This window comes from Acartia tonsa, chromosome 8 (assembly GCF_053477335.1).
Source record: "Acartia tonsa isolate MP-2025a chromosome 8, ASM5347733v1, whole genome shotgun sequence".
Lineage (NCBI taxonomy): Eukaryota > Metazoa > Arthropoda > Copepoda > Calanoida > Acartiidae > Acartia > Acartia tonsa.
The window spans coordinates 4,092,361-4,575,600 of NC_137267.1; the positions used below are offsets into that span (position 1 = coordinate 4,092,361).

At 34.3% G+C, this 483,240-nt stretch overlaps 18 protein-coding genes across 23 annotated transcripts in view; 10 read left to right on the forward strand and 8 right to left on the reverse strand.

Annotated features, from left to right (window-relative positions):
* Positions 1-1,912: 1,912 nt before the first annotated feature.
* LOC145325835 (acyloxyacyl hydrolase-like) lies at positions 1,913-64,759 on the reverse strand. 3 transcript variants are annotated; one of them, XM_080168801.1, is made up of 29 exons: positions 64,667-64,759; positions 64,218-64,287; positions 53,104-53,144; positions 52,417-52,506; positions 44,682-44,719; positions 43,839-43,906; positions 43,357-43,431; positions 41,170-41,222; positions 40,667-40,729; positions 40,230-40,271; positions 39,706-39,737; positions 39,328-39,397; positions 37,910-37,988; positions 35,926-36,035; positions 35,412-35,449; positions 35,130-35,196; positions 34,317-34,353; positions 31,317-31,370; positions 29,317-29,367; positions 28,522-28,581; positions 27,776-27,847; positions 26,344-26,417; positions 19,011-19,117; positions 17,273-17,346; positions 15,492-15,524; positions 13,201-13,280; positions 11,891-11,967; positions 11,331-11,357; positions 1,913-2,743 (listed from the first exon to the last, which is right to left on the reverse strand). In XM_080168801.1, exons 1-29 carry the CDS (start codon positions 64,695-64,697, stop codon positions 2,642-2,644), a joined length of 1,815 nt encoding a protein of 604 aa, XP_080024927.1. In that variant the 5' UTR covers positions 64,698-64,759; the 3' UTR covers positions 1,913-2,641. The 3 variants fall into 3 exon arrangements, with proteins under 3 accessions (XP_080024927.1, XP_080024930.1, XP_080024928.1); XM_080168804.1 differs by lacking the exons at positions 1,913-2,743; positions 11,331-11,357; positions 11,891-11,967; ... (1 more) ...; positions 15,492-15,524; positions 17,273-17,346 and adding an exon at positions 17,887-17,958 and having other exon boundaries at positions 64,667-64,746; XM_080168802.1 differs by lacking the exons at positions 1,913-2,743; positions 11,331-11,357; positions 11,891-11,967; ... (1 more) ...; positions 15,492-15,524; positions 17,273-17,346 and adding an exon at positions 18,159-18,230 and having other exon boundaries at positions 64,667-64,746.
* Positions 64,760-68,227: 3,468 nt separating this feature from the next.
* Rpn3 (regulatory particle non-ATPase 3) lies at positions 68,228-106,700 on the reverse strand. Of its 2 annotated transcripts, XM_080168810.1 has the most exons (20): positions 106,565-106,700; positions 106,227-106,285; positions 105,606-105,719; positions 104,950-105,048; positions 96,859-97,002; positions 96,483-96,530; positions 96,033-96,107; positions 95,448-95,523; positions 94,132-94,210; positions 93,751-93,840; positions 92,715-92,833; positions 89,445-89,519; positions 88,675-88,736; positions 84,769-84,865; positions 82,730-82,763; positions 73,397-73,451; positions 72,204-72,264; positions 69,454-69,534; positions 68,864-68,958; positions 68,228-68,830 (listed from the first exon to the last, which is right to left on the reverse strand). In XM_080168810.1, the coding sequence occupies exons 1-19, from the start codon at positions 106,610-106,612 to the stop codon at positions 68,908-68,910; spliced, it is 1,467 nt and encodes a 488-aa protein (XP_080024936.1). In that variant the 5' UTR covers positions 106,613-106,700; the 3' UTR covers positions 68,228-68,830; positions 68,864-68,907. The 2 variants fall into 2 exon arrangements, with proteins under 2 accessions (XP_080024936.1, XP_080024935.1); XM_080168809.1 differs by having other exon boundaries at positions 68,228-68,958.
* On the reverse strand, positions 106,620-119,314 carry Prosalpha4 (proteasome alpha4 subunit). Its single transcript, XM_080168812.1, has 8 exons — positions 119,178-119,314; positions 113,313-113,420; positions 112,557-112,637; positions 112,204-112,286; positions 111,603-111,714; positions 108,024-108,164; positions 107,377-107,460; positions 106,620-107,091 (listed from the first exon to the last, which is right to left on the reverse strand). The coding sequence occupies exons 1-8, from the start codon at positions 119,232-119,234 to the stop codon at positions 106,999-107,001; spliced, it is 759 nt and encodes a 252-aa protein (XP_080024938.1). The 5' UTR covers positions 119,235-119,314; the 3' UTR covers positions 106,620-106,998.
* eIF2A (eukaryotic translation initiation factor 2A) lies at positions 119,244-129,264 on the reverse strand. Its single transcript, XM_080168808.1, has 16 exons — positions 129,201-129,264; positions 128,418-128,532; positions 127,829-127,910; positions 127,304-127,425; positions 126,849-126,968; positions 126,292-126,415; positions 125,555-125,623; positions 124,968-125,126; positions 124,370-124,510; positions 123,877-123,961; positions 123,449-123,535; positions 122,242-122,323; positions 121,720-121,864; positions 120,835-120,983; positions 120,305-120,450; positions 119,244-120,013 (listed from the first exon to the last, which is right to left on the reverse strand). The coding sequence occupies exons 4-16, from the start codon at positions 127,422-127,424 to the stop codon at positions 119,948-119,950; spliced, it is 1,494 nt and encodes a 497-aa protein (XP_080024934.1). The 5' UTR covers position 127,425; positions 127,829-127,910; positions 128,418-128,532; positions 129,201-129,264; the 3' UTR covers positions 119,244-119,947.
* Positions 129,265-136,802: 7,538 nt separating this feature from the next.
* Positions 136,803-334,717, reverse strand: LOC145325837 (pre-rRNA 2'-O-ribose RNA methyltransferase FTSJ3). The gene is made up of 17 exons (XM_080168807.1): positions 334,682-334,717; positions 163,252-163,416; positions 162,002-162,158; positions 161,454-161,646; positions 160,597-161,335; positions 154,854-154,972; positions 154,511-154,574; positions 154,072-154,152; positions 153,730-153,797; positions 153,094-153,199; positions 152,832-152,873; positions 141,639-141,700; positions 140,685-140,844; positions 139,874-139,982; positions 139,453-139,525; positions 138,392-138,570; positions 136,803-137,164 (listed from the first exon to the last, which is right to left on the reverse strand). Exons 2-17 carry the CDS (start codon positions 163,378-163,380, stop codon positions 136,878-136,880), a joined length of 2,568 nt encoding a protein of 855 aa, XP_080024933.1. The 5' UTR covers positions 163,381-163,416; positions 334,682-334,717; the 3' UTR covers positions 136,803-136,877.
* Positions 155,112-393,401, forward strand: LOC145325836 (uncharacterized). Of its 3 annotated transcripts, none has more exons than XM_080168806.1 (21): positions 155,112-155,137; positions 377,299-377,357; positions 377,825-377,877; positions 379,426-379,520; positions 380,258-380,323; positions 380,837-380,897; positions 381,130-381,181; positions 382,926-383,022; positions 384,117-384,224; positions 384,644-384,723; positions 384,986-385,139; positions 385,468-385,551; positions 386,024-386,206; positions 386,682-386,900; positions 387,213-388,827; positions 389,126-389,214; positions 389,859-389,932; positions 390,437-390,472; positions 391,146-391,196; positions 391,402-391,477; positions 392,838-393,401. In XM_080168806.1, exons 2-21 carry the CDS (start codon positions 377,307-377,309, stop codon positions 392,909-392,911), a joined length of 3,318 nt encoding a protein of 1,105 aa, XP_080024932.1. In that variant the 5' UTR covers positions 155,112-155,137; positions 377,299-377,306; the 3' UTR covers positions 392,912-393,401. The 3 variants fall into 3 exon arrangements, 2 of the variants coding, with proteins under 2 accessions (XP_080024932.1, XP_080024931.1); XM_080168805.1 differs by having other exon boundaries at positions 387,189-388,827; positions 392,838-393,400; XR_013881607.1 differs by lacking the exons at positions 391,402-391,477; positions 392,838-393,401 and having other exon boundaries at positions 387,189-388,827; positions 389,140-389,214; positions 391,146-391,175.
* On the forward strand, positions 166,151-169,538 carry LOC145325586 (meiosis regulator and mRNA stability factor 1-like). Its single transcript, XM_080168554.1, has 4 exons — positions 166,151-166,160; positions 166,725-166,807; positions 167,075-167,421; positions 169,511-169,538. Exons 1-4 carry the CDS (start codon positions 166,151-166,153, stop codon positions 169,536-169,538), a joined length of 468 nt encoding a protein of 155 aa, XP_080024680.1.
* On the forward strand, positions 178,640-180,546 carry LOC145325588 (uncharacterized). Its single transcript, XM_080168557.1, has 3 exons — positions 178,640-179,085; positions 179,398-179,526; positions 179,943-180,546. Exons 1-3 carry the CDS (start codon positions 178,787-178,789, stop codon positions 180,544-180,546), a joined length of 1,032 nt encoding a protein of 343 aa, XP_080024683.1. The 5' UTR covers positions 178,640-178,786.
* Positions 182,493-190,042, forward strand: LOC145325840 (uncharacterized). Its single transcript, XM_080168811.1, has 12 exons — positions 182,493-182,554; positions 183,536-183,627; positions 183,938-183,988; positions 184,609-184,693; positions 184,956-185,031; positions 185,259-185,387; positions 185,726-185,885; positions 186,226-186,330; positions 187,546-187,602; positions 187,940-187,981; positions 188,634-188,653; positions 189,830-190,042. Exons 2-12 carry the CDS (start codon positions 183,585-183,587, stop codon positions 189,959-189,961), a joined length of 900 nt encoding a protein of 299 aa, XP_080024937.1. The 5' UTR covers positions 182,493-182,554; positions 183,536-183,584; the 3' UTR covers positions 189,962-190,042.
* Positions 203,408-204,812, forward strand: LOC145325360 (uncharacterized). Its single transcript, XM_080168361.1, has 2 exons — positions 203,408-203,511; positions 204,084-204,812. Exons 1-2 carry the CDS (start codon positions 203,439-203,441, stop codon positions 204,479-204,481), a joined length of 471 nt encoding a protein of 156 aa, XP_080024487.1. The 5' UTR covers positions 203,408-203,438; the 3' UTR covers positions 204,482-204,812.
* Positions 205,423-216,125, reverse strand: LOC145325361 (uncharacterized). Its single transcript, XM_080168362.1, has 13 exons — positions 216,009-216,125; positions 213,186-213,265; positions 212,400-212,453; positions 211,969-212,022; positions 210,505-210,537; positions 210,208-210,268; positions 209,839-209,928; positions 208,646-208,744; positions 208,187-208,294; positions 207,763-207,861; positions 207,471-207,539; positions 207,012-207,063; positions 205,423-206,399 (listed from the first exon to the last, which is right to left on the reverse strand). The coding sequence occupies exons 1-12, from the start codon at positions 216,064-216,066 to the stop codon at positions 207,038-207,040; spliced, it is 831 nt and encodes a 276-aa protein (XP_080024488.1). The 5' UTR covers positions 216,067-216,125; the 3' UTR covers positions 205,423-206,399; positions 207,012-207,037.
* LOC145325362 (uncharacterized) lies at positions 246,398-247,958 on the forward strand. The gene is made up of 4 exons (XM_080168363.1): positions 246,398-246,502; positions 246,973-247,033; positions 247,194-247,276; positions 247,574-247,958. The coding sequence occupies exons 1-4, from the start codon at positions 246,417-246,419 to the stop codon at positions 247,695-247,697; spliced, it is 354 nt and encodes a 117-aa protein (XP_080024489.1). The 5' UTR covers positions 246,398-246,416; the 3' UTR covers positions 247,698-247,958.
* LOC145325594 (uncharacterized) lies at positions 320,658-345,812 on the forward strand. The gene is made up of 8 exons (XM_080168559.1): positions 320,658-320,709; positions 328,629-328,668; positions 332,900-332,983; positions 335,728-335,782; positions 342,645-342,741; positions 343,249-343,404; positions 344,045-344,119; positions 345,735-345,812. The coding sequence occupies exons 3-8, from the start codon at positions 332,908-332,910 to the stop codon at positions 345,810-345,812; spliced, it is 537 nt and encodes a 178-aa protein (XP_080024685.1). The 5' UTR covers positions 320,658-320,709; positions 328,629-328,668; positions 332,900-332,907.
* LOC145325843 (uncharacterized) lies at positions 347,773-350,474 on the forward strand. Its single transcript, XM_080168813.1, has 3 exons — positions 347,773-347,894; positions 349,384-349,560; positions 349,918-350,474. The coding sequence occupies exons 2-3, from the start codon at positions 349,387-349,389 to the stop codon at positions 350,443-350,445; spliced, it is 702 nt and encodes a 233-aa protein (XP_080024939.1). The 5' UTR covers positions 347,773-347,894; positions 349,384-349,386; the 3' UTR covers positions 350,446-350,474.
* A 27,198-nt stretch (positions 393,402-420,599) lies between the features above and the next one.
* On the forward strand, positions 420,600-453,603 carry LOC145325364 (uncharacterized). Its single transcript, XM_080168365.1, has 14 exons — positions 420,600-420,680; positions 421,142-421,233; positions 422,114-422,209; positions 422,906-423,000; positions 424,899-424,939; positions 426,545-426,630; positions 427,344-427,431; positions 430,283-430,319; positions 430,972-431,098; positions 441,107-441,178; positions 445,682-445,765; positions 448,295-448,387; positions 448,988-449,079; positions 451,564-453,603. The coding sequence occupies exons 1-14, from the start codon at positions 420,617-420,619 to the stop codon at positions 452,570-452,572; spliced, it is 2,076 nt and encodes a 691-aa protein (XP_080024491.1). The 5' UTR covers positions 420,600-420,616; the 3' UTR covers positions 452,573-453,603.
* On the forward strand, positions 436,248-438,346 carry LOC145325363 (uncharacterized). The gene is made up of 2 exons (XM_080168364.1): positions 436,248-438,169; positions 438,249-438,346. The coding sequence occupies exons 1-2, from the start codon at positions 436,317-436,319 to the stop codon at positions 438,289-438,291; spliced, it is 1,896 nt and encodes a 631-aa protein (XP_080024490.1). The 5' UTR covers positions 436,248-436,316; the 3' UTR covers positions 438,292-438,346.
* A 3,455-nt stretch (positions 453,604-457,058) lies between the features above and the next one.
* LOC145325595 (uncharacterized) lies at positions 457,059-463,189 on the reverse strand. The gene has a single exon (XM_080168561.1). The coding sequence runs from the start codon at positions 463,163-463,165 to the stop codon at positions 457,124-457,126; it is 6,042 nt and encodes a 2,013-aa protein (XP_080024687.1). The 5' UTR covers positions 463,166-463,189; the 3' UTR covers positions 457,059-457,123.
* A 1,237-nt stretch (positions 463,190-464,426) lies between these two features.
* The window catches only part of LOC145325844 (sialin-like), a 41,274-nt gene continuing 22,460 nt past the window's right edge, over positions 464,427-483,240 (reverse strand). Inside the window, exons 10-23 of the mRNA XM_080168814.1 lie at positions 481,507-481,535; positions 480,341-480,411; positions 479,984-480,046; positions 479,431-479,466; positions 479,254-479,348; positions 477,246-477,295; positions 473,949-474,066; positions 472,458-472,512; positions 469,264-469,397; positions 467,860-467,947; positions 466,575-466,631; positions 465,986-466,026; positions 465,098-465,173; positions 464,427-464,758 (exon numbers count right to left, since the gene is read on the reverse strand). Coding sequence (XP_080024940.1) covers positions 464,652-464,758; positions 465,098-465,173; positions 465,986-466,026; positions 466,575-466,631; positions 467,860-467,947; positions 469,264-469,397; positions 472,458-472,512; positions 473,949-474,066; positions 477,246-477,295; positions 479,254-479,348; positions 479,431-479,466; positions 479,984-480,046; positions 480,341-480,411; positions 481,507-481,535 — 1,020 coding nt within the window. The 3' untranslated portion in view covers positions 464,427-464,651. The remainder of the gene's footprint in view (positions 464,759-465,097; positions 465,174-465,985; positions 466,027-466,574; positions 466,632-467,859; positions 467,948-469,263; positions 469,398-472,457; positions 472,513-473,948; positions 474,067-477,245; positions 477,296-479,253; positions 479,349-479,430; positions 479,467-479,983; positions 480,047-480,340; positions 480,412-481,506; positions 481,536-483,240) is intronic.

Below are 483,240 nucleotides of genomic sequence, written 5' to 3' on the forward strand. Positions count from 1 at the left end.
TTTTTGTTAGAATAATTTTGATATATCAATTTCTTTCCCTCAATTATAAGCTTTCATAGGCAGAATTTCACACATCATATTTTTAGTGAGTTTTCAATGTTCATCCATTGTACATTCCCCGAAGAAACCCAATTTTTAAAAAATGTTATTATTTGTTTGTTTTAGACAGTCAATTAAGTCAAAGTTAGCTTTAGATTTTACAAAAAAAAATTGTGAATAAAAATCTCTAATAATATTATGTTTAATAAAATTTCTGGATCATGTATAGAACACGAAGTTTATTTTGTTTAAAATTAAGCAGGAACTGTACGATTTTTTTTATTATCTAATATTGTTTAGTTTTAAAGTGATTGCGATTAGTTTTTAACACCCTCTATGTTTTTATAGTTTGCTGTTATTCCATCAAGTTATTTCTCTAGCCTTAGACATAATGGACTTTGTAAGACTTAGGAAACTCCAAGAAATTTTATAGAATTTATCTTATTATTATTAGTATAAAAAACTTATTTTCCGTCCCTTATGTGTGAATTAGTTCAAAACTGTTTAGTTGACTTAAATCATTTAGTAAAATTAGTAACAATTTAGCAATATTAATATTATGCGTATTTTAATATTAGTTAATTTATTCATAAAATTTTAACTCCTCATGAAAATAATTAACATCCGCTGTATTAGAACAAGTTCTCAGCCATAATGAAAAGTCATTTATAGCATTGTATTACAGACAATTTTCCACGAATTTTAAAATAGAATAAATACCAGTTTTGTTAGTCTGGGACTTCGCCGCCTCGGGACTAATAAAACTGGTTTTAATCTTATGATTTTACATTTATGAATATTATAAATATCCGCGAAAAGCTGTCTGTAATACGATGCGATAAATAACTATTAATATTAATTTCCTATTATATAAAAGAATAATGGATTTTGTCTGTAGCTTAATTCCTCGATAAATACTGAACTGATTAAGAACTCCATTTTTTGGAAACTTCATATAGGTCCTGGGATGGTTTTAGGCTGCTTTATTTTTAGATTTAAATACAGAGCCCCTGGATGTTTGGTACGCAACCGCTAGTACCCTTAAATGTATGCTTAACAAGTGCAAATGCGTTTATAAATAGCGCAGCAATAAGATTAGAATATTCTCAATTAAAATAAAACAATAAAGTATTTTACAGTCAAAGCTGTGTTAAAAAATCACTTTAAATTGATTTATAAAATTTCACCTATAAATACAAAGAAAAATATGAGGGGGGGGGGGAATAAGGCAATCTATTACACTAGTAACCAAATTTTTTTTATTCATTGGATCACAACTTTTGACACTTTCATAGAATTTTCAATGGTTGGTTCATTAAGTTGAGTATCCAAACGTTTCAACCACTAATTGTAATTTACGGAAGGGGTTTATATTGTGTATCATTATTTTAATTGCACATTAATTTAACGGCGATGTCTTTTCTCTTTAGATCTCCGGGAAATATAGAGTTTTATATATAGAGTTGCTGTGCAAATGAAATTGTTAAATAGATTATATATTAAAAGAGATTATAAATTTTATCAAATTATATTTTAAAATCGTAGAAATATATTCATAATCACAATTGTACAAAAAAATTTGCATTTAACATTTGTTGAATTTTTAACTATTTTAACAAGATTGAAAACATCCATAAGTAGCGAAGCACAAGAAAATAGGCAATGGAAAAAGTGAGTAATAAAAAAAATATAAAAATCACGAAACCTTTTTCTTTTTTTAGCATGACCGACGGACCAAGTGAATCAAATACTGAGATGGGGTTTTGAAAGATGAATGCCGCGTTTTCTTAATTCGCGAAATTTAAACAGAGTATACTACTCTTTATTTAATTATTTCGCTTTTGTTGGTACGGCCTTCGTAGAAGAAAAACAAATTATCTTCAATCCATTTTTGCTGCATATTAATTAATGCATCTTTTTAGAGCTGTATTAGACATTATACAAATAGCTAAAATAATAATTTTAAAATTCTTCGTTCAATCAATCAATGTCTAAAAAATGTCGAAAAAACGCGGCATTCATCTTTCAAAAACCCATCTCTGGAAGCTTATTTCAAATGACAGCCTATCCGAGAATTTTTACCTTTCAATTTAGCTATTTCTTACAGAAAGACGGACGTTAGGACATTTCAAATTATTGAGTAGCTTTGGTACTAAAATTTTTAAAATGTTATTTTCAAATTTAACATACAAAAAACTTTTGATTTTAAATATTGTTATAATTTACTGTTTTAATTGTTTTAAAATTTATTGTTTAAATATCCCTTATCAATATATATTACGTATAATAATAAAGTTTTATTTATTTTCAATACAAATACAATACATTAAATGATCAAGATTAATTTTAACTAGCTCATCATAAATTTGATGAAAAATAAGAGTTTTGCATAATACAGACAAAAAAGAAAATTTAAGGCCTTTTATTAAAATGTGAAGATTTGATGATCGGTTTGCGAGATCATTTGTTACACACTGACAGAAGGACAGAAAAAAAACATCTTGTTACATTTATATAAGAATATGTGCATAGATAAAACTAAGAATGAGAAAATGGTCTCCTATGACCACTTGGTGACCGATGGATAAGACCGCATAGCTGCCTAGTGACCGCCCTGGTGACCGAATAGCTGCTTGATGATGTGGTTATTTGGGTTGACAGGACCGAGTATGTGCGGGGCTATACTCTCCAAGTCAGACCAGACCTAAACATAAAAAGGATTTTAAATTTTCCTCATTATTTAAAGTGAAGCCTTTCATTAATTAGATTTGGTCCTTCCGTGCGTCCGTCCCTACGTCCGGAACGGATAGCATTTTTCGTTAATTTAGGTATGTAAGAATTGTCCTATCAACTTTGCATGGCGATTCCTGTAGTAATTAGGTACGATTTAGAAAGCGTAGCAACTCTATAATCGTTACCAGAATGTCCGTACGTCCATTTTAAACATGTTGATTTACCTAAACATAACAAGGATGATTATGTTCATAAGCAGTGAAGCAATTATATTAGAGTAAAACAATAGAGGGGGAAGGGGTTAATTAACAGTATGCCCGCTACCCGTAGACCCTGTGCCGACTTTCAATTGTGTCTTTGAATATCAGCCAATAGCATTGGAAATATTAAGACAGCCAAGTCTCTACAAAAGATCAGAAAGCAAGCAGACGAAAATGGTCCCTAACACAGGGCCAAATTATCTGGCTTATACATCTATATTTATTGCATTTATAGAGTGGCTTTATTTTCTCAATTTTATAATTTTCATATTTTTGAGGGTTTATAATGTTAAAAATAACTAAGTAAAGGGGAAAGGAAAGGATAGAGGAAGTAAAGGGAAGGGTAAGAGAAGGATTTTTTTCTAGGGGCCATGTCGTTTTTGAGATCTTAATAGTGCTTTCACACAAGAGGTGGGTTGACCAATAATAACCTCCACCCGTTATTTTTTAAATGAATAAAAAATAACGGGTAAAAAATATCCCTTTGTACAAAAATTTATTGACACATATCTAACTTACTTGTGTAACATATTTTTCTAAAAATTATTAAACTAGGTCAGGGATCTAAATGGATAAGACAATGGCCGATAAATTGATGTAACTCCCCTATGAATTTACACAAAATTACCCTTTACAATTACAATTAGTAGTTAAAACTTTGGGCACTCAACTAAATAAACCCAACCATCAAAATTCCATAAATGTCTCCAAAGTTGCTAAGCCAAATTAAGAAAACATTATTATACTAGAGTTGGGCTCGATATAATTATCTCGCTATTGGCTAGGTTTATTCAATGTTTTATTTACTTTCTTTTGGTTATCTGAATTCTGACTATTAACCTTATTCTTCCATTATCTTCTCCCTGACGTTTTCTTTCTGACTATTTTAGGATCTTAATATTTTTTATTTTAAACTATCGTCCTGAAAGGGTTAAAATGCTTATTTAACTGTTAAATTTTAGTTTAATATCTGACCACATTATGCACGTGTTGCTAGTATCAAATTATTTTAAAACTAAGTTATCTACTATATTATAAATTTAAATTTTCTGTTTTATAGATAGAAATTTAATACTTCAATATAATTCAAATAGCAACATGAAATAAAAAAACTGAATTTATTCTTCATACAGTAAAATAATGGGTCTTATCATTCTGGTCAATGAGAGTTTATAATGGATTATTGGAGCACTGTGAGTTTTAAACATTTATCACTTGGAAAACTTGAGCTCATATATAGACATTTATTTCCTATATAGATCTGTCATGGATCTTGATGCAGTAAAGCAGGCTGTTTTGTAAATGTTAAAACTTGAAAGATTTCATTAGACAAAAGTTCCCGCAAATATAAGTATTAAATAACTTTGGGGATCAGTATAATAAACAACCCAATGCACACTCCCTTCCTGAAACTAAACTCATTGAATTTTATTTATAGACAGTTTGAATAAAACAAAACATTTGATATAACTGATGGGTATTTCATAAATAATTTGAATATTCTATTTTTAAAGCAACGAGTCGGTCGTACATCCATAAGGGATGGTTATGATTATTAATTGAGACATGATATGGTCGTTCTATTGATTAAAAACTGTGCAAAACTTTTTGATTAAACATTGTAACATCTCAACAGGACGTATAGTCCATTTTAAACATATTTTTTTTGTTATGATTTTGAAATAATATGAAAACTGTAATTACTCTTACGTTCGATTTTTGGATGTTGTCATCCTTTTTTTGAAAATATTTAGTACGTAGCTTTTAAGATATTGTATTTTATGTAAAATATTCAAGGTATGCCTATTTTATTTATATACAGTTTGAACTAAACAAAACATTTGATAGAATTGATAGACATTTTATAAATAATTTAAATATTCTTTTATTTAAAATAAGTATAGTACGTAAACTTTAAACTTGTAAATAACTTATAAATATACTCAGGTAGGGAGGGATCATTTGACTGGAAATTATACTTGTCTCCAAAGTTTTATTAACACCCTCCCTCATTCGTTAGCTTAAGAACATTGGGAACTTTTATTCAATAATAGACAAACTTTTCATCAAATGATTTTAACCTATCGAAGGAGTTTTGTTTTTGTTATTGTACTTCATGGTCTATTGTCTTATCCCTTAAAATCCCTGAATAGTTGGCATATAAAGATTGTACTGAAAAGTTTATTCGTAGCAAAGGTTTTTTCTTAAAAAACGTGATTTATTGGCTCCTATCGATAATACAAAGTAGAATGATGTCTGTCCGTCTGTCTGTCGTCTGAAGCTTAAGATCTTAGTAACCACTGAACCGATCGGATTCTACTCTTCAAGGTATATAAATAATGGTCCTGTGGTGGTTTTAGGCTATTTTATTGGGGGGTGCGAATTTTTACAAATTTTGCGAATTCGCCATTTATGCGCGAAAATTTACGACCCATTCGTATTTTTCGGCTGGGTAGGTAATAGAAGATGTAATGATACCTCTTGTTTTACTATAAACAACTGGTTTTTTTTGTAAAGATTCTCCATATCCGGCCTGTATAAGGTCTTACAAGGTCCGTTGGTCTGTCGCTCATGCCACATGTAAAGGTTTCGTGATTATTATATATTTATTATTCATTATTCTTTCTTTTTTGCCTTTCTTTTCATAAACACTGAGGATCTAAGATGCTCTATAGCTTATTTTACCCGTTTATTGTTAGATTTTGTTTTGCTTCCTACATAAAGATGTGTTCATCCTTGTTATTGAAAAACTTTTAAAAGGTTAACCAAATGTTGTAATATTTATTAAATACTAGCGGCTTCGCCTCTAGCCTATAGGGGCTTTGCTCCAAGAGGTATCATTACATCTTCTATTCCTACCCAGACGAAATGAACAGGTAAACAGGAATGGTGTGGATACCCTCCCCCCAAAAAGTTTAAACTTTCCCTGGACCTATAAATAGCTTCACTGTAAATGAGATCCATATCGGTTTAGTGCTTAGAGAGATCTTTCGCTGCAGACAAAAAATAGCGTACTACTTCCTTATGTAATAGGACTAGCGGCTACGCCCCTAGAGGCCTCTAGGTGCACTTGAGGAGATGAGAGTCGAATTTTATAGTTATTAACCTTCCTGGGACTTATTATAAGCTACCCTGTTAAGGAGAACCCGATTGGTTCAGCGGTTAGCGAGATCCTTCGGTTCAAACACATAAACACACAGACAGACATCCTGTTACTTTATCATGAGGATATATTGATAGATTTAGCACGGTTTATTTAAAGTACTTTTAATTAAACAACATTGATTTATTTTCTTTCGAAATATGCTAATTTTTATTTTCTTTTTTAAAATATCTTTCCTTTTCTTATTGTATTTTAACATTTAAATACTTAATATATATACCTATAAAAAATCTTTTTAGAAAATTATAAAACTATAGAAAATGTCAAAATGTGAATGTGACATTTAGTTTCATATCTATAAAGATTTACAATTTTAGTGGTTAAAAAAAAAAATCATTAAATTCATTAAATTGTTGGAATGAACTTAAATAAGGTACAAAGAAATATTTTCAAAAATTATTTCCCAAAAGTTTGTATTGAGCACTGAATACACCATCAAACCCCTTTATGTTTGAAATGAATTGAAAATAATGGAGAATTGTTTTTTCTCTATGCCTCACCCCTTAAAAACTAACCCCTCAACATTATTTTCAATTCATTTAAAAATAAGTTGCAAGTAATAAAACTTTATCTCTAATAAAAACTTATATCTTTTTTGGAGACATGGACAATAATTAGGATAAGTAAATAAAATAACAGTGCATGCCAGGGGGTTCATTCACCCTCCCCCAGAATAGTTATTATCCTTCCCAAAACCTATGATAAGCTTCTCTGTTAAGGAGAACCATATCGGTTTAGTGGTTAGTATGATTCTTCGTTACATGATAAGCTTCTCTGTTAAGGAGAACCATATCGGTTCAGTGTTAGCATGATCCTTCGTTACAAACAGACAGAGGTCCTATTACTTTTTCTTGAGGCCTCCAGGGTCTTGAGAGCCCGAGAAGTCGACATTCCAATTTTCAATTGTTGTTTTTTAAAAATGGGGGGGGGGGATTATAAATCTCCCAAGACCTTCCCAGTTAAGGAGAACCATATTAGTTCAGAGGTTAGTACAGACAAACACAGATACTATAATTTTAATGCAAGGATGGAAAACTATAAACAATACACATATTTTATTATCCGCGGAAAGCTGTCTATAATACGATGTGAAGAATAAATATTTCGGTATGGCTTTGAAACCGATTAATATCCGCTGGATTAGAACCAGTTCTAAGCTACACTAAAAAAAACATTTATAGTTTCGTACTATAACCAGTTTTCTACGAATATTAAAATAAAAATCCTCAGAACAATACCAGAGCTGGATCTTTAAATCATTTTAGTGGTGTGCCAGATCGGTGTGAGCCAACTTTCATTTTATGAAATGACGCGCTGTGATTGGCTGAAATTCGGCTCACCCCGATCTGACTCACCACTAAAATGATTTAAAGATCCAGCTCAGTTTTGATAATCATCTATTTTTCATAACAAAAGTCAATTTCTTAATTTCTGGATAAGTTTTTGTTTTCTAGAAAAAATATGCGATTAAACTTTTTAATAAGTTTTTTTCAAATGAATTTATTTATCTATCAAACTTTTAAGTAGTAATAATTTATGAGAAATGCTTACAGCGGAAGAAAGTTATTCCTGTTGATTAGGGTTGGGTCGGATATCCGGCTGAATTATAATGCCGGATATCCGGCTGAATTTTAATGCCGGATATCTGGCTGATCTCTAATGCCGGATATCTGGTTATCCGGTCGGATATCCGGTAATTTGCCAGATATCGAACGTTAAACGGATACCGGATATCCGGCATAAGAAATCAGCCGAATATCCGGAATCCGGCCCCCAACCCTACTTTTGATAAAAATTCAAATAGTACATTCTAAAGAAAGATAAAATAAAACTTTTTTAGTTCAGGAACTACTTCATTCGCCTGTCCAATTTAATTGAATTTTAGAATTTTATAAATTTTAAAGATATGAATTCCTCAAATTTAACTGAATTATTAAATAAAATGTATTATTTTTTATTTCTACCATGTCAAGAAATAAATATTTATTGCCCAAGGAAAAAAAAGCGAAGGGCTTTCGGGAGGGATGGATTTCAATAACACCCTCCGGGAAAGAAAAAGAAATTTCTTACTACAACATTAGGGGGTGTGTATTAGGGAATACAATTTTTATTGATTGATTGATATTAACTATTTAAATATTTTTTAATTGTTGTGTTTCAGTGGCGTGCGAAGCACTTTGTCTAGGGGGGGGCATTTTGAAGATTTTGTAAAATTTTGCCCCCCCCTAAATCAAAGTGCCCCGGGGGGGGGGGCATTTTGATTATAGATACTAATTTTAAATAAGGGCGTTTTAAGGGGTGGGATTATTTGATTATGGGCCTTCTAGTCCTTATTCCTTCTTCCTCATCCCTTCCCCTATTTCCTATTTATATCCCCTATCTCTTCCCCCCCCCATCTCTTTTCCCCCATCCCTTCTCCCCACCCTGCAATGACTAAAGGGAAGGAAGCTAGAAAGCATCTTCGAAAAAAAAGTACATAATATAATTTAACCTCCCCCCCCCCCCATCACAAAACATTTTTTATGGGTGGAAGGGGATGTTATAAAATCTCATCAGGAAGGATGAATAACCCCATTAAAAAAAATTTTTAGGGGGGGAGGAGATAAAAACACTCATTTTGGAAATAATTTACCAAAAATTAACCTAATATGTAAAACTGATTTTAAATATTTCTTTATTGTATGACAACAAGAATGACAACATCTTTAAGTAGCAAAGCACAAAAAATCTTTAATAACAATACAGACAAGTAGATTTAAAGAGCATCTGTTGAAATAAATATATATTTTAGGTAGAATCCTTTTTCCTGCATATTGTGTGATGACAGTCAAAGTAAATTACATACTGGATGCTCGAAACAGCAAGAAATTTTATTTTTTTTAATATTATAATCCACAAAAAAATTTATCGTACCATAAAAACCAAAGATATAAAGAACTATGTAAAAAATAAAAAAAATTACTTGTCCTTTCATCTACAGATATAAAAATCTCTTAGAAATATGGAAAACTTTGGGGTATAGTCTCTTTTGTGGCAACGCCTCTTAAGGGGCATTTTGTCATATTTTCATAGTAGCTTTTTATAGGTTATTCTAGGTTCAGTTAGGTCAGGTGATTTCCCCGCAGGGTTAGGCAATTGGCCCCGCAGGAGCTATAAATAGGGGAAAAGCTACTGTGAAAATACGACGAAATGCACCTTAAGAGGCAATGTCACAAAAGGGACTATACCCGAAATTTAAAAGATACAAAAATAGCCAAAAACGTCCTGAAAAGCAGTCTGACATCCATGAATTTTTAATAGTTAATTATACTCCAAAATGATGGGAATGTTAACATTAAGTTTTAGCCTTCTATCTTTAATTGCAGTTGAAAAAATCACATTTCCCCCTTAGCATTATGTACTGACAGCCTTAGTGAATTATAGAAAAGCTAAAAAAAATATATCAACATATCCTACCCTCTTTAAATGGCACTTTAAAACTCTGTTAATTTTTCATTAAGTGGTGTTTCCATGGATTTATGAGGGCGGTGCGTGAAGCGCACCTAAAAATATTTACTCCCCCTTAGAACTAAAATCAATTAAAGACAACAAGAGTGGCGTATTTTATCAAGTTAGGAATATAGAGTGTAGTTAGTTTTAAGGGTTTTTAATGAAAATTGCCATAAAAAAAACATGTCTTTTTGTAAGGGTATGTAAACTAAAAAAATGATAAACTTATCCTGAAAATAATATGACATCATATATAGTTATTCATTTAGACAGACATACAGTTTTGAGAAACAGGCTTAGATAAATATCAACGCTGTTTCTTTTTTATATAAAATAACTTTTTTATAGAAATAAAACAAAATATACAATGCATGTGATAAAAAGCAGAAACCATTTGGAAGTGCGCGAAGCGCAATTTTTTTCTTCAAATATGCAGGGAGGGAGGGGTTTTTGGGTATTAGGGTTTTTGGGTATTTTGAGTATTTATTACACTAATCCCAAATAATTCATATAAAATTTTCTTATTCGTTGGCTCAACAACTTTGGGGACTTTAATGGAATTTTGATTGGTTGGTTAATTAAGTCGAGTTTCCAAACATTTCATTCACTAATTGTAATCTATATAAGGGGTAATTTTGTGTATCATCATTGGGTATGTACAAAATTTCTTTGGTAAAAAGTTTATATTATACCAAATAAAATACTTCCTATTACCTGGTTTGTTATGTTCAGTGAAAAAAGATTATAACCTAATTTTTACACTAATTAAAAAATTTAGTAAGGTTAAATGAATAGTAACTGTCTGTTTGGCGCGAAGCGCCAAAAATTTTTTGTTGTTGAATATTTCTTGATCCTTTTTTTGGAAACTGGGATAGTTTTGCTTTTTGTAGAGTAGGGGGCAAAAAGGGGCATTTTTGATGACCAGGGGGGGGCAAAATGGGGCATTTTTCAACATTTAGGGGGGGGCAGGTGGGGGCGGTGGCTAGGGGGGGGCAGGGGGGGGCGTTTTGGTCGCTAGGGGGGGGGCGATTGCCCAAAATGCCCCCTTCGGTTCGCACGCCACTGTTGTGTTTATGGGAATAATTGTGTTTTGCAAAAATTGCTTTTTTTGTAAAATAAATTGTTATTTTTTATAAAAATAATTGTACTTTAAATGTTCTTTGAAGTGGATTCATTCATTTATTTTTAATCAAATTTGTTTAATGTGTTTCATCGGAAATAATACTTGCAAAATTTGTTATGAAAAGAATTACTTTAATGAATACTACTTTAAGGCATCTAGGGCCACTTAAAGGAAGATTGTGGGAGTGGACCCTTGACTTAACATTTTAGTTTTTAAGAGAAAAGTTAAAATACACTACTCTTTTTCGGGAGGGGGGGGGGAATAGTCATTTTGCCACGCTCGATATATTGTGAGGGAGAAGGTACCCTACCCCAAAATAGTTATAAACCTTCCCTAGAACTATAAGAACCATATATTCAAGTGGTTAGGGATATCCTATGGTACAAAAATGCATAGAAAGACATCATGTTACTTATATGTGAAGTAGTTGTCCGTAAGTACAGTGATATCTCAAAATTTCTTGCTGTGCGGGCAGGATTCATGCTGTTTTGCTGGGAAAAATGGAATTTATAAAAAATATTACCTGTTCAGCTATCAGCGACTGGGCCAACTAAAAACAAAAACAAGTTATTACTATTTATTTCAAACCTTTGTACATATGTATTTCATTAAAATTAAATCTCATATGGTAGCTGCAACGTTCAAAACATAAGTAAGTATTTATAATGTTATTAGAATAGAAATAAATTTTGAAAAAAAAGACACTCGTAAAATTTTGTAAATATCACAAGAGTATAAAATAAAATATTTTAATGCAAACTTGAAGTATGTTGTATACGACTTTACTTCCCTTACTCATTAAATAGATAACTCAATATTAATTACAATGATGTGCTCAAAGATGTAAAGGAACAAGGCAATGGCCGATAAGTTGTTGTACATCCCAAATTTTGTTACACAAAATTACCCCTTCTATAGATTAAAATCAGTAATTGAAAACATTTGAACACTTATCTTAAATAATCAACCAATCAAAATTTAAAGTCCCCAATGTTGTTAGGCCAACGAATAAGAAAATGTTATTATAAAACTTTGGGGATTAGTGTAATAAAGAGCCCATTGTCCCCTCTGTATCAGGTATACCTGTGTTGGATGGAGACTGTCTACAGGTTCAACCAATTCATAAATCTTCCTTCCACTGGCAACCCATGTGTCAAGAACTATAATTTCAAATATTCTTAAAAATAGCCTAAAACCTTTTGTGGTTTCTATCTCCAAGATATGAAATACTTATGTTGGTTTAAATTGTGAGCGAATGGATTTTTAACAATATTAAAGAGGACCGTCTAAATTAGTCGAGCTATTTTTATGCGCCATAATTTTAAAATTAAGCACATAATGCTATTTGTTGGCTTCAAAACTTTAGAATTCTAGTAAGTTCTGATTTATTATGGTACAGTTGTACTTGTTACTTATAAAATTTAATTTATTTATAAAGAATTTGACGCTAGTTTGTACAGTATAAAATCAAAATACATTTAAATTTAATTTTAAATAGTTTTAAAATTCCATAGACAGACAGTACAAAATTACAAAAACAATTTTAGAGGAAAATTTCTTTAAAATATCTTGAATTTTTAGGTCAAAATTAAAAATTTTGGAACATATTCTATAAACAAGGATGATGATATCCATGAGTAGCGAAGCTCTTCAATGTAAAAATATTAAAATCAAAGTAAATAAAAGGTAAAAGGGTACATAAACGACTGTTGGACGGACATAGTAAGTAATAATTATCAGAGGTCTACTTTCAGAAGTTTATTTTTGGATTCAGCTGATAGAAATGTATTTTAGATCATTACCTATAGACTGACAAATGATATGATTTGTAGAGTACACTTGCATAGTCAAAAAAAAATTACAAAAAAACTAAGCAATTCCTCTTCTTGCTTCGATTTTGAAAAACAAAATTGCCCCATTTATAGGTTGAAATTATTGTTGGAGAAGGTTGGACATTTGGGATTTTTTACTACAAACTAATTCTATTATAATTATAAATTTTAAGATGATAAATAACATTATCATATACTACAATCCCATAGCGTTACGGACTCACAGACTGACAGACTTACGGACTGACAAAATCAATTATAGAGTAGCTTCGCAATTAAAAAAAGATACATACCGACAGACAGACAAGTTTAGTTGAATTTGTAGAATAGCGTTGCTACTGAATGATAGTTTGGGTATAGTCTTTTTCGTGATAACGCCTCTTAAGGGGCGTTTCGTCGTATTTTCAAAGTAACTTTTCCCCTATTTCTAGCCACTGCGGGGTAATCATCTAACCCAAATTAATCTAACCTAACATAACATAACAAAAGCAACTGTAAAAATATGACGAAACGCCCCTTAAGATGCGTTGCCACGAAAGGGACTATACCCAATAGTTTTACCTTTATGGAAGGGATTATCAATGAATGTGAGATCAAAGTTGTAGTATTTGTATGTTGCTGCTATATCTCTTAAAGCATCACTGTTTAACATAGTTAGGTTTATTATCTATAATACAAAGTAGAACGATGTCTGTCCGTCTGTCTGTCCGTCTGTCCGTCTGTCCGTCTGTCTGTCCGTCTGAAGCTTAAGATCTCAGTAACCACTGAACCGATTGGGCTTTACTCTTCAGGAAATATACCTTCTGGTCCTGTGGTGGTTTTAAGCTATTTTCTTGGGGGGTGGGACACCCCCAACCCCCCCAAAAATAAAAAATACCCCCCCCTCAAAAAAAAAAAAAATTTTTTACTTTTTCTTTTAGATCTAAAATATGAAAATTAGGTTGATCAAACCTCTTGGGGCAAAGCCCCTAGAGGCTAGGGGCGAAGCCGCTAGTCCTATTATATAAAGGAGTAAGGTTTTTTGTCTGTAGCGAAGGATCTCGCTAACCATTGAACAGATATGGTTCCCCTTTACAGTGAAGCTTCTTATAGGTCCAGGGAAGGTTTTTAACTGTTTGGGGGGAGGGTATCTTCACCCTCCAAATAAAAAATGCCCCCCTCTCCCCCCCCCCCAAAAAAAAATATTTTTTAACTTTTCCTTTTAAAACTCAAATTGAAAATGGGAGGGGGTCAACTTTTTCTTCTCCCACCTAAATTGCCCCTAGAGGCCTCTAGGGGCGTAGCCGCTAGTTACTTATATAAAGTAGTAAGCTTTTTTGTCTGTAGCTTAAGATTTCGATAACTACTGTACCTATTGAGTTCTCTGTTTTATGGAAGCTTCTTATAGGTTCCAAGATAGTTTTAGGCTATTTAATTTTTATATCTAAGTTAGGTTTTAGGCTATTTTACTAATTTCCTTACTCCTTTAAATACAGAGCTTCTAGATGCTTGGAGCGCAGCTGCTAGTTACTTATAAGTCAGGTAGGTAGGAGACATTGGACTGAAAATTATGCTGGTACCCAAAGTTTTATAACCAATTAAATTTGATTACTTTGGTTCCAAATAGCAGTATCCAAGTTTTTAAACAACCCATTAAAGCAACTGCCATGCCAAATTTTAATCCTCTAATCCTGTTATAAATATATCTGACAAGCTATGATTAAAGACTACAATATTTGTGTTATTTAAGGTTGCACAAACAGCTGGGGCGTTTTATTATTTTTCATTAAAGCTTTGTATAGGTCTTTTGTAGATTCTAGGGGCGAAACCCCCTGTTTAAATTATTGTCAATCTATTTTTATTTTTCACAAATCTAGTTATTTCTGCTTTTAAAAAAAATTTCGAGAAATTTTATTGAGAGTTCTTCAATACATATAGAATAGGTACTTAAACCTTAGTTTAGTACTAGCGGCTGCGCCCTTTGCATATAGGAACTCTGAATTTAAATGAGTAATAGAAGTAGAAAAATAGGCTAAAAAGTCGGCGGTCGGCGGGAAAACGGCGGCGGATCTTAATGAAATTTTAATTCGTTATGTAGACATGTCAGAAAAGCTTAAGTTTAAGATTTGAAGTCTCTAAAACATTGCGGCCACAGGAGCCTTTTAAAGATTTCTGGAGACCTGGAGGATCAGGACCTGCAGGATCATACCTAGAACCTGAAAATGACTTGAACACCTGTATTTCATATAAGGATGTACTATTAGAGGATATTTTAGTATTTTGGTATGATAAAATGCTTTGTTTTAGTCGAAAAAATATTTTTGCTCTTTACCTGGATGACCCTGCCAGGTGTGCCCGCCAGGATGGAGATATTCAAAAAATTTCAACTCTCAGTTATGTGTCATACCCATACTTAAAAAGTCACGCAGTTTGGGCTCTTTATCTTTTACACACAGAAAATGAGATAGAAAAAAACGGATTACTTTAGGGACCAGCCTAAAGTCCTCGCCCTCCCGGAAAAGTTGACTTTATATATAATACTAGCGGCTTTGCCCCAAGAGGTTTTATCAAACTAATTTTTCGTGTTTTAGATTTTAAAGAAAATATAAAAAAAAATTGGGGGGGGGGATTTTTCATTTTTGGGGGGATTGGGGGTTTCCCACCACCCAAGAAAATAGTTATAAACCTATCCGGGACCTATGAGAAGCTATCCTGTAAAGGAGAACCCGATCGGTTCAGCGGTTAGCGAGATCCTTCGCTACAAACAGACAGACAAACAAACAGACAGACAGACAAACAAACAAACAGACATCGTTCTACTTTGTATTATAGATATACATAAAAAAATTTATTTATATTTTAAACCAACTCTCCTGAGTTCTTTAGATCTGATTGATGTTTTGTTTCTGAAATAAAAATACGTATTTTTATTAGGGTTGGGCCGGATATCGGGTTTGGCCGGATATCCGGCCATTTTTAATTTCCGGCCGGATACCGGATATTAAAACAATCCGGTTACAGGATATCCGGCTGATTTTTAACGCCGGATATCGAACGATAGCCAGATATCCGGTAATTTGCCGGATATCGAACGATGGCAAGATATCCGGCCGGAACCGGATATCCGGCATTATAAATCAGCCGGATATCCGGTATCCGGCCAAAAAAGTATCCAGCCCAACCCTAATTTTTATATGTTGAACAGTGTTCATAATTAGTTTACGCAACATTAGGTTTCTAAATTTGCCACCAAAAAGGACCAATCACAAGTCACCTTGTCAAAATACTAGCCTATTATTGGATTTCTCTTTACATAGGAGACATGTAATTGGTTCTTTTTGGCGGCAATTTCTAACTTTATATTTGTGATATCCACCAAAACTTATCTATAGCCAATGTTTGTTATTCCAACTAAGCATCTAACGAACTTTAAGCATTTTTTCTATTTATTGTTTAATTTAAGTTTACTGTTCTTTTTCATTCTCTAAAATATAATTAATTAGCTTATCATTGCTACTACTTGCAAAATTTTTGTATAAATAGGTATACTTTATTAAAAATATTTAATTAATTCTTTATAAGGACTCCAACATTATATTTTAAATTTGGTCTAAAATTACAATATTATTAAGAATCTTTTTTAATAAAATCAGTACACTTTTCTAACTAGATAGTTTTAATTATTATTTTACTCGCATTTAATATGCTGTTTTTTAAAAAGAAATATTAATTAATTCTATATTCATTTTACATTAAACTACAAGATATGTGAGAATAGTTATTTCTTACCCCGTATTATCAACACACTGTTGGCTAGAATTGAATCAAGACAAAAGTAATTGCCGAGCCCTGGGACCTATGTATGGTGAAAATAGACATAAAACCATGATTATTCCAGGAAAAACAAAAATATTTCAGCGGGGGCTTTTTGAGAAAAATAGATTTGAAAATTTCAAGTTCAATTTTCACCCCCTAGGAGTTGCCGCAAAATCATGACAAGAAAAGCAAATAATATTTATTTTAAATTTTGAACAACTTTGCTTTTATGAAGTCCTTCTTAAAACTTCTCTATATATGATTTATTTTAGGCTGAATTTTCGTGACCTTTGCAAAGCAAGTGATAAAAATGGCCATTTATTAACTCCCTTCAGGAGTGGTTTTATGAAGAACTTTATAAAAGCAAAGTTGTTCAAAATTTAAAATAAATAATATTTGCTTTTCTTGTCATGATTATGCGGCAACTCCTAGGGGGTGAAAATTGAACTTGAAATTTTCAAATCTAATTTTCTCAAAAAGCCCCCGCTGAAATATTTTGGTTTTACCTGGAATAATCATGGTTTTATGTCTATTTTCAACATACATAGGTCCCAGGGCTCGGCACTTACTTTTGTCTTGATTCAATTCTAGACCACAGTGAACAGCTTTCAGCGGATATAAGATGTACAATAATAAGATTAAAACCAGTTTTTTTAGCCCTGCGATGCCGAAGGCACGGGCTAAAAAATGGTTTTATTCTTAAGATTGTACATTTTTATATTCGGTGAAAACTGGATATAATACGATGCTAGATATAATTGTTCCATATGGCTAAGAACCGGTTTTAATCCACCAGATATGAATCGGTTTCGAAGCGATACGGAAAAAAAGGGTATACCTCATTACTGGATCAGGATTTAGCCAACCTGCACAGGGGCCTATTTCCATACAGTTAAACCATCTGTACATATCCTAGATAATTATTATATACAACTAGCACAGGGTCCTATTTCCATACAGTTAAACCATCTGTACATATCCTAGATAATTATTATATACAACTAGCACAGGGTCCTATTTCCATACAGTTAAACCATCTGTACATATCCTAGATAATTATTATATACAACTAGCACAGGGTCCTATTTCCATACAGTTAAACCATCTGTACATATCCTAGATAATTATTATATACAACTAGCACAAGGACCTATTTCCATACAGTTAAACCATCTGTACATATCCTAGATAATTATTATATACAACTAGCACAAGGACCTATTTCCATACAGTTAAACCATCTGTACATATCCTAGATAATTATTATATACAACTAGCACAAGGACCTATTTCCATACAGTTAAACCATCTGTACATATCCTAGATAATTATTATATACAACTAGCACAGGGTCCTATTTCCATACAGTTAAACCATCTGTACATATCCTAGATAATTATTATATACAGCTAGCACAAGGACCTATTTCCATACAGTTAAACCATCTGTACATATCCTAGATAATTATTATATACAACCTGCACAGGGGCCTATTTCCATACAGTTAAACCATCTGTACATATCCTAGATAATTATTATATACAACTGGCACAAGGTCCTATTTCCATACAGTTAAACCATCTGTACATATCCTAGATAATTATTATATACAACTAGCACAGGGTCCTATTTCCATACAGTTAAACCATCTGTACATATCCTAGATAATTATTATATACAACTGGCACAAGGTCCTATTTCCATACAGTTAAACCATCTGTACATATCCTAGATAATTATTATATACAACTAGCACAGGGTCCTATTTCCATACAGTTAAACCATCTGTACATATCCTAGATTAGTAACATAAACAATCAGCTCTATAATTGTATGTCCTTTGTCATTAAATTCTAACTGTGTATAATATTCTAAAATCTTTACAAGTGTTTATTTTGCCTTCTTTTACAACATCTGACAAAAAGTTTTCTCTTTTTAAATCTAGAAGTATTTCAATCTGAATAGTTTTCACTCCAGTCCACACTTTACTCGCTAAATAGCCTAAAACCAGACACAGACAAATACCAATCTGTTCTAAAAATGTAAACTGCAAAGTAGTAATTGTACGTAGTATATTAGTATTTAGGAAAGGGTTAGAAATCTTAAGGTATAAACGATGGCCGATAAATTGATGTACACCCCTGTTAAGATAAACAAAATAATCCACCCCATTTACCCCATCCACTTCCCTTCTACTGAATGATCGAACTTATCAATGAGTTCCAAATTAGCAACCTAAATTGACAACAAATTTTCCCTGTCAATATATCCACGTATTCTATATCCATTAGTGGTATTTGATCAGCTCCAAATGGATTTCCTATTCGAGCCCTAGTTTCCTAAAGTGTACAGCAGATAACCCAATTATTGCAAACGCTATTTTCAGCTACTCCTGTCAAAGAGAAAAACGATATAATGTAAAAACGATTTATATATTATACATGTAAAATTTTAATTTTCAAATTTTGATTTTTTTTGGAAGTTTGAAGCTTTTTTAGCTTGTAGCAAATTTTGAAATAGGACCCGGACGCTAGGTACACTTTCGGAAACTAAATTGGAGCTCATCTGGTATTTACCTTGTATCTGATATTATTGCCCACTTTTCCCAGTGGGTGAACTCTCTCCCCCATTTCCTCATACAGAAAACCAGCATCTATTAATCCAACTAATACAACATGGCTTCCTGAAGTAAGAATCATGAAAAAATTTTAAGAACTTACAAATAGTGTTTTTGATACACAGGGATCTTTAGGGATAAGACAAAGGATGAAAATATACATACTCAATGATGATTTAAAAGTACCTTTTCTCTAAATATATTATATTCAATTTTTCGCGGTTAATTAATAAATGATAAATTCTAGTGTGGTAAGCCGAACGTTTCAGCTCACGGGTTGCGAGTTCGAGTCCAACGAGCCATAGCCTTGAATTATTCTACCAAAACAAACTAGCAGGATTTAGTCATACAGAAATTATATATTTAACTGAATAATATTTACAATGGATGTTTACTATATATATACAACAGATTATAACAATGGTTAGGTTTGAAGGGGGTGTGGGACACAAGGGCTTAGCCCACGGCGGTAGACAGTCTGCGGGGGTAGCTGTGGTAAAGGGGGAGGCAGCGCCTCCCGGTTGTATAATTGCGTGAGGGGCGCGTGATAGCTGCGTGTCCATGCCCCTCCCCATATTTAGGCAGGCCAGTTTGACCGCTGGACAGCAGGGTCACCGGCGGTCATGAGGTAAATGGTGATATAATGGGATTAGTGCAGAAGGCTTGTTATGATAAGTCACTGCGTAGCAATTCTGTAAACTGCCCGTCCGTTTGTGTGCCGTATTACCACAACCTCCCCTTCAAGGGCTGCTGGGCTCCCGAGCCACCAGGCCTTGAACCTGGGGGTACGGCAACCTATGTCTGCGCAGGACAACATCTTCCTAGGGCACAGCTCGGTGGAGGACAGCTCTGGCTATACAGGCTCCGCGGGACACTCGCTGCTCGGTCTGGCTGTGGTTGGATATCAACATTGTCAACTCCCGGTTGGCTTCCAGATGTGGGTTAGCAACGGCCAGGCCCCGTCGTTGGAAGTTTTGCCTTGTCTGCAGAACTAATTCTGTCTCGGCGGGTAGCTGGACACGGAGGCCTAGGCTAACTCTGGAGGCTCCCAAGGGGGGAATAACGATGGATGAAGGCGCGTAAAATTCCATGGGGGCGCCTGCCTGGTCCAGGTTACTTGGCCTCCTAGCTCCCACTCGGATGGGGACGGCTGTCATCAACAGGGGGCACATCGCTTCAGCTTCGTCCTCTGGGGCCGCCTCTTCCATCTCAGTGGCGGCCTCTCCTCCTGCAGGCTCGCTGCTGGCCGGCAGGTTCTCCATGTCAGTATCAGGGTTCCAGATGGCATCTCTAGGTGGCTCTGGAGCCGGCGGCGGCGGCGGTGGTTCGTTGGGTTGGTGCTGCAGGTTCTCTTCTACAGGGTCGCGATCCTGGCCGCTAGGCTGTGGGGCGGCGGCGGCTGGCTGGTACACTGGAAACTGTCCTGGGTCACTAGCTGGCGGCGTCGCAGCTCCGGCAGGCAGCTCGGTGGCGTCCTCGTCGCTGTCCAGGTCGCCTTGAATGTCTGTTGGAATCTGATGGGCAGTTACATCTCCAGTGTATTTGCGCAGTCGGCCTACATGCGCGGTGACCTCCGAGATCCTGGCTGTTGGAGAGGCAGGTTTGATGACATAATGGACGTCTGTGGCTTGTCGCACTATCTTCCAAGGGCCAGTCCATCTCTTGGTAATCTTGGCTGCCTTCCCTGGCACCAGGCGGGGGGCCAGATACCAGACCAGGTCTCCAACTTCGTACTTGGCCGTGTCTTCGTAGGCGGCCGCGCTCCTCCGGATGGTTCCCTCCTCTCGCTGCTGGATGGCGTCGTACACGGCATGGTAGCGTTGCAGGAGAGCTTGGACGTTGGCTGGGACCGAGGCATACTCTGTGTCTGGCAGCCGGAGCACCATGTCCACCGAAAGTAGGCCAGGAACGGGGTCACGCCCGTGGATCTGCAGGCCTTGGTGTTGTAGGCGAAGGCAATGGCAGGCAAATGTGGCTCCCAGTTGTTGTCGTCTCTGTCTAGGAACAGCCGCATGCCTGTGTTGAGCGTCCGATGGAACCTCTCCACCCGGTTGGACTGCGGGTTGTAGGGCGGTGGATGTGTGAGGCCAATCTCGAGTTTGGAGGCCAGCTCCTTGAATACCTGGCCGGTAAACTCCATCCCATTGTCGGAGTGGATCTTCAGGGGACATCCGAACGTGGCCAGGTGGCAGTGCAGGAGGGCTTCAGCCACCGTGAGAGTGCGCTTGTTGGGGATGGCGTAGAGGCTGACAAACTGGCTGAACCCATCCTGACAGGTGAGGATGTAGCGGTTCCCGGCTGGGGTCTCTGGCAGCGGCCCCACCAGGTCAATAAACAGGACTTGCTGTGGATACCCCTGGCGGGAGGGCACGTGTATCCCTAACTTCAACCTTTCCTTGGTAACCTTCTGTACACACTCAGGGCAAGTCTGAACCATCAGGCGGACGTCACGGGACAGGTTGGGCCACCAGAAATGCATGGCGACGCGGGCAATAGTAGCGTCCATTCCAAAGTGCCCGGCCATGGGGGTCCCATGGGCTAAAAAGAACGCGTCCTGCTGGAGGGCCGAAGGCAGCAGGTATCTTGTTCTCTCTCCTGTCAGGGTCTGGTCAGTGGTGGTGAGGCAGCCATGCTCGTCGAGTCCCAGGGCTGCGAAGCGGCTGGCGTACTGCTGCTCGTCTCGTTCCTTGCCGCGCAGCTCAGCCTTAGTTGGGGCTTTGCCATCGGCCACCCACTGGCGGACATGGAGCAGGAGGGGGTCCTGTGTCTGTGCCTCTAACACTCTAGCCGGGTCCAGCCGTGCGGCCGAGGGCCGGCCAGCTGCGGACTCCCCTAGCTGGCAGAGGGTGTGAATGTACTCAGCTTGCTCTGCTAATTCTTCAGCGGTAGCTGTCGGCATATTATCGTCCTCCCAGCGGCTGAGGGCGTCAGCATTGGTGTTCTGGGTGCCAGGACGGTGGCAGACAGTGAAATCTAGGGCCGCTAGCTCCTCCTGCCAGCGAGCCACCATCCCTGTGGATGTGTTCAGCGACTTCATCTGTAGCAAGGCTGAGGAATCAGTGTTGATCTGGAAGCTGCGGTAGGACAAGATGCCGTGAAATTTCCGAATTCCATACATAATGGCGGCCATCTCTCCCTTCCAGGACGGGTAGCGAGTCTCGGGGACGGTTGTCTTGCGCCCCACGGCGGCAATCAGCCTCTCCTTGCCGTCCTGGCATTGACTAAGGATGGCAGAGATGGCGCGGCTGCTGAAGTCTGTGGTGAGCTGGAACACCGCCGGCAAGTCAAACCTAGGCGGCGCTCGGATGGGGGCTTGGCGGAACTTGTCCTTGAGCTGTAGCAGCTGGGCTTCCATCTCAGGCGTCCAGGTCAGTGTCTTGGCCGTTTTCTGCCGATTCATCTCGTAGGTGAGGTCGGCATACTCTGTGATGAACAGGCGGTAGTATCCAAAGAACCCCAGGAGCGCCAGCAAGTCCTTGGGGGTGATGGGGGCCGGCCAGTCCAGGATACGGTCAATATAGTCCTCTTGCATGGCTATCCCCTCACGGCTGAGGGTGTGGCCCAGATAGTCCACCTTGGCTCGAAACAGCTTGGTCTTGGCTGGCTTGAGGCGGATTCCTCCCCTGCGGTGGGCTTCCAAGACTTCCCGGAGCCTAGCCAGGTGGGCCCAGGTATCCTGGTGAAAGGTCAGGACGTCATCAAGATATGACTGGAGGTTGGCCGTGCCTAATGGGTTCAGGACCCCTGCAATAAATCTGGAGTAGACAGATGGTGCCGTAGCGAGGCCAAAGGGCATCCTTTTCCATTGGTACAAGCCCCTAGGGGTGGTGAAGGCGGTGCAGGGCCGGCTGTCCTCGGACACTCGGATGGTGTAGTACGCGGCCACCGCGTCTAAGGCACTGTAGACGCGGTGTCCTCCCGCTTGTTCTACCAGCTGCTGGATCCTGGGCAAGGGGTAGCTGTCCAGCTCCAGGCACTTGTTGAGGGCTCTGTAGTCGACTGCCCAGCGGGTGCTCCCGTCCTTCTTCTTGATGGGCACCAGGGGGCTACTCCAGGCGGAGTCTGAAGGCTCTATGACTCCCTCTTGCAGCCAGGTGTCCAGTTGCTTCTCCAGCTCAGCCTCCTGCCGCGGGTTCAGATCCCTAAATCTCTGGCGGATTGGCTGGGTCCCTGGTTTGAGGCGCAGCTGTAACTCTACTACGTCAGTGCAGCCGGGGGTAGAGTTTGAGAAGACGTCCCTGTACTCTGATAACATGGTCCAGACCTCCTTCTTGAGCAGGGGGTCCTTGCGCAGAAATTCGTTCTCCTCCATCTCAAGGGCTTCCCACAGCTCCTGCATATCTGGGGGCTCAACAGGCTCTTGGAACGAATGGATACGAGGGGGAGGCTTATCAGAAACCTCCAAAATGTCAGGCTTGACCAGCTCCCCAGCCACGGGGAGGCCAGCGTCCAGCAGGAGGGGCGTCTCCCCTTCATTGACCACCAGCACTCGAAACACGCTGGCGGAGCCAGGCCTGTGGGCATACAGGCCTTCTGGGATGACAAGATCCTCCCCAAACCTCTGTTCTGGGGCAGATAGTTGGATGGCATCCTTAGTACGGTGCCCCACTAATTCAACAGGGACAGCCATGACACCGCGGCCAGGCAAGACCACCCTCTTGGCCGTACGGAGTTGGGGTGGTTGGCCATCAGTTGGAGTGACAGCGCTTAGCCTGTACGTGGCTGGCACGGGGTCAGCTTCGGCTCCGGGATCCACCGGCCGCGACTTGACGGGCTCGGCAATGGGAGGGGCTGAGGTGTCAGAGCCAGGCGTGGCTCCGAGGGCGTCCGGCCACGATTTGACGGGCTCGGCGCTGGGACCAGCCTGGGCTCCGTGGGCGTTCGGCCGCGACTTGACGGGCTCGGCGCTAGGAGAGGCTGAGGCATCAGAGCCATGCGTGGCTCCGGAGGCGGCCGGCCACGACTTGACGGGCACGGCGCCGGGAGAGGCTGATTCCTGGGGGTTGAGCGTGGCTCCGGGTGCATCAGACCGCGACTTGACGGGCCTGGACTCGGACTTGGCCGGTTGAATGGCTGGGGGTCCCAGGTAGAGGGGGCCAGGTGGACACGGCTGGCCGTTGATAAAGGTGTCGGCGGAGAAGATTGGTTCTGGAGGGCTGGCAATCTCGGGAAACGTCGTTGGCAGGTTCTCCAGAGGCACCTTGGGCACTGGGGGCAACCCCATGGCTAGCAGGTTGGTCCCCCTATGGGCGTTTAGCGCAGCATCCACCCAGTGCGTGCCTTTCTCAACCACACGCGGCTGCTCTGGCAGTGGGCCTGGCAGAGGCCCCTTGTAACTTAACTCTCTCTCGGCTGTCTCCCGGTCGATGGGGACACCACGGAGTGGGATGAACTCCCCACGCACCCACAGGCAGGGGGGTTGCATGTTCCGAACTCCTTGAGAAAATACCCTCCTAGGTTCAGAGGGTGTGAGAGATTCCGTACCACAGTCACGTGGTACAGATGGAGTATAAGAGTGTGTGAAACTGCCATGTATAATTCATATAATTTTCCGATTACCTGGAGGGGCTGGCCTTCCTCGTTAGCAGTCAGGATTTGGGTGTTGTCTGGAACCAACATGCATTGCACGCCCATTGCGTGCATGAGGTGTTCAGAAATGACGGCAGACCCTGGTACACGGTTGCCAGAATCGACCATGGCATCAACCTGTACGTGCTGGGCAGGGTCAGGAGTGGGAAACCTCACCCTGATATGGCAGGGGAAGTGGAGGTCCTGCCCTTGAGACAGGGGGGCCTCCCGTTTGGCTGGGGTCGGCAGAAACTTTGGCGGTGGCCGAACCGCAGCTATGGTAGTGTCGCTTACCATGGTGTGTAGACCGCTGGTGGTGGCTTAGACTGTAGCTTCGAATCACTAGAGCTTATCAATTATCACTGGGTCAAAATTTTTTTTATATTTCTTTTTATCACTTGGTTGACATTTATACACACTTATGTGTAGTTATCACTAGGAGCTCTAGGTGTGATTCTGGAAGCACTGGCAGCAGGGAATGTCCGTCCTGCAAGGTTCAGAGGGATGGCGGCGGCAGGGAATGTCCCATCCTACAGCGCCGCTGGTTCGAATCCCGGAAAATGGCGGCAGGGAATGGCCCGTCCTGCAGCGCCTCGGGTTCGAATCCTGGGAGGCAGCGGCAGGGAATGTCCCGTCCTGCCGTGCCTTTGGCTCAAATTCTGCTATCCGTCGCAGTGGTAGGCCTTACTTGTGTGCTGAAGCTTCGCAGCCACACATTGCCTTCTCAGGGAGACCAGCACTTAGCTGTCCGTCTCGTAGGTTTGGCCTGGGTGTCCTGGGGCTTATCCCAGCTACACTTGCCAATTTAGACTCAGTTTTGTAGCCGTTTGAGCTAAATTATCCGATTACCGTGGCTGCGCACCTAGCGCTACTCCTACACGGTACGGAAAAAACGCCGTAACTGGCGCTTTTAGCAGGCTAAATCTGCTTGCCGTAGGCCAAAGGCCTACACATTGCGTTCAAAATGATGGAAATTCGACCTAAAAAGGCCGTCTCACGGGTCAGTTGGCTTCTCAGTTGGCGGCTGACTGTCCCCTTACTTGCCAAAGGGTCCAATCAGAGGTAGAATAGGCTAATTTCTGTAAGGCTCGATTGAAACTCGCTGACACCAAGATGTGGTAAGCCGAACGTTTCAGCTCACGGGTTGCGAGTTCGAGTCCAACGAGCCTTAGCCTTGAATTATTCTACCAAAACAAACTAGCAGGATTTAGTCATACAGAAATTATATATTTAACTGAATAATATTTACAATGGATGTTTACTATATATATATACAACAGATTATAACAATGGTTAGGTTTGAAGGGGGTGTGGGACACAAGGGCTTAGCCCACGGCGGTAGACAGTCTGCGGGGGTAGCTGTGGTAAAGGGGGAGGCAGCGCCTCCCGGTTGTATAATTGCGTGAGGGGCGCGTGATAGCTGCGTGTCCGTGCCCCTCCCCATATTTAGGCAGGCCAGTTTGACCGCTGGACAGCGGGGTCACCGGCGGTCATGAGGTAAATGGTGATATAATGGGATTAGTGCAGAAGGCTTGTTATGATAAGTCACTGCGTAGCAATTCTGTAAACTGCCCGTCCGTTTGTGTGCCGTATTACCACACTAGTACTAATAAGATTTTGGTTTGGGACGAAGGATCTTCAATATTTTTGGTGTAAAATTTTCTATAATACGAAACATGCTTTTTCAGTATTAGATTCGGAATTAATACTGGAATATAAATTACCTGCGGCTAGTTGTTTCTCTAAAATATCAAGAACAGTCAAGGTATTGTTTCTGAATTTCTCAACTGTTGTCATACTAAAATTTTGAAAGTATTTGGACGTATTTTATTAGTTCTTATCATTATTTTTATATATCTATCTTTTATCAATAAATTATTAATTGTTAAATACACGATAGAGCATTTTTATATTATTAAGACTTGATTATAAATATGCTTCGCTTTTAACATAGTAACTTATTGCTTTAGGAATCATTATTTCAAAAGTAGATGAATATAATTATATCATGTACCTAGAAAATTGCTATAAAAAATTTTAAAATCAGCATTGTTTTAAATAAACATACGGACTCTCTGCCAAATATTATATAATTACAGGTATCGCAATGAAAAGATTGAAATCGATAGGGTAATTATAGCATGCATAAATTAACAAAAAGAGCCATCCGTTATGAATGGTTGGACATATAGACATAAATTACACGAAAATTTCGATTTGCAAAACCAGTCTTAAATAGCCCAAGAAAATTTTATATTTCTCACGAAATGTTTCAGACGGACAAAGGTACATATCTTGTGAAATTATAAAGAAGCTTCGCTATCCCATTATATAAATTAGTTTTGTGTTGATTAAGATTTGGATACACTGTGGGCTATAATTGAATCAAGACAAAAGTAAGTGCCGAGCCCTGGGACCTATGTATGGTGAAAATAGACATAAAACCATGATGATTCCAGGTAAAACCAAAATATTTTAGCGGGGGCTTTTTGAGAAAATTAGATTTGAAAATTTCAAATTCAATTTTCACCCCCTAGGAGTTGCCGCATAATCATGACAAGAAAAGCAAATATTATTTATTTTACATTTTGAACAACTTTGCTTTTATAAAATCTTTCATAAAACCTCTTTATATATGATTTATTTTGGGCTGAATTTTCGTGACCTTTGCAAAGCAAGTGATAAAAATGGACATAAATTAACTCCCTCCAGGAGTGGTTTTATGAAGAACTTTATAAAAGCAAAGTTGTTCAAAATTTAAAATAAATAATATTTGCTTTTCTTGTCATGATTATGCGGCAACTCCTAGGGGATGAAAATTGAATTTAAAATTTTCAAATCTAATTTTCTCAAAAAGCCCCCGCTGAAATATTTTTTTTTTACCTGGAATCATCATGGTTTTATGTCTATTTTCACCATACATAGGTCCCAGAGCTCGGCACTTACTTTTGTCTTGATTCAATTCTAGCCCACAGTGGATAAGTTCTGAAACAATTAACTTCTCCATTTTAGAGAGTTAAAGTCTTTAGGAGGTTTTAGGAGGTTTTTCCATATTTCCTACCTCTATGAATACAAAGCCCCCCCCCCCCTAAATTCTAGGGGCACATACACTAGATAAAAATGTAGATCAAACAACATGAAATGAGATAATTATACCTGTCAGGATCAACTTTTTCAGTGCAGACATCATTACCAATCAGAGCATAGAACACAATAGCTGGCAGGTCTCTTTATATAATAATAGTTATTTATAAGCATTAATAGTTTTAAGTTATACAACTTGGAATACTTATATTAATGTAAAATTATTTAGGTGTATTTTTGACATCAAAACTGTGAATTTGACAGCCTCATTGAATTTCATGGTTGTGAAAATGACAGTAAAACTGTGTTTATGACAGTAGTACAGAAGTAATTTTGACAGTGGATAAAAAAATATTGCCAAAAGTATAGCTAAAAACAAAATTGATAAAAAAAAATACACCCACTTTTTGTCAAAAACTCAGTGGATGTATTTTTGCTAGTGGTAAAAGTGGCAGCAGCCCGTTATTTATCGCATCGTATTTTATACAGCTTTATTTATTACAGATTAAAACCAGTATTCCTAGCCCCTGGTTTTAATCTTATGATTTTTATCTGAATATTTGTGGAAAAATTTTTTTTAATAGAATGCTCTACGTTTTAAAAAGAATATTTTTTTCATGGGGGGTATTTTTCTATTTTATTGGGGGGGGGGGGTGTACCACCATCCAGGAAAATAGTTATGAACCTTCCCAGGAACTATGACAAGATATCTTGGAAAGGAGAACCCAATCAGTTCAGTGGTTAGCGAGATCCTTCGGTACAAACAGACAATTAGACATCGTTCTACTTTGTATTATAGATAATAAAAATTGGTGTACCTTTTATTTTGAGACAGAGATTTGATGTAAAACAGGGTGTCAGTTGAATTTGCTCCATTTCTGTAAATAATGAAACAGGGTGTCAGTTGAATTTGCTCTATTTCTGTAAAATATAGATATAGTAGATATAGATAGTCAAACTCAAGAAGAGAGGGACACTGGGCTGTGTATTACACTAGTAACCAAAGTCATATAATAACGATTTTTTATTTGTTGGTTAAACAACTTTGGGGACTACAGTGAATTTTGATTAGTTGTTTAATTAAGTTGAGTGTTCAAACGTTTCAACCACTAATTTTTATCTACAGAAGGGATATTTTGTGTATCGTCAATGGGGATGTATATTGTATATCAATTTATTGCCCATTGTCCCTTTAGATTCCTGTATCACACTTGCCCCTTAGTCCGTCAAACTTAAAAAGGGAAATCCTGAAGACAAACACCTTACTTTTTTGTTATATACGTTTCATATCATAATTAATAATATACCAGCAACGAAGTTTTTGGATGATATAATTTCCCGAAAGCTAACTTTACCCTGAGATATTTCACTATTCATAGCTGACTTATAGAATATATTTTGCAATATGCTTTTCATATCGAGGGGAGAAATTATTACACGATAAATTTTACCCAATCAAAGATTTATCATAAAAATTTTTAACTATTAATAGCTGACTCAAAATGCAAATGAGTCATTTTGTATGATTAGTCTTTTGTAATTAGGTCTTTTTAGGATTAGGTCTTTTGTAGCAAAGCCTATTAGACAGTTTTCCACGGATATTAAAATGTTACCTGGCAAGATTCTGATAATCCCTATGGTTACATCTATTTCTCTCTCTCATTCTGAATATATAATATGATATCAGAGAGAGAGGGGACATTGGGCTGTTTATTACACTACTCCAGAAAGTTTTATAATGAGGTTTTCGAACACAGTAATAGTGTCTGACTGATTATGACGTAACAAAAAAAATTAGCCAATGAGAGGCCGCTATTGACTAATGGTAAAATTTATAGTGGCCTCTCATTGGCTAATTTTTTTTGTTACGTCATAATCAGTCAGACACTATTACTGTGTTCGAGGTTTTCTTATTTGTTGGCTTAACAAATTTGTTTACTTATTTTTAAATTATCAAAACTAATAATAATGGTATTTTTTTCTATTTTTGATTAAAAATTAAATAGCCTATAAGTGTGGGCAGACTTTTAACAAAGAAAATCAATTATTTTTATAATATTAAAATTTTATATTATTTGAGTTTGAAGAATTTTGCAATTTATCAAATTAGTTATTTATATAGGAGCTGATCCTAGCACTATCTAAATTTTGATTAACCCTTACAGATATCGGGCCCCAATTCCCACCTTATCAGATCGGTGGGGGGGGGGGGGAGGGGCGCTCTAAGAGCGCCCCCCTCTATCTCGGCTCCTGTTACATATAAAGACGTAAATTTTTTTTTCTGGTGGTTCATGTGTATTTTTAGAGAAAATTACTTTTTCTAGTCATAGCGGTCAGACCGCTCCTTAGCCGCTTTTTAGTGGCCAGCCGCTAAATTTAAAACAGCTGTAGAGTGGCCAATTTTGCAGCTAGAATAACCAAATTCTAGGACGAACTTTTTATGATCATCGCCGAAAAACGGCAAATAACGGCAACCGCCATTTTCGGCGGTTACGGCGGTAAAACGGCGGTTGGCGGCGCCAATTAATAGTTTTATCTGTTTATTGTTGCTCAAGGATTTACCAAAAAAAAAATAGAAGCCACGATATTCATGATATATGTCTATAGTAAAGCCGGACAAAAAATCGGTCATAAAGTCGGTCTTGGAGCGGTCAAACGGTCATACACAACTTTTCTCAGAAGGTCATTGATATCTAAGTATTCACCAAAAAAAATTTAGGTTTCTACCTTATACACAAAAGTCATAATGTAGAAATTAAGATTTATTTAGAATTTTTTCTAATTTTAGTGCTACCCAACCGACTTTGACCGGACACCACGACCGACACAGACCAGATATCCTAATAAAATCAACTCTTGCTGACGTATAATTACTAAACTTTAAAAGTCATAAAGTCACAGCTCTCCATCTTACCTACAAAAAAAATGAGATTGAAAAAACTAGAGGGGGGGCTCTTAGAGCCCCCCCCCCCCCCCCGATCTGTAAGGGTTAAATATTATTTAAATCTATACAATTTCAAATAATATTAATTATTTTTTGAGAGATCAAAATCAGATGTATTGTTATTTGGCTATTAATATCATAAAAGTGCAAGGGATCTGTCTACTGTTCCCCCCTTTTTACGAACATAATGGCGTTTTCCCTTAAAGTGTCTTGTTGAGCATACCCCCACCCCCAGTATTTGAAAATAAGGGGATTATAGTTTATGTTTGTTTGTTTATAACTTAAGGTAGGCAAGGTTAGGTTATACTGGGTAGCCCTGCAGGGTTAGAGCACATCAAGTTAAGGTCCCGCAGTGTTAGGGTCATACAAAGGGGTTAGGGAAGATGATTAACGTCCCTCCACAGATTATGACGTCATACGATAGAATAGCCAATGAGAGGCCAGTATACACTGTAATTGACCAATGGTAAAATTTATGCTGGCCTCTCATTGGTTATTCTATCGTTTGACCTCATAATCTGTGGAGGGACTTTAATCATCTTCCGGGTGAGGTGTAGAAAAAATCTAACCCTCCACTCATTTATTTAAAAATGAGATGAGGGACTTTTGTGTTCAAAAGGCACTTACTAGCGTCAATTAAGTTGAAATATGTTAATTTATTAAATTTACCTCAAATAAATTGAGTCAACCTTTCCCTCCACTATATCTGGCATTGTAGAATTTCTAAAAATAAAGACTAATAAGTGGACAAAATAATTGCAAAAAAGGTGGATGAAAAATGTTATCTATAATACAATTTAGAATGATGTCTGTCCGTCTGGTCCTGTGGTGGTTTTATGCCATTTTCTTGGGGGGAGACACCGAAACACCCCCCCTAAAACAAAAAAATCCCCCCTCCACTTTTTTATTTGTTTATACAACAAATTTGCGCAGTTGCTATGTACCTAATTTTTTTTTAAATTACATCTTGGGACATGAATTTAGAAAATAGTTTACCCGTTTAAATCAAACGCGACTTTAAAGTCAGACTGACTTTAATGTATATTGAAATATGGCGTAAATCAGGGAAAAGGGAATAATATTCTGACAAACAATTCTAAAGGAAAATTTTTCCACAACCCTTTCCCCTTTTCCTCCCCTTCTTACCCACCCCTCTTCAGTTAAATAAAATATAAAAATATACCCCTGGTTACTTTAATAGGTTTCGTGATTTTTTGCAGAATTGATTGTTAGAATAGCTACTCCTGGGCGTAAATAATGTTTTTTTTTTACAACAAGCAATTTGAAGAGGTTTAATGTTTAAGGAAAGAATACTTAATTAAAGATTAGCGATTAGCCTACTACTTTTCCAACAATCAAAAATAAATTTTTAATATGTTTTTCTGTTTTTCCAACTAGGTAAATTTTTATATAATCTATAATACAAAGTAGAATGATGTCTGTCTGTCCGTCCCTTAAGATCTTGGTAACCACTGAACCGATCGGATTCTACTCTTCAGGGAATATACCTACTGGTCCTGTGGTGGATTTAGGCTATTTTCTTGGGGGGGTGGGACACCCCCCCCCTCAAAAAATAAATGGAAACTCCCCCCTTTTTTTCTTTTAAATCAGTGGTGGAGTGGGGGCTTCTCATCAGGTATTTAAATTTTTTTTTAAATTATTTAAAATTTGTGGGGGCATCTCCAGAGGTAATTATTTTTTTTCTTTAATTACCTCTTATGTCAAAGCCCCTAGAGGCTAGGTGCGAAGCCGCTAGTTGAAATACAAGTAACGGGACTAAAGAACCCAACAAATTTTAAAATACCCCCGTCTACGTCTATGCTTAAATCTAAAATCCAAATAAAGTACGTATAATACCAAGATAATTCGGCAGTTTTATTCAAAGTGTCTAGGCGAGACCAGAATTAACCCCCCCCCCCCCCCCAGCCTTGTAAAACTGAAATAAATTAAAAATAAGAGGCGGGAGTTTTATTTCGTTTATTGTTTTTTTTAGGTGAGATTTTATACGTGATAAAAAAACTGCATATTTTCAGTTATTTTAAAATAGTGGGAAGAGGAGTTCAGTGCTCTATGGAACTTTTGAGGGAAAGTACCTATTATTTAATCCAAGAAAATATTTAATAATTATTTAAATTTAAATATTTAGATCCTACTTATTTGCAGGGAGTGAAAGGATAAGGAGGGTAGAATAAATCTACACACCTTTCTTTTTCTACAAATATTTACAAGTTAACGTTTATAGTAACTGAGGAAAGAATATCTATTCCAGTATGACTTAGAAACCGATAAATATCCGGTGGATAAGAACCGGTTCTCACCCACACTGAAATATCATGGATCGTATCGTATAATATCCAGTTTTCTACGAATATAAAAATGTACAATCATAATATTAAAACAAGCTTTGATAGCCCGTGCCTTCGGCATCTCGGGACTAACAAAACTGGTTTTAATATTATAATGGTTCATTTGCATATCAGCGGTAAGGTTTTTATAATACGATGCAATAAATACCTATTATTTCATTGTCCACTCCCCGACAATATCAATTTCCATATTTCAAAAATTTGAATATCAAAATATCTTAAATTATGTAGAATATAATTTTCATAATTAAATCTTTAATTATAAAAAGGACAATATTATCCATAAAAAAATATCACAAAATATTCCCTAGTTTCATAAATGTACAAAACAAAAATATTTTTGAACCCAAAATTAAACTTTTTAGTATTAATAAAATACTACATTTTATAGTAAAATCAATAATTGGTTTTGAAAAACTATATGTTTTTTGTAAATTTTAGCCTAAATGAGCCATTTAAACAACATTTTAAAACTCGAGAAATACCCAAAAGTAATTTACTGTACAAAATCAGACCCTAAATTAGCCTATTTATAGAGAAGATGCAATAACTTACATAAAGTTCTTAAAAATCAAATAGAAATAAGATATAATTAATCAAATATCAAAATTCTGATCTTTTGTGACGTAGGTTTTATTTGCAATTTTTTTTTAATTTTAAAACATCCTGCTTATATGTGTATCTATAAATCTATATTAATATAATAAATATATTAATTATATAATATTTATCATGTAATATGATTTAGTAATTAAAATGTCTATGTGATTATCTCATAACAGGATTGAAAGAGTTATTGAATAAAAGTTCTTATTATTATTATTATCTTATTATAAAATTAATTGAATCATAGACGTCCAAGGGGGGGGGGGTAAAGTTGGGATTACCCCCCCCCCCCCCTCCAAACGAATTTGGGGGTTCCCCCCCTTAAAAAATTGTTACCCACCCCCCCCCCCAAAAAAAAAAAAGCTTGGACGCCCCTGAATTGAATTATAATTTATTGAATGAGAGGAGTGACAATTCCACAGAAAATACCTTCTAAAAGAGGTCGTGCATCATAAGGGGTAGGTTGAATATCAGTGCTTTTGAACCAATTGTAAAACTGTAGATCTATGTTGTTTTCAATCATCACCAGAGGTATTAATCAGTTATTAGTGCTTATTACCATGCCGCGGCTTAGCATCAAATTTAAACCCTATAGGATTCTTTTCAAACTTTCTTTAAAATAGTGATTGATATATTTGGGTCAGGTTTAGATTTCCAGCTGATTTTTAGAAATTAAAAAGGCTATTAATATTACTACCTGAAACCTGTTGCAAATCCCAGATGTGGCCAGTCACCTGTCAGTACATATATGTTTCAAATATTTCAAAGCAGCATTAGGTATAAGGTAGATATGACATGGTTCGATTAACCTGACCCCCCCCCCCCCCACCATTGGGGACATTGGGCTGTTTATTACACTAGTCTCAAAAGTTTTATAATAACGTTTTCTTATTCGTTGGCGTAACATCTTTGAGGACTTTAGTGAATTTTGATTCGTTTGTTCATTAAGTTGAGTGTCCACACGTTTCAACCACTAATTGGAATCTATAGAAGGGGTAATTTTGTGTGTCATCATTTAAGATGTTTATAAATTTTATCGGCATTTGTCTTATCCCTTTAGATCCATGGAAATATTTATGCAGCTGTAAGCAACAACTGAATTCATTCGAAAAAAATATTTGGTAATTTCAGATGATTTATTAGTGATTTTGGCTGACAGCGCTTTATAGTAAAGACGACCTTTTTAACTGCCACCCAAATATTATTTAAGATTTGTTTCGCTTGTTGGCTATACCTAATTCCTGACCTATTACACTGGTATCTAAAGGTTTAGAAACACGTTCTCTCCTTCGTAAATTTAAAAGTTTTTGGTAGTTTTACTGAATCTTGATTTGCTGCTTCTAAGGAGCAGTGTCTACACTTTTCAACAAAAGTCATTTGAACTACAGAAGGGGTATTTTTTATCATAATTGGGGATGTAAACCAATTAATCCTCCTAATTGTCTTATCCCTTAAGGTCCCTGACTAATTGTATAGCCGACATAAACCCATGTTTGAAACATTTTCCTGCCTTCATTTGTGATAACTTCAGAAATATTAGAAAATATGTTGGCATCCATATCCAAAGGAGAAAACCACTGAAAATAAAACAAATACAATTTTTTTTAGTTGGGCTTCGAAACCGAAAGCCCCTCGGGGTAACAAAACTGATTTTAATATTATCGTTTTATCTTTTAATATAATACGGTGCGATAAATAACTATTTTCATTTTCTTAAATTTTCTTAAATTGGTTATTTATAAAAAGATTTATGGGGGTAATTACCCCCCTCCCTCCCTCTATAATTTTTTACCTGTGGAGGAAGGTGGAAGTGTGCCCCAACAGAATCACCTAAATAACATCCAGGTTGGTTCAAACAATATTTATTCTCTACTTTGGGGACCAGTATATATAATTAATAGTCCAGTGTCCATTCCCTCCTGGTATTTGATCGGGTACTATTGATATTGATATATCAATAACTAACCAAAAAGTCGACCCTCGCCCACCCCCGTTCCATTTTAATTTTAGTTTAACAACAACAAAAATTTGGGGGGAAGGGTAATTTTTTTGTAGGGACGATTTATCTTGGGAGGTTGGTGGTACCCTCCCTCAAAATATTTATAAATATCCCCAGAACCTATGAGAGTCTACCCTGTAAAAGAGAACCATATTGGTTTAGCGATTAGCGAGATCCTTCAGTACAGACGGACAATCAAACAGCCATCCTGTTACTTTATTACATGGATATAGCGACAATATAGGTACCCAAGACATATAGACATAGTCGCATTATAGAGCATCAGCGCTTCCAAATATTTCATTACCTAGGTAAATGATTCCTTTAGGGGCGGTTCCAGTACAAAGTTCTTCTTCCCAGGGCAGCCCGGTTAGGTCATTTATACCATGGATACCATTACAGTTCGAATCAAGGTGTCTAATATTAAATACTAGTATTAGGAGTCAGGCTACTATTTAACCTGTATCTAAGTATCCTGATATTTATCTATCTGTGTACCTGTCACTATCTCTAGGTATCCTACTATCTATCTATCTGTTTACCTGTCACTATCTCTAGGTATCCTGCTATCTATCTATCTGTGTACCTGTCACTATCTCTAGGTATCCTAGTATCTATCTATCTGTGTACCTGTCACTATCTTTAGGTATCCTAGTATCTATCTATCTGTGTACCTGTCACTATCTCTAGGTATCAACCTATCTATCTATCTGTGTACCTGTCACTATCTGTAGGTATCCTAGTATCTATATATTTTTGTACCTGTCACTATCTCTAGGTATCCTGATATCTATCTATCTGTGTACCTGCCACTATCTTTTTTTATGAAATACCTGTGTTAAATTACTGATATATTATTGCGTCGAAGCTACTCTATACTCGTATTCCGGTCTGTCCGTACATCCCCTCATACGTCACTAGTATCTATCTATCTGTGTACCTGTCACTATCTCTAGGTATCCTAGTATCTATCTATCTGTTTACCTGTCACTATCTCTAGGTATCCTAGTATCCAGCTATCTATGTACCTGTCACTATCTCTAGGTATCCTATTATCTATCTATCTGTGTACCTATCCCTATCTCTAGGTATCCTAGTATCTATCCATCTGTGTACCTGTCCCTATCTTTAGGTATCCTAGTATCTATATATCTGTGTACCTGTCAATATCTCTAGGTATCCTAGTATCTATCTATCTGTGTACCTGTCACTATATCTAGGTATCCTAGTATCTATCTATCTGTGTACCTGTCACTATATCTAGGTATCCTAGTATCTATCTATCTGTGTACCTGTCACTATCTCTAGGTATCCTAGTATCCATCTATCTGTGTACCTGTCACTATCTCTAGGTATCCTATTATCTATCTATCTGTGTACCTATCCCTATCTCTAGGTATCCTAGTATCTATCCATCTGTGTACCTGTCCCTATCTTTAGGTATTCTAGTATCTATCTATCTGTGTACCTGTCACTATCTGTAGGTATCCTAGTATCTATCTATCTGTGTACGTGTCACTATATCTAGGTATCCTAGTATCTATCTATCTGTGTACCTGTCACTATCTCTAGGTATCCTGCTATCTATCTATCTGTGTACCTGTCACTATCTCTATGAATCCTACTATCTATCTATCTGTGTACCTGTCACTATCTCTAGGTATCCTAGTATCTATCTATCTGTGTACCTGCCACTACCTCTAGGTATCCTGCTTTCTATCTATCTGTGTACCTGTCACTATCTCTAGGTATCCTACTATCTATCTATCTGTGTACCTGTCACTATCTCTAGGTATCCTAGTATCTATCTATCTGTGTACCTGTCACTATCTCCAGGTATCATAATATCTATCTGTCTGTGTACCTGTCACTATCTCTAGGTATCCAAGCATATGTAAAGTGGGGATTAACCCCCCCCCCATTTAAAAATACCCCCCCCAAAATAAAAAATCTTTTTAAAAAAAATTTTGCGCGCTTTGCGCACATTTTTAATACTAAATATTTCATACAAAAATTTTACCCCGGGGGGTAAATTTTGGGGGGAGTAAACAAAATTTACACCTGCCAACAGATTTTGGGGGGGTAATTACTCCCCCCCCCCCAAGCAAATTTTACCCCCGGGGTAAAAACTTTGTGGGGGGGGGGGTAAAAAAAGTTTGCGGCGAGCTACGCACGTAATTTTACCCCCCCCCCCAAAAAAAAACACGAATTGCCACCCCTTAAAAAATTTTTACCCCCGCAAAAAAAAAGCTTGGACGCCCCTGTATCCAAGTATCTATCTATATGTGAACCTGTCACTATCTTTAGGTATCCTGCCAGGATGAACGTCTGAATCTCCATCATGGCAATCCCTACCCCTCCATAGGGCTCCTAAAGTTTTTTTTATTGATATATAAAAGTAAGAAACTTGCAAATAAGTTATAAAAAGAATAGCTAATGTGTAAAACTATATAATATCTAAATATCTAAAGTATGTTTTCCTGGAAACTCAAAAAATATTTGTTTCTATTTCCTTTTGTTGTATATTAAAGTTGGGATAGTGAAACTAAGTTTTGATATGTTGAAACAGTTAAATTAAATTCAATTTTAGTACCTATAAAAAAAGGGGGATTAAGGGCGTTTTTTGAGATGACCCTTCCTAATGAAGTGATACTAGAATAATGAATTATTACAATAATAAGTCATTTGGAACATTTAGGCCAAAAGTTTTTTAATTTATAAAAATTTTTCTCGTATTTATTTGAATCCGATGGATAGGAACCGGTTCTCATCCATATGAAAAAAACTATGACTAGTATCGTATTATATCCAGCTTTCTACGAATATAAAATGTACTATTATAAGATTAAAACAAGTTTTTTTAAGCCCATGCCTTCAGCACCTCGGGGCTAAAAAAAACTGGTTTTAATCTTATAATTGAACATTCTATATCTGCGGAAATCTGTTTATAATACGATGCGAGAAATAACTATTATAGGCACCATAAATATCTTTAATCAAATTACACCCATTAAAGTCAAATATGATCCTAGCTCCTGTAAAGGAACAAAACTAGCCGCCTGGTACAAATTTTAACTGAATATTAAAATCCAGGGATTGGCCTCAGACGCCTGTAAGCCTCAGGGGAAAAAAACTTTCACAATTTTAAGAATCAGAAGGAAGTCTAAACTTACTCCAAATATAGCAATATTTATTTTCAAAAAAATTTTCAAAGCCTTCAAACAGGTTTAAAATTGAGGCTTAGTTGCAACTAACATGCATCTGCATAGCCCTGGTAAAATCTTCAATAAATATATTTCTTTTTCTGCATTGTAAAGCTTAGTTTTGCACTTTCAACTGTGTTATGTTGTATATAAATATATGTTATATCATTTATTGAAAAACACTTTATATCATAAATATGATTGATAGGTATTTTTCAGCTTTTTTTATAAAAAATATTTGTGTTTTTAATGGAAAAATTTTTACATTAAGATACTGGCATTTAACTATATATCTTACTTATCATTATTCTTTAAACTTGGTATTTTAATATGTTAATATCTATTAGAAAAAGTTAAAAACCCAATACATTCACAACAATTTAGTCAACTAAAGGGCAATTATCAAATTACAATTAAAATTTCTTCAAGGCATAAAACGGCCAGTTTAGTTTTGCAACTGTTGCTGCTAATAAACTTGTGGCTGCCAAACACCCTTTTTTTATTACCTCTGAAAGTTTCAGCAGGACTAAAACCATCTTCATCAATATCTAAACCTGGAACCAAGTCATGGAATGTCTAGTAATAAATCATTCAAAGAAATGATTTTATCATCATGTTGAATATTGTAAAATTGTAAGATAAAAGTAAAATACCATAAATGAAAAAAATCTATTTCATGTAAGACATTTCTTTTTAAAAGTTGTAAAACAGTTAAAACTTTTACTTAAAGTTTTTGAGAAAATAAAAAAGAAATAAGTATCTAATGAAAAACTAAATTTTAAAGGAAACTATATGAATATAGTTTTATTTTTAAGCACTGTTATTTTTTCAATGAATAAGGTTAAAGTTTAAAAGTTCCTGTAAACCAAAATATAAAAAGTCACCTTTTCAAAAGCCTCACATATCTGACTTACACCTAATGATAAAAATATAATTTTGATATATTTTAAAAACTGGTCTTATAGATATTTAAATATTCGTCTGTCTGTTCCATTAGTGAAACCAGAAATCTGATGGCATAAGAAAATAGAGACAGGAATAAGGAATAACCAACAAGCAAAATAAATGTAAAATAATGTTTGGGGGGCAGATGTAGAGGTTGTTAATTCTATAATGTTGACCCTCAATGACAGCTGAAATTGGGTATTTGTTTCATGATTTTTTTGTAAATTGATTTCATTGTTGGTATACGCTGAAATAGACAATGAGTTGGTGTACTTTCCCAATGATAATATACTAAAAAAATTTCCGTAAAATAAAAGAAATTGTTTAACAAGTTTGGACTAACTAATTTAGGTTTTTTTTACGAATGAACTTGTTTTAAAATTTTTGAGTACCAATACAATCTACTGTCCAATGTCCCCTACCTCCCTTTGTGAGAAATAGTTTTTTTTATTTAAATGTAAACCTGGAATATAACACAGCCAAGGGAAAGCCTTCAGCATCAATTCTGAAATTTAAGAAACATGATTGTAAAATTTTTAAACTTATATTAAAAGATGTAAAACATTTTTAGCAAATGGAAGTTAGCATAACATGCAGATAGACAGACAAAATTAGTTTTAGAGTATATGCTCAATAATCATATGATTTTTCAAAACAATATTTGTGGTCTATATTTGAAACACCCAAATGACATCAAATCTTGTAAAAATTAATGAATTTCCCAGAATTACCAAAAGATCAACTGGTCAATCTATTTATAGATGTGCATTGTTTAGCAATATTTCCACACACAAAAATAAACGTGTTTCTATCTGAAATAGCAGAAGAGTATCTACAATTGCCCATAGCTTTTGCTAACCAAAGTACAGAAAGACGGTACTAAAACCTTTGTTTACTAACCTGTAGTTTTTGATTTTTGTGAATTAGTCAAAGCAAACTTTTTCAACAATTTCATAGGCTTGGCTAAAACAGAATACATATTTATTTGAAAGTAATGGATTCTTAAATTAAATCATAGCCACCCTATTATTTACTCATATAGTAGGAAGGTTTTTTGTCCATCAAGATTGGTAACCATTGAACTGATTGTGTTTTATATTTTAGGGCACCCTTGTATGAGATGGTTTTAGGCTATTTTGTTTGCAGATTTGTGATTTTTAACCCAGAATAACATTATTTTCAAGAAAGCGTAAAATTGTATCCATATGATGGTTTCTACATATATACAAGAAGGTTTAGTGATCCCAACTATATTTTATAACTGTAACTTTACTTTTAGTGCTAATTTGAATAAACAATATTTCTTATCAAATAAAGTAAACTAACTACTTTACAAAGTAATTATAAACCATATGTGATGTGTGGCTTATATCATTATGCCTATTTGTTCAAGTAATGAATACCTGGAGCTGGAAAAAGGTTGCAGACTTCTGGCTCTGGAACACATAATCCAACACTAAAAACAAACAAAAAAAATTATTTATTGGGTTTTTGAGTGTTTAAGTAGATTATTAGCCAGGGATCTAAAGGGATAAGGCAATGGTCAATAACTTGATGTACATCCCCAATGATGATTCATAAAGTTTTCTAGACTACAACAAAATGAACCAACCAAGCAAATTTCAGTAAGATCCCCAAAGTTGTTAGATCAATGAATAAGAAAACGTTATTATAAAATTTTGGGGACTAGTGTAATAGACAGCTCTATGTACCCTCCCTCCCTGGTTTTCGGCTATCAGGTGGGTCGAAGAGTACATTTCAACTTTTATAAAATTTCTATCAACCCTATCCTTATACGCGGATCTATAGAAGTATCAAGATGTCTATCTATCTGTCTATAAATCACATTGGACTATTGATACCCAATTTAACCAGGCATTGTCCCATCCTTATAACCCATTCGTTGTCTTAAAACTTTGGGTTTTCTTACTGAATTTTGCTTATTAAGTTCCAAACTGGCAGTGTCTAAAGTTTCCAACCAATTAGAAGGGGTAATGTTGTCTGTTGTCTATAATCATTGTAACTATACACAATCTATGTGTAGTGGCGATGCTAATCTATAATTCTAATATTCTGTCCGTCTGTCCGTTAGAGACGAAGTGGGGCTAATGTGATTTTCTCAGCAACTATTAAAGAAATACAAGGCTCTAACTTTTTGTCAATATTCCCATCATTAAGGAGCATAATTAACTAGAAATCATCCTTGGCGGTCGAACTGCTCTTTAGCAGGTTTTTGGCTATTTTTTATATTTTTACGTTTTATCAAATATCTTTGGTGTTTTTAGTTCAATTAAAAAATTTGTTAAAGACGTTATCAAAATTGAATTGCTCGTTATTTTTTTTTGCGCTTAAAGATAAAAGGACAAGTAGTTTTTTTTTGTTACATATTTCCCCATATTATTGGTGTTTTTGGTCCAATTTTATTTTACTTCGCTCCTTATGGATATTGCCATCTTGTTTATTTCTAACTCTACTGACGTCAACGTAACCTTAATTAAAGAAACAAGAATTATATTTAAAATTGTGTTTATTGTCAAGTCTAATTAAAATATTCCTTCCTTTGAAATGTTGAATATAATTATATTCTTTATTAAATAAGTTTTATAACAAAGAGAGACAGATATGATTAGGGAGGGAGGGCACATTGGAGTGTAAATTATACTGTTACCAAAAGTTTTATAATCATTTCATTCGTTGGTTTAAAAACCTTGGGTAATTTTATTGGAGCATTGAAAGAATGCGAAGTAACGAGTTTCGTCATATATACACAGTGCTTTAGATAGGTTATTTTAGGTTAAGTAAATGTTTATGATTGCCCCGCAGAAAGCTACTGTGAAAATACGACAAAGCCCGCTACTTAGTTTTCTTTCCATGATCCATTTTACTAGTCTTGATTGGTTGGTTCAAAATGACAGGGACATAACTTTAATCGGGTATAGTCCCTTTCGTGACAACGCCTCTTAAGGAGCATTTAGTAGTATTTTTGCAGTAGCTTTTGATTGGTTATTTTAGGTTAGGTTAAGTTAGGTTAGATGATTGTCCCGCAGGGTTAGAGCTCTTCGCAGGGGCTAGAAATAGGAGAAAAGCTACTGTGAAAATACGACGAAACGCCCCTTAAGAAGCATAGCCACGAAAAGGGACTACAACCCTTTAATCTACTAAAGGGGTAAATCTACAATATCTTGTCCCTATAGATCCCTGGACATAATGTAATACTTCAGAAATTATTATTTTTACTTTCAATAGAATTTCAGTTACATTATTAGAGAGAGAGAAAGACAAATATATTCAGATGCCTTATTGAGAGGGTAGTCAGGACGTAGTGGGACAAAGTGGCTCAAAAATCAGCCATGTGACGCCATAAAAATGAGGGAGATGAGAGGAGAAGTGGGAAAGAAAACCTCTAAAAAGAGATGGATAATCCCTCATTTTTATGACGTTACATGGCTTACTTCAAGAGGGTAGTCATGATCAGAAGTCGATATCTTAATATATAATGGGAGCTACCATGGTTAAACCGAAGAAGGGGTGATAGGGGGAGGTGTTACCAAACCAACTAGCTAATTTTTCTGTTAATGAATAATAATTACCTGTAACAAACAGAGTCCGGAGTAGACGAATTTTTCAAAAACTCCAAAACTGCTGGACCAAGGGTAAAAACAACACTGAAAAAAAGCAAAGATTATCTTTTAAAAGTAAAATTATTTTTTTTATTGTTCTTTATTGACAGACAAACAGAATTTCATCCCATCTTTTTTATACAAGAGTACTAGAGGCTCTGCCCTTAGCCTGTAGTCATTATGGAGGTTTAAAGAAACTAAAAATAGAATTCCTAATTTTTTTCATTAAGATATTACTAGGCCATTCACACTCAACAATAAAATGTAGCTTCATACCATACATAATATTACTAATAGGTAGAGAGTACGTTAAAGAGCTGCGTTTATAGAGTGGCCGCGTATCTAACACTATTCGTACCTAGAACAATCAGTATTGTGAGGGAAGTACGCCACAGAGTCGCTCCAAACTATACATATACATAGAGTAGCTGCGCTTATAAAAAAAACCATACCTAGTACAATCAGTATTGAGAGGTGAGGGAAGCACGCCACAGAGTCGCTCCAAACCCTCGGCTAATGTCTAAAATCAAGAAAGATTACTTAGAAGTGCCTAATAATAAATGACGTCATAAAATAAAATAAAAACAATTATAGACCAGTATACATTTTACCGTTGGCCAATTACAATGTAAACTGGCCTACTATTGGTCATTTGTATTGTATGACGTCATATTTTATTAGGCACTATAAGCTGCATCTACTTGAAGTAATTAATTTTAAAATATTTTTACGAAATAAAATAACAATGATAAAATCAAAAGATAAAAATCCATAGAGACAGTAAAAATTTGGACTTTTCCCCTAAATATTTTCTAGTCTAAATAAAGGCTAAAGATGATATAAGTAGAATGGCTTAAGATGAAGCTTTTTTTAGTGCCTATACAAAATGACATCATACAATACAAATGACCAATGATAGGCCAATACACAGACTAACAAGTGGCAGGCCAGTATAAAGCTTTAGTAATCCATGTGTCTAAATAAGGCTTCGACTGCCGAGCCGTGTCAAAAGAAAAGGTTCAATGGGATATACAATGATTAAAGTCCCTCCAAAGATTATGACGTCATACGATAGAATAGCCAATGAGAGGCCAGTATATACTGTAATTGACCATTGGTAAAATTTATGTTGGCCTCTCCTTGTTTATTCTATAGTACGACGTCATAATCTGTGGAGGGTTTTTAATCATCCTCAACTTTGGTATATAGTAGTAAATCATATTAAAAAACATAATAAAGACAGACAGACAGATAGACGATTGTAGAGTGGCTTTGTTGTTTTAAAAATATCTGACCTCATTATTTATATCAGCTAATTGTTCTCCCATTCCAACTTAAATATAAATATTATCATAATATTAACTTAACATTTCGTTCAGAACAAGCGTTGTTATGTGGTATCCGCCGAGGATAAATGGCAGACACCGGAGTTCAATTAGATTACGGCAGTGTGACAGACGTGGACACCTTACTATAGAGAAGCTACGCTTCTCTAGCATTCACTAGATAATAATCAACATCTATTTCAGTTGTCACTTTATTGAAGGTTTAAAGGATACTAAAGCTATATACAACAAACAATAACTACATGGATAGGAATAAATAATCATAACATAAAAGCATTATAATACATATACAGTGGTCAGTTTGGGCAATAATGATCCCCCATCCCTGAAAAGGGTGGGGGAGAATTAAGAATACAGTTAACCATAATAAACATGACGGATTCAATCATTAATTTTAAGCATAGGGAGGGGGTCATCAGACCCCTTCCCCAGGACTCGGGGGAGGGCCATTGACCCTCCACCGAACCCCAGATCAGGGGTGCCATAGGCATGGCTCACGGTTGCCGAATACCACAACTCTCCCCTCGGAAGGCTGGGAGAGGGTTTCCCTACCAGACTTCCGACAGTGGTTGAGGCCTTCGGTCCGCTCCTTAGGGCTAAGATATATACAAACGATAATGATTCAATGGAATCCTAGTGGTGAGTGTTTCTCAGGGTTGATGGGCTCCCAATGTGGGATAGAATGCAGAGGCTGGCTTGGGTTGGACACGTTGGTCAGCGCCAGCAGGTGTCAGGTTGGCTGGTGGCACAGGTGTTGCTGGAACGGTCAGCAGTGGGGCCTGCTGGTTGTTGTTGGCAGCGGCTGGGGCGCTGGCTGCCAGGTTGATCGTCTGGGCAGCGGCCTGTCCTCCTGAGGGGCCGCGGGGTCTGCCAGAGTGCGGTCCTGGCCTACCTGGGCGGTCATGCCCGCTATCAGCCGATTGCATAGACACCATCTCCTCGGCTGCTTCCCTGCCAATGGGAATGGCATCCCAGTCTACTGAAAAGTCCCGGGACTTGGCATGGGGGAGCCTGGCTCTAGCCATAGCTTTCCTATACAAAGTTGGATGGTACAGGAACACTTGTGACATCGCATTCAGGGCTGCTCGGATGCCTCCTTGTGCTGCTGCCAGAGAAATGATGGTTAGGTCCCCCAGCAGTTTGAGGATCAACAACAGCAAGCACAGTATGGCTGCGCCATCTCCCCACTCGTGGATAGCTTGCCTAAATCCAGCCCAGACATCCAGGGCGGCCTCTCCTTCCTCCGCCAGTCGGTCAATGTTGTAGGACACTATCCCATGGTCTCCTGTGGCCGAACAGCTGCCTTGCTGAACGCAGGAGCCATAGGATAGGCCGGTCAGCATGGCGCTCTTGTATGCTGGGAACGCCAGCAGTTGTTGCCAGTCGTTCAACTCAGCCTGCGAATACAAGCCCCCTGAACTGAAGTCATCTATGGGCTCTGTCAACAATTGCTTAGGCGTATCCAGCGGGGGTGGCCTCTTCTTAGGAGCGGGGGTTAGCTCTATCCAGCCTTCCTCCGCGTGCACAGTCAGGGGGTAGGTGGAGGAGCAGGGAATCTTGGTGGCGTGTTCACTATATACTCGTGTCACAGCGTCTACAAATCCTGTGGGTTCTACTGGCACTTTGTCCCAACACTCCTTGTGTTCGCGGACAACGTATTTATGGCGTTGGCAGGTCAGCTGCAGCAGGATGTCTCCCCTCAGTACTGAGAACGTGCTCCCCTGGGCACGCACCGGGTGGGCCGGGTCTAGTTGCTGGAGCTTCCAGCAGTTGGCCGCTACTTCTTCTGCTGCTGTGCTTTTCATGCGCGTTTCCAGGGTAAACCCAATATAACCTGCATGTATTTGGGCTTGTAGGGGGACGTCAACATCCCTGGCCGACACTCTGGGCAGCGCAGCCGCGGCTGGGTCAGCTGCCACGAACAACGCTGGATGGTTGGTGGCATGGGCCTCGAAGTCGCAGTTCACAATCGAGGTGGGGTTGGTCATGTTGATGAAAAACTGGGCCTGATGGTCAACCAGGTATGCATCCATCACTAGGCTGGGCTGGAGGCTGCGGATCAGCCTCAAGGGGCAATCTCTCCCCAGGTGGTCCCACACGTAGGTTGCTTCCCCAGTGATGCAGGACAGCTCAGAATGGGGACACTCCAGGGTCAGGTGGTCAGATTGGGACTCCACCCGTCCATCCTCTACCACATAGGTCTCTTCCTTGACCAGCAGCCGTCGCTCCTGGAGCACTAATTCATTGCGGTACAGCTGGCCCTCGAAGTGGACGTCCTCCCCTTCACAACCCACCCCCTCGGGGCTGTTGACGAGGGCGCCCACCATGTCGATGGTGAAGAACAGGGGATGGTTCAGCTGGAACGTCAGTGGCTGGGTCTTGCCTGGCAGCGTGTAGACTCGGTTCCTGGCCAGGTCTCGGCACGCTTCTGGGTCTATCTTGGTTGGCCTCATGAGGGTGGGGACCGAGGTCACCTTGAGGTGACCCCATACCCCACACCTGAACGTCCACTGGGACACGGTGAGCTGGCAACTGTACCCGGTTGTTTCCCTCACCTTGACTTGCTGCAGGACGTGCACTTCATGGCCCAGGGGCACCTCCTGGTGTAGGGGCTCCGTGTTACACATCTTTTCTTTATTGTAGGATGTGACATGGGTGGGGTTGGCACAGTCCCACCCCACCAGGACGTAGCTGGTTGTAGGCCACACGGCTGCCAGCAGGAGGCCCCACAGGACCATCCACCAATGGGAGAGGCTTCCAGGCAACCATCTACCTCGCACCCGCGGCTGGGGATCTTCAGCTCTGGTCACGGCTGCTTCTTGTGGCTGGACACGGCTGGGCTGCTCCTGGCTAGATACAAGTTTCCATTGAGCGTTATCTTTGTGCGGCCGGGGCACCCCCATACCCTCCCCAATGACAGACTGGCAAGCGACTGGCACTTGCCCGGGTGTCGGCTCCCCTAGCCCCAAGTGCTCCCTTCCCTTGTCCAAGGCATGCCCAGTGGCATGGGGCTGAAGTGCATGTGGCACAGGCTCGCCCTTACTCACTTCCCTCCCCTGCCCTAGGAACTCAGGTGCATGTGGCACAGGCAAGTCCTTATTTTCCCAAATTTCAATCTCCCCAGCCTCTGGTGCAGGGGGCACAGGCAAGGCTGGGGTTTTACAATGGCTTGGATACAACACATTTAACAAATTCAACTTATCCTGGTGTTGAGCAGCTGGGTTCCTCCGGCTGGCAGGGGGCTCTGGCTGACTGGGGGTGACGGGTGTCACCCCTTCCTCTGGGGTTGCTGGCTCGTTCCAGGACTCAGGTCTCTCGGTGGCGGCGACGGTTGTCGCCCCAGACATCAGGTTGGAGGCTGGCTCGTTCCAGGATCCAGGTATCTCGGTGGCGGCGACGGTTGTCGCCCCAGGCACCAGGTGGGAGGCTGGCTCATTCCAGGATCCAGGTATCTCGGTGGCGGCGACGGTTGTCGCCCCAGGCACCAGGTGGGAGGCGCTGGATAGCACCCCCCCGTCATCCCAGGTGGCGACGCCGGGTGGCGTCCCATACATCGATGCTGAGGCGCTGGCTAGCGCCTCTTGCCTCTCTCGTTCAGCGGCCGCCAGGGCCTCCCCGTACACCGTCTCAGGGACGCTGGGTAGCGCCCCTCCACTCTTGCTGGGTAGGCTCAGTCGGACAGGTTCCATCATGTTGAGGCTAAAAGGCTGGGGCCTCAGAATCTCTGGCTCGGCTATGTTGTTGGATTGTATCAGCTCTGGCCCCAGGTGGTTGAGACTGAAGCCTAGGCCAACCCGGTTGGGTTCAGCCGCGCCGCCCAGTACGTTGATCCTAGCTGGGACAGTCCCAAACTGCGGCATCCCATCGGCTCGGTCCGCAGCTTTGGGGGCGGCTGCTTGCTGCTGTGGTGCTGGGGGCGCGCTCCCTTCCATGTGGGCCACTCTGCTGGGCTTCCCTGGTGGGGCACCCTTATCGGCGGTGCGCCTGCGGCTGGCTACCTGGGCCCAGTCAGCTCTACAATCGCCGCCGTGTGACCGTCATAGTGGCAACGCTCACACTTGGCAGAACGGTCACGGCGTGGCTGGGTGCGTCTCTCCTCTAGGCTAACTTCCACAGGCGTTGGGCAGTCTCGAGCTCGGTGGCCTCTCCCCTGGCAGCGGAAGCAGCGGCCTGGAACCTTGTCATCTGGAGCGACCTTCCCCATCTGGTGGAGACCCGGAGCCAAGGCGCCAATCTCCATTGGCTCCGACTCATCATACTGGGGCAACTGGATGCTGGCAGATCCAGTCAGCCCGTCGGTAGAGTCCACTAGGCACACACCTTCCTTCAGTTGCTTAGTGATCATGGTGACGGTAAACATGGCCTTACGAGTGTACTCAGGTACACTCGTAATTTCATGTCCCATCATGATGCGTTTTACATTGGCGTTACGAATTCCACGATTTAATTCGTCCACCAACAACTCAAGATCCTCATGGCTGTAGGCGTCCCGATACAGGGCACATTTAGTGGATATGTACGCCTGTATCGGTTCTGTCGAGTGTTGCTTGTAATCCCTAAACGCTTGTTTAAGCGTTTGGGATTCAAAAGCAGGACGAAATAGCATTTCACACTCGGCCTTGACCTGCTCGTAGGTCAAGGCTTGGCCTGCCTCGCCAAACAGATGGGACGCCATTTCCGCCGCTTGCCCTACCAGTGACAGTAGGAGGGCGTTGCGGCGGTTGAGGGAATCATGAGGTGGCACGCGGTAAGCCGCCCATGACATCTCGAGTCTGCGGATATGTGACGACCAGGATTGCTTGGGCGGCCCTCTATACTCCGGCAGATTGCTCAGCATCAGCTTGCGGTACTCGGCTGGGGCCGGCTGAGGGTCATCCTGGAGCCATCCTGGGGCTTGTTCACCTCCTGGGGCTTGCGGCTGGTCCATCGGGTCAACGGTTCAACGGCGGGACACAAAGTTATACAGTACTAAAAATGAATGGTTTGTCACTTGAGGCTTCCTAGCCTAACAGCCAACACTGTTTGTATCACTAGGTTGGTAGTTTAGTTACAACTGTATAACTTAGCTGTACTTTGGCACTAGTTGGGTTCTGAGGTTGTAGAATAGGTAGATGTTGAGGGTCTGAACTGCTGTCAGGAACTGATTGGGTTTTCCTTTATCACACTAGAGCTAGAAGGAGGGAAGCTTGTAATTCTTTATTTGCTAAAAATACCCCTGTTGGATGCTATGGAGTAGCTCCGCTCCGGTGTGTGTGTGTGCGTGAAATCTCCTGTCCTTGCAACGTGCGTACGCACCGTCAAATCCGCGCACACGGGGAAAACGCGCACTTTCCCTCAACTCGCTCTCTCATTGGTCCGCTTTGTCCGTTGAATTTATGATATTTCCGCACTCTGTTGCGCTACCCGTGAAAGGCGCTCTGTGTGCCCGGTCGCTAGCCCCACACTACAGATGGACTTAGTCTAGTGTGGGTAGGAAGGGGGAAAGCGCGTGAGGGGACGGGGGTAACTCCGTCCGTTCCCCCTGTGAGGGAGGGGGGGTAACTGTGTGCTGGTGTAATAGTGCCTTTTCTTCTTAATCCTAGGCTTATCTATTATATCACCCTGATTGTATTTGCCTTCAATGGAGGGGGGCTCCTCCCTTTCCTCTGGAATAAGGGGTGTATTGTTGTTGTGCTGGAGGTTTGAGGTGATTTGATTGTGTATCAGGGTCTTTATTATATTACATCTAGCTTCTATTTTTGTCCTTATCACAATTACATAACAGATTTGTTTACTAACCCTGTTCTATTTTTAGCTGTTATCACAATACACAATAAATCCAAGCCTGTTCTATTTTTAGTTTTATCACAACACAACAATTTGTTTGCCAAGCTTTGCTCATAAATCTATTGTTTAGCCATCACACCAGGGTGGTAATCCCTGCAAATGTGATATAATATCTGTTTTTCTAGATGGGCGGCTGCGTTGTAGCCTCTCAGGATACTTGGAGTTGACGTAGTTTTCTCTGTTTTGGTGCACTACACTCGTATGTTGGCTCGCAGCTCGCAGCTATGTGGCATGTTTCAGCCTATCGGCGGCAGGGAATGTCCCGTCCTGCTAGCGCCGCTGATCCAAATCCGGCTGATGGCGGCAGGGAATGTCCCGTCCTGCTAGCGCCACTGGTTCGGATCCTGCTATCTCTTGCAGTAAAGTTGGCCTATTTTCAGCCGTTTACACTTATTTGGCTTGTTTCAGCCGGTCCGCAGGCCTGTTTCAGCCCTTTGAGCGCTCGATTCTCCGTTAGATGTCGGCGCTTCTCGCGGTTCTTCGTCAGGTTTCGCTGTCTTGCTTCCACAACTGCCGGATGCAGAGTTAGACTTTGCTGTCCAGGGTGGGTAATTCAGGTTGCTTGTGTCAGTTTTGCCAGTTTCACTGCTGGGAGTACCTTGGCCTCAGATGCGCGTCTGCTCTACACTTATGGTTTGCCGTAATCTCACACAGCTGTCACCAAAAGTTGTGGTATCCGCCGAGGATAAATGGCAGACACCGGAGTTCAATTAGATTACGGCAGTGTGACAGACGTGGACACCTTACTATAGAGAAGCTACGCTTCTCTAGCATTCACTAGATAATAATCAACATCTATTTCAGTTGTCACTTTATTGAAGGTTTAAAGGATACTAAAGCTATATACAACAAACAATAACTACATGGATAGGAATAAATAATCATAACATAAAAGCATTATAATACATATACAGTGGTCAGTTTGGGCAATAATGATCCCCCATCCCTGAAAAGGGTGGGGGAGAATTAAGAATACAGTTAACCATAATAAACATGACGGATTCAATCATTAATTTTAAGCATAGGGAGGGGGTCATCAGACCCCTTCCCCAGGACTCGGGGGAGGGCCATTGACCCTCCACCGAACCCCAGATCAGGGGTGCCATAGGCATGGCTCACGGTTGCCGAATACCACAGTTATAAAAAAGTGAGATCTAAATCGTAACTGGATAAAGTGTCTCAATAATCAGCCATGTAACGTCATAAAAATGAGGGATTATACATCTCTTATTTAGGGGTCTTCTTTCCCACTTCTTCTCTCATCTCCCTCATTTTTATGACGTCACATGGCTGATTTTTGAGACACTTTGACTCTAAGGAGGTCAATTTTTCGCAGCAAAAATGAGCTTAAAATAGTTAAAATTGAGAGTAAACTATAAAACTATAGCTTAATATTTTCTATCTGCAGAAAAAAATAATTTTGTTTATCATCAATGGGAATCTTTAGATGATAATCGGACTAATAAATTTCTTTTACAGTGAGTTAGCTAAGCCTTTAAATATTTTGCGTTCAAAAACAAGGAAAATCATATTCATAATGAACAATAACTTGATGAAAAAAAGAACTATGTGACCTATGGATGTACGGACATACCTTAGCTACATAATAGTTGCGTTAATAATAGTTGTAAATCATGTATTGCATCGTATTATTGACAGCTTGTAACCAGTTTTTTTTAGCCCCGAGGGGCTGAAGTCCTGAGATTACAAAACGTTTATTAATTTTATGATAATTTTAGTACTTGTGGATAGTTGTCTATAATACGATGCTATACATAATTTTTCAGTATAGCTGAGAACTGGTTCTAATCCAGCGGATATTAATCGGTTTCGAAGCTATACTGAAAAAAAATCTTACCAAGAACGGTACAAGCACCGCAAGCGAAGCCACCATTTATACCGCGACCAACTTTTGAAACTTTATTTTCTGTCACTATTTCTTTGTATTCTAAAAGAAACAACTTGAGATTTCAAACTTTGTATGATATTTACTAGGTATAACAGTTAAGGTGTGATTTAGGAAGCGAAGCAACTCTACAAGAGAGGGGGGAGTTTTAACACATTTGCGTAAACAGTGAGTATAGGCTTTATCTTTGGACTGAGAGGATAGGTTATAAAAGAAAAAATCATTCTAATGTAATGAATTTTCCCAAGTTTTAAGAATTTTTTGATAGGCCTCCAGGTCCAGGATCTGCAGGCCTCCAGCTTGTCTCTGGACAGGTAAAAATAAAAATTTTATTTTTAAAAAGAGATAGAGGTCAACTTATTAAACAAATATACATCTTTTTTCTTCAAATATGTAAAAAACATTGGGAAAATTTATCATGTATGATTGATTTTATCCCCGATAACTTATCCTCTCAGTCCAAAGATATAATAGCCTATATTCACTGTTTTGCAAATGTGTCAAAAGTTCCCCCCTCTTAATAGCAGAATGTCCGTACGTCCATATAAAACATGTCGATTGATATCTAATATTAAACCGGTTCTAATCCAGCGGATAAAAATCGGTTTGGAAGTCTTACTGGAAAAAGAAATAGCTTACTTGGTTTAAAAACATCATATCTGTACCTTTCAGATTTTAAGCTAAAAAAATAATAAAATTGTAAATTTTAGTAGCAAAGCCACTTTACAATTAGTGAACCAGTGTTGGTTTGTCCTAATGGATTTATTAATACTTGGATCTTACACCAGATTATTATGTACTCTGATAAATGGAAACTTGTAGCTGGCTAAAATAACGCCCTACCCCTTTACCCCATCCCTACTCCTTCTACTGGATGAAAGAACTAACCAATAAATGATGTTCATGTTATTCTACATCTTTGACGTTCTTAACTCAAAGGGGTAACCGCCTCAAACTCCATCGAACTTGCCTTGACTGACTCATATATATAAGACATATAGACAAACATCTTGCTACTTTAGTAAATACTTAAATACTTCCTTCGGTGCAATTTTGTAGATAGACAGACAAATAGACATCCGCCTACTTTAGTATATAAGAAGGACGTTTTTAAACCTTTGCTTAATATTTTCTTGGAAATTAATGCATTAAACAGTTTTTATGAATATGAACCTTTTTAGAAACTTTAAAACATATAAATCCATTAAAAGGTAATTTTTGAAAATATGCTTATATAATAGTGCTTTTTAATTCAAATAAAATTTGTTTTTAAGATTTATTTATATTCTAAATTATTGAATGAAATATCCTAGAATTTATTAATTTTATAACTGATAAAAAAATATATCTTTTAAAATAAAGTTTTTAAAAATCTAATGAAAGCTTCTTCGTCTCATATAATTGATCGTAATATTTTTACAGGGATTTGCGCTTTTAATATTCAAACTTAAAAACGCATATATATTCTTAAAAATCGGACTTTTCCAGTATTTCTCCGAATTAATCCTATTCATATCTGCTGGATTCGAACCGGTTCTGAACTATACACAAAAAAATAAAGAAAATTCATAGAAAAATCGGGTATAGTCCTTTCCATGACATCGCTCCATATGGGGCGATGATTTTCTATAGCTCCTTCAAGGAGCTATAGCATAGCCTCTTATCATATGGAGCGATGTGATAGCCCCTTTTAAGGAGCGTTCATATCGCCTCTTATGATAAGAGGCTATGCTATAGCTCCTTCATGGCCTCTTAATAGCTCCTTTGAAGGGGCGTTAATATCGCCTCTTATGATAAGAGGCTATACTATAGCCCCATGATGGCTCCTTCATAGCCTCTCCATCGCCCCTCCGTAGTCCCTTACCTTAATTTATATAACAACCCACTTGATGGCCCCTACATCGCTCCTCCATCGCCCCTTCTCCAAATTTATATTACATTGTACTTTGATGGCCCCTACATCGCTCCTACATCGCCCCTTCATCGCTCCTACATCGCTCCTTCATCGCTCCTTCTCCAAATTTATATTAAATTGTACTGTGATGGCCCCTACATCGCTCCTACATCGCTCCTTCTCCAAATTTATATTAAATTGTACTGTGATGGCCCCTACATCGCTCCTACATCGCTCCTTCATCGCTCCTACATCGCCCCTTCATCGCTCCTTCTCCAAATTTATATTACATTGCAACTTGATGGCCCCTACATCGCTGCTACATCGCTCCTTCATCGCTCCTACATCGCCCCTCCATCGCTCCTACATCGCTCCTTCTCCAAATTTATATTAAATTGTACTGTGATGGCCCCTACATCGCTCCTACATCGCTCCTTCATCGCTCCTACATCGCCCCTTCATCGCTCCTTCTCCAAATTTATATTACATTGTACTTTGATGGCCCCTACATCGCCCCTCCATTGCCCCTCCATCGCTCCTACATCGCCCCTCCATTGCTCCTTCATCGCTCCTTCTCCAAATTTATATTACATTGTACTTTGATGGCTCCTACATCGCCCCTCCATCGCTCCTACATCGCCCCTCCATCGCTCCTACATCGCTCCTTCTCCAAATTTATATTAAATTGTACTGTGATGGCCCCTACATCGCTCCTACATCACTCCTACATCGCTCCTACATCGCTCCTTCATCGCTCCTACATCGCCCCTTCATCGCTCCTTCTCCAAATTTATATTACATTGTACTTTGATGGCCCCTACATCGCCCCTCCATCGCTCCTACATCGCTCCTTCATCGCTCCTTCTCCAAATTTATATTAAATTGTACTGTGATGGCCCCTACATCGCTCCTACATCGCTCCTTCATTGCTCCTACATCGCCCCTTCATCGCTCCTTCTCCAAATTTATATTACATTGCAACTTGATGGCCCCTACATCGCTCCTACATAGCTCCTCCATCGCTCCTCCATCGCTCCTTCATCGCTCCTACATCGCCCCTTCATCGCTCCTTCTCCAAATTTATTATATTACATTGCAACTTGATGGCCCCTACATCGCTCCTCCATCGCCCCTTAATAGCCCCTTACCTTAATTTATATAACAAAGCTCCTATATGGCCTCTCTATCGCCCCTTAATAGCCACTTAATTTAATTATATAACATTGCCCCTACATAGCCTCTCCATCGCCCCTTAATAGCCCCTTACCTAAATTTATATAACAAAGCTCCTATATAGCCTCTCCATCGCCCCTTAATAGCCCCTTACCTTAATTATGTAACATAGCCCCTACATAGCCTCTCAATCGCCCCTTAATAGCCTCTTACCTTAATTTATATAACATAGCCCCTATATAGCCTCTCCATCGCCCCTTAATAGCCCCTTACCCTAATCTATATAACATAGCCCCTACAAAGCCTCTCCATCGCCCCTTAATAGCCCCTTACCTTAATCTATATAACAAAGCTCCTACATAGCCTCTCCATCGCCCCATAATAGCCTCTTACCTTAATTATGTAACATAGCCCCTACATAGCCTCTCCATCGCCCCTTAATATCCCCTTACCTTAATTTATATAACATAGCCCCTACATAGCCTCTCCATCGCCCCTTAATAGCCCCTTACCTTAATTTATATAACATAGCCCCTAAATAGCCTCTCCATCGCCCCTTAATAGCCCCTTACCTTAATTTATATAGCATAGCCCCTACATAGCCTCTCCATCGCCCCTTAATAGCCTCTTACCTTAATTTATATAATCCTTACCTTAATATATATAACATAGCCCCTACATAGCCTCTCCATCGCCCCTAAATAGCCCCTTACCCTAATTTATATAACATAGCCCCTACATAGCCTCTCCATCGCCCCTTAATAGCCCCTTACCTTAATTTATATAACATAGCCTCTACATAGCCTCTCCATCGCCCCTTAATAGCCCCTTACCTTAATTTATATAACATAGCCCTACATAGCCTCTCCATCGCCCCTTAATAGCCCCTTACCTTAATTTATATAGCATAGCCCCTACATAGCCTCTCCATCGCCCCTTAATAGCCTCTTACTTAATTTATATAATCCTTACCTTAATATATATAACATAGCCCCTACATAGCCTCTCCATCGCCCCTAAATAGCCCCTTACCCTAATTTATATAACATAGCCCCTACATAGCCTCTCCATCGCCCCTTAATAGCTCCTTACCTTAATTTATATAACATAGCCCCTACATAGCCTCTCCATCGCCCCTTAATAGCCCCTTACCTTAATTTATATAACATAGCCCTACATAGCCTCTCCATCGCCCCTTAATAGCCCCTTACCTTAATTTATATAGCATAGCCCCTACATAGCCTCTCCATCGCCCCTTAATAGCCCCTTATCTTAATTTATATAACAAAGCCCCTACATAGCCTCTCCATCGCCCCTAATAGCCCCTTACCTTTATTTATATAACAAAGCTCCTACATAGCCTCTCCATTGCCCCTTAATAGTCCCTTACCTTAATTTATATAACATAGCTCCTACATAGCCTCTCCATCGCCCCTTAAAAGCCCATTACCTTAATTTATATAACATAGCCCCTACATAGCCTCTCCATCGCCCCTTACCTTAATTTATATAACATAGCCCCTACATAGCCTCTCCATCGCCCCTTAATAGCTCCTTACCTTAATTTATATAACATAGCCCCTACATAGCCTCTCCATCGCCCCTTAATAGCCCCTTACCTTAATTTATATAACATAGCCTCTACATAGCCTCTCCATCGCCCCTTAATAGCCCCTTACCTTAATTTATATAACATAGCCCTACATAGCCTCTCCATCGCCCCTTAATAGCCCCTTACCTTAATTTATATAGCATAGCCCCTACATAGCCTCTCCATCGCCCCTTAATAGCCTCTTACCTTAATTTATATAATCCTTACCTTAATATATATAACATAGCCCCTACATAGCCTCTCCATCGCCCCTAAATAGCCCCTTACCCTAATTTATATAACATAGCCCCTACATAGCCTCTCCATCGCCCCTTAATAGCCCCTTACCTTAATTTATATAGCATAGCCCCTACATAGCCTCTCCATCGCCCCTTAATAGCCTCTTACCTTAATTTATATAATCCTTACCTTAATATATATAACATAGCCCCTACATAGCCTCTCCATCGCCCCTAAATAGCCCCTTACCTTAATTTATATAACATAGCCCCTACATAGCCTCTCCATCGCCCCTTAATAGCCCCTTACCTTAATTTATATAACATAGCCCTACATAGCCTCTCCATCGCCCCTTAATAGCCCCTTACCTTAATTTATATAGCATAGCCCCTACATAGCCTCTCCATCGCCCCTTAATAGCCTCTTACCTTAATTTATATAATCCTTACCTTAATATATATAACATAGCCCCTACATAGCCTCTCCATCGCCCCTAAATAGCCCCTTACCCTAATTTATATAACATAGCCCCTACATAGCCTCTCCATCGCCCCTTAATAGCCCCTTACCTTAATTTATATAACATAGCCTCTACATAGCCTCTCCATCGCCCCTTAATAGCCCCTTACCTTAATTTATATAACATAGCCCTACATAGCCTCTCCATCGCCCCTTAATAGCCCCTTACCTTAATTTATATAGCATAGCCCCTACATAGCCTCTCCATCGCCCCTTAATAGCCTCTTACCTTAATTTATATAATCCTTACCTTAATATATATAACATAGCCCCTACATAGCCTCTCCATCGCCCCTGAATAGCCCCTTACCCTAATTTATATAACATAGCCCCTACATAGCCTCTCCATCGCCCCTTAATAGCCCCTTACCTTAATTTATATAACATAGCCCCTACATAGCCTCTCCATCGCCCCTTAATAGCCCCTTACCTTAATTTATATAACATAGCCTCTACATAGCCTCTCCATCGCCCCTTAATAGCCCCTTACCTTAATTTATATAGCATAGCCCCTACATAGCCTCTCCATCGCCCCTTAATAGCCTCTTACCTTAATTTATATAATCCTTACCTTAATATATATAACATAGCCCCTACATAGCCTCTCCATCGCCCCTGAATAGCCCCTTACCCTAATTTATATAACATAGCCCCTACATAGCCTCTCCATCGCCCCTTAATAGCTCCTTACCTTAATTTATATAACATAGCCCCTACATAGCCTCTCCATCGCCCCTTAATAGCCCCTTACCTTAATTTATATAACATAGCCCTACATAGCCTCTCCATCGCCCCTTAATAGCCCCTTACCTTAATTTATATAGCATAGCCCCTACATAGCCTCTCCATCGCCCCTTAATAGCCTCTTACCTTAATTTATATAATCCTTACCTTAATATATATAACATAGCCCCTACATAGCCTCTCCATCGCCCCTAAATAGCCCCTTACCCTAATTTATATAACATAGCCCCTACATAGCCTCTCCATCGCCCCTTAATAGCCCCTTACCTTAATTTATATAACATAGCCCTACATAGCCTCTCCATCGCCCCTTAATAGCCCCTTACCTTAACTTTTTTCTACCGTTTCAGAGCTTTGCTTTTATAAATGTTGTCATCCTTGTCATCCTTTTAAAACTTAAATTTAAAACTGTAGAGGGTCACATTCCTTCCTTACCTTAATGCCCTACCTTCTATAATGAAGGGGCAATACAATTACAGAGGCTGTACAGGAGCCATAAAGGGCCTATGATATATAAATTAAGGTAAGGGGCGATGAAGAGGCTATGTAGGGGCTATGTTATATAAATTAAGGTAATGGGCTTTTAAGGGGCGATGGAGAGGCTATGTAGGGGCTATGTTATATAATTAAGGTAAGGGGCTATTAAGGGGCGATGGAGATGCTTTGTAGGGCCTATGTTATATAAATTAAGGTAAGAGGCTATTAAGGGGCGATGGAGAGGCTATGTAGGGGCTATGTTATATAAATTAGGGTAAGGGGCTATTTAGGGGCGATGGAGAGGCTATGTAGGGGCTATGTTATATATATTAAGGTAAGGATTATATAAATTAAGGTAAGGGGCTATTAAGGGGCGATGGAGAGGCTATGTAGAGGCTATGTTATATAAATTAAGGTAAAGGGGCTATTAAGGGGCGATGGAGAGGCTATGTAGGGGCTATGCTATATAAATTAAGGTAAGGGGCTATTAAGGGGCGATGGAGAGGCTATGTAGAGGCTATGTTATATAAATTAAGGTAAGGGGCTATTAAGGGGCGATGGAGAGGCTATGTAGGGGCTATGTTATATAAATTAAGGTAAGGAGCTATTAAGGGGCGATGGAGAGGCTATGTAGGGGCTATGTTATATAAATTAGGGTAAGGGGCTATTCAGGGGCGATGGAGAGGCTATGTAGGGGCTATGCTATATAAATTAAGGTAAGGGGCTATTAAGGGGCGATGGAGAGGCTATGTAGGGCTATGTTATATAAATTAAGGTAAGGGGCTATTAAGGGGCGATGGAGAGGCTATGTAGTGGCTATGTTATATAAATTAAGGTAAGGGGCTATTAAGGGGCGATGGAGAGGCTATGTAGGGGCTATGTTATATAAATTAGGGTAAGGGGCTATTTAGGGGCGATGGAGAGGCTATGTAGGGGCTATGTTATATATATTAAGGTAAGGATTATATAAATTAAGGTAAGAGGCTATTAAGGGGCGATGGAGAGGCTATGTAGGGGCTATGCTATATAAATTAAGGTAAGGGGCTATTAAGGGGCGATGGAGAGGCTATGTAGGGGCTATGCTATATAAATTAAGGTAAGGGGCTATTAAGGGGCTATTAAGGGGCGATGGAGAGGCTATGTAGGGCTATGTTATATAAATTAAGGTAAGGGGCTATTAAGGGGCGATGGAGAGGCTATGTAGGGGCTATGTTATATAAATTAAGGTAAGGAGCTATTAAGGGGCGATGGAGAGGCTATGTAGGGGCTATGTTATATAAATTAGGGTAAGGGGCTATTTAGGGGCGATGGAGAGGCTATGTAGGGGCTATGTTATATATATTAAGGTAAGGATTATATAAATTAAGGTAAGAGGCTATTAAGGGGCGATAGAGAGGCTATGTAGGGGCTATGCTATATAAATTAAGGTAAGGGGCTATTAAGGGGCGATGGAGAGGCTATGTAGGGCTATGTTATATAAATTAAGGTAAGGGGCTATTAAGGGGCGATGGAGAGGCTATGTAGAGGCTATGTTATATAAATTAAGGTAAGGGGCTATTAAGGGGCGATGGAGAGGCTATGTAGGGGCTATGTTATATAAATTAGGGTAAGGGGCTATTTAGGGGCGATGGAGAGGCTATGTAGGGGCTATGTTATATATATTAAGGTAAGGATTATATAAATTAAGGTAAGAGGCTATTAAGGGGCGATGGAGAGGCTATGTAGGGCTATGTTATATAAATTAAGGTAAGGGGCTATTAAGGGGCGATGGAGAGGCTATGTAGGGCTATGTTATATAAATTAAGGTAAGGGGCTATTAAGGGGCGATGGAGAGGCTATGTAGGGGCTATGTTATATAAATTAAGGTAAGGAGCTATTAAGGGGCGATGGAGAGGCTATGTAGGGGCTATGTTATATAAATTAGGGTAAGGGGCTATTTAGGGGCGATGGAGAGGCTATGTAGGGGCTATGTTATATATATTAAGGTAAGGATTATATAAATTAAGGTAAGAGGCTATTAAGGGGCGATGGAGAGGCTATGTAGGGGCTATGCTATATAAATTAAGGTAAGGGGCTATTAAGGGGCGATGGAGAGGCTATGTAGAGGCTATGTTATATAAATTAAGGTAAGGGGCTATTAAGGGGCGATGGAGAGGCTATGTAGGGGCTATGTTATATAAATTAAGGTAAGGAGCTATTAAGGGGCGATGGAGAGGCTATGTAGGGGCTATGTTATATAAATTAGGGTAAGGGGCTATTCAGGGGCGATGGAGAGGCTATGTAGGGGCTATGTTATATATATTAAGGTAAGGATTATATAAATTAAGGTAAGAGGCTATTAAGGGGCGATGGAGAGGCTATGTAGGGGCTATGCTATATAAATTAAGGTAAGGGGCTATTAAGGGGCGATGGAGAGGCTATGTAGGGCTATGTTATATAAATTAAGGTAAGGGGCTATTAAGGGGCGATGGAGAGGCTATGTAGAGGCTATGTTATATAAATTAAGGTAAGGGGCTATTAAGGGGCGATGGAGAGGCTATGTAGGGGCTATGTTATATAAATTAGGGTAAGGGGCTATTTAGGGGCGATGGAGAGGCTATGTAGGGGCTATGTTATATATATTAAGGTAAGGATTATATAAATTAAGGTAAGAGGCTATTAAGGGGCGATGGAGAGGCTATGTAGGGGCTATGCTATATAAATTAAGGTAAGGGGCTATTAAGGGGCGATGGAGAGGCTATGTAGGGCTATGTTATATAAATTAAGGTAAGGGGCTATTAAGGGGCGATGGAGAGGCTATGTAGGGGCTATGTTATATAAATTAAGGTAAGGAGCTATTAAGGGGCGATGGAGAGGCTATGTAGGGGCTATGTTATATAAATTAGGGTAAGGGGCTATTTAGGGGCGATGGAGAGGCTATGTAGGGGCTATGTTATATATATTAAGGTAAGGATTATATAAATTAAGGTAAGAGGCTATTAAGGGGCGATGGAGAGGCTATGTAGGGGCTATGCTATATAAATTAAGGTAAGGGGCTATTAAGGGGCGATGGAGAGGCTATGTAGGGCTATGTTATATAAATTAAGGTAAGGGGCTATTAAGGGGCGATGGAGAGGCTATGTAGGGGCTATGTTATATAAATTAAGGTAAGGAGCTATTAAGGGGCGATGGAGAGGCTATGTAGGGGCTATGTTATATAAATTAGGGTAAGGGGCTATTTAGGGGCGATGGAGAGGCTATGTAGGGGCTATGTTATATATATTAAGGTAAGGATTATATAAATTAAGGTAAGAGGCTATTAAGGGGCGATGGAGAGGCTATGTAGGGGCTATGCTATATAAATTAAGGTAAGGGGCTATTAAGGGGCGATGGAGAGGCTATGTAGGGCTATGTTATATAAATTAAGGTAAGGGGCTATTAAGGGGCGATGGAGAGGCTATGTAGAGGCTATGTTATATAAATTAAGGTAAGGGGCTATTAAGGGGCGATGGAGAGGCTATGTAGGGGCTATGTTATATAAATTAAGGTAAGGAGCTATTAAGGGGCGATGGAGAGGCTATGTAGGGGCTATGTTATATAAATTAAGGTAAGGGGCGATGGAGAGGCTATGTAGGGGCTATGTTATATAAATTAAGGTAATGGGCTTTTAAGGGGCGATGGAGAGGCTATGTAGGAGCTATGTTATATAAATTAAGGTAAGGGACTATTAAGGGGCAATGGAGAGGCTATGTAGGAGCTTTGTTATATAAATAAAGGTAAGGGGCTATTAGGGGCGATGGAGAGGCTATGTAGGGGCTTTGTTATATAAATTAAGATAAGGGGCTATTAAGGGGCGATGGAGAGGCTATGTAGGGGCTATGTTATAAAAATTAAGGTAAGGAGCTATGAAGGGGCGATGGAGAGGCTATGTAGGGGCTTTTTTATATAAATTAAGGTAAGGGGCTATTAAGGGGCGATGGGGCGATGGAGGAGCGATGGAGGAGAGATGTAGGGGCCATCAAAGTACAATGTAATATAAATTTGTGGAAGGAGCGATGAAGGGGCGATGTAGGAGCGATTGAGGAGCGATGGAGGAGCGATGTAGCAGCGATGTAGGGGCCATCAAGTTGCAATGTTATATAAATTTGGAGAAGGAGCGATGAAGGGGCGATGGAGGAGCGATGTAGGAGCGATGTAGGGGCCATCAAGTTGCAATGTAATATAAATTTGGAGAAGGAGCGATGAAGGGGCGATGTAGGAGCGATGAAGGAGCGATGTAGGAGCGATGTAGGGGCCATCACAGTACAATGTAATATAAATTTGAAGAAGGAGCGATGAAGGGGCGATGTAGGAGCGATGGAGGGGCGATGTAGGGGCCATCAAAGTACAATGTAATATAAATTTGAAGAAGGAGCGATGAAGGGGTGATGTAGGAGCGATGGAGGGGCGATGTAGGGGCCATCAAAGTACAATGTAATATAAATTTGGAGTAGGAGCGATGGAGGAGCGATGAAGGGGCGATGTAGGAGCGATGTAGGGGCCATCAAGGGACTAAGATATATATAATAGTGAAGGGGCCATGAAGAGGCGATATTTAATTAAATAGCCCCTTGGGATAAGAGGACATATCATCTCCTCTTTAGAAGGGGCGATAAAGGAGCGATAAAGGATCATTTAATCGCCTCTTAGGGCAAGGGGCTATCAAATCGCTCCTTTCAAGGAGTCATAACATCGCCTCTTGTTATAAGGGGCTATTAAATCGCTCCTTTCAAGGAGCCAATACATCGCCCCATGTCATAAGAGGCGATCAATTAAAATCATCGCCCCATATGGAGCGATGTCATGGAAAGGACTATACCCGAAAAATCCACTGGTCAATTTAAATTATCTTTATAAATGGCATACAAAACATAAACTTACAGAGTCGCTTCAGTTTAAGAAATATGTAATTTTGAAAAGAAAATCAGGAATAAGGTATAACCAACAAGGGAATTTAATCTAAAATAATATTTGGGGGGCAAATGGAGAGGTCGTCAATTTTACGATGTGTTGCCCCCCAACGACAGCTGAAAAACACGTATAGGTTTCGTGATTTTTTTTCAAATTAATTTATTGGTATGAGCTGAAAGAAAATACCTTTTAGCAAGGAAAACATTATCATCAGTTGAAAACAGAAGATATCCAAAATTGATTTGGACAAGGCAACCTGGTTGTAAGAAAAAAGTTAGTTCTAACGAGGGCTTGGCAGCCGCCTGTAGGCCTCAGGGAAATCAACCTCTTACTATTTAAAAAAAAACCGCTAGAAGTTTTAATCCTGACCCAAAAAAATATTGCAACCCTTATTTTCAAATATATTTTAAAATCACCCAAACGGGTTTAAATTTTGCGGGTTATTAGTTGCTGCCGAGCTCTTATTCTAAGAACCTATATTGTGACTGACTTTAGGTAATAATGAAATTTACTGAAGGGATAATTTTGTTTATTCTCATTGGTGATTTATCATCAATCATTTTAACTTTCAAGATCCCTTGCAATAACTTGAAATTAATTAAGTAAAATAAAATAAAAATAAATATAACACATACTTATCACAATTAAGTAACAAAATTTTAACATTTTTTCATAAATCTTTATTGACAGAAGATATATTAATTACTAAAACAAATAAGATGAAAACTAGATAAAATTTGGGGGAGTTGGTCCTCTAGTCGTTCAGTAACACAATATTGACAAGCTGGCTAGGGCAGAAATTCTAGTGTGTTATCGCAGTTTAAAAAATCTAGAACCCTTTATAAGATGATGACTTATTTTAGTGCAAGAGGCTTGAACAATTTCCCATTTTTATTGTAAAAAAAATCCCCCCCCCCCTTCAATTCTTTTAACTAAATATAACGTTAATTCAGGCACGTTAGCAGCGTCCTATTCTTTTGAATCTTTGCAAGATGATTAATGGAATGGCTAGGTACAATAAATTATAGGGTATGTCCTGATAGTGTTATTATTCGTTTGTACTTCTGTCCATTTTAGCGTTTCGTCTTGTGGATTTTGTAATCCTTGTTAATTTTGGTCAGATATCGGATAAATTGAGTTTTCTATAAACATAATTTAAGGTCAAATTCGAGGGGGGAGGGGGGGTTAAAACAGATTAGATAAGAATAGATGAGAAATTATTACGTATTTTGTGTTTTAAAACAAATTTAGCAATTTTATCAGTAGCGAAATAAATTATAATAGCTTATTTTTATACTCTTAAAAAAAATAACTACTTTAAATAAGTCAAATATTTAAAACTTAAAAACTCCATAAATTTATTTTAGACTTCTGAGGGGGATGGGGGTATAATACACCCCACTTAAACTTTTACATTAGACTTCCCCACTAAAAAATTTGAAATATACTCATTTTAATCCCCTATAAAAAGCATGCACGTCCTTGCATATGAACTTTATTAGTATTCAAATTTAAGGAATGCTTCGCTGGAAAATAAAAAAAAACAGGAAGTTTTTATGTTGCAATATGTGTGTTAATAATTTAAAAGAAAGTAGATCATATAAACAACAAAATAGTAGGGAGCGATACTTTTAAAAAAATCAGGAATAAGGTATAACCAACAAACGATAAATAAAAAATAATATTTAGGGAGCAGATGGAAAGGTCGACAATTCTACCATGTGTTGACCACCCAACGACAGCTGAAAATAAGTATGTGTTTCGTGATTTTCTCCGAATTAATTTAATTGTTGGTATAAGCTGTCAAAAATAGACTACAACCAAAAGTTTGGGTTAGGAAAAACCCGCAGTGATACATATAACAACTCAAATAATGTGTTGGTTTTAATAGCAGCTGAGTAAATCCCATTTTCCCCAATAGCGTTACGGACTGAAAGACAGTGTATCATAGAGTGGCTTCGATACTAAAAAATCATATTAACATTAAAAATCGCTGCCTTATAAAATTACGCAGAAATGATATACAATTATGTAATGAATGAGGTCTTGAAAACATGTTTTTTTTTGTTGCGCGGCTACTCTACAATTAAGATTTCTCCGTCAGTCCTCTACACACAGATGTTTGCACCAAATTTTACCAAACATTTGTATTGAGGCTTATAATCCTTATATGAAAATTACAGGATGTCTATTTATTTGTCTGTACCGAAGAATACTGCTACAGAGGAACTTCACTTGGCAGGTTTATAACTATTTTGAAGGAGGATACCAAAATTCCCTCGCAAGGTTTCTTTTATTTTTAAACCTAAAATTTAAAGTTGTGGGAGAAAGTTATTTAAAGTTAGATAATTTCTGTAATTTAACTTACTGTTCTTTGATTTTATTTTTCTAATTATTATATTATTTAATATTGCCGACCAAATTAAAAACTGACATATTTATCCTTGTTTAGATCTAATATGGGGGCCTGAATGTTTTTGTTTCTGTAGTGCAACAATGGATATATAGAATACGTGGACATTGTGACAGGGGAGTTGATGTCGTTAATTTAGGATGCTAATATTGTCCTTAGATATTGGTCAATACGTTCCACCATGGTCAAGAGCGGGAAGGGGGTGGTCGTTTTGTTAGCCAGCTAAAAGAAACATTTTATCTGGGTATACGTTAATCTCTGACAATATCCATGTATTTTATATCCAATAGTGCAACGCACTCATAGTGCTGTATACTACGTACGTGCGCGAAACTTGACAATCTAACAACCAATCACCATGATTAAACCCTCTGTTAAGATTAGTGGTTGAAACGTTTGGACACTAGTTTTGAATTCTAAGTTTTAAAGACAAAATCCTTATAATAAAGTAACATGATGTTTTTCTGTCTGTTTGTACCGAAGGATCTTGCTAACGGGTTCCCCTTTACGGGGTAGCTTCTCATAGGTCCCAGAAAAGTTTATAACTATTTTGGGGGAGGGTACCACCACCCTCCCAAGAGAAATCACAAAAAATCGTGCCAATAGAGGCCTCTAGGGGCGTAGCCGCTAATATAAGATAAAGAGGTTATAAAACGTACACCAATTTTGTAATACCTTTAATTCAATATTATGCTCATTAAATTGTAACTCTAAGATCGTTAGTTCTCAGATCTGTTGTGGATATTGACATCCTTATTTTAATATAATAAACTATTCATCGCAGTTTCAAAACTATGAGTCCAAGAACAAAGTATCACTAAAATAGACATAAATTTTATATATGCCTTTTTAAAATGTTCTGCATTTACACAATTTTATAAATGACTGGCATCACGAAACCTTTAAGTGATTTTCAGCTGTCATTGAGGGGGATAACGTTTATAGAATTGATGAACTTTTTATTTGCCCCCCCCCCCCCAAATATTATTAAAGATTTATTTCGGTTGTTGGCTATACCTTATTTCGGGAAAATAATATTCTGACACTCAACAAATGATTCGTTCGTCCAAACTTCGACTTAAAGGCTCTACTATAAAGGAAGTTGTCATCCTTGTTTATAAACAAGGATGACAACATCCATAAAAGCGAAGCTCTGATATGGAAGGACAAACGAACATTAACACTTGTAGATTGTCAGAAATGAATTAGCAGACTATTAATGCATCAGTACAAACAATATTTTAAGAAAATTTGTTGCAAAACTGCATAAATAGATGATACTATTTAAGAACATACTTACATTTTTGGGACTTGTTTATAGAGATGCTTCGCTTATAACATTGTACCTTGTTGTAAAAGGAATCAATTTTTAAAAAAATCAGAAGAATCGGATAATTTTAACATACCTACAAAATTTGTTGTCAAAAAAGTTAAAAATTGACATGTTTAAAATGGACGTACGTCTGGTATTGTTTATAGAGTTGCTACGCTTTCTTAATTGTACCTAACTACTATAGGAATCATCATGCAAAGTTTGGAATCGATAGGACAATTCTAACCTGTTTAAATTAACGAAAAGAGCTAACTCTGTGACGGACGGACGTACTGACCGACCCTAATTATAGAAAAGCTTCGCTTTTAAATAAAGGGTCATATTTTAAACTGAAGTCGCTTAAAATACCAAACCAACAACTATTTTATCACAATCGTTTCGAGAACTTTTTTCACAATGAGAAAAAATAAAATTACTTTCCGGAGAAAAATAATTAAATAAAAACAATCATAATTACGAATAATTTTATTGTTACATCATACTAATCCAAGAATAATTATGATAACATTGCTTTAATTAATTACAATTATTACATTATATAAGAACATTAATAATTTATTTCACGGATTATTTTAATTTCTAAGTTTTCCACTTTATGTCTATATCATTAAAATGGCGAAACTTGAATAAATAACAAGTTTAAATAAAATAGACTAAACATAATACCTATTACTTATCACTTTTATATTTAGATGAAAAGGGAAAAATAAACCACATTACGGGTTTGGGAGCTATTTTAAACTGAACAAAAATGCCAAAACAATACATAGTGTTTTGTATTATGGTTTTAAGTTTGTTGAACATGACTTAATTTAGATAATAATCACATGAGAATGATGTCTGGTCAAATGTGACGGAAAGATACAAAGAGCTCAAAGTAAACTATTGACAATGATACAAAGAGCACAAAGTAAACTATTGACAATAATACAAAGAGCTCAAAGTAAACAATTGACGATGATACAAAGAGCTCAAAGAAAACTATTGACAAAGATACAAAGTGCTCAAATTGAATTATTGACAATGATACAAAGAGCAAGAAAACTTTTGAGAAGATACAAAGAGCTCAACGTAAACTATTGACATAGATACAAAGAGCTCAATATTGTAATTATTAGGATGCAAAGAGTTTAATATCCATCATCTTCTTCCTCTGCCATCTCCTTGGCTAGCTCAAGATCCTTAAAAGAGAGAAAGGTTTTTAGATGTAGCCATAAAAATAATACTTGGGGCTGCTATTAACCAATTAATTACATTTGAAATTGCCGAAATTAAATATATATTGTTGGCGTAGAGTTAGCGTAAAACTTAATTTTTAAGTAACTAAAGATAAGTGGGTAAGAAGGGGATGGGGAGAAATAAGGGGAGGGGGTTTGGGGCAAATTTTTACTTAGAATTGTTTGTCAGAATCACAATCCCCTTTTCCCTGTATGAAGGTTAATTTTATCCAGAATCATATTTATTACTAAAATGGTCTGGTCCCCAAAGGGTCTCGATATCTATGTAGCTTAATTTAACAACAGTCTATAAAACTATTTCCATCTACCTATCTATCCATCTAAGCCCCTTTCTCTCCCTAATGTCTTCAACAGGCTCTAAATCCCTAAGAAGTCAGTACATCCATACCTACTAAGAGTATCTAATTTATAATAAGAATTCTATATCTATATATATACCTGTGCTTCTCTCTCCCTCCTATCCTCAGCAGACTCTAAATCCTTGTTGTAGGACTTGGGAGGGAATCTCATAGCTTTCACCTAAACACAGAATACATTAATGTATATTCTTTTGAAAGATGCTATGTGCCATAATTTAATCATTATACGTACAGCTTCTCTATTTCTAGGGTTTGATCACCCGTTGAATAAATATAAAGTGACAGTCCAAATTTTAAGCCCATTCGGTACACCGACAAACGTACCTACTAGTGCGACAATACTGGGACAATCCATCTAGGGAGACAAATCTTAAGTAAAACGGTCTAGGTTTTTTGAGGACCAGAAACTGAGGTTAAAAATACTAATATTATTGGTTGAAACATTTGTTTTTTTTTATATAATATTTACAAAATTAGATGAAATCAACATTTGCTTCGCTTATTTTTTGTCCAACATTAATTTTAACAAGGAGAAAACTAATCCTTTATTATAAAAATAAAAACCCAAAGAGAGTTTTCCCATGGTATGGTTGTCGATGTACCGCCCATTATAATATATTCTTAACAAGTTTTAATGAAAATAATTTAAAAAGAATTATGGATAAGAAATTCTGGCGACAATTCCCAATAAAATCTTTTTTGAAAAAGCTGAAATTTTGAAGAAATAAATGGTTTAGAAAAAATATTATTTAACCATTTTTGTGGAAATATCTATGAATGCATATTTAAAACGTGAGCATGTTAGATATATCAAAAAGGAATTTGTATTCTTGAAAACAAAAATGTAGCTAAACAGGACAGAAAAAAATAAAGAAAACAATTTATATAATTAAAAAGATACTGTGAAAGACAATTTGAGAAAAAAATGTAAGTTTTTATATCAGTAAAATAATCTTTATAATGTTATGTGATATATAAATTTTCTTTTAGGCAGTTAAAAAGAGGCATAATAAGTTTGCTTTGATTCAATATCTCTGTCAGAATTAAGAGGGTTGAGCGATGGTTATTTTTCTTTATGAATAACCCTTACCCTAAACCCTACTGAGCTTATACCCGCGAGGCCTTAACCTTTACCCTGTACCCTATTAAACCTAAGCAGTAAAAAAAACCCCGAAAACTTACCCCCTTCTTATTTTAAATTTATCTATAATACAAAGTAGAACGATGTCTGTCTGTTTGTTTGTAGCGAAGGATCTCGCTAACCGCTGAACCGATCGGGTATTCCTTTACAGGGTAGCTTCTCATAGGTCCCGGAAAGGTTTATAACTATTTTTTTGGGTGCTGGGACACCCCTATCCCCCCCCCCCCAAGAAATTGAAATTACCCCCCCACCCAATTTTTTTAAAATCCAAAATTAAAATAGTGAGGTCGACTAACCTCCCCCCCCCAATTTTTTTTAAAAACCAAAATTAAAATAGTGGGGTCGACTAACCTCCCCCCCCAATTTTTTTTCTTCAATTTTCTTTAAAAACTAAAACACGAAAAATTAGTTTGATCAAACCTCTTGGGGCAAAGCCCCTAGAGGCTAGGGGCGAAGCCGCTAGTTTCAAAATAAAGTGATATTGTTTCGGAACACAATAAAATTACTTATCATATGCTTATGGCTAGTTTTAAGCATTTTTTTGATAACTTGTTCCTATACCAAGTACATAGTTATTTTTTTCTGAAATTTATCTTCATATTAAGATAAATAAGTTGGAAAGAATTTTAATGTTAGAGGGAGATTTGAAATCTGCATCAAATTTTAAGGATTTTTTTTTTATAAAATTCGTTTTTTTTTGTATACGTAATTCTTTATCTAAAAGCGGAAATACAATTTAAGTTAATTAATTTTGACATCTGTGATTGGTGGATTGAAAATTATCTTCGCTTTGATTGGAGAAGCTTAAGTGTCGCACATCATTCAACCAATTAGAGCGCAGGTAGTTTCCAATCCACCTATCCTATTGGTCAAAATTTATGAACTTAAATTGTATTTCCGCTTTTAGATAAATTATTATTCAAAAAACGAATTTTATAAAAAAAATCCTTAAAATTTGATGCAGATTTCAAATCTCCCTCTAACATTAAAATTCCTTCCAACTTATATATCCTACTCCATATATTTGAAAATATTCGATACATTTTTATAACATTCAAAAATATTATGACGGATTTTTTTATTTTATACAACGGCTATTGTACCTATTTAAAAGAAAATTCCTATCAACTTTAATTAGAAAATATTAATCCTTCTAATGTAATTTCTTAAAAATTCATAACAAGATTAATATTCATGGAAACTTGCGCATTTGTATAAAGTAAGCGGGTTTTAATATCGCAACTATTGGGGGTGCCATAGAATCCTATTAAAATTATGGAGTGGTCTTTCATAACCCAGCTTAAACACCCAAATTTTTATTAAGCTTTTCAGGTCGTTTTTTACTTAACACATTTTGATTCACAATATGGGTAATTTACACCCCTCAAAAAAATTTACCACCGTCCTCGAGTCTAGTCATAGTAACTGGATGTATGTCTGTCTATCTGCTAACCGCTAAACAATATGGTTCTCCTTTACAGCGTAGCTTCTCAGGGAAGTTCCTGGGAAGGTTCTAAGCTATTTGGAGGAGGGTACCACAACACTTTGAAGAGAACTTCCCCCTCCCCCAACTTTATCTTGTTTTTTAACTAAAATTAAGTGGGGGGGGGGGGGGAAGGGTCGACTTACCACCCCTAAAGGCCTCTAGGGGCGTAGTCACTAGTGAAGCATTAAGCATAAAAGCTTACCGAATGGTTATGTAGATCCAAACAAAATTCGATTCTCTGGTTAAAAGCAATCTGGGGCTCCCTAAATAAAATAAATGAAATTATTTTATCATAAATATGTTTTACTTCAATCTTAGAAGGCTTGAATTAAAAGGTATATATATTATTTTAGATTAATAGGGTGTTTCTAAATGATTTACATATTTGTTATATGGGACTTTCAAATTAATCTTTGTGTAGGAATATTATGACTATATCTAAATCTGCTATCTTGATTTTAAATGATTCTAGCTATATTTTAATTTATATGAAAATCATATATTTAAATATAAATTAGAAATCATTATAATAATGATATTGCAAAACTAAAAATAAATTCAAAACTCATTGGCTGAACTTTCAATGTAATTTATGATAATTATATGACTCGACGACTTTTTAAAAATTGCTTGTTAATAATTCATGGCTAGGATTGGACTATTTCAAATTAATCCCACAGAAAAAGCAAAAAGAAATCAAAGGGGGAAGAAGGGCGTAATGATATCTAAACTTAAACAGTGAGCAAAATGATCCAAAAATTAGGCTACATTCTTGAAACTTGGTACATAAGCCAAGTCCTACAGGTACTACATGTAAATTAAATAAAAATTCAAATTTTTTTATTTTCAAGTTAGGTAAGAAAACCCTGCGGAAATGGGACTTTAGGCATTTTTGTAAGTGATTGTTCTTTAAGATTGTATTTAACGACAAAATCAATACTTGAAGATTTTATTATGACATATAAATTTTGTGTAGAATTTTTTAACTTATAAGTACGAGTGATTTTTTATTTCAGTCAAAAAGAACTTTCTTTTCCAGTATCGCTTAGAAACCGATTAAATCTGGTGTATTAGAACCAGTTCTCAGCCATACTAAAAAATTATGTATTATCGTATTATATCCAGCTTTCTAAGAATATAAAAATGTACTGTCAAAAGATTAAAACCAGTTTTTTTTTTAACCCGGAAATGCCGAAAGTTTTAATCTTGTAACTGAGCATTTTTATATCCGCGGAAAGCTGTTTATAATAAGATGCGATAAATATCTATCACTTATCAAAAAAAAGACAACAAAAACAATAATGATTAGATTTATTTAAAATGAAGCAACCCTTATTAATTTCTGGTGGCTCTAGGCCCTACGGGAACCTAACCCAACAAGAACAAGTAGTTTACCTAGTAGCATAAACATCACTGGTATCTTTGCTCTTCATCCATCCATTCTCATGGTCTAAATAAGAATAATATATATATATAAATACACAAGAATTCAAACCTTTTATAAATTCCTTAGTATTAGAAAAAATGAAAATTCACTAAATAGACAGCAAATAGTCGTCAATGAGGTGAAGAGTTTTGTGTTGGAATGAATTTTCTTGTATTCCCTGGCAAGTTCGAACCCATTAATTCCCTTTTCCTTACACCAGAGAATGAGTGTGTTACGCGGCATTCCTAACTATCTCCGCGCTTCGCTTGTAAACAAACAAAGGCGCGCACATTTTTTCCTTGTTGATTCCCATGTGAAGAGCTACGTGAATAAAAATAATGTATTGGATGGATATACATGCGCTCTAATCCGTGGAAGATCTCAAATAAGCCTTCCTGCTTAGTTTGACATCATAATGTGGTAAGAATTTATCTTAATTCTTAATAATAAGTGTAGTATGGTATATTTTTACGAAGAAATTTAAAACATTAATTTTTCAACAAATAGACCATTTAACTGCTAACTTTTGACATACGAATATTTTCCTTAATTTTATTGATCATTTGAATCTAAAATTATCAATTTCTGATGCTATTTAATATGTTTCGTGCCAATTTAAAGTTTTTTAGAAATTTTATATTTTTAATTAAATTGAAATCACGCAACCTCGATATACAAAAATAATAAACCATTAATGCTATGTAATTAATCTTTATATTTTTGTTTTAGATTCACCGTTTTCATGGTAATAAATACACATTTGTAAACATTCACATGTTGGTCATTCGGAGGGCTTGGAGATTAAGATTTCGTGTACGGCAAGGCATGCGTACCGAAACAATGAAAACGAGACAGAACAGATGCGGCTAAGAAAATATCTGTGAAGTTTTGTGAATGTGTTGGTTGTGATACCTTACCACACACTATTATAATCGTAATCAGTACAGTTAATTATTGTGACAATCATGGGTCCTAAAAAGAATAAAGGCGCTCAACTGGGACTACGGCTGCGCCCAGCCGTCGAGGCCCTAACCAGTGAACTAGATAAAGTGATGAAGTTGGTCAGTGAATCTTCAGAGCTTGATGTTAGACATTTCACTAAGGAGTCAATCCTTGTCCATGACAAGTTCGAGACATTCGATAGCATTATGGTCGGTTTTAGCAAGCTTGGTGTGAGAATCCAAGAGCTTGAGGAGTTTAGTGACATTTATTCTAATATAATTACTGTGCAAAAAGATTATAACGCTCTGAAAGATGCTCTAGATGCTATGGAGGAGCTTAGTGACATTCAAAGTGTTGTTGATTTAGTTGGTGATAATTTGCCTGACCATAAGGCTGAACTATATGATCGTTGCTTAAAGATTGTGAAGGTTATTAAAGGGTCATACTTTCCCTTACCAGAACCAATTATAAACACTTTGTCTGCTTTGATGAAACGGCTGGCCGAGGTTAAGCTTGAACCTGTGAAGCCGCCTACAACGACGGCGGGTGCTTCGACAGCATCGCCATTTGTGTCGCCGTTTGGCACACCACAGTTCGGCACCGGTTCTATGTTCACGCCAGGATATATGAATCGTGTCGACGAACGTCTTCTTCCAAGCTTTGACGGCTCAGAGTCAGCCTACGTAAGTTTCAAGGACAATTTTAAAAAGCTTACCGTAGGACAGGACCCGTCATATTTACAGTTATTGTTGAGCAGTGAAAAGGTCTGCAAAAATAAAGAGTTAAGACTTCAGTTAATTCAGATTCAATCACATGAATCTCAATGGGCTTACCTCGACGCACGTTTTAAGTCCAAAACACGTCAGATGCTCTGCCTTTTCAACCAATGGGAGAAGAAGCCTAAACCGTCGGACTCCAACCAGATTGTGACAGTCTTAGCAGAGTTTGGTGGTGCAGTTAGCCAGCTCGAGCAGCTGACTAAAGATGATGATGATGAGGAAGTCACCACAAGCCAGTGGTTGACCATTATTCTTTTGGAAATGTTATCCAAAAAGTTGCCACGTGATTTCCAGGACAAGCTCAACCTGGCGTTGGGCTCGATGGATACCCCAAATATTCCTAAGCTGTTGAAGATTATAGAGGAACAGCGTGGCGCCATTTTGATGAGGTGTTCAATCGATGTAGACACCCCCTCCAAGAAGAAAGGTAATCCTGCGGCCGCAGCTACAGCCGTTGGTAAACCTGGGTCTCCAGCTAAGACCAAGAAGAAACAGCCTTGCCCGTCGGAAGGTTGTAACTCTGATCACCTGTTGTTTAAGTGCTCCAAGTTTAGGGATATGTCTGTTCCTGAACGCAAAGTCTTCATCAAGAAGATAGGCGCCTGTTTGCTCTGCTTACAAAAAGGGCATCGGGTGGCCGATTGTCCCAGAGCCGATAAGCTTGGCAGCTGTACCATTGACAGTTGCAACCAGCCTCATAATTCATTATTACATGAATCAGTTGCTAGTGGACAAGTTGCGGCAGTGTATGAATCACAATTGTTTAGCAAGAACAATTTTATGCTGATGTTGCAGCAGGTCCCGGCGTTGGCGGCTGACAAACGTCAAGTCACCGTCAATGCCATGTGGGACAGTGGAGCAAATTTGACGTTGATTTCTAGAAGTATTGCCAAGAAGTTAGAGTTGCCATCAACTGGTCGCACAGCTACTATTTCTCTGGCAGATGGAAAGAGCCAAGCATGTCCTACAGTCAAGATTTGTTTGGTTGACCGCAACCGGAATTCACATATTCTGGAGGCGGCGGTAGTGCCCAGCATTGGTACTGAAGAAGGGTTGCGTTCTATTGATCCTACAGCCGCCGCCGACATTTTCAACATGAAGCCTGATAATTTTTCTATGGTCGACGGCAAGATTGATGTTTTAATCGGCCATTTAACACCAGCTATGTTCCCGTGTGCAGATAAAATGGTTGGTGATTCTAGACTGTACAGAAGCTTATTTGGTACAGGCTATTTAGTTGTGTCTGCAGATGGCAGGACTGTTGCTAATCCTGTCGCCTGTAAAGCTGTGAAGTTGGAGGTCAGCAAGATGGAGTTCCTGAGTACTGAGAGTTTGGGAATACAGCCGCCATCAATGTGCAGCGGTTGTAAGAACTGCCGTCATTGCGCCGCCATAGCCGCCGGGCAGTCCGCCTTGGATGTGCGTAAGCGGCAGCTGATTGAAGAAGGTCTGACATTAGATCTTGAGAACCATGTTTGGACGGCTTCATATCCCTACAAGCAGCCGCCAAGTGTGTTATTTGACAATTCAGAGCAGGCCTATAAGATCTGCTTACGTGACCGGCAGAGAATGATTAAAAAAGGTGAATACAGCACCTTCTGCCAAGTGTTTCAAGAAGCTGTGTCTCGTGGAGTGTATCAGAAAGCTTCGCCAGAAGACCTAGCTTATACTAAGCCCGTGTATTATTCGAGCCTAGTCTGCGCATATAAAGAGTCTATTTCCACGCCCTTAAGGATATGCGCCAATTCTAGCCTCTGCTGCAAGGGGCTAAGCCTCAATAGTATTATGATGGACGGCCCAGTTCCATTATATACTCTGATGCACAATCTTATCCGGTTCAGAAGTTATAAGTGTGCATTCGTGGCTGATATTCAGAAGTTCTATAATTCATTATTAGCTACCTATGAAGATTCTCAGCTGAAACGTGTTTTTTTCGCTGATACAGTTGATGGAGAGCCAGAGGTCTACCTTACCAAAACCATCAACTTTGGTGAGGCCTTGGCTGGAGATATGGCCGTGACCGCCCTCAGACTCACTGGTCGTATTTTTGGTGGACGTTCCCAGCAGGATGTTCAAGATGTTTATGGATCTGAGAAGATTAGAGGTTGTGACGTTATAGCCCAGCAGGATGTGTGGAGAGATGTTCAGCAACCACTCAGTTCTGAATTTATTTTGTATCAAGATCCTCCATCGGTCAAATTGGAGACTTGTACTTACGTGGATGACTGTTTGAGCGGTCATAACAGCAAACCTGAAGCTGTCCAGCTGGTCCAAGAGCTGGAGGATATGATTGCACCTGGCAATTTCAAGTTTAAATCTGTTGTTTATTCTGGAGATGATGTTGACAGTGTAAAAGTTCTGGGCCTTGTATGGGACCCTAAACAGGATAAGTTGTTCCTACCTGTCAGAGCCAACCACGGCGAGAAGATTAAGGGTAGAAAGTTACTGGAGGATCTGGATCTGGAGGACCTCTGGAGAAGTCTACCTGAGTTGATAACTAAACGTGAAGTTTGGAGAATTGTGCAACAACTTTATGACCCAATGGGTCTAGCAGCGCCATTGCTGCTTAAATCCAAGCTTTGTCTACGCTCAGTTTGCATACATGGATGCAACTGGGATGATGTTATACCTGGAGAGTTGAGGTCGGAGCTCGTGTCCAGCCTCCAGGACCGTTCGGCACTTGGAAATGTGTCGTTCAGACGTTCGATGGTTCCTGATAAGCCGTTGGGGCTTCCAATGCTTGTTGGTTTCTGCGATGCATCTAACCAGGCCTATGCAGCCATCACCTACCTGAGATGGCCAGTTCCTGGAGGATATGATGTAGTTTTGTGTTGCGCCAAGTCACGTGTCGCACCAGTGAAGATTGAGTCTATACCAAGGTTAGAAATGCTTAGTTGTCTAATTTTGGCAAGGCTTGTGGATACTGTTGCCAGAGCCCTACCTTTCAACATTTCTGGCAAAGTGTTTTTTAGTGATAGCAGCTGCGCCCTAGCTCAGCTATCCAGTGACAGTGTTATGTTAAATGTTTTTAACAGTCATCGTGTTTCCGAGATACAACAGTTGACGAGCCCTGAAGATTGGAGATGGGTTCCAACCCAGCACAACATTGCCGATCTGGCAACGCGTGGTTTGTGTACGATTGAGGATGTACAACCTGGATCTACATACCAGGAAGGTCCAAGCTGGTTGCGCCTGGAACAGGACCAGTGGCCCGTTAAGACGGCGGGTGAGGTAAATGCATCCATTCCCGAGAGCGAGCTAAATCCCAAGATGGCGAAGCTCAAGGTAATGTTCACACAGGTAGTGGACAATGATTTTTGGAGGTCTCTGGCAAGAAGGACCTACAGGCAGGCAAGGAGGACTGTGGCCGCAGTTCTTAAGGCTGCCAACTGCTTTAAAACGCTGCTTATAAAGAAACGTGGCGTTGCAGCAAATGAGGATGGTGTTAGCAACAATGATAGTTCTAAGTATTATGAGAACTATACTTTCACAAATACATACATGGATTCTGTTTGTGACCTGTTTTTGACTTCCTTCAACCAAGAGGAGGAGATGACCATGGACGCCGAGGGGAAATTTGACTCCCTTCAACCGTATCATCACAAGGTCCAGGTTTGTTGGCCCATTGTGGGTCATGATGGATGTTATCCTCTTAGGACATTTACAATATTGAAAATGTCCGGGAGAGGAGATGAGGCTCTTGAGGCCGCTGCTGGAGGCCCCAGGAAGATTATGAAGGACAGCCCAGGTGTTGTCTTGCTCAGCCGCCACAACAGGCTGGCGCGGCTCATCCTTCAATAGTCCCACGATGAATTGGGGCATGGAGGCCATCGTAAGACGTTGGCGCAAAGCCGCAGGTATGCATGGATCACACATGGCCGCATGGAGGCTATGAAAGTGGTCAAGAGTTGTGCTGCATGTTCCATTGAATATGCCAAGCGTTCGAGTCCCGCAATTGCTAATATTCTGCCAGATCGTGTCGAGCCCTCTGTGCCCTTCAAGGAGGTGCATATGGACCTTGCGGGGCCGATCGAAGTTACGAAGCCTGGCGTTGGTACCAGGAGTTCCAAGACCAAGTACAAAGTTTGGTTGTTGATTGTGGCCTGTAGATTTACACAGGCTGTGTTTGTTGATGTGTTGACTGATTATTCAACTGAAGCCGTGCTGGTCGGCTTGAGAAAACTTCAGGCGTTTTACAATATGCCTAGAAGGGTTACCACAGACAGAGGCACCAATATGGCCGGTGCCAAGCGAATTATGGATGAACTTTTGAAGGATACCCGAATGCATTTTGAATGGCATCTGGTGCCTACCGCAGCACACTCGTTCGTGGGTACTGTAGAGAGGCAGGTTGGGCTGGTCAAGCGTGTGTTGAACAAGAAGTTGGCTGGTGCTACTGTAACCTTCAATGATTTATTGGTATTGTGTGCTGAGACTGCAAAAGTCTTGAATTCTAAGCCATTGACCTATGCCACCCAAGGAGATGACGTCAATTGCTGGAGAATAATTTCACCTGCTGATCTGTTAGGCGGCAGGACCAACGATGCAATCTGCACCTTTGAGACAGGTTGTAAAGAGCCCATCACCAGGAGGCTGGAGAACTTGGAGGAGTTGACCCGTCAGTTCCATCAGGTGTACAAGGAGCAGCTCATGCCTGAGCTACTCAAGTCCGTCAAGTGGCGCAGCAACAAGGTGCTGCTCGAGCCGGGAGATGTGGTGCTGATCGACGATAGCACAAATTTGATGAAGAAGTTCAGATTGGGGCGTGTGGAAGAAGTGCGCCCAGGTGGGAGGACCGTGGTTTGCAAGTTCAAATTATCAGATGACGCAGCCGCCACGAGTAACAAGACTTCCGCAAGACGTCTGCTCAAGATCAATCTACCCAAAGTTTAGTATAAGTATCGTTCTTGTTTAACTTTGAATTTTATTTTTACGGTAGATTTATCAGATATTTTTTTCGAAAGACAAAAAACGCAAATTTTGACTCAATTTCGTTTAAACTTTCAAATCGACGCAAGATTTTTTTCATTTGAAATGCAAACTTAAGTTATTTATACGTTTACGCAAGTTTTTTCAATGATTTAAGTCTTTCCGGGACCAGGGATTTTTTTCGCGGAAATTTTCCTAGGTACCTACGCAAATACGAACATTTTTATCCTTGTTTAATTGAAATTCGATATGATAAAAAGTAACACAATGAAATTTTTACATCATACAAATATTTTTTTAAGATTTATTATAATCACATAGATACTTTAATATTACATATATATTAAAATTATTTCTATTTACCTTTTAACCGATGTACCTAAAGAAAAATGCAGATTTTTTTTCGTCTTGAATTAAGTAGATTCTTTGAGTTCGAAGATTTAAGCTTAATAAGACCGCTCTGTAGTGTATCTTAGCTCTGTTACCTCGGCCAGACATACTACAGAACGGCAAAACTAAAGCATAAGATAATTTTATTTTGATTGCTTTGATTGATGATTCTAAAGTTTCTTGAATTATTCATGATTCTTTTAATTTTGATTTGATTTAAACATCACTAATTATGTTTATTTTCAGTTGATGGAGCCCTGCGCCAGAAATCCTGTCGGAAATTATGCAGTATCAAAAAATTGTGATGGAAAGACATAACGTCCGTCAGGATAGCTGGAACATGGCATTATTAATATTTTAAAGATTGGTTAGTTTGTATCTTGAGGGGTTCATTCTAACTGAGGCCCCAAATTGCCTTAATTTTGACTGTATGAATATGTACAAGTTGCTTTCTTCTTAAAACAGAGAGAAATTGCAAACTCAGCATTTAGAGAAGTTCTTTTCTTATAATTGAGCTTTTGTTTTACTTTGGTAAATTAATTTGCATATTTCAATTGCAATTTTATTTTACGCAATTTTGATTCACGAAGATTTAAAATTATGAGATTTTAATTTTCCGATGTTTGATGATTTTTTTCACAGTCATATTTTATTTAGATTTAAGTATCTATTTTATTAAACATGTTAGATTTAAGGATTTACCTATTTTATCTAAGAATGTCTAGATGTAAGCCTGAGTATTTTTCCGCTGGAGAAAATGCTTAATTTTGAGAAGTTTTTTATGAAAATTCTATTTTTCTTTTCTAGCAAAAAGATTTAGTAGAAAAAATGTCATTATTTAATCTTTCTTTCTTTTGATTAAAAGTTTGAGTTGATTATTTAATTATTGATGCGATTTTTAATATAAAAATCATTTGCCTATTATTATGTAGGTACCTAATCAAAGTTTAGGTACTATTGATTATTAATTCATGTATTCGCAATTACATGGTCTGTAATTCTAACTTTAATTGAGATTATGAGGCCATGATTAATGAGATGTGTGAGTGGTAAATGTGCATTTCATGAATGTTGAATGCTTTTCCCATTCCTTATTCCTATCCTTATGTGGTAGTGGAGTCGGTTTGAGTTATTGTGGTGTTCGTAAGTTACCATAATTAATTTTAGGCCTGATGGCCATGCCATTTTAAACTCTTGTAATTTATGCGTTATGAGATTGTGATTTGTGGACACTGTCTGCACGCATGATGTTAAGATGAGTTATTGTGTTCGATTCCCAGTGACTAGACGGGTGTGTGTTGGAATGAATTTTCTTGTATTCCCTGGCAAGTTCGAACCCATTAATTCCCTTTTCCTTACACCAGAGAATGAGTGTGTTACGCGGCATTCCTAACTATCTCCGCGCTTCGCTTGTAAACAAACAAAGGCGCGCACATTTTTTCCTTGTTGATTCCCATGTGAAGAGCTACGTGAATAAAAATAATGTATTGGATGGATATACATGCGCTCTAATCCGTGGAAGATCTCAAATAAGCCTTCCTGCTTAGTTTGACATCATAATGTGGTAAGAATTTATCTTAATTCTTAATAATAAGTGTAGTATGGTATATTTTTACGAAGAAATTTAAAACATTAATTTTTCAACAAATAGACCATTTAACTGCTAACTTTTGACATACGAATATTTTCCTTAATTTTATTGATCATTTGAATCTAAAATTATCAATTTCTGATGCTATTTAATATGTTTCGTGCCAATTTAAAGTTTTTTAGAAATTTTATATTTTTAATTAAATTGAAATCACGCAACCTCGATATACAAAAATAATAAACCATTAATGCTATGTAATTAATCTTTATATTTTTGTTTTAGATTCACCGTTTTCATGGTAATAAATACACATTTGTAAACATTCACATGTTGGTCATTCGGAGGGCTTGGAGATTAAGATTTCGTGTACGGCAAGGCATGCGTACCGAAACAAGTTTGAATATCGGCTCAAAACAGCATCATAACTAATGATGTGTAAAGGGTTCCTACTGCTGCTAAGCCAGATGCGAGTTTCTTAAGGTGTTTTCGCTCGATAAAAGTTGCCTTCCTTGCTTTAAATGTTAAGTATATGTCTAAAAACATTTTATCAAGATTCATTGAACCGTTTTCATAGTGTCTCACAGAAAAAGTTTATTTTCTATTATTTATAAAATTATATTGAAATTAATATATATATTGTATATGTATGCACATTAACAACATATATTTACCTAAAATTGCTTCGATAACTCCATCTCTGATAGCCTAAAATAAAAAGATAAGCTTATAAACTAATCAAAATTTTGAAACGCTCAGCTGTAATCAAAATATTACATAACTTATCCGAAAAAATTCTTAGAAAGGGAGAGGTAGGTTTCTGGTAAAATCTGTAAAGGTTAAGTGTTATAAGTTAAAAACAGTAGTAGAACGATAAAAATTTAAAAAAAATTTGTCTAAAGTTCTTTTCAATAATAAATATACATAATTAGTGAAAATTATCGTTCTACTACTATTTTTAAGCCTTAAAACACACACCTTTACGGATTTTACCAGAATATATCGAAAAATGCCAAAAATTTATGAATTTAAAAGGCTGCTAGCTGCCAAACGGCTGAACGTACAGGTCATGCCCGCACACTGTTTTAAGCAGCATAAGGAGTCCTACAAATAATCTGGAATAGCCATAAATCAATAATGCATAATTATCTCGCAGTGCAGAGAAATGCGCGAAAAAGGCCTATTTTACGCGTTTTTTCTTTAGTGAAGCTTTCCCTGTGCATTATTGGATCTTGGCTATTCCAGATTATTTGTAGGCCTTCTTATACCGCTTAAAATGGTGTGCGGGTATGATCTGTACGTTCAGCTGTTTGGCAGCTAGCAGCCTTTAAAATTTATAGATTTTTGGCAAATTTCGTTACTAGCATTATTTTACCGTAAACTGCAGGAGATCCAAAAAAATATATATATTTTTAAGAATGCTTCGTGATTTTCTATTAGGTATCTTATTTACTTAAATCCAGATTCTTTTCTTTCTCTCTTTTCTTATGGCCACTGAATTTTTAAAACATAAATTTCTTTGTACGTTTGTTCATTTTGTGCTTTGTTCTTTTTATAATGCCAGATAAGTAACTGCGCATGATTTTATATGTATAAGCCACGCTTCAAATAATAAATAATATGTGAATGTGCCTTATTACAGGGAGGGAGAGAACATTGCTCTGTAAATTATACTATTATAAACTAACGCTTTATAAATATGCCTTTTCATTAGTTGTCCAAAACTTTTACTAAAGGGGTAGTTTCACGAAATGCATTTGAACTTAATTTAGTGAACCGCATATTTTTTCCTAGTTAATGGGTTAAATTACATTTATATAGCATATATTTGAAATAAATTCAATTTTCTATCACGTAGTTTTTAAAATATCAAGACTTGAAAATTGTCTTTTTGTGATACATGCAATTTAAATAGACGAATTTTAAAAAATATGTGGTAGAAAATTGAAATTCTTTCAAATATATGCCATGTAAATGTAGTTTAACCATTTAACCAGGAGAAAATATGCGGTTCGCTAAATTTAGTTCAAATGCATTTCGTGAAACTACCCCTTTTAATTGGTTGGTTCCAACTTTTCAATTAATAATTTTGATCTAAAAATGAGATAATTCATTTCCATTGTCTTATCCCCTATAATCCCTGGTAACCATATACCTATTGATATTTAAATATCAACCAATCATTTTCCAATATCACAGAAGAAATATTTATTTAGAAAATAAAAGGAAATCTATATTTGTTATTTCAATAATTAAACAAAAACAAAGATATAAAAGTTTTATATTCATGATTTAAATATGAATTAACTTGTGTTAAAACCACGCATTTTTCTAGGAAGGGAGGGGACATTGGGCTGTATAATACACTAGTCCCCAAAGTTGAAAAATAACGTTTTATTATTCGTCGCCTTCACAACATTGGGAATTATTTGATAGTTCATTGAGTTGAGTGCCCAAACGTTTTAACTACTAATTGCAATCAACCAGTAGAGGTAATTTTGTGTATCATCATTGGGGATGTACAGTACATCAATTTATCGGCACTTATCTTATCACTTTAGATCCCTGTATTTTTCATGGTTTAGAAAGTAAATCATAAACAAGGAATAGACAATGGATGATAAATTGATGTACAATCATCCCCAATAATGATAAAGAAAAATACCCTTATCTATAGATAAAAATTATTAGACTGTCGAAATGTAATTTTTACCTTTGCAACGATAAATTCTGCATCCTCAGGACTGTCCAGGAGAAGTTTCTTGGCAATGTCGGCAAAGGTGATTCTTGAATAAGCCAAAGAGATTGTCCTATAATAAAAATATCAAAATTACTTCATTACTTTCATTACACGGCCGTTGTCTGGAAGTCCTAACGGTGAATGGTAATGAGTTCCGCCTATTTTTGGACCAAGGCATTCACCCAAACTAACTATTAACGTCGCACATCTGACATAGCAGTAGTTGCAACTTTAAACGTCTCTATTTATGTAGCGGTTTGGGCAAAGATTCGAACCCGTCGCCTCCCCAACGAAATACAGATGAAGGATTAATATCTAAGGGAAAGAAAGTGTTGTATTTAAATTCAACTGATAATACAGAAGTGCCTTTTAGAGAACTGAATCACATCCACTTAACTTTCGAAATAAATTGAGATTAGAGGGGGGGGGGGGGGGGGAGGGTCGAAATTAATTACTTTATGTCAAGTTAAGTTTTATTAGGTAGTCGGTAGTCCCAAAAGTTTATGGAACTACAGGTAAAGGCTTTGCATGGCAAGAGACCCTTTTCAATTCATATAAAAAATTAGGGAAGGGAGGGGATCAGTGCTCGATACGCACTTTTGTGAAAGCACGTTTTTCTTAATTAAATGTTATTCAATTAAAATATTATATTATGTCCATGTTAAATATAAACGTGATGCAAATGAATTTTTAGAATTGCACAGCAACTCTTATATCTAGTTTATGTCCTTGCGTTGACTGTGTAATTAAATAAAACAGACAGAACTATTACCTCTGGCCGCAGCGCTCGGCTCCTTGGCCTGCCTAGCCGCAGCGCTCGGCTCCCTAGCCTATAACCTACCCTAACCTAAAATAGTTGTTCTCTTGTACTCAAATTTTCAAAATTGAAAAAAAAATTCTAAGAGGAGAACGCCCGAAGGGATATTGAGGGGCAAAAATATAGCTTAAAACCATAACAATAGAATAGCCTAAAACCATCTCTGAAACTATAAGAAGCTTCTCTGTAAGTTTAAATAGTTAAGCTTTTTATTGCTGCACTACATAGAAATCATATCGTTCGTGTTACTTAAAAAAATATTTTTTTTCATTTGAAAGGTATCAAAATTTAGTTATTTTTGGGGCTTCCTTTAGAATCTTTTTTCATTAACAAGATTCATTTTTCAGATAAGAAGCCCAAAAAATATTAGGTATAATTTCTTACAAATATTTTTAAATAAAATAAATTCTTTTGACTAAATATATTATTTGAAGACACTAATTTGGGGAGCTTTAAGAAACCTTTATATATTATATATCACTTAATTAAGTATCGTGTTAACATCGAATAACTAATACTTTATCATTAGTGAAGTTTTTTAGATTAATAATTGGGAAAAAATAAAACTAATATTTGCTATAATATAAAGTAGTATAGTTATTTCTCGCATAGTATTATAAACAGCTTTCCGCGGATATAAAAAGTACAATTATAAGATTAAAACCAGTTTTTTAGCTCCGTCGTGCTGAAGTCACGAGTTAAAAAAAACTGGTTTTAATCTTATTATTGTACATTTCTATAAATATTCGCAGAAAACTGGATATAATACGATGTTAGACATAGTTTTTTCGTATGGATGAGAACCGGTTCCTATTCACTGGATTCGAGTGAATACGAGAAAAGTTATTTCTCGTATCATATTATAAACGGCTTTCCGCGGATATAGAATGTACAATTATAAGATTAAAACTAGTTTTTTTAGCCCCGAGGTGCCGGAGGCACCGGCTAAAAAAACTGGTTTTAATCTTATGATTGTACATTTCTATATTCGTAGAAAACTGGATATAATACGATGCTAGACATAGTTTTTTCGTATCCACCGGATTCGAATGAATACGAGAAAAGTTTTTATTATGTAGATTTCCGTAACCACCAATTGAGATCTTCATTTAAGGGAAGCATCACATAGGTCTCGGGACGGTTTTATGCTATTTAAAGATTCAGTCATAGTATGGTTTTAAGCTATTTTTCTGTCCTTCCATATCCTTTCAAACATATTGTCAATGGATGCTAAGGGCGCAGCGGCTAGTAATGATAAAAAAAGCGGTATTTGAAATTTGTTACAATTGGAGTTGGACTGAAAAAAAATTCACTATTTCTATCTAAATATGATGTTTATTTTATCCTCAATGTGTAGGTACCTCGATATGTTACGCATTTCAAATATTCAAAGTTACACAAGTTTTTGAAAGCGAGAAAATTTGTCAATGTAATTTGTATTTTGTGGGCAAAGAGAAAAAAATCTTCAAATATTTATATTCAGTAGCGCAGCTACTTTAAAACAAGCACGTCTGTCGATACTAACGTCTAATTATCACTAAAACATTGTTAAACGTCGAACAAAGGGGGTCCTATTTTTCGCGTATTTTCGGAATGATGTGCGTCAAACTATTCTTAATAAGCGCATTTGACTATGACTAATCGGTATCACACAACTTTACAGTGAACTCGCGAAAAAATGATTCCCTTTTTAGAGAATTTCAGAATATAAAACTTAAACCTAACCATAATTTACAACTAAATTGATATGAACACAATAAACCAAGATAATATTTTTTTGCAGTTATATTTTTTAAGAAATATGTCCCATTCCCTGTGATATTGGGTTTGACTTTACATACGTTTATGTAAGATATATGTCGGGTTTAATAAATGTTAAACCAAACAGCAGTGTGTTCAATGAAAAATATAATTCCAATGTTGATCATAAATTCAATTTTGGATTAAAAAATCAACAGAAATGACTTTGAAAGGAAATGTGAAAAATGTTATGAACATCTGAATTAGTGCCTCCACAGAGGCCTGGTTCAGGTTCAGCATAAAAAATAAACTATATTTTATTTTTTTAGAAAAACTGTTACTGTGCTCGCTAGACATTTTGAGAGAAAGGAACTGCCATTTTTAAAAACTACTTAGCATGTAATAGTATAGTACGTGTTAAGTACACTTTTTATGTAAAAATGTGTACTTATACGTGTTAAATCCTATCCTATTTATCAGGCTTTCAAACTGAAGAAATCTAATTATATGGGTGTTTAATTTTAAAGCTGAATTACAATTTTAGCGAAAGTGTAAAAAGATGTAGATTTTTAAAAGCATATTCAGAAAAAAGAATACGTTATTTGTAAGTGTACAATTATAGTTATTTCTCGCATCGTATTATAAACAGATTTCCGCAAATATAAAATGTACAATTGTTATAGGATTAAAATCATTTTTAAGCCCCGAGATGCCGAAGGCGCGGGCTAAAAAAACTGGTTTTAATCTAATGATTGTACATTTTTATATTCGTAGAAAACTGGATATAATACGATGCTATACATAGTTTTTTCGTATGGATAAGAACCGGTTCTTATCCACCGGATATTAATCGGATTCGAATGAATACGAGAATATCAGTTCTTCTTATTAAATCTGTTTCTTGTTTAAAAAAAAATGTGGTATTCTAATCATGGCATGCGGCAGGGGGGGTCACTTAAGGTCTACAGCTCCTTGAAAAACTTTTTGCACGCCACTGATTGTAATCATGAAAAGGAAAAGGGGGCTAATTCGTAGGAATGAGAGTATATATATCTTTCATTCATACATAAATAATCAACTTCTAGAGAAACCTAGTCATTAATTCATACTGTACATACCAACTTAAAATGCTATCCTTAAAATTGATAGAGGTGGGTTAACCCCCCCCCCCCCAAATTCCCCTAAAGTGCCCCTATAGGTTTCTAGGAGCGTAGCCGCCAGTAAATTAAGCATCATACTCAGGGATATTAGGGGATAAGACAGTGGAAGATAAATTCATGCAAAATTATGTTAAAACAAAATTACCCCTTAATTGAGTTTACCTGACAGCTGTTTTGACAACATTGTGGTGGAGCCTCATGATCAGGGTGTAGGTGTGATCTTCCTAAAGTAAAACATTAAATTGAGACATGAAATTAAAATTAAGTCATGGGTAAACCTACAATAGTATCTATTATACAAATGTAGTGCCATGATCTTCCTAGTTATATTTAATATCTTATTATTGCTATTGTTTATTCAATGTAATGAACTTATATAAAAATTTGTTATAATTAGTGGAATTAATAAATATCTATCTATCTATGAATTGCAAATACTTGTATTTAGTGTTTATATGTTTATTGGCCGATAGACGGACATACGCAACACATAGGTATGAAAAGATGTTAAGAATTTTCACTAATTAAAGTACTAACATTCAATAATGCATAGGTAAGGAATTAGATAATACTTTTTCTCGTATTCATTCGAATCCGGTGGATAGGAACCGGTTCTCATCCATACGAAAAAACTATGTCTAGCATCGTATTACATCCAGCTTTCTACGAATATAGAAATGTACAATCATAAGATTAAAACCAGTTTTTTTAGCCGGTGCCTCCGGCACCTCGGGGCTAAAAAAAACTAGTTTTAATCTCATAATTGTACTTTCTATATCCGCGGAAAGCCGTTTATAATACGATGCGAGAAATAACTATTACCTAACTTTCTACAAACAAAATTGGGAGACATCCAACGCCTCAAAGGTTTACAAAAAGGCTTAATTATATTTAAAAGTAGCTGCGATGCTTAAAAAAAAACAAGAACAAACCTGGAACTGTTTGGCAAAGCTTTGCAGCACTTTGTCAAACTTTACAAGATCTCCACTCTTTACAGACTGGGTCAACTATAAAATAAAATGTTCATAAAAGGATATGTTAAAACGTGGATATTATGATACGGGAAAAGTTGTCATCAATTTAGGTTGCTATTTCCCCAGTCATTTATTGGCAAATGCGATTATACAGTAGCAGGGGAGGGGATGGGATAAAGGGTGGAATATTGTTTTAGCCCGCTGCAAGTTTTACTTTTTACGAGTACATGATAAACTAGTGTAAGATCCAAGTAATAATAAATCCATTAACAATAATACCCTAGAAGGTTAAACACGACAAAATAAACCTATCAACTTAAAAAGGAATTAAGAATCTTTATCACATTTAATGTGAGAATGTTGCTATTATCATATTCAAAATAAATGCTGTAATAAGCTTTAAAATATTTAAACACTAGTCTCTCATTGGACACAAAATGACGTCCAATAAGAAAAAGGAATAAAAATATTGGAAAGAAAATTATTTTATTTCAAAATTAATTCTTGGCATTTTGGAATAAAAAATATAGGGGAAAGAAAATTATTTATTTCAAATTTATTTCTGGTCTTGAAATAATATTCATTATTTTATTTTAATTCGAGTGTCAACCAATAAGAAATAGGCATGCTGTTTTAAAAGTTTGGAATAAAAATTATTATTTTTTGTCAATTCCTTTTTTCAGAGTATAAAATGAGAATAAATTTTCCAACATCATTATTGATTTCTAATTTAACATTTCATACAGTGGGTAATATTTATTTCAACATTTTTTGTCATTCAAAATCAAGTGTCACAAAAATAATAATATTTAACATAAAAAAGAAATTTTTAAAATAATTTTGTTTTCTTTATTTGTTGAAGATTTAAGCCCAAGCTTTTTCTGAAGGGGGGAGACCCCCCTCAACCCCCCCTCTCCTAAGGGGGGAAACCCCCCTCGACCCCCCCCCTGACGCTCTCTTCTTTAAATCTTTCATTATTTCTGTAATTTATTCTAACTATCTTATAAATTTCAAAACATGAGATAAAAAGGAAAAAATTTGCTGTACATTATTAAAAAATTTAAAAATTGTAAAAAAAATTCCAACATGATTTTTAATTTTAAATACAAGAATATTTTTTCCTATATGATATGTTAAATTTAAATACAGGAATAATTTTGTACTGTGGAATTGAAGAAATAAATGCTGTACATTAGAGTGGCTTGATTTTCAATGATTTTCTAATTTTAAATGTGCTACATACACTTTCTGTCTGAACATCATATAAGAGACCAAAAAATGAAAAGAAAATATTTTGAATAATGGGGAGGCTCGCCGATGCATGTAAACTTTTAGAAAGACACTTGTGGGGAGAATTTTTTTTTTTTTTTTTTGGGGGGGGCAATTATTTTTCTTTCAAAGTATAGCTTTATGCACCTTCCCAATTTTGTCTTGAAGAGTAGAATAAGAATAAAAAATCTGTTTTTAAAACTATTGATCCTAGCAAGAAAAATCCATAAATAAATTTAAAAACCAAGAGATTTTACATTTAATTTAAGATTTTTCATGCTTAGATGAATATTTTTAAAAACCAATTTGATATTCTTATATTAATCAACAAGACAAATTCAAAAAGATGCATAAAGCAATACTTTGAAAGAAAAAAAGTTGCACCTCCAGAATAAACTTCTAAAATTTTTAATGCATGGAAACACCTTCCCCCCATTTCCCCTCAAGGACAAAATCTATTTTTTATATTTAGGTTTCTTATATGACGTTTAAACTGTAGATGTTGATTACAAATTCAATGTCCAAAATTGATCCACTCTACTGTACATTGTTATAATTTAATATTTGATGTGGGTATAAACATTAGACATAGATGGTCAATCTGACCCCATTTTTTTCTTTAAAAAAAAACCTTTGTTCACTTTTTGTTGTATATGAAATACAGCCCTATAGGCAACATTATTTGCAACTAAATTTTGCAATGATATAATTTTTAGAAAGATAACTTTATTATAAGAAATTAAATTATTTATAACTAACTTATTATATGTTGTGTCATACGCTTCACATTATATGATTGAAGAAATATTTTCTTCAAATATTTCACCCAAGGAAAGCTTTAACCTAAGATATTCAACAATTTATAGCTGATACATAATGTAAACAAAATTCCCTTGTGCTGTCTCTAGGTTATCTCTATTGTATAAATGAACGTACAAAAGAGGAGGAGAGAGAGAAGGAAATAGACAGAAAAGTGAGGGAGGGGGGAGGGGGAAGAAATATAGAGAAAAATAGACAGAGATATTTATTGTTCACCCTCAGATGATGTAAATTTTTTGATAGACTTTTTTGAATTTAAGAAAAAGATAGAGAATGAGACAAAACCAAGTATCATATTTTATTAATATTGCTTATACAAGAAAGGTCATTCAAAATTATTTCACCAATATTAAGGTCAAGTGACAAAAATTTAAATTTCCACCTACTTCGCCCCCAGAGGGGGCAATAGTAGAAGGAAAATTCAAATTTTGATCACATGACCAAAATAGTTGAAATAATTTTAATATCCTTTCTAGCATTCACAATATTATGAAAATATGATAAATAACTATTACGTGACAATAGCCTAATATTCATAATCCCTTTAAAAACCATAAGTCGATCTAATAAACAATTTTAATAGAAAAATTCAAAACTTTTCTTATTTACGAAAGGTACAAAATGAAAGCCAAGCCAAAAAGAACATTCATTTTTTTTAGATCAATTAGAGAAAAAAATTGGTTTCATAACTGTTTAGTCAATAGAAATAATTGTGATCAATTGATTCTTAAAAAGTTTATTTTATATTTTTTGAATAAGTAAATACTTGGTAACATGTCTTAACTGTATTTTATAACTTTTTAAGTATTTTAATTTAAAATAAATGTTTCTTGACCTTTTTGAAAAAAAATAATAGTTTCCTAAGTGGCTAGGCTTTGGAGAAAAAATACCCTCTCCCCTTTATTAAGTTTCTTAAGAAATAAGGGTGGAAGGATTCAGTGCTCGTAAGGTACTTTGAGGTTAAGCACCTAATAATTTATATTTAAACCTCAAGCATCGACTCTGTAATTGTATTAACTTATAATTAAGATATTTAGACAAAAAAAAAAAGTCACAGTTGATTCAGTATTTTACTCAGGAATCTTATGAAAAAAAAACATTATTGCCGCGTATCTTATTGACCTATTTGATATGAAGTACCTGCAAATAAGGAGCCAAGGCATGGCGCATCTGCGGGGCCAGGAAGGTTGACCTGGTGGGGATATTACCCAGCAACAGGTCAACTGTCACGGTCAGCTTGGCCACGTGCTGCTTGAAACCTTTAAAAAAGTTTTCACAAATGATTTTAAATTGTCAAATTTAGCGGGAAGGAAAATAAAGATAATCGGCTGGAATTAGCAGTTTTCGGCGGCAGCGCCAGTTTTGCAGCAGATTCTTCAAAGTTCCATGTAAGAGCAACCGCCATAGTTAAACATTCTACATCGGTATTAAAGTCATACATAGAACAGTAAGTAACACACCTTTGCAAAAAATAAGGATAAAAAAATGGCGCGCTTTTTAGTGGTTTTTTTTTACAGGGTCGATTTCTCTTTTGAGAGTGTAGGTGGCCCTCCCCTAAAATAATAATTTACTTTTCTGAACCTAAAATAAGCTGCAGTGAAAGGTAGGACCAAATTGTCTAGCGGGTCCAGGGATCCTACGCTACACAGACATCCTGTTACTTTTATATTAGAATTAACACCTATCAAATGCTTTGGTATAATCCAGGCCTAGATATTCTAACAATCAATTCTACATAAAATCACGAAACCTTTGAAAGTAAGGTGAGGGTACATCTTGTTTTTAGATGTAACTGAGGAGGGGTGGGTAATAAGGGGAGAAAAATGGGAAGGGAATTGTGGGGAAATTTTCCTTTAGAATTGTTTTTCAGAATATCATTCTCTTTTCCCTGGGTGTAATCAAGGTATTAAAATTATGTCTAAAATCAGAATATTAAGATGTTCTAAAGGGATGAGACAATGGCTGATGAATTTAAATTATCCCTTCAATTAGATAACAATTAGTGGTTGAAACATTTGCACATTCAACTTAATAAATCAACCGATTTAAATTCAATAATAGTCCCAAAGTTGTTGGGCCAAACGAAAGGAAAACATTATCATAAAAAATTGGGGACTATTGTAGTAAACACTGAACAGCCCAATATCCCCTCCCTCCATGGATTTATTGACAATACCTGTAGCTGTGCTCTGAGGAGCCTTCCTGGATGAAATCTGAAGGAACTTGTGGGCCTCGCTGTATTCTAGCTGCATTGCCTTGATACGACCTAAATAAACAAGAAATAATGTCCAATAGTCCATTCTTAACATCATTTGATGCATGAACATTTTTATCTAAATTGTTGAAGCATGATTTTGCTTAAGGTACAAGTGTATTACATCCCTGACTAAGAAGATTCAATTCAATCCATTCAGATATCGCCAGAAAATTACAATGTATCTTACGGGAATGACAGATTTACTGACAGATTATATCATTGGGGACCTATTTTAAACGTCCTTACAGGCATAAGATATAGAAAAATTCAAATTGTCAGAAATCTAAAACTAAAACTTACCGAGATAGTAGTAGTATCTGGCCCACTCGTTATTGGATGCTTGATCAGGGAAGGTGGACTTTTGTACCAACTTGTCAGCCTAGAACAAGAACGAATATTATCAAAAGTAGCGCAGCAAGTTTAGATAATGAAAACATTAATAATACATAATCCTTTTAGTGAAACGTAATATCGACGCTCATATCTTTATATCCAATCTTATTTATATTTTGCTGAGCATTCAACTTAATTTTACAATACTTTGTCAGCAACGCTGCAAGTATTTATTTCGTAAGTTAACACCAACACCGCCCCGCCCCCCCCCCCCGTCCCTGATTCACTGAAAAATATCTTAAATTACACTGGTACCCAATCTTTTCTATTGTTATTAACCGATTTGTTGGTTCTAAAACTTTGGGTACTTTTATGGAATTTTTATTCGTTAGTTGGTTGACACTATGCAAATCTTTCAACCAATATTTTTAATCTAAAGGGGTAATCTTGTTTATCATAATTGGGAATTTACATCAATTAATCGTCCATTGTCTTATCTCATAAAATCCCTGGAGAATATAAAAGACGGTTCTTAGCCATACTGAAAAATCAAGTATATTATCGTGTATTACAGACAATTTTCCACAAAAATTAAAATAAAAAGATAATTTTCCACAAATATTAAAATAAAAATCATGACATTAATACCAGTGTTGTTACCGTCTTATTTGTTTAGCTTCGCCTTTATGGAAGTTTTCATCAGTGTTTTTAAAAGCGAAGCTTTTCTATAATTAGGGTCGGTTCGTACGTCCGTCCGTCCGAGATAGATAGCTTTTATTCGTTAATTTAGGCATGTTAGAATTGTCCTATCGATTTCAAACTTTGCATGATGATTCCTGTAGTAGTTAGGTACGATTTAGAAAGCGTAGCAACTCTAATCATTACCAGAATGTCCGACGTCCATTTTAAACATGTTGATTTTTCTACTTTTTTAAAAGCAAATTTTTATGTGAACTAATTATCCGTTTGATCTGATTTTTGGTATATTGATTCCTGTGACAACAAAGAACAATATTATAAGCGAAGCAACTCTATAATCAGGTCCTAAAAATGTAAGTATGTTCATAAACATTATCCTGTATCAAGCAGTTTTTCAACAAATTTACATACAATTTTGTGTCGACTCTTATACTTTTATATTCTGATTATTCAGTTCAGACACTATACAGGTGTTAATGTCCGTTTGTCCTACCGTTTCAGTGCTTCGCTTTTATGGATGTTGTCATCCTTGTTTTTTAAGGACTCTAGGTAAACTAAATTAATTCCTAGAGTAATAATAATACCTGATTATAAAGATTATAGAATAGATAATTCCTTAACAGACAGTTGATCAATACTGCTTGTCCTTCAAAATCATTCCTTAAAAAAAGGATTTTTTTTTATAAAAAAAAAGTTTTATAATGTCGTATTGTTTAAGCATTAACCTCATTTAGAGTCTTAGACAGATTAAAGACGATAAAAAGTTATGATTTATCCATACTTCTATAAGTGGAAATGTCTTAGTTAACAAACAGTTGGCGTTATATCTATGCAAAGTTGTAATTTTCAGACAAAGGTCGTTTGTTTATTGTATCTTAAGTTTCTTAGGGTTTGGACCTAAATAATCATGGATTAGGACAAGACACTTTTGTATAGCTACTAGCGCAATTAAATACTACGTTCAATTCATGTATAAGGTATAATCAACAAACAAAACAATCAAATATTTAGAGGGAAGATGGAAAGGTCGCCAATTTTACTATTTGTTGCCCCCCAACAACAGTTTAAAATACGTACAGATTTCGTGATCATTTTCTGAATTAATTTCGTCGCTGGTTCAAACACATTATCTACATTTTCTAAGATATCAACTAACAAAGAACTCATACCTGAGGGTGGCTGTTCTTAGCCTCGCATGAAGGGGAGTCCTACATTCATCTAATCTTCCTAGAACTTCGTAACACCTAATCAATAATTCAAAATCAATATTATATGAAAACGTCAATCAATTTTGCAAGAAAATACTTATCCTCACATAAGCCAACCCCCCTTCCCAACTTCGCACAAAAACAGCGTTTTCTTCTACTAAAATTAACTACATGTCTAAATCAATTCTAAGATCTCGCTAACCGCTGGACTAATAAGGTTCTCCTTTACAGTATAACCCCTGATAAAAGCACAGCGTTAAGCTTAAAGTAAAAGTAAAAGAACTTGAAAAGTAAACTGTAATACTGAAAATGCTATTTAAGTTTGTCTCGATTAGCGGAAGGTCGGGCAATAAAACAAGTGTCCGAACACACACTAGTTATAAAAAGCAGTGCTTCTATTTATATTTTTACCTTGTATAGTAGAAATAGCATTTTGCACTAACAACATCGAGAGTTCGTCTAAAAAAACAGAATAATGATTCATTACCTACTGAATTTAATACGATACAAGAATAGTTTTCCTAACAGAGCAGGTTTTTCTTTCTTTATCATAAACATAAAACCAAATCAACAAAATTGGACTATTTTTAATGACATTGTATTAGTTTCAGACACAAATGAATAAGAGGTAGTTGCAAGAAATGCATTTAAACTTTATTTAATGAAATGCATATTTTTCTGTTTAAACTACATTTATAGGACATAAATGTATTTGAAAGAAATTTTGGATTAACAGGCCAATTATTCTTTTTTCTTTAAGATTAAAATGTATAGCAATATTTATTACCTATTATGTGAGTCAATCTTAGCCATGAGAAGGTTGGCGCACTGCAGGGCATCCTCCGCCCTCTTACGGTCCAGCAGGTAGATCAGCACCAGCAGGGACAGGTACACGTCAACCTCGGGGCACAGCGGGCTCGCTGACTTGGCTCTAAATTAAATTGATAGTAACAATCCTATTAAATAAAGTAGTAAGCTTTCTGTCTGTAGCGAAGGATCCCGCAACGATGAATCGTTAGTTTTCCTTTACACTGAAGCTTTTTTAGATTCAAGAGAGGTTTTAAACTATTTTGGGACAAGGTATTTCCACAATCCTAATAAAAAATGCCGAACCCCTCCCTTAAAATAATAAAGAGTTTTTAAATTGTCTTTTTAAAAATCAAATTGAAAATGGAGGGGGTTGAATTTTCTCCTCCCACCTTAGGAGCCCCTAGAGGCTACAAGGGGGCTAATCCGCTAGTTTTTCTATTAGATGATATTCTAATAATATCTCATTACAAAATATACCTATGCAAAAGTTGTGTAAAAAAATATATTAACATGAAATATACTTTTGAAAGTTTTCCTCAAATACGCAACTTAACTAAACTTAACCAAGTTTAAAAACTTGAATGTTGGGTTTAAACTTCAAAGAAGTCAGGAATCAGACATAAAGACGCCTGAAAGTTTGGCCATAAAAATCAAACTGTCAAGCATTCACCACCCCCCCCCCCTCACACTTTTATAAAATTGAAAATAAGGTAGGGAGGTTTTTTTCTAAGCAAGGCCTACAACTGCAGTTCCCAAGTATCCAATATAACCTCACCTAAGTTAAATACAGACTAAAGAAACACCCCTTGTGATCAATTTATTGAAAACTAAGGTGGTGAGGATTCTTCGTTTAACAAGGCACTTTAAGGGAAGACGCCAAAATCATTTTGCTAACTCTTATTGACACGACCGAAAACACCAATATACAATTGAATTTAAATATCTATGCAATACTTCGATAAAGGCTTAGATTGTAAAAAACAGTTAGACTTAATCAGCGCATTTGACTGGAAGCTTGCTCACAATTTAACGCAATATTGCTAAAGCTACTAGTCCCTTAGTTTTTTTACCTCCCTCAACCCTGCAAAAGAGGAAAATTTCTTAAGTAAGCTTTAAAAACGTAGAAACATTTCATTTATTTATTAATATTCAAAGCAAGTTGAATTAAAGTTAAGGGGGGGGGAAGTTCTGACACTTTTGCGTAAACAGTGATTATAGGCTTTGTCTTTGAAGATAATGGATAGGTTATTTGGCAAAAAAGTTTCCTTTTGGGATGTAGTTTTCCTATTTTCAAAAAAATTTTGGATTCGGCCTCCAGGTTCCGGTACTCCAGGCCTCCAGGTGGATTCTGGACAGGTAAAAAAAAAAAATTCAAGATAGAACAAAACTTATTTAACAAAAGTTGGTACTTTATGGATGGTATGATCTAATTTGAAGAAATTTTTGAAATCGGGCTCCAGGTTCTGGTACTGCAGGCCTCCAGGTGGATCCTGGACAGGTAAAAATTGAAAATTTTTAATTTTAAAGTTAGAACAAAACTTATTTAACAAAAGTTGGTACTTTATGGATGGTTTGAACTAATTTGAAGAAATTTTTGGATTCGGCCTCCAGGTTCCGGTACTCCAGGCCTCCAGGTGGATTCTGGACAGGTAAAAATTGAAAATTCAAGATAGAACAAAACTTATTTAACAAAAGTTTGTACTTTATGGATGGTATGAACTAATTTGAAGAAATTTTTGAAATCGGGCTCCAGGTTCAGGTGCTGCAGGCCTCCAGGTGGATCCTGGACAGGTAAAAATTGAAAATTTTTACTTTAAAAGTTAGAACAAAACTTATTTAACAAAAGTTGCTACTTTATGGATGGTATGATCTAATTTCAAGAAATTTTCAGGGTGGCCACAGACTTTTTTTCAAAATAGTATAAAATAGTATGCAAAAAAAAAGTAAATAGTATGCAATAGCATGTAAAATTTTTAAAAATAGTATGCAAATTTTTTAAAAATAGTATGAAATAGTATGCATTTTAAACAAAATAGTATGAAATAGCAGGCATTTAAAACACTATAGGGCCTTAAAATGTTGGTTAGCTATCAGTAATTTGAAATGTCCGTCTGTCCGTATGTCTTAGTTTGGGGGAAACATGATTTTCTCGGCTCCTATAAAAGATAAAAGGCTGAAATTTTTAGACAACATTCCCATTATTAAGGAGCACAATTAACTATAAAACATCAATGGTGGTAGGACCGCTTTTTAGCAGGTTTTAGGCTATTTTTGTATTTTTCACATTTTTCTCCATATCTTTGGTGTTTATGGTACGATTTCCAAAAATTTTTCAGTTATAGTATCAAAATTAAATTTCCTGTAGTTTCAAGAAAACAACTATGACGGTCAGACTGCCTTTAAGCAGGTTTTAGGCTATTTTTGTATTTTTCACATTTTACTCCATACCTTTGGTGTTTATGGCCCGATTTCCGAAGTTTTTCAGTTATATATATCAAAATTAAATTTCCTGTCGTTTCAAGAAAACATCAATAGCGGTCAGACTGCCTTTTTGAAGGTTTTTGGCTATTTTTATATTTTTCCTCCTATCTTTGGTGTTTATGGTCCGCTTTTAAAAATTTTTGTAGTTAAATATATCAAAATTAAATTTCCCGTTGGTTTAAGCATCCATTGTGTAATTTACTTTGACCGTCAGTCTGTTAGTCATAGTACTGAAATATAAATATTAAGAAATTAAAAACAAATGTTGAAAAGGTTTCGTGATTTTTTCCTAATATACATGCTTTAAACAACTAATATCTAAATTCTTATTTATTTCTTTGTGCTTCGCTACTTATGGATGTTGTCATCCTTGTTGTTCATATATAGGACAATCCGGTCCAAAAGTATGTAGCGCAGCGATAACACTAAATACTGAAATAAAACTGATATACTAGATATGGCATATTTATTTAAAGTAGATCGACACATTCCAATAGTATACAATTGATTCTAAATTCTTAAAACCAGCCTATCTATGATTAGAAAGTACGTAGCATTTTTAACATTTTTCATATAGACAGTAGCTGCGCTATTTCAAGTTGTGTATGTTCAATTTATACTTTTTACGTCAATATATTGTCGCGACAGGTTATGTTCAGCATATTGTTTACCTTTACTACAGCTGGGAGTTTTTTAACTGCTGCTTTTCTATAAATAGGTTCTCATGTATGTCCGTCCGTACGTAACGGATAGCTCTTGACGATAATTTAGGTATGTTAAAGTTGTCCTATTGTTTTCAAACTGCATTATATGATGTCCGAAACCGTTAGATACTTTATAATTATTGTCAGTATGATTTTATTATGATTCAAAGGAAGATTAGCCACAATTTTATGAACGATTATTTTTAGTTTAATTTTTATCCTATAATATAAGTAGTAGGTAAGTTTGTTTTTCTAAAGCCAAAAGTATGTTGGTACTAATCGGTTATACTTTTCAGCTAAGCTCATAAAAAACTTGGTTGGTTTTAAGCTATTTTCCTGAGGCGAGGGGCGAAGCAACAAGTGTTATGTAATTGATAAATCAACCCTATCATCTAATTGCAAAAGGGGGGGGGAATGTGGTGACTCGTCACACGTGACACGACATACCAGCAATTTTATTTTGGGTGCTACTCCCTTAGTTTTAGAGATAATTGGGTGAAATCTTTTTGGTTGTGTCACTAATTACCCCAAGTTTTGGTATCTTTCAAAAAAAAATCTTTACATTGAATGTAGAAATACCAATAACTTTCAATAAAGGTACAACAATCTGAACTGAAAGACTACTTTCTTCTGGAAACATTTCTAAAAAAAAATAAAGAAGCGATTTTGCCGTATTTTCACAGTAGCATTTGAATTTATTTTAGGTTAGGTAAGAGTTAATGATTGCCCCGCAGGGTTAGAGCCCCCCGCAGGGTCTAGAAATAGGAGAAAAGATACTGTGAAAATGCGATGAAACCTGCTACTTGGCTTTCTTTTCATGATCAAAAAAATCAGTTTGTTTTAGTTACCTAAAAATTGAAGATTTATCTGAAATCCAAAGAAATAGTGGAAATAGTATGCAATTTTGGACAATAGTGGAAATAGCATATTTTTTTGGAATAGTTTGCATAGTATGCAAAAATAGTGGAAATAGTGGATATAGTGGAAATAGTATGTTTGTGGCCAGCCTGAATTTTGAAATCGGGCTCCAGGTTCTGGTACTGCAGGCCTCCAGGTGGATCCTGGACAGGTAAAAATTGAAAATTTTTAATTTAAAAGTTAGAACAAAACTTATTTAACAAAAGTGGCTTCTTTATAGATGGTTTGAACTAATTTGAAGAAAATTTTGAAATCGGGCTCCAGGTTCAGGTACTGCAGGCCTCCAGGTGGATCCTGGACAGGTAAAAACTGAATTTTTTTACTTCAAAAGTTAGAACAAAACTTATTTGACAAAAGTGGCTTCTTTATAGATAGTATTAACTAATTTGAAGAAAAATTTTGAAATCGGGCTCCAGCTTTAGGTACTGCAGGCCTTCAGGTGGATCCTGGACAGGTAAAAACTGAAATTTTTACTTTAAAAGTTAAAACAAAACTTATTTTAACAAAAGTGGCTTCCTTATAGATGGTATTAACTAATCTGAAAAAAATTTTGAAATCGGGCTCCAGGTTCAGGTAGAAATTTCAATTTTTACTTTAAAAGTTAGAACAAAACTTATTTAACAAAAGTGGCTTCTTTATAGATGGTAGGAAGTAATTTGAAGAAAATTTTGAAATCGGGCGCCAGGTTCAGGTACTGCAGGCCTCCAGGTGGATCCTGGACAGGTAAAAATAAAAAACTTTTACTTTAAAAGTTAAAACAAAACTTATTTGACAAAGGTGGCTTCTTTAAAGATGGTAGGAAGTAATTTGAAGAAAATTTTGAAATTTCAAAATTTTCTTTAAATTAGTTAATACCATCCATAAAGTATCAACTTTTGTAAAATAAGTTTTGATCTAACTTTTAAAGTGAAAAAATTCAATTTTTACATGTCCAGGATCTACCTGGAGGCCTGCAGTACCTGAACCTGGAGCCCAATTTCAAATTTTTCTTTAAAGTATTTAATACCATCCATAAAGTATCAACTTTTGTTCAATAAGTTTTGTTCTAACTTTAATAGAAAAAAATTTTAGTTTTTACCTGTCCAGGATCCACCTGGTCCTGGAGGCCTGCAGTACCTGAACCTGGAGCCCGATTTCAAAATTTTCTTCAAATTACTTCCTACCATCCATAAAGAAGCCACTTTTGTTAAATAAGTTTTGTTCTAACTTTTAAAGTAAAGAATTTCAATTTTTACCTGTCCAGGATCTACCTGGAGGCCAGCAGTACCTGAACCTGAAGCCCGATTTCAAAATTTTCTTCAAATTACTTCCTACCATCTATAAAGAAGCCACTTTTTTTAAATAAGTTTTTTTCTAACTTTTAAAGTAAAAAATTACTGTTTATCTGTCCAGGATCCACCTGGAGGCCTGCAGTACCTGAACCTGGAGCTCGATTTCAAAATTTTCTTTAGATTAGTTAAAACCATCTATAAAGAAGCCACTTATGTAAAAATAAGTTTTGTTTTAACTTTTAAAGTAAAAATTTTTTACTTTTACCTGTCAAGGATCCACCTGGAGGCCTGCAGCACCTGAACCTGGAGCCCGATATCAAAATTTTCTTCAGATTAGTTAATACCATCTATAAAGAAGCCACTTTTGTAAAAATAAGTTTTGTTCTAACTTTTAAAGTAAAGAATTTAAATTTTTACCTGTCCAGGATCTACCTGGAGGCCTGCAGTACCTGAACCTGAAGCCCGATTTCAAAATTTTCTTCAAATTAGTTCATACCATCCATAAAGAAGCCACTTTTGTTAAATAAGTTTTGTTCTAACTTTTAAATTAAAAATTTTCAATTTTTACCTGTCCAGGATCCACTTGGAGGCCTGCAGCACCTGAACCTGGAGCCTGATTTCAAAATTTTCTTCAAATTAGTTCATACCATTCATAAAGAAGCCACTTTTGTTAAATAAGTTTTGTTCTAACTTTTAAAGTAAAAATTTTTAATTTTTACATGTCCAGGATCCACCTGGAGGCCTGCAGCATCTGAACCTGGAGACCGATTTCAAAATTTTCTTCAGATTAGTTATTACCATCTATAAAGAAGCCACTTTTGTTAAATAAGTTTTGTTCTAACTTTAAAATTAAAAATTTTCAATTTTTACCTGTCCAGGATCCACCTGGAGGCCTGCAGTACCAGAACCTGGAGCCCGATTTCAAAAATTTCTTCAATTTAGTTCATACCATCCATAAAGTACAAACTTTTGTTAAATAAGTTTTGTTCTATCTTGAATTTTCAATTTTTACCTGTCCAGAATCCACCTGGAGGCCTGGAGTACCAGAACCTGGAGGCCGAATCCAAAATTTTTTTAAAAATAGGAAAACTACATCCCAAAAGGAAACTTTTTTGCCAAATAACCTATCCATTATCTCCAAAGACAAAGCCTATAATCACTGTTTACGCAAAAGTGTCAGAACTTCCCCCCCCCTTAATGCTTCTAGCGAACATTCAAAATTAAGAAGTATGGAAATTCTTCCATTTTTAGCAAGTTTAACTTACTCTATATTTTTGTTTGTTATCTATAATACAAAGAAGAATGATGTCTGTCCGTCCGTCTGTCCCTTAAGATCTCGGTAATCACTGAACCGATCGGATTATACTCTTCAGGGTATATACCTATTGGTCCTGTGGTGGATTTAGGCTATTTTCTTGGGTTTTAAATTTTTTTTTTTTAAATTACCTCATGGGGCAAAGCCCCTAGAGTCTAGGGGCGAAGTCGCTAGTGTACTAATGAAGTACTTAAGATACTATAAGGAAAATAAGCTGCTTTGCCCAGGGACGAAGGACAGAGATTCTGGCAAACATAACTCCCACTTTCTTATCCACTTCCCTTTAGTTACAAACAAAAACAAGTTTTATGCCAAAATGCAAGTAATTTGTTGAATCATAGTCCCTAGCTTTACCATGTAGTTATAAATATCCACCAGGCAGGGACATTGGACTCTATATAAAATAAATGCTTTTTATATTCCTACTTACTAAAAGTTTTACTTATCCTATAAGATTCCTATAAAGTTAACTTAAGTTTAAAATGACTAAGTAGACAATTGATTCTTTTTCATAGAATTCTTCATTTGCGACTATATGTTACAAAAGTATTAGTTTCAAGAGTATCATATTTCTTTTAATAATATATATCTTTTATCTAATTTTTCTTAATAAATGCCAAGGAGGAAGGGGACATTAGGCTGTTTACTGCACTAGTCCCCAAATTTTTAAAATAACGTTATTTTCTTATTCGTTAACTCGATAATTTAGAGGACTTTTCATAAACTTTGAGTGGTTGGTTTATTAAGTTGAGTGACCAAACGTTTCAACCACTAATTGTAAACAACATACAGGGTAATTTTGAGTATTATAATTGGAGATGTAGATCAATTTCACGGCCATTGTCTTATCCCTTTAAATTCCTGAATAAAAGCACTTCAAATACTCGATTGCAGATTTCAATAATTTTTTTTTATTAAAAATAAAAGAAATCCTTATAAAAAGTAACAAAAAATATGGTTCTCCTTTACAGGGCAGCTTCTCATAGGTCCTGGGAAGGTTTATAACTATTTTGGGTTCAGGAAACCACCAACCTCCCAAGAGAAATCGTCGTCAAAAAATATAAATCTATTATTACTACGATGTTACCGCTGAAATTTTTTGCCTTTTTTCGCCAAATTAGACAATTTTCAATCATCTGAGAATGAGATAAAACTTTTTTTTTCATAAAATTTCCCTTATATTTGCACTTTTAAAAAAAATATTGTATTTCAACTCTACCAAAAAAAATACAAGTGTCAAGTGAAAACATACAAGGGAAATTTTTATGAAAAAATCTCAGATGATTGAAATTTGTCTAATTTGGCGATGAGATAATGTTTAGTGGGTAAGAATCATTGACAGTCCATTGTCCCCTCCCCTATCCCCTCTTTCTGCCTACCTTGAAGGAGTTGCAGTTTGATCCAATTCTTCAGCCTCTTCAATAAACTTGACCAGCTCCTTGCCAGCATCCTTGTCTGTGTCAGTACTGTACAGGCTCCTGACAATTAAAAAGGGATCAATTACCTCACACGGGCGGGATTGCTGTCCATGACACTCAAACGACAGGTCCAACAACCCAGGATAACTAAGGGGAGCCAAATATCTCCATATTCTATACACCCGGGGTGTTAAGTTAAGTAACACCCATCAGACAACCAACTCTTCGATTGCACTACCTTTGTCTGAGAAGTCCTAATAGGGGATAATCTAGACTGTTATAAAGTACTGTTTTGGGAGAGGGTAACTATACCCTTTTAAGAGAAAACGCCCCTGAAAAAAAATCCTCCCTTTTCGTTTTTAGATTGAAATTGGGGGTTTGACCCCCACCCCTTCTACTTAAATATCCGCTATTTCTTTAAATTGTTTTTAACCATTTCATTCACTTTTAAAGATTCTTTTAAGCATCACCTAATTTTCTTTACACTTTGTTTAGACACTAGATACTAGTTTAACCCATCATTAAAAATTAAATATAAGTACCCAAAGTTTATGAGCCAGTGAATAAAGTTATAAAACTTTGGGTACCATCAGCCAAATTCAATATTATTCTTGTACCTGAAAAGTGTCCTCAGAACTGTGGGGGTAAGTTTCTTCCTAGTGGCAGGAATACAGCGCAGAACTCTGTGCACAAATCTTGGCTCTTTGGTCTCAACAGCGCGACGGATAAATCTAAAAAATAATCATTAATGATCCAATAATAGTTATTTATCGCATCGTATTATAGACATCTTTCTATGGATATTAAAATGTAAAATTAATTGTAATAATAAAACAGGCTTTGAGGCCCGGGCTAACAAAACTGGTATTGTTTTATGATTTTTTTTATAATTCGTGGAAAATTGTCTGTAATACGATGCTATACTTGATTTCTAATTATTGCTGAAAACAAGTGTTCTTATCCAGCGGATCTTCATCGGTTTCGAAGCCATACTGGAATATAGATTATTGAAAGTATTTCTTTATGTTGTAAAATCTTATGTAACTTGAACCTTGAAGCGGGCGCAAATGACGACTCCCTCCCCCCCCCAAAAAAAAAAAAAATTGAAATTTATCCCCCCATTGAATAAACGAAATGACCACTAAATGGCAGGCTAAATTAACAATAATTTTTCTCCTTTCATAATATCTACGTATATTCTACATCCATTAATTCAGCCGAAGGAAAAAATTCCATACCTGCATTGTTCCTTAATATCTTCAACGGATAGGAGTGATGGGTCCTTCTTTTCTACCTCCTACAAATAAATACACATAGGTCCAATGATAGTTTTAGGCTATTTTATTTTATTTTTAGATTCAAGTCTTGGTATGTTTTTTTTTCTGTCACTCATTCTTAATAACTAGTGTACATCCGTGCGTCTATCCGTTATGAATACAGTCTTTACAAAGATTAAAAATGAAGTACAATAAAGCTCAATAGTAAAGAAGGCGCAAAAGTTTTTAAAAATAATAGAGAGTAAAAATTGACTTACTTACAACGCTTAAAATCCGGGAAGCTTTGTATTAGTCCTTACCTTTTCCTCCTTCATCTCAACATCCTCAACTACTTCGGCAGCGGTCATCTTAAAATTTCTGAAATTATTTTTAAATTAAAAATCATCATCAGGTTTTTTGATCACCACATTTTTCTGTTAATTTTGTTTTACATGACAAAAAAAGGTTAAAAATCTTGGAAATTCTAAGAATGAAAACCCTTTCCTTAATTTACAATAGTATAATAAATAAATAATAATCCCTCTTATTTCCACCCAACTTTTGATACAATTACATAAAAAAACATACCCATAAAAATGCTGTTTTATAAAAGTGTTAGCAAATCGTGGTAAAATTCACCAGTAAGAAAAAGATTTGCTGCCATAAAAAAAGCTAAATATGAACCATCACATAAAACTGGGTATGTTGGATAATAATACAAAAATGAGACATATGATATCACTGGCTTGTTTGTTTATTTGTCAGATTTGGTCTCCTTTTTCTTAGTGGCAGCCTCTTCTTCCTTTTCTTTCTCTACCACAGCAACTACTTTCTCAATGTCGGCAACCTAGAGTAGGAAAATAGTTACTTAACTTATCATATCGTATTATAGACAGCTTTCCGCGGATATTAAAAATAAAATTATGGGCTTAACAAAAAATTATTTTAGACCCGAGGGTCCGAAAGCCTGGGTTAACGAAATTGGTATTAATTTCATTAATCTTCATCTTAATACTTGTGGAAATTGTCTTAAATACGATACTATAGATAATTTTACAGTATAGCTTAGAACCGGTTCTTATCCTGCGGATATTAATCGGTTTCGAAGAGCTACTGAAATAATAAGACTTACATCCATCATGCTGAGCTTAGCATCCTCCTTCATGACTGCAACCTCCAGGTTCTTGCCTCCACTCTGGACAACCTCCAGTAAAGCCTGAAATATTTTATTTTAATCATTTACAAAACTAACAAGTTTGACAACATCAATACAAGCGAAGCTCTAAAACTGATTTTCTGGTAACGATTTAAGTTGCTGCGCTTCCTAAATCCTACCTAATTGTTGAAGAAATCATCCAAGTTTTATAATGAAACTTGATCGGGTAATATAGTTTTTGGTCCATTGTCCCCATTCTTCCTGTTGGGAACAAACGGCTAAACCGACGACAAACATCAATAACCTCGTCCATGCTCCTTATTCATATGATATGAGACCGCCATTAATTAGGGTAACTTAATATTGAACACCTGCCAAAACTCTAGGCAGGGTGATGTAATAATTGAGTAGCTTCCACGGGTCAGCTTATAACGTATCATAGTATACACCCAGCTGTGCGCGAAGCTTACCAATCTATGATTGGCCAAAGGATTCTCACCTCCAATCTCAGTGTTCATCTGAATCCTAACTTCAGAGAATCATGGCTACAAACAACAACAACAAACATCAATACAAGATCATATAATATTTAAGCCTCTAGGGGCAATAAAATTTTAGTATACCTTGATGGCCAGTTTGACCGTCTGTTCTTCGGTGGCAACGTTTTCAGGAGTGTAATTCTTCTCCAAGAACTCTCTGACTGTCTTGGCGTTGCGGCCAATAGCGTTGGCCTTCCACTCATGGTAGGTTCCACTGGGGTCAGTCTAAATAGAAACAATAACTTTTAATGGATGTAGAATAAACGTGGATATTATGACAGGGAAAAAATTTCGTCAATTTAGGTTGCTATTTATTGTTCCGTTTGTTCATCCAGTTGAGGGGGAGGGGATGAAGTATAAGATGTGGAAGGAGGGAATCGCTATTTTAACCAGCTACAAGTTTCACATATATATATAAATGAACATGATTGACTGTTGTAAAATCCAAGTAGAAATAAATCATCTAACTTAAAGTCATGAAAATGGCATCTAGAGAATGAATAGAGTGGCGCTTTTACACAAGGTAACACTCAGCCCCCCCCCCCCCCCTTTGTGTTTAATAAAAGGGGGGGGGGGAAGTTCTGACACTTTTGCGTAAACAGTGATTATAGGCTTTGTCTTTGGACTGAGAGGATAGGTTATTAGGGATAAAATCATTCTTATATAATGAATTTCCCCCAGATTTAAGATTTTTTGGATAGGCCTCCAGGTTCCGGAGCTCCAGGCCTCCAGGTGGTCTCTGTACAGGTAAAAATTAAAAATAAGATTTTTTTTTTGAAGAGTTAACTTAGAAAACATAATATACTTCATTTTAATTGTTATTCACATATTTGAAGAAAAAACATACATATTTTGTCTCATAAGCTGACATCTAACTCTTTTTAAAAAATTTTTTTTTCATTTTTACCTGTAGAGAGACAACCTGGAGGCCTGGAGCTCCGGAACCTGGAGGCCTATCCAAAAAAATCTTAAATCTGGGAGAAATTCATTATATAAGAATGATTTTATCCCTAATAACCTATCCTCTCAGTGCGATGTTTTTCTTTTTCATATGCCTAATATCTGCAGAACCCTGCGAGGCCTTTTTTTTGTTCAAGTTCAACGAAAATTAACTACGCATAAGATATAAATCCTAGACGTCGAATGTACTTATGTGTGTGTGTGTGTGAGAGAGAGAGTACTTGCTTTTATTAATTAAACCTTAAATATTAATTGGAAACAAGTTAAAGTCAATAGCAAACAAATCTTTTTACAGAATTAAAACATGGAAAAATATTTTGAAAAACAAAGGGACAATTTTCCGTAAAGTTCGTGTAACAATTTTGTCAAATGATCATATTAAGTCAAACTGTCATGAAATATGACCATTTTATATATATACTAGCGGCTTCGCCCCTAGCCTCTAGGGGCTTCGCCCTATGAAGTAATGGGAAGTCAACCCTACTAAATAGAAATATTCAAAAAAATTATGCACAAATTTTTTAATTTGTACAAATTAAACCCAGGTTGTTTGCCGTATACACAAAAATTTCAATTCGTAAAAATTAAACCTAGGTTGATCGCATACACAAAAATTAAAATTAAAAAAAAATATATTTAAATTTTTTTTGGGGGTGGGGATTCGTGGGGGCTTCGCCACATGTTGCAGTGGGGTTCCCCCACCCCAATTACTGGTTTTTGTTTACAAAAATTTTAAAAAATAAAAAATTTTGGAAGTTGGGATTTTTTTATTTTTGGGGGGGGGTTGGGGTGTCCCACCCCCCAAGAAAATAGCTTTAAACCACCAGAGGACCAGTAGGTATATTCCCAGAAGGGTTGATCCCAATTTGATCAACAGTTACTGAGATTTTACAAAAAATGTAAAAAAAAAATCTTTGGGGGGTGGTTTTTTATTTTTGGGGGGGTTGGGGGTGTCCCACTCCCCAAGAAAATAGCCTAAAACCACCACAGGACCAGTAGGTATATTCCCTGAAGAGTAGAATCCGATCGGTTCAGTGGTTACCGAGATCTTAAGGGACGGACGGACAGACAGACGGTCAGACATCAAGCTACTTTGTATTATAGATATACATTGGGTCATAAATAAGAAAAGTTTGACTAAATAAGAGCATTTGACGAACTTTACAGAAAATACACGAAAAAAATGACCCGCTTAATATTATTGAGATTTAAAAGTTTGTGTTTTGGTAGGTAATAAATATAAATCTAGATAGCCAATCCGTTAAATTGACCAATAGAAACACCATATAGGAAGATTAAGAACAAGTTAAAAGTTAGTGTACACTTTTTTGTGGCATGTAAGGGCAACCATATAATAAGTCAAGATAAAGTTGACTTTCTTAGGATAAAACATTGCATAGGTATCATGTCATCAAAAAGTTTCGTCACTCGTGTTATGTGATTGAATCATAAATGAATAAAATGCTAGAAATTCCATTTAAAATTAGACTGATTAATATCTGATTGATCATCTAAAGTAATAATCTTTTATGTTGGCTCTAGAGTAAGTTCTTAATTAGAATCTTTAAAAAGACATATGTGACAAACGAACGAACTAGCGTGCATGCGTATCATAATTGAAGAGTTGCTGCGCTTCACAGAAGCAACTAGTTTGTCGTGCCTATTATACTTTTTCGGCATGCTTGTCCCCAGTCTTGTTTATTTTTGTTATTATTTCCAGTAATTATACCAATTAGTTGGGATAATTAATGTCAATTACAGTAGTCGGACTACAGCAGGGATTTAAGAATAGGTAAACTTTGGGATTTTCAGGGATAAGACAATGTAAGATAAATTGAATTTTTTGTAAATAAGTTTGGACGCTGCTAGTTATTGTCAACGATTGAAAGTATGCGCTTATAAAACTTTGGGGACCATTTTAATATAAAGTTCAAAACCACTTTATTCCCCCTGCAAAAATTATCAGGGAGGGAGGGAGGGGACATCGGGCTATTTATTACAATAGGCTCCAAAGTTTTCGTTTTCTTATTCGTTGGCTTATCAACTTTGGGGACTTTGGTTGGTTGGTTCATTAAGTTGAGTGCCTTAATGTTTCAACCGGTAATTGTAATATACAGAATGGTAAATTTATGTATAATCATTTATTGACCATAGTCTTATCCATTTAGATCCATGACGGATAATTCAAAAGGGGATTAGTTTGGAGGGCTAAAGAGTTTGGAGATTGACATAAAAAACATTTTTTCAACCTATATTACAAAAAAGGAAATTAATTAACCATTTCAATTTTACCAAGAAAAGATTTAAAAAAATAACTACGCGTAAAAATATAAAATGAACTATAAAAGTTATTACCTAATAGTTTTATAAAAATATTTTTTTTTTGTAAATTAATATATCCGGAATATATTTTAGGTGTAATATAATTAGCACATTTTTTATGAAGCCGTTTATTTAATATTTCTTTAGATAATACAAAGTGTAGCCATCATATCCTCTTATAAAAGTTACAGGATCTATATTGTTCTCCTTTAAGGTGAAGCTTATCATAGGTCCATTGAAGGTTTATATCTATTTTTGAAAATATGTACTAACTCCAATATCATAAGATAAATCGCCCTATCGTTCCCTTCAGCGAAGTTTTTAATAGGTACAACAATACGGTTTAAATTCAAATCCTTAGTTAATAAAAAAAGTGTAAACCTGATAAAGACGGGGAGTTTTATCAATATCAAAACCGGTGAGTAGGCAGGAGATACCGAAAGGTCGTCTTCCGTTGGATTGTGTGTATCTTTGTTTCAGAGAGGCTACATATCTAGAATAAAAAGTAGTCAGTTTTTTGTTTAAAGCTTAAGGTTTCAATATCTACTGATTTGATTGCGTTTTCCTTTGATTTAAAAATTATTAGGCGGTATTAGAATGCGTTGTCCCTAAAAACTAAGGGCGCATCCTATGGTATGTTTATATCTCCCCTCCCCCCTCAGGCTGCTTTTCTCACTTAGTTATATAATATGAGATTCGCTATTTGTGGAGGTTGTCATCCTTGTTTTATTTGTTATTTTCAAGGAAAATAAGATTAAAATGTAAGTAGGGGGATGACAAATGAGTTCCAATTAACCTTAAGTGAAGCACACTTATCTATTAAGAAAAGCATAATGTACTTTTTTCACGTGGAAAACTGTTTTAGAAATTGCGCTTTTACAAGAATACTCTCCTTAAAAGCGAAGCTTTTTTAGTATTAGGGTATGTACGTCTTTTTTGCTAACTTTTATTGAGAAAGTGAATTTTAGTGAAAATTACATACCTTGTGATATATTCTAAAGTGACCGGATCCTCAACTGTTAGTTTATGTGACTGACACTCAACTCTGGCCTGCTTTATCAACACCCTGTAGCCATCAGATAATAAGTTATAGTAAGGATAACACAATAACCGTCAAATTCATTTACAATGTACATCCCCAATGCTGTTACACAAATTTATCCCTTCAGTAGATGAGTGGTTGAAACGTTTAGACACTTAACTCAATGAACCAACCAATCCAAATTCATTTAAGTCCCCAAAGTTGTTAAGCCAACGAATAAGAAAATTATTAAATCATTTTTTTTATATATCAGTGCTTTTAAACGCATAGCTTTTCTAAAACTATATTACTTTCCTGGCGTCAGCGGTCAAACCAGCAAATGCCATGAGAACATGATCGTCCAACTGACAAATTTTACGGACAGTTCTGTCTTCCTGAAATATTTGTAAACGTTATTAGTAAGATATTCTGTTTGGCCGGATACCGGATATTGAAACTATCCGGATAGCGGAAAATCCGACTGATTTTTAATGCCGGATACCCGGTAATTTACCAAATATCGAACGTTGGCCAGATATCCGGCCAGAACCGGATAACCAGAATAATAAATCAGCCGGATATCCGGTATCCAGCCAAAAAAGTATCCAGATCAACCCTAGTTAATAGATTAAATTTCTTTAAAAAGAAGTTCAACACTTTTATGATAGCGATGCCTTAATATAACTCACTTGTCCGTCTAAGTGTAATTGTAATTATCGGCTTCACTTTATGAAACTTTTTTTTATAATACTCTATCAAAAATTAAATACGGCAAAATTTAAAAAAAATATGACGGCGTATGGTTGAAATAATTGATTTTTTTTAGTAGTTTTGCTACATCAATTTGAGTTCCCCCCCCCCCCTCAAAAAAAAACACCATGGTTAAAAATCCTTTATTCTGTTCTTACAACAATTTAAAACAAACCCACCCCCTCCCAAAAACTATGTTAAATCTAATCACGAGTTAATAAAATGTTTTTTAAGGAAATGGGGTAATCTTTTTTTTTTTTTTTGGGGGGGGGGGTGGTTGTTGATTTTTATTACTATGTTACAACTTCAGATTGACATACCTGTAGTTTGGCAACAGCCTTCTTTTCCACGCCTAGAACGACACAGTTCTTGCCCCTGACTCCGACAGCTGTGCTTCCCTTCTTCACGGCCTCCTGCGCGTACTCCACCTGTAAACAACAATTTAAGGATCAAACACAAATGAATCTTCCCCAAAATTCTTGGAGCGGGGAATTTAGTTATTTCTACATATTATGGAATGGTCAGTCATTGTCCAGAAACTTCTACAGGGCGTTTAAAAAAACTGCGTTTTCCAAATTTGGGAAACAACCATTAGGAGTACAAAAAAAAATAATTATATATCAATGTTCTCTATAAAAATATGCATCAAAATTGTTACAGGTGAAAATAATGGCGCATTTTAAAGCATAAATATTTCAAGAGATGCGTATGATGCTTTTTCCTGGTAGAATTTTGTGCCTTAAGGTTGGTTTTCAAAAATTTATTCACTTGAAAACAACATCTTAATACGGCCAATCAGGGTTTCGGATCCGCATTGATTTTTTGCGGATCCGGATCCTGAAAATTTGGTCAGTGCGGATCCAGATCCGGATCCGATTCCGGATCCTTGACAATAAAAATAAAATCACCAAACCTTTCAAAAAATATTTATTCTTAATTCGAAGTCAAAAATACTTTTAATTTTCAAGTCTTACCCTAAACCTTAAAGATTGGCTCTCATCAAGAGAATGTCTGAGATTTTATATTAATTTAGGTAGATTTTTCCATTTTTTTCGCATTTTTTTGAGTCCAAGGATCCGGATCCGGATCCGCATTTTTTTGCGGATCCGGATCCTTGGACTCGAAAATATGCGGATCCGGATCCGAAACCCTGCGGCCAATACAATTTTCTACCAATTACACTAAAAATTTCATTTAAAATTCCCTCACTGAAAACAAATATTCAGTTTTTCTTTTTGTATACTTCAGAAACATGACCCTAAAAATTGCTTATGTTTGTAAATCCCCACCCCTCATTTATTCCTATAATCTTTTAATTTGATTGACAGGTTAAGATATACAGCATGACCCTCGAAAAAGTATTTTTAAGCATCTGCAGCCCTTATTTCTCAATGAATTATAAAAAAATGCATATGTCCTTGTTCTCCATAGTATTCCACATAAGTAGATATAAAAATATTTTTTTTACCTCCATTAACACCGGAGATTTTTAGAGCTAAAGTTTTGAAAAAGTGACTGAGGAAAAAGTAACTTTTAACATGAAACGACTTTTTTAGCAAAATTAAGGTAGAAATCCTTTTATTTTTGCTACTAGCAGAAACTTTACACAAAAATGAAATAAAAAATTTAGTTTTTGAGTAAAAAGTATTTTTTTACACATATTTTTTGAGTCTTTTTAGTTTAATGATATTTTGAAAAACTTACTTATTAGGCAAAATTTTTTAAGATTAAAAAACCAAATAAATCTTTATGAATATAGCAGGAAAATTGTTTTTGTTTCACAATCCTAACTTTAATAACAAAAAAGTTATGAAGAAAATAAAATTAAAACATAATGATTTTTTTGTCTAAAAAGCTTAATTAACCCCCTATTAAATTATTGAGATGTCAGAAAAGTAGGCGGAGCAACTGTCATAATTAATCCTTTTCTCAAATAAGGATTAGTTAATAACCTAAAATTTGCAATTAATCAATTCATTCAGTAGTATTTTTTGCCATTAAAAATTTATATTTTTTGGTGGAATAAAAAAGAAATAATTAGTTAACTTGTTTTTCTTTGTGTCTCATTATTCAGTTGCCAGAAAAACATAATATAACCATCCAAAAAATAAGAGAAACAAAAAAAAATTCTTTTTCTCAGTCACTTTTTCAAAACTTTAGCTCTAAAAATCTCCGGTGTTAATGGAGGTAAAAAAAATATTTTTATATCTACTTATGTGGAATACTATGGAGAACAAGGACATATGCATTTTTTTATAATTCATTGAGAAATAAGGGCTGCAGATGCTTAAAAATACTTTTTCGAGGGTCATGCTGTAAACTCATAATTTATCCATAATTTGTAATTAAATGCTTTAATAAAAAAAATTCAAACTTCAATAACTTTTTTGTCTTTAGAGATTTTTTTGTCAAATAAAAAGGAGTTTTTTTCTTTTTACTATAACCTACGTTATTAAAGAAGATTCTCTTACTGCAAATGCATCACAATCAAGAAATGTGAAAAAAATGACAAATTGCAGTTTCTTAAAAATGCTTTTGTAAGGAGCTAAAAAGCATTTCACCTTAAAAACTCATTAAGGTACTTTTCTTATACCTTTTTCTAAATTAATATTGAAATTCTACGATTTTTTTATACATAATAGAAGAGTTATTTTAATTTTTCTTTCACAACATTTTTCACATAAAGCATTTTTGGAGACTATGTACCTATCATAGAGGCCGTATTTTTAGAGATAATGAAAAACACCTGTTATAAATTTGATGTACTTTTTTACAGAGAATAAGGACATATAATCGTTTTTCTGTATTTCTTCTGGTTGTGTCAGAAAAACGGAAAACGCAGTTTTTTCTGAAACACCGTGTATATTTGATATATTTTAAAACGTGGCTTCAAAACAGATTAATATCCGCTGGATTAGAACCAAACCATACTGGAAGAAAATCATGTATAGCACCGATTTACAAATAATTTTCCACAAATATTAAAATAAAAATCAGTACCAGTTTCTTTATTCCTTCGGGTCTTGTTTAACTCTTGTGCCACTATATGTAACACTCAAATTTTAATGAAGAATTTTATTACGATCAATCATAAAATTCCTTATAAAGGAATGATGTCAGTCTAGATTTAAATATTCATTTTTAACTCTTCAAACATATATTTACTATTAACGAGTTAGAATTTAAAAGAATTATGAATATTAAACGGATCTCAATCTTACGTCTTAAATAGCGAAGGTATTCTATACTAAACGAATGCTATTAGGTATGTCAGTAATCAAATAAAGGGGGGGGGGGGGGTTAATGCAACCATCTCGTAATCAGTGAGCAAATGACACTTAGATTTCGAATTTTGATCTGAACTTTTGCATGAGTAATCCTTGGTAGGTCTATTTTCCCTAAATCGAACAAAAAGTTGGAAAAGTAACGGCTAGCTGCTCAGCCGTTTTTTGCCTATTTTCAGGGTAAATCCATCATCAATTACGTAGGAATCGACTTTTTAAAACATATTTTTGGTTTCATTCATGTTAAATGATAGCAATAACCAATTTTAAAACTTTTAGTACCAACAGCTACCGTCTAGAACCGTTTGATAGCGTTTTGGAGTAGAAAAGAGTATTATGTTGAGAGAGGTTTCACGACTAATTTGCAGTATAAATATCAAAAAAAATGGCAAAATTTTCTCTTTTTTAATGTTATAATTTAGTTTTTCTGCCGTCAAATATGTACGTAAATCTTTTTCATATTTAACTAATGGCTCATTTGAATTCAAGCGATCCTTAAACATAATGGTCCTAAATCCTTAAAAGAAAGTATTCATTTAATCTAGGGATGGCAATCCGTCAAATTTTTGGACCGGATTCGGATTCCGGATTCTAGCAATATTTCAAAAGGCTTTTTTAAAAATGTAAAAAATTAAAAGTGCTACATATGTCCTAAAAATTAATGTTCTTGGTGTTTTCTATAGTTCACTTCCGAGAATCGAACCAGATTTTTAGAAGATATTATATAATGATGACAATCTTTGCATTCAAAAAGAGGGAGTTGAAAGAAAAAACTCAAGACGCTAATTTTAGCCTACCAATTAGGAATCCGAATCCGCTATTAAAAAACGGATTCCGGATTCGGATACGGATTGCCAACCCTAATTTAATCTGGGCAAAATAAAATATTATAATATGGATTCAAAAGAAAATTAAAGTTTAATTACATAGGTACTGTTTTCATAAGAGTATATTTCAAGTTATAAAACTTTTAAACTCTCGAATGAATGCTTTAAATATTTAGTTATCATTGAACAGGTAAAAATCTGATACTGTTTATAAAAGCGAAGCATTTCAATAATGAGGGTAGGCCCGTACGTCCATAACAGTTTTTTTTGTTTTTGTTGATAGAATGCTAGAATTGTCCTACCGATTTCAAACTTTGCTTAATGATTCCTATTTATAATTTAATAGTAAAAGACGATTTAGAAAGCATAGCACCTCTAATTATTACTAGTGCATTAATATCATGTTGATAATTAACTTTTTAGACAACAATTTTTTATGTGATATAACTATCTTATATATCTGATATTTAGAATACTGATTCCTAGGACAACAAAATACAATATTATAAGCGATGCATCTCTATAATCCAATCATAAAATGGTTAATATGTCCTTTTAACAGTATCCTGTATTTCACAGTTTTGCAAATAATATACGTACAATTTTGTTAAAAAAAGCTTATTATTATTCTGTTTATTCAGTTCTGACACTCTACTAGAGTTAATGATCGTTTGTCCTCCCGATTTAGAACTTCGCTTTTATGAATGTTGCAATCCTTGTTTAAATAAAATCATCTTTATAACCTACTTTATCAAAAGTACCTTTCTTCTATGGAACTTTTAAAATGAATTGAAAGTGAGATTTAGAGAAAAGATTTAAAGGAATCAATAGTTTTATAGAGAAAATAATATTTAATACTTTCTTAATTAAACAAATCCGGTTTCAGGGAAACATAAAATATACAATATCTTTCTTTTAAATTACCATGAAACTGTTAGATAACTAAATTTAACACGGGGAAATCCAATTTTTTTTCTTTGATTTAATAGAGAAATTTTTTTTGTGGAGGGGTACAATAGGTAATTTTTTCTAGGGGAGATTACCAGAACCCATGAGAAGCTAGGTAACCTATAAAGGAGAACCATATCGGTTCGGTGGTTAGCAAGATCATCCTGTACAGACTGACAGAAAGACACAGAGCCTGTTCCTTTTATATAAGGATAAATATTTTACTTAATACAATTTTTTCGCAACAATATGAATGTTCTTCAGACAATAACTAAGTAACAGGTGGGCACAAAAACCATAGAATCTTAGGGGATAAGACAATGGACGATAAATTAATGTATTTCCTCAAAAAAGATATTACGCAATTACCTATTTTGAAGATTTAAATTATTGGTGAAAAAGTTTGGACAGTAATACTATGAAATTACCCAAAGTACTCCAAAGAGGACTATCCACGAACGAGAGCATTGATCCTAAGTATTTTCTTTCAGAATATAATAGGTCACCATATATTATTAATATATTGACGAGAAAATTTATGTTTCACCATGTTTTTTTTAGGTATTTTAATTGATTTTGAAAACTTTTATGAAGCTAATTCTTTTAATAAAATGGATACTTGATAATACATATGCGAATACTCGTGTTATATAGATTGTAAATAATTCCATATTAGCATTAATTTAAACATAACATATAAGATTTAGTAAATGTGCTTTTGACTTTTTTTAATTTTTATCATTTGACAACATGGACAATTAAAGACACCCCGAACTCAACAAAACGTTTGATAGAATTTTAACGAAAAATGGTGGACATTTTTTTACTTTTCTTCAACTTGAAGTAGTGAAACATAAATATTCTCGTCAATATATTAATTATTGATAGTGACCTATTATATTCTGAAAGAAAATACTCAGGATCAATGCTGGAAGGTACTTAGAATCACGTGCTCTTGTTCGTGGATAGTCCTCTTTATAATAAAAAATATGAAATAAGTGACATGGTAGTAAAATTTTGAGTACCTGTGTAATTTACAATTCAATGTACCCTCCCTCCCTGCACTGGATAAGCCAGACAAATTATAGAGTAGCGCCGCGCTGGCGATATTATAACAATATTTTACCTGGAACAGATGTCCGTCAGGGGAGAACATTGTGATGGCTCTGTCATATCCAGACATGGTCAAATATTCTGCAACAAAAAAATATTAATATTTCTTTACGTCAACATAACTTAGGTTTACTATTGTGTACATTATCAATAGTGTACGCTATAAAGTACGCCTTGAAATACTTGTTAGACGTTTGAATAGTCCACAAAAAGAAAACAATCTTGAAAACTACATGGTATAAAAGATTGATCTTTTTAAATTATGTAGTTTTTATCATTGAATGCATTTCATGGAACATTCCCCCTTTGAAAACGTACAAAAATTAAATAATGTACACATAAGTAAACTTAGTTGCAACCACAAATTGGCTCAATATTAAGCAAAATAAATTCTTTTATAACTTTTTTTCACCAGAAAATGTACGAAGTGTACATTTATAATTTCTTCTATGACTCAACACTAGAATGTTTAAATAAATAATCACATCTGATTTGATATATAATGCAGATTAGAATCCAGAGATATTAAGCTGCAAAGTGTTTTAAGTATATTTTATGTTTATTTTAAAAAGGCAACTTTTGGAAGTATTAAGTACTGAAAATAGACATTATTTTTCCAGTCTTTTTAGAAAATAAGTAATACTACAAATGAGAAACCAAAGTCCCACAGATATTTTGAAGACATGCTTTGTTGATTTAGAAAAAAAATATGTATAATATGAAGTAAATACAAAATATAATGTTAGTAAAATAAAAAAATATGGGCCAGTCTGATTGAAGTCTTTATTTTCTGACAGTAAGTTTTTCCAACTCCTGTAGTAATTCATTCTCCTTCGCTATTTTCTCCAACTAAAATATAAAATAAAATAGGTTTAAAAGTATGAATGATTTTGAAATATAGAAAATATAACTAAAGAAGAAGTTATACAGACAAAAATAAGCGAGTGATTAACGCTTTCGAGTTCTCAACCCCCCCCCCCCCCATTAAACATAAAATTAGATTTTTTCTTTCTCCTATGCCTACCACTTATTTCAAAAGTGGTTGTTTCATTTCTCAACAAGCCAAACATCGTTCAATTAAACAAATAATTTGATTTTTAACTTACAATAAATATATCTATGAAAATATTCAAAATTGACCTGATTGTTCTCCATTTTTTTGCCTTCAGCTTTCTGCTGTTTCAATGTTTTGATGGCGTTCAGCTTGTCTGTGATTTTCTTTTTCTTCTTCTCTATTTCTGGATCATGAAGTAACCCAGCTGCACCTTGATATTCACTATTCACACCTTGACAAAAGATTACTTATAATAAAGTAAAAGGATCTTTGTGGGTCTGCCTGTGTGTATGCGAGATCCTTATATACACTGCACTGTATCAACTAAATTTTACCCCCCCCCCCCAAATTTTTTTTTCCTTTTAAACCTAAAATTGAAAGTGGGGGGAGTGGGCGCCTTCCCCTCCCTACTTGCGAGTACCCCTAGAGGCCTCTAAAATTGGCAGTAACAAGATGCAATTAATGATTCCATTAAAACTATTTACTATACTAATTTATCTTCTATTCAATTAAGGACCAATTCAAAGTTGAAACCTGACTCGATATCTAAATTTTCGGAAAGTTGAATTTATTTACTGAATTAAGGCCTTGGCTGGTAAAGTTTTAATTACTTTACCTTTGTTCCCATTACTCTGAGGCTTAGCCGTGCCTCCATTTTGTTGAGCGGCTGGCGGTGCGGCTCCAGCCGGCGGCGGGTTTGCCGCATTTTCCTCCTGTCTCTTCTTGGCGTTCTCGCGGCGACGCTTGTTTTTCAATGCAACTTTACTGAAAATATAAAGTAAGTTATATATAGTTTTCATCAAAGCTAATAATTTTTTTTTCAGTAGTTGAATTTTTTCCTAAAACCAAAGTTGTCAAACTCATCGTATTATAGACAGCTTTCCACTTTAATTAAAATTAAAAATTTTAGTTTTGCTAGCCCAATGTATTATTGCGGGTGTTAAATGTACTTATGATTGTTATTATAAATTTGACTGTAATTTTGACAGGGTTTATAAATTTTTACAAAAACATCCAGCTACATTTCTGATGGTTGTAAAACTGGCAGCGATCATTTCTGTACAGAGAAAATGAATGATATGTTCTTTACAGAAAAATTCATAACATATCTATAGAAATATACAATGTCATTTCATTCTTTCACTGGAACAAATCCTGTAAAGAGTTAGGTAATTTGGCTTCTGAAGTTTTTTCATATGTTTCTCTGTTTTAAAAATAGGTAATTCTATTTCTTTTAATTGAGAGCAGCCTAATAAAATCTTAAGTACCTTGTAAGATTAGGTAATTTTCAATATAGGGTTTTTCATAGGTTTCTCTATTTTAAAAACAGGCCATTCAAACTAAATTTATATTTTTATATACTATGTCTAATGTTCATTAACCTTCATTCATTGGTATTTTAATACGCTATTATCTTTTACTCCACAATTACTATGCATCAAATACAAGAAAATCAAGAAAAAGAGGAGGATGGGGATAGTGCAACCTCCAAAATTCTTACCTTGCGTCTTGAGCAGGCATTCCTGGGATGGAGGGTTTCTTACCCGCCCCTGGGGGCATTCCGGGGATTGATTTCATGCCGCCGACAGGCATTCCAGGGATCGGCGCCCGTCCGCCCCCCATTCCAGGGATGGTTTTAGCCTTGGGTTTCAGATAACTTTAATTAACAGCGAAAATAGAATACTAAAACCGACAAAAGACAAAATTACAGAGTGATGAGGGGAATTTATTGTTCATTGTCATATCCCCGACTCTCTGGTTATTTTGGAAAGCTCAATAAAAATATCTTAATTAGAGATGCAAGTGCGCTAAACCTAAAGTTATATAATCACGCCCTCTCCTTTGCTGACTAACTTTGGATACTTTCATTAAAGAATAATTTGATGAAAAAACTTTTTAACCAATGAGTTTAGTCTACAGAAGGGGTAATTTTGTTCATAATCATTGGGGATGTACATAAATTTATCCAACAAGGTCTATGACTGCAATAAAATTTCAAAATCTAATGTTATCTTTGCCTGAGGCGAGGAATTTTCATCATCGTGAAGCTTGAATGTACTGGTCGTACCTCGGGCGTGTGGCGGTCTGTACGCTTGCTTAGGTGCCTGCAAAGGAAAATTATGACTGCCATGGTGATTTTTTAAAATTATGACTGTCTTATATGTAGTATTATCCAAACTACCATATGTCCAACCCTTTCCTTTAATCTTCAAAAAAAACTAATGACACACTACTGTTTATTAGAAAGGCATACTTCTTATGGGAGGGGGGTTGTATTTTTTCCAGTGCCTATTTCTCTTGGGAGGGTGAAGGTACCCTCCCACAGTAGTTATAAACAACTCCCGGACATATGAGAAGGTTCACTTTAAAAGAGAACCTTATCGGTCAAGCGGTTAGCGAGACCCTTCGGTACAAACACATCGACACCCTGTTACATTAACATAAAATCAAATTCTGTACTAAAATCTCAAAAGTTAAATAAAATCCAAATATTTCAGTTTTATCTAGATTTTTTTATCTGCATTTTTTCCAATTTAAGTTAAATGAACTGCAGTAACAAATTCTAAGAAGATACAAACAAATAAAATTCAATTCTATACTATTCCATTCTATTCTATTCAAAACTAAAATACAATTACGATGTTCTTAAAATAAGAAAATAAGATTGATTTGAGATTTAAACATAGTATTTTATATCGGATATTTAAAAATCGACTATAAAAATATTTGGCGCATTAGTCTTCAATAGTTAGAAGTAAAAGTAGAATAATAATTTCAATCTACAGATGGGGTAATTTTGTTTACTTATTTGTGTATCAATTTATTCATTAATTGTAGGGTTGGCAAAATCCGGGTTTTTCTAGATAAGTAACGATTGAATAGTCCGGTTTTAACCGGTTAAATCGTGGAAAAAAACCAGAAATAAAAAAAGTTAAATTCTACTGTTTTTTTTTAAATAAAAATTCTGCCTTCTAAAAATATGTATTTTTCGTTGTAAATTCTAATGTTTATATACTGTGTGTACAGGCGTTTTAAGAAAAAAATAGTTATTTAGGACCTTTTTGGAGGCGAAAAGTTTTTTTCCAAGGTGGACTTTTGCTATGGATTTTTGTTGGTGGTTAAAACCGGAAAAAAACATGATTTTAACGGCCCTGGACTTTTCTTGCCAAGCCTGGTCAATTGTCTTAACCCTTAAAATCCCTGTTATCACTTTGGAAAGTAAAGCCTACCTCCTTTTTAACTTGTATACCCTCGACAGGTTGTTTGGAAACTGGAAAGCTTGGAAACAAACCTGGAGCCCGAATCTGCCAGTCAACCTACAAATATAAAGATCTCTGAAACGACTAGAATCGAATGTTGTGTCTGTAACTTTTAAGACGCTTCATATTGGTCCTGGACCTGTTAAAACATGTCAAAAAGAAAAATCTCTTGCTTATTTTCATATTAATATATGACTAAATTGCAAGTAATAAAGGCAGGGAGGGGAACATTTGAAATCATACTGGAACCCAAAGTTTTCAAAACAAATTCTCTTATTCTAGAAAACTTAGGTTATTTTCCCTAGGATAGGTTATATTGTTTATTATAAATAGCATAGGGGTTGGGGGGATGGTTCAATTTATTGTTAATTGTCTTATCACTTGAAGTAAATACTAACCTCCCACAACTCATCTGGGGGATTTATTTTAGTTTCATGCAGTACGCTTCCAGTATAGTGCCATATCTTATAGCCGTTATCTAACCTTAATAAATAAATAGATATAGAAAGTGTAGATGAATTTTAACTTAAAGAAGCCAATGGGAGCAGGAACCAATTACAGAGGGGACAATGGGCTGCTTATTACACTAGTCCGCAAATTTTTAAAATAACGTTTTCTGATTCGTTGGCTTAATATCTTTGAAGACTTGAAGTGAATTTTGATTTATTAGTTTATTAACTTGAGTGTTCCAACGTTTCAACCACTAATTCTAATCTAGAAGGGGGAATTTTGTATATTATAATTAGGGATGTTCATGATGTCTTTCTTATCCCTTAAGATCCCTGAACAAGCCTGCCTACCTTAGTCTGGGAGCATAAGTAGAGGTGACAATGTGTCTCCCATCCGGACACCACTTAACTTGACGTCTGTCTGGTCAGGCGCCACACTTACCTTAGTCTGGGAGCACAAGTAGAGGTGACAATGTGTCTTCCATCCGGACACCACTTGACGTCTGTCTGGTCAGGCGCCTCAAAGTCACAAATGTGTTCAGGCTTCGTGGCGTTTGTCATGTTCCACATATCAATCTTTCCTCTAGACAAAACAAATTATAAATCAAAATGCTTTGTCATTTTTTTTTTTTTTGGGGGGGGGGTCATATAACGATTAACGACCTTTTCTTCCTGGAAATTGTCAAAAACCTTGTTCTAAAGTAAAACAATTACATAGTAGAAAGTTATCCATAATACGATAGGACACATAATTTTTTAGTAGGTATGCTTTAGAACCGATTTTAATCCAGCGGATATTTATCGGTGTCGAAGTCATATTGAAATATAAAAATAGAGAGGACGATGGGCTGTTTAGTATGCTAGTCCTCAAATTGGCTTAAAAACTTTAGGACATTGAGTGTTCAAACGTTTGATTTTAATCTACAGAATGGGAAATTTAGTGTATCATCATTAAGAGATTTACATCATTTTATCGCCAATTGTCTTATCCCTGTAGAATAGATCTATGAATATAAATAATTGTTTCAACAAATTCAAACCTGAGATTTCCAAATCCTGCAATCATAAGAATATTTCCCTGGGGATTGTATAGCGCCATATTCTTGTGGCCAGACCCAAAGTCGAACAGCTGATCTCCCTTCTCGTTGAACAGAGACGCTTTGGCGGGCATGGCACCGTACACAACAGTGAACTGACGGCCTGCTTTGCACCCAAATTAACAAAGTTATTCGAATTAGTGTTTTGAGTACTAAAACTAAATGCTCAATTTTAAAAATATTAATTTCTAATCATCACTAAGCAAGTTAACTAGTAGTTTCTTCTCTACAGAATTTTTCTAATATTCCTATACTTAAGAAATGACGTTTCAATATCTCTTCGAACCGGTTCTCAGCCATACTGAAAAATTATGTATAGCATAGTATTATTTTTAGTTTTTTTACGAATATAAAAAATAAAAATGTACAATCATAAGATTTAAAAAAGTTTATTATTCCGTACATTATGCATCTAAAAAACTAGTTTTAATCTTATAATTGTATATCCGCGGAAATCTGTTTATAATACTATGCGATAGATAACTATTAATACCCCCCATCTTTATTTTAAATTAAAATGTTAATCTTTTCCTGAAGGGCTCCAAGATGCATCGTAGATCGGACCTTCCTTTGACAGACTGATCATAAATGCATCTCCCCTTAAAAGATAAAAAAAATGTAATGAAAAAAAATTCTTTATGCCCCCTACAGGCCTTGAGGGCACTTGATGGAAAGGGGTTTTTGATTTAGACTAGGTAGGTATCTATTTTTAAATCTAGATTTGAAATGAAAAATTAAAGAAATTTTTTTTGAGGTTGTTTTTTTTTCTTTGAGGTACCCTTCCCCAAAATAGTTATAAACCTTTTAAGACCTAGGAGAAGCTACCCAGTAAAGGTTTAGTATTTTACAAGATCCTTCGGTACAACTAGACAAATAGACATCATGTTACTTTGCTATAAGGATTCTTAAGTCAGCCCTAGCTCATCTCTAGTTAATAATTAAGTCTTTAATGTCGCCTTCAAAATAATGAAGTTCCTTGGCTCTGCTCATAACAGGAAATCGCTACATTAGCAGTTTTTTTTATCAAACATCTGCCCCAAGGACGAAAATCAAGCTTTACAATACACCTACAGGTTCTCCCGTTTAAGTGATCTTAATAGACAATTACCAACTTACAAACACTAGCAGGTTTCCTACTTTAATCCATTAAAATGAAAGGAACGTAGCAGTAAAACGTAGAGGGATTTCTAATCAAACAATCCTTTTGGTGCTGTGACCCCCCAGACCAATAAGCGAGCAACAAATCACCTGTTAAAATAAATCTTACCTTGTGTTAATGCCATGCAGCTGTTGTTTTCCATAGTAAGAATTGCCAGTTTTATCCACGTCTGCTTGGATAAGCAACAGGCAACATGTGCCGATACAGTTCCATTTCAAATCAACACTATCACCTAAATAAAAATATATGAAATTAAATAAAAATGTATCAAAATTGTTTAGCTATTGGTTGCCTATAGAGGTAAAATTTTTTATAAAATATTCCATTTGTGGTTAATAACAAGTCATTCAATTAGATAATCTTCCATTTCTCCAAATCTTTTTTAAGAATTTATTTTCTGAAATGTAAAAAATAAAGAGATTCTAAAACATAAATAATATTACCTCACTGTTAACTGCGGTATTTTAGTGGTAATTTACTTTTGTACTTTTATAACTTGCGTACATTATCGGTGTACTTGGTTTTTTAAAACCATTCTATCCTAGTATGCTTTAAAAACATCAGACTACGATCTTTCTATAAAATTGTTGTTTTTCTTCAATATCACGGACTGACCCAGCAAAATGATAAGATGCTTCGCTTCAAAATAAAAAAATATTATTTACCTTGGAAAAAGCTTTTCTGTGCCATGATATTGCTCTGATCAAAGTTAGGAAACTGGAATAGTTTACAGGAACCCGGAGCACCCTTGCTTCCAGATATATATGCTACCACGTGGGTAGAGTCTGAATAAAAAAATTTTGTTCAATGGGGTTAGTTAAGTTTTTTTCAATTTCTCTTGGGAGAGCAATAGTAGGTACCTTCCTCCCCAAAAAGCTATGAACCTTCACAGGACCTTTGAGAAGCACAATTATAAAGGAGAACCATATCGGTTAGGCGGTTATCGAAATCCTAGGGAATGACAGACAGACATCCTGTTACTTTATCATAAGGATTAAGTAATAATGTTCTTATACTAACACTAACCAAACTATGCAACCAGTGATTTTAATCTACGAAAGACTTATCCCTCGGGCCTCAAGATCCCCAATTTTTCAAGGTTAGAGTCAGGTTGTTGTACCTTTTGCAGATTTGTGTGGATTTGGTGACATGGCAAACTCCTGAACCTTGTCGAGGTGGAGCTTGTGCTTGGGAGCACTGAAGTCGTTGTCCAAGTAGAACTGGATCTCGTTGTTCACCATCCTTAATTAAGAGAATTGAACAGGTCTGACTGAGATTTTGATAAATAAATAACTGTGCCTTACTTTTTATCGCAGCATATTTTATGTCATAATATCATTCTATTCTTCTACTTTTTATCTCAGGAACTTAATACCTACGAACTTTATTAATTTATCCCTCAGATTTAGATTACTACCGAACACATCGGGTTCAACATTTTAAAGAAGCTTCCTGAGGTCCCAAGATGGTTTCAGGCAATTTTACATTTAGATTTAAGTCTTGGGACAGTTTTTTTTATTTTTCTGGTTTCCCAACCCTTCGAATTCTGTTTGATTCATTAAAAGAATCTCGAATCAACCAAATTGTACATGAAACAATGCTTGCGGCGTTACCCTTCACACAGGTTCAATTAAATGAGGCATACCTTGAGCACAAAGTTTCATCTGTGTTCCAAACAGGACACCATCCTTGGAACTTCTTCTGGAAAAAGCTTCGCAACAGCTCACCTGTAAGTTTTAGATAATCATATAATATTAGTAAAATAATATTTTTCAGTATAGCTTAGAATGGTAACAAACCCGCTACTTTTTTGGGGGATAATTTCGAATCATATAGATAAAATGTGTCTTAATTTTAGTAAGATTAGCAATGTGTTTTTTAGTTGTTTTTTTTTTTTGGGGGGGGGGGGGGGGATGGTTGCCTTAGCCTGCAACAGGCGCATCTTTTTATTATAAACAGACAAAGGTTATGAGATCAAAGAGCTTATTATCTGTGTATGTTGAAACTAGTGACCACACTCTTATCATCTAGGGATTCGATTAAAAGGGACAAAGAAGGGATAGAAAATTAGCTTAAAACCATCCCTTAAACTTAAATCTGAAAATAAAATAGCCTGAAACTATTCAATGACCTATGTGAAGCTTAACTAAAATATAAAACCTTATTTGTTCAGTAGTTATTGAGATCTTAAGCTTCAGACAAAAAAATTTACTACTTAAAAATTAGAAACTTACCAGTAGATCCATTCCAGATATTAAGATTAGGCTTCGGCTCTTGTCCATTGACAATTGCGTAGAGCTCCCAGGTTACCAGGTGGGTGGAACAAGGGGACCAGGACAGAGCAGATACCTGGACAGAAAGAACATCATTACATTTTTAGGCAACTGTTATATTCAATATTCATGGGATCCCCTGCTAGAGGGAGGGAAAAAATTAAAAATATGTTCAAGGGTTGAAAAAAATTAAGAGTACAGAAAACATTTTTTAATTCTTCCTTCTTCTAGTGGGAAAAACTAAAAAAGGGGCGAGAAGGCAATATTTTGCAGCCGGGGAAAATAGGAATCTTGCGCAAAATATATCTTCTTCATATCTGCAGTAAACATTATCACATTTTTAAGGCAACTACCAAGCCTTGAAATAGAGATTGATCTGGCTATAAAAATCGTCTTTATATTTAACTAAACTTGGAATGAACAATCTATCCATATATCTGGCAATCTAGCTACCTATGTATGTATCTATCTATTCAACAAACATTAGGATGCAATGGTCTGAACAGACTCCTTGCTTGAGCTCAGCTATCTAAACATCTGTTTATTCATGAATACAACTATCTATCTATCTATCTACCTATATGAGTATCTATATCTATCTACCTGTGTTAATATCTATATCTATCTACCTGTGTTAATATCTATATCTATCTACCTGTGTTAATATCTATATCTATCTACCTATGTTAATATCTATGTATCTACCTATGTGTGAATGTAATTATATCTATCTATGTATCTAACCTTAGGATGGTCTATTGAACAGATATTTGTCCAGACTCCTTGCTTGAGCTCAGCTATCTATACATCTGTTTATCAATGTATCTATGTATCTACCTATGTGTGTATCTATCTATGTATCTAACCTTAGGATGGTCTATTGAACAGATATTTGTCCAGACTCCTTGCTTGAGCTCAGCTATCTGGACTGTACTCAGGTTTGACCAAGCTTAACAAAATAATTTAAATCAGAACAATATTTTTTCTAGGTAGGTAAGTAATAAATAAAACAAATTTAAAACTAAAGATATCATTATCTTATATTTTCTCTCTTCCCTACTTTAATCAATGATAGCCACTTTCAATGATGATTTAACCTGATGTTTTATAGTGCCTATAAAAATGACGTCATACTGGCATTCCATTGGCCAATTAAAATGTATACTTATATAGACACTATGAAGAGCTTCAAATCTGTTAGAAATGCAAACAGAACGTCAACGTCCCGTAAGGAAACCTTCCAAATTTTACTTAGAATATCCAGTAAGGAAACCTACCTAATTTAGTGCCGTCGTGGGAAAACTGAAAAGTTTTCACTGATTTGCTCACGTCAGGTTTGAATGCCTAAAAGAATTATGTCAATTGTCATTTTCTTGCTGAGATTATGTGTTGGTACCTAAAGTCGTCTGAACACGTTCCCTTACTTGTTAGCCTAAACATTTTCAGTACTTTCAATCTTAATTGGTTGGTTAAAAGTAGACGTTTCCAATCTATTCCACCAATTTTTTTTATTCATGTTGTTAGTTTCTCAAATCATTAGTAGTAATGAACAGTACATCCCTTGTTACCCCCAATAAAAATCAAAATAACTAGTTTGGACTTTTGACAGTAGAAAATTTGAAACTGGTAAAACGGTTTCACCCAACGATAAGATAAGAAAGATATCTTTCAATGATCAGCATTATTACATCAACAATAAAAAGAACAGAACAATAAACTATTATACAGTAATTAAAAAATAACAGGCGTTTTAAATAAAAGTAATAGTAAATTAGGTCAAAACTGCCAACAATCAAATGAATTCATATTAATATTGTGTAAATAACAGACCATCAGACATCCTTTAAGTATAAAGTAACTGCACTACTTCCAATCATGGTTACCTGATTCAGAGCATAATCCTTGGGTTTATGCAACGCTAAACCCTGTCAACATTCACAACTATAGATTACTATCAAAGGCTAAACATATTAGTCTTATTGTAAGGGACATGTAACTAGATATTTATCGAGGACCAACGGTTACCGAGATCTTATGCTTCATACAGACAGATATTATTTTACATTGAATTATATATATACTAGCTAGTGCATCCCTAGCATCTAATTCTAGAGGGCCCTGTCTGCATTCAAGAGTTAGATAGGGGACAGAAAAATAGCCTAAAACCATCCCAAGGATTAAATCTAAAATCAAAATAGTCTAAAACTTACGTAAAGGACCTCGAACAGTTCAGTAGTTATTGAAATCTTAAGCTTCATATAAAAGATCTTAGTACTTTTATCATTTCTTCTTCTTTTAGCCCAGTGCTATCAACCATGATCATCATCTATTGCCAGGTTGAGGAATCTGGCGGTTGCTGGAGGATTTTTCCAAAGGTCTCGGACTGTGAGGCTAGTTGGGTTATTGTGACAGTTGAACAGGTGTTCTGTCGTATGAGAGCTGTCGCAGTTAGGGCATTTATCTGCGACTGTTCCAGTTTTATCTACACGGGCCTTGAAACTGTTGAGATAAACACTGTAACCTGATCGAAGTTGAGATAAGGTGGATCTTGTGAAACGAGGGAGGGCCTTCTCAGTTTTATTAATTTCAGGCGGGCGGGTTCTAAGGACCTTGTTAGGTTCGTTGTTGCGAATCACAGTTTTAACTGTGTTTGTGTGGATTTTCTTGAGTTTTACTTTCACAGTTATGGAATCTCGACGACAAAGATTATTTTATCCAATCTTGACAAGTGAGGTATTTTTGGAAAAAGGAATATATATAGAAAACGCCTATGAAAATTAGAAAATCCGCAGAAATCAAATTTGCAAGTTATTTGCAAAAATCTGCAATGTTAATTTGCAAAATTAATTTCATGCCTTAAATGACTTATTTAAAAAGAAATCTTTTTATGAAATGTGTTTATCTATAAGTTTAGAAAATACTTAAGGCAAAAAAAATTTCTTTAGTGTTACTTTTTTCACCTTATATATGAAAAAAGCAGTTTCTCACATTTTATGATAAAAAAAGGTATAGGAACAAAAAATATGTTTTTTCTTGATGTAAACACAATAATTGGCATAAAATCTATCATCCTAAATGTAAAAATCAGATATAGAATCCTTTTTAGAGCAAAAATAGTGCAAAAAGCAACCAAGACATTTTTGCAAAGTATGAAAATCTGAAGAAAATAGTTCTTTTTGATTTTGATATACATATCAGATAAATGTATATAAAATTAGTGATCAAAAACTATAAAACAAGTTATAACTTTTTCAACGCTATCATTGATTAAAATGCACTTTTAGGTTTACTTATTACCAAAGTAGCACATTAAAACTCTTTTTATTAAGTTATTAAACAAAATAAATTCATATCAACAATTAGGCGTTTTTTATAATGCAGTAGACCATTTTGTAGTTGGTTTTTTGGCATTTATTTTGTTTAATCACATCATAAAAAGAGTTTTTATGCACTACTTCGGTAATTCTTAAACCTAAAAGTGCAATTTAATCAATGACAGTGTTGAAAAAACTTATAACATGTTTTATAGTTTTTAATCACTAATTTTATATACATTTATCTGATATGTATATCAAAAGCAAAAAGAACTATTTTCTTCAGATTTTCATACTTTTCAAAAATTTCTTGGTTGCTTTTTGCACTATATTAGCTCTAAAAAAGGTTCTATATCTGATTTTTACATTTAGGATGATAGATTTTATGCCAATTATTGTGTTTACATCAAGAAAAATCATATTTTTTATTCCTATACCTTTTTTTATCATAAAATGTGAGAAACTGCTTTTTTCATATATAAGGTGAAAAAAGTAACACTAAAGAAATTTTTTTTGCCCTAAGTATGTTCTAAACTTATAAATAAACACATTTCATAAAAAGATTTTTTCTAAATAAGTCATTTAAGGCATGAAATTAATTTTGCAAATTAGCCTTGCAGATTTTTGCAAATAACTTGCAAATTTGATTTCTGCGGATTTTCTAATTTTCATAGGCGTTTTCTATAAATATTCCTCTTTCCAAAAATACCTCACTTGTCAAGATTGGATAAAAAAATCTTTGTCGCTGAGATTCCATAACTGTGCTTTATAATCATTCTCAGAGAGATTAGGATATGATAAATCCTTTATCTCCCTTCCGAATTTTGACTGTAAAGTCTCGTTCATCTGGCGTCCTGGGGCTGGAGCATTCAGGTCAATCCTGTTAGGGTGGTCCGGTTTTTGTGTTGCCAGCAAGAACTGCTTGCTTAACATCTCGCAATGAGGTCTCACTTGCATAACTTTTGTTTCTGTATGTAGATGGTCTAGATCAGTCATGATGTGACACCCTGTGGCAGATCTTAGGGCAGTGTTTTGAGCTGTTTGCAGTTCTTTCCAGGATGTGTCGCTGAGGGCCGGCGTCCAGATGGGGCAGCAATAGTTCAGTAAAGATTGGCCAGTGGCTTTATAGGTATTCACAATAGTTTCTTTGTCCTTTCCCCAGGAGGTTCCAGTGAGGGCCTTGAGGATGTTGTTCCTGGACTGGATGTTGGTTTTAAGATTCCTGGTGTGTTCTCTGAAGGACAACATGTTATCAAATGTGATACCTAGGATCTTTGGCTTCTTTACTGTGGGTACCTTCTCGCCAGCAATTTCAACGCCTAATTCTTCACTGCATTCATTGGAGAAAGTTGTGAAGAGAGTGGCGGAGGACTTGGAGGGCGAGATGAAGAGGTTTCTGCTCTTGAACCAGTTGTCCAGTGTGTTCAGATAAGAGTTAATTTCTGACACTACTGGTTTGATCTTGGGTCCAGAGTTCAGAATGTTACCATCATCGGCATAGGAAACCAGTACAATGTTACCTGGTGGATCTGGCATGGAAGACATGTACAGGTTAAACAGGACGGGGGACAAGACTCCGCCTTGTGGTACACCCTGCTTTACCTTTCTGTATTTACATACAGAATTCCGGAAAACTACGTAGGTTTGTCGTCCTCGTAGATATGCACATAGAAATCTCTTTATGTAGCTGTTCAGATCAAGTTTATTGATGTCGTCCAAGAGGATCTGGTGGTCGACCGTGTCGAATGCACGGGACAGGTCTATGGCTACAGAGACTGTTCTATGGGATGGCTTCTTCCTGTTTAGGCCTGTATGCACATGATTTATGATGGCTTGGAGTGCTGTACAGGTGGACCTTCCCTTTCTGAAACCATGTTGATGGGGGGCAAGTTGGACAGCGTCGTTGATTGAAGGAAGTAGGAGTGCACTATGGTCTATTTAAGAGGTTTAGTGGAAATTTGGTATAGCTTTAGTCAAATTTAAATTTTTACACTTCTACCAGTCCGAATTTATTAAAATAAAAAGTTATGAGTAATATATTACATTAGGCAACTTTTTAAAGTTGGTCATGTATAGGTGCGTGCACAGGAATGTGATTGGGGGGGTAACCAATAAGGGGTGATTTTTTAAATATAATTTTTGTTATTACTCTTTTATTTTTAAAGATAATTGAACCAAATTTTTTCCCTGATTCAATTACTACCCTAGGTAAACGATTATTAATAAATAATAGGGATTTACCGCCGTCTACCGCCGAATTCCGCCGTGTTATTTTCTACCTCATTTGGCTGTTTGGAGTCAATAGAAAAGAGTGATCTATTTGAATAAAAGTATCATAATACACCTTTTTCTATCCACTTACAACTGCTTTTTAATATTCATAATTTATTTAAGAGGGGTTAGGTCTTTTTAAACTTAAAGAAAATGAATATTGAGACTTGATAATCGAGCTTCCTATCAAAGATATTGATTAAATTTTTTTTGTAGAGTCTTATATGTGTATTTTTCTACCTGTATAGTCTACCATTATAAGTACCTATTTAAATTTAGTACTGTCCCCAAAGGGCCTACAGGGGCCAACACCGCCACCCCCCCCCCCCCCCCCTCCTACTACCAAACCAGAAGTTAAAATTTTACTTCTGTTTTAAAGGTATCAGACGGAGTTTTAAAGGGAAAAAGTTTTCTCATAACTGAACTAAATATTTTTTTTGTATCTATCACCACCCCCCCCCCTTCCCCCCATCCAATCTAACCAAAAATAAGATAACCCTCATAAAATTTATATCAAACAAACTTTAATTCAGTTTAGAACAGTAAAGAAAATCCGGTAGACCAAGTAATAGACTTAAATAGTATTTGCAAGCTAAATCTTAACATAAAAATGCTTTATATGTAACAAAAAATAGACAGAAAAAAACGAACACATTTACTCTTTGAAATCTTAATGTTCTTAGAGTTTTACAGACAGATGAGGTGACCAAGTGAACTGAAGAGTAGATGCTTGTTGGTAAGCTTAATCATCACAAAAAATCAGCTTTCTTACAAAATAAAACTGCGTAGTAGATCAAATTTTCGCTACAGATATCTAATGTCCGTAAGAGAATTACCAACAGACCGACGGACCAAATAAATCTTACACTAGATGGTTGTTTGTACAGATAAAGTTCATAAAAAGGTTTTCTTTCAACCGTCTTGAGTCGTAGCAAAGAAACTGACGCTGTTTACATATTGATTCATACAGACTGACGGACTGAAAGTAGCTCCGCTACTACAAATTTTTTTTGCACTTTCCTTTCTAAGGACTAGAGGGGCAAACACCTTCCCTAAACACTAAAATCAAAAGTGAAATGACCTATATGCAACAAATGTTGTTTTTTATAAATCTGCGGGCGGCGGCTTTTTTTGCGGGAACTGCGGGTAAGTCGCGGTTTTCCTTTAAAATTATTTTTCCTCTAGTAATTACTGATTAATTTTAAAAAGTTTTACTCAATTATCTTTAATAATAATGGAATAACAGAGAAATTAAGATTGCTGTTATGATTTGTAATCCCCCCCCCCCCCTCAAATTAGGGTTTTACAGGCAATTTTCAGATTAAAAATTTTTAAAGTTGCGCTACCGACCCCACTCTGGAAACTTAACTAAAAGTTGTATTATATTCTCAAAATTTAGAATCATATATGGTTCGGTATGGGGTCGGTAGCGCATCTAGGGGTAAAATGACGAAAACTAATATTTTTTGCTTAATTTTTCAGTAAAAAATTGACGAAAATTTTTTCATAAATTTACTTTCAAAGCAATAAATTAACACTTATAAGGTAAAACATATAATAAAAATGTTTTTATTTATTGATTTGGTGTATATATTTGTAAAGAATATGAACGAAATTAGTTTTAAATAGATATTTATTCCATAAAAAATTATTTTTCATATCTAGGTAGAAAATAAAAAGTAGATTTTTGACCTTATAAAAATATTGATTTGACCCAACTTTGAAGTAAAAAAAAACTTAGTTCCAAACGTTATTTTTTCTTTTCCTTGTCCATTATGCATGAGCTGGGGTATGTAAATCAATAATATCAAGTTAAAATAAGAAAATTTTATCATGACTTTTTTGCCAAATTTCCACCCTTAGACCGTTGTGGAGTGCTTCAAGGATCTTAATTGCTGGAGATAGGAGTGAAACAGGTCGATAGCTGGGTCCAAGGTTAGAAGGTTTGCCGGGTTTCAGTAGGGGAATGATCTTAGCTGTTTTCCATATGCTTGGGATGATGGACAGCTCCATGCACCTGTTGAAGATCATGGTGAGGAAGTTGATGGCTGTAGGTCCAAGATTCTTCAACATTATGGGAGAGATGTTGTCTGGTCCCAGTGCTTTGGAGCTCTTTGCTTTCTTTATTGCTGCCAGCGTCTGAGCAGGGGTGAAGATAATTTTGCGATGTTTAGTTTTCTTCTTCATGTTGCGTAGAATCCGGCGCAGAGGCTGTTGAGGTTTCTTGTGCGGGTCAGGGGTGTATTGCCTGTTGAACTGGTCTGCAATGTGTTTGGCATGTGTGTATGTCTTGTTGTTAAATTCAATGCCTTGATTGTTGGGTTGTTGGGGCTGGTTACCAAGGCTCTTAATGGTGTTCCAGAGATTCTTGGAACCAGGATCACATGTTCCTAGATGTTCCTGCCATTTCTTCTTCTTGTGTTCGTTTATTAAGTACTTTTATCATAACTAGCGGCTTCGCCCATAGCATCTTGGGGATTTGAAAAAAATCTTCTAAATTCACATAAAAAATCTACTAAAGTTAAATAAAAATCATAGAAGGGTTATTAACAAAAGATTTTATTTAATTTTCATAGATTTTTTATGTGATTTTGGAGCATTTTTCACACAAAAAAAAAACAATTTGATGAGGCAGCGATGCAGGAACCCTAATCTTTTTTTTAAGAATCCAACTCTGTTCATTAATCTATAGTTATGAATGCCTGTGAACCACGAACAGCCAGGTTCGGGAAGTGATCTCCCGAGTCTAAGCCGACCCCACTCATTCTAGGTCTGCAAGTAAAAAAAAATAAATTTCTTAACAAAAAAATAACGGGAGTCTTCACATGTCTGTCTATTATTTTTGTGAATGCTTATGTTGTGTTCCGAATTGTTTGGAACCCCTGGCTTGTTTACCCTTCAGGTCACGTTTCTTGGTGGCCCTCTTCTTTGTTGAATTCTGACGTTTAGTGCGGGTGTCACATTTCATCCTCCTATCGACAACCTTGTAGGGTCCCTTCTGCTTGGGTATCCGCTTGCCCGATGTAGATTTCTTGGTAACGACGTAGTTGACTTCCTTCTTTTTGCCGTCGTTCTGGGCAGCTTTGTACATTTTCTTAATTTCTTTCGCCTTCTCACGAGCACCTAAAAAGAAAATTGTAAAAAGGGATAGTTGCATGAAGTCCATTTAATAAGTTTGATTGCAAGCATAAGTTACAAAAATACCATCTAACATATAATTTTGTATTACAATAAATAGCAATCAAATAGGCACCACCAAAAAAGTCATTATGCTGTTTTTGGGAAAACAGGACAGCCATTTAAGTTACATATATAAAAAAAATTTAAATATGTTTTTTAAGTCTTCAAAATTTTTAAACTAGGTACCTAGTAGAAAATTGAAATTCTTTCAAATATATGCTCTATAGATGTAGTTTAAACTTTTGTCTATTGAACAGAAAAAAATATGCAGTTCGCTAAATTCAAGTTTAAATGCACTTCGTGCAACTACCCCTTTAGTTAAGGGGGGAAAGGGGATGTTCCAACCGCTTTTTTAAAATGAAGACTAGTTGGGGTAATCAGGGTTTCGGATCCGCATTGATTTTTTGCGGATCCGGATCCGGATCCGCATTGATTTTTTGCGGATCCGGATCCGGATCCTCCAAATTGGGTCAGTGCGGATCCGGATGCGGATCCTACCGGATCTGGTTTCGGATTCTTGACAATAAAAATAAAATCACCAAATTTTTCAAAAATATTTATTCTTTAATTCGAAGTCAAAATTACTTTTAATTTTCAAGTCTGACCCTAAACCTTAAAGATTGGCTCTCATCAAGAGAATGTCTGAGATTTTATATAAATTTAGGTAGATTTTTCCATTTGTTCCGCATTTTTTAGAGTCCAAGGATCTGGATCCGGATCCGCATTTTTTTGCGGATCCGGATCCTTGGACCCAAAAATATGCGGATCCGGATCCAGATCCGGATCCGAAACCCTGGGGGTAATAATGGATTCATTCAAAAATATTTCATTTAATTATCTCTATAAATAAGAAAAGCACTCCGTATAAAATTGCCGATACCCTAGTTTGCAAATCAATGTATTCCAACCCCCCATTCAGTTTAATAGAAAAGCGTTAAAAAATAGCTTTTTAACTTCATTTTCCATATTTCATAATCCATATTTTCATATCAGATTCAATTATACAATAGCCTGCTGTAAGTTTCACATTAGATAGTACCTTCATATCTACTATGGACCTAAAAGCTAGAAAAACAATATTTGGTCAGTGGTAAGCGAGGCCATTCAATACACAAAGATATCTTGATAGACATCCTATTACTTTTATGTAAGAATTGTCACGTGACTTACCTATATCTTCATTATCCAGGAGAGCAGCTGCTTTCTTCTTGGCCTTCTCCATCCTCTTCTCCACCTTCCTCTTCTTTCTGGCCTTGGCCTCCACCACCTTCTTGATGGTCTTCACGTTCATCTCCCTCTCTCTGTCCTTGTACTTTTGAACTATTTCGGGGTCAAGCTCCCTGTAGGCTCTGAAACAAGAATGACAACATCAACAATGGGAAAGACAAGAAATTATTCAAGGACAAAAAAAAACAAAAGTAAATTATGAAGATGTTTTTTCCTTATAATAAAATAACAGGATGTTTGTCTGTATGTTTATATGTTTGTACCGAAGGATCTCGCTAACCGCTGAACCGATCGGGTTCTCCTTAACAGGGTAGCTTCTCATAGGTCCCGGGAAGGTTTATAACTAATTTGGGGGAGGGTACTACCACGCTCCCGAGAGAAATCGCCAATAGATTAAAATTAGCCCCCCCCAAAAAAAAAAATTTTCCCCCTAAAATTTGTTTTACTTTTTAAAAAATCTAAAATAAGAAATTGGGTTCTCAAATTTGACTCTCCCCTCCTCAAGTACCCCTAAAGGCCTCTAGTGGCGTAGCCGCTAGTTGATAAATAAAGAATATATCATATAAATCACGAAGCCTTTCTGAAAATTTTGAGTATATAATTATTTTAATGTTTTTAATGCATGTCCGTCAGACCGACGGACTAACTATATCAAACACTGGATGCTTATTGTTACTATGAATCTTCATAAAAAAGGTGAGCCGTATATTAAATAGAAGCCAAGAAAATCGCATTTCCCCATATCGTTAAGGACGGACAGATGGATAAATGAATTATAGAGTAGCGAATTTTCCACTGTTTTTTTTCACAAATCAATGTTGTACCCCAAAAAATTAACTACCATGCCAAATTTTAGCGTTCTATTCCTGTTTTAAAACTAAGTGGCGGCGCTTTTTAAAAATAATATTGGGTTCCTTCCTATGCACTAAAAGCTAGAAATACCTAAAATAAAATACAATGTTGTTTCTTTATGCTTGTTAGTTAGTTTATTTTTCTGTACTTACTTGAAATGTTTTTGTTCATTTTCGTAGAACCAACCGGGAAGATCCACATCATTAAACATATATCTATTCCAACCTGTAAACATTAAAATAGTCATTTATTCAGACCTTTTTTTCAGGTCTTGTAATAAAACCGCTGAACCGATATGGCTCTTATTTATAATTTAGATTTAGGGTTTTAACAACTTTTAGGACAGGTAAATAATAAACTATTTTTCTTTTTAAAAAAGCATTGTGGATGAAAGGGCTATATTTCCCCCTCAGTATTCCGTTCATAGAAGCAGAAATCTGTATTTTAAAATTTTAAAAATAAGGGAAAAAAAAGGCCTGTAGTTCACTAAAGATCTCCCAGTATATATATTATCTGATGGAAACAGACGAACTTACATACAATTGCCAATAAAAGAGTAGCTGCGCTCCTTACCTTCGTCCATGATGTCCCTCTTTCTCTTCCTGGATTGAACAAGTTCTTCTCCAATAGCCAGCTGTTCGGCTGTCAAGGGTTTCCTTCTCTTAGGTTCCTGGGCCACTATCTAAATACAATGAGAGTTGGCATTAAAAAAAACCACTTGGTTTAAACGAAGTGGTTTAAACAAAAAACAAGCTTAAAAAAAAAAAAAAATACAAGGTGGGGATGGTTTTTTTTTAATATTTATAAAAAGGCCTATCTTTTCAGTTATTTCTTTTTATAATGTAAATAATACAGTAAATAAGTGTCAAAAACCTAAATTACTTTATCAGCCAGGGTTGTCAAATCAGGCGGGTGCTTTAGGGCGGGCGGTTTTGGGCTGCCATTTATCGGGTCCTTTTGGGCAGATTTGGGCACCCCCCGTATTGGGGGATGAGAAAAAGGGGAGGGGGTGAAAAAAGAGGGAGGAGCAGGCCTATAATTTGGATATTATTAAAAAAACCTGGTTTTTATATATAAAAAAAACGGTTTAAACCAAAAAAAACAAACTGATTTGTTCTTTTTTTTTCAAAAACCTGTTTTTTTACCATCTCTGAATACAATCATGTACAATAGTAGCGCAAATATAACAGGGAACATAAACAGATAAAACAGTAACAATAACGTTAAAACATTTGGTGCTTTCCCTAAAAGACCTTGCAAGCACATTTTATTCATTCTTTAAATACGATGCTATAATACATGATTTTTCAGCAAGAATAAAAATTAGTTTTAATCCAGCAGATATTAAACAGTTTCGAAGCCAAACTGTTAACATAAATCTTACCTCAAAATCATCATCATGAGGTCCATTTTGCCTTTTCCCCTTCTTGCCCCTTTTCTTTTTACTTCTTTCATCCTCAGATTCTGAGTCTGAGTCTGATTCTGACTCTTCAGAACCTTCCTCAGAAAGGTCAGATTCTTCGGTATTCTTTCTCTGCTTTTTTCTGAACAATATCAACTGTAAGGAAGGGGCAGTGATGATTGAATTTAAAATTATTCACAACCTTTACTAGATAGGTACTAAAAACACAATAGTGGGAATACTTCAATCTTTTTTAAACACTTTTAACAAATTCGAATTCTAATTCGTATAGTCTATAAGTTAGTGGATTTACACTATTAAGTTTGAAATTATACGACAACTATTTTATTCTATTTTTACTTTTTATTAAAAAAAATATTAATCTAATGTAATTATGTAATCTGAAATGGTTGTAGCAGGCATTTTATAAGATATGCCTTTTATGAGACAAGCATTTTATAAGATAGATGACCCATTTTTATATAAAGTCACTAGCGGCTTCGCCCCCTCTAGGGGCTTTGCCCCAAGAGATGAAAAAAAAGTTAAGGTGAAATCCCTGAAAAGTAGAGCCCATTCGGTTCAGCAGTTACTGAGATCTTAAGCTTCAGACGGACAGACAGACAGACATCGTTCTACTTTGTATTTTAGATATTCAGAAAGAATTTAAAGAAAGTTATAGGCGTTTCATTCCTTTTTCCACCAAAACCCTCTCCCCCTGTAAAGAGCAGGGACTTTAACCAAGAATAGAGCACCCCCAAAGGAAGGAATGGCTACCACACCCAAGGGATCTTATATTGACAAATCAAAGATCCTTTTCCTACTAAAATCCCCTCCCCCTTTAAAGAGAAGAGGTTATTGCCAAGAATTGGGCACCAAAAAAGGAAGGTATGGGTCACCCACAAAGAATGCAATAGGCCTCCTCCCTAGGGATCTTACCTTGGCAAATCAAGAGCTTCTTCGTCATCATCTTCACTGCCACTTGTGTACCCAGATTCCACCTAAATATTTTACAATTTATATCTATACCAAGCAGACTTGTGGATCCGGATCCGCAAGAGTCCGCATGTTTTCGAGTCCAAGGATCCGGATCCGCAAAAAAATGCGGATCCGAAACCTGGGGTATAAATGTATGGAAAAATCTACCTAAATTTATATAAAATAGTCACTTACAAAGACATTCTCTTGATGAGAGCCAATCTTTAAGGTTTAGGTTCAGACTTAAAAATTAAAAGTATTTTTGACTTCGAGATTAAGGAATAAATTTTTTTTTTAAATTTGGTGATTTTATTTTTATTGTCAAGGATCCGGAGGACCAAATTTTGAGGATCCGGATCCGCATACAATCAATGCGGATCCGCAACACATTACCAATTATGGTTTCATAACTTTGACTAAGACAGTCATAAATGTAAACGCTAAGGAGTACTACTAAGGTCAATCCTTATTGATTAAACCTAAAGATCTTGCAATTTACTCGACCGATATGGTTCTCATTTTTAAGGTAATGGTCCTGAGAGGGTTATTGGATTTTTCGCCCTCCCAAGAGAAATAGCCCTTGCAAAAATCAATCCCAATTGTTTCACTCAACCCCTCCCCCCCTTTATTTAGTATTTACAGCATACAAGGGACAATCTTTATATTAATTTAAGATGACATAGGTATGGGCAGTATTAAACCACCTTTTCAACAAGTATTGTCACTAAAACATTAAATAAACTACATGTGTATTGTGTATATATTGCAAAAGATTAAGGGGGGGGGGGGAGTTTAATGCAACCACCTCGTAATCAGTGAGGAAAAAGTTGGAAAAGTAACGGCTAACGGCTGGCGACACAGCCGTTTTGCCATTTTTGGATATCTTTATTGCAAAAAAGTCACGAAACCTATCTCCACATGATACTCTTTTCCACTCCAAAACGCTATCAAACGGTTCTAGACGGTAGCTGTTGGTACTAGAAGTTTTAAAAATGGTTATTGCTATCATTTAACATGAATTAAACCAAAAATATGTTTTAAAAAGTTGATTCCTATGTAATGGATGATGAATTTAGCCTGAAAATAGGCTGAGCCACCAGCCGTTACTTTTCCAACTTTTTGTTCGATTTAGGCAAAATAGACCTACCAAGGATTACTCATGCAAAAGTTCAGATCGAATTCGAATTCTAAGTGCCATTTGTCATGTACACTAATGTATGTACACTTTCAGGCCACCAGTCCACTGGAGAAGAACAACGGGTTGCCTGCGGCTCACTGCGGCAGACATTCTAATTTCGCGGTTGCAAACAGCAAATTAAAGATTTTCATTTTTCAGACCGCTTAATTATAATGTCTGCCGGCTCTTTGGAAAACTAAGCTGTCCAGAATTAACATCCAGGTACAGCTTAGTTCTTCAAATTATTAACCTTTCCACCTTTCCCTATTAACAAATAATGTAATTGGGGGGAGGATAGGACAATAGCTTAGGCCGGGTGAAGTTTAGGTTTCCACCAAATTTCCCAAAATATAACTCTATTTGTTTAGGCCTAAACATCAACACTTCCACAAATTACAGACCATCCATAAATGCACCAAGGCCCACCTGGAGATCCCAACAGTCCCTCCCGTCTGGCCCCGCGCATCCTCTGGATACCTCTGGATTCTTGTGGTAATTTGATCCTTCCCTGCATTGCAGTCACAGGTAGAACATTTTGCTAAAGCTGCTCTATAACTACCCTGTCTGTAAGTCTTAAGCCTCAAGGGGGATACAGCATCCTTCCCGCACATTGATGTTTACAGACTGTTAATTCTGTACAGCTGCTGAGGTGCTTTACAACTAAGTGCCACCCACCCATAGGACAACTCCTTGTCCTCTTATTTAACAATAACTGTTAAGTAATCCGAACCTGTTTTTCTCCCTACCCATAGGACAACTCCTTGTCCTCTTATTTAACAATATAGCTGTTAAATAATCTGAACCTGTTTTCCCCCCTACCCCTTTTCATCTCCCTGATAGCTTGCGGTCCCTGCCATACTGCGCCATATTAAAGACAACAGAAATTCGGTGAAGGTTCCCCCCTCATCATTTATTTGTTGTAAAAACACAAAAATATAAAAACACCAAAAAATATAAGCTAAAGAGAGGTTATAATTTAAATAAATAAATTAACAACAGCATTCAGTGGTCAATGAAGGAGATTTTCCTCACTAAACCGCCCGGAGCAATTACACGCTCAAGGCATAACACCCTCTATCATCCATCTAACTCACACCCCACCCCTTCTCACACCAAACGGTCACAATCCGACTCTGCGACTGTTGCGAGTCGTCGGCCTAAAACCGTCAGAGTTTTAGCCAAAAAACATAAACTCAACACCCCGTTTGAATTACGCGCCAAAAAACTCCTTAAAACAAAAAAAGCGCTACTTCAACGGCAAAAACCGGTTGACCGCAACTCCAGGCCCGTCGTTTCCTCACGCAGGCCCAGCGTTAGTCGCACCCCCCCAGGCCAAAACAGCCACCACCGTAGCCCATCCCCGTCACCTATCCGAGGATTCCCTACACCCCCTGCAGCTCCCCAACTACTTGCAGCCCCCCACTTACCCTCCTCACCTGTTGATCCACTGGTAACTTTTCCCGTTACACATCCGTATAACGGCCTTTCACCACAAACCCCCACAACCCCTACAGATACTGAAGAGTTTGAGCTAGCCCCACAGCAACTAGATTGGGATAATTATTCCCCCATACCATCCTTCCAAAAATCAGCTTCAATTCTTGAAGAAGCTTTGGAACAACTCTATTCTGAAGATTTACAGAAAGAGGTTCAGGACGAGGTTTTTTATAACCCTGAACAGTTCCCATTACACGACCACCTCCCAGGCTCCGCTTATAACGCTTCCACATCGACACACAATATCAGTGTCGATTTATCTGCGCTTGTTACAGCACAAACCCCAACCATGACTGACGAGGCAACCAAACTCATCATCGAATGCGATGAGTGCATGATGATAGACGAAGACTGTCAGAGCATCATAAATAACCCTGACAGGTTTAGCATTGAAAAGCTAGACAATAGTCTATCATTGTTGGAAGAAAAAGCCTCGTCAATTCGCCACATCATAGCTTTCTTTCGCAACAGCCCAGACCCAAGGGTCACCGAAGCTGACATGAACAAAGCGTTACAGCTACGTATAGCCATGCGCTCAAAAATCGAGTTCATTCATGAACATCGTACATCACGTTTGAAAGCTCAACCGATTACGACGACTGCTGCTCCAGCAGTACCTCTCTCTACTTGCTCTGACGACTCGACTACCACTTCAGCAGTCAGATCCGAGGCAGGTACCTTACCATGTGATGGCCAAGTAATTGTGCCTCCAGCAGTTACGACTCAGGCCACAGCTGTTCCTGCTGCAACTATGCCCCAGCAAACAGCTCCCATCCCCAACCGCATAAATCCTACGACATATGCGGTAAAACAAGCAAGGGTAAAACAAAAAAGGGACCCCTTGCTTGTTGAGCTCGACGATCTCTGCGAAAAGTTCGGCGACCTTAAAACGACCGAAGTTAAGCAGTTAGGTCAGTTCAATAAACTTAATGCTCAATTCAAAGAGCTACTCGAAAAGGCACAGCGTTCCTTACATAAAGCCAAAACGCTTTGTGAGGACGCGATGCTTACGGACATGGAGGAAGATGCGACAGCATTGGATGCCCAGTCCACCACGCTCGAAACTGAAATATCCAGCGTGGAATCATACGTTGAACGCTTGAGGGACCGTTTCGGAGTGCCTATCTCAGGACACTCTTTCAATCAGCGTTCTTCCAACATTCCTATCCCTCACTTTTCTGGGGCCAAAACAGATAAACTTGACCTCTTTACATTCCAAAAGAAGTTCCAGATTTACATTGACTCAATGCCTTCAATAGCAGAAGTCGAAGCATTGGAGATACTGAAAGAGAAATGTCTCCAAGGCAATGCACAGATGTTGTGCTCTGCCGAAAAATCCATTAAGGCCTGTATGAAGCAGCTGTCGTTCCACTACGGCAGCAAAACCAGCATCATAGCTAAACGCAAGGCCAAAATCATGGAACTTGGACCATGCCCTAAATACAACTGGGAACAGCAGATCACATGGATGGTAAAACTCCGTTCACTGCTTGCTGACACCCAAGAATTTGCAAAAGAAAATGACGCGGAGCAAACCTTGTATCACGGCAAAACAGATATTGCCAACTCCGTGTTGAATCTTCTTAAAGGCGACTACTTTAAGGAGATGTCTAGAAAATTCATGTTGAGTGCAGATGAGCACGGGGAAGAAGACGGCCAGTATTGCTATGAACAACTTCTCCTCTTTCTTGACTCTAAGCTCCGCCAGCTACAGTATCAGCTCAATCAACATGAAGGGGCATCTCTCCACACTGGCACCGCAACTTCTATCGGCAACAATGCCAACACAAACAGCGGCAGTTCCAGTAACAAACAGTCCAATCATGCTGGTAACAACCCGGGTCATAAAAACTCGAACCGGAGTAAACCAGCCTCCCAAACCTACACAGCCTCCACCTTTTCGGCCTCGGAGGACCCAAAACATCGCCAAAAAGGCAGGTTAGCCGACAAGTCGACTAAGACGCCCACTCCGCTCTTAGCATACACAGGTGCTGCTTCTAAGCCTGTATCGACTGATTGCGCGCTTTGTCAGAACAAACACACATATTTGTTCCAATGCCAGGTGTACATCAATACACCACACAAGGAGAAACGCCAACTCCATGGCAAGACAAAAGCCTGTCATAGGTGCCTCAGAATGGACGCCAACGTCAATTTCGACAATATTGACGAATGGTGGAACAATCACAAAAACGATTGTCGCACCACCTTTTACTGCCAAGCTGACAATTGCCAGTACGCATCCTCACACCGCGTGCAAAAACACATCCTCGCCTGCTCAATTCATGTGGAGCAGAATAAACAGAGGTTAGGCGATTTCCGCAAATCATTGCCCAAGGATGTCCCTATAACATCTGGCAACCTTCTGTTCATGGATAACATAACCATGAACCTCCAAACCGCTGACACCACACCCGACGTTTCCGACCCCAACACTCTCCCCGATGTTGCTGCTCCCGGCATCTTCATGTGCCAAAACGTCCCTGATCTCTCCGGCAACCCGTTGTTTGTATTCTATGACAGCGGTTGTGGTACAGCCGCAGTTTCAGCTTCTGCAGCGGCTAGACTAAATGCCACAGAACACAGACCTGGACCCACCCTCATGAACGTAGCAGGTGGTAAAGTCGTCCATCTTCCCTATGGCAGTGACAAGTTCACACTGCCATTAGTCGACAGTGCCATGTCCGCAACTATAATTGCTGCAAAAATGGACACGCTGACGGCTCCATTTCCTCGTTGGGACCTCAAGGAGCCTTATGGTGACCTTGCAAATCATTACAAAGGCCACGAGCTCCTCCCCACCGTACCAGATGTCATTGGCGGAGGCCAAGTCGACATAATCCTGGGAATCAAGTACAATTACTTGTTCCCAATGCGCATCTGCTCATTGCCCTGTGGCTTATCTTTATACAGAAGCCCACTTAAGGGTATCGACGGCCACACAGGTGTACTTGGTGGCCCCCACAAGGCTTGGGCTAAAGCAGCCGAGACTGTAAACTTTGTTGGTGCTGCTCTCTTCTTCACCAACGAGCTGTCTGCCTACCGCTATACCACTGAAACACTTCTGAACAGTGGCAGGAATTGGTGCGCGGATGACTCCAAAACCGACACCTTTCCGTATCTCCGTCCAATCACTGTTGAGGAAACAACAGACGAGGACGCTTCGCTGGATGTTCATACATACAGCACCAATATTCAACACGTCAAACGACATGAACGCAAGTATCTTGAGAGTGAAGACATAGGCACTCAAGCACCTTACCGTTGCATAGCATGCCGTGGCTGCAATGACTGCAAAAACGGAGACATTCTGGAGGCAACCTCTCTGAAAGAAGAGGCCGAACAACTCCTAATAAAAAAGTCCGTCAAGTTCTTACCTGACGAACGCCGGATCGTAGCATCTCTTCCCTTCATTGCTGATCCGGTTAAGGAGTTACAACCAAACAAAAACAGGGCCCTCAAAGTTCTGGAGTCCCAGCTGCGAAAATTGCAGAAGGATCCAGAGGCCAAACTACAAGTTATGGCGTCACATGACAAACTAGCATTGAATGGCTATTCATGTGACATTGATGACCTATCCCCAGAGGAACGCGCCCTTGTAGACAATCTGCCAGGAGAATACTACCTCCCTTGGCGATTCGTCACTAAAGAAAACTCTCTTTCCACTCCAGTCAGGGTTGTATTTGACGCTTCTGCGACAACCTCGTCAGGTAAAAGTCTGAACGACGTCCTAGCAAAGGGCACAAACAGACTCGAAAAAATCTTAGCTCTGGACATCAATTTCAGAGCAGGTCCACATGCTTTCGCATGCGACATACGGATGGCATACAATCAGATTAAGTTGGATCCATCTGATTTCCGCTGGCACAAGTACTTGTGGGTTGATAGCCTTGCCCCTGGTGGCACCATCAGAACGCGCATCATGCGCACCATCATTTATGGGGTTAAACCTTCTGGCAACCAAACGGCAGAAGGTCTTGAACAGGTAGCTCAGTATGTCATGGACAATCATCCTGAACATACTGCAGGTGCCCAGGTTCTCAAAACCAAAACTTATGTTGATGATACTTCTGATTCAACAGACTCCGCAATTGAACTAGACAAAATCATTGCGGGAGTCAAATTCACTCTTGACTTAGCAGGCATGAGCGTCAAAAGCTTTGTCAAATCTTCAGCTGTACCTGAAGACACTGTGTCGAATGATGGCACACATGTTAGCTACCTCGGCTATCGATGGGCTCCACTTGCTGACACTCTCAGTCTGGACGTCAAACCTCTCTCGTTCGGTAAAACAAAACGAGGTAAAAGACCTCCACCAGTAGAAGGAAGTCTTGAAGAGGCTCTTCTACACAATTTCACAAAAAGAACAATCTTGTCGCAAGTTGCCTCTAACTTCGACCTTCTCGGACTCTGCACCCCCGTGACTGCTAAATTCAAAGCAGACTATCACGACCTCCTTTCTTACGCCACTGGTTGGGACGACGGTCTCCCAACCAAGTTGCTTCCCACATGGGTGACTAACATTGAAACGATGCAACAACTTGCGTCAGTTTCGTGCCCACGGTCCGTAATTCCGGCAAATTCTGAGCCCAAAGTTGATCTGTTAGTATCTGTTGATGCTAGTCAAAACATGGCAATCGTATGCGTGCATGTTAGGTCAAGGTCTCTCACAGGCGAGGTCACTGTCCGACTAGCTGCTGCCAAATCAAAGATTGTAACTGGTAGCACAATTCCTCGAGCAGAGCTCAGGGCAGCTGTTGTAGGCACCATTCTCGCAACAACCGTTGCCAAAAATCTCAAAAACAAGGTAGAAAAAGTCACCTACTTCACAGACTCTTCCGTTGTGCTATCTTGGCTTCATCAAGATGCACGCCCTCTTTCTCTTGGCGTACGCAGCTGCGTCATCGAAATTCGCCGATTCTCTTCCCCAGACCAATGGCGACATGTTGAATCTGAAAACAACATAGCCGACTTGGGTACTTGTTTCCTCGCCACTATCAAGGATATCGATGCTAATTCTGAATGGCAAAACGGCAAACCCTGGATGTATCTTGATTACCAGGACATGCCAGCCCAATCCTTCCAAGATCTTAAACTATCAATGGAAGCGAAGCAGGCCGCTGCCCAAGAGGTCAGAATCCTCCACGGTGATACGAAATCACCTCAGGAAAGAACGGCAGAGATAACCAAGTTCTCAAATTATCTCTACGACCCGTGCAAACGGTCATGGCCCAAGTCTCTCCGTGTCATGGCCATTGTTCGAAAATTCTGCTTTTTCGACTTCAAATCGTACCGTAATTTGAAGGCCCCCCATCATCCAAATCCTCAGGTCGTCCAACTTTCGGACGAAGAAATCCACAAGGCGGAGAATTACTACTTTAGACTCGCTACTAAAGAAGTGCTTAAATTCTCCAACTCTAAGGCCCACGGCAACAATGTCGTCACTGACGACGGCATTATCAAATACAATGGTCGTATTGTCGAGGGCACCAGCATTGAAGACGTTGACAATATCATGCCTGATTTGTCTCCCCTCCACTTTGTTAGACCGATAGTTGATCGGTATAGCTTGATAGCATACTCCATTATGCTATACGCCCACCAAGAGCTTGCACTACACAGGAATGTAAATGCAACACTCTTAGAATCTAGGCACATCGCCTATATCCTCCATGGCAGAGATCTCTCCAAAGAGATTAGAGCGGCTTGCCCACATTGTCGTAGGTTCAAGGCCAAGCTTCTAGAAGCTGAAATGGGACCAATCCACCAAAACAGATTGACCATTGCTCCCCCGTTCTACTACTGCCAACTTGACCTGATGGGTCCGTTCTTGGCTCACTGTGAACACAACCACAGGTCCACAGTAAAGGTTTGGGGTCTAGTCTGTAGAGACCCAGCCTCATCCGCAACAGCGTGTTATGCTATGACTAAGTATAATACAGACGCCTTTCTCCAAGCATTCCAACGATTCGTTCATCGTTATTGCTACCCAAAAAAAGGTCTTCATCGACCCAGGAGCACAGCTCATAAAAGGCGTAGCAAAATCAGAGTTTTCCATGGCTGACATCACTAAAACGCTCAATGGAAAAAGTTGCAGCATAGAGTACGAGGTCGGTCCCACTGCTGCTCACAACTATCAAGGTTGTGTGGAACGCTCAATCAAAGAAATCAAAACCTTGTTCCATGCAACATTTAACGGTCTCAAACTGGATGTCATGTCATTTGAGACTGCCTTTTCATATATAGCAAATGAGATCAACAACATGCCGATCTGCACGGTATCCAGAACGGAGGATGTAGGTCACGCAGACCTTATCACGCCTAACCGTCTGATACACGGCAGAAATAACAGGCGTGCCCCCACTGGACCAATGAGGGTAGAACAACCATCCCGCCTTTTGGAACAGATGGAACGCCTCTACCAATCATGGTGGCAGATCTGGCTATATGAACGCCTTCCAGATTACATCCCAAGACCAAAGAAATTTGGCAAAACAGGTCCACAACCAAAGGAGATGGATATCGTCGTTTTCCTCCGGTCCCCAGATGAGTTGATTGGCGATCAACTCTGGCGCCTTGGTCAGGTCCTACACCTCATCACTTCTGATGATGGTATTGTCCGTCAGGTAGTTATCCGTTGGCGGAAACACGGGAAGGAAGAATTTCATGAGACCAGAAGGAGTGTCCGGCACATCGCCATCCTGTTCTCCGAGGACGAGCTCGCACTAGTTGACCAAATCAGGTCCGCAGCCTCCAAGTGTGACGAGTCAGTCGCTTCAGAGCAAAAAACCTAATAAAACCGTTCCTGAAACGGGTAACACAATGCGTCGCAAATGAGTTACACCCGTTAAACTTTGGCTGAATTTGCCATAGGCTGAATTTGCCGAAGATAATAATTAACCTCACGGACACGCATTACGATGTTTTGCGTTTCCAATTTCAAATCTGCAACTAATAAAGGCTGTAATTGCCGAAAAAATATAACTTAACCGACAAGCATTACGATGTTATGCATGTCCAAAATTCAACTCTGCTATTAATAAAGGCTGTAAGTGCCGAAGATAAAAAACCCTACCTCATTACACTACATAATCCTGCACATTGATTTTAATAATGTCATTATTAAATATTCAATTACTACAAAAGAAAAATCCTGCTTAAAGGTTCACACTCCCTTTAATAACTTTAATAATCTCATTATTAAATGTTATCTTACAACAAGTAGATGCTGCATAATGTCTTTAATAATTTTATTATTAAATGATTGATTACCCCAAGAAGTTTACCCCACTTATGAGGATTGATTCCAGCCGAAGAAAACCTGGATTAGTATTAATCATATATTGTAAATTTAAAATTGTTTACAAAATAGTTATTTATTTATTTATTTTAACCCATTGTAAACGATACGCCCCATAAAAAAAAAAAAAAAAAAAAAAAAAAAAAACACATTAAAGGCTATTGCTGCTGGGCGTATCGTTCTTCCTATCTTCTGTAAACTGCAGTGATCAACCCGCACCCCTATGTTCTTCTTTTTCTTGCCGGGAGTGTCATGTACACTAATGTATGTACACTTTCAGGCCACCAGTCCACTGGAGAAGAACAACGGGTTGCCTGCGGCTCACTGCGGCAGACATTCTAATTTCGCGGTTGCAAACAGCAAATTAAAGATTTTCATTTTTCAGACCGCTTAATTATAATGTCTGCCGGCTCTTTGGAAAACTAAGCTGTCCAGAATTAACATCCAGGTACAGCTTAGTTCTTCAAATTATTAACCTTTCCACCTTTCCCTATTAACAAATAATGTAATTGGGGGGAGGATAGGACAATAGCTTAGGCCGGGTGAAGTTTAGGTTTCCACCAAATTTCCCAAAATATAACTCTATTTGTTTAGGCCTAAACATCAACACTTCCACAAATTACAGACCATCCATAAATGCACCAAGGCCCACCTGGAGATCCCAACAGTCCCTCCCGTCTGGCCCCGCGCATCCTCTGGATACCTCTGGATTCTTGTGGTAATTTGATCCTTCCCTGCATTGCAGTCACAGGTAGAACATTTTGCTAAAGCTGCTCTATAACTACCCTGTCTGTAAGTCTTAAGCCTCAAGGGGGATACAGCATCCTTCCCGCACACCATTTGTTCACTGATTACGAGATGGTTGCATATAACACCCCCCCCCCCTTTGTTACACTGCTGAAAAAAGTAACCCCCCCCCCCTTAATTTTTTTCCCCAAGAAGGGGAAAAATGGAAAATGTTTTCAATACTCTTTATTTTACTCATCTTTTTTTCTCTCCCATATATTTTTCTTGTTTCCCCCACCAAGGAGGAGAAAAGAATGTTTTCAGGACTATTTATTCCATCATTTCCCCCCCCCTTCAACATATTTTTTATTACCCCCCCCCCCCCTCTTCCTTTTAGAAAGGAATCCTATGCAGAATAACACCCCTTTAATAGTTTAATAAACTCAGTACATACCGTCTTTTCTTTTGTTTTAATTACTGCGCCCTTATCTTCAACCTTTAATCAGAGAATAATAAGAAAAAAATCTCTCAAAAAACAATCAAAAAAGATTTATATTTCTTAAAAATCCTTCTTTCTTGTCTATGTTTTTAACTCTTTTTTTTAGTTATGCCATGAATTATCACTGTTTAAAACATACCCCACCCCCCCGCTTAAAAAGGATTTTAAAACAAATCCACTAGATCCATATAATATTTGATTTCTTATTATTCAATGCCTTTGATACAGCTTTTCCAATCTCTGCATCTTCCAAATCACTATCGTCCTCAAGGTTTCCGATTTTCGAGAACCACATGTCAGCTTTCTTTTGTCTTGAAACTTCCCTAGATAGATAGAAAGCTTTATATGATGGGAATATTGACAAAAAGTTTTAGCCTTCTACCTTAAATAGCCGAGAAAATTAAGCTTTATCAAATTCGTGAAAATATATAAAAATAGCCAAAAACCTGCTAAACAGCAATCCAACTAACATGAGGTTTTACAGTTATTACTGCTTTATATTGATGGTAATCTTGAATAGCAGCCAAGAAAATCATATTTTCCCCATAGCTATATGAGGACTGACAGGCAGACAGAAGCAGTGAATTATATAGTAGCTTCGCTAATAAAAAGATACCGAAGAAAATACTGGATTAAATAATAGTTATTTCTCGCATCGTATTATAAAGAGCTTTCCGCGGATATAGAATGTACTATTATAAGATTAAAACCAGTTTTTTAAGCCCCGAGGTGCCGAAGCTGGATATAATACGATGCTAGACATAGTTTTTTCGTATGGATATGAACCGGTTCTTATCCACCGGATCCGAATGAATACGAGAAATGAAATTATAAGAAGATAAAAAATTCTTACTTTGAATCTGTGTTTAATTTTGTGATAAGGGGATGGGCAACATCTTCCTCTTCTTCAAGATTGTCATCCTTGAAATAAAGTATATTTCCTTGTGTTTTAAGATCAAAATATAGCACAAGCCTTTTGAAACGAAAAAAATTAATGTTCTTTGGTGTAAAGCCAAACAAACCTTAATTAAACATATTGAAATTATATTTCCTTCTAAAATCACTTCAATATTAATCAAAGCTAACCAGAAGCAGGCCATACAAATGACGAGAAAGCCTTAAAATCTTTGAATTTGTAAAAGAAGTGAAAACTAGAGATGCCTTTTCTTTCAAAAGAGCATAAAAAAATGGTCACCTGTTCTTCTCCATCAGATTCAAGACCCAGACTTTCAGGTTCAGGCTCCAGATCAGACTCGTAAGCATCGCTTCCAGAGTCCTAAGGTACACGAATAATCATTTATATAAAACGACATTCAATTAGTTGAGTTCTGTTTGTAGATTTGGGCCCTTAAAGTGGTAGAGGGTTGTTAACCAAAAATACAAAAATATTTAACTTTAAAAATATCATTTCCGTTCAAAGGTTGAAAGTGGATTTTATTAGGTACGTATTAATATGAAAAACATAAAAATCTTCCGATTTTATTTTTAAAAATCTTGTTATTCTTTAGTTTTGCTTTGACATCTGAGGGAGAGAAACCATGCTCAAAATACTCTGTAATATCTTAATTAATATTTGAAATTAATATCTTATTTGTGAGTTGTCTTTAAATATTATCCATATCTTTTATCCTTACCTCGATAATATCGTCATGTTCCTCAAGCCACGGAGCACCACCATCTTCAAGGTCTTTAGCGTATCTAAATAAAAAAAAACAATAATTAAAGCATTTCACTCTCTAACAGTTACCTAAACTCAATGTAAATTATTTTTAAGATTTTTATATAATTGTTACTTTTATAAGAAGTTTGTCGAATTACTTGCAGTAGCAATGTTATTATTATATGCAACCTGAAATCGTCAAATAAACAAGTCTACTTGTAATGTTGTTGTTTGTTTATGGCCATGATTCTCTGAGGTTAGCCCAGAAGCACACGGAGATTGGCTGTAAGAATCCTTTGGTCGATATTTGTACTCACCTTTCAAATTTTATTCTCTTCTTATCTGGGTCATCATCATCTTCGCTATCGGTTGCGACCATGTCCGCCTCGGTATCCATCACCTTGTTAAGTTCCACAGGCTCTCTGATCATTTTCAACTTAAATATTAATCATCTTTTAATATAAGTATTTTACATTTCTATAAAAAAAAATAGAATGAAAACATCCATGAAAAAAACACAATTTGTAATTATACCAGAGTTAACAGACAGACAGGCGGACAAACGACCGGGCTAGTATTGCTTGATTCACTTCTACAAGAGGTTTTTCAAATTAAAATGTCTTCCCCGGCACACTGGGTGTCGGAAAAAATGTAAAATGTTTAAAATGGAAATGCTGAAAATGAAAATGTTTTGAGAACTATTAAAGTGACTGTGACTATTTAAATTGTGAAAAAAATCTGGCAGTGACTCTACTGGTTGTGAAGTAAATAAAGCAAAATTAGCCGTGTTAAAATGACAAAATCCCTGTGTATGGTCTGTAAAAAAGGCCTGCAAAGGTCTGTTTGTGTGCCATGCCAAGTGTGTGAGGAGTATACACACCCTGAATGCTCAAATATAAGCAAGGACCTGCTCCAATATCTCATAGACGAGACAAAGGAGGGCAATGCAATTTCGTGGACATGTGCCCCGTGTCACAAGGTTGGTAAGGTCCTCCTTAAAAGGACTCTCCACAGAAAAATCAACTTTGGATTTTTGAAAATCTAACCTGAAATTATTATTCTCTGTTCAATTTTAGGCATTTTTTGTTTTTGTGGCATCGCGATCGAAGCCCTTTGAAATTTTTTACCTCCTTTAAGTGAATCCTCCCGCCATTTAATTTGTGCTGCTTTAGTGATTTTTAGCTTCTATTTTTGCCGCCGTTGCCGCATTCATCGCCCTTCTCCGCCGCTACTCCGCTGTTCATCGCTTTTTAATACATGCTCCCCTCTCCCTTGTTCAGAAATTAAATGGAGGCTGGGGGTGTTGTGTATAGCGACGTACGCAATGTATAGCGGAGGAGCAGCGGAGAAGGGCGATGAATGCGGCAACTGCGGCAAAAGATGGTTATATTTGGCGGAGGCGAACACAAAATGGAGGCGGCTGGATTGTCCAGTCAAGGAAGAGGATAAATCGTAGAGCGGCCGGTTGCAATGGAGCAAATGTTCTTTAGCGGCAAACATATATTGAGTGGAGGAAAGTGTAGTATATATTGTTACAGCGGCAGTACAAATAGGCGGCGGACAAAATTTTCAAAGGGCTTCGATCGCGATGCCACAAAAACAAAAAATGCCTAAAATTGAACAGAGAATAATAGTTTCAGGTTAGATTTTCAAAAATCCAAAGTTGATTTTTCTGTGGAGAGTCCTTTTAACAAGATTAAGGCATTGAACAAAGATGTGGAAACGTTGAAAAAGGATATTAAAGATTTGAAAAGTGATAAAGTTAAGATTGAAGGAGATATTGTGAAAGTTGATGTAAAATGTGACAAAAACAGTAAGGATATAGCAGGAGTGAAGGAAAGTGTGAAGGCTTCCATTTTCAGTGAGCTTAGGGAGCGAGAGGAAAAGATGAACAATGTAGTGATACACGGCATCCCTGAAATTGTTGAAGATATTCCAGGGCTGGAGAAAAAAGACAGAGATATGAAAAAAGTGATAATGGTAGTGAATGAAATCATTGAAGGTGAGATTGAGAAAAAAGACATTAAGTTTGTTAAGCGGCTGGGTGAAAAAAATGATGATTCTCGCCCTATACTTTTAGGGTGCAAAAATGTAGATTTAAAATGCCAGATTTTACAAAATGCTAGAATGTTGAAAGATAGTGAGCTTTATAGTGATGTTCGTGTAGGCCCTGACCTTACTGCCCAACAAAGAAAGGATGAGAAGGACCTTTTCTCTGAAGCAGCACATAGAAATGCTGATCTTAGTGCGGAGGAGGCTTTAAACTCAGAATGGAGGGTGGTGGGGGCAAAGGGTTCCAAAAGGCTGGTTCTAACAAGGAAATGGGAGGCGGAAGGGGGCAGGGGAACAAGGGGAGGGGAAACTGTGTGGAGGGGTCGAGGAAGAGGGCGGGGGAATGCTCGAGGAGGGGGCGTGAGGGGGCAGGAGAGGGAATAGAGGGTGAGGTTAAAGGTCTAAAACTCTTGTATTGCAACGCTCAAAGCATTCTGAGTAAAATTAACGACCTCCAAGCAACTTCTTGTGATATAAAACCTGATGTGATAATGATAACTGAATCCTGGTGCAATGATAAAATTAGTGATAATGTTCTGAATATAAATGGCTATGAATTAATAAATGATCTGAGAAAAGACAGGGAGGATACGGCTAATGGAATTGGTGGTGGACTCCTAGTTTATGCTAGAAATGGACTAGTAATTTTATCTGTTGACATAAATATTATATTTAATCAATATGTTAGTCTTAAAATTGTGACAAAAAATAATGATCTTAATGTTTTTCTTGTATATCGACCACCTAGTTGTAATGTTTTAAATAATTCTAAATTATGTGATATAGTAAAATGTGCCCCAAAGAATAGTATTTTAATTGGTGACTTTAATTTTCCCAAGATTGATTGGAATACTCTGACCTGCGATAATTATAGTAAAGATTTTATGAACATGTGTATTGATAATAATTTTGTGCAATATGTTGATTTTCCAACTCATAACAAAAATAATGTATTAGATCTTGTTTTAGCAAATAATGATTGTGTTTTAAATGTTGACAACTTAGGACCTTTATCAAGTAGTGACCATGTTATGTTATTAGTAAATACTTGTGTTGATTTTAATGTTAATGAATGTAATGAAAAACAATACAATTGGTCAAAAGCCAACTATAGTGAAATGAGGACTGATCTTACCAACGTGGATTGGATGAACCTGCTTGCTGCTGATAACGTTGAAGGAAACTGGGAAACTTTTAAGAATGTGATTGATAACACTGTGAAAAAAAATGTACCATTAAGTGAAAATAAAAGCAAGAAGTCTAAACCAATCTGGTATAATGACAATATCAAAAGGCTAAAGAGAAAAAAAGTTAGATTTTATAAAAAATGGAAGCAAACACGGACTCAAGAAGATGGTCAAAAGTACACACATGCAGAAAATGAAGTGAAAAGTGCCATCAGAAAAGCGAAAAAAAGGATTGAAGTGAAAATTTCAAAACAATCTGGCAATTCTGGTAAGAATACTTTTAACAAATATGTAAAGTCTAGATTGTCAAAACAGACTAGTATTGGACCATTAATTGGAAATAATAGAGAAATAACTGGTGATAGTAAAAAAATGGCGGATATATTAAACAATTGTTTCAGTGATGTTTTTATTAAACAGGACAGGCATTCTGATGAAGTGAAAAATATGAACTATGATGTACCAGTTAGCGATATTGTTATTACCAAACAAATGATTGCTAAAAAGATTGACAACCTGAAATATGGCAAGGCTCCAGGACTGGATGGTATCTCAACAACTTTACTGAAAAATCTCAAGGATGAACTTTTGACCCCACTCCAGATTTTGTTTAAACAGTCGTTGAGTCTAGGCAAGGTCCCTGCTGACTGGAAAAATGCTAAAGTTGTACCTATCTTCAAGAAAGGGGCTAAAGGAGAACCTGGCAATTATCGACCAGTTTCACTTACTTGTGCTATATGCAAACTAATGGAAAGTATAATCAGAGATGTGATTACAGGACATTTAAAGTCAAATAATCTGATAAATGATTCCCAACATGGTTTTGCTGATAACAGATCCTGCCAAACTAACCTTATTGAGTTTATGGATTTTGTTACAAAATGTGTAGATGAAGGAGATGCAGTTGACGTGGTATACCTTGACTTTAGCAAGGCATTTGATAAGATTTCTCACAAGAAACTTATCCAAAAACTGAAATCCCATGGAATTCAAGGTGTTGTTCTTGACTGGATCCAAGATTGGCTTAGTAGCAGAAAACAACGTGTTTCTGTAAATGGTTTTATGTCTGATGAGAAGGATGTTAGCTCTGGCGTTCCACAGGGCAGTGTGCTTGGCCCAATACTATTTGTGATATATATTAATGACATAGATGACGAGGCAACAGCTATAGAATTAATCAGAAAGTTTGCGGATGACACCAAAGGCGCTAAGGTTATTAAAAACAAAGATGATGCTGACAAATTGCAACAATGTTTGGACAAGCTGTATGATTGGAGTAAAAAATGGAGCATGGAGTTCAATGTTAAAAAATGCAAAATTATTCATTTTGGAAAGAAAAACCCAAAATTTAAATACACTATGAATGGTGAAGAATTGGAGGTGGTTGAATGTGAAAGAGATGTTGGAGTTAAAATAACTTCAAATCTTAAACCATCTGACCACTGTACTGAGGCTGTTGGGAGAGCAAGATGGGTACTTGGACAAATAACTAGGTGCTTCCATTATAGAGATAAGAACGTCTTCCTACGTCTCTATAAACAATATGTGAGACCCCACCTGGAATTTGCAAGTGTTGCCTGGTCTCCCTGGTTGGCAACAGACATAGCATCTATTGAAAATGTTCAAGTTAAAGTAATAAATATGATCTCTGGAATGAACAATAAAAGTTACCCTGAAAAGCTAAAAGAACTAAATATTTGGAGCCTTGAGAAAAGAAGAGTTATGTTTGACATTATTCAGATGTATAAAATTACTCATAAAATAGGTGATATAAATTGCAGTGTCCAGTATACAGGTTCTAACAGGTCTGGTGTAGTTACTAGACACCAGATAGATCCTCGTAACATAGTGAAAGAAAGAAGTAACCTAGAACTAAGAAAAAATTTCTTTACTGTACGAGTAGCAGATACTTGGAACAAAATCCCAAGTGATATGAAAAACATTTTACCAGAGCACAAGTTTAAAAAGAGTCTTAAACAGTGGATGAACGATAGAGCAGACCTTACGAGAAACTGAAATCTTCGCCAGAGCCTTACACAGAGGACACTGAAGATAATATCTACAAGTATACCCAAGTAAGTATACAAAGCGAGTTGTTGAGTCAATGTTCATTCAACAGAAGAATATTTATGTAAACTTCCATAAAACTAATGGAAATTTATTTCTATTGCTTTAGCCAAAAAAAAATGAAATCCAAAGAAAAGGACCAAGAGACGCAAAATTTCATGTAGAACAAGGATGACAACATCCATAAAAGCGAAGCACTGAAACGGTAGGACAAACAGACATTAAATAATAATGAATAACTGAATAATCATAATATAGATGTATAACAATCAAAGCAAAATTGTAAGTAAATTTGTTGAAAAACTGCTTGATTCAGGATAATGTTTATGGACATACTTACATTTTTAGGACTTGATTATAGAGTTGCTTCGCTTATTACATTATTCTTTGTTGTCCCAGGAATCAATGTACCAAAAATCAGATCAATCGGATGATTAGATCACATAAAAATTTGTTGTTAAAAAAGTAAAAAAATCAACTTCTTTAAAATGGACGTACGGACATTTTGGTGATGATTATAGAGTTGCTACGCTTTTTAAATCGTACCTAACTATTAAAAGAATCACCATGCAAAATTTGAAATCTATAGGACAATTCTAACATGCCTAAATTAACGAAAAAAGCTATCCGTTACGGACGTACGGACGGACCGACCCTAATTATAGAAAAGCTTCGCTTTTAAAAACACACATTGCAGTTATGTAAACTTGTTAATGATGCGCAATTTTAAGAAATAAGTGGATATTCTATTTACCTTAAAAACTTCGTCATCTACAGCCCTAGGTCCCTCGTCTCCAGGAATAATCATTTTCAAGTTCAGTTTTTCAATAAGTTTATGCTGGGCCTGTTTGGCCTTCTTTTTCTTTCGTTTTTCTTTCCGTCTCTCCTCTTCTTTAAGTTCTGCGATTTCACGATCCATTTCCTCCAATTCCTCGAGCTCAACTTCCTCGGCTGTCTTTTCGACTGGCGCATCATTTTCTTCATTTTCGTCACCAGCAATCTTGTCAAGGTCAGCTTTCAGTGCATCCTTCCATTTTTTCAGCGAACGCAAATCTTTTAAGCTTAGAACTTTAAGATCTTTAAGACATTCCTTTATTTCCGTGGTGGTCTTCTTGTGATTTTCAATCCATGGTTTGTCAATTTTAATGGTGTTGCACTGATTCAAGATTTTAATGGAATTGTCTCCAGTTATAAATTCTGAAGCTTTAGCCTCTGTGAAAAGCATAGTAACTCCGTCTTCATAACCTTGTCGATTTTTTTTCTTTTTTCTTGGATCCTCAACGGCTTTGTTATTAACAATTTTTAAATTCTCTACGTCACTGAAAACATGCTTGGGATCCACAAACTTGGGATCAAACTTATCTGGTGCCAGGTAGGATTGGCAGACAACGAAAATTTCGGCAGATTCATTTCTTGAAGCGGCTGGCTTGGTGGCGTGAACCTTCTTGAAAAACTGCCCGAAAACCCACAACAAGGCTTGGTAGTCTTTGGATCTGTAATAATGAAAATAAATATGAAAAGAAAAAAGTATACAAAATTTGTCTTACGATACAGGTTCCGATTAGGTTTTGACAAATTAGCTTATTATAAAGGAACTACTCTAAAAATTACCTGAAAACTTTAGTGACAAACCAACCACCCTTTGCAAGAAAAACTGTGGCTAGTTTGAAAGCAGACAATGTAAGAATCGACTGCGAATAAGCATCTTGGATCCAGTTCTGACCAACATTTGGGGCTCCGTCATGAAGAACAAGGTCTGCTTTGGCTGTTTTCAGTTCGGATTTGATTCTCTGTTTACACTTTTCTAAACAAAAAATAAATTGCTATTGAACCTAATACGCAAAGTGAATTCGTGTGGAAACGTTTTTTGGTTTTATTAGGGAAAAATGTAAGCCTATCTCCGTTACTTTGTTTTCTTTTTAGGTATAACTACTATACCTCCCCCATCATCCTATCATTGCTTATTTAACTGTGTGTATATCCTGAAAGATTTTAAAAAAGTTAAGACCAATCGTTCCACAATTTTCAAAATAAAAATAATAAAATAAACCTAACCATTAACCTCATCCAACAAAAAATTTAATTTCTTTGGATAAAAAATGAACATGACTCTACTCCCCAGCCCCATTAACCATAATGAAAAAAAACAATATTCTGACCTGTTGTAATATCTTCTTGCAAAGTGATACAGTTTGGGATAGGTTTGATTGGCGCCAGATCTATACCAATAACAAGACTGGATATGGGCATGTTCTCTCTGCACACCTGCATCCAGGAGCCAGGGGCGGCGCACAGATCGATACATACTGTTGATTTCTAAAATAGTATATAAGATCATAATTAATCATGATTATGGACTACATATTATCGTATGTTATAGACTGAGGCAAAATCAATATTTCGCTCATGAATAAATTCAAGTTTAAAAGTATATTTTTACTTTTTACCTGAATGACCTTACCAGATTTGCTGGCATCCTGTGCCCGCCAGGAAGGAGGTATTAAAAAATTTCAACTCTCAGTTATGTGTCATACCCATATTTCGAAAGTCACTCCGTTATAGCCCTCTACCTTTTATACACAGAAAATGGGATGGAAAAAAAACAGAGGGTGGGGGGCAGGCATTTAACGACACCTCCCCGCCCATCCTCCAACCGTTAGGGGTTGATATTACAGATTGAGGGAAGTTAATTAGATTTATTTGCAAAGAAGAAAGATCCTTTAATAGTTACTTAATTTTTAAGTTTTAACCTTAATTTTATCCTATTATATAAAGTATATAAAGCTTTTTTTTTGTCTGTAGCGAAGGATCTCGCTAACCGCTGAACCAATATGGTTCTCCTTTAGAGTGAAGCTTCTTATAGGTCCCAAGGTGGTTTTAGGCTGTTTAATTTTTATAAAAAGTCGTTGTAAGGTTTTAAGTTATTTTTCTGCACTTTCATGTCCCTTCTAATATCCCTAGATACTAGGGACGCAGCCGCTAGTATAATATAAAACACCAGTTTATGAAGAAATTTTTTTCTGGGTATAGTCCCTTTCGTGGCAACGCCCCTTTAGGAGTGATTATTCGTATTTTCACAGTAGCTTTACTCCTATTTCTAGCCCCCCGCGGGGGACTCTAACCTTGCGGGACCAATTGCCTAACCCTGCGGGGCAATCACCTAACCAAATATAACCTAACCTAAAATAACCTATTAAAAGCAATTTTAAAAATACAACGAATCGCCCTTTAAGGTGCGTTGCCATCAAAGGGACTATATCCTTTTTTGATACTTTAATATGTAGTAATTTAGCCGGTTATCCGGCCGGATAACCGGATATTTGCCGGATACCGGCGTTGGTCGGATATCCGGCACAACCCTAATTCTCTTATCATATTACCTATCCAAAAACAAATATAAAACTCAAACCTGTAAGAACTCCCATTTTCTGTTAAGTTGGATAAGCTTGAAAGAGGCTCTGGACCTGTAGCCGATTTCCTTGGCTGCCCAATAGGCCTTATCTCGCCTCGACTTTCCAACTTTCTTTTTGGTGCCCATAGCTAATTGCTTTGTTTATTTCACTTTCAATCAAGTCTGAAACAATTAAAATTATAGGTATTAATTTGAATAGCAAAATATATAAATAAGTATAACATTAAATAGGCATGTTTAGGTACCTTTTTTTTAAAAGAAATTGGTCTAAAAACAATGGAGAAAACTAACTATTACTCTAAAATTGCATAGGAATTCATTTTAAGATTAATTTAGAGCAAGATTTAAGGGTTTAAATCCTATTTGCCTGAGTAATTTTAACTTATAAGGAACACTTTCTCTTTGTTTCCTTGGCTCATTTGTAAGAAATTACCTAAAAAACAGATATTATATACTCTTAGATATGGGTATTCTACGAAGCGCGTAACCCTAGTAATATATATTATATATAAAGAAATAAATTTTATTATTCTAGTAAAAGATTTAATTGCCCACTCCAATAGAAATTTAGATATGGATGTGATTACTTATACTTCTATGAGTCTTTCAAGGGGAGAAAATTGAAAATCGTGGAATCATCATATAGATAAGATTATTTATATATATACCGAAAAAACGCAATTTTAATCCAAATGTCTAAATAATTTAAAACAAGCTAGCACAACTGTATCATTAACAAATATATACATATCAATATCATTCACAACTTACAATTTGTATATAACATAATTCAGGGACAAACTTATAACAAATTTCAAACAAAATAATATTTTCCATTTTACCTCGTGTAAACAAATTACGTTTAATTTACAGAAATAATTAAAATATCTTACTTAGCATGATAAAAATATGTGAATTTCTTAAAATAATGATTATCTTTACATAAATAACAACTAAACATACAAAAATTTACTTTTCTTGTTTGTAAAACTTCAATTTAACACTGAAAACTTGTCATGCTAATGATATGAAATGCTTCTTCATGACTTGTTATTTTGAATGTTCTACGACAGGGTTACCAGCCTTTTTTATTTTAAAGTTCAATTTTGACTAAAACAAAGAAGTTTCTTCATTTGATTGTAAATATTTATTAGATTTTAAACCTTAATTTCTATTTTAAATAGAACAAAAACCATTTGATTAAAAATGATTCTAAAAAATGAAAAAAAAAATTACTTGTATAAAAAGTTGTTGGCTCTGTTTTGTGCGTTTAATGCCGTGTTAACTTTTGAAATCCGGTGACTAAATCTGAGGACAAAAACTATACAATTAAAATTTCCCTATTTATTATATACAAGAAATTAGCTATTGCGCCATCATAAGGGAAACTCTATCTGTGAAGGAGTAAGAAGTAAGAAGAGTTTCAGAATTATAGACTCAAACCATCCTGAGACTTAGATTTTAAAATAGAATATGCTAGAACCACAGCAATTGAAGTTATATGGGATAAAATATTTAGAGAAAGTTGTATTCATTGTTTTTGTTTTGTAACTTTTGAACATTAGAAAAGTATAAATAAACAAAAGATGTTTTGAAAAGAAATTAAACTTTTAAAATTAGACTTAAATGTTATTTTTTAAAGTCATATACAATACCCCGTTTTCATAAAATAAATTGACATCGGTTAGCAGCTTAGACATAAGTTTAGGGTGCTGTTAAGTGTTTCATAGACCAAACTGAAGTAAATTTAACTGATCATGATAACCGATGTGTGACGTCATAACATAAGTTAAAGCTAAACCAATGTTCACATCAGTTAAGACTTATCCGAGGGTGGTTAAAACAGCTTAACCAAAGCAAGCTGTCGAAATTCGTACGGGGCATTTGTACTTCAGAAGAAAAATATAAAAACAAATATGAATTGGGGTGGCATTAATTTTGTAAATTAGCAAATAGCTACGATGATTTTGTAGATTAAAAAAAAAATTTTTTGAAGGAAGAAAATTTTCTTTCCATACAAAAACAAAGCTTTCCAAAAAAATATAAATTACTTTTCAACATTAAAAATTACTTATTAAAAGAACAGCGGTTGGGTCCGTCCAGCCCCCTGCCTGCCCCCCCCCAAAAAAAAAAATTGAAAAATTCAGCATGCGCCTATTTTTAAGATCTTTATTGACAAGCGATTTTTTTAAAAATTGTTTTATCGACATAAAAAATATTATATATTGTATTTAACTTATATCAAAAATTTCTTCTTTGTACTTTTTCTTTATTTTCTATACTCTTTGCATCTTTTCATTACTTATACCATTAATAAAATAAATACCAAGATGTATTAGGTTTTTTTATAAGACGACATTTGTCCCAAATAGGCCTTTTATGCTAATTTAAATGAATTTTAGTACGGCAACCCTGCCTTTCATCGGTTAACTGCGACAGCTTATAACATATGTTAAAAATGACGCATTGTCCACATCAGTTTATTTAAGAAACCATAATAAAACTTTTGCGTACTTTATCATTGGTAACTGAACTGAGTCCAGTAACCTAACCACACTTATTTTAGATCAGTTAGCAGCTTGTTTAAGAAAACGGACTAATATTATATTGTTCGTTTTTTGTGTGATTTTTTAAATATAATCTTATGAAACCATTAATTTTAAGTTGGGAGTAATTTTTTTGTATTTTAAATTGATTATCTCTATAATTAATGTAAGATTACTCAATTTCATGCTTTGTTGCACACTTAACCAAAAGTATTACCATTTAATCAATGAATCCTGTTGGCTAGTTTTAAAAAGTTACTTTAAAAAAGACGTAAATTACTTCGTAATACTGTATGTTTTGGTCGTTTAATTTTCTTTTTATTTAATATCTTTGAAACGGGTCATCTAGCATGAGATCAGGTTGGTCTCAAGCCTCCCCCCGCCATTCTTCTTCAATCTTGATATAAATTCCAGCTATATGTCTAAAACAGTTTAGCAACCCAGTCGATGTTATTAGAATAAATTTACTTAATTTATTTATATTTCAGATGCGAGTTAAATTAAAATGAGTGAAACAACGAGTAAAAGAAAATTTATTGGTGTATTTTGGGACATTCAAAATGTAAATATCCCCAAAGGAATGTCCCCCCAAGCCATTTGTCAAAAAATTAGAGACCTAAAATTTTCCAAAGGTATGATGTTTTTTTTTACTAGCTAATATGAAAGTAATTAGGGATGGGGTATACTTTCTTTTCAAATGATAATTAGTATACTGGAAGCGTGGCCATAATCCTGTGGGGATTTCCTGTATCCATTATAACCTGGGGCGTGACACCAAAACGATTATTTTGAAGTATATATGTGTAATACCCTCCCATTTATTCCTTTTTTTTTTAAATAAGGGGGCAGGTAATTTTGAAGAAAACGCCACTTAACTGCTTTGTCTACTTTTAAGTACGTTTGATAATGATTAATTTTTTGTAGACTGCTGTGAGAAAGGCTTTTATGTTGTCTGTGATGTTAGAACTGAAAATCCTGAAGCTCTTGACAAACTTACAGAAGCTCAAGTAAATTATCATTTTTTATTTTATAATGTCGTTTAGATTTGACCTTGTTTGTTTATGATTTTTACCTAGGTAATTTTTCAAGTTTGAGTTCTTCTCTTAATTTGAAATATTTCCATTACGTCGACAAAAGTAATTGTTGTTTTCTATACAGTGAAGCCTTTTATATGTCCAGGGAAGTATTATAACTAATTTGGCCTATCTATTGCCCCTAGAGGCGTAACTGCAAGTATTTTATATGTCATAACTTTACATTTCCTTAATTGTTAGGTTGATGTTATACATGTAAGCAACTCATCCAAAAATGCGGCAGATAAAAAACTAAAATCATTGATAAAAAGATTTATCAGAGATTTCAAGAGCAATCCATTAAAAATAATCTTACTAACTGGAGACAAAGACTTTACAAATGATATTCACGAGGCAAAGAACGAGGATGGGGTGAGTATTGAGATTATGCTGGTCCATCCTCAAGTCAGCTCTGAAGTGCTGAAATCATTTGCTCACCAGACCATGCATTTTGGCTATCTTGTCAGTGATATTTACGTTGAGGTGGACCAGTATCTGAAAGTTACAAATCTTCCTAGCACTCAAGAAGAAAGGGGAACAATGTCAAGGTATATTTTAAAAGCAAAACATTCCTATGATTAGGGTAAGTCCGTCCGTCCGGAACAGTTAGCCCTTTTCGTTAATTTGAATGTCGACTTCAAATTTTGCAAGATGATAACAATTAGGTACGATTAAGGAAGCGTAGCAACTGTATAATCGCTACAAGAGAGTCCATACGTCCATTTAAAACATGACATGTTGATTTTTCACTTTTTTGACAATAATTTTTTTATGTTATAATTATCCTATCAACCTGATTTTTGGAATACTGATTCCTATTTCCAAAAAGTACAATGTTATGAACGAAACATCTCCATAATCAAGTCGTAAAATTGTAAGTTTTTCCTTGGACATCTTCCTGAATTTAAGAAGTTTTGCAACAAGGGGGGGGGGGTAAGTTTTGCCACTTTCGCGTAATCAGTGTTGTGTGGGCTAGGTATTGATCTGAGATTATAAGTTATTTAGGATAAAAGTTTACTTTTGGGAAGTAGTTCACGGAAATTTAATCATTTTTTGAATAGGTCTCCAGGTTCAGGTGCTGCAGGCTGGAAGGTCGTTTCTAGACAGGTAAAAAAAAATAAAAAATTTTGTTTGAAGAGTTAGAGAGCAACTTATAAAACAAAATATGCTTCTTTTTGGATGTTATCATATTTGCAGAAAAATTTAAAATCGGCCTCCAGGTTCAGGTGCTGCAGGCCTCCAGGTACACTCTGGACAGGTAAAAATTAAAATTTATTATTTGAAGAGTTACAGGTACACTTATAAATCAAAATATGCATCTTTTTGGATGTTATTATCATATTTGCAGAAAAATTTTAAATCGGCCTCCAGGTTCAGGTGCTGAAGGCCTCCAGGTACACTCTGGACAGGTAAAAATTAAAATTTCTCATTTGAAGAATTACAGGTACACTTATAAAACAAAATATGCATCTTTTTGGATGTTATCATCATATTTGCAGAAAAATTTAAAATCGGCCTCCAGGTTCAGGTGCTGCAGGCCTCCAGGTACACTCTGGACAGGTAAAAAATAAAATTTTTTATTTGAAGAGTTATAGGTACACTTATAAAACAAAATATGCATCTTTTTGGATGTTATCATCATATTTACAGAAAAATTTAAAATCGACCTCCAGGTTCAGGTGCTGCAGGCCTCCAGGTACACTCTGGACAGGTAAAAATTAAAATTTCTTAATTGAAGAGTTACAGGTAAACTTATAAAACCAAATATGCATCTTTTTGGATGTTATCATCATATTTGCAGAAAAATTTAAAATCGGCCTCCAGGTTCAGGTGCTGCAGGCCTCCAGGTACACTCAGGACAGGTAAAACTTAAAATCTTTTATTTAGGTTTTTTTGATATTAGAGGAAAGGTTTCTAAATAGAAAATTGTTAAAATATAATAAAATAGCAAAATTTATCAAGTAAACCTTTTCCAGGAGCCTGCAGGATAGCTAATAATCTTAATACATAATTTTTGAATTTAGAGAAAAGGTTATAAAATAGGAAATGATTAAATATCATTATCAAATACAATACATATTATTTAATGTCCCTAGATGTGCTTTAGACAGGCTCAAGGTGGCCTCCATGCTCAATTTTTTATTTAAGTTTCTTATCTTTTTCTATATACTATACCTTCCTTTACACATTTAATTTACCTGTCCAGCAGGCCCCTGGAGGCCATCTAGAGCCTGTCTGGAACACATTTCGAAGCCTTAAATACTATACCTATTATACTAAATTATTATAATTTAGCCATTTTCTTTTTAGAAACCATTCCTCTAAATTCAAAAATAACCATTTAGGCTTTTTTAACTGGCTAGCGACAACCAGCAGTCAACAGGATCCAGGTAAGGTGTCCATATCAAAAAGTATCAAAAAAATATTTGGTTTAATAAGTGTACCTCTAATTCTTTAAATAAGAGATTATAATTTTTAACTGTTCAGAGTGGACCTGGAGGCCTGCATCACCTGAACCTGGAGGCCGATTGTCAATTTATCTTTAAATATGATAATAACATCCAAAATTACGCATATTTAGTTTCATAAGTGTACCTCTAACTCTTTAAATAAGAAATTATAATTTTACCTGTTTAGACTGGACCTGGAGGCCTGCAGCACCTGAACCTGGAGGCCGATTTTAATTTTAACTGCAAATATGATTATAACATCCAAAAAGATGCATATTTGGTTTTATAAATGTAACTGGAACTCTTCAAATAAGAAATTTTAATTTTTACCTATCCAGAGTGTTCCTGGAGGCCTGCAGCACCTGAACCTGGGTGCCAATTGTTATATTTTCTTCAAATATGGTAATAACATCCAAAAAGATGCATATTTGGTTTAATAAGTGTACCTGCAACTCTTCAAATAAATAATTTTAATTTTTACCTGTCCAGAGTGTACCTGGAGGCCTGCAGCACCTGAACCTGGAGGCTGATTTTAAATTTTTCTGCAAATATGATGATAACATCCAAAAAGATGCATATTTTGTTTTATAAGTGTACCTGTAACTCTTCAAATAAAAATTTTTAATTTTTACCTGTCCCGAGTGTACCTGGAGGCCTGCAGCACCTGAACCTGGAGGCCGATTTTAATTTTTTCTGCAGATATGTTAATAACATTCAAAAAGAAGCATATTTTGTTTTATAAGTTGCTCTCTAACTCTTCAAACTAATTTTTTTAAATTTTTTTACCTGTCCAGAAACGACCTTCCAGCCTGCAGCACCTGAACCTGGAGACCTATTCAAAAAATGATTAAATTTCCGTGAACTACTACCCAAAAGTAAACTTTTATCCTAAATAACCTATAATCTCAGATTAATACCTAGCCCACACAACACTGATTACGCGAAAGTGGCAAAACTTACCCCCCCCCTTGTACTTTCAATTTTGTTAAGACGTATGCGTTAATATTCTTCTTATTCAGTTCTTACACTCTACAAGTGTTAATGTTTGTTTGTCCTGCCATATAATAAAAGTAGAGAATAAGGGGAGGGGAGGGGGGGATTTTGACACTTTTGCGTAAACCTGGAGTAAAGGCTTTATATAGTCCAAAGATAAAGCCTATACTCCAGGTTTACGCAAATGTGTCAAAACTCCCCCTTTTTGTTCATGTATTAATTAAAATGTTGTTCTTATGAATGATTGAATATCTCTTGTAATATGAAGAAAGTTTCAGTCATTTTAGCGTAGCTTACTATTACGACTGGTCATATTTTTATTAGGTAAGATGTTGCACCATAAAAAAATATTTTATTATGTTTAGCTGGCAAAGAATGAACCTATTTGCACGAGAACACAATGGAGAAATCTCGGAATGGGTGCCGAGAAGTGGATATGCCATACTAAAATTTTACAGCAACGTTGACGCAAGAAAGTTTAAAGAATCCAAGTCAAAAGTCTACTTTGGAGAGAGACAGCTGCAGATATTTACTTGGAAAGCCAAGCCCACCGTGCAAAGTTTGGAAAATGTTCGTAGACAAAGAAGTTACTCATGTCCTAGAAGAACACCAACAAATCTAGGCAATTTGAATTATCTTGTTTTTCTACTGCTTAGTAGTGCAGCTCTATAACATTTTTTACCATTCAAAAACTAGAAAACTAGAATATTTAAAGATTTTTATTGTTATTGAAATTATTTAATTCCTGTGTTGATGACAATACATAATTATTCTAAATGATTACAATTTCCAGTTTTTTACTGTTTTACAGTTTACAGATATTTTCTATCATTATAGCCTAAAGTAATTATGCTTTTTGTCCACCCGTTAAGATCTCTAGAACCATTACCTAATGAGTTTTATTTTAGGGCATCTTTGCATAGTTTTTTTATGGCAATTGTAGGATTTTAATTTTTAAGTTTTGTAGAATGTAGAGGTTATCGTTTATTTTCTTACTCCAATTTCTCACCAAAATACACAACCGTTAGATGTTAGGGGCGAAGCCACTAGTTATCTAAACGTTGATTTTTTACTAAAAATGTTAATTAAACAAGATGCTTCCATGAGACAGCGTGTCAAGTAGTTGTACTTGGGTGTAAAGGTTACTGGCTAGTATACGAATATGTCTCGTCATATTCCTCGACTACTTAAGTCCATACACAATGAAACCATGGCTACACACACAATAAAACAAGATATTTTAAAACCAGAATCTGGTATTGCAAATGAGCTTTATGTCAACCCTAACAATGGTTCTGGTGCCGTGTTACCTGAAAGTCATGCTACCTCTAATGATACACTCAGTGCTCCCGCTGATTCTGACAAGTATGCATCAAATATTATGTATGAAATTACTTTCAAGGCGGACAGAAAAGAAGAAATAACTGGACTTATTTATAGGAATATTAAATATTATTTCCATTGATTTCGTACGAGCAGTGACTGCGTACCCCTGTAATAGAAATATTAATATACATTCTAGTTTCTAGAGTCTAAACAATTTAAAATGGCGATAATTTTAGGTAGATTTTTCATTGTGTGTTATTTGTTTCTAGCTTGAACTTAGCTTTGTAATTCTACTTTTTTTCACAGTTAGCGGTTATCCCCCTACATATAGGGGCTCTGTTTTCGAAGGGGTAAAGACAGGGCTAGAAAAATAGCTTAAAATCTTTCGAAGACAAAATCTAAAAACAAAATAGTCTAAAACTAACAATGAACCCATGTGTAGCTTACCTAATAGTGATGGGAATCCGGAATCCGAATCCGGAATCCGCCCAATTTTCGGCCAATTTTGGAATCCGAATCCGGATCCGGAATCCGTTTTTTGTAGCGGATTCCGGATTCTAAATTGGTAGGCTAAAATTACCGTCTTTTTTCTTACAACTCCCTCTGTTTGAAGGCAAAGATCAAAAAAAAAATTCTACATAACAAATTTGGATCATATGAAGAAAATGAAGTCATTCCTAAAAAGGACAGAAATTCCCTTCCTTGGGTATAGGAAGGCTATTTACTTTCCTTTTTCTTACAAATTCTCTGTAAGGAAGGTGATTTCTGTCCACTATCTTACAAATTCTCACTAAAGGAAGGTGACCTCTGTCCACCATCTTACAAATTCTTCCTAATTCTTAGAAATTCTTCCTTTTCCTCACTATTACAACTATGCTTAATAAATCTACCTTATTTACCCAAATTCTTACTTATTCTCAGAAATTCTACCTTAATTAGACAAATTCTCCCTTATTCTAAGAAGACCTACCTTATTCAATGAAATTCTTCCTTATTCTAAGAAAATCTACCTTATTCCCTCAAATTCTTCCTTATTCTAAGAAATACTTCCTAATTCTATGAAAATCTACCTTATTCTAAGACATTCTTCCTTATTCTAAGAAAATCTTCCTTATTCTAATAAGATCTACCTTATTCTAAGAAATACTTCCTATTTCTATGATAATCTACCTTATTCTAACAAATTCTCCCTTATTCTAAGAAGACCTACCTTATTCTAGGAAATTCTTCCTTATTCTAAGAAAGTCTACCTTATTCCTTCAAATTCTTCCTTATTCTAAGAAATACTTCCTAATTCTATGAGAATCTACCTTATTCTAAGACATTCTTCCTTATTCTAAGAAAATCTACCTTATTCTAAGACATTCTTCCTTATTCTAAGAAATTCTTCCTTATTCTAATAAGATCTACCTTATTCTAAGAAATACTTCCTAATTCTATGAAAATCTACTTTATTCTAAGACATTCTTCCTTATTCTAAGAAAATCTACCTTATTCTAAGACATTCTTCCTTATTCTAAGAAATTCTACCTTATTCTAAGACATTCTTTCTTATTCTAAGAAATTCTTTCTTATTCTAATAAGATCTACCTTATTCTAAGAAATACTTCCTAATTCTATGAAAATCTACCTTATTATAAGACATTCTTCCTTATTCTAAGAAAATCTACCTTATTCTAAGACATTCTTCCTTATTCTAAGAAAATCTAGCTTATTCTAAGAACTTCTTCCTTTTCCTTACTAATTCTCTCTTATTTTCAGATAACCTAGCTTTTTCTAAGAAGTTCTTCCTTAATTCCCCTAATTCTTCCTTTTTCTCAGATAATTTTCCTAATTTATATTGGGATATCATAACTGAAATAAAGGTATAGAGAATATATAAATTCTGCCTTTTCCCCTTCCTTATTCTCTCAAAATCTTGGTTTTTCTCACATATATTTCCTTATGTTTATTGGGATATCAGAACAACATGTGTAGGATAAGTTTGAGTTGTATCTTTTGACCTGAAATGTTTGTTTGTACTTTAGAGGTGGAAATTCATAAAGTACATTTTAATAGGAACCCCAGTCAGAAGTATGAAATTATCTTAAGAAATAATAGAAAATTCAGTATTTTTTTTGGTTGTATCTTTTGACATTTAGTGTTTGTTTATGTTTTTATTCATAAAATTATTAATAATATTAACATAATTTTGCAGAGAAATAAACCTAATAATAACAGGATAACAGAAAAAGACAAGTAGTCTTTACAATCTTTCTCTAGCCAACACATAAAATATTAGACCAAGACCAAAAAAGTAATAATTTCAAAACAAATTAAAATATTTTGTATATTTTACTGATAATTTTCTTCAATAACTATATGTAATTAGCAATCCTTTTATAAAAGTAACAGGATGTTTGTCTGAGCTCCCAAGAAAAATTGCCTAAAGAAAAAAATTTCCCCCCTAACCATCAGAAAAAAATCTTTTCCTTTTCAAAAATAAAATCCCAGGCTTAGAGTCAGACATTTTTATTTGATTAATTACCCAAAGTGTCCATAGAAGCCTCTAGTGGCGTAGCTGCTAGTCTCAACCAATGTAATGTTTTTTTTCTTCACATTCCTATTTATGTGGTACAAACTCTATAGAAAGTTGGCAACTTATTCTTTTCGTCGGTAAACTAAAACAGCTGATAATTATGAAATCAATTCAAGGGCAATTAGAGTGGGTCAATTTTCAATTTTTTTTTTAATTTTGAATTCACCACAATGGATTTATTATTACTTAGATCTTACACGAAACATTTCATGTTCTATAATAGAGTGAACTCTCTTGCGGGCTAAAATAACGATCTTCCCCACCCAATTCTTTACCCTATTCCCTCCCATCCTAATGGAAAAATGGTACACCAAATAAAATCGAAGGGAAATTGCAACCTAAACTAACTAAAAATTTTCTCCTGTGATAATATCCACGTGAATAAATATAGAATTAATTGGAAGTTGAACCATAATTTTGTATCCTCTTAAAATATCATTGTTGTAGATGGTTAAAACATTATCTATCCCCTCTCCCCTTTACCCTATCTCTTTTCCTTCTTTATGGTGAATAAACTGACCAATAAACAGGTTAGCAACTTAATTTGGCGACAACTTTTCTATGTAACTCTATGTCAATAAGATAGGGTACTTATAGCTTTAAAAATCGAACCATCCTTTTAAATATTGACCCAACTCGACCCAATTTGTTGCTTTTAAAGACCAATACTAAAATCTAAATACAAAAAGTTTTGACATTAAGAAATATTTTATTTTTTGGTATTAAGTAATATGAATATTAAGAAAATTCATAATCCTTTATATCTTTTGAACATATATTTATAATTATAAAAATATCCGAAAATCAACAATTCTTTAGCTCTGATGTTGGTCATCACTCATCCCCTCACTAACCCATATGTTCTATTATTCATTCCCCAAATATACTATTAACAGGGATCTAAAGGGATATGACAATTGCCGATAAGTTGATGTAAATCCTCAATGATTAAACATAAAATTATCCCTTCTGTAAGTTATAATTGGTGGTTAAATCGTTTACTATTAACAGGGATCTAAAGAATAAGACAATTGCCGATAAGTTGATGTAAATCCTCACTGATTAAACATAAAATTATCCCTTTTGTAAGTTATAATTAGTGGTTGAATTGAATCGTTAATGGACAGGACACTCATTTTAATGTACAAACCAATAAAATTCAATAAAAGTTTTAAGTCACTGAATAAGAAAACGTTATTATAAAACTTTGGGGACCAGTGCAGTGTAATAAACAGCTCAATATTCACTCCCTCCCTGGATTATTACACAGTTTTATTTTAACAATTTCTTATTAATGGGCTCAACAACTTTAGAGACTTTTTATTTAATTAATTAAGTAAATTGATTTATCATCCATTGTCCTATCCCTCTTAATTCCTGATTATAGGTTGATTTCTCTGTTTCGGCATGGGACAAGGACAACATATCAAAGACAATTTGTAAATATAGAATATGTAATATAAAAGTTTTTTTAAAATAATTAGATACCGCTGAACCGATATGGTTCATTTTTACACTGTAGCTTCTCATAGATCCTGAGAAGGTTTATAGCCATTTTGAGAAGGGTACCACCACCCACCTTGAAAAATATTACTCCTTTACAAAAAATTTTAATTTAAAATAAAAAAAAACAGAAATGAAAAATGTGGGGATGAGTATGATCCCCCCCCCCCCCACCAAAACAAAAAAAATTAACCCCCTTCCCTTCATTTTTTTCACTTTTTCATTTTAAACTACTATAGAAAATGGAGATATTAAATTCAATTCCCACCACCTAAAGTGCCCCTAAAAGTGTCTCTAGGAGCGTAGCCGCTAGTTTGAAATAAAACACTAACAATATAATTAATTATCCATTAGAATTCTTAAAATTCTAAATATACATAGTCTATGGTCTTATTTTAAATGTATGTCTGTGGGTTTGTGTTCGTTCATAAAAAATACACCCCCTCCCTTACCATGTAGCCGGCCGTGCTGCGTCAAATTCTTGTCCAGGCTAGCCAAGCTGACGGACGTTTTTTTTCTAATTTCTAAAAGCTACCTTTTTTATAAGAATATTTTTTTAATATTATATATAGAAGCAGTATGGTTCTTCATTACTGTTTAGCTTCTTATAAGACAAAGGAAGGTTTATAGCTATTTTGGGGGAGAGTACTAACACATTCTAAAGAGATATCTCCCCTAGGAAAAATCTCCCCCCCCCCAAAAAAAAAAAAAAATTAGAAACCCACTAAAATTAAAGAGGTCTCTAGGGGCTAGTTTGTCATTAAATTAAAAACATTCTTATTTTTCACTCTTAAAAAAAGCTAGCTTTTTTATTTGGATGAAAAAATCTGATCTACATAAAATTATTGCAACACAGCACTTTTCTCATCTCCTGGTAGAATATGAAGAAAATAGTAAGGTTTTTCTGTCTGAAGCTTAAGATCCCAGGAATGGTTGGTCTAATTAGCAAGAATTAGCTAAATTATCTGAGACAAAGGAAGGATATGTGATGAGAAGGAAGACTTTGAGGGAAAAAGGTAGATTTTCTTAGAATAAGGAAGAATGTCTTATAATAAGGTAGATTTTCATAGAATTAGGAAGTATTTCTTAGAATAAGGTAGATCTTATTAGAATAAGGAAGAATTTCTTAGAATAAGGTAGGCTATCTGAGAATAAGGAAGAACTAGGAGGTATTGGGTTAATTTTCTTATAATTAGGAAGATTAAGTGAGATTTAGGAAGAGATTTTCTTAGAATAAGGAAGAATGTCCTAGAATAAGGTAGATTTTCTTAGAATAAGGAAGAATGTCTTAGAATAAGGTAGATTTTCTTAGAATAAGGAAGAATGTCTTAGAATAAGGTAGATTTTCTTAGAATAAGGAAGAATGTCTTAGAATAAGATAGATTTTCATAGAATTAGGAAGAATGTCTTAGAATAAGGTAGATTTTCTTAGAAAAAGGAAGAATGTCTTATAATATGGTAGATTTTCATAGAATTAGGAAGTATTTCTTAGAATAAGGTAGATCTTATTAGAATAACTAAGAATTTCTTAGAATAAGGAAGAATGTCTTATAATAAGGTAGATTTTCATAGAATTAGGAAGAATTTCTTAGAATAAGGAAGAATGTCTTAGAATAAGGTAGATTGTCATAGAATTAGGAAGTATTTCTTAGAATAAGGTAGATCTTATTAGAATAAGGAAGAATTTCTTAGAATAAGGTAGGCTATCTGAGAATAAGGAAGAACTTAGAGGTATTGGGTTAATTTTCTTAGAATTAGGAAGATAAAGTGAGATTTAGGAATGTGATTTTTATCCTCTTTTTCAGATATGTGAGAAAAAGGAGAGTGATTTTTGTCCATATTTGAGATATCTGAGAAAAAGGAAGATGATTTCTGTCCTTTTTGGAAGGGAATTTCTGTCCTTTTTAGGAATGACTTCATTTCCTTCATATGATCCACAAATTTTAATAATTACTAATGTGATGTAAATGTTTTAGTTATGCTGGAAGTCAACACTTTAAACAAATCAAGGCTTCAACCAAGTAACATAGTGATAAATTAACGAAAAAAGCTATCCCTCTGTGACGGACGGCCTTTTAAAATACTGCTAGAATCCGGAATCCGAATCCGGAATCCGCCAAAAATAAGAATCCGGAATCCGTAAGAATCCGTCACTTTTTTTGACGGATTCCTTCAGAATCCGGAATCCGAATCCGGCCCAAAAATTCGACGGATTCCCATCCCTATTACCTAAAATAGGGAACCCAAAAGTTCAGTAGTTAAAGAGATCTTTATCTTCAATAAAAAAAACATTAGGATAATATTTAAAACGTGCAACAGTATTATTGGACCGTTCTCAACACAAACAACAGTACAAAGTGACAACAAGCTGAAGATGTATTTAACCATGACTGCATATCACCAAGTGATTTGCTTGAAACTCTACCTGGACACCCTAGATTCTGTACATCATAGGAAAATATTTGAATATATTATACAATAGTTAATTTAAAGTAAACTCATAGGTACATTTATCTTGCCTTTTAATTTTGGCTTATTTTATTTTATTTGTCATTATGTAAATTATTATTACTAATACAAAATGTATTATTTTTTTGTAAGTTAGTTACAAATATCATTTTTTACGTTTATCCAAGTAAATACTTTTCTTGAAAGGAAACATTTTAAAAATTAGAAAATTTAAGAGGAAAAACATTTTTTAGCTAGTCAAACCTAATTGTTATGAATCTGTGTAGTTATGTCAACAACTTTGGGGACTTTTATTGCATTTTGATTAGTTGGTTTATTAAGTTGAGTGTCACTGTCAAAACAATTTAACCACTAATTGTAATTCACAGTAGGGGTAATTTTATACATCATCATTGGGGATTTACACATCAATTTATCGGCCATTGTCTTATTCCTTTAGATCCCTGGTAGTTATGTTTACCAAATATTTTAAACAGATGCACGGAATCTTGGCAAGAAATTTTAATTCGCATAGTCGCCTTCTATTTTCAACTAAACTGTCCAACTGACTACGCCATAATCAGCTCAAACTATAACAAAGATTATGCAGAATCCATGACAGTCGACAAAGTCGATCATTTCATCACAGTTTTTCGCAACATCTATGAATCACATAAGAAAAATGACAATTGCAATGTTAATGATAGAATTTGTCAATTCTTCACATTAAGCAAAGAAACTATAAAGAAGAAAGATTATGAAAAAATATTCAATCTTCTGGAGGTTGATGTTTACAATTTCCACCAAGTTTGGACCCAAATTTTTGAAGGAGAAAATGATAAGTTTGTTCTGGTAATTGTAAATGGAGATGAAATTGCGTTGCATAAAGAGGGATGGGTCCTTCAAAAGTTCAGGTTGGAATTTTTCCTAGTTAAAAACGCTTTCACTCTATCAATCTTACTAGCGGGTATGCCTCGCTATAAACCTTCCCAGAACCTATGAGAAACTACCCTGTAAAGCAGAACCGTATCGGTTCAGTGGTTAGCGAGATTCTTCAGTGTACACACTCAGTCAGTCAGACAGACACATAGATAAAGATCCTGTTACTTTACTATAAGGATTTACTGATTAGATCAGAATTTATATTTCACTATGTAGTTTTTAAATTTCATAATTAAAAATCGTACTTTTTGAACCTATTGGTACTATCCAATTTCTTTGTGTAGATATGAATGTTGCTGTACCTGTTTTACCTTGCTGGAACTTGATGAAACTTGTGATTCTGTTGACTACCAACAATTTCTGCAATGTTTCAATATGCTCTTCCCTGACTCAAGTTTTCTGACCCTCTCTAGGTAACATTGAATTCAGGAGGTAAAGGTTAGGGGGGGTTAAATTAAGTACCTAACTAAACTAGGTAAATAATGACAAAAAAAATAATTTTTTATTTTTTTTAGAGGGGGGAGGGTTTAGATAATCTAATCTACTTCCAAAAAAAATTTTGGGAGTGGGCATACGGCCAGTGGCGTCCAAGCTTTTTTATTTGGGGTATTAAATTTTTTTTTAAGGGGGGGGGGGTAATTTGCTTGGGGGGTAATCACTCTTTACCCCCCCCCCCTTGGACGTCTATGCATACGGCACTACATTTTTTGGGGGTAGGGGCGTAAAACCCCTTCACCCTCCCCCTGGATGTCATGTTAATGCGTCTTTGTCAGGCGCGTGACATTAACAGTAAATGGTTGGTTTACTTTTAATATAAGTTTAATTTTAGTCAAGAAGATTTACCAATCAAGATAAATATCAAGAACAATACAATCCAAATCAAACCCGCTGTTAAAATCCTATTTTCTTATGTAGAATATAAGAAAATGGATGCTAGCCAGCTTGAAAATTATCCAGATAAGGAAAAAATCCGGGAAGAAATGCGCCAGTTGCTAAGTTCAATCGGGCCTTACTTTCTCTTTGAATACACAGAAACAACATTTCAAGATTCTACGCCGCATACAGAAAGTAATATTGGGTTTTATCTCATGGAACCTGATCTTAAACGATTTGATGACATATTTCTTGCTTTAAATAACAGTAATGATACAAATGAAACGGCTTTGGACCAAATCTGTAAAGCTATTAACATCACCAAGGATTTAAATGTTAATGTAAATACACTGAAGAGCTCATATCAGTCTAGTCCTGCTATTGTTAGAAATCCAAATAGAGCAAGAAGACCCTCTGAACCTGGTGTTGAAAATCCACCTATAGTTGCCAGAAGATCTGCAGTAGCAGAGCCACTTTTTTCACAGCCACCTCCAGATTTAATACATGGCATCTTGCCAAATTCTCAAGGTAACACTTTTTGTTATTACCTTAACTCGTAGGTAAGTGCGGGTTCTCGATTTTTAAGAGATCTTCTTCTTCTTCTTCTGAGGCGTTCTGTACCGATAGTACACTGCCTACTGCTCGTGCTTTAACGTCTTGTGTCTGGCCAGGTTTGCTACTGTGATCATCATCCCACAGATGTCACATCGGGATCTTCTTGATGGAGGTCTTGGTCCCGGTGGTGGGGGGTTCTGTCCCCCGCATGTTCTCCTGTGCCTTGCAAAGTTGCTGGTTGTGGTCTCCCTTCCACAGTCTCCACATCTCCTCCTGTTTGGATCCTGTGAGGCTTCTCCCGAGCAACTTTTCTGGTGGTTTTTCAAATTTCCTTCTGCTTCAAACTCCTGGTTACATAATTGACATTTGAATGTAACCTTGTTCTCAGATCTTTCATGTAGTCGTCTTCTGTGTGTAATAAGTCCAGCTTTGCTCTTGCAGATCTTTTCACAGCCTTCAAACTCGCATGTAAAACCTGGCATTTCATCAGGTTCTTCTGCTCTCGGGTTTCTCTCCATTCTACCATCTGTCCATGTCTTACCTCTGCTGTTTTCCCACTTCTCCAGGTGGTCCATCCTGGCCTTGACAATGGCTTTCCATCCTTTCCTGTCCTTGGTTAGTGTTCCAATATTGGTCCAGTCAATCTGTGCCTCTCTTAAGATGTTTTTCCAGTACAAGATAGTCTTTCTCTTCTTTCCTGGAACTTTCTCTCTGGTCTCTAGGTCTTCCATCCAACCTAGCACAACTGCTTTTACTGTTCTGTCATCTTTGAGTCTCATTACATGACCTATCCTCTCCAGCACTCTTTTCTCTATCTTCCATCTCAAAGATTTCACTCCAAGGTCTTTCCTTACATCAAACATGTTTTTACCTTCCCGTTGCATCTGAATTAGGGGGGGGCCTGTCCTTCTGCTCCATATCTGTCTGTACTTCTTGTCCATCATACTCTGTAGCTTCTTGATCTCTCCTCCATGCCAGGTTCTTGCTTGGCAGTCAAACAGGACTGTGCTCTCCACACATGCTTCCACAATCTTAGCTTGACTCCTCTTGGACAACTTGCTACCTTTTAGTCTGTTTTTCACTTTCATCCAAGCTGCTCCTCCCCTTTTCATTCTCTGGCTTGTGTCATTTTTTTCACCCATCCAACTTCCCAACATTCTAATTTTCTCACTCTCTTCTGTTCCGAAGTCTAGATGTTCTTCTTTGTCATCATTGTTTCTCTCTTCAAATTTTGCCATTATTCGTTTTGTTTCATCTACTCCTTGTTGTAGTTCATTCTTCTTACCAACTATCGTCGTATCATCCGCAAATAGTCCTTTATCAATTTTGATACGTTTGGCTTCTGAGTTAGGTTTTTCCCATCGGCTTGTTCCTGGGAAGCAGCTTCCAGGTACAAATTTAAAGTTTAACCCGTAGTCCATGTCTGTCTCCTCTGCTTTGCGTTTCCTGGACTTAGCCGCCAGTCTCATCACTGCTTGGTGAAAAATGTTGAAAAGTGGCGGTGAAGAGGGGCACCCTTCCCTTAGTCCTCTTTCTGGCACCCACAATTCACTTTCACCTGATCTGCTCTTGATTCTGTACTCTGTACACTCATGTAGGTCTTGTAAAATTCTTAAAAATCTCTCTCCAATTCCATACTTTTTCAGGATTTGCCAGAGTGCTGGCTTATTAACCCTGGGGTAAGCTTTCCGGAGGTCCAAAAGTCTGGCAGCAGGTCTCTCACCTTCAGGTATAGTTTCTCCTGCCTTCTCTGCTCGCTTGAACTTGAACATTTAAAAACGCAGAGTATGTTATTGTTCAAGGTGACATGGAGAGGGCTTGTTCCCAAAGCGTCACCAACCCCCTAGTCACCATCAACAGATGATCTATTTGTTAGGAAAAACAGTTTTATTATTATTTATGTTGTTTTCTATCAATGTCATTTGAACTGAAGACTTTTTAATGTACTTTAGGTGGATTGGGGAATATTCTTACTCTTTGTGCTGTTCCCTACTGTCTATACATCAATCCAAGGTATGTTAAAAACTATATTTGAAATTTAACAATAGTTGATAATGTTTATATCAACCCAACATTTTAAGTTGGTTTGCATTTTAAAACCAAGGATGAGGGATAAAACAATTAGATTTTAGGTTCCTCAATAAAAAAAGCTTGGGAAGGGAAATGTAGGTTAGTTGAAATAATATTAGATAGAGAAAGTTTTAGGTAACAATGATTAAACAAGGATGACAACATCCATAAGTAGCGAAGCTTAAAAATTATGAATGGATATCTGGGAAAAATGAGCAGTGTCATACAAAAATCATTAAACTAGATAAAATAGAGAAATCACAAAACTTTTAAAATCACGAAAGCTTAAAAACATAGGAATCGATCTAGCACCGCAGTTAATAGAAGAATCTTAATGAAAATTATTTGAAATATGTAGAATATGAGCATATTCAATCCTTGAAAATGTCAGCTGTCAATCATGAATAGGAATACATAAAATCACAAAAACCTAAAAATCTAGGAATCGATCTAGCACCCCAATTAATACACAAATCGGGGAAACTCGGTGAAAATATGTAGAATGTAAAATTAATTAATCACAGCTCTCTACCTTGAAAAGGATTGCAAAAACTAAGAAAACTTGAAAATCTATGAATCGATCTAGCACCCCAAATAACAGACAGATGTACAAAACAATGTATAGATTAGATGGGCATATGGCATAGGAATCTTCACTAAAAATTTCAGCTGTCCATCTTGAAAAGGAGCCGAGAAAATCACGTTTCTCCAAATTCATTAATTACGGACGGACGGACATTCGGAATTACAGAGTAGCTTTGCTACTAAAAATGCTAGCTATATAGGCAAAATCAATCAAGTGAATTTCTTGAAGTTTTTACTGACATAGATAATAATAATTTATATTCATTTTTAAGTATATATTGTTTCACATTTAATTCAGTTTTCAAAAAGTAAAACTTAATTATTGCTTTTAAATTTAAGGTATAAGAATGAATTTCCTGGCCTTGGGCGTGATGCCTTGACAGTTTTGATGCTCCATCTTTCCTTCTGTGATCTCCTCTATAATATAATAGGCAGGATTGACAATAATTAATTTTAAAGAACACAGTAAAAGTGTCGGATTGATTATGACGTAAAAAAAATTAGCCAATGAGAGGCCATTATTGACCAATGGTAAAATTTATAGTGGCCTCTCATTGGCTAATTTTTTTAACGTCATAATCAGTCCGACACTTTTACTGTGTTCATTTTAAATCGATATGATATTAACACAGGTATGTTGAAAAGCATACTTGAAGACTTGGATTATGTGATTTATAATTTTACCTTAGTTATTTTTTTCCTACTTATAAAACTTTAACTTAAAATAATTGTCATAATCAGGGTTACCTCCAGTTTTGTATATCTATTTTAATGAAAGTCTTCCATTTTCAGGTCAATTATTTTTTTTCTTTTAGGTTTGTAGGTTTTTAAGTTACAAGGTCAAAATGTAACAGCTGGTTAAATTTATAGAATTTTCTGGTTAATAAAAGGATGACAACATACATAAGTAGCTAAGCATAAAAAAACATGAATTGACAAATGGACAAAGTGAAGCAATCATAAATGTCTTTTGTTGCATGAACCATGGACAGGCAGACAAAGTAAGTTGTATACTGGAAGCTCATAAATGGAACCTTTACAAAAGTTCAGCAATGCATCTTCAATAACAGCAGAGAAAATAAAAAATATATCAAAATGGAAAATAAAACTACTTGTCCTTTCATCTATGAACACCAAATCCCTTAGAATGAAGAGAAATTTAATTTTAAAATCAGTCCGCCTACTGGATGTTATATACTCAAATATGCCTCATAATAATTGGAATGTTGACAAGAAAAATCAGAAGTCTAGATTTAAAAGTAGCTTTGGTCTCAGATAAAAATGTCCAAAATGTACCCACCCTACTCTGAAGTCATTATTGCTTTTTGGACATTACTAGCTAATGGATATTGTCATTTACATTGCAAATAAATCTTATTTGTTTCTAAAAAATTATAATGCTGTTATTTTAGGTAATTTATGTTCAATATTAGCTACTATTCGAAATCTGATAGCATATGCTGATTTAAACACACTGGCTTTTATTGCAGTTCAAAGGTATTTATGTAACACAATTGTGCATTTAAAGAATTATTGACTATTTTTTTGTGATATTCTCAAGTTTTTTTTTAAGTAAAGTTTTTATTTTAAAATAAACAAGGACATTAACATCTAATAGTGGTAAAGATTAATGCTTAACATGATGGCTTACATTGTAACATTGTACATGGAGAAAGAAAAGGAAACCAAGAGAGAATTTTGGCTCAACTTCTATTAAATGTTTCATAAATTAAATATTAAGTGATTTTTTTATGTTAAGGATGGTAGAAACATATAAAATAATCCAAAAGTTGAAAAACTCTCCTAATGCAGAATATTCACCCCAATGTTTAGAGGTAAAATTTACATTTTGGTATTAATTAATTTCTTAGAATTGAAATGCTGTAGAAATTATGATACAAAAAGATAACTTTAAATTTTTTTTTCTTAGTTTTGATTTCCAACATCTTTATAATCTAACAATTATTAAATCCACATTATTTTTATCATATATCACAGGATGTTACTAATGTTTAAATAAATGGTACGCTTTGAATTTAAAACACAAATGAAATTCTTTCAGAATATTGGATGGTTGCAGTCAATAATGTTGTGTTTGTCAACTTGGCTTCTCTCTTTTATAATCATCAGTCCAATTATGTTCAACATGGAATTTTGGGGCATAACTTGGGGAAAATATGCTTTTAATCAGGTAAAATTTATTTACAATTTTTCTAAAATTTCTTTAATATTGGTTAATTAATTTTATCTACAAGGATTCAGTAATATTATGTATCATAGAAACAAGTAGTATACATTATAGTTACAGTGCATAATTAATTAGGTCATAATTTAAGCTGTAAGTTTGAGTTTCACACAGCCTTTGATAGATTTCCCTGCTGATTTTTCTTTTTTTGTGAAATTTATTACACTTAAAAGAAGTTTGAATGAAAATGTGTAGTGCCATGAATAAATTGCAAGGTATTGGCATAAAAAACCTTTTCTTTGTAACTTATAATAAAAGTATAAAGTTTGAACATTTTTTTACAGATGTATTCATTTTGTGCAACAGTAAATAAACCAACTGGTAAAGTTTCTCCCAGTGGCCTCATCTACAGTATTGGATTCTTCTTTCCTTTCATTACCCTCAACCTTTCCTACATATTTTTGTGGATTCTTTGCAGGAATTCATTGAGATCTAAGTGGGAAGGTAGAGTAAGATCAATTAAAACAAGGGTGACAACTTTCATGCAGTAGGACTAATGAACATAGATACTTAAATAAAAATGTAATACAGTATATATACTGTTTTAGGATATACTTGCATGTTAAGAACTTGGTTCTAAAGATTAGATTAAGTCAAATTGAGACAAATTCAATAAAAATATTAGTTCAAAATTTATCTTGAACTAAAATCTTTTTTTCTATTTTTTGTATAAAATGGTTATATCATTATCTATATGCAATGAAATCTTGAAGGGGAAGAAATTCAAGGGAACGGGAGTAATGGGGGATAAAGAAAATTTAATTATTTGCATTTTCGTTTTCAGGCCAAGTACCCAGGCATTTCAGAGAACATATAGAAAATCTTCAAGTGACCTTGATTCTCCTGTGTGGATCTTACCTTATATTTTGTGGTCCCCTAGTACCAGTTCGTAAGTTTGATTTTAGTTATCAAAAACTTTTTATTCCCACTCTCCCATGCTATATTCATTATCTTTAAACTGTTTTTTAACCTATTTTTAAAATGTATATCAAAAATATACGATGACACCAGCAGAATCAGACTGCAGAGCCTAAATTTGAATTAAGTCCCCAATAAACTTTTTTGGGGGGATTCAAAAATTAATTATTACTGTTGCTCTGGTCAGATTGACCAGAGGAAAAGTTTTTTTTTTACTTGGGGTAATATTGTGGCTTTGAGAACAATTTTATATAATTCACGTTATATTGATAAAATAAAAAAAAACACTATTCAATGGAAATAATTTTTTTTCTAAAACAATTAATTTCAGTGAAAAATTTAACATAATACAATAAAACACATAATGCTAAAGTCAAACCAATAAGATTTCTTGTTTCATTTCAATTCTTTATAATTTCTGAAAGAGTGTTTTCACAAAGTGACTTATTTACAATGTAGTTAAATAATTTTTATTTAATCAAAATGAAAAGAATGAAAACTATACATGTAATAGATACATACTTTTTAAAAATATTTTTAAAAAATAAGTTTGAATAATCTTATTTTATATCATATTTGTATATGTGACAAAAATAATTTTGTTGTATTGCATAAACATTTGTTGTCATCTTGTCATGTTGTCATCAAATTTAACCCTTTACAACCTTTATGTGTTTAAAATAGGTGATAGAACACAAACATGTTAATGTTAATTCATTGGTATATTGTAAAGATTTAACTTTTTAGTGAATTTTTATAGTAAAATCATAAGGCCTAATTTTACTCTATGCCAGAATACAATATTTATGAAGCAAAACACTCTAAAAGCTATGAATTTTACCCAAATAAAAAAAGACCTTTTGCTCTGGTCAAAATAACCACGGCAACAGTAAAAATTAATATCTAAATCCCCCCAAAAAAGTTTATTGGGGACTTAATTCAAATTTAGGCTCTGCAGTCTGATTCTACTGGTGTCATAGTATATTTTTTATATACGTTTTAAAAATAGGTTAAAAACAGTTCAAGGCATGGAAAATGACATGCAAAGTGGATTTGTCAACACTCCTTAAAATATTGAAACTCCCCTGTGTATCTCCCTAGTAAAATCCTGTGCATGCCTTGCCACTGGTGTTGGTTAACAACCTATATCTGATTGTTTTTAATTTTCAATATCCTTTTATTGCAGAATGGATTGATGTTTTTATCAAAGATAAATATAACAGAATTAAGTACACAGTCCTAGGTATGTAAAATGTAAAATTATATCAGTAGACAAAAAATTAACTAAACATAATTTTCTCTGTATTACAGTTCATGGCTGTTTTTGGTAAGTTTGTTGTATCAATTGTTATATTAAACTAAGTTTGCAACAAATACTTTTTATACATTTTCGAGAAGCGTCACATGACCGATTTTTTAAGACACTTTGTACAGCTACAATTTCATGAAATTTTACATCCAACAAGTTAGATTAAAAAGCCAAAAAGGAATATATAAAGCATAATGGCTGGCGAAAAAGTTAGAGGCAAAGTGAAATTATATCTCAGAAACTTCTTTTAAAAGATGGTTTAATTATTCAGGTTTTGCCCTGTATTGGTGGATTTATGCTATAAATTTCTTGGGTAAGATTTTATTTCATTTTTACAATTAAGTTTTTGGGTAGTTTTAGGCTATTTATTTAGCCCCCATCCTCTTCTTCATATATAAATAAGTTAGATGCTAGGAGCGTAGTGGTTATAATTGTATTAATGTAAAATGTTCTTCAAAAATTACTTTCTTTTAAAATCACTATATATATGTGCACTATAGGTAATTTAAAAAAAATAAAAATTAAGTACCTCTGGTGTTGCAACCACTGATTTTATATTAACTGTCTAAAAAAAATTGGGGGGGATTTTTATTTTTTGGAGGGTTGGGGGTGTCCCCACGCCCCAAGAAAATAGCCTAAAACCACCACAGGACCAGTAGGTATATTCCCTGAAGAGCAGAATCTGATCGGCTTGTGGGACAGACAGACAGACGGACGGACGGACAGACATCATTCTACTTTGTATTATAGATATATGTTAGGGAGGGGACTTAGAACTGTAAAATATACTGGTATCTAAACATAAAAAGTTCTCGCAGTCGTTGGCTCAAAAATATCTTTTTTTTTAATCTTGAGATTAATTTATAATTGTGAGAATGGGTGTACATAAAATTATCGCAAATTGTTGCATGCCTCAAAATTCCTAATAAACTTAATTTTTATTGTTTATTTTTTTTCCATTTCAGTGTATATGTTCAAATTCAAGGTAAGTTCGCAAATAAATTTTCAATTACAAATCTACTTTTTAAGTCTCACGATGTCTATAAATCCAGGGCTAGGCTGCCGCGACTAAGCCTCAAATTTTAACCTGTTTGGATGCTTTGAAACAATTTTTGATTACTTTAGAGAGATTGTCATATTTAAATCAGGTTTAGACTTTAGAAAGCTGTCGAGAGCCAGGGAGTAAGGGAGGGGACAATGGGCAATTAATTCAATATAAGAGTTATTAAAGAAGGGGCATGAAATCCAGTTTAATCCAATAAATTTGTAGGAAATTATAAAGGGATTGTTAATTGAATAATAGATTTCCATAGCGTCTTGTAAAAAAATCACAACTTGTTTTTGATGAAATATATTGAGGTTTTATGGTGTGATTTTCATATTACAAGATTATTGGACCCGGAAAGCTGCTAGCAAGAATATGACTGCCCCTTTTTATTCTGTTTATTTCCCTTGCCCCTTGCCCCCATTTCCCTTCTCCCTTCTCCCCGTCTGCTACATTCCAAACTAACACAACGAGTAGTTATTTTTTTTGCCCCCACTTCCCTTATCCCTTCTCCCCGTCTGCAATACTCAAAACATACACAACGAGTAGCGGCATTTCATGCGCAAGTCCCCAAACTCAGTCAGAAACTGCTAAATTTTTGCACATTCCCTTTAAGCCAGTCCCCAAAGTCTGAGACTCCTAAAAATTGAATATTCGATCCATTGTCCCCTCCGTTACTCCCTGGTCGAGAGCTGTATAATTCTCTCTTTCTCTCTCTTTCTCTCTCTCTCTCTCTCTTCTCTCTCTCTCTCTCTCTCTCTCTCTCTCTCTCTCTCTCTCTCTCTCTCTCTCTCTCTCTCTCTCTCTCTCTCTCTCTCTCTCTCTCTCTCTCTCTTTCTCTCTCTCTCTCTCTCTCTCTCTCTCTCTCTCTCTCTCTCTCTCTCTCTCTCTTTCTCTCTCTCTCTCTCTCTCTTTCTCTCTCTCTCTCTCTCTTTCTCTCTCTCTCTTTCTCTCTTTCTCTCTCTCTCTCTGAATCTTACTAATTTGTATTTCTCTCCTTTTCTACCTATTAATTTACTAGCGGATACGCCCCTAGAGTCCTTTATTCGAAATGGAGAGAGTCGACCCACGGCCATTTTCAATTTTAGTTTTAAAAGAAAATGTGTATTTATTTAGGCATTCCGAAAGATGTACAAAATTTTCTTGAAGGACTTGGTCCAGCTATTAAAATATCTTCTGGTAAAAGAGAATATTGAAAGAAGGGACATGATCGAAATGTTGAATTGGGGGAGAGGTGGCCTCTCTTAGATCTTGTCAGCCACAACAGATTTAATACACTAGATGATCTGTAATCTGTCTAATCTAAAAAGAAAATTCTAAGGTACAAAATTTGTAAAAGTTATAACGTAAACTGACCTGGATAAATTTTTAAAAGCTCATAATAAAGAGGGGGTGGGGGGGGGGGCCCGGGGGGCATTGACATCTGAACTTACACAATGAGCAAAATGGTCTTAATATTAAGCTAGAATTTTTAAACTTGTTACATAAGCCTAGTCCAATAGGTACTACATCTAAATAAATGAAAAAAAATCAAATTTTTAAAATTTTTAAGTTAGGTAAGAAAACCCTGCGTAAATGGGATTTTCAGGCCTTTTTTGGTCTATTTGGGTCTATTTTGATGTAGAAACTTACTTTTTTGTGTGTGTGTAAATTTTGTAAAACTCATGTAAAATTTTGCTAGATTGCCGCACTAGCCCGCAAACGTTGCTCAACACGTAGCGCATCCGCTTGTCGACTGGTAGGTAATAGGTTCGAATCTCGACCCAACACCGAATCATAACTAAAGACGTTAAAAATTATTTCTACTGCTGCTGTGTCAGGTGCACGACTGAAATGGTTAGAGTCTAATAAATGCCTTAGCCCATAAACAGGCACAAATCATTACCATGCACAGTTAGGACTTCTCACACAAAGGTTGTGCTGTAAAAGGGTTGGTTGTCTGTTGGATGTTGCTTAACCTAATATTCTTTGGTGTAAGCATCGCATACCAATACAAGTGGATGATGCTCTGGATTTACTAGATGATCACTTAACAAGGATGACAACATCCATAAAAGCGAAGCACTGAAACGGTAGGACAAACGGACATTAACACTTGTAAAGTGTCAGAACTGAATAATCATAATATATATGTATAAGAGTCAAAGCAAAATTGTAAGTAAATTTGTTGAAAAACTGCTTGATTCAGGATAATGTTTATGGACATACTTACATTTTTAGGACTTGATTATAGAACTGCTTCACTTACATTATACTTTGTTGTCCACGGAATCAATATACCAAAAATCAGATCAATCTGATGATTAGATCACATAACAATTTGTTGTTAAAAAGTAAAAATAATCAACATGTTTAAAATGGACGTACGGACATTTTGGTGATGATTATAGAGTTGCTACGCTTTACAAATCGTACCTAACTATTAAAGGAATCACCATGCAAAATTTGAGATCGATAGGACAATTCTAACATGCCTAAATTAACGAAAAAAGCTATCCGTTACGTACGGACGGACGGACCGACCCTAATTATAGAAAAGCTTCTAGACAGCCAACCATTGTTTTAGAATTGTTCAATTTTTTTAACTTCTGATAAAAACAGAATTAATGGTATTTTTGTAAATATTATACCTCCAAGAAATGGCTATACTTCCCAATCATATGTTGTGTGATATTTAAGAGAAATTATTTTGATATAATGTCATTAAAATATTCGTTGAAAAAAGTATTCTAGCTTATACTTTACATTTTAATGTGTATGATAATTCAAATAAAAGATAACGAAGATTTATATTATATTTAATTGTTATAATTATAAAGAAAAACCTGGAAACAGTAAAAAACTGACTTTATTTTATTGACATAGGGAAAATTTTGTCAAATATTTGAATAAAAAAACAATATAAAACAAAATAAATTATTTTTAATATAGTCACAAAAAGGCTTAATGAGTTTAGGAAATATTTCATTCACTAATCATGTCATTTAAACTCTATTACACAGAATACAGTGTAAAAAGATGTTCTCGTTTTAATTTTAAGTAATTTCAAATGCATTTTAATACCTTTTAATGATTTATTTTGAAACATCTTTTTATAAAATGTTATTGATTTTTGAAGTTATATGTTAAAATGTTTTTAAATTTTGTTAACATTTTGTTTTAAATGTAGAAAATTGGTAATTCTAAACATTCAAAAAATGATCTTATTAAATTTTCATCACTTAAATTGCATGTTTGATGAAATTTTCAACTGATAATTCAAGAAAAATCGTTTAAGTTTTATTATATTTTACTTTGAAATGTTAAAAAAATATAATTATTGTCAAAAATGTGGAAGTTATACTTTCCTCAAAAAAAGACCTAAAACATGCAAATTAACACGTGTAATGAGTTTTTTTTTTCTTTCAGGTTTAATTCTAAGTAATTATTGATATTTTTTTGTAAAAAGGATTTTATATAAAAAGTTTTAAAACTCGAGTTATGTAGTAGTTCTAAAAAAGGTTGCGAATTTATGAAATTTTCTTGCAAAAAAAATTTTCTAGGATTTTAAAAATAGCAAAGGGTGTTATTAGACGTACTTACAGATACAATTGCTAAGTCATTTTGGCCCAACACTAAAATAAAGTTTTTACATCTGAGGGTCCAACCGTGTTATGTCTGAAATTAAAATTTTACAAAGCTTTAGCCCAAATTACAAGTGATCTCTCTAGCATTCAAGTTAAATTCATATAACTTGATCATTTTAATTAATGATTTCAAAATCAATTTTGTCTCAAGTAAATTGTAGCCCTCTAACCTAAAAAGAAAAAATTACTTTGTCGAAGCATTTCAAAGCAATTATTAAAAATGTAAGCATATCCTGTATTTACGCAATTTTGCAACTGATTTTTATACAATTTTTTAAAAGTTTTTATTCTGCTGATAAATTTCTGAGACTCTGTAAATGTTCGTTTGTCAAACGTTCTGATTTGAGAGCTTTTATGGATGTTGTCACCCTTGTTAAACATTTGATTTTGGGAGAAAAGGGTATGGCCGAGGGAGCAAGACATAGCCTAGAACATTCAAACACATTATTTAGAGATAGATATCCTTAAACAATCCGGGGACAATGCAAAGCTTCCCTGAAATGGCAAATTCAATTAAACAAATTGATTGCGAGGATAAATCGGACTGGCCCAAAATAAACATTATTTCTCGTATTCATTTGAATCCGGTGGATAGGAACCGGTGCTCATCCGTACGAAAAAATCGTATTATATCCAGCTTTCTACGAATTAAAAAAATGTACAATCATAAGATTAAAACCAGCTTTTTTAGCCCCGAGGTGCCGAAGGCACGGGCTATCTGCAGAAAGCGGTTTATAATACGATAAAAGAAATAACTATTCTTATATTATAGGGAAGGGGTGTGCTTTTTAGACTACAGAAAATTTAAAGTAAAGATTCTTTTGCGTTGAGGTATTTTTGCAGGTAATCTCTCCCATACTTCATATAAAACACCTTCTCTAGACCTTTCCTGTTAAGCAGAACAAAAGATCTATAGTACAGATGTGTATACAGACAATTACCTCCCTTCCTTTTTCAAAGACCTCTTTCGTCTGCTTCTAAATTATTTTCTGCTACTTGGCTGTGTTAATATAAGCGACACCATTGGTTAATTTTCAATGACCCAATAGAAAGGTTGCACAAGGCGGTTGCAATGGGGAGATACAGTTATTTAACCCTTTCTCCCTCTAGTGTTTTACTCTAATAGCAGAACCATATCTTGTTACCGACACAAAGAAAACATCATGTCACTTTTACATTTTAGATGTACAATACATACCTGCTTTAGAAACGACGACAGGTAGAAGCTTGATAATCTGTTTATTCTAAAAATTAATTATAAAATCAGTTCCGTGATCTAAGTGTTTATATATTGTATCCAGAGATCTAAAGGGATAATACAATGAGCAATAAATTTATGTACATCCTAACTATTATAGGTTAGAACGTTTTGACACTGAAATTTGGAAACCAACCAATCAAAATTCAATAAAAATCCCAAAAGTTTTTGAGAAAACGCATAAGAAAACGTTTTTATAAAACTTTGGAGACCTGAGGTGAATTCTTTAAAAAATTTGCCTTACTAAAATCAGTGAGGCTTATTAAAAATTTAGAGGGGATAATTTTGCCTCACTAATATTTTAGTGAGGCAAAAGTTTTGGATCTACTGCAGTTCACGGTAAAATATTGCTGGTAACGAATATTGCCAAAAATCTATGAATTTTAAAGGCTGCTAGCTGCCAAACGGCTAAACGTGCATATCGTACCCGCACACCATTTAAGCGACATAAGAAGGCCTACAAATAATCCGGAATAGCCAAGATCCAATGATGCACAGGGAAAGCTTCACTGAAGAAAAAACGCGTAAAATAGGCCTTTTTCGCGCATTTCTCTGCACTGCGAGATAATTATGCATTATTGATTTATGGCTATTCCAGATTATTTGTAGGCCTTCTTATGCCGCTTAAAACAGTGTGCGGGCATGATCTGTACGTTCAGCCGTTTGGCAGCTAGCAGCCTTTAAAATTCATAGATTTTTGGCAATATTCGTTACCAGCAATATTTTACCGTGAACTGCAGTAGATCTAAAGTTTTTTTAAGAATTCACCTCTGTGTAATAAACAACTCAATGACTCTACACTGCATCGTATTATGGGCAGTTTTTCGCAGATAAGAAAGTGAAAAAATATATGGCCATCAAAACGAAGATTATCTTAGTACCTTGACTTAGTACCTTGTGAAGTTATTATTTAATTCACTTTGAATGTCTGTCAGTCCGTGACTGTATTGGAATAATGTGATTCTATAATGATATAAGCACACAGCATATAATTTACTTTTTTTATGGACAACCTTAAAGGTTCAGCGGTTAGCAAGATCCTTCGGTACAGACAGACAGACGTACATCCTGTTACTTACTTGTTAAAGGGCGAATATAGGTTCGATATGATATGAGCTTATATCAAAGGTGCCATTACATACTTTTAGAATATCTATGCCAAATTTAAAAATTCAAAAAAATCCGTAAGTAGATTTAGCAATTTTCTGATTCAATTGAACATATAATAAATGAGATTGCCGACAAAATCGTTTATTTTAGCCCTTTACAAGACTTTTTTTTGACTATTTTGCTTAAGTTTGATTGACTATTACATTGGCACGCACCTTAAAAGATAATTTAAATGTTTATTATTTTAGATTAAATACTATTTTATTTCATTTTTAAAAAGCATAAAAATAATTTGCGTAGAAGGGCGTCAGGACTATTGACTAGGGTAAATAATACGTCTTAAAGTTTATTTTTTTTTTATTTTTTACATTATTTGATGTTTAAATATTTTACTTTATATATTTTGTATGAAGGTAGAAGGAGGGTATATTTACCCCTGATTAATTCCCGAAACCTTTTTCTCATTTATTTGTACTGCAAAATAACAACAGTATTTAGGCAAACTCTACACGCATTCTGTTGTGAATATTGGTATTTGAATATGTTAGGGAACCACTCCTCTGACGTCACAAATTAGCCCAATTGGCTAGGTTTTTAGCTATAACGGCCTTATCCAATGGAATATCTTTATTTGCTTGAGTTATTCATAATGTATATACTTGCACCTTTGATATAAGCTCATATCATATCCAACCTATATTCGCCCTTTAAGGATTATGCTTCTTTTACCTGATGTAATATAATATTTAGCATTTTTTCCACAGCATCCAACCGTTTGCCTAAATTAAATATTTTTATGTTAGGAAAATTCAATTAATTCTGTTATAGTGGTTTTTAAAGGGACTGTAAACGTAAATTTTTCTCATCTTAATATCAAATCTTAACATTATCTCATTCATAATATCTCACAGATAGAGCAAAACGCGCTTTTGTTTGCTTAAAAAACGGCTTTTTCCAATGATTTTTATAAGGTACGGGGAAAGGAAGAAATTTTCCGTATTATATAAAATGTGCATTAAATTGCTTTTTTCTCCCATTATAGCTAAAATTAAACTTTTTCACATAGTTCTAGATTTTTCCTAACAGTTAAGCTGGCTTTTAACAAAATCCTTGCTTTAATCCAATGTATAGTTACTTAGAAATTGATAAAATAAGCAATATTTTTTTATTGAAAACCAAATACAATAACAAAGCCAGAAACAGGTTTTTTATTAGTATTCAATTAACTTTAAATGGCCCATCTCTCGCCCACCTTTAATTACAAATTTGTAAATAATAAAGACGCAATATTTCTTTATAAACAGTCTGATAAAAGTGTAAACTAATTCTCCAAAGTGGGTTATTTATTGTTCAACACAATAAAAAAGGATATTATTATTTTATATAACCTATGAGATTCAACCCTTTGTAGACAGTGAGGTATTTTTTTTGTCAAAAATACGAACTTAAAATATGTCTTTATTACCTTATTACTACGTTATAAAAAAACGAATTGGCAATTTTATAGCATAAAATAAATCCTTAACAGTAAGTAAATTGTTTCAACTATATATGACAAGTTAAATATCCCTACAAACATTATAAGAAACAAAAACGTTCAGATTTTCCCTGTTTTTTCCTTTTTCCCTCTCAAAATACCATAAAATCAAGGCATTATTTCTGGATATTTTTGTGAATAGGACATTTTTGGTTGATCAGTGTAGTGAAATGTGCTTAGTAAATGTTAAGATTTGATAATCAGATGAGAAATTTTTACGTTCACACTCCCTTTAAAAGCAAAGCTTTTCTATAATTATGGTCGGTCCGTCCGTACGGCGTACGTCCGTCCGTAACGGATAGTTTTTTTCGTTAATTTAGGCATGTTAGGATTGTCCTATCGATTTCAAACTTTGCATGGTGATTCCTTTAGTAGTTAGGTACGATTTAAAAACCGTAGCAACTCTAAAATCATTACCATAATGTCCGTACGTCCATTTTAAACATGTTGCTTTTTTTACTTTTTTAACATCAAATTTTTTTGTGATCTAATTATCCGATTGATCTGATTTTTGGTATATTGATTCCTGGGACAACAAAGTATAATGTAATAAACGAAGCAACTCTATAATCAAGTCCTAAAAATGTAAGTATGCCCATAAACATTATCCTGAATCAAGCAGTTTTTCAACAAATTTACTTACAATTTTTCTTTGACTCTTATACATTTATATTCTGATTATTCAGTTCTGACACTATACAAGTGTTAATGTCCGTTTGTCCTACCGTTTCAGTGCTTCGCTTTTATGGATGTTGTCATCTTTGTTATGCATTAAATATAGGAAGTCTAGATGTTTAATCCATTGACATTTGTAAGAACAATTAGACTACAAAATTGGTTAGAAAGTGAACACATTTATTTTTTCAAGGGGACAGTATTTTTGGGCTCACATGAAGGAGACTAGCACCGGTGCTAGTCTCCTTCATTCTACACCATTTGGTGCTAGGCTTCTTCATCCTAAAAAGGTGTAAAAGGGCCGGGACATATTTTGTGTGAGAAAGAGGGAGGAGCAATTTATTTATTACTAGCGGATACGCCCCCTAGAACCCAGCTAGAAACGTCGTAAGGAAACTCGCATCCGATATGTAGTATTTTATCGCGAAAATCTTATTTACGATTTTATAGCAAAAATCGAAAAAAATCGCTAGGGATTAATTCGATTTTGTAGTAAAAATCGCGGCAACCACGATTTGCCTAAGAAATCGTAAACAATAGCATTTTATGTGTGTCAACACACACTTACAAACAGACACACAACCAACTTATAATCAAAATCATTGTGTGATAAATATAGTTTATAAAATTGCCGCTAGGTATTCCCATTACTTTATGTAGACAATTTGAATTTTTTTGTTATCAACCAAACTAAATTCAAAACTGGTATGACATAATATCATAATGTGTTAATGATATATTATTAAAAAAAATAAATTGTTGAAAGCATTTTCATTTTAAACAACAATAAAAGTACAAAAATGTCTTTATGGTACTTAAAATAACCAATATTCAGTATAACACAATCCTCTCTATTCTAATTGTAATGGTAATAGATGCAAAATCACCCCTTACATTTATTGAGTGTATAATATTCACATAGAGATTGCGACCCTTTCTCTGTATATCTCTCTGTATGAAATGTACAAATTTTGATTAGTAAGAATTTGATTGTATTATGGACCCTTTTCCTTACATTAAACTACACGATGTTAATTAGTTTTTAAATGTACTTTTTATTCACGATTTTGGCACGATATCGCTTACGAGTTCGTAGGTGTGTCGCGCAGCTCTAAGCACCTTTCCGACCATTTATCGTAACATATCGTCGATGTGCATTGGACGACTATTTAGCGATATCGTAAGAACTCGTGCTCGATTGCTACACGATATCGTGCGCTATAGTAGCGCGATAGTGACGCTACTTTCTGGCTGGGGAAGCCTCTAGGGGCACTGCACTGGTAGGAGAAGGAAAAGTCGACCTCATCCTATTTTAAATTTGAGTTTTCAAAGAGTTATAAAATTATTTTTTGGGGGAGAAAGGGTTAAGACACCCTCTCGAAAAATAGTTTAAAACCTTCCCAGGACCTAAAAGAAGCTTCACTGTAAAGTAGAACAATATCGGTTCAGCGGTTAGCGAGATCCTTCGGGAAAGACAAAAACGCTTACTACTTTATATAATAGGATTAAAACATAATACAATTAAGAAGGGTCAAAACATTAGGTGCCAGCTTTCTTCACTTTAAGACATTTGGTGCTAGCTTTCTTCATTCTTCGATTTCGGTGCTAGTCTCCTTCATGTGAGCCTATTTTTGTTATCAATAGATTTTTTTATAAACTTTTGTTTGGGAAAATTTAATTGACAAAAACTTTTGAGACCCTTAAAATGAGATTTGGTCATATTTGACAGAATTTACATTGTATTCTAATATATAAAATAAGAATTTGTCCACTGGAAATGTTTAAGTAGGGCTGAACGGATTATCGTATCTGATTAATCATATAGGGTAATAAGTCTATTCATTATACCTAAATCTAGCCTTATTATCACCCCCCCCCCCCCCTCCTTATTTTCAATTATTTTCAAGGGGGGGATTTATGCTCAACACGGCATTTTAAGGGAAAATGTTGCTTAACTTGTCCAAACCTAAGCTGAATAAATACAAAACATAAATCTAAGAGAGCCTACTAAAAAATCCAAAATAAGTAGGTACCTATTCCTTTATCAATCTTAGAATTGAGTAGTTCTGCTATCTTATCAATATACTCCTCCTCACCTGAAAAAAAAGTATTTTAATAAGGATGATAAAAGTCCACTATAGGAATTACAATTAATGTAACAGTGGCGTGTACAGCAATTCTCCAGGAGGTGTAAAACCATTAGGGAGTGAAAAAAAGGTAAGGTAGGCCTATCCTGTTTTTAAAATAAAGGGGATATCGACACACCACTGAATGTTAATCTACATAAAAAAAATAATAATAAATGAATAAAAAAAAATAGTTTTTAGAACAAACAAAATTTAGTTGTACAAAAAGAAGTATAACGTTTTTACATATACCTACTTTACAAGCTCAAGCATCAGATTTGAATTATAAATCTATTTAGGTAAAGAATTTGAAAAATATACAAATTCAGGGATGTACATAGATCACAAGAACAAACTTTGGTTGCAAACTACTTACCCACTATATTTTCTTTATTTTTATATATTTTGCCTGGTTCCATTTTATCTGAAACATATTGGTTTATTTTCAAAAACAGACGATATAACTAACAGAACATTAACTCTTGTAGCAGAGTGTAAAATCTTAATATAAGAATATTAATTCAAACTTGTATATAAACTTATTGCAAAATTAACTGTAACTTACATAACAGGAATGTTAGTTCTTGGCAGTTATTGGAGATAGATGTCTCTAATTTTACAAATTGTAATCTACAAGTCCGTACATCTGCTATGCTGTTATGATTGTTTAAGTAATAGTTATTTCTTTCATCGTATTATAAACGGCTTTCCGCGGATATAGAATGTAAAATTATAAGATTAAAACCAGTTTTTTTCAGCCCCGAGGTGCCGAAGGCACGGGCTAAAAAACTGGTTTTAATCTTATGATTGTACATTTTTATATTCGTAGAAAGCTGGATATAATACGATGCTAGACATAGTTTTTTCGTATGGATGAGAACCGGTTCCTATCCACCGGATTCGAATGAATACGAGAAAAAGTTTTATGTTTATGTGATAAGCTTCTATTAAAATAAAAATTCCTATTTTAAAACAGCAAAAACATCTTTTGTTGTATTTGTCATCGAGTGGCTAAGCTCAGGGTTGAAGGGGACATTGGGATGTTTATTACACTAGTCACCAATGTTTTAAAAGAACGTTTTCTTATTCGCTGACTTAACGTATTTGGGACCCTTTAAATTGAATTTTTATTGGTTAGTTCATTAACATGAGTGTTCAACCACTAATTGTAATCTACAGAAGTGGTAAATTTGCATATAATCATTTGTGATGCACATCAATTTATCGGCCATTGTCCTATCCCTTTAGATTCTTTAAGCTACTCAATAATTCACTAGCAAAAGTTTAATATTACAGTATAATTCAAACAAAGTTTCTTTTCAAACTAACAAGCGATTCGCGAACGACATGGAATTAGTAAATCTAGAAAGAATTGTAAGTCACAGTAATCAGAAACATATGTGCAACTGGGTGTTGGTTTAAATCATCTTAATCTGAATTCGCTCATATTTTTGAGTCCTTTTAAAATACTGTAGAGACTACATGGTGAGTCAGAAAAAAAACTGAGTTTTTCGATTTTCAGAAACAACCAGAAGGAATACAGAAAAAATAATTATATGTCCTTGTTCTCTGTACAAAAGCACATCAAACTTGTAAAAGGTGTTTTTCATTATCTCTAAAAATGCGGCCTCTATGATAGGTGTATGGTGTCAAAAAATGCCTTGTGTGAAAAATGTTGATCAAGAAACATTAAAATAACTCATCTATTTTGTATAAAAAAATCTTAAAATTTCAATATTCATTTAGAAAAAGGTCTAAGAAAAGTACTTTAATGAGTTTGAAAGGTGAAATGCTTTTTGGCTCCTCACAAAATCATTTTTAGAATACTGCAATTTGTCATTTTTTCACATTTCTTGATTGTGATGCATGGGGTTTAAAAGAATCTTCTATAATAACGTAGCTTATAGTAAAAAGAAAAAAAAACCTTTTTATTTGACAGAAAAATCTCTTAACCCTTAACAGTCAGGGGGGGGGGGGGCGTTGAACGCCCCCCCATCCGGTTTTTTCTATCTCATTTTCTGTGTGTGAAAGATAAAGAGCCCAAACTGCGTGACTTTTTAAGTTTGGGTATGACACATAACCAAGAGTTGGAATTTTTTGAATATCTCCATCCTGGTGGGCACAGGATGCCAGCAAACCTGGCAGGGTCATCCAGGTAAAGAGCAAAAATATTTTTTTGACTTAAAAAAGCATTTTATCTTACCAAAATACTAAAATATCCTCTAGTAGTACATCCTCATATTAAATACAGGTGTTCAAGTCAATTTCAGGTTCCAGGTATGATCCTGCAGGTCCTGATCCTCCAGGTCTCCAGAAATCTTTAAATAGCTCCTGTGGCCGCAATTTTTGACTTAGAGACTTCAAATTTTTAAAATTTCATAAAGATCTGTCCGCAGTTTTCCTGCCGACTGCCGACTGCGGCGGGTGGCAGCTTCCAAGTACAGCTGCGGCCGCTAAAATTTATATTTTGACATTTGAAATATAAATTTACATAAAGATTAACATTTTCTGCAAAAAAATTTTTATTCTAGCTTCAAAAATAAAAAAATTACAGCCGTTAGAAATTTTTGATAAATAAGGACCTAAAAACAAAGGTTGTTAAATAAAAGGGTGAAGGAAGCAAAAATTGACCTTGACTTACTTAAGGTCGGAAATTCATCATAACACAGGGGACTTACACAAAAAGTTTTAGCCCTCTAGCTCTAATAGGAACTGAGATAACATGGGGGGGCGTTGAACGCCCCCCCCCCAACTGATTAAGGTGCGGCAAGGGGCCCGACTGTAAGGGGTTAAGATAAAAAAGTTATCAAGGTTTGAATTTTTAAAATAAAAATGCCTTTTAGAAATCCTACCCTATTTAAATGAAGTTATTATGATGGATTATAACACACAAGTATAATTTGTCAAAAGGGGGCGGAGATTTTGGAGATTAAATCCAGTCTTGCACCAAATATAGAGGAAATTCAGAAGAGGGGGGAGGAATTTAGGTAACAAGATGAAATATTTCTGGTCATGAGCTGGTTTTCCGGTCATGGGGTTTTAAATCTTAACAAAAGATTACAACAAAATGTTTGATTTATAATGTGATAATTTAATTTAAATAAATTGTATTTTTAAGATGTTAAATATTTACAATCTGTTGAATAAAAATTTTAATAAGCATAAAAATATGTTTGTTTATCTTTTTAGAATGGTAGACATTTTTATTATAAATAAATCTACCTAAAAAGTACAAAATAATGGCCAAAAAAGTCATCACACACACTTTTTGATATCTTTAGGCTCTAAAAAGCGCCGTTGTTTTCAAAGATATTCAAAAACACCTTTTTTAAGTTTAATGTATATTTTTATAGAGAACAAGAACCTATAATTGTTTTTTCCATATTCCTAGTGGTTGTATCAGAAAATCGGAAAACTCAGTTTTTTTCTGACTCACCCTGTATATATATGGTTTTGTTGATATAATAACTGCACAGTTTTTTAACAGGGATTTTCATCAGGGATCCTAAGGGATAGGAAAATGGACGATAAAGGATGTACATCCCCAATGATAAACAAGATTAAAAGTATTGGTTGAATGATTTGGAGACTGCTAGTTAATGTAACAATAAAAGCCAAGTTTTTAAAACAACGACTAAGAAACATAATTAAACTTTTGACATTCCATTGTCCTCACCCTCCATGGGCTGTCATACAAAATTAGTTCCTATTTTATGCTTTTCAAGTTCAAACAAATTTTTAAATATTTTAGAATTACGGCTAAAAATATATTTGCCGAAATAATACCACACCCCGTGTAGGTCAAATTACCACGCCTACCCGTCTTATTTTATTATTGTGTGACAATCCCTCCCCCTTTTTATTTTTACTACCCCGTCCTATATTTTGTGTTTAAACGAACCAACGAATAAACTAATTTAACTCCCCCCATTTAAAATTTACCCCAACCATTAAGGAGGGGGTATTTACCCCCCCCCCCCCCCAAACAATTTTGGGAGAGTAAATACCCCCCTTAAAATAAAAATTTTTGTGTGTTTTTTTAATACTAAATATTTAATAAAATTTAAATTAACCCCCCAAAAAATTTTACCCTGGGGGTAAATTTTAGGGGGGAGTAATCGAAATTTACCCCTGCCAACAGATTTCAGGGGGGTAAAAAAAATTTGCAGCGCGTTTCGCTCGCCATTTACCCCCTCCCCCAAAAACGAATTACCCCCCCACCCTTAAAATTTTTTTTTTCCCCCCCCCCAAAAAAAAAGCTTGGACGCCCCTGGGATGTACATCAACTTATCGGCCATTTTCTTACCATAGCAGGAACTGTTATGAATTGTTCATAAAAATGATTTATCTAAATATCTGACATATACTTTTGGTATTTTCTCAGGCTGAAAAAATGCTAGCAGGAAAAAAGATGGAGGAAGAACGAAGAGACGTCTGTGTTGAGAAAAAGACAAAATTTAAGAAAGGTATCGTCTTTATTATATCTGAAAAGAAAGATTTTAAGATTTTTTAAACATCTAAGGCAAATTTAATAAGAAACTTTTTAGAAATATTAAGTAGTAATTGCTAGTGTTCTACTAAAGTCTATCATCTATAATACAAAGTAGTGCGATGTATGTATGTCTGTCTGTCTGAAGCTTAAGATCTCAGCCCCCCCCCCAAAAAAAAATGAAAAATACCCCTCCCCCCAAAAAAATATTTTTGTTCTTTTTAAAACAAAAATTAAAAAAGGGGGGTCAACTACCCCCCCCTCCCAAAAAAAAAAATATTTTTGTTCTTTTTAAAATAAAAATTTAAAAAGGGGGGTCAACTACCCCCCCCCCAAAAAAAAAAAAAAAATATCCCCCTCCAATTTTTTTTCTTTTTCTTTTTAAATTTAAATAACACAAAAATAGGTTGATCAAACCTCTTCGGGTAAAGCCCCTAGAGCTAGGGGCGAAGCCGCTAGTAACAATAAAATATTACATCAAAACATAGGATATAATATTCCCAACTTATAAAAATTCGCTGCTTAACCATTGAAATATTTTTTTTACAGGTGAAGCAAACAAAAGCCATGAAGTAAACATAAAAGAGGAGAATTATGATCAAGAAAACATACCTGGACTTCAAAGTGTCAGAAGAGTCAGAAGAGAAAGAAAAGAGTCAGAAGCATGTCAGAAGAAGAAAAGAGTGGCAACAGAGGAACATTACAACTATAATACTAAAAAAATAGTTGCTTTAACTGAGAACTATAACAACACCAAAGCAAATGAAGAACCATTAAAACATGTCATTGATCCAATCATTTTAGTGCCAAATGAGATTGATATTAAGGAGGAGAATATTGATATTGATCTGATAGAAGACTGCCAAGCACCAGTTGCAAGTCGACATGATCATTTAGATCCTTTGGCTAATTATTATTTATTTGGGGGTTATAAATCTAGCTATTAATTTATATTCCATTATTTTAGCCTACTATTAACTAAGCAAATTGATATTACAGCACAAATTAGAAAAGCACTTTAATATAATAACCTAATATCAAACTTTTAGAATTCTACATGTAAAAAAAAAAATAATTTCAAAATATTCAATTTTACATATCATATCCATAATATAAATATTATTATGATTATTGTATGTTTAGCTTACCTAATATGTATATGTATTAATTTTGTTAAATGGTTGATGGACTTGAATTACTTTTAACTTTATTTTAAGAATGTATAAAATATAGTAACTCTAAAATCATGAAATAAAAAGTTGTGTGTATATTCTATAAGATATCGGTAACGTTTAGTATGTTGTTACAATTATACCCTTTTATATAGCAGTGCTTAAGGCAACTTTAGAAAATGCCCTGAGATGGGTTTTAGAGTTAAGAATGCCGCCTTTTTTTCGACATTAATTGATTGAACGAAGACGATATCAATCAACAGAGTATACAACTTAAGAATTCAAAATGTTAAAAGTACTATTTTAGCCATTTGTATAATGTCTAATACAGCTCTAAAGAGATGCATTAATTAATATGCAGCAAAAATTGATTGAAGATTTGTTTTTCTTTTATGAAGGCCGTACCAACAAAAGCAAAATAATTAAATAAGTAGTTGTATACTCTGTTTAAATTTTGCTAATCGAACAAACGCGGCATTCTTTTTATGAGAACCCATCTCTGAAAAATTGTTCATGTAAAGAACATGTGCCAATAACACAAATGTCAAGGAACAAATTCTGACCAAACCATAATAAATTGTTAAAAGCAAGGATAAAGCTAAGCTATTTGCGTAAAAATTGTCTTAGCCTATACAAGTCAAATAATTTCATGGACATACCACAGAATATAAAGTAGCCAAGCTGAAAACATATACAAAATCATAAAAAAACTTGCGAATGCAGATTATTATATTTAAAAAAAAAGATTATTATAATACAAAGAACAATTAATTTTAAAATATAGAGAAATTAATTGTGGCATAGGGCAATCTCAAATTCCTTTTCAGTCCAAGTCACAAAATGAAATAATTATAATTTATAACCCAAATCTCTGATTTATCATTAACATAATCAAAGAGAAAAAAAAGTAGCAACTCTATAATCTTTACCAGAATGTCTGTACGTCCATTTTAAACATGTTTTTTAACTTTTTTAACAACAAATTTTTATATGATAGAATCATTCGATTGATCTGATTTTTGGAATACTGATTCCTAGGACAACAAAGTAGAATGTTATAAGCAAAGCATCTCTATACTCAAGTCCAAATGTAAGTATGTCTTTAAACATTATTCTGTATTAGGGCAGTTTTTCAACAAATTTGCTTAAATTTTGTTTCTAATTTTATACATTTATATTCTGATTATTCAATTATGGCACTCTACAAGTGTTAATGTTCGTTTTAAAAACCTAGTGAATTTAGAAAAAAACACCCCTCTTAAATAAATAAAAAGCTTAGACGTCCATGACGTGGCAACCTTCAGTATTAAAGATTATCTAATGTTCATGAAAGTCTGTGAGGTTTAAATTAATCTATGACCCTTGATTGGACGACCCTTGTCTAGAAGTCCTAACTGTGTAATAATTTGCGTCTGTATATGGGCCAAGGCATTCCATACTTACTAATAATGACACAAGCCTGACACAGCAGAAGAGTTGAATCTTGAGTAAATCATTCCTCCCGAGTCCCCATTCACCATTGTTTCATTTAAGCAAAATTTTATAGCAATTTAATTTTTTAAAATTCAAAATAATGAAATTAAAAAATTATTGTGTTTAGGAAAATTATGAGAATCAGGTTAAAAATAATAATATTTCTTTTGTTCATATCATAGATGTCCAGTAAGCATTAAAGCAGTGGTCTCAATCAGATCTAGAATACAAAAGGAATCACAAATTAGAGAATATTCAGGGATATAAAGGGATAAGACAATGGATGATAAATTAAAGTAAATTCCTAATAGTGAAACACAGAAATACCCCTTCTGTAGATTATAATTATTGGTAAAAAAGTTTGGACACTAATCTTAATGAAACAAAAATCAAATTTTAATAAAAGTCCCAAAAGTTGTTTATCCCAGCAAATAAGAACACTTTATCATAAAACTTTGGGGATTAGTGAAATAAACAGCCCCTATCTGAAAAATATCAAAAGAGAGATAAAAAGATATATTGTTGTTTTACTATATATATAGAAATATTCTAAGGTAGATAGAAAAATAAGTAGTTAGATAGATGTTCTCATAATGTATAGAAATACCTAGATACATAAAAGGGAGTTAGAAAGATAAATAGATAGATAGATGTTATCACAATGTATAGAAATACATAGATAAATAATATATCATTAGACTTTACCCTCTAACTTACTTAGTCCAGCTGTCTGTCGAAATTTTGTAAAACCATCTGTCTGAATAAACATTTGATAATTTGATATCTATGCTACTTTTGAATATTGTCATCTTTGTTTATATTTGAAGCTGACCTGTTTTTGTGATCATTGAGGAATCATTATATCTCACTTCCTTTCTTTCCTCCTGAAATAATGTTATAGTGATATCATCTTCTCTGGCTAGAAATATGTTAGAATATTTTTTTCATTCAAAACCCGATTAATAACCGGTTCTCAACCTTACAAAAAAAATTATGTCTAGCATCGAATTATATCCAGTTTTCGTTAAATATAAAAATGAACAATCATAAAAACCAGTTTATTTAGCTTGTTCTTTTGGCATCTCAGGCTATAAAAATGGTTTTAATCTTTTAAATGTACACATCCAAGAAAAGCTAATTATAATACGATGCAAGAAATAACTATTAAATGCCCTTAACACTTAATTATAGCTTTTCTAGTGAACTTATTGGACATTATACAAATAAATACATATTTGTTTTGTTGATCCTAATATACATAATAATAATCACAATAATTTGAAAAATGTACCTTTCTGTTTTAGATAATCTTCTACTTGAGTATGACCTTTATTAATTGCCCAATCCAAGGCAGTGGAACCTTAATTAACATTACTTCAATTATTTACTTCCCAAGAGAATGTGTAAAGTGAACTTTCAAGGCTAGGGATACCATAATTCCTGGGTTAGCATTAGAAAAAGAGTGGTTATTTAAACTTTTGTCATATAAAATAGAGAATAACATATCTATTTTTAAAAATGAAATTGATATCCAACTTTTAATGATAAATTTTCAGATAAATAAGATATATAAACCATCTTACCTTGTAAATCCTTAGCATTGATATCTGCTCCGCTATCCACAAGAAATCTGACCACATCAAGGTGGCCAGACCCTGATGCAAATACCAGACTTGTAAACCCTAGATATATATAGATTTGGTTTAATATACAGTTTTTATTTTTAATTACAAGAATAGATTGTTAGATATATAAACAGTTATTTAGATTTTTGATAAGGATATTATAAATCATATAATTTTTAGATACACTTATATAAGTATAAGATACATAGAAGACGTTTAAAAAAATAATACTCCTAAGTAAGTATAGTTATACCTAATAAATTAGGGTAAAAAGATAGTTTTAACAAAAGTAGATTGATTATAACAACAATGTTATTTTATGCTTAAAAGATTATATGACAAATCATGACCATATCCAATAAAGATATCTAAACTAACTTACCAAAGATATTCTCCTTGGCATGGATATCTGCTCCACTAGTCACAAGAGCTCTGACAACATCAAGGTGGCCACCCCTTGTTGCATATATCAGACTTGTCCACTCTACTTCTAAATATATAGATTAGGTTTAGTAAATTAGGAATACAGTGTTTTTTTTTATTGCAAGAAAAGATTGATAAATATTTAAACAGATATCTAGGTTTTTATAATGATTTCAAAAATCATTTTCTTATCTAGGTTTAATTATATAAAATAGTTTGGCCTAATGAGCATAAGATACATAGAAAAAGTTTCAAAATATATCTCCAATCTATAGATAGGTATACCTACAAATCAGGGTTGAAAGATAGTTTTACCTAAAGCAGATAGATAATAACAACAATAATAGTTTAAGTTTAAAAGAATAAAAAGAATAACAAATCAACACAATATAACATAAAAATATCTAAACTAACTTACCATCATTATCCTTAACATGGATATCTGCTCCACTATCCACAAGAGCTCTAACCACATCAAGGTGGCCCTTCATTGATGCATACATCAGACTTGTATACCCTAGATATGTATAGATAAGGTTTAGTATTCAGTGTTTATTTTTAATTAAATTATTTTATTATAAAGAAAATCAAATCTCTAATCAATGACGATTGTCAAGCAATGCAAAGAAGATTGGAGAACCATGGTGCATTGCCTATGCTATACAAAGAAGAGTAAAAGGCAATAGATATTAATAATTTAAATGTTCATTTTAACTTTTAAAAATATGGTTTATACTATCAATAACATATATATATAAGCTAATTAATAAGTTGGTTTATACAGGGTCATTCAAGAGAAATGATTTTTTTAAAAACATAATTATGCATAGAAAATAAAACAATTATGTAAAATCCTTTATATATTTGGAAAACCTATTATGAGACATTTATGTTTCAAATATTTGAAAGTGATTATTTCAACAAATTATGTCCTAAAAACCGGTTTTTCCAAAGGCCTTTTTTTCGAAGATTTATTGATTTAAAGGTTGGAAAAAAATGTGCACCTTTTTGAAATTCAAATTGCGAAGCTTGTGTTAATAGTAGAAAAATGTTATGCATATCGTTAGAATCGTCATAAGCTCTATTCTTTTAACATATGAAAACCTTTCCAGTGCTATGCATGGTATATGAGCTACGAGGTAAAATGTTCCAATTTCTTAAAACTTTTCAAACTTTTTCTCAAATTTTTCAACGTAGCTCCTAAACTATAAAAAGCACAAAAACGGGTCTTATATTTTCAAAAAATAGAGCTTATGACGATTCCAACGATATGCGCAACATTTTTCTACTATTAACACAAGGCAAGCAATTTGAATTTTAAAAATACGGTACTTTTTGCACACCCTTTAAAACAATAAATCTTCGAAAAAAAGGCCTTTGGAAAAACCGGTTTCTAGGACATAATTTGTTGAAATAATCATTTTCAAATATTTGAAACATAAATGTCTTATAATAGGTTTTCCAAATATATAAAGGATTTTACATAATTGTTTTATTTTCTATGCATAATTAAGTTTTTAAAAAAATCATTTCTCTTGAATGACCCTGTATATAACAATTTTCATACAAAATTGGAATGCAGATAATTGTTTGATTAAAAGAAATTAAAACCTTTTTCATCTTTCCCATTAATGTTGACTCCAATATCAAGATACTCTTTTACTTCCTCAATTCTTCCATTCTCAGCTGCTTTCAACAAATCTTAATATAATAATATTTCCTAATGTTCCATTTTTCAATTACCTGAATTTAAAGAATAAATCTAAGATGACAATGAAAAGTGACCATTATGTCTTTATGTCCAAATTTGTATAGATAATAAGCATAAAACAATGGTATACATATTAATATATTAAACTAGTGTGCAATATTGAATCAAAGGTAAGATGGATTAGCTGTTAAAAAGTGGTTAATGAGATGAGTAAAAATAGAAAGAAATTCTAACTTATTTATATTAATTAAAACAGAGATTACAATTACCTGGAATGCTTTGATCAATAACTTCTTGAGCACTTTTTCCAAAAGCTTTGCGTGTTAAGATCTGTATAAGTTTTTATTTGTTAACTTCTTAACTTTAAGGCAAAGAGTTGGTTGTCTGTTGGATATCTAAGGGCTACATACTAAAGAATGAGCACTGAATAACATATGGTTTCTGTATGTATTTTGTCTGTCAATTAAGGTCTGATCTGCTAGGCTGTTTTATTTTTAACAGCTTTATACTTCAGGATATTGTCATCCTTGCTACTCAGCTATTGTTATTATAGATAAAAAAATTACTTGTATGAATGCATTTGTTTTCTTCATCTCAGCCTGAATACAAAAAAATGTGATAAAATTAATGATAGCCTGTTACATTTTCTTGATTTAAGAATTTAATTTTTTAATCTTAATAATATAATCAAATAAATATTCCTTCATCTAAAGTGTCCCAAGATTTTTATTTTTTTATTAGGGGGTATATCAAAATATCTCAGTGCTTTTCCTTCAAGTGCCTAAAACCTCTCTTCCTTATGGTGGAGTGGTTTACAATTGTTTAACCTAGTGATGGCCAAGGGATTAGAAAATGGGTCTTTACACTTATTGAACAAATTTGCTTAGACCATAAAATAGCCCCTCCAAATTTTGTTCTGTTTTATCCCACCTATTATCAAATGTCTGTTAGTGTTTGTGTTTCTTATTTTTATTTAAGACCCAACTGCTTTCCATCTGTATTCTTTGCACTAGTTTTAAGACATAAAAATTAGGCAAAATAAGAACAGTTGCATATGTTCTTGTATCCAAAGTTAAAGACAGCAAGTTCATTTTATTAAACAATAAAAATTATCAAATAAGATTACACTAATTCTCTAACACTCAAATTACTAGATTTTTTTTACTAATTGTTTAGCATTTATTTAACATATACTTTGCTCTAAACCAATGTATAGTTACTTAGAAATTGACGAAAAGAGCCATATTCTTTATTCTATTTAAATTACAATAACAATGATAGAAATATGTTTTTTATCTGTATCTTAAAATGGCCAATCTCTGTCCTGTCTTTCGATACATGCCTTATTTCTTTATAAAAGTGTATCCTAAATCTCCCAAGTGGGTTGTTTATAATCAAACACAATGAAAGGGATATTATTTTTTTTGAATCTCCAATAAAAGACAGTGAGTCTTTTTTTTTAATTATAAGTTTTAGTAAATGTAATATGTTTTTTATTAAGTAATTAAGCAAAATGAATGTAATTAAATATTAAACCAGGTTTATAATGCATTGAACCTTTTTGTAGTTTTTTTTTGCATTAAATTTGTTTCATTACGTTATAAAAAGAGTTTTTTGCTCTACTTCGGTGATAATCAAACCTTATAATCAATTTATCAATGAGAAAGTGAAAAAAACATGTAACTTGTTTTACAGTTTTTGATTCATTTTCTTTATTTTTCCTAACTTTCTCCATCTGCAACAAATGAACAAGCCTTTGTACTTAAGTATAATAAGATTTGAAGGATTTGTTAAATATGATCTCATAAAAACAACTATAAAATTTTAAAATTTTGATCGTCCATATTTGATCTTGAACTCAAACATTGTTCACAACAACTTAAGTTAACCCAGACCCCCTAATCTAAAATAGGATAGCAATATTATTTCATTAAAATTTGTTACTGGTCCCCATACAATTTGATGCAATTTAAAGTATATATTTATGCCCTTAGAATGAAAAATATTTATTTATTTGTTAATATCTGTACCTGGTGAGCCTTATCACTGTTCTCCATTTTAGTAATTAGATTGTCCATCTCCACCTGACAAAAACAAATTTAATAATATATTTATAAAACATTTATTTTTAAAGATTGATCTAATCTAAAGTTTAATCTGTATCTGGTGGGCAATTTTTAATGATTTGTTATTGACAATACTATATTATTTTTATGGATGGACCCTGTAAAGTAGAACACTCTACCACCTAGGGTTCTATCCTTGCATGGTCTTAGCTACCCTTTTCAAACATACCTAGCTATCCTATGATAAGTGCCCAAATAATCACTAATCTAAAAAATTTTTCCTAAAGGGGGAGCTGAGGGGGTTGGGATTTGCAGCACTTTAAAAGATATCTTTAAATTTGACACACAATTGCAGACATATTTTCATGACATAGTAAAAATTTCTTATTTCCTACCCGTATTAATTTCTTAATGTCATCAATTTCTTCCTTTAGTTGATCTAGCTGCATCTAAATATGATTCATTAATCTCTTTATCCTGAGGAGGTTTTAAACTATTATAAAACAAGACTGAAAACAGCCATAACATGCAAAGCTTGATTAAATAATAAGGAACAAAATACAAATAAAAACAAATTATTATTTCATTGCATGGTTATAAATGTGCATATTATGTAATGAATATCAATTTGCCACAAAATATTGAAATATTTGAAAATTATGAAAAAAAGGTTTTTTTCTGACATATGCACTAATATACTCAAATAGAGCTACGTTGAAAAATGTGAGAAAAAGGATGAAAAGTTTAAATTGAGTTGGATCATTTTACCATTTAGCCCCTATACGATACATAGCACAAGAATTGTCCTCATATTTCCAAAAACTTGAGCTTTTGACGATTCTAACGGTATTCATTTCATTTTTCTACTATTAATACAAGCCGCGCAATTTGAATTTTAAAAATGTGCATATTTTTTCCTCAACCATTAAACCAAAAAATCTTCAAAAATAAGGCCTTTGGAAAAACCGGTTTTTAAGGCATAATTTGTTGAAATAATCATTTTTAAATATTTGAAACATTAATGGACCAGAACAGGTTTTCTAAATATACAAAGCATTTCATATAATTCTTTTATTTTCTATGCATAATTAAGTTTTTTAAAAAGACATTTCTCTTAAAACACCCTGTATATACATTATAGTTTAAAATACAGCAATAAAATATATATACAGATGACATACTTTTATCTGAGAGTTCTGATCCACTCCTTGATTGTTGTTTGTACCAAAAGAGTCCACATGTTCATCCACATCTGGATTACCTAAAAAATATTATTAATGCCTTTTTAGTATACTTGCCATAAATAAGTAGGAAGATCAGTTTAAATTTAAATACAATATTTTTCCACCCCCCTTTTCCATAAATATCTCATAGCATATACTCTTTCATTAATTTTTCTTTCAATCTGCTTGGCTGTTTTTCTTACTTAATTACAAGTGGCTTTGCCACTAGCCTCTAGGGGCGAAGCCTAAAGAGGTAATGGAAAGTACAATCTCATTACCCCTCTTTGTTCTGTGTAGCATTTATTTACGCAACAACTTTACATTTACAATCCCAAAAACTCTAAAGTCGTATTTGCAACAAATTTTACTATGCAGAAAATGTTGAATTTTAACAATTACAAAACCCCCAATAAATTTGTTCTGTGAAATTTTTTTGGGGGGGGCACTAGTAAAATGTAAGTTTTTTAGCCACAAAGAGGAATACTCTGGAAATTTGAACTGATATCATTTATTTATACCTATATAGAAAGCCCCACGCCTAAAGAATAAATTGCATTTTAACTTGAGTATACTTTTTCTTTTAAAAAGCTGTAAAAATTTTTTTAACCTGACAAATTCATAAAAAAAATCCGCAAGTCAAAATATGAAAAATCCGGGAAGCTTTTTAGTATTAAAATTCATGCTTAGTGTGATTATTTCATAAATAACACACATGCCATATTTTGCAATAGATCATTTAAAAGCTCTAAAACAATTTGTTTTGCTTGTGAAAGAAAAGGCAAGAATTGCCATGCTAAGAGAAAAATGAAACAGTGTTTGTTCTTGAAAATCTGGTGCAAATAAAGGAACTAACAGGTCTTTGTAATACTTGTAAAACATATTTGTAATTATGAATTATAAATTCAAAGTGATGTGTCTATTAAAAGCAAAACTGCTCTAAAAATAGTGATGGTCCGTTTGCCCATCCATATAGTTTTTTTCCTATTAACTTAGGCATGTTAGAATTGTCTTATTGATTTCAAACTTTGCATGGTGATTCCTTTAGTAGTTAAAGGGAGTGTGAACGTAAAAATTTCTCATCTGATTATCAAATCTTAACATTTACTAAGCATATTTCACTACACTGATCAACCAAAAACGTCCTATTTACAAAAATATCCAGAAATAATGCCTTGATTTTATGGTATTTTGAAAGGGAAAAAGGAAAAAACAGGGAAAATCTGAACGTTTTTGATTCTTATAATGTTTGTAGGGATATTTAACTTGTCATATATAGTTGAAACAATTTACTTACTGTTAAGGATTTATTTATGCTATAAAATTGCCAATTAGTTTTTTTATAACGTAGTAATTAGGTAATAAAGACATATTTTAAATTAGTATTATTGACAAAAAAATACCTCACTGTCTACAAAGGGTTGAATCTCATAGGTTATTTAAAATAATAATATCCTTTTTTATTGTGTTGGACAATAAATAACCCACTTTGGAGAATTAGTTTACACTTTTATCAGACTGTTTATAAAGAAATATTGCGTCTTTATTATTTACAAATTTGTAATTAAAGGTGGGCGAGAGATGGGCCATCTAAAGTTAATTGGATAATAATAAAAAACCTGTTTCTGGCTTTGTTATTGTATTTGGTTTTCAATAAAAAATATTGCTTATTTTATCAATTTCTAAGTAACTATACATTGGTTTAAAGCAAGGATTATGTTAAAAGTCAGCTTAACTGTTAGGAAAAATCTAGAACTAAGTGAAAAAGTTTAATTTTAGCTATAATGGGAGAAAAAATCAATTTAATGGACATTTTATATAATACGGAAAATTTCTTCCTTTCCCTGTACCTCATAAAAATCGTCGGAAAAAGGCGTTTTTTAAGCAAACAAAAGCGCGTTTTGCTCTATCTGTGAGATATTATGAATGAGATAATGGTAAGATTTGATATTAAGATGAGAAAAATTTACGTTCACAGTCCCTTTAAGTATTTATTTAGAAAGCGTAGCAACTGTATAATCATTACCAGAATGTCCGCACTCAGTTTTTCAATAAATTTACTCCAATTTTGTTTTGACATTTAAAATATTTACATATATTATAATTATTCTCTAAGTGTTAATGTTCGTTCGTCCTATTGACCTATTCCAGTATGAGAATCTGAATTGCTATAATATTTTTTTTTGAAATCTTTATATACTTTAAAATTTATTTTAAATTTTGAATGCCATCTTAGTTAATTAAATATATTTCTATACAAAAACATATATCAAAGAACTTCATATAAAATAAATGAGTAAAAATTGTTGAAATGATGTTAGATTTTTGGAAAATAGAGGGTTTTATTAGGTATAAAATATAAAAATATGAAAAAAATTAGGCTATGCACTTATGATTTAAATAAAGACGTGGGGCTCTCTATTTAGGTATAAATAAATGATAACAGGTCGAATTTCCAGAGTATTTCTCTTTTTGGCTAAAAAACCTACATTTTACTAGTGGGGATATAGTATTTTTTTCATTGGGGCTTTGCCTCATGGTGTGATGTGGGTTTTCCCATTCCTCTTATTATTTTTTTTTGGGGGGGGGGGGTAATTTTTCTTTTAAGGGGGGGTTTGGGTTGTACCAACCACCAAGAAAATCGCATAAAACTACCAGAATACTAATAGATATATTCACTGAAGAGGAGAGCCCAATTGGTTTATCTTCAGACAGACTGACATTGTTCTACTTTGTATTATAAAATATGTGATTCACTATTTATAATTTTAAAAAATATTTCACCTATGACAATGTTAGCACTAACATTTAAGGAGAGTATGATACATAGATAAAGTCTCATTTTTTAGAAAATATAGTTTTCTGGAAAATGAATTACAGAACTGACAAAAGATGATTTCAAATTCTAAAATGCAAACTGAATTTAGTCTAGAATTAGTACACATATGTTCTAAGAATTAGGATTTCAGTTGACTACAAATAATTATTTATAGCTAAAAAGAGTGCTTCTGTATTTTAGTTTTTATTTCAGAAAAGACACATTTTGTTTACATTATTTTATCTACACATGAGAAGACGATTTTTCTCAGCAATTTGTTCCCTTTTTTAAGAGCGATTTTTTTGGAGTCAATTGTAAGCAGTTAATTCCTTTTACTTTGATTTATTAGTTTTAATTTTTTAAAAATTACAATGTGAAGCTGTCCTAAAGCTTGGGATTTTTTGTCAAGTAATGTTTTGTCCAAAACAGTGTTCTAATTGGGATAATTTTGGCCCACTGAAAAAATCATTTTGAAACAATATAACCAGTGGGCAAAAATTTTAAAAAAATCAATATTACCAAATATTTTATTTGCGCCACTGGTTATAATGTTCCAAAATGATTTTAGTGGGGTAAAATTTTTTTAAGAACCCATCTCAGATCTATTAATGTTTTACTGAAGGGCAAATTTTAACAAAGGGTTAAGTGGATAAATATTAAAACTTGGATTATCTCTTTGTAACAATCACTTGTTTTAACAACAGAAAAATATTAAATGCACTGGCTTCATTCATATGTACTACACTAGGCCTGTCCTGTTTTAGAAAAATTTTGCTAAAATTTTGGCCCCTAGCCAAAATATGGTGGATTTATGCAAAAAAATGATCCATACAAAATATTTCTTCTGTAATGCAAAAATTGCGATGGTACAAGCACTGCAAAGTTTTTAAAATCTGCAAAAATACCTGTTTTTGAAGCTCTTATACCATCTCAATTTTAAAGATTTTTACAAAATTTTAATTCTAGTGTGTCGATATAAACCTGAAATTTACCAAAAAAATCTGAATCTTTATCATATTTCTATTTTGATATTTTTCTGTTATCTTTGATGCCCAAAAATATTTTAGTAGTTTTTATACTCCAGCACTCATCCACCCCCCCCCCCCCCAATACTACTCTTTTTCTATTGAGCAATTTTTATTTATTGATTAAAATATATGCATTTATGGCGAAAAGCATAACATTAATTTGTCTGTGCTTTCTATGACCTTTGCTCTGGGAGAAATATTTGAAAAGGAGGAAATGAACTCTTAAAATCTCTAAAAAAAAGTTGGTAAAAGTGCTGATCTCTCTAGAAAGCTTGCTTGATATATGATACACTGATATATGATATATTGCTATGTCTAGCCTTTTAAAGAATACTCTGTACCAAGTTTTAAGCTAACCTGAGCTATTCATTTTTGCTAACTACTTTTATTATCGCACCCTTATCTTATTTTAAATCTCTCAGAATATCTTTAAAAAACTAAGCTTTTCTAGAATTAAGGTCACTCTATCTACCCTATCATAAAAGAAACCTTAAATTGATATATAAATATAAGGCATGTTAGAATTGTCCTATCAAATTCAAACTTAACAGTGAAAACTAATAAAATTTAAAAACATTATATCAGTTTCTTTGCAGTCACACGGTTGGACCCTCAGATGTCAAAACTTTATTTTAGTGTTTGGCCAAAATGACTTAGCAATTGTATCTGTAAGTACGTCTAATAACACCCTTTGCTATTTTTAAAATCCTAGAAAATTTTTTTTGCAAGAAAATTGCATAAATTTGCAACCTTTTTTAGAACCACTACATAACTCGAGTTTTAAAACTTTTTATATAAAATCCTTTTTACAAAAAATATCAATAATTACTTAAAATTAAACCTGAAAGAAAAAAATTCTTATTACACGTGTTAATTTTCATGTTTTAGGTCTTTTTTTGAGGAAAACATAACTTCTCCTTTTTTGACAATAATATATTTTTTTAACAATTCAAAGTAAAATATAATAAAACTTAAACGATTTTTCTTGAATTATCAGTTGAAAATTTCATCAAACATGCAATTTAAGTGATGAAAATTTAATAAAATCATTTTTTGAATGTTTAGAATTACCAATTTTCTACATTTAAAACAAAATGTTAACAAAATTTAAAAACATTCTAACATATAACTTCAAAAATCAATAACATTTTATAAAAAGATGTTTCAAAAAATAAATCATTAAAAGGTATTAAAATGCATTTGAAATTACTTAAAATTAAAACGAGAACATCTTTTTAAACTGTATTCTGTGAAATAGAGTTTAAATGACATGATTAGTGAATGAAATATTTCCTAAACTCATTAAGCCTTTTTGTGACTATATCAAAAATAATTTATTTTGTTTAATATTGTTTTTTTATTCAAATATTTGACAAAATTTTCCCTACGTCAATAAAATAAAGTCAGTTTTTTACTGTTTCCAGGTTTTTCTTTATAATTTTAAGAATTAAATATAATATAAATCTTCATTATCTTTTATTTGAATTATCATACACATTAAAATGTGAAGTATAAGCTAGAATAGCACTTTTTTCAACGAATATTTTAATGACATTATATCAAAATAATTCCTCTTAAATATCACACAACATATGATTGGGAAGTATAGCCATTTCTTGGAGGTATAATATTTACAAAAATACCATTAATTCTGTTTTTATCAGAAGTTAAAAAAATTGAACAATTCTAAAACAATGGTTGGCTGTCTAGATATTGAGAAGACTAAGACTACGGCTCTGTTCTATTGAAATAACGTTGCAAAAAGAGGGGTTCTGAAAGTAATCTACCTAATTTTATTAAAAGAACCAACAAGTACTGTCAGTATCTTTTTTCTTGTAATCTAGCAGACAATCAAATCATAACACAATTTTCATGATAAAATATTCAGGTTTCTACTTCACATTTTAAAAAATATACTGATCAATAAAATGTTCAAAATTTTACGTTGTACTAATTGAAAAAATATGTTGTAATTCTTATTTTAAAGTTACATTTTTATCCCTGACAAAATCATAGACGACTTTTAAAGGCATCTTATCTAAACTTTTTGAAGAAAAACTTAAAAACGTTAATTAAGTATGAAAACTATTTTCTTCGATTTTTCTGAAGTTATTATCGCATTCTATGGGTTTTTTATTATCATTTACTTATATCGAAAGTGCCAAACATTGTACCCCAACTTATTCATTTAATAAAAAACGAAGCGTGGTCACTCAATCAGGGGCGTCCAAGCGTCCTATCCTAAAATAAACTATCAAAAGCCATTTAGGATATACTTTTCATTAACTATTAGGAGACCAAACGAGGAACATAAAATATATTACACCTCAAGGCTCGAGTCACACTATGACTTTTTTTAGGGGGGGGGGGACGGGGATTAATCCCTCCCCCCCCAAAAAAAAAATTTTCAGTAAAATTTTTTTTTAAGAACATTCAATTTTGAGGGGGGGGGGTAAATACCCCCCCCAAAAATTTTTTTTAAAGAACATTTATTTTTTGGGGGGGGGGTAATTACCCCCCCCCCAAAAAAATCGTTGGGAGTGCCTACGGCACCCCCAAGGTAGGGGTAATTTTTTTTTGGGGGGGGTATTGTTCACAAAATTTTGGGGATGCCTACGGCACCCCCAAAATCGTTTGGGGGTGCCAAATGGCCCATTACCCCCCCCCTTGGACGCCTATGCACTCAATCCTTTTCTTTTTTTTTGGAAGCAGGGAGATGTAAGGGGGGGGGTTACATCCCCTGGTGCTAGCAAGGATAGTGCTTAGTATGTATTTTAAATTGACTCCTCATGTGAACATGTGATAACAAATATAACTTGATTTTCTTAAGTGTGGCCTTATTTTCAAAATTTCCAACTGTACATTCATTAGGAAGGGAATTGAAATTGGACTCTAAATTATATTGGTACCCAAAGTTCTATAGGCAGGAGCTATGCTTAAGTACTATTTCCGCCAATAATTTTAATATACAGAAAAAGTGATGTAATAACATATCAATGTAATTAATGGGGAAATTTATAGGTTGTGTTCTACTAAAGTTTGGATTTGTCATATTACATAAAAGTAACAGGATGTTTATCTGTCTGTACCATAAGATTATCCGTTGGACATATATGGTTATCCTGTACAGTTAAGCTTCCTATAAATATCTCAAAAATCCTAGTCAGCTTTCTGCAGATATTAAAATAAAAGGCACATGCGAACAGTACTAGTATTAATTTACAAATCACAAAATCAATAACAGTTTAATTAGCCCAGGACTTTTAATGTCAATGTATAACAAAAAGTTTGATACAATACTATTTTAACATGTCTATATCAGCTGTTATATCTAGCATATTGATTTTACTAGCCTATGTTATATGTTAAATTTCAAACTATTAAGTTAGAAGTGGGTAAACTAACCCATGACATTGTTATTGTATGAAGATTTATATCTATGTCTATTAAAATAAAAACAGTAAAAGGATTTGTATAGCAGACAGACAAACATAACTTTTTAGTTTTATGTAAGTATATAATAAAATTATTTTTTTTTATTATAAAACGTTTATTACATTAATAATAATAAAGATATTTCAAAATTTTGATATTATTTTGAATATATATCTATGGCCATAATTTCAAATATAATTACAAAATAGTTTAACATACAAAAACAGATATTTATAAAAATACAATATCTAAGTTTTAAAAGTTACACCAAGATTTTTAAAAAATAAAGTAAGTAAAGTTTTTATACAATTTTCTGGCTTTAAATGAAAAGAATTATTGAAGTTGAACAAGCTACAACAATATACTAATATTAAGCATTAAATTATCATCAATTATAATGTTACTACCTAACACAAACCTTTCCTAACCTAACTATACTAACCAAACACTTATATATCTATGTTCATTCAATTATGTGTGGGTGCAAATGTCTGTTATTCATTAGAATTGCTTTTTGTCCAGTAATTAAAATAATAACATTGAATATACCAATATGATATAATAATGAGAAATTGTGAGAAAATTTAATTATCAGTATTAAAAATCAACTAAAAAGCATTGGCTTAACATTTTTATTGTTAAAGTTAATCTAGATCATTTAATTGAAGAAAATATAAAAATTATAATTATCATTAAAGGAAAATATATTTATTTTTTTCTCAAAATATTATACAAAAGTGTTTCTTTTTATTATTTCAAATTATTTTCATGCAAAAGTAAATGTTTAGATGTAACAAAGAAAACTAATAATAAAGAAAATACAATCACAAATCTAATAAACAATTTGTCTATTAAGCATAATAAGCATTCTGTTCCTTTTTTAAAAACAGATTAATCATGATGAACTTAATATCAAAAATATCTTTGTCTTATTTAGTGGCTGCAGATCTGATCTTCTTTATGATAAAGCTGTTCATAACAAACTTTATTGCCCAGACAACCAGATCATGAAGTCCTAAGACAGATAGTCCTAGCCAGAGCCCCAAGCTACTGCCAACATCAATGATAAATTTAAACATATCATAATTCGGCACCTTCTCTGTAACAACAACTTCCTGATTGAAAGTTATAATAGCATAACTGCTCCCAGAACCAACACTAGCACCCTCTTCTTCTACAATATAGGTTGTTTCTTTACAAGATTGTCTGCAGTCATCCTCAATCCTAATATTTCTAAATATACCTACTCTGGATCTATAGTTTAAATAAAAGTCATACCAAAAATTACCATAAAAATCATCAGGGTATAGTTGGTCACATTTGTTGTTCTCTGATAACCATGGAGGCAAACAACTAATATTATTTTTCTCAAACTCATTTTGAATTTTATCCTCAACACATTCCTTAAAATTCTTCCCTGACATTGGAATTGTATTTTTGCAGTTATTTCTTTCTTGAATATTAACATTGATTAAATGCTTTGTGTCTGGTTTCATAAAAATTTTACTCCCAACATGAGAAGCAACATCAGGCATAAAATAGCTCTTGTATATTTTTTCTGTTAAAACAACTCTTACATCATCTGTTTTATTATGAAACAACACAATACTTCTAGTAAAGTTTATAAGTAAAATTTCTTTGCAAAAGCCATATCCAGGAAGAAATACTGCAACAGGTTTTAAGTCTTCTCTATCCCTAATATCTAAACCTTTAACTTTGTCCAAATTAAAAACCTGGCTTTTCAACTCATCAAAAGTAAGATCCATATGTTTACCCCAGGATGTACAACTTGTTGTTCCATAACATAAAGCTTCTCCCATAAGTATGTGCTCATATTTTTTATAACCTAGTTCCTTCACTCTGGTGAGATTTGCCTGATTTGTAGGGCATACTGTAATAAGAGGCAAATCATCATCATTGATATTTCTTTCATGATTAATATCTACTAGTCCTGGGTTCATCAGATTTAGTGTGGCTGTGTTTAATTGGTAACAAAACATGACAAAGGAAATTATAAAGACTGTACATTTGAGCATTGTTAAAATATTGCAGTACATTATGTTACCCAATAGCTACAATTCAATCTGAAATTAAGTCAATAATCTAAACATTGATATCAATTGAGTTTATAATAACACCCTAAAACTGGGAAGAAAAAAATTTCAACAAGCACAAAATATGCAAATTGTATTGTTTTGTTCTAAATGCTAGTAGACACTACTTTGCTAATTGACTTATTATTATCCTCACTCTTAACTGACTGAAAGTTTTATAGGTAGGTGTTGTTAGTATTTTCAATGGTTGCCATGGATAGGGTTATGGCAAAATATATTGAAAATATATTTTATAAAAAGTTCATCCTTTTGATAAATTGATTATTCCTGTTGACAAATTAATAGTAGAAGCTTAGGTAACTCTCAATAAATAAGTTGTTAAAAAAAGAACTAATAAGAGGAGGGGGGAGATTCTAAATTATCTTTACACCTTGAATGGGGAATAAAAATAGTCTGTAACCATATCTGTACAAAATAAAAAAATACTACTTTACATACTATCAGCTGGGCTCCTGGCATCTAAGAGCTTTATATTTGAATGGGAAGGGTGCAAAAAGTGGCCACACACCATCTAAAGTTTAATATAGCCAAAAAAATTATTGGTACGTAATTATTTTTGTGGTAATAGAGATCTTAACAGAAAAAATAAAAATACATACCTATATGATATTAGAAGCTATGTAACTAAAGCCTCTTGACAGAGGAGGGAGGAAGGCAATCCTAAACTTTAAATTTGTTCTACATATTTTTGGATTTCTCCTAGGAAGTGGAAGATGGCAACAATCCCCTTCCAAATATCAAAATTATATAATGTAATAATAATATCAATTATAATCTTCACAACCCTGTGTGTAAAAGTTTGTTTTAATAATGAGCAAACAATAAAAGTTTGTTTAACTAGATATTGGGTTCCTGTAGTCAAACATTGCTCTACAAATGGTTTTCAGTAAATTGATTAAAGCAATATTAAATGGCACAAATATGCTTCAATCCAGGAGTCATTTAAATTCCAGGTAAACCAGAGTAGGTGCCTAGAAATACTAAACAGGGTATCATTGATGAAAAGCTTACTAAAGCCTTGAAAAGCTGTTGACAGGTATACCTAGTACCAGAAGTATAAACGTATTGATAATAAATATGTCTAGCATTTTTTTTATTTACAAAATAAACATGAGAAGGTTAGTACATGTCCCAAAGAAATTTAAACTTGTGTAACTTGTGAATCAAGAAAAATTTGATACATTTCTATATAAATCTTTGATACTTATAATAGTTTTTTTCGTATTCATTTGAAACCAATTCTAATCCGGTGGATTAGAACCAGTTCTCATCCATACAAAAAAACTATGTCTAGCATCAAAATATATTCAGTTTTCTATGAATTTAAAAATGTATGATCATAAAATTAAAACCAGTTCTTTTAGCCAGTGCCTTCGGCACCTCAGGGCTAAAAAAATGGTTTTAATCTTATAAATGTACATTTTTATATCCGCGGAAAGCTGTTTATAATACGATGCAAGAAACTATTTATGCATTGTATTATAGAAATCTTTCTGTTCATACAAAGATGCAGAAAAATGAAAACTTACAAGATTAATTGTTATCCTTAAGGGGCTGAAGGCCCATGCCTATACAGTGGTATTTATATTATGACTTTTATTCTATTATTTATAGAAATTTTGTATCAAATACAAATAATACTTGCATAAATTTGTATAGGTAAGAACTGATTTACTAACTTACTAAGTATAGAAAATTTATACTGAAACTTAGTAACTACACTTAATTTTTCTCTGTGGATAAAATTTTAATTTAGTTTAAGTGTTTTTAGCCAGTATTGTAGAGCTATCGATTTGACAAACAAATTGTTTAATTTTTGGGAAGGTAAAGTTTGCCTTACAATTATTAAGTGTTTAATGCATTTTAGTAAAATAACTTTAGTTCATTTTATTAAAACTTAATTAGAAAGTAACTAAAATTATATGTGCATTCTTTAATAATCAATAACTTGAAAGATTGCTAAGAAATGACAGTTATTTAAAATCTAAAAGTTTTTTCCTACACTTTTTATTTAACAGTTTACCAAAATGTAATGTGTAATTGTTCTAATATTATAAACTTACTTTTGTAAAATCAACATTTGTTACAACAGGGGTGACAACATACATTAACACTTATGCTTATGACATTTCCGAGTGGAATCATTATTTCAAAGGATTCAAAAGATTATCATGATAACTGTGTCACCAATAAAAAGGTGTTAAAAAGTTTTAAAACTTATTATATTTAAATGAATTTATCAAATTTCTCTTGCAAAATATTTATAGAGATCCTCTCAGTTTTTGTTAATTTATTAATAATTCACAATTTAAAATATTCAATGTTCAATAATTAACTGGAAGTAACATTTTTATAAAACCACATAAACATAAACTTTAAAAATAGAATGAACATAACCAAATCCTTTAAAATTTAGAGAAAAAACTTTTATAGAACATTATATGCTATGTTAAAAATATAATTTAAAAAATTATTTCAAAAACATTTATTAGATTTAAAACACAAAGATAAGCATCATGATTGAAATATATATCATCTAATTTATAAAGAAAATATGTAGATTAAAATACTCCCTCAAAGTGTCTACAGCTTCAAAGGCCCTACAGGGTTAATGATTCATGATAGGCATTTTGAGGGAAAACACCAAGTTAATTATTATTACCTTATGTCTACTTTGCTTTACAAATTAAAAAAAAAAAATCTAATACATTTAAGCATATATTATCATTATATATAAATTGATTTGCGTCATTCTTAAAAAGAAAATTTCCATGAATGAAAAAGAAGAATTTGGCTAAATAAAAATATTATCATAAATATATATTTAAAGAAAAAATGATAGATTTATGAAACAAATTTTCCATTAAATTATACTTCATTTTTTAGAATTTTTTTAGTAAATATATGGATTTTTCACTTTTTTAGAGTTTCCTTAGTATTAAGGTAAATGTACAATCCTTTTTGGTTTAAAAATACGGATTAAATCTTTTATGACAAATATTCAAATCTAAATCTAAAACAGCTTATCACTTCACCTTTTTTTCATGGAAAGTTCCCTTTATTCAATTCCAATATTTACAACAACAACAAAAGTTTTATGGATATTTGATAATGATTAAACAGCTATTGTTTAAAAAATCAATATTATGTTACACAACTATATTTCTTACACAAGAAATATTTTTCAACTTAATTTCTAATTTATATACATTATTTTTCTTACATCTATTTTGTCAACTATTAATTGGCCTTTTAAAATGTTCCTTTAAAATTAATTCAGAAATTAATTGATTAAATTTTTTTATGAGCTTTAAAAACATAGAACAATTTTATCATGTGCAAAAAATATCTAGTTTATGTTTAAAAGGGTGTAGGGATAAAAACATAAGTCCTAATGCAAAAAAGACTTAAAGAATTAAGACCTTAAGTTCTATTAAAAAATATAAAGTTTATACTTTATATGCACACTAGCGGCTTCGCCCCTAGCCTCTAGGGGCTTCGCCCTATGAAGTAATGGGAAGTCAACCCTCCTAAATAGAAATATTCAAAAAAATTATTCTTTGTTTAATTACTCTGTGGTAAAATTAAACCCAGGTTGTGCGTTTTATGCACAAAAATTTTAATTTGTACAAATTAAACCCAGGTTGTTTGCCGTATACACAAAAATTTCAATTCGTAAAAATTAAACCTAGGTTGTTCGCATACCTACACAAAAATTAAAATTTAAAAAAAAACATTTAAATTTTTTTTTTGGGGGGGGAGAGATTCGTGGGGGCTTCGCCCCATGTTGCAGTGGGGTTCCCCCACCCCAATTACTGGTTTTTGTTTACAAAAATTTTAAGAAATTAAAAATTTTGGAAGTGGGGATTTTTTTATTTTTGGGGGGGTTGGGGTGTCCCACCCCCCAAGAAAATAGCCTAAACCACCAGAGGACCAGTAGGTATATTCCCAGAAGGGTTGAGCCCAATTTGATCAACAGTTATTGAGATTTTACAAAAAATGTAAAAAAAAATCTTTGGGGGGTAGTTTATTTTTATTTTTGGGGGGGTTTGGGGTGTCCCACCCCCCAAGAAAATAGCCTAAAACCACCACAGGACCAGTAGGTATATTCCCTGAAGAGTAGAATCCGATCGGTTCAGTGGTTACCGAGATCTTAAAGGATGGACGGACAGACGGTCAGACAGACAGACGGACAGACATCAAGCTACTTTGTATTATAGATTAATTTTTAAAAAATTGTAATCAAAATATTTTCTGTACTTGATTGTTAATTATTGAAGAGACTTTTATTGATCAAATAGAGGTTATCATCTAAGGGATTTTATTACCTAATTTGAAAATTTTTATACCAAAGTCTCTGTAAATTTTTACAAAATTTTCAGGTGATGTTTTATGGCTAAGGGTCTGAGCGCCCGCAGCTAGGCAGGCTAGGGGGCCGAGCCCTCTAGCTAGGCAGGCCAGGGGGCCAAGCGATGCTATAAGAAGATTATACCATTATTCTTCATAAAGCTAAATAATAACAACAAATCAATAAGACAAAGGTATGATGGGCCTAAATGTAATTTTTTAACATAACCATCAGCTGAACAAACTCATCAAAGATATCAATAACTGAGTAGCCAAGAAAGAGTCCAATCCATCCACCAATCTCATAGATATAGTCCCAGGTGTTGTAGAGCAGTTTAGATTCAGTGATAGAGCTCACAGACAAGGAGTTGATGTAGAAGGTGAAGCTTCTAGATTTTCCTGTCATTTTCTGAGCTGAATCAAAAGAATATTTAGGTTTTAGAAAGGGTTTATAGGTGAAGTACTAAAAACTGCTACAACCCACTTATTTTTCAAATTGAAGATAAAGATAAATGAGCAATCAATAAACTATACCTCCCTTATTTTCAATTTAATTTAAAATTGCAAACTATTTGAAATTTGAATTAATCTGAAATCTTAAATCAACCTCATTAGTCATCTGAAAATATAGTGTTGTATTGAAACTGAAGATCTGTTACCTGGTAAATGGTGAACTTTGTAATAGTGTAGACTGCAAGGTAGCTCACATTCATTTTTCTCCAAAACTAATTTTGTGATATTCTTTAGAGTTGCCAGTTCTGCATTTGGACAAATTTCAACACCATATAATTCTCTATAAAAAAAATATTTTTTTGTATTTGAGATAATTAACATAAATATTTGTAAAATGATAATGAATAAAAAAGAACAGTCATACCTTTGTATAGGAAATGTACATCCAAAAGAAGAATTGTATTGCATTACAATTTCTTTGTTTGTGCAATCTTTGTGTGAGATGCTTGAACAAGACAAATGAGGATCATTGGAGATATCATATGATTCAATATCAACTTTAGCATTTTCATTAGTGTCATCACCAGTGGCTAGTACAAATTTGTTACTTGGGTATTTTATTCCAAACTCATAAAGGTAAAACATTCCTGGCTGATAAATGTACAAGTGTAAGTCTTTATTTGCATCCACACTCATTTTTTGATATTCTCTGACTAGTCTGATCCAATTCTTTTCTATTTGAGAAAAGTCTAAATCTTTGCACATCAAGGGCAAATCTACATAAGTCACAAAATCAAATTTCATTTCATTTCCATCCATAATCTCTGTTTCAGTTTTGTTAAAAAACAACACTATGTTTTTCATACTTGGATTTGAGTGACTGCTAAAGTTTCCATCAAAGGTTTCACTATGAATAGTTTTGCAAAGAGTGAAGACAATAGGTATATCCTTACTTCCAACTAGATTTAAAGAAGCTGTAGTAGGCATTTTGTTAAAAATTTCTATCTTTTCATACAACTGCCACAGAACAGCACCAAAACATGTAATGTAAAGAATAGTGATGAACTTTTGTTTTTGTTTAAGATGATCAACAAAGTACTTTAAATCCAAAAAGCTAAAAAGGAAAGACAAATACAATAATTTATGATTAAAGAATTAACAAAATAACAAAGGGAATTTCTTTTTTTAAAACCAAACTTAAAAGGATTGCCTATTATTTTTTTGTTTTCCTCTGGTTTTCCTTAAAATTTCCATATTACAGTATCTCAATATCTACCAGTGGACATACTTTCTGCTGATTTCTGGTAAAGATTTGTCATTGAAATAATTGCTTTATTCTTAAGACAAAATTAAACTTTAAAGCAAAATATGTACAGCAGTTATAACGAAATTTTTTATATGTACTTCATTTAATTTACATAGGTTTTAAGTCAAAAAAATAATATACAATATCTTTCTTTAGAAAAAATTAGAATCGCTCTGATTTTACCACAATTTTGTATTCTAGACTTATTTTCTAATGATATTCATAAGGGTGATCTACTTGTTTTATGGTAAACTATAAGCCATGGAAAATACCAAAAATGATAATTTTTATGTTAATTTGGTTACTTTCTCCTTTTAACAAACAATTACCAACCTTAAACCAAGTAAAATTCCAACAAGACCTCCAAATTCTCCAAGGAGGGAACCAATTGGATATGAGTAGTATTCCTAGGATATAAATTAGTTTTAGAATAAAGGATCTTTACCTTGAATTAACTTTGTATAGTAAATAGCCGCTACATCTGAAGAGGCTTCAAGGGTTACATGAGGTTTGGGATGATTTTTAACCCTTTTTTAGAGTTTAGTTTTAAATCAGAAAAAGTTGAAAATCTTTTTTTATAAGAGCAAATTTCTCTTGGAAGGGTTGTGATATGCTTACACAAAAAAGTTAAAAACATCCCAGGACCTACACTGGAAATGAAAACCATATCACTTCAGAAAATATCAACATTTTTGATACTCACAGACAACTAACGATCCTGTGAGGGAGGAGGGTACTATTTATCATGAATTTGTAGAAAAAACTTGAATGTTTCACATATCAAATACTAGTTCGCCAGCAAAAATAAATTCCCTTATATAAGTGCTATCTTATATTGCCTTGGCAATGTAAATAATTTTATGATTATTTATGAAAACCTGGGATAGTTTGGTGAACTTTGAGAATAGCAATACAATTTTTGGCTTTTCTTCTTGGTCTTCTATTCCAAGATCTCCAGATATATCCATTGGTTTAGAAGTCCCATCTGCTTCAGCATCAATGTCAACTGAAGAGGGATATAGAGATTTAACTGCAGAAGTAAGAAGAATATTTCCAGGAGGTTTGCAGGTATCTTGATTCTTGAGATAATTTTCAATTCGAACTAAAGAGCTTTTAGAAATGTTGTCTACACAATTGGTGTAATTGTTGCTGAAAAAGCACTTCAATTCGGTATCATTCAGAGCTTTTGATCCATTGTCTAGAATACAATCATCATAAGAATTATGATTTTGTTTCTCAAGATATGACTGTTTGTGAAACTTTATTTGAACTGCTGTGTCATAAACTTCTAGATTAGAATATGATTTGATAACATTTTCATTAGTGGCAGGTAATATTTGATTTTCCTGTTTGGCCCACTCATATAGAAGCTGTCCACTGTTGTGAAACAAAATCTTAATCTCTTTGTTGTAAATTATGGTTATAGAAACTATTTCACCAAAATCCACCAATTCAAATGTGTAGCAAGGGGCCAGAGTTTGATTGTCTATTGGAAGAAGGTAAAACTTCTTTTCAGCATTCTTAAGCAAATCTATTATATCAGTTCCATTGTCTACTTTGATTGTATCCATTATTGTTCTTGGGTTTGACCAAGTTTGCCAAAATGATAAATTCTGCATAAAAAACCTGTCATGTGATATAACTGCTGTGGTAGAAGAAGTAGCATTCAACCCATATACAGGAATAGAACTACATACTGTAATGCTGAAGTCTGATGTTGTCTTTGCAAAATTTACTGATGTAGCCTTGGGATATTCCATGTATTTTACTACCAGCAATATGAATACATATATCAGGTATGTTGACAATCCTACATGGGCTAATCTAATAATCCATTTGTTGAATTCTGATTTAACATTTTTTAAATCTATTAACCATGTCAGTATTTTGATAATAGATATTCCAATAAAAATACCAGCAATAGAACCAAAATATCCAAGAGCAGACTCTAAAGAATATTCATATTTGATGGAGACTTGGTTAGCCTGATTTGGAATATGAAAAATATAGCCCAATGTGTCTTCTGAACTTTCAATAAAGGTAAGCGAATATCTGAATCTGGCCAAAGACATAAAGAAGTTGACGGGTTCTTCTTTGTAATCAACTTGAAGTTGAAGACATGGTTCCTTACACTTTTCAAGAAGGGTCAACTTTGTTCTTACTACACTCAAACCTTCATCAAATGTTGAACAAATTGAACTGTTCCCACTAACATCAAAAGGCAAAGAACAGTTTAGGTCAACATCATTAAATGTTTCATCCAAACATTGATTGTGTAAAGTTTGGTCACTGCATGGCTTATCATCTTGAGGTGACATTTTCAAAGCATTAAGGTTTACTTTGACATTAGAGATATATCTTACTCTGTGTTTCAATTGTATCACATTTTTCAAAGCCTTGGTTAATCCTCCAGCAAAGTGGATAACAGCAATAGGTAAGCTGTATGTTCCTAAATAATTATTTTAAAAAAAAGTTATGATAATTTTGTTTAATTCAGCTATTGATATATGAACTTTTAAAACTTATTCAAATACCTTTTGGTTCATATCTAATCTTTTCAGGCAAATTCATTTGTAAAGTGTGACACCAGAATCCAGTCTGTTCATCTTTTAAGACCATTTGAGTCCTATAAAAAAACTTGTCTTATTTTTTCTCTCTAAAGATTTTATTTTTGATAAAACATTGTATTTTTTAGATTTCAATATTGTGAATATAAATATTACTCACTGAAAATGTTTAGTATTGTATTCATAAGCATCATAAACTTTGTTCCAGCTATTAGAAGTGATATTCCACACTTCAATAAAGAAAACCAGATCTTTCAGCTTGTATTTCATGAACCTTTCATCAATTTCAGACCAATATTCTTCCCTTGAGTTTGCATACAATCCAAAGTCGTCATCACCATACACACAACCTGAAATGAATTACCATATCTATCATAATTTGAATAAAAACAGTACCAATTTTATGAAAAATAGCCTTATCCTAAAAAATTGAATCTAATTAAGAAATATTTTAACAGGTGTTTAATAGTGTTTGATATATTTTTACTCACCATGAATTATAAATAAAATTGTTCATATTATAAACATTTAATAAAAAACAATCACAGAATAATTATCATTGTAAAATTTTATAAAAATGTCAATAATTATTGATTATACAATATTATGCCATATTGCTAAGCTTTTTGTCATTGTTCTGAAAATGAACAGTATTGTTCTTGCTTTAGTTATTAGTTATTGCCAGAGAGACTTCTAGGGACACGTAAAATGTTTATTTGTCAATCTACATTATGATCAGCTGTTTACCAAAAAAATATCTAAACAGCCGATAGGTGGCTCTAGCCATTAGTATCTTTTTTTATTTTTGGCGATTTCTCTCGAGAATGTGGTGGTACTCTCCCACAAAATAGCTATAAACAGGACCTATTTTAATCTACGCTGTAAAGGTGAACCATATCAATAAAGCAGTATCCTTTAATACAGACAGAGATCTTGTTTTTTCTTCTTCTTTTCTGTAAGGATATCATAATTGTTATAAAAAATTTAAAGGTGAACTAAATCAGGTTTATCTGCAAGATCCCCTGGTACAGATACACAAACAGATATCCTGTTACTTCTATATTTGGATATTATTGTTTTAAAATTAATTTGAAAAACCTGTTTCTACATAGTCATAACTCCATAAGTATAAATAACTATAAGAAAAACAATCAGCAAAGTAGACTTGTCTGCAAATTGACCATTGTAGTGGTGGCAGTTGATCTAGTGGAACCATTTCCTCAACAACTGTGGCTGGATTAGAGATGTACTTTTCAGTACATAATCCTCCATAGTACACTGTTGCAGAAATTGAGCACACTACAACACCAATCCTGCAAAATAAATGTATGTAATTGATGTGTGCTATTCTAGTATGGCTTTTAAATATATTTTTAACTGCTGGATTAAAATCAGTTCTGAGCAAATCATGTATTGTATTTTATTACAGTCAATTTTCTACAAATAATAAAATAAGTCAAAAGTCCCAACCAGTTGGCCAAGAACTCAGGGTCAAATAATTTCCTATCTTTATATCTGACTATTAACAAAAACTTGTCTATGATAATATGCAACAAAGTTTTTGGGTAAAGTCCCTTTCATGACAAAACTTCTTTATAGGCGTTTTGTTGTATTTTCCCAGTATTTATTTTTCTATTTCTAGTCCCTAAGGGGGCTCAAACCATGCAGGACTAATTACCTAACCCTGTGGGGCAATCACATAACCTAACCTAAAATAACCTATTAAAAGAAACAGTGAAAATACAATGAAACGCCCCTTAAATGGTGTTGTCACGAAAGGGACTATACCCATATTTTCTAATCTTAAAAGAATTTATCCTGTTAATTAATACTGTTAAAATTAAAGCTTGTATATATTTTTGAAAGGGTATTTTTTAGACAATCATATTTCAGAGTTAAAAATGAAAATAGTAAACCACATGATTTTTTAAAGGATTTAAAGTTGAATTTTTTAGCACAAATTTATTCCTTTATTTCCTTTAATTGTAATGTTATAATCATTAATGAAAAAAATGCTCTGTATACATAAATTTTACCAAAAAGAAAAATTGTGTGTATACTATTCTACAAAATGAATATTTTTGTCTATAAATTGTTATTTTTGATTAATAAATTAATAAATTGATGAGAGATACTTCACTATTTAATACTCCTTTAAAAACATGTTTAAGGCATGTTAGAATTGACCTTTTAATTTTGCATTAACATTGCACTTCAATTCCTGTAACTTTAAGGTACAATTTAAAAAGAAAATCTACAATCATAACCAGAATTTCCATTGGTTCAATTAAAATTTTGTATTCATGTTATGAAAGTTATCAGTCATACATAAAGCTGCAATGTGAGAAACTCTATATTGATATTGAGAGTAAAAAAATGCCTAGACCCAATACTAGTGCAGAAAATTATCAACACAGTAAGGACAACCAGACAAAGTGTTAGTTTTCTGCATTACATAAAATGTTAGTTCCGACCCTTGTTGTCCTCTGCGAAATTATTAATCTGTTATGGTAATATAGATTCCTAGAAACACCAAAAACAATTATAAGAGAAATAGCCTTATAATTAATAAGTAAACAAGGATGACAACATCCATAAAAGCGAAGCACTGAAACGGTAGGACAAATGGACATTAACTCTTATATAGTGTCAGAACTGAATAATCAGAATATAAATGTATAAGAGTTGAAGCAAAATCTTAAGTAATTTGTAGAAAAACTGCTTTATACAGGATAATGTTTAAGGACATACTTACATTTTTAGGACTTGATTATAGAGTTGCTTCGCTTATAACATCATACTTTGTTGTCCCAGGAATCAATATACCAAAAATCAGATCAATCGGATGATTAGATCACATAAAAATTTGTTGTTAAAAAAGTAAAAAAATCTTTATGTTTAAAATGGACGTACGGACATTTTGATAATGATTATAGAGTTGCTATGCTTTCTAAATCGTACCTAACTACTAAAGGAATCACCATGCAAAATTTGAAATCGATAGGACAATTCTAACATGCCTAAATTAACGAAAAAAGCTATCCGTTACGGACGGACGGACGTACGGACGGACGGACCAACCCTAATTATAGAAAAGCTTCGCTTTTAAAAATGTAAGAAAGTCTTAAACTTAATATTTTAACTACTAAATCAATTGAGTTATTCTTTCAAATGAAGCTTTAATTAGATTCTAGTAAAGTTTTAGGCCATTATCCCAACATCTAAAAATGGTTTTAGCGCATTTTTCTTATGCTCAAATAATCAACCTTTTGCAAGAATGGCTGCTAAACACTTCAAAGTTGAGATATAGAGCTAAAAATGTATACAGATACTATTAGGGACATGTACTAGAACATATCAAAGTTTAAAGGTCATATCTCAACCAGGGAGTGAGTACTGGCCCCCCAAAGTCGACTACAGAAAATCTATTTTTTAAAGAAAAATGCGCTAAAACCATTTTTATATGTTGACACCTAAGTTTTTAATTTTCAACTTTACTGTACTTTTTCAACAAAAATTGTAATTTTTTTTGTTGTTTCATAATTTCCCTTAAAAAACGAAGAAAATAAGCCATTAATCATTAAATTCTGATAACTATAAGTGGGGTAAAATTGCTTTCAAAAAAGTTCTCATAAAAAAAACACACTGTATTTTTGCTTTAATTACGATTCAATCATGATCATATAATTATGCTCTCATAACTATTCCTCCTACCCCTCCCCTTTTAATCTCTTAATCTCTTTTGATTTGACAGTAGTGACATATTAAGCTAATATGATATAAATAGTAGCACTTTTAACGACATTTTCAAACTAAGATAGCTTGTTTATTTTTTAAGATATTGAAATAAACTAAAAAGTGACTTGTTTTTTTTTATCAATGCACATGGAATTAAAAGAGTTTTTTTTATGAAAAATGCCTTTGCAATAGAGAAATAGAAAAATTAAATTCCGAGGAACCCAAAAAGCTCTGTGCATGTAGCCAAAAAAAGAAAATATGTAAAAAATCTCAAATGCAGACATTAATTTACCCTTTAATTACTTTAATATTGAACTTTTCAGCCTATATGTTGAAAAAAAAAATAAGTTAATTGAATCTCATTGTTGTCACAGATTTAGGATCAGGCATTTTTAACCTACATGTACCTATCAGTACAGCCACATTTTTAGAGATATCAAAAACCACCTTAAGTAAATGTTATGTGCATTTTTACAGAGAATATGGACCTTTAATTATTTTTTTCACGCTCCTTCAGGTTGATTCCCAAAACTGGAAAACACAGTTTTTTTCTGAAACACATTGTAGACTAACAGAAATCAACAAAATATAATAAATGCACTTTAGTCAAGGAAATATTCACACAAAAATAAAAAAAATAAACATTTATCTTAACTAGCCGTCAAAAAAGGCCCTGTTATGCATTTTACTACAAAAAAAAAACTTTTAAAGGAGTTGTTGGTAGTGACCAATCAAACAACCCTATGTAATGAAATATCATTCTATTTACCTTAAGACTTTTCTCCAGAAGTCAAAAGACTTGGCATCTTTATCACCTGGATCACCCATGTCTGCTTCCTTTGAAAGCCGACAATCAAGTGTTTGGTAAATTTTAGGGCCTTCAAATTATTAAATATAGATTTATGTATATAGAAATATTGAATTTATTGAACATGTGAGTGGAAAATTTTTGGTTTGTTAATTTCTTATTAAGAAAGTTCCAATTTTATGAAAAAGCTGATTATATTTTCAATATTGGTATTTCTATTTATAAAATATAAATTGACGTAAATACAGTCTTAAACTGCTTAAATTATAAATTATATAGATGGTTTGAAGTAATCGTTGATTATATTTCAATATTGGTATTTTTACTTTTAAAAAATGTGATGTGACATAAATTCAAACTCATATCAGAAACTGATCAAGTTAAAATTGTAGATTATTATACATTTTTATATATTTTATACAAAACAAACTATATATTTAAACCTTGTGAGTTTGAAAATAAATATAAATTTTATAAATGTTTTTCATTGTGTAAAGTGTTATTTATTTATAAAATCTGAATATCAAACCTAAAGTCCCATTTTTAAGGAAAATGTGCCCTTTTAAGCCACAGCTACATATAAGCCATTACTGATATTTTGAGATATTAACAGAAATGTAAGTTATTAAAATAATTTCTGATTTAGAGAGAAGTCTATTTAATAGATCACTACAACATATGGCAAGGACAAGAAACAAGGAGTCAAATACAGGTCACCTAACCTTTTAAATTTAATTTATTATAATAAGTGGGGTGTGTCACTAAGTGCTTTGTAAGTTTTTTTGCTTGGTGTATTATCAAATCAATAATGTATTTTTGTTATTTTTCTGATATGCAAAAGTTATTTCATCAATTTCTGAGAATGGTAGCAACTATGAAAAGAATTAAAAGTTTAAATTTTGTGAGAAAGTCTAAGGTGTAACCAAAATAAACATTGCCCAATAAAACACTATTTATACTTTTAAAAATCTATTAAATTGAATCGATTATGTAAATCATAAAGCTTTACAATTTAGCATATGGATGTACATTCCCAATACACAGGTGAATGATACTTTAAATAAACATAAATGACCATGATATCTTTATGTAACTTGTATGAATATGGATTTTTTATCCATTAAACATCTAGTTATCACAATTATTTGAATTTATTATTTCTTTTTCTGAATTAAAATATATATATTGATAACACTGTAAGCAAAGCCCTTCAAAACATCTTGAACACAAGCCCAATAAGTTTCCTTAAGTCTTACATATTCCTGTATTCTTTGGAGCCCTTTGAAAACCCTAAATCATTGGCTAGACAAAGAAAAAAATAAGATTAGGCTGTTTATTTCATCAAAATTGAAAGCAGGGATTAGACATTCATAAAGAAAACTCTTATACAATGTTGTTAACTAAATATATACTCTAGACTTTCCCCATTTCTTCAAACATAAGCAACTTATTGTCATTGGTGAGAAACATTTGGTTGAAAAATTAAAAGTGGTACTTCCAACAACTTTAATGTAATTAAACTTTATATCAATTTCCAATAATGGTAAATTGATGTAGGTTGGATTACTAGTGAAGTAATAGATTATAAAGCTTTCCTTTCAAAGCAGAATCTCTTTTATAAGGTACACACCACATTTTACATATCTAAATCATGTTATTTTTTAAAAGCAAAGCCTTTCTATAATCAGAGTTGTTCAGTCCGTAACAGCTCTTTTAAATAATTAAAACATGTAAGAATGGACCTATTAATTTCAAACTTTGCATGATAGTTCCTATGACAGGTATGCACGTCTTTGAAAGTGTAGTAACTCTCTAATAATTACCATAAAGTCCATTTGTTGATTTTAATTAAATTTTTTTTAATGATATGATTATCCTATTCATTGGATTTTTGGAATACTGATTCATATTACAACAAAGTGCAATGTTATAAGCAAGCATCTCTAAAAAGTATGTCCTAAGACAGTATTCTACTTATAAACTGTTTTTTTTTTTCAAGAAATTTATGTACTATAATGTTGTAATATAGGATAGAATTCAAATGTAATGACCTTCAATAAATAGTAAGTGTAAGCAATTTTCAATGAACGAGACCAGCATGAGCATAATGATTATAGTAAACAATTATCATTTTAAAAGAATATGATACTCATTACCATAAAAAATATCTATTTTAACCCTTTTAAAACAAAATGATGAATAGCTTACCACCTTTTTGATTTTTGAATTTTTTTGATTTTAGGACATCATGAAGATAACTCAAGAAGTCACCAACCACTTGTAATGGGTTTGAATACTTCAATGCCTACTAGGGGATATTAGGTAAAGTAACTTCCATCAGACAACCAAACATTTGTCTTGTCCCAACTTATAATAATGAATTGTCCCTATTTACAGACCAAGGCACTTAACCTACCAATACTATTAGTTTCACAAATTACATACAGCAGCAGTAGATCACTGTTATGATATTGCGTGTTCAATAGAATATATAAGTTGGAAAGAATTTTAATGTTAGAGGGAGTTTTAAAATCTGCATCAAATTTTAAGGATTTTTTTTATAAAATTCGTTTTTTGTATAATTCTTTATCTAAAAGCAAAAATACAATTTAAGTTAATTAATTTTGAAATCTGTGATAGGTGGATTGAAAACTACCTTCGCTCTAATTGGTTGAATGATGTACGACACTTAATCTTCTCCAATCAGAGCACAGCTTTCAGATGAAGATATATACAAAAAACGAATTTTATAAATCCTTAAAATTTGGTGCAGATTTCAAATCTCCCTCTAACATTAAAATTCTTTCCAACTTATATATATCTTAGTGTGCAAGCTATAGCAAGCAGGTAGACTATCATGTAATCTAACTATTTTAACTTTTTTTGTCACAATTTTCTATATATAAATTTATCAATCTCAAAAGTTTGTTTTGTTTGCTTTATCTTATCAGTGTTTCATATGTTATTAGTTTTATAATAATTTCCATAAATTACATATTAAACAACTTAAATAACATTGCTTGTGTAAAATTCTAATTTTGTAACATAATATTGATTTTTTAACAATAGCTGTTTAATCAAGGTTTGATCATTATTAAACGCTCTTGTTGTAAATATTGGAATTTTCTGAGTATGTTGGAAAAACATTACTTTTATGAAAATATAATTTTGTAGCATAACATTTTAATCAAAAAAGCTGTTGAATGGAACCTTAACTAATTTAAGCAACTTTTTAAGATAGAACTTTAAACTAAAACTATTTTAAATCAGGGAGGGAGGGGAAATTAGTATGTTTATTTCACTAGTCCCTGACGTTTTTTGATACCATTGGCTTAATAACTTTGGGGGCTTATAATGCATTTGAATTGGTTAATTCATTTATATGAGTGTCCAAACGTTTCAACCACTAATTGTAATCTAAAGATGGACGCATTGGGGATGTATATGAATTGCTCAGCCATTTTCCTATCCCTTAATAAACCTGTTTTCAAATTATCTGGTAGGGTGTGAAGATCAGTGGCGTGCATATTGTTATTTAGGTGGGTACGCGAATTGCAACTGAAAATTTTGATATTCTCCTTACTATATTTGACAGCCCTCTTCTTTTTTCAAAATCGATGGGGGTGTGGGGATATGCGATCCAGGGGGGGGGGGGATTATAGACAAGAAGAGTGCAATTTTAGTGCAATTGGGGAGAATATAACCCCTCTCCAATCCCCCTGAAACTAAATATTGTTGAATGATTTTGTCTATAAGGAGGGTGTTTTTATTGTAAAAATGTTATCAGTTACTGGCATCCTAAGTTTCTGCCAAAATTAAGCTTAAAATTTTATTTCTAGGCGACGTATTTTAATAATGAAAATTCTATTATTAGCAATAAAAAACTTTCAAAATTTTCATTGTACTATAGAAATGTCTATAACTTTTTTGTTATTGAAGCTGAAGGCTTCAAATTTTTGGTATCGGGTCTACTCGTGACAGTCTTTCAGTATTTAAAGCGGTATATTTCTTGCAGGCTTCCTTTAATAAAAAGTGATTTATGTAGCAAAAAGTTAAAATTATTAATAGAAATGCTATTCTGAATTTGGACCTGTCCGTATGAAATGGATAGTTTTATATTATCTATAATACAAAGTAGTACGATGTCTGTCCATTGTCTGTCTGTCCGTCCGTCCGTCCGTCTGTCTGTCCGTCCGTCCGTCTGTCTGTCCGTCCGTCCTTTAAGGTCTCGGTAACCACTTAACCGATCGGATTCTACTCTTCAGCGAAGCCGCTAGTATTAGTATATTGGACTTAAGCATCCTCTTGATTTATTAAGAAAGCGTAACAACTCTAAACCTACGTGTATTGCAAAGGTAAGTATGTTGGTGGAACTATATCTTATTTCTAAGCCCTGCGCAGGGACGTTGGATGAATTTACCCCTCTCTCCCCCACTCCTCCATAAAAAAATTACCCTCAAGTAGGAGGTGTCAAATGATTGGGGGTGTTAACCTATAAAACTCATCAAAATATTGTATCAAAAAATTAATAAATATTAAAAAAAACTCTTACATTAAAGCAGTTTTAAAAATTGAATGATATTCAATATAAGGGAAATTGGGCTGTTTACTATACTAGTCCCTTCTTATTTGTTGGCCTAACAAATTTGGGGACTTTTATGAATTTCAATTAGTTGGTTCATTAAGTTGAGTGTCCAAAAGCTCCAACCACTAAGTGTAATCTACAAAAGTGGTAATTTTGTGTATCATCATTTGAAATGTACATCAATTTATCGGCCATTGTCTAATCCCTTTACATCCCTGACATTAACAACCCTATCCTAGTTATAGGGAAGCTGTGTTGTAATTAATTTTCTCGTATTCATTCGAATCCGGTGGATAGGAACCGGTTCTCATGAATACGAAAAAACTATGTCTAGCATCGTATTATATCCAGTTTTCTACGAATATAGAAATGTACAATCATAAGATTAAAACTAGGCGAAGGCACCGGCTAAAAAAACTAGTTTTAATCTTATAATTGTACATTCTATATCTGCGGAAAGCCGTTTATAATACGATACGAGAAATAACTATTAAGATACTCAACTTTCACAGAAAAGTAGCATATCATGCGCGAAAATATTTTTCAAGCTAGAGGGAATTATGAATTAGCCGTAACCAACATACGAAAACTTGCTAATCATGTTCATGATTAGCGCATGGGGGATTTCTTTATAAACAAGGATGACAACATGCATAAATGCAAAGCTCTGTAACCAGAAGAAAGGGTAAATTAACAGTAACAGAGTGTCAGAAATTAATAAACAGAATTTACATTTTGAGACTTTCAAATCTATATATTACTACTTGGATGTTGCATCATAATTTAATGTACTTTGCTAAAGTAATAGAATAACGATACCCCCCCCCCCCCCAGACCACCATAACCTCATTCCCTTCCATCTTACTGGATTATTATCCTATATCTATTGTAGATATCATCATTTTATTCCAAAATTCAGATTAAAAACGGTTTTTTCAAAAATATACTAGTTTTAAATTGACATTTGGACGTTCTAGTAATGGTTTTAGAGTTACTACACTTTCAAAATTATGCCCAATTGTTACAGGAATCATTATATTCAAGTTGAAATTTGATAGGACAATACTAACATACAAATTAGCTATAAGAGGTACGGACCGACGATAGTTATAGATAAGCTTCACTGATGTATATGTGTGTATATTTAGGGATCTAAAGGGAAAAGACAATAACCGATAAATTGATGTACGCATATCCCCAATAGTGATACACAAATCACCCCCATGTTTAGATTTTAAATGTTTTTAAAAGTTTGGACATTCAACTTAATGAACCAAACAATCAGAACTCAATAAAAGTCCCCAAAGTTGTCAAAGAAACAAATAAGAAAACCTTTTATACAACTTTGGAGACTACAGTAATAGTAAAACTAGTACCCCCCCCACTCTTTTTTTCTTAACCCTTAACGGTCAGGGGGGGGGGCGTTAAACGCCCCCTCATCCGGTTTTTTCTATCTCATTTTCTGTGTGTGAAAGATAAAGAGCCCAAACTGCTTGACTTTTTAAGTGTGGGTATGACACATAACTGAGAGTTGGAATTTTTTGAATATCTACATCCTGGTGGGCACAGGATGCCAGCAAACCTGGCAGGGTCATCCAGGTAAAGAGCAAAAATATTTTTTCGACTAAAACAAAGCATTTTATCATACCAAAATACTAAAAAATCCTCTAGTAGTACATCCTTATATAAAATACAGGTGTTCAAGTCACTTTCAGGTTCCAGGTATGATCCTGCAGGTCCTGATCCTCCAGGTCTCCAGAAATCTTTAAAAGACTCCTGTGGCCGCAATTTTTGACTTAGAGACTTCAAATTTTAAACTTAAGCTTTTCTTACATGTCACATAATGTATTAAAATTTCATGAAGATCCGCCGCCGTTTTCCCGCCGACCGCTGACTGCGGCGGCTGGCAGCTGCCAAGTATAGCTGCGGCCGCTGAAATTTATATTTTGATATTTCTAATGTAAAATTTACATAAAGATAAACATTTTCTGGAAAAAAATTTTTCTTCTAGCTTCAAAAATAAGAAAATTACAGCCGTTTGAAATATTAAGTAAAAAAAGACCTAAAAACAATGGTTGTTAAATAAAAGGGAGAAGGAAGCGAAAATTGACTTAAACTTATAAAAGGTCGGAAATTCATTATCAAACAGGGGACTTGCACAAAAAAATTTAGCCCTCTAGCTCTAATAGGAACTAAGATAATAAGGGGGGGGGGGCGTTGAACCCCCCCCCCCGAACGATTAAGGTACGGAAAGGGGCCCGACTGTAAAGGGTTAAGTAGCCCTAGAGACCCCTAGAAGTCTATTAAACGAGTATGGCCTGGGAAACCCTATTAAATCATATCCCCTTTTGTTATTATAATATCAATGGTAATTATCCATTGTTCGTAAAAACATCTTATAACAAAATTGCTGAGTCATGGTCAATGTATTTTATACCGTGGATAGATAGATGGATAGATATATATATATATATAGATAGATAGATGGATAGATGGATAAATGGATAGAGGAAAGATGGATAGATAAATTACAGAGTTAACCCTTACAGATCGGGGGGGGGGGGTCATATTGACCCCCCCCTCTAGTTTTTTTAATGTCATTTTTTTTGTAGGTAAGATGGAGAGCTGTGACTTCATGACTTTTTAAGTTTAGTAATTATGCGTCGGCAGGAGTTGATTTTATTAGGATATCTGGTCTGTGTCGGTCGTGGTGTCCGGTCAAAGTCGGTTGGGTAGCACCAAAATTTAAAAAAAATTCTAAATAAATCTTAATTTCTACATTATGACTTTTGTGTATAAGGTAGAAACCTAAAATTTTTTTGGTGAATACTGAGTATCAATGACCTTATGAGAAAAGTGGTGTTATGACCGTTTGACCACACCCTGACCGACTTTATGACCGATTTTTGTCCGGCTTTTACTACAGACATATATCATGAATATCGTGGCTTCTATTACAGCTAGAGACCTATAAATTTTTTTGATGAATTCTTGAGCAACAATAAACAGATAGAAATATTAATTGGCGCCGCCAACCGCCGTTTTACAGCCGTAACCGCCGAAAATGGTGGTTTCCGTTATTTGCCGTTTTTCGGCGATGATCAGAAAAAGTAATTTTTTTGTTATGAAAAATAAAAGTTCGTCCTAAAATTTGATCATCCTAGCTGCAAAATTGGCCGCTCTACAGCTGTTTTAAATTTAGCGGCTGGCCGCTAAAAAGCGGCTAAGGAGCGGCCTGACTGCTATGACTAGAAAAAGTAATTTTCTCTAAAAAATGAACCACCAGAAAAAAATTTTACGTCTTTATCTGTAACAGAAGCCAAGATAGAGGGGGGGGTCAATATGACCCCCCCCCCGATCTATTAAGGTGGGAATAGGGGCCCGATCTGTAAGGGTTAAATAAAACGTAATTTCATATAGCGTGATCAACCAGGGATAAGGCAATGGCCGATAATTTGTTGTAAAACCCCAATGATGTAACATAAATTGCCCATTTTGAAGCTTATGATAAGTGGTGGAAATGTTTAGACACTGAACTTAATGATCCAACCAATCAAAATTCAATAATGTTGAGCTAATGAAAAAGAAAACGTTATTATAGAGCTTTGTGGAGTAGTGGAATTCATAGCAAAATGTTCCCTATATTCCTGGCGATCAACACATTATTTAAAGAATTTCGGATAGCAATATAGATATAAAAATCTTGTCATACCAAATATACTTTATGCTTTGGAGAGCCATATACATAAGAGATATAAGTTTTCCGGAATTTTAATGTAGGGAGGAGATTTGAAATCTGCATCAAATTTTAAGGATTTTTTATAAAATTCGTTTTTTGTATAATTCTTTATCTAAAAGCGGAAATACAAATTAAGTTAATTAATTTTGGCATCCGTGATTGGTGGATTTAAAAAATCTGCGCTCTGATTGGATGTCGTACATCATTCAACCAATTAGAGCGCAGGTAGTTTTAAATCCACCTATCCTATTGGTCAAAATTAATTAACTTAAAATATATTTCCGCTTTTAGATAAAGAATTATACAAAAAACGAATTTCATAAAAAATCCTTAAAATTTGATGCAGATTTTAAATCTCCTCCCTACATTAAAATTCCGGAAAACTTATATCTCTTAATATATAAACAATCGGTTTAGCGGATACTGAGATCTTAAGCTTTAGACGGACGGACAGACAGACATCTATCATTATAGATAAAGGGAGGGGGTTTCTAACAAAACCTATCCTAACACTAGAAGAAAATTTCAATTTAGTTTAAGAGTATTAGTGCTCGACTAAAAACTTTTAGGGAAACCTCAGTTTTTCAACAAATTAAATTACTCCCTCATAAATTATTACCATTGTTTTAACTTTTAGTAATAAACAATATGTCATAATTCATATAAGTCAGCATTTTTGCGAAAAGAAAGATAGGTAGATAGATTCATCTACACCCCCAACTACAGTAACACGGCATCTGTGAGTCTGTCTGTCTGTCAGTTTCTTGAGATCTCACTAACTGCTGAACTGGTATGGTTCTCCTCAATCCCACCCCATTAATCATTCTTTTGACTAGCTGCTAGCTAGATATCCACCTAGCTATCTTCCAGCAGATAGATAGATTTGCTAAAAATTTGCAAAATTTGCTAGTCATAGTACATGTATGAAAGTAACATGATTAGTCATTTTTGAACACAGTTTAAACTTGGTCTTCCCAAGAATAGGATAAACATAATAATCTATAATACAAAGTAGAACGATGTCTGTCTGTCCGTCTGAAGCTTAAGATCTTGGTAACCGCTGGGCCGTATAGGGAATATACCTACTGGTCCTGTGGTGGTTTTAGGCTATTTTCTTGGGGGGTGGGACACCCCCAACCCCCCAAAAAACAAAAAAATCCCCCCCCATTTTTTCTTTTTGTAGGAGATATCCTTTAATTTTTTTTATCATCTCTTGGGGCAAAGCCCCTAGAGGCTAGAGGCGAACCGAAGTAACCTTTAAAGTAATAAAGAATATATAAATTAAAATGATGGGGTTATAGTCCCTTTCATGGCAATGCCTCCTAAGAGGCGTTTCGTCGTTTTTTTATATTAGCTTTAGAAAAGCTATTTTTAGGTTAGGTTAAGGGATTGCCCCGCAAGGCTAGAGCCAACCGCAGGGGCTAGCAGCAGGAGAAAATCTACTTTGAAAAATAAGACGAAACGACCCTAAAGAGGCGTTGCCACGAAAGGGACTATACCCAATGATAGTATTAGGGTGTTTGCATATATTTTAGTCTGTCTGTCTTAGGTGTCTGTTTATCTTTTTGTCCGTATGTTTGCTTGTCTGTTTGTCTATCTATTTGTCCGTATGTTTGCTTGTCTGTTTGTCTATCTATTTGTCTGTCTGATTGAAGTTTGTATGTTCCTTTTTGTCTGACTAATGTGTATTTGTCTGTCTGTGTATTTATTTGTCTGTCTGTGTATTTATTTGTCTGTCTAGTCAGTCTATTTTTCTACTGTTTGTCTGTATGTTTGTTTTCTGTTTGTTTGTCTGTATGTTTGTTTTCTGTTTGTTTGTCTGTATGTTTGTGTCTGTCCATTTGAATGCAGGTATAAGGTATAACCAACAAGCGAAATAAATATAAAAGAATATTTGGGGGGCCAATGGAGAGGTCGTCAATTTTATGATGTGTTACCCCCCAACGACAGCTGAAAAACACGTACAGGTTTCGTGATTTTTTCCTGAATTAATTTCATTGTTGGTATAAGCTGATTTGAATGCCTTTTTGCACACCCTATATCTTTGTTAGTTTGTTTACTTTACTTGGTTTCATAAATTTGTGCATTGATACAAATGAATGTTGTCATCCTTGTTTTTCTTCTTAGTAGATTTGACCATCATTTTAACCTTATTTTTAGTATTCAATCTAGATATCAATCTATAAACAAACTAGAAAATTCCGTGTCTGTCCTAAGGGCCATTTATCAAATTTCAGAATGATAGTGAAAGATAATGAATGTGAATTTGACCAAAAAGAAAACACTGGTTTTTCTAACAGCAATACTTCAAATTCTGGCGTTTTATACTTCAAACTACAGGTATAATGAGTATTAATTGTGAGCTAGTTGTTGAAGAGGAGAAGCTTTTAAATAACAAACCTGCTGTTCATTGTAATGTCAGGGGCCCATTAGTCATAAGACCAAAAGGGAACCAAATCTTCCTTTTCTTTCTTTACACTCTGGCTGGGAAATTTCAAAAGTATACCTTAACAGACAATCAACTATGCAATTGCGCAGCAGGACTTTTTCTGGAAATCTTAAGTTGTCTCTAAGAATGCTGGATTTGCACCCCAAGTAACAGACAGATGGACAAAACAATGTATAGATTAGATGGGAATATGTCATAAGAATATTCACAAAAAATTTCAGCTGTCTATCTTAAATAGGAGCCGAGAAAATCACGTTTCCAACATAGAGTTATGGACTGACTGGCGGACAAAGTGAATTAAAGAGTAGCTCCGCTACTAAAAATTTTTGACTTGGCAGTTCAATTTTAAAATTAGTTTCAGACTGAACACACTAAGAGAAAATATCAATATTAAAGATGGGGAAAAACAGCTCAGTAAACAGGTAAAAAACAGCTTTTATGTTTTACAAATATTTTTTAAATGTCCAGAAAGACTTTTTGTTAAAACATGATTCCTTGGGTGCTATGTAAGATAGAGATAAGGTTTTTTTGAATTAATTCTTTTGTCCATATAACTCAAATATCCTAGTTATTATATCCTAGGCAAAGAAGCCTTACAACAAAACCCTGCCTGCTAATTATCTAAGTGGTGGATGGAATGAAGTTGATATTTTTAAACTAGCAAGGTCTGGACAATGGTGGTTATTTACTTTAATTTTCAAAAATGTCTGTTTAATTCAACAAGGATGATAACATTCATAAGTAGTGAAGGGCAAAAATCCTAAAAGGAAAAGGACAATGTAAGTTATGTAGTTGACATGTTCAGCTGTCAAGAAATAGAGAGAATATAAAAATATCAATGAAAATCATAAAACCTTAAAAATTAAAAAGAATGATTGATAGACAGAAGGACATACTGACAAAATTTTTTTTATATCAAATCCATTCATTACAATTTAAGCTGCTACCATTATATCATTAAGGAAGAATAATAGCTATCAGCCCCTGCTAAACATACCACTTCCTACTTTACCAGAAGTACCAATTATACCAACTAGTCATAATGTAACAAAGTCAAAAGATCCATCATATTTAGTCTACAACTGAGTGCCAAAATGTGGATCATCTTCTGTTAATAAAGTCATAATTGATCTAACAGAGGAAAATGATTTTGATATGCATGGCATTAATGACAACCATGCTCTGGATGATAAAGAGATTCAAGATCTAATAAGAAAAATGCAATCTTTGAAAACACAACAATATAAATTAGTTTGGAGCAGTCATATTTATTATGTAGACTTTAAAAAGTTTAATTTTAACCCAATATTGATGAATGTTGTGAGAGATCCAGTACAGAGAATGATTTCAAAGGAAATGCCAATAATACTTTAGTTTGGGTAGTTTCAAATACAGCAAGTGAAAAGTTAGCCTCAGTGATTATCAAGTTAGGAGGCTTCACTAGCTAGTGTTTTTTATTGGTAATGTTACAGTTTTACTACATGAGATCAGAGTGGAGATGGAGCTATGCCCTGGAGAGACCAGCACAAGCTTGGTTCAATAAAACTCTTGAAGAGTGCTTATTTTCTGATGACCCAGAGTGTCAGGAATAATATTTTTTACACTCTTAGTTTACTTTTAGCTTTTAATTTGTATTTTAATGTTTTTTCTTCACTACATTCAAGGGAGACTTTTCTTGAACTGTCTCTAAAAAAATTTTCAACAATATAATGTAGCAAGGTGTATTGTCTATCCTTTAAATCTTACTAACTACTGAACTCTCTATTTCAAGATGCCTCAGAAAGGTCCTAGGCAGATTCTTATCTATTTAATTATGGGGGACATACCATTAAAAAAGAAAAATAGCTGATAAAAAATATTACTATATAAGTTTGGAGAATATCAAGAACTGATGACAACATATTTCTGTGGAACTGCTTGGGAGTGTGGAAACAGGTTGAATGTTTTTAAATTGTTAATCAAAAGGATAAGTTGTAACTTAAAATAAACTTAAAGGCAAAAACATTCATTATTGTTAAAATTATCTGTGGATAAATTTTATACAAATTAGGTAACATTTTTATTTCAAAAAGCTAAACACCTTATCTGGAATTTGTTGAAGTTGTTTTGCAAGTTACATAATATTAAGCAATACAAAGCATCTTAAAGAACCCTAATTGCTTTGGTAAAGATTAGTAAAATTACTATTGTTTATTATTTTGTTCAGCCATTCTCTGGATGCTCTTCAGCTGGCCAAGAAGCATATAGAAGAAGAATACAGTGTGGTTGGAATTGTGGAAGATCTTGCCAATACCATGCTCTTACTTGAACATTACATTCCAGGAATACAGATATATTTAGTTCTAAGCAAGTTATATACCACACTATCTTAAAGATGATTGGTAAAATAGAAGATCTAACTAATACAGTAATATAACCTAGTCTAGACCACATTGCATCATACTAGAGGCATTAGCCCTTAAACAGGTGCAACTCATTACCATGCCTAGTTAGGACTCTAGGGTTGATATAGATTGGTTGTCTGTTATTCAACTTTAGTAGGCATTAGAGAACTAATCTAATTACAAGCAGATGATGCCTTGGGTTTTCTTCATGATCACTTGAAATGGAAGAAGAATTACATGACAATAGGTTCCTAGTATCTAGTAGGAACTGGAATATACATATCCTATTATATAAAATAGTAAGCTTTTTTGTCTGTAGCGAAGGATCTCGCTAACCGCTGAACCAATATGGTTCCCCTTAACAGTGGAACTTCCTGTAGGTTCCAGGATGGTTTTAGGCTATTTTGTTTTGATGAATAAGCTGGGTAAGGTTTTGGGCTATTTTTCTGCTATTTCAAATCACATTGAATAAAGAGCCCCTAGACGCTAGGGGCGAATCTGCTAGTATTATATAAAGTAGTAAGTTTTTGTCTGTATTTTAATATTATGATAACTACTAAACCAATTTAGTTCTCCATTTTAAGAAAGCTTTACATAGGTCCTATGGTGGTTTTGTTATTTCCTATATCTAATATTACTATATGATCCAGGTTTCTTCAAGGGAGCATCTATAGCTTATTCTGAAAATAACTCAAGAGAAAATGTGAATCCTCATCCAGAGCAGAGTGAGAAAGTTATAGAGAAACTAAAACAAGAATTACAAATTGATTTGGAATTGTATAATTTTATTGTTCAAAGATTTAATGTTCAACTTAAGCATATTAAAAGCCTGTAAAATTATCATAACAGTATCAGATATTTGATTTAAATAATTACTACTCCTACAATAAGTTTACATTAAACTTATTTTGTTTTATTAAACTAACATTTAACAATAAAAAATTAACACAATAAATATTAAATTTTTTGATTTATTTAAATAAAATAAGAATAAAAAGTTCTTCATAATTCCATGAAATTACACATAGTTACAATCATACTGATGGATACATACATGTAATTTAATCTTATAGGAAAAATCTCTTCAGTGCTAACAGTACACCAAGAGATAAATATATAACACACAGAATTATTCATGCACTATCATCTGAATAATGGATAAATAAATAAAATTGGTAGATAAATGTATGTAAAAATTCTATGATAGATGCATTGATAGATAGATTCATTAATAGATATATAAATAGATATTACAAAGAGATTGTTAGATAGATGGATAATAGGTAGATACCTTGATTAGGATTAGGAGGTCCATTAGAACAAGAAACATAGCAAGAAAAGGAAAATAAATAGATAGATATGTAGATAAAAAGATAGATAAATACCTTGATTAGGATTAGGGGGCCCATAGATAGATATTATTAGAACAAGAAACATAACAAGCAAAGGAAAATAGATAGATAAATAGATAGATATTTGGATAGACAGATACCTTGATTAGGATTAGGAGGACCATAGATAGATATTAATAGAACAAGAAACATAGCAAGCAAAGGAAGTTTATAGATAGATGGATAAATACCTTTATTAGGATTAGGAAGACCATAGATAGATATTATTAGAACAAGAAACATAGCAAGCAAAGGAAGATAGATAGATAAATAGATAGATATTTGGATATATAGATACCTTGATTAGGATTAGAATGTCCATAGATAGATATTAATAGAACATGAAACATAACAAGTTAATGAAGATAGATAGATAGATATATGAATAGATAGATAGATACATTGATTAGGATAAGGAGGTCCATAGATAAATATTATTAGAACAAGAAACATAGCAAGCAAAGTAAGATAGATAGATAGATATGTAGATGAATAGATAGGTAGATACCTTGATTAGGATTAGGAGGTCCATAGATAGATGTTATTAGAACAAGAAACATAGCAAGCAAAGGTAAATAGATAGATAAATAGATATTTGGATAGATAGATACCTTGATTAGGATTAGGAGGCCCATAGATAGATATTATTAGAACAAGAAACATAACAAGCAAAGGAAGATAAGAACTTCTATGAGGTTTGCTTTCTATCATCCTTTATAGGAATATTGGGAAAGTTCTAAAAATAAATTAGTGCAAATGTGAATATTTAGGATCATATTATAGAGATTATTTGCTTAAAATACTGTACCTTGTTGTCCTAGGAATCATTGTTCCAAAAATTAGATAAATATGATAGTTATAGCATACAAAAAATGTAACTGACAGAAAATGTGAGTTAAAGAGTAACTTTGATTCTTAAAAAATATAATTATTTTATCTACATAAATAAATAAAACACTAACATTGTATCTAAGCATAAATATAACTAATATTAAAAATGCTCTTAAAATTGAATATTTAGATCAATATTTGAGAGAAAGGTCAGTCTTTTGTTGCTGTAAAAACGAATTTAAAATAGCTAAATTAGATTTTTAATAGTAATTTAACGCATTGTATTAAAGACAGCTTTCCGCGGATATTAGAATTACATATTTTAAGATTAAAACCATAGTGGTTAGCCTGAGTCTGTAATATGATGCTATACATAATTTTTAGTATAGCTGAGAACCAGTTCTAATCCAGCAGATATTGAAAGGTTTTGAAGCCATACTGGAAAAATGATTATCCTTATATAGAACTGATAGGATGTCAGTCTTTCTGCTTGTGTGAAGCTTACTTAATGAAACAGGAAGGTTACAAAATGCTCTTAAAAGTGCCCCTAGAGGGCTTTAAGAACGTAGCCGCTTGCATTATAATAAACAAGGATGGCAACAATAACATCCATAAGTAGCAAATCATAATAAAATTACGGATCAAAACGGACAAAGTAAGTTATAGAACAGATCTTTAGTAATCATAATAGAGTGAAAGAAAGTAAGAGAGAGAAAAGTAGACCTATTATTACTTGGATCTTACACCAGATTATCATGTACTCTAATTAAATGAAACTTGTGGCTGGCTAAAATAAAGATCCCCCCATCCACCTTCTTTAAACCACTGCTACTAGATAAATAAATTGACCAATGAATGATGTCCATGATAGCAGCCTAAATTGACGACAATTTTATCCCTGTCATAATATCCACGTATTCTATTCTATGTATATCCATTGTTGTCGTTTATTATAAGTAGTATGTTTAACAAGGATGACAACATCCATAAGTAGCGAAGCTCAAAAATTATGAATGGACATAGGGAAAAAATTTACTATAGAGCAGTGTCATACAATAAACATTAAACTTGATAAAATAGGGAAATAACGAAACCTTTAAAATCACGAAAAATTTAAAATCTAGGTATCGATCTAGCACCGCAATTAATAAACAAATTTTAATGAAACTTGATGGAAATATGTAGAATATGAGCATATTCATCCCTTGACCATTTCATCCATCAATCCGGAATAGGAATCGAGAAAATCTTGATAACCCAAAAATCTAGAAATCGATCTAGCACCCCAATTAATAAACAAATCTTCATAAACTTAGTGAAAATATGTAGAATGTAAAATCAATTTATCCCTGAAAATTTCAGCTCTCTATCCTGAAAAGGAATAGAAAATCACGAAAACTTTAAAATCCTGGAATCGATCTAGCACCCCAAATAGCAGACAGATAAACAAAACAATGTATAGATTAGATGGTCATATGTCATAGGAATCTTCCCTAAAAATTTCAGCTGTCTATCTTGAATAGGAGCCGAGAAAATCACGTTTCCCCCAATTTATTAACAGACAGACGGACAGACATTCGTAATTATAAAGCTTCGCTACTAATTATACATAAAAGTACACATATATTAAACTAAATAATTATTTTGTTGTTTTATAATCATACCAATGTAAAAATAATACATTAAATATTTTCCTAAAATTAAGATAATAAATATTTATTAACAAGGATGACAACATCCATAAGTAGCGAAGCACAAAAAATCGTAGATGGGAATACGTACAAGTAGATTTAAAAGGTTTTTACTAAAATCAAGAATAGATTTATTGGATAATATAAACATGAAACCTTGTTTTATTTTGTATGATGACAATGGTCAAAGTAAATTATGTTAAAGATGTTCATAACAATGAGAAAAATCATTTTGATACTGATATCCCAAAAAAGTTTGAAAATTCGATCAAAATAAACAAAGATATGGGGAAATATGTAAAACATATAAAATAGCCAAAAACCTGATAAAAGGCAGTCTGACCGCCATGGTTGTTTTCTTAAAACGACAAAAAATTAATTTTTAAATCCTTAACTTAAAAAAATTTAGAAAATCAGACCATATACACTGAAGATATGGAGAAAAGTGTTAAATATATAAAAATAGCCTAAAACCTGCCAAAAAGGCAGTCTGGCCATCATGGTTATTTTCTTTAAAAGACGGGAAATTTAATTTTGATATCTATAACTGAAAAAAAATTGAAAATCGGACTATAAACACTGGAGATATGGAGAAAAGTGTTAAATATATAAAAAAAAACAGCCTAAAACCTGCTAAAAGGCAGTCTAGTCGTCATGGTTGTTTTCTTTAAAAGACGGGAATTAAATTTTGATATCTATAACTGAAAAAATTTTGAAAATCGGACCATAAACACTGAAGATATGGAGGAAAATGTGAAAAATATAAAAATAGCCTAAAACCTGCTAAAATGGCAGTCTGGCCTTCATGGTTGTTTCTTTAAACGGCGGGAAATTTAATTTTGATGTCTGTAACTGAAAAAAATTTGAAAATCGGACCATAAACACTGAAGATATGGAGAAAAATGTGAAAAATATAAAAATAGCCTAAAACCTGCTAAAAATCGGTCCGACCGCCAATGATGTTTTATAGTCAATTGTGCTCCTTGATGATGGGAATGTTGTCAAAAAATTTCAGAATTCTATCTTTTATAGGAGCTGAGTAAATCCCATTTCCCCCATAGCGTTACGGACTGACGGACTGACTGACGGACTGACTGACGGACTGACGGACGGACAAAGTGAATTATAGAGTAGCTTCGCTACTAAAAAAGATGTTTACAAACAATAATAGCAAAGCATTTTTAATCAATAAGCTAAACATAACAGAGAGGGAAGGAAAAAAGGTAAATTAAGAAGCTAAATTAAAAAAAGGGTTGACTAACCCTCCCTAAATTTTTTATACGTTTTCTTCTTAAATCTAAATTACGAAAAAATTAGGTTGATCAAACCACTTGGGTCGAAGCCTCTAGTAAATTATAAAGTGATTGGAGATTTTAAAAAAATCATTCAGACAATTTTTTAAGATTTTGTGTCTCTTTTTTTTATTTTCATTTGGCAACTTAACATCTGACTTAAAACTCACTTTGTCCGTTTGTCCATTCAACGATTTTTTTGTGCTTTGTTATACTTATTGTTTTGTCATACTGTTTGTCTATACGTAACAAAAAAGCAATAAAATGAAAATGAGCTCTTTTAATAATATTTTTTATAGAATAAATACGAAACCTCCTTCACTAATAAGACGACAAATTTTATAATAATCTTTTAGAATATTAAAAGCAAAGCTTTTCTATAATTTAGGTACGCCCGTTCCTTCGTAAGAGTTACCTATTTTCATTTATTTAGTCATGTTAGAATTGTCATACAAATTTCAAACTTTGCATGATGATTCCTATATAAGTTAGGTACAATTTAGGAACCGTTAAGTCCATAAAAGTTACCAGAAAGTCCATACTTTTGTTTTTTAGTTATTTGTACATATATTCTTCTGATTTTTGGAATAATGATTCTTAGGACATACATGTACAATAATATAAGCAATGCATCTCTATAATCAAATCCCAAAAATGAAAGTATGTCTTTTTACTGAAGAAATCTATGTACAATTTTTTTAGACTCTCAAGTTCATGTTCTGCATTAATCAGCATATATTAAGTGGACTTACGTACTTATTGATAACAATTAGGGTTGCTACTACCTCAAAAACGATTCTAAATGTTACAGATATCATCATGCAATGTTTGAAATCCATAGAACAATTCTAATATGCCTAAACTGTAGAAAAGCTTCGCTACTAAAAATATAAATGTTAAAGGCTTATCAGTAAACACAAATAGGTTAATGGATAGAATATACATGGATATTATAACAGAGGAAATTTTTCTTTTATTTAGATTACTATTAACCCTGACATTTATTTGATAATTCATTTACCCAGTAGGAGGGGAGGGGATGGGTAGATCATTATTTAAGCCTTCTATAACTTTCTCTTTCTTAAAGTACAAGATTATCTGGTGTAAGATCCAAATAATAATAGATCCATTAATAGGTCATAATTCTTTCAAAACAAGGGGAAACTTTTTAGGGGATTAAAACTCATTCAGTCGACTTTTTTCACATTTAAAATCATAGCTATAAAGTTTATAAAGGCATGTTAGAATTGTTCTATTGATTTTAAACTATCTATAATGATTCTTGTTATAGAAGAGGTAAATTAAGAAAGTATAGCAACTCTATAACCGTTACCAGTTAATAAATTTTAAAAGCAAAGCTTTTCTATGATTCGGGTCAGTCAATCCGAAAGGGTTAGTTTTTGTTTGTTAATATAAACATTTTAGTATAGAACTGGCCTCTAACTTAATAAAAACGAAACCTCTGTCACTAAGCGAACAAATTGTATATTATTATTATTCGGAAACTATAACAGATATTAAGAGTCAAGTCACACTCGAAAGCAAAGTTCATTGATTGAAATTAATTTAACCTTCGTGACACCGTTATTTACCGTTTTAAACGGCGTTAACGGTGGATAATATGAAAAAGTAAAACATGAGCATAATTTGACAATGCCCAAATTGTGTCAAAAATTATCCTTGTGACGTCATATAAATAAAGGAGATGAGAGGAGAAGTGGGAAAGAAAACCTCTAAAAAAGAGACGGATAATTCCTCATTTTTATGACGTCACATGGATGATTTTTGACACTAGTTGACACAAATTGAGTTTTGTCCATAAATTGAATGCTGAAATGGAATTTATTACACATTCCACAAAGTTTTATAATAACGTTTTCTTATTCGTTGGCTTAACAACTTTGGGAACTTTTATTGAATTTTAATTGGTTGGTTCATCTAGTTAAGCGTCCACACGTTTCAAACAATCATTGTAATTTTAAGTATCATCATTGCGGATGTACATTAATTAATCGGCCATTTTCTTATCCCTGTAGAATTAGATCCCTGGTAAAATCAAGAAAAAAATATAAAATATGCCCTCGTCTGGATGCTTTTTTAACCTGTAAAAAACAACATATTTAGGGAACTTTTTGATATTTGAATTTTTCCCCTACTTTTAAACTAATAATATATTGATATGTTTTTAAAGGTACAACGTTATAAGCAAAGCATCTCGATAATTAAGACCAAAAAATGAAAGTATGTCTTAAAAAAATACCCTGCATCTCGCTAACTACTGCACTGATATGGTTCTCCTTTAAAGTGTAGCTTCTCTTAGGTCCTAGAAAGGTGTTTATCTACTCAGGGGAGGCTACCTTCACCCTCCCTTGGTGGAGAAATCGCCTCCAAATTCTTTTTTCTCAATCCTTTTTAAAAAAAACTAAACTGAAAAAGGGGCGTTTGTTTGCATGGTATGATTATAATGGCACAATCCACATATTTTGATAATGATTAGTCCCCAAACCTATCAAAATTAATCCCTATGGTTTTAAAATATATATATTACTAGCAGCTTCGCCCCTAGTTTCTAGGGACTTTTTCCCCAAGAGGTAATTAAAGAAAGAAAAAATAATTACATCTGAAGATGCCCCCACAAATTTTAAATAATTTAAAAAAAAATTGAGGGGGGATTTTTTTTATTTTTTTTGGGGGGGGGGTTGAGGTTGTCCCAACCCCCAAGAAAATAGCCAAAAACCATCACAGGACCAATAGGTATATTCCCTAAAGAGTAGAATCCGATCGGTTCAGTGGTTACCGAGATCTTAAGGGACGGACAGACGGACAGACAGACAGACAGACGGACGGACAGACATCATTCTACTTTGTATTATAGATATATACACAATAAAAGCATTAATTTCAATTACAAAGTATTTCTTATATTTCTGTAGCAATGCTACTCAATAAGTAAGTTTATCCAAGTAGTAAAGTTTTAAAGAACTATTTACCTGATTGAGTTCTCCTTTTAAGAGAAGCTTCACCTAGGTCCCATTGTGGTTTAGTGATAAATATTTTACGCTTAGATTTGAGCCATAGGATGATTTGAGGCTTTATTCATTGTTGGATACTAAAAGATTGGGAATAGTCCCTTTCGTGGAAACGCCCCTTAAGGGACGATTCGTCTTATTTTTAAAATGGCTTTTTATAGGTTATTTTAGGTTAGGTTAGGTTATATTGGGTCAGGTGATTGCCCCACAGGGATAGGTAATTGGCCCCGCAGGGGCTAGAAATAGGAGAAAAGCTACTGTGAAAAATACGAAGAATCGCCCCTTAAGGTGCGTTGCCACGAAAGGGACTATTCCTTGTTTATTCAGATTCAAGATGCCCAAAACTTTGAAAAAGATGCGAATAAAGGGGATTGTTACTAAATTGGTTTTGATTGTGCGTTTGGCGGATTTTTAAAATGTTAAATATAAAACAATCACATTACATTCGAAAGTTATCGACTAAAATATCCTACTGTAAAACTAAGAAATAATTGTTTTTAGAAAAGCTGAATTTTGTTTGAATTTCTGTGGTGACCATTCGTGCACGATAAAGATAGCGGGTTGTTTGTAGGGTGGAAGGGAGGGGACATTGGACTGTAAAATTATACTGGTACCCAATAAATTCTATAATATATAATATTTTTTTTATGGGTGGTTGGGGTTCATCAAATTATTGGGAAGGTTTCAAACTATTTTGGTGGATGGATCTCCTGCCTCCAAATAAAAAATACCCCCCTCAAAAAAATTGTTGCTTTTACTTTTCTAAACCAAAAATTTAAAATAGGGGGGGGGGGGAGGGTGTGGGGAGTCGTCAACTTTTCCCTTAGGATAGCTAGTGTTTAAAAGTTTAATCTCACAATTTTCATTTAATCCTATAATAAGTTGGTTAAGCTCTCTGGTCTAAATTTCATTCCTTACTCGTCATGGGGTAATGGCGCAATGGGTAGTGTGTTGGCCTGGTAATCTAAGGGTTCCCGGTTCAAGCCCCGCCATGTGTAAAATTAACTCTGATGAATTGAGCCATAATTATGAGCCCTAAAAGGGCGAAACACTGTGTCTATGGATATAATATAAAGTAGTAAGCTTTTCTTGTTTGTAGCGAAGGATTTAGCTTATCGCTCAACCGATATGGTTCTCCATTACAGTGATGCTTCTTACATGTCCTGAGATGGTTTTAGGCTATCTTAGTTTTATAAGTAATTCTTGGTTTTGATTCAGGCTATTTTCTGCCCTTCAACATCCCTTCGAATATAGATACCCTAGATGCTAGGGGCGACTCCGCTAGTATGTCTATAAAACAATGCGTTAAATCTATACTACTTTAATCCTGATTCATATACATATAAAAATGTAAGAGAGTGGCTTAACACGTAGCGCATCCGCTCGTCGTCGGAGAGGGGATGAGTACAAATCTCACTGCGCTACAAATAAAAACGTTAATAGTTATTTCTCGCATCGTATCATAAACGGCTTTCCGCGGATAGAGAATGTACAATTATAAGATTAAAACCAGTTTTTTTAGCCCCGAGGTGCCGAAGGCACGAGCTAAAAATACTGGTTTTAATCTTATGATTGTACATTTTTATATTCGTAGAAAGCTGGATATAATACGATGCTAGACATAGTTTTTTCGTATGGATGAGAACCGGTTCCTATCCACCAGATTCGAATGAATACGAGAAAATTGTTTCTACTGCTGCTATGTCAGATGTAAAAACAGGCTTAGTACTATGCACAGTTCAAATCCAGACAAAAGTCATGCAATCAAAGAGTTGGTATTATGTTGGGTGTTACTTAACCTGGGTGAACAATTATTAATGATTCGTTTCTATTATCCAGTATTTAAAATATAAGTCCTTGATTAGTATCATTAATTTAATCAATTTTACAATACTCTACAAGTGATAATGTGTGTTAGTCCTACCTTCTGATTTTAAAGCTTCGCTATAAAGGATGTTGTCATCCTTGTAAAACTGTAATCCTTTATAAAAGACTAAATAACCTAAAGTGGGAGAGGGGACATTGGACAATAAATCATACTAGTTCAACAAGGATGACAACATCCATAAAAGCGAAGCTCTGAAAAGGAGGGACAAACGAACATTAACACTTGTAGAGTGTCAGAACTGATTAAAAGAAAATATAATTATAATCAAAATTTTAAGTATATTTGTTGCAAAACTGCTTAAATAAAGAATACTGTTAAAGGACATACATACATTTTTAGGACTTGATTATAGAGAAGCTTCGCTTTTATAAACCAGGAAAGCATATCAGTTTACATAATAATCCATGTAAAAAAATTGTTAAAATTTCATTAAATAGAATTTTTATTTTTCACTTTTTTTAAAGTGAAGCTTTTCCTTATTTTTGGTCAGTCTTTCCATACGTCTGTTAGAATTGTCCTATCAATTTTAAACTTGATATGATGATTCCGGTTCCATTGGAATTCAGTCCACACGGGATTCAACCCACGGAATTCAGCCCAGCGGGATTCAACCCAACGGTATTCAGCCCACATGGAATTCAGCCCACATGGGACTCAACCCACGGAATTCAGCCCACACGGGACTCAACCCACGGAATTCAGTCCATATGGGACTCAACCCACGGAATTCAGTCCATACGGGACTCAACCCAATGTACAAAATTACCAGTTTTAAAGTATATTTTTTTTTAATTTGAAAAAAAATGTAAGTTTTGAAAAAAGTTTATGTAATTTTTTTTATTGTAGAAATTATTTTATAAAATATACTTTATAAAAAAATTTGAGAAAAAAAATTATTTTCTAAAAATTTTGTTCTCTTTGAAAAAAAATATTTTTTTTCTAAAACCGGAGAATTTTATATATATATATTGGGTTGAATCCCGTGTGGACTGAATTCCGTGGGTTGAGTCCCGTATGGACTGAATTCCGTGGGTTGAGTCCTGTATGGACTGAATACCGTGGGTTGAATCCCGTGTGGGCTGAATACCGTTGGGTTGAATCCCGCTGGGCTGAATTCCGTGGGTTGAATCCCGTGTGGGCTGAATTCCAATGGAACCGATGATTCCATGGTTATTTAGAAAGTGTCGCAACTCTAAAAATATTAACAGAAGTCAAGTGTCAATTTAAAAATTAAGATTTTCTAATTATAATAGTTTGTTTTTTTAGAATTTGGACAATTAGGTATGCTTTTATAAAATAAGCTTTTCTATAATCAAGTTTAAAAATATAAGTATATCCTTTAAACAATTAACAATTAACAATTTTGTTACGGTGACCCCTAAAATGGTGGGTCCACGTATTACGTGCATGACAAATATCTCGAGTTTTTTCCGTCTTAATTTCTTACGACTTTTATACAGTTTTGTAGTGTGGGAGGCGTAGTTAGACAAATTAGTTGGGGGGAAAGTACAAAGTTTATACTGAGTTAACACTTTAAGGACAATAGGGATGAAAAGTAGAAAATGTTATTTATGAAATAAAAAAATTATATTTGAATGTTGTATATTAAATAATGTATATCATAAATTAATTTTGAAATGGTATATAGAAAAGTAAAATCTTTAAAGGTTTAAATATAGATGTAACAAACAATATGATTCAAACGGCAGATTTAAAAAACTTTCAAAATTTCAACAATTGGACATGAGGGAAGTTAAAGACTTGAAATCTGATTTCTTTTAAAGCTGAGTAATAATTATTTAACGCATCGTATTATAGACAGCTTTCCTCGGATATTAAAAATGAAAAATTATCAGATTAAAGCCCTGGAGGCCCTCCACAGTGCAGTGGTGAGGTAAAGTTTAGTAGCCCCGCTGAGTTAGGGCCCCCTGCACGGGTAAGGTTAGGTTAAACAAGGTAAGGGCTCTCCTCCACAGGGATTAGTTTAGGTAAAATTAAGTAGCTCCACAGGGTTAGGGCCTCCTCCAGAGATTGAGTTACGTTTAGTTAGGTTAGTTTAGATGAAATTGAGTAGCCCCATAGGGTCAGGGCCTCCCACAGGGTTTAGATTAGGTTAAACAAGGTTAAATTAAATTAGGTTAGGTTATATTGAGTTGTCCCGCTGAAATAGGGCCCTCCACATGGGTTGGGTTAGGTTAGGTTAGGCTATGTTAAGTTAGTTTAGGTAATGTTAAGTACCCTTGAAGGGTTAGCACATCCATAGGGGTTAGGTTATGATAGATTAAGTCAGATTAGGTTAGGCTAAGCTAGGCTAGGTTATGTTAGGTAATATTGAGTAGACCCGTTATGTTAGGGGTTAGGATAGAGTTAGGTAGGGTAGGTTTAGTAAGATAATCTTGGGTAACCCTGCAGGGTTAGAGCTGCCTCCAGGAGTCAGGCTATTTTAGATTCAATTAGGTAAGGTTAGGCTAGTTTAATTAATATTAAGTATCCCAAAAGGGTTAGGGTCCCCTGCATTGGTTAGTTTAGGTTAAGTTAGGTTTATTTAGATAGGAATAGATAATATAGAGTAGCTTCGCAGGATTAGGGCTCCCTGCAGGGTTTAGGTAAGGTTAGGTAAGGTCAGATAATATTGAGTAGCCTAATGGGTTTGAAACCTCCGCAGGGGTTAGATTCACTTTGGCTCAGTAAAATTAGGTTAGGTTAGGTTTAGTTATGTTAGTTATAACAGAAACCCTCCAGGATTTACCCCCCTTCCCAGGGGTTAGGTTAGGTTAGGTTGAGTTAGATTAGTTTAGGAAATATTAAATAATCCTGACAGGGTTAAGGCCCTCCAGAGAGGTTAGGAACGGTTAATATTATTGGATATAAATTTGTGCATATACAGTAAATTATAATAACATTATGATTTTATGAAAACATTCATAAACAACATCTATAAATGCAAAGATCTGAAGTGGTAGGTCAAACGCACATCAACATTTGTAGAGTGTAAAACTGCTTAAATATAGGATACTGTTTAAGGACATACTTACATTTTTAGGACTTAATTATAGAGAAGCTTCGGCTAAAACAATGTACAATGTTGTCTTAGGAATCATTATTTCAATTATCGCCAACTATCGCAAAAAAAAATTTAAAATCAACATGTTTGAAATGGACATACAGAAATTCTAGTAACATTTACTTAACAGATGCTATGCTTCCTAAATCGTATTTGACTTATATAGGAATCAACATACAAAATTATTTAATTGATAAGAAAAAATGTCTAAATTAACAAAAAGAGCTAACCGTCACGGCCGGCCAGACAGACTGACCGATCGACCATAATTATAGAGAAGCTTCACTTTAAAAATTTCCGAATTCATTATTTTCAATTTATTTGTAATTTAGAGTGTTTGCGGTGTTTTTTGCTCAACTAGTCCCTTTGAGGAAACCATAATTTTTCCATAAAAATTTAGCCATCTTTATTATATAGCAGTTAAAATCTTTAGCTTTTTCAAATACCAATTCTTACAGACGAACACATTAAAATTTTGAGTTATAGAGTAGTTCTTCTACTAAAAAAATTATTTGGTACAACTAATTTGTCTTAACTAAAGCATTTGTTTAAAGTCAAAAATATATAACAACATTCATTTTGTATGTTTACTCACTGAGAACTATCGCCAAAATTTCAAAGAATTTAATTAAACGAAAAAATCTAAAAATTATTATTGATTAATATAATCTCGAACGGTTGTTATTAAATTATCTTTTAAAATTAAATTTCTTTTTTCTTTTAAAAAATCAATACAACAATGTACCTAATAACATTGTGTACTATTATCAATTTGAATGTAGAATAATAGAGGCGTTTTAAGGGGGGCGTACCAAAAAGTGGTTAATTCACCACCATTAATTAAACAGTTTTGAGAATAAAAATATAAAAAATATTGATTTTTTATACATGTATCATATTTTATTTCTGATTATCTTTCATTTCAACAGTAACGGGTGACTTTAGCTTAGGCGTCAATTTATTCGCAGAATATAAAATGTGTTCACTTTAAAGTAAAACGAGGATGACAACATCCATAAAATCAAAGCTCTAAAATCAGATAGAAGGACAGTCAAACAATAAATTACGAACATTAATTTCCAAGTCTAAACAAAATTGTACATACATTTTTTGTAAAATTGCATAAATATAGGAATCAGTAAAAGGACATACTTTCATATTTAGGATTTGATTATAGAGATGCCTTGCTTATAATACTTTAACTTATTTTCCTAGAAATCATTATTCCAAAAACCAGATAAAAAGGATAAACAGCATCTTTTAATGGAGTTACTGACTTTCTGATAGATAATATAGAGTTGATACGCTTTCTTATTCGTACAAAACTGTTCTAAATTGTGCCTAACTGTCATAGGAATCATTATGAAAAATTCGAAATTGATAGGACAATTCTAAAATGTCGATTTTAATTATTATTTCATACAAAAAATGTTGTCAAAAAAGTTACAAATCAGCATGTTTTAACTTAACAGTCGGGCCCCTTGCCGCACCTTAATCAGTCGGGGGGGGGGGGGGGCGTTCAACGCCCCCCCTAATTATCTCAGTTCCTATTAGAGCTAGAGGGCTAAATTTTTTTGTGCAAGTCCCCTGTGTTATGATGAATTTCCGACCTTAAGTAAGTCAAAGTCAATTTTTGCTTCCATCACCCTTTTATTTAACAACCTTTGTTTTTAGGTCCTTTTTTACTTAAAAATTTTAAACGGCTGTAATTTTTTTATTTTTGAAGCTAGAAGAAATTTTTTTTGCAGAAAATGTTTATTTTTATGTAAATTTTATATTTGAAATATCAAAACATAAATTTCAGCGGAAGCAGCTATATTTGGCAGCTGCCAGCCGCCGCAGTCGGCGGTTGGCGGGAAAACGGCGGCGGATCTTTATGAAATTTTAATACATTATGTAGACATGTAAGAAAAGCTTAAGTTTAAAGTTTGAAGTCTCTAAGTAAAAAATTGCGGATTTCTGATGACCTGGAGGATCAGGACCTGCAGGATCATACCTGGAACCTGAAATTGACTTGAACACCTGTATTTAATATGAGGATGTACTACTAAAGGATATTTTAGTATTTTGGTAAGATAAAATGCTTTGTTTAATTAAAAAAAATATTTTTGTTCTTTACCTGGATGACTCTGCCAGGTTTGCTGGCATCCTGTGCCCGCCAGGATGGAGATATTCAAAAAATTCCAACTCTCAGTTATGTGTCATACCCACACTTAAAAAGTCAAGCAGTATGGGCTCTTTATCTTTCACACACAGAAAATGAGATAGAAAAAACCGGATGGGGGGGCGTTCAACGCCCCCCCCCCCTCCGACCGTTAAGGGTTAAATGAACGTACAGACTTTCTTGGTAGAGTTGCTACACTTTCTAATTCGTATGGACGGACGTACGGGCGGGGGGACCGATCAAAATTATAGAAAGGCTTTTTTAAAAATGTTTGCAGGAACAAATTGAGCTGAAAAATGAATCTTTTATTTGTTTGCAATTTACTCTATAATTTAGAATGTCTTTTAGTCTGTCTAAAAGAGTGTTCCAGCATATAATTTACTTTGGCCGTTGGTATGTCAATCATTATAGAAAATAAAATAAGGTTTTGTGTTTATTTTTTCCAGTGAATCTTTTCTTGATTTTAAAGATTACATTTTCATTCTATTTGTATGTATTCCCATCCACGATTTTTGTGCCACGCTACTTATGGATGTTGTCATCCTTGTTAGGCCCTTTTTAAAGATTTTAAGCTGCTGTAGTTTTCTTTATTTTTGAGGGTAGAAGAGCAATTTTTCCAAAAAAAAAGTTTATTTTGTATTAGAATTCTCAAAATATAAACTTCAGTGGTGTACTTGGAAGCTGTCTGCCACTGCAGTTAGCGGTTGGTGGGAAAATAGCGGCAGATTTTTATGACATTTTAATATGTCATGTTAACATGTTAGTTTAAGCTTGGAGTTTAAAAATAAAATTATCTTAGTCTAAAAGTGCTTTCATAGGAGCCATTTAAAGTTTTATGCAGGTCATACCCAAAACCTGAAAATGACTTTAAACCCTATATTTTAAATTGATATGGACTACTATAGGATCTTTTAATATATTGGTAATGTAAAAAGCTTTGTTTAAGTAAAAAAAAATATTTTTGTTCTTCACCTGCATGATCCTGCCTTGTTTGTTCGCATCCTGTAACCCCAAGGATGGAGATGTGGACTCTCACACATAAAATTAGATAGAAAACACCTGAGGAACTCTAAAACAATGGTTTCCTAATAGTTTATTTGTTTGTTTTATCAAGGTAACGACTTACGGTCGGAAATTTTTTAACAACCAGGGAATATGCACACAACCTTCTTGCTGAAATAGAGGATGATATAAAAGGTTAAAGGAAGCGTTCAATGCCCGTCCCCCTCCTCCCCACTCAAAAAAGGAAGGGGTAAAGCTACCTACAACTGCCATTGTTTTCAAAAATGATTATATGAATGGTGTCAAGAAGTTTCAGGTGTCTATCTTGAATAGTAGCTGAGAAAATCACCTTTCCCCTACTCCATTTATGACAAAGTTAGGTATAGATGGACATTTTGGAAATAGAGTAGCTTCGCTACTAAAAAAAAGTGTCATGACATCCTAGAAGTAACTCGAATTTTTACATTAGTTTCATACGAAGTTGTCTGCGATGTCATCGCTAATTTTTAAAATCAAATTGATATTTTTGTTATACAAAATTAAATTTCTTGATAATTTAATTGCTTTTTAATACAGAATGTATATATTCTAAATATAAATTAATTTTGTTTCAACTAAGGCGTTGCAAAATTTTAAGTTCGCCAAAATTGAGATATGCCTGAGTGCCGGACCCACCATTTTAGGATTCACCTTTGTTACGACTGATTTTAGATCTATGGATGTCGTCATTCTTGTTTATTTTATCTTTGGTGGGTATGCTAATATAAAGCAAGCAGGGGGGTGGGCCCTGGGGGGGGGGGGGGGCATTGAATATAGACTTTAAAAAAAATTGGGGGGGGATAGGGAATCTTGATTGGGTTGTACAAACTAGCATTGTTTAAACTGATACACAAATAATTTAGAAATAAGTTTATCATTCATTGTCATATCCTTTAAGATATGTTACTGTATCCTTATACTAAAGTAACAGGATGTCTGTCTGTTTGTGTGTTTGTACCGAAGGATTTTGCTAACCACTGAACCTATCAGGTTCTCCTTAAAAGGGTAGCTTCTCTTAGGTCCTGGGAAGGTTTATAACTATTTAGGGGGTGGGTACCACCACCTTCCTAAGAGAAATACCAAAAAGTCGATTTTTTCAAATTGTCTCGCCTTTGCGTAGAGACTTGAACGCAACATAGACATTTTAATTAGAATGATCAAATTAGATATTTGAAATAAAAAAAAATAAACATTGAAAGTGCCACTAGAGGCCTCTAGGGGCGTAGCCGCTAGTAAGTGATATAGTAACAGGGAGGGAGGGAACATTGGACTGTTAATTACACAGGTACCCAAAGATTTATAATAATGCTATCTTATTTGTTGACTCAAAACTTTAGGTATTATCTAAATAATTTGAATCTACAAAGGGGGTATCCTTGTTTATCCTCATTGGTGACGAAGAACAATTTATCGTCCATTGACTTATCCCTTAATATCCCTGCCTAGTAATGAATTAATTAACACATAGGCCCTAAGGAACAAATTAAAATCAATCTTATTTACATTCTAACAATTTGTTGAAATTTCAATTGGTTGATCTATCTATCTATCTATCTATCTATCTATCTATCTATCTATCTATCTATCTATCTATCTATCTATCTATCTATCTATCTATCTATCTATCTATCTATCTATCTATCTATCTATCTATCTATCTATCTATCTATCTATCTATCTATCTATCTATCTATCTATCTATCTATCTATCTATCTATCTATCTATCTATCTATCTATCTATCTATCTATCTATCTATCTATCTATCTATCTATCTATCTATCTATCTATCTATATATCTATCTATCTATCTATCTATCTATCTATCTATCTATATATCTATCTATCTATCTATCTATCTATCTATCTATCTATATATTTATCTACCTATCTATCTATCTATCTATCTATCTATCTATCTATCTATATATCTATCTATCCATCTATCTATCTATCTAGTTTTGCAAATGATTTAATTACTGAAAAACCCCTCAGGTTATTAAGAAATTAAATATTATTCAGTAAGTTATATCATAATCAGTTTTGGGGGAGAGGGAGACTAGGGTTTCAAACAATCAAAACATACTTACGGGATAAGACAATGGACGATAAATCTACATTGTCAATGATTCAACAAGGTAGTTTAAAATAAAATAATCATCTATCAAAAGGTTTTTAAAAAATTTGGGTACTAGTATTATGTAAAGTCAAATGTACCTTTCCTCCCTGTCAGTTAAGACAAGGCATTGCTACTCTACATTTCTTATTGTCAGGCTGTTGTTGATTTATTTTGCTTTGCTTTTATGGATGTTGTCATCCTTGTGTATTAATCTTATTTTGAGAAGTTTTACTTAGGATAATAAAATTAAAAATATCTTGCCGGAAGCATTTGTTTATTTTAAAGTCTTTTTGGGTGATATTTTTTTAAAAACAACAAAATGTAATTTATTGCAACGTATTTCAGATAGCTTTCCGCGGATATTAAAATGAACAAGAACAAACAGAAACTCTGCACACCATCGACCTGTAGAAAGAAATTAAGTGTAAAGTGTAAACTTTATACCAACCAATCAAGATGTAATGAAAGCCAATGAAGGCAAAACATTTATTTTAAACTTTTAGTAAGTACCTGTCTAATTTATATTTCAATATCCCCTCCCTCCTTGCTTTTTGCATCATACAGCGTTGAAGAAACCCTTCACTTTTAAACAATATCTTTAGCCAATAATTCATTTTTTTCAATAAATGCTAAATGTTTGTTGTTTTGAAAACAATCCATTCTAATAATGGATGTATAATATACGTGGATATTATGACAGAAAAAAATTTACGTCAATTTTGGTTGCTAACATGGAACTCGCTTATCGGCCAGTTCGTTCATTCATTAAGAGAAGGGGGTTAATGACGGTTATCTTATTTTAGCCCGCTACAAGTTCCACTTTATTAGTGAACATGAAAATCTGTTGTAAGATCCAATAAATATTATATCCATTATCTTAATAAACATATGAAACTAATAAATCTTATGTTTTGCTTCCCCTTTAAAAAATTAGATTGTTAAGATTTTTGTTTAAGATTCGTACGGCCTATACAATAATATAGTAATTTAATCGTTATACAGTATACATTTTCAAAAATGACCGGTCTTTAAAAAGGTCTAGCCGCCCCCTCTAATGAAGTTGTAACCCAATTTTGTGTGTGTGATCTTTATACAGGGTCATTCAAGAGAAATGATTTTTAAAAAAAACTTAATTATGCATAGAAAATGAAACAATTATGTAAAATCCTTTATATATTTGGAAAACCTATTATGGGACATTTATGTTTCAAATATCTAAAAATGATTATTTCAACAAATTATGCCCTAAAAACCGGTTTTTTCCAAAGGCCTTTTTTTCGAAGATTTATGGATTTAAGGGGTGTTAAAAAAATACACACAGTTTTAAAATTCAAATTTCGTGGTTTGTGTTAATAGTAGAAAAATGTTATGCATATCGTTAGAATCGTCATAAACTCTAGTTTTTGAAAATATAAGACCCGTTTTTGCTTATGACAAATTTCATGAGATTTTTTTCACCCTTTTTGATGCCCATTTTGAAGAAAAAACTGTTCGCTTTAATATAAACATACATAAAATAGAACCTTGGATGTCAAAGGGTCTTTTAAAATCCAGGCGAACAAAAATAGAACTCTATTCAATTTATTCTAAACACCGTTCAGTTGAAAATAAACAAATTTTTGATAAATATAAGAATCTTTATAATAAACTACTTAGAGCAATGAAGAAACTTCACTATAGTAAGCTACTTATTTCACATCAAGGCATTCTTAAAAAATCTTGGGAAATTATCAAAGAGGCATGTAATAAGAGGGGGAGGGCTAAAAATTCTTCACCTAAATCTTTGAATATAAATGGTAATATTATAAATCAAACTGAACTAATTGTTGAAAATTTTAATAGACACTTCACAAGTGTAACTACTAATATTCAGCAGTCAATCCCACCAACCGATCGCCCCCCTGACAGTTATTTAGATGAGGTCCAAGCAAATTTTATTTTCAATTTAACTTCCCCTGAACAAATCATGCAAATTTTTAGCCATCTTGAAAGCAAATCTAGCACAGATTTTACTGGTCTATCCACTAAATTTGTAAAAATAATTTTGCCGCTAATTGCTAAGCCACTAGCACATATTTTTAATTTATCTCTTAGGCATGGTTTGGTCCCCTCTCAATTTAAGATTGCTAAAGTTTCTGCAGTTTTTAAAAAGGGTGGAAATCCTGAAAACCTTAATGATTACAGGTCAATTAATCTATTGTTGGTTTTTAGCAAAATCTTGGAAAAATTAGTTTCAATTCAATTGAAAGACTATTTAAGTGAGCATGACATTATTCACCCTAATCAGTTTGGTTTTCAAGAATGAATATACAATTGGTATTTTTTGCGACCTAACCAAAGCCTTTGATATGGTTCCTGTAGACATAATGTGTAAAAAATTGGAAAAGATAGGAATTAGGGGGTCCACTCTAAATTGGTTTAGAAACTATTTGACAGATAGACAACAATTTGTTTGTATTGATTCAATAAGTTTAACACTAAGTGAAATTACTCTAGGTTTACCACAAGGATCGATACTTGGCCCAATTCTGTTTATAATTTTCATAAATGATTTACCAAAATCCACTTTATTATATTCTTTACTTTTTTGTGATGACACTACCCTTCTTGCCTCTGGGCCGAATTTAGCAGATTTGGTCACATTTGTAAATTCAGAGTTGCAAAAAGTCTCTACTTGGTTTCGCACTAACAAAATGTCTCTACATCCTTTAAAAACTAAGTTTACTATTTTTCATCCCTCCCCTCATCTAATTCCATGGAATGAAATAAATATCTACATTAATGAAAATAATATTGACTGCCCTTCCCCTAATGATCAACTCATTAGAAAATTAGAATTTGTCAACCATGAATCAGAATTACCTGCTATAAAATTTCTAGGGGTTTATTTTGATCCAGCCCTCAATTTTAGGTACCATATTAAACATTTAAATGCAAAACTTTCAAAATCATTGTTTGTTTTACGCAGATGTCAAAAAATATTATATCCTGAAGCAATGCGATCCTTATATTATTCAACTTTTCATTGTCACTTAATCTATGGAATTATAGCATATTCTTCAACATATGATAGCCTTGTTAATGACATCTTTAAGCAACAAAAGAAAGCTATTCAATGTATTTCTAATGCCAATTATAATTCTCACATCGGAATTTTATTTAAAAAGTTGGGTATTTTGCCATTTCCAGCACTTGTGGATTATTTTAAATTAGATTTTATGTATCTCTATATAAAGGATTTGCAGCCTAAATCATTTAAAATAAGCAATTATTGGACTTTGAATCAAGATAGAAATATTCCTTATGCTTTGAGAACTCATGCTGACTTTGCTATACCATTTTCCAGACTTGCACTAATTTCTAGATTGCCTTTTATTTCTTTACCAAAAACATGGAATAAATATGAAGAAATTTTAAAAGATCTAAAAAATAGGCCAAATTATAATTTATTTAAAAAACACTTGAAAAAAACATTGATTGAAAATATTGAAACAAACTGCAACAGACTTCTTTGTCATATTTGCCATTTAAATGCAATTTAAACTTATTGGTTAGAATATTACCTTAACTTATTTCCTGTCATTTTATTATTCTGTGATCAAAATTGTTTTAATTAGAAAGCAAAATTTGCTAGGTCTTAAACGTACTACATCGCCGTCAACTTCTTTTTTATGCTTTGTTGTAATCTTTAAAACTGTTTAACATTTAACCTTAAACCTTATTCTTTTGCTCCTGAGTTTTATAAAAAAAAGCACTAAATTTTAATTTTTCCATTTACTTAAGTACATCTGTATATTTTATATCAAGTTTTTTTGTATAGGGCTTGATCCTTTCACCGCATGTTCCTAGGGTTACTAATTAAAAATCGTTGACTATTAACTTTAGCTTGCACTCTATGTTTGCGTTAGATCCTGCCTCTAGCAACATATTCTTATGTTTATTATTTAGTATCAATGATTTATATAAACTTATGCTATATGTAAATATTCTTAATCTATCATTATCACTGTATTTTAATATGTTGACTGAAATAAATATTTGATGTTGATGTTGATGTTGATGCTATTTGTGGTTTAGGAGCTACATTGAAAAATTGTGAGAAAAAGGATGAAAAGTTTTAAATAATTGGAACATTTTACCACTTAGCTCCTATACTATACGTAGCACAGGAATGGTTCTTATATATTAAGAAACTAGAGCCTATGACAATTCTAACGATATGCATAACATTTTTCTACTATTAACACAAGCTGTGTAATTTGAATTTCAAAAAGGTGCGCAATTTTTTACAACCTTTAAATCAATAAATCTTTGGAAAAAAAGGCGTTTGGTGTTTAAATGATTTATTCTCTTATGGAAAAATCATACATAAAAATAGTAAAAATACAACAAATTTTAATTAAAAGAATCATATCATACATACAAATAAAAAAAAACATAATCATTTCAAAGAATAATATAAATAATAAGCTAACTACATATATAGAGATAAAATTTGTTATAAATAAGATATTGTCACAAGACAGTTAACCCTCCTTGGGTCAAAGTAAGGGCAAAATGGGCCGCAATGTTGCCATAAATATGGCAATCATCAGTATTTCTTTGGTTAAATACTGGAAAATAATGATATGCCTATGTTACTCCCCATAATAACATAGTATAATACATATATAATAAAGATTATAATAATGATATAAGAAACCAGTTTTTAGGGCATAATTTGTTGAAATAATCATTTTAAATATTTGAAACATAAATGCCCCATAATAGGTTTTCCAAATATATAAAGGATTTTACATAATTGTTGGATCATGGAAAGAAAACAAAGTCATTCCTAATTAGGACAGAAGTCATGGGAAATTGGTCTAAGGAAGGCTACTTATGTCCTTCATCTAACAAAATCTAACTTAAGGGAGGTGATTTATGTTCTTTGTCTGACAAATTCTTACATTAGGAAGGCTGCTTATGTCCTTTATCTTGCAAAACTTAGCTTTTTTGTCCTTCACATAGCAAAACCTTATAAAACATAGCATTTCTGTCCTTCACATAGCAAATTCTTGCAAAACATAGCAAATTCTTGCAAAACATAGCAAATTCTTGCAAAACATAGCAATTTCTTGCAAAACATAGCAAATTCTTGCAAAACATAGCAAATTCTTGCAAAACATAGCAAATTCTTGCAAAACAAAGCAAAATTTTGCAAAACATAGCAAATTCTTGCAAAACATAGCAAGAATTTGCTATGTTTTGCAAGAATTTGCTATGTGAAGGATAGAAATGCTATATTTTTCAAGAATTTGCTATATTTTGCAAGAATTTGCTATGTTTTGCAAGAATTTGCTATGTTTTGCAACAATTTGCTATGTGAAGGACAGAAATGCTATGTTTTGCAAGAATTTGCTATGTTTTGCAAGAATTTGCTATGTTTTGCAAGAATTTGCTATATTTTGCAAGAATTTGCTATGTTTTGCAAGAATTTGCTATGTGAAGGACATAAATGCTATGTTTTTTCAAGAATTTGCTATGTTTTGCAAGAATTTGCTATGTGAAGGACAGAAATGCTATGATTTGCAAGAATTTGCTATGTGAAGGACAGATAAACTATTTTATGCAAGATTTTGCTATGTGAAGGACCAAAAAGCTAGGTTTTGTGTGGTGAAGGGAGGCTACTTATGTCCTCCATCTTGCAAAATCTTTGTTAAGGGAGACAAGTAATGCCCTTTATCTAACAAATTCTCACATAAGGAAAGCTACTTATGTCCTTCCTAGGAAGGTGACTTCGGTCCTAATTAAGGAATGACTTTGTTTTCTTTCCATGATCCTAATTGTTTTTATTTTCTATGCATAATTAAGTTTAAAAAAAATCATTTCTCTTGAATGACCCTGTATAAATGTATGATGGTGTTTGTTGCAGTCAATTACTTTTACTTAAAATCAAAAGTCAGAAAATGTTCTTTGATCTAATTGACTACAACAAACAACATCATACATGTATATTAAGAGCACACACATAAAAAATAGGGCTATAACTTCATTATAGTGGGGGGCAAGACCATTTTTAAGACCGGTCATTTTTGTAACGTACACTGTAGGTATAAAAAATAGCCAAAAACCACACCATAATATCATAAAGCTTTTTTGAAAAGTTCAACTAATTATGGCATTTGCTGAGATCTTACTATGAAAAGCTTACAACTGTATATCATAGAAAACTAAAGATTAGTTCAGCTAGATTCTAAGCAAATGTTTTATTTTGATTTATGCATATTAAATTAATAAAGATTACTGGAAGAGTTAGGTACAATCTATGAAGCATAGCTAGTAACTATATACTCATTTGAATTCCATATTAAACTTTTTAATTAACTATTCACTTGATTTTCAGAATATAGATTTCTAGGATTATTAGGTATAATGTTCAATTTAAGCATTTTGTATTTTAAAAAAACTTTTGAATAGAAAAAAATATATATTCTAATAATGTTTGATGGTCTTTAAGAATCAGTTTGGCATTATTTCTATCGCCCATGGCTTATGATCGATGGTTTCGAGTCGTTCCTACTGCCGCGACATTAATAGTAAAGTCGGGGAAATGCCAAAACAGGAGCAACTCAGTACCAAACACAGTTAGGACTTTCAGACAAAGGTCATGCTATTAAAAAAGTCCCAGCAAGCCCCTAAAGCGTTTTTAAAATCTAACTCTGATAAATGTTTGAAAAGATATCTTGGCGACCAAATTATTTTTGCTCTAATAATCAAAACACTCGTTAACTATAAATCAAAGAAAAAAGCGGGGAGGGAGGGGACATTGGACTGTAAATTACACTGGTACCCAAAGTTTATTAAACTCATTCATTCGTTGGAGACTTTTATAAAAATTCTTAATTGGTTGGTGCAAATTTGTTTATCATAAATGTGATTGTATATCAATGTATCCAACTTTGTCTTATCCCTTAAGATCCCTGCTTATTTCAAATTTCTAGACATTAGACCTATTAATCATTGTCATAATTATAGGGAGAAATTAACCCGTCTTAATGGATTTATAATTACTTGGATGTTGTACCAGTTTTTCATGTACTCTATAAAGTGTTACTCGAAGCTGGGTAAAATAACGATACCCCTCATCCACCCCCTTTACCACATTCCCTCCGCTCTTACTAGATGAACGAATTGACCAATGATGTCCATATTAGCAAATTAGATTGACGACAAATTTTTGCTAGTCAATATGTCCACGTATTTTAAATATCCATTCCCGCTTGTTTAGAAACAAAATGTTGAGACAATGATCTTTTTATTTCTAGTATTCTCTATGTTTTATATGTTGGATATAATGCCAGAGAGGGAGAGGACATTGGGCTAATTATTATGCAACTCCCCAAAGTCATTTTCTTTTATTCGTTGGCCCAACAACATTGGGGACTTTTTTTTTAATATTGATTGGTTGGTTCATCAAGTTGAGTTTCCAAAGCTTTTATTTGTGATCTTCAAAAGGGGTAATTTTGTGTATCATCATTGGGGATGTACATCACTTTATCGGACATTGTCTCATACCTTAGGATTCCTGATATAATGCAGTGGCGTGCACATTGATTCACCAAGGGTTGGGGGGGGGGGGATACCATTAGAGTATGAAGCAAGGAGAACAAAGGCCTTCCCAATTCAAACTATAGGGGGAGATGTTGACACCCCCTTTACAGCACACCACCTATCTTTAAAAATTGTTGAATATTTTTGAAAAAATAATTTATTCATTTATTTAAAGCTTATTTATTATATAAATTAAATGAAAAAGAAACTTTCTTTATTTAGAACTTTGTTATATAACTGAGGAGCCCAGCAGGGTTTTAGTATCGAAGGTATATTCCCCGTAGGGTTAGTACCCACCGTAAGGGATAGGCATAGGAAAAAATATTATCACCCCCCCCCCCCCCCCATTATAAATCTTCATCTTTAATCTAATTTTAAAAATAAAAAAAGGAAGAGGTTTTGTGCTTTCAAGGTACTTTCAGTGAAATCATAGTTATTTCTCGCATCGTATTATAAACGGCTTTCCGCGGATATAGAATGTACAATTATGAGATTAAAACCATGGATGAGAACCGGTTTCTATCCACCGGATTCGAATGAATACGAGAATAAATTTTCTTGTGAAGCTTTCCTGACTATGAAAAAAATTATTAACATTCTGTAATTTCAGGGATCTAAAGGGATGATACAATGGACGATAAATTGATGCTCATCTCCAATGATGATACATAAAATATACCCTTCAGTCGATTACATTTAGTGGTTAGATAGTTTGGACATTCAAGTTAATGAACCAACCAATCAAAATTCAAGAAAATTCCCCAAACTTTTTAAGAAAACGAATAAGAAAACATGATGCTGTGAGTATTGGTGCAAAAAATGGGGACATGATTCCAGTGACGTCATATTTTTCTTTCCCGAAAAAGGGAAGGGGGGAAGAAAAAAAGAGATGGGAGAAAAGGGGATTTTCCCCATCTCTTTTGAAGATATTTTCTTCCCTCCTTCCCTTTTTCGGGAAAGAAAAATTTGACGTCACTGGAATCATGTCCCCATTTTTTGCACCAATACTCACAGCATCAGAAAACATTATCAAAACACATTGGGAAATAGTGTAATTCAGTTCAGAAAAAAATCTACAAAAATCTATATTATTTTTTTTCCTCTCATAAAATATAAAAACAATCAAAAATTCAAATTGACTTTTGTTGTCAATAAACTGACTCTAAAATAATTTAAAACAAGGATGACAACATAAAAAAAGCGAAGCTCTGAAACGGTAAGACATTTCTCAAAATTTCCACTAATATTTTAGTTTAAAACTATTTAGTAGCGAAGCTACTCTATCATTCAAAATGTCTGTCTGTACGTAACCCTATGAGGGAAATGTATTTATCTAAAGTGTTATACAAGATAGACGGCTGATTTTTAAAAAAAGATTCTCTATTCCAATGAGCATCCAGTATTTAATTTACTTTGTCCGCCAGTCTATCAGTCATGCTGCAAAATATAAAAATATGTAAGAAAGGTTTCTGGATTAAATCTCCTTGTTCGTATCCCCTTCCATGATTTTTTTGTGCTTCGTTACTTAAGGATGTTGTCATCCTTGTTTTTGTAACAATTTTGTATTCAAAAGCTTTTTGATTTAATATAAAGTGATTTTATGTGGTGAAGAGCTATTCTGAGCTTCATAGTGAAAGACATTTATGCAGGGATCTAAAGGGATAAGACAATTGCAAATTAATTGATGTACATCTACAATGATGATACACAAAACTACCCCTTCTGTAGATTATAATTAGTGGTCGTAACGTTTGAACACTTAACTTAATGAACTAAGTAATCAAAATTCACTAAAGTCTCCAAAGTTGTTGAGCCTACAAATAAGAACATGAAATTATAAAATTTTGGGGACTTGCATAATGTAGAGCTTAATATCCCCTCTCTCCCTGCGTGTATTCTAAGCTTTAGAATGAAAGACATTTATGGGCCGGCCCTATTTAAAACAATTAGGATAAAAGGGTGTAAAATAAGCGTAGCAATATATATTTTGGTTTGTCTGTCAGTCCAAGAAATCCTTTTTTTTTTTTTTGGGGGGGGGGGGGAGGGGGGTTTGAAGTTTTTCAACATTGATGGGTGAGGTATCTATCTTAGTTGGGGGGTGGGGGATAGGGAGATAATCATAATTCTAAAATATTTTTAGAAAAATACAAGGATGACAACATCTATAAAAGCGAAGCACTGAAACGGTAGGACAAACGGACAATAAAACTTGTATAGTGTCAGAACTGAATAATCAGAATATAAATATATAAGAGTCGAAGCAAAATTATAAGTAAATTTGTTGAAAAACTGCTAGATACAGGATAATGTTTATGGACATACTTACATTTTAAGTACTAGGTTATAGAGATGCTTCGCTTATTATATTGTACTTTGTTGTCCTAGGAATCAGTATTAAAAAAATCAGATCAATCGGATAATTTTATCTGATACAAATTTTGTTGTTAAAAAGTTGAAAATCAACATGTTTAAAATAGACGTACGGACATTCTAGTAACGATTATAGAGTTGCTACGTTTTCTAAATCGTACCTAACTATTACAGGAATCACCATGCAAAGTTTAAAATCGATAGGACAATTTTAACATGCCTAAATTAACGAAAAAAGCTATCAGTTACAGACGTATGGACGGACGGACGGGCCGACCCTAATTATAGAAAAGCTTCGCTTTTAATGAATCTCAATGATTATATTTTTAGATTACTATTTTGATTAACAATTTATAGGCTTAATTAACCAAACAATCAAATTGAAAAACACTTATATTACGTTTACTATATAAAAAATATATGAAAAATATTAAAAATATTTTTAAAGCGAAGCTTTTTTGTAATTAAATTCATAAATACAACTTATTTTTTTCTCATTTTATTTATGGAAGACAATTGTTTCACTAATAAATAGATCATCAGTTCCAATTAAGAGTTAATCTTGCATTTTGATTCCTATAAAGAGACTGGAAAAGGGATTTTTGTGCTCGACTAGGCTCTTTTAGAGATATCGCCAAGAGTTTACATTTGATTTGAATTTTTTTATCTAAGTACTAGCAGATACATCCTTAGCATCTAGAGACTAAAAGAGGGCTTTAAACCATCCCAAGACTTAAATCTTGAAACAAAATAGCCTAAAACCACCACAGGACCTATGTGAACTTACCTTAAATAAAGAACCCAATCGGTTACGAAGTTATTGAAATCTTAAGCTTTAGCCAAAAATCCCTACTACTTTATTCAATAGTATACTTGTATCTACCTATATCAATTACCCTTATTCAATTAAGATAAGGCATCTAAATGTGAGTTTTTTGACATGCATGATATTTCCACATTAAAACCAACTTTTTAAAAACGGATTTTTCTCTATATTTAAGGTCTCTTAAAACATGTTGAATTATAACTTTCTTGACGACATTATTTGTATGTTATCTGTATCCTATTCATTTGATTTTAGGAATATTGATTCCTAGAACAACAAGGTTCAATATTACAGGCGAAGCATCTCCATAATCATTTCCTAAAAATGTAAGTATGCCCTTAAACAGTATCCTGTATTTAATTACTTTTTCATTATATTTTGCACAATTTGAATTGAACTAAATGGTGATTAACAATTTAACCCTTTTGTTTAAGAATTGTTTGTGGAAAAATTTGGAAAGTGATAGTCTGTACCAATCCATCAAGTATCCAAAGTTTTTAAGCCTAAGTTTTGAGAGATCATGATTTTATAATTTTGGGTACAGGTATAATATAGAGCCCAATGTCCCCTCCCTCCATAAGTTGGGGATTTTACGTTCATAATTTTTGCTATAAAACTGTTAAAAATATGTTGTATTGTCAAAACTCCATAAACACTTCTAAAGAAACAATCTTAGCAATGGATATATTATTACTTGGAGGTTGCACCAGATTTGCATATACTCTGCTAAAGTGATACTTGTGGTTCGCTAAAATAACGATACCCCCATACCTATACCCCATCCCCTCGTACTGGATTTACAAACCGACCAATAAATGAAGTCCATATTAGCAAGCTAAATTGAGGATAAAATTTCCCCTGTCAATATATCCATTAATGATTTTTAGTTTTGCATATTGGTATCAGGGAGGTAGGGGATAATGGGCTGTTTATTACACTAGTCCTTGAAGTATTACAATAACGTTTTCTTATTCTTTTGCTTAACAACTTTGGGGACTTTAATAAAATTTGGTTGGTACATTAGGTTAAGTGTTCAAACGTTTCAAATACTAATTGTAATATACTAATAGGGTATGTTTGTGTATCATCTGTGTACATCGATTTATTGGCCATTGTCTTATGTCTTATCCCTTTAGAATCCTGCATTAATACCATCAAAACACTCTAAATAAATTCAAATTTTTTTAGTAGCAAAGCTACTTTATAACTATTAAGCAGGGATCGGAAGCCTCACGTAAGCCGCGTGTAAGCCTCAGTGAAATAGTGATTTTATCACTATAAAATTCAGATGGATGTATAAAACGGCTCTTTAGCAGACAATCCTTCTTTCTGAAATCTTTTTTTCTGCTCACAAGCAGGTTTAAAACTGAGGCTTATGCGCGGCTTACGTGAGGCTTCCGATCCCTGCTATTAAGTATCCGTTGTGTTGCTTTACCCAGTACCCAATATAACTTGTAACCAAAGTAATGTATTGAGTAGTTTTGCTACCAAAAATACTTTTAGAGTATTCTTCATAAAGGACACTTATAGCAATAGATATAGGATATACGTGGATATTATGACTGGGGAAAATTTAGGTTGCTAATATGGACCTCATTGAATGGTTAGTTCGTTCATCTAGTATAAGGTGTGGAGATGGGGTGGCTAGGGGTATCGTTTTTTTAGCCCACTGCTAGTTCCTTTTTATTAGAAGACTTGAAAATCTGGTGCAACATCCAAGTAATATATTCATTCTTATAGCTGTTCTATTTATTGTTCTTAATGGTAAATGTTTTATTAGTTAGACAACCTTTTAGGGAAGGCAAAAACAGGGATCGAAAGGGATACGACAATGTCCGATAAAGTTATGTACGCCCCATATGATGTTACACAAAATAACCCCTGCTGTAGATTACAAGTAGTGGTTGAATCGTTTGGACACTTTACTAAATGACCAACCAATCACAATTCAAGTCCCAAAGCCAACGAATAAGAAAATATTGTTTTAAAACTTTGAGGACTAGTGTAATAAACAGCCCAATGTCCCCTCCCTCCATGAGGCACAACACTTTTGAAGCACAATACCAATTGTCATGCTAATTTTAAGGATCTAAAGAGATAAGACAATGGACGATAAATTGATGAATATCTTTGCCAATTATGATAAACAAAAATATCCCTTCTGTAGATCAAAATTATTGGTTGAAAAAAGGTTGGGATAGAAAAGGGGTAATTTTTGGTATCATCATGGGGAAACTTTGTTAGTCATCATTGGGGTCAATAAATCCATTATAGTCTTATCCCTTATTTTGCTGTTATGTTCAATTAATAATTTTGTCAGCTAAAATGAATAAACACTAAATGTTTGTGGTCAAAATTTTGAGGATTACAAATAAATTAAGATTACAATGAGCCATGCTTTCCGCTATGTTAAGTACGTTATATCATAGCGATCTTAAGGGACAAGACAATGGACGATAAATTGATGTACATCCCAATATATTATGAAAACAAAATTAACACTTTTGTAAAGCTATATTAAAACTATATTAAAACTGCTAGTCGAATCATACAATGAACTAAAGTAGTCGATTCTTTTGTCGAAACTTTTGGAATCAATTCTTTTAATAGTCCATTACCCCTTCTAACTTAAAATAAAAATACTGATATGTTTTTTTTTTCATAATTGGGGACGTGTATTATTTTATCATCCATTGTCTTATCCCTTAAGATCCATGGTTTGCAATGTTTTCATAATGTGAAATATTTTGTGGAAGTGATAGTACAATTTAAAAATAAAGATTAACGGTGGTAGCATCGTTTAGATCTGTAGGATAAGAGATTGGGGTATAGGTAATCAGAATAGAAGTTAAAAGCGAAGTATGTCCGATGATAATTCCTGTAACAATTCGGTACACTTCAGAAAGCGTAGCAACTATATAATAGATAACAGAAAGTCCTTACGTCCTTGTTAAACATGCTTTAACTTTTTTTGAGAATAATTAATTGTGTCATATGATTATCATATGATTTTAAAAGCGAAGCTTTTCTATAATTAGGGTCGGTCCGTCCGTACGTCCGAGATAGATAGCTTTTATTTATTAATTTAGGCATGTTAGAATTGTCCTATCGATTTCAAACTTTGTACGATGATTCCTGTAGTAGTTAGGTACGATTTAGAAAGCGTAGCAACTCTATAATCATTACTAGAATGTCTGTATGTTGATTTTTCTACTTTTTTAACATCAAATATTTATGTGATCTAATTATCCTTTTGATCTGATTTTTGGTATATTGATTCCTGGGACAACAAAGAACAACATTATAAGCGAAGGAATTCTATAATCAAGTCCTAAAAATGTAAGTTTGTCCATAAACATTATCCTGTATCAAGCAGTTTTTCAACAAATTTACTTACAATTTTGCTTCGACTCTTATACATTCATAATCTGATTATTCAGTTCTGACACTATAAAAGTGTAATGTCCGTTTGTCCTACCGTTTCAGTGCTTCGCTTTTATGGCTATTGTCATCCTTGTTAGAACAATGATTCTTAGGACAGCAAGAGACAATTTTTGAATCAATGCATCACTATAATCAGGTCCTTAAAATAAAAATATCTAATATATAGAATCCTACATTTATATATTTTGCAATAACTTTATATACAATTTTGATTATGCTTTGAAATAGATATTCTGCTTATTAAGTTTTGACACTTTTTGACAATTAAAACTAGAGTATTGTGGATAAATATTTTTTGTGGGTTTTGTATAAACATGCTGTTTATGGTTATAAGATAGCCTGATATCTAGTTGCCGAAAGTGTACGCAGTTTCCTGGGTGTTTCCTCATCCTCGCTCAATATTTACTACTAGCTACAAATCTTCAAACTTCCCTTAAAAAAATCAAAATTTGAATGTGTAAACGATTTATACAATATACATTATAAATTTGAATTTTTTAAATTTTGATTTTTTTTTTTTGAAGTTTGAAGCTTTTTTAGCTAGTAGTAAATATTGAGCTAGGATGAGGAAACACTCAGGAAACTGCGTACACATTCGGCAACTAGATATCAGGCTATCGGTTATAAAAGTAACCAGGGAGTAAGGGAGGGGACAATGGGCAATTAATTCGGCGTTATCCTCTTTTTTTCAATTTTTTACCCCCCCACCGACTAACGACGAACAACTATTTTAGGTTAGGTTAGGTTTTAGGCTAGGGAGCCGAGCGCTGCGGCTAGGCAGGCAAGGGGGCCTAGCGCTGTGGCTAGGCAGGCTAAGGAGCCGAGCGCTGCGGCCAGAGTTCATAGTTCGCTGTCAGGGGGGGGGGGTACTCAAATTTTCAATATTGAAAAAAAATTTCTAAGAGGATAATACCATTAATTCAATTTAAGAGTTTTCACTGAAGAGCAATGAAAACCAGATTTATCAGAAAAATTTGACCAAAATTTTAAAGGAATCATGGTAATATAATTGAGAACAAAATTAGTTCTAAAAAAAAATCATTTACTTGAAAATCAAATTACTAGTACATCACAATGTAGTAAACATTCTGTAATTAATCACTAGAAAAATCACCCTTAGAACTTCGTCAACCCTTCTCATATATTTTTAACTGCTACCTAAATTCAAGGGGTTCTTAGATCATTTAATACATAAATATCACAGTAGAGTTTCTATACATAAAATGACATTTTGTTGGGAAAAATATTTGTTAGGACAAATTTTTCTGTCTGCTTTATTCAAAACTAACTCAGCTAGTTAACAGGGCATTGATGCGCTAGTACCCAAAGTCAGTCACAAACTGCTGAATTCTTGCACATTCCCTTTAAGCCAGTACCCAAAGTCTGAGACTCTTAAAAATTGAATATTCGATCCATTGTCCCCTCTCTTGCTCCCTGAAATGTAACACATGAAAGATGATAATTTAAAAGCTTAGATTTCAATCTATTTATAAGTATATATTTATCATTTATCTATCTTTGATTCTATTTATATATAATTAAAAATTTATCTATCTAGCTATATATGATATAGATCTATCTATATATAATATAAATCTATCTATCTAACTATAAAGTTATCTATCTATTTATTTATCTACATTTCTATCTTTAGACTAGCTGTATACCCTAAAGGGTAAATAATAAGCAGCTTTCTCTCTTTCAAATTGTTAGTTTCTATCTATCCAGGGATCTAAAGGGATACGACAATGGCCAATAAATTTATGGGAACTCAACTAAATAACCAATCAAATTCAGGTCCCCAAAGTTGTTGAGCCATCAAATAAGAAAACGTTATCAAAAAACTTTGGGGACTAATGTAATAAACAGATCAATGTCCCCTCCCTTCTTCCTGAATAATTGGTTTACTCAAAGGTGCCACTTAAAGTGTCGAACAAAAAAGAAAATTTTCTCTCCCCCCTCCTCAATTTATCTTGCACTGGGTTTTTAAAGTAGAAATATATCTACATATTTTTTCTATTACCTCTTGGGGCTAGGGGCGAAGTCGCTAGTAAAGTATAAAGTAAGAGAATTAAGGTATGTCCAAATTAAGCATCATAGATTTTAAATAATGTGGGGTCAGATTTTAAAGTATTTTAAAAGCGTTGTTACTCTATAATTGTTATTGTTTGTATATCCGTCCGTCTAATAGATTGAGGTTATGGAGATGTTGTCATTCATTTTTTTTAAATGCAGGATAGATCAGTCTGTTAATCGGCCAGTCTAAAAAAGCTTAGTTTGTTAACTATGATAGCCGTTAGTAAATATTAAGCCAGTTAGTCAAAATTAAACAAATAAAAAAATAATCATACAATTTGACGACAATTTTCCCCGGTTATAATATCAACATATATTTTATATCCATTATTCTAAAAGTTTTGCTAATTTCTTAAACAAAGCTAAATCTAAATTATAAATAAAATCATAAAGCAATTTCTAGAACTATTGGTTATAAATTAATAGAATGACAGTTCAGTAAGAGTCTAGCTTCTACTGTGATACTATTGGTAAAATAGAAACCTTATAATATACAGGAAGGAAGGGTCATAGGGGTGTTCATTACACTAGTACCCAAAGTTTTATGGTAACATTATTATTCGTTCGATTGGTAACTTTGGAACTTTTATTGAATTTTGATTGGTGTGTTCATTAAGTTAATGTACAAACGTTTCAACCCCTAATTTTAATCTACAGAAGAAGTAATTTTGTGGGGATGTACAATGTACATCAATTTATTGGCCATTGTCTTATCCCTTTAGATCCCTGATAACATACCCTAAAAATAGTAGATATCTTCCCTTATAGGGTTACTATGTAATCAAGCATAACACAGGGAGGGAGGGAGTGGACAATAGTGTGTTAGATATATACTGGTACCCAAAGTATTATATATTAACTTTTAAAATTATAATGGGGACTAAATCTTAATTAATTGGTTACCAAGAGTACCCAATCTTTTCTATAATATCTATAATACAAAGTAGAATGATGTCTGTCCGTTTGTCTGCCCGTCTGTCTTTCTGTCTGTCTGTCCGTCCGTCTGTCCGTCTGTCCGTCTGTCTGTTTGTCCGTCCGTCCGTCCGTTCCTTTAAGATCTCGGTTACCACTGAACCGATCGGATTATACTTTTCAGCCTACTCTACTATTCTACCTATTGGTCCTGTTGTGGTTTTAAGCTATTTTCTTGGGGGGTGGGATACCCCCAACCCCCCTAAAAACAAAAAATCCCCCACCACCATTTTTTTTGTTTATTGGGAAGTTGGTTCACATAAACTCCAGGCAGCACCAGTAGTACTTAATTTTTTTTGAATTACCTCTTTGGGCAAAGCCCCTAGAGGCTAGGGGCGAAGCCGCTAGTTATTTTATATTACGAAAGGGTTAATTTGTGTATCATTGTTGTGCATAAATTTACCGTTCATTGTCTTATCCCTTAGGATCCCTGAAAATATCCTAAAACCATTGTTTATGGTGATTATTTTAGATATATTGGTAGAAAAATATTGTTATAGATAGATTGATAGATTATTAGATAGATAGATAGATATATATAGATAGAGTGACATAGAGACATACAGACAGACTGATAGACAAATATACAAATATGAAGTATGAAAGATAGAAATAAAGACAAACATACATACATGTAGACAGACAGACAAGCAGACATAAATAAAGACAAGCAGACAGAAAGACAAGCATACAGACAGACAAGCAGACAGACAGACTAGAAGGCAGACAGACAAGCAAACAAAAAGACAAGCAGACATACAGAAAGACAAGCAGACAGACAGACAAGCAGACAGAAAGACAAGCAGACAGACAGACAAGCAGACAGACAGACTAGAAGGCAGACAGACATTTAGACAGACAGACAAGCAAACAGACAGACATTCAGACAGACAGACAGACAAGCAGACAGAAATAAAGACAAGCAGACAGAAAGACAAGCATTCAGACAGAAAGACAAGCATACAGAAAGAAAGACAAGCAGACAGAAAGAAAAACAAGCATACAGAAAGAAAGACAAGCAGACATACAGACAAGAAGACATACAGAAAGACAAGCAGACATACAGAAAGACAAGCAGTCAGACATTCAGACAGACAGACAAGCGAACAGAAAGACAAGCAGACAAACAGAAAGACAAGCAGACAGAAAGACAAGCATACAGAAAGAAAGACAAGCAGACAAACAGAAAGACAAGCAGACAGAAAGATAAGCATACAGAAAGAAAGACAAGCAGACAGAATGAAAGACAAGGAGACAGAAAAAAAGACATGCAGACAGAAAGAAAGACAAGCAGAAATATAAATAATCAAGCAGAGAGACAGACAGACAGGTAGACATACAAATAATCAAGTAGTCAGACAGACAGACAAGCAGACAGAAAGAAAGACAAGCAGACAGACAGGCAGACAAGCAGCCAGACAGGCAGACAAGCAGCCAGACATACATTCAGACAGACAGACAAGCAGACAGAAAGACAATCATACAGACAGACAGACAAGCAGACATTCAGGCAGACAAGCAGACAGACAGAAAGACAAGCTGACAAGAAGATTTACATACAGACAGACAGATAGATAGGAGGACTGACAGATATATAGATGGATGAATGTGTCGTCTGAAAAGGGTTAAACTTATAAAAAAAAATCAATTGAAATATTAAAATTTATGCATTTTATGTCTAAATAATCAATTTTGTGTAATGTTAATAATATATATAAAAAAATTGAGTATAAGTTAAATTTATTTTTTGTGTACAGCAAATATTAAGAAAAACCAGTTCTATTTGTAAATATTAATGCCAGTAAGGTATAAAAGTGCGAGCTGTACACATTATCTTTGCATTTTAGTGATATATAGGCAAAATTTAATCAGGTACTTTCATTTAAATCATTTTATTTCATTTATTAAGTTTTTCTTTTCTTTTCTAATTTAAGTAATTTTTTCTACAATTCAAGTTTATAGGGCTTTTTATGCAAATTATCTTTTTATTTGTTTTGTAGTAATTTTATGTATTTATTAGAATTTCCGTTGTATGATCCTGTTTTGTGTGGTGTCCACATTTGTGTCCAACCACTTTTGAAAGATAAACATCCCTGGATAAAGTTGGGAGGGCCAAGTGTTGGTCATTCTGTATCCTGTTGTTAATCTCTACTGTTCAAGTATGTATTTTTTACAGTTATAATCAATAAACATGTGAAAATGTCATTTGAGTTATTTATTTTTGGCAGTGTGTTCATACGTCACGGTTTTGTACTGATCTTTTTGCAAATAAAATGCCGTTAATTCCACAATTCTGATTAAATGTCAAAATTTGATTGAATTAAAGGGAAGGGTTGGGAAATTAACCCAAGTCTTTGCCTTTATATTTATTTATTTGCACTACCAAAGGCTATTTGAATAACTATTTATGACAATAGTAAAGCTTCCCTGGTAGTTCTTAACAAAAAATCTGTGTAGAATATCTACCAATTTAAATCGCTGCCAAAAATAACTAAATCATTTCACATATTTATTATGATTTGAGTTTAGAAAGATCAATCTGAAAAAGTCACTAAACCTCTCTAAAGAAATTTAATATTTGCAAACGCAAGTCATATCAGTTGCATTACTCCATTTATTGACATACAAATACTTATATTGAAACTATGTTTCTCTAATCAAGTGACTCATATGTTTCAAATGTTATTTATATCTATTTGTTTGTCAATGGTTATGGAAAAAACGTCGATTTCTCTTCAAAGTCATTACTAAAACTATAGAAATCTAAGTATTCAATATTACTTGCATTTATGTAAAATTATTTATGTGAAATTTATGTAGCTAAAATAATAGATATTTAAGCATATATCTACGCAAAAATCGCCGAAATAGTTTATCCGTATTAGTCGACAAATTTTCAACAAAGCTTAACCTCCGACCACATACGTAAATTGGCCTAGACGTTTACAATACAAGACTTTATTTAAACCCAAGAGTTGCAGTATCAATATATCATTGGTTATGTACTTATATATATATATATTGAATGTGTTGTTGCGTAAATACGCAGGTTTTGTAGTCGTCTGTAAAGCTAGGCAAGGTATTTTTAGAGTGATAAAGCATTATTGTGTTGAAATAACATAAAGACACACGGGTGCGCGATCGCACATTATTTCTCTTTATTGTTGCATTTAATAATATATGTTTAAAGGGATTGTGCATGAAAATCCTTGTATTTAAATTTCATATTAAAGGGATTGTGCACAAAATACTTACATTTTAATTTTAATATTATGTATTTAAAGGGAGTGTGAACAAAATTTGCTTCATTTTAAATTTCATAATATTGTGCATTTAAAGGGATTGTGCATGAATTTTTTTTTTCACTCCTATTAAGTATTTATGTACAGTAGGTTAATTCAACAGCTAAGTAAGCACCATATTGATATTAACAGAACATAAATACACCATTTACATTGAAGAATCATTAATCAAATAATAGTTTATGATATACAAACATAATTTAATAGATTCTCATTCGTTGAATTGGTACTATGGAAACAAGATCTAAATCAAGAAGGGATGGGATGGGTAACCAACCCAAATCCTTGCCTTCTGATGGAAGTTCAAGTACAATCCAGTCTGTGGAAAGGGTGGGGGAGGACCAGGGTGATCATACCCAAGCTTTACCCCACCCCTCCATGGCAAATAATTCTCAAAGTAGAGTTGAAGGGGGGATGGCTACCCGGATTCTGGAACAAACCAGACCCCCCACTAACCTACTTTCTAAAGCTTTCTCATTGATAAGTAAGGGAGGGGAAACAATGCTGAACTCTTTTCAAAAATCCCCCCCAACACAAACACAATCTCCTAGAGTAGCCACGCCACTACCTACACAATTTCTTGATTCATCTGGAAAGTCACCTAAGGACTCCTCTAAGCAGTTTTCAGTTGATCATGTTGCTTCTTCAAGCAGATCAGGAGGTAAGGATGTTGTTTTAACTTCTCCATTGTCGAGTTCTTCTCCAAAAAGACCAGTCTCAGTTATAGGCCGCATATTTCAAAGGAATAAGTTACCGACAGCTTCTTCTAGTAGTTATATTCCTAATACTACTGCCAATACTTATCTTCCAGATTCTCTCCAAGTGCAGCATGATCAGGAACAGCAAATACCTCTTCAAGCAAATGATAAAAATAGACTTCCTCCAGCTGAATCTTTTCAACCATCCATGGAATGGGATAACAATGATATTGTTATTGAAGATAATGTTTTCAATGACATTTTCTCTTCTTCGCATGAGGTTAACAAACATGAGCTACTTGTCTCATTCAGGATAAAAGTTGATGAGCTCTATGATGGAATTGAAAATCCAACACTTCTTGCTAACATAAGCACTTTTCAAATTCTTGAGCAATTAAGTGATCTCCAGGACTGGGTAGGAAATCTGCCACTCCTTATGAATGCTGAGGACAGAAAAATTGTTGAGGATTTGGAAAATAAGATTCCTAAATTGATTGAATTCCTCATATCTATCCACACGAATGAATCTTCATCACATAAATCTTCTAAAGTTGGATTTAATTTTGGAATCCCAAAATCACAAGATCAGGAATATTTTCATATTTTTTCTTCACATTCTCTTGATAACACTGTCCCCATGAACAAAGACAATGAATCTAATCTGGTTACCCATGATCCAGGTTGGTTGCAAAAATCTGATCTTCATGCACAAAATTGTCAACCTTCTTCTAGTCAAGAGTATCTTTCTTTAGGTTATAAAACATGGCTTATAGATGAGCTTGCTAAATGTAGGAAAAACTGCAGGGATAAAATCTCTGCTTTTCATTCTGATTTGAAAAGAGATCTTTCAAACTTTTCAAATTATTTGGATTCAAAACTTGATGAAACAATCCAAGATAAGGTCTGCCATGAATCAAATAAGATCCAAGATAAATGTATTAAATCAAACAATGAGATGCATAGAAGATTGCTTGGTTTTCAGGAAGCTGTTGTTGAGGAGTTTAAAGTTCTACATGAAAATAATGAAATATTCAAGAACAGTCTTGAACAGCTTTCCAACCAGGTACAAGAACTAAGATCAGATTTACTCACACACATAAAAGACCCTTGTCCTAGTTCAAAGCATTCAGGTGTTACATCTGATAACCTTATTGATAATTATCATTTATCAAAGGATTCTGATGCAAAGGGTAATACAAGAGTTCCACCTATCCAGCATTATTTTTCCCCAATCCAAGACTCCGTTGACCATTGTTCTTCATTATCTACAAAGGGTTCTAGTAGACTATTGTCAAGTCCTAGTAAAACTAGGCACAGCTTAATGCCAAGTCCTAGTAATCCTAGGCATGGCTTACTATCAAGTCCTAGTAATTCTAGGCACAACTTAATGCCAAGCCCTAGTAATCCTAGGCATGGCTCACTATCAAGTCCTAGTAATACTAGGCACAGCTCAATGCCAAGTCCTAGTAATCCTAGGCATGGCTCACTATCAAGTCCTAGTAATACTAGGTATAGCTTAATGCCAAGCTCTAGTAATCCTAGGCATGGCTCACTATCAAGTCCTAGTAATATTAGGCACAGCTCAATGCCAAGTCCTAGTAATCCTAGGCATGGCTTACTATCAAGTCCTAGTAATACTAGGTATAGCCTAATGCCAAGTCCTAGTAATCCTAGGCATGGCTCACTACCAAGTCCTAGTAATACTAGGCACAGCTTAATGCCAAGTCATAGTAATCCTAGGCATGGCTCACTATCAAGTCCTAGTAATACTAGGTATAGCTTAATGCCAAGTCATAGTAATCCTAGGCATGGCTCACTATCAAGTCCTAGTAATACTAGGCACAGCTCAATGCCATGTCCTAGTTATCCTAGGAATGGCTTACTATCAAGTCCTAGTAATACTAGGTATAGCTTAATGCTAAGTCCGAGTAATCCTAGGCATGGCTCACTATCAAGTCCTAGTAATACTAGGCACAGCTCAATGCCAAGTCCTAGTAATCCTAGGCATGGCTTACTATCAAGTCCTAGTAATACTAGGTATAGCTTAATGCCAAGTCCTAGTAATCCTAGGCATGGCTCACTATCAAGTCCTAGTAATACTAGGTATAGCTCAATGCCAAGTCCTAGTAATCCTAGTCATGGCTCACTATCAAGTCCTAGTAATACTAGGCAAAGCTCTATGCCAAAACCTAGTAATCCTAGGCATGGCTCACTATCAAGTCCTAGTAATACTAGGCACAACTCAATGTCAAGTCCTAGAAATCCTAGGTATGATTCAATGTCAAGTCCTAGTAATCCTGGGCATGGCTCAATGTCAAGTCCTAGTAATACTAGGCACAATTCAATGCCAAGTCCTGGTTATCCTAGGCATGGCTCAATGGCAAGTCCTAGTAATCATAGGCACAGCTTTATGTCAAGTCCTAGTAATCCTAGGCAAGGCTCAATGTCAAGTCTTAGTAATTTTAGGCATTACTCACTGTCAAGTCCTAGTAATCCTAGGCACATCTCAATGTCAAGTCCTAGTAATCCTAGGTATGGCTCAATGTTAAGTCCTAGTAATCCTAGGCGCGGCTTAATGTCAAGTCCTAGAAATCCTAGGCATGACTTATTGTCAAGTCCTAGTCATCCCAAGCACGGCTCAATGTCAAGATCTAGTAATCCTAGGCACAACTCACTGTCAAGTCCTGGTTATCATAGGCATGGCTCACTGTCAAGTCCTAGTAATCCTAGGCACATCTCAATGGCAAGTCCTAGAAATCCTATGTACAGATCAATGTCAAGATCTAGTAATCCTAGGCACAGGTCAATGTCAAGTCCTAGAAATCCTAGGCATGGATTATTGTCAAGTCCTAGTAATCCTAGGCACAACTCACTGTTAAGTCCTGGTTATCCTAGGCATTGCTCACAGTCAAGTCCTAGTAATCCTAGGCACATCTCAATGCCAAGTCCTAGTAATCCTAGGTACGGCTCAATGTCAAGTCCTAGTAATCCTAGGCATGGCTCAATGTCAAGTCTTAGAATTACTAGGCTTTCCATCAAGGGATGTACACCTGACATATACAAAGTGTTGTTTTCAAAGTTTAAAGGTTTGGCCATTGCTTTAGAATATTCTAAAATTTTGAAATCCCTCAATGAGTTCATGACTGAAAATTACTTGTTTGTCAACAAGAATTCTGGAATAGTTCTAAAAGTTGTTGATTTGTCAGTGTTGCTAACAATGGTTGGAGTTGCCAATGTTCCCTACAATTTGAATGCTTTTGCATTCCATTTTCTTGGGGTATACAATACAGAGATGTTTGTTGAGAATGATGGTCTTGAACATAGTGATGATAATGAAATTCTTTCAATGTTTTTTTAACACTCTGGGATGATGATATGGAAAGTTTCTGTGCTTTGTCAAAATTTGTTCACAATGCTTGTTGCTCCTACCCCTGGGATGGCTATAATTGTAACAAAAAAATCACCAAACAGTTTTCTGAATTGGATTAGTTCGCTTATAACTGATACTTTGGATTGTACTGAATTACCTGTAAGAGCTGATTATGTTAATTGTCCCAGAAAATTGCTAACTAATTGCTTTCACTTCTACCTAAATGGCGCAGTCTGACTGGTGGTGGAAGCTTGAGTGATAGGCAATGCCTACAGTTTTTGGTTGGTAATGTACCACTGCTGACATCAAAGTCTTTGCATAAGTCTTTAAGAATAGCTGATCCTGGAGATATAGGTAAGGGTTTGTGTTATAATTTCAATGAACCTGCAGTGCTTTCATCTGACTTTTATCACAACATAGGTATACAGTTTGATCCAATGTGCAATAAATTACCAAATGGAGATGCCCTGGAGGATGAAGTTATCAAACTGAGAGTGCAGTTGAGAGTACTGATATTGCTACTGTTACTGAGCATAATCCTACTGCTAAGTGTGGTTTTGCTATTGTTGATGGTGGTTCTGCTGCTGTTGGTGGTGATTCTGCTGCTGTTGATGATGATTCTACTGTTGTTGATGGTGGTTCTGCTGCTGTTGATGGTGATTCTACTATTGTTGATTGTGGTTCTGCTGGTGTTGATGGTGGTTCTGCTAATGATGGTAGCAATGAGGAAATCTTGGATTTTTATGCAGCAGATCCTATTGATGATCCATTGTTAATATATGAATGATATTTGATATATTAGATTTAAGTTAAAAAAATGCAATTTTATTGATTTTTTTTTTGTTCCCTGTGGGGAATGTCGTCTGAAAAGGGTTAAACTTATAAAAAAAAATCAATTGAAATATTAAAATTTATGCATTTTATGTCTAAATAATCAATTTTGTGTAATGTTAATAATATATATAAAAAAATTGAGTATAAGTTAAATTTATTTTTTGTGTACAGCAAATATTAAGAAAAACTAGTTCTATTTGTAAATATTAATGCCAGTAAGGTATAAAAGTGCGAGCTGTACACATTATCTTTGCATTTTAGTGATATATAGGCAAAATTTAATCAGGTACTTTCATTTAAATCATTTTATTTCATTTATTAAGTTTTTCTTTTCTTTTCTAATTTAAGTAATTTTTTCTACAATTCAAGTTTATAGGGCTTTTTATGCAAATTATCTTTTTATTTGTTTTGTAGTAATTTTATGTATTTATTAGAATTTCCGTTGTATGATCCTGTTTTGTGTGGTGTCCACATTTGTGTCCAACCACTTTTGAAAGATAAACATCCCTGGATAAAGTTGGGAGGGCCAAGTGTTGGTCATTCTGTATCCTGTTGTTAATCTCTACTGTTCAAGTATGTATTTTTTACAGTTATAATCAATAAACATGTGAAAATGTCATTTGAGTTATTTATTTTTGGCAGTGTGTTCATACGTCACGGTTTTGTACTGATCTTTTTGCAAATAAAATGCCGTTAATTCCACAGAATGAATATGGAGAAAGACGGACGAATTGATAGAAAGATAGATGGATAGATAAATGGATTTATATGAATAAATAGAAGGACTGGCAAATGGAATGATACGTGTATGGATAGATAGATAGATGAATAGATGATGAATGTATAGATAGAAGGATAAATATATAGAAAGATAGATGGATAGATAAATATAATAATGAATAAGATGATGGATAAATGAATGCACAAATAAATAGATATATAACTGTATGAAGACACAATTAGCCTAAAACCTCTAATTTTATTAAAATGGAAAGCTTAAAAATAAAATAAAAGCACTTCTAAATATCAATTTAAAATTGTCTCTTTAATATTTGAAGTGTATTTTATATAAGTATGATGTTAATACATATAGTACGATATCGAATGATAATTGATATATTAATACTTGGATGTTGCACCATATTTTCATGCACTCTTAGCTGGATAAAATAAAGATAACCCCCTTGCATCCCCTTTACCCCCTACTCTGCCTCACACTGAAAAAACAAACTGACCAATTAATGGGGTTCATATTAGCTAAATTACCGACAAATTGCCCCCATTCAATATATCCACGTATATCCTATATCCATTTGGCCATATATTAAATTTTTAAATCTTATTCTTAAGAACGTAGACACAATTAAGTTAAAAGTCCTCAAGTTTTATCAAAATAAAGAATTAATAATTTGAAGCACTTAAAATATTAAATTTGTATGAATTTTAATCTTTTAAGACGTCTTTCATAAGGAATTAAATAATGTTCTAGATAGTACGAACAAACCAGGGATCTAAAGGGATAAGACAATGGTCGATAAATTGATGATTAACTCTCAATGATGACACAAAATTACCCAATCTATATATTACTCTTAGTGGTTGAAACATTTGGACACTAAATTTAATTAACTATCTAAACAATTAAAATTATGAATAGTCCCAAAAATTGTCGACGTATAAGAAAACATACTAAACAATGTTGGAGACTAGTGTATTAATCAGCCTAAAACCAGATTTGTTAACCAAGAGGCACTAAGGCCCGGGATAACAAAACAGGTATTGATTTTATGAGTTTAAAAGTCGTGGAAAATTGTCTGTAATACGATGCTATACATGATTTTTCAGTGTGGCATAGGACCAGTTCTAATCCAGCTGATATTAATCGGTTTCAAAGCCATACGGAAAAGGTATGTAGTCATAATGTCACATTAACATTAACATTGTTTAAAAACATACTCCGCTTTGCTTTTAAGGATGTTTTTATACTTGTTTTGAAAAAATGTACCTTTAACTTTTGACTGAATATAATTTTTCTAGAGTTCTTAAGGATATCTTTGCAATTTAATAAGTATCAAATTTGATATCTCATTGAAAAATTAAAACTATCAATTTAATTATTTATCCTACGTACTAATGTAACAAGATGTATTTCAGGATGTAAGCTTAATGTTACTTTGTGTGTGGAGCAAAATGACAAATGGTAGGCCAGTATGACGTCATTTTTTATAGGAACTATAAAAAGCACCAATTTAATATATTTTAGTACCTTTAATAATATACCCCGATTTACCTGGATTTACCTTGATGGCTCATGTGGCAGCCAGGATTTATGGATTCATAGAAAAGTTGCAAATTTGTGCTTTTTGAAAGGGCAGAAAATTGTATAACTATAACTTTTGCATAATTAAAATGAGAGGCCAAAAAATTCGTTGATGGGGGATTTTTGGCAACAAAGATTAACATCTAAAGAATTGGCAATCACAATCTATCGTTCATTATTGGTTATTTATCGTTATAGAGCAGCTTCACTACTAAAACATATGATTTATAATAAAATATTATATATCCTTATACTAAAGTAACAGGATGTCTGATTGTCTTGTGTGTCTGTGTGTTTGTACCGAAGAATCTCGCTAACCGCTGAACCGATCGGGTTCTCCTTATCAGGGTAGCTTCTCACAAGTCCCAGAAAGGTTTATAACTATTTTGGGGGAGGGTACCACCCCCCCTCCCAAGAGAAATCACCCCTAGAAAAAATCCCCCCCCCCAAAAAAAAATTTACCCCCCAATTTTTTTTTCTTTTTTCTTTTAAAATCTAAAATAATAAGTTGGATTATCAAATTCGACTCTCCCCTCCTCAAGTGCCCCTAGAGGCTTCTAGTAATATATGTGATAATATCCATTTCCCCCATAAGGTTACGTACTGAAGATCTGACAGACAGAAAAACTAAAGATTTGCTCCGCTACTTAAAAAATAACACATATATTGTGAAACAAACGAACTGTATTTAAGTTACACAAAATCAACAATATGCGAGTATTTTTTTTAAGCGCCTAAACAGGGGCGTTCAAACTTTTTTATTTGGGGGGAGGGGGGTTTAATCTTTTTTTCATAGAGGCATTTTTGTTATTTGGGGGGGGGGGTAAAAATTGAAAATCCAAAATTTTGGGGGTGCCCTTGGACGTCTATGCGCCTAAAATATTTGTTTTCCCAGGGATGGAAGGGATAATAAAAATTAAATTAAAATTCTCCCTACTCCCCCAATTCTAACAAGTCACAAAACATAGATAATATTTGGCATAAAGATTAATTTATCATACATTGTTATATCCCTTTTATCCATGAAATTTTCCCCACACCCTTATTGCTTTTTTCAATTCCCTTTCTTACCTATTTTAAGTAAATATCATAAATCTTAAGGGATAAGACTATGGGCAATAAATTGATGTACATCACCAATTATATAACCCCTTTTGTATTGTTTAAAATGTGGAGACTAAAGAGTCATAATTCAGTAAAAGTACCCAAAGTTATTTGAGCCAACAATCCTAACGAGGTTTGAAAAACTTAGGGAACCAGTGTAATTTACAGTCCAATGTCCCCTACCTCCCTGTATACATATATAAATACGCAAAAGCTCTACATATGGGTTTGTGTTTTGAGGGAGAGAGAGAGATAGAATTCTATGGATGTTATTTACATCAATGTGACATTAGACTTTCAGCTTACTTTAGACTGCGATTATACTGTCATTGTGGTGTAACTTATTTACGTTGGAAATCGCCGATTGAAAGGCGCGCTCAAAGCTCATATAAGCATCAAATAAATTTAGTCGCTCCTTAGATGTTGAGCTGTAAATGAATATTTAATTTTGCATGATGAAATTCTAGTGATTTGATCGTTATTTATCGCATCGTATTATAGACAGCTTTCCGTGGATATTAAGATGACAAATTATTAGATTTAAACCAGGTGACAAAACTGGTATTAATTTTATGATTTGTATTTCAATTTTTTTTGTATTGTAATACGAGGCTATACATGTTTTTTCAGTAGGGCTGAGAACTAGTTTTAATCCAGCGGATATTAATCGGGTTCGAAGGAATATAGTTTCTAGTGATAATTTTTTAAAATCCTATGTTAGTAGCAAAGCTACTCTAAAAGTAGGATAAGTCTGTATGTCTTTATGTTATTCAGGAATTTGTTTCATTGTTCATTAAATTGTTCATAAATTGAAATAGGTGAAAATACAACCTTTGGAGGGTACCTTTCCCCAAAATAGTAAAAATTAAAAGCGAATCTTTTCTATAATTAGGATCGGTCCGTCCGTCCGAGATAGTTAGCTTTTATTTGTTCATTTAGGCATGTTAGAATTGTCCTATCAATTTCAAACTTTGCATGGTGATTCCTGTAGTAGTTAGGTACGATTTTGAAAGCGTGGCAACTCTATAATCGTTACCAGAATGTCCGTACGTGCATTTTAAGCATGTTCATTTTTTACTTTTTTAATAACAGTTTTTTATATCATCCGATGGATCTGATTTTTTTATTACTGATTCCTATTACAATAAGGTACCAAAATATGAGCGAAGCATCTCTATAATCAAGTATTAAATGTCAGTATGTCCTTAAACATAATTCTGACACTCAACAAAAGTTAATGTTCGTCTGTCATATCGTTTCAGAGCTTCGCTTTTATGGATGTTGTTTTCCTTGTTTTTTCTTAAAATTGGATTGGTTGTACAATATCTATATGACCAACCTTTTATACCTATTATTTTAATATGCAGTAAGGGTAATTTTGTTAAGCCTAGTTGGGTTTACATATTTATTTATTGTCCGTTGTCTTATCCCTTAAGATTTTTAACAAACCAGGGCTCAATAGCAAAATAAGTCACAAAGACTTGTTCATTTAAAATGAGAGATAAAAATTGAACAAAGATTTAAGTGAAAAATTGAAGAAAAATAAAATAATAAGTAAATGTATTTCAAGCACTTTTATCTATAAAAATTTTCAAAATTGAAAAAAATAGTTCTAAGAGGATATTAGCAATAAATGTATAGAAAGTTGCTTGACCCAACAAACAGTCTAAGTAATAAAAGTTTTCTTATAAAGTTAAAAACACAAAACCTTGACTGAAAATTTAATTTTCCAACAGAAGATGAAAAGTTTTGTGTCAGGTTAGGAATTTAATATTGAACAGAATATTAAATTACTCTCATTTAGAAATCATTGTTGTTAATTGCAACTTGTTGTCAAAATGAATTCTGATTAAACTAGTACCAAAGATTGCACCAAAATGATATTTTATATTAACAACAATTGTGTCATAACTTGCTAAATAACCAAAAAGTAAATTTGAGAGAAAATTAAAGAAAACCTAAGTTAAAACATTTTGTCAAAATATTTGATAAAATTTAAATGATTTTTAAATTAGTAAGCACATTAAACTGTTTTTAAACTATTTTTGAAAAGTATATCAAAAATATACTTTGACACCTGTAAAATCATACTGCAAAGCCAAAAATGAGAACAATTGCCCACATCAATTTTTATTAGGATTTTAAAGTTTATTTTTTACTATGGATTAAATAATATTTACTGAATTGTGATGTTTCTTTCCTTTGTAGGTAAAATACTCAGCTTTTAGAGTGTCTTGCTTCGTAAATATTGTATGCTAGTATACAGTAAAGTTAGGTCTTTTGATTTTATCTATCAATACTAATTAGAAATTAATTCTTTACAATATATCAATGAATTAACATAAAAATGTTTCATGTCTATTATACATTAAAACACATAAAAATTGGCTGTAAAGGGTTAAATAAATTAAGATGACAACAAATGTTTATGCAATACAACAAATTTATTTTTGTCACATATACAAATATGATATAAAATAAGATTATTCAAACATATTTTTAAAATATTTTTAAAAAGTATGTATCTTTTATGAGTAGGGTTTTCATTCTTTTCATTTTTATTAAATAAAATTATTTTACTACGTTTGAAATAAGTCACTTTGTGAAACCACTCTTTCGGAAATTATAAAGAATTGAAATGAAAGAAGATTTCTTATTGGTTTAAATTCAGCATTATGTTTTTTATTGTATTATGTCAGATTTTTCAATGAAATTTATTGTTTTAGAAAAAAAATTATTTCCATTGAACAGATTAATGTTTTTTTTTTATTGTATCAGTATAAAGTGAATTATATAAAATTGTTCACTAAGTTACAATATTACACAAAGTAAAAAAAGACCTTTTGATCTGGTAAAAATGACCAGAGCAACAGTAAAAATTAATTTTTAAATCCCCCCCAAAAAGTTTATTGAGAACTTAATTCAAATTTGGGCTCTGCAGTCTGATTCTATAGGTGTCCTAGTATATTTTTGACCCCCCATTCAAAAATAGTTTAAAAACAGTTTAAACAAAATTTTATGTGACTGATGTTATTTTGCTATTTGTAGCACCAAAAAAATTGTAAAAAATTTAGTTTCTAGACAATTTTAATATCCTGTGCTGAGGTTAATGTTACATTCAAGTAAAGTAATATATTCCAGTACAGTCCAGTGGAAAAGGTACAGTGGAGACATGGCTGCTCTTTAACCAATGTTCTGTAAAGCAAGAACTATTTTTTATTGTAAAAAAATATCCTTATTTACCCCTTGAGATAATGTTGGGCATATTGGAGGTATATGCAGAAGGAAAATTACATCCCACTTGCCTCCATAAAAAAACCACCTGCAGGACAAATGAAAATGGCTCATGGTGAAAGTGAAATATAATCTAAAATACATTTTGATCAACGTTTTATACTTGACCTTGTTAGAACTTTTTCCAAGTATAAACTAATGTACTCTAACCAAGTTTCATCCAATTTATTCTTTTTACAATATGACATTTATTAGCTGACAGGCTCAACATAATAAAAGTTTCATTGCAGTGGAAATAAAAATTCCACTAAATAGATTGTGTCACGTACTGGGTAATTTATAAAACTGAATTAAAAACTTTCCAAGAAGAACTGTGTTGGCTCTCAGGGATCTTAGGGGAGTATAATGATTGGCAAAGATTGTTGTAAAATCCAATTGTAATGGGTAAAATTATTGGTTGAAATCTTGAACACAGCTAAATTGCTAAACTCATTCAAGTTACCAAAGTTTTTAAGGAAATTAATGCGAACAATTAAAAAAAATTGTGTAGACATTTATTATTCAAAAGTGTACCCTCTCTCTTTATTTAGAGTTATAGTAACATTTTTTTTTGTTGAAACAGAAAGAGAGTAGAGTTTTCTTTTGTGTATTGTCTATCCCACTGTTTTAAATACAGCTTAATATTAACAAAAGACCAATAAAATAAAAATAATGATTTTGTGTATCCTAATATACAAAGTAGTAAGGTCTTTGGCTGTAGCTTTACTGATTGATTGACTTCTCTGTTTAAGTGAAGCTTCCAAAAGGTCCAGGGATGGTTTTAGGCTGTTTCATTTTCAGATTAAAATAGCTCGAAAGGATTTTAAGCTATTTTTAAAATTATCTTACCCTTAATATATATAAGCCGTTAGGCGCAGCCGCTAGTAAAGTATAAATTAGAGAAAAATATTTTCTGATGACTAATGAACTCAGCCCAAATAGACCTATAGGACAATTCACGATTCAAAGGCTTTTTAGCAGCGTAGCTAATATTTTACTCGGGTATATATTTTGACCCAGGAATCTAACAGGATAAGACAATGGCCGATACATTGATAAACATCCCTAATTATGATACGCAAACTTACCACTTTTTGCAATTAGTCGTTGAAACGTTTGGCCCAATGAGCCAACCAATCAATGTTTAGTTTTTTTTTGCCAACGAATAAGAAACTGTTAATATGTAACTTTGGGGACTAGTTCAATAAACAGCTCATTGTCCATTCTCTTTCTCTGCTTTTTAGAAGCGTAGCTTTTATTTTACTCGGGTATGTATGTTGACCTTAGTAATTATGATAACGTTCTTGTTTATAGACAAATTTACAATTGTAAAAACAATGAATGTTGGATATACGTGGATATTATGACAGGGTATGATAATTGTTGTCAATTTATGTTACTACTAGCGGCTACGCCCCTAGATGCCTTTAGTGGCACTTTAAATGTTTTTGTTTGTTGTCTCTACGTTACTTCTTTATGTTACGATTCTCTTTATGTTATGTTAAAGTCACCCGTATATATAAATTTTTTTCGATTTTTTGTCATTACTCTTGGGAGGGTGGTTATACCCTCCCCCAAAATAGTTATAAACCTTCCCAGAACCCATGAGAATCTACCCTGTTATGGAGAACCCGATCGGTTTAGCGGTTAGCGAGATCCTTCGGTACAGACAAACAGTCACACAGACACATAGACAAACAAACATCCTGTTACTTTAGTATAAGGATTTCCCCTGTCATTTATTGGTCCATTCGTTCAACCAGTAGAAGAGGATGTGTCCAAGCGTAGATTTTTTGTAAAGTTGAGGAATCTTAAGGGATAAGACAATGGACGATAAACTGATGTATATCCCCAATGATGATAAACAAAAGTATCATGAGTTTGAAATATTCAAACAAGAAGATTTATTATATCAATAATGAGTCAACCATTGCATTGACAGAACGTGTTTTGTAAACTTTGGGTACCAGTGTACTTTAGAGTCCAGCCCCTCCCTTATTTTTTTGTGGTAAAAAATAATAATTTTTGTGGTAGACAAAGTTATTGAGATATTCAACGACAATTTCTAAAGTTAGATATTTCTATAAGTGTGACATTACTGTAGCAGCAAGCTTTGGATAGAAGCCTATAGTTATACTATGGAACTAAATAACTATAGGAACAGTGAGTGATTTCCCATAATTGACAGAGAGAGATAGGACAATGAGCTGTTTATTACACGAGTCTCCAAAGTCTTATTAAAACGTTTCTTATTCGTTGAACTTTGGTGAATTCTGGTTGGTTGTGTTGTTAAGTTAAGTGTTCAAACTTTTCAACCACTGATTTTAAGGGGTAATTTTCTATCTCATCGTTTAGGATGTAGATAAATTTATAGGCCATTGTCTTATCCCGTTAGATCCATTACCCCTTCCCCCTTTATTTTAAATTTATTTTGAAATAAACAAGGGGGAGGGCATAGACGTCCAAGGGGGGGGGGGGTAATGGGGTGATTACCCCCCCCCCATCAAAAAAAAATTTTGGTTTTTAATTTCCCCCCCCCCCCAAATAAAAAAATGCCTCTATGAAATAAAGATTACCCCCTCTAAAATGAGCTTGGGGGTGCCGTAGGCACCCCCAAAATTTTCATTTTCAAAATTTTACCCCCCCCCACCCCAAATAAAAAGCTTGGACGCCTCTGGGGGAGGGGCTTTTTACTGCTCAACAAGGCACTTTTAGAGGAAACTGTCAAACAGCGTCTTATGTGTTTATTTAATGCGAGTTTTTAATGATAATGCGTTTTGGTCTTTTTTGATGATAACAAATATAGGTGTGGGGGGAAAAGTTTAGGGGGAGAAAAAGTGATTGGCCAGTTGAAGAAATAATTATGCGACAGCCATTTGACTGAAATGTATATAAGGTTATTAGAGACCCTATAGTGATTTTAAAGGCCTGTTGTTGCTATGTTAGGTGTTTTTGATAGTGTTGGTTTATATGGTTTAGATTCAAACTAGTTTTGTTAGCCCCAAGGGGCCAAAGGACCGTTCTAGCAAAACTGGTATTAACTTTATGATTTTTAATCTAATATTCGTGGAAAATTGTCTCTAAAAAGATGCTATACATGATATTTCCTCATGGCTGATAATCTGCTCTAATCCAGCGTATATTTATCGGTTCCGAAGCCATACTGGTATTAAGTTATAAAAAAGTTTATGTCTAAATTCCTTTATCCATAAAGTCAAAAAAGGGGGATGGTAATTTATCTTTAAAGAATATGACTGTACAAAGTTAAATAAATCTTTTACATGGATATTTTTTAGTAGCGAAGCTACTCTACTATATAATTCATTTTGTCTATACGTCCGTCATTAACGCTACATGAGCAATGCGCTATTTACGGAAGACAGCTAAATTTTTGTGAAGATTCTATGTGTCAATCAATATTTTTGTGGTTCGTCAGTCTGTCGGTAATGCCTCTAAAGACAAATAATTATAAACCTCTTTTCCTTCACTTATTTGTGCTTCGCTATTTATAGATGAGTCGTCCTTGTTTAAGAAATGGTTATGGTTGTTAGGTCTTTGTAATTTAAATTTATTATTATGAAAGGGTCTAACTTTTGGTAATATTTATTAATGTACCCTTTAACAGTTAAGTCTATGTGGAGCTCTAATCCTGCGAGGCTATCCTGCAGGCAACCTGCAGGTAACGTAACCTAACCCAGCCTTAATGAAAAACAACAAAAAATAACCCCCACCCCCTTATTTTCAATTTATATCAAAGTAAAGGGTAAGTGGGTAATGATAAATTATATTGCTTAAAAATAAAGCTTTCTGATATAAGAGAAATTAATCGGTTCTGTGGTTAAGGAGATCTTTACTGACAAACATTTGTATTATAGGATAGTCGGATACACTTGTCCTCCTTGTTTCTATTACATCTTATATTACTAGAGGCTTAGCCTCTAGAGTAACTTAGTCGACAGTCCCTACTTTAAATTTTAGTTTTGAATAGAAAAATAAATTTAAAAAAACTTTTACAGCCCGGTGTTTTTTTTTCTCCGGACCGATTTCTCTGGGTAGTTATAAACTTTTACATGACCTATGCTAAGCTTTTCTGTAAAGATAAACCACCTGTCCATCGGTTTGCAAGCTACTTCGAAGCAGACAGACATACTTGCACATCCTGTTACTTTTATATAAGAAGATTAAAAAAGGATTGAATTAGACTTATATTCAGACATGCAAAACATAAATAAATATTGACATTAACATAAACAAACTTTAGAAGCAAAGCTGCTCTATGATTCAAATGTCCGTCAAATTTCGTCTTAAGTAGCAAACAATTTTTATGTTGAATTGGATCTAATAACTCTTGTAGACTATCAAAACTTAATAAACAGATGAATTTATAAGTCTAAACAAGATTATAAAAAAATTGATGTAAAATTAGTAAATACAGGATACATTTTTAGGATTTGATACCAGAGATGTTTCGCTTATAGTATTGTACTTTGTTGCCCTAGGAATTATTATTCAAAAAATCAGAAGAATAGGAGTATTATATCATACAAAAAGTTGTTGTCAGCAAAGCATGTTTTAAATGGACGTAAGGACTTAATTTTTGCTACACTTCCTAAATCTTACATAGCTGTTATAGGAATCATCATGCAATCAAAAGGACAATTCTAACATGTTCAAAATAAGGATAAGAGCTATTCGTTAAGGACGGACGGGCATAACCATATTAAATAAAAGCATTGCTGTTTAAAAGCTATCAGTATTGACTGCTTTAAAAATGTTGTATAAAATATTTGCATTTAAATGAAATATTATTGATAGCAAACATATGAAATTAATTAGGTTTTTTTTTTAAAGTATCGCAGCTATTATATAAATAGAGCCTTTTGCTTAGGACTGTACGTCAATCGTTTTTTGCTATAAACAAGCTTTGCTCATAATATGTAGTGAGTCTGTGTTTGTATGGATGTGACAAAAAATAGCCTAAAACTATCCCAAGAAGACTTTAAAATAGAAAAATATTTCTCGTATTCATTCGAATCCGGTGGATAAGAACCGGTTCTCATCCATACGAAAAAACTATGTCTAGCATCGTATTATATCCAGCTTTCTACGAATATAAAAATGTTCAATCATAAGATTAAAACCAGTTTTTTAGCCGGTGTCTTCGGCACCTCGGGGCTCAAAAACTAGTTTTAATCTTATAATTGTACATTTTATATCCGCGGAAAGCCGTTTATGATACGATGCGAGAAATAACTATACTTTAACTATAATTTAATTGTAGATTGCTCAGAGATTATGCCTAACTTTTACAGGATTCAATTTTGACATACCTAAATTTTCGATAAGAGCTATCCGTTACGGGCGGATGGACGTATAGACAGACGCACTGACTCTATATATAAAGAAAAGAACGTACTATAAACCTAACTTACTTTTTTGATACCTATATCATTGTGTCCTTATATTCAGGGAGGGAGGGGACATTGGGCTGTTTATAACACTAGTCCCCAAGGTCTTAAATTAACGTTATAATATTCGTTGGCTTAAAAAACCTTAGTTGGTTCATTTAGTTGTGTGTCTAAACGTTTCAAACTCTAATTTTATTCGACAGAGGGATAATTTTGTTTATCATGATTGGGGATGTACATAAAATTATCGGCCACTGCCTTACCACTTTGTTTTCGCCGTTATATTTTAATTTTATAATACAATATCTAATTTTATTATGAAGATTGTCATCCTTGTTTAGATATTATAAAATTGAAATGTGTGTCTTTAATTAGTTTTCACATTTAGTTTATGTAGAAGTTTTTTTTAGGGCCGAAAATTCTCTGTAATTCACTTTTGCCGTGATGCTATTTAGAAAATGTAATTTCTTTGGCTGCTATTTAATATATACAACTCAAATACATATAATATATTTTCACATTTTTTTACAATATTTCTTTATTATGATTTTTTTACCAATTTTATATTTTATTTAACAAATTTTCGCCGTTATTGCACAAGATATTACTTGCTTATATTGTACTAAGGATTTTGGGGGGACATTGGGCTGTTTATTAAACTAGTCCCCAACGTTTTATGCTAAGGTTTTTATATTTGTTAGTTTTTTATTTATTTTTACATTTTTATATATTAGTTTGTACAATAAGTTAAGTTTCCACACTTGTTCTCGAATAAGAGAACGAGTTCATATAAATACTTGTAGCTGGTTGAAATAACGATCCACCCATTTTACCCCATACCCTACCTTCATACTAATTGACTAATAAATGGTGTTCATACTTGAAGATAAATTAAAGACAAATTTTCCCCAATTATTCTATTTGTAAGGGCGAAGCCGCTAGTACCCATAAAAAGTATCAAAACCGATGAAAATCATTTATAATTGATAGAAATTGAAAAACCAAACAAACAAAGCCATTATAATCAGGGATCTAAAGGGATAAGACAATGGCAGATAAATATCTCCCATTATGATTAACAAAATGACTCTATCTGTGGATTGAAATTATTGGTTGAAATGTTTGTGACAGCTACTTTGAACATAAAGTATTTAAAACCAAGAAAATTATTTTGAATTGATAGAAATTGAATATCAACACACAAAGCCAGTATTATGATTGTTGTTTACTTTCATGGGTAAAGGAGTACGTTAATTCTAAAAACATAAGTTAAACTTAATTAACAAAAATATTATAATTTTCAAAGAAATTAAAATGAAGCTACTTTATGAGTTACTAGCGGCTTCGCCCCAAGAGATTTTATCAAACTAATTTTTCGTGTTTTAGATTTTAAAGAAAATTAAATTTTTTTTTGGGGGGGGGGTTAAGGGTGTCACATCCCCCAAGAAAATAGTTATAAAATTTCCCGGGACCTATGAGAAGCTACCCTGTAAAGGAGAACCCGATCGGTTCAGCGGTTAGCAAGATCCTTCGCTACAAACAAACAGACAGACAAACAAACAGACATCGTTCTACTTTGTATTATAGAGTGGTTTTATTTTTCTTCCCACTCCCTTTAAATTCGTAGCCATAGATGCTAGAATTACTTTCTCTGAAAAAACGACATTTTTTTATCAAAAGATAGTTTACTTAATTTTATATTTGCTTTTACATTTTAAAATCAGCCAATTAATAAAATAATAATAAGTAAGAAAGTATTTGATTAAATGAGTAATTAAATTATCATGAAGCTATTTACCCATCTATTTCTTACTGAAACCACGCCTCTTTTTTCTTCTTAAATAATAAAGTAAGATCTTGAATACGAATATAGCGATAACATGTGTACTTCACGGATCTTAAGGGATAAGACAATGACTGATAAATTGATATACAACCTTAATGATGATATATAAAATTACCCCTTCTATTAGAGGTTGAAACGTTAGGACACTCAACTTAATGAACCAACCAATCAAAATTTAATAAAAGTCCCCAAAGTCAAGGAATAAGAAAACGTTGTTATAAAACTTTGGGGACTAGTGTAATAAACAGCCCAATGTCCCCTCCCTCCCTGCGATAGAAAGGTGAAATAATAATGAAAATTATACAAATTCCAAAAATAGAAAAACCACAATGTTACAAAATTTACAATTTTTAACAAAAAAAGCAATATCAAATCTCAATGTGTTAAGTATATATATGGGTGTGTTAAATCAGGGAGAGATGGGATATTTGACTGGAAATTTTACTGGTACCCAAAGTTTTAATAAACACATTTTCTCATTTGTTTGGTATTTATGTATTAAATCTTAATTGGTTGGTAGAAACTAGTAGTGTTCACACTTCTAAACCAATAATTTGATCTATAATCATTAGAAGTGCTCTATTGATTTAAAACTACAGGTATTAACCCCTCAAAACCCTAAATATTAACATTTATTTAGATGTTAACATGTATGTTTCTAATTTATGTTAGTTTTGGTGTTTTTAGTAGTGAAACTACTCTACATACAATAAATATGGCGTTGCTACAAAAGACCAACTCTACAAAAGACCAACGCCTACAAAAGACCAACTCTACAAAATACCAACACCTACAAAAGACCAACGCCTACAAAAGACCAACAAATATATATTGTTATATAAACATACAATTTATTAATAAAGTGATACATTATCAATCCATGGCCGCAGCGCTCGGCCCCCTGGCCTGCCTAGCCGCCGGCGCTCGGCCCCCTTGCCTATAACCTAACCTAACCTTACCTAAATATTGTAAAAAGAAATAAAATATTAAAAATTTGAAGAAAAAAATCTATCAACCACTTTTTGTAAATCCACGAAATTCTAAACTATAATTAAGTTAATGTACGTTAAACATTCATACATTATTACATATAGGTTAGGTTAGGTTAGGTTATATGCAAGGGGGCCGAGCCCGCGGCTAGGCAGGCCAGGGGGCCGAGCTCTGCGGCCATGACCTTCTAGCATTACGATTTTTTGTAGTCGTTGGTCTTTTGTAGGCGTTGGTCTTTTGTAGAGTTGGTCTTTTGTAGGCTATGGTCTTTTGTAGAACCGACTAGTTGGTCTTTTGTAGGCGTTGGTCTTTTGTAGAGTTGGTCTTTTGTAGGCTATGGTCTTTTGTAGAACCGACTAGTTGGTCTTTTGTAGGCGTTGGTCTTTTGTAGAGTTGGTCTTTTGTAGCAACGCCATAAATATGATGGAAATGCTCTATTTATTTAAAACTACACATATTATCCCCTCTCAACACTGAAAAATAACATAAGTATTTAGATGTTCTCATGTATGTTTCTGATTTATGTTAGTTTGGTATTTTTTACAAGCGAAGCTACTATATAATTCACTTTGTCCTTCCGAGAGTATGTAATGCTATTGGAGAAAAATTCATTTCCTCGCCTGCTGTTGAAGATACACAGCTGAAATTTTGAAATAAACATTTGTTCTGTAACTCACTTTGTCTGTTTGTTCATGCCATGATTTTTGTGTGCTTCACTACTTCTGGATGTTGTCATCCTTGTTTAAATTTGCATGCCTCACAAAAATGAATGAACCGCCCTATTGAACGCTGATTCTAAAGATTTGTAAAGTTATAGAATCACAATCATATAAAGTAGTAAGGTTTTTGTCTGAAGCTTAAGATCTCTAAATCTAGTGAACTGAGTAAGTTTTCTTTTTAATGTAAGCTTTACATAGCTCCTGTGATGGATTTAGGCCTTTTTTAAAGCCCCTCTTTTTGCGGCTTTGAGTACATATTCCCTAGAGGCTAGGGGTGTAGCCGATGGTAGAATTAAATGTTTATTTACTCATTTTCTTTGGGGAAGGTTTATTGCACTAGTCCCCAAAGTTTTAAAATTACATTTTCTTATTCGTTGGCATAACAACGTTGGGGGCTTAAATTGAATTTTAATTAGTTGGTTCATTAAGTTCAGTGTCAAAAAAATTCAACCACATATTGTAATTTTGTGTATCAACCTTTGGGATAAACATTAATTTATCGGCTATTATCTTATCCCTCTAGATCTCTGAGTTATCTACCTACCTACATAATAATTCTACTGTGCCTATATTCTTTCATGGAAATCGTCCTGAAATATATTTATGTTAAGCATATATCTTTAATCAAGGATCTAAAGGGATAAGACAATGGCCAATAAATTGATGTACTTTTCCAATTATGAAACACAAAATTACCCCTTCTGTAAGTTACAATTTGTGGTTTATATGCTGGGATGCTCAACTCAACGAACCAACCTATTTAAATTCAATGAAAGTTCCCAAATTTGTTAAGTCAAGGAATAAGAAAATGTTATTTGAAACTTTGGGGACTATTTAATGAACAGCCCAATGTCCTCTCCCTCCCTGAACTTCAATTGACTTTTGACTCTGCTAATATACACAATAGATTTATTACCCTTAGAGGGTTAATCATAGAAAATAAATTTTGATAAGAAAAGATAGACTTTAAAAAAAGAACATTCTTTAAAAGATTAATTTCAAAATTCACCATAATTGATAAAAAGGTATAAAAATAGACAATTTACATTTTACAACAATGGATATAGAATCTACGTGCATATTATGACAGGGGGAAATTGTCAAGTTAGCTTGCTAACATGGAACTCATTCATTGGTCTGTTCGTTCATCCAGTAGATGGGAAGTGGAAGGGTAAAGGGGGTGGAAGGGAGAAACGTGACATAGGGCTTTTATTACACTAGTCCCCAAAGTTTCATAATAACGTTTTCTTATTAGTTTGCTCAACAACTTTGCTGACTTTTAATTCACTGATTCAGTAAGCTTATTGTCCAAAGTTTCAACCACTAATTGAAATCTTTTGAAGGTTTAATTTTGTGTATCATAATTGATGACTATATTGGCATTTAAATTTAGATATTATAACAGCTACTTAATAACTAAGGATTTTTTTTCGCGCGATTTTATTCAAAATTTTACAAGACCCCAAATAGACTGAGAGTATACATTGTACACCAGATTTGTTTGTATACCACTTAAGACTTATAAAATGGAGGGAGGTGACACTGGACTGTAAATTATACTTTAGTACCCAAAGTTGATTTAGAATTGAGTTGATTTCAAACGTTGCATGATAATTTCATTAACTAATTGGCGTTCAACTTATCAAGTTCTGAAACTATACAAGATTTATTGTTCGTGTGTCTTTCTTTTTGATTTTAAAGCTTCGCTTTTATGGATGTTGTTATACTTGTTAATTATTTAACACATTAAATATTAATTTAAGCTAAATATCAAATCAAATATTAAAATATTTTGCTTTTAAATATCTATTTTTAATTTTTCTTCTGCTTATTATATAACAGGTATTCTTTGGATTAATTGATTTACTTGGTCAGTCGATCTGTAGGTCATGCTTATATGTATATTTAATAAAAAGGTTTTGTGATTTACTATTATTCATTCTTATAATGGATGTATATATGTATATGGAAATTTTGACAGGGGAAAATTTGTCGTCAATTTAGCTTGCTTATATGGACTTGATTTATTGGTCAGTTGGTTAATCCAGTAGGAGGGAAGGATATGTGGTAACGGGGGGGGGGGGGGTGGTATCCATATTTTAGCCACCTTTGAGCAACACTTCATCACAGTACATGAAAATCTGGTGCTACATCCAAGCAATAATATATCGATTATTCTAATTATTTCTTTTAAAAAAAACACTAAACATCAGCTCTAGACTATAATTTGCTTTGTCTGCTTTGGAGCTTTGCTTCTCATAAATGATATTATCCTTTTAGTTGCTTCGCCCCAAGCCTCTAGGAGAGGAGAGGGGGGATCAGAAAATAGCCTGAAACCACTCCCATACATTTACAAATTTTCCCTGAAAAGTATAATAATTTCCCAGGTCTTAAGCTTAAGAAAAGCAATTACTCTCTATAATGTCCATGTTCAAAGGTCTTAATTAAGATAAAAAATATCAGAATAAAATTAATAATAAGTGAAAAATAAGAAAAAATTAATAATGAAAACATCCTTTAGTAAATAATCCCCAAAAAATCATGGATAAACAAACATACCAAAATTTTAGCCGTCTGTCTTAGATAACAGCGGATAGAAATAAACAATTCCTCAATCCACTTCAAACAGATAGACATCTAAATTGGTTTCTTTGATCAGCGAATCTTCACAAAAATTCAACAGCATTTTTGTCCTTTGATTGGCCGTGGTATTTATATTTAGAATATTTTTTTTTGTGAAAAATATAAAGAATTTTTTCCAGATAGTATTACATTAAAAACCACAAGTATATCTTGGAAAATTAAATAAAAGTCGGATTGCGCAATAAAAATCTTATAACTAACTAAAATTGTACGATTGTCCAGTTAGGACAAAACTAAAATAATAATTCTCAAAAAGAAAATATATCAAATGTGCCAATATCATTATTTTTTAATTCAATATTTCTTTGTCACTTTTTCCTAAATTCACGTTTAAATTCCATTTTGTACATGGTTTTGCACATTATATAAAGTTTTAATCGATTGTGAATGGCCGAATGCCAGTCGGTATGGCTTTCAGTAAATTATTTAAAAAGTTATAATATATCTGGATAATTTCTGAAATCATGCGATTTTACTAAAAGCCATACTGACTTTTAGGACTTTCAAAAGTTCCAATTTTATATCAGGCTAGCCAGGAAGAATCGTCTACCTGGATTCTATTCTATACTTTATCTTCTTAATATTACTTGGATGGTACAACATATATTCATGTTAAAGTGATGATCGCAGCTGGCTAGAAAAACGATACTCCTTCCCTCGTCAAAACCCTTTACCCCAACAACCCTCTTTACCCCATCCCCTCCCCTCCTGGATAAACGAAGTGACCAATAAATGTGGTCAATATTAGCAAGCTAAATTGAAGACAAATTTTCCCCTGTCAATATATCCATGTATATCATATATCCATTTTTCTATTGGATTAATTATTTTTCTATTTGATTAATTATTTTAAATTATTGTTATTATTTTCAGAGAATACAATGTTAAATTATTTTAATGAAGACAAATATAACAGGATTAATATGAAAATAAATAAGAAACAAGGATGACAACATCCATAAACTCGAAGCTTTTAAACGGTAGGACAAACGAAAATTGACATTTGTAGAATGTCAGAATTGAATAAAAATGTATAAGTATAAACAAAACAGTAAGTAAATTTATTGTAAAACTGATTAAATATACAACATGAATTGAGGAGCCGGCTCCGAGAGCCAGTCGGCTCCGAAAATTGAAATCCATAGTGTAGTATAAGTAAACTTTAGTTAATAAATTACATTATGTTTTCAACAATACTGTTTAAAGACATTCTTACATTTTCAAGATTTCGCTTATAACATTGTACCTTGTTGTAATATGAATCAGAACTCCAAAAATCAGATAACTAGGATGATTATATAATGGACGTACGAACTTCCTTATAACGGTTATAGAGTTGCTATGCTTCTTAAATCGTATCTCACTTTCTTAGGAATCATCTTAGTGTTCATTTTACCACAAAAATGGACTTTGGTGTGGACCTACTGACAAAGTGAATTAAAGAGTAGCTTCGCTATAAAAATCATTCTATTTTAATCTTATTTTTGAATAGTGACATACTAAAAGAGTTTTAACCAGCTACACTGTATATCAACTCTGGAATAATTATTATATTAGAAGACAATGTATTTTTTATTCTTGTAAGTATTAGTTAATTATTAATTAGTAGCGAAGCTACTTTATAATTAGTTTATGTATGTTTGTCTTTATCATATTCTAAAAGTAACAGGATGTCTGCCTTACCAAAGAATCTCGCTAATCGCTGAACTGATACATTTTTCCTTTACAATAAGAGCTTCTCATAAGTCATGGGAAGGTTTTTGTCTATTTTGGGGAAGGGTACCACCACCCTCCCAAGGAAAATCATACCTAGAAAATAACTCCTAAAATTTTCGTAAAAAAAATCGTGTTATAATTGATTTCAATGTTTTATTTGATAATTCCTGTTATAATTAGGTATAATCTTATTGCATATATTTATGGAAATGGCGATTTCTGAAAAAACAAGGCCTCGGTCCTTCTCAAGGCCTCGGTCCTTCTCAAACCATTGATGTACGTTTGTCTGGATATATAAATAGTTGAGCCACGCTTAATTGTGTACGTTGTCATCCTTGTTTTATTATAATAAGTAATTTTTTATCTTAAGAAATTATTAATTACTAGTTTATGTAACAAATTTTCTTTTTTGTTCTAGAATTTTTCTACAATTACTGTCCTTCCGTCTGTCTATTTTTTGATTAAGCCATTTCATGATTGCCTCATTGACAAGATTTTCGGGGATTAAAGAGATAAGACATTGGCCCATAAGGCATAACTGTACATTTCCTAAGATGATACACATAATAACCCATTCTGTAGATTACAATTTGTGGTTGAAAAGTTTGAACACTCAACTAAATAATCCAACCTATAAAATTACACTCAAAGTCCTCGAATTTCTGAACCTAGCGAATAAGAAAACGTGATAATTAAAGTTTAGGGACTAGTTATACAATAAATAGCCCAATGTTCCCTCGTCCTTGAAGATTATTCCAGGGAGTAAGGGAGGGGACAATAGGCAATTAATTCAATTTAAGAGGGTTCGCTGAAAAGCAATGAAAACCAGATTTATCAGGAAAATTTTACCAAAATTGTAAAGGGATCATGGTAACCTAATTTAGAACAAAATTAGTTCTAATCTTGTTTAGAACTACCTCAACCCTTCTGATATATTTATAACAGGCCCCTAAATTCAAGCGGTTCTTAGATTATTTAATACATAAATATCACAGTAGAGTTTCTATACATGAAATGACATTTTCTTGGGAAAAAATATTTGTTAAAACCAGCGATAAATAACAAACATTTTTGTCTGCATATTCAAAGCTAGCTCAGCTAGTTAGCGGGGCATTGATGCGCAAGTCCCCAAAATCAGTAAGAATCTGCTGTATTCGTGCACATTCCCTTTAAGCCAGTCCCCAAAGTCTGAGACTCCTTAAAAATTGAATATTCAATCCATTGTCCCCTCCCTCACTCCCTGAGATTATTCACATAACAAATTTTGATTCAAAGTTTTTTTTTTATCAAATCTGCTTTGAAATATTTTGTTTCTTTCATAATAAACATTAAAATAGCCTATATTGGTAATGTTTGATTTAAAGCTTCAATTTTATTGATGTTGTCATCTTTGTTGTTTCATTGTTTTAATATTCTTACCATATTTTTGATTAGGTTGTTTAAATAACAAATAATAAATAACATTGTTATTTTATTCTTTTGAAAATTATATAATGTTAACAGGAGCTAGGTAGTTTATTCAAGTAAATAATAAAGAACGTGTCCTAACTTTTATGATTTTTTAAAAATAGCTAGTCAGTGCTTTTAGCAAGTAGTAGAAGTAAAATGATCCATAAAATTTAGATGTGCAATCGTTTTTTGTAAACCTCTTATTTTTGAATAATTTAAGTTTTTAATTATTGAAAAAATCTATTTTGTTGAACCCCTGTGAATCAAAACTTTGAATATTGAGAGCTCGTCTCGAATCGGTTAAAACAAAATCACAAAAGTTAGCATACGTTCTTTAATAGTTATTTCTCGTATCGTATTATAAACGGCTTTCCGCGGACATAGAATGTACAATTATAAGATTAAAACTAGTTTTTTTAGCCCAGAGGTGCCGAAGGCAACGGCTAAAAAAACTGGTTTTAATCTTATGATTGTACATTTCTATATTCGTAGAAAACTGGATATAATACGATGACATAGTTTTTTCGTATTGATGAGAACCGGTTTCTATCCACCGGATTTGAATGAATACGAGAAATAGTATTCTTTTTGGTTTCTTTTGAATTTTGAATTCTTTAAACTTTAGTTTTGAAATGAAAATTTTTTTTTTTTTTGGGGGGGGGTATCCAGGGTATAAAAGGCAGGCATATCGGTCCAGCGGTTTCATTTTAATATAACGCTTTTAACATAACAATAGTATGCAAATTAAAGACAGACTGCAAAAAATTTAGTTAATTGATTAAAAGATTTTAAAAAGTATACAAACACTTAAAGTCAATTAAAATCATAACAGCGACTTGACTTTGCCCTTCAAATTTCCAGAGAGGGAGGGGACATTTGGCTTTTTATTACACTAGTCCCCAAAGTTCTATAATAACGCTAGTTTAACAACTTTTTAGTGACTTTAACTTAATTTTGTTTGGTTGGTTTAACAAGATGAGTGTACTAACGTTCAACCATTAATTTTAATCTACAGAAAGAATTATCTTTTTGGGTATGTACATAAAATTAATAGCCATTGTCTTATCCCTTTAGATCCCTGATTTAACTTAGTTCTTCAAATTTCTCAACAATTAATTAGATGATGAAAAGTTTAAGAGTTTTTAAAGGAGTTTGGTGTTTGTTTTTTTCAGCAAGAAAGTCAGAAAAAGGAAGAAAAGAGATAGATAGATAGAAAGAGCGAAGGAGAGAGATAGATAGAGAGATAGATAGAGAGGTATATATATATATAGAGAGAGAGAAAGAGAGAGAATCACTATATAGATACGTTTTTTTAAAAAAATCTTTATGCTTTTAATGGACGTACTGACACATAATTATAGAGTTGCTGTGATTTTTAAATTATAAAAACTGTTAAAGGAATTATCATACTAAACTTGAAATTAAAGGAGTAACCAAAGGGTTTATGTGCTAGTAAAGTTAATTTTTTGTTGATTTACAAAAACACTTTTGATGTTGAAATATTATGATTTACTGTCTCTACTTATAAAGCTTATATGCGGGTTCTTATTATAACATGGACAATTATGTTTATAAGTAGCGCAGCCATGATTTTTAATATCTCCATTAACTTCCCTGGTTATCAGGTCAGGTATCAGAAAGGAAGGGAGGGGATATTGGACTGTTTACTACACTATTCCCCAAAGTTTTATAACAAAGTTATCTTATGAGTTGGCTTAATAACTTTTGAGGAATTTTGTTTTAGTTGGTTCATTCAGCTGAGTGTCTATTGGCCGTTATGGTGTGTTATTGCAATTTTGTTTATAAAAACAAGGATGACAACATCCATAAAAAGTGAAGCTCTAAAATTGAACGGTAGAACAAACGTACAAGAACACTTGTAAAGTGTCAAAATCAAAATAAGTAGAATATCAATAGTGTAGCTTGTTGTCCTGGGAATCAATTGTTCATAATCAGATGAATAGAATAATCTTATCAAACAAAAAAATGTTAAAATTCTGCATGTTTTAAATGGACTTTTTAAAAATCGGACTTTATTATTACTTGAATTTATTAGGCAGCTTTTCTACTTCAAACGTGAAATTTTAAACTAAGTTAAGTTTATTTATAAGTTTATCATATAAAAAGTTTTATTTATGTCAATTAAAAGATAATTTATATAAATTTTGGGTTTCATTTTTATTTTTTTTGAGTGTCATCTATTTATTAAGGGAGGGAGGGGACATTGGATTGTAAATTTCACTTGTACCCAAAGTTTTATCTTAATTATTGGCTTTAAAACTTTGGTTTCCCTTTGTTAAATTTTAAGGTTATTTTCAAAAAATGTATTGTCCAAACTTTTCAACCTATGATTTAATCCACATAAAGAGTAATTAAAATTTTTATCAGGCATTTATATTGTAAATAAATTTAACACTCATTGTCTTATCCCTTAAGATCTATAATAATATTCTTAAGTAGTGCAGCAATAATATATTTATAACATATTTCGATAGAAGGGAATATGAATGCAAATGGGCTAGTGGGGCCAGACATTTGGAGACCCTATTAAAAGGTAATGTTAGGTTACATTGGTTACATAATAGCCCTGCAGGGTTTGACATATCAATGCTCGCTGACACGTTGAGTGGAATTCAGTATCCAAATAAAACAAATAAGCAATCACTGAGACAGTTTCTGCACTTTAATAATTTATTTCTATATTTTAGGTTATTATTGAGTATTGTTAGAGGAGAGGAACAATTTGATGGAGATATCAAGGAAAATTTCATATTTAGATTTTAAAAAATATAATTATACATTAGTAGCGAAGCTACTCTATATCTCCCTATGTCTGTACGTCTGTACGTTAGTCTGTAGCACTCACTAATTGATTATTGCTAGAATTTTGATATGCTAAATTTAAAAACATGATTATACATTAGCAGCGCAGCTACTCTTTATCTGACAATGTCTGTACGTCAGTATGTATCTCATTTTTTTCTTATTCACACCCTTTCTCCTTCTTTTATCATTTTTACGGATCTCTAAAGGGATAAGAACATGGATAAGATAATTAAATGGTGTTAAACGTATTAATCCTTGAACCAACGATTTAAGTAACCCAACAGAGTTAAAGCCAAATATTAGATCCCTGCTAAAACTCCAGAAAAATTAAGCAGGTCTAAATGAATAAAAATTATTGTGCAAATTAGATTTTAAAATTATCTCAATAGGGGGCGAAATTTTTGGGTGGGGAGTGTTTTGTCATTCAAGCTAGTAATTCAAGCAGACAGTATGTCAAAAGAAAAATAGCATTTTTTCACAATGCATTTTTGGAATTTACGGAAAGTTCCATGTATGAAGTCATAAAAATACGTCTAAAAAGGAAGGATGAGAGGAGAAGTGGGAAAGGAAACCCCTAAAAAAGAGATGGCTAATAGACTTTTATGACGTCACACATAACACTTTCAGCTGTCCCATTGTATGGCCCTTTGGGCATTCAAAATAGTGGTCTCCAGTGTAACACTGGCTTCAGACGGAAAGACAAAGTGAAAAATAGCGTAGATTCGCTACATAAAGCTATTTTTATTAGTTGTTCTGTAAAAATACTTTTGATTATTTAATGAAATTACTCTCTAAAATGCCCACTGTTAATTTAATCATTGCAAAGATAGACAAATAAACCAGGGAGGGAGGAGACATTGGTCTGTTTATTACACTAGTCCTCTAATTTTGTAATAAAGGTTTCTTATTCATTGGCTTTATTACTTTGGGGATTTTTATTGAATTTTAATTAATTGGTTCATAAAGTTGAGTGTCCTCACGTTTAAACCGCTAAATGCAATCTAAAGAAGGGGTAATTTTATATATCATCATTACTACCTTATATAATAGGAGCCTTATCTTAGTTTTTAGTAGCGAAGCTACTCTTTGCCCCGAGATATCCATCTGTATGTCCGTAGGATACGAAGTGGGTGATATATGATTTTCTTTTTACAAAATTTAAAAAAAAAATACGTGAGAAAGGTTTTATAAATTTTTCTCTCCATTAAATTTATTCTTGATTTCAACAAATGCTCTTCAAATCTCCTTGTCTGTATTTCCATCCATGATTTTTGTGCTTCGCTTCTTATGGATGTTTTCATTCTTATATGTATATCTATCTAATTATTGTCACATCACGAAAATTATGTTCCTAAAAAAACAAAAATTATATTCTTTCATTATTTACTAGCGGCTACGCACCTAGAGGCCTCTAGGGTCACTTAGGGGTGGGGGTGAGGGGGGAGTTAATTTCTTCAACTTATTTTTATTTCAGATTGAAAAAGAATTTTTTTTTGTGGGGGGGGGGAAGGCGCTCCCCCTCTCTTTTTACTTTTACATTGAAAATTATTTTGGAGGGAAAGTATAATTTTATGCTAGAGGCGATTTCTCTTGAAAGGGTGATGGTACCCTCCCCCAAAAATAGTTATAAACCATCTAAGGGCATATGAGAAGCTGTAAAGGAGAACCATATCGGTTCAGCGGTTGGCGAGATCCTTTAGTACAGACAGACATACTGACAAAGATCCTATTACTTTACAATAAAGATTCTTCGTTTTCTATCTAATTTTTGTGACATATGAATATAAAACCTTTCACGAAAATTATGTTCTTAAGAAAACTAAAAGTATATGTATACAGGAGTCTAAAGGGATGAGACAATGGCCGATAAATTGATGTACATTTCCTGTGATAATACACAAAATTACCCCTTCTGTATATTATAATTAGTGGTTGAAACGTTTGCACACTCAACTTAATAACTAATCAATAAAAGTTTAAATAAAGTCCCCAACGAATAATAAAACCTTTGGGGACTAACTTAATAAACAGTCCAATTACCCTCCCTTCCTGATATGTATAATTTCATTAATTATATGTAGTTACAAGGATGACAACTTCCAAAAGTAGAAAAGTAAAACAGCCAAACGGTCGGAACTTTAAAAAAGAAACTATCTATTTAAAACAAAAACCTAAAAACATCTTTAAATTAAAAATTAAAATGACAAAATTCTTTCCGTGACCAAAAACAAACAAAAAATTCTTCAAAGAAGGCGTATCAACTTTTTCACTTTTTATTTAAGATGGCTAGCCGGTTCTTTTAGTAAGTAGTAGATGTAAAATTTTTCATAGAATTCAGATATGCAATCGGTTTTTTTTGTAGACCTCTTATTTTCTAAGTAATTTAAGTTTTTAAAAAAAATAATTAAGTCGGTTTTAAGGTATGGCCAGTATGAACAAAAATAGTAAGATCTTTAATTTGACACCTTACTTTTAAAATTCTGTTGAGTAATTATTGAAGAAATCAATTTTTAACCTCGGTTTAATCAAAACTTTGAAGTAAAATATAATCTCCCACAGGCATAAAAAATATGGGTTCATATATACCTTTAGAATCAGAAAAATATTACGAATCCATTGTAAGCAAAATTGAAAAAAGTAAAAAAAACAAAAATAATAAAAATGGCCTAACGTATTATTTTTTACAGGTAACACTTAATTGTAACTATTAAACTAGCCAATCACAAGTCTCAAAAATTGACTAATTGGGAAGCTTAACCTCAAAACCTCAACCAATAGAATTGACAAAAAAAAAGGATAATGTTCATAGAATATATACAATAGATACTACAATGAAAATAGTGATACTTACATAACATGTAAAGAACGAAAAATTATGAACAAATATGCTTCAATCTGTTTATAAACTTCAAAACAATGCAGTTAAAAATGCTTTATTGTTTCTTGTGTTTAAAAAATATCTGTTACATTGTATGTATATTTATTTAGGTTTATTTCAAGTTTCAAGTTTTCAAGTTGTTCAACCCTTTAAAGCCGAAAATTATGATTCTTAAAATAAACTTATATTTTTTATTATAGTTTTATAAAACTTTTTCAATTTAGCTTACAATGGATTCATAATATTTTTCTGATTCTAAAGTTATATATGAACCCATATTTTTTATGCCTGTGGAAGATTATATTTTACTTCAAAGTTTTGATTAAACCGAGGTTAAAAAAATTGATTTTTTCAATAATTACTCAACAAATTTTAAAAGTAAGGTGTCAAATTAAAGATCTTACCATTTTTGTTCATAATTAATGATAAAGTGAATTAAAATGTAGCTTCAAAATTTGAACAAATTTCAATATGAACTTTATTTTGGTGAACAGAACTTACAATTTGATATCGAGCATTCTACCCATACTTTAGTTACCAAGTGGCAGGTTAGTAGATAGATAGATAGATAGATAGATAGATAGATAGATAGATAGATAGATAGATAGATAGATAGATAGATAGATAGATAGATAGATAGATAGATAGATAGATAGATAGATAGATAGATAGATAGATAGATAGATAGATAGATAGATAGATAGATAGATAGATAGATAGATAGATAGATAGATAGATAGATAGATATATAGATAGATAGATAGATAGATAGATAGATAGATAGATAGATAATAGATAGATAGATAGATAGATAGATAGATAGATAGATAGATAGATAGATAGATAGATAGATAGATAGATAGATAGATAGATAGATAGATAGATAGATTGATATATAGATAGATAGATAGATATTCTGTTTGGTTAAAGAATACATTCTTTTATACTAAATAATTATCTTATTAATTAATAATGATGTTAATACAATAAGTATATTTACTGTTTTGAGAACTTTTCTACAATTAGGTTTTTTTTCTTAATTAAGGTGTACAGTGACGTATACTTTATGAAGCCAACTTGGTTCATTTTCAAGGACGTCCAAGCTTTTTTGGGTAAAAAACCATTGTGCTAAATATCCATGAACCTTTTTTCTAGCAGACAAAAAAGTATTTTATTAAGAAAAAATTGCTTTTTCGGTTTGAGCTGCTATTTGTTTATTATATCTTTTGCTTCTTTTAGGTTAGGTTAAGTCAAGTATAGATTATAGTAGGTTAAAATCTAGTACATCCATAAGTAGGTCATACTGAACAAGAAAATAATGAAATCCTACAATATATTTTTGTCTTTTATAGCATGACCGACTAACAAACGTACCAAGTAAGACATACACTAGCTGCTGAGAAACTTGACAAAAAAATCAGACGTCTGTCTTAAATAAAAGCTGAGAAAATTAATGTTTCAATAACAAAGAGCATTTTGAATAAGCACGCTATTGTGGATGTTGGAAGCCTTGTTAATTAAAAATATTATTATAAATTCTGTATATTCTCAATTATTTATTTGTATACTTTTCATCGTATTATAGATAATTAGATTGATGGAGAAGTCAGAGAGGGATGGGACATTGGGCTGTTTATTACACTAGTCCCCAAAGTTTTGTAATAACGTTTTCTTATTCATTGGTTTAACTACTTTTAATACTTTTTATTGGTTGGTTTATTAATTTAAATGTTCAAAGTTTCAACCACTATTTGTAATATACATAAGGGTTAATTTTGTGTATTATCATCGGGAATGTACGTCAATTTATCGAGAATTGTCTTATCCCTTCAGATCACTGTGAAGAAATACTAATAGAATGGTTTCCTTTAAAGTAAATAGTCGAACACAGAACACCCCTTCATATTTAAAAAATGAGAATTAGTTTGTTTCGTGTATTTCTGTTTTAGGTAAGGTTAGGTTGGGTTATATTTAGTCCAGGGTGGCCACTCAGGCATAGAAAAAGACATACTGACAGACAGACAGGCGGACGTTTAGAATCATAGAAAAGCTTTGCTTTTAAATAGAACACATTCTTTGTTAATCAAGTTATGAAGAAACAGTTATAAGCTTGTTTGATAAGTAACATAGTAGTATAACAAGAATAACAAATTTCATTAGTAAGAAGAAACTAAATTATCCTTTTCAAGCCAATTAAATAAAGGGATAAGACAATAGACGATAAATAAATGTACGTACAGTGCATCTCTCTACACCCCTTCTATGGATGAAGATTATTGGTTGAAAAGTTACGACACTGCTGGTTTGTACAATAAGATATATAAGTTGGAATGAATTTAAATGTTATAGGGAGATTTGAAATCTGCATCAAATTTTAAGGATTTTTTTTATAAAATTCGTTTTTTGTATAATTCTTTATCTAAAAGCGGAAATACAATTTAAGTTAATTAATTTTGACCAATAGGATAGGTGGATTTTAAACTATCTGCGCTCTAATTGGTTGAATGATGTACGACACTTTAGCTTCTCCAATCATAGCGCAGATAGTTTTCAATCCACCAATCACAGATGTCAAAATTAATTAACTTAAATTGTATTTCCGCTTTTAGATAAAGAATTATACAAAAAACGAATTTTATAAAAAAAATTCTCAAAATTTGATGCAGATTTCAAATCTCCATCTAACATTAAAATTCTTTCCAACTTATATATCTTATTGTACAACCAGTAACAATAAATAACGAATAAGAGAAGTGTCTAAAAACTTTGGGGACTAGTATAAATTGCAGCCATATGTCCCCTCCCTAACTGAGGCACAAAAATACATAAATACAGCGTATGACAGACTAACAGATAGAAACAAGGATGACAAAATCCATAAGTAGCGGAGCACTAAAAATCATGGAATTGACAAACAGACATGGCCGATATACAGACAGGCAAAAAATATTACATTTTAGATGCAAATATGTCATAGGAATCTTTATAAAAATTAACTGACGGAAAGACAAAGTATTTTATAGAGTAGCTTCGCTACTAAATATATAAACAGACAAACTCATTACATGTGAAGAAGAAAGTATCTAAGCCACTTTTATAATAAGATACGGGATAGAAACGTGAATGAAGATTTTTTATAAAACAATATAATGATACGGTATTAAATACATTAATATATATAACAAGGATGAAGACATCCATTTGTAGCGAAGCAAAACAAATCCGTTCGCATAACAATGAAAAAAAGAAAGAGAATATGCAAAAAAAAAAATACGGGTCGGCTCTTAAAGGTCTGCTTTTACGGCAATACCCTTCTGGGGTTCCGGGTGGGGGCTAGCTTGCGGCCGATAAAATCACATTTAACCCCATAGCAATACGGACATATTCAAGGACTGACACACTGACAGACAAATTTAATTATAGATCAGCTTCGATACTAAAAAAGAAATATTTTTTTACATTTTTAGTAGCGAAGCTACTATATAGTTCACTTTGTCTGTCCGTTATTCAGTCAGTCCGTAACGTTATGATAATTTCTCTGCTGCTATTTAGGACAGACAGATGAATTTTTGGTGAAGATTCACTGTATCTTTTAGCTTTAGTAAATTTCTAATAAAGTAATACGTACAGCTGGCTAAGATATCGATACCCGTAGTTATCCACCTCCTTTACTCAATCCATTAAAGCCAAATTGAGGACAATTTTTACCCTGTCATAATATCCACGTATATTCTACATACATTTTTGTATCTTTAGTTTTAAAATTACATGATGATCACGCTTTTATGACACATCCACCACCGTTAATGTATAAAGTAATAAAAGGAACATTATGTCCATGAGAAGCGCAACAATAACAAGCTAAAATCACAAAATGTAACATATCCTTTATATCATAAGTATTATATTTTCAACCTATAAGCAGCTACGCCCCTAGCAGCTAGAGGCTCTGTATTCGGAGAGGCAAAAATAGCGTTAAACCAACCAACCCAAGACTTAAATATGAAAGTAAAACAGCCTAAAACCATCAAGGATATCTAAAATAGAGAAACCAATAGGCTCAGAAGTCCTTTAAATCTTAAGCTCCAGACAAAAGCTGTTACTGCTTTATATAAGAGAATTGACAAAACTCAGTGTACTTTCATCAAATCTTTCATTAAATCAGTTGGTTCATATTAATAGTGTCAAACTTTAATCTTTATAAATGTACATAAATTTATCTATTGTCTTATCCCTTAAGATCCCTGAGTAGTTAACAGTTATCAAAAACGAATGCAAATCAAATCCTAGTTTTAGAGTAGCTTCGCTACTAAAAAATAATTTTATAACAATCAATTATTTTCTACTTTAAATATTAAAATATATTAAGCAAAATATTTGAAGAGCTATTGTCCAAATTTTCTGGTTTATTAAGATTTTGTGTCACGCGGTTGATAAAACACATGTCGTTGAAAGATTCAGGGATCTAAAGGGATAAGACAATTGCCAATAAATAAAGGTACATTCCCAATTGATGACACACAAAATAGGGTTGGGCCGGATATTTTTTTGGCCGGATACCGGATATCCGGCTAATTTCAAATGCCGGATATCCGGTATCCGGCCGAATATCCGGCCAACGCCAGATATCCGGTTATCCGGCCAAATTGCCGGATATCCGGCCGTATAACCGGCCAAATTACTACATATTAAAGTATCAAAAAAGGATATAGTCCCTTTCGTGGCAACGCACCTTAAGGGGCGATTCGTTTTATTTTTTAAATTGCTTTTAATAGGTTATTTTAGGTTAGGTTAGGTTATATTTGGTAAGGTGATTTCCCCGCAGGGTAAGGCAATTGGCCCCGCAAGGTTAGAGTCCCCCGCGAGGGGCTAGAAATAGGAGATACGCTACTGTGAAAATACGAATAATTGCTCCTTAAGGGGCGTTGCCACGAAAGGGACTATTCCCGCAAAAAAATTCCTTCATAAACTGGTGTTTTATATTGTACTAGCGTCTGCGTCCCTAGTATCTAGGGATATATATTAGAAGGGACATGAAAGTGCAGAAAAATAACTTAAAACCTTACAACGACTTTTTTATGAAAATTAAACAGTCTAAAACCACCCTGGGACTTATAAGAAGCTTCACTCTAAAGGAGAACCATATCAGTTCAGCAGTTAGCAAGATCCTTTGCTACAGACAAAAAAAAGCTTAGTAAATAAATCTAATTAACTATTACAACTCTCAATCTGTAATATCAATCTCTAACGGTTGGAGGATTGGCGGGGAGGTGGCGTTGAATGCCTCCCCCCCCCCTCTGATTTTTTTCTATCCCATTTTCTGTTTATAAAAGGTAGAGGGCTATAACTGAGTGACTTTCGAAATATGGGTATGACACATAACTGAGAGTTGAAATTTTTTTAATACCTCCTTCCTGGCGGGCACAGGATACCAGCAAATCTGGAAGGGTCATTTAGGTAAAAAGTAAAAATATTTTTTTACTTAAACAAAGCATTTCATGTTATCTAATACTAAAATATCCTATAGTCGTACATCCTCATATGTAATGTAGGTGTTCAAGTCGATTTCAGGTTCCAGGTATAATCCTGCAAGTCCTGAACCTCCAGGTCTCCAGATATCTTTAAACGGTTCCTGTGACCGCAAATTTTTACTTGAAGATTTCAAATTTTAAACTTAGGCTTTTTTATATATCTTTACTTCATGACATATTACAATTTCATAAAATCTGTTGCCGTTTACCTGACAACGGTCGGTTTGCGGCTGGCAGCTGCCAAGTACTGCTGCCACCGCCAAAATTTATGTTTTGAGATTTCTAATATAAAATTTACATAAACATAAACATATTCAGAAAAAATTGTTCTTTTAGCTTCAATAATAAGAAAATTAAAGCAATTGAAGATTAAAAAAAAACAGAGATTTTTGTTGTAAAATATAAAAGATTATATTGCCGGATATCCGGCCTCACCGGATATCCGGCCCAACTCTAACACAAAATTACCTTTTATGTAGATTAAAATCAATTAATAGAAAAGTTTTGACATTCAACTTAATAAAACAACCAATCAAAATTCAATATGTCTCCAAAGTTGTTAAGCCAACGAATCAGAAAACGTAATTGTAAAACTTTGGGAACTAGTGTAAAAAACAGCCCATTGTCCCCTCCCTCCCTGCCATTGAGTAGTATTTTTTAAAGGGTTACCAAATCCATACAATTTATCATAGAGGGAGGGGACATTGGGCTGTTTAATACAAGTCCCCAAAGTCTTACAATAACGTTTTCTTATTCGTTATCTTTACAACTATGGAGACTTTTATTGAATGCTGATAGTTGGTTGGCTCATGAAGTTCAGTGTCTAAACGTTTCAAAAACTAATTGTAATGTACAGATGTGGTAAATTTGTGTATAATCTTTGAGGATGTATATCAATTTATCGGCCATTGTCTTATCTCTTTAGATCCTTGGTGAAACATGAAACATTGCGTCATAATAAAAGATGTTAAAACCAATCAAGATTTAATAAAAGTCCCCAAAGTTGTAAAGCAAACGAATAGGATAACGTTATTATAAGACTTTGGGGACTAGTGTAATAAACAGCCTAATGTCCCCTCCCTCCCTGCTAATAATCCCCTTCTTTTGTAGTAAATTTATACTTCTTTTCTAATATATTCTAATATTATTAAAACTTACATTGGTACATACTTTCATTGAAATAAGATTGCTTTGTTCTAAACTAGAAGTATAAAACCAATAACGTTTTTATCCTTAAAAGGGGTAATTTTGTTTATCATCCATCATTAGTTAATTATTCATCGTACTTTGTCTTATCCCTTTAGATCACTATTTAACAATTAATTTCATAATTCATGTTTTTATAAAAATATTAAAACAATATATATTTGATATTTGGTTAATGCTAAAAATCGTCATATAATTAGGGGATTGTTAAAATACAAAGTTTTCTAATGGATATATAATAAGTGGATATATTGACAAGGGAAAATTTGTCATAAATTTAGATTGCTAATATGAGCCTCATTTGTTGGTCAGTTCGTTCATCCATTAGGAAGGGAGGGTAAATGAGGTGAATTGGGGGTATCGTTATTAATCATATAATAATATATCGATTTTTTTCTTCTTAATATAAGGTAAAAATTAACCAGGATGACAACATCCATAAGTAGCGAAGCAAAAAAATCGTGTAATGGACAAACGGACAAAGTGAGTTATGGAGCAGGTGTTCAGTTCAGATCTTAATGTACAAACAAAAGAGCCTTACTATATCCTATTATATAAATTAGTAAGTTATTTTTTAACTGAATCTTAAGATTTTTATAACTGCTTAGCTGATCAAGTTCTCATTTTTATGTAGGCATCACATATGTCCAGAAGTGTTTATTTATAAATAAAAGTGTTTGGGAGGTTTCAGGCCGTTTTCTGCCTTCTCCTGCCATTCTTATACAGAGCATCTGGAAGCTAGGGGCCAATTCGCTAGTATACTTTATATTATAGGATAAGAATTGCTTTTCTAATATATAATTTTGAGAAAATTGATTATAAATATGAAGGATAATCTATAATGTAATTTCTTATTATTAAACTTTTAATATTTGTTGACGTAAAATTAATAAAAACAAGGATGACAACATCCATAAAGGAAAACTCTTAAACGGTAGGACAAACACACATTAACACTTGTAGAGTGTCAGAACTGAATAATCAGAATATAAATGCATAAAAGTAAAAAAAATTTAAAGTAAATTTGTTGAAAAACTGCTTAAATTCATTATACTGTTTAAGGACATAATTACATTTTTAGAGACTTGATTATAGAGATGCTTTGCTTATAACAATTTACCTTGTTGTAATAGTAATCAGTATTCCGAAAATCAGATGAAGAGGATAATTTTAACATACAATTTGTTTGTACAAAAATAAAAAAATAGTGTGTTTGAAATGGACGTACTTTTGGTAACAATTATAGAGTTGCTGCGCTTTCTAGGACGTACCTAACTGCTATAGGAATCATCATGAAAAGTTTGAAATCGATAGGACACTAATTATAGATAAAATTTCGCTTTTAAAAATATGTATTTACAGATGAATAGATAGGTAAATTGATAGATAAGTATGTAGATAGATAATCCTTATAATAAAGTAACAGGATGTCTGTTTGTGTGTACCGAAGGATCTCGCTAACTGCTGAAATGATCAGGTCCCAGGAAGGTTTATTACTATTTTGGGGGAGAGTACCAGCACCCTCCCAAGAGAAATCACATTAATCGAAATTTTTTTTTCGAATAGACTCCTACGTAACATTGTTATGTATCGTATAAACTTGAAAGCAACATAGATAGTTAGCGTATTATTTTTAAAAAGAAACAAACATTTAAAGTGCCACTAGAGACCTCTAGGGGCGTAGCCGCTAGTAGATAAATAAATAGATAGAATATATTATTTTTTTTTAGATTGTGAACAGGAATAAGAATGTTGACTGCAATAACTTAGGTAAGAGTTATCTCTAACCATTATTTTTTAGACAGCTTTTCGCGGATATTAAAATAAAAATTAAAAGATTTAACCCAGTTTTGCCAGCCCCAAGGCGAAGAAGGCCTCGGGGCAGACAAATCGGTACTAATTCTATAATTAACACTTTAATATTTGTGGAAAATTATCTGTAATACGATGTCATACATGATTTTCAGTATAGCTGAGAACTGGTTCTAATTCAGCGGATATTTATTGGTTTGGAAACCATACTAAATAATACTTTAGTTGTATTTCTTAGTATGTTTATTATAAAGTTTGACTTTTGACTTGAGGATGTTGTCATCCATGTTTTATTTTCCTTTTGTATGTATATGCTGTAGAGAAAAAAAATATTTTCAGAACTTTTATATATACATTTCTTATGAAAGTATGAAACAAGAGTAACCTTATATAATTAACGCGAAGCTTTTCATACTGTCAATTTAGTCTGTCAAATGTTATATAAATATACTGGTACCCAAAGTTTTATAATAAACTGGTACCCAAAGTTTTATAATAAACTGGTACCCAAAGTTTATAAAATACCAGTACCCAAAGTTTTATGAAAATATTATTCGTTGGCCTATAACTGTGGGAACTTTTGTCAAATCTTTATCCTACTAGGAATGTCTGAAGTTTTTTTTATCAAATAATTTCAATCTATAGAAAGTGTAATTTTGTTGTTATGATGTATGTGTATGTACATCAATTTGTCATCTATTGTCTTATCCTTAAAATCCCTGCATTCTTTTAGTAGGTTCGGATCTACTGCAGTTCACGGTAAAATATTGCTGGTAACGAATATTGCCAAACATCTATGAATTTTAAAGACTGCTAGCTGCCAACCGGCTGACCGTACAGATCATGCCCGCACACTGTTTTAAGCGGCATAAGAAGGTTTACAAATGATCTAGAATAGCCATATATCAATAATGCATAATTATCTCGCAGTGCAGAGAAATGCGCGAAAAAGGCCTATTTTACGCGTTTTTTCTTCAGTGAAGCTTTCCCTGTGCATCATTGGATCTTGGCTATTCCAGATTATTTGTAGGCCTTCTTATGCCGCTTAAAATGGTGTGCGGTTATGATCTGTACGTTCAGCCGTTTGGCAGCTAGCAGCCTTTAACATTCATATATTTTTGGCAATATTCGTTACCAGCAATATTTTACCGTGAACTGCAGTAGATCTGTAGGTTCGTAAATGGAATAGCTGCAGAGTAGCTACGCCTCTCAAATTTCAGGGAGGAAGAGGACATTAAGCAGCTTATTACATTAGTCCCAAAAGTCTTATGATAACATTTTATTCGTTGGCGTAACAACCTTAGGGACTTTTATTAAATTTTTATTGGTTGATTCATTTAGTCGAGTGTTCAAACATCTCAACCACTAATTGTAATCTACAGAAAGGTTAATTTTCTGTATCATCATTGGCGTTGTACATCAATTTATCGGTCATTATCTTATCCCTTTAGATCCCTGCTCAAAATTAATGTTATTAGTTTTTTCCTTTTTCTTAGAACATATACCTTGATGAACTTTGCTGGAAAAAATATACAGGGATCTAAAGGGATAAGACAATGGCTGAGAAATATACATTCTCAATGATTACATACACTTGTTAATCCAATGAATGATAAAATGTTATTACAAAACTTTGGGGACTAGTATTGTCCCCTCCTTCCCTGCTTGATGAACTTTACTTGAGAAATATGAAGAAAGAAAAAAAATAATATCTTCTTTCAATTTAGCAGAAAATTTTTGATAGCTTTTAATCGCCTCGTACTATAGACAGCTTTTTGCGGATATTAAAATGAAAAATTTAAAGATTTAAATAAGAAAGGCCGTGCTGACAAAACTGGTATTAATTTTATGACTTTTATTCTAATATTCGTGGGAAATTGTCTGTTTTACAATAATATTCATACATGATTTTTTTCGCGGTGCTCACAACCGGTTCTTATCCAGCGGATATTAATCGGTTTCGAAGCCATACTAGAAAATATATTTCAAGAAAATTGTTAGATTTATTGTAAAATTGATTTCACTTTGCAAGAAATTTCATCGTTTTTAGAAATCTGCTTTGATAAAGAAACACTTGCCTTTAAGATAAAAGTAAATTAGATAAAAAACAAGGATGACAACATCCATAAGAAGCTAAGCACAAAAATATCACGTAGGGACAAACGGACAAAGTTAATTTCTAGAGTATAAAAGAAGGGTGTATCAAAAAGAAATAAACGATAAACTGACGGTCTAAGTAAGTTGTATATTGGACGCGCTTTGGTAAGGTGTATCTTAAACAAAAAATATAGCAATTTGTCTATTAAAGTAAAAAAATGGAGCAAGGCACGAGCTATATTCAACTCTACCTATTTGGTGGGGACCTTGTGCCGACTTTCGAAGTTTTAACTATGTCTTTAAATATTAGCCAATAGCGTCGGAAATAAAAATAAATTTGCTTAAAGGCGAAAAAAGGTCCCCATTACTCTGGCAAGGAGGTGGCTTGGTTATACATCTAAATTCATACATTTATTGTCTATCTTAACTATTAGCCAAGAAAATCAAATACATACAGCCGAACAGACAAAGTGAATTATAGAGTAACTTCTCTTTTAAAGAAAATAATTAACTAAGAGATGTTTAACTTTAATTAATAATAATAACTTTACAGACTAATATATTTAAACCATCTTATAGCTTTAAAACAATTAAAAACATTTTCTGGTGTTCATTCGAATCCGGTGGATAGGAACCGGTTCTCATCCATACGAAAAAACTATGTCTAGCATCGTATTATATCCAGCTTTCTACGAATATAAAAATGTACAATCATAAGATTAAAACCAGTTTTGTTTAGCTCGCGCCTTCGGCACCTCGGGGCTAAAAAAAACTGGTCTTAATCTTATAATTGTACATTCTATATCCGCGGAAAGCTGTTTATGATACGATGCGAGAAATAACTATTCTGGGATTTTAAGGTATATTATAATGGACAATAGATTTATATACATCCCCAATGAAGTTAAACAAAATTACCGCTTTTGTAGATTAAAACTATTGATTATAAAGTTGAACACTGCTAGATAAGAACTAATCAAAGTATGTACAATAAAATTATCCAAAGATTTTAAAACTATGAATAAGAAAACGTAGATCTAACAAGGATGACAACATCCATAAAAGCGAAGCGCTGAAACGGTAGGACAAACGGGCATTAACACTTGTATAGTGTCAGAACTGAATAATCAGAATATAAATGTATAAGAATCGAAGCAAAATTGTTGAAAAACTGCTTGATACAAAAAAATGTTTATGGACATACTTACAACTTTAGGACTTGATTATAGAGTTGCTTCGCTTATAAAATTGTACTTTGTTGTCCCAGGATTCAGTATACCAAAAATCAGATCAATCGGATTTTTAGATCACATAAAAATTAGTTGTTAAAAAAGTAAAAAAACCAACATGTTTAAAATGGATGTATGGACATTCTGGTATTGATTATAGAGTTGCTACACTTTCTAAATCGTACCTCACTACTACAGGAATACCTATGGAAAGTTTGAAATCAATAGGACAATTCTAACATGCCTAAATTAACGAAAAAAGCTATCCGTTACGGACGGACGGATTTACGGACCGACCCTAATTATAGAAAAGCTTCGCTTTTCAAAATTAGTGTCAAGGAGGGCGTGGACATTGGGCTGTATAATATACTAGTCCCTAAGGTTTTATGATATTGTTTTCGTTGGCTTGACAACTTTCTTTTATTGGATTTTGATTGGTTGGTTCTATAAGTCTTATCTATGGTCTTACCCCTTCTGTAGATTAAAATTAATGGTTTATAAGTTCGAACACTGCTAGTTTAGAACTAATCAAATAAAGTATAATAAAAGGCCCCAAAGTTTTTATTTTTATTTTATTTTAATGTTTGAGATCTCCCTATCTGAAAGGCTAAAATCTCTAATTGCTGGCAAGAATGTAATAAATGTACCCAAAGTTGTATAAAAGTATCTAAAGTTTTATCATTTGTAGGGTGTTCAAATGTTTGAGATCTCTCTGTCTGGAAGGCTAAAATCTCTAATTACTGGCCATAATGTAATATATGTACCCAAAGTTTTATAAAAAGTACTCAAAGTTTTATAAAATTTTCCAAATTTGATAAACGTACCCAAAGTTTTATAAAAGTATCCAAAGTTTTTATTTGTAGGTGTTCAAATGTTTGAGATCTCCCTTTCTGGAAGGCTAAAATCTCTGATTACTGGCCAGAATGACCCACTCTGCGATATTAAAGGTAAAATTAGTTTTTCAAGAGCGAAGCTACTCTATAATTCCCTTTAGCTGTCCGTCCGTTCGTTACGCTACTGGTGAAATGAGAGTTTATTCCATTTTCCAATCACTTAAAGATATTTTATTTGCAACTGATTATTTTCAGGAAGGGAGGGGACATTAGGCTAATTATTACACAGGTTCCCAAAGTGTTTCTTATCTGTTGTTTGGTTAGTTACCTTAGTTGGGTGTCAAAACGTTTCAACCATTCTTTGTAATATACAGAAGTGGTAATTTTGGAATTTACATCAATTTATCGACTTTTGTCTTATCCCTTTATATCCCTGGATTTTTCTTAAACTTTGTAACTGATTATTTGATTTGAAATTTTATCCCCAAACAAAAATATATTTACAAATATGCAATTTGATAACAAAAATAATTTGTGTAGTAGTTTCCCCCAAAATTTTATGGACCCCCTTTAACATTAATTTCTTTAGGATAGTGTATCATCTTATTGACAACATCCTACAGACACCCAAGCCTTTTTGTAGGTTTAAAAGTTTAGATACTTCTTGCACTTGAGCCAACAAAAATTTGATAAAAGTAATCATATAAGATGTTAACAAAACCAGTTTAATTTACAGTCAAATCCTCTACCTTCCAGAATTCCATTAACATTTTTGATTTTACATTTAAAACTTTGCAGCCCTGTCTAGATTAAAGCCATCTATGTTAAATATTTACCATTGTAATTGCTTTACTTATTGACTGACATGCAGACATACGGACGGATATACATTGTTGAAGAAAAACTTTTCCAGTTTGGCTTCAAGACCAATTATTATCCGTAGGATTAGAACCATTCCTCAGCTTTACTGGAAAGCCATGTTTAGTTTGAATTACAGACAATTTTCCACGAAAACGGAAATAAAACCCAAAAGATTAAAACCAGTTTAGCCATGTCATTCGACTCCTCGGGTTCTAACAAAACTGATTATAATTTTAATATCGGCAGAAAGCTGTCTATAACACGATGCGATAAATAACTTTTATAAAAATTAAGTGGAGAGGGGATATTCGTTGTTTCATGGCAAGTTAAGAAATATTGCAAAAATAGAAAAAATAATGAGCAGAAAAATAAAAGCGTTGCAAAATTTATAATACCTTTCATTAATTAAAATTTTAATATTCAACCTTTTCTATTATTAATGTCAGTCCGTAACGGATAGCTTTTTTAGTTAATTTATGCATGTTAAAAAAGTCCAATCGATTTCGAACTTTGCATGCTGATTCATTTAACAGTTAGGTATGATTTAGAAAGCGTAGCAACTCTATAATCGTCACCATAATGCCAATACGTTCATTAAATATTTGATTTTTAACACCAATTTTTTTATGTGATATAAATACCCCCTTCATCTGATTTTTGGAATACAGATTCCTATTACAAAAAGGTAAAATTAATAAGCGTAGCATCTTTATAAAAAGTACTTAACATTTGAGTATGTTCTTAAACATCATTTTGGATGTTGTCATCCTTGTTAATGTCAAAATTTATGTTGTCACACCCTTTATCTACCCTATGTCAAATAGGGTAAGGGGTGTTTTAGTATTTTAACTTAGATTTTTAGATTAGCAATTGTTTCACCCCTAGAGGCCTCTAGGGACATTTAAAGGCCCCTTTTTTAATTTTTAGTCAAGAAAAAAAGTTAATACACACCTCTTGTAGAAGTGAATCAAGCAATATTAGCTTGGTGAAATGTTACTTCAGAAAATTACTTCATAATATATTCTTCTAGGGTCGTTTTCTCTTCGAAGGGTCCTCCCTGAAAATAGTTAGAAAGCTTCACAGGACATATGAGAAGCTATATTATAAAGGAAAACCATATCAATTCATTATTTTTTTTATAGCTATTGATATAATATTTTATCTATCATAAGATATGAAAAAAATGAAACACCCATTTATATGTTTGGATTTTGCTTTTATCAAATTCAATTTAACAAAGAAACACTACTACTACATTACTAAATTTTGTCAAAATATTGCAGTTAAAAAATCCGATTCTAAAGTCCATAAGTATTAGTACAATAACATCATAATTTCGGGCTAGAATAGACTGAAACTTTACTGTTATAATAAGAATTATATTTATTCTAGGAATCGGCCAACAATTTTACTAATGCATAAATAGATAAAAGTTGACAAAGAGCTAATATGAATATTCATAGATTTTTTGCAGACTTCATCTATCTGTCTATCTATTTGTTTATCTATCTATCTCTTTATCTGTTTGTTGGTTATCTATCTATCTGTTTGTTGTTTATGTATCTATCTGTTTGTTATCTATCTATCTATCTATCCGCTTTATTTTATGCCTTTCCATTTTAATATTTAGGTCTTTTGATGGTTTTAGACTTTTTATAGTACCCTTCTTTCCTAAATGCTAGGGGATCAACAACTATCATTGATAAATACACAGGGATATAAAGGGATAAGACAATGGCTGACAAATTGATGTACATCCTCATTGATGATAAACAAAATTTTCCTTTCTGTAGATTACAATCAATAGTTGAAATATTTGGACAATTAACTTTTTGAACCAACCAATCAAAATTCAATACATGTCCCCAAATTTGTTAAGCCAACAAATAGAAAAGGTAATCAAAAAAACTTTGGGGACTTTCTAATTATCTGTATATCAGCTACCCATACATCTATCTATTAAAAAAAAAATATTATTGATAATATTATTTTTTTAGGTTCTGAGTTAATATTGAGACATGATTTAACAAGATTCAGAGTTCAACCTTTTAGGTAAACTTCTTCTTTATTCAATTAAACTTTCTTTCTCTCTTTATCTATCTATCTCTCTTTCTATCTTTTTTTATCTCCCTCTCTCGATTCTTTGTATAACTCTCTCTCTCTCTCTTAGTCTCTCTTTCTTTTCTCCTTCTTTTCTGCTTTCTCTCTCTCTATATAACCTAAGTCTCTATCTTTCTCCTTTCTCCTTCTTTCATTCTCTGTATATATAACTAAATTTTATAAACAGGCAGGCAAATTTTGGTCTTAAATTACTTTAATCAGCCAAACTCTATACTATCTCTAATACAAAGGAGAACGATGTTTGTCTGTCTGTCCGTCTGATGCTTAAGATCTCGGTAACCACTGAACCTATTGGGGTCTACTCTTCAGAGAATATAGCTACAGGTCCTGCAGTGGTTTTAAGCTACTTTTTTTGGGAGAAAAAATTTAAAATGGCAATTTTTTTTATCGTATCTTTAAGAACGATTCTATATTGGAAGGGGTTCCCCATTACCTCTTTGGGCAAAGAAAGAGAATATATTATAATGTCTTACTGTCTTTTCAAATTTTCAGGGACGCACCAAACTGTTTCTTTTACTAACATCATGATAAATAAAACTTTTTATTCCTATTTAGTTGGGTCTAAAAACTAAGTAAATTCAAAATTAAAAAAATAAATTCGTTCCAATTTCTTAATGTGCTTTGTTTAAAAACTAAAAGAAAGGCAAAAATGAAAAAATATTTCTTTTGCTAATTCTTACTTTCAAACATAATATCTTTGTTTTGATTTGTGTATAGGCAGTTAATATCAACATTCAAATTTGCAATATATATATCTCATGAAAATAAGGATATATAAATGAATTGAACTTTTTTTATCTAAAATGAAAGAGTACATCTTTTTTTGTTCGTAGGTCGTATGTTTTACAGGGTAGCTTCTCATAGGTCCTGGGAAATTTAAAATAGAAATTTAGTTTCTTTAATTCAACTCCCTTCTTAAGGTGCTCCTAGAGGTCTCAAGGGGCGTAGCCGCTAGTTTATATAAAACTAACATCAAGTTTAAATTTTATGGATGATTTCTCTCTAAAGAGGGAGGAGCTACCCACTCAAAATCAGTTAAAAACTGTCCTAGGACCTACAAGAAGATTCATTGTATTGCCTATCAGTTAATGTGATCTTAGGCGAAGACAGAAAGTTATTAAACATTCTATCTTTATATAAAATAATAGGGCCATGTGAAGGAAACGAAGTTGTGGGTTTTGTCATATTTTCACAGTAGCTTTTCTCCTATTTCTAGGCCATGCAGGTGGCTCTAACCCTGCAGGGCCTAACCTAACCTAACCTAACCTAAAATACTGCTAAAATACGACGAAATCCGCAACTTCGTTTCCTTCACACAAACCAAATAATGATTGCTTTATTCCTGAAGATATATAGGTTACTTTTTCTAATGCTTTCAATATTTTTTTATAATCAAATATAGGTGAAATAATGGATAGAATATTCTTGGAAATTATGACAAAGTTTCAAAGCATCCAAAGGGTTTTAATTTGAGGCTTAGAAAATATCCTTCATTAATAAAAGATAGATTGAATAATTCTTTAGAATGATTACATTGTTAATAGCAAATCTACTCTACAATTTATTTAATCTCATCAATCTAAGAGGTGATTAAAAAATTTGTCTACGTTTCGCGTTAATATGCCAATTTTTAAACACTTTCGTGACTTATGGATTTTAAGGGAGTGGGGGAGTGGTTGGATTTCTAGAAAGTCTATAAACCTTCCTAACACTAAAAATGCACTCTTGTTGTCTGTATTACACCCCCTCAAAGACCACCCCCACTTTCGATTTTGGTTTAAAGGGGGTGTCAAAACCCTCTAGCTACATATAGGTTAATCATCCTTGATTTTTTTGTAATATTTTTTCTTTCATAAAAAACAATAGGTTATGTATCTCTATTGATATTTATAAATAATAATATTTCATACAATTTCTAGTTTATGTAATTTTTAACGAGGATGACATTGACAACATCAACAAAATCGAAGCTCTGAATTCAACAAACGAATATGTAGATTCTGTGTAAGGACATACTTACATTTTAAGACTTGATTAAAGAGATGCTTCGCTCAAAATATTTTACATTTTTGTCCTAGAATTATTGTTGCAAAAATCAGATGAATAGGATAATTGTATCATACAAAAAGGGTTGTCAAAATAGTTAAAATCAACATGTTTTCAATGGACTTATGGACTTTTTGGTAACGATTACAGAGTTGCTACGCTGTAAGTCATATCTAACCACTAGAGGAATCACCATGCAAAGTTTTAAAAAATCAGTAGGACAATTCTAACATGCCTAAATTAACGATAAAAGATATCCGTTATGGACAGACGTACGGACCAATGAACCCACCTTTTTGATAGAAAATCTTCGCTTTAAAAATATTTCTTACAATTTCTAGTTTATATAAGTTTAAGAAATATGTGCCAAAAAGAAATTACGTTTCATATCCTCTATTACATAAAACAATTTTTCAGTATAGCTTCGAAAACTATTAGTATCCACCGGATTAGAACCGGTTCTCAGTGATACTGAAAAATCATGTAAAGCATCGTATTACAGACAATTTTCCACAAATACTAAATAAAAATACTAATATTAATGCCTATTTTGTTAGCCCTGTTAACGGCCCTTGAAGCTAGCGATACTGGTTTTAATCTTTTATTTATCTCTTATTAATCAATTTAATCCGTGGAAAGCTGTCTATAATACGATGCGAGAAATAACTATTACATAGTTTGATAGCATCGATGTACTCACACAAACTCTCCCCCGCAAATTTTTAAATAAATGGAAAATAAGGAGGGAGGGGGGGGGGGAGTAATAGTTATCCTTTTGTTTATTTTTCTATGTTAGGTTAGGTTATATTGGGTACTGGCTAGCCCCGCAGCGTTAGGGCCTCCTGCATGAGTTAGTTTTAGGAAAAAACAACTCCTTATTATTTTTTATTTATGTACTATTTATTACACTGTTGAGTGTTCAAACGTTTTAACCATTAATCTTACGCTACAGAAGGGGCTAATTTTTGGTATCATCATTGGCTTATGCTTTATTAAACACGTTTTTATTAGAACGCAAAAAAATATTCAATAAAATTAATCTTTACATAAGTATAAAATTAGGAAATAAAAATCATATGTTATTGGGTGATTAATACATTACTCACAATTAATATATTTTACATGGTATATTTTTATATGTTGTACTAGATTTTTAAATACTCTAATCCCAACTGGCTTAAAAACTATACTTCCATCCAACCCCTTTAACCATTCTCTCCCCTCCTACTGGATAAACAAAATGACCAATAAATGAGCTCTATATTAGCAACCTCTGAATTGACGACAATTATCCCCTGTCAATATATCCACGTATATTATGCCCATTATTATTTCTCACTTAATTCTCGCTTAATTTGATTAATTGGTTAAAAATATCAATCAACATAATGGATATAGGATTTACGTGGATGATTGACATGGGGAAGATTGTCGTCAGCTTGGCTTGCTAATATGAATCTTGTTTATTGGTCAGTTCATTCATCCATCAGGAGGGAAGGGGATAGAATAAAGAGGATTTTATTTTAGCCAGCAGCGGTAATCACTTAATTTAGTACATATAAATCTGTTGCAACATCCAAGTAATACTATATTATCAACTAGCGTATACACCCCCTAGAGACCTCTAGGTGCATGTAAAATGTTTTCGCGGCTAGATGTTATTTTTAGTTATTTTTTTTTGCGCGACCATTCTTGGGTGGGTAGTAGTACCCTCCATCAAAATAGTTTATACCTTCCCTGAACATATAAGAAGCTTCAGTTTAAAGGAGAGCGAGATCCTTCGCTACAGACAAAAAAGATTACTACTTTATGTAATAGAATAATAGGATTAGTTTTTAGTATCGCAGCTACTCTAAATCAAAGTATGTACGTAAATATTGTACTTAATAGGAAGGACAAGAGGGGACATTTTGTGCTGTAGAAAACATAGGTATCCAAAGTTTTATAACCACATAGGTGTATCCAAACTGTTCAGCCAATACTATTAATCTAAAAAAGTATTAATTTTGTTTATCATCAATAGGGATGAATATTAATTTATCTAATTTTTGTTTAATAAATAATATAACATAAGTATTGAATGTAGAATACTAATGGACATTATTGTGTACATTTTTTAAAAAGCGAAGCTTTCCTATATTTTGGGTGGTTCCGTCTGTCCGTAACGTTAAACTCTTTTTATTAATTTATACATGTAAGAATTGTCCTATCAATTTTAAACCTTGCATGTAAAGTAAACTCAACGTAAATTTCAGACGTATATCAGTTGAGCAGTTGAGAAAATCAGACGGAACGACTGATGGACTTACAAAATAAATTATAGAGTTGCCTCGCTACATAAAAATTACTTTTTAATGTCCCTTAAAACATACCTAATAAAGAAACAAAGAGAATTATATGTTCTTTTTAGGAAATCGATTGAAAAGGCAAATATACATTAGCATTAACAAAGAAATTAGGTCTAATGCTGTTTTTATTTGAAACGAAAAGTCATTTTTTATAAAGTTTAGGACGTATAATTAAATTTTACAATTTATGTAGTAATTTGTTTTTAACAAAATAACGTTTTTTTTTGGATTGGTTGTATTAACCTGTCCTAAAAATAGCCATAATCTATACTAGGAACATTGTCTTATCCCTTTAGATCCATAAGTTTTATTGTATCTATATCTGAACACCAACACACAACAAATTATCCAATCATAATTTTCAAGTTGTTCCAAAATAATAGGGATGTGGGCTTTCTTTAGAGGGAAACCGCCGTAAGATTATTAAACTAATAATATATAATAAGCCTATTATTTTTAAAGCTATGCATAAGGATATTCTTGCTATACTGTAAAAATATGCAAACATATACTGAAATAAGGCAGAGGTGTAAAATGTGTAAATCTCAGTATACTTGTTACATAAAAAAAAGTAGCGAAGCACAAAATCTGTTATGAAATAGACAAACGGTCAAAGTGAGTTATGTTGCAGATTATCTGTTATCATAAAAAAAGAAAAGAAAGAGAGAGGATATGCAAAAACTTAAGAATATGATTTTTACCTTTGAAAGTTGAATATTTATTAATTATACGTTTACTCTGACACTAAAAACTGGCTGGGAGGGTACACTTGACATTAATTTTTAGTTGTTAGTCAAAGTTTCATAAACATGCTTTTTACATTTATAGGCCTAGTTTTTGTTTATATAAAATGTTGATTGGTTGGTTCAAACAAACAGTATAAAAACCAATAACTTTAGAAATTATATTCATCAATTTATTGTCAACTGTCTTATACCTAAATATTCCTGGAAAAAAATTACATTCCAACACTTTACAATTTAGATATACATAAATATTTAATTCACATGTCTTATTTAAAAATATACTTTTATGTTTAGGAAAAATACAAAACTGTAAATATATAATAAGGTCTGTTTTTTTTGCCAGGGACCTAAAAGGTTAAGACAATGGTCAAGAATTGATGTACATCCCCAATGATGATACACAAAATTACAATTTTCTGCAGATTACAATTAGTTGTTAAAACGTTTAGATTTTAATGAACCAACAGATAAAAATTCATTTAAAGTCCCCAAAGTTTTAATTATTGTAAACCTTAGAGGAATATTGTAATAAACATTTTAATGAGGAATAAAATAATAAACAACCCTAATGTCCCCTCCCACCCTGTTTTTTGCACATACATAGCAAATTTATATAAAATTATTCTTTGATGTATCTAAATTCACAGGGAGGGGGGGGGGATACATGAACTGTTTATTACACTAGTCCAAACAATTTTATAACAAAGTTTTCTTATTTGTAGGCTTAAGGATTTTGATTCCTTGTTTAATAATTTGACCATCTAAACTTTTCAACCACTCTAATTGTAATCTACAGAAGAAGTAATTTTACATCATCATTGGGGATGTACACTAATTTATCTGTCATTGTCCTATCCTTTTAGATCCATTAAAATAAAGGTTCTACAATAAATATTTCTTTATCAAAACATGTTTTTGTTATTGATCTATCTATTTCTTAATCTATCAATCTTTCAATTTTAATCCCATAATCTATCAATCTATCTATCAATCTATCTATCAATCTATCTATCAATTTATCTACCAATCTATCTTTCAATCTATCTATCAATCTATCTATCAATATATCTATCAATCTATCTATCTATATATATATATCCTCTAATGTTTTTTGTAAAAATCGTTGAAACTTTTGAATTTTGATTTTATTGTCAATATCAAAATGTAATTGTATATTAAATCATATATATATATATAATATATGATTTAACATAGAATGAATAACAAAAAGTTATAGGTAATACACTGTGTTACGTAATGATACTCTTCAGTTACAATAACATTTTGATATTGACAATAAAATCAAAATTCAAAAGTTTCAACGATTTTTACAAAAAAACATTAGAGGATTTTTCATGACATAATTTAAATTACAAATTAAAAGAAAAAAACTATCTTGAATCGAGCAGTATTAGGTTTCATTTTCTTCCAGGTGATTGATCAACAGGAACTTCTCTCTGTGTCTACATTTACAGTTAATCTCAGATCTTTATTTGTCCTTGCTATGAATGATGTTAACTTTCTCAAGACTACACAGTTTACAGGAACCAGAGATGGGAGTGTAGGATGGAGCTTGACTAATAATTGACCATTTCAGATTAAAGTCAATGTTATCCCTTTTAAGAGTCCATATATATATATATATATATTTAGATCCTACAAGCTATGTCTGCACCTCCCTACCTCCCACTACAAGGCTAGCCAGTGTTGCCCTCCCTTCTCCCTGGAAACCTTCATACCATTTAATCCAAGGAAGGACAAATGAAAATTAAATATTCTCCAGTATGGCTTCGCAACCGATTAATATCCGCTGGATTAGAACCGGTTTTCAGCCATCAAGTATAGCATCATATTACAGACACAAACATTATATAATAAAATATTTACAAGTTTTGTTAGCCCGGGCTTCTATTTTAATTTCTCCGGAGAGCTGTCTAAAATATGATAAAATAACTATTCCAATATGACCCTACATGGATGCTGTACGTATTGATGCAAAAAATGGGGACAAATTTCAAATTGTTTTGGCGTGTGACGTCATACCCCCATCTCTTTTCTAGGGGGTTTCTTTCCTCCTTCCCTTTTCTTTCCCCTCACTTGTGACATAAATAAACAGCCCCGTCAAATCAATTTAAAAATTGTCCCCATTTTTTGCACCAATACGTACAGCATCCCTACATGTCAATTTAACACAAACCTCTTTTGTGAAAAAATAAAATATGTAGTTTTTGAGCTATTCTAATTTGTACCAAATCATAGCAGAGAAGACGCTACTACCCAAAGAAGTACAATTCCTATTAGTACCAGTACTACAAGAAAAAGTACAGAAAGAAGTAAATATAGAAGTACAGAACCTAGTACATTACTTAGTACAGAAAGTACAACAACTGAAAAAGAAGAGATAAGTGTAAAGGTAAAACACATCATTATATGATTAAGATAATACATCTTTATATCATTCTTTTTTTTTATTTGCGTAGCATATTATTAGAACTGTTATGAATTGATTGTTTCGCAAAATCTACATTTCACAAAATCTAAATGTAAATTCTATGACATTAACTATCTAGATTAATTTTCTATATCTATCTATAGATTTATCTAACCACTGCACTGAATCAATTAAGTTCTTCATAGCTCAATAGATAATTTTTAGTTATGTATTTTATGTAAAAATCTCAATTCCTAGGACAAGTGAGCATAATTTTATTATTAAAGTATCTCTATAATGAGGTTTTAAAAAATTAAGTTTATGTCCTTAACTAGTATTATCATCTGTCTATCTCTCTGATTTATTTCAGGGATCTAAAGTGATAAGACAATGTCCATAAATTGATATGCATCCACAATGAGGATAGATTAAAATTAGTGGTTAAAACGTTTGGACACTAAACTTAATGAACCAACAAATAAAATAAAAAAATATAAAAGTCCCGTAATGAATAAGAAAACGTTATCATAAAAAGTTGAGGACTATTATAATAATCAATATCCCTCACCTTCATAGATTTATTAAGCTTTACTTGATGTATCTTGTCATCCTTGTTATTTAGAAGAATGCTGTAGAGAACGTTGGAGCTCTTGTTGAAGATATTCTACAGAATTCTCATGCTGATACTATTATAAAGGTGATTATTACTACAGCACAACTACTCTATAATAAGGCATGTAGGTACATACACACACTATATATATCAATTATATTGGAGATCTTGTTGAGAATATTCAACAGAATTCTCATGCTGACAGTGACACTATCATAATGTTGACTTTTTTATTAGGGCTCTGCAGCCACGCGTCAGCCGTGGCAAACCTCAGTAAAATCGGCATATTACAACATTAAAATTCAGTTTTACAGTCCCAATACAGATTATGACGTCATACGATAGAATAGCCAATAAGAGGTCAGTATACACTGTAATTGACCAATAGTAGAATTTATGCTGGCCTCTCATTAATTATTATGCTATTTGAAACAATTAATTATAAAGTTTTTTACTTCTTCCACCAATTTAAAATTGCATTTTTATACTTTATCTGCATGGCCTAAGGGACCTTCAATACAGTGGTCTCCAAAGGTTTTCAGCATGTTCGTTGATCATTGTCAACCCATTTTTTAATAGTTTTACACATCTTGTCCGATTTTTAAATTATTTTTTTTTTGGCCAGAGGCATTAAAAACTAATTTCTTTTCTCTTTTTCTTTTCAAACTGCATAATTTTTCTTGAAAACTAATCTTGTATTATCTAATTACACCGGTACCCAAACTGGTTTTATAACTAAGTTGTCTTACTCCCAAACTAAGAAATTTTGGGCACTCTAATATGATTAATAAGAAAAGGTTGGTTTCAAACTAATAGTGTCCAAACTTTTTAACAAATAATGTTAATCTACAGAAGAGTTTTATTTAACAATATTTAGGATGTATATCAATCTAAGGTGCATTCTTAAAAAAACTTTTGCCTCACTAAAATCACCTCTGTTGTCTTATCCCTTAAGATTCATGCTTTAGAAATAATATATTTGTTTTTAGTCAATTGAAGAGAAAAATTTGGAACAGTTACTATAATATAAGAAACTACTCTGTAAAGGAGAACCATATCAGTTAGTGATCCTTTGGTACAGACAGACAGACATCCTGTTACTTAATTAAAAAGATTAAATTTGTTTTCAGTCAATTGAAGAGAAAAAATTGGAGCAATTGCTACTAGAGAAGCATGGACTTCAAGAAAGAGGAAATAACTATTTATAAACATTCCAAGGATATATAAGAAGCAACTCTGTAAAGTAGAAACATATCTGTTAGGGGTTAGCGAGATCCTTCGGTACAGACAGAGAGACATCCTGTTACTTTATTAAAAAGAAAATAACTATTTTTAAACAATCCCAGGACCTATGAGAAGCTACTCTGTAAAGGAGAACCATATTGTTTCATCAGTTAGCGAGATTCTTCGGTACAGGCAGGCAGGCAGGCAGGCAGGCAGACAGACAGACATCCTGTTACTTTATTATAAGGATTAATATTGTTTTTAGTCAATTGAAGAGAAAAATCTGGAACAGTTGCTACTTGAAAAGCATGGACTTCAAGATAAATAAAAAAATTATTTATAAACAATCCAAGGACCTATAAGAAGCTACTCTGTAAAGGAGAACCATATCGGTTAGAGGTTAGCGAGATCCTTTGGTACACACCGAAAGAAAGACATCCTGTTACTTAATTATAAAGATTAATTTTGTTTTTAGTCAATTGAAGAGAAAAATCTGGAAAAGTTGCTACTTGAGAAGCATGGACTTCAAGAAAAAGAAAATAACTATTTATAAACATTCCCAGAACCTATGAGAAGCTACTCTGTAAAGGAGAACCATATCTGTTGGCGGTTAGCGAGATTCTTCGGTACAGGCAGGCAGACAGACAGACATCCTGTTACTTTATTTAAGGATTAATTTTGTTTTTAGTCAATTGAAGAGAAAAATCTGGAACAGTTGCTATTGGAAAAGCATGGACTTCAAGAAAAAGAAAATAACTACCAAGTCGAATTTCCAGAGCTAGAGGACAACTATTACTATATAGGGAAGTGAATACTTAATATTATGCTGGACCCCAAAGTTTTAAAATAACATTTTCTTTGTCGGTGGCTCAACAACTTTGGGGACTTTTATTGGTTGGTTAATTGACCAGATGTTTAAGCATCTTTAGGAAGGGGTAATTTTGTGTATAATCATTGGGAATATACATTAATTTATAGGCAATCGATTTATCCCTTAAGATCCCTAATAATAACAAGGATGATAACATGCATAAAAGCGAGAAAATAACTACCAAGTCGAGTTTCCCGAGCTAGAAGATAATTACTACTACATGGAGGAGTGGATACTTATTAAAAACCTGGGAGGGGGAAGGGACATTGGATTGGGTCGATTTTCCCTTCCCTCAATTTTCCATAGACTCCTCTAGGGACGTAGATAATATGCCTAAAGAATATATAGCTACTTGATGGTTATGTATCCAGTAAGATCTCAAAAATGGTTAATAATTCTTTTAAAGCTGATTATGACTATGATAATGGTATTAAATAAGGTTTATTTTCCATTGGATTTATTATAACTTGGATCTTACACCAGATTATTATGTACTATAATAAAGTTAAACTTTGTTAATAAAATAATCATTCTCAATTTACATTATTCACCCTATCTCCTTCTCTCTTCCTACCAGATGAACGGAATGACCAATAAATAGCAACCTATATTGACGACAATTTCCCCCTGTCATAATATCCGCGTTTTTTCTACATCCATTAGTTAACATTCAATATTATCTAATACCTTCCAAATAAACATTAATGACGAAACAATTATATAGAAAGATAATATTAAAAACAGGAAGGGAGTGGACATTGGACTGTAAATTACATTGGTACCCAAAGTTTTATTATTACTCTAATTTAATTTTAATAGATTGGTTCCAAACTAGGAGTAATTTTGATTTTCATCATTGGGGATGTACATAAATTTATCGTCCATTGTCTTATTCCTTAAGATCCGTGATTGAAGAGGTTTAATAGTTATTTATCTAATCGTATTATAGACAGCTTTCCGCGGAAATAAAAATAAAAAAAAGATTACGATTAAAACAAGTTTTTAAAATTTTAAATTGTCTGTAATACGATGCTATACAGACAACTTTTTTCTGTATGACTCAGAGCCGGTTCTAATTTAGCAGATATTAATCGGTTTGGAAGCAATACTGGAATATATTATACTTACATTAATTATGAATTATAATGAAAACGAAAGATTCATTAATAATTATCTTACATAAGAAGATTAGAGAATTGTATTTTATACTGTACAAACTAAAAGTTGTTTTTTTCCAATAAGTGTTTTTTTTTATAAAAGAAATCTGTATTATAAATCCTTAATAGATTTGACAATTACATATTGAATATTATAATAGTTATTTATCAACTAGTATCATAGACAGCTGTCCACGGATATAAAAAATGAAAAATTACAATATTTAAACCAGTTTTGTTAGGTCCAAAGGGTTTATATCAATATTCATGAAAAATTGTCAGTAATTGCTATACATGATTTTTCAGTATGGCTGAGTAATGCTTCTAATAAGCGGTTTTTAATCGGTTTAAAAGCCATAAAAACGTTCTTTATTGAATTTTCAAAGAAATTAAAAAAGGCAATATCTTAAACTTAACCTTACTTAACTTATTATATTAAAAAAGTATAGAACTATTAAAAATTAAGTATCCACTAAATGATTACTTAGACGATGAGGAATATTATGATGCTTTGTATAATGGTGAATATTATGATCAACCCACTGATGACAAACAAAAGAAGGACAACCATGAAACTACAGCAGATGAGATACATGAGAAGCATAGTGTAAGTATTCATCCTTTTATATAAGTTACAGGATGTGTGTCTGTCTATCAGTCTGTCTGATAAGAAAGACAACCATTAAACTACAACAGAATATGAGATACATTTAAAGCTTAGTGTAAGTATTCGTCCTTTTATATAAAAGTAACAGAATGTATGTCTATTTATTTGTCTGTCTGTGTGTACCATTAGATCTTACTAATCAATGAACTGATATGGTTCTCCTAAAGATTCTTATGTTCAACTTACTGATGAGAAGAAAGATAATCATGAAACTACAACAGATTAGATACATGTAAAGCATAGTGTAAGTATTCATCCTTTTAAATAAGTATCAGGATGTGTGTCTGTCTATCTGTCTGTCTAAAGAGAAAGATAACCTTGAAACTACAACAGATTAGATACATGTAAAGCATAGTGTAAGTATTCATCCTTTTAAATAAGTAACAGGATGTGTGTCTGTCTATCTGTCTGTCTAAAGAGAAAGATAACCTTGAAACTACAACAGATTAGATACATGTAAAGCATAGTGTAAGTATTCATCCCAGTAAATAAGTAACAGGATGTGTGTCTGTCTATCTGTCCGTCTGAAAAGAAAGATAACCTTGAAACTACAACAGATTAGATACATGTAAAGCATAGTGTAAGTATTCATCCTTTTATAAAAGTAACAGGATGTGTGTCTGTCTATCTGTCTGTCTAAAAAGAAAGATAACCTTGAAACTACAACAGATTAGATACATGTAAAGCATAGTGTAAGTATTCATCCTTTTATAAAAGTAACAGGATGTGTGTCTGTCTATCTGTCTGTCTAAAAAGAAAGATAACCTTGAAACTACAACAGATTAGATACATGTAAAGCATAGTGTAAGTATTCATCCTTTTAAATAAGTATCAGGATGTGTGTCTGTCTATCTATCTGTCTGAAAAGAAAGATAACCTTGAAACTACAACAGATTAGATACATGTAAAGCATAGTGTAAGTATTCATCCTTTTAAATAAGTATCAGGATGTGTGTCTGTCTATCTGTCTGTCTGAAAAGAAAGATAACCTTGAAACTACAACAGATTAGATACATGAGAAGCATAGTGTGTGTATTCATCCTTATATAAAAGTAGCAGGATGTGTGTCTGTCTATCTGTCTATCTGAAAAGAAAGATAACCATGAAACTACAACAGAATATGAGATACATGTAAAGCATAATGTAAGTATTCGTCCTTTTATAAATAACATAATGTGCGTCTGTATTTCTTTTAATCGTATCAATAATTATTAGGAGATATTGGATTTATTATTAATTGGATCTTACACCAGTTATCCATGTTATCTATCTGATAAAGTGAAACACATAGCGGGCTAAAATAACATTTGCCCGATTTTTCCCTACTGGATGAACAATCTGACCAATGAATAAACTCCATGTTGGCAAGCTAAATTGAAGAAAAAATTTCTCCTGTCATAATATCCCCATATATTCTACATCCATTCAGGAGATGGAGTCAGAGAGAGTAGAGGCTGCTGAGACTGAGGCTATCAACCAAGTAGAGGCTGCTGAGACTGAAGCTATCGACAACCAAGCAGAAGATTTGTATGATCATTTGTATGATGATCATACTCAATCTAAAGAAACATTTGGACATGCTGTTGATACTGAACAAATTGATGAGGTTATAGTTATTCATCGCATTGTATTATATACAGCTTTCCGCAGATATTAAAATGAAATAGTTTAAGATTTAATCAAGTTTTGTTAGACTTCAGTGGCTGAAGTCCCGGCCTAACAAAGCTGTGTTTAACTTTATGATTTTTATGTTTATTTTTGTGGAAAATTGTCTGTAATACTATAATGCTATAGGTGATTTTTCATAATGGCTTAGTAACGGCTTTAATCCAGCAGACACCAATCCGTTTTATCCAATAAATTTATTCTTTTTTTATAGAAAAGCTCTTTAAATCTCATTGTCCGTATTTTTTTGTGCTTTGCCACTTATGGCTGTTGTCATCCTTGTTCTTATTTCGTTCAGGTTGAGGAAAAAGACATTTATGACCATCTATATGACGATAATATAGATGAGAAACATACAAAGAGTCACAACAATCAAGAAGTGACCCATGCAAAGAGCTCATCTTACTCTAAAGTGAATGATGCAAAGGCCTCAATAGAAGATGATTTCTATGATAGTTTATATGATTATGATGATGATAGTACAAAATCACAACTTACTAAAAGCCATAGTGAAATAAAAAATCATCCAAAGAGCTCACACTCAAAAGGACAGTACAATATTAATAATCACCATACAAAGAGCTCATTTGACCAAAATACAAAGAGTCACAGTGAAACAAAAAATAAACACCATAAAAACAAATATCTCAGTGAATACAAGCAGAGAAATAAAATTAGCCCCAACAAACATTTTAGCAAAGAATTGTTTAGTGAATTTAGCGGGGAAAATTTTGAGGATTCCTGTGTTATCAAGTGTAGAAGACATGAAGCTTTGGAAGCTGAATTAGAAAGACTGATTAGAATCAATGAAGCAATAAAGGAATGATATTAAGTAAAACCTTTTAAAATTTTGATAATTGAAATATTATAACCTGGATGTTACACCAGATTTTCATGTTTTCTTAAAAAAACTTGCAGCATGCTGAAAAAAGCACCCCATCCCCGCGCCCCCAACTTGATTAACAAAATGTCCAATAAATAAGTTCCATGATAACAATCTAAATTGATGAGAATTTTTGCCTTGTCATAAAATCCACGTATAATCTATGCATATCCATTGTTTTAAAACAATTTTGAAATTTAATTTTACACCCAATAAGCTGAAAATACATATTTTTATCCTAAAGTATGATTTACATAATTGTGCTTAATAAAAAAATATATAACACAGAGACAATCTTGTAAAATAGGGTGATTTTTTGCATATTTTCCGTAAAGTTGTGAGTTACTATTTAGTCAAATGCGCTTTTTAAGTCAAACTATCAAAATCTTAATAGAAGTATTACCCAGAGAAAGAGGTTACTATGGGCTGTTTATTACACTAGTCCCCAAAGTTTTATAACGTTTTTTTATTTGTTGTCATATCATCATTGGTGACTTAAGTTACTAATAATTGGTTGATTCATTAGGTTTAATCTACAGAAGTGGTAATTTACTGTATCATCATTGGGGATGTTCATCAATTCATCGTCCATTGTTATCCCTTTAGATCCCTGGTATTATCTAGCTTTTTAATCAAATTTAATATCATGCAAACTTTAAAAAAGGCAAGTATTGAGTACAAAGAGGAGAGAAGAAGTCGCGGATTTATTGATGAAAATAAACCTTCTACTGACAATGAGAAACTACATGGAAGAGTGTTTAATATAGGTAGTTATAGAAAGATAGATAGGTATATAGGTTGATAGGTAAATATTTATCGATCAAAATAAACCTTCTACTAACAATGAAAAGCTTAATGGTAGAGTGTTTAATATAGTTAATGATAGATAGATATTTATTGATGAAAATAAACCTTCTACTAACAATGAGAAGCTACATGGAAGAGTGTTCAATATTGTTAATGATAGATAGATATTTATTGATGAAAATAAACCTTCTACTAACAATGAGAAGCTACATGGAAGAGTGTTCAATATTGTTAATGATAGATAGATATTTATTGATGAAAATAAACCTTCTACTAACAATAAGAAGCTACACGGAAGAGTGTTCAATATTGTTAATGATAGATAGATATTTATTGATGAAAATAAACCTTATACTGATAATGAGAAGCTTAATGAAAGAGTATTTAATATAGGGAGTGGTAGACAGTGGCGTACACATAGTTTTGTCAGGGGGTTGGTGTTAGTGTCAGAGGGGTTAAAACACCTCCCTGGGAGTTAACCAACCCAACCAGTCCCCCCCTTGACTATATTTCTTGAGAGGGTTAAAGAAATTTCAATGCTGAAAAATAACGATTAATTGATGGATCATTAACATCTATCTTTTTAGGATTCCAAAATGACGATGCTTCTCGAAGCATTACAGACCAACAGCACCAACAAATCGAGGAGATAAAAATGGCGCAAAAGGCATTCCTTCGCTCCTCCCCAGCAGCTAGCAACTTTTCTGCCAGCCATTTCAAATCTAGTCATAGTATGTTTATGTATACTGTAGTTTTTACCCTTTTATACCTCAGACATTAAAACTTTTCAGGGATCTTAAGGGATAAGACAAGGACGATAGACATATACATTCTGTAAATACACATCATTGGTTGAAAAGTTAGGACACTACTAACTTGCATAGGTATAAAACTTTGGGTACAAGTTTATTATTAGTTTAATATCTCATCCTACTCTGAAATTTTTTTTTTTAAATTTCAATTCGTACATTAAGTTAGAGCAGCTATTTTCCAGCTTGGTTTAGAAACCGATTAATATCCGTTGAATTTTAACCGGTTCAAAGCCATACTGAAAATATATGTAAAGCTTCGCATTACAGACAATTTTCCATGAATATTAAACAAAAAAATTATTCAATTAAAACCATTTTTATACCTTCCCTTTGGTGACTGATCAAATAAATCTCATAATTTTTTATTTTAATTCCTCTGAAAGCTGTCTATAATACGATTTGATAAATAACAATTATAGTTTAGAATTCTTAAACCTGCTATACTTATAAAAAATTAAATTTGAATTGTATTTTTCAAAGCGAAGCTTTTCTATAATTAGGGTCGGTCCGTCCGTCCGTCCGTACGTCCGTAATGGATAGCTCTTTTAGTTAATTTAGGCATGTTAGAATTGTCCCATCGATTTCAAAAGTTGCATGATGATTACTGTAGTAGTATAGTAGCACCTCTATTATCGTTACCAGAATGTCCGTACGTTCATTTTAAACATGTTAATTTTTAACTTTTTTAACAAGAAATTTTTATGTGATTTTTTGGATTACAGATTCTTAGGACAACAAAGTACAATTTTATTAGTAAAGCATCTTTGTAATCAAGTCCTAAAACTGAAAGATTTTTCAATTCTGACACTCTACAAGTGTTAATATTCGTTTGTCCTACCATTTTAGAGCTTCGCTTTTATGAATGTTCTCATCCATGTTTATTTATATCTGTCTTACATAGCTAATATAATGTTTTTTTTTGTGTTTTTTTTTATAAATCTATTAAGCAAATCTTCATATTATGCATTATTAAACGATCTGTTGTTGCCAGATTTATCTCTACAACATACATAATTAATTGATAATGATTTATAAAATCAAAATAATTTAAGAATTGTGGGTTTTTTTACAAATAGATTGGAAACATTCTAACTTTGATGATAAATAACATAGTTAGAAATACGGGCAATAAGATTTAAAGAGCATTTGCTGATTTGTTAAAATCAAGAATATAAATATATTGCAGAAAGTAATCACGAAACCTTTCTCACGTAGTTATATATATTTTTTATGTCTACATTTTGTAGCATGAATGACAGACTGAGGGACAAAGTAAATTACATACTGGATGCTCATTTGTATGAAGAATCTTTTTTTTTAACCAGAGCTGGATCTTTAAATCATTTTAGTGGTGAGCCAGATCGAGGTGAGCCAAATTTCAGCCAATCACAGCGAGACATTTCATAAAATGCTGTGCTCTCATTGGTGGAAAGTTGGCTCACCCCGATCTGGCTCACCGCTAAAATAATTTAAAGATCCAGCTCAGATTTTTCTCTACAACATGCATAATTAATTGATAATGATTTATAAAATCAAAATAAAACTTCATGTTTGAGAATTGTGTTTTTTTTTACAAATAGGTGAAAACATTCTAACTTTGATGATAAATAACATAAATATAGAAATACGGGCAATAAGATTTAAAGACCATTTGCTGATTTGTTAAAATCAAGAATATAAATATATTGCAGAAAATAATCACGGAACCTTTCTCACGTATATATATATTTTTTTTATGTTTACATTTTGTAGCATGAATGACAGACTGGCGGACAAAGTAAATTACATACTTGATGCTCAATGGTATGAAGAATTTTTTTTTTAACCAGAGCTGAATCTTTGAATCATTTTAGTAGTGAGCCAGATCGGGGTGAGCCAAATTTCAGCCAATCACAGCGCGACATTTCATAAAATGCTGTGCTCTCATTGGTGGAAAGTTGGCTCACCCCGATCTTGCTCACCACTTAAATGATTTAAAGATCCAGCTCTGCCGTCTATTTTGCATTACAGCTGAAGAAAAATCACATTTCTAGCCACTAACTGACTGACGGACAGACAGACAAAGTGAATTATAGAGTAGCTATGTTTACCAAACTAATATCCGACTGCCAATGTAATTATGTGTTCATTTTTCAGTTTGTGTAATTTTCTATTTTTACTATTTCTGTATATTTGTAAATATTTAATAAATTTTAATAATTAAAATGTTTTTCTTTTGCTAATTGTTTTTAAAAGCAAAGCTTTTCTATAATTAGGGTCAGTCCGTCCAAACGTTCGTCCGTAACGGATAGCTTTTTTCGTTAATTTAGGCATGTTAGAATTGTCCCATTGATTTCAAACTGTGCATGGTCATTTCTGTAGTAGTTAGGTACGATTAAAAAAGCGTAGCAACTCTATAATCATTAGAAAAATGTCCATACGTCCATTTTAAACATGTTGATTTTTTTACTTTTTAACAACAAATTTTTATGTAATCTAATCATCCGATTGATCTGATTTTTTGTATACTGATTCCTGAGACAACAAAATACAATATTATAAGCGAAGCAACTCTATAATTAAGTCTTAAAAATGTCAGTATGTCCATAAACATTATTCTGTATCAAGCATTTTTCAACAAATTTACTTACAATTTTGCATCGACTCTTATATATTTATATTCTGATTAATCAGTTCTGACACTATACAAGTGTTAATGTCCTACCGTTTCAGCGCTTCGCTTTTATGGATGTTTTCATCCTTGTTCTATCTATAATTCACTTTGTCTGTCCATCATTCCTATTGTAATGCTGTGAGTGAAATGTTATTTGCTCGGTTGCTATTTAAAATAGAAATTTTTATTAATCAATAAACATTTTGTAATTTCCGACTGCCAACGTAATTTTTTGTTCAATTTGTGTAATTTTAATAAATACAATGTTTTTATTTGTCAATTGATTTTTAGTAGCAAAGCTACTCTATAATTCACTTTGTCTGACCGTTCGTCAGTCTGTAACGTTATTGGGGGAATGGGATTTACTCAGCTGCTATTAAAGCTAGACCCCTCCAAGGCAGGTTTGTAGCCGCTTAAATTCTATTTGTACTTCGTTACCTATGGATGTTGTCGTCCTTGTTTAATTGTGCATTTAAAAAGATTAATTGGTCTGATGCAAAAAAAACTTATTCCATAACAAAAAACTACCATTAGGAATTGAAACGTTTGGTCACTCAACTTAATGAACCAACTAATCAAAACTCAATAAAATTCCTACCTGAAAATTATACTAGTTCCCAAAGATTATTGCCGCTACGCGTTATCTCATTCGTTGGCTAGAATATTTGGGTACATTTATTAAATTTAATTGGGTTGTACAATATCTTTTTAAAAGAATAATCTAAGCCTACATAAGGGTTTTACATCAATTTATCGTCTATTGTCTTATCCCTTAAGATCCCTGTGTGTATGTTCACCTAAGTGTTTGGGCTATTTAGAAAGATAGGTTAAACGGTGTGCATATACTTTCGCATATTAACACATATTTGCAAATACTCGGTGTTTTACTCTGAAAGTACCTTGTAGAGCGCAACCCCTCCCCCTTATATTTAAACAAGGATGACAACATCCATAAGTAGCGAAGCACAAAAAATTGTAGATGGGAAAAGGGTATTTATTAAAATCAAGAATAGATTTATTGGTTAAAATAAACACAAAACCTTGTTTTATTTTGTTTGATGACGATGGTCAAAGTAAATTACATAAAAGATGCTCATAATAATGAGAAAAATTAGTTTGATACTGATTTGAAAATTGGATAAAAAAAACAAAGATATGGGGAAATATGTAAAACATATAAAAATAGCCAAAACCCTGGCCGCCATGGTTGGTTTCTTAAAACGAAAGAAAATTTAATTCTATATCCTTAACTTAAAAAATTAGGAAAATCGGACCATATACACTGAAAATATGGAGAAAGATGTGAAAGATGTAAAAATAGCCTAAAACCTGCTAAAAGGCAGTCTGGTCGTTATGGTTGTTTTCTTTAAAAGACGGGAAATTTCATTTTGATATCAATAACTGAAAACATTTTGAAAATCGGACTATAAACACTGAAGACATGGAGAAAAATGTGAAAAATATAAAAATAGCCTAAAACCTGCTAAATAGGCAGTCTGGCCGTCATGATTGGTTTCTTTAAAAGACGGGAAATTCAATTTTGATATCTATAATTGAAAAAATTTTGAAAATCGGTCCATAAACACTAAAGATATGGAGAAAAAATAGAAAAATATAAAAATAGCCTAAAACCTGGCCTTCATGGCTGTTTTCTTTAAACGACAGGAAATTTAATTTTGATATCTATAGCTGAAAAAATTTTGAAATTCGGACCATAAATACTGAAGATATGGAGAAAAATGTGAAAAATATAAAAATAGCTTAAAACCTGCTAAAAATTGGTCCAACCGCCAATGACGTTTTATAGTCAATTGTGCTCCTTAATGATGGGAATGCTGTCAAAAAATTTCAGCATCCTATCTTTTATAGAAGCTGAGTAAATCCCATTTCCCCCATAGCGTTACGGACGGACTGACGGACGGACAAAGTGAATTATAGAGTAGCTTCGCTACTAAAAATATAAATTTAAAATGGGGAATGAATAAGATAGGTTTCTTTAGGTCAGTTGGGGTCAATTTATATTGGTTACTAGGTAGTTAAGCACGGCTAGAACACTGCATATAGAACCCCCCCCCCCCCCGCCCCCATCCACTTCAGGGGGGTTATTGCTCGACAGACCCCTTTAGGGAAAGCACAATTTCAGTTTTTCCTGTCTTATTTTCTAAATGTAATCTTTATAAAAATATGAATCAGAAACCTCTAGTTTTAATAGAAGCAAATATAGTAGGTAGGGTTGAGGGATGACTTATTCATTTTAAAAATATCTGGAGATTTAGTAATTTTTGATACCAGATATTTAAAAGAATAACAGGCTTTGTATCTTAAATTTTGAATTCGCTGTATTTTATCACAAAAAGTATGCAATAATGTTAAAACCCTGAAAAAAAAACTATCTTTACGGTTTTCTTTATTGAGCAAGGCTTTTATTTTCAAAATAATTTTGGGTTCTAAATTTTTTTTACTGCAGTATAACATAAAAATAACATCTATTTACAGCTTCAAACTATAGTGTTATATTGTATATCTTGACTGCTATAGAACTTGCTTAATATGTATATGTAGAGAAATTGGGTTAAAGTCTTTTGCAAAAATTCCTATAGATTGGATTATGATTTTAAAGTATAAAAATTTCAATATCCTATGATATAAAGTAGTAAGCTTTTTTTTGTCTGTAGCAAAGGATCTCGCTATCCGCTGAACCGATTTGGTTCTCCTTTACAATGGGCCCAGGGAAGGTTTTTTGAATGACCAATATGAAAAACATTTTTTTGGTTAATTTTTCTTTTTAATACTCAAATTAAAAATGGGGGAGAGGGGGTCAATTTCCCCCTCCCACAATATTTTACTTTTAGGCTTCCAGAGCCGCTAATCTTGATTTTGAAACAATTAAGATAAGTGGTACAGTAAGATTAAATGAAGGGACTGAAGTTTTACAGGGAGGGAGGGGACATTGGGCTATTTATTGCACTAAACAACAAAGTCATATTATAACTTTCTTATATTAACAACCTTGGGGACTTTTAATGAATACTGATTTGTTTGTTTATTCAGTTGAGTGTCCAAACGTTTCAACCACTAATTTTAATCTGAAGAAGGGGTAATTTTGCGTACCATCATTGGGGATGTACATCAATGTATCGGCATTTTCGCTTTCCCTGTAGATTCCTGGAGATTTTTTTGCTAAGAATTTTTATAGATCTAAGTTTTTTTCAATCTAAGAACAGTTTTGATTAGCATAAAAAGTTTATGTTTCATGAACTAATTATTATGTGATTTATTTGATTTTTGTGGGCTAGCGTGTCTAAAAAAAAGTTGCATCGAGTTATTTTTTTTTACAGGCTGTCCCAAAAATGTAGGGAGCTAGGTTAACAAAAGTTTCGTAACCACGTTAGCTTATTCGTTAGTTAAAAAACTTTGGGTACCTTAAATATTAATTGGTTGTTTCAAAACTAGTAGTATCTAAACTTTTCTAGTATTCATTCGAATCCAGTGGATAGGAACCGGTTCTCATCCATACGAAAAAACTATGTCTAGCATCGCATTATATCCACCTTTCTACGAATATAAAAATGTACAATCATAAGATTAAAATTAGTTTTTTCAGCCCGTGCCTTCGGCACCTCGGGGCTAAAAAACTGGTTCTAATCTTATAATTGTACATTCTATATCCACGGAAAGCTGTTTATAATACGATGCGAGAAATAACTATTAACAAATAATTGTAACCTACAATAGGGGTACTTTTGTCTATCATCATTGAGTACGAACATCAATTTATCTCCATTGTCTTATCCCTTAGGATCCTTACAAACTTCAAAAAGAAATTGTTTGGTTTAAGGCAGACAGATGGACATACAAACATACAATTTGAATTATAGAGGAGATGCTTATTGTACGAGGGAATCTTCACTATAGAACTTAAGATAAGGAGTCATCCTATCATATAAAGTAGTAAGCTTTTTTATTGTCTGAAGCTTCAGATCTAAACAACCTTCTTTCAGGAAGCTTTACTTATGCTTGTGATGGTTTTCAGCTATATTTTTTTCAGATTTAAAGGTTTGGATAGTTTTAAGCTATTTTTCAAGCCCCTCTCTGCCCTTTGATTACAGATTCTCTAGTAGATGTATTTCCCTAGATGTCGTATGTGTGGTATCCGCCGAGGATCAATGGCAGACACCGGAGTTCAATTAGATTACGGCAGTGTGACAGACGTGGACACCTGACTATAGAGAAGCTACGCTTCTCTAGCTTTCACCAAATAATAATCAACATCTATTTCAGTTGTCACTTTATTGCAGGTCTAAAGGGTACTAAAGCTATATACAACAAACAATAACTACACAGATAGGAATAAATAATCATAACATAAAAGCATTATAATACATACACAATAGTCAGTTTGGGCAATAATGATCCCCCATCCCTGGAAAGGGTGGGGGGAATTAACAATACAGTTAACCATAATAAAACTTGGCAGATTCAATCATTAATTTTAGGCATAGGGAGGGGGTCGTCAGACCCCTTCCCCAGGACTCGGGGGAGGGCCATTGACCCTCCACCGAACCCCGGTCAGGGGTGCCATAGGCATGGCTCACGGTTGCCGAATACCACAACTCTCCCCTCGGAAGGCTGGGAGAGGGTTTCCCTACCAGACTTCCGACAGTGGTTGAGGCCTTCGGTCCGCTCCTTAGGGCTAAGATATATATACAAACGATAATGATTCAATGGAATCCTAGTGGTGAGTGTTTCTCAGGGTTGATGGGCTCCCAACGTGGGATAGAAGGCAGAGGCTGGCTTTGGTTGGACACGTTGTTCAGCGCCGGCAGGTGTCAGGTTGGCGGGTGGCACAGTTGTTGCTGGGACAGTCAGCAGTGGGGCATACTGGTTGTTGTTGGCAGCGGCTGGGGCACTGGCTGCCAAGTTGACCGTCTGGGCGGCAGCCTGACCTCCCGAGGGGCCGCGGGGTCTTCCAGAGGGCGGTCCTGGCCTGCCTGGGCGGTCATGCCCGCTATCGGCTGATTGCATGGACACCATTTCCTCGGCTGCTTCCCGGCCGATGGGAATGGCATCCCAGTCTACTGAAAAGTCCCGGGACTTGGCATGGGTGAGCCGGGCTCTGGCCAAGGCCTTCCTGTACAAAGTTGGATGGTACAGGAACACTTGTGACATCGCATTCAGGGCTGCCCGGACACCTCCTTGTGCTGCTGCCAGAGAAATGATGGTCAGATCCCCCAACAGTTTGAGGATTAACAACAGCAAACACAGTATGGCTGCGCCATCTCCCCACTCGTGAATAGCTTGTCTGAACCCAGCCCAGACATCCAGGGCGGCCTCTCCTTCCTCCGCCAGTCGGTCGATGTTGTAGGACACTATCCCATGGTCACCTGTGGCCGAACAGCTGCCTTGCTGAACGCATGAGCCATAGGACAGGCCGGTCAGCATGGCGCTTTTATATGCTGGGAACGCCAGCAGTTGCTGCCAGTCATTCAACTCAGCCTGCGAATACAAGCCCCCTGAACTGAAGTCATCCAAGGGTTCTGTCAGCATCTGCTTAGGCGTATCCAGCGGGGGTGGCCTCTTCTTAGGAGCGGGGATTAACTCTATCCAGCCTTCCTCCGCGTGCACAGTCAGGGGGTATGTGGAGGAGCAGGGAATCTTGGTGGCGTGGCCGCTATACACTCGTGTCACGGCGTCTACAAACCCTGTGGGCTCTACTGGCACTTTGTCCCAACACTCCTTGTGTTCACGGACAACATATTTGTTGCGTTGGCAGGTAAGCTGGAGCAGGACATCTCCCCTCAGCACCGAGAACGTGCTCCCCTGGACACGCACCGGGTGGGCCGGGTCTAGTTGCTGGAGCTTCCAGCAGTTTGCCGCTACTTCTTCTGCTGCTGTGCTTTTCATGCGTGTCTCCAGAGTAAATCCAATATAACCTGCATGTATCTGGGCCTGCAGGGGGACATCAACATCCCTGGCCGATACTCTGGGTAGCGCTGCCGCGGCTGGGTCAGCTGCCACGAACAATGCTGGGTGGTTGGTGGCATGGGCCTCAAAGTCGCAGTTCACTATTGAGGTGGGGTTGGTCATGTTGATGAAAAACTGGGCCTGATGGTCAACCAGGAACGCATCCATCACTAGGCTGGGCTGGAGGCTGCGGATCAGCCTCAAGGGGCAATCTCTCCCCAGGTGGTCCCACACGTAGGTTGCTTCCCCAGTGATGCAGGACAGCTCTGAATGGGGACACTCCAAGGTCAGGTGGTCAGATTGGGACTCCACCCGTCCATCCTCTACTACGTAGGTCTCTTCCTTAACCAGCAGCCGTCGCTCCTGGAGCACTAATTCATTGCGGTACAGCTGGCCCTCGAAGTGGACGTCCTCCCCTTCACAACCCACCCCCTCGGGGCTGTTGACGAGGGCGCCCACCATATCGAGGGTGAAGAACAGGGGATGGTTCAGCTGGAACGTCAGTGGCTGGGTCTTGCCTGGCAGCGTGTAGACTCGGTTCCTGGCCAGGTCTCGGCACGTTTCTGGATCTATCTTGGTTGGCCTCATGAGGGTGGGGACCGAGGTCACTTTGAGGTGACCCCATACCACACACCTGAATGTCCACTGGGACACAGTGAGCTGGCAACTGTATCCTGTTGTTTCCCTCACCTTGACTTGCTGCAGGACGTGTACTTCATGGCCCAGGGGCACCTCCTGGTGTAGAGGTTCCGTGTTGCACATCTTTTCTTTATTGTAGGCTGTGACGTGGGTGGGGTTGGCGCAGTCCCATCCCACCAGGACGTAGCTGGTTGTAGGCCACACAGCTGCCAGCAGGAGACCCCACAGGACCATCCACCAGTGGGAGAAGCTTCCAGGCAGCCATCTACCTCGCACACGCGGCTGGGGATCTTCGGCTCGGGTCACGGCTGCTTCTTGGGGCTGGACATGGCTGGGCTGCTCCTGGCTAGATACAAGTTTCCATTGAGCGTTATCTTTGTGTGGCCAGGGCACCCCGATACCCTCCCCAATGACAGACTGGCAAGCGACTGGCACTTGCCTGGGTGTCGGCTCCCCTAGCCCCAAGTGGTCCCTTCCCTGGTCCAAAGCATGCCCAGTGGCATGGGGCTGAAGTGCGTGTGGCACAGGCTCGCCCTTACTCACGTCCCTCCCCTGCCCTAGGAACTCAGGTGCATGTGGCACAGGCAAGTCCTTATTTTCCCAAATTTCAATCTCCCCAGCCTCTGGTGCAGGGGGCACAGGCAAGGCTGGGGTTTTACAATGGCTTGGATACAACACATTTATCAAATTTAACTGATCCTGGCTCGACTGGGGTTGCTGGGCAGCTGGGTTCCTTCGGCTGGCAGGGGGCTCTGGATGGCATGTAGTTGGGCTCTCCCTGCAGGCTGGTGGCGCTGGCTGGCTGGGGGTGACGGGTGTCACCCCTTCCTCTTGGACTGCTGGCTCGTTCCAGGATCCAGGTCTCTCGGTGGTGGCGACGGTTGTCGCCCCAGGCACCAGGTTGGAGGCTGGCTCGTTCCAGGATCCAGGTATCTCGGTGGCGGCGACGGTTGTCGCCCCAGGCACCAGGTGGGAGGCGCTGGATAGCACCCCCCAGTCATCACAGGTGGCGGCGCCGGGTGGCGCCCCATACATCGATGTTGATGCGCTGGCTAGCGCCTCCTGCCTCTCTCGTTCAGCAGCCGCCAGGGCCTCCCCGTACACCGTCTCAGTGACGCTGGGTAGCGCCCCTCCACTCTTGCTGGGTAGGCTCGGTCGAGCAGGCTCCATCATGTTGAGGCTAAACGGCTGGGGCCTCAGAACTTCTGGCTCGGCGATGTTGTAGGGTTGCACCAACTCCGGCCCCAGATGGTTGAGACTGAAGCCCAGGCCAACCCGGTTGGGTTCAGCCGCGCCGCCCAGTACGTTGATCCTAGCTGGAACGGTCCCAAACTGCGGCATCCCGTCGGCTCGGTCCGCGGCTTTGGGGGCGGCTGCTTGCTGCGGTGGTGCTGGGGGCGCGCTCCCTTCCATGTGGGCCACTCTGCTGGGCTTCCCTGGAGGGGCACCCTTATCGGCGGTGCGCCTGCGGCTGGCTACCTGGGCCCAGTCAGCTCTGCACTCGGCCGCCGTGTGACCGTCATAGTGGCAACGCTCGCACTTGGCAGAACGGTCACGGCGTGGCTGGGTGCGTCTCTCCTCTAGGCTAACTTCCATAGGCGTCGGGCAGTCTCGAGCTCGGTGGCCTCTCCCCTGGCAGCGGAAGCAGCGACCTGGAACCTTGTCATCTGGAGCGACCTTCCCCATCTGGTGGAGACCCGGAGCCAAGGCGCCAATCTCCATTGGCTCCGACTCGTCATATTGGGGCAACTGGATGCTGGCAGATCCAGTCAGCCCGTCGGTAGAGTCCACTAGGCACACACCCTCCTTCAGCTGCTTGGTAATCATGGTGACGGTGAACAAGGCTCTACGAGTGTACTCCGGTACACTTGTGATCTCATGTCCCATCATGACGCGTTTCACATTAGGGTTACGAATGCCACGATTTAATTCGTCCACTAACAACTCGCGATCCTCATGGCTGTAGGCGTCCCTATACAAGGCACACTTAGTTGATATGTATGCTTGTATAGGTTCTGTCGAGTGTTGCTTGTAATCCCTAAACGCTTGTTTAAGCGTTTGGGATTCAAAAGCAGGACGAAATAGCATTTCACACTCGGCCTTGACCTGTTCGTAGGTCAAGGCTTGGCCTGCCTCGCCAAACAGATGGGACGCCATTTCCGCCGCTTGCCCTACCAGTGACAGTAAAAGGGCGTTGCGGCGGTTGAGGGAGTCATGGGGTGGCACGCGGTAAGCCGCCCATGACATCTCGAGTCTGCGGATATGTGAACTCCAGGATTGCTTGGGCGGTCCTCTATACTCCGGCAGGTTACTCAGCATCAGCTTGCGGTACTCGGCTGGAGCCGGCTGAGGGTCATCCTGGAGCCATCCTGGGGCTTGGTCGCCTCCTGGCGCTTGCGGCTGTTCCATCGGGTCAACGGTTCAACGGCGGGACACAAAGTTATAAAGTAATAGAATAAATGGTTTGTCACTTGAGGCTTTCTAGCCTAACAGCCAACACTGTTTTTATCACTAGGTTGGTAGTTTAGTTACAAAGATATAACTTAGCTGTACTTATCACTAGTTGGATTCTGAGGTTGTAGAGTAGGCTGGTAGGGGTAGATAGATGTTGAGGGTCTGAACTGCTGTCAGGAACTGATTTGGTTTTCCTTTATCACACTACTAGCGGCTTCGCCCCTAGCCTCTAGGGGCTTTGCCCCAAGAGGTGATAAAAAAAATTAAGGCGAAATTCGTAAAAAATTAATATTTATTGTTTTTAGTGAGAGAATGTTGCTATTCTTTCATTCAAAATAAATGCTGGAATAAAAAATATTTTTGAACAAAGGACCAAGGAAATCTTCTGCAAAAAAAAAAAAAAAAAAAAAAAAAAAAAAATGGGGGGGGGATTTTTTTGTTTTTGGGGGGGTTGGGGGTGTCCCACCCCCCTAGAAAATAGCTTAAAACCACCACAGGACCAATAGGTATATACCCTGAAGAGTAGAATCCGATCGGTTCAGTGGTTACCGAGATCTTAAGGGACGGACGGACAGACAGACGGACAGACGGTCAGACGGACAGACGGACAGACGGACAGACATCGTTCTACTTTGTATTATATCACACTATAGATAGGAGGAGGGAGCTTGTAATTCTTTATTTTCTAAAAATACCCCTGTTAGATGCTATGGAGTAGCTCCGCTCCGGTGTGTGTGTGTGTGCGTGAAATCTCCTGTCCTTGCAACGCGCTTACGCACCGTCAAATCCGCGCACACAGGTAAAACGCGCACTTATCCCTCAACTCGCTCTCTCATTGGTCCGCTTTGTCCGTTGAATTTTATGATATTGCCGCACTCCGTTGCGCTACCCGTGAATGGCGCTCTGTGTTCCCGGTCACTAGCTCCACACTGTGGACGGACTTAGTCTAGTGTGGGTAGGAGGGGGGAAGTGCGTGAGGGGACGGGGGTAAATCCGTCCGTTCCCCCTGTGAGGAAGGGGGGGAGTGCTGTGGGTTTGAGGTAACTGTGTGATGAGGTAATGGTGCCTTTTCTCCTTAATCCTAGGCTTATCTATTATATCACCTTGATTGTATTTCCTTCAGTGGAGAGTGGGCTCCTCCCTTTCCTCTGGAATAAGGGGTGTATTGTTGTTGTGCTGTAGGCTTGAGGTGATTAGATTGTGTATCAGGGTCTTTGTTATATTACATCTAGCTTCTATTTTTGTCCTTATCACAATTACATAACAGATTTGTTTACCAACCCTGTTCTATTTTTAGTTGTTATCACAATACACAATAAATCCAAGCCTGTTCTATTTTTAGTTTTATCACAACACAACCAATTGTTTGCCAATCTTTGCTCATAAATCTATTGTTTAGCCATCACACCAGGGTGGTAATCCCTGCAATGTGATATAATATCTGTTTTTCTAGATGGGTGGCTGCGTTGTAGCCTCTCAGGATACTTGGAGTTGACGTAGTTTTCTCTGTTTTGGTGCACTACACTCGTATGTTGGCTCGCAGCTCGCAGCTATGTGGCGTGTTTCAGCCTATCGGCGGCAGGGAATGTCCCGTCCTGCTAGCGCCGCTGATCCAAATCCGGCTGATGGTGGCAGGGAATGTCCCGTCCTGCTAGCGCCACTGGTTCGGATCCTGCTATCTCTTGCAGTAAAGTTGGCCTATTTTCAGCCGTTTACACTTATTTGGCTTGTTTCAGCCGGTCCGCAGGCCTGTTTCAGCCCTTTGAGCGCTCAATTCTCCGTTAGATGTCGGCGCTTCTCGCGGTTCTTCGTCAAGTTTCGCTGTGTCACTTCCACAACTGCCGGATGCAGAGTTAGACCTTGCTGTCCAGGGTGGGTAATTCAGGTTGCTTGTGTCAGTTTTGCCAGTTTCACTGCTGGGAGTACCTTAGCCTCAGCTGCGCGTCTGCTCTACACTTGTGGTTTGCCGTAATCTCACACAGCTGTCACCAAAAGTTGTGGTATCCGCCGAGGATCAATGGCAGACACCGGAGTTCAATTAGATTACGGCAGTGTGACAGACGTGGACACCTGACTATAGAGAAGCTACGCTTCTCTAGCTTTCACCAAATAATAATCAACATCTATTTCAGTTGTCACTTTATTGCAGGTCTAAAGGGTACAAAAGCTATATACAACAAACAATAACTACACAGATAGGAATAAATAATCATAACATAAAAGCATTATAATACATACACAATAGTCAGTTTGGGCAATAATGATCCCCCATCCCTGGAAAGGGTGGGGGGAATTAACAATACAGTTAACCATAATAAAACTTGGCAGATTCAATCATTAATTTTAGGCATAGGGAGGGGGTCGTCAGACCCCTTCCCCAGGACTCGGGGGAGGGCCATTGACCCTCCACCGAACCCCGGTCAGGGGTGCCATAGGCATGGCTCACGGTTGCCGAATACCACATATGCACTGACACTGTTTGACAAATTGGCTAATACAATGTACTACCCCAATTATAATAAACAAAAATAATCCCCTTATGTGGATCAAAATTATTGGTTGAAAAGTTTAAATACTACTAGTTTGCAGCAACCAATGAAGATTTAATAAAATTCCATATCTACAAATGAGAGATCGAGGTTATAAAACTTTGGGTACTTATATCTATAATACAAAGTAGAACGATGTCTATCTGTCTGTTTGTTTGTATCGAAGGATCTTGCTAACCGCCGAACCGATCGGGTTCTCCTTGACAGGGTAGCTTCTCATAGGTCCTGGGAAGGTTTATTTTTGAGGAAGGTACCACAACCCTCCGAAGAGAAATTGCCCCTAGAAAAAAAAACTTACCCACTTCCACAATAAAATTTAGTTTTTTCTGTTTCTATTAAAATCTAAATTAAGAAATTTGGTTATCCAATTCAATTCCCCCCCCCTCCAAAGTGCCCCTAGAGACCTCTAGGGGCGTAACCGCTAGTAATTTACAAAGTAAGTTATTGTGTAGCTTCGCTGTGCTTAAAAAGCATAAACAATTGTGATTTATTGCTTTTTAAAATGGGTTAGGCAATAATAATGAGTGTTCAAGGGATAGGTCAATGGATAAAAAATAAATCTGTTTCTCTTATTCATTCGAAACCGATTAATATCCAGTGTATTAGAACCGGTTTTCATTCGTATGAAAAAACTATGTCTAGCATCGTATTATAACCAGTTATCAACGAATATAAAAATGTACAATTTCACAATTTTAATGTTTTCATTATAAAATTTTTGTGGGCTAGCATAAATAGAAATTATCATTATTGTTTAATCCTTTTAGGTTCTCTTTTGTAGGGAAGAATCTTTGGATGGTTATAGTTTATTTATTGGTTTTAGGCTATTTTTCTTCTCTTTCCCTTACTTATTTGAATGTATTTTTGAGTTCTTTATTTTAGTGAAGCTTTTATATTCGAAAAAGACAGTGGCCGATAAATTGATGTACAATTTCAATGCTGATATACAAAATCACCCCTTCTTTAGATTACAATTAGTGGTTGAAACATTTGGACACTAAACTTCTTGAACCAACCAATCAAAGCTATAAAGAAACAAATTTAGTAACATTATTATAAAACTTTGGGGACTAATTTAATATAAAGCATAATGTCCCCTCCCTTCCTTTCTTTAGTTCTGAACCGATTTAAAACAAAAAAAAAACATGAATACTATTAAAATCTAGGAATTAAGTATATATATTCGAAATATTTATCCTAATTTAACAAGGATGACAACATCCATAAAAGCGAAGCTCTGAAACGGTATGATAGACGAACATTAACTCTTGTAGAGTGGCAGAGCTGAATATACAAAGTATGAATATGGTGCATGAATTATATATAAGTTTACAAAATTATACGTAAATTTGTTGCAAAACTTATTAAATACAGGATTCTGCTTAAGGACATACTTACATTTTTAGGACTTGATTATGAGATGCTTCGCTCAAAATATTGTACCTTATTGTAATAGGAATCAGTAATTAAAAATCAAATCAATCGGATGATTTTATCACATAAAAACTGTTTGTTAAAAAAGTTTAAAATGGACGTACGGACATTCTGGTAACGATTATAGAGTTGCTACGCTTTCTAAATCGTACCTACCTACTAAAAGAATCACCATGCAAAGTTTGAAATCGATAGGACAATTCTAACATGCCTAAATTAACGAAAAAAGCTATCCGTTTGTGACGGACGGACGTACGGACGGACCGGCCCTAATTATAGTAAAGCTTCGCTTTTAAAAATAACAGGATGTCTGTATATGTGTTGATTTTGTTCCCGCTGAGCTTCTCAGGGACGTTTTATAACTATTTTGGGAGAGGTACCTCCAACCTCCAAAGAGAAATCACCCTTTGAAAAAAATAACTTCCCATAATTTTTTTTATTTGCGAAACTACTCCATGATTTACTATGGACGGACCAACTCTAATTATATGAAAAATTCTCTTTTAAAAATACAAGAATAATAAAGAAAAATTTGGTGATTTTTGTCCTTTTCTGTATTTTATGCTTCGCTACTAATGGAAGTTGTCATCCTTGTTTACTTTTTAATTCAACCTATTCCAAATTGATTATATGAATATCATTCCTCTACCCTTGCTAGCAATGAATTATTGCCAACCCAGCGTTTAGCATTTTGACCCCTTTTTATGTATTATATTTATTGTTATTTTATTCGCCTTGATTCTTTTGTAAAAAGCAGGGCTCGGCACCCGCGCCTTAATCCGTCTGAAAGCCTCAGGGAAATCAACCTTTTACATTTTTAAAAATCAGCTAAAAGTCTAAACCTTACCAAAATATAGTGATCCATCATTTTGTGAAAAAAAATTCAAAGCACCCAAACGGGTTTTATTTTGAGGCTTCGTTGCGGCTGACGCGCAGCTGCCGAGCCCTGCTAACAAGTATCAAAAATAGTAAAGTAGCTGGATGTCTATTAACTTGTGTATATTTAATCTTAGCAAACAAGGTTGGTAAGTCTAGTCATTTTCTATCAGTTCCATAAATTTAATAATATTTTCTCGTATTCATTCGAATCCGGTGGATAGGAACCGATTCTCATCCATACGAAAAAACTATGTCTAGCGTCGTATTATATCCAGCTTTCTACGAATATAGAAATGTACAATCATAAGATTAAAACTAGTTTTTTTAGCCGGTGACTTCGTCACCTCGGGGCTAAAAAAAACTAGTTTTAATCTCATAATTGTACATTCTATATCCGCGGAAAGCCGTTTATAATACGATGCGAGAAATAACTATTTTCGTATTCATTCGAATCCGGTGGATATGAACTGGTTCTCATGAATACAAAAAAACTATGTCTAGCATCGTATTATATCCAGTTTTCTACGAATATAGAAATGTACAATCATAAGATTAAAACTAGTTTTTTTAGCCGGTGCCTTCGGCACCACGGGGCTAAAAAAACTAGTTTTAATCGTATAATTGTAAATTCTATATCCGCGGAAAGCCGGTTATAATACGATGCGAGAAATAACTATTAAAAGATTATGATTTTGGAAAAATGATAGTCCGTTTATGAAGTTTTTTTTTTGGAAAAATCAGGCCTCTAATTTTAACAACATCACTCATAAACATCAAAAAATAATGGTTAAAGGGATTAGACAACCCTACTAGGCTACCCAATGGGTACATGGCGTTCCTGCAACTGGCAGAAATACAGCTGGATGTTTTTTTGTAAAAAACAATTTTGGATGTTTAAATGCCTGTGTTAGATGTATATTTGTCAGCATACCTACGATATATAGCAAATTACTGTCGAATTTACATCCAGACAAACAATTTTGACAAAAATATATCCACTGTATTTCTGCCAGTTGCAGGAACGACAACGTCCCTACCCAATATAACCTAACGAAAACATAGGTAATGCTCGTTAGTGAAAGTGGTAACCTCTGAACAGAAACAGTTCTCCTTTACAATGTAGCTTCTCGTAGGTCCTAAGCAGGTTTTTTTTTAGGGTAAATCCCGCCCCCAAACTCAAATTTTTTTAAAAGCTGAAATTAAAAAAGGGTAAAGGGGTCGAGATCTACACCGACAATATCAAGTACTATTAGAAGCATAATCTAGGGGCATCCAGAAACAGTAACAACAAGTCCTTTTCACTCCACAGGGGGAACATAGGCCACTGACAATATGTCAGTGTTTCTGTAACAATGTGGCTTTTTTATGAATATGGGATAGGGTTGTCAGCCCTAAGCCCTATGATTTGCCCATCCGACAACCAACCCTTTGATTGCACGACCTTTGTCTGAGAAGTCCTAACTGTGCATGGTAGTGAGTTTTGCCTGTTTTGGGCCAAGGCATTTCCTCTACTCTAACTATTTATGTCGCGCACCTGACATAGCAGCATTTTTAACGTCTTTAGTTATGACGCGGTGTCGGACTTAGATTCGAACCTATTATCTCCCCGACGACGAGCGGATGCGCTACGTGTTGAGCCACGGCCACTCTAGGGGCAAGGCATAGCCGCAAGTAAATTATATAAATTGATTAATACTTCTCAAGCTCATGCTTTCTTAAAATGATGGTCTGGGTTTGATGTACTTTTTAGGGAGGCTTTATAAATATGCATCATTGCTGAACAGGGTACATTAAGTGAAAGCATATACAAAGAATTTAGGCGAAAAAGTTGCGTGATTTTTGTTCTAATTTTAAGTAAAAAAAAAAATTAAAAAGAATCTGGGTGCTTTAAAGTGGAGCTAAAGCTAAAACTAACTTGTCCTAAAGTAAAACACACGAAAAAACTACCCATTTTTAATTTTTTTTTATAAGTAGAAAGGATAATGTGGGGTTTTTTATGCTCAAATAGTTACTTCGATAGAAACCTATCGTAGGGCTAGAGCTCCTACTATTTAACTATTTCAGTTAATTTTATAAATTAGAGGGAGATTAGAGGTTTTATCTAGGATTTGATTGTAACAACAATTTTTAAATGTATAGAAAACAAAAAACTAATTTACAAAAAAAAACGATTTTCTATTTATATTATAAAATTAAAGTAGTTTATAAATAAATTTTATTTCAGACAGTTGAAAAGACACAAATAAATGTAAATAAAAATGAATATTGAATGATTACTTAACTTCTATTTAAGTGTAAAAAAAACATAATTTTGGGAAAGGTTTTTTGAATTAAAGTAGTCTATAAATAAATTAAATTGAAGACAGTTGAAAAGAAACTAATAAATGTAAATAAAAATAAATATTGAATGTTTACTTAACTTCTACTTCAGAGTAAAAAAACATAATTTTGGGAAAGGTTTTTTAAATTGAAGTAGTCTGTAAATGAATTCAATTGTAGATAGTGACTTCATGACTTTTTTAGTTTAGTAATTATACGTCGGCAAGAGTTGATTTTATTAGGATATCTGGTCTTTGTCGGTCATGGTGTCCGGTCAAAGTCGGTGGGGTAGCACCAAAATTTAAAAAAAGTTCTAAATAAATCTTAATTTCTACATTATGACTATGCATATAAGGTAGAAACCTAATTTTTTTTTGGTGAATACTGAGATATCAATGACCTTATGAGAAAAGTGGTGTTATGACCGTTTGACCGCACCCTGACCGACTTTATGACCGATTTTTGTCCGGCTTTTAATAATGATAATGAAAATTAAAATTTTACGTTTAGTAATTATACGTCGGCAAGAGTTGATTTTATTAGGATATTTGGTCTTTGTCGGTCATGGTGTCCGGTCAAAGTCGGTGGGGTAGCACCAAAATTTAAAAAAAATTCTAAATAAATCTTAATTTCTACATTATGACTTTGCATATAAGGTAGAAACCTAATTTTTTTTTGGTGAATACTGAGATATCAATGACCTTATGAGAAAAGTGGTGTTATGACCGTTTGACCGCACCCTGACCGACTTTATGACCGATTTTTGTCCGGCTTTTACTTCAGACATATATCATGAATATCGTAGCTTCTATTACAGCTAGAGACCTATAATTTTTTTAGGTAAATCCTTGAGCAATAATAAACAGATAAAAATATTAATTGCCGCCGCCAACAGCCGTTTTGTCGCCGTAACCGCCGAAAATGGCGGTTTCCGTTATTTGCCGTTTTTTGGCGATGATCAGAAAAAGTATTTTTTTTGTTATGAAAAATAAAAGTTCGTCCTAAAATTTGGTCATCCTAGCTGCAAAATTGGCCGCTCTACAGCTGTTTTAAAATTTAGCGGCTGGCCGCTAAAAAGCGGCTAAGGAGCGGCCTGACCGCTATGACTAGAAAAAGTAATTTTCTCTAAAAATACACATGAACCACCAGAAAAAAATTTTACGTCTTTATCTGTAACAGAAGCCGAGATAGAGGGGGGGGGGTCAATATGACCCCCCCCCCCGCTCTATTAAGGTGGGAATAGGGGCCCGATCTGTAAGGGTTAAGTAATTTTAAAATAATTGTTGTTTTTAACCTCCCTTCCCCCCACACTTATAACTTAGAAACCATTAAAGATATTGAAACAAACCTAAAAGCAAAGTTTAAAATTATGAATATTGAAATAAATCCTATAGCCGAGTAATTGTTTTTAAAAGCGAAGCTTTTCTATAATTAGGGTACGTCCGTCCGTACAACGGATAGCTTTTTTCGTTAATTTAGGCATGTTAGAATTGTCCTATCGATTTCAAACTTTGCATGGGGATTCCTGCAGTAGTTAGGTACGATTTAAAAAGCGTAGCAACTCTATAATCATTACCAAAATGTCCGTATGTCCATTTTAATTATGTTGATTTTTTTACTTTTTTAACAACAAATTTTTATGTGATCTAATTATCCGATTGATCTGTTTTTTTGTATACTGATTCCTGGGACAACAAAGTACAATATTATAAGCAAAGCAACTCGATAATAAGGTCCTAAAAATGTAAGTATGTCCATAAACATTATTCTGTATCAAGCAGTTTTTCAACAAATTTACTTACAATTTTGCATCAACTCTTATACATTTATATTTTGATTATTCAGTTTTGACACTATACAAGTGTTAATGTCCCTTTGTCCTACCGTTTCAGCGCTTCGCTCTTATGGATGTTGTCATCGTTGTTCCATATAAAACTAAGATAAAAGTAAGACACCCAAAAAAGTAAATAATGATTTGATTTATATCTGATTTTTTTTTGAATTTACCAGCTCTTTTAAGTGGTTTTGTATTTCATTTTTCATGTGTAAAATTTTTAAAAGGTTTTAGACTTTTTTTCAAATAAACGAATAAGATAAAACTTTTTAGAGTAAACTCCCTCCTAATTAAATCATTAATAGTTATTTCTCGCATTGTATTATAAAGAGCTTTCCACGGATATAGAATGTACAATTATAAGATTAAAACCTTTTTTTTTAGCCCCGAGGTGCCGAAGGCACGGGCTTAAAATACTGGTTTTAATCTTATGATTGTACATTTTTATATTCGTAAAAATCTGAATATAATACGATGCTAGACATAGTTTTTGATGAGAACCGGATTCGAATGAACACTCCCTCCCAGAAAAATCAGAGGAGTAGAACAATAAATCATTGAAAGAATTTTCTTGAATATAAATGTTACACCACATTTTCATGTTCTCTAATAAAGTAAAATTTGTAACGGCCTAAGATAACAATATCCACTCCCTTTACCCCCTCGCTTTCCTTCTACTGAATGAACGAACTAACCAATAAATAAGTTCCATGTTAGCAACCTAAATTGGCCACAATTTTTCAATTTTCTATATATCTCCATGAAATTAAAAATTATGAAAAATATTTTTCAGATAGACCCCCAAACCTCGTATACATTAAAATAATAATACATAAAAAATGATGTCCTTAATTTTAAATTTGTTGCTATCAATCTTTTAAAATAAATATAGTTGTTAAGGCAAGAATGAGAACATCCATAAAAGATTTGTTTATTTATACCATTCTACCTTATTGTCCTAGTAATCTATATTCAATGGGAATCAAACGGTTAAATAACGCTGGCATTATACCTAACCATACAAGAATCATCAGACAAAGTTTGGACCCATAAGACAATTATAACATGCCTAAATGAACGATCAAAGCACTACGCACGGACTGGCACTACATGAAAAGCCCCGTCTTTTAAAACATGAATATACGGTTGGTATGGAAAAACGGATCTCAAAATCCATAAAAGTGGAGCTTTACAAACAAACAAACATTAAAACACAATTCATGAATAATTATAATGTTAAAAAAATACCCTTTCTGTAGAATAAAATTAATGGTTCAATTTGAAGTTTGGACGCTGTTAGTTTTGAACCTAATTAAAATATCATGAATTACCTAAAGTTTTGAGCCAACAGGTCTATAGTATAGATGTGTATAAATTAATCCCTTTAACATTGATCTTTTTCGTCTGCTAGTAAATTGTTTTCTGGCTGTGTTAATATTCCCTACACCATTGGTTGATTTTCAAAGACCCAATTGAGAGACGGCACAAGGTCATTGGGATAGGGAAATACAGTTAACAAACCTCTTACCTTCTAGTGTTTTACTCTAATTTTTAGCCATTGCAACGTGGTTGAAAAACTTTGGGTACTTTTACTTTTACAATCCAATGTTCTCTCCCTCTCTTACTTTGCAGAAAGACAGACAGACATAGCGAAACGAGATAATTTTATTGTAGCGTTGCTACTAAAAATAAAATAAATTTAAGTCAATAGAAAATTTAAATTAAATAAATTACGGTTACGTAACAACATTTAGGATTCTAAAGTGTTTCTTAAAACAAGGATAACAACATACAAAATTGGTGAAGCACAAAAAACATGGATGTAAAATTGTACAAACAGAAATGATGAGTTATATAGCAGAGTTTCAATTGCCATAAAATATAAATGTAATAGTGGTTTTGCCCCAAGAGGTAATGAAAAAAATTGAAGATGATACCTCTAATTTCAAACGGATTTTAAAAAAAATTTAGGGCAAATTTTTTTTGGTGGGGGGGGGTTGTGGTTTTCCACCCCCCAAAGAAATAGCCTAAAACCACCACAGGACCAGTAGGTATATTCCCTGAAGAGTATAATCCGATCGGTTCAGTAGTTACCGAGATCTTAAGGGAGAGACAGACGAACGGACAGACAGACATCAAGCTACTTTGTATTATAGATATACATATATATATACCTATAAACAAAAAACATGAAATCTTTTTGTATAAAATATCTATTGATGGTTAAGCATGACAAACCAGTGTTTCGGAGCCGGAGCCGGGAGCCATGGAACCGTCATATTTTGCTTGAGCCGGAGCCGTAATTTTCGTTAAAAAACGACCGGAGCCGTAATTTTCGTTAAAAAACGGCTCCGGCTCCGGACTAGATAAATAAAGAGATTTTTTTAAAAATTATAATTTGGTAAGTTTTTCAAGTCCATTTTTATCAAAAATTGAACTTTAAAAACCTTCAAAAGTCAAAAATAAAAAATATTTTTTTTTATGGGGGGAAAAAATATGTCGAGTTTTCTTGATTTTAGGTCGGAGCCGAAGCTTGAGCCGCCATCATCACAGACGGCTCCACTGAGCCGGAGCCGGAGCCGCACCAAAATCAAACGGCTCCGAAACGCTGTGACAAACAGTCGGATATAATAAATCATATACCAAATCTTCATCTACAATTCAAGCTGACTATCTAAAAACGCAGCCGGGAAGATAGTATTTCCCCCAAAGCGTTACAGAATAACGGACATTCAAGTGATAGCTTCGATAATGAAATTGATAAAAATTTAAATCTGCTATTACCCATTCATAAAAGTAACAATATGTCTATTTGTCTGTAATCAAGGATGAAGCGATTTGGTTCTCCTTTACACTGAAGCTTCTATAGGTCAAGGAAAGGTTTATACCTATTTTGGAAGAAGGATACATCCACCCTTCAAAAAGAAATCGTCTACGTCTAAAGGATAAATCCCTAAAAGTAGCAAAACGTTATAAATCACAAGCGGCTTCGCCCCTAGAGTCCTCTAGGGGCACTTGAGGAGAGGAGAGTCAAATTTTATAACCTAATTTATTATTTTAGACTTTAAAAGAAAGAGTAACGGAGGGGGGGGGGGGAGGTGCTTCCCTCCCATTTTTAATTTTAGTTACAAAATTTATTTAAAAATTAAAAAAAAAATTTGGGGGGAGAATTTTTTCATAGGGGCGATTTTTCTTAGGGGGGTGGGGGTTTGTGGTTCCCTCTCCCAAAATAGTTATAAACCTTCCTGGGACCTATGAGAACCTAACCTGTTAAGGAGAACCCGATCGGTTCAGAGGTTAGCGAGATCCTTCGATACAAACAAACACACAGACACACAGACATCCTTTTACTTTAGTATAAAGACTAGCGGCTACGCCCCTAGAGGCCTCTAGTAGCATTTAAATGTTTTTAGTTTATTTTAAATATCTAATTTGAGAAATAATAATAATTTGTCTATGTTATCAGCTCTTAAATTCATGCTTCTACGCAGCCCGACTACGCTAGCGAGACTACGCTAGCGACACTATGCGGCGAAAATATTTAAATTTTTTTCGATTTTATTGTGATTTCTCTTGGGAGGGTGGTGGTACCCTCACCCAAAATATTTAAAAACCTTCCTGGGACATATGAGAATCTACCCTGTTAAGGAGAACCCAATCGGTTCAGCGGTTAGCGAGATCCTTCGGTACAGACACACAGATACACACACAGACAAACAAACATCCTGTTACTTTAGTATAAGGATGTATTAGTGACATAGTTTGGATACTACTAGTTTAGAATTAAACTTTAAAAAATGCCATGAAAATACGCAACGAATAAGATATCGCGGTCATAAAACTTTGGGCACTTGTGTAATTTACGGTCTTATGTCCACTCCTTCCCTGCGACGTTTAGGAAAACCTTATTGCAATTTTTATTTTGCGCTGTCTTTTGGGTTGTAGGCTAATTAATGGTCCAATTTTGAACAAATTTTTAAAATAATTTATTTTCTAAAATGTACAAAATATTATTAATTAACTTGTGTTGTTAAGTGTTTTAATATTTGTTTGTAATTGTACATTTTATATTTGTGTACATAATCGGTATAATGAGTGTTTGTCATTATGTTTTGACGTAGTTAGTAACAAAAGCAGTTTTAGTTTATCAAGAACCACTGTCAAGTGAATTTATTTTGAAATCAAATAGTATAATTTTAGTTATAATTTAATTTTTGTAATAGCTGTGATAGGAAAAAAATATTTTATTCATTATTACCCTCTCTAGTAGGGAGGTGATTCTCTTTCGATTTCAAATCATCTTCTAGATAACCCAGATTTATTTATGCTAATGTGGGTTTTAAATTCATTAAGTGTATGATGTAAGTCTATAATACATAATATAATTTTTCATAATTTTAAGCAAACCGGTTTTGAAGCCATACTGGAAGAGTAGTGTTTTTTTTCTTTCAGAGCTCTACATGGCTACAAAGTTATCAGGTTTGAAGCCCTTGAAATACAGTGACAAAACAAGGAATCGATTTATTATATACACAATGAGAGTCTCCAAAAGTACCCAGTCCCCAAAGTTTTATAACAAGGTTTTCTTATTCGTTCAACAACTTTGCGGGCTCTTAATGAATTTTGATTGATTTGTTTATTAAGTTGAGTGTTCAAACGTTTCAATCACAAATTGTATAAGTCTACAGAACGGGTAATTTTGTGATTAACATCAATTTATCGACCATTGTCATATCCTTTTAGATCCCTAATAATATACATGGATATTATGACAGGGGAAAATTGTCGTCAATTTAGGTCGCTAACATTGAACTTATTTTATGGTTAGTTCGTTCATCCAATAGGAGAGGATGTGATTTGGTTAGTTCGTTCATCCAATATGAGAGTATGTGATTTGGGTTATTTAAGCCAGCTACAACTTTCAATTCATTCAAAAATCTGGTGTGACATCCAAGTAATAATATATCCATTTTGAACCAGGGCGTTTCAATTCAACAAGTTCTTCAAATACTTCAGAGATAATGATATTCAGTTAGTTTTTTTTTATAGAAGAGAAGTTACTCTAGAATTTGATATTATACGTCCGTCTGTTATTTGTTCGTTTTTGAAAAACAGTAGGGGAGGAGTTTAGTTTTTTGGCTGCTATTCAAGACCGATGACAGAATTTTCATTGTGAAGATTCCAAAGACTCCCCTGGGGACTTCTTGATTTAATGTGAATGTCTGGGCGCAAATTATACAAAAATCTCCTCTCCCTTTAGACAAACCTTTTAAATTTCAATATATTTTTGTTGATCTCATTTGCTTTTTTCTAACTAAATATACATCTTTATTGGCGAATCATTTCTCTAAATCAATAATATGATACTAATCTCAAAGATTTCAATTAATGATTTTATATCCTTTAAAATCTATTTTTCAATGTTAATTTAACTCAAAATATACGTTATACAATTTAAAATTGGAGGAAAAATCTTAAATTTTAAAAGGTAATAAACTTTTAAAATTTTGCTTTGAATAAATCTACTTACAGCAAAGATACTCCATAACTAAAGGGTTGACACAACTGGTATTATATTTACTCAAACTTCTCGAACCAAATTATAGACAGCTTATATATTAAAATGAATAAATTTGAGATTAAAACCAGTGTTAATTATCAGTATATGATTTTATTTTAATATTCGTGAAGAATTGTCTGTAATACGACGTTATACATATTTACATACATATTGTTAACGTCCTTGTATATTTTGTAATAAAAAACAGAATTTAAAATGTTTAAAAGAAAAAAGATTTTCATTAAATTGAGTTTTAGTCATAAGGAAAACTTCACTCAGGGGGGTAGGGGACATTGATGCGTAAATTATACTGGTACCTAAAACTGTTAAAACCAACAGTATCCAAACTTTACCACCACTACTTTTAATCTACAAAATTATGGAAATTTTTGGTCATTATTGGAAAAGTACATCAATTTATTTACCATTGTCGTATGCCTTAAAATCCCTGATGACATATATTAAATATAAAACCAGAGATGGGTTTTTGAAAGATGAATGCCGCGTTTTTTCGACATTTTTTCGACATTGATTGATTAAACGAAGACGATAGGATTTCAACAGAGTATACAACTTAAGATTCAAAATTTAAAAATTATTATTTTAGCCATTTGTATAATGTCTAATACAACTCTAAAAAGATGCATTAATAAATATGCAGCCAAAACGGATTAAAGATAATTAGTTTTTCTTCTATGAAGGCCGTCACAACAAAAGCAAAATAATTAACTAAATAGTTGTATACTCTGTTTAAATTTCGCGAATTAAAAAAACACGGCATTCATTTTTCGAAAACCCATCTCAGGGAATTAAAGTGATAAGACAATGGACCACAAAGTGATTTATAAAATGATGATAAACAAAATGAAACCCCACTGTAAGTAAAAATAGTTGGTTGAAAAGTTTAAACACTACACGTTTTGTGTCAACGAGTCAAAGCACCAGGGCTATAACACTAGTATAATTTAAATATCCACTGCCCACTCTGCACTCCCTAAAAAAACACAATATATTTCTAGGTCAGATGAAATATTTGAATTTCTTTTGGGGTTCCAAATTGTGAATGGTAGAGAGGTCCCCAATTATCTCAATATCAACAGAACTGATGAATATGGTAAGATATCTATCTATCTATCTATCTATCTATCTATCTATCTATCTATCTATCTATCTATCTATCTATCTATCTATCTATCTATCTATCTATCTATCTATTTATCTACTTATCTATCTGTGTATATTTATCTACAAGTATTTTGATTAAAACTTGTATAATATATAGTGTATTTTTTCACTGCTAGGTGTCTCAAATCAATTTATTCTTTTATCTACTTTTACATTTTATATTTACATTTTGACTTTAGAATTTAATCTCTTATCTTTGATTTATTTGCATTTTTATTTTACTTTTACAAAAGTCTTTTTGTGAAATTATATTTTAAAGCGATTGACAATTTCAATTTTAAAGAAATATATCGTCATATTTCACATTATTTTTAACTGATTTTTTAGAAAGAGATTTTATGTAGGTGGTGAATTATTTCATTAATAATTTTGTTTCTGCTCTTAGTAGTTACTCCCATTAACCCTCGAGAGGCACATGATGTCTATCAGGAAGGGGGAGAGGTTAGGGATTCACCTCAATTTAAGTTTTAAAATTAAAAGGGGTAGTTTCACGAAATGCATTTGAACTTAATTTAGTGAACCGCATATTTTTTGCTAGTTAATGGGTTAAACAATATTTATATGGAATTCCTGCTACTTTAGTATAAGGATATAGGTGGCCCCCAAAATTTTCCTATTCGTTTGATTAACAATTTTATCTATTTATCCATCTATCTATTAATTCAGGACATACAGCGCTTCATTGGGCAGGGGAGGTTGGAGATGTAGAGCTAGCTAAAGCTTTGATAAAAGGTAAAATAAGATAATGATTATATCCAAAAATAAGCGAATCAATAACAAGTAATACTCTGTATAATAAGTTTTCTTGAAAAAAAAGATGCAAAAAGCCTCATCAAAAAGAAAAAAAGAAGCAATTTTTTCCCAAATTTAAAAGACACCTTTATTTGGCGACTAGTGTAATTTTTTATGTAGCACAGACTAATTATATGTTAAATAAATGTTAACACCTCCCCTCTCCCTAAAAATCGATTTAATATATTTAGTTATACTTTTGAGGGAAGGCATGCCTAGTATCTCATACTAAACAGGGATTACCAACCCCCCCCCCCCCTCCAAATTTAAACGAAACATAAAAGTTAAACACAACATAGACATATTTAAATATATAAAAAACATTTAAAGTGCCACTAGAGGCCTCTAGGGGTGTAGCCGCTAGTGTTTCATATATTAATAACTTGTTTTGAGGGAAGGTCAATTACAACCCCCCCCCCCTCCACAAACATATATTTAGTATCTTATGTTCAGGTAGGGCATGTCTAGTATCTCCAACCAAGCAGGGGTTAACCCCTCTTCATGCGGCCGCAGCAAACAGGAAAAATATTTATTAGAAATGTCAATGAATATAGAATATATATACGTGAATGTATTGACAGGGGAATAATTGTCGTCAATTTAGCTTGCTAATGTGGACATCATGACTTGTCAGTTCGTTCATACAGTGGGAAAGAAAGGGATGAGGTAAAGGGGGTATATCTGTATCAAAGTTCATGAAAGTCTGGTACAACATCCACGTAATATAGTTCTAATATAATTAACTAAAACAGAGAAATTATGGATTTAATGCTGGATGATAAAAGAAAAAGAGTCAAGGCATTCAAACATTTATACTTTAGATTTTTTAGATTGAGAAGCTACTCTATAATTTATTATATCTGTCTGTCTGTACGTCAAAGGCTATAAGATATATTAAGTTTAAGATCTAAATAATGCTAATAGATAAAAGAAAAAATATTCAAGAAAAAAAGACATTTTTAGTTTAGATTTTAAATCTCCAATGTTGATACACAAAATTACAATAATTGGTAGAAATTGCTTCATTGAATGAACCAACCAATCAAAATTTAGTAAGAGTTCCCAAAGCTATTAAGCGAACGAATATTAAAATGTGATTGTCAAACTTTGGGGACTAGTGTAATAAACAGCCCAATGTCCCCTCCCTCCCTAAGTAGAATGGCACTCCTTATTCATAAATAAGTTTTTTGATAAATGTTTACAGAAAACATTTGTATTGAAACATTATGATTATTTCCGATTTGAACCTATTGATACCTAATTAGCAACAGGGAGGGAGGGGACATCGGACTGTGTTTTACACTAGCCCCAAAATTTTTGCAATAATGTTTTAGCTCTATATCTTTAGCCAATTGCGTTACGGACTTACTGACTGACTGGCATACACAGTGCATTATATAGTGGCTGTGCTTATTAATATCTCTCGGAATGTTCTGTAATAAGATTAATTATCATTAAGAAAACAAATATTAACAATTAAATACAGTAATTATCAATATTAAAAAATATATCTAAATTAATCTACTATAAAAAAAAGGATTAATTGTTCAAATTATAAAAAAAGGTAATTAAATTGTTATCAAAAATAAAAAGTATTACTATTAAAAATTCTATTATACTATCTTTATCAAAGGAAGTGTGTTTTTATGTAAAATGTGTATTGCAATTTTGATAACTAATTAATAATCAAAAACGTTTTCATAATTTTATGTTAAAAGAATTTAGATTAATAAATTTGATTAAACGTGTATTTAAATAAAGATGACAAAATTTATTATCATAAAAGAATTCAAAGAAATATTAAAACAAGTAAAAGGATAGAGGGGGTACAAGAAATACTCAACTCTGACCACAGGGTGGGGACCTTGAACCGATTTTGTAGTGGGTCTTTGAAATAAACAAATGTAAGTATATGGCAATATTTAGATTTATGCCATTCCCTCATAAAATGAAACCTGATTTATTTGGAGTGGATACAAAACCGCGACAAACAAAACCGCGACAGTTACAAAACCGCGACAATAACAAAACCGCAACATTACAAAAAAATCTATAATAAAAAAAATCTTAATGCTAGAAGGTCATGGCCGCAGAGCTCGGCCCCCTGGCCTGCCTAGCCGCGGGCGCTCGGCCCCCTTGCCTATGACCTAACCTAACCTAACCTATATGTTTGAATGTTTAATGTACATTAACTTATTTATAGTTTAGAATTTCGTTGTATTTACAAAAAGTGGTTGGTAGATTTTTTTCAAATTTTTAATATTTTTTTTTACAATAGTTAGGTTAGGTTAGGTTATGAGCAAGGGGGCAGAGCGCCCGCGGCTAGACAGGCCAGGGGGCCGAGCGCTGCGGCCATGTATTCCTACAAAAAATCCTATATAGTTATATTTTTGTTATTGTCGCGGTTTGTTATTGTCGCGGTTTTGTTATGGGGCGGTTTTGTAACTGTCGTGGTTTTGTTTGTCGCGGTTTTGTATCCACTCCATTTATTTTACTTTTTACAATAGAAATAGGATATTTTGAATGCTTTGAATAAAAACAGGATGCAAACATCTGGGTGAATACCTGTTGTCATGTCGGTAATCTGGAAAGTGTCAGGTCCCAGATTGAGCAGGATCCAAGTCTTATCAAGAGAGCAGGTAATCTGGAAAGTGTTAGGTCCCAGATGGAACAGGATCAATGTTGTCATGTTGGTAATCTGGAAAGTGTCAGATCCCAATATGGAACAGGGTCATTTTGGAAATCTGGAAAGTATCAGGTCCTTGATGGAACAGGATTCAAGTCTAATCAACAGACCAGGTATTATGGAAAGTTACAGCTTCCAGATCGAACAGGTCAAATCCCATATTGAACAGGGTCATTTTGGTAATCAGATCCCAGATGGATTAGGATCCAAGACTAATCAACAGAGCAGGTATTATGGAAAGTGTCAGTGCCCAGAAGGAACATGATCAATGTTGTCATGTTGGTAATCTGGAAAGTGTTAGGTCCCATATGGAAAAGGATCCAAGTCTTATAAATAGGGCAGGTAATCTGAAAAGTGTCAGGTCCAGGTTGGCACAGGATCCCAGTCTTATCAGAAGAACAGGTAATCTGGAAAGTGGCAGGTCATTGATGGAACAGGATCAAAGTCTTATCAATAGGGCAGGTAATCTGGAGTTTGTCAATTCCCAGATGGAACAGGATCTTGTTGGTAATCTGGAAAGTGTCAGGTCCCAGTTGGAACAGGATCCATGTTGTCATGATGGTAATCTGGAAAGTGTCAGGTCCTAGATGGAACAGGATCATTCAGGTAATCTAAGAAGTGCCAGGTACCAGATGGAGCAGAATCCAAGTCTTATAAACAGGGCAGGTACAATATTTTGTTGAATAACTTGTTTAGGTATTATACCAGGGATCAAAATGGAAAAGACGGTGGCTGATAAATTGATAAATTTACATTTAATAAAATTAACCAACCAATCAAAATTGAATAAAAGTCCGAAAGATTATAAAGCTACTGACAAAAAGGTATTATAAGACATTGGGGACTTGTGTTCTAAACAGTCCCCTCCCTCCCTGGTACTATACATTTTACATTCTAAAAGTTACTTAACAGGCTTAGGTTACTTAAAAAAGATCTCAAAGTTTACACTTAATTTCTTTCTTGAATTTATTGCTAAGGGTGTTTCTAATATGTTAGAGACAGGCTAAAACTACCAATTTATCGTAATACTTTTTATCTAAATTATAGACATCTGGGGTATGTATCCCATCCACTGGGCAGCAGCTGGTGGCCATAAACCTGTTTTGGAGCTGTTACTCAGCCTTGGGGCAAGCCTACATGTTCAGGACAGTGCAGGTATATTAGGATTCTGTTCAGAAGCTGTTAAACAACCTTTGAACCATCCTACATTTTTAGGACATTGCAGGTATATTAGGATTATGTTCTGGAGCTGTTGCTCAGTCTTGAACCTGCTTACTTTAATCCACCTAACCTAAATTAAAGAAAAGATGTTGCCATGATGACCTCTTAGGGGACGGTGTTGTTTCAGGTTCTGGACCTCTCAAAACACATTGAGTTGTGTATTATTGCCAAGGTATTTCCACTAATCTCACTATTGATGTCACCCGACTGACAAGGTAGTAGCTGTTATCATTTTAACATCTCCAGTATGCCACAGTACTGTCCTGTCTTGAACCCCTGCCTCCCTGACAAAGCCTACATGTTACCAATTAAGCTAATGCTGCTGGTTAAAGCATATAAATATTAAAATTCAGGATGGACTCCATTATTCTGGGCATGTTGTTACAGAGATAATAAAGATGTCCTAGAATATTTAATCAATCATGGTGCTAAGGTAATATTTAGATACTAATATTTAAAATCTAATTCTGTTTAACTAAGCATCTACTCTAAATATGCTTTCTCTGTCAGGCTGTATTAAACATTTGATTTGTACAAATTATGATTTTGAAAATAAGAAATCAGATCTTGTTTAACAACTAAAACTAAACATCCTTATTTATTCCATATATTTTTGTAATTTGTGTATGTGCTTTGCTACTTATTTATGTAGTCATTCTTGTTTTTTACATACAACAATTATATTTTCTTCTTAGATTGACCACATGAGCAAATTCAATGACTTACCCATCCACATAGCAGCAGAGATGGGTAATAATGATGCTATTGAGCTGTTGCTAAAACATGGAGCCACCCTTGACACACACAATAATGATGGCATGTTTCCTATCAACCATGCTGCCTCTAGAGGTATCATTGTGTCTTCTAATTAAGTCAAATAATTTCTAATAAACTGAACATGCATTATAAATACCAATTTAAAATACAAAAATGCCCTGAGATGGTTTTTAGCTATTTTTTTAAATTTGAGTCTTGTGATGATTGTAGGCTTTTTTTGTCCTTCCCTATCCCAACCAATAAGAGCCGCCCTCAGATGCTAGAGGCGCACCACTAAATTATATGATTAAAATAAGTTTCTTCTTTTTATAGCCATGTTTTGCAGTATATATTTACTAACTAGTTTTTAAATAGATATTTAATATTTCTGTAATTAACTTTTTTTATCTTCTTGCTTTAGGGCATAATGAAACAATAAAATTGTTACACAAGCATGGGGCCAACATATTTCAAACCAGTAAAGGAGGAATTTCATGTTTACATCAGGAATGTTATGTAACTGGATTTTTTACACAAATTTTCAAAATACAACTAATATAAGGATAAGGCATTCAAGAGATCTTAAATCAATTTGATTTTAAAATATTAAGTCTCTTGTTATATGTAGTTAAAATAAATCATTATATATCTCTAATACAAAGTAGAACAATGTCTGTCTGTCTAAAGCTCAAGATCTCAGTAAACACTGAACCGTTTGGGTTCTACTATTCAGGGAATATATGTACTGGACCTTTGGCGGTTTTAAGCTATTTTCTTGATGGTTGGGACAACCACTACCCTCCCCCCCCCAAAAAAAAAAAATACTTCCCCCCCTTAATTCTATATAGGAGGGGGACTTATGAATACCTCTAGGGGTGAGCTATTTTATATATATTCTTAGTAATATATATTTCATAAGATGTAATTCATAATAAATATCCTAAACATGAAAAATATACATAACATTTAAAAATACTAGGCTGTAATTAACAACCATCTGCACACATTCAAGCTTCTACTTGAAATGGGTCTTAAGATTGATGCCAGAACTGATAATGGTGACTCTGTTCTTCATGAAACATCTCTTTATGGCCATGAAGACCTTGTGAGAGAGATAATCAGATTGGAACCTAGTCTAGTAAACTGCAAGTCTAAAAACAGTAAGCATTGTAATATTATAATATTATATTTAACAAGGTTTAAGTCCATTGCTTTTTTGCCTGACCTAGACTAGGGTGTGCTGTTTATTACACTTGTCCCCAAAGTTTTATAATATCATTTTCTTATTTGTTTGCCTAACGCTTTGGAGACTTACATTGATTTTTTTATTGGTTGGTTCATTAAGTCGACACTGTTCAACCTCTAATTCTAGAGAAGGGGTAATTTGTTGATCATCTTGGTGGGTGTATATATATCAATTTATTGGGCATTATCTTAGAACCCTTTAAAACCTTGGTTAATTTGAAACATGACTCTTCAATCATAAGTATAGTTAATTAATAATCTAACAGTAATACAATAAAAATATTTCTTGGATTTACATGTTCCTGTATTTGGCAAATTGTGTTCAATATTGGCTCATTACATTTATGCTTTTGAGGTTGACATTTTTATGCTACTATATTTCTATTACAGATGAGACCCCACTGTTCAATGCTTGCCTGAATGAAAACCAAAACATTGTCAACATTCTTCTTGATCATTCTGCAAACATATTCATCAAAGATACTGAAGGCATCACTGCTCTGGATTTGGTTGTAGCAGTTGATAACAAAGAAATTTTGGATTGCTTTATAAGTGCTTGTGTCAAGGATCCTATAACTTTCCTTGCTGAGTCTGACATAGGAACACAAGGTAGAGTCAATAAATATATCATTTTACATTCAGAATTTCATGTGTATTATTATTGCAAATCATCTATATTTATTCTGTCCACTTCCTGCATTAATACTAGTTTATCTTTTATCCTCCTTCTCTACTTCTTATTCTTAAACTTCTTTTAAATTTCTCAGAGCTTTATTATGACTCCTTTTAAACATTTAATGTAATTTCTACTTTAACTTCAATTACATTTAATTTTTAAAAAGCATTGTAACAATGGTATTTAAATTTCAATGTTAGGAATAAAGGTAACTTTTTTAGGAACATACACAACACTTATTGCAGAACTTGGAATCGAGAATGTTATCACTAAATATTTTGATAAAACTGACAAATCCGGTCAAAAATTATTTTACCAAACTCACCTGACCCTTGCAACCAAAATGAAAAATGAGGATTTAATTAACTCTTTCTGCAATTCATTACTAAGCAAAGACAGCCAGTGGAGCCACAGAGATGCCTTTGATATTTTGCACTACATTAACCCAAATACCTCAACCTTTTCCAAAACTTGTCTAAACTATGCCAATGAAAATAATGATCAAAAAGCCGGATATAAACTTTTAAAAGTAGAAGACTATGCTCATAATAAATCTGCATACCAAGTATTTTCTTGTATCCAACAAAACCTAAACATGGAAGCCCTGGTTCCTTGGCTTAAAAGAACATATGTTGATAACATAAGAAAGGGACTCATACCAGTAACAGACTACAATGATGACATGATAAAGAGAAAAAATAGACAAGCTTTGATTGCCATCATTGTTGAGATTGGTCTTATTTCAGTTTTACCATTTTTGATTGACTTTACATCTGACTTAGAATTGTTAGGTGACTACAAACACATATCACACATAGCAGATAATGAAACAAATGTTTGGGAATGTGGTCTCGACACCAACATTAGTTTTCATCAAATACCTTTCAAGGAGACAAAAGATAACTTTGCTTTTGCTGCTAAGGTCACAATTGCCATGGTAGCAATGAATGTGATTGTCTATATGTTTGGAGCCAAGATTGCCTCTCCAGAATGGCTGGACGTTTGGAAGAAAGGTTGGGATGAAACTAATCTCCAGTATGAATTTGTCAGAAGTCAAAACATGGATTGGTATGGCAAGAAGTTGGGAGATTATCCCATCTTCAAGCAGAAATACTTCTGGATTAAGATATTTTACAAAGTAATGTTGGGTATATCATACCTACTGTGGCCCTTTCTTATTCTCATGCCCAACAAATATGCATATCAAATTTCAGAAAATCCAAATGAACGTAGGGAGGGTGATGCCAGAAGTTCAACCGCTTGGCGATTTGTCAAGATTGCAGAAATTGGAGTGGAAAATATACTGCAATTAGTTCTGCAAATCTGGTTGATAATGCCAGCAATGGTGTTAGTTTCACAATGGTCTTGGAACACTATAGCTAGTCATACATGGCAAGGAGTTCTGAACATTCTTAGCTTTGGTATCTACGATGCATGTCTATTGGATAAAACATTGGGTAAATTGGTGTTTACAGCAATCACATGCTCTATTGGTCTATCCTTATTCAAGGTAGACAGACCAGGCATTGGGGCCTTGTACAAGATCAAAGCAGCTCCTGTTATATTCCTACACTTGCTGATTCAAATCATAGCCAGGCTGTATGCATTAAAGTATCTAATTTTGTTGGAGATCAATCAATACGGCAAATACCTAACAGCCTTACTGGTCCACATTGCCATTCTGATCCCAATCAAGGTCATCACAGAGACGCAAAAGTTGCCACGCTCACTGGGATTGTTGACACTGCTGCAAAGATTGGCCTTACTGTTGATTAGCTGTATAAGCTCAAGCATCATCATGATTGACTGGCACTGGAATTCATCTCACTTGCAGGCTCCCAAGTTCATGTTCTTCTCCAGGTTAAATCTTAGTTTATTACAATTAAGGTAATTTGTTGATTATAGCATAGGCCTATGGGTAATGTTTGGGGACCAAAATCTAAAAATGGCAGACAACCAGCTTGACAATCTTGACAATTAGTAATCTAGATCTTATAAACAACTTGAGTAGTTTAAACATATCACCTAAATAACAATATTCTTCTTTATTCAAGTCATTGTTTCAACCAGTCCGAATCTTAAATTTGTTTGATTAGAAAACAGATAAATATATTATCTTTAAAGAAATATCATGCAGTATAATACATTTATTTTTTAGGATTTTATTTCAAGTGTTGTTACTGGTGGAAAATCTTGCCATGGTTCTGCTACCTGCTGTTCTACCTCAACATTACAATAAGCAAGACAGTAAGCGTCAGTAAATTGTGATTAGCACCGTGTCATAACTAAAGACCTTAAAAAAGATTCCTAGGACTACTATGCCAGGTGCTGTGATATTAATACTTACAGTAGGGGAAATGCCTTGGCCCATAACAGGAAAAAATCATTACCATACACAGTTAGGACTTCTCAGACAAAGGTTGTACAATCAAAGATTTGGTTTATGATGGGTGATTCTTAACCTAATATCCCAAGTGTTTTGATAGAAAAGGAGGCTCCTAATTCATAATTTTTAAGCTTCACTACTTATGGATGTTGCCATTCTTGTTTATTCCTAAAGTATTCTTAAAAGGCAGAGTTTTTACTGTAAATTTTTATCAACAATTAGTAGATTTCTGGAATTTTTACCAAACATTAATAGTTATTTCTCGTATCGTATTATAAATGGCTTTCCGCGGATATAGAATGTACAATTATAAGATTAAAACTAGTTTTTTTTAGCCCTGAGGTGCCGGAGGCACCGGCTAAAAAACTGGTTTTAATCTTATGATTGTACATTTCTATATTCGTAGAAAACTGGATATAATACGATGCTAGACATAGTTTTTTTGTATGAATGAGAACCAGTTCCCATCCACCGGATTCGAATGAATACGAGAAATGATTTTAAGGTACAATTATGGGAGAGCCAGGAAAAGATGTTCTTATCATCATTTGCATGTGGATTGTTTCAGTATCTTTCAAGGTTGTGTTTACTTTGTCGTGTTGAAATTGCTTCACTACTTATAGATATATTTGGCATTGTAAGATTTGGAAATTTGTATAATTACCTATGAAGAGGAGACTAAAATTTTTATTTTATCATTTACTAGTGACTGCGCCCCTAGATGCCTTTAGAGGCTCTTGAGATGGTGGAGGCAAGGTGTAAGTCAAACCCCCAACTTTGAATAGTAGAATTAGAAAACCTTTTCTGCATTGGGGAAGGTCGTTTAGTAAATCAAGTATTTTGGAATTACCTAGTTTAAATTTTACATAATTATTACAAGATTGGAATAAATAAAGTCATTGCTCATAATTTATGTATTAGTCATTCCTATGGCAATTAGGAACTATATTCTCTAAAAATGTAATAAAAATAGTTAGTGGCCTTACTAGCATTTTTTCAACAGTTTCAATTATTTTTTTTCTGATTTTTTAACATAAGTGTAAGCCTGTAGGTCTTGTTATTAAAATATTTTTTTCTTCTCAGGCATTGTATTACAAGAAGTTACATAAATGGTCAAAGGTAAAAGATTATTCATACATTTACAATAAACATTAGCAGTTGATTGTCTTTCTGTAAAGTAAACGACACCATGGAAACTGTCCCAATTTTGTATAACTTTTGCGGAACATGCTCCAGTTACGTCATATACGTTTCGGGAAAGAGAAAGGGAAGGGGGAAAGAAAAAAAGGGAAGGGGGGAAGAAAAAAGAGATGGGAGAAAAGGGGGTTTTCCCCATCTCTTTTGAAGAGATTTTCTTCCCCCCTTCCCTTTCTCTTTCCCGAAACGTATATGACGTAACTGGAACATGTTCCGCAAAAGTTATACAAAATTGGGACAGTTTCCATGGTGTCAAAGTAAACTATCCCATGTAATCATTTATGTTTATATAAAATTATTGGAAGGATTTTTGTCATTAAAAGTTTAGCAAGTTACCTAATATTTTTTTCTCCAAATGGCTTCAAAACCGATTAGTATCTGGAATAGAACTGGTTCTCTGCCATACTGAAAAATCATGTATAGCATTGCATTACAGCCAATTTCCAATAAATATTAAAATAAGAAATAATTTAATATTCGTTGAAAGCTGTCTATAATACAATATTGTAAATAACTATTCTTACTATTTTTATGTTTCTAAAGAGATTAAATGAATATTGATTTTAATTGATAATATTATGTTTAATTTTTTCAGGTTATGGGTCCAAGAAGATTAAAAGATTCTAATGGCTGTTCTTTCAAAACTAGGAAACAAATATTTTTTCATTTTTTTTAATTCTTGTGTAAAATATTAAAATAATGCTATGTTATAAAACATCATTTTTAATGAAAATATTAATAAAGGAAGAGTGGAATTGAGGTTTACTCAACAGATGAAATAATTATGTTTTCTTATAGCTTTTATTGGTTAGAATTTCTTTAATGCAATAAAAATTATTTGCTATTACAACAGACTGTGCTGTTATGAGGAAACACAGAAAATAACCTTCAGATTTGATCAAGGTTTTGAAATGGAGGATTATGAAGGTAGGTAAATAAACAAATAGATGGATAGATGGCTAATTGCGAATTATATCTCATAAACCTGTTTTTCGATGTGATTTTGGAAAAATTAATGGAATGGAACAACACAAAACTCCTAGGTTATTATTCTGACAAAATAACTTGATAATAGCTCCAGAACCGCTGTCAACACTATTCACTATTTGACTGTAACCTAAATTTTTAAATTTATTTACGACTTATTGTGTACTGTGCACTTCTTGTACACCTTCAGTACCTATGCAGATTACCTCGTACGGGCGGGATTGCAGTCCAGGACCTTATCGACTTGATGTACTGTCTAGGTCCTGGTCCAGCAATCCAGGAGAACTAAGGATGACTGTTACGCACCCTTCTCTATCCAAACACCCAAGGATATTAGGTTAAGTAACATCCTTTAGACAACCAACTCTCTGTGATGCACGACCTTTGTCTGAGAAGTCCCAACTGTGCATGGTAACGAGTTGCGCCTGTTTTGGGCCAAGGCATTCCCCCTACTCTAACTATTTATGTCGCGCATCTGACATAGCAGCAGTAGGAACAATTTTAACGTTATGACGTGGTGTCGGCCGAGATTCGAACCTATCCCATTCCCGACAACGAGCGGATGCGCTGCGTGTTGAGCCACGGTCGCGGGTACACCTTCAGTAATTAGTAATACAAGATTCTCTTTAGATATTTTAATACCTGTTCTAATGATATTCTTACAAAGCCTATACATGCCCGCCATTTGAGATCTAGCTGCATTTTAAGTTATTTATTCCCAAGGCAATGTCAATGGTAAAAAAAACACTGTATTTTAGGAGTGGATACAAAACCACGACAGTTACAAAACCGCCCCATAACAAAACCGCGACAGTAACAAAATCGCCCCATAACAAGACCTCGGCAGTAACAAAATCGCGACAATAACAAAAATATAACTATGTAGGAATTTTGTAGGAATACATGGCCGCAGCGCTCAGCCCCCTTGCCCATAACCTAACCTAATCTAAATATTGTAAAAAAATACTAAAAATTTGAAAAAAATCTACCAACCACTTTTTGTAAAATCCACGAAATTCTAAACTATTAAACATTCAAACATATAAGTTAGGTTAGGTTAGGTTATAGGCAAGGGGGCCGAGCGCCCGCGGCTAGGCAGGCCAGGGGGCCGAGCTCTGCGGCCATGACCTTCTAGCATTAAGATTTTTTTTATTATAGATTTTTAGTATTAAAGATTTTTTTGTAATGTCGCGGTTTTGTTACTGTGGCGGTTTTGTTACTGTCGCGGTTTTGTTATGGGGCGGTTTTGTAACTGTCGCGGTTTTGTTTGTCGCGGTTTTGTATCTACTCCGTATTTTAGGTATACAATATATACCACCAAGTGAAGAGAAAGTGGAAACAAAACGAAACTCCTTCATGAAATTGTGCAGCTAATGACAACTCTGAAATAATTTAGTTTTTTCACTTAGAGTATCTTGTTGAGCGTTGATAAACCCCCTTCATTCTATTATTTTTGTAAATGAAAGAGGGGAGGGGGAGATTCATGTTTTTCTTCAATACTTGATGTCAGGTTTTATGGAGTACTTGGTAGCCTTTGAGGGTCATGGCACTGTAGATAGCGAAAAATACCCTTTCTAATTGTTTTAAAGGTAGGGGGGGGGGGGGGAGGTTATCAGCGCTCAAAAGGCAGTTTGTGTAAACATACCCACAATTTTTTAGTGAATGTTAAAACAAATAGCTTTATAAAAAATTGTTTTGTACTTTGTTAGCCACCCTATTTCTATGATTAATGTCCATCAAAAATGATCATTGCTAACAAATCGAGTGTTTGATATTATTGATTGTCTTTAAGTCTTTAATTGTCATAATAGTTTGATTTTTATTCTAGATTTTTATCCATAATGACAACATTATAAAAAATATATATTATATATTCAATTTTATAAATTCTAGTTATTAATCTTGTTTTTTCAAAGGGAAGGAGGCAACATTGGGCCGTTTATTACACTGAACCCCAAAGTTTTATGATACCGTTTTCTAATTCGTTGGGGACTAATATTAAATTTTGATTCACTGGTTCATTTAGTTCTGTGTCCAAACGTCTCAACCACTAATTGAAGGGATATTTATGTCTATGATCATTGGGGATGTCTATCAATTTATCAGCAATGTCTTATCTCTATAGATCCCTGTTTTTTCTTCAATTTCCTTCTGATATTTTATACATTAAAGGAAATGATAAATTTCAATATTTCAAGAAATTTATACTATCCTAGAAGTGAAGCTATTATATAAATACGTTAGGTCCGTCCGTCTTTTTGCTCAACTATGAATTATTCTACAATTACATCCCCAATGATGATAAGAAAAATTATACTTGCAGTGTCCTAATGTTTAATAGCCAATTCATTTTTGCACATGGCAATAAAACTTTGGGTACCAGTTTTACAGTCTCCTTTCTCATTTTTATCTTAAATTTTAAAATTGAAATTTACTATGAATAATACTTTTTTATGAGTAAGAAGTCAATCAAGTTGTCAAAAATCCTTCATTCTTTTTTTTTGTATTGATGCTACACTATAGATTACTTTGTCTGTGCGTGTATTATAAACAGCTTTCCGCGAATATAGAATGTACAATTATAAGATTAAAACCATTTTTTAGCCCTAATGTGCCGAAGGCACAGGCTAAAAATGCTGAGGTGGACTATTAAAAAACTTTTGCCCTACTAAAATCAGTTTGCCCCACTAAGATCAGTGGGAGAAATAAAAAAATTGGTAATATTGAATCTGAAAAAATATTTGCCCCACTGAAAATCGTGTGCAACACTGTTTTTTAGTGGGGTAATGCCCCCCCCCCTATTATCTCAGTTCCTATTAGAGCTAGAGGGCTAAATATTTTTGTCTAAGTCCCCTGTTTGATAATGAATTTTCGACCTTAAGTAAGTCAAAATCAATTTTCACTTCCTTCACCCTTTTATTTAACAACCTTTGTTTTTAGTAGGGTTGGGCCGGATACTTTTTTGGCCGGATACCGGATATCCGGCTGATTTCAAATGCCGTATATCCGGTAACCGGCCAAATTACCAGATATTAAAGTAGTGAAAAAAAATTTCTTCAAAAATCTTATATAAATTTACATAAAGTTAAACTTATTCAGAAAAAATGTTCTTCTAGCTTCAATAATAAGAAAATTATAGCCATTTAAGATTTTAAAAAGCAGAGATTTTTGGTGTAAAGTATAAAAAATTATAGAGCCGGATATCCGGCCGGATAGTTTCAATATCCGGTATCCGACCGGATATTGAAAATGGCCGGATATCCGGCAACACCGGATATCCGGCCCAACCCTAGTTTTTAGGTCCTTTTTTACTTTCATTAAGTTGAGTGTCCAAATATTTCAACCATTTATTGTAATCTACAGAAGAGATAATTTTGTGTATCACCATTTGTGGTACATCAATTTATCAGCCATTGTCTTATCCTTTCAAATCCCTGGTCCAATATACAATAAATATTTATTTAATCTGTCCGTCTTTCCATCCTTTCTTAGAGCTTCGCTACTTATGGATATTGACATTTTTTTTTTATTCTTTGAACCAAAGATTAAACAAATTTTAGATTTTCAAAATTTTAAATGTTATAAAAACTAGTTGTGAACATGAAAAAAATTGTACACAAAATTGTCTAAATACACTTACACTTTTAGGACTTGATTATAGGGATTCTTTACATTAAATATTGTACCATATTATTATAATCATTAAATTATGTGGACAAAAAGACAAATTGATATTATACAGTAATATCATAAAAAACAGGATTTTTTGTTTGAAAATCACGAAACCTTAGTATAATATGTTATTATAAATTGTGTATCTTCATAAAAAAAACGCAAAAATATCTAAAAATCTCAAATAAAATCACATTTCCCCCTTAGCGTTACGGAATGACGGATATACAACATGAATTGTAGAATAGCTTCTTAAAGAGGGCAAAATTATAAAACTATTAAAAAGAAAATTCTGTGATAAAATTTGAAATATGATGTGCATACTTTAAAAAGCGAAGCTTTTCTCTAATTAGGGTAGGTCCGTCCGTCCGTCTGTCCGTCCGTCCGAGATAGATAGATTGTATTCGTTAATTTAGGCATGTTAGAATTGTCCTATCGATTTCAAACTTTGCATGGTGATTCCGTTAGTAGTTAGGTACGATTTAGAAAGCGTAGCAACTCTATAATCATTACCGTACTTCCATTCTAAACATATTGATTTTTTTTCTTTTATAACAACAATTTTTTTGTGATCTAACCATCCAATTGATCTGATTTTTGGTATATTGATTCCTGGGACAACAAAGAATAATGTTATAAGCGAAACAATTCTATAATCAAGTCTTAAAAATGTAAGTATGTCCAAAAACAAATTTACTTACAATTTTGCTTCGACTCTTATACATTTATATTCTGATTATTCAGTTCTGACACTATACAAGTTTTAATGTTCGTTTGTCCTTCAATTTCAAAGATTTTATTTTATGGATGTTGTCATCCTTGTTTAAAGGAAAATTATTGAAATTTTTTGGGTATTTGAATAATATCATAAATATGCATACTGCAATATATGCGTGCAAATTTTTAAAAGCAAGGCTCTTTACATAAATTTAGACATGTTCGATTTTAAACTTTGCATGATGATTTCTATAACTGTTAGGTACGATTTCCAAAGCGTAGCAACTCTAAAAACTATATTCAAGTCCTAAAAATGTAAGTATGTCCTTAAAAAGTATCCTGTATTTAAACAGTTTTGCAACGAATTTACTTACAATTTTGAATAGACTTATACATTTATATTCTGCTTTTCGAGTTCTGACACTCTGCAAGTGTCAAGATAGACAACTGTATTTTTTAGTGAATATTCTCATGACATATGCCTTTCTAATCTATACAGTGTTTTGTCCATCTGTCTGTTATTTGGGGTGTTGACTCGATTCCTAGATTTTCAAGTTTTCCTGATTTTCTCAACTCCTTTTCAAGATACAGGGCTGAAATTTCAGGGAATAATTATTCTTTATTCTACATATTTTCCGCAAATTTGATTAAGATTTTTCCATTTAGTGGGGTGCTAGATCAATTCCTAGATTTTTAGGTTTCCATGGTTTTCTCAATTCCTATTCAGGATTGACAGCTGAAATTATCGGGGATTGAATATGCTTATGTTGTGTACATATTTCCTACTTTCGCTACTTATGTATGTTGTCATCCTTGTTTATTTACATAAAATTCTAACTTTTATTGTAAGACTATCTTTAAACAAAAGGAATAGTAGCTTACACAATATTAATTACTAAGATTCTAGTCAAATGCGCTTATTAGGTCAAACTGTTTCAAATATGCGTTTAAATATACTATGCGTTTGGTCAACATTAAGAACAGCTAGACTTTATAAGCGCGTTTGACTGGAAGCTTGCTCACAATTTTAAGGTTTATTGCGTAAGCTATTATTCCCTTTTCCTTAATTGTTATATGATTTTTTGAAGCTAACAAAAATTTAAAAACCAACAGAAGCCTTATAATATTTTACTAAAAAAGTCCACATGCAATTTTTTTATTTATTTTTAATATATGTGGACATTATTTTTTTCAGTGATATGTTTTAATGTCATATGAATGTTTTCATCCTTGTTGATTACAAAAATATACTGTAATTATTATACTTTCTGTAAGATTTCAGGGAGGGAGGGGACATAGAGCTGTTTATTACACTAGTCCCAAAAGTATTTTCTTACAATTTTCTTATTCACTGGCCTAATAACTTCGGGGGCATATTTTGATTGGTTTGCTTATTAAGTTGAGTGTCCAAACGTTTCAAAACCACAATTCTTATTTTACAGAACGTATAATTTGTGTATCATCATTGGGGATATACATCAATTTATCTGCCATTGTCTTAAAAAAAATATAAAAGTACAACAAATAAGATTACGAAAGCATTTCTATATTGTAAACCAGGGGTTGCGCATCTAGAGACTTCTTGATGAAATCAGTGGAATTATGGGAGATTAGGGGGGTTAGCCTTTGGATCTAAATAAAAAAAATCTAAATTTCCTCAATTGCCCCTAAATGCCTCAAAAGCCTTAGCCGCTAGTTCATGATATAAACTTTTTAAAATGATTTTATATTTTGTTGTGTAATGTATATTATCCTGTAAATAACTCTTAACTTTGAGTATGGAATTTTTATGTTATATTCTCCAATATAACTGGTATTTATTACATATTTGTAAATATTATAATATTTATATTATTATGAAACATTAAATTTTATGTTTCATATTCTTGTATAATTATTGATATGGGTTTACAAAAATACTAGTATTACAATTGATTTTTAAGCTTATTTAAGGTTAAAACATGTTGTAATTTTGATATTTAGATTGTTTTTAAAACCCGCTTCAAATTCTCTAGCTACCTACTTATTCTCTCTATGTTTGATATATTGGAGTAAGCTTAGAGCAACCAATTCAAAATCTATTCCAGTGTAGATACGAAACCGAATATCAACTGGATTATACTGAAAAACATGTATAGCATCATACTACAGACAATTTTCCACGAATATTAAAAAAAGACAATTAATACCCCAGAGGGGCCTGTCTAACAAAACTGCTTTTCATCTTAAAATTTTACATCTTTTTAGCCACGGAAAACTATTTTAAACTATAAAGTATGTATAGGGTTATTAAAAGTATTGCATTGGCAGAGCAGATGTGGTAGGATGCCGGTTAGAACCCTACTTTGGCAGCGCAAGGTCTGATAGATTCCGCGGGCTTAAATGGCGGCCGGATTGAAACTGCTGGTAAAACATAACACAAGATAATAAACAGGGCAGGAGCGTAGCTACTCTGTGATCGGTCAAATGTCAGTCTACAACACAGACATTGGACTGTAATTGATACTGGTATTTAATGTTTTATTAACACATTCTTTCGTTCATGGGCCTACAAATTTAAAATGCTTTGATTAAATAAAGATTAGTTATTTTAAACTAGCAGTAGCTAAACATTTTCTTCAGTAAGTTTTAAAAATAGGGTTATTTTGTTTTTCATAATTGGGTGTTACTTCATTGCATTATCCTTTAAGATTGGGAATCAAAAGGGAAAAGACAATAGACATAGGTTGAAAATATTGAATGCTGTTAGTTTTAACCAACCAATCAAGTACTGGTTAAATACTCATCCATCCCGAGCCCCACTTACAAATGTTTTTAATGAATTTTAAGTTAGTGGGGTGCGGAGGGAATTCCCTAACTTGACCTAACCAACCTTAAGTAAAAAAACAAACAAGTGAAAATCCCCCCCCCCCTCTTTTATTTTTAATTTGTTTCAAGAATAATAGAGGGGGATGGGGATGTTTGTCTAAAGCTCTTTGACAATGCACTTTGAGGGAAATTATCGAATCCAATTATTAAACAAAACAATTGATATAGATAATACGAAGATTTGGGAATAGTCCCTTTTGTAACATCGCCCCATAAGGGGCGATTTGTCGTATTTTTCAAATGGCTTTTTACAGGTTATTTTAGGTTAGGTTAGATTATATTGGGTTAGGTGATTGCCCCACAGGGTTAGGTAATTAGCCCTGCAGGGGCTAGAAATAGGAGAAAAGATGCTGTGAAAAATATGAAGAAGGTGCAATGTTACGAAAGGGACTATACTCGAAAATTTTATGACAAGGTAAAAAATGTGGTCCTTTAAGTTACTAACATGGACACCATTTATTGTTAAGTTCGTTCATCTAGCAAGAGGGTAGAGGAAGGAGCAAAACGGGGGAAGGGGGGAATTGCTATTTAAGCCTGCTTTTAGAGAACATGAAAATCTGTTGTAACATCCAAGTACATAATAATATATCCATTAACAAAACCTATTATTGATGAGTCTATACAATGTTACGTCTAATTCTTAACCTCTGTTTTGAGTTTGAGGCCTTCTTCCTTATCCTTAAACAGGAGATATTTATTACATAAGGAATGATTCCTTAGTCAGGAATCAGACAATGAACGATAATTTGATGTTTATCCCCAATGATGATAAACAAAATTACCCCATCTTAAGATTACAGTTATTGATTGAAACATTTGGTCACTCCAGCCAATCAAAACTTAATAAAAGTCCCCAAAGTTGTTAAGCTAACATTTTATTATAAAACTTTGAGGACTATTGGATTAAATAGCCCAATGTCCCCTTCCTTCCTGTAGAATCCTGTTATATAAAGTAGTAAGCGTTTTTTGTCTGTCCCAAAGGATCTCACTAACCGCTGAACTGATATTGTTCTCCTTTACAGTGAAGCTTCTTATAGGTCCTGGGAAGGTTTTAAACTATTTTTGGGGAGGGTGTCTTCACCCTCCTCCTATCTTAAGAGCCCCTAGAGCACTAGGGGCGTAGCCGCTAGTAGTATATATATACTATGAAATGAGTATACTTAATAGTGATATAATAAGAAAAGTATTTATAGATTACATAATGAGTATAAAGCAAATCTTTTCTGTATCTATTCGTCGTATTTTTAAAATGACTTTTTACAGGGTATTTTAGGTTATATTGGGTTAGGTGATTGCCCCACAGGGTTAGAGCCCCCCGCAGGGGCTAGTAATAAGAGAAAAAATATGAAGAATCGCCCCATAAGGTGCGATGTTACGAAAGGGACTATACCCGTAAAAATATATATATAAATACATACTTGTACAACTTGGATCTAAAGGGATAAGACAATGACCGATAAATTGGTATGCATTTCCAATGATTTTACACAAAATTACCCCCTCTTGCAGATTATAACCAATCAAAATTCAATAAAAGTCTCTAAAGTTATTAAGACGACGAATATGAAAACGTTAATATAAAACTTTGGGGACTTGCAATAGAACAACGTCACCCACCCCCTTTGCAATTGTGGTAATACGACAACCAGACGGACAGGCAGTTTACAGAGTTGCTACGCTGTGACTTATCATAACAAACCCTCTGCACTAATCTTATTATAACACCATTTATCTCATGACCGATGTTGACCCCGCTATCCAGCGGTCAAACTGGCCTGCCTAAATGTGGGGAGGGACTCAAACACGCAGCTATCACGCGCCCCTCACGCGATTATACAACCGGGAGGCGCTGCCTCCCCTTTTACCACAGCTGCCCCCACAGCCTGTCTACCGCCGGGAGCTAAGCCCTTGCGTCCCACACCCCCTTCAAACCTAACCATTGTTATAATCTGTTGTATATATATAGTAAACATTCATTGTAAATATTATTCAGTTAAATATATAATTTCTGTATGACTAAATCCTGCTAGTTTGTTTTGGTAGAATAATTCAAGGCTAAGGCTCGTTGAACTCGAACTCGCAACCCTGTGAGCTGAAACGTTTGGCTTACCATAACTTGGTGTCAGCTGTGAGATCGAGCCTTACAGAAATTAGCCTATTCTACCTCTGATTGGACCCTTTGGCAAGTAAGGGGACAATCAGCCGCCAACTGAGAAGCCAACTGACCCGTGAGACGGCCTTTTTAGGTCGAATTTCCATCATTTTGAACGCAATATGTGGGCCTCTGGCCTACGGCAAGCAGATTTAGCCTGCTAAAAGCGCCAGTTAAGACGCTTTTTCCGTACCGTGTAGGAGTAGCGCTAGGTGCGCAGCCACGGTAATCGGATAATTTAGCTCAGACGGCTACAGAACTGAGTCTAAATTGGCAAGTGTAGCTGGGACAAGCCCCAGGACACCCAGGCCAAACCTACGAGACAGACAGCTGGGTGCTGGTCTCCTTGAGAAGGCAATGTGTGGCTGCGAAGCTTCAGCACACAAGTAAGCCCTACCACTGCGACGGATAGCAGATTTTGAGCCACAGGCACGGCAGGACGGGACATTCCCTGCCGCTGCCTTCCAGGATTCGAACCTGAGGCGCTGTAGGACGGGCCATTCCCTGCCGCCATTTTCGGGATTCGAACCAGCGGCGCTGTAGGACGGGACATTCCCTACCGCCGTCACCCCTCTGAACCTTGCAGGACGGACATTCCCTGCTACCAGTGCTTCCAGAATCACACCTAGAGCTCCTAGTGATAACAACACATAAGTGTGTACAAATGTCAACCAAGTGATAAAAAGAAATATAAAATTGTTGACCCAGTGATAATTAATAAGCTCTAGTGATTCGAAGCTACAGTCTAAGCCACCATGGTAAGCGATACCACCATAGCTGCGGTTCGGCCACCACCGAAGTTTCTGCCAACCCCAGCCGAACGGGAGGCCCCCTTGTCTCAAGGGCAGGACCTCCACTTCCCCTGCCATATCAGGGTGAGGTTTCCTACTCCTGACCCTGCCCAGCATGTACAGGTTGATGCCATGATCGATTCTGGCAACCGTGTACCAGGGTCTGCTGTAATTTCTGAACACCTCATGCACGCAATGGGCGTGCAACGCATGTTGATTCCGGACAACACCCAAATCCTGACTGCTAACGAGGAAGGCCAGCCCCTCCAGGTAATAGGAAAATTGAAAGAATTATATATGGCAGTCTCACACACCCTTATCCTCCATCTGTACCACGTGACTGTGGTTTGGAATCTCTCCCACCCTCTGAACCTAGGAGGGTATTTTCTCAAGGAGTTCGGAACTAGGCTCTGTTTCGACATGCAACCACCTTGCTTGTGGGTGCGTGGGGAGTTTATCCCACTCCGTGGCGTCCCCATTGACCGGGAGACAGCCGAGAGAGAGCTGAGTTACGAGGGGCCTCTGCCAGGCCCACTGCCAGAGCAGCCGCGTGTGGTCGAGAAAGGCACGCACTGGGTGGACACTGCGCTCAACGCCCATAGGGGGACCAACCTGCTAGCCATGGGGTTGCCCCCAGTGCCCAAGGTGCCGCTGGAGAACCTGCCAACCACGTTCCCTGAGATTGCCAGCCCTCCAGAACCAATCTTCTCCGCCGACACCTTTATCAACGGCCAGCCGTGTCCACCTGGCCCCCTCTACCTGGGACCCCCAGCCAGTCAGCCAGCCAAGTCCGAGTCCAGACCCGTCAAGTCGCGGTCTGATGCACCCGGAGCCACACTCAACTCCCAGGAATCAGCCTCTCCCGGCGCCGTGCCCGTCAAGTCGTGGCCGGCCGCCTCCGGAGCCACGCATGGCTCCGCTGCCTCAGCCTCTCCTAGCGCCGAGCCCGTCAAGTCGCGGCCGGACGCCCACGGAGCCCAGGCTGGTCCCAGCGCCCCGGCCTCTCCTAGCACCGAGCCCGTCAAATCGTGGCCGGACGCCCTCGGAGCCACACCTGGCTCCGACACGTCAGCCCCTCCCGAGGCCGAGCCCGTCAAGTCGCGGCCGGTGGGTCCCGGAGCCGAAGCTGACCCCGCACCAGCCACGTATAGGCTAAGCGCTGTCACTCCAACTGACGGCCAGCCACCCCAACTCCGCACGGCCAAGCGGGTGGTCTTGCCTGGCCGCGGTGTCATGGCTGTCCCTGTTGAATTAGTAGGACACCGCACCAAGGATGCCATCCAACTAGCTGCACCAGAACAGAGGTTTGGGGAGGATCTTGTCATCCCAGAAGGCCTGTATGCCCACAGGCCTGGCTCCGCCAGTGTGTTTCGAGTGCTGGTGGTAAATGAAGGGGAGACGCCCCTCCTGCTGGACGCTGGCCTCCCAGTGGCTGGGGAGCTAGTCAAGCCTGACATTTTAGAGGTTTCTGACAAACCTCCCCCGCGTCTCCACTCGTTCCAAGAGCCTGTTGAGCCCCCAGATATGCAGGAGTTGTGGGAGGCCCTTGAGATGGAAGACAACGAGTTCCTGCGCAAGGACCCCTTGCTCAAAAAGGAGGTTTGGACCCTGTTATCAGAATACAGGGACGTCTTCTCCAACTCTACCCCCGGCTGCACAGATGTAGTCGAGCTGCAGCTGCGCCTCAAGCCTGGGACCCAGCCGATCCGCCAGAGATTTAGGGATCTGAACCCGCGGCAGGAGGCTGAGCTGGAGAAACAACTGGACACCTGGCTACAAGAGGGAGTCATAGAGCCGTCAGACTCCGCCTGGAGCAGCCCCCTGGTGCCCATCAAGAAGAAGGACGGGAGCACCCGCTGGGCCGTCGACTACAGAGCCCTCAACAAGTGCCTGGAACTGGATAGCTACCCTCTGCCCAGGATCCAGCAGTTGGTAGAACGAGCTGGAGGACACCGCGTCTACAGTGCCCTAGACGCGGTGGCCGCGTACTACACCATCCGTGTGTCCGAGGACAGCCGGCCCTGCACCGCCTTCACCACCCACAGGTCTCCTTAACAAAACCTTAGATTAAAAAAAATCTCCAAAGAAACGGACAACGGGGCCTTCAAATAGGGCACAGTGGTGGTCAGAATCTGTTTGAGATTAAATCTTAGCTGCTCCTTCTTGCCAGATATTGCAATTTGAAGTTTTGCAGTAAAAATGCCTAAAATTACAAGAATTCCAAGGATATATGCATACATGAACACCTTAATTCATCAAATAAAAAGGTGAGTTTAACATTTGAGGAGTTTAGATGTCTCTGCATATGTAAACTACACAGTCCCTCCCCATTTACAAAATTTTAAAACTTTAAAAAAATTATTTTAACAAGAGTAATGAAAAAGGTACTATGTCTAGTTTATAACTTTAAGCTAGAAGCTGTTACCCTGGAACCAGTAGAAAAAACCTCAGTTCAAGTTTACATATAGCTAAAATTAGTTTTTAAAATACTCACAACCCCCTCCCCCCCTTCAACCCCACCCCTTACAGCCCATAATTTTAAGGGGGAAGGGGGCCGGGGGGGCAAAGTAATAGTATTATGTTTTACTCAAAACTACTTGAAGTATTGTGAGAAAATATATAAGCTTTAGTACATAAACTTTAGTAGGCATCAAAATCTCTTACAAATATTGATGCAACCAACCCCCTCTATCTGTTGGAAATAGTGGCTAGTGGCATAGGTAAATAATATTTTGTATCATTTAGAAACCTCTAGAGATATTAAGGATATTTTTTAAAATTATATAGGCCCATATTTACTTTTATAAATATCTATTTCAACTACAACCCTAATATCTATTCCAAATACAATTATTTGCTGCATAATCTCCTCCAACCTATTGGACTAATAAAAGAAATATTGTCAACCCATTGCTCCTTCCCAAACATTGAATAGGTAATACATTTAGAGCAATTTGGAAATCTAAAAGCTTTATTCCAAAGTTTGCTCCTTAGTGCTTTAGCGGTTCCTGAGTAAAACACAGGTGGTGAGATTTTATGGAGGGTAGCTTAAGAGTGAGGGGGAGGGCAAGCAATAATTTAATATTATTTTTATGGGGGTGGAGGAAATTGTGCAGCAATATAATTTTTCTGGATGGGGTTGGTTGAAGTTGGGGAAAGGTCAGCAATATTTGTTCAAGTATGAAGTAATTATGGACCTACTAAAGTTTAAATCCAAAAGGGTATTGCTGTACTTGCTTATATTACTTAATTAGAGGGGGGGGGGGAGGGAGATTGTAAAGCAATATGGAGGGAAGGGGGGCTTGGAGGGGGGGTTTCAGCAAATTTTGTAAAAGTTGCTTTTGACCTACCAAAGCATATCTCAGAGGTTTGCTTTGCTGCTGCTAGCGGTTTCTTAGTAACACAACAGAGAAGTACCCTTTCAACTGCAACCCTCCCCCCTTTCTCTCTTTGCAAAATGTTATGTTTATGATTTATGAGGGGAGGGGAAGAGGTCAGCAATATATGTAAAAGTGCTTTGGGTCCTACAACAATACAAATCCAAAAGCTTATATATATATATATCTAATAGTTTTTTAAAACACATTAGAATGATCTTCTGCCACCCCCCCCCCCCACCCCCTCCATTAGGTTAGTACAAAGGGGAGGGGGGGGGAGAAGGTGGTCAACATAATTTCTACAAACTTTTGGCCTAAAAACCTTACATAAAAATTTTTCCCACTATACTTCAATTAGTTTCTGAGAAACATAATAGCATTACTATGCTTCCCCCACCCCTCAACCCTAAAGTTTGTAGGTTGTAAGAGTATGGGGGGGGGGGGGCAATATTACTAAAAGTAACTTGGGCCATATGTAAACTTAAACTGAAGTTTTTTCTTCTAGTTCCAGGGTAACAGCCTATAGGATAAAGTTGTAAATTGGACAAACCTCTTTAAGCTTATAGTACCTTATTTATTACTCTTATTGAAGTTAAAAACATCATTTATAGTAGTAAAAATTGTTTTGAATGGGGATGTAGTGTGTAGTTTACATATGAATAGATAACTTAACTCTTCAAATGTTAACTCACACTTTTTATTTGATGAATTAAGGTGTTCACTTATGCATATATCCTTGGAATCCTTGCAATTTTAGGCATTTTTACCACAAAACTTCAAATTGCAATATCTGGCAAGAAGGAGCAGCTAAGATTTAATCTCAAACAGATTCTGACCACCACTGTGCCCTATTTGAAGGCCCCGTTGTCCGTTTCTTTGGAGATTTTTTTTAATCTAAGGTTTTGTTAAGGAGACCTGTGCACCCCCAGGGGCTTGTATCAATGGAAAAGGATGCCCTTTGGCCTGGCTACGGCACCGTCTGTCTATTCCAGATTTATTGCTGGGGTCCTAAATCCACTAGGCACAGCCAACCTCCAGTCATACCTTGACGACGTCCTGACCTTCCACCAGGATACCTGGGCCCACCTGGCTAGGCTCCGAGAGGTCTTGGAAGCCCACCGCAGGGGAGGAATCCGCCTCAAGCCAGCTAAGACCAAGCTGTTCCGAGCCAAGGTGGATTATCTGGGCCACACCCTCAGCCGTGAGGGGATAGCCATGCAAGAGGATTATATTGACCGTATCCTAGACTGGCCGGCCCCCAGCACCCCCAAGGATTTGCTGGCGCTTCTGGGGTTCTTTGGATACTACCGCCTGTTCATCCCAGAGTATGCTGACCTCACCTACGAGATGAATCGGCAGAAGACGGCCAAGACCCTAGCCTGGACGCCTGAGATGGAAGCCCAGCTGCTACAGCTCAAGGACAAGTTCCGTCAAGCCCCCATCCGAGCGCCGCCCAGGTTTGACTTGCCGGCGGTATTCCAGCTCACCACAGACTTCAGCAGCCGCGCCATCTCTGCCATTCTGAGTCAATGCCAGGACGGCAAGGAGAGGCTGATTGCCGCCGTGGGGCGCAAGACAACCGACCCCGAGACTCGCTACCCGTCCTGGAAGGGAGAGATGGCCGCCATTATGTATGGAATCCGGAAATTTCACGGCATCTTGTCCTACCGCAGCTTCCAGATCAACACTGATTCCTCAGCCTTGCTGCAGATGAAGTCGCTGAACACATCCACAGGGATGGTGGCCCGCTGGCAGGAGGAGCTAGCGGCCCTAGATTTCACTGTCTGCCACCGTCCTGGCACCCAGAACTCCAACGCTGACGCCCTCAGCCGCCGGGAGGACGCCAACATGCCGACGGCTAGCGCCGAAGAATTAGCAGAGCAGGCTGAGTATATCCACAACCTTTGCCAGCTAGGGGAGTCCGCAGCTAGCCGGCCCCCTGCCGCACGACTGGACCCAGCTAGAGTATTAGAAGCCCAGACACAGGACCCTCTCCTGCTCCGTGTCCGCCAGTGGGTGGCTGATGGCAGAGCCCCAACTAAGGCTGAGCTGCGCGGCAAGGAACGAGACGAGCAGCAGTATGCTAGCCGCTTCCCAGCCCTGGGACTTGACGAGCATGGCTGCCTCACCACCACTGACCAGACCCTGACAGGGGAAAGAACAAGATACCTGCTGCCTTCGGCCCTCCAGCAGGACGCGTTCTTTCTAGCCCATGGGACCCCCATGGCTGGGCACTTTGGAATGGACGCGACTATTGCCCGTGTGGCCATGCACTTCTGGTGGCCCAACCTGGCCCGTGACGTCCGCCTGATGGTTCAGACCTGCCCTGAGTGTGTCCAGAAGGTTACCAAGGAAAGGTTGAAGCAAGGGATACATGTGCCCTCCCGCCAGGGGTATCCACAGCAAGTCCTGTTTATTGACCTGGTGGGGCCACTGCCAGAGACCCCAGCTGGGAACCACTATATCCTCACCTGTCAAGACGGGTTCAGCCGGTTTGTCAGCCTCTACGCCATCCCCAACAAGCTCACCCTCACGGTGGCTGAAGCCCTGCTGCACCGCCACCTGGCCACGTTCGGATGCCCCCTGAAGATCCACTCCGATAATGGGATGGAGTTCACCGGCCAGGTATTCCAGGAGCTGGCCTCCATGCTTGAGATTGGCCTGACACATCCACCACCCTACAACCCGCAGTCCAACCGAGTGGAAAGGTTCCATCGGACGCTCAACACAGGCATGCGTCTGTTCCTAGACAGAGATGACAACAACTGGGAGCCATACTTGCCGGCCATTGCCTTCGCCTACAACACCAAGGCCTGCAGATCCACTGGCGTGACCCCGTTCCTGGCCTACTTTGGGAGAGAGGCCAAACTTCCGGTGGACATGGTGCTCCGGCTGCCAGACACAGAATATGCCTCGGTTCCAGCCAACGTCCAAGCTCTCCTGCAACGCTACCATGCAGTGTATGAGGCCATCCAGCAGAAAGAGGAGGGAGCCATCCGGAGGAGCGCGGCAGCCTACGAAGGCACGGCCAAGTACGAGGTTGGAGACTTGGTCTGGTACCTGGCCCCCCGCCTGGTGCCAGGGAAGGCAGCCAAGATTACCAAGAGGTGGACTGGCCCCTGGAAGGTAGTGAGGCAAGCTACAGACGTCCATTATGTCATCAAACCTGCCTCTCCAATCGCCAGAATCTCGGAAGTTACCGCGCATGTAGGCCGACTGCGCAAATACACTGGAGATGTGACTGCCCACCAGATTCCAACAGACATTCAAGGCGACCTGGACGGCGACGAGGATGCCACCGAGCTGCCAGTTGGAGCTGCGGCGCCCCCAGCTAGTGACCCAGGACAGTTCCCAGTGTACCAGCCGACCGCAGCCGCCCCACAGCCTAGCGGCCAGGATCGTGACCCAGTAGAAGAGAACCTGCAGGAGCAACCCAACGAACCACCGCCGAAACCGCCAGCTCCAGAGCCACCCAGAGATGCCATCTGGAATCCTGATACAGATATGGAGAACCTGCCGGCCAGCAGCGAGCCTGTAGGAGGAGAAGCGGCCACTGCAATGGAAGAGGCCGCCCCAGAGGACGAAGCTGAAGCCATGTGCCCCCTGTTGATGACAGCCATCCCTATCCGGGTAGGAGCTAGGAGACCAAGCAACCTGGATCAAGCAGGCGCCCCCATGGAATTTTATGCGCCTTCCTCCATCATCATTCCCCCCTTGGGAACCACCAGAGTTAGCCTAGGCCTCCGTGTCCAGCTACCCGCTGAGGCAGAGTTAGTCCTGCAGACGAGGCAAAATTTCCAGCGGCGGGGCTTGGCCGTCGCCAACCAACGCCTGGAAGCTAACCAGGAGTTGACAATGCTGATATCCAACCACAGCCAGACCGAGCAACGAGTGTCCTGTGGAGCCTGTGTAGCCCGAGCTGTCCTCCATCGAGCTGTGCCCCAGGAAGAGCCTGTCCTGCGCAGACATAGGTTGTCGTATCCCCAGGTTCAAGGCCTGGTGGCTCGAGAGCCCGCAACCCTTGAAGGGGAGGTTGTGGTAATACGACAACCAGACGGACAGGCAGTTTACAGAGTTGCTACGCTGTGACTTATCATAACAAACCCTCTGCACTAATCTTATTATATCACCATTTATCTCATGACCGATGTTGACCCCGCTATCCAGCGGTCAAACTGGCCTGCCTAAATGTGGGGAGGGACTCAAACACGCAGCTATCACGCGCCCCTCATGCGATTATACAACCGGGAGGCGCTGCCTCCCCTTTTACCACAGCTGCCCCCACAGCCTGTCTACCGCCGGGAGCTAAGCCCTTGCGTCCCACACCCCCTTCAAACCTAACCATTGTTATAATCTGTTGTATATATATAGTAAACATTCATTGTAAATATTATTCAGTTAAATATATAATTTCTGTATGACTAAATCCTGCTAGTTTGTTTTGGTAGAATAATTCAAGGCTAAGGCTCGTTGAACTCGAACTCGCAACCCTGTGAGCTGAAACGTTCGGCTTACCATACAATAACCACTGATCATCTACTCTACAACTAATTATGTCCGTTTTTCTGTCTGTTTTGCTCAATATTTTCTTGGTTGTTTTCAGTTTTACTTTTATTTTTAAGAAGCCTTGCTACTATTAATGTTATCAATCTTGTTAAGGCATGAATGAAAACTAGTAGAATCAGCTTAGGATTAGATTAAACGACGTACTACCTAAATGTGACCAGTTAAGCACATGAATTCCCCCTCCATAAGTATTAAGTCCCAATTTGTCTTTGGATTTGAAGGCCTGAATTAGATGGTACAAAAAATATTACTTTTTGTTTCCAATGTTACAGATTAACTTTTTTTCTCGTATACATTCGAATCCGGTGGATAGGAACCGGTTCTCATCCATACGAAAAAACTATGTCGTTTTATATCCAGCTTTCTACGAATATAAAAATGTACAATCACAAAACCAGTTTTTATTAGGTGCCTTCGGCACCTCGGGACTAAAAAAACTGGTTATAATCTTATAATTGTATGTACATTCTATATCCGCGGAAAGGTGTTTATAATACGATGCGAGAAATAACTATTCTAATAGTGATTTCCCTATAAAGATGGAAAAAAACTTCTTGAATTATAAATGAAAATGTTATCTATGCAGTTAGCGAGATCTTACGATGCAAACACACACACACACATACACACCTCCTGTTATCTATAATACAAAGTAGAATGATGTCTGTCCGTCCGTCCGTCTGTCCGTCTGTCCCTTAAGATCTCGGTAACCACTGAACCGATCGGATTCTACTCTTCAGGGAATATACCTACTGGTCGTGTGGTGGTTTTAGGCTATTTTCTTGGGGGGTGGGACACCCCCAACCCCCCCAAAAATCAAAAAATCCCCCCCCATTTTTTTTTTTGCAGAAGATTTCCTTGGTCCTTTTTTGTAGAAGATTTCCTTCGTCCTTTTTTTTGCAGAAGATTTCCTTCGTCCTTTTAAGAATTTCGCCCAATTTTTTTTGATCACCTCTTGGGGCAAAGCCCCTAGATAGAGGCTAGGGGCGAAGCCGCTAGTTACTTATATAAGGATAAAATTGGATAACACAGAAGTTTCCAGAAATCTGAATAACCAGATGGAAAAATGTTCAACGGAGAATCAAAAAATCTTCACGGAGAAAAAAAATGTCTCGATTACGAAGTTACGGAGTAAACGACTGGTTTTATAACAAAAAATGTCTGAAAATCACAATAGGGTAGGGCATCGTTCAGTATAAAACTGTATTGTTACTTTACTATGACTAAATATTTTAGAATCGGCTCACACAAAGAGAAACTATAAATAAGAGCGAATGATCGTACAACATGCTTAGTTATGGTTAGTTTGTCCTATGAAAAGGTTGCTGCGAAACTTTTCTATGGTTTGTTAAATTTGCCAAGATTTGTAAATTAAAGATATAATTTTGATGATTAATGTAGTGGGCCAAAGTGACTAAAAATCAGCCATGTGACGTCATAAAAATGAGAGGAGAAGTGGGAAAGATAATCCCCTAAAAGAGATAATCCCTCATTTTTATGACGTTACCTGGCTGAATTATGAGTCACTTTGTCCCACTACTGATTAATTTAAGGTTAGGTTAGATAAGGTTTTACTATGGATTGGGTCTTGGAGGGAGGGGATATTGAACAGTAAATTACACTGGTACCCAAACTTTTATAATACTTCTCTTAAAACTTTAATGATTGATTGTCCAGACTCTTTAACCAATTAATTTAAAGAGCAGAACCTATAATTTTGTTTATCATCATTGGGGATGTATATCAATTTATCGTCTATTGTCTTATCCCTTTAGATCCCTAGGTAGCTCCACATATCTGTTCAGGGGAAATTACTTTGAAAAATACAAAAAAATATATTTTTATTGGTGATAAGCAATTTGTGATAACGATTATTGTATTTTTTTCCAGTATGGCTTTGAAGCCGATTAATGTCCGCTGGATTATGCCCGGTTCTCAGCCATACTGAAAAATCATGTATACCATCGTATTATAGACACTTTTCCACGATTATTATAAGATTAAAACCATTTAAAAGCCTGGGACTAGGGAATACGATTTATACAAAGAATTCTAAGTGAAAATTTCCCACACAACCCTCTTCCCTTATTTCTCTCTTCTTATCCACTTCCCTTCAGCTACATAAAATAAGTTTTACGCCAACTATACGTCAACAAAAATCAAATTTTTTGGTAACTTCAAATCGAATTAATTGGCTGAATCACAGCCCCTGGCAAAAAGCTGTCTATAATGCAATGCCATAAATAACTATTCTTTTATGAATTGCAAACAGGGTTCCAGGACAAATGCAGGAGTCCCAAACGTCGGAGTGGACAAACGCAGGAGTGTTAAAATATTAATTTAATTAGGTATTTCTATACAGGTTAGGTTAGGTTAGATATGAATATACAAAATAGAATTATCACCTGAAAAGGCATTAATAATCATTTATCAAAAGCGAAGCTTTTCTAAAATTAGGGTCCGTCCGTCCGTACGTCCGTAACGGATAGCTTTTTTTCGTTAATTTAGGCATGTTATAATTGTCCTATCAATTTCAAATTTTGCATGGTGATTCCTGTAATAGTTAGGTACGATTTAGAAAGCGTAGTAACTCTATAATCATCACCAAAATGTCCGTACGTCCATTTTAAACATGTTGATTTTTTTACTTTTTTTTTACAACAAATTTTTATGTGATCTAATCATCCGATTGATCTGATTTTTGGTATATTGATTCCTGGGACAACAAAGTATAATGTAATCAGCGAAGCAACTCTATAATCAAGTCCTAAAAATGTAAGTATGTCCATAAATATTATCCTGAATCAAGCAGTTTTTCAACAAATTTACCTACAATTTTGCTTAGACTCTTATACATTTATATTATGATTATTCAGTTCTGACACTATACAAGTGTTAATGTCCGTTTATCTTACCGTTTCAGTGTTTCGCTTTTATGGATGTTGCCATCCTTGTTATTCAATAATTCGAGTGCCCAATGTTTTTGGCCAATATATAAGAAATCTTGGTCATAAAACTTTGGGTACCAGCGCAATTAATTCTGGTATCCAACGTTTTATAAACGTTGGGGTCTTTTATTAAATCTTGATGGGTTCCAAACAAGTCCACCAATGATTTTATTTATTTTCATTGATATTTTTTTTATAAATTGTTTTATCCCTTTTATTTCATTGTTTGTTTTTTAAAATCACGAAACCTTTATTTTATTTCTTGAAAAGATTTTGATGTTTTTGGGATGAAATGGCTATCTACACTTTCTCTCATTCGTTAGGATACAAAATGTTGGCCATTTTCATAGAATCTTCATTGTACAAATTATTAGTTTGTTAACCTTTCCCCCATTATTTTAATCTAAAGATCAGGTAATTTTGTCTTATCATAATTAAGGTTACACATCAAATTATCGTCTATTGGTTTATCCTTTACCATTTACACATTTGTTACTAATTATATAATTTTAGACATAACAAGATTTTGATGCTTTCCCGTAAGTGATAACCCCTACCCACCGCCCTCCCTACTTATTTTAAAGATATATTGAACCTAACGGGGCTACCAAGTTCCCATGCAAACCTTAAGTAATAAACAAGTAAACGAAAAACTAATTATTTCCCCCTCCCCATTTTTAAAAGCAAAGCTTTTCTATAATTAGGGTCTGTCCGTCCGTCCGTAGCGCATAGCATAATTTTCGTTAATTTAGGAATGTTAGAATTGTCCTATCGATTTCAAACTTTGCATGATGATTCCTGTAGTAGTTAGGTACGATAGCATAGCAATTCTATAATCGTTACCAGAATGTCCGTACGTCCATTTTAAACATTTTGATTTTTAAACTTTTTTAATGACAATTTTCATATGATATAATTATTCGATTGATCTGATATTTGGAGTACTGATTCCTATAAGGTACACTATTATAAGCAAAGCATCTCTATAATCGAGTCCTTTAAATATCTGTATTTCCTCAAATAATTTTTGTATTTAAAGGTTTTGCAACAAATTTACTTATAATTTTGTCAAAACTTATTTGTATATATTTTGTATATTCAGTTCTGACACTCTACAAGAGTCAATGTTCGTCTATCATACCCTTTCAGAGCTTCGCTTTTATGGATGTTGTCATCCTCGTTTCAATTTATTTAAACAAGGATGACAACATCCATAAAAGCGAAGCTCTGAAACGGTAGGACAATCAGACATTACCACTTGTTTAGTGTTATAGAACTGAATAACAATAATATAAATGTATAAGAGTCGAATCAAAATTGTAAGTAAATTTGTCGAAAAACTGCTTGATACAGGATAATGTTTATGGACATACTTACATTTTTAGGACTTGATTATAGAGTTGCTTCGCTTATAATATTGTACTTTGTTGTCCTAGGAATCAGTATACCAAAAATCAGATCAATCGGATAATTAAATCACAAACAATTTTCTTTTAAAAAAGTAAAAAAAATCAACATGTTTAAAATGGACGTACGGACATTCTGGTAGGGATTATAGAGGTGCCACGCTTTCTAAATCGTACATAACTACTACAGATAAGTTTTAAACCGATAGGACAATTCTAACATGCCTAAATTAACGAAAAAATTTATCCGTAACGGACGGACTGACCCTAATTATAGAAAACCTTCGCTTTTAAAAAATAGAGAGAGGGGGGGATTCAGTGCTCTCTAATGCATATTCTGTAAATCTTAGGAATTTCTTAGGAAATAATAAATAGATAAAAAAAACGCTGTATTGGCCAAAAATATAAATATACTTTTGTAAGAATATAATTGATGTAGAATATACGTGGATATTATGACAGGGGAAAATTGTAGTCAATTTTCCTTGCTAACATGGAAAATATTTATTATTTGTTTTTGTTTATCTAGTAGGAGAGGAGGGTAAAGGGGTTAGATGGGGGGTATCGTTATATTAGCCTGCTGTAAGTTTTACTTTATTTGAAAAGATAAAAATCTAGTGTAAGATCCAAGTAATAATAAATCCATTTAGGACATACTCCTAAATGAGAAATTTTTAGGGATATTATAAAATTATGTACACTGTCTGTAGATAAAAATTATTGGTTGAAAAATTTGAACAAACCAATCAAAATTTGATAAGCGTACCAAAAAAGTTTTAAATATACCCTCAATGATGATAAACAAAGTTAGGTAGTAAGGTAGTAAAAGTCAACATAATTATTTTTCCAACAAATAAGAATAGTTATTTCTCGCATCGTATTATAAACGGTTTTCCGCGGATATAGAAAGTACAATTATGATAATAAAACTAGTTTTTTTAGCCCCGTGGTGCCGAAGGCACCGGCTAAAAAAACTGGTTTTAATCTTATGATTGTACATTTCTATATTCGTAGAAAGCTGGATATAATACGATGCTAGACATAGTTTTTTCGTATGGATGAGAACCGGTTCCTATCCACCGGATTCGAATGAATACGAGAAAAGTGGCTATAAAACTTTGTACCAGCATAATTTACAGTCCAATGTGCCCTCCATCCATGCTTATAGAACTGATAATGATTTCTTTAGAAAAGAATGAATACAAGAAAACTTGTATATTGGCCAAAAATTATAAATAGGTTAACTTAATTATTCTAACTGATATATTATTACTTGGATGTTGCACCAGATTCTCATGTATTCTAATAAAGTGATGCTTGCAGCTGGCTAAAATAACTATATCTCCCATCCACCCCCTCCCCTCCTACTTTATGAAAGAAATGACCATGATAAATGAGATCCATATTAACAAGCTAGATTGACGGCAAATTTTCCCCTGTCAATACATCCACGTATATTCAATCTATTAGTTTTATTTTTGCTAGTGGCTTTACCGAGATTAATTAAATGAGGTTAACCACCCCCCTTCCTTTCAGTAAAACAAACGAACATAAACACTTAATAAGCATAATTTTAAGTATTTAAAAAATTGTATACAAACTTGTTGAAAAATTGCATAAATACAGGATACAGTAAAGGACATGTTATTGTTTACATTTGAAGGGTTTGTTTAAGATATTGGACCTTAGTGTTCTAGTCATTATCAGTATGAAATTATAAATATACCCTTATTTACAATGTTATACAGGGGGGAGGGGGGAGGTATATTTGTCAAACATTTAATATGTACTCAAATTTATAGACTAGTATCCAAAGTTTTAGTATTTTTATCAAATCTTAACGGGTTGGTACAAACTTTCAATAGTCTTATCTTAGTATTATCTGTTAAATGACAAGTTTTAGGCTATTTGTCAGTAAATTGATGTACATCTACCCCCCCACCCATCTTCTACAATGTTAAGTTGGCAAAAGGAAAAAAAGTATTCTGTTAATTCTAGTATATTGTAATCTAATATTACATTGATCTAATTAGCCTTAATCTTGGCACGACATTTCCTTTCCAGTATGGCTTTGAACCCGATTAATATCCGTTGGATTAGAACCGGTTCACTTTCATACTGAAAAATTATGTAAAGCATCATATTACAGATAATTTTCCAAGATACCAGTTTTGTTATGACCGGGACTTTCAGGTCTAACAAACCTATTTTTAATCTTGCTTAAACGGAAAGCTGTCTATAATACAATGGGATAAATTTCTATTTCTTTATTTCCTTCAAGCAAGGATACAGGGTGAGGATAATGTACGTTAAATTAATCAGTTGTTCTGTACTTACGTACAGATACAGTTATATAAGCTGTATACATACATTGCATTGTATAAGAATAATAATTACACTATCGGCACTTTGATATAATTAATCATACATAAACTTCATTGATAAAGACTAATATTCCAGCAATTGATTTAAATTTTGTTTGGAATTTTTTTATAAAGATTTCCATGACTATCTAGCAACTAAGATGATTAGGTGGAATGGTTCCAGGACAAACGCTGGAGTGTACAAACGCAGGAGTGTTAAAATATTAATTTTATGAAGTATTTCTATACAGATAAGGTTAGGTTAAGATATGAATAAGCAAATAAGCCCCCCGCAGGGGATAGGCATTTATTAAAACCTATAAGATGGTCTAAAATAGGTTAGGTTAGGTTAAGTGTCCACTCCGAAATTTGGGAATCCTGCGTTTGTCGTAGGACCATTTTGGTTTAAGAACTGAAGTAATCAAAAGTATATTAAACTTAAAATAAACAAAGGCATATTATAATTAAATTAATATAACTTTATATTTGTTATTATACTTTGCAAGCCACAAGCCAATAGTACAATTTACCTTGATAAGAATAGTTTTCTGAAAGTATTTTGTAAATTCAGATAGACATTTGTTTGTTAAAATGTCAAATGAATATTATAAAAAAAAATAAGATTGATTTGTATATGTAGCTTAGTTTCTCGTTTACCGCTAAACTAATATCGATCTGTATTAATGTTAAACTTCTTATGCAGGTGCAGGAAAGGTTTAAAACTACTTTTGGGAAGGGTAAATTCATCAACTCAGTTGCTCCTAGAGGCATCTATAAGTGTAAACGCTAATCAATAATAAAATTGAGAAAAGACAGTGTTTAGGCAATTCAGCTGAATTATAAAATTTTGTTATTCAAAATACATGTCTTTATATTATTACTATATGTTTTTTCTTGCCCTATTCAAGGATTTTTACATAAAAGTTTGAAAAACAGTTCACTAAGTTATAATAAAGCTAGTTATTTGGATTACATCATCCATACGTAGTGAAACAAAAATATCATAGATTGTCAAACGGCCAATGTAAGTTATACAGTAGATGTTTAGTTGTTATAAAACAAGGATGACAACATCCATAAAAGCGAAGCACTGAAACGGTAGGACAAACGGACATTAACACTTAAATAGTGTCTGAACTGAATAATCAGAATATAAAAGAATAAGAGTCGAAGGAAAATTGTAAGTTAATTTGTTGAAAAACTGCTTGATACAGGATAATGTTTATGGACATACTTACATTTTTAGGACTTGATTAAAGAGTTGCTTCGCTTATAATATTGTTCTTTGTTGTCCCAGGAATCAATATACCAAAAATCAGATCAAACGGATAATTAGATCCCATAAAATATATTGTTGAAAAAAAATCAACATGTTTAAATTGGACGTATGGACATTCTGTTAATGATTATAGAGTTGCTAAGCTTTCTAACTCGTACCTAACTTCTACAGGAATCACCATGCAAAGTTTGAAATCGATAGGACAATTCTAACATGCCTAAATTAACGAAAAAAGCTATCCGTTACGGACGTACTGACCGACCCTAAATATAGAAAAGCTTCGCTATTAAAAAAGAGAAATAAAAAGGTATGATAAAACAACGAAACCTGATACAAATTTAATTTTTTTAGTATAACTGACAGACAGTCGGACGAAGTAAATAATATGTTCGATGCTAATTGACACAGGGAATCTTAACCAAAAATTTGAGCTTACTATCTTTAATAGCAGTTTAAAAATTGATACTTTTCAAATTATGTTCCCTATAGATATTACACATACGAACTTATATTTAAAGAGTAGCTTTGCTTTAAGAAATGCTATAATTACTTGAACGACCCTTACTTAGGAGTTAATAAAAAACATGTTTATAAGCTTCCTGTAGTAGTTAGGTACGATTTAAAAAGCTTAGCAACTCTATAATCATTACCAGATTGTCCGTACGTCCATTTTAAACATGTTGATTTTTCTACTTTTTAAACAACAAATTTTTATGTGATTTAATTATCCGATTAATCTGATTTTTGGTATATTGATTCCTGGGACAACAAAGTACAATATTATAAGCGAAGCAACTCTATAACCAAGTCCTAAAAATGTCAGTATGTCCATAAACATTGTTCAGTATCAGGCAGTTTTCATCAAATTTACTTACAATTTTGCTTCGACTCTTATACTTTTATATTCTGATTATTCAGTTCTGACACTATACAAGTATTGATGTCGGTTTGTCCTACCGTTTCAGTGCTTCGCTTTTATGGATGTTGTCATCCTTGTTTGAAAATAATCTATGAAAGTATATTGAGTGTTATTGTTATCTTTCAGGAATCTTAAGGGATAAGATAATGAATTTTACATACATATACATCCCCAATAATAATACACAAAATTTCCTATTTGTAGATTTTAAAAAATTGAAAAGTTTGGACACTACTCGTAATAAAAATTTAATTAAACTATCCTTAGAATTAAAACTTTGGGTACCAGTACAATTTACAGAATAATGTCCCCTCCTATCTCCTTGCTTATCTTTACTTTATATAACCATACAGAATAAACACAATTTCTATAAATGTATTATATGCAAATGTAACAATAAATTTACAGCTCAATTTAGACTAATATTTTACTGTAAATTCTTATACTAAAATATTTTAGAACCAGCTGTATTGGCAAATAACTCCTTTTTGTACACTTAATTAAATGTTGTGTACTTTATGGCAGGGAGGGAGGGGACATTGGGCTGTTTATTAAACTAGTCACCAAAGTTTTATAATGTCCCCTCCTATCTCCTTGCTTATCTTTACTTTATATAACCATACAGAATAAACACAATTTCTATAAATGTATTATATGCAAATGTAACAATAAATTTACAGCTCAATTTAGACTAATATTTTACTGTAAATTCTTATAATAAAATATTTTAGAACCAGCTGTATTGGCAAATAACTCCTTTTTGTACACTTAATTAAATGTTGTGTACTTTATGGCAGGGAGGGAGGGGACATTGGGCTGTTTATTAAACTAGTCACCAAAGTTTTATAATAATGTTTTCTTAACATAAAAAACATAAAAAACATTTATTCAGTGACAGATTACGCCCCGTCTTACGAAGCAGTACATACAATAGTACACCAAGCTACTGCTTAGTACCAGGTGTACTTTACAATTTTTCATAATATTTATAAATTTAAATTGCATGACTAACACTAGATGTTATGTGTGGCACTGATTAGGCTTCCCTAAAAGTAGGAATATGCGTATCCGAGATGTTTGTTGACCTACCAAATTTGGAGAGTTTATCAAAGCTACCCAACGTTTTAGATTTAATGAATAAGATAACAAGGTTACATATTTTTGGATACTAGTGTATTTTAGTTTCTTCTCCCTCTATTACATATTAATATATAAAAACTATTGTTGATAATTTTATGAAAGGGGAAAAATTGTCGTCAATTTAGGTTGTTATTTCTCATGTCTTTTATTGGTCAGTTGGTTCATCCACTATGCGGGGGGGGGGGTGTATACAGCTATTTTAGCCACTACAAGTTTTACATTATTATAGCACATGATAATCTGGTGCATTATATAAGTAACTAGCGGCTTCGCCCCTAGCCTCTAGGGGCTTTGCCCCAAGAGGTGATAAAAAAAAACCAAGGATTTCTTCTGCAATAAAAAAAAAAAAAAAATTGGGGGGGGATTTTTTTGTTTTTTGGGGAGTTGGGGGTGTCCCACCCCCCAAGAAAATATCTTAAAATCACCACAGGACCAGTAGGTATATTCCCTGAAGAGTAGAGCCCATTTAATTCAGCGGTTACCGAGATCTTAAGCTTCAGACGGACAGATGGACAGACATCGTTCTACTTTGTATTATAGATAATAATTTCATCATACTCACATAAACAATATAAAAAAGTATTAAAGGCTTTGTTTTATTCAAACTGTTGTTAATTATCAATATATATCATTGAACTGTAAATTACACTGGTACCCAAAGTTTTAAAGCAATGACATCATACTTGATGGGTATGATAAGTGTCTACACTCCTCGACCAATATTTTTAATCTACAAAAGTGATAATCTTGTTTATCATCATTAGAGATGTACACCAACTAATTACCCATTGTCTTATCCATTAATATCCTGAACTTTTAGAAAAACTAGGCTTGTAGTGTTCAAACTATTGAACCATTATTTTCAGAAAACCCTCTAGGCAATGCGCGTTGAGAATTCTACTTCTCAAATTGGTGCTTTCCTTGAAGATGATCCCACCACAAAAGGTAAAGGACGGACATACGGACATATTCTAATTATTAAGTACCTGCGCTACTAAAAGTTACATGATCGCTGTTTGTGTGTTTGTCTGTACCGAAGGATCTCGCCTCGCCAACATCTAAACTGATAAGGTTCTCCTTTATAAAAAATAGGTTATGGGAAGGTTTATAACTATTTTTTTTTTTTTGGGGGGGGGGGAAGGAAAGAGGCAACACCAACCCCCTAAAAGAAAAAGAATCCCAACCCCCCCCCCAAAAAAAAAAAAAACGAAAAAAAAGAAGATTTTGTTAACTTTAGGGGTCGAAATCAACCCTTTATTATCTCAAGTTCCCTTAGATGCCTCTAGAATTAATATATAGCTGCAAGATATATTATTAAAGTTATTGTAAGGGCTATACTTGTCCCAAAAGTTATTCTTCATATACAAAAGATGAATAGTCGATATTATCAAAACCTCCTATTCTAGGTGGGGCACATGCTATCCTTCTTGATTCAGCCGCGGCTCTGTATAAAACTGATGATATATACTATCAGTTTACTGATGAACTTGGTGGATGGGTAAGATTTAATTAATATCCGCTGGATTAGAACCAGTTCTCAGCAACACTCAAAAATCATGTATATCCTTCTTGACTCAGCTGCGGCTTTGTATGACACTGATGATATATACTATCAGTTTACTGATGAACTTGGGGGATGGGTAAATTTAATTTTTTTACCCTTCTTCAAGCATTAGATACAACATCGTACTACAGACAATATTCCGTGAATATTAAAATGAGACTTATAAGATTAAAACAGTTAACCCCAAGGAGCCGAAGGTCAGGGTTAACAAAGCTGGTATTTATTTTATGATTTAGGTTTTCATTTTGTGGAAAAATATTCTGTAATATAATGCTATTCATGATTTTTTCAGTATGATTGAGAACCAGTTTTGATCCAGTGCAGTGGATACTAATCGGTTTCAAAGCCATACTTGAAAAATATATTTATAATATTTACACCTCTTTTTAACAAGTAAAAAATTAAAATTATCCAGTCCGAAACATTTTTTGATAAATTTTATGCAAAAATATTTCAAACTGTAAAGTGCAAACATATTTTGCGAGACTTTAAATAAATGTCAATGTGTTTATATATGCGAACAAAACATTTACACAGAATTTGAACATCTGTCTCTTTTAACTGACAAATATTTATAATTCTAAAAGCAAAGCTTTTGTGAAATTAAGGTCTGTCTGTCTGTCTGTAATGGTTAGCTTTTTTTCAAATAATTTAAACAAGTCTGTACATTCATGTAAAACATGCAAATTTTAGAACTTTTTACAACAACTTTTCGTATAGTTATGTAAATTTTTGTTTAGACTTACAAACTAATTTTCTTTTTGTTAGATACAAGATATTCTCTGATATGCAACTCTATACTAGCATTTTTTAGGTGTACATAGTTTGTGCTATCTATCTAGCATTGTTATCAGCTGTTGCTATACCACTGAACCTGACTTTTGTACTCATATTTGCAGCTACTAAAAAGGTACATAATTATAATTTTCAGGGAAATATGGAATGGGACAATGAAAGTTACATTATTTTAATCGTAGCGGTTACACCCCTAGAGGCCTCTAGGGGCACTTGAAGGGTGAGGGGTTCAATTATTTTACTTTTTTTTCTCTTCGAAGGTTAGTGGTACCTTCTAAAAAACTATGAAATGCTGCATTGTAAAGGAGAACCATATAGGTTTAGCAGGTAGCGAGATCCTTTGGTACTACCACATAGATCCTGTTACCTCTATATAAGAATAGGTTGATAACATTTTGAGTACATAATATAAAGTTCACTATCTCCCAGATAATATTTGAATATATTAGGAATAATGAAGAATAAATGTGAAGCACACGTGCTAGAATATATAATTTTATTAGGATGAAAACATCCTAAAAAGCGAGGAAAAGCTAGAAAATAATTGGAATTATATTAAACCAAAATCAGGTTACATTTAAAAATATTTTCAGTACTTTCTATAAAATTAGTATTCAGCCTAGTATTCAAATTTTTAAGAAGAATAGCCTAAAATCATCCCTAGATTTAAATCTAAATATAGCTTAGAACTATTACAAGACCTATGTGTAGCTTACCTAAAACAAAGACCCAATAAGCTTCAGACAAAAAAATCCTTACTACTTTATTTAATATAGTATTCATCAATGTAATTCATGAAATATTTTTTCAGCTGCAAACTCCTTTCAATTGGCTGCTGCTATCATTAATGCTATCACAGCTTGGTTGCTGTTATGGGGCACCTGTAGCTTTTGTAGCAGCTTTGAGGTAAGATATTTATTATCATTGGGTTACAGCTGTCAATAATGAATTGACAGCCTTGCTGCTATTATGGGGCTCCTGTAGCTTTTGTAGCAGCTTTGAAGTAAGATATTTTTTATTATTGAGTAGCATCTAACACTAATGCTGTAGAATAGCTTGGCTGCTGCTATGGGGCACCTGTAGCTTTTGTAGCAGCTTTGAGGTAAGATATTTATTATAAATGTGTTGCAGCTGTCACTAATGATACAACAGCTTGGCTGCTATTATGGGGCATCAGTAGCTTTTGTAGCAGCTTTAAGGTGCCCCTAATTATAGAAAAGCTTCGCTTTTAAAAATTATATGTCTATGGTCTAGTCCAAGAACGTTTGCAATTATCATAACCTTAATTTTGGAATATGGATTAATAAGTTAAGCACCTGTATAATCAAGTTTCAAAATGAAAGTATGTCCATATTAAGGGTCCTGTATTTAAGTAATTTCGGCATCGAATTCAATATTAAGAGGCTTGATAATATTACTGTATATTTTTTAATGTTTGTTTGTCTGACCTTCTTATAGGTAAAGCCTTGATTTATGTATGTTGTTATCTTTATTTATGTATATATAATAACACCAATAAAGTATAAAAGTGGGGTCAAAAAACAATTTTTAGTAATGTAAAATATTTTATTCGTACTTTTTGTGCATAATGCAAATGTATCTTCTCAACTTTACAAAGAAATTTTCACACCTTACAAGAACTTTACTTTTACACAAAACTTTTAAAAAATTGTGCAAATCCCAATGTGGGTTTCTTCACATCCGCATCCGGGATCTAAAGGGATAAAACAGTGGCGGATAGATTGATGTACATCCCCTCTTTTAATGATACACAAAATAATCCCTTCTGTAGATTATGTTAAGTGTTTGAGACGACAAATCAAAATTCAATACAAGTCTCCAATGTTGTTACGCCAACGAATAATAGAACATCATTATTTTGGGAACAAGTGCAACCCCTCCCTCCATATATTTACATTCTCAAAATAATTATTATCTACAAAAGTGTTAATTGTGTTTATAATAATTGGGGATGTTTATCACTTTATCATCCACTAGCGGCTACGCCCCTAGAGGCCTCTAGAGGGACTTGAGGAGAGAGTCGAATTAAATAATTAAATTTCTTATTTTAGATTTTAAAAGAAAAAGTAAACAAAAATTTTTGGGGGGGCGAAAAATTTTTTTTTGGGGGGGAGTGCCCCCCCATTTATTTTTAATTTTAGTTAAAAAATTAAAAAAAAAAAAATTTGGGGTGGGGATTTTTCATTTTGGGGGGGGGTGGAGGTGTCCAACCCCCCAAGAAAATAGTCATAAACCTTCCCGGGACCTATGAGAAGCTACCCTGTTAAGGAGAACCCGATCGGTTCAGCGGTTAGCGATATCCTTCGGTACAAACATACAAACACACACACAAACACATCCTGTTACTTTATTATAAGGATTGCCTTATCCATTAAAATTCTTATTTTTTGTGGTGTTGAATGCACAACAATATTTAAATCCCGCTGAACTTTTAAAGATTACAGATTATTGGAAATTCATCATTCAAAAAAAAATATCTGAAAGTTTCTGGGAAAGTTTTTTTAATCTTTGCTAAAAATAAGGATAACAAAATCCATTGCAAGCAGAGAATTTGTGGTATAAGACAATGGCTGATAAATTAATATAAATCTTTCTGTAGAATAAAGTTATCGGAGAAAAAGTTTGGACACAGCTAGTATTAAGCAACCCATCAATAGTTAATAAAAGTATCCAAATTGAATAAGCATCAGGTATAACAAAACTGGTTTTATTAGTTTTCATTTTAATGTCTGCGAAAAGCTGTCTATGATACAATGCAATAAATAACTATTAATTGTTTTCAGAGGAGGCTGGGATCTTGGACAGAATATGTGCATAGCAACAGGTGGTTCTATTATACAAAGTAGTAAGTTTTTTTTCTGAAGCTTAAGATCTCAATAACTACTGAACCTAATAATTTCTCGAATCTTTAAAAAGTGTCCAAAAAAATCAGCAATGTGACGTCATAAAAAAGAGGGATTATCTATTTTTGGGATTTTCTTTTTCACCTCTCCTCTCATCCTTCATTATTATGACGTCACATGGCTGATTTTTTGAGACACTTTGTAAAGCTTTTAAGTTCACTTTTGTAGGTAAGCTTCGCATAGCTCCAGTAATGGTTTTAGTCCATTATAAATTTAGATTCAAGTCTTGGTATCAGTTAAAACTTTTTTTCTGGTAACTATCTCATAAAGTGAAACTTGTAGCTGGCTAAAATAACGACCCTCCCCCACATCCACCCCCTTTACCTCATCCTCTTCCCTCCTACTGGATGAACGAATTGACCACTAAATGATATCCATGTCTCACACAATTTTTCCCCTGTCATAATATCCACGTATACCCTAAATCCATTTACTTATATAAAAATATATATTGTAGTATGACGTCAACTTTTTGCGATGGAAACAAATATACAATTTCTTTATTTATTTCTTCTCTAGTAGATCAGGGATCTTAAGGGATAAGACAATTATGATGAACAAAATCATCCCTTCTGTAGATTCTAATTATTAGTTAAAAAAATTTGAGACTGTTTATTTTGACGAGTCAAGATTTATGAGATGTGATAACGACGATGGCCAATAAATTTAAGTCATCTTAAATGACAAAACTACCCCTTCTACAGATTACAATTAGTGGTTGACATGTTTGGACACTCAACTTAATGAACCAACCAATCAAAATTGAATAAAAGTACCTTAGTAAACAAATAAGAAAACAATAATATAAAACTTTGGGGACTAGTGTAATAAACAACTAAGTACATGTACTTTTAAGATTATAAGCTTGGATTTTTCAAACTATTCCATTAATAATTAAGATCTTTCTACCATTACTCAAAAACATACATATATGTAACAATTTTTGTGAAGTAAAATAAACAAAATATGAGAATAACAAATATATTTGTTGTTATCTAAAAAGTATATTTGGTCAAAAACAAACATTGGTGCTTACACATAAAGTAGTGTGTTGTGCAAAGATCCCCCCCCCCCCTATTTATGTTTATAATCAAATAAAACTAAGGGGGTTGGGGGTTAGTTTTTGGTTCCTTTTTATGTTAGGGTACAGGTTTAAACCCCGTAGGTGTTGGGTATAGTAAAAAACTTTCACCCCCTTATTTTCAATTTATTTTAAATAATGGGGGGGGGGGGTGTTACAATAATATAAGATTATGAGTATGGATTTTGTTCTTGCTAACCACTGAACCTAATTGAGCTCTCCATTCTAGGGAAGCTCCACATAGGTCCCTGAAAAGTTTTAGATTCTGTATTTTCAAGTTTTGTCTTCAGATGCTACTATGCTATTCTTTCTGAAAATTTCAACCTCTACAAATACAATGCTTGAGAATTTATGTTTTTAAAGACAAACAATGCAAAAAACTTTGGGTACTAGTATAATGTCCAATGTCCCATCGCTCCTTGCTAATTAGTAATGCATTTTTTAGGAATGTTAATGACATTGTTTGGAATGGCTACCATTGGTAATCTGACAGCTATTTCAATATTCCGTTGGGTCATTGTTATCTTTGAGGTTAGTATCTATCTATCTATCTGTATGTAAGTCTGTCTCTTTGTCTGTCTATCTATCTATCTCCCTATCTATCTTTCTGGAATGGCTACTATTGGTAATCTGACTGCTATTTCAATATTCCGTTGGGTCATTGTTATCTTTGAGGTTAGTAACAATCTTTCTATCTATATGTATGTCTGTCTGTCTCTTTGTCTGTCTATCTATCTGTCAGTCTGTCCGTCTATTTGGAATGGCTACAATTGGTAATCTGACTGCTATTTCAATATTCCGTTGGGTCATTGTTATCTTTGAGGTTAGTATCTATCTATCTATTCATCTATCAACCTATCTATCTATGCTCTTGCTATGTTATTCTTAGATATATTAATAATTCACTTGTATCTGTTGTATTTTTTTTCTCAACCCGCCACTGTGGCTCAACATGTAGCGCATCCGCTTGTTGTCGTTAGGTGATAGGTTCGAATCTCGGTCCGACACCGCGTCATAACTAAAGACTTTAAAAAGGTTCCTATTTCTGCCATGTCAGGTGCGTGACATAAAGACTAAGACAAAGGTCGTGCAATCAAAGGATAAAGCGAATGGATACTTTACACCACAATTCAGACGCGGAGTATGTTTCAAGGTGCGAGGAAAGGTCTAGAACCCGAAACGGCATCACCAAGCCTCTTAGAGGTTATCTGTCTATCAATCTATCTATCAATCTATTAATCTAGGGAAGAATATCCCAGTTACCTTTATCAATTGCTCTGATAACTGGATCCTGGGTTTTTGCAGCGATTATGACCTTCCCTCCGCTCGTTGGTAAGTTGCTTATTTTTTCAAATTATTTATAGAAAAGGGGTTTAATAACAAGGATGATAACAACAGGAGTATTGCTAATCACTTATTTCTCCCCCCCCCCTTGTTACCCACTTCCCTTCAGCTACAACAAAAAACAAGTTTTACTCTAAAATATTTTATTTTCGTCAACTTCAAATGGACTTAATTGACTGAATGACAGCCTCTGAGTATTATGGATGTTCAATAAATCACAAAACCTCTGACATACATATATGTTTTTATTTTATTTTAAATTTAGAAATTAAATACAAAAATATCTTTAATTGAATCAGAGAGAATCACATTTACTTCATAGCGTTAAAGACAAACAGACGGACGGACAAAAAGTATAAATATGCGTAATTCTAAAGAAAGTTATACTTGTATAATTACAATTCTTGTGCATTATAAAGTTTTATAACAATATCGTAATGCATACAAAAATAAAGAACTTTTCATATAATTAATTCTACTGCTTAAAAGCAAAGCTTTTATACAACTATAAGTTAGATTTATTATACAGTATGACCCTCGAAAAAGTATTTTTAAGCATCTGCAGCCCTTATTTCTCAATGAATTATTAAAAAATGCATATGTCCTTGTTCTCCATAGTATTCCACGTAAGTAGATATAAAAATATTTTTTTTACCTCCATTAACACTGGAGATTTTTAGAGCTAAAGTTTTGAAAAAGTGACTGAGAAAAAGAATTTTTTTTTGTTTCTCTTATTTTTTGGATGGTTATATTATGTTTTTCTGGCAACTGAATAATGAGACACAAAGAAAAACAAGTTAACTAATTATTTCTTTTTTATTCCACAAAAAAATATAAATTTTTAATGGCAAAAAATAAAACTGAATGAATTGATTATTTGCAAATTTTAAGTTATTTATTAACCCTTATTTATAGAAAAGGATTAATTATGACAGTTGCTCCGCCTACTTTTCTGACATCTCAATTATTTAATAGGGGGTGTATTAAGCTTTTTAGACTAAAAAATCATTATGTTTTATTTTTATTTTCTTTATAACTTTTTTGTTATTAAAGTTAGGATTGTGAAACAAAAACAATTTTCCTGCTATATTCATAAAGATTTATTTGGTTTTTTAATCTTAAACAATTTTGCCTAATAAGTAAGTTTTTCAAAATATCATTAAACTAAAAAGACTCAAAAAATATGTGTAAAAAAATGCTTTTTACTCAAAAACAAAATTTTTTATTTCATTTTTGTATAAAGTTTCTGCTATTAACAAAAATAAAAGGATTTCTAGCTTAATTTTGCTAAAAAAATCGTTTCATGTTAAAAGTTACTTTTTCCTCAGTCACTTTTTCAAAACTTTAGCACTAAAAATCTCTGGTGTTAATGGAGGTAAAAAAAATATTTTTATATCTACTTACGTGGAATACTATGGAGAACAAGGACATATGCATTTTTTAATAATTCATTGAGAAATAAGGGCTGCAGATGCTTAAAAATACTTTTTCGAGGGTCATACTGTATAAAGTAGTAATGTTTTTTTTCTAAAGATTAAGATCTCAATAACTATTTAACCAGTAGAGTTCTTCCCATTAGGAGAGCTTTACATAGGTCCTGCAAAGGATAACGCAGCTAACAATAACATTTATAACAATGTAGTAATAGTACATACAAATTTTCATATAATTATTTATTTTGCTTCAAAGCAAAACCTTTCTGCAAATTTTTTTTTAGTACCTTCAAGGGTAATTTAATTTTGATCTGATGTATATCAATTTATCGTCCATTGCCCAACTCCTTTAGAATACTAATATACCTAATATATTTACTAATACAGGGCTCTAAATGGATAAAACAATGAACTAAATACATCCCGGTAACGAAATTTTTAAAATTGGTTAAAAGTTTTAAAATAACAATAAAAGAAACCAAGGTTTTTTAGCCAAAAAATAACCTAGTCATAAAACTTTGGGTACCGGTGTAATTTATAGTCCAATAACCCCTCCCTCCCAGTAGTTTCTTGTATGTATTACAATATACTAATTTATTTTTATCATTAATGTATATAGCTTGTTATCGCTGCGCTACTTATGGCTCCTTTTTGTTCTTTATTATATCAAGTACTTTTTTATAACTATATAAATAGTAATGCACAGAAAAGAAAAAAACAACTTTTTTTATAATTATTTCCTGTATCTTGTAACATTGTAATTAATTTACTATTACTTTATATAATACACTAGCGGCTTCGCCTCTAGCCTCTAGGGGCGAAGCCCCATGAGATAGTTTAAAAAAAAAAAATAAAAAAAATTCTGGTGCTCCGAACCATACTCTCCCCTCAATTTTTTTTTTTTGAGGGAGGGGGGAAATTTCATTTTTTGGGGGGGTTGGGGGTGTCCCACCCCCCAAGAAAATAGCTTAAACCCACTACAGGACCTGAAGAGTAGAATCCGATCGGTTCAGTGGTTACCGAGATCTTAAGGGACAGACGGACGGACGGACAGACATCAAGCTACTTTGTATTACAGATGTTTTATATAAAAGTAACAGGATGTCTATCTGCCTATCTATGCCTTAAGATCTCGCTAACCGCCGGACCCATAATGTTATCCATTACGGTGAAGCTTCTTGTATGTCTGGGATAGATTTTTAGCTATTTTGGATTAGGATATTACTATCTTCCTAAGCGAAATCGACCTTAAAAAAAATACATTGCACCTCCCCCCCTCCCTATTATGTGTTTTTTATAACTTTTTTCATTCTCTCAAGGTCTTTAGATCTTTAGTGGCGTAGCCGCTATGGTTAGTTGATCACATTTAACCCAATTTTTAATGCTATTTTTTTTTTAATTTTTAGGAATCGGAGCTTTTGTTCCCGAATCTAATGGAATTAGGTAATTTTTTTATATATCTATGAAAATTTTTATAAATCTATCTTATCAAAAATCTATCTATCATCTATCTATCTATCTATCTATCTATCTATCTATCTATCTATCTATCTATCTATCTATCTATCTATCTATCTATCTATCTATCTATCTATCTATCTATCTATCTATCTATCTATCTATCTATCTATCTATCTATCTATCTATCTATCTATCTATCTATCTATCTATCTATCTATCTATCTATCTATCTATCTATCTATCTATCTATCTATCTATCTATCTATCTATCTATCTATCTATCTATCTATCTATCTATCTATCTATCTATCTATCTATCTATCTATCTATCTATCTATCTATCTATCTATCTATCTATCTATCTATCTATCTATCTATCTATCTATCTATCTATCTATCTATCTATCTATCTATCTATCTATCTATCTATCTATCTATTTATCTATCTATCTATCTATCTATCTATCTATCTATCTATCTATCTATCTATCTATCTATCTATCTATCTATCTATCTATCTATCTATCTATCTATCTATCTATCTATCTATCTATCTATTTATCTATCTATCTATCTATCTATCTATCTATCTATCTATCTATCTATCTATCTATCTATCTATCTATCTATCTAGTTGCTCGCCAGGCTGGACAGAGCCCCACCACAAGGTGTATGCCTGGTACCTATTCATACTAGGATTCACCATACCCCTCGTCATTATCATCTACACATCTGTTGGAGTCGTCACTAAAATTAAGGAGGTAAGAATCAATACAGAGATCTAAAGGGATAAGACAATAGCCGATAAATTGATTTACAATGTACATCCTCATTGATGATACACAAAATAACCCCTTCTGTAGATTACAATTAGTGGTTGAAACGTTTGGACACTTAACTTAATGAATCAACCAATCAAAATGAACTAACCACTGATCTGATATGGTTTTCCTTTACAGTAAAGCTTTTTCAGTGAAGGTTTATGCCAATTTTTGGGGAAGGTTAAAAGTCCCCCCTCCACCCAGCTAAAAAAGATTACTAATTGCATCTAGTTCTTATATAAACCAAAACTTTTTATTTTTCATTTTTTCCTCCTCCATATTGATCCAAAATTTATTTGAGTTCTTTAACTATTTAAGATACTAAATCTTTTATAAATCTTTAATAATATAGTTCATCTTTGAAAATTTAGTTTTTTAGTAGCGAAGCTACTCTATTAATTACTTTCTCTGACTGTTCGTCATTATGTCCTAGGTCAGAACCTAACGTTATATGAGATTTTCTCTGATGCTATTTAAGATTAATCATTTTTGTAGTTAAAATAACGCTTTTTAGAAATTTGTAGTAAAGATTTCGTCGACTATAATATGTCCATAAATTATCTTATATTTACCTAGAGAGGGAGGGAACATTTGACTGAAAATTATATTGGTCTCCTAAATTACTGGAATTCCATGACATATTGATTGGGTTGTACAAGCTTTTTGTCTCCATACTGTTCCCCAATAATTTCTATGAAAAAAAATAAGGGTGATAATCATTTACATCAATTTATCGTCCATTGTCTTATCCCTTAAGATCCCTCGTGTCTATGACTCATTTATTTCGTCGTTAATAAAGAAAATCAATAATTTTATTAGCTTCACTACTTATGAATGTTGTCATCCTTGTTTAAAAAACAGTTTATTTTGTAAGATATTAAACTTTTGAAAACTAATGCAACAAGGATGACAACATTCATAAGTAGCAAAATTGAGTATCGACCAAGAGAGAGAGAGGGGACAATGGGCTGTTTATTACACTAGTCCCAAAACTTTTCTTATTCGTTGGCTTAACAACTTTGGGAAATTGTATTGGATGGATTATGAAGTTGAGTGTTCAAACGTTTAAACCAATAATTTTGATTTGTAAAAGGGGTGCCTTTTTACATCATTATTAGGGTTTCACATCAATTTATGAGTAAGAAATTTAAATAAATTTTTTGTTCCATGACTGACAGACCGACGGACCAAGCAAATTATATACTGAATGCTCATTGTATTACGAAACAGACGGACGAACATTTCGAAATATACGGTAGCTTCGCTACTAAAAAAAAAAATTAATGATTTCAGAAAAAAAGATAGTACTTAAATCAAATTAATATTATATCTATAAAATTTAATTAATTTTGATGAAAACTATTTTATATTTATCTCTCTTAAATTCAATCAAGGATGAAAAAAATAATAAAGCGAAGCTACTCTTTAATTCACTTTGTCTGTCTGTCCGTAAGTCCGGCAGTCCATTTGAATTCCTTGGGGCTAACCAAACTGGTTTTAATCTTATATTTTACTATACACGGAAAGCTGTCTATACCACGATGTCATAATAGTTATTTCTCGCATCGTATTATAAACAGTTTTCCGCGGATATAGAATGTACAATTATAAGATTAAAACTAGTTTTTTTAGCCCCTAGAAGGCACCGGCTAAAAAAAACTGGTTTTAATCTTATGATTGTACATTTTTGTATTCGTAGAAAGCTGGATATAATACGATGCTAGACATAGTTTTTTCGTATGGATGAAAACCGGTTCCTATCCACCGGATTTGAATGAATACGAGAAATAACTTTTTCTTTTTATTCTAATATATAAGTAACATGATGTTTGTCTGTCTATTGCTAAAGATCTCGCACGTATAAGTTAGCTAATTATATTTAGCTTTGTTTCAATATGAATGTCAAAAAAATAAGATAAGACAGCTAATGTGGTATTCGGCAACCGTGAGCCATGCCTATGGCAACCCTGACCGGGGTTCGGGGAAGGGCCAAAGGCCCTCCCCCGAGTCCTGGGGAAGGGGTCTGCCGACCCCCTCCCTATGCCTAAAATTAATGATTGATTCTGACAGCCTTATTATGGTTAAGCTGTATTGTTAATTCCCCCCACCCTTTCCAGGGATGGGGGATCATTATTGCCCAAACTGACTATTGTATATGTATTATATTGCTTTTATTTATGATTATTTATTCCTATCTGTGTAGCTATTGTTTGTTGTATATAACTTTAGTAATCCTTAGACCTTCAATAAAGGAACAACTGAATAGATCCTGTTTATTATTTAGTGATTGCTAGAGAAGCGTAGCTTCTCTATAGTATAGGTGTCCACGTCTGTTCACACTGCCGTAGTCATTTGAACTCTGGTGTCTGCCATTTATCCTAGGCGGATACCACAACTTGGTGACAGCTGTGTGAGATTACGGCAAACCACAAGTGTAGAGCAGACGCGCAGCTGAGGCTAAGGTACTCCCAGCAGTGAAACTGGCAAAACTGACACAAGCAACCTGAATTACCCACCCTGGATAGCAAGGTCTAACTCTGCATCCGGCAGTTGTGGAAGCGAAATCTAGCGAGATCGGACGAGAGACTGCGGAGAGCAGCGAAACTTGACGGAGAACCGCGAGAAGCGCCGACATCTAACGGAGAATTGAGCGCTCAAGGGCTGAAACAGGCCTGCGGACGGGCTGAAACAGGCCAACTAAGTGTAAACGGCTGAAAATAGGCCAACATTTACTGCAAGAGATAGCAGGATTCGAACCAGCAGCGCTGCAGGACGGGACATTCCCTGCCGCCACCAGCCGGATTCGGATACACGGTGCTGCAGGACGGGACATTCCCTGCCGCCGACAGACTGAAACAAGCCAAGGATTCGAACCAGCGGCGCTGCAGGACGGGACATTCCCTGCCGCCACCAGCTGGATTCGGATACACGGCGCTGCAGGACGGGACATTCCCTGCCGCCGACAGTCTGAAACACGCCAAATAGCTGCGAGCTGCGAGCCAACATACGAGTGTAGTGTACCAAGCAGAGGAAACTACATCAACTCCAAGTATCCTGAGAGGCTACAGCGCAGCCACCCATCTAGAAAAGCAGATATTATATCACATTTTAGGGATTACCACCCTAGTGTGAAGGCTGAACAATAGATTTATGAGCAAGGATTGGTAAACAATTTGTTGTGTATTGTGATAAAACTAAAAATAGAACAGGCTTGGTAAGCAAATCTGCTGTGTATTGTGATAAGGCCAAAAATAGAATCTAGATGTAATATAACAATGCATTGATAAACAATCTAACCACCCAAGCCTCCAGCACAACAAATACACCCCTTATTCCAGAGGAAAGGGAGGGGCCCACCATCCATTGAGGAAAATACAATCGAGGTGACATAACAATAAGCCCAGGATTAAGGAAAAGGGCACAATTACCTCACCACACAGTTACCTCAAACCCACAGCACTCCCCCCTCTCCACAGGGGGGAACGGACGGTTTTACCCCGTCCCCTCACGCGCTTCCCCCCTCCTACCCACACTTGACTAAGTCCGCCCACGGTGTGGAGATAGCGACCGGGAGAACAGAGCGCCATTTACGGGTCGCGCAGCAGAGTTCGGGACGTATAACAAAATTCAACGGACAAATCAGACAAAGCGGACCAATGAGAGAGCGGGTTGAGGGATAAGTGCGCGTTTTACCTGTGTGCGCGGATTTGACGGTGCATAAGCGCGTTGCAAGGAAAGGATATTTCACGCACACACACACGCACACCGGAGCGGAGCTACTCCATAGCATCTAACAGAGATATTTTTAGAAAACAAGACTTACAAACTTCTCCCTCCTATCTATAGTGTGATAAAGGAAAACCCAATCAGTTCCTGACAGCAGTTCAGACCCTCAACAGCTATCTACCCCTACCAGCCTACTCTACAACTCAGAAAAAACTAGTGACAAGTACATCTAAGTTACATCTTTGTAGTTAAACTACCAACCTAGTGATAAACAGTGTTGGCTGCTAGGCTAGAAAGCCTCAAGTGTAGACCATTTATAGTATTGACTTAAAACTTCGTGTCCCACCGCTGAACCGTTGACCCGATGGAGCAGCCGCAAGCGCCAGGAGGCCACCAAGCCCAAGGATGGCTCCAGGATGACCCCCAACCGGCTCCAGCCGAGTACCGCAAGCTGATGCTGAGTAACCTGCCGGAGTATAGAGGACCGCCCAAGCAATCCTGGAGTTCCCACATCCGCAGACTCGAGATGTCATGGGCGGCTTACCGCGTGCCTCCCCATGACACACTAAACCGCCGCAACGCCCTTTTACTGTCACTGGTGGGGCAAGCGGCAGAGATGGCCTCTCATCTGTTTGGCGAGGCAGGCCAAGCCTTGACATACGAACAAGTCAAGGCCGAGTGTGAAATGTTATTTCGTCCAGCCTTTGAATCCCAGACTTTGAAGCAAGCCTTCAGGGATTACAGGCAACACTCGACAGAACCTATACAAGCATACATATCCACAAAGTGTGCCTTGTATAGGGAGGCCTACAGCCATGAGGACCTTGAATTGTTGATAGACGAATTAAATCGTGGCATTCGCAACGCTAATGTGAAACGTGAAATGATGAGTCATGAGATCGCCTCGGTACCTGAGTACACGAGGCGAGCCATGTTCACCGTCACAATGATTACCAAGCAGCTGAAGGAGGGTGTGTGCCTAGTGGACGCCACCGACGGGCTCACGGGATCCGCCAGCGTCCAGTTGCCCCACTACGACAAGTCGGAGCCAATGGAGATTGGCGCCTTGGCTCCGGGTCTCCACCAGATGGGGAAGGTCGCCCCAGATGACAAGACTTCAGGCCGCTGTTTCCGCTGCCAAGGGAAAGGCCACCGAGCCCGAGACTGTCCGACGCCTATGGAAGTCAGCCTAGAAGAGAGACGCACCCAGCCACGCCGTGACCGTCCTGCCAAGTGCGACCGTTGCCACTATGCCGGCCATACGGCGGCCGAGTGCAGAGCCGACTGGGACCAGGTAGCCAGCTGGAGGCGCACTGCAGACAAGGGCGCTCCCCCAGGAAAGCCCCACAGAGTAGCCAACATGGAAGGGAGCGCGCCCCCAGCAACACCGCAGCAAGCAGCCGCCCCCAACGCAGCGGGCCGAGCCGACGGAATGCCGCAGTTTGGAACCGTCCCAGCTAGAATCAACGTACTGGGAGGAGCGGCTGAACCCAACCAGGTTGGCCTGGGCTTCAGCCTCAACCACCTGGGGCCGGAGTTTGTGCAGCCCAACAACATCGCCGAGCCAGAAGTCCTGAGGCCCCAGCCCTTCAGCCTAAACATGATGGGGCCTGCCCGACCGAGCCTACCCAGCAAGAGTGGAGGGGCGCTACCCAGCGTCACTGAGACGGTGTACGGAGAGGCCCTGGCGGCCGTTGAACGAGAGAGGCAGGAGGCGCTAGCCAGCGCATCAGAGTCGATGTATGGGGCGCCACCCGGCGCCGCCACCTGCGATGACTGGGGGGTGCTATCCAGCGCCCCCACCCTGGTGCCTGGGGCGACAACCGTCGCCGCCACCGAGATACCTGGATCCCGGAACGAGCCAGCAGTCCCAGAGGAAGGGGTGACACCCGTCACCCCCAGTCAGCCAGCGCCACCAGCCCGTAGGGAGAGCCCAGCCATACACCATCCAGCGCCCACTGCCAGCCGAGGGAACCCAGCTGCCCATCACTTCCAGTCGAGCCAGGATAAGTTAAATTTGACAAATGTATTGTATCCAAATTATTGTAACCCCCCAACCTTGCCTGTGCCTCCTGCACCAGAGGCTGGGGAGATTGAAATTTGGGGATATAAGGACTTGCCTGTGCCACATGCACCTGAGTTCCTAGGGCAGGGGAGGGACGTAATTCAGGGCGAGCCTGTGCCACACGCACTTCAGCCCCATGCCACTGGGCATGCCATGGACAAGGGAAGGGACCCCTTGGGGCTAGGGGAGCCGACACCCAGGCAGGCGCCAGTCGCCTGTCAGTCTGTCATTGGGGAGGGTATCGGGATGCCCCGGGCACCCAAAGATAAGGCTCAATGGAAATTTGTATCTAGCCAGGAGCAACCCAGCCGTGTCCAGCCCCAAGAAGCAGCCGTGGCCCGAGCCGAAGATCCCCAGCCGCGTGTGCGAGGTAGATGGCTGTCTGGTAGCTTCTCACACTGGTGGCTGGTTCTGTGGGGACTACTGCTCGCAGCCGTGTGGCCTACAACTAGCTACGTCCTGGTAGGGTGGGACTGCGCCAACCCCACCCACGTCACAGCCTACAACAAGGAGAAGATGTGTAGCACGGAACCCCTACACCAGGAGGTGCCCCTGGGCCACGAGGTACATGTCCTGCAGCAAGTCAAGATTAGGGAAACAACAGGATATAGTTGTCAGCTCACCGTGTCCCAGTGGACATTTAGGTGTGGGGTATGGGGTCACCTCAAGGTGACCTCGGTCCCCACCCTCATGAGGCCAACCAAGATTGATCCAAAAACGTGCCGAGACCTGGCCAGGAACCGAGTCTACACGCTGCCAGGCAAGACCCAGCCACTGACGTTCCAGCTGAACCATCCCCTGTTCTTCACCCTCGACATGGTGGGCGCCTTGGTCAACAGCCCCGAGGGGGTGGGTTGTGAAGGGGAGGACGTCCATTTCAAGGGCCAGCTGTACCGCAATGAATTAGTGCTCCAGGAACGACGGCTGCTGGTCAAGGAAGAGACCTACGTAGTAGAGGATGGACGGGTGGAGTCCCAATCTGACCACCTGACCCTAGAATGTCCCCATTCTGAGCTGTCTTGCATTACTGGGGAAGCCACCTACGTGTGGGACCACCTGGGGAGAGATTGCCCCTTGAGGCTGATCCGCAGCCTCCAGCCTAGCCTAGTGATGGATGCGTTCCTGGTTGACCATCAAGCCCAGTTCTTCATCAACATGACCACCCCCACCTCAATAGTGAACTGCGACTTTGAGGCCCATGCCACCAACCACCCAGCATTGTTCGTGGCAGCTGACCCGGCCGCGGCAGCGCTGCCCAGAGTATCGGTCAGGGATGTGGATGTCCCCCTGCAGGCCCAGATACATGCAGGCTACATTGGATTTACCCTGGAGACACGCATGAAAAGCACAGCGGCAGAAGAAGTAGCGGCCAATTGCTGGAAGCTCCAGCAACTAGACCCGGCTCAACCGGTGCGTGTCCAGGGGAGCACGTTCTCTGTGCTGAGGGGAGATGTCCTGCTCCAGCTTACCTGCCAACGCAACAAATATGTTGTCCGTGAGAGCAATGAATGTTGGGATAAAGTACCAGTGGAACCCACAGGATTCGTAGACGCCGTGACAAGGGTGTATAGCGGCCACGCCACCAAGATTCCTTGCTCCTCCACCTACCCCCTAACTGTGCACGCGGAGGAAGGCTGGATAGAGCTAACCCCCGCACCTAAGAAGAGGCCACCCCCGCTGGATACGCCCAAGCAGCTGCTGACAGAACCCTTGGATGACTTTAGTTCGGGAGGCTTGTATTCGCAGGCTGAGCTGAACGACTGGCAGCAGCTGCTAGCGTTCCCAGCGTATAAAGCCGCCATGCTGACCGGCCTGTCTTATGGCTCATGCGTTCAGCAAGGTAGCTGTTCGGCCACCGGAGACCATGGGATTGTGTCCTACAATATCGACCGACTGGCGGATGAAGGAGAGGCCGCCCTGGATGTCTGGGCTGGGTTCAGACAAGCTATTCACGAGTGGGGAGATGGCGCAGCCATACTGTGTTTGCTGTTGTTGATCCTCAAACTGCTGGGGGATTTCACCATCATTTCCCTGGCAGCCGCACAAGGAGGTGTACGGGCCGCCATGAATGCGATGTCACAAGTGTTCCTGTACCATCCAACCTTGTACAGGAAGGCCTTGGCCAGAGCCCGACTCACCCATGCCAAGTCCCGGGACTTTTCAGTAGACTGGGATGCCATTCCTATCGGCCGGGAAGCAGCCGAGGAAATGGTGTCCCCGCGGCCCCTCGGGAGGCCAGGCTGTCGCTCAGACGGTCACCTTGGTAGCCAGTGCCCCAGCCGCTGCCAACAACAACCAGAATGCCCCGTTACTGACCGGCCCCGCGGCGGCTGTGCCCCACGCCAACCTGACACCTGCTGGCGCCGAGCTACGTGTCCAACCAAAGCCAGCCTCTACCTTCTATCCCACGTTGGGAGCCCATCAGCCCTGAAAATCACCACTAGGATTCCATTGAATCATTATCGTTTGTATATACATCTTAGCCCTAAGGAGCGGGCCGAAGGCCTCAACCACTGTCGGAAGTCTGGCAGGGAGACCCCCTCCCAGCCTTCCGAGGGGAGAGTTGTGGTATTCGGCAAACGTGAGCCATGCCTATGGCAACCCTGACCGGGGTTCGGGGAAGGGCCAAAGGCCCTCCCCCGAGTCCTGGGGAAGGGGTCTGCCGACCCCCTCCCTATGCCTAAAATTAATGATTGATTCTGACAGCCTTATTATGGTTAAGCTGTATTGTTAATTCCCCCCACCCTTTCCAGGGATGGGGGATCATTATTGCCCAAACTGACTATTGTATATGTATTATATTGCTTTTATTTATGATTATTTATTCCTATCTGTGTAGCTATTGTTTGTTGTATATAACTTTAGTAATCCTTAGACCTTCAATAAAGGAACAACTGAATAGATCCTGTTTATTATTTAGTGATTGCTAGAGAAGCGTAGCTTCTCTATAGTATAGGTGTCCACGTCTGTTCACACTGCCGTAGTCATTTGAACTCTGGTGTCTGCCATTTATCCTAGGCGGATACCACACTAACATTAATGAATTTTTAAATAATCACTAAATGCGCGTCAGCCGCCTGTAAGCAAAATGGGAATTTCAATTTCAAATATAAGTTAGAAATCTAAACCTGATCCAAATATGACGGTCTCTATTTTTAGATAAAAAAATCAAAACATCCAAATGGGTTTAAATATGAGGCTTAGGCGCGGCTGCGGAGCCAAGTAATAGTAAACAAGGATGATAAAAGGGTCAGTTGAATTTGACTTGCCGAATGTGTACACAATTTCCTCGATATTTCCTCATCCTATCTTAATATTTACTACTAGCTAAAAAACTTCAAACTTAAAAAAATTTAATAAACGATTTATACAATATACATTCAAAATTTTAATTTTGATTTTTTTTTGAAGTTGAGATGAGGATGAGAAACACCGAGTAAACTGTGTACACATTCGGCAATTCAAATTCAACTGACCGATAAAAGATAACATTTAATAGTATAAAAATTTTGGGGTTCTGAGATTATTTTAATTTTAAAATTAACTATTTCTACCCAGGGAGAGAGGGGACATTTGACAGTTAATTACACTAGTCCCCAAAGTTTTGTAATAACATTTTCTTATTTGTTGGCTTAACAACGGATTTTTATTGAATTTTGATTGGTTGGTTTTTTTAAGTTGAGTGTCCAAACGTTTCAACTTCTCATTTATCTATCTAATTTATCTATCTATCTATTTATCTATATATTTATCTATCTATTTGTCTATATATTTATCTATCTATTTATCTATCTATTTATCTATCCATTAATCTATCTATTTATCTATCTATTTGTCTATCTATTTATCTATCTATTTATCCATCTATTTATCTATCTATTTATCTATCTATTTATCTATCTATTTATCTATCTATTTATTTATCTATTTATCTATCTATTTATCTATCTATTTATCTATCTATTTGTCTATCTATTTATCTATCTATTTGTCTATCTATTTATCTATCTGTTTATCTATTTATCTATCTATTTGTCTATCTATTTATCTATCTGTTTATCTATTTATCTATCTGTTTATCTATTTATCTATCTGTTTATCTATTTATCTATCTATTTGTCTATCTATTTATATATCTATTTATATATCTATTTTAGAACATGGAACGTTATAGATCCCAAACCGTCAGAACCAAAGCGCTAGAGAGAGAAAGAAAAATATTTCATATGGTAAGTTTTTAGTCCTTAAAATTTTAGTTTTATGTTTATTTTATGATAAAACAAGGATGATGCCATTAATAACAGCGAAGCTCTAAAATAAGAAGAAAGGACAAACGAACATTTACTCTTGTAAGGTGTCAAAACTTAATAAAGTGAACATTATTTTTTTGCTAAAGAGAAAAAGAATAATATTTCATATGCAAATTTTTTAGTATTTTTTTAGTTTTTATGTTTATTTTATATAAAACAAGGATGACAACATCCATGAAAAGTGGTAATTTTGTGTGTCATCATTTGGGATGTACATTAATAAAACATCTATTGTCTTATCCATAAGATCCCTAAAGTTAGCGAAGAATAGTAATTTATAGCATCGTATTATAGACATTTTTCCGCGGATATTCATTGAAAAAATATAAGATTTTAACCACTTTTGTTAGCTCGAGGTGCAGAGGTCCCCGGCTAACAAAACTTAAATTAATTTTATGATTTTATATTTTATAGAAATTTGTCTGAAATACGATACTATACATAATTCAGTATGGCTGAGAACAGGATCTAATCCTACGGATAATAATCGGTTTCGAAGCCATACTGGAAAGGAATTTAGCTCATACACAAAGCAATATCGTTTATTTGATGGGAATAATATTCATATTTTGGCCATGGATCTTAAGGGATAAGACATTAGATGATAAATTGATGTACATCCGTGATTATTAAATAACAGTACCCCAACTTTGGGTACCAAAGTAATTTATAGGGTTGGGCCGGATATCCGGTCTGGCCGGATATACGGTCATTTTCAATATCCGGCCGGATACCGGATATTAAAACTATCCGGTTACATCATATCCGGCGGATTTTTTACGCCGGATATCTGGATATCCGGTAAATTGCCGGATATCGAACGTTGGCCAGATATCTGGCCCAACCCTAGTAATTTATAGTCCAGTGTTCTCTCCCTTCCTGAGGGAGGTACGGGACATTATAATTTTGTTTATCATCATTAATGTACATCAATTTATCGTATATTGTCTCATCCCTTTATATGCCTGATTGATACTTAAGAATAATGAATATGCACATTCATTTTTTAAACAACAAAAAAAAATATTTAAAAAAAAATATTAGCATCAATGAATAAGAAACAATTGTTAAAAAATACAATAGTTTTAAAAGTCATATAGGAAGGGTCTGTTTTATTGCACTTGTCCTCAAAGTTTTTTAAGAACGTTTTTTATTCATTTGCTTAACAACTTTAGGAACTTGTATATAACTGTGTTTGGTTGGTGCATTAAGTTAAATGTCAAAACGTTTCAACCACCAACTGTAATCTACAGAAGGGATAATTTTGTGTATCATTATTGGTGACTTACTATAATCATAAAATTTTTAAATAATTAAAATAATAAAACATTGTACTTTTAAAAACTAAATTTGATGACTTTTCTCATTATCAAATAATTTTGTTGCGAATCTACTGAATGTTTTTTCATGTTCGTATGTACAAGAACAAATTAAAAATTAACAGAAATTTATTAAAAAGGGATAAGACAATGAACGATTTCAGCCAACAATTAATAGAGAATGTTCATTAAACTTTGGGTACCATTATATTTACAGTCCAATGTCCCCACCCTACTTGGAAGTTAAAGTTAACAGTGACTTCTTTGTACAATATTAATTTTGTTAATGAAGACTCTTATCAATTGATATATTATTACTTGGATGTTGCACAAGATTTCCATGTACTCTAATAAAGTGATACTCACAGCTGGCTAAAATAACGATAGCATCCCATTTTCCCCATTCATCCTATTATATAAAGTAGTAAGCGTTTTTTGTCTGTCCCAAAGGATCTCGCTAATCGCTGAACCGATATTGTTATCTTTTACAGTGAAGCTTCTTATAGGGCTTGGAAAGGTTTTAAACTATTTTTTGGAAGGGTGTCTCCCCCCCCCAAAAAAAAAAATATTTTGTACTCTTTTGAAACTCAAATTTAAAATGGAATGATGGCGACTTTTCCCCTTCTACCTTAAGTGCCCCTAGAGGCTTCAAGGGGCGTAGCCGCTAGTATTGGATAAACGAACTGGCCAATAAGTGGAGTCCATATTAGCAACCAAAATTGACGACGAATTTTCTCCTGTTAATATATCCACATATTTTATATCCTTTCGTTTATCGTTATTATTTGCTCAGGATTTATTTATTTAAAACAAATAATCTCCTATTTCAATACACATTTTATACATTTCTAATTAAACAGAATTAAAATAGACAGCTTTCCGCGGATTTAAAATGAAAAATTTAAAGATTTAAACCAGTTCTGTTAACCCCTAGGGACCAATAAAACGGAGTAACAAAACTGGTATTAATTTTATGATATCATTTTAATATTTGTAGAAAAATATATGTTATACGATGCTATACATGAATTTTTAGTATGGATGAGAACCGGTTCTATTCCAGCGGATGTTAACTGGTTTTGAGTCCATTCTGGAACATCGTATTTCAAGATACATTTTATACATTTTTAATTAAGAAGAATTAAAAATCAAATATTTTAATCAATTCTTAAAATGTAAATATGTCCATATTAAACATCCTGTTATTTTGTGAAAATTTTGTACACATTTGTATATATATGATAGGGATCTAAAGGGATAAGACAATGGCCGATAAATTGAAATCCCCAGTGATACCACCCAAAATTATTCCTTATGTAGATTATATTTAGTGGTTGAAACGTTTAGACACCAATCAAAATCCAATTAAAATCCCCAAAGTTGTAAAGCCAACGAATAAGAAAACGTTATTATAAAACCTTGGGGACTAGTGTAATTAACACAACAAGGTCCCCTCCCTCTGGGGCGATTTCTATTGAAAGGGTGGTAGTACCCTCCCCCAAAATAGTTATAAACCTTCCCAGGACATATAAGAAGCTACGCTGTAAAGAATAACCATATCGGTTGAGCGGTTAGAGAGATCCTTCGCTACAGACAAAAAGCTTACTACTTTATATTGTTACTAGCGACTGCGCCCCTATCATCTAGGCGCTCTAGACTTATTATACAAATGTTATAGCCTAAAAACCTATTGTGGGTTCAGCGGTTAGCGAGATCCTTCGCTACATACAAAAAAAGCTTAATACGTTATATAATAGGATTGTCATATGTATCTTTGGTTCTATTTAGAATACACTTAGAATTTCAGGTGTTTACCTTGAACCCACATTTGGACAACTCTGCTTATTTTAAAATACTAGCCTTGGCGGTATGGAGGGAAAGGGGCTTATTTTGGTACCCAAAGTTTTATATCTTTCTGTTTAACTATCTGACATAAAACTTTGGGTACTTAAATAGTTTGTTCAAACAAGCAGTGGCCAAACGTTTTAAGAAATAATGATAATTTACAGAAGGGGTAATTTTTAACAAATAATTTTCATTTACAGGGTAATTTTTAAGAATCTAAAGGGATAAGACAATTGTCGATAAATTGATGTACATCCCCAATGATGATACACATATTTACCTTTTCAGTAGGTTACAATTAGTTGTTGAAACGTCAGGACACTCAACTAAATGAACCAAATAACAAAAACAATAAGCCAACGTTATTTTAAAACTTTGGGGACTATTGTAATAAACAGCTTAATGTCCCCTCCTTCCCTCGATAATTTTGGTCATCATCATTGGTGATTAAATTTACCGTCAATTTTCTTATCACTTAAAGTACGTAAGGGGTCCGTTTTAAGTGTGAGGTAAACTATCAGCAAATCTAGATAGAGAATTTTATTAGAGAATTGTCTACAATTTTCTTTTGCTTTGAATGTTGAAGCCTTTGATTTCTGTTTTGTCATTTCGAAGATTTTTTTCAATATTTGTACAGCATATACAATGTTTTGATGCAAATTTAATGCTCTGTCGAATCTAAGGCAAAGGCAGCAAGGGAGGGGACATTGGATTGGAAATTACACTGGTACCCAAATTTGTACAACCTTGTTATTCGATAGCTTAGAAAATTTGGGTACTTTTATTGAATATTTAATTTTGTTCCCAAACTTTTCAACCAATAATAAACTATACTATTATAATTATTTATGTGTATAAACATCAATTTATCGTCCATTGTCTTATCTTATCCATTTAGATTCCTTGGAATCAGCGGTCATTGCTTATGTAAAACCAGGGATAAGACAATGGACAATAAATTATGTAAATCCTCAACACTCATAAACATACTACTTGAATATGAGAATTACTGCTAATTTTAACCAACCAATAAGGTTTTAATTAAAATGATTTACTATATGAAGTATACTTTATATGGGATAAAAATATTGTAAATAAATTTTAACCAATTGATTTTTTTGTTTGTTTTAACATTTATTAAAAGAGAATTAGAGAAAGAAAAAGAAAGATATAGTTTTAAATAAAAACAGAGACACATAAAAAAGTGAAAAAAAATCAAGAAAAAATGTAACATTAATTAATTTTTTTATTATTTTAGATTGGTTTGATGATAGCAGCTTTTTTGGTCAGCTGGACACCTTATGCTTGTATTGCTCTAGCTAGAACTCTAGATCTATCTGAGGTATTTATCTATCTATGTGTCCATCTGTCTATCTATCTATATATCTATCTGTCTATCAATAAGTTGGACTCCTTATGCTTGTATTGCCCTAGCTAGAACTCTAGATCTATCTGAGGTATTTATCTATCTATGTGTCCATCTGTCTATCTATCTATGTGTCTATCAGTCTATCTATCTATATATATATATCTGTCTATCAATAAGTTAGACTCCTTACGCTTGTATTGCTCTAGCTAGAACTCTGGATCTATCTGAGGTATTTATCTATCTATGTGTCCATCTGTATATCTATCTATATATCTATCTGTCTATCAACAAGTTGGACTCCTTATACTTGTATTGCTCTAGCTAGAACTCTAGATCTATCTGAGATATTTATCTATCTATGTATCTTTATATTAATCTATGTGTCCATCTATCTATCTATCTGTGTGTCCATTTATCTATCTATCTGTGTGTCCATTTATGTGTACATCTGTCTATTTATCTACCTCTCTGTCCATCTGTATATTCATCTATTTATCCATCTTTCTATCTAGCAATGTGTCCATCATTCTATCTATCTGCCTATAACCATTGGTCTATCTATATTTCCATCTATCCATCAATGTATGCATTCGTATTAATTATATGTTTATCTTATGTTCATCTATTGATGTATCTATCAATATGTTTGCTTATTTATGTTTACATAACGCTACTGAATATATGAAATGAATGAAGAAAGTTTTGTGACCAATGACCAATGTTTTTTCTGGCCCATAAAACAACATTGACTACCATGTCAGGGAACTAAAAGGATAAGACAATGGCTGATATATTGATATACATATCCAATGATGATACACAAAGAAAACCATTTCTATAGATTACAATTAGTGGTTGAAATGTTTAGACACTCGACTTAATGAACTAACTAATCAAAATTTGATAAAAGTTCCCAAAGTTGTTAAGCCAATAAAGAAAACTTTATTATAAAACCTTTTGGGACTAGTGTAATAAACAGTCCATTGCCCCCCCCCCCTCCCTGCTACCATATACTTTTTCACTTATTGCTGAACATATTTGTTTTGCAACAATTTTGTTTTTATTAGATAAACTAAAATATATTGAAAACTAAATAAGTTTTCTCTTTCTCTTTTTTTTGTATTGGCTCTAAAGTTTTACAAGTTGTAACAGAAAGAAAGGTATAAACAGTAAACACTAAGAAATATTTCTTAAAGTCAAATAACTAAACTTATCTTTAAAAATCCTTATAAGAATTATAAAATTTTTGAATTTATTTAATAACAACATAAACATCTACTAAAAATTATTTAACTTATGTTTATTAATTAGTTTTATAAATTGTTATCTTTTAAACTGCAAATTAATAGACAATTAAATTACTGGTCAATGGATTTAGGCTTTATTTTAAGAGGACAAATAAACCCATTCTGTTTAATATATATATTTTCAAAATATATTTGAATGAAAAGTTATTCCTGATTCCTGAAAGTTTGAGAATACATAACCTTTAGGAATGCTGATACAAATAATAGGAGAACTTTCAAGTCAGTTATGTCAGCAAGTTTACAACCAATAGTCAATATTCAATTTGGATTTGGACAACACTTTAAGTACAATCTATCAATCTATCTATAATTATATCTATCAATCAATTTTTATATATATCTCTCTATCTTTCTATTTAATCTATCTTATATAAATTCCTATCTACTTATTGTAGCTTAAAAACTATCTATACCAACAAATTACATAGATATACATACTTACCTAAATATAAGACATTACTCAATTCATATCTTTTTATCCATTAAATAAAATTTTTATTTAGTTGTTTAGTACATATCTGAGTACGCTTAGTCAATTCCCCTTAAAATTACAAAGAGTTCAACCCTTATATGTTTATCTTATTATTTATCTATTTAGTATATATCTGAGTATGCCTGTTCAATTCCCATTAAAATTACAAAGAGTTCAACCCTTCTCTATGTTTTATCTTATTATTTATCTATTTAGTATATATCTGAGTATGTCTGTTCGTTCAATTCCTATTAAAATTACAAAGAGTTCAACCCTTATATGTTCTATCTTATTATTTCTCTATTTAGTATATATCTGAGTATGCCTGTTCAATTCCCATTAAAATTACAAAGAGTTCAACCCTTATATGTTCTATCTTATTATTTCTCTATTTAGTATATATCTGAGTATGCCTGTTCAATTCCCATTAAAATTACAAAGAGTTGAAACATATTATATGTTCTATCTTACTCTTTATCTTTTTAGTATATATCTGAGTATTCCAGTCCAATTCCACTTTTAAATACAAAAAGTTAAACCCAATTATATGTTCTATCTTATTATTTATCTATTTAGTATATATCTGAGTATGCCTGTTCAATTCCCATTAAAATTACAAAGAGTTCAACCCTACTCTATGTTCTATCTTATTATTTTTCTAATTAGTATATTTAATCATATTTTCTTTTAAATTACAAAGAGTTCAACTATTTAACTATTTAGTATATATCTGAGTATGTTGCCCTAATTCCTCACCAGTTTGCCAAGAGTTCCACACTATGGATGCCATGTACCTTCTTTCTCATGAATTCTAGTGTAAGTATTTTTTTTAATCAGCAACAAAACTACTTTGCAATTCTTGATGATAAACAACTGCCCTTCTGTAAGTAAAATTAGTAGTTACAAAATTTAGGCACCAACCAATCGAATTTACTAAAAGTTCCCACAGTTTTTTAGCCAGAAGAAAATCATTCTTTGGTTATTTCACCTTGGGTACAAATGTGATTTACAGCCCAATGTCCTACCAAAATTGATTCTGTTTCTTAAAAGCAAAACTGTTCTATAATAAAAATCAGTCCGTTCGACCATCGTTCCGTACGTGCGTCTATCCGTAACGGTAAGCTCTTTTCCTTAATTTGTTTATGTTAGAATTGTCCTATCAATTTTAAACCTTGCCTGATATACATATGTTCTTTTACTGTATCGTGTATTCACGCAATTTTACAACAAATTTATGTATGATTTCATTTAGACTTACAAATTAATTTTCTGTATATAAAGTTTTGACACTCTACAAGAGTTCGTTTGTCCTTCATTCTGATTTTGGATCTTTGCTTTAATGGATGTTGTCATTCTTTTTAAAATCTTTCGAGATATCTTGCAATCTACTTACGCTCTATATATCTATCTATTTAGTTCCGAAGAGAGCTGCCAGATGTGCTACCCAAATTGGCCCTGTTCAGAGCTATTTCTACAGCTATCAACCAAGATCATTCTGTTAAACAACAGTAAGTTTTTTTTTACATGTCTGCTTTAATCTTTAAAACTTTTATAAAAAGAGCTAAATGTTTAAATATCTGCTATTTTTGTTATAATACCTAACCAAACCAAACACAATAAAATATATCTTATTTTGAAAATAATGTAATAGATAACTTCCATTTCATAAAATCTTAATAATATAAATTAAGATTTATCCTGAAAAAGTTACAAATGACCCTGCAAAATTAAGGTAGGGCTCTAAAATGTTTCACATCCCAAAAATTTTTAAAATAAACAATGGCCGATAAGTTACTGTACAACATCCTCAATTATGATACACAAAGTTAACCCTTTTGTAGATTATAATTATTGGTTGAAAACGTTTGGACACTGAACTTTTTGAACCAACCAATCAAATTCATTAAAGTCCTCAAAGTTGTTATGCTAAAGATTAAGAAAAGATTATTATAAAACTTTGGGGACTGGTGTAACAAATATTCCACTATCCCCTCCCTTCCTCTCAGATAATGATGTAATTGTATGTTCAGGATATTATATTGCATTATTTGCTAATCAAATATTTCTTCATATTAAACGACATGATGCACAAACAAACTAGGAAGGAGGGGACATTGGACATTGGTTTATTACAGTAGTCCCCAAAGTTTTTTAATAAAGTCTCTTATTGGTTGGTTCAACAACTTTGGGGACTTCTATTGAATTTTGATTAGTTTGTCAGTGTCAAAACACTAATTGTAATCTACAGAAGGGGTAATTGTGTGTAACATCATTGGGGAAGTACATCAATTTATAGGCCATTGTCTGTATAATGATGTAATTGTATAATCAGGATATTAAAAACTGGTTATTTGCATTATTTGTTAATTAAATATTTCTCTTCATATTTGGAGACTTGATGCACAAGCCAGGGAGGGAGGGGACATCGGATTGTATATTACACTTGTCCCCAAGTCTCTTATTCATTGGTTTAACAACTTTAGGAACTGAATTTTAATTCGTTGGTTCATTAAGTCCAAACATTTCTTCAACCACTAATTGCAATCTACAGGAGAGTGTATTTAGCGTATAATAATTGGGATGTACTACAATTTATCGGCTTTTGTCTTATCCCTTTAGATTCCTGTGCACAAACAAACTATTCACTAAATAAAGTTTTATAACCTGAAATACTTGATCATAAATTTAGTCTATATTAGCTAAACAAGGATGACAACATCCATAGAAGCGAAGTACTGAAACGGTAGGACAAACGGACAATAACACTTGTATAGTGTCAGAACTGAATAATCAGAATATGAATGTATTAGAACCGAAGCAAAATTGTAAGTAAACTGCTTGATACATCATAATGTTTATGGACATACTTACATTTTTATGACTTGATTATAGAGTTGCTTCGCTTATAACATTATACTTTGTTGTTCCAGGAATCAATTTCTAAATCGTACATAACTACGAAAGGAATGACCATGCAAAGTTTGAAATCGATAGGATAATTCTAACATTTCTAAATTAACGAATCTTTGCTTTTCCAAAATTTGCATTCTTTTAATGAATGTATCAAATATTATTTACTAAATTTTATTTGAACAATTGTGAATAAGAACAGGATAAATTTTTTATTTTAAATTCTTATCAGCATTAAATAAAAATTAATTTCATTAAAAGTCTTGAGAGTGTTTTCTTTTTATTGTTTTATCTTTTTTAAGTAAACACAAGGGCTCGGCACTCAGTGAAATTGTCATATTTTGAAATTTAAATCAAGTTGGATGTCTAAACTTGTTCCTTAATAGATGATCCATGTTTTCCAGATACACTAGTCCTCAAAGTTTTATAATAGCGTTTTCTTATTCGTTAACTTAACAACTTTTGGGACTTTTTAATTCTAATTGGTTGGATCATTAAATTAAGTGTTCAAACATTTCAACCATTAAATGTACTGTAAAGAAGACTTCTTATGTATCATCATTGGAGATCAATGTATTGGTCATTGTCTTATCCCTTTAAATCCTTGGTCTATTAAGATTTTTTGGTACATAAGCAAATACATAAGTTTGATTCTGAGGCACAACTGCCGAGCCCTGGTTTAACACTTAGAGCTTTATCTTTCAATAAGATGAATAATAAACTATAAATTTATTAATTTCACAATTATACAAATATTATAAAAAATTTCTCAATATTTTATACAATTTCTTAAACAAAATATAAATCTTAATATCCTAATAAAAAAGGAACATCATATTTGTCTGATAAAATGATCTTAATAAGCTGGACCAAAATGGTTCTCCTTTACAGGAAAGCGTTTCAGTTCCCAGGATGGTTTATAACCAGATAAGGGGGAAAGTAACTCCACACCCTTCCAATGAAAGGCTGATAAACATTGTTAGGAGATAGTTTAATGGAAAAAAAGTGAATTTCCATCACCCATTTAGCAGTGTATCTTTCTATCTTTACTCTAATTTCTTTAAAGTTTTTTTTTTATTTAGAGTAGACAACAAGATGGCCCTCAGTGTGACCCAAACCCTGGGCTTGGTTAAGCAGGCTGATGGTAGCATGGTGAACCCTGGCAACATGAATGACTCCTCTGACTCCTCTCCGGAAAGTGACAGCCATTCTTCAGTGTCTGCCATGAAGGCAATGCCATCTCTGGACCCCTTAGGAGCTAGTTCTCCTGCTAAATTAACTAAGCAATCCTCCAAGAAGGCTCCAAAGTTGGCTGCTATCAAGGCCAAAAATGATGTGTCTAAATCCAAGGGAAATGAAGCTTTCAACAAGCATAAATCAAGCCAGCATATTCTCACTTCAATGACATCTGGATATAAATCATTTTCTTCTGATATGCTTAATGAATTAACTGACAGTTACAATTATACTATTGTTGAAGATGAAAAAGTAAAATCTGTGTATGGGACAAAACAATCCCCTAAAGAATCTCAAATTCTGCCAAGATCCCCTCTGGCTAGAACTACATTAGCCAACTCAAAATCTGTACCTTTAAAGATGTTTCAAACTTTAGAAGTAAATACAGCAACAGTAAAATCCTCAAAATTATCATTGAAATCAGATAACATTATGTACAAATCTATAGTTACACAAGCTTTTGATGTGGATAACAATTTTGAAGAAAAAAATAAAATTATCGCAGAAAACTCTAATATTGAATCTGATAAAACTCTTGTTAATACTGAATTAGAAACAGCTGAAAAAGCTCCCATTTGCCCTCCAGAAGATTCAGTGACCGAATCAACAGCAAGCTATACAGAATCAAAACTAAGTTCCACAATATCCCTCCCGGATTTTTCAATGAAACCAACAGCAAAACTACCTAAACCTGGCAGTGAATATCAGCTGGGGGGCAGTGACACAGTGGCTGAAATACAGGCAGAAAGTTTGGGACTTATGATGAAGAACAGACAGGCCTGCCTTGTGGATGGGGGTAAGACAAGAAATCAGGCCTCTCAAACACACAAGAAGTACCAAGTTACATATGTGTAAATATGTTGTGATTGCAATGTTGTCTTTTATTAGTTTTGTAAACTTTTCCATTTAAAAAGCATTGCATTGTAAACGTAATTGGCTTTTGGATTCAAAATTGTGTTCAAATCATTACCAATGAAAAAAATATATTTTCAAACTCTTAATTTAACAAAACTTTCAAACCTCATTTAATATGGTACATTGTTGTTAATTATATTCATATTATCCTGAATTTAATATATTTATTGTCATTTTTCTCATCACCCAGCACAACCAAATTCATATTGAACAATCATCCACTGAATACTAGAAATAATGTATATACATATCCTATTATATAGAGTTGTAAGTAATTTTTGTCTGAAGCTAAACTACTAAATATACTGATTGAGTTTTCCATTTTATGGAAGCTGCTTACACGTCCATGGATGTTTTAAGGCTATTAAATTTTCATATCTAAGTTTGGTTTTAGGATGTATTCCTACTTTCCTTACTCCTTGGAATACATAGCTCCTAGATACTAAGGGGTGCAGCAACTATTACTTTTATATTGTGTTTGTAATGATTGTTAAGAAAAATTGTGAAAAAAATATGAAAAAATCTTGTATTTAATGTATTTTAAGGCTGTGATATTAATAATTACATTCCTATTTACATATTTATCAAATATTGTTAAAAATTTCATATCACCATGGACTATTAAAAATAGCATAACACCCCAACCTGTAAAAACTTGGTTTTGCCTTTATAGATTTGAATTTATTCATAATTCAAATCTTCAGAGGGGCTATAGTGTTTATTAGTGGAGAGGGAAATCAATTTAATATCCATTACATTATCAAAAGATCCATGAAAATTTGTCTATTTTATGTAATCTATTCTTATAACATTATATTTTTGTGAAAATCAAAAAGTTTAAATCTTAAATTTCCGTCCAAATAAAAATATCATTCCAATCCATAAAAAAAAAATATTTCAAATTGTTTTATTTGTGAAATATTTGCCACTGTAAAAACAACTAATGAATTGAATAAATGTGTTTATTTTTATTTATCTTATAATTATTTTTAACCTTTTTCATTTAACAAGTATAACAAGTATAACAAGTCCATAAAAGCGAAGCTCTGAAAGACGAACATTAACTCTAGTAGAGTGTAAGAACACAAGTTTTGACAAAAATGATAGGAAAATTTGTTGCAAAACTCATTAAATACAGAATACAGTTTAGGGATATACTGACATTTTTAGGACTTGATTATAGAGATGCTGCGCTCATAATATCGTACCTTAAGGTAATAGGAACCAGTACTTCAAAAATATAAGGATAGACAAGCGGGCAAAGTAAGTTAAAGTGTGTATTCTGTACAATGTACATCAATAATAAAGGTATTTACAAAAATGTAATCTAATACACATTTTCCAATACAATAGGCATTTGGTTCAAGATACCCCTTTTTGGAATGAATATCTTTAAAATATTAATCATAATTTCAAAATTGATGAAAGATTAACTATTTGATTCAAAAATCGATGTAAATTATAATTAACTTTTAGAACCAACGTTATTTTTATTAAAAATGTGTTAAATAGATGGAGACTTTTTAACTTACTCTTTCACTTTTTATTTTAGTTCAAAAAATAAAAAGTAATGTTAATTTTTTTGAGGTAAAACTTATTTCTTCTAGGGATGATTTCTCCTGGAGGATGGAGGTATCCTCCACAAAATAAATCTAAACCTTTTCTGAACCAAGCATTTCAGTGATTAGCAACATTTTTTTCTTCACACAGACAGAAAAACATCCTATAACTTCTTTACATTGCATTGGATTAATTGAACTAATTTTCTTTGAGAACCAACATTCGCTAATTACTCATTTTTAGCTATATAAAATTTTTTTTGTAGAAGATTAATAATTAAACAACAAAATGAGTTATTTTTTTGTGTGGGAATGTGACTTATAAATGATAAAGTTTTCTACCCTTAACGGTCGGGGGGGGGGGGGCATTGAACGCCCCCCCATCCGGTTTTTTCTATCTCATTTTCTGTGTGTGAAAGATAAAGAGCCCAAACTGCGTGACTTTTTAAGTTTGGGTATGACTCATAACTGAGAGTTGGAATTTTTTGAATATCTACATCCTGGCGGGCACAGGATGCCAGAAAACCTGGCAGGGTCATCCGGGTAAAGAACAAAAATATTTTTTTGACTTAAACAAAGCATTTTATCTTGCCAAAATACTAAAATATCCTCTAGTAGTACATCCTCATATGAAATACAGGTGTTCAAGTCAATTTCAGGTTCCAGGTATGATCCTGCAGGTACTGATCCTCAAGGTCTCCAGAAATCTTTAAAAGACTCCTGTGGCCTCAATTTTTGACTTCGATACTTCAAATTTTAAAATTAAGCCTTTCTTACATGTCTACATAACGTATTAAAATTTCATAAAGATCCGCCGCCGTTTTCCCGCCGACCGGCGACTGCGGCGGCTGGCAGCTGCCAAGTACAGCTGCGGCCGCTGAAATTAATATTTTGACATTTCAAATATAAAATTTATATAAAGATAAACATTTTCTGCAAAAAAAATTGTTCTTCTAGCTTCAAAAATAAGAAAATTACAGCCGTTTGAAATTTTTAAGTAAAAAAGGACCTAAAAACAAAGGTTGTTAAATAAAAGGGTGAAGGAAGCAAAAATTGACTTTGACTTACTTAAGGTCGGAAATTCATCATAACACAGGGGACTTGTACAAAACAATTTAGCCCTCTAGCTCTAATAGGAACTGAGATAATATGGGGGGGGCGTTGAACGCCCCCCCCCCCCCCCCCCCCGACTGATTAAGGTGCGGCAAGGGGCCCGACTGTTAAGGGTTAAATAAAAATATACTTTATACATATATAATTGTAATCAACACACAGTGGGATCTTTTGCCAAAAAACGGGACATTTAGAGTAGACAAAAGTAAACTTCAATAAATAAGCTTGTATTTGAAGAAATGGTGTAATTTCTTTTGCTTTAACTCGGAAATAACTTAAATTTTGCCTCTGTTAACTTCTAATGTGCATTTGGTAAGTACGTCTTGCTGTTTTGGAGGAGCGAAGCTACCCTATTTTTAAAAAATCTATAAAACTTCATAACTTTAGTTAGGATAGGAATATTTTAACAAAATCAACGTCTATGTAAATATTTATTCAATGCAAACAATGTTTGTGAACAAGAATATAGCGTCAGGTGCACCCAGTTCGAGTCCCGGCATTTTTAGGTAGGTCCAGTATAAGTAAAATAGGACACTTATAAGATATAAACAACAATAACATAATTTTCAAAACACTTTTGATTTTGTGTTAATACCTTTATTCTAGGTCTAGCTATCTTCATTTAAAGTTTGTATAAGAATATAAGCATAATTATTTAAATTATATTCTCTCTCAAACGTATATTTCTCTCTCTCTCTCTGATGATGCGTATATAATGTTTTTGCAATATTATAATTAATCTCCAAATTTGAATTTCTGCTTGACCAAAACCAGTTAGAACTACAAATTTTTTTAGAACACATGAAATTTAGCAAATTTAATTGCTAAAATAAAAGTATTTTTAAGTCATCTTTATTTAACGACTCCTTTATCCCTTAAATGTCCATTAAAACCGCGAGAACGGCAAAAATCGTTAAAAATTACGCCAACGGCGGCAAATAACGGCGAAACGGTTCGCCAGAGGCAAATGATGCATAAGTCAAGAAAGATCCGCCTTAATAAGTTTGAAAATATTGCAGAGATGACTTTGGGCTCTAAAATGACTCCTTCCCCCTCTTACGGGGGAAAATTTGAAATTAACAAGAACGAAATTGTTCAAACCATGCAATGTAAAATGCTCAATTACTCAAAAACGGACAAGAGGCCTTAGGTTGTGAAAACTGTTTTATACACAATACATGTTGTATATTGATATTATTATTGCAAAACCCGGGGCCTCCTGTCCGTTTTTGGGTAAAATGGAGAAAACTGATTTTTTGGGGTTAAAAATCTTAATATTTTTGGTGAAATTTTCTCACAAAATGTCAATTTACACCACCAAAAAAAAATTTTTAAAATTTTTTCTTTAATTAGACATTGGTACAGGTATCCGAAAAGTACCTCAATAATTTTTTTTTTTCATAAGATGAACATAAATGTATTTTTTGTTGCCTTGAAAAAATTGTGTAAAAAAATCTGGAAAATCATCAAAACTGAAAAGAAATTTTGCACTACCTTTTTTAAAAATGGCATAAACCCGCCAAAAATTAATATTTTTTAAAAATTTTTATTCTAGCTGTCTACTTACAGCCATTATTAGGTCCTAGGATAGATAAAAGTCGATTTTAGATTTTTTGGATGTCCCGATTTTTTTCAAAAGATCCCACTGTGCAACAGAATCAAATGTGTATGTTTATTAAGACAAAAAGACAAAGTAAATCAAAGAACAGATTTGTCCTAAAAAAACAACTAATAAGAACAAAAAATTCTAAAATTAAAACATTATTTTATTTACAATAATATATACAAGAATATTTACAAATATGTATCAAAAGAAAGTTTACCAATACCCTAAACCAAACTTCATAATAGCCCCATAGGCAAGGAAAACTCCACCCATGGAACCCAGCACCATACCTGCCTTCTCTCCACCTGTTACTTCTCCAGTTTCAGCAGGTAGGAAGTCACTTGTGGTTATTGGTTCGGGTAGGGCTGTGGTTGTTGGTTTTATAGTTACTGTGCCACTTGAAGGAGAGGTTTCTGTTGGTGTAGGTGTTGTATGAGATGTTTCTGTGGGAGTTGGTGTTGAAGGAGATGTTTGTGTTGGAGTAGGTGTTGTAGGACTTGTTTGTGTTGGAGTAGGTGTTGTAGGACTTGTTTCTGTTGGAGTAGGTGTTGTAGGAGATGTTTCTGTTGTTACTGGTGATGTAGCACTTGCTTCTGTTGTTACTGGTGATGTAGCACTTGCTTCAGTAGTTACTGCTGATGTAGCACTTGCTTCAGTAGTTACTGGTGATGTAGGAGATGCTTCTGTTGTTACTGGTGATGTGGCACTTGCTTCTGTTGTTATTGGTGATGTAAGAGATGCTTCTGTCGTTACTGGTGATGTAGCACTTGCTTCAGTTGTTATTGGTGATGTAGCACTTGCTTCTGTTGTTACTGGTGATGTTGCACTTGCTTCCGTGGTTACTGGTGATGTCACACTTCCTTCTGTTGTTACTGGTGATGTAGCACTTGCTTCAGTAGTTACTGGAGATGTAGCACTTGCTTCTGTTGTTACTGGAGATGTAGCACTTGCTTCAGTTGTTACTGGTGATGTAGAAGATGCTTCTGTTGTTACTTGTGATGTAGCACTTGCTTCTGTTGTTACTGGTGATGTAACACTTGCTTCTGTTGTTACTGGTGATGTAGCACTTGCTTCTGTTGTTACTGGTGATGTAGGGCTTGCTTCTGTTGTTACTGGTGATGTAACACTTGCTACAGTGGTTATTGGTGATGTAGAACTTGCTTCTGTTGTTATTGGTGATGTAGCACTTGCTTCAGTAGTTATTGGTGATGTAGGACTTGCTTCTGTTGTTACTGGTGATGTAGCACTTGCTTCAGTAGTTACTGGTGATGTCGCACTTGCTTCTGTTGTTACTGGTGATGTAGCACTTGCTGCTGTTGTTACTGGTGATGTAGCACTTGCTTCAGTAGTTACAGGTGATGTAGGAGATGCTTCTGTTGTTACTGGTGATGTAGCACTTGCTTCTGTTGTTACTGGTGATGTAGGAGATGCTTCTGTTGTTACTGGTGATGTAGCACTTGCTTCTGTTGTTAATGGTGATGTAAGAGATGATTCTGTCATTACTGGTGATGTAACACTTGCTTCTGTTGTTAATGGTGATGTAGCACTTGCTTCAGTGGTTACTGGAGATGTAGCACTTGCTTCAGTAGTTACTGGTGATGTAGCACTTGCTTCAGTAGTAGGACTTGCTTCTGTTGTTACTGGTGATGTAGCACTTGCTTCTGTTGTTATTGGAGATGTAGCACTTGCTTCTGTTGTTACTGGTGATGTAGCACTTGCTTCAGTAGTTACTGGTGATGTAGAACTTGCTTCTGTTGTTACTGGTGATGTAGCACTTGCTTCTGTTGTTACTGGTGATGTACCACTTGCTTCTGTTGTTACTGGTGATGTAGGGCTTGCTTCAGTAGTTACTGGTGATGTCGCACTTGCTTCAGTAGTTACTGGTGATGTCGCACTTGCTTCTGTTGTTACTGGTGATGTAGAACTTGCAGCTGTTGTTACTGGTGATGTTGCACTTGCTTCTGTTGTTACTGGAGATGTAGCACTTGCTTCTGTTGTTACTGGTGATGTAGCACTTGCTTCTGTTGTTACTGGTGATGTACCACTTGCTTCTGTTGTTACTGGTGATGTAGGGCTTGCTTCAGTAGTTACTGGTGATGTCGCACTTGCTTCAGTAGTTACTGGTGATGTCGCACTTGCTTCTGTTGTTACTGGTGATGTAGAACTTGCAGCTGTTGTTACTTGTGATGTTGCACTTGCTTCTGTTGTTACTGGAGATGTAGCACTTGCTTCTGTTGTTACTGGTGATGTAGCACTTGCAGTAGTAGTTTCCGGTGATGTAGAACTTGCTTCTGTTGTTACTGGTGATGTAGCACTTGCTTCTGTTGTTAATGGTGATGTAGCACTTGCTTCAGTAGTTACTGGAGATGTTGTACTTGCTTCTGTTGTTACTGGTGATGTAGCACTTGCTTCTGTTGTTACTGGTGATGTAGCACTTGCTTCTGTTGTTACTGGTGATGTCGCACTTGCTTCTGTTGTTACTGGTGATGTAGCACTTGCTTCTGTTGTTACTGGTGATGTAGCACTTGCTTCTGTTGTTAATGGTGATGTAGCACTTGCTTCAGTAGTTACTGGAGATGTAGCACTTGCTTCTGTTGTTACTGGTGATGTAGCACTTGCTTCTGTTGTTAATGGTGATGTAGCACTTGCTTCAGTAGTTACTGGAGATGTAGCACTTGCTTCTGTTGTTACTGGTGATGTAGCACTTGCTTCTGTTGTTACTGGTGATGTAGCACTTGCTTCTGTTGTCACTGGTGATGTAGCACTTGATTCTGTTGTTACTGGTGATGTAGGACTTGCTTCTGTTGTTACAGGTGATGTAGTACTTGCTTCAGTAGTTACTGGAGATGTAGCACTTGCTTCTGTTGTTACTGGTGATGTAGCACTTGCTTCTGTTGTTACTGGAGATGTAGCATTTGCTTCTGTTGTTACTGGTGATGTAGCACTTGCTTCTGTTGTTACTGGTGATGTAGCACTTGCTTCTGTTGTTACTGGTGATGTAGCACTTGCTTCTGTTGTTACTGATGATGTAGGAGATGCTTCTGTTGTTACTGGTGATGTAGCATTTGCTTCAGTAGTTACTGGAGATGTAGCACTTGCTTCTGTTGTTACTGCTTCTGTTGTTACTGGAGATGTAGCACTTGCTTCTGTTGTTACTGGTGATGTAGCACTTGCTTCTGTTGTTACTGGTGATGTAGTTACTGGAGATGTAGCACTTGCTTCTGTTGTTACTGCTTCTGTTGTTACTGGAGATGTAGCACTTGCTTCTGTTGTTACTGGTGATGTAGCACTTGCTTCTGTTGTTACTGGTGATGTAGCACTTGCTTCTGTTGTTACTGCTTCTGTTGTTACTGGAGATGTAGCACTTGCTTCTGTTGTTACTGGTGATGTAGCACTTACTTCTGTTGTTACTGGTGATGTAGTTACTGGAGATGTAGCACTTGCTTCTGTTGTTACTGCTTCTGTTGTTGATGGAGATGTAGCACTTGCTTCTGTTGTTACTGGTGATGTAGCACTTGCTTCTGTTGTTACTGGTGATGTAGCACTTGCTTCTGTTGTTACTGGTGATGTAGCACTTGCTTCTGTTGTAACTGGTGATGTAGCACTTGCTTCTGTTGTTACTGGTGATGTAGCACTTGCTTCAGTAGTTACTGGAGATGTAGCACTTGCTTCTGTTGTTACTGCTTCTGTTGTTACTGGAGATGTAGCACTTGCTTCTGTTGTTACTGGTGATGTAGCACTTGCTTCTGTTGTTACTGGTGATGTAGCACTTGCTTCTGTTGTTACTGGTGATGTAGCACTTGCTTCTGTTGTTACTGATGATGTAGGAGATGCTTCTGTTGTTACTGGTGATGTAGCACTTGCTTCAGTAGTTACTGGAGATGTAGCACTTGCTTCTGTTGTTACTTGAGATGTAGCACTTGCTTCTGTTGTTACTGGTGATGTAGCACTTGTTTCTGTTGTTACTGGTGATGTAGTTACTGGAGATGTAGCACTTGCTTCTGTTGTTACTGCTTCTGTTGTTACTGGAGATGTAGCACTTGCTTCTGTTGTTACTGGTGATGTAGCACTTGCTTCTGTTGTTACTGGTGATGTAGCACTTGCTTCTGTTGTTACTGGTGATGTAGCACTTGCTTCTGTTGTTACTGGTGATGTAGCACTTGCTTCAGTAGTTACTGGAGATGTAGCACTTGCTTCTGTTGTTACTGCTTCTGTTGTTACTGGAGATGTAGCACTTGCTTCTGTTGTTACTGGTGATGTAGCACTTGCTTCTGTTGTTACTGGTGATGTAGCACTTGCTTCTGTTGTTACTGGTGATGTAGCACTTGCTTCTGTTGTTACTGGAGATGTACCACTTGCTTCTGTTGTTAATGGTGATGTAGCACTTGATTCAGTAGTTACCGGTGATGTAGGACTTGCTTCTGTTGTTATTGGTGATGTAGCACTTGCTTCAGTAGTTATTGGTGATGTAGGACTTGCTTCTGTTGTTATTGGTGATGTAGCACTTGCTTCAGTAGTAACTGGTGATGTCGCACTTGCTTCAGTAGTTACTGGTGATGTCTCACTTGCTTCTGTTGTTACTGATGATGTAGCACTTGCTGCTGTTGTTACTGGTGATGTAGCACTTGCTTCAGTAGTTACTGGTGATGTAGCACTTGCTTCAGTAGTTACAGGTGATGTAGGAGATGCTTCTGTTGTTACTGGTGATGTAGCACTTGCTTCTGTTGTTACTGATGATGTAGGAGATGCTTCTGTTGTTACTGGTGATGTAGCACTTGCTTCAGTAGTTACTGGAGATGTAGCACTTGCTTCTGTTGTTACTGGTGATGTAACACTTGCTTCTGTTGTTAATGGTGATGTAGCACTTGCTGCAGTAGTTACTGGAGATGTAGCACTTGCTTCTGTTGTTAAAGGTGATGTAACACTTGCTTCTGTTGTTAATGGTGATGTAGCACTTGCTTCAGTAGTTACTGGAGATGTAGCACTTGCTTCAGTAGTTACTGGTGATGTAGCACTTGCTTCAGTAGTTACTGGTGATGTAGGACTTGCTTCTGTTGTTACTGGTGATGTAGCACTTGCCTCTGTTGTTACTGGAGATGTAGCACTTGCTTCAGTAGTTACTGGTGATGTCGCACTTGCTTCAGTAGTTACTGGTGATGTCTCACTTGCTTCTGTTGTTACTGATGATGTAGCACTTGCTGCTGTTGTTACTGGTGATGTAGCACTTGCTTCAGTAGTAACTGGTGATGTAGCACTTGCTTCAGTAGTTACAGGTGATGTAGGAGATGCTTCTGTTGTTACTGGTGATGTAGCACTTGCTTCTGTTGTTACTGATGATGTAGGAGATGCTTCTGTCGTTACTGGTGATGTAGCACTTGCTTCAGTAGTTACTGGAGATGTAGCACTTGCTTCTGTTGTTACTGTTGATGTAACACTTGCTTCTGTTGTTAATGGTGATGTAGCACTTGCTGCAGTAGTTACTGGAGATGTAGCACTTGCTTCTGTTGTTAAAGGTGATGTAACACTTGCTTCTGTTGTTAAGGGTGATGTAGCACTTGCTTCAGTAGTTACTGGAGATGTAGCACTTGCTTCAGTAGTTACTGGTGATGTAGCACTTGCTTCAGTAGTTACTGGTGATGTAGGACTTGCTTCTGTTGTTACTGGTGATGTAGCACTTGCCTCTGTTGTTACTGGAGATGTAGCACTTGCTTCAGTAGTTACTGGAGATGTAGCACTTGCTTCTGTTGTTACTGGTGATGTAGGAGATGCTTCTGTTGTTACTGTTGATGAAGCACTTGTTTTAGTAGTTACTGGTGATGTCTCACTTGATTCTGTTGTTACTTGGGATGTAGCACTTGCTTCTGTAGTTACTGGTGATGTAGCACTTGCCTCAGTAGTTACTGGTGATGTAGCACTTGCTTCAGTGGTTACTGGTGATGTAGGAGATGCTTCTGTTGTTACTGGTGATGTAGGCGATGCTTTTGTTGTTACTGGTGATGTAGAAGGTGCCTCTGTTGTTACAGGTGAACTAGTAGCTGCCCCTGTTGTTTCTTCTATGTTATGAATATCTACATCTTTAACACTAAATATCAAGTTATGGTTTCCACTATCTAAAAAACTAACTTCCCTTAAACTATCTGAATTTTTTGAATTTTCTGATGAATTCAGATTTTTAAATACAAGAACTGAAGTACATGCTATAAGGAAAACACTTCCTATTGAAAATATTACAGATTTTTTCACTTTTGTTTTCATTTTAAAGGTTCTTCTGTGACTGATAAAAAATATTAATTTCCTTATCATTAGTAAGTAAACAATTGAAATCTATATGAAGGATATTCTTAAACTGTTTTCTAATTATTTGTTTAAATCATCTTTGTTATCTTTTGTTTATATTGACCTTAGAGAGTAATAAAACAAAAGTCAAGTAAATACTATAATTTTATATTTTATAGTTTTTAATACAAATTACATTATAGAAAAAAATAATTACTTATTTATATTTATTAATAAGAATTATAGATCAATTAAGTCTAAATGAACCTAATCCTATTATAAAAAGGAGTAAGGGTTTTTGCCTAAAGCTTCAGATCTATATGAATACTGAACCGATTGGGTTCTCTATTTTATATAAAATTCATTTAGGTCATGTGTTGGTTTTTGGCTATTTTATTTCTATAATTAAGTTTAGGGTGGTTTTAGGCTACTTTTCTATCCCCCAGATGCTAGAGTGCACAGTGGCATTAAATTATCATTTTGAGCAACTGTTTAAATATCCTTTTATAAATGCTAACAGAAAAATATAAAAGTCAAAATCATTTAAAATTTTACTTTTTTTGTTCTAACATAGATCAGCTTTGCTACACAAACACATAATTAACTTAACTGAAACAGACCTTTTTATTTACTAAGTATATTTGCGATTACTTTTATTTAATGAAATCTTCCAATTTTTAACATGTACAAAACGGCCTGCTTAATTGCTTCAAGATCCATGTCAGATCTATATAGGAAATAAATGTCTATAAACGAGCTCAAGTTTTCCAAGGAATATATGATTAAAACTCATAGTGCTCCAATAATCCATAATAAACTCTCATTGCCCAGAACGATAAGACCCATTATTTTACTTTATTAAAAATAAATTCATTTTTTTCATTTCATGTTGCTATTTACCTTATATTGATGTATTTAATTTCTAATCATAAAAAAGAAAATTTAAATTTATAATATGATAAATTTAAGAAAACTATGTTTTAAAAGAATTCGATTGTGGCGACATTTTGTGTGTTCAAATATTAAACTAAAATTGTAATCATCATCATTAACCCTTTGGTGATGGTAATGTAAAGAAAAAAATATAATTTAAAAAAATCTTTTAAAAATCATTTAAATTATTAAATATTTACTTTCTTTTAGATAGTAATGCCGGGTGAGGAAAATAGATTTATTGAGAAATAGATATGCATATAGAAAACTAGCCAATAGGGAGATAATTATATCGAGCCAACTCTAGTAAGAGAATATTCTTTTTCTTCTTAAAATTTAATATAACAATAAAAGATATTAAACAATGCTATTTTATATTTTAAATATTTATAAAAAAAAACAATACTAATATGAAAATATTTAACAATTATTCCTAAGAATGATTTTGTATTTAATTGCTTCATAACCTACCAGAAAGAAAAAATCTCAAACAATTATACATTTTAAAAATAATGCAGGATATAAACACAAATTAATTGAGTTTTGATTGTTCTTCAATAAATAATTCATCGTTTGCTTCATTATTTTCTTCAGTTGTTGGCTCTTTGGCCCAATCCTCTAATTTAGAACTTCCAAATACTGAAATAAGAAACTTTTATTCAATTAGCAATCAATTTAGGAATTCATATTTGTTTTTATGTTTAGATTATGAATATTTCTTAATTATTAGTGGATAAAAAAGTCAGTTAATAAAGGAATAAGACAATGGCCGATAAATTGATGTACACCCCCAATGATAAAAAAAATTATCCCTTCTGTAGATTACAATTAGTGGTTTAAAAATTTGGACACTCAACTTAATAATCCAATCAGTCAAAATCAATAAAAGTTTCTAAAGTAAAAAAAGGTAACTATAAAACTTGAGGGACTAGTGTAATAAACAGCCCAATGTCCCCTTACTTCCTGGATGATACTGACCTAAATATGTGAGTCCACCTATGATATAGATGACACCAACTACCCTGTAAACATCATACCACTCATCCAGTGTTCCCTAACAAATTGGTGATTATATAAAATTGCATAAAATTTTTTAAAAGTCACTAAAACTCTAGTTTACATATGAAATCAACATTTAAACAAAAACAAAGTAAAACAAATGCATACACTTACTTATTATACTTTTCTTACGTAAATTTAGGCTAACTAAGCAGCAAATGTGAGAAAATTGAGATTTTTTTGGGAAAAACTATGAAATTTTGGATAAAAAAAGTAATTTTCAAAAAAATCCACAAAAATGATCAGCTGTGATTTAACAAAAGTCATGTACTGAACCGTCATTGTCTCCCGGTCATGACTACATAGGTCTTGTGAGACGTATGTCAAAAAAAACCTGTTTTATATCCAGGACACCATGAATTTTTATTTCATTGCAAACAATGTTATTCAATAATGCATTTATTATTACTTGGATCTTACACCAGATTATCATGTATTCTAATAAAGTGAAAATTGTAGCGGGCTTAAATAACTATCCAACCCATTATTCCATCCCACCCCTTCCTACTGGATTAACAAACTGACCAATAAATGACAGGGGAAATAGCAGCCTGAATTGACGACAATTTCTCCCCTGTCATAATATCAACATATATTCCACATTTATTTATTCCATTCAATTTCAAATTGACAAAATTAATCTATAAATATTTCATTACATCTTCTACCTTTTTTGAAACTATAAAACATTTATAAGTTGAAAATATTGTGGAAAAAATAGAAATCTAATTATCTCTGCAAGTTTTAGCAAACTTCCTTTTGGCTAAAAAATATTCTGTTATAAAATATGATGTAAAATGTACTTACATTAGGGGTCATATAGGATACCATTGTTGGAGTAACAAATCCTAGAATCACAAGGTATTATTATCATTGTAGATAACAAAAATTAGATAAATTGTATTTTGGATAATTGTCTGATCATTTGTGATATTAACATTATCTTGCAACTAGAAAACCAATAAACAGTTAGAAGAAGAAAATATTTGTTGGTGCTCATTTTAGGTTAGTATTAGTTATGCAAAGGTTATAATGTTCCAACATATACAATTTTTTTCTTCTAAAAATTGATATACGAGGGTTGGAGAGTAGGATTTAGTGGTCAAGAAATGTGTTTAAGTAAAGAAACCCACATCTTCTTGTTGATCCTGGATTTTTTTCACATTTTTTTTAATTGGAAAAGAATAAGAAACATTTTATTTTAAATTTTTGATTTCATCTTTAGTTTAGAGAAAAATACAAAAAGAAATATTTTTTCCCTCAAAATAAAGTTTAAAACCAGTCTTGTACCAATAATAAACTCCCAATAAATTGTGGAATGATCAACCCATCCATTCACAAGATCTTACTGGACATAAACTTATCAATATTTAGCTATATTTTTGTATTTTCTAACCTGGTATTTGTGCAAAAGTGTTTGTAATTCCAAATAAAACTCCAGAATGTTTTCCTCCTAAAATATTTAAATTCTCTACTTCAAAGAAATAAAAAAAATTAGTATTTCTACCAAACACAACTTAAAAAAATACAATAATGCATTTTTATTGTGGAAGGAGAGGTTAAAATTGGCCTTTCACTATGAATTTGACCCCCCTTAAATATTCCTATGGGGTAAAGTAACCCTCCTTGGAAATATTGAGAGAGTATACCAGCCCCCCCCCCCTCCCTATTTCCGAACTGTAAGTATGAACAACATGATGACACCAACAATAAGTAGCAAAGCAAATAAAGGACAAAGTAGAAGAAGTATAGAACCACTAAAAAGATCGAAAGGGTGAGAAAGATAATGGAAGTGAAAAAATATGATTCAATGTAGAAAATCACGAAATAACTACTGACAATAATTTGTATACTTAATGCTCTGTATAAAAAAGGGATTTTCATGAGAACAAAAACCTGCAGTCTATCTTTATTAGCAGCCAAGAGAATCAAATTCTCCTAGATTATTATGGACTGATGTAAGTATAAAATGAATTAAAGAGTAGTTTTGCTATCTATATATCTAAGTATATGTAAGTATTATTTATACCCGGAGTACTGAAGATTCCTATGACTATCTCATTATTTAATACTTATATTTGCGGGAACTTTTGTTTAATGAAATCTTCCAATTTTTAACATTTACAAAACAGCTTAATTTATTGCATCAAGATCCATGACAGATCTATATAGGAAATAAATGTCAATGTAAATATATATGAGCTCAAGTTTTCCAAATGATAAATGTTTAAAACTCATAGTGCTCCAATAATCTGTAATAAACTCTCATTGACCAGAACGATAAGACCCATTATTTTACTGTATGAAGAATAAATTCATTTTTTTTATTTCATGTTGCTATTTGAATTATATTGAATTATTAAATTTCTACCCATAAAACAGAAAATTTAAATTAATAATATAGTAAATAAAAAAAAACTCAGTTTTAAAATAATTTGATACTAGCCGTACGTGTGTAATGTGGTCAGATATTGAACTAAAATCTATCAGTTAACTGAACATTTTAACCCTTTCAGGACGACAATTTGAAATAAAAAATATTAAGATCCTAAAATAGTTTAAAGAAAGAAATCCTCAGGGAGAAGATAATGGAAGAATAGGGTTAATAGTCAGAATTCAGATAACCAAAAGAAAGTAAATAAAACATTGAATAAACCTATCTATCTATCTATCTATCTAACCTATTTCCGAATGAGAGAAGTAGAAGCCACCAGTCATACATAGTTCATGAACAGTTAATGAGGAAGCAACTATTACAACATGTTCTACCTAAACATATAAACATTAGGGCGGGTTCATATCGGAATTAGACAAAGAGGGGATGTGCAACAGATAAAACTAACTTAAATAAAATATCTGACCAAAAAGAATTTTAAAAAATTGATATTTAGAATGCGACCACTTAAAAATGTATTTCATTAATAAAAAAAATATGCAAAGACGACATTCAAGTCATCCCTACTAATTATCTCAGTTTCTATTAGTGCTAGAGGGCTAAATATTTTTGTGCATTTCCCCAGTTATATAAAAAATTTCCGACTATAAGTCAGTCAAAGTCATATTTCGTTTCCTTACCCTTTATTTACCAACCTTTTACCAACGACCAGACATCAAAATGTATAGCTATTTGACAATGATAGTAAAAAATTATTGAATGAGAATGATGGCCTCATGGTGCTCCCAGGAAAGGCCTCGCGGAGTAGAATCAGGAACTTTTGTCCGTTTCAAAATATCTCATTCCTAGCCTTAGAAATGACTAAAAAACCACCATTTTTAAAGGTTTATTGAGAATTGTCAAATTTGTAGAGGTTTTTTTGAGATTTTTTCAGGCTAGGAACGAGAAATTTTGAAACGGTCAAAAGTTCCTGATTCTACTTCTCAATGCCTTTCCTGGGAGCACCATGAAGCCATAGTTCTGATTCAATAAATTTTCGACACCCATTTACAAATAGCTATACAATTGAACGTCTGGTCGTCAGCGGTTTTATGACTTAGGATAAATTTTAAATCATCCAGATGTGTATTATACTCATAAAAATTGTTTGCAGATCCCCGCTTTGATCTCAGAAAAAAAATGTTCAAAATCGACCCACCCTAATAAACATGGATAAAAACATCCATAAGTACAAAGTTCAACATATTAGATGAATAACTTTCATAATAGAAATAGAATTATTGAATCGTTTTAAAGGATTTTTGTGATTATAGGTCACAGGTAGCTTTTTGGCCAATTTTTTTCTACTGCTAATTAGGATTTTTTAAAAGAAACCTTGTAACGTAAGGCATCAAGTAAACAACTAACTTTGTATGTCAGTCTGTCAGTTATGCAACAAAAGACATGTAATTAATTTTCAAAGGTTTAATGATTTTTATCATGTCTTTTCTACCTTTCTTTCATTTAATTCAGTAGGATGAGAGGGTATAGGGTAATGGGGGTGATCGTCATTTTATCCAGCTACAAGTTTCACTTCATAAGAATACATTATAATATGTTTTGTGATCCAAGTAAAATAAATCCATTGCTGTAGACGTAGATGTTTAAAGCGTTACGGACTGACAGACGGACGGACAGACAGAATGAATACCTTTTGATAAGACTGAAGAGCGCCCAGCACCAGAAAGAGAAGTGCAGGTACCCAAAATCCAATGGTATTGAACAATTTCCTCAAGAAAATGAGAGATAATGATGTTCTTGTCCGTAGGCAGTCAAACAGCTTTCCTGAAGAAAAAACAATCATATTGGCAACTGTAAGAAATATCCTAAAATGTTGGGGTTTTAAGATTTTATTGAAATTTAAACATTGGAATATGCTTGGATATTTTAATAAATGTACAAGTATAGAAGTATAATACAGACAACTACTATGCCCAAGTGGGGAAGACCCTTTTTCGCCAATTGTTTGCTGTTTGTAGGAACTGTCCTGTGTTTATGTATCCAACGCTATAAACTGATTTCAAAGTTCCAATTAAAAATCGGGACAGGGTACCTACCCTGTGGGCAGAGTTCCACATAGCTTAGTGGGAGAAAGTAACTCAAAAATTAGCCAAGTGACGTCATGAAAATAAGGGGGATGGCAGAAAGAAGTGGGAATTAAAAGAGGATGATAATTTCTTAATTTTATGACGTTACATGGCTGATTTTTGTGCGACTTTCTACCCCTACCATATAGCTCATGTCCCCTCTTCCTTTAATTTAATATAAAAACTAAGACTATGACTTCTTCTTATTTTACATTTAAAGCTAATATAAGTTTTTATATGAATTAAATACTTTATATATATCGTTTAATAGCTAAAAATCTAAATTTATTCATTATTTAATTCTTCTAATTGTTTTCATTCATTGAGTACCTTTTAACTTTTTCAGAGTTAATCATGGATTTAAATGGATAAGATAATGGCCGATAAATTAATTTACATCCCCAATGAGGATACAAAAAATTACCACTGCAGTAGATTGATATTAGTGGTTAAAACATTTAGACATTTAACTTTATGAACCAACCAATCAAATTAACAGTCCCAAAAGTTATTGAGCCTACAAATAAGAAAACATTATTTAAAAATTATTGATACACAAAATTACCCCTTGTGTAGCTTACAACAAGTGGTTGAAACGTTCAAACTCTCAACTAAATGATCCAACCAATGAAAGTCCTCAAAGTTTTTGACCCGACCAATAAGAAAAAAAATTATTATTTAACTTTGGGGAATAGTTTAATAAACAGCCCAATGTCCCCTTCATCCCAAAAAATAATCATTCATTAAGTACCTTTTATCTTTTCTAGAGTTTACACAATATTTTTATTTTGATGTAAAGTTTCTGCTAATTCATCTCAGGAAGGGAGGGGACATTAGGCTGTTTATCACACTAGTCCCCAAAGTAGGGTTGGGCCGGATATCCAGTGTGGCCGGATATCCGGCCGGATATCCGGCCATTTTCAATATCCGGCCGGATACCGGATATTGAAACTATCCGGCCGGATATCCGGCTATAACTTTTTTTTATATTTTACACCAAAAATCTCTGCTTTTTAAAATTTTAAATGGCTATAATTTTCTTATTATTGAAGATAGAAGAACATTTTTTGAATATGTTTATCTTTATGCAAATTTTATTATATGAAATCTCAAAAGTTTATTAATAAATATTTTTTGCTACTTTAGTATCTGGTAATTTAGCCGGTTATCCGCCCGGATATCCGGTAATTTGGCCGGATAACCGGATATTTGCCGGATATCCGGCGTTGGCCGGATATCCGGCCTGATACCGGATATCCGGCATTTGAAATCAGCCGGATATCCGGTATCCGGTATCCGGCCAAAAAAGTATCCGGCCCAACCCTACCCCAAAGTTTAATAATAATGTTTTCTAATTGGTTGGCTCAGAAACTTTAAGGACTTTCATCGGTTGGATCATTTAGTTGAGAGTTTGAACGTTTCAACCACTTGTTGTAATCTACACAAGGGGTAATTTTGTGTATCATCATTGGGGATTTATCGGATATTGTCTTATCCCTAGATCCCTGAAAGTTTTTCCTAAATTATCCACTTATTTGAAAGTTTAACCAAAACAATTCAGCAACAAGGATGGACATTTTTTTTAGTTACTTAAGATTATTTTCTAAAATAAAATCCTTATAAAAGTAAAAGGACCTATTTGTGTCTTGGTAAACGCTCCTTTATAATGTAGCTTCTCATAAATCCTAACTAATATATTACTACTTATATTATGAAAATGCAAATGTAAGATGAATAAATACAAAATTACTGCTGGATATATATAGAACAATATAAATTAATTTACTTGGCTTACTGTCATCAAATATTAACACATAGATAATCCTGATGAATAATGTATAAATAGTAAGAAAAGTATCCTCACCTCATTTGTTTAATTCATTTGGTTAATGAAATAACTTTTATTTTATTTTGTGGGTAGATTTGAATATTATTTTAATGTTAGGTAAATAAAAGTAAACTTTGATCAGCAAGAACAAAAATAAATTGAGTGCTTTAGCTTTTAGTACCCTATTTATTGTTTTCAATGAGTAAAATTTGTGATACATGCCTTTATAGAACATGACATCAATGACATTTGTTTTGAAAGTTCAAGCTAACATATGTGGTTTTCCAATGATTCTGTAAATTATTTATTTCAGTTTATTCTGCCAAAAAAAAGGTCATTAACTTTTCAACAAAATCTTTAATAGTGATGAGATGTTATGTAATTCGATTTTTGTTTACGATAATTTTTACTATTCTAAGAAGTATTGGTTGATTTACAAATTTTTTAATCTATTGAAGAATTAATAAGAAAGAGTAGAAGTTTTTTTCAATGCCTGACCCGTGAGATAAGCCCCAGCCCTGTAGGTCTAACAGGTGACTAAATATAACCTAATCTAATTTCATGCAAAGTAAACAAAACAAAAATAATTCTAAATTTATCTTTAAAATAAGGAGGCGGGGGTTATATGTTATAGGTGGTCAACAATGTATTTTGTGTTAAAGCACATAAGACACTTAATAGTTATTTCTCGCATCGTATTATAAACAGGTTTCCGCGGATATAGAATGTACAATTATAAGATTATAACCAGTTTTTTTTAGCCCCTAGGTGCCGAGGGCAAGGGCTAAAAAACTGGTTTTAATCTTATTATTGTACATTTTTATATTAGTAGAAAGCTAGATATAATTCGATGCTAGACATAGTTTTTTCGTATGGATGAGAACCGGTTCCTATCCACCGGATTCGAATGAATACGAGAAATGTTATTACCTGTAATAGAAAATATCAACATTCCCAGGGAAGGAAGCATGGACAGAAAACCATTCTAAAACCATTTAAAAATTGGTCAAAGTTTTGTGTCATCTGTTTTTTTTTTCATTAAAAAACGGACTTTGACCTTTTTTATGCATGGAGAAGTAAAAGTAAATTTTTTTCAAAGTGAAAGTCAAGACTTTATTGACATTATTAAAATTATAGACAGCTTTCTGTGAAAATGAAAATTAAATGTTATAAGAATAAAATCAGTTTTATGAGCTTTTAAGGTCAGAATGCTGGAGCTAATAGAATTATTATTAATATTAGGATTTTATACTAGTATTCGTGGACAATTGTTCTAGTCCTGCAGATATTAAGCTCCCTTGTAAAACTTTTTACCAGTTAATGGCCTTTAACATTTCTTGACCTCCCAAAAAAAGATTGTATGTTTCTTAAAGGGACTGTGAACGTAAATTTTTCTCATCTTAATATCAAATCTTAACATTATCTCATTCATTATATCTCACAGATAGAGCAAAACGCGCTTTTGTTTGCTTAAAAAACGGCTTTTTCCGACGATTTTTATAAGGTACGGGGAAAGGAAGAAATTTTCCGTATTATATAAAATGTGCATTAAATTGCTTTTTTCTCCCATTATATCTAAAATTAAACTTTTTCACATAGTTCTAGATTTTTCCTAACAGTTAAGCTGACTTTTAACATAATCCTTGCTTTAATCCAATGTATAGTTACTTAGAAATTGATAAAATAAGCAATATTTTTTTATTGAAAACCAAATACAATAACAAAGCCAGAAACAGGTTTTTTATTAGTATCCAATTAACTTTAAATGGCCCATCCCTCGCCCACCTTTAATTACAAATTTGTAAATAATAAAGACGCAATATTTCTTTATAAACAGTCTGATAAAAGTGTAAACTAATTCTCCAAAGTGGGTTATTTATTGTTCAACACAATAAAAAAGGATATTATTATTTTATATAACCTATGAGATTCAACCCTTTGTAGACAGTGAGGTATTTTTTTGTCAATAATACGAATTTAAAATATGTCTTTATTACCTAATTACTATGTTATAAAAAAACGAATTGGCAATTTTATAGCATAAAATAAATCCTTAACAGTAAGTAAATTGTTTCAACTATATATGACAAGTTAAATATCCCTACAAACATTATAAGAAACAAAAACGTTCAGATTTTCCCTGTTTTTTCCTTTTTCCCTCTCAAAATACCATAAAATCAAGGCATTATTTCTGGATATTTTTGTGAATAGGACATTTTTGGTTGATCAGTGTAGTGAAATGTGCTTAGTAAATGTTAAGATTTGATAATCAGATGAGAAATTTTTACGTTCACACTCCCTTTAACTGTAAAACTTTGAATTCTAAAACTAAAACCAGTCACTTCGTTCCAATTGAAAAAGAACATAATTATTATGTCTATCTAGCTCGGAATGGAATATGTTATATTTTTAGCTTGTTACCTTTAAAACTTTGAACTCTAAAGCCTCTCTGATAAACAAAGAAATATTGAGAATAACCAGATAATAACCAGTTGCTGAACACATGTGAGTCATCCAAAGGGCGTGCACAGATTTACTCCTAGAAAAAATACTATATACACCTATATTACTTTGTTTTTTCCAAGGTTACTTATAAATTCCTCCATATTTTGGGTTTAAAAGAAATGATATATACAAAGAATTGGTAATGCTATGGAGCACACTTATTGAATTTAACCAACCAAAGATTTTTTTATCCAATCTTAACCAGACAAATGCCATCTAGCTAAAAAAGATGCGTAGATTTCATTTCTGGCAACCAGAAAATCCGCAGAAATCGAATTCACGAGATCCAAAAAAGTTTCATTAAAAAAAACCTTACACCAAAAATAACAAACAATAATTATAACGACGACTTAGTTTCTTTTTCCTGTTTAATACGAATATTGAAACTAATTTTCAGGCATGCATGTTTGTTGGTATAGCACTTTTTTAGAAACCAAAATACAAACATATTTAAAACTACGAAATTGTATATTAGTTACTAGAAAGATTATATTTTTTTCTTGCTCTAAAACAACTTTTTGTGCATAAAAACCCATAATGTCTTCATTATTGACACAAACATGCATGCTGTATAGTTTTAAAAAAATTTGTCAAATAAAATACCTGATTAGAATACAAAGCAAGAAATAAAGGTTATCAACTCCCTATGAGCTTTTTGTGTTAAATAGAATTATTAATAAGAATAAAAGAGTTTCAAAAATAGTAAAATAACAAAATGTTAGGTGAATTGTTAATATTAAATCAATCAAAAAATATTTTCCATTCTTATAATTAATTTCAATAAAACATATATATGCTCAAGAAAGGTTATTTATAATTATGAATTCTACCAGACTAAAATATAAAAGGGGAAATAGTTTATGAAGACGACACAAAATGATTTTAAAAATTACTTATTTTTATCTTTTTTTTAATCTTTAACAATTTTAATGTTTTTATTATGTAAATATATAAATTATTATTCAAACTTAAAGGATTTAATCTTTTTCTTTGTAATTTATATGTCTAAACAATGTAAAAATGAAGTTCTTAATTACGGATTTTCAAATCATTAGATTTTAATACAGTTTATTATAGAAATAAAGAATAATTTCAACAAAAAAAAATTGCTACAAAAAGGCTTACTGTATTATTAAACTGACTTAATTGTATAATTGCATTTATTTTGTTTATTTACCTTGAAAAATGAGTGTTTAAGTGCTGCATTGGTTAAAATCAAACCTAAAAGTGCTCTTTATTCAGTGACAGAGTGAAAAAAATATATACCTTGTTTTATAGTTTTTGATCTCTTTTTTTATATATTTTTATCTGATATGTATATCAAAATTTAAAAGTATCTATTTCATTAGATATTCATACTTTGCTAAAACGTCTTTGTTACTTTTTGCACTATATTTGCTCTAAAAAGGATTCTTTATCTGACTTTCACATTTAAAATGAAAGATTTTATGCCAATTATTGTGCTGACTGTAGAAAAAAATAATTATTTTGTTTATATGCAATTTTTTATAATAAAATGTGAGAAATGCCTTTTTTCACATGTAAGGCGAAAAAAGTAACACTGAAAATATTTTTTATGTCTTCAGTATGTCCTAAACTCATAGATAATAAACTTTCATAAAAGATTTATTTCAGAATATGTCATTTAGGGCATAAAATTAATTTTGCAAATTAACATTGCAAATGTTTGCCAATAACTTTTAAAAATGATTTCTGCGGATTTTCTAATTTGCATGGGTGTTTTCTACACATTTTCCCCTTTCTAAAAATACCTTCCTCATAAAGATTGGCTTCCGGAAAGTATATACTTTCCGAAAATGAAATGTGGGAGGAAACGTGATTTTCTCGGCTCCTAACAAGATAGACAGCTGAAATTTCTAGTGAAGATTCCTATAACATATGCCATCTGTCTGTTTCGGGGTGCTAGATAGATTCCTAGATTTTCAAGTTTTCGTAATTTTCTCAATTCCTTTTTAAGATAGAGGGCTGGAAATTTCAGGGATTAATTTATTTCAGATTCAACTTATTTTTACGAAGTTTTGATAAGATTTGTCTATTAATTGGGGTACTAGATATATTCCTAGTTTTTTTTTTAGATTTTCTTGATTTTTTTCAGGATTGACGGCTGAAATTATCAAGGATTGAATATGCTCATATTATACATATTTCCATTAAGTTTCCAAAGATTTGTATAGGTGCTAGATTTTTAAGTTTTCGTTATTTTAAAGGTTACCTGTTTGACCTATTTTATCATGTTAAATGTTTATTGTATGACACTTCTCTGTCGTAATTTTTTTCTCAATATCCATTCATAATTTTTGAGCTTCGCTACTTATGGATGTTGTCATCCTTGTTTGATTTTCAACTGTTCAACATGTTAAATGTTTATTGTATGACACTGCTCTAAAGTAAAAATTTTCTTAATATCGATCCATAATTTTTTAGCTTCGCTACTTATGTATGTTGTCATCCTTGTTTTTCAATTTTCAACTGTTCAAGTAAAAAAGCAAACCGAAAGGGGGTAAAGAAGGTGTTAAAACACTTAAACTTCCAAACCTATCATTTTACCATTCTCAAACTTTGAAACTCCTTATTTTAACCCCTGCAGAACAATAATGTAATCTTTAATGGAAAAATCAAATACAAAAAAATGATTATTAGGTTTCTATAGAACTTTTTTCCAATTACCGTGTGCAAAACCTTTCAAAGCTGTCCAATCAATGATTATATAAAGTTATATCTTAATCTGTTCTTGATAATAAAAGAATTTAAAAAAGAAAAAAAAATCGACCAAAGAAAGAGACATTTATTAAATTCAAGTAAAGAAAAAATAGTTAAAGTTTGGAACCACTTGTCCCCCCGTTCCATCTGACGACCAATAAATCCTTTTATAAAAGTAACAGGATGTGCATCTGCCTATGTGTGTGTCTACATAAGTTCCAAAGGATATTGCTAACCTCTCAACTAGTATGGTTCTCCTTTTCAATTTAGCATTTCATAGCTCCAGGTAAGGTTTTGAAATATTTAGTGGGGGATGGGTATCAACATTCTCCCATGAAAAACGTCATTTGAAAAAAAACAAGTATTTGTTTTCTTTTTTTAACTAAAATTTTGAAAAAGCTAGGACCAGCTTCAAACTCAAATGCCCCTAGAGGCCTTAGTGACATAGCTGCTAGGTATCAAATAAAAAGAAGACACATATAAGAATCTTACCTTAGTATCTGAGCCCATGGGACCTTGTGCTTTGTTGTTATGTTTCTGGTCTAGAATAAAAATAATAATACTAAACAGAAATCATAAAAGTCTCAAATTGTAACAGGATGTCTAAGCGTCTGTCTGTCTATTTGTACCAAAGGATCTCGATTACCAAGGGATCGATATTGTTCTCCTTCACAGCGAAAATATTTGCAGGCCCTGGGAAGGTTTATAACTATTTTGGGGGAGGGTACGACCACACTCCCAAGATAATTTGCCCCTAGAAAGAAATGACTCCCAGCCCCTCCCACCTGTATTATATATGTAATATTAATAACATTCCAAAAGATATTGTGATATTTTATGTTTTGATTACTAATACCAAAAACTATATATAAATAAAAAAAAAAATCAAATAGACTGTTGAGAGCAAAAAAATATTGCTTAGTTGGCAATTTTCTTTCTATTCAAGATCTTATATAAATCAATAAATGTTTTGCCTTTAGAAGGAAACAAAGATGGTGACATTAACAAGTAGCGAATAAATGAAAGAGAGAGAATCTGCAAAAATCACAAAACTTTTTAAATATAAGATTTATGTATTTTTGGCATTGCCGACAGAAAGTCGGGCAAAGCAATGTAAAGACTAGATGTTCATATACCACAAGAATCTTCACTGAAAATTTGTGATTGTTTATCTTCAACAGCATTCAAGAAAATTAGATTACCGACAAATAAAGTAAATTATAGAAAAGCTTCGCTACTAAAAATTTTGTTTTAGGTGTAGTCGATCAGGAATGGAGTGGATATTGTGGTGTAAATCATACTGTTACCCAAAGATTTAATTATAAAGTAGCTTTGCTACTGAATCTTGATGTCATCTTGCAGTTATTAAACTTAATCAATAGAAACAGAATAAAACTTTTTATAAACAGAGACAACTATTCTTTATAAGGATATAATTATATTGGTAGAAAAGTTCTGGCAATTCTATTTTAGACCAAACAAGAAAAGTAACCAAAGTTCTTAAACCCTGACGAATATTTTGAAATGTGGATACCAGTGTTATGCAAGGGAGGAAGGGGATTATTGAGCTGTTGTTTATTACACTAGTCCCCAAGCTTTTGTTGTAATAATATTTTCTTATCCATTGGCTTAACAACTTTGGGGACTTTTTAAAAATATTGAATAATTGGATCATTAGCCACTAATTGAAATCTACAGAATTTTGTGTAGCATTATTGGGATTTTACATCAATTTATCGGCTATTGTCTTATCCCTTTAGATCCCTGGAATCCTCTATTTATTTATTAGTTACATTGATTTATTAGCCACTTATTTCAATCTACAGAATTTTGTGTGGCATTATTAGGATTTTACATCAATTTATCGGCTATTGTCTTATCCCTTTAGATCCCTGGAAGCCTCTATTTATTTATTAGTTACATTGATTTATTTTTTCTCAATAACTATCTCTTGAAATTGAAATATAATTGGAAGATAAAGTTTTATCTAATAATGACGTATAGTAGATGTGTAAAACTAATTTTTGTTCAAAATTTTAATTGAATTTTTTTGTACAAGTACGTACTAATTAGTTTAAATTTCATAACTTTGAAATATTAGATTTCATAAACATTTTAATTGGGGGATTGTTATACTTAGCAATTGAATTGTACCGAAAACAAGGATGACAAGATCCATGAAAGCAAAGCTCTAAAAAAGGACTAACAAAAACACTTGTAGAGTGCCAGAACTTAAAAAGTAATACAAATTTGTTAGTCCAAACAAAACTGTACATAAATTTGTTGTACAATGTGATAAATACAGGTAACAGTAAAAGGACATCTCATTTTTAGGAGCTGATTATAAAAACGCCTCGTTTGTATAAAAACACTTTATTACTATTCATTTGGGTTTGTTTCCCTACAGTATAAGCCCCTGCAGGTAGCCCTATACCTACGGGTTGTACTATCTATCTATCTGTCTGTCTGTATGTGTGTCTATCCATCTATTTATTCATACCTTAGTTAGATATTCTCTTTCTTCAAGGGAACATTTGGGGTCGTCCTCGGGGCGATTATAGATTACTTGACTAAAGATCAGGCACCATAATACACCTAGATAGATAGATAGAAAAATAGAAAAATAGATGGATAGAAAGATAGATAAATAGATAGATCCGGAATCAACATATTATACCTGTAAAGCCTGGAACGTAGAAAGCCAAATCCCATCCTAGAAAAATAAATTCTTATCAGAATTGCAACATTAGATCTCACTAAGGGTTTTACTTTTTTTGTATCACTCTTTGAATATCTTTGTTCTAAATTTTCTGACCTTTTAACTGGCACAAATATGTAACTTTGCTTTTTAGTTTGTTTTGATAACAATTTTTACATCACGGGGGGGGGGGGGGGTACCAAACCTACATTCTCCACCCAGAATATCCCAGGTGATTTAACAGTGATAAACCTTGACTTTTTTTTTAAACATAAGAAACTTAGTTTTCAATTAATTATAACCTTTTTGTTTAAGTTTGTGTAACCTATAGAAAAATAATATAAAAGATTATCTTACAAAGGAAAAATTATAAAAATTGTTAAAATTTTAAGAAATTAATTTTATTACCTCCTTTAATATAGAATATAATATAACAAGTGTTTTTAAATTGTTGTTTAAATTTACATGTAATACTCTATGTAGACAACAAAAACTAAAGGCAGTTTCCCCCCATTAAAACTATATTTGTTACCTAAAGGGGTGGAACAAAACCAAGAAACTAATGGATACGTTGTTACCGTCGCCATGGGTATTCCTAAAAACAACAAGAATGATAACATCCATTAATGTAAAGTTTAACTAATCAGACAAGCGAACATTAACATGCTTGTAGAGTAACAGAACTTAATTAGCAGAATATTAATTTAAACTTAATTGTATTCAAATTTGGAGAATATTGCGATAATGCAGGAAACAAACGACATACCTACGTCATTAGAAGAGAGATGCCTCGCTTAAAATATTGTAACTTGTTGTTCTATAATCAATGTTTCAAAATTCCGAAAAATATAATAAAACCAAATTCAGAAAGAACCCAAAACTAACTTGCCTGCAAAGCATATTGACATGAGGGTGGCCTTTTCTGAGGGGTGCGACCACACAGTAAATAGATTATATACACTAAAATAGATAGATAGAAATAGATAGAAAGATAGATAGACATTCTACTACTTTGTATAATATCTATAATACAAAGTAGAACGATGTCAGTCTGTCTGTCGATCTGTCTGTTTGTTTGTCTGTCTGTTTGTTTGTAGCGAAGGATCTCGCTACCGCTGAACCGATCGGGTTCCCCTTTACAGGTTGCTTCTCATAGGTCCCGGGAACCCCCGATCCTTCCCCCCCCCCAAAAAAAAAAATGAAAAATCCCCCCCCCCCAAAAAAATTCTTTTTAAAACTAAAATTAAAATAGTGGGGTCGGCTACCCCCAAATAAAAAATCCCTCCCCCCCAAAGAACATTTTTCCCATATTTCTTTTAAATCTAAAATACGAAAAATTGGTTTGATCAACCCTCTTGGGGCAAAGCCCCTAGAGGCTAGGGCGAAGCCGCTAGTATAATACAAAGTAGTAAAATGTTTATCTGTCTGAATCTTAAGATCTTGTTAACTACTGAAAATTTTAATTATGTTGATCCAATATATTTAATTGTCTGAATCTTAATCTAAATTGGTTCACTTAGAATAATCCTAGAAAGAAAAAAATTAATGGTGAACTTAATCTTTTAATTGCATTGTTCAAACATTATGTAAATTATAATTGGATCTACTGCAGTTCACGGTAAAATATTGCTGGTAACGAATATTGCCAAAATCTATGAATTTTAAAGGCTGCTAACTGCCAAACGGCTGAACGTACAGATCATACCCACACACCATTTTAAGCGGCATAAGAAGGCCTGCAAGTAATCTGGAATAGCCAAGATCAAATGATGCACAGAAAAAGCTTCACTAAAGAAAGAACGCGTAAAATAGACCTTTTTCGCGCATTTCTCTGCACTGCGAGATAATTATGCATTAGTGATTTATGGCAATTCCAGATTATTTGTAGGCCTTCTTATCCCGCTTAAAACAGTGTGCGGGCATGATCTGTATGTTCAGCCGTTTGGCAGCTAGCAGCCTTTAAAATTCATAGATTTTTGGAAATATTCCTTAACAGCAATATTTTACCGTGATCTGCAGTAGATCTTTATAATTTGCCTAGAATGGTTTTCTTACCTTGGAAAAGCAAATCCAGACGCCAACCCCTGAAAAAAAATCCCTTTTAAATTTATTATACAAAAAAGTTAGTCATAGGTAGAAAATTAAATGTTGATACTTTTTGGTTATGCAGGCTTCAAACTGAATTAAAATATTTGGGTATAGTCCCTTTCGTGGCAACGCACCTTAAGGGGCGATTCTTCGTATTTTTCACAGTAGCTTTTCTCCTATTTCTAGCCCCTGCGGGGGGATCTAACCCTGCGAGGCCAATTGCCTAACCCTGTGGGCCAATCACATAACCCAATATAACCTAACCTAACCTAAAATAGCCTATAAAAAGCCATTTTAAAAATACGACGTTGCCACGAAAGGGACTAATTATTTTTTTAGAAGGAAATTTTTATAATATGTTATAATTTTTCTATCAATTTGAAACTTTTTTTTTGACAAAATATTATTTTTATGATTTGATTATGATGATCGACCATCTGAATTTTGAATTATGATTCCTTGGGCAACAAAGTACAATATTATAAGATTAAATATAGCATCTATATAATCAAGTTCTCAAAAAATATAAAAAAAACATTCCTAAAACTATAAGTATGTCATTAAACACTATCCTTATATTTAAAACTTGATATTGTTCTTATTAAGTTCTGACACTTTATAAATGTTAATGTTCATCTGTTTTGGAACTTCGCTTTTATTGATGCTGTCATTTTTGTTTGAAAAGATTTTTTTATGGAGAATAATATGTCAAATAGAGCTGTACAGAAGTGGTTTTACTATTACTTGAACCAGATTTGAAGAGAAACACGCAGCGGGCTAATATAACAATCCCCACCCTTTGCCATCTTTCCTCCTACTGGATAAACGAACTGACCAATATATGACAGGGACAATTTTCCCTATCATAAGATCCAGATCCATTTGTAAGGATTAAAATAATGACAAAGTAAGCTGTTAGAAAAACAGCTGTCTAACCAAGTCAAACCATTTATAAAGAAAACGAATGATATTGTAAATCATAGTATAGCTTCATTTAAATAAGTTTCATATAAAAGCTAAATTTAATATACGTTTAGAAATATAAATCCCCCCAAAAATATATATTTATGATAAAATAGTACAGAAAAAAATAATCTTTCTTTTATAAGAAAGTAACATGAAAGTAAAATGCAAAAAATGGATTTTAAAATTCAATTCCCTAAAGATTTGGATTCAAAATTTTAATACCAAGATATATTTTCTAAAGCAAAGCTTTTCTATAATTAGAATTCGCTGTCCGTCCGTAACAGTTAGCTCTTTTCGTTAACATAAACAGGTTAGAATTGTCCTATCGATTTTAAACTTTGCATGATGATTTCTATTACATTAAGGTACAATTTAGAAATCGTAGCCACTCTTTTTTAGAATATTTATTTCTAGGACAACAAAGTATAATGTTATTACTGAAGCATCTCTAAAATCAATTCTCAAAAGTGTAGGTATGTCCTTAAACATAATTATGTTTTTAAGAGCTTCGATTTTATGGATGTGGTCATTCTTGTTTATATAAATCCGGGAAAAAAAATTTCTGCAAAATATTTATTTGTCCTTTTCTTGAATATTGGAATAGATATCTTATTTGTTAGCTGAAAAACGTCAATAACTATCGTTAAATTTTGATAGGTTGATTCCAACTAACATTGTCTGATTTTTTCAACCAATGATTATTTTCTACAGAAGGGGTATTTTTTGTAACCTCAT

Excerpts from the sequence above, each read along its gene's own strand:
- LOC145325835 (XM_080168801.1), bottom strand. The coding sequence starts at position 64,697 with ATGTTAAAATTTTGTTACTTAATTGTGATAA. Across the intron at positions 35,197-35,411 it reads ACTTCCACCTTCCTCCACAG|TGGTTTTCTCCTTTGGATAT; the intron begins GTAAAAAATTAT and ends TTTTATTTTCAG. Across the intron at positions 11,358-11,890 it reads ACAGTCTCCATCCAACACAG|TTGGCCCAGTCGCTGATAGC; the intron begins GTATACCTGATA and ends TTTTGTTTTTAG.
- Rpn3 (XM_080168810.1), bottom strand. The coding sequence starts at position 106,612 with ATGACCGCTGCCGAAGTAGTTGAGGATGTTGAGATGAAGGAGGAAAAG. Across the intron at positions 96,108-96,482 it reads TGCTATTTCTACTATACAAG|GTGTTACGAAGTTCTAGGAA; the intron begins GTAAAAATATAA and ends ATTATTGATTAG. Across the intron at positions 82,764-84,768 it reads CAGAATTTATCGTTGCAAAG|GCTATCAGAGATGGAGTTAT; the intron begins GTAAAAATTACA and ends TTTTTATTTTAG.
- Prosalpha4 (XM_080168812.1), bottom strand. The coding sequence starts at position 119,234 with ATGTCTGGATATGACAGAGCCATCACAATGTTCTCCCCTGACGGACAT. Across the intron at positions 108,165-111,602 it reads AAACTCCCCGTCTTTATCAG|ACTGACCCCAGTGGAACCTA; the intron begins GTTTACACTTTT and ends GTTTCTATTTAG. Across the intron at positions 107,092-107,376 it reads CTAAGCTCAGCATGATGGAT|GTTGCCGACATTGAGAAAGT; the intron begins GTAAGTCTTATT and ends TTCCTACTCTAG.
- eIF2A (XM_080168808.1), bottom strand. The coding sequence starts at position 127,424 with ATGGTGAACAACGAGATCCAGTTCTACTTGGACAACGACTTCAGTGCT. Across the intron at positions 125,624-126,291 it reads CTGCATGGCATTAACACAAG|GGGAGATGCATTTATGATCA; the intron begins GTAAGATTTATT and ends TTATCTTTTAAG. Across the intron at positions 120,984-121,719 it reads ATGCCTGCTCAAGACGCAAG|TAAAGTTGCATTGAAAAACA; the intron begins GTAAGAATTTTG and ends TTATATTTTCAG.
- LOC145325837 (XM_080168807.1), bottom strand. The coding sequence starts at position 163,380 with ATGGGCACCAAAAAGAAAGTTGGAAAGTCGAGGCGAGATAAGGCCTAT. Across the intron at positions 154,153-154,510 it reads AACATGACGATATTATCGAG|GACTCTGGAAGCGATGCTTA; the intron begins GTAAGGATAAAA and ends CGTGTACCTTAG. Across the intron at positions 139,983-140,684 it reads CTCATGATGATGATTTTGAG|ATAGTGGCCCAGGAACCTAA; the intron begins GTAAGATTTATG and ends CATTGTATTTAG.
- LOC145325586 (XM_080168554.1), top strand. Across the intron at positions 166,808-167,074 it reads ACAAACTTACAGAAGCTCAA|GTTGATGTTATACATGTAAG; the intron begins GTAAATTATCAT and ends CTTAATTGTTAG. Across the intron at positions 167,422-169,510 it reads GAAAGGGGAACAATGTCAAG|ACTGGACCTGGAGGCCTGCA; the intron begins GTATATTTTAAA and ends TTACCTGTTTAG.
- LOC145325588 (XM_080168557.1), top strand. The coding sequence starts at position 178,787 with ATGACAGTCGACAAAGTCGATCATTTCATCACAGTTTTTCGCAACATC. Across the intron at positions 179,086-179,397 it reads TGGGTCCTTCAAAAGTTCAG|ATATGAATGTTGCTGTACCT; the intron begins GTTGGAATTTTT and ends TTCTTTGTGTAG. Across the intron at positions 179,527-179,942 it reads AGTTTTCTGACCCTCTCTAG|TCAAGAAGATTTACCAATCA; the intron begins GTAACATTGAAT and ends GTTTAATTTTAG.
- LOC145325840 (XM_080168811.1), top strand. The coding sequence starts at position 183,585 with ATGCTCCATCTTTCCTTCTGTGATCTCCTCTATAATATAATAG. Across the intron at positions 185,388-185,725 it reads GAAAATATGCTTTTAATCAG|ATGTATTCATTTTGTGCAAC; the intron begins GTAAAATTTATT and ends ATTTTTTTACAG. Across the intron at positions 186,331-187,545 it reads TGGTCCCCTAGTACCAGTTC|AATGGATTGATGTTTTTATC; the intron begins GTAAGTTTGATT and ends CTTTTATTGCAG.
- LOC145325360 (XM_080168361.1), top strand. The coding sequence starts at position 203,439 with ATGCTAGCAGGAAAAAAGATGGAGGAAGAACGAAGAGACGTCTGTGTT. Across the intron at positions 203,512-204,083 it reads AAAGACAAAATTTAAGAAAG|GTGAAGCAAACAAAAGCCAT; the intron begins GTATCGTCTTTA and ends TTTTTTTTACAG.
- LOC145325361 (XM_080168362.1), bottom strand. The coding sequence starts at position 216,066 with ATGAGACTTTATCTATGTATCATACTCTCCTTAAATGTTAGTGCTAAC. Across the intron at positions 212,023-212,399 it reads ACATTAAGAAATTAATACGG|GTGGAGATGGACAATCTAAT; the intron begins GTAGGAAATAAG and ends TGTTTTTGTCAG. Across the intron at positions 208,295-208,645 it reads CCATGTTAAGGATAATGATG|AAGTAGAGTGGACAAGTCTG; the intron begins GTAAGTTAGTTT and ends CTATATATTTAG.
- LOC145325362 (XM_080168363.1), top strand. The coding sequence starts at position 246,417 with ATGAATGTGAATTTGACCAAAAAGAAAACACTGGTTTTTCTAACAGCA. Across the intron at positions 246,503-246,972 it reads TTTTATACTTCAAACTACAG|ACTGAACACACTAAGAGAAA; the intron begins GTATAATGAGTA and ends AATTAGTTTCAG. Across the intron at positions 247,034-247,193 it reads AAAAACAGCTCAGTAAACAG|GCAAAGAAGCCTTACAACAA; the intron begins GTAAAAAACAGC and ends ATTATATCCTAG.
- LOC145325594 (XM_080168559.1), top strand. The coding sequence starts at position 332,908 with ATGTTTGAGATCTCCCTTTCTGGAAGGCTAAAATCTCTGATTACTGGC. Across the intron at positions 342,742-343,248 it reads CCTTCATACCATTTAATCCA|AGCAGAGAAGACGCTACTAC; the intron begins AGGAAGGACAAA and ends GTACCAAATCAT. Across the intron at positions 343,405-344,044 it reads AAGAAGAGATAAGTGTAAAG|AAGAATGCTGTAGAGAACGT; the intron begins GTAAAACACATC and ends CTTGTTATTTAG.
- LOC145325843 (XM_080168813.1), top strand. The coding sequence starts at position 349,387 with ATGGAGTCAGAGAGAGTAGAGGCTGCTGAGACTGAGGCTATCAACCAA. Across the intron at positions 349,561-349,917 it reads ATACTGAACAAATTGATGAG|GTTGAGGAAAAAGACATTTA; the intron begins GTTATAGTTATT and ends TATTTCGTTCAG.
- LOC145325836 (XM_080168805.1), top strand. The coding sequence starts at position 377,307 with ATGGCTACAAAGTTATCAGGTTTGAAGCCCTTGAAATACAGTGACAAA. Across the intron at positions 390,473-391,145 it reads AGTTACATAAATGGTCAAAG|GTTATGGGTCCAAGAAGATT; the intron begins GTAAAAGATTAT and ends TAATTTTTTCAG. Across the intron at positions 391,478-392,837 it reads TGAAATGGAGGATTATGAAG|GTATACAATATATACCACCA; the intron begins GTAGGTAAATAA and ends TCCGTATTTTAG.
- LOC145325364 (XM_080168365.1), top strand. The coding sequence starts at position 420,617 with ATGCGCGTTGAGAATTCTACTTCTCAAATTGGTGCTTTCCTTGAAGAT. Across the intron at positions 423,001-424,898 it reads GCTTTTGTAGCAGCTTTGAG|AGGAGGCTGGGATCTTGGAC; the intron begins GTAAGATATTTA and ends AATTGTTTTCAG. Across the intron at positions 449,080-451,563 it reads GATCATTCTGTTAAACAACA|AGTAGACAACAAGATGGCCC; the intron begins GTAAGTTTTTTT and ends TTTTTTATTTAG.
- LOC145325363 (XM_080168364.1), top strand. The coding sequence starts at position 436,317 with ATGCCGCAGTTTGGAACCGTCCCAGCTAGAATCAACGTACTGGGAGGA. Across the intron at positions 438,170-438,248 it reads GCCACCAACCACCCAGCATT|ATACATGCAGGCTACATTGG; the intron begins GTTCGTGGCAGC and ends CTGCAGGCCCAG.
- LOC145325595 (XM_080168561.1), bottom strand. The coding sequence starts at position 463,165 with ATGAAAACAAAAGTGAAAAAATCTGTAATATTTTCAATAGGAAGTGTT.